At 38.3% G+C, this 576,716-nt stretch overlaps 8 protein-coding genes and 1 long non-coding RNA gene across 15 annotated transcripts; 5 read left to right on the top strand and 4 right to left on the bottom strand.

Moving 5' to 3' along the window:
- Positions 1-15,285: 15,285 nt before the first annotated feature.
- LOC114471577 (uncharacterized) lies at positions 15,286-29,570 on the bottom strand. The gene is made up of 3 exons (XR_003674987.1): positions 29,332-29,570; positions 16,226-16,287; positions 15,286-15,434 (listed from the first exon to the last, which is right to left on the bottom strand). It is a non-coding gene; the product is annotated as an uncharacterized LOC114471577 (long non-coding RNA).
- A 942-nt stretch (positions 29,571-30,512) lies between these two features.
- On the top strand, positions 30,513-32,521 carry LOC114470989 (POU domain, class 3, transcription factor 4-like). The gene has a single exon (XM_028459453.1). It carries the CDS (start codon positions 30,549-30,551, stop codon positions 31,632-31,634), a length of 1,086 nt encoding a protein of 361 aa, XP_028315254.1. The 5' UTR covers positions 30,513-30,548; the 3' UTR covers positions 31,635-32,521.
- Positions 32,522-48,211: 15,690 nt separating this feature from the next.
- rps6kal (ribosomal protein S6 kinase a, like) lies at positions 48,212-67,561 on the bottom strand. 3 transcript variants are annotated; one of them, XM_028459428.1, is made up of 22 exons: positions 67,069-67,561; positions 63,376-63,435; positions 63,165-63,281; positions 63,000-63,081; positions 62,818-62,898; positions 62,487-62,566; positions 60,540-60,646; positions 58,229-58,266; positions 57,938-58,080; positions 57,791-57,861; positions 57,608-57,696; positions 56,720-56,784; positions 56,201-56,303; positions 55,928-56,052; positions 54,331-54,453; positions 54,107-54,196; positions 53,221-53,379; positions 52,956-53,117; positions 52,747-52,823; positions 52,533-52,650; positions 50,815-50,955; positions 48,212-49,407 (listed from the first exon to the last, which is right to left on the bottom strand). In XM_028459428.1, the coding sequence occupies exons 1-22, from the start codon at positions 67,093-67,095 to the stop codon at positions 49,282-49,284; spliced, it is 2,184 nt and encodes a 727-aa protein (XP_028315229.1). In that variant the 5' UTR covers positions 67,096-67,561; the 3' UTR covers positions 48,212-49,281. The 3 variants fall into 3 exon arrangements, with proteins under 3 accessions (XP_028315229.1, XP_028315230.1, XP_028315231.1); XM_028459429.1 differs by lacking the exons at positions 63,000-63,081; positions 63,165-63,281; positions 63,376-63,435; positions 67,069-67,561 and having other exon boundaries at positions 60,540-60,680; positions 62,818-62,900; XM_028459430.1 differs by lacking the exons at positions 63,000-63,081; positions 63,165-63,281; positions 63,376-63,435; positions 67,069-67,561 and having other exon boundaries at positions 60,540-60,656; positions 62,818-62,900.
- Positions 67,562-68,609: 1,048 nt separating this feature from the next.
- hdx (highly divergent homeobox) lies at positions 68,610-77,074 on the bottom strand. The gene is made up of 11 exons (XM_028460462.1): positions 76,904-77,074; positions 75,245-75,405; positions 74,925-75,071; positions 73,547-74,734; positions 72,142-72,198; positions 71,911-72,057; positions 69,991-70,183; positions 69,825-69,901; positions 69,417-69,524; positions 69,204-69,326; positions 68,610-69,130 (listed from the first exon to the last, which is right to left on the bottom strand). Exons 2-11 carry the CDS (start codon positions 75,314-75,316, stop codon positions 68,870-68,872), a joined length of 2,373 nt encoding a protein of 790 aa, XP_028316263.1. The 5' UTR covers positions 75,317-75,405; positions 76,904-77,074; the 3' UTR covers positions 68,610-68,869.
- Positions 77,075-80,363: 3,289 nt separating this feature from the next.
- On the top strand, positions 80,364-166,055 carry LOC114470638 (connector enhancer of kinase suppressor of ras 2). 3 transcript variants are annotated; one of them, XM_028458933.1, is made up of 24 exons: positions 80,364-80,427; positions 99,250-99,413; positions 109,170-109,372; positions 110,847-110,934; positions 114,698-114,739; positions 119,616-119,735; positions 121,200-121,259; positions 121,375-121,443; positions 129,885-130,031; positions 140,803-140,930; positions 141,044-141,255; positions 143,912-143,998; positions 144,787-144,995; positions 148,913-148,950; positions 149,035-149,077; positions 150,711-150,759; positions 151,092-151,264; positions 152,171-152,244; positions 152,363-152,434; positions 154,418-154,488; positions 154,568-154,668; positions 159,042-159,669; positions 161,271-161,533; positions 162,848-166,055. In XM_028458933.1, exons 1-24 carry the CDS (start codon positions 80,364-80,366, stop codon positions 163,055-163,057), a joined length of 3,315 nt encoding a protein of 1,104 aa, XP_028314734.1. In that variant the 3' UTR covers positions 163,058-166,055. The 3 variants fall into 3 exon arrangements, with proteins under 3 accessions (XP_028314734.1, XP_028314733.1, XP_028314735.1); XM_028458932.1 differs by having other exon boundaries at positions 158,916-159,669; XM_028458934.1 differs by having other exon boundaries at positions 159,075-159,669; positions 162,848-163,057.
- A 3,968-nt stretch (positions 166,056-170,023) lies between these two features.
- Positions 170,024-186,975, top strand: LOC114470639 (fibrous sheath CABYR-binding protein-like). Its single transcript, XM_028458935.1, has 12 exons — positions 170,024-170,152; positions 171,977-172,075; positions 172,168-172,293; positions 172,644-172,698; positions 179,675-179,773; positions 180,067-180,158; positions 180,263-180,373; positions 181,106-181,313; positions 181,395-182,057; positions 182,425-182,520; positions 186,198-186,327; positions 186,674-186,975. The coding sequence occupies exons 1-11, from the start codon at positions 170,141-170,143 to the stop codon at positions 186,284-186,286; spliced, it is 1,650 nt and encodes a 549-aa protein (XP_028314736.1). The 5' UTR covers positions 170,024-170,140; the 3' UTR covers positions 186,287-186,327; positions 186,674-186,975.
- A 4,154-nt stretch (positions 186,976-191,129) lies between these two features.
- Positions 191,130-199,211, top strand: agtr2 (angiotensin II receptor, type 2). 2 transcript variants are annotated; one of them, XM_028459665.1, is made up of 2 exons: positions 191,130-191,906; positions 197,294-199,211. In XM_028459665.1, the coding sequence occupies exon 2, from the start codon at positions 197,360-197,362 to the stop codon at positions 198,626-198,628; it is 1,269 nt and encodes a 422-aa protein (XP_028315466.1). In that variant the 5' UTR covers positions 191,130-191,906; positions 197,294-197,359; the 3' UTR covers positions 198,629-199,211. The 2 variants fall into 2 exon arrangements, with proteins under 2 accessions (XP_028315466.1, XP_028315465.1); XM_028459664.1 differs by lacking the exon at positions 191,130-191,906 and adding an exon at positions 196,424-196,783.
- Positions 199,212-206,869: 7,658 nt separating this feature from the next.
- On the top strand, positions 206,870-211,577 carry sh2d1aa (SH2 domain containing 1A duplicate a). Its single transcript, XM_028460110.1, is given in 4 exon segments — positions 206,870-207,208; positions 207,210-207,293; positions 207,558-207,621; positions 210,578-211,577. Coding segments are annotated over 4 exon segments (396 nt in total). The 5' UTR covers positions 206,870-207,158; the 3' UTR covers positions 210,776-211,577.
- A 1,014-nt stretch (positions 211,578-212,591) lies between these two features.
- tenm1 (teneurin transmembrane protein 1) lies at positions 212,592-467,279 on the bottom strand. 2 transcript variants are annotated; one of them, XM_028458823.1, is made up of 38 exons: positions 466,889-467,279; positions 450,221-450,481; positions 444,033-444,359; positions 391,432-391,675; positions 376,358-376,596; positions 354,870-355,043; positions 337,554-337,756; positions 335,217-335,424; positions 325,706-325,807; positions 320,758-320,952; positions 318,581-318,781; positions 314,852-315,037; positions 314,658-314,687; positions 314,406-314,552; positions 309,309-309,540; positions 307,344-307,463; positions 307,003-307,264; positions 299,593-299,878; positions 293,346-293,489; positions 292,059-292,311; positions 291,421-291,441; positions 279,734-279,966; positions 244,416-244,570; positions 240,301-240,384; positions 239,688-239,882; positions 235,913-236,000; positions 234,150-234,346; positions 230,847-231,160; positions 229,461-229,633; positions 227,706-227,950; positions 225,631-225,924; positions 223,092-223,336; positions 221,863-222,005; positions 219,327-219,538; positions 217,828-218,129; positions 216,939-217,645; positions 216,185-216,327; positions 212,592-214,086 (listed from the first exon to the last, which is right to left on the bottom strand). In XM_028458823.1, exons 2-38 carry the CDS (start codon positions 450,435-450,437, stop codon positions 213,331-213,333), a joined length of 8,277 nt encoding a protein of 2,758 aa, XP_028314624.1. In that variant the 5' UTR covers positions 450,438-450,481; positions 466,889-467,279; the 3' UTR covers positions 212,592-213,330. The 2 variants fall into 2 exon arrangements, with proteins under 2 accessions (XP_028314624.1, XP_028314625.1); XM_028458824.1 differs by lacking the exons at positions 444,033-444,359; positions 450,221-450,481; positions 466,889-467,279 and adding an exon at positions 436,934-437,049.
- Positions 467,280-576,716: the final 109,437 nt, after the last annotated feature.

Below are 576,716 nucleotides of genomic sequence, written 5' to 3'. Positions count from 1 at the left end.
TAAACTTCAAAATGCATCTTTGACTCCCTCTATACAAGTTAAAAAAAATGGGTGGTATTTTAGACTGAGCTCACTTTTATCCCTCACATTAAAATATAACAAAATTAGGTTTTTATCATTTGAAGAACTTAGCCAGAGTCTCAGACCAACACGGAGACGCTAATGCATGCTTTTATCACCAGTTGGATTGACCACTGTAATGCCCTGCTTTCTGGTCTTACCAAAATGAGTATTTCAAGTTTAGAATTATTACAGAATTCAGCAGCACGTGTCCTGACAAAGACCAGGAAGCGGGAAAAACATTACACCCATTTTAAAATCGGTGCATTGGCTCCCCGTGATTTTCAGGATCGATTTCAAAGTTCTCTTATTGGTTTTTAAGTGTCTTAATGGTCTTGGGCCTTCTTATGTCTCAGAACTGCTTTTACCATATGAGCCTCCCCGGGCCCTGAGGTCCTCCGGCGCTGGCTTTTTAATATTCCCCAAAGTCAGAACACGCACACACGGTGAGGCGTCGTTACATTTTAACGGTCCCCGTCTGTGGAACAGTCTGCCGGAGAACCTCAGGACTGCAGAGAACGTTCATATTTTCAAGAACAGGCTCAAGACCCACCTTTTGAAAAAAGCTTTTAACTAATTATTTATTCATTTTAGGATTGTTATCTTTTATGTTGTTTTTATAGTTTTTCGGATTGTTTTTTTTAATGCTGTTTTTATAATTTTTCGGATTGTCCTTTTATGATGTTTTTATAGTTTTAGGTTTATCTTTTAGGATTACTATCCCAGTGTTTCCATGGAGGGAGCCCTCTGCACTGGGGGCTGTGATGGGCCGTGGCTGCAGTGGTGCTGTCTGTCTCGTGGCCCTCAGTGCTGGTGAATGGCTTCTGCTATTTTGCTGTGCTGGGGGTTCTGTCTTGTCCCCTGTGCTCATGGTCTGTGTCCTGCATAGGGTATATTTTATTGTATGTAAGGTTTTAATGATGTTGAGCTCTTTGAATTATATTTTGTATATTAAAAGTGCGCTATAAATAAAATTTGATTGATTGATTGATGTAGTTGAAGGTTCAGTTTTTGTCCTTTGCTCATGGGAATCCTTCACACCGTGTATGAGTGTGGGCACATAATGTGACGTGACATCTTCAATCTCAGTACATTTTCTGAATCATTAGTAGAAAGAGTCCAAACCGGAGGTAAATTATTACATTTTAAGTGGTTGTCTAAGTAACAAACATTTATCAGTTCATTTCACAATTAAAGAGATTTATTAAAAGGTGAAGCTACATTATTGATTTAGCTGTATCATGTTTTTCTTCTTTTTTTTTGTTTGTTTGTTTACTTGTATTTGACAGAAACCTTTCAGTGCAGTCACAAAAAAAAGACATTTTTAGATATCTTTATCATGATGGATGATCCTTTCATCTTTGCTTTTTACTTTACTTATTATTGCTTTGATGCATAAGGAGACTTGTTTTCTGTGCTGTGTGTTTTAAAGGTCTGTATCTTGATATTGAAATTGAAGCAAGATAAGAACTTGATTTTCTTTTATTTATCTGAATTATTGTCTTGATTAAAAAAAAAAAAAAACATGCAATGTGTGGAAACATTTTAAGATGTTTTGCTATTTTTTCCTACTTTTTAAAACATCATTAATGTTATTTCTTCAATAAATATCAGAAATGCATTATTATTATTATTATTATTATTATTATTATTATTATTATTATTATTATTATTATTATTATTATTATTAATAATAATAATAATAATAATAATAACAATTACAATGATACATTTCATTTCTATGTGCTTTTCAACGACTCAGACACTTTGCAGTTGTTAAAAAATGACACACAAGTCAATAAAAGAAATGAACAACAACAAAGGTAAATACAGAAAGTACATAACAATCATGAGTTTTATAAAAAAATTTAAAATTACTGCAGCTTTTAAAAAATATTTCTATTTATTTTACAAATTATTTACATTTATTTTAGTTTTTAAAAGACTGATCAAGAAAAGTACATTTTTCTACCTTCAACTTTTTTTTATAGCTTCCTCTTCAACATATCGCATCTTATTATTATTATTATTATTATTATTATTATTATTATTATTATTATTATTATTATTATTATTATTATTATTATTATCTTAACACAATGACTATTTATTTGCAATGAAGATTTTTGTTGTAAACCAATGTGCGTTTTACCAGCAAACCAGTAGCTGATTTATCAGCACAGTAAGTTACATTTCTATTTTTCAGAGATATTGTACAGTATTCCATATAGGCTTAAAATATTATATTGGCTGATTCATAAAAACGATCAGAAATCCAGCGTTGGGCAGACGTAGAGTGAAGGAGAGAAAATTGTGTGTGTAGCAGCCAAAAGTAACCTGCTGCTACTGTAACATGGGACTCTGATAACACGGTAATAACAGGCTAATCGTATTTGGGTTCAGAAACCACAACATACTAATTCAATTAGCTTAATAAGCCCCTGTAGATAAAGAGCTTGTTTCGTCTGTCATGATTGGCTCAAGGTCCCAGGGAGGCGGTCCTCTGGGGCAGTTACATCTCTGCATCCGCTGCCACCGATAGAGGGTGTTTAGATACGTTCACGCTGTTTATTTTGGTTTCATTCAGCACTGGGTTGAACACCAGAGAACTTTGCCTCTTCGATACTTCACACGAGGAGATATTGGGGAAAAAAAGTTTTGTTTTGTGCGTGACTCTGAGTTGAGTTGCTCAAACTGTACATCCTCTTAAAGTTCCAACAATGGGGGGGAGAAAGTCGCTCATCCCTCTTGGAACTTTTTCTTTATTGTTTGTCTTCACAAACACACAACACAATACTGAACAAAACCCATTCTTAGGCCTTTTGTCTTGCCGCTGTGTCTCAGTTCACTGTGAGCGTCTGTCTCAGTGCCGGGGCTTTTTGTGTTGGAGGTGCACAGAAAGGCACGGCGGCATTGTTTCACCGGCTGAGGAGGAGAATGGGACTGTAACAGTGGAGAGAATTGGCAGCTGCGCTCAGTGGAGGAGATTCTCCACACGGTATTAGGGAGAAGGATCACGACACTCAAACACACACGCACGCACGCACGCTCACGCATTTAGACGCACTCGCACAGCAAAACTATATGCGAGCACGGCCTCGACCCCCTCCCCTTTTTCTGTGAAATCTGCATTCTCTCTTAACCCTTTGTTTCTCAGCAGACGAGCTAATCTGTTTATGGGTGTTCGTGGGGACGCCTTTGTTTGCGCCACGCACACATACGCGTAATACGCACACATACGCGTACGCACACATGCGTGCACATATTAATCTGCAGGCCACAAGCCAGCTGAACCAGCAGAATATAACACGGGTCCCCACAGACTCTCCTACACACACACACACACACACACACACACACACACACACACACACACACACTTTATGTATTACTCGCTTGCCTTGTTGTTGTTGCGCTCCTTCTGCCATGTTCCCATATGTAACGTGCAAGCGGACGTGTTGGTGCATGGAGCCTGCGACTACATGCATATGCTAGCCATAGCTATATAAAGCGAGAGGGGGGGAGGGGATGGTATACATCTGATCAGCAATACGTAGAGCAGATAAGAGAGGACGCAGTGTCAAATGAACACGAGCAGTGCGAGCACAGAGCGGGTGTTGTGTAAAAGCAGAGATGCTGCTGTAAACAGCACAGCTTGTATCTAAAGAGTTGCTCAGAAACAGTAGAGGAGGCACAACTGGATCCGCACTGTACACATCATCATCATCATCAGAAAAACAAAACCCTCTCACATCATCCCCTCTCTGCCTGGGCCTGTTTTCTCTCCTCACATCAGCTCGATCCCCTTCATCAAACGTCACAGCAATTTGAGAGATTAGACGCCGCAGATTAGACGCCGCAAAAAAAAAAAAAACGGCTTCTTTTTTCAGGCATTGTGCGTCTTTGTGCTCCATTCTTCCTAAAGCTTTTATTTCAAGAGACGGCATCATATCAAATAGCGGTAATACCCGCTTTCACAATAGCAGCATCTCAGTCGATTCACTGACTGTGGAATATGAGTGAGTAATTATGTAAGAAGTAAACACCTCTTGCTGGTGTTGTTCATGCCACCTTGTTTATTGGTTGGCTTTAGCTTGAAATTTCTGCCTCTACTTCATCTCTGATTAATGAGCTACACACACTCCCGCACACACATGCACGGGGGAAAGTCACACACACACACACACACACACACACACACTCAAAGGCACGTGCTCTTTACGGCAGCACCCCTCTCACCAACTTAGCAGTGCTATTAGTAATGATTGAACCCTATCCAGTGGATGTAATATATTAGCAGGGAGATTATTCTGACGTTAAAACATGTTCCCTGTGCTGACAGCATCATCAATCACCCTCACACTGCCTGTGGAAGACTCACACACTGGACATAATTGCTTCAGCATGGGGCTGGGTGGTGGTGGTGGTGGGGGGGGGAGTGGTGGTGGTGGTGGTGGTGGTGGGGATGTATGGGGGGGAGAACTGTGTGGGATTCAGCGTGAGTGTTTGTATTTGCATGTGCTTTACAGGCAAGTGCACAAGTGAGAACGTGACTCACTACTGCAATCACGATGAGTGTGAACAGAACCCTGAATTTAGGCCTTTAGAAAATGACCAATCATTGTTTTGTCCGATAACATTTAAGCTTCTTGACGTGATCATTATTTCATCAGATAAATCCATAGTGCAAAGGCCACGTGGATCAATACATTAAAGATTATTTGCCGCTCAAAGGTTTGTTTTAAGCTCCGCTGTCGGAAATATTTTGCGCATTGCATTGTGGGATGTGGAGTGTCAGAGACGGGCGTAGAGAAATGTTTTTACTTTATTCTGGTATCCCCGGGAACACTAGGAACAGAATAGAACAAAAATGCTGTCACGTGACACTATCTGACGAAAAAAACGCAAGGAATGAACATAATAAAAAATGTTTTTTAAAAAAACTTATATGCATTATTTACATATTTCAAAACAGATTGTCAATGTTTTTGATGTCAAAATGTTTGTTTTGTTTTAGTTTTTTCACGACACAGTAAAAAAAAACTGTAGAGGTGAGTTATACAGCCAGATATACAGTAGCTATATATACGTTATATATGTGTGTCTATGTGATATGTGTATACATTTATGCTTATATATGTGTATTGCCGTGTATGTGTGCATTTGTGTAAATGTATGTGTCTGCTGTATTTGGTTGTATGATGTACAGTATGTGTATCAATATACACTATACACTTGTGTATATTTACCCTGTGATGTGGGGTGGTGGGAGACTGTGGGTTGTGAGTAAAATTGTGTTTTTGTCAGTATTGGTTGTTTTGTGTTTAGTAAACTGCTGTGTATGTGAAATGTTATATGTTATTGGTTCCCCTCGAAAACAGGATATTGCATCTCAAGGGGGGTTCCACAAGCTCAATTCAAGTTCAAGTCTACGGGACTCCATATCCCACAATGCAAAGTGCAAAAATGTCAACAAATGGAGCGTTCACGGTGGAAATGAAAACAAACCTCTGAGTGACAATTTCAACTGTTCACGTCTTTTTTCGAACAAATGATTTTCAATTTATTGATCTGACCTACAATTCGATTTTTTTTCTGATAAAACATTTTTGTGTCCAGCAGCTTTAAGTTATAAATGCATCCCTGGGGTCTTTACGTATGTGGTTCCTTTCAGTGAACAATATTAGATGATTTAGTGCTCGGGTTGTTTCCTTATTTGAGTTTTCTGTGTTTTACTGAACAATTAAAAACAATAATAGGTTACATTACAGTCAAAATAAAGTGCTAAATTTAGTTTACATGTGAGAACTAGGGCTGGGTATTGTTAGGTACCTCGCAATACATCACAATGTTTTTGCCCACAATAATGATGTTATCACGATACGTTGACTCTGCTGTAAACAATACATCGAGGGAAAATTTCATCCACGGTACGTTACAATACCTGCGTCACTGAAGAAATTCAGCATTTATTGACTGCAATGAATCCATTTCACAGGAATTACAAAACATTGTCAATCAATAACAAAATTTACATACACACACACACTCATAGACATACACACACACAGTATGTATGTACTGCATTATCTCTCTGTATCATATATATATATATATATATAGTTTTCATCATGTCTTGTGTATTGCGATATATAAATATGTATATTTTTTTATCGATATTTGGAGCCAGTGAATCGATAACGCACCGCGAGACGAAACCTTGTGATGTATGGTCGTATCGATATTTTGGCACACCCCTAGTGAGAACCATGTCAAAAAACCCCAAAAAAGTATACTTCCTAATGGAGCTGATGAATATTGTGTAAAAATTCAAATAAAAGCGTTTATGTGTGATCCTTCTATTACTTTTGTGTCCTATTTTTATTCCCCCTTTTCTGATGGCATCAGTGTTTGCATTCCTGCTGTCTAGCTATGCGCTCACCTGCCCACGGCGTTACTTTTTCATTACCACCTCACACAGTATCTATCTGCATGCTGCTCACAGAAAAGGTGGAGATGTGAAACTGCACCATGCCCTGTGAAGCCCCCTTTATATTTGGTGTTATCTGATTTAATCCTGGCCATTTCACGTGTCTTCTTCTCTTTTCCAGAGCAGAGACCATCCCTCTCTTCCTCTTTCTACGCCGTCCTTTCCGTAATGTGATCCAGTGATTAGTATTCAGCTCAGGCTTTAGGATGGAAAGCAGAGTGGCTGCTGAGAGGTGTGCTGAATCACATCACTCATATTGCACTGTGTGTGTGTGTGTGTGTGTGTGTGTGTGTGTGTGTGTGTGTGTGTGTGTGTGTGTGTGTCTGTGTGTGTGTGTGTGTGTGTGTGTGTGTGTGTGTGTGTGTGTGTGTGTGTGTGTGTGTGTGTGTGTGTGTGTGTGTGTGTGTGTGTGTGTGTGTGTGTTGTTTACGTACAAAACTAAATCAATCTTATGTCATTGACCAACCAATAAGTGTTGTGCGTGCAGCAGGCGTCACTCAGCATTGTTTAAACACACATTTACCATCTAACCGAGCTGCTGTACGGCCATTTGTCAGTTTCACCCCATACAGCACGTGTGTGCGTGTGTGTGTGTGTGCGTCTTTGTGTGTTGCATGCATTCACACACATGCCAAGGTCAACTGCGCCCCATTGCTGCAGGCTGGTGAAAAAAGCAGAGTCCTTTCACGTCCATAATACACTGCAGGTATTTGAACAGATGAAAGCTAGCATACGATATTAGCTCAACTTGAAAATAAATAAATAATGAAGTTAGGTTTGTGTTGCACCAGTCACAGTAGCTACATCTGTGCTCTCTAATTGGTCAGCTGGACACATTTGATTTATTGCGGTCTAATATAAACAACACAATATGGCTTTTAGTAGCATTACAGTTTAACAGCATTGTTTATGGTGGCCATAAATATGCTGTAAAATAGTAAAATAGAACGTTTGATTTGTAATTGCCAGGAAAATATTAGCATACAAACGGGCACGTCACGCACACACTCCCTGATGCATGCATTTAAGCCTTTATGCTCAGCACCTGTGTCGCTATGTGCAATTGTTATTCAAAGAGTACATTTCACAGAGACCTCCAACTCTGTGGATCTAATGCACTCACATCATTACCACAAAAAGGCGATGCCCAAGTCTCTCTGGTTCATAATCCGAAGCATTATAGTAAAAGTATTTAAAAATAAATATATTTAAAAGAGTGAAAGGTATTTGTGTTCAACAAGCTGAATTAAATGTGTACACAAATGTAATTTGGACTCGGATATTTACATATAAAGTTTACATAGTTATCCTGAACATGTGTGCAGGTCTCAAAGCATATATGAAAAAGTAATACGAGTGATTTCTGGAGGTAATATAAGTACAGTATATGAGTGGTCATCAGCTCCATCATCCTGTGACCCTTAACAGAATAAAAAAAATACAATGTAATTAAAGAAAGCTAATGCTAATAATATACCTATAGATAATAGTCCATGCTTTTGGAGTGACCTTTGAAACACCATATCCTGTTTACCTGCACTTATCTTACTATTTCATATAAAACAACTACTTGAAGGTTACCTATAGTAATCACAACATCAATTGTGAATTTTAATGTATTTTTAATTTAAAAAAGAAAAAAAAGATGCGCTCATTTGTTTAAAAAACACCTTAAAAGTACTTTTCTGTTCAATTTTATCCATTGAAATGCAGCCATTTCTGGCAGAATGTTCTTTCTTTAATTCTTGTCTTTATTTGGATCCATTCATGCATGATATTTCATAAAATGGGCATCATCAAACAAAGTTAGCATAAATATTACAATAGAAGTGAAATAGAAATACGTTGGTAGTTTATACAGGACTACTAAACCATTAGAAAATGATGCCAAATAGGGCAGAAAAAAAACTTGAATAGATTTAGAGTCATTAGAGTCAAGCAGTCATGGCCAAATGCACCACATGATGTTTTGACACGTTAAATAACAGAAGAAATAACCAGATAAGTATTTAAAATATGACTAAATCTCTGGATGTATACACAATCGTTTTAAATCGGAATCAATGTACACTACAGGTACGCATTAATCATATTTCTGTTCTTAATTAGCAGTAAAGCCATAATATATTTGCCATATGTAACATACAAAATATACAATTTAAAAATATATACTTTCAGACTCTCTAAAAGTTTCTTGCATATCAGATTTATGCCGAAATACATTATAAAATAGCAGAAATATCAGATGAACCAGGAAATAACCCTTATGCAAAATAAAGCTAAAAAAAAAAATGACATTTATGTGTCGTTTTTAAGTAATACACTTGTTCTCTTGTGTAGTGCATGAAGCCATCAATGCTTTACGTTTATGTTTTGAAAGAGGGATGAGAATAGGGCTCAGGTGGAGTTTCGGTTCAGTGATGAGGAGTTAAGGAAGCGTTAAGCTAACACAGAGAAACAAGTGACAGGTACGCACTCCATTTTATTCCAGCAACAATTGTTTTCAATGCATTTTTTCAGAGAGGAAACGGTTGCGTGACAATTCCCAATCGTAAAAGTGCCCCTTTGGCAGGGTTATGCACTCTTTTACTGGATGAGAAATCTGTCTCAATAGTGTATGAAGTGCATAAAAACTGACAAATGTGAAAAACATTCTTTCCAAAGCATGTGTTCCTAAAAGCAACACTGATAACATCCATAAATAGATATGAAAATGCAGTTATTGTGGTTTAAACAGTCATCTGTTCGTTCACACAACAAACTCAAGGCCCGGGGGCCAAATCCGGCCAGTTGAAGCATAGAATTTGGCCCCCTGCAGGAAAAAGTAAAAAAAATGACAGAGAAAACATGAATCTTTGTGTGAATGAAACTCAACAATATTTCCAGGTGTTTATATCGCACGATGGCAGTCATTTATAATATTAAACTGTTGAAAAAAGAATCTAAATTCTTACAAAAATCTTTCCATTTCCCTCAAATTATTACGTAGCATTTTCCTTAATTAAACAGGTATTTGTCACAAAATCAAGGACAATTAAAGTGAAGACATTGTTGGGACTGATATCTGTCACGTATTGCTTGGATATTGGATAGTTTCTAATATATTTAGTATTTTATGTCTACGTAGAAGTGCAATCTAGCGCATAATAATGTTGCAATTACTCGTTTTCTCGCTTGAAATATATGGAAGCAGCACACCTCAGGAATCACGTAGACATAGTGGATGAACTGGACTACAGTATATTATTATAAAAAGAAAAATTTGGACATAAAGGTGTTGATAAATATCGCTTTATAAAAATGAAATCTAGAGGTAAGTGCGTAGAAACTTCACAAATATTATGTGTTTTCTGTTCTTTCCCTCCTTTGACACACACCTGTCGCCTTTTTGTCACAGAACCACGATTAACCTCGAGTTGTGCCATTAAAATAAAACATCTCTCACTTTATTAGGTTTTATTTACTCTGAAATCCAATAAACGGTTCCCCGGAAAGAAAAAAAAATGAAAGCTCTCACACTTCATTTTGTGATCATCACAGCCATTAGGATCCTTTGGGAAACATAGTTAGCATTAATGATTCTTTGCTTTAGTAACAATATTCTCCTCAAATCACCAGCGCCTGTGATCTGATTATGTTGTCTGACGGCAAATGGACCAGAACAGATTTCTACTAACATTTTCTGACAGCCTCAGTCTTAATGGCACCGTGCTGTCAAACTGTATAGTCTGTGTTAGCAGAGAAACACATCAGTACAGTGGAGATATCTGGACATTATGTAGAAGTACAAGTAGAAAGTATTTCAATGAAATAGTACTCAAAGTAAAAGTTACAAGTGACTTTCACCCTCCACGTTTATGTTTGGTAGTAAATATTGCCACAGTTCCCTTGCATACAGTAAACATCTCATGTATAAACTTAAAAAAGAAGAGACAAAATATTGCACAATTGGAACTTAGTTTATTTTCCACAATGGCATCTGTATAAAATGAAATGTTTGTCAAAATGTACAATTATTTATAAAATAAAATAACACTCTAGGTATAATTTGTGCCAAATGTGTCATGTGGGTAACAACGTAATAGGTAGAAACCACGACCTAAACCCAAGAACGTGGTTGGGTGTAGAAATGTAACAAATGACTTTAAAAGTAAAAGTAAATGACTGATTTAGAAATATATTCCAAAAAAGTTCCCTCTGGTCTTTGGTGAGAGCAGACGTGTTTTTCTTTGCTCCGATAACACGACCTTGGCTACAGCTGGCTACAGCTGAACAGCCTGAACAGCCTGAAAAACTGGGCCCAAGACTGAAGGAAAATGGTGAAAAAACCGCAGGGAGGCCCTTCAGAACCCAAGTCGGGTTTGGAAGAGGTCAAGGAGATGATACGCGAGGGTCTACAAAACCTATCTGCCGAGATAAAGTCGTTGGAAAAGACGCTGGAAAACTCGATGGAAAGACTACAAAGCGAAACAAAGGTACTGAAAGAAAAGAATGAAAGAAATGCTGAAGAGATAAAATTGTTGAACGCGAGGGTTGAACAGCTCGAACAAAAGGAAAGAGAGAAAGATGTCATCATCACAGGCCTAAAGATAAAACCCAGGAGTGACGAAGAAACAAAATCTATTGAACAACAGGTCATTGACTTCCTGAAGTCGAAGGACATTGTCCTGAACCCTGACAACATCAACTCCTGCCATCTCCTGCCAAAGAGAAATGATACCAGAGCTGTAAAAATAACCTTCACGAATATAAAATTCAAAGGAGAAATAATCAAGCAACGAAACAAACTCAAGGGAACGAAGGTGTACATCAATGAAAACCTGACGAAACAAAATGCAAGCATTGCATGGAAAGCACGCCAAATAAAAAAAGAAGGAAAGATTTTGAAGACGTGGTCAAAAAACTGCAGGATTTACATCCTGGAAGAAGAGGACGGAAAACCAGTTCTTATCAAGACGATGGACAACTTGGGAAAATACGAAGGATCCACCTAAACAACAACACCACTGATGGTAATCATGGATATGGACCCAGATCTATATAAACACTGGAAACAAAACTCAGACTGTGATTATTTTACGGAGACCGATTTAAATGTGAAACCAAGAGTAAAAAAGGTCTGTCATTTATTCATTTTAATTGCTAGGTGGTGGGGTGAGTAAGGATTACATTAAATTTAAATTCAAAGTGTTTATTGTCATATGTGCAGTTAGAAACACGATTTTTTTTTTATATACAATGAAATTACTGCCTTGCTTATGAACTAAGATATAATAATGTGTTTATACAAATTAAATCTAACAGTGGAAAATACAACACTGCCAATAAAACTAACAACAGCAGTTAGAAACACCCTTATGAACTAAGATATATTACATTAAAATACTACTTTGCTTGTGAACTGGGATGTGGTGATGTGTTTATACAAGTTGGATCTGATCCCATCATCAGACAGTGGAAAATACAACACTGCCAATAGAACTAACAACAGCTGGATTACCCTTGATGTAGAGACAAAACAAGGTGACATTATGGATGAAAAGGGAAGAATCTTCCAAACACCTTCGAAAGAGGAACTATTCTTGAACTGGAGGAATGCTAACAACGTCTGGCAGGGAACAAGGCCAACAGATGAGAATACACAAAAAAGAAGAAATCAAGAATGTTTGACCAGAGAGACATGTAAACCCATGTAAATCTGCGATGGTAAAACAGGGGACGGGACCCGGATAAGCAAACTGCTTCTCTCGTCTCCTTTTTCGGCATGTACAAAAAATGTAAAAAAAAAAAAAAAAAAAAAAAAAAAAAAAAGTGAATGTAACCATGTCGGAAATAAACTGAATAAATAAATAAATAAATAAATAAATAAAAAGCGACTCAATTACAGTAACGTGTAATCAGTTACTTTCACCTCTGCATTTCAACACCTAACCGTTACTGAGTAAATTATCATTTTTCTTTTAAAATGATCAACGTACATTGTTTAACTACAAAAAAAATGAAATAAGACAACAATCAAATGCGTCACATCATAACCGACCAACCACATTAAAAGTAACGCACCGCACCAAAACAGCATTGAATGCTGGTTATTTTCTCAGTTTTACAGCTCATAAATGTAACTATACTTAGAACCTGAGAATTTTTTTAATTTTGAATTGAATGCATTAGTGTTATTTTGTTTAAAAGTTCCAAATGTGCTAGATTTCGTCTCTTCATTTTATACATGAGATGTTTACTTTATGCAAGGGAACCGTGCCAAGATTTATTACCAAAAATAAACATGTGGGGGTGAAAGTAACTCGTAACTTTTACTTTGAGTACTATTTAATTGAGCTACTTTTTACTTGTACTTATTTTATGTAGGACTTACTTGTACTTGAGTACAATTTTAAGTAAATAAGTAAGTAAGTAATCTTTATTTAGAGAGCACAGGTTTTTTCACAGGTACAAAACCACAAAGTGCCGTCCAAAGAGAACACAGAAGAACAGTAACAAATAACTTGGGAGAGAAGAACGGGAGAACTGTGGGTCACCAAGGCCATTGGAGGCGCCCCATATTTAGATGAAAAATGGGAAAACAACATAAGGAGAGGTGAGGGGGAAAAAAACAGATTATGAACTGAAAAAAGGAGAAACAAAGTACAGAACCAGGAAAAAACCCATCAAGTAACAGTACTTCTACTTTATTAAGATATATCAGTACTCTTTACACCTCTGTAGAAATGTAACAAATTACTTTACTTCTTTCAAAACGTACTTAAGTACAAGTAAAATGACTGATTTAGAAATACAGCAACCCATAAAAGCAACTCAATAACTGTAACGTGAGTACTTGTAATCTGTTACTTTCACCTCTGTGTAGACGTTAACACGACTAATATAACACTTCTTAATCTGTTTATAAGGCAACAGAGAACAGAGAGATGGTGTACACAGGTGTGTGTATGTGTGCGTGCATGTGTGTGTGTGTGTGTGTGATGGGCGGTGGTGGGTGGTGGGTGACCCCAGGGTGAGAGAGAAAGGCAGAGTGTGTGTGCTTGCATTAAAATAGGGGATTTTCTTGTCAGAGTTACAGGGTAGGGGATTAGTTTAGGATCCGACTGAGACACAGGAGAAGGAGCGCCAATGACTTTAGCCACATAAAGAGATGACTGGGCAAATACAGGCGCAATACATCAATATGTAGCCGTGAACACCCCCATATAGGGAACATACAGCGAAAAGCCGCAGAGCTTTTTTTTTTTTATTTGTTTATGCACGAATGGAGAGAAGGAAATTAATATCGGTGTACTGAAACCATTCCTATGGACGATCTTTCTGCTTCCCTAAACCCCAGACTCACACACCCAAATAGATGCACACACACACACACACACACACACACACATCCTGCTGAAAGACAGGCTCTAAAATAACCTCTGTTCCAGCTGGTGGACTGCTGAGGCTCCTGCTGGGCTGTTTTAATGGGGAAAATTAGCCAAGCAGAAAGGTGGATCCTGTTTGTTATGCTCCACTGTGCCCCTTCCTCACAGTCAGCCAAGGAGGCATCCTCTGTTGTCCTCTTTCTCTGTCTCTCTGAGCTCTCTTGACACTGTGTATCTCCACCAGCTGCCGCTGCCTTCATACAGCCATCTCCTCCTGCCTCCACACTCTGCCAGGCACAGATATGTACAGGATCACAAACACTAGCACACACACACACACAGGAAGCAAAACTCACCACAAATCTGTTTTAGCTAAGCCTAAATCACAAAAAAAAAAAAAAAAATGACAGAGGATTTACTACTTAATATTCCAGGTCTGTCTATTCATGAGCCTAAACCTGCAGCGACACGTGTGCCCGTGTGCAACTACTCCACACACACACACACACACACAAAAAGGCCCCCTCCCCAAAAAAAAAAAAAAAAAATGGTAGAAAAAGGAAGGAAGTAAAAATGGCAAACAAAAGAAGGGGTTTGCATGATACAGGAGTCAGAATGAGCAGAGAGAAAGTGAGATAAAACAGAGCGAGAGGTGAGGGAGTGAAGGATGAGAGGAGGATATGCAGCAGGGTGAAAAGCTCCTTTGTTCTGGATGCCCTTGAGACAGCTGACATCGCCACAATAAGACCTTCTTTGAGAGAGAAGGAAGACGCAGTCAGAGCAAAGAGAAGATGAGGAGGATTTAGTAGTTCTGTGAGCTGAATAAGCTACAGTCGAGATTCCTGTAAGATGTGCAGTCAGTTCGTAGCATAAAAAGTCCAATTCTCATTTCTCTTTTAACAAGTTTGCAATTCTCCGCGATAGAACACACATTTTCTTTATTTAAATACTACAACGAGTCCAAAAAACTCAAACACAAAAAGGAATTTGAAAGCAAAAAGTGTTTAATGGCCTTTAATAAATTGCAAAACACACTACACACACACACACACACACACACACACACACACATCTGAATCTGTTCGACTGTTTATAGCAGAACAATATGATGTCAGTGTTTACAGTGGTTGCACGTTTACATCACATCCTAACTATCATGGAATACAAACGGTTTTAATTCGTCACATTTTAGTCACAATAAAAGGTCTGTATTTCTGAAAGCACCACAACAGATGGACCCATGTGAGTTTTAGTAAAAAGAGTTAAAAAAAAAAAAAAAAAAAGAGTCTAAATGAAGGATTTCCAACAATGCTACGACCTCTCATGATGTGACGTCTTTAGAGAAGAACAAAACTCTTGGTGGCCTCCTTGAAAATGTATGGAGAAACATTTTCCCTTGTATGAATTACATTACACACGTGAGAGTAAAAGTGATGATGTTGATGATGATGATGATGATGTTGATGAGGGGAAACCTGTGGGTGCAGCTGGGCCTTCAGCTCCAAAGCCAGACGTACCTGTAAAAGCACAGAAATCGGAAAACTTAGACCAGTGGTTCCCAAACTTTTTACAGTCCTGTACCCCTTCAGACATTGAAGCCCCCCTTCTCCTGCACACTTAAAAAACATAACAATGTAATGTCATTTATTACAATGTAACCCTACAGTTAAATTTATCTCTGAATTTGACCAATGATGTTCAGGAATAATATATAATTTTAAAAAAAGAATAGTAATCTGTAAGGACACAAAAAAAAACATCTTATTCAGAATTATCACTTGATTTATTTACCCTGCCTACTGGCATTTTTAGTGAGAAAACACCCTGAAATTGTGAAATACAACTAGCTACGACTGTAATGAGATGGGCGAGGTTGAAAAGATGCACGAAAAAAAAAAAAAAGATGCACAGAACTCTACAATAGAATAGAATAGAATGTTTTTCTTGTCATTGCACAAAGTACAACAAAAATGCACATGCCCCACCCAACAACATTCAAGTACACTTCAAAGATTGAAGCCAAACAGACACAGTTATCATAAAAACAACATAAGGTACGGTAAAAGACTGTTTAGCTGAAACATTTGAGAGAGTCTGAGTCTTGTCCTGTATTTTCTTTTTATGTTTGTCAAAGTTTTAACACAAGTACGTGGTGGCAAAGGCCATCAAAGTCTTGACAGCACGTTTTGCTAACGTAAAGCAATGTAGCTCTCGTCATATTTGCATATTTTGTGGCAATGCACGGAGGCTCCTGACTGCTGCTCTAGTTTGCAATGTTGTCACGCTTTTTAAATGTTTATTCACGTACCCTGTGCTCTTTATTCTTTATTTGGATCCTCATTAGCTTCCACAAGGTGGTCGTTAGTCTTCCTAGGGTCCATAAAAAGTCAAATTCACATTTCAGTACAAGTCAAAAACTTCAAAAATACAATTCATATATCAAAAATATTTACATTTGTAATGACATACCAGTTTTCCTAAATATATAATGCATACAGTATTATACACATTACAAAACACATTACACTCAAAATATTAAACGTGCACTTTATCGTGATGAGAATTCACTTAAAAAAAAAACACTGTCTTGTTTTCTTCTTAAAGGACACTTTGTTTTTTGTTGTAATAATGGCAGTCGGACATGAATTCCAAGCAGCAGCTCTTCTATAAATAACAATTCTTTTCATAGACTTTTCAGCTTTGGGGTAACTATAGAGCTTTCCTGTTGTTACTTTACGAGTCTCATGCGTGTGGCAAAACCCACTGTATAAAAGTTTATCATGAAAAAAATCTGGGTTCTTTTTCCATTATTATTTATTGCATAAACATCAACAAACTTGATGCAATTTGTCCTCTATGCCATTAACCAAGACAGTTTAGAATGCATGTCTTTCACATGAGTGTGATAAGAATATGACAAGTTGAGTACTCCTACTTTGGGAACCTAGGGCTTAGACCAAGGTTTCTCAACTGGTCTCATCCTGAGACCCACATTTTGTCATTGGGTCCTACTTTTTTTTAGAATTCAACCAACCAAATTTAGTTTTTCAAAAATACAAATATAATCTTTTTAAAAACACACATCTATACATTTTCCTGTGCAACATGCATTTCACTGCATGCCTGTCAAAAGAAAAGTTTCTTTCAAAATAAAGGGCAAGTCCAACATGAGACATTGAGTTTTTGACCAGCGGTCTGCGACCCACCAAGCACAGGTCCGCGACCCACTTTTGGGTCCTGAACCACCAGTTGAGAATCACTGCGGCTTAGACTTACAAAAGAACAGATGAACCTTAAGGAATTTAACATTAACAAATGAAATGCAGTGATTGGAGGATGACAAGCAGATAGTGAACCAATAAAGGATCCCAACCAGCCATGATGTCATCATAGAAGAGTCTGCTGCAGTGGAACCATTGAGCCAGGCACGACTCTAAGTTTTCGAACAGGAACATTTTAGAGAGAGAAAGAGAGAGAGAGAAAGCTTGAAGAGAAGGAGGAAAGGAGGCTGCATGTTGCTGAAAGGCATCCTTGTCACTCTACTTCTAGAAACTCCAGTAACTTCCAGTAAACCAGCAGGCTGAGAGCAAACTGTTCCACTGGTAAATAATGAAACATTTCCATTACGTGGAACATGGCCTACTCGACTCTTCAGGGTTTTTCTGTTGTTGTCTTTAGTACCTGCATGCGTGGTATCAGGCAACAGACGCCATGTTATATGGAACTGTTCGTCTGCCATTCCCATTATAAGACGTGATGTTGGGCCATGTAACACACCAATTAGTGCTTCATCTTTCAGTGTCTGAACACAGATATTAGATTTACTAGACCTGTGTGGTGGTAATGCACCATCACAAGCCATAAAGATATAAAAGCCCAATAAATATGGTTTCATACAATAATTGAACAACTGAATCTAAATGAAACGGAAAGCTAATCAATGGAAGTATGTGTGCTTGTGTCCTATCGTACGGGTGTCAGAGCTGGACCACTTTAACGTAAACATGTGTTCACCCCCACCTCAACAAACACACACACACACACACACACACTTTAGACCAAGTAGTAAATGTGTCCCAATGACATTGCACTGTCCCCATGTCTAGACTATATATATATATATATATATACTGAAGAAATATTCCAAAATGTATTCTGAGATTCTACAGAAACAGGTTGATCCTTAACCTTTGGTGGCATTGTTTGGGGTGAAGCAGCGTCAGCAGAATTCACAAAGAGACAATATTATACATTACTTGCATGAAGATTGATTATTTTTCACTGGAAGCAAAAAAAAAAAAAAAAAAAACTCCTTCAATCTATATGACTTTAGTGAAGGAAATGATGACATATCTATCCAGTTAGAAAAATATTGATGTTGATGAAGGAGAAGGTGAATATGTTCCTATTATTCTGGCAACCTTTCATAGACTACTTTATTAAAAAAAAAAAAAAATAATAATAATAATAATAATAATAATAATAATCAGGTTTCAATTATTTAGACCAGGGGTTCTCAACTGCTCTCACCCTGTGACCCACATTTTACCACGGTCATTAAATCGTGACCCAGTTTTTTTTTTGTTTTTTTTTTTATTCAATCAACCAAATTTATTTTTTCTAAAATAGCTGTTGAAAACAAAAATATATAATCATTTTTAAAACATAAATCTATATATTTTCCTGTGTAACAAGCATTTCACAGCATGACTGTCAAAAGAAAGGTTTCTATCAAAATAAAAGACAAGTCCAACATGAGAGATATCAAGTATTCATTTATTTTTGACCAGCTGTCCGCGACCCACCCAGTACAGGTCCGCGACCCACTAGTTGAGAATCACTGATTTAGACAACTTTTTTCAGTACATTGACTTTGATCTTCTGCCAACTGTCAGTCTTCCTCAGAGGCATCTACTGATTGCTTTTCTGCCAAAATAAAAAATAAATAACCCATAAAGAAAAAAAGGGGATTTTCATTTCTTATTTATTTTCTTTTACAATTACTCACTAATTCACTTCCATTATATATCTATGTCTCTCTTGGGATTGTTTTTATTATGTTAAGATTTACTCATGTGTTTTTAAATGTTTCTAAAAGTTGTAATAAAAATAATGAAACAAATAAAACTGAGAGTGCAAAATCGCAAATAAGAGTCAGCTGTGCAGTTCACATGTGCAGCAAACATGTTGTTTTTTCATATATGGAGCATTTTCCAAACAACAGAAAAATCCAAAAAGGAGCTACAGTATGTTAAAATGGTAAAGTACGGTGACCTGTGAGGGACACACAGCAAGCAGCCAACACTGATCATCCTTTTAATCGTAAAAATAAATCAGTTTGAATTAGATATTACATTTTTTTTGTATTTTCTAACAAATGTCTACTCCGTGCCCATTAGCTTGTTAGCCCCTCGTGCTATTTTAGCATCACACATATTCTAATGATCATACATGATGTCATCCACCTTCCTGAGAACAACCCCACAACTCAAACTGCCGCGTCGCCCTTGAACTGTAAAGCCTTTCAATTAGTTAATGGAAAACCCTGACATCATAGAAACACAATAATCAACGTAACAAATGTATGGATTATTTCAGTAGCTATTGATTGGCAGAGAAAAAAACACAACACTTATTAGCAAAGGTTCCATAATAACAAATCAGAATAAACATCGCTAGGTGCTTAGCTTCACATTTTTATTTCTTTTCAGTCATAGTCTTTTGACTAAAATGCAACTTAGATTTAGTCCAAACTTAGTCAACTCAATAACCTTACATTTCAGTCAATCTAAATCTGTTACAGATATAGTCGACAAAAATATTAAGCATAAGATTATAGTTATTATTGATCAAACCGATATGGGATAATATTATTGTTTGTAAACACATTTGGTTTGATCAATGCGTAAGACCACACGATCACAAGTTCTGGTTGAATTCAGTTCAATAGTTTAGTTTTTATTAGTTGAACAAAAATATCAATATATTTTTATAAAGTTTTCATTGACATGTATTTTTTTCCCCATTCGTAATAGTCTCGTTTATGCGGCCCTATGTCTAATTTTTTGCGGCCCGCAAAGTTACAATAACTCCAAAAACACTGACGTTATTTGAAAAAGTACACAAAAAAGACAACAAAAACAACAGAAAAATAAGCGTTACCACCAGGAAAATACATAAAAGTGACTCGATCAATATCGTACACAACAAAAAAGGCACAAAATAACTCATAACACACAAACTGATGACAAAAATACACAAAACAGAGAAATAACAGAAAGTACTACAAAAATGTACAAAATGACTATACAAAAACAGACAAAATCCTTTATTCTGTCTTGCATTAATGCTCAGATTGTTCATTATCATGAATGTTGATAATGTATCACATTTTTGTGGCCCTCGTTGTTTTAAAACTTGCCCATCTCTGGCTTAGATTATCTATGATTAATGGAATTAACGTTGATCGTTATTTATACCAATCAACTGGAGTGAAAATTAGTGCTGTCAATAAATTAAAAATAGTGTGCGATTAATTAATCTATTTAATCTCTTTTCTAATCTCACCCAAAAAAATGCTGAGAAACACCCTCAACTTGAGGTATTTTCATTTAAATTACATTATTGCGGCAGATCAAAACATTTATGTCTAACAAAGTGGCTTTATTGTTGGTTTTTAACAGATTTGAATCATTTACATTCATATGTTGGCTTAGTGGTTAGCACGTCCGCCTCACAGCAAGAAGGTCCTGGGTTCAAGCCCTGGGGTGGACTTGGGTCCTTTCTGTGTGGAGTTTGCATGTTCTCCCCGTGCTGCGTGGGTTTCCTCCGGGTACTCCGGCTTCCTCCCACAATCCAAAAACATGACTGTAAGGTTGATTGGAGTCTCTAAATTGCCCATAGGAGTGAATGAGAGAGTGAATGGTTGTCTGTGTCTGTGTTGCCCTGTGATGGACTGGCGCCCTGTCCAGGGTGTACCCCGCCCAGCGCCCTATGAGAGCCGGATATTGGCACCGGCAGACCCCCGCGACCCTGTTAAACGGGAATAAGCGGGTATGAAAATGGATGGATGGATTCATATGTATGTGACAGTAGACCCAAGGGCTGCTGACACCTTTAGTTTAGACCATCAGGGGAAATACTGATGTGTACTTTAGTCAATCTACAAATAGAAAATACTATAAATGAAATAAAACATCATGTTTATATGAAGTGCTATAAGTTAGCACATTATAAACAGTAAGAACACTTTTATGGTCAATGCAGTTATTAAACACCAAACTTGTTGCTTTTTCTCTACTTCAGATAAATAATAATAAATAAAACAGACCCATTCATCGCACTGCTGTAAATTACACACGTCAAAAATCACATTATTCATCACAAAATAAAATACTGTAATAACATCAAGTAATCACTTCTAGTAGTAGTAGCCACGCCCACATCCTTTAACACCGATAGTGGTCGACTGTCCACTACAATCATTTATCCACTGACTGTTCATTTGTCACTCATGGACTTAATTATTTTGGCTCTGTCTGAACCCTGTCATCTAGTGTAGTGTCCGTAGGACCACTGTTCGCGCTAGCTGCTACATAGTTAGCATTGGGGTGCTAGCTGCTACATAGTTAGCATTGAGGAGGAAAAGCTCCACAAACTCTTTCTTGACCGAATTGCACACCAACTGGTTCTGTAGTTTTCCATCCGGTGTGTTTTTTTAACTGAAATATAACGCCCACAAAGGCTTCTCCTCAGGTTCTGCTGTTGTACCTGGTGCATCAGTATTATGGGTATACCGGAAACGCGTGCAATGAGAAAGGTTCCACGCTGTTTGTGGTGCAAAAAACAAAAAAAAAAGGGATGAACGCGATACATATTTATAGCGCGTTATTTCTTCCTGTAATTATTCATGCGTTAAAGTGACAGCCCTAGTGAAAACATGTGTCCTTTTCAATTTAAATGTATTTACAAGGCCTGTTCTAATAACTATGGATAGTTTTCATTTCTGTTGTTCATAATGCCAGTAAAAGGAATAAAGTATTCCTGACTTTTAGGGTTCTAATCATATCCTGTCTGATTTTATGCTTAAATGGATGTATTTTAGCAAAATAGACCCAAATCCACTTTGACTAAGTATTTGCAGATACATTAGCCTTATTTGCTTTACACTTAACCTCACTGACAGCAAACAGAGAAGAGTTAAAAGGATTTAATTCATATTTTCTTTCCTGCAGATGAAGAATCTTTCCAAGTGAGAGGCAGAAGCACAACTGAGAAGCTTTTTGTCACATCCTGTATCGCTGGTGCACAAACATACTTTAGAAACCTGAGAGTGTGTGAGACCTCTCTTCCTCTTTACCCAGAGTTCCTGGCCCCGGGGGGTGGAGGGTTTCTCAACCCGTCTTACACGTCCAACCCAAACACACGGTGAAACACGGTGATCAGACACACACACATACCGGTACATGCTCCCAGTGGCAGTAGACCGCAACAGACGGGGGTCCATTCCTCCCACAGTCCACAGCGCTGGAGATAAAGATATTATTCTAGATTAAATGTTTCCCATATTTGTTATTCTTTCTGTCAAAACTCCAGGTGGAATTGGTACAAACCCAAAAATCATATGTACATTTCTTTGAAAGAAGGAGCCGGCCGAGAGGGGAACGCTCCGAACGGGGAATCAGAATTCCCTTTCAGAGTGAGAACTTATAACAACATTTGTGCAGATTTTTTGATTGCCCCAGAATCTTCATTTCCCATTTTAAGAAAGGCAACGCTATGTTGTTAAGAAACATTCATTTTTCCCTTCTTTGATACTTGCATCTTTCATCCAGGGAGGTCCCTGAATCTGATCCGAGATGCTGAACTACAGGTGTGCTTTCCTGTTTCATCTGGCACTGGTTTGAATGGAGATAGAAGGTGACAGCTGAGCAGCAGCTTCAGCCACCGTGAGGCCCAAATTGAGGACTAGAGGGGCAAGACAGTGATGATGGTGGTGTTCGGCTCTATTATGCAATTAGGTTCAAATTGCTGCCAGAACCAGTGTTGTAGCCTGCAGCAATCCAATCGGAGAGGTGATGATGTGTGGTGAGAGATCACAAGTTGCCCAGTGCAAAAGTCCCAGTGGCCATGATAATATTTCGGAGCTATTATAGATTTGATAGATGAATGCTTGAATGGAGACACATGTTGCTTATCAACTACTAACATGTGAAATAAAGGATGAAGCTTAAAGAGCAGTTGATAAAAGCAGAATGAGCCATAAAAATTAAGAAATATCACATCCCCCCCCCCTTACACACATGTTGTCACACGTAGCTGGATCTCTGCCTCCAGCTCCATGCATACCAATTCAACTGAAGACGCACAATGAGCTAAAAACCCATTTATTTTTTCCCGACGTGTATATTTTCGTAAACTGTGCAGCCCCCCAACTTCCAATGCAGTGGTGGGATGTGTGTTGTGGACAAAGTGTTCTTGCTGTGGTGCGTTTGATGTCTCTCTCGCTCTTTCTCTTTCTTTCTTTCTCTCTCTCTCCGGACCCTGGAGACATTACTCATGCATAATCACTGTGTGTCTTTCTGATCTGCCTCTATATCTGCTGCTGGTGGAGGTTAACGCGTGGAGCTGATGCGCACACTCGCTGAATTAGAACTGCAGGAGCATAAAATACACCTTATTTCTCCCGCCACAAATAGGAGAGAATAAAGCCAAACAAAGGCATGTGTGGAGTTTTGTCGCTGTTTATTGAGTTGATCTGAAGGCCGGTTGCAGCGATGCTCTCTCATCCCCTCACATGTGTCAGTTGACAATGTGCGGTGCTAAACAGCTAAAATGAATAAGCTGCTTAAAACAGTCACACTGCGTTCAGCTTAATAAAAGCGTCTACGGCTGTAATTCATCACTCTCACTAGATGTTGAGCTGAGGAAGTGATGGGATGTGGAGCTCAGTATTCATGGTGAGGGCTCCCTTACTGTAGAGCTGCAGAGGGGGCATAGGGGTCACGAGGTGTGTGTGTGTGTGTGTGCGTGTGTGTGGGTGTGTGCGTGTGTGTGGGTGTGTGTGTGCGTGTATGCGTGTGTGTCATGGCAGCATCACTCCTCCAGGGCTCAGCAGGCTAATTAATAATGAATCCCAGAGAGTCTGTGTTTGAAATGCAGATGTGCAACTGCCAGCTCCGCCTGCTCCTTCAGAGGGACCCCGAGTGTGTGTGTGTGTGTGTGTGTACTTGTGTGTGTGTGTGTGTGTGTGTGTGTGTGTGTGTGTGTGTGTGTGTGTGTGTGTGTGTGTGTGTGTGTGTGTGTGTGTCTTTGTGGGACACTGGGGAAAGGAAAGGCAACATTCACGTTGGCTGGTTGTTGTATATGACAGATAAATCGCTCTATAACGCAACATGAAATGAATAGAAGCCGGTCACTGAAAATCGACAGAAGCTGCGTTTCCATTACGCTCGGAAATGCGCAAATTCTAAATAGCGCAATAAAAACTGGCAATGGAAACACTTAAATAAAAAAAAATTTAAAAAACACTCAAATATCGCTAAAAAGTTTGTACGCTTTCATGAGGAGGAATTTCAGATGTTTTCATATTGAAATGTGTCACAAAAGTGCGATGGAAACACTTTTTCCGCAAATACACGTCAGAGAATGTGACGCATACGGTCACGTGACGTGACGTACCTGGTAACATGACCACGAGAAAATATGGCGCGGTACGTGTCGACAGAAGAGGAGACGTTTCTTAGCATTATACTTAAAAATTACAACTGCCACATCAGATGCGAAGCAACAAATGAATGCAGAATTATTGAGGAGGTATTGAGCGTTCGTCTTCCTGCGGCAAAGTCTCGCGAGATGAGATTTCGTGAGATTTACAAGGCTCCTGCGCAAAACAACGTTCAAAGCGCAACTTTTGTCGACGTTCAGAAATATCGCTTTCAATTTGCGAAAATCTGTAATGGAAACACAGCTAGTGTTGGACTTGTTGAAGGAAAGCAGTGCCAGCTGTAAAGAGGTTTTTATGTGGAACTATGCATGTCGTTGTTTTTTGCTAGAGTCTGGTTTTGATGGTCCAGAGGAGGCCTGGAGGCCCACAGGTCTCTGCTCTGCACAGGAGAAGCAGGAAGGTGTGGAAAAGGGGCTGCGGAGGTGCTGAAATACACGTTGTTGTGTTTGAACAGGCGTGTCTCCTTCACTGACACAGGAACAATACACTATACCACACGCACACACACACACACACACACACACACACACACACAGCAGTGAATCATCTCCTAAATCCTTGGAGGAGGGGGGAGGAGGCAGAAGGGACAAACAGGTTCTCTCTTCAGGTGCTTCATATCCTCGCAGATGATGAATAACTGTTTGTTCTTGGTGTATCGGAGGGTTTTTACAGGAGCTGGTGTGATTGAATTCATTTTCATTTTAGATTGTTTTTTCAACTTATTATTCTTGCAATTGATGTTTTGAGTTTTATGAGCTCTTCTGAGAAATTTGGAAGGGGATTTTCTTTCTACTTCTTCTTCTTCTTCTTCTTTACAAACCATTGCAGAGTTTAAGCCACAATATTAAATGTCAAGTTGACAATGACAAAAACTATAATGAATCTCATCCTATTTGCTACAAGTCCACAACAATGAAGATATTAAACTACAGCTGCAGTTGTGCAACCAATAATTTATGTTTTGTACCTCATTATCCCGGAACAAATCTGAAAAATTTCCATAATCATGACAACAACAGTGATTTCTTTTTTCTTATTTTTTTTATTTTTATTGATAATTTTAAAACTTACGACATAATGCTGATGTTATTCCAACCTTGGGACAATCCTGAAATATCTAGTAATTGATTCCAAAAAAACTGATTAAAACAATATTGTTATTATTAATTATTATTATTATTATTATTATTATTACTTCATTATCATTTTTACGACACACAATCTCAAACAGAGGATGTCTATACTTTTACTTTCTCAAATATAAATCTAGTTCAAATGAAATGCAGTATAAAGACATCTGAGGTCACAAAACATTTTTGATATAAAAATGGGGTCACGACCCAACAAAAGGTTGGGAACCTCTGATCTAACCGTTTCCTCATTGTGTACAAAAAAAAACAAACAAAATTGATTTAATTTGAGTATCTTCTTGTAAAAACAAAGGAGTCAACTGTAAATGTCTGAGAATTTTCAATGTAAAGAAAAATAAAAAGTATTTAAAATTTTTAAAAAAAATCTACTTTCTGGCATTCTTGTGAGGAAACAAACTATGGAGTCTGTATTAATTATTCATTGTTTGTTGTTTTTTTGTTTTTTGCAGTAAAATATGACTTAAAAACACCCAAACCACACAATGGTGGGGCGGCAGTAGCTCAGTCCGTGAGGACATGATACAAAAGTTGTCCTGGTAGCTGGAGAGGTGCCAGGGCACTTCTCCAGCACTGCTGAGGTGCCCTTGAGCAAGGCACCGAAACCCAACATTGCTCCAGGGACTACATATGAAAAATAGTCCTGAGGCTAATTCTGGCATATTTACATAAATTCATATTAATATGCACTGTCCCAATGATGATTTGTATTTTAAAAATGCATCTCTTACAACTTCTACCTAAAGCCACACAAACACTTCAAAGAAACTTTCACCATCGCATCTTCTACTCACTTCTTACCAAAGCAAAATCTCAGTCAATGTTATTATTAATATGTCTGAGTATTACACACACACACACACACACACACACACACACACACACACACACACACACACACACACACGCACACGCACACGCACACGCACACGCACACACACACACACACACACACATTATAACCCCTTGAACCAGAGATCCAGACCGAGGCTCACCAGGCCTTATGCATTATGAATGTACATTTACACGTGGTGCGCCCTCATGGGATGCGCTTTTGCTGCATCTGCATTCTCTCATCGGTGTGTCCAATGTATTTCTTCCCCTCAACCAGTTCTAAACACACACACACACACGCACACACACACACACACACGCACACACACGCACACACACACACACACACACACACACACACACGCAGAAAGTGAGAGACAGGGAAAACAGAGTGAGGTCTGTGCGTAAAAAGACAGATTGGAGCTGCTGCTGAAAACAGACTCGTCACTGAGATGATGTGAGATTAGTGGGTTTGGTTTCTGAGGAAAAGGAGGAGGAGGAGGGGGAGGGGGGGGGGGGTGGCAGGGTGTCTTGTCTAAACATGGTGTCACTGTCCTTTATTGGGGACGTCACGGGTTAATGGGGATATCGATTTTGGTGTCTGGGAGCTGGTGAAGTTTGTGCCGCTGCCAGGGAACGAGTTCAGGCCTAGAGTTGACACGAAGGACGCTGTGCAATCCTTCAAATTAAAGCCCCACCACACAAGTTTTTAAAAATAAATATTCAAAAAAATTAAAAATAATATTTACATTTCAGAATGATATAAAAAAAATAATAATTCTAATGAAGATGTGCGTTGTGCCCTTTGTTCTTGGCTGGAAGTCTATTCGCACTCCCACAGATAAATGGATGAACTATAGTAGCTGGTGTGGCCACTGTTGGCTTCCAGCAGCTCAGATGTTGAGCTCCGTGGGGAAAGTTTGCGGAAGGTCGTGACACCGTGTGACAGGTCCCGCCCTGGGGCCCACGGCCGTTTCAATTGTATAATAAGTCTGATTTATAGACGGGCCGCAGCGTGACGCGCCATGTGGAGAAAGAGAGAGAGAGAGAGAGAGAGAGAGAGAGAGAGAGAGAGAGAGAGAGAGAGAGAGAGAGAGAGAGGCGCGTTTATCCAACAAGACACCACAAAACATCACTATTCACACCGACATTTATACAAAGACGCTTTTTAAAAAATATACATATTTTAATTTTTTAAATATAAATTAAATCATTCTATAAAATTCGTTTCCAATTTGGAAAAATATACAAAATACTTTATTTTATTTTTTTTTATCACCTAGTAGATTAAGAGAGTGGAGCTCAAAATGTCATTTTTATAAAAGATTTAGTTGATTTCACATATTTATAATAGTAAAATATTTGTCTTCTCCACAACATTACAAGTTGCACATAAATGACACCTATCGGTTTTTCTTTCTTTAAAAAATAGATATAACAAAACATTTAAATTATTATCATTTTTTAAATTCTGCTGTTTGAAAAAAAGGGGGGTCTCCATTCATCAATGTATATATATATATATATATATATATATATTATTTTCAGATATATAAAATAAAATGTTTTTCTATTTAAAAGGAATAATGTAGATAAATATGTTCACATAACAACAAAATATTGTTATTATTATTTGTTTGACGTAGAGAAGTATAGAAAAGGCCTCTGGTGGTGTTTTTCCACTAAAGTAATAGGTATTTATTTTTCATTAAAACTGAGCATATCTGTGTTTGGCCTGTGTTTCCCTAATGATTTGTCGTTCGCAGTTCTTTTTATTTACTCCACTGGCTGCTCGGTAAACAGCTCCACAAACACAGGAGCTGCAAGGTTAACTCCCAGCCGGCAAAGCAAACACAAACAACAGCACAAAAGGCGCACAAAGATCCTGAAATGAGAGAAATTATAAGTGTTGGGTTGCGGTGATTTAGCAGCAGTAGTATAGAGTGCATAGCTTGGTGTGAGAGCCCGCAGTGCAGCGTGGTGTAAGTGTAGCGGGGCTGGCCCGGGTTATCTGTGAATGGGCTCTTTATTGGAGGCGCGGAGCGGGGATTTGCCTTTTATTCGCCTCGCTATGGAAACGCGCTCAGCGGCAGAAAAATGTTGATGTGAATAAAAGGGAAGCGGCACAAGGAGCGTTTCTGGAGAAGCATCTGTTACACTTAGAAACTTACACTATCGAGAGCATTACAACCGCCTCTCCAAATCCCCTCTCTTGCCTGCTTTGTGCGCACACACACACACAAAAAAAACCGTAGATTTATAACAACATTAAAATTGTGTCCGCTTTTTTTTTTTTCTTTTTAGTCTCCATAAAATCCAAAATCGTACATTTTCTAAAAAAAAAAAAAATCAGACACACGGCGTGACGTGTAGTTTGATTTTCATGGAAAATCCGTTCCCCAAAAATCACTTTTCGTGGCAGAAACATACCTTCTTTTTTCCACTGTACTTGTGTTTTTCATCCTACAACCTCCTCCAACGAAACTAATCCAGTTCACCAAACTAGGCCACGAGCACAGCAGCGCTGTCATTCCACATCAAACATGCACACACTTCCAGCCAACTTTCAAAGAAGAGGCTCCATAAAGAATTTACGCACAGTGCTGCAAGTGGTAATTTTAAACCTGAATAAAACAACACACGTGACTCTAATGAATTACCTTCCATTCATATTCAGGCTTGTTGGGCTAGAAGGTAAAGTCTGACCTTTCACTGTGATTCCTCCGGTTTACACCGAGGGGCCCCTGCGGCTCTCCAACCCTCCAGCGACTCCTGTCCACACTTCCAGCCCGCGGTTAAGTTCACCTGCTCCGGGCCTCCACTCTCCACTCTCCTCCGTCTCTCCACCAGCAGCTCGGCGCACTTTAATGACTTTCTGGTGGCTGCAGCCTTCTTTTATTTCTCCTAAATATATGAAAATGTATGCAAATTTAAATCAAGCTTAACCTGGGAGCTCGAGCAATATATTTAATGGAATTGCAATCCAATGAGAAGACGAGGACGAACGTCTTCTAATGGCAAATATAATTATGCATCTCAAAGTTGGCTCCTGGATATGAAGATAGATCCTTTAGCTGATCTGATGGGATCTTTAAAGACTGTGGTAATATCATAGGTGAGAACAAATTCGATAAATGGGATGGTTATAAAAGATTCTGGTTTTTAAGGAGGTGACGAGTGAATATGGAAACAGTCATTTAAATGTATTTTTTTTTATTAAATAGACAGTTTTGGGGATTTTCACCTCTTTTTAAATAAGATAAAATAAAAATACAAAAAAAAAAAAAAGACTAAGAAAGAATGAAATCCAAATGAATCTGCTCTAGTATAGGCTATTATAGGTGGAAAATTAGGTAAGGATGTTGGCCATATACGTAAAACTGCTGTGCGTAAAAGTCCTCAGACGTGCTATTCCGCAAACACCTAAGGGAACGTTTACAGAGTTAATAATTAGCAGTGAGAACAGCTCCTATTTGATTGCATCTTTCCAAATTAAGTGCTGGCACGTCTCAGAAATGCCATTGCGCTTCAATCTCCTTCTCGGGACGCGCTCAGGGGTGACAGGAGCGGCAGTAAAACTCGTGCGTAAATCAGTTGGAAACTTTCATTAATAAACAGGAACTGCGCTCCACGCTCACGTCACTCCAAAGCCAGACCCACTGGACCGGCTCCCCAACACACTTCCGGTTCGATTGCACGTAAACCTTCCCTCTCCACAGCTCCAGATCTGAGGGGGCGGGGATTGAGGAGCTCCGAGCTGTCATTGGCGAAGCGCTGTCGTCACCGCGTCTGAGTCGGACTGTGATTGGTGGGGGGAGCTGTCAGTCTGCATCAGGCTGCTGCTGAGACTCGGGAGAGAGGGAGATGTCAGAGGCTGAGCTGCTCCCTCCCTTCAGTCGCATTAGTGGGGTTCAGCAGCCAGCATGGCAACAGCTGCGTCCAGCCCCTACACCCTGCTCACATCCAGCCCCATGATCCACCCGGATAGCCAGGCCATGCAGCCTGCGAGCCCCTACAGAGGGCATCAGAAACTCCTCCAGACTGACTACCTACAGAGCGTCCAGAGCAACGGACACCCCCTCGGGCACCAGTGGGCGACCAGCCTGTCGGAGGGCACCTGGTCGTCCTCCATGGAGCAGCAGGACGTGAAACCAGGCCGCGAGGACCTGCAGCTCGGCATCATCCATCACCGCTCCCCGCACGTTGCACATCACTCCCCTCATCACAACAACCATGGCAACCACCCGGGCGCGTGGGGGACTCCGGTGTCCCACAACTCTTCCATCACCAGCGGGCAGCAGCTCAACATTTACTCCCAGACGGGCTTCACTGTCAACGGCATGCTGGAGCACGGGGGCCTCACTCCTCCAGCCAACCCTCAGGGCCAAGGCATGCACCCGGGCCTCAGGGACACTCTCAGCCCCGAGCACAGCGACCTTGGCGGGCATCACTGCCACGACCACTCCGACGAAGAGACGCCAACTTCAGACGAGCTGGAACACTTTGCCAAGCAATTCAAACAGAAGCGGATCAAGCTGGGCTTCACGCAGGCGGACGTGGGCCTGGCCCTGGGCACGCTCTACGGTAACGTCTTTTCCCAAACCACCATCTGCAGGTTCGAGGCTCTGCAGCTGAGCTTTAAAAACATGTGCAAACTCAAGCCGCTGCTGAACAAGTGGCTGGAGGAGGCGGACTCGTCCACGGGCAGCTCCAGCAGTATAGACAAGATAGCAGCTCAGGGGAGGAAGAGGAAGAAGAGGACGTCCATCGAGGTCAGCGTCAAAGGAATCCTGGAGACGCACTTTCTCAAGTGTCCCAAACCCTCCGCGCCGGAGATCACGTCCCTGGCGGACTCTCTGCAGCTAGAGAAGGAGGTGGTCCGGGTGTGGTTCTGCAACCGGAGGCAGAAGGAAAAGCGCATGACTCCACCGGGGGAGCCGTCGCCGCACGACGGGCCCTATGCGCACGGCGGGGCACCGGGGGACGCGTCTTCGTGCCACGATCTCTGACCGGGACTGAGCGCCCGCGGCACGGACTCTGGACAGTCTGACACCACCACCAACAACAACAACAACAACAACAATAACAGAGAAAACCCCGCGCGAGCCTTCACGTTTTCTGACTGAGCACGAGGGCATTAGTCTGCAGACGTCACATCTTCACCTTTACCTCGGGAGCCCCGTCAGTTGATTTGTCTCCATCCCCGGATTTATAAACACAAAATGTGCCTAAAGAACCTGCCAGCGCCTTTTTGGTCCGTGTTAGAATAACTCCAAATGGGACTCATGTTTGTTTGTTTTTTCTGGGTCTGTTTCTGATTAGTGACGTCAAACAAATGTTAATATATCACCATGATTTCTTACTTAATTTGTTGCCGCTTCACTGCCCTCTCACCCTTTTATACTCTCATTATTTTTGAAATTATTACTGTTGCAAATATAGGGCCTCATTCCAGCTGTTGGAGGATTTGTATTTTATTGAAATCCTCCCTCATGGCCTGTAGCTCACAAAGCCACTCATACACACATCCAGCTATTTATTAATAACCTCCCAGTTTGATTTCACTCACCTTCGACCATACAAACTGTGTGGACTCTGATCCAGAGCCGAAAATAGGAGAGAGGGGTTGGCGACGCTATACACCTGCCTTTAATTTTAATTCAAGTATCAGAATTTTATAACCTTAAATACTCCTGTTTTTTTTTTTGTTTTGTTTTGTTTTTGGTTTTGTTTTTCTTAAGTATTTTTTTTTTTTTCCAATATTGTACAGTTTTATATATCACCGTTTTTGGAGTCATTAATTTAAACAAATGCTCTTAGTTATTCATGCACTTAAATTAGCAATGTTTTAAAAGAAAAATCCAGACAAAAAATATTTTCAGTAAGATTGATCTGTTTCGGCTGTTTTATTCCAAATTTCGATGACAGCTCAAGTAATTATTTATTTTCAGTATAAAGCTTGTATTATGTTTTGAAATAAACTATGTATGTTGTAATAAATGATTTCTTGCTATACTATTGTTCACTGTCTAATACAGAGTTGAACCTCTGATGGGTGACATATAGACTGTGGAATACATCGTTACTGTTAAAAACACTGAAATGGCTACAAATGGGCTAAAAATATTATTTATTTAAGAAAAAAAATAGATTATATATATATATATATAGAGAGAGAGAGAGAGAGAGAGGATTTGTAGCTTGTCTAATTGTTTTGTTATTGTTTTCTTTTGTGTATTCTTTGTACAGTTTTCTAAAAAAAAAACTCACAAAAGATGTTTCTTATTTTTAAAATCTTGAGTAGGCTATATCATTTAAAAAATATATAATTTGTTGGGAAATTGTGTTTTTAATTTAAGACATTTATTTATTATAGGTATGCAGTTTTTCATGATTATTAATATTATTTTACTATTTTGGATGTGTTTATTTTATTTCTAAAAAAAAAAAACTGATGGCTATGTTTGTTTGTTGACATGTCATCAAGTGAATTTATGTCCGATTCCTATTGCTGGTGGAGAAGCTTATTCCTTAAGTCTAATGTAACATATTGCCTATATAATAATATTAATAATAATAACAACATACAGTTGATTATGTGCAACATAACCTCCACTTTTGTTCAATGTCATATCAAAATCCAGCCATTGCATGTGTGTGCTGTCACTAGCAGCTGTATTGGAGACCCAGACACACACACACACAGGAGCTGGGCCTCAGGTCTGCATGGATCCACAGATCATGGAGAGAGTGAGACTGAGGCTCTTCTGAAATGTTATTGTCCGGGCCCTCTGCCCTCCTCAATCAGACATGCGTGATTTATCGCCTGGGCTGCTGGGCCTGACAGCAAAACACAATGATACACACACACACACACACTCCCACACACACACAATCAGAAGCAGATGAATCTCATTTCAAAGAGTACAGCTTTGTATAATTGGGCATTCAAGGGCAAAAGAGTGCAGCAGTGTTCTCTCTGCAAAAAAGAAAGGTATACATATATTTCTTAATGCTTTAAAATATCTATGGAGATGGTTTGGAAACAAGTAACTGCGGCTTTTTATTTTTTTATTTTTTTTTAAGTGATTCAAAAATAGGTCTGGAGAGGGAGAGTGAAGGAGAGGCGGAAGGGTGCTAGGGCCTTGCCTTGAAATGGAGAGCCTGACTGGAATACTAATGTGTCTGAATTTATGCATCTCCTCAGTCTGCAGCCCTGAGAGGGGGGTTGGGGGAGACTGGGAGAGTGAGAGAGAGAGAAAAGGGTTTGAGGGTGGAGGTGAAAGGGGGCGGTTATGTAGAAGAAAAGTAAAACCATGGCTGATTGATTCCATCCATCTATTTTAGTTGGAAATAATCCCTGATTTCTGAGAGAAAGAAGGACCCAGAGAGGGAAGAAACCAAGCAAAACAAGGTCCAGCAGCACTGCAGTAAACGGAATTCCTGTTTGTATGTAGTTTTTAAAAACACCTTTAGTTCAATCAAAAAAACAAAACAAAAAAAATGAGTCTTTAAAGAATAACCGACACCTCCACAAGAATACCTCACTAGCAGAAAAATGATTGACTTGGAGAAATGTGTAGAGGACTGTGACAAGTGCAGGATGATGAGGTTTAAAGTTGAACTTCAGCTAATTATTCTTTCAAACAGTTCCAGGTTATACATGCAGCTGGGAATCAAGGCTCTACTGCAGATAATTGAGCCCCAGAATCAGATCCTATATAAGTGAGGACTGATGATCAGACAACATGGGGGTGTGGTGATGAGCACAAGTGAGTGGTGACAGGAGGAGGATGAGCAGAGTGTTTACTGGCAGCTGATGATGGGACCACTGACTCATGCCTTTTCTACATCGTCACACACTTCTCTATGAAACCATTTAGAGCAGGGGGCACCAGGTCACCCTCATGGACCATGTGAGGTGCCCTCAGGAGCTCTAGTCACCAATGAGCTCCATCTAAAATCTGATTTACTTTCCATGTTTTAACATCACAAAGATAAATACGTATGACAGATGTAGAAAGTACTAGGTAGTCTACTTACACGTGATGGAGCTCTCGTAATAAATTGACTATAGTTTAAATGTTTATTTTTACTGAAACATTTTTTAAGTGTTGTGGCTATCCGTACGGTTGCCATATCAATATACCGGCATTCTATCCATACGCAGCGTCCCTTATTGGCCAGTTTAAGTCACGTGACTAAGTCTAAACCTTACCCTAAACCTAATCCTAACCATAAAAATTGTTGCGACATCGGTTTATAACCTAACCCTAACCCTAAACCTACGTACTTGTACTTCGGTAACCGTTCTAATAGCACCAGGGGTTGTCCGTATGGCAACCGTACAAATACACTTTCCATATAATACGATATATATATATATATATATATATATATATTCTTTTTTTTAAATACAAGCAGGATTTTCATACAATAAGACATCATTGTCATGTTATACGATAAGTTAAAAGTTGTTTGTTGGAAGCTAGTGAAATAGGAAGATGATAATTTTCTACAACATGTAATGAAAATAAAATAATTGCATAAATTAGGAGAAATAAAGTGTTGCATGTTGAATCTTAAACATTTCTTACATTTCTAAGTTACTGCTATACGTCCTTGTAATCTTAACCTCTAATTAAAGTGAAATCGTGAACATTTAGTATTTTTTAGAAGTGTTTTTTAAACAGTAACTCAGTTTCAGAAAGGTTGGTGACCCCTGATTTAGAATCACATTTAAAACCAGTGGAAAGTCCAGGAAGTAAAAGAGTAAAACAATGGCCTCCATTTTTTCTGCCTCTATAAATAAATACAATCATTTTCCATATATTTTTTACAGTTTCTCTGAGCATTCCCCGTTACTCCTCTGAAGGTCAGTGAGGTGAATAAAAAAGCTTTAGCAGTGAGTTTAAAGCAGGTAGTCTTTGAGGCACTGATAGAGTGTTTGCAGGAAAACAGGCAAAGGTAGCAGGTCAAAGAGAGGACATGCAGTGAACATCACATTTATCTTTAATTAGACAGGAGGAAAGCTGGAGGCTGCACCAAGAACACATGATGAGAACCAAACAGCAGCCACATGAGAGGACGCCAGTTATAAAGGTCGACTGCTGCTGCTCGGGCCGTGAGCTTCATGTCTTTAGAACAGCCTTTAGCTCTCCTCCAAATCAACCAGAGACGGCCTGTGCACTTGCTTTTTGTTTGGTTTGTTTTTTGCCACCATCAGCTGGTGTTTGTGTATGTTCTGTCCAACCATGACTTTACCAGTGTTTTAAAGCTGTGGCTACAAACCTTTCTTGGGCCACCTTTAAAATTGAGCAACATGTTTCAACTCACACTTAAATCAACAGAATCATTATTAATAATACCAACAACAACAATAATAAAAATAATAATAATCTTTAATTTCCTGCAATCAGCTCTCTTTTAATCCACCAGGTATTGTTTTCACTGGGTAATAATATATAATATCTGACACTTTGGCTACAAACATTTGAGAATATTTACAGTGCTCCTTTTGAACTTGAACAACTTGATCCAAAACTTATTCAGACATAAAACAAATAATTATTCTGTAAAAAAGAACCTATTAACCAAGAGTACAGCTGCACTTAATATTATGTATTTAAACAGTAAAGCTTTAGTTTAGCCTCTGTTTACATTTCTATAGATGGACCTTCAGAGACGCCGTCCCCGTTGTTACATGTGACGTCATCAGCCGTGTGTGGACGTGTGAAAGAGCAAACTAAAGACAACGATCAGTACCAGTCCGTCTCCCGTGTCTGGTTACTTGTTATGAGGACATATACTGGTGACGAGGTGTGTGTTCTTGCTGAAGTTTGTTGTTTTCAGAAGAAAAGTCTGTGCAAGAAGCAACTTTTGCGCGAGTGTACAGAACCCGGAAGTGACTAGCGTAGCAACAGAGACGCTACAAACACAGCACGGAGGACAGCACAGCTGTGGGTGGAGGAGGTGGATTCTCGGCGGTAAACAGCAAACAACTATATGGTGGAAGGAGCTTCACTTGGTACTAGCATAAACACACAATATACAGGACCTGGAGGAGTTTATCGTTACGTATTTGCAACGCAAGAGGAACCGATAAGTGGAATGGACAGGCAAGCAAACAAACGATTCCCAGGAATTGGGATTACAGGGAACCGTTTCTCAGAAAGAACCGGTTTTCGATTCCCATCCCTAATATATATATATATATACACAAATGATTTATAATTCTATTTTCAAATAAACACCATACAAACACTTAAACTTCAAATAAAAGCTAGGTCATGTGCAAGCGTCATTATGAGGGTCTCCATACATTCCATTAACACAAAAAAGAGAGCTAGAGAGTGAGAAAAAAAAAAAATCATAGCTTCGAGATGCCTCATATTTTAAGAATTTGTACAAATCCAACAATACACATCAATTCAGACTCATAAGATATTTACTTGGATGGGCAGATAATAAATACTGTATAAGTCTTAGTGAAACAAAGTTTTTTGTTTTCAAAATAGGCAGTACAATTAAATAGGATTATAAGTTATCTTAATATATATATATACATATATTTTTTTTTTCTTCTATTAAAACAAGGAATCTCTGTCTGTCTGTGTGTGTGTCTGTGGCTCAAATATCCTATATTAAATATTAAACTGGAATAACTTTTAACTGTATTATACCATATTTATTTTTGGGTTGAAAAACATTTCAAAACAACAGATTTACTAAAAAGCAGCCTATGTAACATTTAGGTGAAAAAACAAACAAACCATTATATACATTTAATAAATATATCCATAATCATATTAAATGTATATAGAAAAATAACCAAGCCATGCATGTTAAAATGCAACTTTTTCTAAATATATAAAATATTGAATGCCAAAAATATATCCTTTTGGATAAAGTAAATAAATAAAATAATACATGAACAAATACATAAAGCTTCTCCATTTTTTTTAAAAACAAAAACAAAGGAGAAGCCAGTTTTGATTACTGTTGTGAGTCCAAGATTTTCCATAGATCCTGATTATCTAATTACAAGCACATCATTATGTGATGAGGACGTGACCAATAACCACAGCCAAATCATCTCAGCGTCAGCTTCAAACCAGAGCATCTCATCATGTCTATAGAGAAACTCAATCACCCCATAAAACAAATGTTTGGGTTGTAAGATTTGCTTTGGGAGACATTTATTACACAAAAAAAAACACAGGTTGAGGATTTCTAAATGTTTTTCTTTTTATGTATTTAACACTTGTCTGCTGTCATTTCTTCTTTCCTCTGCAGGACATGTGCTAAACTTCACTGTGAATAGACCAAAGTGGATAGATGATCACTGGAAGCCAACAGTCCTCTCTCAGTATTGATAATGTATTAGAGGGCAGTCGAATCGGAATCAATTTGTGCTGTAGCAGGAGTGACGGGAGAGAAGAAAGCAGGTTGGATGAAACAGTGGAAGGAGGTGTAAAAGTAGAAGAGAGGAGACAGAAGAATGTGAAAAAAGGATTAATCATGCACCAAAAATCAATTTCACATCCTGGGCCCATGCAGACTGCTCCTGACAGGGCTGGGCAGCGTTTAGGTTGAGGAGGAGGAGGAGGAGGTGCTGATCCCTGAGTGAAAGTCTTTCAGAATCACCAGCTCAGCTCCTCATTGCTGCCGGCAAATGAAAGCATTTGTTGTATAGGTTGGAGCTTTGGTGCTCTCATGCCGTAAAAACCCAGCAGAACCCTACCCTGGTATCTCCAGTCTGTGACTCCTGTGACTCAGAAACTAAATATCTGCTTTGCTTGTGCCTTTCTTTCGTCTTTGAGTTAAAAAAAAAAAAAAAAAAAAGCCAAATGCAATCAACATTTAGTTAACTATTGGTGAAACAATATCACTTTGAGTTCAGGAACACATGGGTTTCTAGTTCACAGGGAATAGGAAAGAAATATAAACTTTTCTATATGTTCGATGCCCATATTTAGCTTCAAAAACTGCAGAATATGCAAACTATACCCAAACGAATAAAAAGAAAAATACAGTCCACCATAACTGAATCACGCCTTATTATCACAGTGCATGCGATCATCATAAAAACGGTGCAGATTATTATAGAATATTTCGTCATTAACAAAAGTTCAACTCAATACTTTGTAGTGTAACCTTGACTGTTTGAAGGTGTGGACAGGTGTCTTTTATATAGATGACGAGTTCAAACAGGTGCCATTAATACAGGTAACGAGTGGAGGATAGAAGAGCCTCTTAAAGAAGAAGTAACAGGTCTGTGAGAACCAGAATTCTTGCTTATTGTAGGTGCCAAATACTTATTTCATGCAAGAACTTACGAATAAATTCTTAAAAAAATCATACATTCCTGGATTTTTTTTTTCCACATTCTGTCTCAGTTGAAGTGTACCTATGATGAAAATTACAGACGTCTCTCATCTTATTAAGTGGGACAACTTGCACAATTGGTGGCTGCCAAATACTTTTTTTAACCACTGTGTATATATATATATATATATATATTTTTTTTTTGAGTAATTTTATTTTTGTCGATGTTTTGTGTGTGTTTTTGAGTCGATTTGTTTTGCTGTTGTGCATCATTTGTTTTCACTGTTTATTTCTGTTTTAATTTTCCGCATCATTGTTGTTTTGTATTTTTTTCTTGTATTTCTGGGTATTTGTGTAGTCCTCTTGTTTGTTTTTGTAGTCATTATATTCATATTTTAGTTTTAGTCATAAAGCTGATATCCGGAGTTTCTGAGAGGACGTCTCGATGTCCCGCCCTCACCAGCCTCACTTCCTCCCACTGCCTCTGCCAATCTACCAGAAGCCACGCCTCTACTTTTCTGCGCAAGTATCGTGGAACATAACAAGGTCGCATTGGTATAGGTCTATGGGTTAGGGAAGAGCCTAAATCATATTTACCTGTTTGCTGTTGTGACGTGCGGCCTTGTTTCCGTGCACAGTTCAATTTCAATTCACTTTGATTGACAGTCTCAAAAACAGGAAGTCGAAGCCTATTGGCTGGGCGCACTCGGCGATCGTTTCCATTTGTATAGAGGTCTATAGGATGAAGGAGGGACTTATATACATTAATGTATATGAATGACTACCGGCAGTAGGCCATAGTAAAAGACAAGTTAGGTATTTTTTCACATTTCAAAAGAATCATACATAAACATAGATTTTTCAGAAACTCCAGATATCAGCTTTAAATGTATTTTTGGTATTTTTCTATCATTTGTATGTATGTTTTTATTGCGCATTTAGTTTTTGTGCGTTTACTTTCGGAGCCGCACAAAATTGGTCCCCATGTGGTCCTCGGATAGTTTCCTATATTTGGTCGATCCTACCTAGTAAATAGAACATTGATGTTTTTGCACTGTGGAATGTATTTTTTCATTTTTTTTGTTGTTGTGGGAATTACATAAGGAAATTAAGCAGAATCTTCATGAAACAATTAGGTTAGACTCTGGATTTCTTGTTGTTGTTGCTCTATCCAGGACTCATTGGTTAAGCATAATCAAATGTATAGCGTTCAGAATAATTCATCACTAATTCAAAGTCAATATTCAACAGAGGAGCTCTACAATTAATTGCCTTGCCAAAAAAAAAGGACTGTTTAGTTTGATGCAATCAGAAAACAGTCAAAGTAAATAATATACCTAATAGTTTATTCATAAGTTCATGAGTCTTACATCAGGTTCATGTCAATCTTTTCATATTTTGCCACCAATTGTTAGTTAAGGCCTCTGATGAGTCAAACTTCATATTTGGGTCTCGTGTTTTTAAACGATGGATTAAGCCTAATAAGCATATCTTCTAAATGTCATTATGCACGCACAGTTTAAACTACAAAGCTCCGACATGGGCAACTGGTGGCCCGGGGACCACATGTGGTCCTCTGTGTATTTTTTGTAACATAAAAATGCACAAAATATGAACAAATTCAATGTATTCACTAAAAAGAATGAGTGCACAGGTATCGACCATAGACTATAAAAAGAATGGACGGGTTAAGCTCCCCGGTGGAGTGAAGCTTAAATTTTTAGAGCTCCCCCTGCTGACTGGCTGCAGTATAGGTCATAAACCCCGCCTCCTCAACCATAACAGATGGGATGTGGGTGAAACTGTAAAGTTACTCGTCACATATTTTTTTTCCAAACCTAAACTCTGCTGTGATCATTAGTTATTATCACCCTACATTGTGTTCAAGTGCTCATTTTTCTGTGAAGTTTGTTTTAAATAAGTTATTTGAGGTATTTTACGTCATATGACGATGATTGACAGCTGTGGATCTTGCGTAGCTCTCTTTGTGAATAGCAGTTACGTCGTGAAGGAAAGCCATTTAACTAAATGAAATATATTGTGGTTTTGTACTAACCTCTATGATCTGAACAAGACGTTGGTAGAATTTCCAGCGGAAAAGATACTTATCTCCTTGGCGTAGCTGGGCTGTGTAAGTCATCAGGGCAGTACGCTAAATGGGCGGGGCATGTTATCAGGGCTCCTCCCGCCGGAAACTACTGCGCAGACTCTGGCTCCAAATGACATCAAATTTGCAAGATGGAAGCACCCCTAATGCTGCGTTCACAACGCACGTTCCGACGCCTCCAAGAGTTGGGATTGTTGAACTTTTGGGGCATAGCACGTCGACCAATCAGGAGCTGTCCCCGTGACGAATTCAGAATAATGGAAGAAAAAAAAACACTAATTGGAGATAGATGGACAGGCACTCTTCTGCTGGAATAGAGCGCCTGTAGTTGGTGTCCTGGTAGGAGATGCGAGTGCCGATGAGGGTCAACAGGCCGTCAAACTCGGAAAGGGAGAGACGGAAGTAGCGCTGAAAGCGACTCTTGTCTGAGCGCAGCTATGGTGAATCCAGAAACAGCGCCGAGGCGCAAATAAAGTCAAGCCACTCTCGATAATGTAGAGCTGATGAACGGGAGTCGGAGGCGGCGTGTTCAGCAAAGAACTCCAAACTTTATTCTCCATTCAATCACACTTCTCTATAGCCCTCTGTAAGATGGCCCCGCGGATGGCTGCCATGGAGTTTACGTGCGCTCTATTACTCTCCCACCCCCATCTCCATCGTTTCCTGGGCACCACCATCACCCAGGACCTCAAATGGGAGCCAACCATCAGCTCCCTCATTAAGAAGGCCCAGCAGAGGATGTTCTCCCTGCGGCAGCTGAGGAAACTTAAGCTGCCGACCAAGATGCTGGTGCAGTTCTACACGGCCATCATCGAGTCCATCCTCACGTCCTCCATCACTGTGTGGTACTCCGGCGCTACAGAACGGGAGAGGAACCGACTGCAGCGCATTGTGCATTCTGCAGAGAGGGTGATTGGCTGTGAGCTCACATCTCTCCAGGACATGTTCACCTCCAGGACCCGGAGGCGTGTGGGTCGGATCACAGCTGACCCCTCTCACCCCATACATAGACTATTCACCCCTCTCCCCTCAGGCAGGAGGCTACAGTCTATTCAGACCCATACCTCCCACCACTTGAACAGTTTTTTCCCCTCCGCCATCAGACTCATGAACAAAAAACAAGTCTCTGTAGCTTAGTCACAGACTCATGGATGTAATCTGCACTTGCACCGTGTGGTGTGTCCACCCTTAGACCCTCTGCTATCACTTATCACTTAATCACTTTATATCACTTTATACTCCTACACATCTGTAAATACAATCCCGCTGTTGTTCAATGTCAAATTGTTGTTGACTTACCATATGTCACTTTTATTTTATCTTATTTATTTAATATTTTTTATGCATGCCCCTATAGCCTAATAGTTTAAAGTTTAAAGTTTTTTAGCTTGTTTTTATCTTAACTCTGTGTTATATGTTCTATGTCGCACGTTTGCACCGAGAAAAATTCCTAGTTTGTGAACCTGTTCTCAAACCATGGCAATAAAACTTATTCTGATTCTGAACATCACAGTGCACACACTGAGTCACACCAACCAGAAACACCGCCTTCTCAACACAATGTTCCCCACCATTTCACAGTCACTGGGTGAATTATGAACATACCTGATCGCCACAATATCATCCATTGTATGAACACCACCGGCAACAGAGAAGCCCCTCCCCAAAACACGCTCAACACGCGCTCTTCTCAACTTGTTTGGATGTGCGTCCAGAGCGTCCTCGATGCTGGTGACAAGCGTCTGAGTCTTAGGGCGTGGGGCACGATTTTGATGCCCAAAACATGTTCGGTGTGAACGCACCATAAGTGTCGTACTTTGGCTTCAACACCGTTGAGTGGGAACAGCTACAGTGCACTGCACACCCCACTGGCATCAACGTGCAACTACTGCTTCAGTGCACTTCCAATTCAATCATTTTAAACTTAATTTTGCACTTTCTTCCACTCAGCTTTCCTGCATATTTTCCCTATTGAACACACAGAACGCTCATTGAAATCGGGCGGTCTGATTCGCGTATACACACGCTCCGATTTGCGAAGCAATGTTAGTAAATGAGGCGCTGCAGGTCAGGAAATAGCAATAGCAAGTATTTAAGCACGGAAATGCAAAATCACATTGTTTATTTGAGTCAATAACAACAGCGTAGCTTGCTAAAACTGACTGATTCTTAATATATGATGACACATGGTCCTAATTGTGCATCAAGTTAAATTTACGGAGCCTGTCACATAACTTTACCAATTAAACCTTATGTCACTGTACACACACATACATACACACACACACACAGTGTATATGAGTAAATTAGTGTGTCTGATATCTTCATTGGAGACAGAGGGCCGATCACTGCTCGTCCTGCTTGTTCCACATTACCTCATTATCACACACGCTCACTCCATTAATTCTCCTGCTTTTATTAGCAGCAATAGTGGACACACACACACACATGCTTGTATGTAGCTACACACAGTGGGCCGATGACAAGCGCTGCCTATTCCTCTACTGACAGCTAATGGCTTCATTAGGAGCAGTGTGTTAATTGGCTGGCTTAAGGGAGACGCTGCTTAATGAGGATAAATAGACCCACACCTGAGCGGAGGAACACAGACCAAACGTGGTCCAACACGGGCCCTGGTCCTATTCTTCCTCGCACTCTCTTCCTCTTCATCACAGTGGTGTGTTTTCCCTTTGCCAGGCTGACTTATTAGCAGTGTGCTTGATGAGCACCAGGAGGCCAAAACAAAGAGCAGTATGTCAAAGCAATTAGCCCCAGTGTTTACCTCTCAGCTCACAGGCTGACTGCAAAATGGACCTAATCCACCAGAGACAGGGACAGGGGTCAGCAGCTGCTCCCCTCCCTCTGTGTGTGTGTGTGTGTGTGTGTGTGGCAAAGAGGATATTAGGAGGTTTCCACTATCTGAGATGCTTTTGTTTATTTTGTCATTTTGTGTTTTTTTTCTCTCCCTGTCATTGTGTGTATATTTATTGTTGTTTTGTGTGTTATGTTTGTTGTTTTGTGTGTTATGTTTGTTGTTTTGTGTATTTTCCTCTTATATTGTGTGTATTTCTAGTGTCTTGTGTGTTCTTGGTTAAATCTTGTGAATTTCTACTGTTGCTTTGCTGTGAGTATTTGTAATTTCATTTGTTTTTTGGAGTCATTTTGTGTACTTTAGCTGTTGTTTTGTATATTTTGTGTATTTTCCTAGTTGTCTTGTGTTTAAATACTTAAATTCTGTTTTACAATATCAACTAATACTCAAACATTACAGTAGAGTTTTGTTTTTGTGTGTGTGTGTGTGGCAAAGAGGATATTTGGAGGTTTCCACTATTTGAGATGCTCTTGTTTATTTTGTCATTTTATACTCTTTTTCTCTCTGTTATTGTGTATATATTTACTGTTGTTTTGCGTGTTATAGATCAGTTTGTGTACGTTTGTTGTTTTGTGTATTTTTCTCTTACAATGTATAACTCATGTGTTTTTGGATAAATCTTGTGTATTTATACTGTTGCTTTGTGTATTTTCTCTGTAATCTTATTTGTTTTTGTGTACTTTGGCTGTTGTTTTGTATATTTTTCTAGTTGTCTTGTGTTTAAATACATGTGTTTTACAATATTAACTAATACTCAAACATTACAGTAGATTTTTTTTTTTAGTGTGTGTGTATGAACATAAGCACATCACACACTGTGCCCATGTGTCATAAAATAGAAAACAGCACCATCTAGTGGATAACTACAATCACGTTCCGTTTTAGATTTCTTTTTTCTTTTAAAGCAGAAACAAAGAACTGCATGGACACCACATGTAAATCTATTTAAAGAGGAGTTACTACTGAAACTACGCTAGACATTTTTCATTTTAGGATAATAGAAAACGTTAAGCTAATGACTAAGAAGTGAGTAAATTATGTGGGCATTGCAGGAAAAAGAATAAATAAAAATAAAACAGCAGGTAAATACACAAGAATAAACAATGTCAGCAGATTTGCATTAAATGCTTAAATTTTCTTTTAATATTTATGGTAGATGAGCCTAGCTTTACTAGTGCGACTAGGCCATTGTTATGCAAATACGCGATAGTAGTAGTAGTAATACTTTGTTGGCCTCGTTGGCTCAGAGTTTGAGCTCAGATGAGAACATATTTGTTGACTGAACAGATTAATATGATAATGACAGACCTTGTTACATGTACAAATGTCAGATATGGCATGTTGCTGTCTGATCTCGTCTGATCAAGACTTTTTTCTTTGGCTCTTCTTTCTTTACGCGGGGAAATCATTTGCTTCCTGCTGTTCTGCACAGGCAGTGCCAACCCCTATATGGTCCTCTGCAATGTCTTCCCAGCTCCTAATGTTCAAATGCAGAGCTTTCAGGTCTTGCTGCCAGATGTCTCTATACATATTATGCTCTTTGGGTCTTTAGAAGATAAGATAAATCACTAAAAAAAGATTTTCCTTGGAAATCCAGCCATTTTCCAGATGGTAAATATAACAAAGCTGATTTTGTTGAAGTAAGGGGAACATGGTGTGAAGGCCAGCACACAGGTAAAGGCATCTGGGTCTTGAGAACTCTTTGGTTCCACTTGAGAACGAACATGCAACTGAGACATTGCATGTGGAAAGTGAAAGCTGTTAAGCTAATGCCCCATGTCCTTCAGGGTTCACTGCCATTAATGACTGTGTAGTGGACACGTGTTGTATACTGACATTAGTTGCTGTGGTCAGCTTATTGTTCTTCCAAACCTCCATGGAGACTCGGCGCAATGTGGTCGAGGCTTTGCATCATTAGTGGATTTCATTGACGGTTAAGCGTTGGTAAGGAAATTGAGACACCAATTCCAGTGATGAGGTGTCAAACTTGTCTTCTTCAAGCTAATGATCCAACTAAAGTCCTTGCAGGCCTGAGATACGATCCATAAGATGCTGTAGTTCACATTGAGAATGGGCTGTATTTGCTGTATCATCAGTCAACAGCAAGTCACGGATGACTAAGTGAAAAGCCTTAGTTTTTGCTCTAGTCTTGCAACGTTTTATAAGACAGACATCGGACTTTGTTCTCCTCAGGTTGAGAAACATTGTTTTTGCTCCTCAAAGCATGTTTCAGCATCATAGAAGAGAGGATGCAGTCTCATACCAAATATGCTTCAATCAGGGTGTGTTTTTTTAGCTGATTACTGTTAAGTCAGTCATTTTGAGACATTGGCCCTGTGGTAAATGCTATTTTATATTGAAACAAAATGAAGAAAAACTATTAAAGAGAAAGCGAGAGTTGCAAAGACAACTACATTGCCACGCCCAGAGAGAATACTGCTGCTAGTGTGTGAAGCATGTTTATCAGTCATGCTGTAGGCACGGAATATGTTTGAGAAGAAAAAAACACAACATCACTTGGCACCTTGCAAGCGATACTCAATTTCCTTTGCATTTGTGAACATTATGTTTGATTTGTAATTGTTACACTAGAACTCTGTAGTGCATGTTGTTAATGCGCTCGCAGTAACCTCCATGTGGGTTTCTTTAAGTGACACTGTGTTGTTGTTGCTGCTGCTGCTGCTGAGGTGTGTGCACACAGAGAGAGAGAGAAGCGCTGCAGTAATGTGCTTTTAACAAAGAATGTTATATTATTGTGATGTTGCAGTCGGACTAACGTTAGCTTGTTAGCTCCTCTGGGGGAGGGACTTTGGAAAGTTTGGAGGCAGGGCAAGAGAGCAGCGAGGAGGGAGGGGGAGAGAGGGATCTGAGAGTAGTGGACTGCACCTTTAAATGACCACAGTGGCATGTATTGTAGTAGTGGAAGAAGATGCTGAAAAACCCTTTGTGGCTGACCAAGCTAAAGGCCTTGGTACTGAAAAGCAACACAGACCTAGGTTAACACATTGAGCCAGCCTTTAGAGATGTTAACTAGGTTCTGGTAAAGCATTTTATGAAGGAATTATGACCTTTTAGTTGTTGAAGTTGCTCTTGGATAGGGTAACAATCTTTGCATGTCTTGCGGCAGAGCAGACGGGGGTTTCACAACACACAAACATACAGTAGATGACTGCCAATAAAATAACACATAGCTTGTGACACAAACAAGCGTTACAATAAAGACTGCAAGGAAGAAATTATGTGTAGACATTGATGAAGTTTAACAGCTCTTAATTAGAAACTTTAGAGTAACTAAACCCATAGGTTTTAGCTTACCTGCTACGATGGGGGATATTAAAAAATGCCTCATGGAACAGTTAAGACTCGCCCTGTCAATACTATATAAACTCTCCAAAGAACAATATATGCTATGCTAACTAACTAGTAGCTACTCAATACTCACTCTCTACTCCCAAATTCTCAATCCAATTTGCTCACCACAGATTGCAGTCAACAGGTGCTAGTTTTTATGGGAGGGGCAGGGCTAACAGTGACGTCAGGAGACACCATAACGTCACAAGCAAAAATTGATTGTAATAGCCAGGTTTCAACCCATAGAGGGCAGTCACTCTTACTTTTTTACAATAAAATATGCCAAACTGAAATATTTTTGACTAAAATGTCAAGAGTTAGACTAGGATCAATCAAAAAACACTACTTTATACCTAAATACATTTGTTTTCAGCAGAAAAAAGTGTTTTTTGATTTAGTTACTCTTTAACTTAGTTGATTACTGAGTATATATATATATATATATATATATATATATATATATATATATATATATATATATATATATATATATATAAACATTGTTTTGGGCTGAATCTAAATTAAACGCAAAAACTTGTGGCACACCATAGAGAGGTTCACACACAAACACTCCCACTTGCATGACATCTTTACTGTTGATTAAAAAAATAAATTAAAAAAAATAAACAAATCCCACCTATTATAAACCTTTCATACAAATTATTCTTGAAAATTGATCTACTTACATCTTTAGTGAGTCCAAATCTATACATATACCTTGCATAATACAACAGTTCCTAATGTGTCAGACCCTGATGGCTTTAAGCACTTAATCATATTTTAAGGTTTTGACTGAAGCCGACTACATTTTGGTTCCAAATAAGTTTGTATAAATATGGGGAAACTGAATCACACTGAAGAAAAATGTGCGTTCTGGTTTGGAAGACAGATTTTTACCAATAGTTGTAAGAGAAGACAGACACACCTGCTCAGGGTGCAGTGATGCATGTCAATAATGATCTTTAATGTCAATATATACAGAACTTGAAAGAAAAATAGAATCTTAAAAATCAAAAGAAATAAATACAATATCATACAATTTCCACAATGTCTTTTAGAAGAGATATCCATGGAAATGTTAATTCAGCCTCTCTCTTTTGACAGGATGTCTTTTCCACTCCAGAGAAATCCCAACAGCTCCCCCAAATGCTCTTCATTTCCATCATCTTCATTGCATATATATTTATATAGATATATATTTATATAGTTATTTGCAAATAATAACTTCTCTTATAACCACATTGTTTCACCTTCAATTTCAAGATCTTTTGTCAAAATCCTGCTGATTTAGCCTCTTTTGATACATTATTAGCATCAAAGTAACGAGTTAGAGTGGAAAACTGAAAAAAAGAGTTGGGAATGCAGATTTGTGTCCACACGTGCATTCATGTAACTAAAAGTGCTTGAAAATGATGTCGACTCTGAGGAGCTGTTTTTATGCTTGAACAGATTATTACAGCTTTTTTTTTTTTACAACTATGTTGTTGCTTCTCTTTGCAAACAGTCCCACTGTGGACCCCAGTCCACATCAACCTACCAGGACTCTCACACACACATCCTTACATTACTTTAAAGACTGAGGAAGAGGAGGGAGTAGGAGGTGGATGGCAGCGCAACAATGAAGAGCAGTAGGGGGAGGGCACAGTTTACCAAAGCAGCTTTGAATCGGCCAATCACAGTGAAGGAGAGCGTCAGCTGGTGCATTTCTTCCTTAAAGATGAAAATAATGAAAAGGCGAGGAGGGCGAGTGCATATACAATAAATACAAGTCTACCTCTGCTGCAGGGACAGATGTCGGCCTATTCTCGTCATTAGCAACTTCTTTGCAACGCAACTTCGCTCAGGGCTTTGCCGTCACTGTGTGCTTTCACGCCACAGGCAACGCAGATGCAAGATGTGTCAAATAAATAGAATTTAAAATGGAGACGGAGGTTCTGTGTGAGCAGAGCTTGCATCTTGTCTGTGTGAAAGGGAACTGAGGGGGAGGTCCAAGCTGCGACTACATGTCTGTTGAGGTGAGTTTCTTCATGCTGCGTCTCTGGGCTAGACTGGATGCTGCCACTGGTTCCAGAACTGGCTGACTGGTCTTCTGGCTCAATGCTGAATATGTGGCCGCCATGGCTCCCTGGAAAACAACCACAAACTTGGTTGGAATGAAAATCCAACACATTGCAGAGGTGGGCTACTTCCATCACAGCGGGGGCTGCAAAAAAGTGTGTGTTTGATTGACAGGCCACATTATCAACATTCATGTCAGCATTTAGAATAATGACTGATCTGAGCATTAATATAGTATGAGGCATTTTGTGCATTCCTGTTGTATTTTGGTGTATTTTTCCTGTAAAATTTATGTTTTTTTAATTCATGTGTATTTGTGTTGTGATTTTGCATTTTTTTGGAGTACATTTTTAAGTATTTCTGTGGTTGTTTCGATTGTTTGTTAGCACTGGAAGTTTGTGATGTTTTTCTTGTCTTTTTGTGTACTTTTGTTGTAATTTTGTATATTTTCTTGAGTCATTTTGTAGATATGTGTTGTCGTTTTGTGTTATTTGGAGTCATTTTGTGTATCACTATTTGTGTGTGTTTTTGGAGTACTTTCTGTGTTTTTCTTGTCTTTTACTGTAATTTCCTGCAATGTTATAATTCTTTGTATTTTTAAAATGTATTTTTGCTTTTGTTTTGTGTATTTTTCTGTCATTATGTACATTTACTTTGGGGGCCGCATAAAATTAGATCGAGGGCCACGTCTGCTGTAATCCATATGTTTCGTTACTCTATTAACGCCATTTAAGTAAAACGATTAATTTAAATTTTGAAAAAATATTGTAAAATAAAGTGTACTTTCAGCTTATTTAACTATTTTATATTCCAAATACAGCCGTAATGATTCTGTTTGGATTAGGTTGATAATGAAAAGACCTACTTCAGACACAACAATGAGTGCACAGGTTGTTGTCAAAATAAAAGCAATGGATACTTTATCAGCTCACATCACAGTGAAGGAGACGCTCCTTCTGTTTACGACCACTTTGGCTTTCTGAGAAAATCTTTACCTGTGGAACTAATCGGACCATTTTTTTGCAATGAAAAATGAGACCATGTGGAAGTTTCTCCTGCAAGGTCAGAGATGATGACTGCAGAGACGTCATGGTCATCATGTCTAATATTCTCTCCAGATGTATGAAAGAAGAATTTAGACAAAATAGTTGACATTTAACAGTTGTAAGTCATTCAGCAGTAGTGTCCACACTGCTCAACTGCATTTCAAATGATCAGAAATAATAAAGGGGGAAAAGAGAGAGCCTGATGAGCTTCATTTCATAAAAATATCACATCCAAGAAGAAGGCCACATAAATCAGCAGAAGGTGTAGGCGCTCGTGTTAGCAATAGATAAGATTAGTAGATGACTCACCAAGGACTCCTTTTTATTTTTGAAGAGGCTTAAACTCTTCACAGACACGAGACGAGAAGTTCATCTCATTTCCAGACAAGACTTTATAAACACTGCCACTGCGGTGTGCACATTCTCACCTTGACGAGATGCGGCGCGTCATGACGTGTGAGCTGGAAGTGTGGTAGTGCGTCTCTGCATGTGATCCAGGAATGCTTGAGAACCTGCTCTGCTGTGTATCGCTTGTGAGGGTCCACATGGAGCATATGAGACAGCAGGTCCTAGAAAACACACGTCAGAAACATTCTTGAAAGATTTCAACTGTTTGAAGCCATTTTTTGTTTTAAAACACATTGGGTGATGTACTGATTTATGATCATCTTTTTTCTTTTTCTTTTTACAGCAGAATGGTGGAGTATTTCACATCAGAATAATCTTTTTTTTTTGTAAAATATCCTACATTAGACCACAAAAAACAAAAAAAACAAAATCTGATTTTTGATCACATTTAAACGTTATTGGAAAATAAAAGCATCAAGTAAATATTCAATAAAATTCATTTGAAGATGAACTCATTCAGTGCCAGTCATTTTCAGAATTTCTACCCCCCCCTCAGTGCCAGCCGTTTTAGAGCATTTTGACTGATTTTTAAAGACCCACAGAATATTTTGTCCAATGACAATCTGACTTCTGAAAGATTAGACTCTCTACTTTCATCATAAAAAAGAATTTTGTTGGTAGCTTCTTTCGTTCTTCTGTAATCCGCAGTTGAATAGAGGCAAGTTTCACACAAATCGCCAGTTTGTGACTAAAGCAATTTTTTTTTTTGCTTTAGGGACACCTCAACATTGGTTTTCTTCTATAAAACTACACAAAAAAAACACCTAGACTAAGCTTTTGATGGCAAAATGATTATTATTTTGCTATCTGGGTCAGAGTTGAATGGATTTCTTATTGTATTTTGGCCGTCCTCCAAGTCTCTCCCCGTCATTCTCCCCACACGCAACTTCATCCTTCTCCCGGACATGCCGAGTCTCACCGCTTGCCCCGTTTTTGGATTGTTTTCTCTCACCATCGCGACACTCTCAATAGTCCACTTAGTTCCACACAAGCTCTGGTCGAGTGTGCGCTGTTGTGAGATGGTGGGAACTTCAGCATCAACTCTCGTAGCGCCATTTTCTGTCTTGTAAACTCCTTTCCTCTCCCTCTGAGCTCTGCCTATCATGGGTGATCTCACATCCAAAGGTGCTCTGCTGCCACCTTCATGTCACCAGTTGGTCACTACATCATTGTACAAGTTAGATATTTAGGGGAGAGCTTTGTCACACTGTCTCCTAGCAACTGCAGCCGAAGAACACAATTCACGTCTTTCGATGTGAATGGCACTCCATGTTACTAAACCAAATAATGTCTATAGACATGAATGGCACTCAATGAGTTAAGAGAACACAGGCACCATACACCCACACATTACAGCAGATCTCACATTGGATGGCTCAAGCATGCTCTTGTGCACACACATTAAAACATAACAAAAAGAGGAGTCAAAAAAGACAGAATAAACTGATCAGGAAACAAGGGGGAACAGAGCTGGTCAAAGGATACGTTCACACAAGAATCTTTTTCAAAACAAAGTGATGTAAACAGAAGTGTGTGTGTGTATATATATATATATATATATATATATATATATATATATATATATATATATAGATCCAAAGAGTCTGCTGAGGATGCATCTTACAGCTGAAATTGAAAATTAGGAACAAACAAGCCCATGCAGCAGCTCATTGCTAGTGTTACTACCAGTATTTGATATTCATAGTTAATTTGGCTGCCAGTGTGTGACTGTGCGTACCTTTGAGGTGTCTGACACAGTATCCCAGTTTCCACCGCTCAAAGAGAACTTTCCGGATCCTATCCGAAGAAGAATCTCTTCTGGTGTGTCATTTGGCCCATTAGCGAACGGTGTGTATCTGAAGGGAAAACATTAACACAAATCATAGTTTAATTTGTATTAAAAACATTTTTTAAATCAAATACTTCCCAAGTACTCCTGTGTGTAGTCTTACCCTGCCAACATAGTATACAGTAGAACTCCCAAACTCCATATATCACAGGCAGCATCATAACCTTGTCGCATTAGTACCTGAATACACAAAAGACGGACACGCAATCAGGACTCAAAATGAAAACGTGACTTATGAATGTTAACGTTCTCTGTTCATTGTTTTTTTTTTCTCATCTTCTGCCACTGCTTCTCTGTGATTTATCTCCTCACCTCTGGTGCCACAAAGTTGGCGGTGTAACAGGGGGTGAGGAGCAGCCCGTTGCCTCCTCTAAGCTGCTTAGCAAATCCAAAGTCGCAGATCCTGATGGAGTCTGGATTCCCAGAGTCATCCATGTACAGGATGTTGCTAGGCTTCAGGTCTCTGTGTACCACCTGGAGGGAGAGGAGAATGTGGAATTAGAGAAGAGCATACAGAGTGTGTGTGTGTGTGTGTGTGTGTGTGTGTGTGTGTGTGTGTGTGTGTGTGTGTGCTCACCCCTTGGCAGTGGAGGTAGTCAACAGTCTTAGTGATGGTGTAAAGTACAGCACTGGCCTCTCTTTCTGAGAAAAACTTCTGCCTGAGGATTTTGTCGAGCAGCTCCCCGCCTTTCATCAGCTCAGTCACCACGTACACGTATCTACCCTCATCATACACCTGGAATACACACACCGATGCATACACACAAGTACATAGCCTTCAAAGCTTTCCTTGAGTACGATGTACATTTGAGGACAACCTCGGGTCTCAGAGTGAGGTATCAGTTATCAAGAAAACCTCCGTCATTTATCAGACCAAACCTCTGTCAAATGAAATTCCATCAAATGACGAAGGCCTCACTTGTCAGACCAAACGCCGTCAAATGAAAGGGCTTCAAAATAAAAGTCATCAGACTCAACGGCCTCAGGTCAACAAGATGTGGCGTTTTTATTTTGAAGGAACCGGAAGTACACATGAAAAAGTGGAAAAGCCTTTCTTTCCTTTTATTTTTAAAAGATATATGAAGGTATTGTTTGATTAATAAATACATAGTTAAATCAATGTTGATATATCGTAACCTTTAAAAATAAAAAGAAAATAACAGCTTTTAACTTATTCTCGTATCCGAAGCAGCACATATTGATGATGTCATGTGTATTTTCGGTTTCTTCAAAATACAAAGTCGTGTCGTATTATACAGCCTGAGGTGGTTTTATTCCAGGCAGTTTGATCTGATGACCTTTGTTTTGAAGCCTGTGGCAGTTTCATCTCACAGCATTTGGTTGAACAAGTGAGGCCGTGTCATTTGACGGAGGTTTTGCTGAGACATGAGTCTGTTTGGTTTGCTGACACCTGAGGATGTCCTAAAATGTACGTGAGAGAAAGAACTGTTCACAAATCTTACGTCTTTCAAAGTGATGATGTTGGGGTGTTGTCCGTATCGCATTAGAATCTCAATTTCCTCTGAGGGGTCCCTCTTGCTTTTGTCTATAATCTACAGAAAATAGACAAAAACAATGAAACAACACATTTTTGCTGAATAAGGTTAGACAGCTTTTTTTTTTCTCTTTTGATTATAATAATTATTGAGAAGACTGTTCATTAACTACTCAGACAAAGCCTGGTTACCTTCACAGCATAGTCCATGCCAGAGACTCTGTGTACGCAGCGTTTACATATAGAGTAGGAACCGACCCCGATGTCCTCCTGCAGCTCGTACAGATCGGAGAACTTTGACGAGCCCCCGTGCAGCTGGAATAAAAAAAAAAAAAACACAGGAACCATTAAATGTGAAAGCGTATTCTGTCACACCTGCAGGACAGACTCATCAGAAAATGGTGCATTTCTAGACCTGTACCATATGTATAATATGACCTCTGTATCTGGTCTGCAGCTTACAATAACAGTCAAGTCCTTATGGTCTAAAATACACAAAACTAAATATTTACACAAAAAATACACAAAATGACTCCAGAATCACACTGGCAACAAAAAACAATAATTATACAAAAAATGCTCAAAAAGACAACTGAAAGAATAAAAAAATACACATAATGACTCCAAAAAACATACATTACAGAAAAAAATACCAAATGAAAAAATTATCACAATGAGTAAAAAAAAAAAAAACATTTATCATGCGTATGTCTCATATAATTAAACCAGGGAAATTGCACACGCTATTTTACTTTGCACCCGCAACTAAACCCCTTTATAACATTACAGAGTATGTACACCTCTTTGTACATTCAACCTTCAAACACATACTCATTTGGCTATAATTGACAACGCTACTTAACCTCCCACTATATGAATACATATTGCCAACGGGCACTGTACTAGTCCTCCTGATTTAATGTACAGTGTCCCTGACAAATAAACCAATATATGAATTCATTAATATGGAAGCCTTTGTTTAGATTAAGGGCAAAAAAAAATTATTGAGATTACAGCGTAATTATCTTCAAACATTGTATTGCACCTTGCTGCAATTTTATGGAATCATTAATGACAAAATATTACACATAATATAATGCAGGGGTGTCAAATTGATTTTAGTTCAGGGGCCAAATATGGACCAGTTTGATCTTAAGTGAGCCTCAAATTACAGGTGGGGGAACAAAAAAATGTTTTTAACATCATTTTGCCCTAATTCTCAAAATCAGTTAAATTCACTTAAAAATTATTGATTTTGTCACAAGAAATTTTGTAAAATTATTTGTGAAAAATTGCAAGATTTGTAAAAAAAACTGAGTTGTATCACAATGACTGCATGCATTAATATAAACAAAGGAATAATGCAAACCCTTAAAATACAGTGAAGTTTTGTTCAATTGGTAAATTTTATAAAACTGGATTAATTGGTAATTGACATAATAATTCATTTTTACTTTCTCCTGCGGGCTGGATTTGGCCCACAGGCCTCCAGTTTGACACTTAATATAATGTAATCGGTTTATACTAACAGACAATAAGAAACAACACTTACATTTTCTGGGGTAACATGGTCAGTACCAGTTATTTTACTATTATTATAATATGAAATCTGAGCATGGCTGCAGCACACATCCAAATTGCCCAGGCCATAGCATGTCGGATAGAAAATATTTTATATAGGGATTCGTCTTCCATTCGTTTGAGGGACTCTTATTGAAACTTTGTGTCAATTGCTCAAAAAAGCAACAAATGGAGTTCATTATGAATGAAAAGTAAGGTTTTTTTGTACCTGAACTATGGGAAGTATGCTGAGCAGTGGCGAGCTCTTATTTTCATCCATAGGGACGGGAGCAACAAAGCTGAAGCCTTTGAAGAGCTGGTGGGCGTTAGCGCTGGGTGGAATACCTGGGGAGTCTGAACAAAGATAATATATTGTTTTAGTTGATTAAACAATAAAACTGGATCTACACTCAAGGTTAAGAGGATATTTCCATAGAGGAAGGGGTATGTCTTTGACTGTGTGTGTGTGTGTGTGCGTGTGTGTGCGTGTGTGTGTGTGTACCTTTAGGTGTTTTAGCTGTGAACTCTGGGTCGAAACAGAAGGTGTCGTCTGGTTTACCTGCAGCAGGCTTAAATGGGGGTTGGAGCTCTCTTCTATAAAGTTTCTGTAGGAAGTCAACACACACACACACACACACACACACACACAGAGTAGAAAATGCACATATACATGTTAAAAATCAAGCCCAACTGCAGTGTGTTCAGACTGTGTAGACATATGCAAAGTGAGGGCAAGACCCCTCCCAAATAACCCTCTAATATTATTCTACTGTTCGGAGCAGCCAATGGCGTCCTGCTGGCTCTTAAACACTCACACAGGGCTATTAGTGCACACAGTGAGAACTGGACCTCTGCCCAGACCTGGACACGCACACACAATCATGTTCACCATGGCCAAGACTGATGGCCAGTGGTCACCAAGCCAAACGGTTCTTAGGTGTGAATCTTCAACAGAAGCCGACGAGTTATGCGAGCATGTGTGTGGGATTGTGTGAAATGAGAGGGAGAAATGTGTGCTCACATTCCAGTCGATGGTGGAAAAGAAAGCATGCCGTTTAATCTCCTCCACTCCATCGGGCCCGGCCCCTGAAAACAAAGACCACTCAGGTTCAGCTTTCTTGACATGCTCATTTTCATTTGCCACGGTTACATGATGCTTTTTAGTTAAAAAATAATTATTCGGAATTAAATAATTCGTAATAAAAGTGTTCTGCTTCATGTTTACATTGAAATAGTCACTCCGAATTGAGGTTTACATGGAAAACATTTATTCGCCTTCAATTCCACTTTAGATCACAACACAACAAACCTTTTCTTTTCGGCTTCAACATAGAAGACCACATAAGTACTATTTTCACTTTTATTTTGATTCAATTTTGAAGCAGCAGTTGAACAATAGCACTGTTTCACTTTGGTCAGCTGAGGAGGAGAAGAGAGATAGAGTACCGCAGGAGGGAGGCAGAAGACCGTACTTTGACCAATCAAAGACAGTGGATCAGCATTCGCTGAATGACTGGAATTCATTTAAAGCGGAATTAAACCTTTACAAGTTTGAGGAATTATTCAATTCAGAATTGAATTTGGAATAAATCAATCATTAATTTCGGATTTAAGTTTATTTCGGAATGACCATTTTCATTCGGAATTAGGTGTAAAAACAATAGATGGGATAAGCTGCCTGGTGGAGTGAAGCTTTTACTTTTAGAGCTCCCCCTGCTGACTGGCGGCAGTATAGGTTATAAACCCCGCCTCCTCATTGATAACTCAAGAACGTTGAGTGGGAACAGCTACAGTGCTCCCACTGGTGTTTACAAGGTGATTTTGAATCATTTTAAAGAGGATTTAACTTTCGTTCTGAATTGAGGGGAATTTGAGCTACAAGATAATCAAAACACCAAAATGTAATTACCTAGTCTGTTGGCAGGGTTCCGTTTAAACAGCATCCTTAACAAACTCTGAGCCTCTAAACTGAGAAACTGGGGCATTCCTAACTTTGCCCTGTAGGAGGAGAGAGAAAACACTGTTACAAAGACAAGTAAACCATAAAAACAAAGAGTCCAATACACGATTCTTCCTACACATTGGAACTCACTTGAGGATCATGTTCATGGTCTCATTACGATCTTTCCCTTGGAAAGGTAAGGTCCCCGTTAGCATCTCAAACTGCAAACAGGAATGGAATTCTTAAAAGGTCTGACAACATACAAAATGAACAAAAATCGTACAAAGGCTTATGTACCATTAGAACTCCCAGAGACCACCAGTCAGCACTCTGTGTGTGTCCTCTTCTGTTGACCACCTCAGGGGCCATATACTCCACTGTACCACAGAAGGAATAAGCCTTCTTGTCAGCATCAACTGACTCTTTACTCAAGCCAAAGTCTGCAGAATATTCAAAAGTAAAACAGCTACGTGAGGGAACATTTTTTTATTTATTTTTTAATATGTTCTAAAAAGAATCTAAGCTAAAAATATCCAATATACATTAAACAATGTAACACCACAATATTTAATCATTAAGCAAACATACCTGTTAATTTTATGTGTCCAGCTTCATCAAGCAAGATGCTGAAAATAAACACAGAACCACTTTAATTGCAAAGGTTGCAACAATCACATTTTTCCAACTTGCATCCATTTAGATTTCTATATGAAAACATTGTTGAGCTGCTAAAGTTCAGTGTTTGGTTAGTTCCCATCTTCAGTTCAAAGTCAAGACAATGAGTTACTTTGATCATAAAATGACATAACTGATTAATTTACAATTATTCTGTATAATTAAATAGCTTGATTGACCAGGAATGAGTGCATTTACTGCAATGCATAAACTAGAGTCAATCTAAAGAGCAAGTCAGGTGTAAGAGATGTATGCCAAACTGTAAGCTTTCAAATATAACCATTATGACACATAGTTCCTGATGTAATCTGAGATATTGTGCCCGCAGCTCAACCCACTGTAGTTAAAAAAAGAAAACTACAGCCATGAAGAACTGAAAACAACAAGAGCAGCAGATAGAAAAATCCTACACATTTCCTGTTTAAAAGAAAGGTTTTTGCCATGTCAGCAATTTGTTGTTTAGATAACCATCCCTTGGGACCTCAATATGACCTATACATGCGCTTCAAGGATCACGGACGGAGAAGCAACAACTTCTAACTTCGTCGCACAAAGAACGTTAAGTATGAAAGATAAAAATATAACCAAAACTTTTCAAATCAAAGTCATTTTTATAGGTAATCAATAGTAAGAATGTATATAACATGTTAGCTTGCTGTGAGATGAGTTTTCCCAACCAGGGAAACATTTTATCGTGTTCTATTCAGTACGCCATATTCCGTATACAAAAACTGCAATTTCACTGTGCAGCATAAAGAAGTTGGTCTTTTTATTTCTGCCTCGTTTGGGCCGTTTTTGGAATTTTATTGATTCACAACTAAGCTGACCGAACACTGAAGACACTAAATAACGCAAAGAAACATAATTATTGAAGCAGCTGTTGTGCATTCATTTCTGTGTGGTGAGACGTAAAATTGCTTTTTTGTCAAGGGAATCTGGTGTGCTGTAGAGTGTGAATTTAACAAGCGACTTACCGTAGGTTTTCTGAGCAAAAGTGTGAAATATGAATGTGAAAATATTCTTGATATAGGATACACTAAAACAAACTTTGATTTTATTTGGTTTGTCTCTTTTTAAACCTCCTTTCACAAATTCAGTTCTTCTCAGAATGTGTTGCGCCCCACTGATGGGATATGAAGACATGACGTGTGGAATGCTACACACGTTCAATTTCATTCACTTTTCTTTCTTTACAATAAAAATCATTCACAAAACAGAAGCGCACACACTGTCCTACATGTAGCTGAATTTTGACCACTATTTTTTACGAACGCATTCATTATGAAATAATAACATTAACTATAAATAACTAACAAATTTACTACAATTATTTGTGATAGTCTGTTAAATTTAATGTGTAATTTGCCAGGATTTATGTTGGGGCAATCGAGGCAGGTTTTTAATATTTTTAATATTAGTGATAAAAACTTAACTTATTTTTAAATATTAATTAATACCTTTTTATAATGTGAAGAGAATATTAAAAACGATAAATATATATGATCAAAGCATACATGGTCTGCGTAAACATTATTACTCTGTTGACTTGACTCGGAACTTGCAAAACAATGACTTGGTCCCACCTCTCTATTTATTTATTAATATCAATAATAATGTACTTATTATATTAATATAATACAAAATTGTACAATATAAAAAAATATATAAAACAAAACAATATTTAACAGAATGAAGTCCAATTGTATTTCTAATCATGTTTTTATCCAAGTTTGCAAAATATGAAAGATGATAAAATAATTTGTTTTGTCTTTTTGCTTGATTTGTATTCAATACACTTTGATAAAAATGTTCATTTGATTCCTATTAAAAACACTTGTTTTGTGTTTGTTTGATTCCAATTCAAGCCATTTTGATAAGAATGACTGTGTATTGTTAATAAAGGCTACAAAGTTTCAATTTTCAACGTGTTCGGTTGGTGGCGTGCCTTGGGATTTTTTTTCAAAAAAGTTGAAAAACACTGCTTTAGAAGCTCATTACAGATCTCTTCAACAACGTTTTGATATTAAGCCTGTTTTCGCATGTTTTTGCTGTCCGTTTTAGTTGCTGGGATATTTCAATGGGGCTGTAGCACCTTTTAGATCCAAAAAAACCAAAATAATTGGTAGATCTTGAACACATGATTCCAGATGAACCTATTACAGTTACTGTATCTCAGACTTTTCTCCTATGGTGTAGTCGTGCTGTGGTCAAACGTGACGCTTACTTCTCTGGCTTGAGATCTCTGTAAACTATGCCCAGGTTGTGCAGATGGTCGAGGGCCAGGGCCAGCTCTGCAAGGTAGAATTTCACATCTTCCTCTGTAAACATAACCTGATAAGAACTGGAAAAATTTAATCTCTGAACTCTGAAAGGACAAATAAGCAGCAAAGAAAAAAAAAAACCCACAACAATAAGCTTCAGTGCAAAAACAGAGAAAAATAAATCAGCACAACATGCACAATAGATTATCAAAATTCATTTAATTGAAAAAAAAAGAAAAAAAAAAAGTCTCTACTCAGCAAACTACAACAGTCGATTACCTATAGCTGTGCTTTATCGCCTGCTACTGTTCTTTTTGGGAGTTTTTAATTCATGCATCAGGTATTAATCCTGTGCTTTCCTGCTTAATAACAGCTCCACTTATTTCACATTCCATAAGTGGAATAAGTTCCACTTATTCTGACTAATATAGATCACAGGTGACTGCAGCTGAATTATAGGAGGCCTTGATGCAAAATCATTCATCTTAAGGAGCTTAAAAAATCCCAATATCTTAGCCTTGGTTTGAATTTATACATCATGTTTTGGGATTACCAATTAAATGCAAAATACTTCAGTTGTAGGGGTGTTGAAAAAAATCAATTCGGCGATATATCGCCATATTACTTTGGCCGATTCTCGGATTGATTTAAAATGCATCCATATCGATTCTTTTTTACATTTACCAGGAAAGTCTTTTCCACTACAGGAGACATTGTAACTGCACAAAGAAGTGCACTGAAACCTGGGCATGTTGACCAGTTTGTGTGTTTTCAATAAAATCTAAGACGAAAGTACTAACTTTCTGCATTTATTTGCTGTTCTAGGCATATACCTCAGTTAAGTTACACTAAAGTCATGTTGCACTAAAGTCAAAGTTGGTTTATTTTAAGTTGTTGGCACATGGCATGTTAAAGCCAATGTTTTGAGTGCAAAATATGCCAAAAAATATATTCCATACCTAATGTTCTCATGAAGGTGTACATATTTACAGATTAGTTGTTTCTTAAGTCATATATTAAAAAAATAAATAAATCGCCTTATACTTTAATATCAGGATATATTGTATCGGGATATGAATCATATCGCCAGATAATACACAGTCTTAATAAGTTGTGAAATATAAATTTAGCCTCCAACATCAGGCACCTGCTAACGTTAAAAAAAATAAAATATCTAAAAGACGCTCTTAAGCGTACATGAGGCATGTTGAGATATTTCAATCATAATCTAAATTCACATTACGTGGCAGAAATTACTTGCTGGTTTAAAATATACTGAAAACATGAAAAAACTAGTCTTGCATGTTAATTTTGCACTTGTTTGATTTATAGCTGTTATATTAACGGGGTTAAATGAGCCTGTGAATCTGACGGGTTTTTGCACACATACTGTATGTAGGCCTGGCAACTTGTTTTCATTCTTATGTGCCTGTTGTTGAAGTCACACCAGGGTCATTTCAACACATTTTCAGGAGATCCCACGCTTTTTGGTCTCGAAAAAAATTCAGAAATGTTCAGGGGAGTTGAGACATATGCAAAGCTGTGCAAATAAGGATGAGCGAAAATCAACACATACACACCCTCACTAAATTGGCCATATCTCAAAAAGTAGTCGTCCTATCAAACTAAAAATGTACAGTGTGTGTATTGAATAATCAGGAAACAATTGGTAAAAATGTCTGCCTTTTTTGAGACTGAAGTGCGTGGTCCATTTGTGAAATGACATGGAATGACCCACCGAGCATTTCACCACACACACATATATATGTGACACAAAACTTCATTATTGCAAACTCTTTTAAAATGTGTTTCACTATATATGACAAAGTAAAAGAAATTGGAAGTTTTGAGAATATAATTCTAAATTACATGGCATGGTAAGATGAAAAAGCATTAAAAGACTGGCTTACCTCTTTGGATAAGCGAGTAAATACATCCCCTCCCCTGAGAAAGTCCAGTATTAAATACAGTTTCCCTTCAGTCTGAAAGGCTGGGGAACAGTGGGAGTAGAGGTGTTTATTCATAAATCAAGCACACTTACCATTAAAAAGATACTCAAGAAGCCTTGCTAAACAACTGTTTACTAACAATTAAATATATATATACATATATATATTGATAATGTTCCTAGCTGCAACATAAAGATGCACATAAGCAGCTTAAAACATAGCAGATCTTTATAAAGATGTAATCTTTACATAATCGCCGTTATACTATGTGCATAAGAGTGCAAACCCTTACCGTAGTGCAATTTCACAATGAAGGGATGGTTGACCTCTACTAAAATGTCTCTTTCCATCTTCGTGCGCACTCTATCCCTGACTGAACATACAAAACATAAACGCAAAATGAGACAGTGACTCAAACACACATGAAAATCCTTTCAAACGGGAAGTTCATCAAAATCTATGTTGTAATAATACCTTTCAATGATGCCTTTTTTAAAACTTTCATTGCATATAACTGGCCACCATCTGGACCCACGATCTTTCTGACAAGAAACACCTGAAAAAGCATTGATAGGAAAATAAAGAGACAGGACTACACCTGCACCTGGCAGAAATATTCCATGAAGTCAGTTTTCTCACCTTGCCAAAGGAGCCCTGGCCGAGAACTTTGAGCAATTCAAACTGAGATGGATCAGCTTTTTCACAGCCTTCCTTCACATGGTGAGTGATGGGGATCTCCTTGTAGGTCTCCTCATCCTTTACACACAGCATCACAATGAGACAAACGTTGACCGCTGCAGAGATGTCAAAAATTAAACACCTTTAATACGACGGTAGAAGCTTTACTTACACAGTGGGAGAACAACTCTCCCTCCTCCATTGGCTCATCCATGATCTGATGTCCATTGACCTGCAGCCAAACAAGCAGATCTGATCAGATGGACTCGTGGAGAGTAATCAGCACTTTCTCAACGCTACTTGATAAACACAGTTTTCGAGATGAGCAGGACTGTGAGTGCAGCTGCTGCACACCCACATGTATGATGGAAGAGTCAACAGATGAATTCAATGAGTCACGCACAATAAAAACGCAGCATTTTCACGTTCTGAACTTAAGCTCCGTTTGCAGTCCATCAGTATGGAGTCTATATTCCACAGTGTCCAGCTGTCCAGCTCTCATCCTGTGCCTAAAGCCCCTCATTATTAGCATTCACGCTTAATCCTCTGTCGGTACAAAAACAACATGTCTGACTGACAGTGAAAGGCTGATTTTTTCTTTTTTTTTGCTGATGCTATCATTCAGTCACCTGAGGTCAAAGCAAAGCTTAGTTTCTTTAGAGGCTTTAAGTAAAATTGTGGGAGTAAAAAAAAAAGACACTAGATTAAAAGTTATCAGTTTATCATGTGATATTATGTTTGGTTACATTTAAAACAACTGCAAATTAACATTATATTGTCAGACAAGGAAAAATGCATGTTTTCTCTTTATATATACACATCATCAAAGTGAGAACACACAATGATGGAGGTTTTATCCAATCATATATGCTAAAATTTGCATTAAGCCTTAGTCTGTATTATATTCAGGCTCGTGTGTTTGTGTATTGAATTCCATCAAGCCTCTGAAGCAGTGGGATGAGTCATAGCACTACGCAAACCCACTCAGTGGGTGGAGCTACCCACATACACTCACATTCACAGAGCAGAGGCCAAATGATCCCATTTTCCCAAACCTCTTTTTTTTTTTTTTTTAAATGAATGATGCTGCAACATAAACAGTGGAAATGGGCTTTTTAAAAAAGCAGCGTTCAAAGCCTGTTTATACATCATGTAAACACTGGACAGAAAGACTAGGCGCATTTGTTGAAGTACATCATCCGGTCCAGCCAAAGCCAATCCAGTATTTGTCATAATTCACACATACATATTCCCTCCCACCTTTACTGTGGCTCATCACAGCTTGTAACTGAGAGCAGCCTACAAGCCTTTTTCAGCCAATTGAGAATATGTCAGACGGTCATACAAGATGCATAGCGGATGAAGATGAAAGATTTTTTTTTTAACATTCTTACATCCTCTCTGCAAAGTACAGAAACCAGCATCATCACACGGTCTATTGAACTTTGTTACTATTTTGACAGCATTCACATGTGCTGCACCATTCTGCAATGAAAGAGAAGAAATAGTAGAAATTTGTTTTGGAAAAAAAAAAAACAGTGGAGAACTCATGTTGTTATTAAAAATGCAAGGATTAGCAATGGGTATTTCGGGTTTTTTCCTGCACCCCAAACTTTACAAACCCCAAAATTAAAAAAAAAAAAAAAAGGAGTGAATGTCAGTGTGTATGTATTTGTTAAGCGTCTGTATTTGACTGGCAAACTGTCCTGGCTTATTGTGCGGGACTTTAATGTTCAGCAACTTGGCAGATGATGAATGGAATATATTGAAAAGATGAGATTTTGCTTACAAGGGATAATACAGCAAGTTATCTACCAACTTCTTCACCACTATTGGCATCAATGTAAACACACCCCATAATTACATCCAACATCACTTCACCCAAACACCATATACACATTCTTCTGCTTCCAATCTGCCTGGCAACTCCATCTATACAATGATCCTTAGTCTGAAGTGTCGATCTGTCAGCTCTGACCTTTTACGTGATGTAGCCTACTCCTGTTTCATCATGTCCCTCTACTTTCCGAGAGACACAACTACTATCTCTAAACTAGTTATTCAGTAGCGCACATTGCTGTCTTATAAGATAGGTTGCTGCTATTGGTCCGGACCTCAGACAAACCTGATTATAGTTCTGGCACTTCCTGTGCGCAGTAAGCCTAGTGCCAGTAGTTCTGTCACTGTCACACCTGTGTCCTTCTAGCTACAGTTCTGTCAGTTTTATTTTAGCCCTAACCCTAGTGACCAAACTGCACATGCGCACAGAAAGTGCGGGAATTATTGTCAGGTTTGTCTGAGGTCCGGGTCCGAAACTACAGACACTTCGTATAAGTTATTAAGGTTACAAACTGTGCTAAATGGACTCAATAACACAAATAAAATCCTCTACTTTTAGTATTGGTAATCGTGATTTGATTATTAACGGTTATGAAACAATTCCTAAATCTTCAAACATTGTGTTACATCTTTTTACATTGTAAAACAAACAAAACGAGTCCCTCTAATGTAGACATTTCAATATAGTGTTTTGAAGGTGCTGTCAGGTGTTATTTATACTTCAAGTAAGGCTGAACGATTAAGAGCATTAGCGATTCTGTCCCGGTATCATAAAACATGATTTTCTAATCGCAAAGGCTGCATTTTTTATTCTATTTTTTATTTTATTTTTTGCCTTGTTCTGTTAAGTTCAGAGAGTGTTTAAGAGGTGTAGTCCACATGTTTCATTAAACGTGAAGTTAGTGAGATGTGTTGAAGAGGTAAAGCCACAGATTTGTTTGCTTTAAAATGTATATTTTATATTTATTTAAAGTTTAAATACATTTGAAATTGTTTATTATGAAACAGAATGATGTATTGCTTGTGTTCATTGAAAAATACATGACAAGAGGCCCTTGAAAAAATAATCGCATATTAAATCGCAATATTAAGGGGGGAAAAAAATCGCAATTAGATTATTTTCCAAAAACGTTCAGCCCTAACTTGAAGTGAAATAACTCATCAGCTGACTAATGTTAAATGGAAGATCAATAATCTGCAACAATAAAAAAAAAAAAAAAAATGAAACCGCTAATCAATAATAAGTGAAAATCAGTTTGTAATTGAATCGAGACTTTAATAATCGGATTCAAAACAGGAAATTTGGCTGATTAACCTCCCACTACTACACTTGTTGTCAATTTCACAAATATAATAAAATCTGTTTAAACTTGCCATGTTTTCACATTAATATTCACCCAGCATTAGACATTGACATAATATTGAAGGTGTTATGCTACTAATAATTCTATGTTTTAGTCATAAACATCCATTATTAGTTCACTGGTTCTTTTAAACGATGCCGTTGAACTAAGTTAGTTTATTGAGTTACAGTTACACTTTGAAAGAGCCACAATAGTTAGACTCGTATACCGTAGGACGGTGAATAAGTCACACTTTAGTTAATTTTATAAAATAGTTTGGTTTCACTGATAACTTGCTTTAAGTTTTACGCCTACAAAACTGTCAGCTTAGCTAGCAAGCAAGCTACTTGCTAATGCTAGATGCGCTATGCTAGCACAGGGATAAACTCCTGAGGGGAATAAATAAACAAACAACAAAAGAATAGGTGTGTCATTGAATGAGGAGTCCAGTATTCGGGGGTGAAAAGTGCAACGCTCAGCTTTTTGTGTCATAAACAAAGCCATTACAACGAAAAATAAACAAGAAACCAGCTTTTAGCATGAGCTAGCCTGTTAGCATACTTTGCGGGGTTGTGACGCGAGTTTATGCCCAGCCCCGGTGCTGGAGCTCGGGCTAACCTAACGGGACAGCGCCGACATTAAACTGACAACATCAGATGCAGCACACACACGTGTCCACTCACATCGCTGCTAACGCTGCTGATCTCCATCTTACGCCAGGATCCCTGTCTCAGGTTAAGACATTGTAGTCCACCTAGATCCCCGCTCCACGTTGCATGTCTCGCCGCTCCGCGGTTCTCCGGCTGCTCCTGCTTTGACGTTCCGATGCAAGCTGCGGGACTGCTGTCCACAACCAGGACGGGATCCGGGGAGGGGGGGGAGTGGTTGCCAGGGGGACAGTGGACTTCGATGACCGGGAGTCACACGCTCTTCAAAAGCACCGCTAAGGCTGCCATAGATGTGAATATGGCGGCTACCGTGGTACCTGATCGTCAGTGAATGAGTTTATTGACGTATTTATGACGCAGTTCAGTAAAGGATTTCCCCCCGTCCACCAGCAGAGCAGAGAGCGTGTGTGTGGTGGGGGGGTGGGCTGAGTGACACACGCACCCGGTGGACGGGACCGTGAGCAGCCGCCAGTAATACGGTACTCACTGATGATGATGATGATGATGAGACTGTTGACAAGTTCAACTTCTTGATGACGCAACAATGCAGTCCTAATATGTTTAGCCTCGATCTAACTTTTTAATGAAGGTGAGTTTTTTTTTTTTTTTTTTAAAGCCACACTGTCTAACAATCCTCTCCATCACTACTTCAAAAGGAACTTAAGAGGCTTAAGGTTCATCCACTTTCCTTTCCCTGGAGATCAGTGCTCCACCCACAGCGAGAAGTCTGTTATTGTGACTCAAGCTCAACATAAACATGTACTTTAGGTTCACATAGAGAAATAGTAAAAATAAATAAAATCATTTTACCTTACATGTTCTTTCATCTCATAATGTCAGTAGAGTGATTAAATCAGGGGCCAAACATGTACTAGTTTGATCTCAAGTGGGCCACAGAATTTAGGCTGGAAAACGAACAAATTCATCATTAATGTGCCATAGTTTGCTCTCACACATTTAAATGATATGTAAGCACCAACAATATCCAAGGAAAAAGTGACAGATTTCAGTTCCTGCAGGATCTTCTCCTGAGTTTACTTGGAAAATAGCAAGATTTTTGGAAAAATTGAGAGTTCTTTCAACAATTTGCTTTTGAAAATGACTACCATCTCGTGTTACAAACATGGGAAAACAGTGAGCAGCGCAAAATTTGGTAAGTTATATTTCACATTGATTCTTTGTGTTTTTTCTATCTTTTTCTCCTGTTGGCCAAATTGGATGGATTCCCCCCAGGCCTTGAGTTTAACACATGTGGATTATGTTTTTAGTAGTTTGTGGTAACTTTGTAAAAGAAAAAAAAGCCTAAAAGAGAACTAGGAAGATTTTCCAATTATTATTATTACCTCTGGTTGGGAATCACTGGTCTATTAGTCTATGCACAAGCTTGCATGCAATGACATTGGTGAAGGGCTAATTACCATAATATAAATGTTGAGTAAATGACCGATTAAACTTGTGCTTATTTGCTGTATGTAATCAGATTGAAAGACTAATTGAAAGACTAAGGATAAGAAACCTGATGTAGAAAAGACATACAGTTGATTAAGTTAGAGGTTGTTTATTGTTCTCTCTGTACTAAACCAGAGCAAGGCGAATGATTTGCTGTAAAAAAAAAAAGGCATCAGTCAGCCCAACAGTCAAAGTGAAGTATCATTCACAGGCACTGGGCATGGAGAAGGAGCGAGTAAAACAGAACGTTTCTGTTATCTCTGTGGCCATACAGTCTCTTTATGTCCATCTGCATCTGTGTGGAATCGTGTGACTGAGCATGTGTGTGTGTGTGTGTGTGTGTGCGTATTAAGGTGATGTGTGACGGTCACTCTTCTTCTGCTTTCTGCAGTTGCTCCTCTGATGCAGAGGGCTCAGCGCCACCACTTGGTACATTTTCGTCTAGGGCGACGAACGAGTCTTTTTCTTTCTCTGCAGTCGGCGATGAATCTACGCTGCTCATGCTGGTCGTCCTAAAGTAATCATGGATGCCAGATGCATTTCCTGACTCAGCATCGAGCAGAGTTCCTCTCTCCACAGTAACATCCCAGTCCTCTTCTGAAGGCTGAGGTAGAATGGCCACCAGTTCCTGGACATAAAGCACATCCCGTGTTAGAAACTATGACACAGACTTTGCTGGGATGTGAATCAACAACATTCACCTGCTGTCGCTCCACGTCTTTGTTTTTCACTGCATAAAGCAAACTCTTTGTGAAGTTCACCAGCTCCAGGTATTTTTGTTTTTGGTTCTCTAGCTCATGCTCTAAGAACTGCACTTCCTCATGCTGAAGCAAAAACACACCAAAAGTAGTGATTATTAGCATTTGTTAACATTTCCATCAGCACATTTATTATTGGCACAATCAGTTATTTACCTTAAATTCCAGCATGTTCTGCATCTGTTCAACGTCTGTAGTCACAAATTCACCATTGTTGTCATCATTCTCATTGGCCTCTTCATCCTCATCGTATATTTCAATTTTCTTTTGCAACATAAAAAAGACCAAAAATTATTGTAAAGTCAATGAGTGTGAACACAATAGAATATTTTGCACATAATACTTATGTCTATAATTTAAAATTAATGAATTAAACACAAAAATCCTGATTACTCACTACTAAAACAAACCAGCATTATACAAACACTCATACATGGTAATTAAAGTAATACATCTATAAACATATGGTATTTAAAGGACACAACAATCTTTTGCAACAATTATGTGGTCGGCAATAAAAATCCACTCCAAAACAGAGATGCAACTATGTAAACAATGCTTTACCACATTATTGGCCAGTGGAGCAGCAGACACATTTGATGCATCTTCTCCGTCCCTCTGTTGTGAATCAATGGTGCCATCTAGATTTGAAAACATGGAATTAAAGCTTTATTCCACTGTTTGTGATTAGTCTCATGTGTTTCTCCCTGCCAGATACCCTCAGTCTCACCCTCAGATAGGCACACTGATCCCTCATCATTCAAGTCATCATCCGGCATCCTGAGCAAGTCTTCATCAGGGCTGAGGGCCAGTGGAGACTCATCACCTGGGGAAGAGTTTAAGAATACAGCTGGTCCACCTTTGGGTGGAGGGATTTCAATGCCCATGAGACGGTACTTCCTCCGTCGGTTACTGATCCATGTCTGCGGGGCAGAAAACAGACAAGGTAAATGAAGAGGTGTGAAATAATGACAATCGATGACAATGACAGTCGCCACTGGAGATAGTGAAGTGTTCAGTGAGCTAAATATGAACGTAAGCTTCTGTCCCTCATTTTGTTTAGTGTAGTTTGTAAAGATTTAGGAGAAATATTTTGTGGTTAAAGCTAGCTTGATGTTTAGATTTCATGATGGGTTCGACATCTCACACCTAACCTGCACCAGCAGCTGGGTGTTAATATATGGTTTGTCTGAAAACAGTTTATCCTTTTAAGCAGTTTTACATTTTACAATTTAGATTTAAACTCTGTAACATATTCCATCATTACAGAAATAAATTACTAAAAATAAAGTGCACAAAGGTGCACTGGTCACATAAATAGGGTGTTGTGAAGCAATACAACTTGTCTTTACTTATAATCTTTCCAAATCTCTCAGGGGATTAGTAAAACGTAGAAAGGCAGCAAGTTGTGAGAGTGTGCGTGTCTGAACTGTGCGGCTATATTTGGTCCATCTGCATTCCACTGTGGCCCTGATAGCTCTATGACTTTTACGTAACTTTGTTCCAAATACCTTTAAAAACTCATGTGTCTCAAAGAGCCTAGACTTTATTAGGTCATCATGCGTTCGGTCCAGTTGCTGTGCTTCTAACAAATGGGAACAAATGACCATTACTTCAATTGGTCACACTTCTGCGCTATCATTATCATGAATAAGGTGTCATGAAGGCTGTTATTAAGTGTCGTTTGCTAAATTATGACACCTTTGGAACTATGTTGGCATTTTTTGGGTTAGGTAGAGGGATCTAGTGGGGTAACAAAAGACACTTAAAGCTGATATCTGGAGTTTCTGAGAAATCTATGTTTATGTATGATTATTTTCAAATGCGGAAAAAAATACCTAACTAGAATTTTACTATGGTCTACTGACGGTGGTCATTCATATACATCAATGTATATGAGCCCCGCCTTCGTCCTATAGACCCCTATACAAATGGAAACGAGTGCCATGATCGCCCAGCCAATAGGCTTTGACTTCCTGTGTCGGACTCTGTCAATCAAAGTGAATGCGGAACTGTGCACGGAAACAAGGCTGCGCGTCACAACAGCAAACAGGTAAATATGATTTTGGCTCTTACCTGACCCATAGACCTATATCAATGTGACCTTTTTATGTTGCGTGACGCGCGTGCAGAAAAGTAGAGTAAAAAAGTAGTAAAGACTTCTGGTAGATTGACAGAGGCAGTGGGAGGAAGTGAGGCTGTTTAGGGCGGGACATCGAGACGTTTCTCAGAAACTCAAGATATCAGCTTTAAATGTTTTTACTGACGATTTTGTTGTTGTTGTTGTTGCCAACTTTAATGTTCTTATTCTAAGCTGTTGAATGTTTTCTGTTGCACTTTTTAATCATGTAAAGCACATTGAGTTGCCTTGTGTATGAAATGCGCTATACAAATAAATTTGCCTTGCCTTAATGACGGCCTTCATAACACTTTATTCATGTTAATGACTGGTTTCATGTGATAATAATGACAGCTTAATGTCAGACTTATGTAAAAAACTTCAAGTAAAGATTTACCCTTCTATTTCATGTATTTATAATTCCTTTAACTAAGCATAGGAATCTCCTGCTGCAGTACTGGAGAGGTGCAGTCATGCCTGCTCTCTAACACTGGGTATCATTCAAAATACTCAAGTTTCCCTCCTGGTTACCTTCACAATTTCAGTGTCTACACTGAGTTGGTTAGCTGCCGCCGTAATCTTCTCCCTGCAGACCGAGCCCAGGCTGGTCATGCCCCGGTCCCAGTATCGCTTCAGCTGGATGAGATCCCCGTCACTAAACTGGGTGCGATCCTGCAGCTGAAGAAGAAAGATCTCTCAGGATACACAGCATTAACCCAAAGCGGTAATGAGCAATCTCACTAAGCATGAATGTTGACTTACTGTTCTTTTCCTGGAGTTACTGATGATCCAGGGAGGAGACAACACACTAACCTGTGTCTGCATATACAGAGAAACAAATAAAAAGTTAAAACCACTGAATTATTGACCTGTTTGAATGGCAATTTAAATAACTTTACAGTGATAAAAAAATGTATTATAATAGGAAGCCGCTTCCAACCTTTTCTTCACTATGAACCAATTTTAATGCAAATAGTCACTTTAAATAACTCTGATCACTAGTACACTGTGACCAAAGTTCCTTTATTTCAAGCCAATAATAAAAAAAAAAAATTGTTTTACTAGTAATTTAATCATTCTGTCATCACCACTTGATACAATGCTGTCCAGTTGAATCAGAATACCAGTTGCTTTATATAATAATCATGGCAGATATAAGTTGTGATCATCAGGTTTTTTTCTTTTCGAAGCAGATCATTGTTTTCTGGCAGTCCGGGATTTGTTTTTTTGATATTTTTTTGCTTTCTCGCTGTTGCTGTAAGTGTTTGGCAACAAGCTCTGCAGTCATGTTTCTTACAAAACCACACCAATAATTTAGTGGTATTATAGTGAGTGATTTATCAAATCTAAATATAGGTATTGTTCCAAATTGTACAATTAAAAAATTTCAATAAGCATTTGCTATCGTAAACAGCTTTTAAGATGTAGCGTATAAATACAATACTCCAGAAAAAAGGTTGCGTCTGAGATAAACACACAACTGATAGAAAAAATAGGAGCCAACATTAGCAGTGCAGGTCTCCAGGAACTTCTTAATATTTGTTCAAAATATGGTGTGGATTTCATTATAAAATATAATTCAACTAAAAGTGTTGTAATGACTAAACAAGACCAAAATGTAAAGTTTCCTCGGATTGTATTATGTGGCAAAAATTCCAATGTGTGTAACAAATATAAATATCTGGGACATTTTATCACTGATGATCTGTCAGATGATGTAGATATCTACAGACAATGTTGCATGATGTAAGTACAGGCTCATATGCTTGTACGCAAGTTTGGTGCCTGTACAGCTGATGTAAAAAAGACACTGTTTAAAGCGTACTGTACTGGATTATATACACCTATGGTCAAATTATATAGAAAGTGTCTATTGGTACGGTTACCGTACAGACAACCCATGGTGCTATTAGTACGTTTACCGAAATACACGTACGTAGCGTCTTAGGGTTAAGTTATAACCCTATATCGCAACAATTTTTAGGGTTAGGGTTAGGTTTAGTCTTAGTCACGTGACCTAAACTGGCCAATGAGGGGCGCTGCATACAGATGGAATGTCTGTATATTGATACGGTTTGTTGTAAATTGTTGTTTTTTTTAAAAATCTTTTTAATTCTGGACTAAAAGTCTGTAATAAAGATTGATGATGATTAGCATTCCACCCTACCTGTGTGCTGCACTCTCCTGTATGTGAGGTCTGTGCGGTGAGGGCATAGCTGTCCTGAAGAACTGTGCTGCTGCTGCTGCTACTGTTGTTGTTGTTGTTGAGTGACATGGATCTAGAGCTGAACAATGGAGACTGGTTTCCTCTCACACTAGACACTTCAGTGACAACCGGGCTAGTCGACGTCCGCTCCCTGTGAATGTGTGTTTGAGCAGCCAAACGTGCTAGTTCCTCTTCCCTTTGCCACTCATCTTCCACGTTTCCTGTTTCCATGGCAATGGAGAAGTTGTGACACGTGTCCAGTGAGGAAGAGGCAGTCCTGTGTCTCTCCTGGGTTTTCCGTCCTGCTGCAGGTTTGAGTGGGTCTGCCTCGCCTTTTGCTGATAAGGTAAAGACCTCCTGAATCCGAGGAGTTTTCTCAGAAGGGTTTGGGTCTGGGGCTGCCAGAGGGAGACGAGGATTCTGAGAAGCAGGCAGCTGAGGTTCAGGGTTAGAGTGAGGTCTGGGCTGTTGTTGAGTCTGTGGTTTTAAGGATGGAGACCAGGGGGGAATTTGCAAAGTGCCATATTGTCTTGCCCAGCTGTGGGGTACAACCCCCGTTCCTGCACTGGTCCCTCCTTCCCCAAGAGAGACAGCGCTCTTCCTGACTGCAGTGTAGACTATTGGTCCTGAGGCAGATGTGAGAGATGGGAGATTTTGAGACAGTGACACTAACTTGGAGTGGACTGGCGAGGATGTGGAGCTGTTCCTGCTCTGCGGAATCTGATTGATCATAGATGAGGATGTGTGGGCAGAGAGATCAGAGTCTGACTGTGATGGTGGTGCTGGGGGTTTGGGTCGGGGGCGAGAGACAGAGTTCATAGAGTACATCCCAGTTAGGATCACATCACTACTGGTATTCTTGTTACTGTTAAGAGGAGAAGATGGTGAGGAGGAAGATGCTGAAGAGAAAGACGGGAAGGACGAAGATGGAGGAAGAACATGCACACGATTTTGGAGATTTCTCGCAGCAGCCAAATCGGCAGATAGCAGCCCCCCTGCCACTAAGCTATGATTGGACAATGAACCACCAGCTAAAGTGTGATTGGAGAGTAACCCTCCAGCGAGCCCGTGACTGGACAAGGAATGAGACACACCACCGTTTTGGTCAACTCTGGAGGCCACTTTTCGTCTTTTATTTCCTACCCACGTCTGTGGACAAAAGAGCAGATCACTCAGCATCATTACTCCAAATAATCTGCAAAACTATTTATGTTTTTACCCTCTCCCAATCCCAAACACCACACTTTGAAAACCGCTGGTTTACAGAACAGTGAAAATAATAACGGGTCATTTTTATGATTGATCAAACAACACACACAGTGATACAATACAGGCGTACCCTGACAACGCTGAAGTCCAGTTTGGCTTCCTGAGCACACTGGAGTATTAGCTGGAAGCAAGCCTTGCTCTGATTGGTCATTCCATTTTCATAGTAACGTTCAAGGATTCGCTGCTGTTCATTTGTGAACACTGACCGCAGGTTCATCTACAAAACAGTAATAAAGGGAGTAATAAAGAGAAACGTAACTTTAAAACACTTGAACAGAACATTAATTACATACATTAATGTGATAAAATATAAAAACTACTTCTATAAATCTCCACCTCATCAAACTCCTGCAAAACATTTTAATCCTTTTCAATTCTTGCTATACTCACAGTCTGCAGGCCGCGTCGTTGTGACCATGCATCCATTCTGCTACTGGAGGGGAGTGGGGCAGCAGTGCACATCACATTAAACCACCCATATTACTAGGTTCGCGCTTCTTTGTGATGCTCATCTTGTTTCAGTGTACCTGGCACACCACTGCGTAATGTGACTGAGGAAAAAGCAAAGCAATATACTTACAAGTGGGGAAAAAAAACAGGTTCATACAGGAAGTTGTTTGCAAACATACTCTTATCTGGTGCAAAATGGAGCCAAAGTGTTATTGATTACTTATAAGACTATATATATATGTTTTGTTTTTGTAACCCATTTAATAACATTTTTCATGCAATTTCTCTTATATAATACAGAAACAAGGACACTGTAGCACACGGATTGGTGCATTTTGGTATCCGCTGTCATATACTTCCACCTACTCCTTTAATATCAGAGATTAGATTTTCTCTCGTTGTTTTTTACAGACCGAGTGGAACAGCTCACTTCTCTGAAAGTAGACATAACTGAGGTGAATGGGACTGAATATTTGTACGCAATACCACAGAAATGGAGTTGTACTGATAACAAGTAGTAGAAATGTGTCTTTAGAGGGCAACCTTTGGGTATTTTCTGATATGGCACAGACACTACCAAAACAGATATTAAATATAATTCATATAATCTAAATAGGATTAAACCTCTCTTTGTTTTGTTTTTTTACATCAAAAAAGACAATTGGAAAGTTACATTATTTAAGTCTACTTAAATGTTTTTTTCTTCTTATAAACATTTTTCTTTTAAACTTTATTTACACAAGGTTTTATAAGGCATCATTACCTTGATATTATACCGGACTTATAATATATAATACCTATATTATAATGTATAATATCAAGTAATAAGCCTCAACTTCAGTACATACTTTTAATATTGTTAGTTTAACAATTATTTAATTAAAAACAAAACAAAAACAAAAAAACGTCGATTTAAATGTTTTTTTTTTAGATTTCCATGCACTTAAAACGTATTGAGTAGATGCAGTATTTAACATAAATCCCTTGCAGAAACAATTGTTATTGTGTAAGAATAGGAGGAAACACAGTAAACAGTTTATTTTCTGTGATCACAGTACATGCAATGTGCATACATGAGCAGAAACTACATTTTAAAGCACATAAAGCGGAGTTTTGAAAGCAGGTTGCCTTTGATAAACAGACGCACATGTGAACGTCCAGCGACCAATCAGCAGACAGCTTGTTTCTGCGTGCACAGGCAGCCTGACTGCGCATGGCTAGACTCAATTTGGACACACGACGCGGACAAATAGCAAACAAAACAGCGATTATGTCTCACTATCACGCTAACAGAGCGATACCTGTTGGATTCAGTTACAAAATGGTAGTTATGGATGGTCACGCTTTAACTTTACGACTTCTAGTGAGCCTGTAAACAAACCAGCAGCGTAGACCATGCTGGTGTTAGCATGCAGGCCCGAGCGGCTAGCATTAGCACTAGCATTGCGCTCCCAATGGATAGCTGCAGTAGCTAAACTTTTCCTTCAAATCTGTGATTCCCCGACGCCGGAATGATTTTTTTCCTCTGAGCCGACTCTCCTCACGGATACCACGGGGTCGTATGTGAATAGTACAATGTGAAATCACTTCCCCACGTACCATGTTTGATGTTAAAATCAGACGAACGGATAAATTCAGGAGATTTCTTCAGCGGGTCCCCTTTCCTAGACAATGAAATCAGAGCGTCCGATCATCAATTCTAATCATGATTGTGACGTGTGTGCAGACAGGAGCCAATGGGAGCTCGACATCATGGCAGCAAGGGCTGAAAAGTGAGGATCAGGTCCCGCCCACCGTCGACTTTGTTGAGCTGGAGGGGGAGGTCACACACACACACACAGGGAAACAACCAGAGCAGATGGACATTAGGGATGTGAATCTTGGGGTGTCTCACGATTCAATTCCAATTCTTAGGGTCCCGATTCAATTCTAAATTGATACAGTGCATAGTGTGTTAAGGCAAAATATGGCATCAAAACATTAGTTTGTATAAGATATTTTTCAGTAAACTGATTCCAATTATGAAATCACACAAAGGCAATCTTAAGACAAAAGGTAACATTTACTCAAACAAATACATACTTATTTACTGTACAAGAAATAACGCATAAATAAAATTGCCTAACTAAAAGCTTAGACTTGCTGCTTTTTCTCCCAGAAGTTACAAAAATAAACTACACAAATAACACAAATTGGTGTTTTCTGTGGTTTTTCAAAATAGAAACTTTTTTTTAGTAAGTCTCAATTTTCAGTGACTGCAAGAATACGTTATGGCACACAAAAAATAAAGCTGTTAATAAATAAAATTGCCTAAATTATAAGCTTCAGCTGGCTGCTTTTTTTCTCTCTCGTAGAAAGTGCTCATTTCAAAATACACAACAATGTAACTGTACAATATTATTTTTGAAATATCAAATCAAACACCAGTCACAGTAAAGCACATTTAAGACCTATTTGATCAAAATTTAAGACAGTTTAATACTTTTTAAGGCCTAAAAAAAAATCTTTTTTTTTTTTTAAATTGATTTTTGAAGTTTCTGAATTGATTCAGAATCGTGGATGATTAGAATCGCGATTCCCATGTGAATCGATTTTTTTTCACCACCCCTAGTGGACATGTCACTATACAAGTAAAGTGTTGGACGTGATTAAACTAAGAAATCTTTCATTTTAAGACATGGCATATCATGTTAGCAATCAATAGAACACGGGTCAATAAAAGGTTCAGTTGTGATAAGACTTACTGAAATAACATATCTATGTCTTTTTTGATCAATTGCAATATTATTATTACCACTTATGGTCTTGTTGCTGCACATGTAGGCCTCTACTACATTATGGTGTCAAATGATCAATAAGTGGTGCCCTATGCGAACAGTTGCCCCCCCCTTTTGTTTATAAGTTGGATATCCTTGAAGATAAGTCTTTTTCAAATGCTTGTCAAGTGTTACTGTACTTATGTAATTGCTCATTTATACATGTACTCTATTTTATGTCCTTTTTGGAATACATGTTTGTTTCCCAGGCGTCAGGTGGGATGGGGTGTGTTTTGTATGTATATGTTTCTACACAGTGTTACTCTGTAAACTGTGAAAAATTACACAAGATGAGAGATAAGATCAGAATACATGTATCAGACCCAAATACAGTATTGTGTAATTACTCTGAATGGTTTTTGACACGACAGTTTATCACAGATGTATATTTCTACTTTCAGCTGTAATTTTTAAGGGTCACCCCAGCGGGCCATCCTCCCCATTGATTCATTTTCTGTACAACTCCCTGGACCAGATGCTAGTCTGTCACAGTCAGGATCAACATTTAAAGACACACAATTATGCACAAAATTAACTCCTAGAGGAATAGAGACACCAATTGACAGAATACACATGTTTTTGTATTGTGGGAGGAAATCTACTTTTCCAAACAGAACTCACAGACACTTGGAAAACATGCAAACTCCACACAGAATGGCACTGGGAATAAAATCCAAGACCCAACGTGTTGCACCTTCCTCCTTTGTTGTCACCAACGATTATTATCATTGTTATCCTTGACTGAATACGTTTACGTTAGGTAACACTTTACTTAAAGTTTTATACATAAGGCTGTCATTACACTGTCATGATTATGGCATGACATCAGTTATTAGCATGAATAATGTGTTATGAAGGCTGTCATTAAGTGTCAATCGTTTCCCTAACCCTAATCCTTTTTTATCCTAACTCCACTCGATCCATCCACCTAACCCAAAAAATGCCAACATAGCTCCAAAGGTGTCATAAATTAGCGGTCGACACTTAATGACACCCTATTCAAACATGAAATAAAGTGTGACCCTTTTTTTTCCTTTTGCCTGAGGGATGCTTTTTCTGAGTTACCATACCAAAAAAATAAATAAATTACAAAGTGAAATAAGAGAAAAAATAAGAATAAAACCTCAAAAAACAAAGTTACCAAGCCATGAAGTTACATACCCTAAATAAAATCAATAGTAAATATGTTTTTATTAAGTGCATGGTACAGGTTATTAAAGCTTTATTTATGTGAACTTTATTTTTCTTACTAATATAGAATTCATATAGAACTGTTGAGCAATATCGTATCCTATCAGACCGTTTCGGTACAGCACAAGCTACTGTATGTCTAGGGACAGTATATAGTACAGTGTGAAGTGGGTCCTAATTGGCTGGTTTTGGGGGTGGAGGAGGGAGGGAGGGAGGGAGGGGGGTCCTGGTTAAATCCATGACGTCACCTGTGTCCCAGGTGCGCAGCAGGAGGCGCTGTTTCTCTGCTGAGTCTGTGCTTCTCTCAGCAGTGCCTGCTGACTGTAGCTGGTTGCCTCATCTAGTGAACTTAGAATGGTGAACTCATAGCACTGTGTGGTGTTATACTAGTGGATACTGAATGCTGAGGAGGCAACTTTTAGATAGCCTACTGCAATCCAATTATATACTTTTTTTTTTTTTTTTTTTTTTTTAAAAGAAGTAATTTCTGCCTTTTAATGCTCCTATTCAAGCTATTGCGTGTGGTGTCTTTGGTTTATTGATGGTGAAGCTGCTCTCTGTGTGAAGGAGATCCTCCCTGTATGGTGGTGTGTGTGCTTTGCACCATTCCCTGCTCTGTATTATGAGCGGTGGCCCCTGTGATGCTGCAGCGAGGCGGGCGGAGAGGGGAGGGGAGGGGCCGCTCCATCTCCATCCACTGCTCACAGTGCGCGAGCTGCTGGCGGGAAGGCACGAGAAAGACACACACACACAGGGAGAGAGAGAGTGAGCAAGCAAGAGAAGGGGGGCGATCAAGAGAGGGGAGGGCGAGAGAGAGAGCGAGCGAGCGCGTGTGTGTGCGTAGTCCTAGTGTGTGCGTGGATTGCACCACCGCATCCCGTTCACCGTTTCTGCAGGCGGCCATGCTCCGATGGGGAGAATGAAGCTGACAGCCTTTCCTCTGCCCTCACATGTACACGCCGCTCTGTCACTGCACATGTGACTGACAGCTCGTTGTATGTCGCCCGCATCGAGCCCTGCTGCGCCGTTCACCTCGGACAGACTGTGACACTATGGCTTTGGTTATGGAACCTATAAGTAAATGGACACCAAAGCAAGTGCTGGACTGGATGAAAGGTAAAGCAGTTTCATTAACCAACGCCGCAAGGCCGTTAATGATAATGCAGCTGTGGGGCTGAATGAAGATGATGATGATGATGATGATGGTGATGATGATGAAGATGCTGATGTTTAGCGGAGGGCCATGTCATTCTGTGTAGGAGGCTGATGATATGTGGTACTTGACCACTTTTTTTTTAGATTTGAGTCATTACAGTTGAAGGCTTTTCTAAAGGGGGTGCAGCGACATGGGTGTCCCCAAGAAGAGGGGATCGGAGCCTCAGCGGTCTCATCATCTACCGGGAAGCAACCCTCTATATAGTATATAGGCTGATGCTCCTACTGCTGCCTCTGCTTCCATCAGCATCAGCACCACGGCTTTCATCAATGGATGCTGGAGATTTGTGATCTTCACTCATTTGGCACATGCCCCCTCCAGCCAATGTCTCCACTCAGTGTGCATGTGTTCATGTGCGTGTATGTGTGCGTGTGCCCGGCTCCAAGACCCCCCCCCCCCCCCCCGCCCCCCACCTTTACCTCCCACCTCTCTGTGGTGCCAGTCGTACAGTTGGTTTCAGCACCGTGGACAGCGCATTGCCATTGCCTCCTGCCATATGGGCAAGCGCAGTGATCACACACACTTGTTCAGAGACAGTAGGAATGTGTTGTGTGTGTGTGTGTGTGTGTGTGTGTGTGTGTGGTTATCACATTGCTGGGTAACTATGGGGTAGCGCCCGCAGACTTGACAATGGGGATAGGAAGGGAGGGTGTCTGCAATCCCTACACTTAAGAGGATGACTTAATCACTGCTTGACTGATGACTCAGTCTGGTATAGAAATGTAAAAGTCAGCAACATTATTTACGCATAGTGTGTACCCCCGTGTGATGCCCAAAGTGTGGGCTGTAGCCCTCCTGCAGAGAGCTACATGCAGGTGGACTATTAGAGGTCATTTGCAAAAAACACATGAAATGATTCCAGTATTTCGATGATGTAATACAGTTCAGAGTTATTCAAGAACATAATTAAACACTTGTCTATAGACAAGTGGGCCAAATACTGGCAATTTTAGCCAATTACGTTCACCATATGATTGTGATAGAATTACATTTGCAAGACTGTGAGGTTTCAAAGGCACTAGAACATTTTGTGATTAAAGAAAAGCTTGGACTGTGTTGCTTCAATAACGTCAGTGATATATTGTAGTATCTCCCCCTCCATGCCCTCATCTGCCAAGTGTTCATTTGCGGTTTCTTTTATAAAAAGATAGATTTAATTGAAGATTACAAGAACAAAATGTCTTTCAACATTGAACCCACATTGCAAATGATGGTCTTGCTATATGTGTCAGCTTGCAAAAAATTATATGTCAGGATATACATGACTAAAGCATGGATGCAGTGACAATCAGACTGCTAGAAAATATTTTTTTCCTGTGTTTGAAAGTAGTGTTAACGCTGTACAATTCTTGAAATCACCATTCCTTGAAATCTGGGTAGAAGTTTGGTATTTTTACTAGAATGTAAAACAAATGGCCTCTTCTTTAACAAATAAGCTTGATCAGTTAAAAATATGCCAGTCAAAGATTTATGGAAGCGTGAAGTTAATAGATACACACTGTGTCAAAATGTTATACAGTATTATTCAAGTTTCCTTCATTGATGACCGTAATGCACGATCCAAATCGAATCTGGATAAAACTCGTTTGATTAATTGAGGATTCAATCTGACATTTCACAGAGATCGATCAATTACGAACAGAAGTATGATTTTTCAAAATTTAGCATAATGAGAAATTATGAGAAAATCTTTTGATTTTTTTTAACTCCAGTCAGTATATTGATCCAGATCCCCTCCAAAATTTCCATAACGTAAGGACTATATTCGGTTTGGATTTCTCATAACCTTCTTGGCAGATGAAATAGGCAAGAATGTATATTAATTCACGAAAACCGATGACACGTTTTTTTCAAAAATGCATTTATTCAACCCAAATGACAAAGAAAGCTCAATTCAAATTTGTTTTGTCTGTAAATGTCACTATAGTAGAAATGAGAGGCGATTTAGGTAGGGTCATTCTGTGGTCCCGCTGGTGGCCCCCAAGCCCTGGTATAGATGTCCTATCCATGGGGGGTTTTACACTGCCTTACACCCTACTATGTTTACTGGCATAGGCTCCAGCATCCCTTGTGCGATCTTGTACAGTAAAAGCAGGTATAGAACTTAAACTAGTGTTCTGAGCTGATAGGTATCGTATCTGATTGATCAAAGCGTAGTCTTACCTGTTTTAAAGGGATCCTCCACTGGTTTTACAAATGTGGCCTAAAACCTTTGAAATGTCCTCATTTGAAGATCTATGCCGAACAAAACGTATCATTTTGCACAATATTTGTTTTATTAACTTTTAAAAATGTGACCGCTTTACCTTTTTAGAGCCTGTGTTCAGCCATCTTTAAATCACGTGATTGATGATGTCACAGCCACATTTGCCTGTAAACATCTCATCGTTTCCTATTAGAGTGACACGTTAAGCCTACTTTTTAGATCGTTTAGCAGATTTTTTGGTCAAAAGGCCAATTTGTGCTGCTTTTGGTTGCTTTAAATAATCAGAAATAGTTAAAGATGGAGATAAAAACCTCTTGTTTACCGAAAGAGAATGAAAACAGTTGTGAACCGAAAAAAATCTGTAAATGCAAGGGGCGACAGTTCCAATTCTGCAGTTTTGTAGTGACAATGAAGCAGAGAAGAAGAGCTCTCCTAAGGGGCCTTAACTTCCTCTTAAACAGTGTATGGCTGATGCTCTGATGGCTGAAGTTAATCACAGACTGGGACCAGAAATATGAAGAGTAGCCCTGATGTAAAGAGAATAGGATATACAAATGCTGATTGGCTGAAATCTTAAAAATGGTGATGGCTACATACTGAGGCTTATCATGTATATTTGAGGCTAAAATGTTGATATCAATGATTTCAAAGGCCTTCCTGACACAAAATAGTAACACAGTTTTATTATTCAGCTTTATTCATTTAAAGTGCTGTCATGTGATGGGTTGCATATCATATTAAAATGAAGTGTTTGTAAGACGGAAAAACTTCAAGTTTCTTTATCAGCTCAGCAACCATCTCCTTAACTCTTAAATCACTGCAAACTCTGGTTTTTTCTTGCTGCAGTTTTCACCCTCTTTCTCATGTATGGATTAAAAAAAGGGAAAGTACATCCTGATCTCTTTAATGAAAGTGTTCATGGATGCTCAGAGATTCATTTTCCCTAATGTTCTCCAGCATCAAACAGTGCTCTCTCTCTCTCTCTCTCTCTCTCTCTCTCTCTCTCTCTCTCTCTCTCTCTCTCTCTTTTCCAGCAGAGCTTCAAACATTGACCCTCAGTGGTTGGCTCATCCTCAGATCTTCTTTTTGTTTTATGAATAAAGTAAAAAGGCTGCTATTAATCTGTTTGCTTACAAGGACTTCTCTTTGGCCTCTCTGCTCTGATTGCTTCATCTTCCTTTCATAGATCCAAGTAGAATTTTAACAGGAAAGTGATTGTCAGACTTTCATTAGAATAGGCAGGACTTGTGCTTATTTGTTAAGGGAGCTAATGCAGGACACACATGCATTTTGTATGTGTGTACTGCAAATCTTCACAAAGTCCACAGTTTATGTTTTAAGTTAAGTCAGCAATTATGGTCATTCCAATAAGATAATAAAAAAGGGGTTGTATGTTGCGGGCTTGTTTTTTTTTTTTTAATCCATGGAAAGCCTAGGAGGTAGGAAGACCATAAACCAGTGTTTTTCAACCTTGGAATTAAAATGGGTTTGCCTGAAAAGTTTAGCAATTGGTAAAAAGAAAAAAAAATACACATCACACACAAAAAATATCAAATAACTGTATTATATGCTTGAACTTTCTTAAATATAAATCTAGTTCAAATAAAAGTATAAAAAAGTGCAGTATAAAAAATATCTGAGGTGGTGCACTACACTCTGTATTTGTAACACATGATCAAAAACTAATTCTAGGTAGAAGAAAAATGTCTCTCGGGTCGCTGGACATTTGTGATATCAAAATGGGGTCACGACTCAAAAAAGGTTAGGAACATCTGAAATACACAAACTGTAAAAATAAGTCATTTTGTATAAATCCCCTTAACGTTACATCTACAACCAGAATGGATAAAAAGAAAATGTATTCATTGTGACACCCTGTTTCATCAGTGTGTACAGTATGTATCTAACATTATCATGTTGGTATAAAGACTCGTTTAGAAAAACACCTGAGTCAAAATGAAATACTCTGCGGTCCAATTCAGTCATCTAAAACCCTGACACAGCCAGGCTGTACTGTATCTCCCACTCCTGTTGAGGGACTGCTCCAGCAGCAGAACACTGGTAAAGCACGGAAAGATGACTCATCAGCAAATGTTTTGATTTCTACACCCACACCGGAGGAGTTTCCTCTTAATGTGTTTGTAAGGGTACGACGTAGTCGATGAGTTAAGCATTACCGCAGATGAATCGGCTCCTTAACCTGTGAGGCAGCCTGGAAGAAAAAAAAGGGATTTCCATCATGCTCTGTCTAAGGAAGTGTGTGCACATCGTGAGTTCTGCTTTTGCTTGAAAATGAATGTGGCGGTTTACTGTTTCCTGCAGTGATCTCTCCTTTTCTCCATGTCAGCTAATGCATTGGATCGGTCTAAAAATAATACTCCTGTGTCCCATTTTAGTCAGTAGTGCAGTGTAGGATAAATGACTCAGCGCCAGCGTTGGAATCAACAGAATGTTACAATTGAAAACCTGCAATTGTACCGTCATTCACTTTATTATAGAGAAAGAAATAAATCCAAATTTACCGTAGAGATATAATCTTGTTAATGTTATGTAGCTGCTTCTGACTGGCATAGAGTTAAATGTCTTTCATTCCGATGATTCCATACTGTGCCAACTGATTCAGTCACCTGCTGATTTGGAGAAGAAGTCGTTTCAAGAGGACACACTTCCCCTGGCTCTGACTGTGTGCTTGCTGAAGTTTTAGCTGCATTAAAAATTTACGTGTTCATTTTTATGAGAGACAACACACACGCACACACGCATGCATGCATGCACACGCATACACACGTGGATGCAGATTTGTAGACGGTTTGAATGTTTGTACACGTGCATGGGCAAACTGTGGAGCAGCGGCTTTAAGTGGGGCATTGGTAGTCATGGAAACCTGATCAGATCGTGTTGAAGTCATAGCACATGTTATAAGTTAAGGGGAAGCAGCAATGCACACAGAGGCTCAACTTTACATTTAAACACAATTTGATGTGTTGGGCTGTACTAATTTCATTAAGGTGCTGGATACGGATTAGTTTGATCTCAAGTGGGCCACAAATTTTAAGTGGGAAACTTAGCAATTTCAACATCATTATTTCCGCATTAAAATGATACGCAGTAAATAAGACACTGACAAAATCCTAGCAATATATGACAGATATTAAGTGTGGGGGGGAACAAAACGACTTTACGATTTATCGTGATTTAATCAATTCTGCTTCCCAGTATCGATTTTTTTTTTTTAAATTGTTTTTTTCACATTTTTGTGGGCGACCACTGGGTGGCGGTAATGCACCAACAACTGAGTTGCAGTATGAAGAAGAGGTGCAGCAGCTGGGACTTCCCTTTAGCAAACAAACCATAATCAACAACCGTGATTAAACCTGCACCTGTACGATTTAAATCAAAAGTACGGACATACTTTTGATCAATTCCATTCCGAACGGATTTAGACATGACCAAAGCTGTATTAAAGGGGACTCCTTATGCCATTTTTTCACCTTTTAAAACAGTTGCCTGTGGTGTAAATGACATATATGTGCTGGTGTTTGGTCAAAACATAACATGACAAGAGGTTCACTTTGACTGACAGAGTCCGGTACAGGAAGTCGAAGCCTATTGGCTGGGCAGTCATGGCGATTGTTTCCATATGTATAGTTCCAATTCTTCTGCGCATGCATGCACTTGCCACGATGACGCGCTGATGATGACATAATACAAGATGGCCGAATTACTTCGGAATTACTAATTCTGAATTAAAAAGCATCATAAAACCGTGGCCACTGTCTGTAGAGCCAAGGCAGTAGCCCCTCCCTCCAGCTACAGTGACATGGCTGCAGCGGAACGCTTCCTCAGCTTACCAGGGCAAAATTAAAGTGGTTACCTTCTTGAATAAGCCTACATTCTGAGTGAACTCATCCTTTCGTAACTCCGTAAGTTGATCATTTCAACCGTAAAAGCGGGGCTGTTAATGATAAGTGCTGTGGTCGGAGACGAATTGATCAGCCCCTCTCTCAGCCATCAAGTTGACCAGCGACTATTCCTACACAAAAAACTAGACACTCCAAAGCACTAGCTTTATGAACATTAAAAGTTTCAATTGACTAACTTCAATAAGTTATGTAGATTTTTTGTACACGTTGTTTACCTCCTTTCTGATGGAAGTTCTATTTTATTTATTTCAGTATAAATAATAATAAATCAATGAATAAATAATAATAAATCAATGAATAAATAATGATAAATCAGTGAATGACTGAATGGGATGTGATGTGCATTGTTTTTTTGGAACTGTGACATATTTATAGAAGTTTAGAATTCAACTTAAGTGTTTGATAAGGAAAAAAGTGTGATAATTGTCGCTGTAGAATCACAATACTAATTTAAATCAAATTGGCAGCCAAGAATTGGGATTCAAATTGAATCGAGACAATGGGTATCGCCAATTTCTGTGTAATTTAGAGTGGAGAAATTTCAGAAATGTAGAAAAATGTAGATACATTTCAACAGTTTGCTATTTGGAAAAGACTGCCAGTTTCATTGCATTTGTGTCACTGAATACATTGTAATTTGCCTGATTCATATTTTGACTTTTTCCTGAGGGCCACATTGGATGCTCTTAAGGGCCGGATTTGGCCCCCAGGCCTCGAGTTTGACACGTGTATTAGACATACACATTTTAAAGAAAGAGAGGAGCAGTGTTGTTGTAGGGATTTAGATAACTTATGCAATGTGGATGTACGAGTACAAGGGTTTGCAGTGGACATCATATCAAAGCACTCGCTCTTTCCGGCTGCTGGGACAGAGGGGCCTGTGTGTGTGTTAATGTGATGAATTCATGTTGGGTGTGGGATACATATGTATGTGTATATACGTATATATGCATATGTGTGTATCCATAAAATGAAGAGTCCGTCCTTAAGACTGCTCTACTGTAAAGTGTCTTGAGATACCATTGGTTATGATTTGGCGCTATACAAATAAAAGATTGATTGATTGATGTGTGTGTGTAAACGCATCAATAAGTGCTTTACCGGGTCAATTTTGCACCTGTCAGTTGTACACTACAAAGAGGACATTTATGAATCTGATTGTGTGGACAGGACAAAGAGGTTAGAGGATATAGAAACTGCTGCTTGTACAGAAAATGCTGAGACACAATGATGGTAAGTTTAAATGTAATTGAGTTAAATAGATGTAATAGAGTATACAGTCTTACCTTGGAGCTCTATATGGACTCCAAACTCCAATGCAAAGAAAGAGGCTGGACTGATGTGTTTAGAAGGCCAGGCCAATTTATTTGTATAGCGCATTTTATGGTAAATGGTAAATGTCATCCAGCAGTTTATCTTTTCTAAGCAGTCACACAACACTTCTGGGTTCAGATATAGATATAGTTGCGTGTCGCCTGTGATAATCAACCTTGCAGTTCTGTAAAATTTGTCCTTAGGGGAGCATGTAAAGGCTAAACATAAGGGGTCCAAGAACAGAGCCCTGAGGAACCCCAGTTTCCAATGCTTACAAAATAACTTCAATTGAATACATTGGATGAAATGCGTTCAGAGGCCATGGTGGACTAAAGAGTTGTTCTTAGGGCACATGCTTATGGATTACCACAGTGATCACACAAGGGCCACAAACACAAAGGTCCTCATAAGGAAAAGAAAGAAGTGAAAAACACTGAGATGTAGAATTGAAATATGTCATCAGAAAACATTTAGACATTTAAACTGAGTACAACTCAAAGAGTACACTCAAACATTTACCCAAAACACATCTGTGAAATCACGTTCTGAAAAAATAAGCCTGTGCAAACAAGGAGTACATTGTTTGTGTGCGGCGCTGGGTACAATTTGGATAGTTGTCCGTCTTTTAAGAGACTACTATTAAAAATGTCTCTTCTACATTATTTAGCTTTGTATATCGTCACTAAAAAGCTTGTTTGTGTGCAGAAATACTCAGACTAGTTGCTAAAAGTTATTTAGGCTAAATAGTTTCATTTGTTTTTTGTATCACATCTGGCTTTCTTTACTGTGCCATCAAGTTTTTTTCTAAAAAAAAATAAAATAAAAAATTAAGTACTATTGCAATTGTAATGCCAATTTCTCCACTCTCTCTCAGCCCTAGTGAGTTAGTTATAAAGGGGATTATTTAATTTAACGGTAAAGTGTAAATTCTTCCACTTATCACCCACATGCTCCTAAATTATAAACTGTATTACACCCAGACCCCTATTACTTGTTAACATGTTGTTTTTGGTGATCTATTAGGTTTACTTTTTGTCTTTGTACAGACCATGTGATCAGAAATATGATACTGTAATAAACTACTCCTGATCCTGTATTTTACTCCATGTTTAGATCTTCTTGTGTCTACATTTGATCAAATGTCAGTGTTTTCAGCATCTGCTTGAAATATTGCTGCAAATGAGCTGCACTGGTTTGGTTTCTGGACACCATGAAAGCTTGTGACGGTGAAGTGGAGTTAGTGTTGACACATTGGTATTGTTTGACTGTGACTTTAGGCCCTTCAGCTTCTCTCAGGTCAACCAGTTGGTCTAAGTCCAGCTCCTTGCACTAGTTTTCTTAGTTTTCCTTAATTTTGTTTGTTGACACCTCCCTGCTGTCTTGATTTCAGAGGACGGCTGTTCTGCTTTTGTAAACATGTAAACCAAACATCGTCTTAAGAATATTCTGACGTGATGTGATAATGAATATTTCACAGTTTGAATATTTTTAGTAAGAGTAATGTCTCTTTTTTACACACTCACGAAAGCACTGACACCAGCTCTAAGAGAGTTGATTGGGTGAGATTTTGCCAGGCGGCACTCGGCCCAAACACGGTCTCAAAGGAGAATGCATGTAGTCTGACGGATTTTGTTTAATGTTAATGTACACAGAACAACTCATGCTATCTACAATTTTCCAGCTTTGAGCCATGTTCATACCAGGAGTGGCATTTTCTCTTATAATCGTTGCTAGAAACATGCTTTTCTTTTTCTGTGTCGAAAGCAGATACAACAGTGCCCTTGTGTGTGTGCACTTGTTGTTTGTACTGAAGATCCTTAGCCTTGCATCAGTTTACGTTCCTGAGGGGCAGCAACTGCTGATCCTTCACTTCTGCATGGAGGTCTCTCTCTTTAGCTGTGGTTGCTGGGCAACCCGCGTATAGTCGTGAAGAGGAGGGGTTTATTTTGCTCAGAAAGAGTAAAAGATTGGGGGAAATTGCATGAAATGTGGATGAAGCTGTCAACATGAGCTGCTCGCTGTTGGGTTACCATTCTGTGATTCAGTGATGATCTGCATCAAGAGCCATCTCAGACTTATAGGGACAGACATGGACAGAAATGCATCTTTACTTGAGTCAAAATAGTAGTGTTTTCAGCAGCATTTATTATTATTATACATGAAATAAATAGACAGGATTAAGTAGGGTCAAGGTTAAATGTGTGGATTGATAATAGCACACAAATGCAATAAAAAAAAACATTCAACACCTAAATTTAGGTTAGAACTAAAAACATTATTTAAATTAATTCTGGAGCGGAAAACAGTTACTTTACTATTATCAATATGCTTGATTTGTCGTCACATTATGTGTTTCTTTATCCAAAATACAGTGTCGTAATATGACATAAAAATCTGTATTGTATCCCAGTTTTGCTGTGTAAGCAAGTCTTGTCAGCATAATAATCTGGTGGAAAAATGGGAAAATAAAGCAAAAAATTGTAAAATAGTTAGGTCCATGAGTGAAGAGATTAAATTAATTACAGATCTGTTTTTTTAAATATTGAGCTTAGAATTTAAGAAGAACAAATCTTAGTTTGAATGAACTCAGAATCTCTTAGTGTGCACAAATATTATCATTTTCTAAACAGCATAGCTAAACAAGTAACTTTAATGATTAAACCATCATGTGTCATTCAAAGCCAAACAAATGGATGTTGAATTCAATAAATTATTTTCATGTAAAAACCTGCCTGGGAGATTCCTTTTAAGTGTTCTTCATTTTTAGTCTTTAAGCCATTAGATACTGACGAACAGAGAGTTTGCTACTTGGAACAGGTCACAGGTTTAACCCAAGCAAGATCTGCTGGTTTTAAAAAAAGGAATTAAGAAATGTTGCGATACATATAGATGTGATGCGTTTAGAAAGGATTATAGTTGTTTTCAACTGTATGTACTGTATAAACATCTTTCAAAGTTTAAGATAATAATATAATAATATTACATTTTCTTTAAAAGTGATTTTTGAGACACTCAAAGACACTTTACAGCATAAAACAAACAGCAAGTACATTGATTGAACAAAATAGGACTTAGAAAAAAGAAATGAGTGAGTGGGTGATTAAACATTAAAAGCTGAGTGAAACAGGTGAGTTTTGAGAAGTGATTTGAAAGATGGGAGGTCGGTGCAGTTGCGGATATGGCTTGGTAGGGAGTTCCAGAGGGTGGGGGCAGCGACAGAGAAAGCTCTATCCCCCCAGGTTCTGTGCTTAGTCCCGGGGACAGTGTGGAGGTTTTCACCTGAGGAACGGAGTGTAGGGGTGGAGCAGGTCTGTGAGGTAGTAGGTGGCCTGATTATTAAGGGTTAAGTTAAGTATTGATTTCGATGCGCTGAGGAACGGGGAGCCAGTGGAGGTTTTGGAGGACAAGGGTGATGTGGTCACGGGAGCGGGTGTGGGTGAAGAGGTGGGCAGCTGCGTTTTGGATGTATTGGAGTTTATTTAGAAGTGTGGAGGTTGTACCAAAAAGGATGCTATTGCAGTAGTCGAGACGAGATGTGATAAAGGCGTGAATTAGGGTTTTGGCGGTGGGGGAGGAAAGTGAAGGGTGAAGATGAGAGATGTTTTTGAGGTGAAAGAAAGCAGTTTTCATGATTTGTTTGATGTGTTGGTCAAAGGAAAGGTTATTATCAAAGATGATACCGATGTGACGGCAGTGAGAGGCAGGACACAGGGTAGAGTTATCAATGGTGAGGTAAAAGTCTGAGGCTGTTTGGGTGAGGGAGTTTGGACCAATGAGAAGGTTGTTGGATTTGTTACTGTTTAAGATCAGAAAGTTTTCTTGGAGCCATGCTTTGATATCAGAAAGACAGTTTGACAGTGTGGAGTGGGTTTCAGGGGTGATAGACTTGGTGGAGATATATAATTGGATGTCATCAGCGTAACAGTGAAAAAACAGACCATGACAACGAATGATTTGACTGAGGGGGAGGAGGGAGATGGTGAAGAGGAGAGGACCAAGCACAGAGCCCTGATGGACTCCTTGGGACAGGGGGCAGTGGAGGAGGAGCAGTCGTTAATGAAGATTAATTGTTTTTTGTTAGTGAAATAAGACTGTAACCAGGTCAGGGCATTGCCAATGATATTGAGGAGGGATTATAAGCGGTGTCAAAAGCAGCAGTGAGATCGAGAAGAACAAGAATTGAGAGGAGGAAGTCGTTGGTGACTTTGAGGAGGGCGGTTTCAGTACTGTGTTTGGTGCGGAATCCAGATTGAAATTGTTCGAAAAGGTGATAATTGTTGAGATGAGATGTGTTTTGTGAGGCAACGACACGTTCCAGAACTTTTGAGAGGAAGGGGAGGTTAGAGATGGGTCGGAAGTTGCTCATGATGTCGGGGTTAAGACCAGGTTTTTTGATGACGAGGGTTATGGCAGCCAGTTTGAGTGATGAAGGGACGGAGAAAAAGGTGAGGGAGGAGTTGATGATTTCTGAGACGAGATGGGAGATGGTGGGGAAACAGTGCCTCACAAAGGGGGATGGGACAGGGACTAGTATGTAGGTGGAAGTTTTCATGGTGGAGAGGATTTTTAGCAGCTGGGCAGTCAGGTGAGGAGTGGGCGGGGGTGAGAGAAATGTTTAAGGAACTGCAGAGGGTGTTATTTTTTGATTGGAAGAATGATAGGAAGGAGTTGCATCTGTCTGTGTTAAATGAGTGGGAGATGTTGTCACAGATCATTTTAAAATGACAGAGCTGTAACTTGAGGTAAGATTTCAGGGTACAGAAATAAATGCAAACAAAAAGTACTGATTTCACATTTTACTGTAGTGTAGTATTTTAATGTGTGGTAAGCAATACCCTTGAGTTTATATAGTAAGATGCAAAGTATTATATAGTTTGACTTTTCATACAAATGCCCACATGACAAATTTCTGAATGACGTGTGTAGCGGAGGCGCCGTGTCAGAACACAAAAGGGTTCCATGAATATTTTTTGTTTGAATATACAATGTTTAAGTTTTATTAAGCTGTCAAATATTTTTTTCCAGACATCGTTAAAGTCTTTTCACATGATTGGATTTATCTTCTTGTTCATTGGTTCATAAAATGTACTAACAGTTGTTGTTCTTTTTCTTCTTGTGATTCTTTCTGCTACACTTAGTCAATCGTCCCTCAAACATTCAACATCAGTGTTTTTTGTGTGTTAGTGGGCATGAGCTATTTCCAGCTTGCATCTGAACTTAGCAGATGAACCCATATCAGCTGTTTGTCCTCCAGGAAGGAAACTGACTCATCTTATTGGCTGGCAGCTGTGTGTCACACACTGAATATATACAGTGCCAGTGGCATCCATGTGCTTGGATTGACTTAAAATTCAAACTATTCTCTTCTTAGAGAAAGAAATTGGTTGTTTTCATCCACAGCAGGGATTTGACCCTAAGAGGTCAGTGTCTCTTACTATTTATTCAGGGTTCTCGCCAGCGCTGTTGAGTGTTGGGGCCCCCAACACTGTATTTTTGATCCCCTACGCAATGATGTTGCACCATACACCATGTTTCAACCAGCGTAGGGGGCTTTTCTGTTGCGTTTGTGTTTGTGTTCAGATCAGGTCTTCTCTTTTTGGACCGATTAAAGCTCTACTGTGTGCAGCTTCTGCTTTGTAACCCATAATCACCGTCCAATACAAACTGTGTGCTTCATAATCTAAAGAAAAACAATCAACAAAATAAAACAATAGAGAAATAAAAAAAATATGAGTTGTGGGGGCCCCCGTGTCCAGGACAGTCCCAATATTACTGCGGATCCCATATAATACCTAATTTAAATTTGAAAAGTGCATCTTCGAATCAGTCTTTTGAATACAATGTTATTTCTTGTCGATACAGTGTCCCTGAGTATTTTTTAGTGGAGGACCAATACCAAGCATGAGTAACTCTCTAACTAGATTCATCATGACCCTTCACCAAATGAAAAATAATTTTTAGCTTTAAAGTAAGGTAGTAACAAATGTGGCTGTCCAAGGGTCATACATTTAAAAATGACTACAACACTCGGAATAGAAACTAGCAATAGACCAAGAAATGACTCACTCTGATAGTTGCCTTTGATTTTTTTGTTGATGTGAATGCATTGCACCATAGCAATTGACACCATGATCTACCGATAATCAGCACAATCAATAATATTGGCCAAAATTCTGCATTTTTATAATAATATTTACCTGCGTTTTTTTTTTTTTTCTTTTTCACACACATGCTGATATAATTTTATTTCAAAACACACTCCTTTGGCTCTTGCACAGCCCTAAAGGGGCAGTATTATGAAAAATCACTTTATAATGGTTTTGCTACAATGATATACATCCCTTTAGTCTCATTCAGAGGGCTAAAGTTGAAAAAGTTCTCTTTCCTCCCTCCCTTGTTATTCCACATTTTGTAAAAAGTCAGCTCCAAACAGACGAGTTGGATTTTTCTCCCCTTATGACTCATAAGCCGGAAACTCCTCCTCTTGACAATCCTGGCTCCTCCTACACTACATAAGAATGTGAGCTACTCCCTCTCAAGCTACCTTACAGGTAAAACAAACATAGCAAGATAGTCACAGATAATGTATTTACGTTCAGTATAGAAATAATCCAGTATATAGATAATCCAAAGAGCAGCGTGGTTACTCACAATCAGTTTCACTTTTAGTAGCTGTTACACTGCCTCGTATCGCCTTTGACATGATCTGACGTGTTTGTGAACCAATGCAACGCAGCGGTAGGACAAAACAATAAACTATCATCCTAAATGGACTATTTCTGTGGGCAGAAGAGGTGAGGAGGAGAAGGAAGACTGTTAATGATTTACTTCGCTGCTCCCCAAAACAGCCTGTTTTTAGAAGCCCTTTTCAGAGGGCTAAAACTTCAGAAAACTGGCGAGTTTGGGAAAATAAACCTCAAATACTATCTTGTTGGGCTTCTTAGACCAATTGGAGATGGGTGAAAAATACCACAATTCTGGAGCTTTAAGTTTTTAGAGCAAATATATACTGTACCTGCTAAATAACGATTATTGGTTTCCTTGATTACTAAAAGAAAAACAAAAAAACCCTAAAGCTCTAAACAAAACCATTAAATTGGTCGACCGTTTATATTAAAATTCAGAAACAACAGGAAAGCATTTGGGTTTTACAAATGTTGATGAAATTGAAAACAATAGTACCAGAATTTATTATGGGTTTTTTTTCATTATACTCTGAGATATCTAAAGATCTTAAGAAGATATAGGTCATATTTACCTACTGTTTAATATATTACCTGTTAGAGTTGTAGTGTTTCTGATATAAATCCGGAAGGACAAACTTAAAAGTGAAAAACAACAACAAAAAACAGAAGTGTAGCCGCCTTTGTGTACGGGCATTAAGATCTCCAACTGAGAAACAGTCATCCCAGGTAGCCATGAAGGAAGGGGGCCAAGAGTCACATGGTTATACATAGTTGTTCACTGCAGGGTTTATGCTTTGCTCTGCCTCCATGTTTTGTGCTCCTGTAGCTGCAGGCGAGCCAATGAAATCTACACGCTGATGTGCACATCTCAGCACACAGCGCTAATGATTTAACACACTTCACTACACTGCTTCTGCACATTCATAAACATCTCTTATGAAATGAAAAGCTGCAGAGTTGAATCAAACACTGGAGTGAGGCACTGCACTTGCTCATGATAGAAACACATTCTAAGATATTAAGATTTAACATTAAAAAAATATGTTAAAACTAACACATTCACACACCCTTTCACTATATGGCCATCAAGGTAGAGACTCCAATTTATTAAATTGACGTTGATGTTCTGATTGCAAATACCCAATGAGAACCCACACAGGAGAAAAGGGAAAACATGCAAACTCCATACAGACAGAGCAAAGATTTAATCAGGGCAATTGAGAAATTAGTCTTTATTGTACACAAAACTATATTCTGCACAGTATGATTACTAAACCTCTTAATTTGCATGAAACACTTGTTTTTATTGTATATTTTTATTGACGCACATTAGGCCTGGGTAATATATCGAGATTCAAGATATATCTAAAATTTTTATTTTGGTGATATAGAAAGCTACAATATTGCCTATAACGATACATTTTCATTTTATTGCTTATCTTTTATTAAAATACTCATTTTAGGAGTAGCTGCTTTTGTTACATTCCAGAACAGTATGAAAAGCAAAGTTAGATGGATTTCTGAGTGCATCCTAAACCAGACCTTCCCCTAAACAAGCCACACTACAGATCTCACTCACACGTGCTGTCACTTATAGGGAAAAAAAGTCAAAAGTGGCACAAATTGTGAATAAATGTGCCTGTGTGGCATTTTGCATCCGCAAATTTAATCCAGAATTGTCTTTCTGGTAAGTCTTTGAGTTAGAAATGTCAGGATTCATATCGTATATTGCCATTTTGAGAAAAAATATCAAGATATGAGCTTTGGTCCACATTGCCCAGTCCTATGGACAGGTGAAAAAAACAAGACCAGCAGGAACAAGTCATGAATTACAGTAACAAAACTTTTGTACGGGACTTGGGTTTGTGACTAAAGCTATTACATATCATAGCTGCTTGATTTCACATCATCCACTACGCTAATGTGCTAACTTGCAACCATAATGTTGCATGATGATGAATAAAAAAATATTAGCATGCTAGACAGTTTCCCCTTAGAGAGTGTTTTAAATCACTGATATGTCACCTGTTGTTGTTACAGTTCACAGCTGCTTACTAATGTGCTTCATCAAAATGGCTCTATTGTGCTTTGAGTAACAAGACTGTTTATGAATGTCACTCACAGTAACAGTAGGTTCATCTTTTGTATGGGATGTCCCGTGTGTGTGTGTGTTGACTGTGTTAAGGTGCTGCCACACTGTCTGCTCGCTGTCAGCATGGCTTCCCTTGAGCTTCAGTGTTTTCCTCACAGCTCTGCTCAGCTTTAACAGCACGCCTCAACAGAAGCATCAAGATCCGGACTAACAGCCGCGCCGTAGTCGTAATTGCATTTGTATGTGCGACTTTGTTTGAACCGCCTGTGCCTGAAGTGGCAGAGTGTGTTGTCGGTGTGTCTCAGCGGATTTAATGCGTATGTGTGTGTGTATGTTACGATTTGCTTCCTCTTGTGCGTTTCCCCCTACTGTTTGCTCATTTTCAGGCAGCCTTGTTCATTAGGCCTTTGGGGAGATGTGCTTTCTGCTGACTTTGTTTGGTTCAAAGCCAGAAGCTTTTTCAGATCAATAATACCCTGGACCAAGCTCCACGCAGCTGATTGGATCCCTAAGAGTATGGCAATGGAAACTTCCAAATCAACAAATCATGCTCCTTTTTTTAATGGTTATTTTCAGATACACATTAAGCAGCATTTTTGTCAGGGATTATTTTGACAGAAAATTTTGACGTCGTGACCCTAAAACTGTAGAGGTTTGGTTTACCAAAAAAATTAAGTTTAGTATGTTGTAAATATATAGATTTATAGATATTCCAAACCAGTGGTCCCAAATGTGCCACAGTCACTTAGGTTAGTTGGCGGTCAGTTAGCACACACACGAGGTGACTCTCCTTGTGTGTTACTGTCCGTGTGTGTGTGTATAGTTGTTCTATCTAGTCCAGACATGGGCAACTCGGTCTAACTCAGTCAAAGTACATGCACAAAATGAAAAAAAAATGCAGTAAAAGACAAAAGAAAAACACAGAAAATCCTCTAGAAACACACAAAACAACAACAAAATTACAGAAAGTTACAACAAAAAGACAAGAAAAACACAAAAAATGTCTCTACAAACCCATAGTCCTACAAACAAACAAAATGACAACACAAATACACAGTATGACTCCAAAATATAAACATTTTACAGGAAAAATACACACAAGCACAACAGAAATGGAAAAAAAATGACTTGTAAAAAGCAAAACAACAACAGACACAGAATGACAGAAAAACATTAAATCTACTCTAAAAACGCTTGGTTCCTTCCTGTGTTGACGCTCAGATCGGTCATTATTCTAAATGCTGACATGAACGTACACAATGTGGCCCTTCATTATTGCGGCCCCTGTTGTGATGAAAGTTGTCTTCCTCTGATCAAGACAATGTCCCATTGTTTCAACATCGTTCTAAGGATTAAAGCATTCATTTAGATTAGATTTGATGAAGTCAAGGCAACTCTGATTATGGTAAATGGTAAATGGACTTGATTTATATAGCGCTTTATCCCCACACTGAAACAGTCTCAAAGCGCTTTACATAACAGCTCATTCATCCAATCACTCTCACATTCACACACCAGTGGGACAGGACTGCCATGCAAGGCGCTAGTCAACCACTGGGAGCAACTTAGGGTTCAGTGTCTTGCCCAAGGACACTTCGACACATAGTCAGGTACTGGGATCGAACCCCCAACCTCTCGATCAGAAGACGACCCTCTACCACCTGGTCGCGGTCGCCCATCATTATCATCATACTATTACAAGAGAGCACATCCTCGTTTGGTTTAGTGTCACTTTATTGAACCACATTAGCTTTAGCATGCGTGCCACCGTGTCAAACAGATTCAAAGTTTTATTAGAGGTTTAAACTATGGCATATTTTTGCCATTGATTTCCTCATCATGTATGCATCAGGTGAAAAAGTGCTGTTGTAAAAACTTTGACAAAAAAGTTATTGCACTGCTTGCTTTACATTTTCTTCATTCTTTGTTTAGAGAAACAGTAACAAGTTGGTTGTTATTTACTCTTACATTCCCTTTTAATATGGCATAAATGAGCCCAGCCAAAATCATTGTAAAACGAGAATAAACCTAAAATAAGTTAGAGTTTGTCTTGTTTTCTTGGAAATAAATCAAAGAATGTTTGGATTCCATTTCCTAAAATGTGCTCACATACACCTAGGGATACATACATAACCATGGTTGGAAATCACTGCTCCAGGTTTCAGAAAACATGCCTATAACACTGAAAAGATCTCATTTTTCAAACTGGTGTATTTATTTATAAGTTATTATTCAGTAGAGTAAGGCAATTAGTGATTAGTGATTAGTGCTGCATCTAAATGGACGGTGACAGTATTTGTATTTCTCTTACACAGTCAGAAATTATGTTTTCTCATCACGATTCCTTATTGTGTCTTCACCATCCCTGGCATAAAGCTCCCCAAACCACCAATTAGTCTTCTGAAAATGCTTTTGTGGTTTATGTAACAGACATTTCATAGGTTGATGAAAGACAGGTAGACTTGCACTTCCTAATTTGCATGTATCTGTATTCTCCTTAGGTTTGGACGACTGTCTCCAGCAGTACGTAAAGAGTTTCGAGCGGGAGCAGATGGGGGGAGAGCAGCTGCTGCACATCACACATCAGGAGTTGGAGGAGCTTGGCGTCACCAGGATAGGACATCAAGAGTTGATCCTGGAAGCTGTTGACCTCCTGTGTGCCCTGGTCAGTCTCTTTTTTTCCGTCCAGGTTTTGTACCTCTCAGAGTATCTTTTTTGAGGAAAAAGTTTGTAAGGCTGACATTACGCTGTCATTATTATGACATGACACCTGTCATTAGCATGAGTAAGGTATCGTGAAAACTGTCATTAAGTGTCGTTGGTTACCCTAACCCAGGGATAGGCAACTCCAGTCCTTGATGGCCGGACTACTGAGACTTTTAGATGTTTCCCTGCTCCAACTCACCTGAATCAAATGAATGGCTCGTTATCATGCTTTCGCAGAGCTTGATGACAACACATTGGTTTCAACCAGGTGTGTTGGAGCAGGGACACAACTAAAAGTCTCAGGAATCTGGCCCTCGAGGACTGGAGTTGCCCACCCCTGCGGCCGAACCCCTAACCCTGATTTCTGCGTCCCAAACCCACATCCCATGCTCATTCCAATCTTACTGGCACATAGTCTGTCTCCAGGGTTAGCCAAGATGGCTCGGAGGTGGTCGACTGTATCTGGTCTACCCACTTCCGGACTCTGGACACATCTCAGACACCACCGACACTGACGCACCTTCATAAACTCTTTGATGAATGGTGTATGGAATAGAAGGGGCCTGAGTAACATGCCCCAGCCCGTGCCCTGCCTTTGACTCCCCATACCAAACTGAATGGTCCAGAACCATTCAGGGGGTTTCATTGAGACAAAATAACCACAAACCTTACCCTACCCAACCCTAACTCTTACCCCCAACCCTAACCCTACCTAACCCTAACCCTATCTTCTAACCCCTAACCCTGCCTAAACCCACGAGATCCCTCCACCTAACCCAAAAAATGCCAACATAGCTCCAAAGGTGTCATAATTTAGCAAAAGTTGTCGTAATTTAGCAAACAACACTTAAAGACAGCCTTCTTGACACCTTATTCATGCTAATGACAGATAATGAAAACATAATGTCAGCCTCATGTATACAACTTCAAGTAAAGTGTTACCAAAGGTCTTTACTTTGAGGTCTTTGAGTTAAGTTAGTTTTTGAGGAGTTTGTGTGTTTTGTCATGTGTGGGTACATTGAAGTTTCCTAATCAAAGGAGTAAATGTGCGCATGTGTGTCTCTGTATGTTGACGTGCTCAGGGTGCACAGGGCCAATCACAAGGGAAGGTGGGTATGTTGAAGTGTTTAAGACCCATTTTGTTCATACTCAAACTGCTGATAACTTATTATCGATTTTGGGTATCATTTATCTATTAATAGGGAGTCGGGCTCCGAATCGAAGCATTTATTCTTAATTTTCCGCCGTTTTTCGCAGCGCTACTCCTCCTACAGCTGTGAGAAAACCCATGCAAATTATACATCAAAACGTGCGGCTTGTTTGGGAATCGAGTGCTATGACTTTTCTAAGAGATTCGTAAATTTTTTGTAGAATAAATCACAAAAATCTGCACAAAAATCCCATGAGGTATGTAATGGGGAGAAAAAAATGAATAACTCCAACAATTTTCAACTTATTTCTAACTTTTCAACTTTTTCAACGATTTCACTTTTTTACTTTGAATTCACCATGAATCTTCCCATCCAAGTTCACAGATGCGTGCGTACAGGTCCAAATGTGTTCCATTAGAAATTGTGATTGGATATTGATTAGTTAATGGTAGCCCAACATTGGTTGTTTTTTGTATTTTTTACAGCTGATCTTTATTCTTGTCAGTCTATTTCAAAATTTGTTCCTAACTAATAGAACAATCTCCTCCTCCCCCTCACCCACTACATTGATCCCATGATCATGAATAAATCTAAAAAATCTGTTGGTTCTAATTTGTTTTGCCAGATTTGATATAAAAAAGATTTTTAAAATGTGCCACTGAACTCTGACCTTAATAAAAGCTGTAATGCATCACAATACATTCTCCTACTGCTCAATATATATAGCGTAGCTTGCTGCCTTTTTTGTGGAAATGGATGTTCCTTGGATTAAAGGATCTGCAGAACTGTCCCCAATTTTTTTTACCTTCCATTTAACATGATGAAGGATAAGGATTCATTTTGTTAAGTGTGACATACACAATAATGCTAGATTTAGTAACTGCCATTTCAAAGCACAGAGATTTGTGAATTATTTGCTGGTTCTGCTGAAGAACATCTCATGAAGAACCTTGCATCAACACAATTAAAAGATTAGAAATCCTTAAAACTAAGATTCAGATAAAAAAAAACCCTGGCCTCCCATTGGACAGGTCATCGGGTGACAATTTTACAGCAAGTTTAGAGCAGTTGTGATCCATTAATTTTTATGCTTTTAAATCCCAACACAGAAGCATCACTTTCACAATTTTAATAGGTAAATGAAAGTGAGGTTTGTGATTGGTGTGATGCAGGTTTTCCCTAGCTTTACCAAAATCATACCGAGAAAACATGGAACAAACTGTGCAATTGGAAAAACTGTAATAATAATGTAAATAGGTAAAATCATGACTTTGTCAAGTAAACAACTAAATCATCTGTTTACACTGCTTTACTTTTGGGATAGAACCTTAAAGGCATTTCAACCGAGTAAAGTCTGAAAAACCTCATTAGAGGTTTTAAACATGCATACACAGCACATCTTTTTGTGTATTTAACCAACTTTAATAGGTGAATTATGCAATTTTCGTTATATTTGATGTGTATGAAGAGACCTTTTACTTGGACAATGATTTCATATTCATAAAATGGCGTCACCCTTAAAATCAAAAGTAATACCAGAGGGTGAAAACCCATTAGTTCCAGTATGAGTTACGTCTTTTGAATTGCCGCAACTGTTTTAAAGCTCCTTTAGCAACCTGTCATTTCAAACAGTCACTCTTTACGGAGTAATACATTTTCAAAGCATGACTCTAAAAGATTACAATTTGGCTGCAGGGAGAGATTGGCTGCAGACTGAAATTTTGGCAGATTTAATGATCTAGATTTAGGTATTCATTAATTAGTACGGTAAATATACAGTGTTTCATATCTTCTAAAATCCAATTTATTTTACTTGGCTAAAGTTTTTACTGTCTCGGTCTACAAGATGATAAATAATCACTTAGTTTAAAAAAAAATGTTAAAACTATTAAAATTTTTGAATGATCTTTTTAAAATAAACATCACACAGGACAAATATCAACCCCCCTTTTATGGTAATTTCCAAATTTATGGGAACATAGTCGTGTGATGTATCGTTTCAAAGGTAATTTAACGTAGATTACGATAATGCCTCGCACAATTTGATTAGGGGCCACCCCCCTTTTTTAGGCAATTTCCATTATTACCGTTTTCTCATTTATTTGTGTCAAATATTTCAACAGGGGCCCCATTTTCCAAATGACTACTCTTCCGTTAATGCGTGTTGAATCGGGCTGTAATTTGACATGGATATTCTATGAGCGGATGTCAAGAGACTCTAAGAGACCTTTTTGAAAGAGGGAGGCACGGTGGCCCATCACTTTTTCCGGTAATTTCTAAATTTTTTGAAACATAGTCGTGTGATTTGTCGTTTCAAAGGTAATTCAACGTAGACTACGATTTTACGTCGCACAATTTTATTTGTTTTACTCGATGGAACTGAGTCAGGGAACGTGGTACATGCTCTTCAGCGTGGAGATGTTCCGCGGGCCCGGCTGTAGTTCATCAGAACTTGTTTCTCTCTGTAGTCACATTCGTGGTATCAAAATAGGATCACAACAAAAAAAAAAAAAAGTTGGGAACCTCGAATCTTAGGGCTTAGCAGGGGAATCCGACTCTATACATTAAAAAAGAGAGAAAAACTAACAGGTTTTATTTTATTATTTGATCATTTTCATCCTCCTCGTTCCACCACAGATGTAATGCTGGAGGAGGAGTAAGAACTCGTAACACTTACATCAAGTTTACTTCAGAAATGACTGATGCATTATTGCGTTGGTGGATGTTTTGTGCAGCAATAGGTATATATGATTTAATTTTCGATCATAGGTTGCTTCAATAAACTTCATCCTATGAAACCCAATTTTTGTTATCTTAGCAGGTTTTCTAACAAATTTACTCCAACCACTAAACTTGCACAGGTAAAAATGCATATTTAGTTTTGTTTGTTTATTTGCTTGTTTATAAAAGAAATACTAAAAAAACATCCCTTTATTATTTGGGCACCGGTTTGTGTTGATTCCTCAATCACAGTTGACTGTCTGCTCAGTGGCCTTGCACAGGATTAGAGAATTAGGGAGGAATTAGGTGCTGCTTTCCCTGAGAGAGGAAGAGAGAATGTAGAATGAGTTAGAATGTGTGTGTGCAGGATGCACCTTATCTTGCAGGCACACATGGCTGGATTATTTAGGGCTGTTTGACTCTGTGTGCGTGTGTGTGTGTGTCTGATTTGGCCTCACATGTGGACACATAAATGCACAGAGTCTTACTCATTCAAATGTTTCAGCACACCTGTGAGGTGGGATGGATTATCGCAAAGGAGAAGTGCTCACTAACACAGATTTAGACAAATTTGTCAACAATATTTGTGAGAATTGGGTTTTTTGTGTATATAGAAAATTTTTTAGATCTTTGAGTTCAGCTAATGAAAAATGGGAGCAAAAACAAAAGTGTTTATATTTTTGTTCAGTGTATATATACAGTATAATCAGGCCTGCAAAGGACTTTTGGTTTATTTAAATATTGAAAGTGTCATATGCTGGTTTGTGTGGTGGCCCACTGCTTTGGTATTTTATGTTGAAGGTTCATTATTGTGCATATTGTTAAAGCTATGAACTCATTTATCTTAAAGGGGACATATCATGCTAAATCCACTTTTTTAGCTCTTAAATGCATTTTGTTGTATATAGAGTGTTTAGAAGTACAGAAAAAATCAAATTAATCTCTTCAGGTGCTCCGTTGATATCTTTATATTCTGTTTTGGTCATATTTTTCAATCTGTTTCGATTTTTTGATTCTCTATTACGTTTTTTGAACAATGACATCACAGTATTTGCAGCGGAACTGCCAAATGAGTACATCAACTCCAGGTCCAACACTTTGAGCAATCTGCCATTTTTAGTTCTCGCTTTTATTTTGTAGTCCAAGCTCCAGGATGCAGAAGTTACGAGAGGATAAGTCAAAATGTTCGGTTGTTGGATGTAGTAACCCACACGCTTCATTACACCATCTCCCAGCATCAGAACCTTTTCAAAGTGCCTGGTTGAGTTTTATTTTTCACGGAAATGTACCCACATCTGTGGGTAAGGTCATTTTTGTGTGCGCGAAGCACTTCAAGGATGACTGCTTCTGCAACCTCCACCAGTATAAAGAAGGATTTGCCAAAAGACTTTGTCTGATTGAGGGTTCAATTCCTTCTATCTTTGGAGACGACGAACAGAGCACAGTGTGATGATAACATGTCCCTGTAATTGTTTTGTTAGCATTAGCAGTTGCACTGTCTTCATATGTTAGCGCTGTGTGCTCGTTTTAGATCCTTGATGATATGGCCTACGTGATTTAATTTAAGTCTAAAGTTTTCATTAATCATTTCATTTTGCCGTTTTTGTCTCAGAAAAGACTGTATTAAAAAGCATTTTGTGACGTTACCTTGGCGCTAGCGTTAGCTCGGCGCTAGCGTTAGCTCGGTGCTTGTGTTAGCTCTATGTTACGGTTCTGCAGGGTCATCATCTTCATTTTCATCTCGCTCCGCCAGGTCAGACTCTGGCTCAAACATGTAAGGCTGGATGGACAAGTCTTCTGTTGTTGACATTTTGTAAATAACGTGTGAATAAACATTTTCTGCACCGCTACATAATCGTATCTCTTCTATCAAACTACAAAAATGGCCGAACAAGGTTGAGTTGAACCGAGTGTCACTTCTGAAACCTGAAGAGGGGGCGGGGTATGGAGTGTCTTATTTGCATTTAAAGAGACCGCACCAAAACGCTCTTAGAAGCACATCAGAAAAGGGGTAGAAAAGGGGTGGAGCTATAATAATGAGGAATTCAGACCCAAACATTGCAGTTCTGCTTTATATAGACCACAACTGTATGATTTATATGTAAAAAGGAAGGTTTTAAAAGCATGATATGTCTCCTTTAAGTGCTCAGAAAACACAATTAGTCATTGTGTATATTAGTATTTTCACTTGATGAAACATTAAAATGACTATTTTATATTAAAAAGCCATAAATTCTATCACTCTTTATTTGATTTTGTTTAAATTATTACAGTAAGACATGTATACACAGCTACACACTTTACTCTTGACAACTCTAATAAGAGACTGATTATCTGATGGGGTAAAATCATCTTCAGTATAAACAAGTCAGTGTCCTGTGAGGGAATAACATTCTGCAAGCCAAGCAGAAAAGAAATTAAAAGGGTTGTCAGTGTAATCAGAGGCGGCTCAGATTTAGAGAAATTATTGTGAGATGGATTCCAGCATGAACAAGGTTTACATGACTTGCTTTAGCTTTCATGGTTGTTGTTTTTTTCTCATACTTTGTTTTTTTTTTCTTCAACATTAGGAAAACATGACGGTTGGCAAATTGGTGTCTTTAAAACCACCACAGGGATAGTAAATGTGTGTGATCGAATCGAAATTGACCATGGAGTGAGTAAATATGACGGCGTGTCTTTGTTTTCTGATAAATGAGTGTCACGTAGTGTTCACTAAGCAGATACAATTGTTTTTTCTTCTCTTGTCATTATTATTGATTGTTTTATTCCAATAATTCTGATTGCGATGCAAAGTAAAAAAAAAAAAAGCATAGCTGTGGGGCCAATTTACTTGTGGTTGCTATGGCAACAACATTGACAAGAAAGTGGGACGGGGTTGCATTAATGGCATCAGCCTGTTACTGTATTGATTTGACGTACATGCCTCGAATAGAGCCTTTCTCTCTCTTTCTGTATATACACAACCACTCCTCGTACACGTATAAACCAGGTGGTGGAACGAGGGCTCTGGAGTCTCTGCTTTACTTCCCGTCTCTTCCCCACTGGAAGCAGCTGCATCAAATTGAATCGTACGACAGCGTAAAAAGAAACAGCTGTGCCAACATGTGCACTGTGAGTGCAGGTCTACAGTGAAATTCACACAGGATACATACAATTATACAGAATGAATGCAGTGTGTGCATGACCCAGTTTTACTGTGTGATGCATCGCTGGATGATTTTTTTTCACCCCCCCCCCCCCTCTCTTGTCTTGTGCCTCTTTAGCTCCTCAGTTGCCTCATTTTTCCTTTTTCGCTCTCTCTATCTTTGTTCCTCTCTTCTCCCTCCCCTCCCCTCTTCTCTCTCTCTTTCTCCCTCTCTCTCTCTTCTGTTCTTTTGTCTTTGTAGCCACTGTAGTCGTGACTGTGGAGAAAAGATCTAGAGGCAGAAGAGGAATAGATATGTCTAGCTCAGCTTGTGTGTGTGTGTGCATGTGTGTGTGTGTGTGTGTCTGTGTGTGTGTGTGTGTGTGTGCGCGCGCTATATATTGTAAAGAGCGGTGCACTTGTGGAAATGTAAGCGGTTGTTGTAATTTATTGGATTCCAGACCAATATTGAACCAGTATAGTATTACATTGTGTTGTACTGTATGTCTGTGTAGCAAGTTGTATAGTGAGGTGTTCTATTTCAGCCACAAGTAACTTATCTAATCACATCACTTTGTACAGTAATTAAATAAGGTTAATTGTAGCATAATGCATCCTAAAATCCTTTAGGTATCCTCCGTGCTGTACAGGCTCCAGGTTGATAATTAATAATTAAAATAATTTTGAATCACCTTTTCCTAATAGTATATCATTAAAAAAAATTATATAATTACAGTAATCCCTCCACTGGTATATGAAACATTTGGCATCTTAAACTCCCTCATATATGAGCTTTAGGTGATTAAAACGTTGATATGCTAATAATATATTATGTAAATCCTTAATAATCTGATCCATTTACACTTGAAATGTGAATACACCCATATTTTATATTTATAGCAATATTATATATCATGTATTATATCATATCTTATTGCCAAACAATGTTTTGTACAGTTATTCCTGTTCAGGGTCACAAGGGTCTACTGGTGCCCAGGTTCAGCTCGCAAATGGCGCTAGGCGAGGGTACAATTTTCACTTGGCACCATTCTATTTCAGAACAAACACAAATAGAAAACAACCACTCGCACATTCCTACGGGTAATCTAAAGGCTGCAATAAACTTTACCTTACTTATGTGTTTTGATGGTGGGAGGAAGCCAGAGTCCCCAGAGAAAACTGTTGTATGCATGGGGAGAACATGCAAATTCCACACTTGCTTGAACGCAGGAACGTCTTGCTTCTAATTCTATGTATAGTGAAACACACATAAGTTAGAAACTCAATGTAGCAAATAAAAACATGTTCAAACAGCTATTTTATTTTGGTTAACACACAAGAGAACAGAATAGAATCAAATTTTGTTTCAATGGGGATGATACAATTACACATAGTTCCAAAATAATGAATGCACTAAGGTTTCAATCGATAGAAGTATTGTTCATGTGATGTCGTCGCTAGATTTTGTTTTTTACAGCATGTTCGTTAATATTTACCAATTGTTTTTTTCATTTCAAACTCTTAGGCAGTTTATTCAACATAGTGACACTTACAAAAAAACAAACTTTCACTTAACGAGTTAATGCACTTGAATGTTTAGCTAACCTTAGCTTAGCTTTGAGTTTAAATGCCCTCAAATATTTTTACTATAGGAGTAAAAAAAAGTGCATTTGTAACTATTATGTATACTTACTAGTAGGAATGTAACGATTCACTCAACTCCCGATATGATTCGATTCACGATACTGGGTTCACGATACGATTCTCTCACGATTTTTTCATTTACAAAATGGGACTGTAGACAAATTTTTTTTTTGGGAAAAAAACTAGAAAATACTCTATTATTTTCCTTATATTTTTCATTGTCAAAATAATTCCTTGATAAACTATTCAACACAATGCAATTTAACTAAAAATAAATCTTGAATTAAATAAATAAAGGAATAATACAAATGAAAATGAAGCCTATTAATTTAAATTCTGGTTCTATAATAAACAATGCAAAACTGCATAATAGTTCTTTTTCTTTTAAAAGTGCAACTGAAAATGTATTTTGTGCCTTAACAATTGGACTTAAAAAAAAAAAAAAAAAAACTGTCATTGCATTGATTTACGTCATATTTGTTTGGACCAGCAGAGGGCGCTGGTAACCCAGTGGTCGGTTGGCATGCAGATATCTTGCAGTGAAGAAGAGATGCTATGCTAGCAGACAGAGCTAATAGAAAAACGTGACTTTTACAGATATTCAAGTAATATTACAGATATTCTTTCGGTGCTAAAGGGGTAATGAATCATTTATTAACATATTTAAGAGTAGAAGGCAGCCAGAAAGAAAGTATTAGCAGACTCCGCCCGCCGCCTACACTTCCGGATTTAACCCTCTGCTGGTTAAAAAAAGTACAAAAGATTCAATTTTCAGAAAATCGATATCAACCGTGATACCTATGAATCGATTTTTAACTGCCTTACAATTAATCATTACATCGCTACTTACTAGTAAAAAATTTACAAATATTATACTTGATTACTTGAAATATTCATTTTTTTTTCCCCACAGCTTTTTCACTTAAACTCAATGTTTACCACCAGAATATGAGTTTGGCAATAATGTCCTTTCCTTATCACATGGATTAAATGGAAAGATTAATCATTCTAAATCAGTTACATAATGGATTATGTATTATAATTTTACTGAACCTGTCTGTTTTACCTACAGAACTACGGCCTGGAGACGGAGAACCTCCGGACTTTATCCCATAAGCTTAATGCATCCGCTAAGAACCTTCAGAACTTCATCCTGGGCCGACGGAGGGGGGGCCACTACGATGGACGGGCATCACGAAGGCTACCAAATGATTTCCTCACCTCTGTGGTAGATCTAATAGGTGCCGCCAAAAACCTGCTCGCCTGGCTCGACAGGTAGGAACTGCTCCTTTAACCAACAGGATTTGGGCCACAATGACTTTAGAACACTGCTTTTCAACTACTATGCTGTTGTATAATAATATATATATATAATATACCTTAAGAAATCATCAGGTGTTGAGAGTAAAAGGGTTTTTCTATAGAAAGCATTCAACAATCATATTATGGGACATGTACAGTAGCACACCAGTGATGCGTTGTAAATAATGTGCCAGATTGCAAATAATGACTATATTGACTTCAGTGTGCTTGAATATAAAGTAATGTAGAAAAATCAAAATGGTGTAATAAATGATGAAATATGACATACATTTTCTTATAAACACATAAACTGTTCATGGATTTGATGTTAAGCATTATTCAATTCAATTCAACTTTATTTGTTTTGCACAAATTACAACAAAGTCATCTCAATGCGCTTATCAAAATATAAAATTCATATTAAGAAAAAGAAAAACCAACAAGATCCACATGAACAAGCAGTGGGAAGAAAAAACTCCCTTAACATTAACATTTAACATTATCTAATAGGGGTGTGTAATGCTTGACATCTGGCGATATGATTCGTATCCCGATACATAGGTCATGATACGATACGATATATCCCGATATTAAAGTATAAGGCGATTATTGCGATTTTTTAAAGAAACAACTAATCTGTAAATCTGTACACCTTCATGAAAACATTATGTATGAAATATATTTTATTGGCATATTTCACACTCATACATTGGCTTTAACATGCCATGTGCGAACAACTTAAAATAAAAAAAAATAGCATAATCTACCTGTGGCTTTTAAACCAACTTTGACTTTAGTACAACAGGACTTTAGTGCAAATTAACTGAGGTATATGCCTAGAACAACAAATAAATGCAGAAAGTTAGTTCTTTCTTTTTAAATTTGATTGAAAACACAAGCTGGTCAACATTCCCAGGTTTCTGTGCACTTTTTTGTGCAGTTGCAATGTCTCCTGCAGTGGAAAAGACTTTCCCGAAACATAAATAAAAATAAACGAAAAAAAAAAAAAAAAAAAAATTTTAATCGCGCAACGTAATATCGCGATATGTCGCCAAATCAATTTTTTTCAACACCCCTATTATCTACTATTTGTTTCATTTACTTTGTGTTTAAGTGTTAAAATAGGATTTTCATTCTCATTCACTTATAATATATATGTATAGTGTGTTTGCTTTAATAATTGTGGATTCAGATTGGTCAGGGTCATTGGAAAACAGTCGGGCAACTTGTATAAATATCCAAAGAAATATTGTTGAACTTAGCTGACCATTATCAGTCTGTTGCACTTCTCCAAATAGACAATGGCTTTAAATTCACTGTACATTCTCTAAAAACATAGTTAAGGCAAATTCTAGCAAGAAATAAGAAAAGAATATAAGTCCTCCTCAACTGTTTCCACAGCTTGGATGTGATTTTAATAATCATTTGTTCTGCTTTTGTCTGACAGGTCTCCATTTGCCAGTGTGACAGAATATTCCTTACTGAAGAACAACATTGTGCAGCTTTGCCTTGAATTAACAACCATCGTACAACAGGTACCTTCACACGTTTACGCAAAAAACACACATGGTATATATGTTTCTCAATCAGTTGTGTCCACATTTATCACGAATGGACTGGGATAGAGGCTGTGAGTGCATTTTAATAGATGGGACTGTGTATGGAACATATGTTGACTGCCACAGGCTATTTACAGCATGGGTCGAGCAGCTCTCACTAACAGCCTTGGGAGGTGAGCTCCTGGGCTCGCTGTTAGAGCTCCTCCTCAACAAGAAGTAAACTGTGGGACTCTTGGTTTCGAGGCCTTCTTTCTGCCATTTCAGACAGAGCTAGTTTTTTTTTCTTTTTTTCCATAGCGAGAAAATCAAATCGTACACTTTCTAACCCAGTAAAGCACGCCGTATGCAGAGCGGACCTCGACAGATTTTTAGCGTGGGAAATAATCCGACTCGGTCCGTTCTGTGAGTGTTCTCTATGGACTGGATTTATTGGTCACAAATCTAAGTCTGAAGCAATCCTTTTTTTTTCTTATTTTTGATATTTCAGGATTGATTCTGGAAGGTTCTGGACTGATCCTGACTGTTTGCAGTGGTATAGGGCCACTCTGGCTGAATTAATATTGTAGAATAGCTCGCTGGCTAATAGGAGTCAGTCACATGACAGCATAAAGTCACATGACAGCATAGGTATAAAGAGTACTGATATATTCTACTCAAGTAGAAGTACTGTTACTTGATTGAAATTAAGTAAAAAGTAGCTCAATTAATTAGTACTCAAAGTAACTTTCACCTCCCACATTTATTTTTGGTAATAAATCTTGCCACGGTTCCCTTGCATATATACAGTAAACATCTCATGTAGAAACTATTATTGGAATAATTTATTTTCAACAAAGGCATCTGTATAAAATAAAAGATTCTTCTTTAAATATAATAACACCAATAAATTCACTTCAAAATAAAAACATAACAGACATTCAATGCTTTGTTTTGGTGCGGTGCATTATGTTTACGATGCATTTGATTGTTGTCAGGTCATTTGATTTTTTTTTTTTTGTAGTTTCACAATGTCTGTTAATCATTTTAAAACAAAAAAAAATATTATTTACACAGTAACGGTTGGGTGTAGAAATGTAGCAAATAACTTTTCCTCTTTTAGTACAAATGGTAAATGGTAAATGGACTTGATTTTATATAGCGCTTTATCAACACACTGAAGCAGTCTCAAAGCGCTTTACATATCAGCTCATTCACCCAATCACTCTCACATTCACACACCAGTGGGACAGAACTGCCATGCAAGGCGCTAGTCGACCACTGGGAGCAACTTAGGGTTCAGTGTCTTGCCCAAGGACACTTCGACACATAGTCAGGTACTGGAATCGAACCCCCAGAAGACGACCCACTACCACCTGAGCCACAGTCGCCCTGTAAATTTACAAGTAAAATTCCTGATTTAGACGTACCGGTACAGCTTTATTCCAACTGCTGTAAGAGCCCTAAGTAACACTTGTCTGTAATACATGCAATATACTGATGCAACTGATACTACCTCTGTGACATATTCATCCTGCAATATCCACCGTATATACACACTACAGCTTCTCTGCAACTTATGTACATACCTTTTTCAATCTTGTATTTTAGACTGTGCCTATTTAATTTAATTTCATCTTGTCATGTTGTGTTTTTATTATAATAAAGTTTTTAGATATTTCTTATATTTGTTTTTTTGTTTTTTGCACCTTACCTTTCATTATTCTCGTTGTAATGACAATAAATCTGAGTCTGAAAAGCAACTCATTTACAGTAATATGGGCACATGTAATCTGTTGCTTTCAACTGTGCATGACAAGTACATCAATGAATCAAAATGAAGTGTGAATATTATGACAAACACTTGAACATAACTGATTAAAGGAACCAGAGTTGGTGTTATGCATCTGGTGCCTCTCGTTTCTTGTGATCAACTTCCGTGTGTGTTGACGGCTGCCATCAGTAGCGCTAGGTATTAAAACACGGAAAATAATGGACTGCACTCACAAAAGCTGTGCAATTATTTTTGTACAAATTATCTAATCGTACATGATCTAAACAGGTGTTGGTTTCCTCACACTGGTTTACTTGGACTGTAACAGCACAAAACAAAACCTAAGTGAGAAGGATTTTTACTGAAACACCCACAGACGGCATGAGTTACCAAAATGTTTTCTGTAACTTCTTTAAATATCCTTCTGATTCTCACAATCATTCAACAAGGCATTGCAGCGATTTTCATCGGCCGTATTGCAGAACTTTAATCAGCCAACGGACTTTGTAATATAGAGGCCCATCACTTTGGAACGATTTATCTCAGACTCTGAAACCTATGTATTTGAACTCTTTAAAAAACATTTGCAGATGTTACTATTTGGTAAAGTTGAAACTTCTGTATTTCTTCGTTGCTTTGTATATGTTAATTGCTTACTTGTGGTTGGAATTAGTGAGGTGGCTTTATAAGACCCTGTGGTCTTCTTAGTACAGTTATAAAATGTTGAAAGTTTCCCTTTGTACGGTTGCCGTACGGAGAACCCCTGGTGCTACTGGTACAGTTACCGAAGTCTTAGGGTTAGGGTTAGGATTATGTTTTGGGTTAAGTTATAACCCTATATCGCAACAATTTTTAGGGTTAGGGTTAGGTTTAAGTTAAGGTTTAGTCTTAGTCTTAGTCACATGACCTAAAATAGCCAAATAGGGGCGCTGTGTACAGATAGAATGTCAATCTATTGATACGGAAACCGTACTGATAGCCACTGCCTAGGTTATAACCCTATATCGCAACAATTTTTAGGGTTAGGTAAAGGTTTAGGGTTAGGTTTAGTCTTAGTCACGCGACCTAAACTGACCAATGACTGACATACCACGTGACCTAAACTGACCAAATAGGGGCGCTGCGTACGGATTGAATGTCGGTATATTGATACGGAAACCGTACGGATAACCACTGCCTAAAATGTTTGATGGATTTTTTAAAAAATAATTTTCAATGTGCAAATAAATAAATACAAAACAGGAGCAATACTAGAAAAATCTGGTGGGATATCAGCTGAAACGGTCCTATTCTCTCTGTGTTCGGTAACCAGAAAAGGTCTGCAGCAGACTTCCCAGAGTTTTTAGTCCTGTCCGCTCTGTGATTAAAGTTCCACTCATTTGGACAGAAATAAATCTTCTCTTGTGGACTCCACCATGTTTCCACAGCCTTCTTACATTGTACAGTATATATGAGCGTGTTTGTACCTGAGCCCAGAGTGAGTCCTGGAGCTGAGCAGATAACACCCATCCCTTCCTGCAGGGGCCAGAGCAGCGCTAAGAGAAAGGAACCCAACAATGGGCCAAATGAACATGTGCTGCCAGGGTTGCAGTGAGGGACAAAGATAGCACCGCTGCCCACAACAATGTATCAAACAGATGAATTAACTGCTGCTGCATACATCTGGTGGATTTCGTGGGCTGCTTTCCCAGAAATAGATTAACTATCAGCTATCATTAAAAACAATGTTGTTCCTGAGGAGGCTTCGGCCCAAAATGAGAGCATCCAGAACCAGTCCATCCACCCCATTAGCGTTCCCACTTAGTGAAATGAGGTGCTGAATGCTGAAAATTTAAAGGTAAACGTCCGAAGCCATTTCTTAATCGTGGCGTCTCAGTTTGTGTGGCTCTGTTTCCTGATTGGAGGAGAGATATCAGCGTCTTACTGTAGATAACCAGAAAACTTTCTACATCTCATCCGTTCTTCTTTCTCCTTGTCTTCTTTTTAAAGGATTGCACCGTGTATGAGACTGAGAACAAGATCCTTCATGTGGTAAGTTGCTTCTCTGCAAAAACACTCGTTGGCATCTTTCTGTCATGTACGGTCAGCAACAGCATTTCTATGTAAAATGATTCAATGTTAAATTCATATTTCTAACTGATTTAAATATACATTTTTAAGTAAAACACAAAATATTGAGAATTGAGACTGGAAATTCCATGAAATTTGTTTTACAATGTATCGAATATATAATATACAACCAAAAAAATAAAGCACAGCATTTTATAAAAACAAGACCTGTTATATTTGTATGTGTTCATGGCAAGCATTTGTGTGTAACTGTGTGAAATGTGCACTTGAAATCAAGTGAGCAGCTACTGTGTGAACAGAACTGCCTGCCACTCAAGGTCAGGTGAAGAGAATCACATGACGGGCTTTAATACTGGATTTTTGACACTCAATGGTTCATTTGCATTTAAAAGAGGATAAGTGCCACACATTCAAATAGAATGAAATCAAATTTAGTTCCTTTTTTGCCAATGAAAGCATGAACATTCAAGGAAAAGTGGTTGCAATATTCCAAATGAGTATCCAAGTGTCCCCTCAGAGTAAAAATTAGTCTACCAAACAATGACACCAAGCTATAGCAAGTACATTATTACCATATGGGGTTGGCGGATCAAATGACATCATCAAGGTATGGTATTAATGAAACAAAAATGAAAATGAAACACCAAAGCTCTTATTTTGATGTATTTGTGTTTTAACAGTTCTAACTGATCAATTATATTATTACCTTTAAATTGCAAAAATGTGTTGATGGTATAGTTAATACATGGTGATGTGGATTGTTTTTTAAATGCAAACGTTTGGCATTAGAATGTATTTCAGCTTTTTCCCCAAAGTTCTAATTGAAAGTAGTTGCAGCAGTAGATTTTTTAATTGTTTTACAGAACAACATAAATGGGTTTCAGTGATGGTTTTCTAGCGCTTTAATTTTACTGTTCTTCGTCTTGGCCCTGGAGCAATCAGATAGACAGCTGATATGTGTGTGTGTGTGTGTGTGTGTGTCTGTGTGTCTGCGTGCACGTGCATGTTTGTATGTGTGTGTGTAAAGATGAAGAGACAAACAGGAGATAAGTTATGAGCATGTGTGAGCCTGGGTGTCTGATGGAGCATGAAGTGTGTATGAGTGAATGTTTTTATGTGCATGCATGCATGAGGATGAGAGAAATTACATAAGCCTGTCCTAGTTGAGGATTTTTTCTTCTTCTTCTTCGTCCTTTCTCTTGTTTCCTCCGTTTTTCCTCCTGCTGCTTCACTGCCTTTTCTGCTTTTCTCACTTCCAGTTTCTCCTCTACCGTCTCCATCTTTAACTCTGTTTCACTTTTACTATCTCGGCAACATATGCAACAGCATGCATGCTGCCAATGTGGACAATGCACCATATGCAGCCATATTTGGTCTGAGAGAGATTGAAATAAATCAAAGGATTTCATTCATCCTGCACTTCACTAGAGTCCGCTAATGGTTTGAATGCTTTATCATTTCATGCTCATTTAAAAGAGTTCACGTTGCTGCAACTTTTGTGTTGTGAAGTTTTTTCATTTCAAAATATAGCCCACTTAAAGTCATAAGACAGCTTATCAATGAAGATATCTGGTAGGGATGTCCCGATACAACTTTTTCACTTCCGATACGATACCAATATTGCAGCTTTTGTTATTGGCTGATACCGATATCGATCCGATCCGATATCAACACGAATCATACATACTTGTTACCTTTTTTGTAGTATGGAATGTTAGAAAAGGCTTGATTATTAAAAAAACAGACGCATTTATTATTAACCAATAGATTACATATAATTGACCTTTTAGAAAAAGAATAACATATGATTGAATAAAATAAATTAAGAAATAAAATAGAAGATATTGGAAAAATAAATCCAAAAAACAATTATATAGATTTTAGATGCAGTCCGATAAGATCCCATATTTGTTTTCTGGCTGATATCGGACCGATATCCGATATCTATATTGGATCGGGACACCCCTAATATCTGGATCAGTGCAGGAATCTAACTAAGTAAACAGGCTGTGTTTGAAATAGCATACTAACGTACTACACACTCAATGAGTATATACTGTCTGTCTACTATATACTACAAGTATGGTTACTATGAGTAGGATGGTGAGAGTTCCCACTGAAGTATACTTCCAAGTTTCCCAAAATGCATTCCGAACCTACAACACACTGAGGCTGAATATCTCTGTTAATTCGCCACTTTAGAAAGTTCTGAAAACATTTTAAGCAAGAAAGTGACCAAGTAGAATATCAACATGTGGTCTATTGATCCATAAAACCATAGAAACGCATTTCATGCAGACATTTTCTGACTCCCGCCGTTGCGCTACTGACTAAACTTCCGGTTAACTTCAAAACAAGAGCCCTATTTACAAAAGTGTTAAAAGAAACTAATGGAAGACAAGAGAAGATGCTTTTGTTTTGAAATGGGGATTTTTGCCTTTTAGTTTGAAGCTGGTCCGCTCGCAATGCATCATGGGGCGGTTGACTATTGTGCCCACCGTGCATATAAAATATAAATATAAGATGTCCGGATATAATATACATCCGGGTATTTGTCACATTCTTAATCTTTCCATATTTATTTTGACGTCAGACTTAGTATGAGTAGAGTAGTAGGTTAGTATGACATTTCAAACATCGCCATTGATGGTTTATGCAGCTCTATGGTCCGGTTGCTTAGTGACTTGTACCTAAATGCCAACCTTAATTATTAAAGCTTTTTTTAGTCAGGATGCAGGAGGTGATTTTTCACTTAGTTTTCAGCTGACTTTATGGAGATTTCTTTTCCCACCTGTCTCACATGAATCCTCACGAGCATTTTGTTCAGGTAATGCAAATCATTCATAGTTTATTTTTATTTTTAGAGCCCAAAATCTTTTTGATCTTCTACTGTCCACATGACATTGGATGAAAGATTAAAGTTTTTCATCAGATAAATCCATGTTGTATGCTTTAATAAATGGAAGACGATATGGTCGGGGGGGGGGAAAAAGGATGTGAAAGGTTGAAATTGTCACTCGAAAGTTTGTTTTCGTCTCCACTGTAAACATCCTCTTATTGACATTTTTGGAAAAGTTTTCCACAATGCATTGTGGGATTGAGAGTCACGCAGACGGATGCATATAAGTGTTTTTTACTCCATTCTTTCTGTGATTTCTGTTTCTTTTCCATACAAGGAGGACAGTGATTTGCTTGACACCATTTTTGTTCTAGTTGTTCGCTGTATTCTCCGTGTTATGACCTCACTAAGAGAGACATTCCATTTTGAACCAGATTCAGATCTTTCTGTGTAAACCCCAAAAAAACATTCAACATTATTTTGCTGCAACTCTCAGCCCGTGAAAACACCAGAAATGTGTTGGAAAGTCCCTTTGGTAGAGTTTTTGGGGGCAAACTCAAGAACTAAAAACACTTCCGTGCATATGACTATGGTGTCACGGTCTGAGTTCACATCGTACTGAGTTCCTGCTACGTACCGAGATGTACCCGTACTGGGTTATACTGATTTTAAAAAATAAAGTTACATTAGGTTCACTGTTTTTTTTACTGCAATGTATATTATAATCATGTTTTTTGGAAAATAATCATGTTCCTGAGCTCCTTCTTGTCGGTGTCTGGTGATGGCGTGCCCTTCACCATGAAGAAGATTGTAAATCATTTCTTTGTGGCGTTGGAACCTCTCCTGCCTCGTAGATTGAGCAGTTGTACATTTTTGTAAAAGAAAAGGAGCCGGTCAGCACTCGTCATATAACATTAGCTTTGATCTTTAGTTTTGGGATTACGTTTTTTATCCCAGCACGGTGGAAGTAGAAAAAAGCTAAGCGGAAGTAGCATAAATTCATTTTCCGGTAGTGTGCATACTCATAACCGATCTCAGACCAATGTGAACGCAGACCGTGACAACGGGACTCCAAATATCACAATGCAAGACATGAAACTTTAAAAACAAAGGCAGTAAATGAAGTGTTTACGATGGAGATAAAAAGAAACCTTTTACATATCTTTTTCAAGCAACTGATCTTCCATTTATTGATCTATGAAGCCTTCACTAGGTTTCCCCCCTTTCCTCTCTCCTTAAAGGAAGCGCGTGACGGTGTAAACATCTGGAGCATTTCGTCTGATCATTTTTAAACTACAATCCAATAATAATCCAATAAATTCCTATTATGGCTGAGATTAAAATACTGTTTCATGCTTCTGCTATCAATAAAGTAAACAAGCACACATCTCATTTAAAAATGCTGTGTGAGGTTTAGCAATGACATTTTTAGAGGGAAAACCACAATTATAGTGTCTGCAGTAGTCAGGCAGGTAAGATGGAAATCTGGGTAGCTGCTGATAATACAGTTGTCTGCATGGGTTAGCTGACAAATAGCCTGGAAATCAGTCAAGGTTTATTTAGATCAAATGTTAAGTGAAGCAAAATTTAATATTTGGCTTATTTGCTTGAATGCACTCACGTGGATGTGGGTTAACCTGCATTGGGAACGTGAATGCAGAGCAATATCTAAGCAGCTACTCTACAATGTATCAGGTTTGGTGAGCTCATGGGAATTAGGGTTCTCTTCAAAAATGGTCCCAACAATAAAATAAATAAAAACATCCCTCTGTATATCAAAAGTTTGTGTCATGAAGCATGTGCAGTGTTGCTCTGTCTGTGACACTGTTGGAACGATCTAATGAAATGAGGCCTGTTTCACCTTCCCCTGTTAGGTCACAGCATCCCGGTGGGATGAAAACCAATTTAAAAAAAAAAAAACCATTGTGCCTCTTTCGTTGTCTCTCTCTTCCTGTCATTCTTCATTCTGCTCTTCCTATTTTCATCTGCCTTCTACAGTGTAAGACCTTAGCGGGGATATGCGACCACATCATCTCCCTGTCATCAGATTCTCTGGTCTCTCAGTCTGCACATCTGGAGGTTGTGCACCTCACCAGCATTTTGCCCAGTGAAGGGCTGGTAAGGATTTCACAAAAAAAGAAAAGAAAAAATCAGAACTCCATCCTTTCTTTTCCATTTGTTGAATTCACAAGGTTAGTGGAAAATTTTTAAAGTTGTCAATATATCTGGTTGTTAACGCGTCACCTGTTATTTAGCTAACTGCTTTGGTTGTGTTAATTAGGGGTTGTAATAAGATACGTATCACGATACTTGGGTCACGGTACGATATTATCACAATATCACGATATATTGCTATATTCTATCCAGTTAAAATCAAAATTAAACGTAGAGATGAAAAAGTTGCTGTATATGTTCATCAGAAGATATTGATCATTCAGAGGACAAATTGAGTCAAAACTATTTGCTTCCAAACACCCTATTTATTATTTATTGTTAGTGTTTTTGAACATTTTCACTGAAAAAATGAAAATGTAGTGTTGCACACTGCCATCATAAAATAAAGTGCAATGAGTTTCTTTTCACTGAAACTACTGTGTAGAAGTCTCAAAGTAATTGTTGATTAAATATCACAAAAAATATCTATATATAGACTGTATATATATATATATTTTTTTTAAATCGATTAAAAAATAAAAATAAATAAAATTGGCACCCGAAAAATCGCGATAAATCGTGAAATCCATTTTTTTTCCACACCCCTAGTGTTAATCATGCTGATCCAAATCTATACATTATAGTGATGAATTCTCATATATAGCAACAACTTTGTCATACATTGTTAAAGTGGGTCCTGAATAAAAGCTTAAAGGGGCACAATGCCACCAGGCTAATGGGGGGGGGGGGGGGGGTGGAAACAGGCAATACTGGACTCTGGATTTTCCGAGCAACTGGAAAAAAGGCATCGAAAGGCCAGAAATCAGACAAACATGAATGTCTTTATTGTAATTATTATCACGGTCAGCCATGTTTTGGAGATATTTTGACGAAGATCAGAGGTTTTAACATAGAATTGCGGAGTTCCGAGTTGTGCTAAACACAGTATCAGCTGTGATGTTATAAGTGGTTATGTGGTTTTCTGGGAGTTGGCCAAGTGACCTTTAGATGGTGAAAATCTGGTTAGAATTCTATATAGCGCTCCTTTAAATTAGCTTATTGTGTTAAATCAAGTCAAGTTGGATTAGTACATTTTAGCTCGGTATACTTGAATGTACAAAAAGAGGTTAAATAAAGTTTTGTTTGGTCTCTCTTTAAAAGGATTACATGAAGATAAACTTATGTAAGTTATGCAGCATGTACAGTAAAATTTGCATCTTCAATAACGTAAATGAGAAGGTCTTGGCTGACATTCATATTTTCCCAAATTGATTTGTACGACCTTTGTAAAGTCATGCTGGGACGAACTGATCTTTCATCACTTTTTTTTTTTTTTTTTTTACACATTTTTACATCTGTAAAGCAAATAAGATTAAAACTATACAACCTTGGACCCCCCTTAACCTGATATCTGTGCTTTTGCTTCAGGGCATGTATATCAAGTCAACTTACGATGGGCTTCATGTTATCACAGGGACAACAGAGAATGTAAGTTTCTAAACAAGCACAATGATTTATTTCATCGTTTCAAAAGACCATTAATCTGTTTTTTAAGAATTCTATGAAATGATCAACATTCACTGTTTCTTCTCCGACTTTGCAGTCTCCAGCAGACCTGTGTAAGAAGATCCATGCAGGGGATGAAGTGATCCAGGTCAACCACCAGACAGTGGTGAGATGAAAACATCACAATCTTTAAGCTTTGGAAACGTCAAAGTACATGACATGTGTCACTATGTGAGTGTCATTTATTTGTTCAGTGTCGGGATTACTCACGGAACAACTTTTGTGGAACATTGCAGAAGCACAAACATGGGCACCCATTGAGCTTCGAGAGCCTTTGTGATTGATCGTGTCTTCGTTTCCCTGTGGCGTCAGGATTGATTTGTTCCAGCTTTTTATATTTAGGATTTCTAAAGGGTACAAAGATGGTTGATGTATTTGTACGTATCAAAAGGTGCATGCAGAGGATGCGGCGTTGATTGACGCGTGAGGTTCGAGTGCAGTCTCTCTCTATCTCTCACTCTCTCCACAGGGTGAGGGTGAAGCCTACACCCTGCCAGGCTCTTAGCTCCAACCTTTCATTAGTCCCCGTGCTGGATCCTCACTACTGTGATCCCTCACACTAGGGGAGGAGACAGGCCGGGAGGAACAGAGGTGCATGTGTGGGGCTGGTGCGAAAAAAGGATGAAAAAGCGAAGAGAGGCTGTAATGTGGCAGGGCTGAAAGAACGTATAGGGGAAAACGGAGGAAGAGGTACAGTATTTGGGTACATGGGGCCCTCATTTATCAACCTTGCATGAAAACGGGTGAAATCTGAGTGCACATTTAGTGGTACAAGACTGTGTGATTCCTGAAACAATGGTATTTGATCAATCCCAGAGTACAAATGAGTGAGTTCGATCGTCATTTACATGATACGCCCTCAAATATTCCAGGTTTGGAGGCCCCGCCCACTGAAGTCGAACAAACATTGGCAAGGAAATAAATGCTTCCAAGATGAAAATCAGCATCTTTACAGCTGAGGAAGTGAACAGCGCTTCCAAACGGACTCGGGCTGATGTTTGAATTCAATTCTCAATAACTAACTTAACCAATGCCTCATGGTGGTTTAAGTGAAATTTTACTTAGTGCTGTCAAGAGATTAAAAATATGGTGTGATTAATTAATTATGCTCAGTGATTAATCACTATAATTAATCTCTTTTTAGTCCTACCTAAAAATAGCTGAGAAACGTCCTCAACTTGAGGTATTTTCATTTAAATGACATTATTGTGGCAGAGGGAAAGACTGATGTATAACAAAGTGTCTTTATAAAGCCATTTATTGTTTTTAACAGACTTGTAGACATGTTAATTCCTTTGTATGTGAGAGTAGTCCTGACACCTTTAGTTTAGACTATCAAGCCAATATTGATGTGTACTGTTGTCAATCTCCAAATAATAGAAAATAGAAATGACATAAAATATCAGGTCCATATGAAGTGCTATAAGTTATCATATCATAAACAGCAAGAACATTTTTCTGAGCAATATAAGTAATAAACGCCGTCCGAAGAACCGCTGTCCATGCTAGCTGCTACATAGTTAGCACTGAGGTGGAAGAGCTCCGCTGGTGATCCACAAACTCTTTCTTGCACAATTTGCACACATCTGGGCTTTAGTTTTTTTTAAAATCCGGTGTGTTTTTAACTAAAATTACCGTGCTCAAAGACTCCTCAGACTCCTCAGGTTCTACCGTTGTAGCCGGTGCATCAGTATTTATGGGTATACTGGGAATGCGTGCAATGGAGAACGGTTCCGCGCCGTTTGCGGTGCAAAAAAAAAGAAAGGATTTACGTGATAAATTTTTTTAGTGCGTTATTTTTTCTTGTATTCAATTAATTGCAATTAACGCGTTAAAGTGACACCCCTAATTTTACTCACCCGCAGCCTAGAAAAGCAAAAATCCCTGCTATTTGATCAAGACAATTCTTTACATTTTGGTCAAGAAAAAGTAGACGAGTCAGGCTGGCCTACGCTCACATCAGAAGTGATAAATACAGAGGCTTGCGTGAATTTGGTCGAAAGCACGTCATACGCACAAATCTGAATGCACGTACGGTTAATATAGAGGGCCATGAAGAGCCAAAATGGGTAAAAAAACCTATATGTAACCTATATTTTATAAAAGAAATGTGACAATTTTTCTTCAAAGCTCATAAAAATAACACAAATTGTGCAATCACATGTTTTAGACCGAACAGTAATAATTGAATTATTTGAGTGCCATTATCACGCCCCCCTATCATGATATCCTGCCCCCAGCTGATAGCCTCCTATGCAGTGACCCTTTAAGCTTTTATTCAGGACCCCACTTTGAAATCGCACTTGTTTAAGCCCAGCTTCTTTTTAGAGGTACGTTGTGGGATTAGTGCAAAAAACAAGCTGAGGCAGCATATTAATATGAAAGTAAAAGCATGTGGGAAAATAATGACCCTGGAGATTTAGAATAACTGTGCTGCAGCAGTTTGTGCCCCATTTTTCTCTCCATGATTCCCCATATTCTATTTCCTACTTTCACAATAGAAACACTTCAAACGTTGTTGTCTGAGTTCATCGATGTGTTTGCTGTTACGTACAATATCATGTGACCACCAGTGTCAAAGCTGAGTTTGGTTAGCGGGTAAAAAAAAAACAGCCTATCAACCACAATTTCAAATGGTTTTAAAGGCATGCAAGGTACATTTATTTACATTTCAACAATTATAGGATCTCTTTCCTTCTAAGCAAAACTGCAGCTTGCTTGGTTTTCCCTAAAGATATTATCGCACACATTTGTAGTATTTAGTTATACAGTGCTAGCAGATTATTAGTGGACCAATCTGGTTAACAAGTTAACTCCAACATGGAACTTTAACAGAGAGAACTATTGGGGTATATATTACTTTAGATTATTTGCAGAAGTACGGCTTTTGATTTTCTTTTGGAAAATGGATGGAAAATTGCTGACCTCCCAGAATGGAACGAGCGATATCACATGAAACATTTGCTCTTTTCCATGTTTTCAGGACAGGGACGGCGCTACACCAGGGCTAGGGGGTGCTATAGCCCCGTCTGGAATTTGTGTAGCCCCAGTTAAGCTCCTTGAGCATTTTATCTATTATTTGAATTATTAATTTATTCAGTTCAAAAACATTAAAAAGTTCCAGAGTAGCCGTAAATCCCTGCTTTTACCCCATTCATTGGTGCCCATTGATTAACATATACTACAGTGTGTGCGTGTGTGTGTGTGTGTGTGTGTGTGTGTGTGTGTGTGTGTGTGTGTGTGTGTGTGTGTGTGTGTGTGTGTGTGTGTGTGTGTGTGTGTGTGTGTGTGTGTGTGTGATAGACGATGGGAGGGGAGGAGTCTTTTTCGCGCATCATTTTAGTGTTCACTAGCAGTCCAATGCAATTGATAATTAAGAAAAAAAGAGTTCCCGTAGAAAATGAAGACCAAGAGCCCGTCTCCCAGGGAGCCTCTACAAACAATTTCTGTCACACTACCTGTCGCCTCCGCTTCATGTGAGCGCAGTTGTTTCTGCATGCGACACGTTAAAAAAACATACCTGAGAAACCGAAAGGCAATCTTGCCTGCCTGTCCAAACACGCAGAAACAACAGCAAACACATCGTTCTCCTATAAAACAACTAGGGTGAGTTAGTTCTTCCCTGACGTTTTGCAATTTAGATTTACTGTCTGATTATTAGCAGGCGAAAGAGTGGCTGTCAGGTGTTGAATAAGTCACTTTTGCTCATTTTTTTTTTTTTTTTGTTGCCATTGATTTATGGTCACTTGTATTATGTTTAACTAATTTGTTAAATATTATTTGACCAAATTCATTTAAAACTACATTTATATCTAACATTCTGTGTTGCGCAACTTCTTTTATTGAAGAAAAAACGAGAAACTGCTTTTAAAAGTAATATATATATATTTTTTAAATTATCAGTCCCCCCGCATATCAATCCCGCACCCCCTTAGCACCGGGAGAGAAAAAATCCTGGCGCCGTGCCTGTTTCAGGAGATTATTTTCAATATATTTTCTCCCATTAAACAAGTGGCAAAATGCGTAGCTACTAGCAAGAATTCTGAATGCATGACTTGAAATATTGCTCAAAGTTTTACACTTTGAAAACTCAGAAAGCATTCTGTATTTCATAACCAAAGGAAAACTAAATTCTTTACAAGATTTAATTCAATCACTAATGAGTAGGTGTGAGGCATTGACAATATGATACCGGTCTCACGATAACAATACGATACAAGGTAAGGTAAAAAAAAAAAGACCAAAAAAATTAAAGTTCCAGTTGGAAAAATATTCATGCTTTTGGACACACTTACTCCAATAATCTGGTTAGTAGTGAATACATATTTTCGTTGGTTGAATGGATTCTTCTACTTTAGTCTAGATCAGGGGTCTGCAACCTGCGGCTCTGAAGCCACATGTGGCTCTTTGACTCTTTTGCAATGGCTCCTTGTAGCGTTTAAAAAAATATGGTATTGATGATTAATGACAATAACTTAAAATAAAATTATGATAAAAGAATTGGTTACCCTAAAAATGAATCACATTGTGCAATAACTTTGCCACCATCCTACTTCACCTCCTGCAACATCTACAGATCATCAACTTTCCTGCACCTGTGGCTAACCTTAAGTTTTAAATCCCTGGTAAGATAACTAAACCAACGAAAACACTATTTTGGAAGAAAATAGAGATTTTAATTGCGTGGGAAAAGATTTATTTAATTGCCAACATGTCGGCTTAATATGCATAATGCATGCTTGATTTGTTGCAAGAAATTAGCTATTAGCATGTGTTGACTGACATGATCACTCACATGTCATCAAATTCAACTTATTTTTTGTAGCCCTTCAACTCCATTAACTCATAAAATTATTTGATATTATTTTAATTGTATAGAATCTTAACACTGTATTGTCTTTATTGGGAATTTTTTTTTTTTTTTTTGGCTCCAGGAGGACTTTAATCCAGGCGAGATTAGGCAAAATGGCTCTTTTGAGAGTAAAGGTTGCAGACCCCTGGTCTAGATCATTCCCTGTCCTGTGTTGTCTGTGGGTTTGGGCTCACCTGTGTTTCTGTCACTCCCAGTTATGTCAGCGTCAGTGTGCTGAGTTGGAGAGGTAAATTGGTTCGTGCTCCTTCTTTGTCCTCACACAGTGCGTCTTGTTTTTATCTTTTCCTCTTTTTAAAGTGGGACTACTATGTCTTTACTTGTTTGCTGGTTATACCCACGCTGCTTTGCCATTGGGTTGAGTCTTTCATTTGATCTGTTCCTGGTTTTTATTGACTTTTTTTCAGTTGTCTTGTTTTCTATTCCATCTGCACATTTCTCAGTCTTTCACTTTGGTTTCTTCATCTGGGTGTTAGATTCCAGCGAATAATCACGAAACCTGGCAAAGGGTTTACAAGTGATGGAAATACAGCCACAAGGTGAACCATAAACACAAGTAAATCAGCTTCTGCTCCTCTTTCAGTATCGTGTAAGCTGACACATATGCTAGGAACAGAGTTTACTTCATTTAAATCCATTCAAATGTCCCCACATTTTCAAGAAACAGGAATATAGCTGTATAAACAAGTTAATCTGGGGATTACCAGGGATTATAGGACACATTGCTGCCCCGTACACCTCAGAGAAAGAAATTAAGGATCACACTGTAAGGGTAAGCTGAGCTCCAACAATGCACACATCTCAAAAGAATGGGAAAACCAGGCACTCCAAAAGTGAAAACTTAAAACTGAGGAAAGATATTCTAAAAAGCTTTTATTAGAATGGCCAAATTGTGTGGTATTTGTCAGGGCGAACAAACATTTGTGGTTGTTGTCACGCTTATATATAAACATCAGCCAATTAAACGTTGTCATACGAAGCCACTCCCACACCTTGTGATGGGAGCCAATCACAGACTCAGACAAATGAAAATGAGAAACAGGTAAAGTGATTTCAGTAATCAGCAACACATGAAAAAAAAAAAGAGCGAGAGAACAAACCTGAAAAATAATGAGACAAATCAACATATATGATAAAAAACATTATATGTCAAAATCATCATTTAATTTAAACCATGAAATAATAACGCTTTATGATTTCATGGTTTCAATTAAATTATGATTTTGACCTATAATTTTTTTTGTAATATATGTTGGGTTGTCTCATTTTATTATTATTATTATTATTATTGGTTTTTCAGGTTTGTTCTCTCGTTCATGTGTTGCTGATCACTTCAATGACCTCACCTGTTTCTCGTTTTCATTGTTCCGTCTGAGTCTGTGATTGGCTCCCATCACAAGTTGTGGGAGTGGCCAGTGGCTGATGTCTATATACAGGAGTTTGATAGCCCTGATGAGCATCACAATCATTGTCATTGTACAAAGTACAACAAAATTGCAAATTCCCCCACACAACATTCAGGTACACTTAAAGATTCAAGTCAGAACAGTTATTATAAAAATACAACATAAGGTATGGTAAACGTCTATCAGAATAAAAGGTTCATCAGTATAAAAGTTAATCAGAATAAAAGTGCATTGGTATAAAAAGTTTATCAATATACGTAAAAGTCAAAATGATCTGGCCATTATCATAAAGGATAATCAGAATCTCTTTTCACAAATTACAAATCTCAATGATTAAGGACTGATGAACAAAATTGTTTCAATTGAAAAACTGTGTGACAGTAACTTACATGACATATACAGTGTAACCCTTTGTGGTTAAAGTGGACACAGCCTGACTGACCATGCAATAGCATTCCTCCTTTGTCTGTCTGGGCTAATGCAGCAGAAGAAATGCTGAGTGAAATCAAAACTCTGAACAAGTCCAAAGAAAAGTGGAATCTGGGCACTTCTGGCTGGTCATCATAATGTTAAAGATAAGGTCAGAGCAGCTGTGTCTGTCTGTCTGTGTGTGTATGTGTGAGTGAGCCTCTATGGACACTTCTAGTAGCTGAGACCATGAGACCAGTGTAGCCAATCAATGGCCTGACGAGTGCTGTAAACTCCAGGGAAGGCTCCTGCCACAGCCACTGCTAGAAACTCTGTAGTCAGCACTCTTTCACCATCTCTCTCCTTCTCAGGACTGAACACTACTGGCTGCAACACTTCTTTAGACCACTGGCACTCTGACTGTGTGTATGTTGCTGCAGTGGATGAACAGTAAAACAAATAATTCATCTAAATATGGATCCTGATTTTCCTAAAAGTTTGGATTTTTGTTAATCCATCAAAATGATCTCATCCACAAAAACTGAGTATATGAAAGCCTTTAAAAGTATTAACAATCAGCCTATGGAAGCTGTATTGCTATTTCTGTATACCATTTTTTGTACAATTTTACTAAAAAACAAAACAATGATAAATTATAGATGCTGCACAGCAGTGGTCAGGGCCAGGCAATTTTAAGCAAAAATGGAAATGTTGCATGAGTTGAGGCTTAAACTCACAATCTTCAACATCAAGAAACATCCCCTGTCACTGAGCTAATTGGAAAATTAAAATGTCTCAGCCCGTCACCTGTGTGCAAGACAGCAGCTGTTAGTGTTTAAAGGCAGATTTGAAACGTCTGTCAAAAAATCAGTCATGAAGACAAAAGTCCAAAAATACACATTTCATGTTGATCATTTGTTTTTAACAACAATTTATTGGCTCCATAAGTGATGCATTTTTGCATTGAATCCAATTGTTTGCACGAGAGCAAATTCAAAATTCTGCAAATAAAATTCTGTTTTTGATTCTGATATTTTCCAAACATCATTTACCATGCCACCAATTTTTTTAATGAACATTGAACACGTATTTAGCAAGAGTTTGCAGGTATATGTTTACAAAGTTTTGATGCGCTGAGGCTCAATTTTATGAATCAAAAATCTGTGTGGATTCCTCGTGTGAGATTCATCTAAAGATGGTCTGTAGTAAGTTGGATGTTAATGGAATAAAAATTGGAGAGGAGACAGATTTGATTAGTTTTATAGTTAAAAAAAAAACCAGAGTAACGGACTTCATAATTTGAAATAGGTTTAAATGTACACCAGTTTTTTCAGTGTTGGGACTACATTTTGGTGAACGTTGCAAATCGGTAGCACATGTGGTTGATTTGTTGTGAATCTTCAAAATGTATAACTGTAAAGGCTTGCTGTTGCTCAACCTTAAGGAATATCGGCCCGTTTTTGCTGTTGAGGCATTCTGGCATGGAACTGGATCTTTGTGGAAAATTTGGTGATTTTCTTGCAAATTAAAGAATGATTTCCTCAGAAGAAGGAGAACATGCAGGATAGCATTAGGTTTCTGGTAGCTAAGGCTGCCCTGCCCCTAATAAAGCAAAAGGTTGTTTGTGCTGACAGGCAGGTGCATAACATACATACTGTAATTTTGGCATACTGTTGAAAACACTTGGCTTGGTGTATTTGATGTCAGTTAAATACTTTCCCCAGTCAACTCCATACAACTGATGAAGGTCATACTAACTAGTCCGCCTCTCAGATTTATGGCCATGTTTTTTTTATGGCTCCATGTTGCTGGTAACTGGTTTGACACTGGTTTGGTGATGAGCATTTTGTATGTGCTCCTCAGGTGGGCTGGCAGCTGAAGAACCTGGTAAATGCACTGAGGGAGGATCCATGTGGAGTCATCCTCACGCTGAAGAAAAGGCCACAGAACACCCTGAGCTCCACACCTGCTCTGCTCAGGAACGTCCGCTGGAAACCACTGGGCCTGCAGGTAAGTAGCAGCCCCACTGGAAGATGCTGATTACATCACACTGACACAAATGAAAGAGCTTTACAGTTTTGGAGATTTTCTTGTGACTAATTTCGAAGAGGTGGCAAAAAATAGCACAAGTTTACGTAGCCACTTTACATCATTGCAGTTGTAAAGTTTCTTTGAAAAGTTGTGTATTGTCACTAGATTTTTGGTTGAATTCATAATTTCTTGAAAAATCATTATTTGTCATTATTTATAGAATATAAACACTATACGACCATAGTTGAAGTTTGAGATTCTTGCCAGGGGGGGAAATTAAATATATAGTCTCGAGATTTGCGCCAACCACAATGACAGATAAACATAATCTTACCGATCTTCACTCCACTTCTGCGCTTCGCTCTTGGTGGTGTTAATAATGGGGAAATGATTAGTAACATATTTGATCATGTTGACTACAAAAATGTGAGTTGACACGTTATTTAATGTTGTAAATTCATGATAAAATCAGGCCGGCAGCCGCTTTTGCGCAATTGCGCAACAGAAGAAGAACCAACCTAAAGTCTCAAAAAGTTTGGGACCATTTCACTGAAAACGTGTACTACACACACGAGGTAGAGCGAACATCGGTGACATGAAACTAACAGTAATATGTCAGAATCAAAGCAGCAGAAAACAAGTTTATAAAAGATATTTTTTTCAAATGAATTTGGGAAAACTGTCATTAAAAACTGTTGACCACAAACTCCACCTTTGTATAAGACATTACTAAGCTTTGGGGTACTCATTCATCTGCTTTGAGATAGATATTAGAGAAGATGTGACCATATTAGCTTTCAGTGGTCGTCCCGTGGCCCAGCGTGTCCACAGGTGGAAACATCAGTCTCAGCTGATGAAGACTGGTGTTATCATCGTAGCATTATAACAGCTAATGAGGTTTTTAAAGCTAGGTGCATTTCCCTTGTGTAATTTAAGTAGGACAGGTCTGACACAGCCTGAGGGTTTGTGCTGTTCATCAACCATGCAGCAGTACTGCATGACGTTTGTAAGAAGAAACGTTTAGTGGCACACAGTCGATGCAGAAACGCCCGCTGTATGATGACGTAGCTACAATTCACTGATGAATTTTTATGTTTTTTCTACCCATTCTCTGGTCTTATTCTTACGCCCCATTTTTTCCTTTGAAAATATTTTTTTTAAATTAGCACCAGGACAAAGGCAGAAAATTCACAGCTTGACCTTGAGTACATTCTCGAAAGAAGATTCTATTTTTATCACCTGCCACACAGCTGGCACGGATCAAAGCCATTTGCAAATGTCGCTTCGACCTTCATTGTGCGAAAATTTATAGGCGCACCAATAAGGCCCGTTTTTTAAATGGCAGTTACTAACATCAGTGAAGGTAGAGAGTTGTTTAATGAAGGCGCTCTACGGTACACTGTGTAGCAATGCAAGGTCAGCACAGGGTTGTCCACGCTTCGTTTTGGATCCCTTATACTCTGTCCTGACCCGTTTAAACTCAATCATCAGCACTTATTTTCATGCACCTCTGACCTTAAAAAATGGAATGCTTGTTTAAGCACACTCGGTGACCCTAAGGGCAAAGACTTTATAAGTCTGTCACTCAGAGTTATTACTGAATTTTACACTATTAACTGTGCAGTTAGGTGCTGACTAAGGGTAGATGAGTTCTGACCCGAGTACAGACTGTCTTGTCTGACCGCTGCTTTCATTGCTTACTTTATTTCCTTTATTTGACCTTTATTTACCAAGAGAATCACTTTACTAATACAGACCTGATTTGAAGGCAGCTAAATAGGCATCTTATACAAAACAGGAAGGACAAAAAATGACTTATACAACATTTTGGCAATCATGAAAAATTGGTGTTATTACCTCCACCAAGGAGGGAATATTTTCAACAGCGTTTACAATTGTAATGGCCGAAAACTGAAAGGAGGGAAAAACCCCAGAATAAAGCCATCAATACATATGTAATGCCAAAAGATACAATAAACAAGAGCGCTTGTTCATTGTAGTAAACAATTCTGTTTGCCAGATATTAGCAGTTTTATGGCTCAGTGATCCTCATTCAGGCTCGCTTTACATTTCTATCCCTATTAATAATGATACAGTAGGCCCAAATGTATAGACGCCCCCATTTTTGAAACTGGTCCAGAATAACAATATTCAACCTGGATCTTCTCCAAAATGTAATGGAATCTTCCATGGTGTAAGGTCCGTCTTTGGTTACAAAAATGTGGCTAAATCTCTTTAGTTCTTTTGACGTAATCCTGCTAACAAACAAACAAATAAACAAACGGAGGTGAAAATATGAACTGCTTGGCGGAGGTAATAAAGTGGCACATGTTTAGGTGCAAAGCGTTAAAAGCAGGTGTTTTGATCATGTACGCTGATTGTAATAAATTTTGTTAACACTTGGTGTTTCATACATAAGGCTGACATTACGCTGTCATTATCTGTCATTAGCATGAATAAGGTGTCATTAGGGCTGTCATTAAACTGTCATTAAGTGTTGCTCAATTATGACATCTTTGGAACTATGTTGGCATTTTTTGGGTTAGGGTAATAAAAGGTTAGGGTTAGGGGTTGGCTAAGGTAAGGTTAGGAATAAGGTTAGGGTTTAGAGTAATGAAGTGTTAAGGTTAGGGGTTGGCCCAGGTAGGGTTAGGGATAAGATTATGGGTTAGGGTAATAAAAGGTTGGGGTTAGGGATTGGCTAACATTAAGGTTTAGGGTAATGAAGGGTTAGATCAGGGGTTGGCTCAGGTAGGTTAACAATGGGCCGCGTAGACACAATTGAGTTTTCCAAAGGTAGTTTTATGAAACAAAACAAACCAGTGAGTGTGTCTCTGATAACAGAGATAAGGCTAATTCATCAGATTAAAGGTAATTTATTTATAAATTCACGATTTGACCTGTGAGTGCAGTTGCTTTTTGGCTTTCTTTCCCTGTGTAACACTCCTCTGTTCCAAACCAACGACTGTTTGTTTCCATTGTTTCTACATGTGTATGCTGAAGCGTGTGCAAATCAAAATAAGTTTTTAGGTATAGAAATATGGGTGAATGTTCACGAGGGACCTAAATATGCTAGGTTTTTTTCACTTATTGGCCTAGAAACCATTAAAACTTTAACAAGCATCATATCGTCAGCATTTCGTCTTTTTTGGATTTCAGATTTAATTGTTACTAAGCGTCTATTGTTTGATTTGCTGCGTGCATCAGCAGGGAATTGTAGGGACTCTTTCCAGCTAGACCCGCTAAGACGCAAAATGCACTGCAAGCGCCCAGATCAGCAGAGAGAGGAGTGTCTTTGGTTTTGTTCTCGCGCTCAGAAAGACTGGAGCTCTTAATTATTCATGAGCTGCTACAGGCAGCTCCACTGGCTCTGGAACAAGAGCTGCTCCACAGCAAACACTGACGATAATTCACTGAAAATATCCTGCTCGACAGCCTGTTCGTGTGTGTGTGTGTGTGCATGCAAAAATTGGAAATCATATATCATACGCACGTTTGTCCATCTGTGCGTCAAAAGCAAGTGTGTTACTGTGCGTGTGCAGTGAGATGTTTTCAGCCCGGGTTGCTCCTTTGAGCGACAAAGGAAGTGGGTCACAGCACTCTGAAAGCCTGGTTTTGGATCGTAGCGTACACCCACTCAGCCACAACAAACACACGTAGGAAACAAATGTGTTCTCATTCCTCTTCCCTCAGCCTTGGAGGCTTGATTAGGACAAGCATGGAGTTTCGCTCAAATGTGCCACATGTTCTGGGTATTTGTAAAGAATTAAAGAAGAAACAATTTATCTCTGAAAACGATCGTCTGAATCCAGCCTCAAATCCCTCAACGGAAAAATGCTCTTAACAGCTAAATATGATGGCACTCTGTGTATCTCTTCTATCTATACCCGATGAGGATTATGGAGTTTAATGTATACGATGCTGAAAATGATATTCACTAAGAAAATGAGGTGAACTGTGAGGGTGCGCACACATGAAGGCCTCATCAGCATTCACGTCACAGGCCACTTTTCTCGGTCACATACAGTACGTATGTGCACGTCGTCCTCGAGACTGCTTTCATAAATCTCTAATGGGCTGTGTTTCCACTCATAAATCATTACTCTTGGTAAATAGCTATTTTAGGCAACTTGTATTTGCAGATGATGTATTATAGATAGGCTTTGGCTGAGTGAGGGAAGAAGGGTTAGTACTTTGTTACACCGAGGCTGCACATTTCTGCTGTGGCCTCTAGGATACAATACCAGTTTGAATAATAATCTATATGTAATAATATGTTTGAAGATATTTCCTGCTATGATTTTTGCATAGGGGGCATTTCAACAATTTCAAAAGCAAAGAGACATGTTGACATCACCTTATCCAAAGTTAGCTGTTTTATTAGATTTGTAACGCTTCAGATGTTTGTTTTCCTTTAATTTTGGCATGTTTTGATGATTATTATTTTATCAACTTAATTATTGAGTCAAAATTAATATTTACATGACTTTTTGCTTACAATTTCACCTATTTGTTCCCTAATTTCCTATTCTTTCCAAATAAATAAATATGTATTGCTTCACATGGTAAACCTCCTGCATGCAAAATGCTCCATATAAAAAGTCACATCAGTAAACCAAACAATCTTTCCTGACATCAATTTTATAAAGTTTTTATGACTTTTCACTGAAACAATTTTCATTATTAGGTAACATGAATAAAAACACATATCTTAACTTATTCTGCAACATTCAAACATATTGAAAGGAACAGGAATATTGTGACAAGAATAATTTCACGAGTGTACATTTCAACAAAATTACTATTTTATTAAAAGTAAATTAGTTTGAAGGCCTGCAGACCAAATCCACCCACTTGGAGACTCAAATCCAGCCTCCAGGATGATTTTAAACCAAGTAATATTGCCTGTAAAACATTGGTCATAACTAATAAGTAAAACAACTTATGGTTAATAGTTTAGTACCAGATATCAGCTTTCCACTGGCATGGTGATAAAATAAGTGCAATGTCATGGCTTTTCTGCCTTTACTTGAGAGGTGTACGATGCCTCTCAAGTGAGTTTGAAATGATTTCAAGGTTGATACCCATTATTCAAATTTGAAAGTAATCAGGGTTGTCCTGCATAGACTTTATGATTCAATGTGACTTTCACAGGCCAACTCTGAAAAACCAACGAGCAGATGGTGAAAATGCACAATGAACTGTGGTTTGTTTTGTACTTATCTAAAATTGTGACTCTTACAAATTTTACAACCCAATAACTATGCTATATTTTTTTAATATTTTTTATTCAGCAAATCTCTAGAAATACCTAAAACTAAATTTGGGAAAACAGTGTGTCCTATAATGCAAATTGACTCAATTTCCTCATAGCTTGATTGTTGTAAATATCTGTATCATATTTGTATATTTGTATTATTTTGGTAAATATCTATCATATTTGTATACAATTTGTATATTATTATTAGGGGGCCAAGCCCGCGGGGCCAGGGAACCGGTTCCTAGGACCAGCGGTGCTAGGAACCCTATTGTTATCGTTCCGATTATTATTATTATTATTATTATTATTGTTACCTTTTATAGTTCCGTTGGTAAAAGTGTTGCTGCAGGCTAAACCGTGCAAGGTAGGGTGGTGCCCTTCGGAGGGTGGGTCAAAAACCCCCAGGGGACCTTGGACGCAAAAATTCACATATATCCGCCAGCAGGTGGCGCTATAACCAAGGTCAATGCGTTTTGGCCTACAACTCCCAGACTGTATGTCGCACATTCAAAAACTTCATATGGACAGATTCCCTGAGGAGCACTGATCCACCTGGGCTAGGCCACGCCCATTTCCGTCTAAACTTTTGTCGGAGCAAAATCGCAAAAACTGGAAAACCTACTTTTTAGAATTACTCCTTGGGATTTTGTCCAATCAGCGTGAAACTTGGCACACTTTTTACTTTTTGGGGACATGAAAATACAGGCTATACTTTTTGTCATCAGAATATGTGTTAAACTAAATCTACAGAATACACAAACATTTACACAAATTATAAAGTACAATTGAATATGCCACAAAACTTAGAAATATACAAAACTTTACTCAATGAAACATGTTTTGGTGTGAATGTGTAGCTACAAGTCCACAGCACTATGAACTACATGGCCAGTATAAAAGCATCAGAAATGAAAAATAATGTAAAAACTGTTTATTTTAATTGAGGGGTATAATATTTCAATTGTTAAAATCGTCAATGTGTTTTTACGCAGCATGACTTGTATTTTAAAGTAAAATAAGGTTACTATACTGTAATATTTATTTAATTTGTGTTTACAATGGGATTTTTTTTTGGGGGGACGCACGACCCCTGCATCCCCCACCATGATTTGCGCCCCTGCCCCCATTTGTCCATCTACAACATTTTGCTCAGAATACTGTGAAAAAAGAACAATAGAGCACAATGGTGGAATGAAAGTGGAATTAAAATTCATGGAGCTAACAGAATTTAAACACAAATTTGACATAAATTGTTCATTGAGAGATTACTAAAAAAGTGTGCAGTGCAATACCAATTCCCTTATGTTGGAATTCTGAGGAAAAAAATCTGAATTCTAAATTCAAAATCAGAAAAATATCAGATTTTTTACCTTAAAGTCAGACTTCTCACTTTAAAGTTGGAATTCTGAGAAAAATGTCAGATTTCTTAATTTAAAGTCAGAATTCTTGAGGAAAAAAGTTATTATACTATGATTTTCATGGTCTGACCCAACTTAATAACTCAGTTCAACGCGACAATTATTTTTATAAACATTTTGTTTATTCATTTGTTCTTTCATCTTTTTTTAATAAAAGTTTCTTCCTGCATTCAAAGGAGAAAAGAATGGAAAGAGAGGAGAGAGGAACATTTTTAATCATCATGGGGGGATAGAGATTAAGAGTCAAACTTGAGGTTTATTTTGTTCTAATGTTTGGTTTTCCTGGTAAACCACTGGCGGATTCTTTTCCATAGAGGTTTCTTTTTAGCGTGTCTGGACCGCTCTTCTTCTAGTTCCACATCTTTGGCTTTCAGTTGGTTCTGTGCTTCTACCAGGGCGTTCTCCAGCAGGGTCACCTTTTCTTTCACCTGCTCCTCCAGACTGCAGTAGGCCTGCTCCTTTGACTTCACCACTTCTAACATGTTGGCGTTCACATCCAACAGTTGGTCGTGTTGATCACTTTGATTTTTGAATTCATCCTGCGCCTGCCTGAGATCGGCCCTCAGAATGTCGTTTTCAATTTTCTGCTCATGGAATTCCTTTGTGGAAACTTCTAGAGCCAGTGTGAGTTGGGCCAGGTCCTTCTCTTGTAATTCAAACAGGTATGTTGCAAAGAATCTCTTGTTTCTCCTCTTTGCACATGTGATACACCCTGGTGGTGCTTGGTCAGGTACCAGTGTGCAGCCTGGTTCACAGGGACTCACTGGTACGGTGGCTGGTGGATGGTTCACCTGTTCATCATCACCCTTGTCTCCAGGAGATGATGGTTGGTCTCCCTTCATCTCCTGTGTCTTAACCTTCTTCCTCCGTGGTGGCTTTGGCGGGTGGAATGACGCCCCTCTGAATTTGTTAAATAAGGGCTCAGAATCCCCAAAGTCACTAAAAGTAACGTCCATCACTGGTTTTTGATCCATCGTCAATGTTTCAAGAAACAAAAGCAAGAGAATGTTCAACAAAAGAGTGTAGTTTTTAGAGCTTTGAGCTGTGTGTGCTACTCTAGAAGAATCCAGGTACTTTCAAGTCATGTTGCTTTCATCTCCTGTGTTTGTTTTCATTTCTGTTGTCATGGTTACAATCAACACAACATTCTAAATGATGATTTACTGCTGCTTTATTAACAAACAATAAAATAATGAAATTAAAGAAATCTAAACAGGGCTAAGAACCCCCCCCCCCCCACACCATCAATAAATAAATAAATAAATAAAAACTCAGGTGAATTAAAAGTTGATTTAAAGCAGGATTTGAAAGTCTTCAGTGCGGGGGCCTGTTAGACGTTGGAGGGTAGCTTACTTTACAGCAGTATTTCTCAAATGGGGGTACGTGTACCCCTAGGGTTACGCAATGGCCCTACAGGGGGGACTTGAGGGAGAGAGTGGAAAAATAACAAATGAAGTGTCCGTTTTTGTCCCGTCCCAGGCATGAGATGACTGGAAATAATAAAAACTATAGAAATAAATCTATTCGGGAGCCACTAAATCTATTTTTTAACCTATGTGGGATCGCCTCAAATTTCTGAAAAATGTAATTACCTTTTTGTAATTATTTTTTATTTTCAAAACAACACAATCTTAAACAACTGTATTTCTATACTTTCACTTTGTGAATAAAGTTAAACTAAAATGCAGTAAAAATAAATACATATCTGAGCTCAAACATGATTGAAAACTATCAAAATAGGGTCACGATCCAAAAAAGGTTGTTAACCACTCCATTAAATACTGTTTCTTTCCACTTATTTACTAAGTTAGATTCTTTAAAATGTGTGTTATCACTTGCTCATTTCATCATTATGCTATATTGTTGTTTTTAAATAGTTTTCTATGCAAGATGTTGTAGTCGAACAAAGGGGATACCTACATAGAGTCGCATCTTCTGACATAGGCCACGCCCACTCCCATGGCATATTACTCTTTGTAAGTCACTACACATCAAAAACCTTCTTTTTCAAATTCCTCATTGGGGTTTTGTCTAATCAGTGTGGCACGTAGAGTCTTCAGTTGGACTTGATCTAAAGTTGATAAAATAATTTTGTTGGCTCAAAATATGCGCGAATAATTACTGAGTAAAGTTTTCTAGCTAGCTATAAAAATGTATGACTGTTGCATATCTTTGTCAAAATAAATGCTAACAACACCGAATCTGAGATCCTTGGTTGGCATGTGACTGTGGGGGCATGAGCAAAATTTTTATAATTTATGCCACTAGGGGGTGCTGTAAATACGGGAAATTTATATCTCTTAAATGGCAAGACCGATTTTTACCAAATTTGGTGGGTATGACCTTGGGTCGCTCCTGGGGCCGTGTTCAGTTGAATTATTATGTTGAGGGCTGTGAAATTTACAGGGTACATATATAAGAGTACACAGACCACCCATACCAAAATGTGCACCTTTAGGTGGTGCTATAATGGGTGCAGATGCATTTTGGCCTGTAACTTTCATATTTTAAATCACATCTTCCAAAACTTCATATCCATTTGTTCACAGCAAATGGCACGTTGGCCTGTGTCCTGACGCTCGCCCCAAGCCCGTCATCTTTCGTGACGTACTTTCACGGGCTCCACGAAACCTGGGGGCCGAGTCACGTGGGAAGGCTTGGCCCCCTTTCATAGCTGCTTGCAGTTCTAGTTATTATTATTATAATTTATTTATTTTTTATTATTATTATTTTTTACTACTGTAATGTGTGTGTATCTGATACTTATTTTTAACAGTCTTTTACTTAATTATGCAGTTTTTTAATGTTTGTTCTTTCTTTCGTCTTTGTTAAACATTTTATTCCTTTATTTATGATTTTAGTTTTCATAAAGTGGCTGTAACAAAAGAAATAAAGGAATTCTGATTCTGATTCTGATAATACTAGAAGTCTGACACTTCTTTTAAAGATGGCATCTGGGAACAGAAACAGCGATTTACTAACAATTGTCCAAACTTTAATCACTCAAATGGTTTAAATGCTGTTTTAGCTGCAATGTATTTTTGCCAGTAGGGAAGTTCCTATTTATTTACAGTTTTACCCCCAGGATCTCACTTACTTCTGCCCTTTTTATCCCTGCAGGGAGCAGTGGTTTGTAATCACCAAATTACTATTTTCACTCTCAGCTCGTCACCAAACACACAGTATACTCTCTCTCTATTTGTCCCTCTCTCCTTCTCTGTCTTTCTTTTTTACTCTGATTGTCTTTTAACCTCAGTCTTCATTATTTATTGTGATGCTGTTTTATTGTAAGGTGCTTGAATGCCATATAGTTTTCAATCCTAAATGTGTTTGATCAGTGCTCTCCAGATGAAACAATGAAAGGATGAGACACTGGGCTTGTTTAATGAGAATGTCCCTGTGTTTGTTTATTCATTCTGTCCATAATCTGTAAAATGTAAGATGGTGCGAGCTTCTCAAACATACAGACACACTTTTCTTTGAGGATGAATCGATAGGTACAGACTAATTACTAGTCACCCTAAGCTGATCAATCTGACCTTCAAATAATTTAGGATGCTGCTGTGAGGCATCCTTCTTTCATGAGAAAGTCCTGACTACATGAATACGTGCGTCCTTGAATATTGAGGTAGAAAGCCACTCACTTAGTCCTCTCCATCTGTAGCAGCCTCAATGAGAGCAAGGAAGGGGTGGGAAAAGTGAACGCGCAAAAAGGCTATGGGAGAGGAGGGGTTGCCATGGGAACAGACATGAAGAGGCCTGTGTGAGTGAAGAGGCTTTAGAAAATGACAGAATAGTGAAGTGATTGTATGCAGGAGAGACTGCACAGTCTGACAGGTATGAAAACAAAACAGCAGTGAAACAAAATGACAACATGGTGTTTGTGGTGTTATAATAAATAGAAACAGCACTACCACGGGTATTTTACAAATAGAAGTCTCTCTGCTCTAATAGTGTGACACTGTGTGCTGGATTTCTCTGAGGAAATATCTGACATTCATCATTTCGCTGCACCGTCATCCCTCACAATCCTGCTAAAAAAGACCTTTTTGTCTTTGCTTCCTCTTCTCAGCCAATCCCCACCAGCCCCACTAGCACCTCCCCGACACCCGGAGGCACCTTGGGAATGTCAAAAATGGATGCTCCCAGCATGCAGGATGTGTACATTCTGTCTCCTGTCTCTGGACTCTACAGCACCAGGTCAGACACCTGCACAATCAAGGATATACTCATTATGTTGATTATTATGAACCCAGTGATGGCAGTGATGATGGTCCTGATAGCAGAGGTGATGACAGCTCATCTCTCCTCAGGGAGGAAATGGGTCTAATGTCATGTGACGACATCAGTCGCTACAGCGTGAGCTCCCAATCAGGCTCCAAAGGCTCAGAGGCAGTCAGCTACTACCTCGACCAGGACAGTGGCCAGTACTTTTCCCTGCTGGAGGGAGATGGGCCTCCACTTCCCGATTACGAAAGGGGCCGAAATACAGGCGTACGGCGCAGGGACAAGACCCCCACACATGGTGAGACTGAAAAAACTGGACTGGATGGTTGTTGGTGAAGCAACTGTGGTTTCGGGTTCTGTTTGTGTGTTAAAACAGCATGTTCTCACACCTTTATTTTTCATTGTTTTCTCACAAGCACGCTGTTTGGCCATCACCCACTCCATGGCATCTTTGTGTCTTTATTTAGAAGTTACACACAACAAACAAAAGCACGTGTTGAATCAGTCTGATCACACAACGTCTACAACTCCCTGTGTGACCCCCACCTGTGTCCACACTTGCCCCGGCAGCTTCTTTTGTCCTGAAAGTCAAAAACTGCTTTAACATGTGGAAAATAAAGGCTGTGTTACTTCCTCAAAAGCCTATTTTTCAAAGAATGCTTGATTCTCAAAATAAAGTACTACTCTGTGAACATTTGCGTTTAAAAACCCCATCTTAGTCACATTCGCTAATGCACAGATGAGAATGACTATACAATGGTTCAGCAGACATGATTTGGTGTTCAAACACTCCTTTAGTAGAGAGGGGAGGCAATCAGGAGAAAAGGCAGAACTCGTGGAGACAAGACGGAGGAAGGAAACCTACACATTGACAGGACGAAAAATATCAATGAAGTGGAATAATACACAAAATGAAGCTAAAAATAACCCTGACTGAAAAAAAACCTTTCACCCTCCTCGACCAAGAAAACATATTACTGAAACCTAACACAATGTGCTATCAAAAAAACTTAACATAACCATAAAAAATAAACATAAAATATAGCCAACCCCAGATCATTGTGACATCCGCCAACTAATGCTAATACTTAGTATTTATTTTACTTCGGCATAGAACTTTTCGGTAACACTTTACTACATTACTGTCATTAGCATGAAAAAGGTGTTAAGAAGGCTGTCATTAATTGTCGTTTGATAAATTACGACACCTTTCGAGTGTCGAATGTTTTTTGGGTTAGGTGGAGGCATCTAGTGGGTTTAGGTGGGGTTAGGGTAACGAAGGGTGAGAGTTAAGGCTCAAACATACTCAGGCGGACACTCGCAAAACTACTTCTTCGCGTAGTTGGTGTCACAAAAAACACTGCTCGGCATTGTATCGACCCACATTAAATGTAACACCGTCCTGCATTTCACCGCCTGGTGAAACAGAGCAGGACAGATGTCGACGAGCTACGACAGCACAGACACCTTTAAGACGCGTCCCAGGAGAACAAGGACTACAGAGAAGCGCTAAGAATCGTGGGACATGTAGGATTTTGATGGAAATTACTCATTGGCGGTGCGCCCAAGTATGTAACCTCTGAGGAGAACGGACAGTCCGCGCTGAGTCTGTTGGGCGTGGTGTCCGCCCGAGCATGTTTGAGCCTTTAGGGTAACGGGCAACACTTAATGACAGACTTTGACACCTTATTCATGCTAATGTCATGTCATACTTACAGCATAATGTCAGCTTTATGTATAAAACTTCAAGTAAAGTGTTACCAATGTTTCTTATACACAATGAGAATATAAAAAAAACTTTTTAGAGCTTTGTTTTGATAAAGAACCTCATTTTAAGTTTTTCTTTTATCCAATTCTAGATCTACCATGGTAAAAAATATAATACAAGTTAACAATTTTAGATTTTATTTGTACAATTCAAGAATAAAAAAGGAAGAACAAAAGCTATCGCTCGTGAGTTGATTGGTAAAGTTTTATAATACAGTAGTCCCTCGTTTATCGCGGGGGTTACTTTATAAAAATAACCCGCAATAGGCAAAATCCGCAAAGTATCCTCAAAGTATTTTTGACAGTTATTACACATGTTTTAAGGCTGTAAAACCCCTCACCACACACTATATACACTTTTCTCAGACAGGAATTAACATTTCTCTCTTGTTTAAAAACTCTCAAAGTTAAAACCTTTGTAGATTTTAAAACATAAACCTGTTTTCAAACATACAGCATTCCAGAGTCACACTGCTAGCAATCAGACATTGATGCCGAATGCATTCAGATTCTTTGTTGATGAACCGGTCTGTTCACCCAATCAACAGAGTAGAAGCTGTGTGTGACCACCTGGAGCTGTATGACACGGCCTTTATAACCGGGACCGGACTAGGAAGCATTAAGCGTAGAGGAGAATCAGCGAGGAGGTGGTAGTAGCAGGTAAAAGTTCTCTCTGTAGCACTGAGCTAGGATAGCATTAGCCGCTAATCACACCGGCTTTTTTCACTGGTAGTTTATGTTTATGAGAGGAGAAAAAGGAGCACAGCTCTTCGCTTCAGCAGACAGTGAAACTCACCGATTTGGATGTGTCGGTGGTGGTGAACGCAGCATTAGCTAATCAGGACGCAGAACACAATGCGCGTTCATACGCTGTAAAAAAAAATGCATCCAAAATTGCACTGTAAAAAAAATCCGCGAAGGACTACTGTATAAATTTAAAAGTCCCAATAGTTTTGTACAACTATTAGGACTATTTTTTAACAAAAAAAAGGTGGGTTACTGGAGGACATTTTTTTCAAGCCCCTCCGAAGATGACTATCAGGATTTACGTGTAAGCACTTTGATCTCCCTCTCCCACCTGATCACTCGTCCAGCTGTCTCCCACACTGTCTCTTGGACCCTCCTCCAAACCTCATCACCGTCCTTCCCCTATCGCCGACTCTCTGATTGATGATTGGTGCTTCCAGGTGACCTCAGACCTGTTTCCATGCCTCCTGAATATAACTGGATGGCCGAGGCCAAGGAACCCAGCTTGGGAAAAAGAGGAAGCCGAGGTACACATGCACACGCACATACACTCACTGCACTTTGGTTCGGGCTGGCGTTGTGCTTTGCTCCATTCTCAGTTCTAGACATCTCAGCTCATCCTTTGGGTTGCTCATGGTGGTGTGATTGTGGAGGGATACATGCCTGCAAAGTATGTATCAGAGTCAGATAAAGATAAATGCAAGGAAATTGCATTTATGTACTGTAGCTGTTCTAGAGATTAGCCTATTTTTGTGTAACCGATTCTAACCAGTTTCACCATTTTGCAGTGAGAGTCAATCTGTATTCAGCCGAGGATTCTCCGCCCCACCGCCAGGAAGTCTATGAATAACATTAAAGAACAATACTATGGCTGGTTGTGTGCCTTTTGCTTTCCTTCTTCTCTTTTTGTCAGTCACTTACTGCTTTACTTCATTCAGGTGTGTGGTTAAAAATCAGATTTGGGGACAACTTGATTGTGTGCAGCTATCAGGGAAAATAAAGAAATTTGAGCATTTGATCAAGTCAATTCCTTACTGCTTTCTGAATGAGTATACAGCTGCTGTTGCTCACATTCACTGTGTCTCTAGTTCAGAACCAGATACTACAGCACAGAAGTGCTTTTATTCCCATTTGTTAGATAGTTTTTTTTTTTCTTTCATAAAGGTCCTTTTAACCTCTTACAGTAGCACTGTAAGGTTCTCTCTTGACGCAGTGATGCTATCTCACCTTCTTCCCTCAACCCGTCCCTCTGTCAGTTGTTCAATTGAACTGGCCCGTCCTCTAATGTCTATGCTCTCTACACACCCACCAACAGACTCGGACAACTCCCTGCTGCATTATCTTAGTGATGACAAGATCCTTGTGATAGAAGAAGAGCCAGAGGTACCTGGGAGAGAGAGCCGACGAGATTCTACCAGACGCTCTCGACGTAAGAGTCGTAATCCCAGCAGCCCCAGCTTTCCCATCAGCCCTTCCATGCTGTCCTCAACTCTTCGTTTGGACCAGCCACCAGACGCTTTGCAGGTATGAACAAACTAAAATCACAGAAATATGCTTTGGTAACACTTTACTTGAAGTTTTATACAGTACATAAGGCTGACATTACACTGTCTATATCTGTCATTAGCATGAATAAGGTGTCATAAAGGCTGTCATTAAGTGTTGTTCGCTAAATTACGGCACCTTTGGAGCTATGTTAGCATTTTTTGGGTTAGGTGGAGGGATCTAGTGGGGTTTGGTAGGGTTAAGGTAACGAAGGGTTAGGGTTAGGGTAACAAAGGGTTAGGGGTTAAAGTAACAAAGGGTTAGGGTGAGGGTAACAAAGGGTTAGGGTTAGGGTAACAAAGGGTTAGGGTTAGGGTAACAAAGGGTTAGGGGTTAAAGTAACAAAGGGTTAGGGGTTAAAGTAACAAAGGGTTAGGGTGAGGGTAACAAAGGGTTAGGGTTAGGGTAACAAAGGGTTAGGGATTAAGGTAACAAAGGGTTAGGGTTAGGGTAAAAGGGCTAGGGGTTAAGGTAACGAAGGGTTAGGGTTTTGAATGACACTTAATGACAGCCTTCATTACACCTTATTCATGCTAATGACAGGTGTCATGTAATAAAGATGACAGTGTAATGTCAGCCTTTATGTATAAGTGTTACCACTTACGATGCCGTTTATTCAAAATCTTAATTTAACTGGTCACCTAGTAGAAACATGGGAAGAGACACAATGTTCACCGGTGTTTATTTGTTGTTGTTTGTCTATTAGCAGGATTACGTAAAAACTACTTCATAGATTTTAGAACATTTTAACCAAAGATAGACCTTACATAATGGAAAATCCCATTACATTTTGGAGGGGATCCGGATCAATACACTGATCCTCAATATTAGCAACTATTTAAAAATTCATATTTCAGTTCCTGATTTTTCCCAAATTTGACTCAGTTATGTCAGGTTGGTTCCTGAATTACCCCACCCAGTTTTATTTGGCACAGATGCACATTTCATCGCAATTTTTTGGTAAAATGCAGCTGCCCATACATTTGGACCTACTACATTGGTATTAATGGGGAAAGACATTTCTTCCAAACTTTTAAAGTGTGAATCATGGTGGTACCATGAACAGGATCACTGATCCAGATAACTGTGATATTGGACAAAGAAGATATTTGGTGCTTGGCGGAGGGTTTTGCTCTCTGAGTGGCCTTGTTGTTGACACCTGTGTTTGTGTTTAGTCAAAAATGGATGAAGACATTTTCAATGAGCATAATTAATTCACATCACTAATGTTTCTGTATACGACACACACATAAAAGGAGCCATTAGCACACAATGGTACATTTGTATGCTGAAGCTTATGTCACGACTCATCCAATCTCATCCCCAAAATCTCAATCTTCTCAGACACAAACGCAAGCACACAAGTTTAACTGGGTCGTTATTCTGAACAAACACTTCATGCACACCTGCACAGTGAGACACATATCCCTGTGTGCAGGTGTATGACTCAGCATACGCTCGACCAATTACGACCTCAGCTTCTGTACTGGCCTTTAAACACAATGCACACAAACACACACTTACACGGTCGGCTCACAGCATCGCGTCTAACCCTCCCAGCTGCATGATTCTCATTGCTGTGACTCATATCTATTCGATGGCATCAGTGTGCACCATCGTGCTTTAAACTTAATTGGCTTCCTCCTTCCTCATCTACTTTTTTTCCTCTATTAGTTTTCACAAAACGTCCACATCAAGAAGGACATTTACGTAATTTTACACAATCTTTATTCTAAAAAACGATTAGGCCCCTAAAAAGATGAAAGATGTGGAACAGAAAGTTGATAGCAGAGAGTGAGAGGTTGGGCATATTTATGGGATGTAACAATTAATCGTACAGCAGTTAAAAATCGATTCATAGGTATCACATTTCAAACCGATGCTCTGAAAATTGAATTGCAGTACTTTTTTAAACAACAGAGGGCGCTATATATTATCCTTCTCGTCTAAAAGTGTAGGCAGCAAGGCGGGATCGGCTACTACTTTCTTTCTGGCCGCCATCTACCTTAAACATGTTCATAATGGATTCTACCCCTTTAGCACCGAAAGAATATCTGTAATATTACCTCCATATCTGTAAAAGTCACGTTTTTTTATTAGCTCTGTCTGCTAGCATAGCTTCTCTTCTTCACTGCAAGGATAAACAAATATCTGACATAAATACAGTGAAATTACTGTTTTTTGTTTTTTTTCAAGTCCAATTGTTAAGGCACAAAATAAATTTTCAGTTGCACCTTTTTTAAAAAAAGGAACGATTATGTAGTTTTGCATTGTTTACTATAGAACCAGGATTTAAATTAATAAGCTTCTTCTTCATTTGTATTATTCCTTGATTTATTTCATTCAAGATTTATTTTTAGTTAAATTGCATTGTTTTGAATAGTTTATCAAGGGATTCTTTTGACAATTGGATATAAAAGGAAAATAGTACAGTATTTTCCAAAAAAATGAAGGAATATTTGTCTACAGTCCCATTTTGTAAAATAAATCATGAGAGAATCGTATTGTGAACCCAGTATCATGAATCAAATCGTATCGGGAGTTGAGTGATTCGTTACATCCCTAGTCATTAGCATGAATAAGGTGTCATGACGGCTGTCATTAAGTGTTGTTTGCTAAATTATGACAACTTTGGAGCTATGTTGGCATATTTTGGGCTAGCTGGAGGGATCTAGTGGGGATAGGGTTCAGGTTAGGGGTTAGGTAGGGATTGAAATAACTTTATTCAACCTCATTTGTGCTAATACCAGAGGAATATCAGCCTTATGTATAAAACTTCAAATATTTTTGCAGGTTTAAAGCTAAAGTAAATTTTTTGGTTTAAAAATGATCTATTCATGGGAAAACACCAATTTTTTCCCACTGACATGAGCCTAATAATGTCCCCATGCAGCCTCTAGTCCAGGGGTGCCCACATTTTTTCATTTAAGGGCCAAAAATTAATTGGCAGCGGGCCTAAATCTATGTTCCAGTGCATGAAATGAAATAGGCCAATAACATAATAAATAAACACTTAAAGTAGTTTTGAAGTTGAATAACACTTTTCTTGATTGTGTTTCATGGCAAAAAATTATGAAACCTCTAAATGTATTCAAGACATTTAGTGGTGCAATATAAAATCAACAAAATTGGACACAACGTGCCCAATCACTGTACTGTATAACTTGTTTTTCTATATTTTAAAAAACATCAAAAAATTCAAAAAAAAAATTTCAAATATGAGCTGACCAAAACTAATCGTTTGCGGGCCAATTTTAGCCTGCGGGCCCCAAATTGGACGGCCATGCTAGTCTATACTTTACACAGTATGTCAAACTTTAACTGCAAATGCTTTCTCTTCTCTATCTACCAAGAATCACAAGGTGCAACACCAACTTCTAACACCTATACCTTACCATTCAGTTTAACTTTTTTTTATAACTTGATTGTAAAGTTAGAGGCCCCAATTATAAGAACATGCATGTTTTTGGTCTGTGTGAAAAAAAGCCAGAATACTGAACATGTTAAACTCCACTCAGAAACAACTGCGCATGGGGGGAATTGATCTCTGTTATCAGATTTGTTGAAAACTGAAACAAAAATCCATTCAGGCACCGTGGACAACAAAATTTAATTAAAACATCGATCCACAAACCACAAAAGGCATAAGCCCACGATTTTCACGTGCGGCAGCCTTGCTGAACACAGTGTGTGAGCAGCGCTGATTAAATAACCATCATGGTTGTTTTGTGAATGCTTTCAAATGGTAATTTGTTTTGAAAAACTGATAATAAAGCAGGTAAAAATTCAGTTATTGTCCTCCAATACCAGATGTGATAAATATCTATAAATAATATTTGGCATAGCAGCAATTATTCAGTGTACTTCGGGGATCTGATGTTCTTTCTGTCCAACAGCGAGGGGCGGAAACGCTGCGAGCAGACACAACAGACAGGTGAGTCTGTGGTTGTTTGACCGCATGTTTAGGGTAAAATGAGGCACTTAGGGAGACATTAAATCCTCTGTGTCCCACCTGCAGATACTCTGGTTCAGGAAGTTCAGGAGCTGCCTCCATGAGAAAGGTACAAGGAATCCTCTGCATTGCTCACAATACACTCAATATAATTGTATACTTGTTCCAACAATTATTATATCCAATGCTATCTATATTGCCTTTTTTTTATTATTATTATTAATTTTTTTGATCACTTAGCAACCACATTGACTGAAGTGCACTTGACTTTTTGTTCTGGTCCTCATTGGAGCACTTTGTTGCTTGGTATTCACTTTTTGAAATACATGTTTCCCGTAAACACATCCTAGGATAAACAGAATGGAAGGATGAGTGGATAATGTGACATTTCACTTAAATTTAAACTGAAAATATAGAGAAACAGACTTTGTGTCTCACAGTATAGGAAGCTTTTAAGGAAATGACTGAAAACTAAATGTACAAATATCTGCTTTTCCAACACCGAAAACCAAATGAAATGAGCGCTTTTACAGCACTCACATGCAGCTGTTATTATTTTAAAGCACTGAATGTTATCTGTTAATTATTTCTAAAAGAAAACCGTTAAGAAATACCATTTAAAAACAACGACATAAATGATATCATGTTTTTTATTTTATTTATTGTTTAAGGAGCCTATTTGATATAAAAAGTTTAGATGGTTCAGTCAACACACTTTGCTTTGGAACTATCAACGATATTAAAATGTGTGTAAACTTTATCACAGTATTATCATAGAGGACATTGGTGTCCAAACGTTATCATGACATTCAGCACATTTAGGACTGCTTTGAAACGTGTTTCTAAGTATCTCTTAAAAACCAGGAAGAATGAGCATTTTAGCTTTAATGTAATCTCTACAGAAACACAATAGTTTTTTAAGCTTTAATTACTACCTGCATTAATTTATAATTCATTTACATTTAATCTGAATCAATGTAGCATTAAGGCTTAAACTCTTTTAAGCTTTTTTTAAATTCAATTCACCTTTATTTATTTAACTCAAGTTACAACAGTCATCTCAAAGCGCTTAACAAAAAAAAAAAATAGTCCATAGTATAGTAAGGAAGAAAGAACCCAACAAGATCCACATGAACAAGCATTTAACGACAGTGGGAAGAAAAAACTCCCTCTTTTTCATAGGAAGAAATCTCCAGCGGAACCTGGTTCAGGAAGTGGCAGCCATCCGCTTCTACTGGTTGGGGTTAGTGAGCAGAGGGCCAAACAGAATAGGATAGAAGGATAGTCCATCCAGGTGTTCCAGGCTAGTTTAGCTGCGAGCCATTGATCAGGAACCACCAGCTCCAGCATCAAGACATCTGAAACAGAAAATAAAGTGGAGGGCGAGGAGAAGGCACAGACTGCAGAAAAAACATGATACACTATGATACACTCATTCCTAGTGGTTGGGTTAACGTTAAACGCCTTGCAGCATCCTCCATGCTTGGAAATGCTACCACTACAGTAAGGTTTTGTCTTGTACTGGTCGCACGTCATGATATATGGGGTGGACATCAGTGTAAATGGCGTGAAGCAGTGTGAGCAGTATGATGGGTTATGCAACGAGGGACATAAGTGAGGGGTTGTTTACAAACCGACACAACTGTGTCTGACTGTACATCATCCCATTTTATTTATTCTATACTGCCTTTACATGCTGGTATTAACCCTTTTAACTCAGCTCTTCTCTCTCACTCCTCTAGTCTTTCCATTACACCTCCCTAAGAACGAAAACCAAAAAGAGAAGTAAAGGTAAGGAAGGACTAATTTTAAATTTTTATGCTGTACAATTTTTTGGTGCTTGTAATATCTGATATTGAAGTTAGTCAATGTGAAATAAGTGTTTTGTAATGGTCTTCTGTGTGGGTGTATTAGTGTTTGTGACTCTTGTAGGGCCAACAGTCTTCCCTCTGCTCTGCGTTTTGCACTTGAAGCATTAAAGTGTTTCTTCTTCTTCTTCTTCTTCTTCTTCTTCTTCTTCTTCTTCTTCTTCTTCTTCTTCTTCTTCTTCTTCTTCTTCTTCTTCTTCTTCTTCTTCTTCTTCTTCTTCTTCTTCTTCTTCTTTTCTTCTTCGATCTCCAAAGGTTCCCTCACTAGTGCCAGTCGAAGGAGGATCTCCTGTAAAGACCTGGGTCATGGTGACTGTGAGGGCTGGCTGTGGAAGAAAAAGGATGCCAAAGGCTACTTCACCCAAAAATGGAGAAAGTATTGGTTCATCCTCAAAGAGTCTTGCCTCTACTGGTATACCAACCAAAACGTAAGGCATTTCCTCACCTTTTTTTTTTTTGCTCTGAAGCATTCATTGCACTATCAATGCAAGTGCGTTCTTTCTACTTGTGTGCAGCCATCACATAATAACCCACATTTAAGATGTTAGGAATGATGACATTACAAGCTGGGATCATAGTCAGTGCTTACTGTGGAGAAAGCAGCTGAAAAATCAGATTGCAAAAGCTTTTATAGCTCATTTGTCCCTCCAAATAAAGCTGGAGATTGATAGAGGGTCTTTGAAATCCTTAAAGTAATATATTCAACTTTATTTATATAGTAGCAAATACAACAAATCATCACAGTACGGACCAAAAGTATTGAATAAAAAAGAGCAACATTAGCTCTATCGATGCTTTTTGTGCCTACTTTTCAAAATCAGCCAGTAAAGTAACATGAAAGTTTGAAAAAGTCAATATATTCCTTTCAGATCAACGGTATGAGCAAAAATGAATATACTTTGATATAAATGTTATCAATAACTTATAAAAGCATTACAAGGAACAAAATAATGATTCAAATTACACTTTTAATATGAGCTTTCAATTCAAATCTGTTGCCTTTAAGTGTTTCTAAGCATTAACTTATCCTGTCTATAGATCAGCAAAAGGAGCTTATTCACACTCTACTATTTAACATTTTGCAAAATAATGATGGCTTGTTGATTATTAAATGTAAATCTAATAAAATTGCTTGAAATGTTTAACTATTACCCTTGTTCAGTCCTAAATCTGATTCCACAACTTGCCATTATTTTCGGTTTGAGGTGAAAAAAGCTGCAAATCGTCCACACGCTGTCACATCTATGACAATAATTAGTAGAATGGAGACTAGATTTGGTGTAATCAAAATGATGTACCCTTGCTATATATAATATATATGTCTGTGAATGCAGGACGAGAAGGCTGAGGGCTTCATCAGCCTCCCCGAGTTCAGAATAGACAGAGCCATTGAGTGCAGACGGAAATTGTAAGTGTTCCTCATATGTCCTAAGGATCGTTAATCAAAGAGTATATTTGAGTGAACCCATACAACACAAGTGCACAATAACTTCCTTTTTCCCAACTCTCCCCACCTGACTATGCAGTGCCTTCAAAGCCTGTCATCCCAAAATCAAAAGCTTCTTCTTCGCCACGGACTGTCTGGAGGAAATGAACCGGTGAGCACTACTACTACGGTTCTGAACCATTGTTGAAGCTTGTGTCTAAAAGTGGAAAAAAACACAACTGTGGAAGTCACGTGCGTTCATTAATAATTCAACCTAGTGAATCAAGTTTACACAAGGCAATAGCCCATAAACACAACACAGTGCATGAATAAGACATGAATGTGGTCCTGTACGTGCGTGTGTGTGTGTGTGTGTGTTTGTTACTGTTTGGGTATGTGTAAGTTAGTGGGGGGGTGTCACGTGTGCACTTGTGAGAGAGAGATTGTGGTGATGTTAGCAGGAGTGCTATCTGATGAGCTTTAATTATCCACAGTTCTCCTCAACAACACGGTGCGATAATTGGGGCAAAGTAATTAAGCAGCTATATTTGACTTCCATACTGAGCTCAGAGGTATGATGCGTAATGTCCTCATACACACATTTTCATGTGTGAAAAGGTGGATGCTGGCATTGATGACGAGCTTTGTTTGCGTTATTACATTATCACTATAATGTGTAAAACCTTGTTGCTTGGATTAAACTATGAACTTTGTTCCACCTAATAAAGAAATACATCCAAAAGTGAGCGACAAATATTTCCAAAACGTTTTGCATTAGGCATTTATTTATTTATTTATTTATTCATAACCTTCATTTATACACGTGTAGTCCCATTGAGACCTGTTTTGTACAACACAATAATAAGTTAAAACATATAACATTTAAGAGTTACAGGCAGACATTTCAAGTGCAGCAAACATTCCTACTAAGCAGTGATGTGCCGTGAGCACTAGGGTTGGGTAGGCAGGGCGTTGCAAATCGAGACCACCAATGTCAAGACAATTGACAATTCCTTATGTTTCTGCTGGCAAGTGTTAATTCAATTCAATTCAACTTTATTTGTATAGCGCAATTTACAACAAAGTCATCTCAAAGCGCTTATCAAAATATACATTTCATAATCAGAAATCCACATGAACAAGCATTTAGCCATCTAACAAAATCAACATCGTAGAACACCATTAAAGAAACATAAACAATTATTCAGTAGCAGCCTCCATACTCCGTTGTTTGTGTTGGAAACACAGAAACACGGAGAAAATGACAACAACCACCACCCTTGGGTAGGCACTGCCTACCATGCCTACGATGACTGCACGTCACTGCTACTAAGTCAAGTTCTTAGCACAGTTCATTTTTTAAATGTTCTGAACAGTTGATTGTACAGAAAATTTTGAGACTTTTTTTTTTAATAATTACTGCACAATGTGTGACAGTTACATTATTGTCACATTTCAGACCCACATTCCCTCCAGATAAAAGGCAATTAAATACAACCTCCTCCACATCTTGGTGAATTTTGCGATTCCTCAACATGGATGTTCAATAATTATAAATTGTCCTTTTAACCCACAACAACATTTTTTCTTCTCTTATTTAAGTCAAAAAATTTTTTTAAATCTCTTTAACAACCATCGGATAGAATAGAAATGATGTAATTTCAGAAAATGTTTTAATAAGGGACAATTTCACATTATTAAATTAAAAAAAACATGCAAAAATGATTTTTATACTGGCGTATACTGGTATTTGTACGTTAATGAAATAAAGTGTAATATCTAAAGACTAAAAATGTATCAATTGTAATAAAATGCAAGGTACAATGTGTAAGGTTTTGCCTTATAATCTGAAAAAAAGGGAAAGAGGAAACAACAATGTTGCACAATAAATATTTTCCAAACAACATAAATGTAGAATAGTTAGGACGTTAAGGAACCTTCACGCCTGTCTAACCACCACAAAGCGTGTCTCTCTTTATCAGTTTGATACATATAAACTGTTAAAACACATTTGAATTATTTACAGTGAGAAGCTCTTTTTCCCCTTTCCGTCACTTAGCATTAACCCAGTACAACTCTTCCCTGAATTCTCCCCTCAGCTTTTCAGGTTTTCCCGCCATCTTTTCCATCATTGACTGATCCTTGTTTTCTGTAGATGGATGAACCGGCTCGGCCTCGCTGCTATCGGCTACACTCCGGACGATAAGGTGCCACGTCCTGATGAAGGTAAGTGAGGGACTTGGTTAGAAGGGATTTCCTCGAACTTTCATGAAGATTAATAATCAACGTGCATGTGTGTCCACAGACTACTGGAGTGAGAGTGATCAAGACGAAGTTGATGGCACGATGACACTCAAACAGGAAGGACCTTCATCCATCTGTGATACGTACCATCGGACACCATCAGTAAGTACCACAGATACCTCGGGTCCAACACTTCACATCATATTAGGCAGCTCTACATTCAGGTCACTAAGCCTCAGTATTTACATTTGTTATTTTTCTGTCTTATTTTACAAAAACCTTTGACATCCACTGCAAAACTAATATTTAGAAAGACCATTGTCGAGTTTAGCTACTTCTTGCTAGATGGGTCCAGGTTATCGGCTGTGTTCGAATTTGCAAACTAACGTACTAAATGAGTATGTAGTGCATTCCAATTAGATAGTATGGAAAGATTGAGGGGTGGATTCACTGAGTTTTGAAATAAAGGGTGGTAAACCAGTTGCATCCCTAAATCCTTTGGTGGCAATGTTTCTTCACCTGCTGTGGGGAATTCACTAACATTGCGCCACCAGAAGGTGTGCGTATAGACGTGGTTGAGATCGCCCTATTTAAATGAACATTTTGCACAGTCAATGTGGAAAGGTGAGTGCACAGAAGCACAAAATGACATTTGAAGAAGTTCAATTGGAGGCAGGTGGACTTCTCTTTCTGCTGAACAAACATTTAATAATGAAAAAACAAAATAAACAAATACAAACGTTTTAAAAAAAAAAAACAAAAAAAAAAAAAAAAAACTTTAAAACCTAACCTAAAACCTATATTTTCCCTGCTTTAATGAGGGGGCTCCACTAGGTCCTGTGACTTTGCTCCTATTGATCTGTTGATGCCATTGATCTGAGTTACTGCAGGTCTGAGCTCCAAAACCGTGCTTGTCACGCACAGTCTAATTTGGGAACATTGTACCATCGTTGTATATATTGCACAGCAGCTCAGCTGATTCTGGCCTGGCATCAACGCGACACAAGAGTTTTAGGGTCAAAACATGGAGAGAAAGACAGAGAAGCTCCCGGGAGCAGTGCGTCCGACTCTGGAGCGACATCCATGGAGCTTAGCGCACAGCATCCTCTGCACAGCAGCCACACGCGCCGCCTTTTTCGCTCCCTCACACACTTTACTCTGCATTTCCTTATTCAGTGGCTGTTAATATTGACTATTATTTTATTATCCCCTGCCACAAAGTGGAAAGGGGATATAGGTTTGAACATCCGTCCATGCATCTGTCCGTTAAAGAAGACAGCTTTTCTCAGAAACTGTTTAAGATCAGATAACCAAATTCGGTGTGTGGCTTCAGGGTATCAATACCTTGATGGAGTTCAAAAATGAGAAGCGCGCAATTATTTTTTCCGGAGTTATTGCCCTTGTTCCGTTTTTTTTTACTCTTTTCAAGGTATCTTCAAACGGGTACAGCTTTTCTTAGAAACTGTTTAAGATAGGATCACCAAATTCGGTGTGTGGCTTCAGGATATCAAGACCTTGATGGAGTTCAAAAATGACAAGCGCGCAATAATTTTTTCCGGGGTTATTGCCCTTGTTCCGTTTTTATTTACTATGTTCAAGGTACCTTCAAAGGGGACAGCTTTTCTTAGAAACTATTTAAGATAGTAAGTAATTTTATATTCTGATGTGATTATATTTTCTTATGTATACAGTACATCTAAGTTCTTAGATTTAGGAGCATTTTTTCCACATCGCCACTGTGTTTATTCAGTGCAGCAATGATCTGTGTGTGGGTTTGCACCTGGCTGTGGGTCGTACAATTTTTATTGCATAAAACAGTCACCGCAAACAGTTCCTGGTTTGATGAATTGCATTGTGACGCGCAGAACACGCATAGTCCTGATTCCCTCGGGTTTGTACATGTTTTAATACCCCTAAACCTGTAGTGAATCTGCAAGAAATATCTGGATGTATACTATATTGGGACATTTTTTAAGTATGCACGGTGGGCACAGTAATCATACTTAACCGCCCCATGATGCATTGCAAGCAGAACGTAAAATTGTCCTGGGACCAGTGTCACTTACTGAGTTTACTTTCGTACTGAGATTATAACCCTAACCCTAACATAATCCAATAAACAAATAAAACATGTCTGTTCACTTTGAAAACAAAAATAAACAAAAATTAACTATTATTATTTTAGCAAAAATGTATTTTCCGGTAGTGTGCATGGGCATATATGCGCATATACAATCTCAGTACGATGCGCACTTGACACCGGCTTCAAGGTTAAAGGCAAACATCCCCTTTTCAAAACAAAAGCATCTCTTCTTGTTTTCCATTAGTTTTTAGTGCTTTTGTAAATAGGGCTCTTGTTTTGAAGTTAACTAGAAGTTCAGTCAGTTGCACAATGGCGGGTCTCCGAAATGTCAGCATGAAATGTGTTTCCGCTAGCTTCTGGATCAAATGGCCACATGTTGATATTCTACGTGGTCACTTTCTCGCTTGAAATTATTTCAGAACTTTCAAATGTGGAGAATTAATGTATATATTTAGCCTCAGTGTGCTTCAGGTTTTTATTGTTGTAGGTTCGAAATGCATCTTGGGAAACTTGGAAGTATACTTCAGTGGGAATGATCATCATCCTAATCCTCCTAACCATACTTATTGTATATAGTACATACTGTATATACTCATTGAGTGTGTAGTGTGTAGTACGTTAGTATGCGATTTTGAACACAGCCAAAATGCTTCCTTACTATTTGGGGATCTGTATAAAAAATTATGTAAATCCACAAATATGTCCAAATGTAATCCACAATGTACACCTGTTTTATGAATTTGTTTGTGCATTTGTAGTGAATTGTGATTTTCAAATGTACAATTCTGCTTGTGAATATTTCAAATCAACATCCATGTTGAATTTTGTTGATCCACTGTCGAAAGCCTCGCCCTTTTCTCTCCATCCACTAGGGGGCGGTGTTTCAATAATTCACAAGCAGAATTTGACATTTCAAATTATTATTTTTTTTACAAATCTCTTCCCATAATACTATACTTATGCTATGTTAGCATGCATTTGTAGAATCAAGAGATCAGATGGTTTGTACTAATAAATGAGAGCATGTGTCGACATGAATATTTTTAGATAAGGGCACAATAGACTCTTCTTAGGCTAATAACAGTGTATCTAAAAGTCATGAAATAAAGGGAAGAGTTGCTGGAGGTATTAGCTGTGGCTAAAGTGATCTAAAATACAAAAGGAACCTGTCAAATGTCACTATAATGTCAAGATTTGTACTTTTCTTTGTACACTATTACTTTTTTTTTCTTTTAAGGAATCATTTTGCTTTTCCAGTTGCATTCAAAATACACTTATAAACTTAAACAACAGGGAGAAATATTTCTACCTTCAATAGGAATTCTGTAAACCAAAAGTAACAATCAGCTAGCAAAACTGCCAGTGAGGAAAATGAATGACGCTGCCAAAGCAGTTTGTATTGTTTTAAACTTTACTGTCCCCGGGGGGTAATTAGTGCATTCTGCTCACAATAAATATGTTTGTCACAAAGAGAGAGACATACCAATGACACAACATGCTAAAAATAATTTCCATATGGCCATTATTCATGGAAGCAAATCAAGAGTTAGTTGTTGTCTGATGAATTCTATAAATATATCTTTTTCTATTTAAAGACGCTTGATACCTGCTGTTCTCTCACCAGGGGGCTTGCGCTCAAGTTTTTGTTTGTGGGTGGCTCCAGCAGTGGGGTTGTTGTTTTTTTTTTTTAATCTTTTGGTACAGATTGAAACAATTTTTTAGCTGAAAGAAGAAAAAAAAAATCAAAAATTAAAATGGTAAAAACTAGTTTGGTCCAATCAGTTAGTTGTTTATAGCCAAGCTTGCCAATTACAACTGATATAGACTGTATTCCAAACCTTGGTAAAAATAACTCATTACCGACTTCTCATTGTATATTTACTAAACCACTTCAATGCACTGTAGTGCCACCTTCTGGACTGGAGTAGTGTCTTTGTCATCATGGCGTCTGCTACTTGAACTCTGAGCACTTGTTAGAAAAGCAGCAGTGGTTTACAATGTGATTTGTTTCATTGTTTTGCCTGAACTTTAGAGTATCTTATCTAGCCCAGTGGTACGATAATTCAGATAAAGACATACTGCAGTCATGACGGTCATTCCTGGAGTTACTCCTCTGCCATTTCATTGCTTTTTTTGCTCTTAATTTATTTTAATCTTTCTCGTCCCTGTCCTGTCCTATTCTATTCTCTCTCCATCCTCTTCTTTCTCCTTGTTTTGTTTTACCGGTGTTTCTTGTATCTGTGCTCCCTCTTCACCACACTGTTGATACTCCTGTTCACTCATCCCCACACGGACCAATCTCCTGTCACACACTCCGCCCTCTCAGTCTAACCTCCTCCACAGTTATGATCAGCTGCCCCGCTCTGTCAGCTCCATGAGCCTCATGCGCTCCACTCCATCTCCGCTCCCTCCATTACCAATGAGTGCCTCCACCTCCCCCATTCCCCCACAGATGGTCGCTTCCATCTCCCCTCTCCTTCCACAGGTGAATTCCTCGAGCCCCTTCCCAGAGCCCAAGCATGGTAGACATTTCTCCAGCGAGTCTACGCACTCCCACTCCTCTGCTGAGGACCAGCGTGGGGATGGCATGGGGATGGGGACGGGTACTGGCAGCACCAGCACCCACTCATCTGGCTGCCGGTCCTCTCATCGTGAGCGCCGTTCCTGGCAGGACCTCATCGAGACCCCCCTGACCAGTGCAGGTCTCCATTTCCTCCAGACAGCACCGGGGGAGAGTGAATATGGTCTGATGGGGGCAATGGCAGGTGATATGGGCTTCTATGGAGGACTGGGCAGACAAGGCATGTCCCCAGAAAGACGCAGACAGGCAACTCTGCCAGTGAGGAGACACCACGCCGCAGAACGGGACAGGGACCGAGATGGACCCTTTCCTCTTGAACGGGGGCCTTACACCCACAGCCACACACACCGACGCTCACACAAGCAACGGAGCCAAAGCCTGCCCAGGAACAGAGACCCAATGCCAGGAAAACTGTTACACACCTCAGCTCACATGGAGGAGAGAAGTGAGGATGAGGAGGCCGAGGGGCAGGTGGCAGATCTACTCGAGGGAGAGGAAGGTAAGAGCATAGCTTTCAGGCCGTATCATACATCTGGATTCATGTGTACAGATTTATCAAGGAAAATCACAATGTCCTATTTCCTAAACAACAACTTGAAGTAGAGGAAAATATTTTGGGTCCTCTTGGACTTACTTGGATAGTTGTACTATATCAGAGAGTATTCTTTATAATTTACAATTTATTCTTGTTATTTTTGTTTCGATTGTCTCTTTACTAAAAAAAAGCATTCTCAGCACCTTGCATCTGTGAATGTTATTTCATAAAAAGCCAAATACAATTACAGCCATTACTGTCTGCCCCAATCAAAATAAGGTGCACTGTGGTATCGGAAACCAAGATGTTGAATGTGAGCACATCCTTTAGGTCCTGTAAGTTGCATGGGAGGAATTAGGCTTTAAGGCTGTTCTGGGAACAGTTGATTAGATAAAATTCAAAACATGAAAAGACATTCCCAAGGATGTCCAGAAGCGTAGGCGGTGGGCAGAATCGCCTACTCCTCTCTTTCTGGCCGCCTTCTACTCTTAGACATGTTCATAAATGATTCCTTACCCCTTTAGCACCGAAAGAATATCTGTAATATTACATCATTATCTGTAAAAGTCATTTTTTTCACATTAGCTTTTGCATAGCATCTCTTCTTCACTGCGCAGAATAGCTGCATCCCAACCGAACGCTGGGTTACCAGCGCCCTCTGCTGGTCGAAACAAATATCTGGCGGCTGCAACTGAAGGAAAACAATCATTCTCTCAAATAATATAATACATCTGAACATTCACAACATTACTGAATTCAACTAAATTAAACATTGTCTTAAAGAAAGATTCAACAAAGAAAAGAGTCACTGTTAAGAATAATTCACCAAATTTGAAAAAAGTAGATATTGATGGGATTATTAATTCTTCTTTATGGAATTGAATATGTATGTCCTGCGTCCAAGGGTACTGGGTTACTAAAATCACATTATGAATATTAATGTGCATTGATACAAATAAATATATTACCAAAACCAACTACAAGCAAACCACACAAAATTATCATGCAGATATGTTACAGTGCCAGACAGCATTCTACAGAGGACTACTAAGAGACCAAGTGCCCATACAACTGTTATAGTATAAGTTGGTACATTTTTAACTGGAAATATGTAAAATGATAATGATGCTCAATTCTTTGTCATCATAACCATGGATACCAGATTTCAACTTGTAAATGCATCATGCAAACAAAAGCTAGGTGAGAAAATACATCATGCTAAGAAAAGTGCTACAAAATAGACAGAGGAAAAGCCACAATTACACAAATATAAATAAATAAGCCACCATATAGTCTTATTTTTGCAACATTTTTCGTGGGGGCATGCCCCCCAACCTCCCTACGTGTCGCGCGTCATTGGTGCGCAGAGGCGGCAACTCGCTGCAAGTTTCAGCCTTCTACCTTTTTTTTAAGCCTACTGCTTTTTTTCTGGACATCTCTGCATTCCAGATGTTACACAATACAATACCTTAAAGACCTTAGATGACACGTTGCTTTAAAAACAAAACTTGTTGCTATAAAACAAGAATTTTGTCCAATTCACATAACTGTTATTATTTTCTCAGACCTGCGAGAGCTCAGAGTTGAGAGCAGAGAGAGGAGGGTGTCGGAGGGAAGGGAGCGGCGGGTGTCTGAGAGCCGTGAACCCGAGCCCCTGGACGGTCTAGAGCAGCTGTATCGGGCCATCGAGCAGGCCAACGTGACTGCCTTGGGCGACCCTAGACCTTGTAGCAGACAGGAGCTCCGGCGCTGTTTCACCCAAAGATCCAGGGACCCCCTCCTCAACGACAGGCTGCACCGGGTCCGAGCTCTGCGCAGCACCTTAAAGGTAGCACCACAGCTCTCTTCCAGACATGCAGGAAATCTTTTTTTATTTGTTTCTTTTTTGTCCAAAGAAGAAAATACTCAAAACTCTTGAAGCTCCTGTTTGGTGTCCGAATATAAGTGCTTGAGTGCTGCCTCACTTTTTGTCTTTTTTTAAAAGCACGTCAAGTAAATTCACCATATTTTGTTAATCTATGCATTGTTTCAGACCATGTAGACACATGAATGAGTCCTAGCATAAGACAATGATCAAGTATTGTCATGGTATCCCAAATGCCCCAGATCTTGGTGTAATCGAGTCTCTGTTGGTTGTGCTCTGAAACAAGTTTACCAATTGAAGGCCCCACATTGCAACTTACAGGACTTTAAGAATGAGGTGTCAACATCTTGGTGTAGTCTACTAGGCAGTGGTCATTTTGTTGACTAAACACTTTCGTCATAGTTTTTGTCAACTGTATTTTTTTAACTGAAATACAAAAACGTGAACAAAAAGTTCACCAAAATATATTGATAGTTTCGACGAATAAGAACTCACATGGGACAAAATTTACTCAGAACTAAGTTTCTTTTTAGGAAGATATTCAATAAAAATGACTTTTGTTGCTTGGAAAGTGCGATAAGCCTTAATACCTTAATACATATCATAAAACAATGATAAATGGTAATTAAAGCTTGAAAAGAAACATAAACTCTAAGGCTTTACATTTTAGTCAACCATATCTGTACAGGATTTAGTCGCCTAAAATCTTGATGTCATTTATTTGGCTGAAATATTGCAAAACTAAGTTGTATTTTAGTCAAAAGACTATGACTTATACTAAATCAATTTGTTGTTCAAATCAACATTGCATCTAGGTCTATTCCATGTCTCAATTCCTTTGTTTTTTTTTCCCCCAAATGACTTAATTTGGGAGTAAAATTGAGTCATTAATACGCAAAAATTTGTTGCGTATGCAAACAAATAACAGTTAGCATACACAAACAAGCTACCATATAATTAGCATTAAAAAACAATATGTGGATAAGTTTGCTCTTCCAAGCAAACACAGATTTGTTAAAAATGCAAACTTTAAATACTTTATAACTATTGCTAAAGATAGTAACGACACATCATAAAGTTATACTGATTAAGATGATTAGATTAAATAGAGGGAAGAGTAACGCCACAAAAATAGACATCACTTAATTTCATCCAAATTGTTCTGCTTGTAATACATTGCCTTTAAAAGCCTTCAGAGGTTAATCAGACGACCACTCAGATTGTGTAGTTGAGGTGTGTGTGTGTGTGTGTGTGATTGGTTTCCATGTGCTCCTGCAGGCCAAAGAGTCGGAGCTGTCGGTGATCTGCGCTTTGCTGGAGGACCCTGGCCTCTGCTCGCAGACCTTCAGAGAGTGGAAGCTGTGGCACAGCGAGCTCTTCTCCGAAATCTGCCAGTTCAGCCCAGGCACCAACGGCCAGGACGACCTGTCGCCCCTGGGCGCTCCTCTCATGACCCACACACACTCCTTCATAGAGACACATGTGTGAGAAAAGGGACGAAAAGCAAAGACTGAGCAGACACACACGCGTTCACACCAACACTGACACACTAACGCAGCGTTACATTAGCCACACACTCTTTGCCCGATCACGACTGTGAGCACACATGCACACAAGTACACACACAAATTGTAAGATGTGTAAATATCATAGCGGGAACAGTCTGAGACTTGCGTGTATGAACTTTTGATAATTGTGAGGAACCCACAGGGTGCCTGATGCATGCCTGAACAGAAAGCATTATTCTTCCTTTGTCTATGGAAATCAGCATAAACTCCACACGCTCATCAAGCAAAACAGGACAAAAACGGAGACCTTTTAACACCTTTCTTTTTTTGTATTATATTAGTTTTGCGATGTTTAATTGGTTTTAGGGGGCAGGGGGGAGCTATGTAGCAGCAATACAGAGATGAATCCTTTTCACCACAGCACTGTACTTTTGTACTGATGAACTTTTGCACCCAGAGCCACCAGTTCTCCCCCATCCTCTCCCTACTATAGCTTTTCTTTTTTCACATTGTATCTCATGATTTACAGGGATTTCACTGTTATTCCAGGCTCTTCTCACTGTTGATAGGGAGAAGCATCTTCCTTAGTCTAAGACTGTGAGATGTAGCCCTAAATGCTGGTTTACCTGTTCCAGCAGTTTCTCTTGGAGCTCACAACAACAAGCGTTGGAGAACGCGGACAGGCACATACACCATTTCAAGCAGAAAGAGGCTCCTCTGATTGGATGGATGGATCCTCTCTCTCTCTTTCTCTGCGTTTCTCCACATCTCCTCGTCTTTCTCTCAAGTCCTCAGAGACTTGTGTATATGTGTAATCTCCTGTGTATACTGATGTAAATGTTTGCGTTCCACTACCACTGTGATATGCTTCTAGAGGTAGCGGAGGGAAGACCGAGAGTATGTAATCTGTGTGCGTGCAACAGAGTTATTTTTTTTGTCGGTTGTTTTCTTCAAGCGGCGAATGCGAGAGCTGGAGAGTCGTTTTTCAAAGAAGTCACTACAAAGAATGCACTTTCTATATCTCTATATCTCATCAGCTCCATCACAGGGTCAATGTCTCATCGGCCTCTTTTTTCCCCATCGCTGTTCAAATATCAGGTATAAAGCATTTTTCCGTCTCATTTTCTAAAGATTTGTGTACAATCTACAGATATATTTAAACATAGACTATATAAATCTATTTACGTTTTGTGTCATAGATATAATGTAAAGTATGATGTATTCTATGCCAAGGTTTTGCAGTGTTCCCCTCTTCACTCTGTTGATGCAGGGTGTTTAACAGCATCACTGGGAGCTGACTGACAGTCGTTTTTTCTCTCTCTAGTTCACGTCACAGCTGAGCCTCTGCTTGTGATGCATTGCATGGGACAAGGCCCGGGACTGATTTAAAGGGACAGGGTAAAAATACTGTGGACTGTTTGTGTTCATCTCTTTTTTTTTTTTTTCATCGATTGCAAGAAAATTTGACTTGTTGCGCACGATTCATGCAAAAATATCTGTCGAGGAACGATCTTTGATTTCCATACTTTTTTTTTCTCATAAAAGTGTTTGAACACACAAACTGTACAACAGTTGGATTATGCTTTTTATTTATTTATTTTGCCACACAGTTACTTAAGCTAATGCAGATGGTGTTTAACTCCCAGATGGGAGGTTTTCACATGAATGTTTTTCTTTACAAAGACTGACACGTATAGAAAGGCTTTAAAAAGCATCATTGCTGTTTGGACATGCCTTCTAAAGCATATGGTTGATACTGAGTTGTTTCTATTAACTGAGTGGACAGTCATGTCTGTGAAACTGGATGAATCACTTCATCTGCAAGATCAGGCCAAGGACTCAATCGTGCCCCCCAGTGGTCAACATATACGTAGCACCTCATGCATCCAACACATCCTTTTGTAATAATTCCAGCAAGATTAATTTGGTCTTATTTTTGAATAGTATGTTAAGATTTAAGTTATTCAGACAACTGTTACTGGGAAATCCACTTTGATCTCCTGACATGTTTGGACTGACAACAGCCAGTCTTCATCATTGGCCTCAACTGAATGCTTTGATGTTTCCTTTGAAGTTTCTTTGACTTCCGTGTAGTAATTCCAGCAAGATTATTTTTGTCTTCCTTTTCAATTGTGTGTTAAGGTTTCATTAAGCAATCAGCAGACACCTCTGACGAAGACTGGCAGTTGCCAGTCGAAACATGTCACAAAATCAAAATGGAGTTCCGAAATAGCAGTGATCTGAATAAATGAAACCTTAAGATACAATCCTTTTTAACACTTTGCAATTCACAGTAGTACTTGCAGTTTTTTTTTTTTTTTTTTAAACCATCACGCCATACTTCTTGTATTTATAAATTACTCAGATACAGTTCATATTTTCCGACATTTTCATCTCGAGAGAAACTAAATGATGCAAGCACTTTCCCTGTGCCTCCCAACACTTTATTTAGGACCTCCTCCTAAACACACACTCATACACACAGCTGTAGAAGATTTACATTACAGTTTTTAGCCTGCAGACCTCTCTCCCTTTTTTCTCATCCAATGCGTTGTTCTTCTCTCTCCAATCACAACATACTGTAGATTATGGGGTGATGGAAGTTGATTTGTCGGCACTGACTATGTTATCCCTCCAAGATCTTTATGTGTGTAGACCTGCAGAAACAGGCTGAAAAGGGAGAAACCACTGTGTGTTTTTTCAGGGGTGTCCACCTCATGGTACATTGCACAGGTGTGTATGATGTAAGTTGCACTGCGACATTAAAAAAAGGAACATATTGCTCTTTTTCAAGAATAATATTAGCTTACTGTTAATCTGTACATTAAACTGACTAAAGATGATATTAAAAAGAAAGAAAAGGACATTTATTCTTCCTAAAGTAGCCTTTTTTGGTTTCATATATATGAATATATATTACGAAAAAAAAATACAGATTGTAAACCTAAGTTGTTAAACTTTGACTTCAATAAACTGAATCCTCTGCACTATGAGCTATGCTCTGTGTTTACTTTTTCCTTTTCTTTGTTGAAACAATGATCAAATAGCAGTGGTCATCCCATGCACAAGTGTGCAATACAACGCCATAATGCAAGGGTTCCCAACCTTTATTCTCTAAAATTAGTTTTTTTAATCATGTTTGTTATCCTCTGGTACAAATACAGATTAGCCAGTATTTGTGCACAACACAACAATAAGCGGCAGCTCAGATATTTCTATTCTCCATTTTATTTTCACGAGAATACAGTTGTTTGACATTGTGTGTGATGTTTTCATTTTATTTAAAGGGGACATACCTATTTTTCACCTTTTAAAACAGTTCCCTGTGGTCTAACTGACATATCTGTGCTGGGGTTTGGTCAAAACATAACATGAATCAAGCAACAGGAAAAATGTATGACCCTGTATAGCGCTCTGTTTTGGGGGGTGTGTCCCTGGAATTGCAAAGACCTCCCCCTCCCCGCCGCCCCTCTCTTCCGTGGGGTGGCACGCACTAAAGGTGCGTTCACACCGAACGTGATTGAAGCAACAGAAGATTGCATTCAAAATCAATGTTACTTCTAACAAACTCCCTTCAAGCGACCCGACTTGCGTGATTCCGGCGACTAGGTCCTGTGCGACCTAGTCGCTCAAAGTTGAAAAATTCGAACTTTTCAAGTGACATCTCACCTGTTCTTCACTGTCTATAGAGCTGAGGCAGTAGCCCCTCCCTCCCGCTACAGTGAGACAGCTGCAGTGGCTGTACACTTCCTCAACTTACCGGGGCAAAATTAAAGCAGTCAACTTCTTGGAGAAGCCTACTTTCTGGGTGAACTTAGTAACTCCGTAAGTTGATCAATTAAACCGTAAAAGCGGCGCGGACTACGATAAGTGTTGTAAACGTGCGGCCGGAGATTAAGTGATCAGCCCTCTCTCTTCCCTGTCAATGGCTCCCCGCACACACACACACACACACATACACACTGTTCCCTGGTCATCAACATGGGCGACTGAAGTGACTGCAGTCGCTACAGTCGCATTCGGTGTGAACGCACCTTCACTCCTTCGCAAGTGAGAAAAACAATGGCAGACTTCCGCAAAAGTTTTCATCAGGATGGGGGTGGAGTACACGGGTGGAGATACCAGCGGAGGGCAGGGTATTTTCTTTCTTTAGCTTGTGACGTCACAAACGTAGAAAATTTTAAACGGATCACTTTTTTCTGTGTCACAAGACTTACACAGACGACACAAAAGGACTGGATGGTTTCATTTCACATTTTGTGTGCTGGTGGACACTCAAGGTACCTCATATGTGTTCAAAAACACTGCAAATGTCCCCTTTAAACTTTTCAAGCTTTCGGCATCTTCCGGAATCTATTTCTGTCATATTATGTATTGTTTTTTTAATTGTGCAAAATAGATAAATAAAAATAAATAAATTACATTTTTAAATTATTTTGAATATTAATTTAAATAATTTTTAATCAGTTTTTTATTTTATTATTAGACATTTCAGCCGACCCTATTTTATTTTCAGGCGACCCCACATAGGGTGACGATCCCAAGGTTGAAAAACAGTGCCATAATGTGCTTTTCTCAATTTTTGCAAGCAATAGTATCCAGACAATTTGCTGTACACTATAGAGCCAATATGTTCTTATTTTTAGATTATTTATAGGGAGCACATAAAGGGCAACTGAAGTTTAGTCTTGTGAGGTCAAATCCGGTTCAAAGCACAGCAGAGAAAACGGAACAACAATTGTCCACTCATAGTAAGAGCAAATTATGTATTCTTCTATAGAGAAAGGAGAACACATTCTGAGCTAATAGCATGATCAAAAGGTCCAGAAAATAAGCGTGAGCAACAGCAGAAGATAAACGCCTTTACAGCCGACGAGTTTGAAAAACAAAACAGGAAGTGGCTTCTCTCAGTTTCACATTTTCTAAAATTAGAACAAGCCCTTCCAAAAGCATGAGTGAATACTGAGAATTCATCGCAGCGTGTGAATTATTCCTGAGCCCCAAAACACTTTATGAGAGCCTGTGTAGTTCAGGAACCACAGCCAAAGATGTGTATACAAATACACAGAGAGGAAAATGTAATTTACAAGAAAAATAATTGCTCAGAATTCTCTCCAGGGAGGTTTGGGGGAGTTGTGAGTGGCCATGTATAGCTACGCTGCTATTTCATTTTCTTATAATAATGATGACGTGAACACTGACAAAAGGATGGAGCAACCAAAGAGTTTAAGATAGATACTGTATATTGATTGCTCAAGCAATGAATAGAAGAAGCCCAAAGAGTGAAGACAGTTGGATTTGAGGCCTGGCAGAGCATCACACTCACCATCTGCTGAAGTCTGTGCTTTCAAGCTCTCAGGCTGTCTTTAACAGCAAAGGATTTACAACTGAATATTAAAAGTGACACATTGATTTACAATTGCTACTTCATTCAGTAATTGTACTCGTCCCTGACAAAGTGGATTACAACAAATATTGTCCCTGACAAAGTGGAGGGAGCCTCTTTAATGTAATATCATTCCCACTCTGTTTACACAATGTAGATGTGAACGTCTGCACTTAAAGAACATTAGGTTTTGTTATAAGAAATGTAGAGCGCTAAGAAGAATCAGACTGCAGCTTCAGAAAAACTCTTTCTGCTGCGCCCCCCTTTGAAGAATGAAACATTTCTCAAAACTAACAATAATCCATAAATCTAAATTTCATTATTGATGATTATGAATCAACTTTTAAATATCATACGATCAATGATTCACATTTTTCAAAGTGTAATACAAATTAGTCAAATTCTCCTAATTTGGATATTTCAATCACACCATACAATATTGAAGGTGCTGTGAGGTGTTATTGAGCAGTTTACTGATGGAAAAAGGAAGATTAATAATTTTCAGTTTGTATATGAATCAAAACTACCATTCTCGGAATAGAATCAGTTCATTGGCCTGATGATTACCCATCCCTGTAACCATTACATCCTCACTGTCAGTGTTACTCCTTAAAGTTGCATAACACCACGAGCTGTTACCAGCACAATCTAAAGGGAAAGTGTACCTTAAAACTACCACCCTTCTTTTTATATAGGCCTTTATATATCACTACAAATAATGAATGGAATGCAAAATATTTTTAAAAAGATTGTCTTACAATCTCAGTATGTGGCTGCTACATACTGAGATGTACCTGTGCTGGATTAGCTATGCACAGAGATTGTTGTACTGATTTTTTTTTTTTTTTTTTTTTTAAATGCTTGAAACATTACATCAGTCGACCATCGATAAAAAATCAACCAATGATAAAAAATAAAAAAAAATTAAAAAAAAATATGATTGTCATGATCAGATTTATATGAATACAACAGCTTATTATTGTAAAGTTACATTAGGTTAACTGGTATTTATTGCAATGTATATTATAATCATATTTTTGGAAAATAAATTATTCCTTTTTGTATTGAGTTTTATTATAATGGTGTTTTTTTCTTTTTCTTTTTCTTTTTTAGAATAAACTGACTGAGATTGTCACTCTCTCAGCACGGCGGAAGTAGCAAAAATCTTTTTCCGGTAGTGCGCATGCTCATAATCGATCTCAGTATGAGGTAAACTCAGATCGTGACACCTGCGCTTCCTTTTCTTCCAAATAAATGTCCTAATTTCAAATACTACAATAATAAATCTCATCACTCAACAAAATAAATCATCTTATATTATTTTGTCCGGTTTTTTTTCCCCACAGAACACAGCAAAGAACACTGAATCTCGGTTTGCTAGTTCAATTTGAAGCTTTTGAGGTTTTATTTTGAAATGACATTTAGAGTGCGTGTTCGTACCAGACTGACGGTGAGTCATTGGTCAAAGGTGGTCAAAATGTAGGAGAATGCTCCAATAATGACATAACATTACGAAAAAACATGCGTCATGTTCCTGTGTGAACACAGTGTACCCGTCCCTGGTGGAGGAGACAAAGTGTGAAGTACCTCTGGTGTCCATTAGATGGCAGTATGTGATCATCTTTAGCTCCTCTGGGAAGAAGTGGATCAGCAGAAGAAGACGGAGGAGGAGCTGCAATGGCGGCCAAGGTGAAGCTTGACTTTTTACTCTTTAGAAAAGTTTCATGTCCGCATGTTGTGGTGTCAGTTGAATTATAAAATACTTAGTCAATGTGAACTGTTGGGAATTATTCAACATGTTACGGCTGACACACAGAGCAGCTGTGTTAGCTAACCGAGTGTTAGCTGAGCTGAGTGAGTGAGTGAGTGTGGACGGACGGAGGGAAGGAGCTGTTAGCAGCTGGAACAGATGTGCTACACTAAAACATCTGCCCTCACTCTGGTGTTTGTCAGCGGTAACCGTAACATTGCTAACATACACTGCTGATCACTCTGTGAATGAAATGTAGTCAAATGTATCACACCAAGTTTTAAACGCATCCCGACAGTTTCATAATAATATCCATGCTTTGTAATAATTCTACTACTTTAGAGAGTGCTTTAATAACATGGATATTCATTTAAAAAAATAATACATCTAGGGTGTAATAGGCAGCAATTTAAAATAGAATAAAACTTAAGATAACGAAGTTAGAAGTAGGCAGTGGCTATCTGTACGGTTGTCGTATCAATAGACTGACATTCTATCTGTACGCAGCGCCCCTATTTAGCGAGTTTAGGTCACGTGATAGGGCAGTTAATTAATGAGTTTAGGTCACGTGATACGTCAGTGATTGGGCAGTTTAGGTCACGTGACTAAAACTTTTTTTTTTTTTTTTTTTTTTGCGATATTTGGTTGTAATTGTAAGACGCTACGTACCTGTACTTCGGTAACCGTACCAATAGCACTGGGGGGTTGTCCGTACGGCAACCGTACAAATAGACACTTTCTTAGAAATATATAAGCTTATTGCAATCACTGAAGAAAAAAAAAACTTTAATTTTTTCTTAATTGATGAGGTATTTTTTATAGGAAATATTTTTCAGTTTCTCTGAGTTTTTATAGGAAGTTCTGGGGGCAAAAAAGAAAAAACAATATTTCCTATAAAAGATTGTCTCATCATTTCAGAAAAACGGAAAAATATTTCCTATAAAAACAGCAAAATTTTATTTCCTTGTTTTTATCTCATCAATTCAGAAAAAAAAAACAATATTTCCTGGAAAAACAGAAAAACCATGCAATATTTTAGTATTTACTTATTTTTATGTCATCAATTCAGAAACATTTTCTTCAGCGAATACAATAAACTTCTGTAGAAATGTATCCAAAGATGGTAGAAATTGAAAAAGACTAACAGGTGAAAAACATCATAAAACACAATGAGGATTAAAATGTTTAATCTCAGTGGTTATAACAGTGGTGTCTATCCTGGACAGGCCTTCAGTTTATCACATGGCTAATATATAAAGACAATTCACTGCACATAGCTCTGCATACAAATAATAAAACACCATTTCATAATGCACAATAACTGGATCTATCTTTTATTCAAATGATATTGTACTTAAATAATCTTAAATCTTATACACAATATATTTATTTAATGTATTATGGGGAATTTCATTGTTGATTTATACATTTATTAAACCTGTCAAGTTCATGTAATGCAGCAATGATTGAAGATATATTTTGATGACATTCTTGTTTATAATCATATTTCTTATATTTATTCTCATTCTATACTATGTATAAAAATGTCAGCCTGGTTTTCCAAAAGCATTAATTTTTGGATGCTATAGACTCTATTCTGTACCCTTTCTGTGCTCAAAGTGAGCAGAAAATGACTTGATAGTCCAAATGTGGCTCCTGGCTTTGTCTGTTTACGAAGAACCAGAAAAGTATTTCCACCGTTCAACCAGCCTTTGTGTTTTCCATGACTGAAACAAGTCGTACTTTCCTCTTCTCTTTGACAGGTGGCAATTGTGGCTGTCCCTGCAGTGCTGGGGATAGCCTCCATTCGTGTTTACACCATCCGTGACACACAGTCAGATGAGTTGGTTACGCGACAGAGGGTAAGGCTGTCAAATGTTGTTGTTGTTTTTTTTTTTAAACAACCAAACTTCTGTATCTCACATTAACATTGATTCTTCTTTTCTGTCTGCAGCTGAACATCTACACCCCACTAGCAGAGTCTTCTCAGGTTAACTTTGTCTCAGAGAGTCCTGGAGTCATAGAGAGTGGTGTAACAGCCACCAGGGAGGGCATTCTGCCAATTTTCCGGGCAGTTAAGGTATTTACATATTGCTTTGTGTATTGCTGCAGCACAAAAGAATAAAATCACCTGTATACAACATTAAAAAAATTACTTAATTCATCTTCAACTAGCTAGTATAGGTGGTGTACATTTCTTTGCAATCATAGGAAGTTACATCAAAGCATTATCAATAAACTGTTATCATTGGGCCTCCAGTATTGGATGTTAAAGCCAAATTTATGTTTATTCTCCTCGCTACATGAATCTGCTATATTATACCGAATGACATTGGACTCTTGATGCAAAATAAACATAGCAGGGAACTTGAGATGTGACTTCTTTTAGTATTCTATGGTCGCTTTAGCATTGTTTTCTGTTTCCTGCAGGGTGCCTGTGTCTCAATAAAGAGTGGAACTATTAATCTGTACCATGCAAGTGAAGGTGAGTGAACAGGGGAGTTCACCGGTATGTCCACACACACAGGCTGTGTTCAAAATGGCATACTTTGTACAATGTACTACACACTCAATGAGTATATATTGTCTACTACATACAAAAAGTATGCTTAGGATGATGACCGTTCCCACTGAAGTATACTTCCAAGTTTCCCATGATGCATTTTAAACCTACTACGACAAAAACCTGAAGCACACTGAGGCTAAATATCTCCGTTAATTTGCCACCTTTGAAAGTCCTGAAAACATTTTAAGCAAGAAAGAAGTCAAGTAGAATATCAACATGTGGTCATTTGATCCATGAAACTCACGGAAAACACATTTCATGCCGACATTACTGAGATTTTTGGAGACCCGCCACTGTGCTACTGACAAAACTTCCAGTTAACTTCAAAACGAGAGCCCTATTTACAAAAGTTTTAAAAACTAATGAGAGACAAGAAGAGATGCTTTTATTTTGAAAAAGAAATGTTGGAGTTTTAGCTTGAAGCCAGTGTCACATACTGAGTTTACCTCCGTATTGAGATTATAACCCTTAACCTAATCCAATAAACAAATAAAACCATTCACTTAGAAAACAAAAATGAGTTATGTTTTTTAGCTAAAATTCATTTTCCGGTTGTGCGTGCATGTGCATATATGCGCATATACAATCTCAGTACGATGCGCACTCAGTATATGACACCGGTCCCAGGACAACTTTACAATCCTCTCGCAATGCATCATGGGGTGGTTGAATATGACTAATGTACCCATCGTGCATACTTAAAAAATGTCCTGCTATAGTATATTTCTAGGTATTTCTCACGCACTCAATCGTTCTGTACTAATGTGAATGCACTACATACTAGAGGTGAGTATTGATGAGGATGTTGCAATACGATACGTAACACGATACTTGGGTCATGATACAATATCATCGCGACATATATATATGTTCTACCCAGTTAATATCAAAATTAAACGTAGAGATGAAAAATCAAGTTGCTGTATATGTTCATCAGAAGATATTTATCATTCAGAGGACAAATTGAGTCAAAACTATTTGCCTCCAAACATCCTGTTTATTATTAGTGTTTTTGAACATTTTCACTGAAAAAAAGGTAAATGCAGTTTTACACACTGTCATCACATTGAAACTACTGTGCAGAAGTCTCAAAATAACCATTACAACATAATAACGGCATTCTAACAACTGTAGGTGAGAACATTACGGATAAGTTACTGATGATGCACAAAAAAAAAAATAAATAATTTCTCCTATTGTGTCAGTTTACACTGACTGAACAGATTATATGAAAATAAAATGTTGCAGGAATTACACACTTCCATCATAAAATCAAGTGCATCAAGTAACCATTGCAACACATTGAAAGCATTTTAACCACTGAAATATTGCACTTATACACAAAAATATTGATGAAATATAAAAAAAATTTTTTTTTAATTAAAAAAATGATTTAAAACTGGCACCCAAGAAATCGCGATATATATCGTGAAATCGATTTGTTTTTTTACACCCCTACTACATACTAATTGCGACGTCAGACTTCGTACGAGTAGTACGTTAGTATGCGATGTCAATCCCTATTTGGTCAATTTATATGAACCAGAGTTTGGATCTTTGATTGTTTAATCATAATAAAAATGACCTAAAAAAAATCATCTAGCCTCGGTACATTTGCAATCAAACAAAAAAAAAACAATTTATTGGATTGAATGAGTATAACAGAGGTGGTTATGTCACGAGATATGCACATTGTAGTCCCTCACTTTTGATATCACGACTTAGACTTTTGTAGTTAGTGATCCAAACTAAATGTATTCACATATACTAAAAGAACAATAAATCGAAGAGTTACGAATGCAACTATGGTTCTATGAATCCAGAATGACTGCCAGAGGCGGTGCTTTACTGAATGTTCCCCTTCGCGCATGCGCAGTGCGAGTATGTATACCAACAATGTCACCCGTGACCCCTGGATGACCCAGAGGAAGTTTATATCTTCAGGTATCACTCCAGGTTACTTTCCTACAGAATCTTCTCGCGAGCACACGAGGGTTCTGAGTGACAAAGAGCTCTGGCGGTCATTCAGGATTCATAGAACCATAGTTACATTCGTAACTCTTTGTTCTATTTCAATCCTGCTGACCGCCAGAGGCGGTGCTTTAAGCACTGAATGACTTATACCAGAAAAGTCACGAAGAATCCTGCTTACCACCCTTCAGTGTGTAGGATCCAATGGATCCACAGCCAATGGATGGGGTGTGGCTACATTCACCCTGTAGAATCTGGAGTAAGTGCCCAGCGATGCCCATGAGGCCGCAGCACAGATGTCCTCCAGGGGCTCCCCCCTCAGGGCAGCCCATGATGTAGCAACACTCCTGGTAGAGTGGCACCGCACACCAGATGGTATGAGACAGTTACTTGCCCGATATGCATGGGCAATCACATCGACAATCCAGTTGGACAGGCACTGCTTGGAGACAGCACCACCCCTGTTAGGGCCACCATAACAGAGAAAGAGCTGATCAGACCCCCGAAAACCTACAGTAGCTGCAATGTAGGGTTCCAGGGCGCGCACTGGGCACGACAGGCCAGACTGGACCTCTGGCTCCACGGAAGAAGGGTTGAACCGTGCCAGCCGAATGGGCTGGTTGAGGTGAGCGCGGGACAGCACTTTAGGGAGAAAAGTTGTGTTCGGCCACAGAGTGACTCCCGAGCCGTCCGAATTCCACCTCAGACATGTGTCGCTGATTGACAGGGCGTGCAGCTCGCTGACACGCTTTGCAGAGGAAATGGCCAGAAGGACCGCAGTCTTGAGGGTAACCCACTTCAGCGCTGCTTGTGCCAAGGGCTCAAACAGTGGAAGGCGCAATGCCTTCATCACCAGGGGAAGATCCCATGCTGGAGTCCTTGTGGCTCTCGGAGGATGCAACCTCCAAGCTCCTCTCAAGAAAAGTGTCTACCAATCGTGCCATTGTCGACCATTACATGTCGGCAAGATATTGCTGCGACAGCATTGAATGAGAAAGCTCTTTGTCCAGAAGGGACTGGAGGAAGTCCAGGATAGTTGGCACAGGGCAGTGCACAGGGTCCACATCCCGCCTTTTACACCAGTCGGAAAGCAGTTTCCATCTGTTCTCATACTAGGGGCGAGTAGATGGCGCTCTTGCATTCATTATAGTACATCTAACTGGGTTGGCACAGATGCTCAGGAGCATATCGGGCCCCCCAGTGGCCAAACGCACAGTTGAAGGAGTTGCGGATTGGGGTGCCAAATCCGCCCAGCCAGTTGGGACCAGAGATCCCTCCTGTTGGGAATGCGCCATGGTGCGCCGTGACAGAGGCTGTGCAGCAGCGGGAACCAGCTCCTTCCTGGCCAGAAGGGAGCTACAAGCAGGATCCTGTGGCCTTCCTGAAGGACCCTGTGGAGTACCAGCTGAATCAGAGGAAATATAGGGAAGGCATACAAGAGGCCAATCCGGCCAAGGATGAGCCAATGCATCCTGGCGGAGAGGACTGGTTGTCTCGGCCAAGGAGAACCACAGAGGGCAGTGGGTCGACTGCTCCGAAGCGAAGAGGTCTACCTCTGCCCTGCCGAATATGCTCCATATAATGTTTGTTACCTCCGGGAGGTGCCACTCCCCTGACGGAGGTTTCCGACGGGAGAGGAAGTCCGCCAAGTGCTTCTGCTCTCCCGGTATATGCATTGCTTGTAAACTGATCAAGCGGGGGCTGCCCATGTGAGGAGCCTCCTTGCCACTTCCAGCAGCCGTGCAGACTTAGTACGGCCCTGATGGTTTATGTGATACACTGTAGACGTGTTGTTTGACCGCACAAGGACATGCTTGTCCCTCAGATGTGGCAAGAAGTGCTTGAGAGCTAGGTGAACCAAACGCAGCTCCAACACATTGATGTGTGCACCTCGGTCTTCCACAGGCCAACGCCCCTGGGCCACCCTGCTCTGCCACACCGCACCCCATCCTGAGGGGCCTGCGTCTGTGGTAACGGTCTTCCTGCGAGATGGAACGGAGCTTATAGGGACGCCTCTGAGCAAGTAAGCCCTGTCCTTCCACGGAGCCAGGGCGCAAAGACACTGTTGTGAGACCTTGAGCTTCCTGCTCCTGTGCTGCTTGGCCTCCAAGTGAAAGCTGTTCAGCCACCTCTGCAGCGGGCGCAGCAACAGCAAGCCCAGAGGAACTATCCCCGAGACTGACGTTAGCTTGCCCAAAAGACGGAGGAAAGAGACATAGGTCAGCCAGCGGCCCTCCCTGAATAAGACGAGCTGGTGAAAAATACCATTCACATGGCGTGGGGAGGGTTTTGCTGTCATAGTTACACTGTTCACTAAAATCCCAATGAAAGTTGTGACCCTGGATGGCACCAGGCAACTTTTTTCCACATTCACCTTGAGTCCAAGTCGAGCCACATGGGACAGGAGATGCTCTGTGTTTTGTGATGCCTGAACGCGGGATGGAGCACAGATCAGCCAGTCATCCAGGTATGGGAGAATCTTCTAGCCCGAGACTGTAGAGGTGCTAGGGCCGCAGAAACACACCTTGCGAAGACCCTTGGGGAGAGAGAGAGAGGCCGAAGAGCAGCACCCTGAACTGCCAGCGGCGGCCGCGGTATGCAAAGCGCAGAAATTTCCTGTGTTGTTGAGCAATTGGAGTGTGAAAATACGCATCCTTGAGGTCTATCGATGTGAACCAGTCCCCATGAGCCACCGTTCCGAGGACATCTGCTGTGGTTAGCATGTGAAAAGGTATAACCTTCAGAAACTTGTTCAAGCCTCTGAGGTCTAGGATTGGGCGTAATCCGCCTGTCTTTTTTGCCATTAAAAAGTATGTTGCGTAGAACCCTCTGTGACCTGACCGAGGGTCAACAGGCTCAATGGCGCCCTTGGCCAGGAAGGCGGATAGCTCCTGGTCTAATGCGAGAGCCTTTGCCAGGTCGCTGATGGATGTCATTCTGACCCGGCCGGACGTGGGGGGCTGGCGGTGGAATTGAAGTTTGTACCCGTAGGTTAGGGTGGCAACCACCCACAGGTCTGAAGCATGAGTAGCCCACTGTTGGAGCTGCCAGGGGGCCCCTCAGCCTGCCGGCCGGGGGTCTATCAGGAAGAGGCATCCAGCTAAGCCTGGCAAGCTGCTGCCTGGTTTGCCCCGCCTGGATGGTTCGTTCCAGTGCTTCCTGGGCTGCTGGACGAAATATCTCCCCCGGTTCGACCGAGAGGGTGCGCAGCATTCTCTTGGCTGCCTCCGTTAAGTTCTACTGGGACAGCCAAACCTGACGACGAGCTTGGACGTTATTCGCCCCAGCTCTCTAGACATAAGCCCAAAAGCCTCCAATGAGGCATCACAGAAGGTAACCGCATCAGCATGCACACCGCCCTCCTGCAGTGAGGCTGAGAAGGCCAACCTGAGGTGTGATGGGGAGTTTCCCATGCGACCAGCACGTGCTCCAGCATCATAAGCCCTCGTGAGAAGGTCATCGGTTATTCGACACTGGGTTCGAGGACACTTAGCATCCCTTTGAAGTGCTTCATCTGGGGACACAATAAGAGAAGCAATGGCAGGCTCGTTGGGCGGAGTGCGATCCAGGCCCCCGCTGCATCATGCATGGCTGCAAGGGACCTCCCATCTGCAGAGAGACGGGCGCAAGCCTTACTGTCCCTCCAACAGGACTGCAACTCCTTTAGATAATTTTCTGAATATGGAATAGCGAAAGCTGTGGGGTCAGGCCTGCGCCTGAAGAAGGCGCTTGCAGATGCTGCCTCTTCCTGCTGTGGGACAGCTGCGTGCAGCCGCTGTAGAGCCAGGCGCATGACAGCACGTATGGAGTTGTCTTCCACCTCAGCCCCTGAACTCTGATCCGAGGAGTGGGAGCCCTGCTCAGTTACCTGGGATCCGACATCCAAATTCTCCCCATAATCACAGAAATGGCTAGCCGAAGCAGCCAAAGAGAGTGTATCCTCCTCAGGCAGCAGCGTTGTCATTTGGGGAGAGAGTGCCGCATCAGCCACCAGGGGAATTACCGGCTGACTGTCGGCCAGCAGGGATCTCAATTTGAGCCAATTCAGCAGACAGCTGCTCGACTTTAGATGATAACCTACTATGGTCAGGCATCGTTCTCTTCCTGGAAGGGGCAGCTGCCGTAGCCTCTGCCCGCCTCTTGGAGCGTGTCTGACGGGTCGGAGGTGGCTGGCTACTGAGCCTTCCACTCTCGCCAACCTGGCAACCCTGAAGTCACTGATTTCAACACAGCTGTTCTAGCTCAACAAAGGGAGGGGGCGTGTACGCCGCCTGTCTGGTATCACCCTGCACTCCTCGGCTTAGCCTGAGCGCGGACGCCGTAGATTGGGTGAGTATAGGGACCGTATACTGGGGAAGGGAGCGCGCACGCTGCCTGCCTAAATATACTAAAAAAAAAAAACACTGTACTGTGGTCGTCACCCGAACTGGGCTCTTTAACAGAAGATGACACTAGCTCAGCTGGTGAAGCTAATGTAAACAAATCCATGCTGGGCTCCGGTCATGCGCACACGAACTACCAGCAAACAAATAAAGTTGGCTAACTAAAATTTCGGCAACTGCGCGCGAAAAGAAAAAAAGGAAAGTACCCTGGAGTGATACCTGAAGATATAAACTTCCTCCGGGTCATCCAGGGGTCACGAGTGACATTGTTGGTATACATACTCGCACTGCGTGTGCACGAAGGGGAATATTCAGTGCTTAAAGCATCGCCTCTGACGGTCAGCAGGGATGAAAGAAAACTGTGGCTTTGTGTAAGTTTATCATTTCACAAGGTTTTAACCTTCACAGCTGCTCCTACGAGCAGCAAAATATTTGACAATCTTTGTACAGTGGAGTCACACATGATTGAAAAGTGAGAACGCTGATGGAGCACATATCATGAATCACGTAGTTGACCATGTTTTTGTTTTACATTTTTCCAGATGTATATTACTACTTGAAGGACCCTCCTCCTGGGTTTCTTCCAAGAGTTGGCACCATCTCGATGGCTGGCCTGCTGGGCATGTTTTTGGCACGTAAAGGTAATTTGATCTCCATTCGTTTACTGAACCACCAACACTGTAGGCTCCATCTTTTTGATGAATGACTTGAAAGTAAGGCATTATACACACAGACTTTACTTTTGACATTTTTTCATCACTTTAACTTACTGTTTTCATAACGTACGAATATACATACATAAAATATAGTTCTCTGCGTTTAACTTGTAATTGCACACTGGAATTTGCTGTTGTAAACAAAAGCACATTAGCTTTCTGCTCTGATAAGTTACTGTCTATGAATCTTAACCATGTGTGTAAAATTATTATTTCAGGCTCTCGTTTTAAGAGGTTAGCTCTTCCTCTGGGTCTAACATGTGCAGGAGCGTCGGTATGCTACCCGGCTCAAGCTGTGGCCGTGTGTAAGGTAGGGCCACATTCCTAAACCACTCACATTCAGGTAATAGAAATAAAACATTATGAAATGTTTAAATGATATCAAACTTTGTGTTTTCTTCATTTGTGATGAAGATAACAGGGAGGAATGTGTATGCAGCTGGACAGTGGAGCATCACATCTGTGTCTTCTCTGTTCACCTCCACTGAGCCTTTAGCCAAAGAGTTTGTTGCTTCACAACCACAGGTGAGCTGTCTGTACAATGATCCGAGCAGATTTATCTCTGATATAATGCAGGACTTCACTTTTTCAAATAATGAACACATTAAATGTTTTGACAGGATGTATCTACTTGTTTTCACGTGTCAAACTTAATTTGCCCCATAAACTCCTGTCTCCATACGATTTTAATTTTGTTGCTTGTTTCTCTTTGTTTCCAATGCTAAAAGATTTAGCTAGCTGCATTACTAGTTATCATTGGCAAATTTTATTATCAGATTTAATCCAATAACAGTTTTTTGAGCTTGGCATTTTGAAAAGAACAGCTGAGTTTATTTATCATTGCACATGTTTAAGAGAAACAAAATTACAACTCAGTTTTGTCCAAGAAAACATGAAAAGATAATCACGTAACATTTATATCATAACATGGGAGCACAGGAGCAGGAGAACTGCGGTTTGCCACAAGGGCGGTGCCCCTTATTTAGATGAGAAATGGGATAACAACAAAGGGTAACCAAACTAGGCCCTTGTAGAGAGGGGCAGAGTTTGGGATCATGAAAAAAACTCTTCAGCATCTTTGCAACAAAAACCAACAAACACAACATACAATTCAATGCAGTAGCACAGGGGACAATTCCAATGCTTTAACAACAGTATAGTAGAATTTACTTGGTAAATGTGTCATTGCTTTGTAAATCAGTGGGGAATGTCTTGATTTGGTTGGAAATTGCTACAAATTTTCCTTCATCTTGTTAGTCAGTTCCAGTGCCAAATTCTGAGTCGACGGGGTCTCATGAAGCATCAGCTCTAAGTTCCACCACAGAAACCTCACCACAGAGTTCTGCAACCCAAGAGGATGATGTGGAATCAGCCAAATCGGTTCCTATCCCGAGTGACCCTGTAGTGGCTAAAGAGGAAGAATCAACAGAAATATATGACTCAGCCCCAACAGAAACAAATGCAGGTAAGTGTTTGTGTCGCCGTATTTTTGCAAAGCCTTTCACTGATGATTAGGCAATGATTTCTGTCTTCTCTCTTTCTTTAGAAAACCCCCTGCCTGCAGAAAATGGGATAGTGGAGGAAGACACTGATATAAAACCAGCAGTGGATCACATTACAATTTCACAGCCTGAGTTAGTAGAAGCTTCCCCAGTGGAGGCTGCCGCAGTTGAAGCTGCCCCAGTCGAGGCTGAATCTGAAGTCCCAGTAGAAGCTGCCCCAGTAGAGGCTGAATCTGCCCCAGCAGAGGCCATCCCAGTAGAGGCTGAAGCAGCTGCCCCAGTAGAAGCTGCCCCAGTAGAAGCTTCCTCAGTAGAGGCTTCCCCAGTCGAGGTTTCCCCAGTAGAAGCCGCTCCAGTAGAGGCTGAATCTGCCCCAGTAGAAGCTGCCCCAGTAGAATCTGAAGCTGCCCCAGTAGAGGGCACCCCAGTAGAGGCTGAAGCAGCTTCCCCAGTAGAAGCTGCCCCGGTAAAAGCCTCCCCAGTAGAGGTTGCCCCAGTAGAGGTTGCCCCAGTAGAGGTTGCCCCAGTAGAGGTTGCCCCAGTAGAGGTTGCCCCAGTAGAGGTTGCCCCAGTAGAGGTTGCCCCAGTAGAGGTTGCCCCAGTAGAGGTTACCCCAGTAGAGGCTGCCCCAGTAGAGGTTGCCCCTGTTGAGTCTTCCACAGTACCTGAAGAACCATCTATACCTCAGACCTTTGTGGACTTAGAAGGTAATTTCCTCTTGTGAAACTCCTATAGTTTACTGTACATAATTTTGTTACTCTGTTAAAATAATTGCCTAACTCTTTTTTTCAAGTTTTTCTGGAAACACAAAAAACTTCACCAAAAGTGTAACACACTTGACATAGGCCATTATCTTAAAGGGGTAAAATCACATGATCTGATCAAGTGAGGATTTAGGCGACTTTACCATAGGTAGCCAGCGTCAAGAGAAGATGATTTAGGCAAAAAAAAATTGACAAAAAATGACTTATTTAAACAGTGTGATGATATATTCTTGTCTACATACATGTAGAGTTCAAAGCTCTAAAAAGCTTCTGTAGCTGCTGGTGCTAATCAAGTCTGGGTTTTTTACAGCGTCATTAATAACACCCAAAGCTGCTGCTGAACCAGAGATCATGGATCAGACTCCAGATTCTCCAACAGTTGCACCATCACCAGCCATTAGCAAAGGTACGGTGTGCACGTAGTGTGCTTCAGTGTGTGCTTCTCATTGACTTTACAAACACACTTGATACATCACAGAATTACATCTGAGAGTTTTTGGGGCCTATTAAAAAAAAATAGAAAATGTCATTACAAAATGGAAAAAGTTGTAGAAACATCTCGCTAAATTTCAAACATTTATTGAATTGGTAAAAATAGGTGTTATTAATTAATTGTTACACTGTAATATCCTATAGTAAGCAGATAAATGTTAAAGTTGATTAAAGTTTCCAAATATTGACAGAGGTGTTGATGAATGTAATTAGTCATGTGTAGTCCTATGGGATCCAAGCACACGTAAACTAAAATGGAGAAAATCCATGAATTGAATTTAAAAATGGACTTTGTTTCCTTTACTTGGCAAAGGCTCAGAGTCTAATAAGAAAATGATCGGACAATGATTCGTCATTTAGGGGTCTTTTCTCCCGTCTGGAATTATGCGCATTTTTACACGCCTTCAATTGCGTGCATATTCTCCGGTCCAGGTTCCTGACACGCCCACCACGCATGACCAAAAGCGCGTCGTGTGCGAGAATGAAGGAGGTCTGAAGCAAAGGAGGCGGACTGGTGAATGGTGTCATTATTTTTTGGGGCTGTCTAGAAATCACGGAACATGGAGTTTTCCTAACGCTTGTAAATGCCATTAAAATCAGTGAAAATGATAAAACGCACTTTTAATTTGAAAAGCTTTTTTGATAAGCAATTTAACAGGTTGATTTGATCAGATTATTGATCAGATTACTGCAGTGTGAGGATCAAACACATTTTTCTGTCTGAGCCACAGTTAAAATATCATGTTTTCCCCTCATTTTACTGACAGATTAACGTTTGTTTTTGTGCAAAGACTGATTTTATTAACTACTTACATTCCCGCATTCAGAAATGATCAGCGCTCATTAGTCGTCATCATCTGCCATCAATGTTTCACTTATTTATTGTTGTAGTGGATCAAACTGGCATAACGTTATAAACAGTGTTAAAATAGTTGGACATCAATCTGACATCTGTCAGTTTCATTGCTGCAGCAGCCGAGGAGCTTGTACACACACACACACACACACACACACACACACACACACACACACACACACACACAGCTGATAGCTCCGTGACGCACCCCCTTCCAGGACAAGGAGTTGGCGACGCGGATAAAATATAATAAAATGTAGCACATTTTCTCCCTTCTAGAACTGGTAAATGTAAACATTAGAAATGCTGACCTTTGACAAGCTTGTGTGAGGAAAAGGACTTAAACAGTCGGGAGAATACGCATAAAGCCAGATTTGAATGGGAACGACCATATTTCAGGGACGCGAGCCCAGAGTGCGTAACTGGGATGGAGGCGCGCAGTGAGGGGAAAATGGTGCACAGCCAAAAACGGTGCCGCTGCGTGGCTTTTTTTACTTACGCTCATGGGAGAATAGAGCCCTTAGTTTTTAGTTCTTTTCTAGTTGTGCACATCCATGAGCAAACGGCTGCAGTACACTCAGCTAAACTTCACTGTTGGACACAAACAAGTACATATCTCTGCTGTTCCAGCAGTTTTTCCTCACATCTACTGTATGTTTTCAACATATGTCCTATCTGTCTCGTGTGATTTATGAAGATGAAATAAAGGGAAGTATTTACTGATCACAGGCTGTCTGATGTCAAAGAAAAGAGAGGCAGCTGTTGTTATGCACAATTGAGCTCGTTGCATATGGAGTTTGTATTCATTAGTCCTGTTTTTTCTCCTTAATGTTCTCAGTTAAGCTAAAGCGTTTCAAGCTGGTAGCATATTGTCAGAAATAGATTTCTCTAAAAAGCTTGAAATATCCTGTCTCACTCTGGACTATATGTATTTCTTGTGGCTTTATTAGCATCCAGATGTTCTAAGCTCCGTAAGGGAAACATCTTGGTTATAGTTTATCTACACAATGGTTTATTAAGTTAGTAACTGGAGTTGGGAGTGATATTTAGATTTAAAGCCAATAACATACATTCACTGGCCACTTCATTAGGTATTACTACTGTATCTCGATTTAGTATTTGGTTTACCCATGTTCTGTTTTGAGAGCTGCATGAATTCATGAGGGTTTCTGACAATGACAAAGTGTGTCTAGGTTTAACATCTTACACCATATTGCCAAAAGTACTTGCTCACCTGCCTTCACACGTATATCAACTTGAGTGACATCCCATTCTTAAACCTTAATATAATGTCGGTCCATCCTTCACTGCTATAACAGCGTAAAATTTTCTAGGGAGGCTTTCCACAAAGTGTGTTTAAGGGAAATTTTTGGCCGTTCTTCCAGAATGGCGTTCTTCAGGTCAGACACTGATGTGGGATGAGAAGGCCTGGCTCACGGTTTTATTTTAAAGGTGTTCTACCGGTTTGAGGCCAGTCAAGTTCTTCAAAACCAAACTCACTCATCCATGCTTTAATGGAACTTGCTTTGTCCATAGGTGTGCAGTCATTTGTCCAAATAGTTTTGGTGTAAAGAAGCTTTTAGATTACTTTTCTTTTCACTGGAACTCCATAACCACACGTCATGAAAAACACTTAAAAAAAAAAAACACACAAAAAAAAACTTTTATTTAACCAGAAAAGTCTCATTGAGATTAAGAATCACTTTTTCATGAAGGTCCTCGAAGGACTTAGGTTTGAGGGACTTGCTCAAGGTCCCACAGTGGATTTGAACCGGTGACCCTCTGTTTCCAAGCACGTTTTTTTAAGTGTTCGGCCTGGGTTTTTCAACCTTTGGGTCAGGACATCATGTGGCATCTCATGGAATTACAATGAGGTCGCCTAAAAGGTCTAGTAATTGGTACATTATTTATATATATATGTATATATATATGTATGTGTATATATATATATATATATTTTTTTTTATTTACATTTTTCAAATACACATCACACACAATAAAAATCAAATAAGAGTATCCTAAACTTTCTCAAATATAAATCTAGTTCAAATAAAATGCAGTATGAAAATATCTGAGGTGGTGCATCTTGTCACTTTGTGCATTAATCCGAACTACTCTGTATTTGTAACACACTTTAATAAACATGATCAAAAACTAATTCTAGAAATGAAAATGTTTCTGGGGTCGCTGGGACATTTGTGATATAAAAATGGGGTCACGACCCGAAAAAACTGGTTAACACCTGCGTTATACCATCACTACCCATTGTGATTGTGATTCGTCACTCCAGAGAACACGTTCTAGAGTCCAATGGTGGTGTGCTTTACGTTACTGTGTTTGACCACTCTTAACTGACCTCGCTCTGTGTTCTTTACGTGGCTGAATTGCTGTAGTTCCCAATTGCTTCCACTTTGTATTATTAATACTAACAGTTGATGATTTTCTCTGCTGCACTGGTGGCATCTTATCACTGTACTACGCTGGAACCATTCTTTCACAAATGTTACACTTGCAGTCATGGAAGTGATTGAATACCTAAATCCAATTGGATAGCTGAGCAAATACATTTGGCAATGATATGACATTTTTACATGTGATTTATTTATTTTTTTTACAAATATGTCCAAAAGTGTAGGGTCACCTTTTGTTAAGCTTTGTTTTAACCAGCCAACAGATTGTGCATACTGTGTTCTTTTTAACTGATGATTTGTTGCATTTCTTCCACTGCCCTCTAGAGGGCTCTGGTTTCAAAGCAGACCCTTCCATCATGGACTTTGGCCAGTCCAGCCCTGAGGATTCAGACCTTTACACCACTCGGAGCTGATGGACCACATGGAGTTGCAGGAGACGAGGAGTTCTATAAATGTAAATGTGAAAGAAGTTTTGAAAGACCAACTCCAATCAAAATACTTATGTAGTTATGTCACTGCCCACATACGTTTATCCACCTTATATCTGGAAGCACTGTTAGCTGTGAATATGAGCAGAACTTCCAGTAGGAGCTAAAGTAACAGGGATTTATTAATCAATAATGTGGCAGTTCTTTCAAAGATGATTTTTGTTAGATTTTTAATACCAAAAATTGAGCCTGTGTGACTGAAGTTAAAGAGTTTAACAGTTATTGTTGTGAAATCACAGACAATGTCTGTTTTTGTTTAGTTGTTTTTTTTTTCTCTCCCGTATTTATTGCATTGATTTGTTTATCATACAGGAAGTCGTTCCCAGGAATAAGGTGGATGGATGGATGCCCCCAAAACATGGCAGCATATTTGCATCACAGCACCTGTGTATTAAGTTTTGAGACACAATTTTCAAGCAGTTTCTATCCATTTTTTGTTTTATTGAACAATTATTGAGATTTGTGCTAAACACCCCCACAGACATAAATGCATTGTGCTTTTATTTATTGTAATCAAGCCGAGGGTACAGGTAAACTATGGGCTGGTGATGATTGGATGGACATCTGCACGTGTTGGTGATGGATGTGAAAATAAATTTATATTTTTCATGAGATGTTGACTTGTCTTCAATAGTGAATATAGCACAGAGTCATAAACGTATAGATACGTTTTAGGTTTGAGCTCAGTCCGTCCGTCCGAGTTGAAGGGGACAGCTTTTTTTTAGAAATAGTTTAAGATAGGATAACCAATTTTGGTGTGTGGCTTCAGGGTATCAATATCTTGGAGTTCGAAAATGAGAAGTGCGCAAATATTTTTTCCGGAGTTATTGACATTGTGCCGTTTTTTTTTTTAACTCTGTTTTCGAGGTATCTTCAAAGGGGACAGCTTTTCTTACGAACCGTTTAAGATAGTATTTTTTTATTCTGATGTATACATCTAAGTTGTTAGATTTAGGAAATGGTTGTGAGTTATGCCAACCAATCTGGCACTGGATGTTGATGACTGTCTTTTTGTTTTACCTAAATCACTCATTACTAAGAGACTTGTTACAGATTTTAATGATAATCATTCACAGAATCTTAATCTTACTGGAAAAGCTATTTTAAGAGTGACTCATTTTCTGAAGTATGTTTCACTTTACACATCCATACTTTAAAGATTTTTTTTTTTTTAAACCAAGCTTTGGTTCAAACCTTTTTCTCAAGCCTCTTCACATTATCACACATTCATGGCTCACATTCATCATTTATTAATCCCACATCTTCTCCCCTGTTGGGCAAATGTAGTGAAAACCTGACTCTGAAGATGATTGAATACCTCTGTAATGAACAGTTACAATTTAAAGAACTGTAGCCCTGTATCACAAAGTGTGCGGCTGACACTGATATGCAATAAACCTACACTGTTAAGTACAGTCATTAGTCATAGCTCTGGAGAAGCAGTTTGCTTTTTTTTTTTTTATCTTAAAAGTAATGGAAAGTATTGTTTAACAGATGTTCATTTTCTCAGTGAAGCTACTTCAGACTGTCTACTGGTACTGCTTTAGTTTGGCTTTATTTTTTTCAATGTAAGGTTTTGCTGTATTGACAGAATATTGGTGCAACAAGTCCCTTGTATGAAGGGTTCTGAAAGACTTCAGCACACGATGTAGGTTTGTTTTAAAAAGGCTTTATTGCAACTTGAGAGACACAGACACGGATGCTTGCAGTGTGCTGTTGTGCCCAGCCTGCTTCCTGGAGGCTGTCTGATCTCCTCCAGCAGTTCCCCTGCAAGACATATATAGCAGGTGTGATTAATCAGAAACAGCCCCTATTGTCAGCCCCATACCGCGCTAGTAACACCACAATTGGCATTTAACCCTATTATCCTTAGGGTCAATTTGACCCCATTTAATGTTTATCATTCAAAAAAATAATAGGTGATTTTTTTTTTTGCTTCATATTTCATGACTTTTCCTAATTTGATGGGTAAAATATATTAAGCATAACATTGTCATGATATTTTTTTTTTTTCCAATGAGCTGAACACATATTACAAGCATTGGTGTTCCTCTGGGGTAAATTTGACCTCAAGCTGTTTTGTCTGTCCTCTAGGAAAAGGTTTACGGTCAATAAGGTTTTGGAACAGCTCTTTCACAGTAAAAGCGACATAGAGTAGATTGTGTCTGAGACAGAGGATTTTGATTACCATGAAGTTGTAAATAAATGTTTATGCGAGTAAATTAGAATTTACTCACAAATTAGAAAAGATTTGAATGAAAGATTTTCAAACTACACTAACTTTAAAACTGAAAGTTTGACCTGATGGTGGCACTGCAGGAAAGGTTATGTAATCACCATATTTTATCGGGTTCATACTCTTGTGGTCATTAATGTTGTCAGTAAATTTGAGAAGAGTTGGATTAAAACTATTCAAGATAAATTCATTCTAATTTAAAAGTTTAGCCTGATGGTGGTGCTAGAGAGCAGGTCAGGGTTTCATTATCAATGAGTTATTCATGCGTTCAACAAATAAAGTGCCTGGCACAAAAACCTGGTCAACAATTTTCTGAAAATAACTTTCTGGAGGCAAATATCCAGGGTAAAATGTGTTAGTATTATTTGAGGATAATAGAATAGTTAATGAATGAATGGATACATGTAGGTAGTCGTTAAGAGATTGGCCAAAAACATTTGTACACATAGTTGTCATGTTTGTTTTTCATTTTTTTGCAGGGTCTCAACAATGACTGTTAATCATTTTTATTGTGTTGACAAATACTGAGCGAGTTCCTCGTTTTTAAACCCTATAAAGGTTTTAAACATGACTTCAGAGGGCACATTAAAACCAAACAGAATATTTAACCTTTAAAAAGTCATGTCATAATAAGCTCATAATGTTCCTTTGCTATTGCTGCACTGTCTCAATGTAAGCATCCAAACTTTGGAAAAAAATGAAAGGTCAACAAACTCATATAAATATAAATCTCCGCTTACCCATTTAGTTTCTATAAACCAAGTCGGAACGTACATTTGAATGAAAGCCTAAAGGCACTGAGGAAATATTGCTTGCTTTTAAAGTAGGGCAATCTCTTTAAAGCAAACATTACGATGTTAAGTTGTTGCCAACTTTGCAGAGTTTTTTTATTTTTTTTTTATTTATTTTTTTGTCTGCTGTAAAAGTGAGTCGTGGTGACAACATTTGAAGGAAATGAAAAAAAAAAAAAACAATTTGCAGAGAAACTTATCAATTCATTCATTTATATATCAGTGAACAGTTAGGTAAGTTAAGTGGAGAAATGGTGACTGCACTGTTATCAGTTTTCTGATCAATAATACTGATACATTTGCATGGATTTCGCTGCCAACTTGCAAACATCAGGAGAAGTAAGACAGTAATTAGAAATTATTACAAAACAAATGTAAATACAGTTTAGTGCCCAGAAGGCAGCAGTGCTGGTGTTGTCACCATTAAGCTGAATTTTCAATCCAACCTGAGCTTAAACAATTGTTCCATAGATAAGTTAACACTTCATATAGTGGGGTTTTTTTTTTTTTTTTTTTCAATCAAAACAGACATGACCTCACAAAATACAGTCAATATTATTGTAGACTCTCACCTATTTGTTCAGTCTCACTTTCAATCATTTTATCTCTAGACCTTTGTCAGCAGTTTGAGAATCCTCTGCTATAATCACATCAACAGCACAGGCTTTGAGCACACATTATCCACATGTGTGCAAGCATGGTAAAGCTTCTTCTAAATACTGTTCATTTTGTCAACACAAACTGAAAATAAAACTTTTCGTCGACGACCCTTGACTAAAAAATTTAAGAAGTACTTAAAACAAAAATTAAAACAAAATCTCTATTTATGATCGACCGACGAGTAAAAATGTGAAATAAAAAGAAGTGGTTGGCCGACCATCCTCAATGCTAATTTTAACCAATTAAATATCCTAACTGAAATTCATTTTCTGGTATTTTTTTTTTTTTTTTTTTTTTTTAACTAAACAAGAATTCCATTTACACATTTTTAGTTTAAATTACTAAACGCATAAATACATGTACATGCAAAAGTTTTCATAATTTTTAGATCAACATACAAACAATCTACGTTCTCAAAGTATAGAGCTGAGGAAGAGCGATAAGATCTAACATGGTTTATGGTCATCAAAGATTTTGTGGAAGTAATCACGTCTATCAGCCTAGTGTAAATATAGAATATTAATTGATGTATGTAATGATGAAAATGTCAGGAACATACGTCTTAAAAACTGAATGTAAAATGGGGGTGGGAGATAAGTGCTACTTTATTCCACTCCCTTTCGAGCAGTGTATTTATGTTTATCTACAATATTACATATCATGTATATTAGCCATGTAAGCTACAAATGGAAATACAAAAGCTTTTCTGTTTGTATTAAATTGCTCGAAATAAATAAATGCTTACAATGTAGTTTTTACCACCACGACAAACTTCATTAGGCAGAATTTTATATAACAAAAGAAAAAATGAGACTAAAACTAAAGCTGCTTTCTACTGACTGAATGTGAACTAAAAACAAACCTAACAAAAACCTAAAAGATTAAAATATGACTTTAAGTTAATCTAAATGTGTCTTTAACTTGGTCTTTGGTAAGTTACTAAGACTAAAATTAAATTGAAAATTCTTATTGAGTCGTATATAAAGATACAAGGGTAAACAAAAATCTTTATATATGACTCTATAGGGTATTTATATATGTTATCAATATACGATGGACATAATATTGTCATTGTATGAGTCTTAAAGACTAACTACAATGTTGTCCATTGCTAACATTGTGTTATTTTGTTATATTTTGTAGTTTAACATCTTGGGTGCTTGCCGTGTTGTTATTGTTGTTTTATGTATTGCTATACTATGTTGCTTCTTTGTTTTTGTCTGCTTTGTTTTTCTTTTTTTTCATAGATTCATAGATGGTGATGTAGTAGAGAAGTTCTACATCTTCTTACTGTACTGTGTTGGCTGAAATAAACTAAGTTAAAAAGAAAAAAAAAACAAAGTTCTTATTAAATTCAACACTGCTTGTAAAAAGATTACCAATTAGACTATTGATAAAATTTTCCATTGACTGAAGCACAATTTTATACACAACTCATTTTTAGCACCAAACACTTCAAAATAAAGATAATATATACATACAATTTTGAAAAAGATTAGAATGTGCTTAAGTGTCATAATAATAAATAAATAACTAAACGGTCAGTGACTTACTGGAAACATGGGGTGATTCTTATTATTTTCAACCAAACAGAATCTGTTTTTATCTACATTAAAGAAACAATAATTAAGATTCTGTACAAAATCCGTACAGAGGATGCACTCAAGTTCATACACAATGGTCTCACTCACACACACTCAGCTTTCATAACTGCTGTGTTTATGTTCTTTCCTGATAAATGTGCTATGTGTTTATTTCATGGTGGGGGCCTCCATCTCTGGCCGGACCCTGAGAAGATAACCATACCGCAGACCCTCACAAAGTCCTCTGCGGAAACTCCAGCTCATTGAGTTTAAAGGTGAGAGGTCAGGGATGTTCTCCCTCCCGTCTCTTTCTTCTGTGCTGGTCCAAAAAAAAAAAGCCTCTGGGAGCACAGAGTGGTCTACAGTACATGCCAGACTCCAGTCTTTATATTAGTTCTCAGAACATGATTATGAGAACGTTGGTTGTGTAGGATGTTGCTGTTTGTGTAGGAGACTTCCTGAGAGAGAAAGAGAGAGGTCTGATAGTTATTCCGAGTTTTTGCATCATGCTTTGGAAGGTGTGAGAATCCTAATGCACAAAAACTAGACCATAGTTTACAAAAACAAGTTTTGATTAACTACAGCCGGGCCCGCGGAACGTCTCAGCGCCGAATAGCGCACACACCACGTTCCCGAAAGCGTTTCATCATATTCATGCTAAACTGCATACTGATCTAACGAGAACTAACGGAATAGTAGTCATTTGAAGAATGGGGCCCCTGTGCGCCCCCCGTGACACGTACGGAGTAATGGGCCCCATTTATATATTGGTATGCGCCAATGATTCGGTATCGCCGTAACATTTGACTCGCAAATATTTTTTTTTTTCTTTTGGGGCCCTCCTGGGTCCCAAATCAAAAATCGGGCTCCGAGCGTCGATGCGTACACATTTATAGATTATACCTAGCAAATTTCAGCTCGATACGTTCATGAATAACAGAGGGGTAGCGATTTTACCTTGTGTACACAACAACAACAACAACAACAAAATAAGAGGCGTTTTGAGTCCAGTAGCAACAAACCACGTTTAGAAAATGCATGTGATTTTTTTTTTTTTTTTTTTTTTTTTTTTAATGTTACTTTTGAGCAAATTTACATTTGTGATCATTATTTCTTACATAAAAAAATCCACATGCATTTTAAACGTGGTTTTTTGCTAAATGTTGCACAAAGTTGCTGTTTATTTTAGCATGAGCATTTTTACAATCAGCGCCCCATATCTTTTAGCTTTATTCTCTATTTCATGGTTGGATGAGAACAAACTGACATCAAATTTGCCTGCAGAGAATGTCCCAAGGGTTATGACTTTGGGCACACTCATGTAGAGTTTATGAGGTCCAGGGTTCCAGCATCAGCTTCTCTACAGAAAGACTGAAGAGGCAATTAAGATTTTAACAGTTGGTGTGTGTGTGTGTGTGCGCGTGTGTGCGTGTGGGGCAAAACCTCAAATGGCAGTTACGTGTTGTTTCACAAACTATTTCCTGACATAATCACCTCCATGACTAATATCTCTCCGACTGTGTATCTGTGCTTTGCTTTGTGAAATAACAGTAAAGTGTAATTATTTGTTTTAATTTTCCAAGAGATTTCAGCCATTTGAAAAGTTGAGTTATTCTATATTATTGAGCACACATTAGTTCAATTAAGTGAGTAGATTACAAGTACAGTAATGGCAACAGCAGTATAATTTGCTGTCTGGGTGATGCATTTTTAAAAACAGCTTAACATTACACTTCTTTGATATGTCGAGTTTTCATTAAGAGTTTTTTTTTTTCCTAGTGTTTGTACAGACTGAAGTTTAATTTCTAAGACTGACAATAAAAAGAGTAAAGACAACACGGAACTACTTATAATAATGGTGATAATTTGGTCTTTTTAGTATTTGTGTTTTGTCATATTTTGATGCTAAAATATAACATTTAGGACAGCTTCTGGCTTTAATCAGCTTGTCCCTCTTGGGTTTTAACCCATAGTGCATACAGGGCATGTGTGGATGAATGAGACGGAGTCCAGCTTTAGGGTTGCTGGTCAGATGTGGACACAGGGTTTATTATGTCAAGGGGTTTTGGGGCTGACGAAACGGTTTGGGATTCAGAGATCAACCAGCTGAGCTGAGAGTGTGTGTCTCTGTTATGTATGTTGCTGATAGCATTAGGCAAAACATGGCAGAGTCTCCTCAGGCAGAGACCTTGGTGAGTGCTATCAGTGTACAATGGTATCTGGTCTGCTTAGGGCAGTGTGACCAGGAGAGAGAGTTCTGTGATTACATATCAAAAAATGGATTAATGGTTTGTCGAGACGATGAATCGTTTGTATTATGGTAGCCTAGCATAGTGTTACATTTCAATTTGCCAGAACATGCATGTAAACACATGAACATATGTTGTCAGATTATCTCTGTGAGACCATGTGTTTTTATTTTTATTTTAGGAGAGTAACTGTCAATCAGTGGCTTTAAAATGTTTAAGAAAAAAAAAAAAAAACTGATCACATTTCAGGCCACATGTTGAGGTACTTTTGATAAAATGTATAAAAGTAAAACAATTATTTAATCCAAAGCAAATTGTTGCTGCAGTATTTAAAAAAAACACACAACTGATATTGAGTCAAAAATGTGTGATCTGAAGCAATGCTGTGAAACGAGGATAAATCCAGACACGCTAAAGCTAAAGGCTAGTATTAGCATGCAAACAAATCCAACTCCACCATCAAATATCTTAGGTCACCTTAGTACACGTGTCAAACAACCTCAAGGCCTGGGGGCCAAATCCGGCCCTTTAGAGCATCAATTACGGCCCGCAGGATAAAGTCAGTATTACAGAAAACATGAAGTAAAATACCAAGTAATTCAGTTGTAGATATCTCAGTCCTTCCAAATACATAAATTCAATTAATATCCACAATATTTTCCAGGGTGCACAGTTTTCACATGCTTTTATCACATGATGCAGTCATTTTTAATCGCAAGTTATTACAATCCATCCAAAATCCTGCAATTTTATTAGTCATTCCACAAAACTTCCCCAAATTGACTAAAAATTGCTCACAAACTTTGTTTAACTTCAGTAAAACTTATTTTTACTTACCAATTCATCTATTTTCACTACTAATTTATCCTTATCAAAGACATGTGGTTTTAATCACTTGCTTAATGGAGAACGAGCACAAAATCCAAAGTATCATTTAATTTATTTAAAAAAGACAGATTTCATATTTTAGCTCAAAGTCTAAATTGTATTTGCCTTGAAAAGAAGAACCTCTAAATATAAAAGCTTTCTCTTTGAAGTAGTGCTCACTTCATCCTCTTTGAACATTCACTGGAAGAATAATTGAAGGAACTCGATGTCAGTTTGAACATAAGAAAAAGAAAAGAGCTGTTTCCTCCTCCACATTACAGGGGCGCACAGTCCTATTTTATCAGGAAAATATCATGTGGTATTGTATTACCGAAACTGTATCTGAACAACATGTGAAATACAGTTAACTATGGGCAGACATGAACATTGTGTTGGTTCCGTGTTTCTTTTGGCCAGCATGAAACCATAAAATTCTGTTCCTAGTTTATGCATGTCATGACTAAAGGCCTTTGGCTTCTCACTCTGTGGGTGTGGGCACGCTTCTGCTTGTGCATCTGTCTTTGTGAGGAGCAATAAGAGCTTTGGCCTTCAAAGAGCAGGAGGAAGGGGGGAGACCGTTGGATTGTTGTGAAATTAGCCTGTGGTTTGGGATTCATGTTGGGTTCAGTCTTTAGTTCGGATTATTCAAGTCTTTTATGATGCAGTGTTAACAGGATCCTTGCAGAAACTCAGCAAATGTTTGTGTAGAAACCGTACGTGCATACCCAGCATACCGGTGAAGGACAACTGCTGCACGAAATTTCCGATTTGGAAATCATAACTATCTCATTTCAAGTCGGCACATTCCTAATTCTTTATATCCTGCCTTTACCAAACCCAGTTATTCCACTGTTCCTGTCTTCATCCTTCATCCCACTGACAGCTTTCTCACGGCTATTAAGAACGTGTCACATCCTGATAGATACTCAATAGGGCAGAGTGCGTGCACATGTAAACAGGTTCAAGCGCATTGCGTCGATGAATAAATGCCACGCTATGGGATGGAGCACGTCTGGTTGCTTGAGCGACGGTACGCGCACGCAGGGAGTGATGAAGGCTTGTGCTGTTGATCAAAGACACTGTGATGTAATCAGTTTCAGCGCTTTGCACACATCCCTCATTAATTTCCACCAGAGGCTTTAATGAAAACCCAGTGGAGGGAATCTCCTCGTAGGCTCCTCTCTTTCCTCCCTTTTCTCTTCGTTCACTCCCTGAAGTTTCTCCTCATCCTCCTCCTCAATCATCTTCCACCATCCTACCCCCACCTACTCCTCCACCCATATCTATTTTCTTTCTGCCCCAGTGGCTGGTGTGACTTCCAATGAGACAAAGTAAAAATTTCCCATGGCTTTATCTGACCAATGGAAGGATGAATTTGACATATCGTTCACGGCTCTGCTAATTAACACGCTGACTGTGTTTCCTGGGTCAGAAGGCTCAGTGTGGACTTAAAGTCTGGGCAGCCTCCACTCCATCAGAGTCCTGTTCGTTACAGTCAGGTATGGCACGCGGCCGTGTGTCTGCAGTCACTGGAGACGTGTAGTCCTTACTGAACACACATCTTGACTTGATTTCCTCAGCTCTGAGAGGAGGGGAAAGGAGGGATATAAAGAAAAACAAAATAGAAAGAAACAAGAACCTCCACCCCATCCCCCCCACCCCACTTCTTGCGCTTATTGTTGGCTTATGTCCAGGTACAGTCCAGCCCCTACAAATGATGAAGGTGTGACGTGAAGCAACTTCCCTGTTGTGTAATCATCCAGAGGCTCATGGGGGCTATAAGACCCTCAACCTCATCTAGTTTCCCAGAGCTTCAAGACTGGTTTTAGCTCTCTCTCCCACACACACACACAAACACACACACACACACACATACACATACACATACACACAAACACAGAATGATACGATAGAGGGCACTCAGCTGTACAGATTTCTTTTATAAGGGGTTGAGAAGCAACCGTCAAGACGTGGACTTTAGCCCAAATAAGAGAAAAACTGCTCATCTACTCCGACCAGACTCTCTATCTCTTCAGGTAAAATAATTCCTTCTTGAAACAGCTAACATTAATATGGTGATGCCTTCATTTTGTATTTACCCAAACTCTTTGTATACAAAGCTACTCTTTTTATATAAAGTTTTGTTGTTGGGTTCTGTAATAAAACGAGCAAATTGAGGATGTTTGTTTTAATGGGAACATTTCGCTCCTGTCCAAGGTTTGCAAGGTTTACATTCTGTTAATGGCTAATTTATCTCATATTACCATATCCTAGAAGAATTATAAAACCTATTTAAACTAGGCATTTGCTCTGTTTGACTATGTATTCATTTACATAAAAAGCTCATTTCTAGATCCTCCCATTAACTATTTTTTATTGTTCACCCTTATGATGTCATGGCGTTATGCAATTGTGAAGTAATTTGTGATCAGTTAGGACAGCAAATAAAAATGAAAGCCAACTAAAGATGACTCTACAGGGAAACTTATTTTTTATCCATAAAAGGCACTGAAATATTCAATGCATTCCTGTTGTTTTATTTCTAGCTGACCTTGGGCGAGTGAAAGGAGGGAAGTCGAATCCAGTGACGCACGGGCACGGCCACTCCCTCAATGGCAATCCCAATTGACTTTTTCCTTCTCAACTCCACCTCCTCCCCCTTCTCAACAGCAGAGGTCAACATGAACTCCTCTCTGAACTCTTCGGCTCCAGCTTGCACAGATTGGACTCCCATCCCCATGACCACAATTATCCCTACCATTTACAGTGTTATCTGTGTACTGGGAACCATAGCCAATGCCTTGGCAGTGTGTGTGTTGGCCCATGCGAGCAGATCCAGGAGAACTGTTGCCAATACCTTCATGCTGAATCTCTGTGTGTCTGATCTGCTGTTTCTGCTATCCCTCCCACTGTGGGCAGTTTATTACTCCTTGGGCTACAGCTGGCCTTTTGGTCTGGTAGCTTGCAAAATCTGCGGTGCGCTTCACAACCTTAACCTATACGCGTCGATTTTCTTCATCAGCTGCATGAGCATGGACCGATACCTGGCCATTGTACATCCGCTCCGCTCTCAGATCTCACGAGACCCCAAACGTGCCCAGCTTACGTGCATCCTGGTGTGGGTTCTGGCCTGTGCATGCACAGCTCCTACAGTGGTTCTGAGGAACACTCACTACATTGAGGCTCTTGATGTGGAGGCCTGTGTGATCTTGTATCCCAGTCATGCTTGGTATCTATCTCTGACGTGGATGAAGATTCTTCTTGCCTTCCTGCTGCCACTGCTCGTCATCTCCTGTTGTTACTGTGCCATTGGGAGACATTTGCTGGCAGATACAGGATTGTTAAGAAAGCCTTTTTCATCCAAACGTTCCAACATACCCTCCTTTAAATCAATGGAGACTCCAGAAGGATGTCTGAAACCCAACAGATCTGCAACCCCTGGTATAACTCCGAACTCCAGCAGAGGGAAACCCCGGGAGGGCAGAGGACTAGAGAGAGTCTTGTGGACAGTAGCAGGTGTGGTTGTGGCATTCTTCCTTTGCTGGTTTCCTTTTCATTGTGTCACCTTCCTGGATCTCCTAAACAGCGGCGGCTGGTTGGACAGCTGCTGGGTAACATGGACAATCCACAACCTCACCCCTCTCACCCTTTGTTTAGGCTTCTCCATCTCAGCCATCAATCCTGTGCTCTACTGCTTCATTGGGAACCATTTCCGGGGCCGTCTCGAGGGAATCTGGAAGGGCCTGAGTGCCTGTTTGAAATCCAGTGGGGAGGAACACAGACAGAAGAGGGGTTCCTTCAGCACAAGGCTCAGTTCCTTCTCTCAAAAACTCAGTGACCTTAAAGACTTGGCCATCGTAGAGCCATCTGGGCCTGCCTAGTCAGCGTTTTCCTCACCAACCTCACTCGCATCACAACTGTAAAATTCGACCACAGATTACTGCGGAATCTCCAGGATCACAAAAACGTGAAGTGGAACTGCGGCCCATTCTAAAGTCTTCTTGCAAAACGAATTGATTGATTTGATTGAATACATGACTGAGTAAAACAAAATGTGGAAAATGGATTAAGTTGTTTTGGCTTGTGAGGTTTAATTATGACGAGCGATTAATTGCGCCTTGTGGCATCTTCACTTTGAAAACCAAATGCCAAGAGTCAGTCTTTGGAGGACATTATTATACCACACTTATTATGGCACATACAGGCTAAATGCAATGAAAGCCCTGATTTAAACCTATTAAGTAAATCTCAATAGTTTTTTGGCACTAATAGAATAATCAATATATAATGACATCTTTTAAATGTGTCAAGAAAAGAAAAGTCATTTGGCTGCCAGTGTGAATGAAAGAGTTACTGTAGGCAACAGATAGCTCAAACTATAAGATAGAGATTTTCTGTTGTTAATTAAAAAAAAAAAAAAAAATAAAAAAACAGTAACAGTAAAAGAAGTGGGCTTGTAATCAAGTCCCACAACCCTAACTGCTGGTGTTGTACGTCGCTTTGGATAAGAGTGTCTGAGAAATGAATTTATAATCTACAGAATTGAAACACAAAATGCACATATAAATATTATGTTTGTTGCCAACTGCAGCGATTTTGGAGGGAAATGTGACTGCAACTGTATTTTTTTTTTTTTGCAACAAGGTGTAATGGCCTACTCAACTTCAAATGCTAGCTTTTATATTATATATGTTAATCGTATAAAGTTTTCTTATGTTGTATTGTAAAAAACAAAACAAAAAAAGCCAAAATGTATTGCACAAATCAATGTGAGTTTAAGTTCCATGAGCTAAACAGAGCTGCAGATTGTTTTTTTCTTTTTTTTTTTTTTTTTTTTTTTTTTTCAAACAAATCAGCACTAACCTTTAATACCATTTATTTTTCACAATTGTGAGGCTTAAAAATAAACACAGCAAATCCCAGAATTTCACCAAATATGCTTGTTTTTATGCTCTTGAGAAATGCATCTCACACACACACACACACACACACACACATGCGGACATTGCTTTATGAAACAATTCAAATTCATTTGGATTTTTAATGTTGGATTCAATCCTAACTAACAGCTGTGCCCAAAAGCTTCCTCCTAAGGGGAATAAGTGCAGAGATTACTGTCCGTTGGCAGATGGGTATTCAGTCCCTGAATGCATCACAAGGATTCAGAAACAAGGCGGATGCACAAATTCATCCTAATATTGTGTCTTCCAGTTTAGTTGTGTTGGTAGAGGAGCTTGCCAACTAATCCATGTTTAATCTCTGTGTGTTTTTTGTGTCTCCTATGGATCCACTGGGTTGTGTATTGACCCTGAGACGTCTCCCTACGAGTCCATATAGATTATGGTGTTATCTGTTTGCTGAAAGCCATACGATGTGTACGTATCAGTAAAAATGACAACCGTCTTTCAGCTACACAGCACAGAAAAGACAAAACTTCATATACAAAACATGCTAGGCAGATGCTCTCCAGCAGAGTTTAAAATATATCCTTCTCAAGTAGAAGTACTGTTACTTGATTGAAATTGTACTCAAGCACAAGTACAAGTAAGTCATGCATAAAGTAATCAAGTACAAGTAAAAAGTAGCTCAATTAAATAGTACTCAAAGTAAAAGTTACTAGTTACTTTCACCCACTAAGTTTATTTTTGGTAATAAATCTAGCCACGGTCCCCTTGCATACAGTTCATTTATTTTCCACAAAGGCATCTGTATAAAATAAGGTTTGTCAAAATGTACAATTCTTTCCAAATTTTTTTTTTACAATAACACCAAATAATTCAATTTAGATTAAAAAAAAAAAGGCACCTGAGGTTAGCAGTTTATGAAAAGACCACGAAACAGAAAAAAATAATAATTTACTCAGTAACCGATGGGATTAGAGATGTAACAAATTACGTTTACTTCTTTTAAAACGTACTTAAGTACAAGTTTAAATGACTGATTTAGAAATTATACTCAAAAAAAGTACAGGCACCCATAAAAGCAACTCAATTACAGTAACGTGAGTATGTGTAATCCGTTACTTTTACCCTCTGCCTATTAGTCCGTAGATTATGTGTTGTCTGTTTGCCTTAAAGCCAATGATTGTGTTGCGTATCTGTAAAATAGGACAACCCTCTTTCAGTTACACAGCACAGAAAATACAAAACCTGTGCTATATGCACAACTGTAACACCACATTACACTCTCACCTAAAAATAGTCAACTCTTCCCCACCACATCCATTGCCCTACCCTGACTCCCTCTTCCCTGTTCCCAAAACTTCATATATGCTTGATATAAAAGATGTCAGGTGAAGTAGATAGTACTACTCTGAAAGTAAATTACTACCTTATATTCTATTCCTTACCACTGGATGGCACTAGATTGCGGCAGTTGTTTGAGCCAAGCTGCTACTTGGCTCCTTACCCAGGAAGAGTCCCTAAGTCCCACTTCTCGTGATGATCTTTCTGAGCCCTGGGAGCAATATCTGTGGCACAGGTGATGACTCATATAGGCCACACTTCTTTATATAAAAAATCAGATATTATGCTCAAATGCAGCATATAACAGAGTTGTCAGCTCCCAGAAAGCCAGGATTACATGATTAGCATGTCTAAAAGGTCTGTTGTCAGAGGCTCTTTATGATGGTTGACAGGGGTGTCATAGTAAACAGCACACCAACTCACTACAAATTTCTATCTGAGTGTGACAGATGATGCCTAAATACCAGTTGCTGTGCCATCAGCTCAGTAAAACCACGCCTGTGCCATGTTGCTACAGCGCCATACTTTAATCACCAGATCCTTTATTTGACACAGCAGAGAACTTTTGCTGAGTGACAGGACAAGATGGGCAGGATGAGTTTTGTGGCGCACACAGCTTCATTAGCTAATTCCTCTCAGTTCTACAGAGCAGCTGGCAAGCCTCCTCTGCACTGCTTTACCAGAAGACAGGATGATGACATGAAGAAAGAAGCGTGTGTGGAAGGTAGATTGTTTGTGCTGCAAAGAACAGACAACCATTTAAAAGATAAGGAAATGAACATATTGCTTTTCAAACATAAATAACCATCGATGTATTTTTAAATAGCAAACTAACAACGTTATACTCTTTACCCTGTAAAGAAAAAGCCTAATTAGGCCTTGTTTTTTTTTTTAGTTTTGCACTATGAGTGCATTACGACTTAATACATTATTTATAGACTTCTGTTGTCAAGCGTCTTGCTCAAGGACACTTCAGCACATGCACACACACAACCTGAGGTGAAAGCACAAACCTCCTCATTGGAAAATATTCCCCTATGTTTTATTCTTATGGCTTCTACTGATCGGTATTCTTTACAAATAGAGGTTGGTTTGTATAGAAACCTTCTATAATTTGGATGAAATGAATAAAAGCATGTATAACAACATTTGTTGCATAGTTTGTCCTTTAATCAATTTCAGTCCTAATTAAGATACCAATATTGTTTGTTTTATGTTATTTTATTTTTATTTTGTTTATTTGACAGGGACAATGTACATTCATAAACGTTACAGTAAATGTACCAGAGTTCAAAGTAACATTCAAAGTAATTAAATAGATTAAATAGTTTATACTTAAAGTTATAGAAAAAGTTCTACAAACTTTGTTATGTCAAGTTGAGTAACTTTAAGTATTTACATGCTAAGAACAAACCTGTCAAGTTTTGGATTTGAAAATAAGGCAAATTTTCTGGTGCCCACTACCAGCCGTCCCACCTGCCCAACCAAGCTCCAGTATCCCTTATATTTTAAGACAGGCGTACAAGAAATCTAAAGTACCCACTTATCAACCACTTACTAAATACAATTATGTGATTATAATCTGGTAGGTCAACCTTTATTAACATTGAAATGCTGTGAACATTCCTACTAGGGCTGGGTGATATGGACCAACACTCATATCTGAATATATTTTCTCAAAATGGTCATATAGATATATGATATAAATCTTGATAGTTTTATCAAACAAAGTCTGACCAGAAAGACAATTCTGGGTTAAATTTGCTGATGCTAAATGCTACACAGGAACATTTATTAACAAACAGCTGATCAATACGTGCACTCATTAATCATCTAACTGAGCTTTACATGATGTTCTGAGAAGTAAAAACAGTGACTTCTAAAACTTGTATTTTGATACATAATAAGCTATAATATATGCATATATATATATATATATATAGATATATTACAATTTATAGTTTTCTATATCGCCAAAACAGAAAACTCGATGCATCTTGAATCTCGATATATCGCCCAGCCCTAATTCCTAAATTATAAAACAGCCTAAATAAAAACATAAATGGGTATATGAAGCACGTGTTAATTCATTATACTTACAGTTTATATACAAGTCAACACGTTGCATATTTAACATTTTATTTTTATTACATATTTTCTTATAATTTCTCATGCTCACTCATGTGGTTCTCTGGTATTTACTAATGACTTATTAGACACATTTATTACAGACTTTACATTCTTTAACACTTTATAAAGCAGTTTATATTTGTGGAGCTTGTGATTGGCTGATTTTTCATGGTGACTTACGTGGTTCCTTCTGCTGTGATAGACGTTATAATCTCAGTTATTAATCTAACAGAATGTGTTACTGTGTCACATCCTGCTGCTCTTTAAGAAGATAAACTCTGTGTCACATTTTACAACGTATTTACACCAGTTCTTTGTTTTTTTTCACCAGAACGTCTTCATTCATCATCTCTGTTCTGAGTTGTTTCTGGGTTTGTTGCCGCTGTCAGCACTAATCTCACGATAACTGACACTCAGGCCATTTCAGGTGGTAGTTCTCGCGAGGCTAGTGATGGCGTTCAGTTTAGTAAGGCATCTTTTAATTCTTATTACATTAAAATATGGGATATTTACGGAAAAATACTAATAGGAAGATGGCGGGAAAAAGGGGTAAAATATGGGAGTTTCCCGGCCAAAACGGGATACTTGACAGGTATGGCTAAGAATGATAAAGTCCTGTTATTTCTGTTGTTTCAAATTAGAATTATTAAAAAAAAAAAAAAAATACGCAATTCATATAGCATTTTAATTTATCAAAAAAGAACAAGTAGCGAGTCATCCAGTCTTTTAAGCTCTGGAAAATTTTTAACTTTTAAGTTAATCAACTTAGAAAAATTGAGGCAATCGATTGCCTAAATGTTTTTAGTTCAGTGGTAACTTATTTGAGTTTACAGTAGCTGTGATAAAACAACATAAAAACAAAATCTATCCACAGAAAAAAATGTCACATTCTAAAACAGCATTTGATTTGATAGATGCGTCTCTCGTGAAATCTGAGCATGGAGTGAGGAATCATAACCTTTGATTTGAGCGGGTAAGACATTTATTTCAGGGGGCCCTGCCCCCTCTTGCCCCTGCATCGGAGCTGGCCCCGCTGGCAAGAATCTCAAACTCCGCCTATGGTTTTAGCGCTCTTTGGGGCGGGTTCACTAAAGGTATAACGGTATTAAAACGTGTGCAAATGTCACTCCACGTGCTAATAAGGGGTCCAAATCCCTGGGAATCAGGACTAAAAACAAAATATATCTACTTAAAAAAATGGCACATTCTAAAACAGCATAAAAATATTCATACAACTTAATAATTCACCTTGCTAAAACCGTATAATTCAGTTTCAATAAGTAGTTCAATACATATTTTAAATAAAACATAAAATGCAAGAGAACTATGGCTGTTATGGCTGAGGATTGCAGTTCTTATTACTCAAAAATCCATTTCCTTAGCTGGGTTTTTAATTGATTATATGTGAAAGTATCCTTCATTCTAGTAATGGGCAGCTTGAAATGCAAAAGACGACTGGCCAAATACACTCTCTCATTGGGGTTGTAATGTGCAGTCTTCTCACAGACTGTGGATTATGAATTAATTCAATTTTAAACTTTTTTTTTGTAATATCCTTATTTTAACACGCTCACAATATCACAGCTGTGGGGAAGAAACAGCAGAGATGCTCTCAGGTCAGACTAACCCTGTGCCTGCTTTTCATCTGGAGAAAAACTCTTCATCAGGGCGACATAGTGAACACACAACAGCACTGACGCCTCAGCAGGAAACTCTGGGCTCATCTTTAGAACTTTCTGCTTTTATTCCGTGCTTTCTCACTTTCTTTGCTTATTTTTCTCCTGTACTCTCGCTTCCCACTCAGCCCAACTCATTTTGGCTCTCGGTGTATAGTGTGCAAGTGATTATGTGTGCGCTAAATTTGTGCAGTAAACAAAGCATGAGGAAGTACTCATGTTACTGTAACTAAGTTGCTTTTGAGTATATTTCTAAATTAGTCATTTTACTTGTACTTAAGTTTGTTTTAAAAGAAGTTTGGTTACATTTCTAACTGTTACTGAGTAAATGATCATTTTTTGTGATAACTTCTTTATTTACATTTCATGGTCTCTTGGCACAGTGAACATAATCAATATGTTCTTAGTCGTGCCATTTCTGATCAACGCCCAGCCAATTTTTAATCGGTTCAGGTTAAGATTTCTAGCTCTTATGTTCCTACCGACATGAGACATTTGGCATGGCACTGTTTTAGAGTTCATATTTTAGCTATACTCAGAGATATTTTTTTATTTATTTTGAATTAAATTCAAGAGTTGGACATTTTGGTAAACCTTTTGTTTTATACAGATGCCTTTGTGGGAAATATGTGACAAAATGTAATCTCTTCCTTTTTACGTTTATACATGAGTTATTTACTGTATACAAGGGAACCGTGGCAAGATTTATGACCAAAAATAAATGTGGGGGCTGAAAGTAACTTGTAACTTTTACTTTGAGTACTATTTATTTGAGCTACTTTTTACTTGTACTTGAGTATTTTATGTATGACTTACTTGTACTTGTACTTGAGTACAATATCAATCAAGTAACAGTACTTCTACTTGAGAAGGATATATCAGTGCTCTTTAAATTTAGTGTAGTATTTCAGATCATTTTAACGTTCTAATATTATATCTCCACCCCTTTCATTTCCTTCACTGAGGTTCTGCTTGTGATTGGCTGATTGCCTACACGTGGGGCCTGGACTAATTGGAGCCATGTCTGGCCTCTGGGAAAAAAACAGCTTTAATGGGCATTCATGCAACTTTGTGTTTGGTGACATGTTTGTCATAACAAGCATCACTCTGTGTTGTTGTTTTTTTTTTTGGTGCTTATGCTACTTGTCAAACATGTCATTTCCTTCAATTGTTTCATTTTTTTTATCTGACTCAAAGTTTCAGAGAACGAGAGGAGAAGAGCCAACAGTGTGTCAGCTAAAATCCCCACATTTCATGACAAATAAATATGCCATAATATCAAGTTAAAACAAATAATAGCATTTACTTTACCTGCAAATAGAATAAGTACTGCTTGTGACGTTTTAAAGCAGTGTTTCTCAAATATGGGTACGTGCACCCCTATCGGTACGTGATGGCCATACTTGAGAGAGAGAGAGAGTGGAAAAGTAACACATATGGGGTATTATAATGTGTATTCTTTGTTAGAAAATGATGATCATAATAATGATGATGGAAATGATCTCGACTAGAACATGAACTGAAAATACAAGACTCAGTCTTGGTCCCACATCAGGAGGGCGATGACAGGAAATTATAAAAACTATCAAAATAAAATACTAAATACTGTTTCATTCCACTTATTTACAAAATGTGATTCTTTAGAATGTGTGTCATCACTCATTCATTCCATCATTATTCTCTATACTTATTTTTTCATAGTATTCTGAGCAAGATGTTGTCAGATAAAGGAGGGACTTGGATTCAGAAATAAGAGAAAGAGGGATACTTGAGCCAAAAGAGTGTGAGAACCACTGTTTTAAAGGAAACAGTTGTACATGTTATAAAAAAAAGTTCTTTGAAGAGTTGAGACACTCATGGCCTGGGGAAGCAGAGTGCCCGTTGACTTGTGTTATCAAAGGTACCAGAGTCACTGGCTGAGTATCATGTGCGAGGACTATGACGGTGCTAGTTTTTTTTTTGGTTTTTTTCACCTCCCCCTCTCGTGTTTCATTTGAGGAATATTCAGTTTGAATATTTGAAAGTTGTTTCCTGTCAAGAATACAATTGTTTCCTGAGAGGTAGACATACAAACGCCCCCCCCCCCCCAGTGTGTGCACGGTATGACATTTTGTAGAGAAAGAGTAGCGTGTGAGCACCAAGTCAGAGAGGTCACCGATTTGAGAGAGTTGCTAATCAGAACTGTGTAGGAAGTGGAAAATCAGAAAGCTTCCTTGCCAGACCTCAACCCCCCAAACTGTGAGCGGTGAGTTTCAGATGAGAGTGTGGACACTGCTTGGCTCCAGCACTTCCATTGAAGACAAAAGAGGAAGAGCTTGGAGTAGAAAGGCAAAGCACATCGTTTTGAAGTGGAAGCTGTGATGGAAAACCTGGAGATTTACCACGGACCCATTGGAAAGAAGGAGGGGAAGACGGCTGGGCCAGGACGGGCGAGACGGGTGTTATCTCATCCGTGACAGTGACTCTGTGCCAGGCGTCTTCTGCCTTTGTGTGCTGTGAGTACAAACCATTCACACTGTGTGTCTTGAGGCTGTTCTAAGACTTATAATCACATCAACGCATACGTAATCCTATTTTCTGCTGGTGTACTATTATTGAATCCAGTTGTATTCACAAAAATAAAAGGCATAAGCAAATCAGTGTTGGGTGAGGGATTGAGTGAGTCCCACTAATGGTGACAGCAGTGTCAAAAATCACTCAAGTGATGCTGGAACTGTAAGTTAAAGATGTCCCTTCGCTATGTGTATGTGTGTGAGCAGGTGGAAAAGATTCGCTTACACCTACAGACTCCACAAGGATGACGCAGGCTCCTGGGCTGCAGAGGTGAAGTTTAAAAAAAAAAAAATCTTCTTTCTTGCTCTCTTTTTCACACACACTGCCTGAACAAGTTCCCAGCTATTCATCAGCCACTTTATTTGCTGCTTACTGGTTCAGATATTGTTTTAACCATAGTTTACGGGGGTCGGGGGGGAACATTGCCGTAATATAATGTAGATGTACTGCTTTGTTTCTAACATATTACTGTTAGTTTCATGTCACAGATATTAGTTCTACCTCAGGTGTGTAGTATGCGTTTTCAGTGAACTTTTGAGACTTTAGGTTGGTTCTTCTTCAGTTGCGCAATGCTTCTTCACAATGCACAGTAAATGGTGAAGCGACACTGTGCCCAGCAGTTCATGGTGCAGCAAAAATTAGACAGAAATAATTTTATCATGAATTTACAACATTAAAAGATGCGTTGATGCGCATCTTTGCAGTTAACATGATCAATTATGTTACGAATTCCCCACGGCAAGTGAGGAAACAGTGCGACCAAAGAATTTAGGGACGCACCTGGTATACTGCCTTTTCTTTCAGATCCGAGTGAATCCACCGCTTATAGTTCAAATTTGGTGTTTCTTTTTACTAGTAGAACCCTCTGAGGTTGCTATTCCTGCCCCAAAGCCACCACCTGAAACTCAAAATGCCACAACATCAGCATTTATTCCAAGGATGGGTAAAGAAGGGATTGAATCTGACAGCATTTCTGATGGGAAATGTAATTGAACACTGAGGGTTGGCAAACACCCAGAGACGGGACTATAAAGAGACATCTAAAAGCCGTGCTTCTGTCTGATGTCTGCAGCGCTGTAACGACATTTTACCCTCACTCATCCTCGCTGACAGCATCACGCCGACGCAACAGATACGGGATCCAAATATCTTCCTCACAGATCAATAAAGGTTTACTTGATTCTTGCAAGAAATCAGTTATTTACCAAAATATTCTCTGGAACAAAGGAAGCACAAGATATTTTTCACACTGTGCTCTGGTTTTGATAAAGTGGTAAAGAAAAAGAAACAGCAACCAGTCTCCACACACGTTTTACCAAAGGTGGGTAACTTTTACAATAACGGGACCACATTATCAACATTCATGTCAGCATTTATAGAATAATGACCAATCTGAGCATTAACACAGGAAAGAACAATGAGTTTGTGTTGTCATTTCATGTGTTTTTGGTGTAATTCGTTGTTTTGTGTCATTTTGCGCTTTCTGTTGCTGCCTCGTGTGTTATTACTGTCGCTTTGCGTGTTTTTGAAGTCATTTTGTGTATTTCCCTTGCATTTCATTTTATTTTTGTGTTATGAGTCAATTTGTGTATTTTTGACATTTTTCGTTTTCTGTGTTTTTGTTGTCGTTTTGTAATTTTTCTCTAATTTCATGTTGTTGTTTTGTTGCCATTTTGTGTGTTTTTTGTGAATTTATGTTGTCAACTGTATATTTCTCTAATTTGTCATGTTTTTTTTTTTTAAGTGATTTCGTGAATTTACTGTGGGGGGGGGGGGGCTGAAAGTTAGAGCGCGTGTAGCCCCCGGGCCACCTGTTGCCCATATCTTCTTTACACCATATTTTCTTGCAATATGAAAAATGACACTGAGTGATTAAGCGTGAGGCTTTTTCAAATTTTCTACAGAATTACAGCAGTTTGGAATTTGGAAGCGTCGGGCGTTAAAGTGTCAGCGGTGGGCAAACAAACAAGGTTCATATTTATGACTGAGGGACTAATGCACAGCTGAGGGCACATGTTAAAGCCCCCACTCTTTCATTCAGCACCTAATGTTGGAGCTGTTCCCAGCTGACTCAGAGAACAATACATTGTTGTTCACGCTGGAAATGTCATTGGACATTTCTGACGAAGACGCACACAGGCATACACCACTGCTTTTGGACTGTGGGAGGAAATTGGAGTACCTGAGGGAAAAAAATACAAAGGACACAAAATACTTATGATGACTGGAGGAGTTGAATCCATCATCTATTTAAATGATCCCTGCATTAGAGCTTTAGTCTTTCACGAGCAAAGATAATGGGACACTTCAAGCATTTCAAATATCATGCATAAATCCTAAAACCGCAGCTTTTCTACAAACAGCGCCCGGGGAGTTTATGTTTTCAGAGATAATTGCTTTCTGAGTTTTTTTTCTATAGTGCGCTTGGAAAGCCCCTGAGGATATCTTCATTATATGGTTGGCTCTCTTTTACAACAGACTTGTATTTATTTTCTTCTGCTATTTCTAATTCCTCGTCTATTAACACAATGTCCCAATAAGGCAAACGCCTGATGGTATGATTGACAAATGTCTCAGGCCCTCACTCAGCTGAATGCATCTCTTTTTAAGTCAGGGGTCACCTGAAATTTAAAACAAAATAGATTACATTTTTTTTAAATGTTTCCATTAAAAAAAAAAAAAAAAAAATCTAATTCAATTAAATGCATTAAAAAACGTTTTTTTTTTTTTTTAAATTAAAGAAATAAAATGTTTAAATTTTCTCTTTAAAAAAAAAAAAAAAAAAATGTATATATATATATATATATAAAAAAACCAATACATCAATACATTATATCACAGAAACACATAATACAGTGTATCAGTGATCTCAAACAACTGTATTCTATACTTTCACTTTCTCAAGTATAAATCTAGTCAAAATAAAATTTAGAATAAAAATATCTGAGCTGGCGCTGATTGTTGCTTTGTGCACTGATTCTGGTCACTCTGTATTTTGATACCCAGTAAAACGAACAAGATCAAAAAACTAATTAAAGAGAAGAAAAGTCTCTGGGGTTGCCAGAAATGTGTGATTTAAAAATAAGGTCACAACAAAATAAAGGTTGAAAACCACTGGGTTAAGTCTTCCCTGTCTCACCCTCTTCATATCTATAGATTTACATAGATGAAGATTAGATATGCTCTAAATTCTCCTGTTGCTTTTCTTTCCTCTCACCTGTTTCAGACTTGTCAAGGTGTGCCGAAGCGATACTACCGAAATATCAAGAACATGATAGCAGCGTTAAAGAAGCCAGAACAAGGGATTGTCATGCCTCTTCTTTACCCTGTCACTGCTACGCGGAGAGCGCAGGCTCTCACAGAAGAGGAGATGTCCAGTAATAGCCTGTCACAGCCAGGCAGCGGCCTCAGTAAGACCCTCTAGCAGGAAACGTCAAAGCCTGCTGCGCTGGAGACAGGGACACACCATCAGGAGGGAAGTGCAGCAAGACTTTGGTTTGCCTGACTTTTAACATCGACATCATTATGAAAGAAAAGTGTGTTCTTTACATCATCTCCTTTTTTTTTTTTTTCGCTCTGTGGGCTTCATTCACTGGCACTCGGCCTTGTGTGTCTTCAGGCTGTGTATATAGAATGTCCTATATAACTTTCAGGGACACAGTGAGAAATATTCAGCAGCAGAATCATTAATATCCATTACTGCATACGTAAGCTGACAACAAATATTGTGCTGTTTTCTTAATGCAATCGGGTCATGTGAAATGCAACAAAAATAAATGATGCTATATGAAATAAACTATTGAAATAAAGTCAGCAGTGCACACTCGGGCCTGTGACTGACATAATGCAGAAGGGAAATTCAATTGGACATATTGGGACGCTGATTTCCATAGAGAGAGAGGAAGAGCGAGGGAGGGAAGGGCCTTCATCATTCATCTGATTGACAGGGGGAAAAAAGAAAGAAAAATGAGGAAAGAGCCACCATGTATCCCAATACAACTCTACAGTGCATTGGTCTCCTAGCAACCAGGCTCACCATCTTTTTTTCGCCATGGAGATGAGGTTGGACAGTATCTAGCAAAGCATATGGTTTAGAAGAGAAGGTGCGTTGCCTTTGCTCAGCAGAGTACTGGTTGGGGAACGTATATCACCTGCTCACAGTCACAACATATGCACAGTGTGTCTCTGTCATCGGCAACCCAAGAGAGAAACACAAACAAATAATGGTGGGCAGATGGTGGAGTAATGGTGGGAGGGAGGCGAGTGGGAGGAAGAAAGCAGGCGGATGGGGACGTTGATTATTGGTGGCGAGACTTAAAAAAGAAAGAGAGAAAATATTTTTTTTACATACTTTTACTTTTTTTTTTTTTGGTGGCTAGAAAATGGTTCAAATGTTGTCTGATTGGCATTTCCTAATGAGAGAAGACAAGCTGGAGACAACCACAAAGCCAACTCCAGGTCCTGCCCCTTCTGCACTCACCACCCACTTGCTGAGCCTCAGCTGTCACATTACTTCTTTCTCTTCTTCTTCTTCTTCTTCTTCTCTTCTTCTTCTTCTTCTTCTTCTTCTTCTTCTTCTTTCTTCTTCTCTTCTTTCTTCTTCTTTTCTTCTTCTTCTTCTTTCTTCTTCTCTTCTTCTTCTTCTTCTTCTTCTTCTTCTCGTCTTTCTTCTTCTCTCTTCTTCTTCTTCTTTCTTCTTCGTTCTTCTTCTGCTTTCTTCTTCTGTTCTTCTGTCTTCTTCTTCTGTTCTTCTTTTCTTCTTTCTTTTTCTTCTTTCTTCTTCTTCTTCTTCTTCTTTCTTCTTCCTACTTCTTCTTCTTTCTTCTTCCTTCTTCTTCTTCTTCTTTCTTCTTCTTCTTCTCTTCTTCTCTTCTTCTTCTCTTCTTCTTTTCTCTTCTTTCTTCTTCTTCTCTTTCTTTCTTCTTTTCTCTCTTTCTTCTTCTTCTTATTCAGCTATTCTGATAGACGCAGGTTTCTCATGCATAACTCAGTTAGAGCCGTAATGATGGGTGATAATGACAGCACAGATTTGGGAGATACAAACTCTCAGAAACAAGAACAAAGTGGGCACAACAAATGATAGGAGCGAAAGGCGCGAGACAGAGAAGACACTAGGGAGAAGGAGAGAAAGAGCAGACGGCGGAAAAGATAATAAGCAGCAACCACGCAGCACACGAAAACCCATGAAACAAACTGGTAATTCACACAGAATAACTTTAATCAGCATCGTAACCCGATAAAGTCAAATTTTTTAGCGAGAATATTTACTATAGCCATGTATAATTCTTTGCAAAAATGTAGCTGTCTTTCTATTGATTAACAATACTGACACGTATGAACAACAGAGTTTCCAGTTGAGCACTTTTTTTCAGTGCGAAAGCACTGGCTATGTACATTCTTGAATTTAGTATACACACTCATACAACTACTGTTGGAGCACACCAGAGGCAGAAAACCACAGCGGGTTCCCTTCCTCTAAAGGGGAGTGTCAGAGTCAACAAGGCCTCTCGTACACAATATGTAAACGATAGTATGTCCGAGGTAAACCATATAGGAACTCAAATGGCAACCGGAGAACTCTTGATTGAAGCCATGAAGGGTTTTTCCACTGGTAATCCTAAAACTCTTCACCTCTGCAGTTCTGTGATATCGAACAGTCCCGAATGATGATGAAAATGGGGAAATGATGAGTCAGTCAGTCCATCAGTGAGTCCGTCAGTGGGGATACAAAAAGCGAAGCCACAGCCAAACACACTGCTCGTGCCACTGTTAGAAATCGGAGAAACTAGACGATAATAATAAAATACCATCATTTTGTCACAATTAAAGGCATTTGGAAGTTCTTTCCCCCTCCATTCTCTCTTCTTGTTCTTCTTTGTCGTCGTCGTCTTTTTTCCAACACAGTATAGAAACAGTAGAACAAATCGGAGTAGAGTAGAAACAGGCAGTCTTTGGTGGGGAGCTACTCAAGTGTCTCTGTTACCTGCCCCCCACCTCGCTTAGTGTCATGAAGTGGATGTTGGAGGGGCAGTCGGACAGCTCCGGCTGCTGCTCTATAGGTAGGGAGTAGTAGCCGTCGTAACCCTGAACCCGTCCTCCGGTCAACAGCTGCTGCTTCTCCGCCTCGCTCCACATCCGGCTTCCTGCATCGCCTAATTCCACCCTCTTCCTCTCCCTCTCCCACGCCCACTCTACCGCCCGTTTCCTTGCTTCTTCCCTGACCCGGGCTTTCTCTTCCTCCTCGTTACCGCCATATCGTACACACAGACACAGCGCCCCCTGCTGCAGAGTGATATCTGCAAATCGTCGAGTCCTGCCGTTCACCGAGGCGCTCATCTGAGACACGCTCACGTTCACGCCGCTCTCCAGTATGCGGCCTCCGACGCCCAGCCCCAAGGCCAGGTCCTCCTCGATTGGCCGAGACTGCAGGAAGTGGTGGGTGTCGCATCCATTGATGGTGAAGCTCAGCCCACTGAGGTGGACAGCGCCGTTCAGAACACCCGCCACCCGCCGGCTGTCCTCGCTGGCTACACCGATGACCTCTGCGCTCACCCGGCTGTGAGAAACGGCAAAACGGATGCTTGGGCCAAGGATGGAGGGTTTGGAGCCAAAGGGAGGGGGGCGTGTCGGCCTGTGGCAGGAGGAGCCTACAGGATCTGAGACCAATGGTAACCTCTCCAGGGAGATGAAACTCCTCAGTTGACGCCGCAGCTCACATTGGATCCCCAAAACCACCTAACAATAAAAAAAAGAAAAAAGTATTATCTTGTATTGTATTCAAAGCAACTACACGTGTGTGAATCTCTAAAGTGCTAGGTATTTCATTTAAAATGCCAAAGCTAAGTAAGGTAGTAGTAGTGGATTTGCCCTTGATATAATTTTTTGAATGTTTTACGTCTTTTGATTTTGATAATTAGGTTTACAAATTATTGATAACACAACAGTGGTTATTATTTAAAAAAATCTGCATTAATTTGTGACTTATGATGAATTATAATAGTGAGAAACAAAGGCAAGGGAATGACCGGCTGGTCAAAGTGTTTAAAGTTTAGCAGTTGTGGGTGCTCTTGGAAAAAAAAAGGGGAAAGAAAGGCACTCCGAAATAGAAAAAATCAAAATGAGGAAAACGATACTAAAAAGCTTTTATTATAATGGCCAAATTTTTAAAATGCCAACATGTTTCGACCAAGCAATGTGAGAGTCCTCCCTCCAGGCTCATTCACTGGTATCATGTATTGGCCACTCCCACACCTTGTGATGGGAGCCAATCACAGAATCAGACAGAACAATGAAAATGAGAAACAGGTGAGGTAAATTTAAGTGATCAGCAACATATGAACGAGAGAACTAATCTGATGAACAATAAAAATGAGACAATCCAACATAGTATATATTACAAGAAACATGAACGATCAAAAATCATCATTTAAGCCAGGAAATCGTAAAGTGTCCAACGGATGGAGTGCACTGCAAGTTTATGGTTGTTCATACTAAAAAAACTTACAAACGAAATTATTTCATTAATTGTAACACTACCTTTGTCATATATCAGTTGTTTTGTTCATGTACAGAAGGTTTTTTCTACATTGGATGTACACTTTAATATATACCACAATGCCAATGATTCTTTACTGTGCATTGTGGTTATTAAACATGTTAAACCTTTGATTATATGAGGGGATCTAGAATCGAGAAGCTTAATCAAAGGAAAGCTTTATGAATCCATCAGTTGGAGGCTTTATGATTTCCTGGCTTAAATGATGATTTCAAATCATGTTTTTTGTAACATCTGTTGGTTTGTCTCATTTTTTATTGTTCAGGTTTGTTTTCTCGTTCATGTGTTGCTGATTACTTAAATGACCTCACCTGTTTCTCCTTTTCCTTGTTCTGTCTAAGTCTGTGATTGGCTCTCATCACAAGATGTGGGAGTGGCCAATACACTTGCTTGCTTCATATGACTACTTTTCATTGGCTGATGTCTATAAACAGGAATGACAACAACCACAAATGTTTGTTAGCCCTGACCAAGACCATGCTTTGTCCAAACATGTTGGCTTTTTATTTATTTTTGGGCATTTTAATAAAGGCTTTTTAGAATCTCTTTCCTCATTTAGATTTTCAATAATTATGGAGAGCCTGGTTTCATCACTTTTTTTTTGATGAATTGTAATAATCAGATTTTTTTATTTACAATTACTTGCAAATGTTCAATTAAGAATGTTTAGCATAGTCTTAACTAAAAGGTCACAGATGCAGAATGCACTTACACACACAGATGATTAGCAGAAATGTTGAGCCTTCTGTGGTTAGTACCCAGATGGAAGCTCAAAGTGTTAGATTAATTATAATTAATTGAAAAAAAAAAAATATCCCCACACTTTGACTTGGTCTATCATACTGGGAGCAATTAACACAGCAATTTCCACGCACAAACACAAACCTCTTTAGGATACTTGTAATGATTCTGATTTATGTAGGACCTTTTTTGACACCTAAACTATCATAAAAAATAGTAATTGGTCACACCACAATCATAGAGATGGCTATAAACTACATCTGGGGCCAAAGCTGCCCTTAAAATACATTGAGCTGCCTTGAGTATGAAATGTGCTATAAAGAAAATTGACTTGCACCTTTCACATCTCTGTTTGTTTTTGTTGATACACCTTATGACAGTGTGCCGGCATTGATGCCTCCTATGTCCTTATTTTTATTGGAAAAATAATGAAACTCAGTCAAACTTAATCTGTATCTATAACAAAAAGGAAAGGACAGGCATAAAAGTATAGTTGTAAGATTAAATTAAATATTGTTCTTGCTGCCAGTCACTCACCTTACTGGAATCCCAGTTCTGGGTCTTTGTCTGGGTCTTCATCAGTTCATATGTTTGTTCCATTCTGCTTACTTCAGGCTTTGGGAAGCCAGGGACGACGTTATGAAGCTGGAAACCAAACAACTGCAACCAGCTACCAATGTCTAGACCCACATGCACACACACACACACACACACACGCACACGCGCGCACACACACGGAAAGTTAGGAAAAAAAATGAGAATACTGTCAGGCAAACAAAAAGCCATCTGGCAAGGAAACAATGTCTTGTTCTGGTTAACACACAAAAGGTTGCCGAGTGTTTTCCTTAAAAACTGATTTGTGTCGTTATAAACAATCCTGCTGCAGGAAAACGTGACGGACCAAATGAATGTCCCATTAACCAGAAGGACACATGCTACCACCCACATTCAGTATTCATCTTCTACTCTTATATTCAATCTCGTTCCCTTGCTTGACATTAAGTTTTGTCTCCCAGGGAGATGGTATGTTCTTGATATACGGGAAACCAAACACAGCTGCCTGTGTTAAGATACGGTGTGATCAAAGGCATTGCTGCCCTTATCTGTTGTTAGATTTCCTCAGTCAGAGCTCACCTATGGCTAGTTTGGTGGCCCAATCAACTTACTTACTTACTTGATCTAGATGTTTTTGTGTAGGAGGACGTGTCAATGAGGGTGGTATCATTTTGATTTTCATAGTAGCTGTCAGTCATGCACAGATTCAGGATTTGTGTATTTCGGAGCTGCTCACCGGTTGTAAATTGTGTCACTTCCTCCACTCTTCCCACTGGGCAGTTATTCTTGAAGGCGTACAAGTTAAAAGGCTTGGGTTCCTTGCTCAGTTCCCCCCAGAGTTCATGGTTTGGTGAAGTCCAACGGCCTGCCAGCGTATCATAGTCTCGTCTGCCCAGATGAGCCAGTCGTGTGAATGGGTCATATAAGCCTCCATGAAAGCCGATGACGAGCTGAAAGTCAGGGTTGGTGTCATGATAAACCTCTCCATAAGGGGTGTAGAGGATTTCTTTAACAATTCGTCCCTTGTTGGAGAAAACAGCCCTTGGACTTCCCACACTGTCACATGCGACGTAGTACTCCTCACCACTGCTCAGCTCCATTGCAATGAGGTGACCCTGAAGGTCGTAATACATGGATGTGATCAGGTTACTGGTGTGGTTGTATAAGTGGCTGACTCTGGTGGGGTGGGACAGATCTGCGTAAAAGAACTGCAACTGTTCGCCCTGGCTGTTCTTGGTGGCGACGCGCCGACCTAGCCCATCGTAGCGGTACCAAACGGTGCGCTCAGTCGCACGATTAAAGACACGAGTCAACAGGCCATTGGAGTTGTAGTCAAAGAGGTCATTTGCTCGTTGGCGAAGGAAGCCGTCCTCGTCCATACTGTACTGCAACTCTCCCAGATGCGTGATGCGGTCCCTTTGGTCGTAGCGCAGTGGCGTCAGCCTGTAATTGAAATCAAATGCTGTAAATGTCAGAAATTATGGTATAAAGACATTTGAATGAACCCTTTGCTGTCACTTAAACTCAAACCATCAACCCAAAGACTGGATGCATTTAAACACATGTAATGCATTCACTTTGACTTAGTAGGAGTACATTGCTGCTGGCAGCAGAGACAAACTCACCTGGCACTAGTTCCATGGCTCAGGAGGTTAATGTTTCCGTTGAGATCGTAACTGTAACGCCACTGGGGCCGCTCATTGACAGAGGCACTTTGTAGCTGGCTGTCTGCGTCGTATTCATATGTGTAGCGTGTCACATTATTGTCCACGCCCACTCTAATGTCACAAGTGGTCGTTCGTCCGGCCGAGTCGTACTGAATGGTCATCCAGTAGGCGATTGATTTTAGAATCTCGTATTGAACCTCAACCACCTGGCCGTAAGAGTTAAACACCTTGGTGTGCTTCATCAGATGGGTGGTGATCACCTAGCCGAGAAATGCGAGAATCGATAAGTTTGGTCTATTTTTAGGCAACAGAATTAAAGCTTCACAAATAGCTCAATGCTAGCATCAAATTAGCAAACGGTTGAACTTTTACAAATCCACGATAGAGGAAAAACCTGTTGTTCCCTTCTTGCATTTGATACAAACATGATTTCTGCTGCTGATTTGTTTAGTTTAATCATTTATCACTTTAAAACAACCACAGCTGACCAAAGGGCTGTACAGATGAAAATAAATCAACGTCTTACTAGGTGTCTAGTAAAAACAGACAGTCTTGAATTATTAGAACTTAAATATATTTAGCAATTGGTCACAAGCTAGCTTATAAAAACCATTAGGCTGGAACAAATGGTAAAGAGTTGGTGAGAAAATGTTGTGACCCAACATGATTATTTTCATGTTTAGTGGGATTTACAAGTTCTGACGTACTATTAAGCTTGTCTTTTAACTGAACACCAATTTGGTTCTAGCCAATAAATGGCGGTTTATCTATGACATAGTCAAGGGTGAGAAGTTTTGTCTTTAGATTGAAGTACAGTTTTGGTAAATTTAGATTTTTAATGCAGATTAGAGCTATTTCTGGTATACATATTAATTATGTATACCAGGTAAGTCGACCTAATATCCATCAGGACTAAATCAGGCTGAATATTTTGCAACAGAAGAAACATTTCCATCATTTTTTCATTGCATTATTTTTTCAAATTATGTAAAAGCTCATTTGAATTTGGGACTTTGGAAATACAGTAGAAAGATAGTTTTGCTTTTCTTTATGTACTGGGACTTGAATATATCAATGATGTTACTGATAGATGTGATGCACTTATAATGAATTAAAAAAAACATGTTTATGTGTGTGCTGTCCTATTAAAAAGACCATTGTAGGAATTTGAATCAGTATTAAGCAGTATCTTAGGTTTGGGCTAAGAGTCCATTTTATACTCAAATCATAATAAAGCCACTCAAACCTAATGTAAAAAATATACATATGTATCGAGATGATAAAACAGCTGCAATGTCTGGTTACATTCACATTTGGTTCTGTAAATCCAAAACATACAGTTCAGTCAACACGACTCACTGATGAAAAATTGATTTTGCAGCTGTCACATTAAAAAATACAGCATAGTACATTTGAATTGGTTAATATTTCATAGTGAATAGTTAATAGCTGCCAACCTGGTTAAGGTCATAGAAGATGACGCTGAACTTGCCAAACTGTTCAACCCGTCCTGATACGTCGACATAACGGTACAGATCAATCGGCAAAGGGGTCTCGTTGATGACCGCCTGCATGCTCGTTACTCTGAAGTTGTTGTAGCTGTAGTCAAACCTGGCGTTGACCAAACCCTCTTCGCTGAAGCGGAAGATTTGCCGGCTGGTCAGGGGACCTGTGCAGAGAAGACGGTGTTGATTGGAAATGTATTGACCCTGACATTACAAAAATTTGCATCAGAGTCTAGATGAACTACGCACATCGAGCATTTGGAAACACAACTCTTACAAATGGCCCTCACGCTGCCCGCATCAGCCAACCTAATCAATTCAAATCAAGAACTAATTCACCACCATTAACACAGACACACGCACAGCAATCTATTCAATCTTAGCTCTCCCCACACCTCTGTGGCATTTCCACTGGCGACCTTTAATACTCAGAGATAATGGAATCTAAAGACAATAGCCATGATGGGCCAATGTGCTCCTTAATGCCAAAAATAAAAAAAATAAAAAATAAATCAACATTAACAACATCATGTCTCCAGCTTGCTCCTTCAGCTAATCCCCCACTTGAAAAAAGACCTGCTAATGAAACCATTATATCGTTTTGGAGAAGCCTCTGTTTGCATTTGAAACGACTAATTGTCTCACTCTAAAGACAGTAGAGATTTGGTTTCAAGTTTTATCCGATATTTTTTTTAATTTTAAGTGGAACGTTAATTCCGAACCTGAGCTAATGAGAAAATGGCATGAACGCAAAGAGATAGGTGTAGGCTTTTTATGGCCCTTGGAAATCTTCTCTCAAGCCTCACTTTTTTTCCTTGTCTCAGGGGTCAATTATTGCTATCTCTCCTCTTTCCAAGTCTCCGTTTGTTCTGCTGAAATGAGATCAGTTAAAGAAAGGTGAGAGTCTATTCAGAGCGAGGGCATAGTGATAAACACACACAAACACACAATCACGCACGCACAGCCAAAGCCCAAAGAAATATGATACCTAATCAGGACCAAACAATTGCAAAAGAAACAGGAAATGATCCAGATGGGAAAGAGTCATTCGTTTGTGACCCTGGGAATCAACCCACTACTGTATATTTCAAAAAAGCACTTATCTACAACCAATGGGGTCAATTATAATTAATAATACTCATAATAATAATAATAATAATGCATTGGCTTTATCATAGACACTCAAAGCGCATTACAGAATTATGTCACAATAGTAATGAACAATTACGCAATTACATTTGTAATAATAATAATAATCTGTTGCTATTGTAATCATGATTGAATTGTAACTGAGTTCAGATAATTGACTTTGTAATTGTAATTGGCATGGAACTTCTATAAAAACTGTCAATTACAATGTAATTAAGTGCGAAACTGTGGAACCATGTTACAGTTCTATGTCTTACACATACATAGTTAACACTTATTAAAATATGATTCATATCAAGTTTACCGACTACCTGTAGATCATTTTACCATTTAAAATGATAAATCGACGGGTATAGTTACAACAAAAATGGCTCAGACGCCCACAACCAAAATATTAACTCCAATTTTTTATGAGTAAAAAAGTCTAACAAGGTCACCAATAGATGAGAAACAAATTAGATGATCGATCATATTTTTTTGTTTGTATGTTACTGCTGATTTAAGACATGGGTCAAAACTGACCCGTGAGCATAAGAGATGCTAACAGAAAGCTAACACAGGAGGAAGGTAAGGTTTGATGGGCTCAGTAATTGTGATTAATTGTAATGGAACTTTAGTAATTGAGAACGTAATTGTAATTGACTTACAGTGGAAAAATAGTAATTGTAATTTTAATTGGAAAAAATTCGCGTCAACGTAATCGTAATTGAGTTGTAAATGAACATGGACCATTGAAGGTGTAATTGTAATTGAAAAATGGAATTGACCCCAACCCTGCCTACAACATTGTGTTTTATTGTGTTCCTACAGCAGGCAGTGGTGGCATTTGTATCTTTCACACCATAAGCAAACGTCTTGATCCCCTATCTGACACAAGTGTTGTATTAAAAACAAAAATATTCACATTTTGTCAACCACTCTCTAATGTGCTTGAGCCTCTAATCCTACAACTATTGCTAGACTTTGATCAGGGAGCATACGATGCAAGAGGTGGCAGCTCAGAGCTCGGGAGGTGGTTTCGTTTCCAGAGCTGTGGTCTAACAAAGTCGCACTCGTTTGATCGCTGTGCAGGCGATTCACACTTCAAACAGTCACTCTCCCAGTGTTGGATGAAATAGCTTCTGACTCGAAGAGAAACGAAACGAGTTTGATCGCGGTCATGAAATTTTTCACAAGATGCGAAATCTTTCAATTCGCTCACAAAGCAGATGCTGTGAGTTAAGTCCACCGAGTGATTTATGGTCTGAGAGGTCTTTTAAAAAGCTCCATTTTCAGCCTCTTTGCACATTGTAAATATTTAACATTTGTGGCTGTTGGCACTGAGCATGTTTGTGCGCACCTGTCTGTCTGTAGCGTATGGAGCTTATGAAGCCATTATGGGTGAGATGAATGGTCTTGACAGTGCCCGAGGCCTCGTCATAAGTGAAGGTCACCAGGGTGGAGTCGTAAACCACCTCAGAGAGCCGCGCTGCCGACGTGTACCTGGGGAAAAGAAGAGTGAGAGAATAGAGACTGAATCAGTATAACTGATGATAAGTCGGTACAGTACCAGAGTACGCAGGCTTAGCTTTCCGCTGAAATAGGAATAAACAAGGTCTCTCATCGAGACTATTACAGAAAGCTTTAAGTGTACTGCGAAACAGGTTTCACAATCCTGCAATACGTCATCATTTAGTGCGGCTGCTGTGGCAGTTACAGCCGTTCAAACCCCCTATAATGGGACCATTTATTACAACATTCTCATTGAGCCAATGAGTACAAAAACGCCAGAACACACTGTTCTTCAACTTTCATCAAAATCCGACCAGTGGCGTCTGACATAGAACGAAGATAAAACATTTGGTCTTTAATCAGTTTCGACTGCACGGTATTGTTGCTGTGTTATCAGTATTGGTCGACATTGTTTTCAAAATTAAGTAATGGACATCGACCATTCTGCCGAAATAACTAGATACTCAACAATCTCAAAGTAGAATTATTCACTGAATTGACCAATTTCACAATAGTTTGATTATTTTTGTCATATATAGCTATGACACAGAATGCTTGGACCTTGTCAAAATGCTGGTTTACCACTCCTATATAAAATGAAACACTGCTACCCAATAAAATCATAGTGTATGCCTCATAGATCAATGGATCAATCATTTACTCCAAAAAGAAAGGTCGAAATTGCCGTTCACGTGCCAAGAAAACAGTGAAAAGTGAGTAAAATGGGTCAAAAGCATTCAAGAGCGGGGAAAAAATGGGCAAATAAAGAGGAACCAGGTGGTATTTTATGGCAAAGGGTAGCTTTAATGGGCAAAAGATGGCAAACAATAGTAAAATGTAAGGGGAAAAGGAAACACGTGATATTTATTGGGCCAAAAGTTGGCTTATTTGGATGAAAAGTTCCCAAAAAATAATTAAAGGAAAAAAATTGGATAAAAGTGTAATTTTATCGGCAAAAGGAGCTAAAGTCTGTGAAAAGTGTCAGAACTTTTTGAAAAGTGGCAAAACTGGCCAAAGGAAATACCGTGGGTAAAAATGGGTTAAAAGTTTACATCCTCGTTGTGATGTGATAAGTACCTGTAGTTAACGCTCCGTCCAGTCCCCAAGTACTGAGTCCTCAGGAGCCGCCCGCCCAGCGTGAAGTCCTGCATGAAGGAGGCCTGGCTGTCAGGAGGAGTGTATACGTTCCTGTAGTAGCCGATGGACAGTAGCGAATGCAAGGTGTGTTTGACCATGCTGGGCATTGTCACGGCAACCAGACGGTTTGTTTGGTCGTAGTCAAAGACGTAGCGCCGCTGGCTATGCAGGAGCAGCATGATGGACTGCAGAAACACATGCAGACAAAACAGAAAGATGGTGAACGAGAGCTATTTCTGTCTGTGTACTCCTTTTTCAACCAAACTCTCTCTCCCACTCCACTGTCAACAGATAAACACTTAGTCGCTCTAATGTGTTGGGTGTTCAGCAGCAACCTTGGGTTTTGTGCAAGGACTACTTCACATATTCACTGAGAGCTATTGATTCACTCGATTTAACCGAAAAACAAAACGGAGGAAAATGTCTGAAACTTGGATTTCTGGGGTTGCAGTCAGCAACAGTTTTGTTTACTACCGTGCATTTTTTAGGTCTGTTTCATTTTTCAGGAAATGCTTTCAAAAACTGTGCTTGTACTCCAAACAGTTTACTCTCCCATATAATGTTGTTCTAGTTAATGTTTTAATTTAACTGCAAGCTAAGACAGTCCTAGATGTATATTAAATGCCGGTGTTATCTGTTCTATGAGCTCATTTACAGCCTAATTTTGTCTGTGAAAAAACCTTGACATTTCTTATTATTCAGACTAATTTCAACTCATTAAATATTTCAATTATTCTCCTGAATGAAAATGATAGCTCCTGGTTGTGCTTGGATTCATTTTACTCAAAAGGTAAGAAGCTGCACCTCACTCTGAGTCATTTATCAAAGGCCAGTGAGCGTTAGTGGTAAGATTTACATCAGGAAACTTTTTATTTCATCACGTTTCAGACGCTCGAAACTGGTTAGATGTAGAAAAAAGCGAGGGTGATTTAATGCTTTTGAAGTGTTGGATTGTTCCAGTTATGAAGATTTAAACAAAGACCCCCCCACCCCCCCAAAATAAATAAAAAATAAAATAAAATAAACAAAGACCCAAGATATTGGAAGTTATCTGGATCATTGATCCTGATCATGGTACCATTATCATTCACAATTTAAAGATTTGTAAAAAAAAAAAAAAATGTCCATCCCGATACAGTAGGTCCAAATGTATCGGCACCCAATTTTGTTTTTGAAAAATTGCAATGAAATGTGCGAACCTGATCGGGGTGAAACTCAAGGGAGAATTGAGCAACCGACCCAACATAACTGGGTCAAATTTGATAAAGATCGGTCAATTATAAACTGAGATATGAGTTTTTGCCCATGATGAGAGATAGGGATTTTTCAAACTGATCCAGAATTAGTCAAATTTGGATGAGATCCAGATCATATTACTAATATCTTCAGTAATGTTTTTTTTGTGAACATTTTGTACATAAATAATCCTGTAACCCTCCTTGGTGGAGGTAAAAAGCATAATCACTGAAATTTGATAACGTTAGATGCTCACTTTGGAAAAATGAGCAGAAACTGCCCCCCCCCCCCCACACACACACACACACACACACACAATATTGTGTTTGCTGCAAACACAATATTGGTATTTTCATGGTTTTTGCCTTCTGTTTATTTTAAGTGTTTATTTATACGGTTACCGTACGGACAACCCCCGGTGCTATTGGTTCGGTACAAGTACGTGGCGTCTTAGGGTTAGGTTATAACCCAATATCGCTAAACTCCAGACCATGGCGGATAGAGCCTTTTGTTCAGCCTCCCTGTGGAGCTCAGAGGAGTGCAGTCTGGACTCATTTAAAGCTGAACTAAAGACATATTTAGTGTAGTTTTATTGTGTTTTTAATTGGAGCACTTTGAGATTCCTTGGAATAAAAAGTGCATTAGAAATTAAATCTATTATTATTATTATTATCGCAACAATTTTTAGGGTTAGGGTTAGGTTTAGGGTAAAGTTTAGTCTTAGTCACATAAACTAAACTGTCCAATGTGGGGCGCTGTGTTGGACAGAATGTCGGTAAATTGATACGACAACCATACGGATAATATTTATCATAGACACTCAAAGCATTTACAGAATTAAGGCATTCGTCTTTCACTCCACACTTAGTGGTGGTAAGCTACTATTGTAGCCACAGCTGCCCTGGAGCAGACTGACAGAAACAAGGCTGCACTAGTGCGCCATCGGCCACTCCGACCACCACCAACACTCACTATATTCATACTAGGCAATGTGGGTGTAGTGTTTTGCCCAAGGACACAATGTCAGATACCATTGGGGGTGACTGTCCTCCACTGTGGCACCTGGAAATCTCAGTGGTCTCCATCCAACTACTAACCAGGCTCAGACCTTTTTAGCCTCCGAGATCTAACGAGATGGGCCAATGGCAGGCTGGTATGGCCACTGCCTTAGTTTAATATGCTTTAAAGCAGGAACAAATATCACCTATAGGAGAGGCTGTGTGTCACTTCCTGGTTTTCTTACTCTCTCTGCGTACGTGTAGCTCCAGATCTTGCCATTGACCCAAGCCCTGGACACCACCCTGTCATTTTCATACTCCATCCGCTCGGCCCACTCCCCACGATGAATGGCCGACAACAGTCCTCCACCGGAATAGCTTATATTGACTTCAGTGTATTTGCTGCTGGGAGACCACACCACAGGCCGACCTAGCGGGTCATACTGGATGTGGAGGGTGAACTTTCTGTGGTCGTCGTATATCTTCCCCACTCGAGTGCTTTGATCAAAGTCGATTGACAGCAGGTTCCTGTTGTGTGCCTGAGGGGAGAAGATGGTTCCATGTCAGCAGGAGGAGAGCCAGACCAGACTTAGCTTTACATTTCATAGTTTCTTACTACTCATAAATACTGCATGAAGGCACACATGCAAATGCAAGTGAAACAGTTTGCCAGCAGGGATCTCATTAGTTTAGATAATATTTTTTTTTAAAAACTACAACAAACTAGGGCGGTGACATTGTGAACAGCAAACCTTTGGAGCTGTTGATTAATTAGTGCGCGTCAGCTGAAAAGTACTCGTTTATTTTCAAATCTCCTGCTTGGGTCTGTTTCGAGCTACAGAAGAAGGGGAAGTTTTACATTTATTTTGTGATCGGCAGATAATGAGGCAGGTGTGGACAACTGGCGGCTCGGGGGCTGCATGTGGCCATCAGTCTAATTATGTGTGGCCCCAAAAGGACATGCACAAACAAAAAAAAATACCGGAAAAACCCAAACCGCAACAAAAATGCACAAAATCAATGTGTATTTATTTAAAGAAAAATAAACTTGACTTTAAAAACACAAAAAGAACAAAAACACACAAATAGGTGGAAAAAATGCACAAAAGAGCAACAAAAACACATATCTGAAATACATTTAGGCTGTTCTCAAGGTTTAAACCTCACAGCCCTAAAAGAGGTGTCCAGATCCCTGACATTTAAGCAGATAAAGCCTCAGAAACAACAATATGATTGGCTTTTTTTAAATTAATGAATTAACTGTTTGTTCATTTTTGTGATTTTCTGTTATTTGAGTAAAAAACAAAACATGTGATGACCTAAAACAGGCAACCAGTAGAGCTTAAAATGCCTATATCAACATCCTAAAACAAATGTCACAAAATAAAAATGGTTTTCATTACATTTCTTTTCTTTTTTATACAGCGACTGCTTTTTTCCAATAAACATAGAAAACACACATTAAAGTACTTTCATTATCTCTGAATTGCAACTTTTATTTAATTATTCATTCACCACGTCTACATATGCGACCAAAGGTCATCACTACATGTAGTGCAATCTTTTTTTTCGAGAGCTTTGCATATTTTATTATTATTATATAAATGTTTGTTTTCTCCAATAATGACAGAAAACAAAGCTTTCATTATCTTGGAATTGCAACATTTAGAAGCCACAAGATTAAAGACTCTTAAGGCAATGTGTTAAACTCAAGGCCTGGGGGCCAAATCCGGCCCTCGAAAGCATCCAATTCGGCCTGCGGCAGCAAGCACCAAAAGGTCAATTACTAACTAATTCAGTAGTAGATTAGTAGTAGATTAATTCACAAATTCAATGAAACTCCACAATATTAAAGGACTCACTTTTCCCTGTGCTTATTACACATAATGGCAGTCATTTTTCATCTCAACTCTCAATTTTCCTCAAATACTGCAATTTTCTTCAAATTATTCCACAAAATGTTCCCAAATTACACAAAAATGGGTCACACAAAATCAAATAAATTGAAAGTGAAGATCCTGCAGGGACTGACATCTGTCACTTATTGTTTTGATATTATCAGTGCCGCACATATTTTATCATTTATTTATACGTGGAAGTGCAAACTAGAGCACAATAATGATTAAATTACTCGCCTAAAATCTGCAGCTCACTTCAGATAAACTGCTCCGTATTTGGCCCCTGAAATAAAATCATTCCATGCTCCCCTGGAAGGAAGGTTGCTCACTTTCCATCAACTTCAATGGGGGCGAATGCACAGTACTGTTGCATTGGAATACATTTCCCTACATCATCTGAGTCATTCAGAGTGGTGTTTTACCCTCAGCCTGCGCTCATAAGTGCTGTAGTTGGTCTTGCTCTGCTCCTTTCTCTGCCTCCACTCAATGAGGCTGGGGGCGTGGTCCCCCGGCAGGCTGATGTTACAACGGCTGGCCGTGGGGCTGACTCCGCCTCCGAGGACGCTGGGGACGAGGGGCTCCGTGCTCAGTGACAGCTCCATCCCACTCGCCAGTGACACCAGGAACGAGCCGTCGGAGCTGACTCGGTATGAACTCTGAGCGTGGTCTGGGTGTTTGTCACCAGTTGGTGGAATAGGAAAAAAAAAACAAAACCCACAGACATACACTCGTGAATGCAAAAAGCCACAGAAACCAGTCTATGCACAGAAAATGCAACAAATGCAGCAAGGTGTGAAAAACATCAATCAGGCAGAAACGGTCTTTCAGAGATTTCCGTCAGCTACAGAGGCAAACAACATGAATGCAATAGCTCTTTGTACGTCTGCTTTGTGGGAATGAATTGGTAAAACCCTTTTACTGAGTGTTTTTTTTTATTATCTCAGAAACATAAGCAATTCCCTTTATCAGCTCTAATATCGGGAGAAAACTGCAAGGACAGCAGAATAATAGAAAAAAAAAAGAACAAGGGATGTTGTTGGGTTTTTTCTTTTTTTTTTCTTTCTTATTATGAATTTCATATTTTGATAAACGCATGGAGATGACTTTGTTGTAATTTGGGCTATACAAATAAAGTGAAACTGAATTGAATGTGGAGAAAAAGTAGGTGAAAGAAAAAGCGAAAGAGAAGCTGGGACACATTTCTACACCTTCAAACTATTTCCCAGAAGCTGTTCTTTAACAGACTTATTTGAAACCAAGTCAAACCCAGACTGACGCACGTCTTTGCCAGGTTTCATAGTATAAAAGGGCACATTACAGTATATACTGCATAGCATCATAAGCCCCGTCTCTGTACACATGCCTATTGTTGCACCGAGGCTGAAAAGTGTGTAGGTGGTGGAAATAAGAGTCACTTGAAAAAGAAAAATTCAATGTCAGCTCTGTCACATTGCAACCCTCTGTGTGTGTGTGTGTGTGTGTGTGTGGTGGACCAGCTTTCCCCTCCCTGCAGTCCTGTCATGGACAACAGCTAGAAAGCAATTAAAGGGATGACATGAGAAGAAACTGCTCCCACGAGTGGCTTCTCCACTCCACTCTCATTTTCTCCTCCTCTCATCTTTGCCCTCTTTCTCCCTTTCGGTCGTTAAGATCGTTCAGCAGGCACTAGTGAGATGTTCCTCTGTCTATTGTAAGTTGGGGGGGGGGGGGGTTACTCTCCTTCCCCCTGCTGCCCATTAAGGTTGGTTATGTAAAGAGGTCATATCAGGTCCTTGCCTGCAATATTTAGAGAAATTGTTTTCGTAATAGTGAGGATATCCACTGTATAAATCCAGGTTAAGAGGTTCAGGGTGTCTGACCTAACCAGAATGGGGGAGCTGCAATATTGTAGTTTGCTCATAAATGTTTCAACATCACTATAACCTCATGCTCTGCCCCTGGTGCACATCTGGCGATGTGATCTCTGAATAAGAGGCGCTACCCGGATGAGGCATGAACGGCTTTTGTGGTTTGTCTGTGTGGAGGATGAATGTCGTAGTGGTGAAGCTGAAGCCTTTCCTGTGCGTCTAACATGAAGAGCCTAGACACAGTGTGAACAAATGTAATGTAAAAAACACTTACACACACACACACGTGCACACACACACACACACACACACACACTCCTCATGCTGCACCTTGTCTGAATGTGTAGATGGTGTCACTGGCAGACAAGTTGGTGCTTGTCATGAAGTTCTCACGATTGGACGCGTCCACTTCCACGCGGGACCAGCGCTCCAGGTTTCCATGGAAACCACTCACCTCACCCGTAGGTAAGGTGATGTTCGTCACCCGGCCTTCGCTGTTGTACCTTATAGAACAAAGACACACAGGCAATAATCTGTAAGCTCACATACATACAGATAGTTGTTGAACCTCAGTCTGCACACGCGCAACTGGCGGCCCTTGGTCGAATTTTATGCAGCCCCCAAAGTAAACAGAAAATGACAGAAAAACACAAAACAAAAGCAAGAATACGTTAGAAAATACAAAGAATAAAAACATTGCAGGAAAAAACAGTAAAAGACAAGAAAAACAGAGAAAATACTCCAAAAACACAGAAAACTACTCCAAAAATGAATACAATTACAACAGTAATACGCAAAATGACTCAAAAAATTAGACAAAATTACTGAAAATGACAGCAAAAGTACACAAAAAGACAAGAAAAAAACACAAAAATGACTTTGCAAGCCAACAATTCTAACAAACAAGCAAAACCGCAACAGAAATACACAAAAAACCAAACGACGACAAAATACACAAAATGACTGCAAAAAAACATACATTTTACAGGAAAAATACATAAAAGGACAACAGAAATGCACAAAATGCCTCATTATGAACAAGACAAACATACACAGAATGACAGAAACACACACAAATACTATATAAACTTTGTTTCCTGTATGAATGCTCAGATCAGTCATTATTCTAAATGCTGACTTGAATGTTGATAATGTGGCCCTTTTTGTGGCCCCCGCTGTTGGTAGCCCACCTCTGCACACATGCATGCACACACACACACACACGCATGCTCACTCTCCCCTTGTTCCCCCCCCCACACACACACACACACACACACACACACACACACACACACACACACACACACACGCACACACTTGCACAGCTAGTGTCAGCTATGATTTATAAGTGTAATTATCCAGCAGTTGCGTTTGAGGCAAAGCGTAGGTAGGCGGAGGGAATATCTCAGACAGACGTGTGTTTGTGTACAGCGTGTACAATCCCAAACATGTATGTGATCAAAATATTCTCTAGCTAATCATTCATTTACAGGGAATGGTGGGGGGGGGGGATCAAAATAAAAGGCTTTATAGCTTTTTCCTCTGTTGGTGCTGCAGAGGTTGCCACCAGATGGCACTAACATTTCACTCTACTGCTGTGAGCTTTAGCTGACAAACAATCAGCATGCACTTCTCAGCATTGTGCTATGAAAAAGATTTAAGGTCATAAAAACAATGTGTGAATGAATAAAAGAGGTGAGAGAGGTTAAATCTTACTCGTAAACTGTAGTCCAACTGTTTTCATCACTCTTGGTTGATAGCAGACCCGTGTTGCCATGGTAAGAGACGTGGGCAATGTCGTGGCCTTGGGCTGACACCTTCCGCAGCGTTCCACTGTTGCTAAGCGACAGCCAGTACACCTGTTCTCCAGGAAGCGCCAGCCACAGAGGAACCCCGTGAGCGTCTCTCCTCACCTGGAGGCCGCGGCCGTTGCGGCTGGTCAGCCCCGTCAGCTGACCGTCTGTGCCGTAGGAGAAGTTGTAGAGGTAGTGACCGGTGATCAGGTGTTTGGTGAACATGTGAGAACCGTTCTGTTAAAACACGGAAGGCAGATTAAATACTTAATATCACAGGAGAAAGTAACAGATTAAGAGTACTCATGTTATTGGAATTGAGTTGCTTTTATGGGTACTTTTTTGAGTATATTACTAAATCAGTAATTTTACACATACTTAAGTAGGTTTTAAAGGGCCCATGTTATGCTAAATGGACTTTTCTGTGCTTTAAACATTATAAAAGTGCTATTTAGGCTTTATACACATGCCCAAAGTGTTTTTTTCATTGATTCCCTCAATCGTTAGTTAGAGGGTGATTTGCTCCTTTCTTACTGCAGGGTGAGCCTAAACACCTCACTCCAATTTGATGACGCTTTCCCACTTTGATGACAAATGTGACGTGGCACTGAGCTGGAGAAGCTACGCTTCCAGGAAGCCGCGCCTCCAGAAAGCTCTCTGCCGTGATTGACACAAAGGTGAGCATGTCAGCGCCCTTCACGCAGTGCTATGTATGTATTTTCTACAGTCTATGTATGTACCGCTGAACGCCCCGCCCCCACGCTCTGTCTCGTGCTCATAAAGCAGCATGAGCTCGACTACGGAGTGGGTGGGAGGAGGGTGGGCCGTCCTCTGGCCCTACGTCACCGTGAGGGGAGGAGGAAGTCAGTGTCCCGTCTATAGACACGCCCACTCATGAATATGCATAAGTAAGCCACAAATCAGCCTGTTTGTGTAGAGTTGCTCAGAAAGTGACCTAAAATAGGGCTAAAATAAACCTCAAATACTATGTTTTTGGGTTTCTTAGAACAAATGGAGATGGGTGAAAAAATAGCATGATATGGAATCTTTAAAAGAAGTAAAGTAATTTGTGACATTTCTACACCCAGCCGTTACTGAGTAAAGTATTATTTTTTTTAAATGATCTATATATATTGTGAAACTACAAAAAATGAAATGACCAGAAAACAATCAAATGCATGACATCATAGCCGACCAATCAAAAACCCATAAAATGTTGGTTATTTACTCAGTTTAAGAGTTCATAATTTTTTTTTTTTTTTTTTATTTTGAAGTGAATTGATTGGTATTATTTTATTTAAAAATAATTGTACATTTTGATAAACCTTTTCTTTTATACAGAAGCCTTTGTGGAAGATAAATATAATATTCCAATTGTGCAAGATTTTCTCCCTTCCTTTATAAGTTTATACATGAGATTTACTATATGCAAGGGAAACGAGGGGGGGGTGAAAGTAACTAGTAACTTTTACTTTGAGTACTATTTTTACTTGAGTATTTTATGTATGACTTACTTGAGTAGGATATATTATTACTCATTATCAGCATCACTTACTGAGAATTCAATCACAAAGCAAAGCACACCAAGCATTTATGCCATGAAGCACTTTTTTCTTCTTAAGGTAAATGGGTAATAATAGCATGCAAAGTGCTCCTCAACAGTAGTAAAAACACACAAAAAATATTAACTCAAGTAGCTCTAATGAAGTACCATTTTTAGATTAATTAAGAACAGGGAGGATCTTTCTCATTTATGACTGACGGGTAAAAACATGCGTGTCAAACTCATTTTAATTCAGGAGCCAAATATTACCATATATGATCTCCAGTGGGCCGCAGATTAAATGTGGAAAAATGAGTGACGCTAACAGTTTGTACCCTAGTTAACACTATGTAAACGATATTTTGATATTTTTTTAATTTAAGATTTTGAGGGAAAAAAATGTTTTTTTCAACAATTTGAAATGAGAAATGACTGTAAAAGCATGGGGGAAACTGTGAACCCTGTGTGTAAATCCTAAGATGCATGCGAGGATGGCTTTGCTGAACAGCGGGCATGAAAAAACTTCTTTTTTAAATTATGTGATTAATAATGATAATACTGCAAGTCGGTTTTATATAGTGCTTTTCAAAAATTACTCAAAGATGCTTAACAGGAAGTAGCAAGACATAATTACACGTTATGCTTATTTTAAAGAAGAACAGTCACAATTTTACCTTTTTCAACAAAGGTTACATTTTTTTTTACCCATTTGTTTAAATTTTTTTTTGCAACGTTGTGCTGTAAATTTCTTATTTTTCAAAAAGGGGCACAACAGAAAAAAGATTGAGAACCACTGATTTTAACAATGATTAAAAACTCCTTCTCCTATGGGTCGATATGAAAGCTCTATAGACGCCTTAATGGCTGGAGGCAAAAACAGGAAACGCTGCTGGCTAAAGCAGATATATATACAGTATATAAACACTAGATAACGCAAGCAGAATTCGCCAGCGTAGCTCAACGGCAGCCATCTTACCTCAGACAACTCACGCTCTGACATTCTGCTGCGCTCTACGCTAGCTGTTGGAAGGTGAGTGATCAGCTTACACAAAAACACCCTTAACTCGATGAAATATTGACATATTGACAAATGGTGTGCCTTATTACAAACCTTATTATACGTAGGTATGACATAGGATTCTTGTACATGTTGAAATTGCTGCTTGTCATTTGAAAATTGAGCAAGTTCGGGTTATTTAAATAGTACGTGCACCATTGATATTGATGTAATGAGCGGGGCCAGCTGTCTGAGGTAAGATGGCCGCCACATTGTTACGTCGCTCCCCATTGTCTAACAGCGCGGGTAGGTCAACAAGTGTTTATATAAGCCCCACCCAACAAAATATGTCACAATGTTTACAAACAATCTAAAGGGTCTATTGGGCCATATTCAGCCCCTGGGGCCTTGAGTTTGACACGTGGCCTAAAACATTCCTTCTAAACAAACCCAAATTGCATGAAACTGATTTGATAGTGATTATTTCTGTTACATTCACCCTCCATCAGGTGGCTGCTCTATCCGGGGCGGAGCTAAAGCATGCCCTGCACTTCTGGCACCTGATTGATATTCAGTTGCCACCTTATGTGATTAAAGATGGTTTAGGGGAGCTAACAGAAAGTAGAACGTCAATAATCTCTTAAGTGTTTCTTAAATATTCATAACTCTACGCTAAGTTTGAGTACCTCACTAAAGAGATAGAGCTCCTGGTCCAGTGGGGAGCTGATCTCCACCAGTCCGGCCGGACCGGGCTGAGGCTGGTTAGGACTGACCGCTCTGATCCTGATGTTGCCCAGATCAGCAATATACAGTGTACCATTGGGGGCCACTGCTAGAGAGGAGGGAGCCTTAAGACGAGCATCACGAGCGTAGCCTCCGTCTCCTGATAGATATAAAACAACAACAACAGAAGAATGTTTTGGGAGAAATAAACTCTTTATCGTCACCACTGAAAAGCACATACAGCTCTGAAATAAACAGAAATATAAACCGGTATGAAAGAGAGGATCTTGACAATAGACTCAAAAATATGAAGAAACCATGTCAGCGTTTATCAGTTTGGCTGGGATACCATAGCTTCCCAATGGAACCAATATGACTACCTTGATGGTGACCTCAGCCTTATCAGAAGATGGTGGTGGGTGACTAAATGCACCCAGATGTTTTCTGCAGCACAACAGGATAACAGCTGGGTGAAGCCCTTTAGATGCTGTCAGCAGTTGCCCCGCGGTCTGTGATGGGTCTGCACAGACAGCAGGGTGGCAGTTTATCTCCTGACAGCATGCACAATATGTGTGTATGTGTGTCTGTGTTGGTTTGTACTTCACATGGTGTGCCCTGACACACGTGTGCATGTTCAAAAGCGGCGGCGCGTTGGTGTTTGCTGCAGAGAGATGGGAAACGGAAAGCCTCTGAAGAGAGTAATCATCTGTTAACAGCAAGACATGATTGAAAATATGCAAAGTACAAGTCAAGAAATAGGGATGGTTACAGCCCATTGGCTTGTGGCACGGGGAAGACACTTCCCTCCATTTTGAATAGAAAAGAAGCAGATTTTTATGAGCAGAATTAAATGATAAAATCACATCCTCTGACACTTACAATGAAAGCACGGCCTAACTGTCAAAAGAACATCTGCTTATTTCTTTGGTCCTCTCCCTCTTCCTTTTATTACATTTCAGGTGCCCCTCCACGACACACACCAACGCCATTCAAACATTCATCAGCTTACAAGGAGCCATTTTCTTCCCCACAGCTGTAATTTGAATGGCTTTGAAAAGTTTCTCTGACGCTATATTGCTGCTGAAATTTAGCTCAGGAAAAAAGGGGGTGCCTTTATGTGATTACAAACACATGGCCCAGCACAGCATTTTCTGTATACCCAACACATGCACGTCCTCTTCTTACCTCATCACTGAGACTTTATTGATCTTATGTGCTTTCCTGTAGATCCCGTCATCCTCTTACATAATCGCTTTCATAATTTTGTTTCATTCCCTAAGAAGTGCCGAAGCAGCCCTCACTTAGACGTTAGGATTTCTTTCCGACTTCAATAATTTAGACAAGCTGAGAGCAGGGAGGAAAACAGAGCTGGAGACAGGCAAGGAGGACAAAAAGAGTCTCAAGCTCTGCGAATAAAATTACTCGGCCAGCAGGGACAAGAAGGCGACACAATTTACTCACTCAATATCAAGCAAAACTGTCCATATCAAGTCCTGAAAGCTTTAAAAAAAAAAAATGGCAGTTTCTATTTCTGTTTCCTCCAAATGTACTTCAGAAACAAGCCAGTGGTGATACGATCTGGGAGTGTTTTTTAAACGCTGTTATGTGTTTTTTTTTTGTTTTTTTTTAGCAGCATAATCCTATTAGATATAATCTAATACTCTCGCATTACTTAATCCTGCCCTCACATAACAAGTGTGTGCATGTATATGCCTGATGAACCCACCGGAGAAACAATCACAGTTGGGGTCTATCTTGCAATCGCAGTCTGTGGGGGCTCCAGAGATAACGGAAATCTCCCCGTTGGTGGAGACCTGTGGAGTTTTCACATAGAGGGACACATTACACACATGGAAAAACTCCAAATACCAATACATACACTTTCCATCTTTAAAGAAAAAAAAAAAGGAAAAAAAAATATATATATATACTGTATATATATAAAATGTTTAACTATTATTTACATAATTTAAAGACAGTGGTTTCCAAACTTTTTTGGGGTCGTAACCCCATTTTTAATATCATATATTTATGGCGACCCCAGAAACATTTTCTCTCTAGAATTCGTTTTTGATCGTGTTTCTTATACATGATTAGTGGACAAAGATGCACCTGCTCAGATATTGATTTTACTGCAATTTATTTGAATGAGAATTATATTTCAGAAAGTGAAAGTATAGACTACTTATGTTTGAGATTGTGTGTGGTAAAGAATAATCATTAAAAAATGTATAAATATTGTATAGAATTTTAATCAGCATATTTTTTTTTTGGTAAATTACTAGACATTTCAGGTGATTCCATTTTAATTCCAGGCGGCCAGGTTGAAAAACAACACTGCGTTAACAGTTGATATAATCTGATGTCACACTTGTTGTAACAATACATCTCTCTCAGAAACCGTTCTTTTGTGGAATAATAAAAAAAATATGAATGACGACTACTTGTGTAAAACATCTAAATTTCCTTTTCTTGAATCTTTTGTCGAACAGAGCAGGGGAGCTGTGCAGTAAAAGCCTATCATCACCTTGACCAAAGGAAACGCTCTCCCGTCCTCCAGGATTCTCCTGTTGAGCTGTCCTAATCAGTTTTGTGGCCCAGCAGGTGGAGAACAGCATGAAAAAACATACGCTCGCTTCCAGGAGAGGTGAAATATATAAAGCACGCGCTTCAGATAGAAAATAACGGGAAAAGTTTTCTTGCACAAACAAACGCTTCCTTGCAAATTCCCTTTAATTAAAACCAGACAAACACAGCCACAGCAGAGCTAATTTGGCATATGATGATGGTGAATTTAACGCAACTCAAAACTCCTGGAAAATACATTTTTCAATCACTTCGGTGCTGCTGTGAACTATGAAAATGAACACTTGGACACATTTGGTTGTGCTGGAAGTGGATGGACAACAGAAAGTGGATGGACACGTCTGGAGTACTAGTCAAAAAAAAAAACCACGATCTACCTAATGAGTCCTGTTTTTATAAATCGCATTTTATCTGTATAATAACCCTGACTAGATTCCAGAAGGTGCAACTAAATCCCTGAAATTCATCCTCTGAATTATTAACAATCCATTACCTCACATCAGCCTCATTTTTCATGAATTAACTACAAAATACCTTTTGCTAGTATTCATACATTTGGACAGGTGGATTTCTTTTTTAGACGTGGAATAGATTTTATGATATATTTAGTCCTTGAAATGCCAAATACTAAGACAGGTGGGACGATTGCATTAAAAGTGACTTTTAAAAAGCAGATTCTTTTTAATGCAGTATCCAGCATGGCTGGCTGCTCCCCTTAAAAAAAAAAAAAAAAAAAAAAAAAGCATCTGAGGTATACTTTCCTGTCTGCCTCCACACGGGCTCAGCATGGGGCTACGGACTACAAAAGAACTATTGACTGGGTCCAGCAGGCAATCTTTGGGCGTGCGGTGCCAAAAATACTGCAGTTCTGAGATAACTCGGCTGCTAACTAATGGAGGGGATGGAAAAGTAACTTTTTTAGAAATACACTTTTGGTTACATCAAAGCTTTGTCTGCTCGAGTGTGAACGGAATCGGAACACCTTGCTGCACAGCATCTGTTATGCAAACAGCCGAGGCACAGTGGGGCTCATGATGCAATAAGTCTGTGGGTAAATTAGTGTCAAAGGGCCAGATGGATGGTTGGTGTCTGCTCATGCTGAGCTGGTTTTCCTGTTTTTCACATTCACAAGGAAACATTTTAGTTATTTCATTGCCTACATCACTTTTTCTCAAATGGAGGTACGTGTACCTCCATTTGAGTACGCAATGGTACTTGAGAGAGAGTGGAACATTAATACATTAAAACATTACAAATACAGGGTTTATAGTGTTTCTTTTTAGGTAAAAAAATATAATCATAATTATGATGATGGAAATAATCTTGGTTAAATATATATATATACTGAAAATAAGGATCAGTTTGGTCCCATACCAGCAGGAACATGACCGGAAATGATAAAAACTATTGAAATAAATCTATTCAGGAAGCACTAAATACTGTTTTATTTTAACTTATTTAAAAAATGACATCCTTCAATAATAATACATTTAGATTCATTCCATTATTATGCTCTAAGTAATCTGAGCAAAATGTTGGTTTTTGGTTTATATATAAAAACCAAAAACCAACATTTTGCTATATATATATATATATATAGTTTGACTGTTTGAAGGGGTGGAAAGGTGTCTTTTATCCAGAAAATGAGTTCAAACAGGAGCCATTAATACAGGTAACGGGTCGAGGATAGAAGAGCTTCTTAAAGAAGTTGCAGGTGTGTGAGAACCAGAGTTCTTGCTTGTTTGTAGTTGCCAAATATTTATTTCAAGCAAGAATTTACAAATAAATTCTTTAAAAATCATACAATGTGAAATCCTGGATTTTTTTTTCACATTCTGTCTCTCACAGTTTAAAATTACAGACAACTTGCACAATCTGTGGCCACCAGATACTTTTTTGCCCCACTGTGTATATATATATATATATATATGCATATATAAACTACAACTGATCAAAAATTATGTTAACATTAATTTAGCTCATTAATTCTCTCAAAAATCTGTGTAGTTCAAAATGCTAACAAAACATTGATTAATAATGAATACTGTAGATTCATATCAAACAAAGAGTGTGTACAGTCGTCGCTGTGTGATGTCATGTTAGCCTTGTTGTCGTACAGCACAGAGTGATGATATAAGCCCAGTGGAGCCATGTTCTTCCCTTACTTGTGAGGATTTTCGTACTATACTCCGGTTCTCCCACAGTCCAAAAACATGCATGATTAGGTTATATTGAGTCCCTAAATTTGGCAGTAATTGGTGACCCTGTGAAAAACACACTCAGTCCACACTGTACCCCCTTTGCTCTAGATGTCAGCTGGTACAGACTCCAGCTCACCCCCTTATATCATTGCTTTTCAACCTCGGGGTCGTGACCCTATGTGGGGTCGCCTTAAATTAAAACGGTGTCACCTGGAATGTACTGATTAAAATCATATTTTGAATTTGTTATTTGTTAATTCTTCTTCTTTTTTCACATTAAAATACCACACTTAATCTCAAACAACTGCATTCCAGACTTTCACTTTGTAATAGTAATGATACAAATCTATAAATCAAATAAAATGCAGTATAAAAAAACAAACATCCAAGCAGGGGCATCTTGTGCTTTAATCCTGGCAACTCAAACATGATCAAAAATTAATTCTTTTGAGAAAAAATGTCTCTGTGGTCCCCAGAAACTTGTGATATCAAAATGGGGTCACGACCTAAAAAAAGGTTGGGAACCACTACCTTACATGAAAATATATATTTGAAGTAGAATGAATCTCTCTATGTATTTATGTAATTATATTATAAATCTGGGGCGTATTTAATATAAACAAGAGGACAATCAACAACAGAAAAAACAGGTATTTCTTTCACTGGAACAACTTTATGTTGATGCAATTATAATAATTTAAAGTTTGCGTTGACCTGCTGGATGCGGTTGATGCGTCTCTCGTCAGTCTCAGCAATGAACAGCGTTCCCAGATGAGACAAGGCGATGGCTTTGGCAGCTTCCAACGTGGCCTGCACCGCTGCCCGGCTCACCAGGTGGTGGTCAATCCCCGGCACCTGGCAGTGAATGGGACGCCCGGCCACAATCCGTACCTGAAGCTTTTCTGACACCTAAAGAGACGCATAAACGTTTTATCGTGGAAGTGTAGGCTGAATGTACACAGACACATCAACTCAGCACAGTCAGCCAACAATGGAAATCAACCTAATGACTGATGCAGTGCAACGGGAACCCTGATCTTTTAACTCATTAGGCTTTTTTACATGTCACCTCTCTCTCTAACAGACCATTTGTGAATTTAGGAACTCAAGTTCAAAGGCAATTACCTTAAAATAACTCCTGCAGAGCTTTTTCCGAGTGTAGTTTTTCCCCTAAACGCAACATTTTCCTGTCTCACTCAATGTTCAACGTGTCTAACCTAACTGCTCTGTTATCTGTGAAAACTTGCATTGTCAGCATTCATCAGGAGAAAAAAAAAAGGCGAAAACTCACAGAGAGAATGAAGTACAGAGCAGATATTCTCTTTACCTGTAGGACGATGTTATTATCCAGGATGTACAAGGAGTTGTCAAGGGGGTTGATGGCAAGGTCTGTCGGCCACTCCAGACGCACCTGTTTAACGACACATACATAATAAAGGGACTTGACATTTTGTGGCATTGCAAAGAGAAGTCGGTTATACACGAGAAAAAAACCTCTTTAATAACAAAGTATTAGGCATACGCGCAGTTAGCGGGTGGGGGCAAACACATAAAAGTCCCATAAAACACAGTGACTGTACAAAATCTATATGAATTCATATAGATTTGTTGTTCTTTTAAAAATAAATGTGTTTTTTGGCACTCGAGTCATGTGACTTGGTTCTTGGACTTCTGTTGCGTAACTCTACTTCACAATGTACAGTATGTGGTGAAGTGACACTGCAGGTTTTCTTTTCAGCAGTTTTACTGTGTTTTGAACTAAATGTTGAGATTCATTCGATTGTTTTTATGTCTTAGAAAGATTTTGATGCAATATATGGATTCAGTAAGACATGACATCACTTTAAAGGTGAGCAGTGCTGGCTTGTTTATGTTAAGTTTGACAAAATAACTGTTTTTGCTGCGATGGTTGTGTTTTAGAATGGTTTATATGATTAATAACAGAAGATTCTAAGCGTTCAAATGGTATATAATACTGTGTTTTGACCCGTATACGGGACGGTGGACGTTTTTGTAGTCAACATTATCAATTATGTTACCAATAATTTTTGCATTATCATTTATGTTACACACATTGTGGTTGGCGCGGATCTCTAGATGGTCTATATATTCAATTCTATTTTTTCTTTTGCCCCACCCCCCGGCAAGAATCTCAAACTCCGCCTACGTTATCTAGACTTCCTGACTCTCCCCGTCCACACAAAGGTTGTATTTATTCAAGACTCACACCAGCTCATTTCATCCAATAACCGTGTTCACTGCGTGTTCAAACAGCACACCCAATCCACTAACACCGTGGGGGTTAAAGCCAGACAAAACAACACCAGCACACAGACTCCCACATCTCTGCCCACCTCCTACGCACAGAAACACTCCAACTGTGAGCTGGATCCACCACGGAGGCGATGACGAGACAGGGCATCAGGTGATGGATGGCTCTGGTTGTGGCTTGGTAAATAAATGGATCATGCTAAATTGTAGCTGACATGTCCAATTATAGCCTCAGCCCAAAAAGAAGATAAGAAAATCTGTTTCATAAGGTAGAGAGAGATTCATTAAGCAGGAGTCGTGGTGTCCTCTCCACGTTGGCTTATAACGTTGGACGTCGTGTGATGAAGAGTGCTCGATTTAGTTTCTAAATGCACCCACAACATTAACACCTTTAAAAGTGATAGTCATTAGGTTGGTGTAAAAGAAGTTGCTAAGTATGTGTTAAATTCATCATGCCATTCCTCATGAGATGCTTCAACTGTGAACATAATGAAACCATATATGTTGACCAGTTTAAACATTTTACACAGTTAAAGTTTGAATGAAAATGTGGAATTTATATTCCAATTTCTGAAACTTGACATTTAATCTGCTATGATCTTTTATTTTTCCAAAATCTTCTGTGAAAGATGTAGGAAATAAAATGATTATTTATTTATTTATTTTTTCTCCAGTCATTCCTGTTGTGGCTTCAACACGAATCAGAATCATTCAAACACAGTCAAGGTTTTCACATATTATGTATCAACGCGAGGTGAGAAGTCTGTTCGTTACCGAGAATTTCCACGTAAATTGTGCAAGACATTTTGCAATGCACGAGAACCAAACCAACGTCAAAACATATTTTAACGGGCAACACTCAGAGACCAAGACGCAAGCCAGTTATCAGATGTGCTCGACTGGAATGTGTAAAAGAAATAAAAGAATTGGCAAATGATTTGTTATTGAAGCAGGAGAATGAACGTAGTCTAAAATATAGAGTTTTCCACACAAATACTTTACTGAAAGATTAAACCTAACAAGGTGTAGGGTAAGTTACTCTAAACTTGTAATATATTTATATTACTAGTTAGTTGGATAGAAATTTTATATATTTGCATTACAATATTACTGTTTTTTTTTAAAATGTAACTGAGTTACATTACTTTGAGTTACGTTTGATCCAGAACACTCATTATATCACACTGATAGTGTTCAAATAAAATTGGTCTAAAGTTTTGTTTCAAATACTTCTGCTGTTTCAGTCGCAGAACGCTCTTTTTTTTGTTCTCCATACGTTATATTTAACTATAATGATCATCTTTTTTTCCCCCTCAAATAATTGCAAACAGTGAAAAAACAAAGCAAATATGCACTTAATATAAATATGCATGTAACTTGAGTTACTTTAATTGTAACTAGTAATACATTACACCACTTTTCACTTTTGTAATGAGTTACACTACTGAGTTACTTCAAAAAGGAATATATTATTACAAAAATAACTAGTTACTCCCAACACTGTTATTAACACAAGATCCCCTCAAAACTAACAGCTGATGCACTAAAAAAAGGCATGAAAAGAGAATAAAATCTTTAAACTATTGATGTCAGTGGATTGTAAAAACAAAAATCAAATTTAAGACTTATTCAATATAATTTTCATCATTAATATATGTGTATATATATATATATATATATATATATATATATATATATATATATATATATATATATATATATAGTGAGTACTAAATATGAACTAATATTTGAAATAATTGCATGACTTACACTCTGTAACTGTTTAGTAAATGTGTATTTAACGATTCCCTATGTTGAAACAACATCATGACTTGTTATATTTAGGTGTGGTATACGGCCTGTGCGCCAAGCATGAAAATATGATGCAAAGTGACATGAAAATGCTTGGCCTACAGATGGGGGGACAACCGTAAATGGAAATGATTGGGCCAATCCCACACTAACCTGTAAGGCAGCACCAGGCCCTGCTAAAGGCACATCTTATGGCATCTATGGGAATTCACCTTTCCTGAACACTCGTATTTACACATCCTTATGTGTGGGCAGAGATCACTTTTACACAGCTGGCAGTTCATCCATAATTTATCCTGTGCTGAAATAGGCCCTGATAAAAGTTAGTGGTGTGATCTTAAGGAGGGCAGATCAAACCTGTACAGGAACTGTTTGTGGTCTCATCCTGCTCCTCACCCCCCTCTCAAACACAAATGTGAAAGTCAGTAAATTCCTCTAAAGCAGCGATTCTCGTACTGGGTGTGTCGCAGACAGGTGGTCAAATAAATGTCTGTCACGTTTGACTTGTGTTTTATTTTGAAACAAACTTTTCTTTTGACATGCATGCTGTGAAATGCATGTTGCACAGGAAAATACTGTTTATAGATATGTGTTTTTAACATTTTTTTTTTTTACTACTTTTGAAAAACTAAATTTGGTTGGTTGAATTCTTAAAAGTCGTGATTTAATGACTGTGGCAAAATGTAGGTCCCAGGGTGAGACCAGTCGAACCCCTGCTCTAAAGCACACGTGTCAAACTCATGGCCCGGGGGCCAAATACGGCCCTTTGGAGCATCCAATTTTGGCCCATATAGAAACTCAACATTATTTGCAGGTGCTCACAGTTTTCCCACTGCTTATTTTGCATGATTGCAGTCATTTTTAATGTTAAACTGTTGAAAAAACTCAAAATTCACACAAAATCCTTCAATTTCCCTCAAATTATGACGTAATATTTCTCTTAATTAAATACAAATTAGTCACAAATCCAGGAAATTCAAAGTGAAGATCCTGTTAGGACTGATATCCATCACTTATTGCTTGGATATAGTCAGTTTCTTACATATTTTGTATTTTATGTATACGTAGAAACGCAAACTAGGGCACAATAATGTTGAAATTACTAATTTTCCCGCATATAATCTGTGGCCCACTTGAGATCAAACAGCTCCATATTTGGCCCCTGAACTAAAATGAGTCTAAAGGAAGCTGTCCTAACCAAAAAAAACAAACTGAAAATGTAACCAGTACTGTGCATTAAATAAGCTCCAATATCTCAACACAGAGGTTTAGCATTTTACCAATAATTTCAAAAATAGCATATCTGAAAAAGTGTCTTTCCCCTTTGCGCTCTAGCAGTAGTCAGTGTACTGATCTTACCTGGCTGATATCCATGCGTGCGTCACAGCTCAGTGGCTGCGTCGACATTAGTCCATTTGAGCCAATGACAGTGGAGAGCAAGCCCCTTTCATTAATCTTCTGAATGGTGGTGCCATCGACAAAGTAGACAACCCCTCTTTTATCCACTGCTATACCTGGGTGTGTGAGAGAGAAGCAGAGGGAGTTTTTAGGAGAATGGCTGAGAACGTGAGACTGGGTGAGAAAAGGGTAAAAAAAAAAAACGAGAGAAAATGTGAAAAGAGGATGCTGAAAGGGAGAGGAGGGAGCTTCAGAGAGACATCCAACTCAGTTAGACATTCAGCTCAGCAAGCGGCTGTCTTATCAAAGGCACTGCACCACAGAAATGTAATTATATTTCCATTCCAGAGACCACTAAAGGGATTAGAACAATGCAACTGGAGGAAAAAGTTATTTGTCACATTAGATGTGAGCGGGGTGCCGCGGTGAACTTTTGACATTCGACTCTTTGGCAAATCTGCATCCCAAATGAGCATCCGCACACGTGAACGTCTGCTCATGTGTGTGTGTTCACCTGCAGAGCATGTGGGCTTTGTTTTGTCACCATGTAGAGAATACACTTGAACTCTCCTTGCAGTGGTACGGACAGTGAGCGAAGAGCGAGCTATGGCCCAGGTGGTAAAGGTCAGGCCAGACAATGAATCATCTGTTATGGATGAGGCGCGACCTTCATCTCGCTCTCATCTTCATATACAGTGAGTCCTGTGACTCAACAGCACACTGTAATATTCAATGACTCAACCCTCACCTCTCATTCCGCGGGCCGCCAATTCCCCCTGACTGCTTTCACTTAGCAACAGTGACAATAGGCCATATCTTATCCACTCCGCACGCCGTCCCTGTGCATGTGGCACACTGTGTCATTTGCAAATATATTATGTATATGGTTTATCATTAAGTCACATCAGGTTTATGTATTTAGCTCTTCATCTCAAGTATGCCTCATATGGCTTTATGGCAAAGCTCACTTATATAACTTAGTCACAATCAATCACCAAAGGAGATGATATGCACTCGACAGGACGAAATAAAAGGAATCATAACAAAGGGATAAAAGCATCATCATAAACACATTAAAAAACTTTTGAAAAATAATTGCTTCTTTGCAATGATTCCACCTGCGGTACGAAGGATAGGAAAAGGATTCACTGTTTAAACCAATTTAGGGAAATACAGCAGACAGATGGAGTCATACTTGCAGTGGCCCGTTGTAGTATCCAAAGTTGAATATCATGACCTTTATCTTCTGTCACAAAAGGTACAAATACAATACTGAATTTAAAGTTTAAAGTCTTAAACTTTACATAATTGGGCTCCATTACCTTGTGAACCTCATCAGAATAAGCAGGTGCAGAAAATGCATGGATTTTGCGTGTATGCAACATTTTAATTAATATTGTAAGACTGATGACAAAAGGGATGCTGGATGCTGTGTTGGGCACTTTGGGGTTTTATTGTTTACTGTTAATGTTTATTGTAAAACTAGCACTTCAGTGCCTTGAGAGACTATCCTGAAGCTTTATATAGAGCTAATTAAAAAGCCCCCAATTAAAGCTATCTTTATTGTTCCCTCAATAATTAATTACATTTTTTAAAAAGATTGCTCTGAAATATGTAAACTTAAAGCTGCGACACTGGTTATTTTTTAAAGGATAAAATCATAGTGTATGCCTCATAAATTAATCAATCAAACATAATTTACTCTACAAAATGTTATGTATATTGGATGCATATAGAGTAAATATAGTGTACATTCACTCTATGCATCCATTTACGGGACTTCACATCCCACAATGCAATGTGGGAAAATCACGGTGGAGATGTAAACAAATTTTCAAGTGGAAATTCAGGGTTTTTTTTTCTCTTTTTTTGGAGTAAATGATGTCTGTTTTATTGATTGATGAGGCATACACTATGATTTTTCTAATAAAAATAAATAAATTGGGGGTAGTAGCTTTCAGAGAAGTTTTAACTGTGCCGACCCCAAGATAATATATAGTTTCAACGGGAAATTGTGGAGAGCAATTATTTGAGTTATAGACAGCAATCAGTGAACACATCCAGTAGATCCTACTGAAACATCTCCCTAGATGAGGCGAAAACATACGTATATATGAAATCTGAATGGGAATCTAGCTTTGTTTGCTTTCACACAGGAGGTTATAATCTGTTTTTATCAGAGCTTTTTCTGAGAACAAACGCCTGAAGCTGCTGCGTCTGATGAGACTGATGAGGTTTCATTTTCAAGTAAACATGGCATTTAAGATTTTGTTGAGATAAAAGTACGGTGTGTGTGTGTGTGTGTGTGTTTGTGTGTGCAGCCTTTAAAATAACGGAACGTAGTTGGAGAACAAAAAGCTCATCTGATTTTCTCAGAGCATGGGGGTAATGTCTTCAAATGACTTTGTTGTTTCGTTTCAAGGTATAATCGGCTTACTGAACCATCAGGCTGCCTCTCTTGCATCACTTCTCCTGAGAATAAACTTCTCAAAGAGATTTGTCGGCTGATGTGGCCACGCAGACGATATATCCAGATAAAAATAAGCAATGGAGTGGCGTCGTTGGTATTCAGTACAAAGCCAAACCCCGTTGCTCCTGTTCAGTCATTCTGTACTTCTTTTCTACTCTGTCACTCCCTTCTTTGACACACGGGCTATACATGTGGGATGTGACGAGTTCACTTGGCACGCCCGTTTCCCAAGATAGCCCCTCCTCTTCAGGGACATGATTGAAGTCTTTGGCTGTGTTCGAAATCGCATACTAACCTGCTACTCATACTAAGTCTCATGTCAAAATGAGTATGTAGTGCGTTCACATTAGATAGTATAGAAAGATTGAGTACGCAAGAAATACGTGGATGTACAGTACACTACAGAGCCTTTCTAAAAAATTAGAATATCATGGAAAACTTGTTTAATTTCCATAATTCCATTCAAAAAGTTAAACTTTCATAGATTATAGATTCAAGGCCCACAATTTAAACAATTTCAAGTATTTATTTGTTTGTTTATTTTTACATGCTTTGGGCTTCCAGCTTATAAAACCCACGAAAACAGGAATTAAAAAAAATAACAGAATACTGTGAAGAAATCACATTGCACCCCAAATCATGACTGACTGTTGATATTTCACACTGGATCTCAAGCAGCTTGGGTTCTGTTCCTCACCCGTCTTCCTCCAAACCCTTGGACCTTTTTTTTTATTTTTCTGGCCCGTCCACATGGCGGGCCACCGGAGAGGGTAGATGGCGCAGACAGGCACGCGGCACTGCGGGCCCCAGGGACGTGCCGAGCAGCACAGCCGGAGACCCACCCCGCGGCACCCCGAACCATGCCGGCCATACGGAGCACGGCGGGGCCCGCCCTGCCAAAGCAGGGGGTGGCCGAGCAGGAGACAGACCAGCGCCCACACCCCTTGGACCTTGATTCCCGAATGGAAGACACACTTTACTTTCATCGGTAAAGAGGACATTGGACCACTGGCCAACAGTCCAGTCCTTCTTCTCCTTTGTTTCTGCAAAAACTGAGAAGTACTGTAAATGGTGATTCCTTCACAGTATTCTATTTTTTTTTAATTCCTGTTTTCGTGGGTTTTATGAGCTGGAAGCCAAAATTATGTAAAAATAAACAAAAAAAATACTTGAAATCGTTGAAATTGTGGGCCCTGAATCTATAATCATAAAAGTTTAACTTTTTGAATGGAATTATGGAAATTAAACAAGTTTTCCATGATATTCAAATTTTTTTTGGAAGGGGTCTGTATAACCAATAGTATCCAGCTGCAGCCCCGAAACGGAAGCCCCTGACATGACACAAGATTCTGGCTGGACAGATGTGCCCCTGACGTGACCGCAGAAGCTATTTTTCAATGCAACAAACCTTAAATTTAGTTAAGAAGTGGAGGCGGTTAGGGTTAGGGTTAGTAAAAAAGAAAGAACGGTGCCAGAACAGTGGATAAGGTTACTGGTATTCTACATTACTTCTGTCCAGCCAGGGGCACATCCGTCTAGCCAGAAGCTTGTGTCACGTCAGGGGCTTCCACTCCGGGGCTGCAGCTGGATACTACTCACTATATCGGGACCTTTCTGAAGTATGCAAGGTGGGCACTAGTCATACTTAACCGAATGTAAAATCGTCCTGGGACCGTCTTCAAGCTAAAGGCAAACATCCGCATTTTAAAACAAAAGCATCTCTTCTTGTCTTCAGTGATGTCCAGAGGCGTAGGCGGCAAGCGGAATGCCCTACAACTCTCTTTCTGGCCGCCTTCTATTCTTTTAACATGTTCAAAAATGATTCCGTACCCCTTAAGCACCAAAAGAATCGTTAAAAACTATGAAAGGTTGAAGTTTTCCACACTTTGAGCAACTTTTGCAACGCTGTTTCGGTGGCAATTTTCTAAATCTTGCGCAAAGTCTCGTGAGAGTTCATCCCACGCTCCACCAAAGCAGCAGCTTTACACGCCTCTAACATCAGCGGGTCAAATCGCTCTTCCGAAGCACGCAAAAGTCTGGTATTGGCTGGGAGAAGATGAATGAAGAAGTGAATATGCCACCCAAACGTCACACTACAAGGTCATTTTAAAGAGGATTTAACTTTCATTCTGAATTAAAACTCCCATGTAAAAGTGTCTCAAAATGTTTCTCTAGGCATAACTTCATGCTGGTGAATTGCTTTTTCCCATTTTTTGCCATTTAAATATATGAAAACACAATAGTTATCACTCTAAACATTTCACAACAAACCTAAATGTCCCTGACTTTCAAACACAACCTCATTTGGCCATCCATGAAAAAGCTACATAATCTCCCACTTTTCTATAGCAATACATACTTCCTACGGGCACTGCACTATACCCTTTAATTATCCTCAAAACAGAAATCTAACCAGATTTAGCCTTCAAAACCCTTTCAAATGTCATGCTGTTGCATTACTGGTTTTGCTTTTTCCCAATGGCTAAAAAAGCAAAAGGCACCGGTAGTGGTGAAACATGAGTGAAATGGGGTTCAACTCCTTATAGTGTCCTTGCTAAAAGCCAAAATATATGAAAACACAATAGTTATCACTCAACACATTTCACAACAAACCTAAATGTCACTGACGTCCCACCTTCAAACACAACCTTATTTGGCCATCCATAAAAAGCTACTTAATCTCCCACTTTTCTATAGCAATACATACTTCCTACCGGCACTGCACTAATAATAATAATAATAATAATAATAATAATAATAATAATAATAATAATAATAATAATAATAATAATTGTTTTAGTTTTTTCGCACCATCCACCAAGTCACATTCCTTGTATTGTTTTAAACTCTAATTGGCAATAAAACTAGTCTGATTCTGACTTTTCTTACACAGCGTAACGTAATCACAGCCTTGCATTGTTGCATGATTTGTTCGCTCCCTTGTTTTGGGCGGTAATCTCTGTCCTCGCTTTGACTACATAAGGTAACAGTGCTTCACACTCGCATCTTGTGTGCACACAGGAGAGGGAATGACATATTGATTATCAGGGCAATGAGCTTCCACCTCTGCCTCTTCCCATGTGCAGAGGCAGACTTTGCTAACAGGCAAACCAGGCAGCTGCCTGACGGCTGACAAACTTTACTCCTCTGACCCAAGTTACTTGAACTGCTTTTATTTTGAAAACCTTCCGGTCGCACCACTGTTTTCCGACTTCAAGATGGGGTCATAGTCGTTTTAAGTTTCCGGTGATCGGCATGGCTGCACTTGTATCAGCTCCTAATGTGAACCGGCACAAAAGTCTCGAATTAAATAAATGGATGGACACTGAATAAGCAACCTTTAATCGGATTCAACAGTGAGTGTATCGGTCTGTTTGTTTTTTGAGAATATAATCTTTAAAAAGAGATATCTTTAATTTTCTTGTTTGTTTGTTACGGAGGTGCTAAGCGCCATTTTGGAAACCCGGCAAACCCGGCGACTCTTCACAACACTTCTAAACAAAGTTACATCAAGGTATAGAAAACCATTATTTGTGGATCAGGTGGTTCAGGGGGTTGTCCTCTGATTGAGAGGTTGGGAGTTCGATCCTAGTCTATACTGGTGTATGTGTTGAAGTGTCCTTGGGCAAGACACTGAACCCCAAGTTGCTCCCAGTGGTTGACTAGTGCATTGCATGGCAGCTCTGTCCCATTGGTGTGTGAATGGGTAGATATGTAAAGCACTTTGTGACTTCTGTCTGTGAAAGGTGCTATATACTGTAAATAAACATTACTTACTTATTATATGATTTTGAAAGCTAATTGAGCCAAAGCATGGGTTGGAATTCGGGGAACAATCGAATGTTTGATAAACGCTGTCATGTATTATTTACTTATTTTGTCCTTGATTAAATTATGTTTGTATGTTTTGGAAACCAACCATGGTTTTAAATGGGCCCGATTATGAAAATGAATGGTTATGTTGCACAACTTGAATTAATAATTGTGAACAATATGTACATTGCAACGACTTTTAGTTATTGTAAGTGCACTTAATTTGAATTGATGATTGTTAAGACGAAAAACGTATTTATCATGTAATTTATCATGTAATGTTAGATTATACAATTCCTAATTTATGTTTTGACCTTCTTTAGGTCAGGTTTTTTTATCTGCCATTTTGTCTGTGTTTAACCATTTACTCAACAATGTCGGTTCTCCCAATATGACAGATCAGGGATTTTTTTGTTTGTTTTTTTTAATTCGGCAAGAACCCATCGCCCAATTCTGGCCAAAATTTAGCTTACAATTCCTTCTGTAAGGCCAAGTCCATATGTAAAACTTCAGCCAAAGGACCTGATGACTTTTTCAGTTATTTTGCTAACAAACACACAAGCAAGCAAACTATTATATGTTTAACGTTTGTCAGAGGGGCCCCTTGGGAATTTTGTGCTTGGGGCCCCAGCATACCCTAGGATTGCCACTGCCCAGGACCTGGTTTTTCTTTTAAGACTCTTGTATTTCACTTTTTAAGAGCTCCAGCACTCACAGTGATCACTGACAGCTGCGTCTGCTCCACCATTAATATCAAATACATAAAGCGTTAAAATTACCAACGTGGACAGTTAACAACAATAAGTAAATCAATATAATAATCGGCACGTGAACGAGGTTCAAACATGTTAAATGTTTAAATTAATTACATTTTGCTGAATGAAATTAATTTCATGGTTAGACATTTCTTAATGCAGTCGAGGTTTGATCAGTTGATTTTATTCTCCATTCATTACTGAGCATTCATTAAGAGCACAGAGTTTCTTTGGAAACTTGTATATTTCAGTGGGAATGGTCATCATCCTAATAATACTATGTGTAGTATGCGATTCCGAAGAAAAAAGCTGTTGCGTGACAAGTTCATCTCACTCTTGCTCTCCAATATTGTGCGACCACATTTTTTTTGTGTTTTGTGTGTGTGTTTGCTTTAACCATTCATATATTTTTTAGGTACTGCCGTCTTGGCCGTGTCACTCTTGTAAAAGAGGTTTTTAAATCTCAATGAGTTTTTTACCTGGTTAAATAAAGCAAACTGATTGACTGATTGATTGATTGATTGACATTTGTTCAACATTTGCATGTGTGGAAAAAAGTCAGTGTGCTGATAGGGAGCAAAGCAGTACGCCACCGTCTAACCTCGATTCACAGACGTCCTCAAAACTAATAACCCTGGGTCGACCCTGCTAGTCATAAATCGTCCAGGTGGATTGGCGGAGAAGACGGGAGGAGAAAAGTGTGCAAAGGGGAGGGCCAGGGTTAGTGTGTTTCCTCCCGAGGCCAGAAGGTGAACTCCAGAGAGCTCCCTTCTGGCCTCTTCATCATCCCCCTGACACAAACAGATTACACCCCCCCACACAGCCTCACCCCTACCACCCTTCGACTCCACCACTCCTTGATCTTCATCTGCTCTCTCCTCAATTTTTGCTTGTTTTTTGTCCTTTCTGTTTGTTGCTTTGCTCTCTGTACCATGTGAGCACTAATCAAATCAGCGACCTTTGATCCTCGGGGTAATGTCCACGTTCAGTTTTCCTCCCTGAGCCTATTTTTAAACTTTTTTTCATCATTTCTCATAGTGTTGCATTTCTCCCGCTGTCACCTGGCATTATGCTGGAGCGACATCTCAACCCACTGTGTCGACTTCACCACTTTTTCCCTAGAGTAGCACCATGCTGATGTTCTTTTACACTTTGCTTTCACTTTCTGAATCCATTCCTCCTCCTGGCTCTCCCTAAACCTGTCCCTGATCATAAAGCTCATAAATCTTGCACAAGGACACGGCGAGGCAGCTGGGACTCTCTCTCAATGCTGATTCCTTTCCTTCTGTCCCAATGTATTACTCGTTTTTTTTCTTGCCTACTTTAGTTTTTCTGACTTCATTCTCCTTTACATTACTTTTCCCCCCTTTTATGACATATGCAGCACAAACCCGTAGGACAGTGTGTTGCAGTCACAAACAGGTTCGACATAGCTGCAAATCTTTCATTACCAATAAATACAGGCCCCAGTGGACTTATTCATTCCCACACAGCAACAAACAATGAGCAAGGATTGCACTTATAGCTCGGCGTTGGTGAAAGGATTTATGCTGGTTTATGTGTTGTTTAAAGGTATTTTGCCATGTTTATTGAAAAGGCAGTAGATTAAACCACATTCTCCTTGTCAGTGGTTGGATTTTCTGCTGCTGTGAATAAAGCTGCGAGATGCGTTGAGGGAATTTACAGCCTCTCACTATAGCCAATGGATACTCGCAAGACATCAAAGATTTACCGTTTCTCCCTGGCTAAAGTTGGCACTTTGATACTCATGTTTAGAAGCTGGCAGACACACCTTTGGAGAAGTAATTGAGATAAATCCCTGAGTGAGATGGACATTTGGCTAAAGTTTGGGACTTGGTTTTATGATCAAAGAGAATTGAATTATTCCGAGTTGCACCGACCTAAGAAACACAGGTAGCGAGGAGTCGAGTGAAGGATACTTGATGGAGATTTAAGGGGGAAAACACAACCAAAGAGAAAATGATGGGCAGCTTCAAAAGAGGTGGGAAAGAGATAAATGGTGGTGATACGATTAGGGGAGCATGATGAGGAATTGCCTCAATTAACCATTACAAGCCGATCACTCTGAATCACAGGATGGCTTTGTTCTGTGTCCTTGTCAAAAGAATATCAGTTTTAGCTGTCCCCCATGGCATTACAATACAAATCCATCTGATTAATGCGCCGAGTCCGAGAGAACATCAGTGTTGATTACAGATATCTACAGAAGAGAAGCCACCAGGGATTATCCTGACTGAGAGTAAGGAAGAGGTTAGGAAAGGTGAAGGGTGAGAAATAAGATGAAGCCAGAGAGACTGATTATACCTTCAGTTGAGGATTGTATATCTTACTTAGCAGCATTGGGAAACATTTCTACAGGCTACACAATCATCAGCTTTGTGTGTCTGTGAGTGCGCACGGATTGGCATGTGCGTGCATGTGAATGCACACAGTCCTCTCATGCCTAAGCCCTCAAGAGTGCAGGAAGCCAGCCCGCTGGCATTGTTCAAGTTTCCCTTTAAGAGTACTTTCACCTTTCAGATGCTGACAGCAAGGCTGTCAAAAAGGCTGCTGATACGCAGAGAATACAGAGAATGAAAGAATCCTTGTCTGTCAGCAAGTGAAACAACCACATAAGTGCAAAATAAGCATACGTAGTGCGTAAGAAGCCTATTTCAATACAAAACTTGTGTCAAGAAGACAACTACAACCCTTTGTAAACATCTAGAGGTGTGAAGAGTACTGAAATGTCCTACTCAAATAGAAGTACTGTTACTTGATTGAAATTTTACTCAAGTTCAAGTACAAGCAAGTTATACATAAAATATTAAAGTACAAGTAAAAAATAGCTTCATTAAATAGTACTCAAAGTAAAAGTGACTAGTTACAAAATCTTGCACAATTGGAACTTAATTTATTTTCCACAAAGAGATCTGTAAAAAGTAATGACTATTATTATTATTTAATTAAAATAACACCAATGAATTCAATTCAAAATAAAACATTCTCAGGTTACATTTATGAACTCTAAAACTGAGAGAACAACCAGCTTTCAATGCTGTTTTGGCACGGTGCATTACGTTTAATATGGTTGGTCATTTATGATGAAATGTATTTGATTGTTATCGAATCATTTAATTTTTTTGTAGTTTCACAATGTCCGATGATCATTTTGAAACAAAAAAATACATAGAATTTACTCAGTAATGGTTGGGTGTAAAATGTAACTGATTACTTCTTTCAGAACATACTAAAGTACAAGTAAGAAAATTGATTTAGTACCAATAAAAGCAACTCAATTACAGTAGTGTGAGTACTTGTGATCCATTACTTTCCACCCTCACTCCCACACACATACACATACACACACACACACGCGCTCACCCAGGGTGAGACTGGCAGAAGCCTGAAGGTGTAAGTCTTTCATTCCCCAGGCCCAGTGGGTGTTAATGATATGGAATGACATATTATTACAACATCTAAATGATGCTATAGCTGCTGCTGCTGCTGATTGTGGCCTGTGGCATTTCCATTCCAACTAACTTAATCTGACTGACAAGTGAGTGCAGACAGATGGACAGTTTCACCTGCTCAACTGACCCCCATGAGCCAGGCGCTCTGGCCATAAATAACATCGGCTATATTAGCTGGAAGAAGCCCGCAAGGTTCACAAACAGCTCAGCTTCAATTGTAAGTGAAGCTGAATAACAGACTGCTTTGAGACTCTTTAGCTGTGCAGCTCAACATTCTCTTTTCATCATTTCTCCTTGAGAACAAGCCCAACGCTGTTCGTAAGTGAAATAAGTGTTCAAGCACGCGTGTGTGTGCAGGAAAATGCACTGTTGCACTGCGTGTGTGGGTGAGTGTGCATCCATGCAGTTAACAAAAAGTAGCTTGACAAAAAAAGATAACGGATGGCAGTTAATCCATTTGTACCCATATGCAAATACAGAGTGAATAAATCAGAGTATCTAGATTAAAAAAAAAAATCCACATTCCTCGATATGCACACGCACATACAATGAATTGAGCACTGAAGGGAAGAAAATAAGATCATTCAATCTCCACGGGCGAACCTTTTGTGCAAGCACGTGCATTACACAATGTTTGATTCCACACATGTATTCAAAATGTCACACCATATAAAGCTCATTATTGCGGCAGTTTGACCACACACTTAGATTCTGCTCTCTAGGTGATGCACACATTCACACCCACAAGCTGCAAAGACAAAGGCTGCAGCAGAAATGCTGCATTCAAATATATATAGTCAATTTTTTTTTTCCCACAATCAGCCGACTCATCGATCAATACAATACAGCACAAGCATGTAAATCTAGTGCATCGTTGGTGATCAGAAATAATTCATGCTTCCTCTAATTAAATATTCATTAAACGCTCAGAAAACCGACTGTGCTGTAGTAATTAAGCCTAAATCAGACAGTGTGGCTCATCTAATTCTCAACCACTGTAAGTTTGTTAACATATTAAGCTGCATAAATTAATTATTAATAGCTGTCTGTTTTTTCAGCTGGTATAGCACTTAGCTTCATAAACATGATGAGGTCAGACACGGCAAAGCAATCTACTCAGAAAGCTCCATCTGCATTAGTTCCATGCATTCCTAAGGCATATAAATATTCTTTGCCAAAAGTTAATGGTTTGGCAGTATATCACTTATTCGACGGTAAGAAATTTAAAGCAATTACTTGAGCTGCAGAGAAACTGAAGTGTAAAAGTGAGAGAAATGAGAAACCCTGGTTCAGTAAAGGTCGGCCCGGGTCAGCTCTCAGCATTCATTTGTACTAAAAAAAGATTTTATCGACAGGAAAACATTATTATTTTTTCCACATAGAATAAACCTTTCTAACAAAGCAACTGGTTCAATACCTAAGGTCCTCCGAGGCTGCTTTAGAGCCATCCCAGTCAATAAAGACTTAGGGTTTTATAAAGAAAGAGTTTCCCACATATTGTATTTAGCCTTAACTGATGTTAAAGTCCCCTAAGCCAATATCCCAATGACGACATTACGTTTGTCGCAACAACAACAAAAAAAAGGTCAGTTTGGTTTAAATATTTCATTTTTTCCATTTTTAACATTGCTGTGACCGAGTGACTTAATATTTGTCTTCACCGCGGCTCACATTTTGCTTGCATCTTTTCCAAAGAAACAGTGTGAGTGTTTCAGTGGATGGAGTTGTGACAAATGGGCCTGCAGAGAGCTGCAGGTGGTAATGGTGCCCAGGTGTAAAACATTTGTGCTTCTATTTTTCTCACCCCACTAACAGCAGGCGAACCATCTCCTCTAACACAGCACGCTTCTCCTGCATCAAACATCGCTCGATTGCAAAACCCACTATTGACATCGGTTCAATATACGTACAGTATCTCCGTTGATTTGAACTTCAACAGAGAAGTCAACAAATACTCCAAACGCTCGTATGTTTATTATCCACCTTTAACCATCCTATTATCCTTGGGGTGAATTATAATCATTATTATTGTTAATATCATTCAAAAATCAATAGTTGACTTTCTTGGTTTGCTTCATATTTCATGACTTTTTCTAAGTTGATATGTACAATCGATTAAGACTAAAATTCTCTTGATGATATTTTTTCTAAGTGCTGAACACATATTGCATGCATTGGTGTTCCTCTCGGGACAATTTCACCCCAAAAATGTTTTAGTAAAACTTGCCTGTCTGCGTGACCCATTTTTGACCTTACATCCTCACACCTGAGGGTGCAGAGTTGGTACTTTGAGGTCAGAGGAATGAGGTTTGAGGAGGTTTTGGAACAGCTCTTTCACAGTAAAAGTGACATAGAGGCGAATGTGTCTGAGACAGAGGATTGTGTTATAGGAGGATTCTGATTTTGAGGCATTCTCATCAGTGTTGAGCCTCCAGCAAACACAATCCCTAATGGAAAGACCTATGTCAATCAATAACGATCTGTTCTGTGAGAGTCATGAATATGCACCCCACATTACAAAAGATTTGGAAGTAAGATTTTCAAGATACACTAACTCTAACACTTAATGTTTGACCTGATGGAGGTGCTGGAGGAAAGGTCATATCATCACCACAACCAATTGGGTTCATACTCTTGTGGTCATTAATGTTGTCAGTAAATTTAAGAAGATTTGGATGAAAACTATTCAAGATAAATTAATTCTAATTTAAAAGTTTGGCCTGATGGTGGCACTAGAGAACAGGTCATTGTTCATTATCAAGGGGTTATTTACAGTATGTATTTAACAAATAAACAAAGTGCCTTTCTAAAAATCACTTTTTGGAGGTAAATATCCCTGGGGTCAGCTTGACCCTGAGGGTAAAATGTGTTAGTCATATTTGAGGACAATAGGAGGGTTAATAAAACTCTATATTTCTGCACTTAGTTTGCAGGGCTCTCGCTGGACTTTAACGGACCAGCTGCCAACAGCGATCGTCCCAACCACTTAAAGGGTGTCACATCTTCTATGATCAGCAGACAATGTCAGCATGATGTACCTTTAACAAGGCACCCCATAACTAACTGTCTGTCGCCTCGTGCTCGGAAAGAGTCGGTCAAAACAGCTGCAGGCTGTCAGTCTAAAAGAAGCATCCTCAAGCACATGCCGAGCACCTTTGGCAGGCAGGCTCACCCTTTGGCCTTCAGCCTGCATGTGTTATTGACTCAGGGCTTCATTACACACACACAGAGCTTCAGTAATCTGTGTGAAGCTACTCTACACACCTCCAGTACAAACACAGGAGCTGTCAGCCTACATAAGTATAGATTAGTTCCTCATAAGTATAATGAGTTACATAGAGTTTATCTGTACTGTAATTTTTGTTTTTTGGTCTAAAAGGCAACCTAATGAGATAAATCTTACTGATTTTATTTTGAAATGATCCTAAACGCAGATTATCTACTTCATTTTTACACCAAAATATTTTGCTATATCAATCAATCATCAATCACTAAATAATTTAATCAAATCATATTATTTGTAGAGTGCTTTCATGCCCTTGTGTTTCCATTACAGTTTTTCGCAAAATAAAACGGATATTTCTCAACGACGGCGACAAAGTACTATTTGCACGTGTCCACTGATGGTGGCAGCAGCATTGTACTGTAACTCCCATGAAATCTCATCCCGTGCGACTTCGCTGCAGGAAGCTGGACGCTCCAACAATCTGCATTCCTTTGTTAGTATAATGCTAAGAAATGTTTCGGTTTCCTCTTTTATCCACAAGTACCGCACCATGTTTGCTCGAAGAGAAGTGGTCACGTGACCAGCTACGTTTCGTCCTGCGACGTGTAATTGCGAAAAAAGCGTTTCCACTGCGCTTTTGGGATACATTTCAATATCGAATCGCCTGCAAAACCTCCTCATGAACGTGTAAAAACATTTTAGCGATATTTGAGTTTTTTTTGTTTTTTTTCGAAATGTAGGTGTTTCCATTAGTTTTTATTGCGCTATTTAGATTTTACGCATTTCCAAGCGGAATGGAAACGCAGCTAATGTAACACAAAGTGTCCAATAAACAACATAAATAGACACATAAAACAATCTAAAACGAATAAATAAACTAAATGTTGTGGCTAGGCATGGAAAAACCAAAGAGGAAGGACCATTAAAGGGAGTCGACATTATGAAGAGGCACACATCGCCTACAGATGCTACATGAATCATAGCCTGTGTAGGCTGGGACTGGCTTTACCACCTTCAGAGGCTTTTGTCAGCAGAACAGATAAAAGAAATGAATGAATGGCCTCTCAATAATCCCAGTGAGAGGCAGCGTCCATTTCTCACCTACACATAATACACAAATATTCGTTTTTAGTGGACTGCCAATCTGTTTATTTTTGACAGCAAATTTAGTTGTAGTCTTCTGATTTAAATGCAACTTAGTTTTGCTTAAAATTTAGTCATCAGGACTATTTCAGTTATAGTCTAGTTTTAGTCAAATAAATGACATTAAGATTTTAGTCAACTGTTACAGATATACTCAACTAGGGGTGTCCCAATCCGATCAGTCTGAAAACGGATATCGGGTTCAAATTTCCGATTTTGCAATTCATTTTTTATTTATTTATTCAATTGTAGAATACTGTAGATATTATGTTGAATGTTAAAATGTATGTAACCAATTAGTTAATAATAAATAGCTCAGTTCTTCTCATAGCTACTGTTGCTGACTATCGTTCTCTTAGTAACATCATTTGATCAAGCCTTTTCTAATAAGTCATTATTATTTTTTTATATAAAGGAAAAAAAAAAAAAGAAATAAAAGTATGTATGGTTCATGCTGATGTTGTATCGGATCAATGTCGGTATCGGCCGATATGCAAGGCTGCAATATCTATCATATCGGAAATGAAAAAGTTGTATCGGGACATCCCTTTACTCCACTAAAAGATAAAACACAAGAGTTGATGCATTTTTAAAGCTTCAAATACCATTTTGTTCCGCCTTGCAAGTAACAAATGTATTTTTGATTGGATACCTTGCAAATAATAGTTGTGATTGGATTTTCTCTTATGCAAACATTATAATTTAGTTTTTATTAGACGAAAATAACAATACATTTTGATTTAGTTTTTGTTGACGTGTAATCTTTTTAATTAGGCATAGCCTAGTTATTGTCACCTAAAAATATAGTTATACTTTTAGTCAACAAAATTGACAACAATTGCTCATGTCTTAATGTATTACCTAAAAACAGAAGAGAAAAAAAAGGATTATATTACACTCCCATAATGTATGGATCGTCAGTGCAACTCTTCTACCTTAAAACAAGAGGATGAGATAAATATATTTCAAAGAAATGTAACACTTAACAGGCAAAATGTTGCTCAGAGATATTAAAATGAGGACCAGCTTTTTGAAGGAAACAAAAGTAATTGTTCTAATGTTTAAAATCAGTTTTTTATGGCTACCTTTCTCCCGTTGAAGAGTGATTACACCGATGTGGTGTGACCTTGTTAGAGAGCTGAAAACCCTGCTACAGGATAATCGAGGCAGCAGAAGAAACCAAACAGAAAAGCTAGATAGATATTGCAGAAACAGCAGTTCTCTTGGCAGGGAGAGTACCGGCAGTTGTGTATTTCCAGGCGTCTGTGGGAACCACTGGCCTAATTTTGTGCCGACCAAACTTTGAACACAAAATAACACGATTCACAATGGACAAAGTTTTTCTTTGTAAAGGAAGGAGTGTAAAGAGTAAAAAATGGTCTTCGCTTCAATACAATAGAATCTCATATCTTGCGTGATCATTTGTCACCTATTGGTAAAAAAGGGCAAAAGGTTCTGGTAATTTACCTCGGCCAAGGAGGTCATGTTTTCACCCACGTTTATTTATTTGTTTATCTGTCAGAAGATTTACGTCAAAAGTACTTTGACAGTGTTTTACCCAAAGATCAGTAACAAAAATCAAAAAAAGTCAAGATCAAGGTCACGATCACTGATCCAGATAACTGCAAATATCTGGCAAAGAGCATATTTGGTGCTTGTCGGAGGTTTGCGCTCTCAGAAGTGCTCTTGTTATTGTTGACGTCATTGTTCAAAACTATCTGTTTAGACTGTAACTCTTACAAATCAGTCCTTGTTTAATTGTTTTTTGCTGGGACATGGAAGAAATGTCTAACAATTGTGACAAATCGTTGAATGACCATCAGCCAACACAAGGCCAAAGACCCACAAAAGACTTACCACGAGTCCCATTCACCATGTTTACTTAACTACTTGTTTATTAATTAGATGATTTATGGACACGCCAAATGTAGCACTGGGAACATGTTTTATTTTACATACCACAGCACACAGGATGACATAACTTTAGTAGGTTATGTTGCAGAGACTATTATAGGTATCGAGAGGCTATCTTTGTCTCTGACTTCTCTCTGTGGGAACACAGAACGAATCACAGTTTTAACCACAGTACTGCTGTGTGGAGTCGTCAGTGTTAAGTATTTAATTTATTGTATTTTCAGATGAACCATCTTATCTTGATCCGAACTTCAGGGAACTGGACAATAATCTTTGTTTATGCATTATAAATCACACTCAAATTCATTTCCATCTTCCATTCAAGCTAACATATAAAGTAAACTCCCAAAACACTTTTTCTGCTGAAAACCATTGTATTTGGGTATGAAGTAATGTTGTTGATTGATTTTTGTCCAATTCTTGGACATTTTTGGTAAAAGTATTTGGTGTATTTTGTTGTAAAAATGTCACAGTGACTGTCCTTTATGAGGTTGCTAAATATTTAATTTCACCTGTGACATATAGAATTAACATTTGGATTTAGATTTAACATTTAGATTTAACATTTAGATTCAACATTTAATATTTAGTTTGAACATTTAGATTTAACAATTAGCTTTTAGATTTAGATTTAACATTTAGATTTAGATTTGACATTTAACATTTAGATTCAACATTGACATTATATTTTAACAAGAAAGAAAATATCACAAATATTGCTGTAAATCTGTTCAAAAGTAATGCTAAAGCAAAAGTAAAGTTTTTTTAAACGTGGTTTGTTGCAAAATTTATTTTTTATTTTTTTAAAGTTCCTGTTTATTTTAGAACACACAACTTTACAATCGGCACCCCATAACCCAAAGCATCATTTTAGTATCCGAAATGATTCATATCATACATTTGCTAAGCATGCTTTTAGCATTAAATTTAGTGTTTAATGATTTAAAAAAAAAACACTGCAACAGCAAGGACTTTCCAAGGAAAGGAGCTTCAAAGTGCAAGTGCAGCAATTACTTACAAAATCTTTCCATCCAACGTGTCACAATCCGATCCAGCTGGCTAGGCCTGTCAGTGTAGCAGAGTTTTACAGTTCCTACGATTCTTTTTGGAAGGCTCACACGCTGAAAACTATCTGGAATATGAAACTTGACTTGTCATAAATCAGTGCAATTCTTTCTCTATTAAAAAACTCCTCTTTTCCCTCCTGTACCTGTGCGCTTAGCTTGGTGCTATTTTGTTTGGTCCTCATAGTTTGGCAGCAATATTTTGAGCATTACTTGGAAAATAAATGTATCTGCTGCAGGATTTCATTTTGTGACTGCTCAGCGATGCGTGTCTGTTTCACAAACCACTTCTATTCTCCTAATTGCCATGGATTCGGCAGCGAGAAAACAAGCTGTGGCAGAAATTGCATGACCCAATGGCATCTCTCTATTTTACATTATCATAGAATGTGCTGCTGTTTGCCTTGCTGTGTGATTAATTCATGTGTGTATCATTAATGCAGGAATGTCCAGGGGCAAAGACGGAAGCTCGGTCAATGCAAAATGAAACACAGAAGCAGGCTGCAAAAAAAAAAAAAAAAAAAAAAAAACTAAATAGTGGAGCTACAAACACAGTGTGACTTATCAGATGCCCTTGTTTTGTGAAGCAGTGCTCTGTGTAAACCAAGAGTAACAATGCTAGTTGACCCTCCGAGAGGAAGCATAGCCACAGGGCTAGTTTTAATATGCAGATGAAAAAAGAGCCTGCTGCAAAAAATGCAGGATTTAAATGCAAAACACCAGGTTCTTCGTCACGTTCTCTGTTTTTACCTCATTTCTTCTGTGGTTCTGTTTTCAATTTGTCTTTGTTAAAGTCACATTTTTTAAATGTATTTATGCTGCACTCTTTCCTTCTCTCTGAATGGGGAGCTTCAATATTTAACACAATCATTTAAATACACTTCTGTTCTCCCTTATCCTTTTTTAGTGGGAGCCAGAGGAAGAAAAAACAACATCATATTCAATTTAAAGTTTATACCGGTCAAAAGTTTTAGAACACCCTCATTTTTACAGTTATTTATTGCAATTCAAGTCATGCAAGTCAAATGAATAGCTTGAAATGATGCAAAGGTAAATACTGAAGAGCCAGAGGTTAAAAAAAAAAGGTTTGGTTACCCAAAACTGAAAAATAATGTACATTTAAGAATTATACAAATAGGCCTCTTTCACACGAAGTGGGTTAACAAAGGTTGAATCAGCCTTGAAAGCTAGTGCTATTAATTCCTACAGGTGTTCCAACTTTTCTTGGTTACTTCCACCACCCTCTGTCTGCATAAAAGCAGTGTTGGAACACACTGTGGTACCAGACCCTCATGAGCATCAGCTGAACAGTATTGTTCATGGATTCCATCATTTCTTTTTCAACTCAAATTGCTTATTTGTTCCATGCTTTCATTTCAGACACAATAAAGTGAATCATTTTCAGTAAACAACTGGAAAAAGTGTGTTGTCCTAAAACTTGACCGGTAGTGTATGTCAAACTCAAAGCCCAGGGGCCAAATCCAGCCGTTTGGAGCATCAATTTCAGGCAGGAAACAATAAAAATTACAGAGAAAACATGAATCATTGTATGAATGAAACTCAGTTTTCCCAGTGCTTATATCACATGATGGCAGTCATTTTTAATGTTAAACTGTTGACAAAAAAAAAAAAAAAAAAAAATCTAAATTCTTACAAAAACCCTAAATTTTCTTCAAATTATTACGTAAATTTTCCCTTATGTACATAGAAATTGGTCCCAAAATCAAGGAAATTTGAAGTGTAGATCCTGTTGGGAGTGATATCTATCACTTATGGCCAGAAGTGGACTGGGACAAAAAATCAGCACTGGCATTTTGTGTCCAGACAGCACGTAGAAGCCGTTATTAAGTCAGTGATGCTCAACATGTGGCTTTTTATGTCTTCATTTTAATTGTTATTCTCCACAAAAACCTTAAAAGGTGGAAACTTTTTAACGCCTTTTTACCTATTTCCTTTGGCCATTTTGCACCTTCCTTTGTCCCATTTTTGCCCCTTTTGACCCTTTTTTTAGACTTAGCTATATTTAACTAATATCCCAGTTTTTTCATATTTTTCATCCATTTTTGCAGGTTCTTTTTGATACTTTTTATCCAAATTTTGTCCTTTTTTAATTTTTTGGCCACTTTTCATCCAAACAAGCTAACTTTTGCCGAATAAATACAACCTTTTTCCCCTACATTTCATTATGGTTGTCCACATTTATCCCCTTTTCACTATTGTTTGCCACATTTTGCCCATTTAAGCTACCCTTTGCTATTACATACCGCCTGGTTCCTGTTTATTTGCCCATATTATGGCGTTTTGACTGCTTTTGGCCCCATTTTAGTCACTTTTCACTCTTTTCTTGCCACGTTTTTGCCACTTTTGGACCACTTTTGGCCACCGGTTACCATATCTGCCTCCACTGGCTCATTAAAAAAAAATGGATATTGTCTGTTTGTTACATATTTTGTGTTTTATGTTTACACAGAAGTGCAAACTAGGGCACAATGAAATTACCCGCTTTCCCACATAAAATATGAGGCCCACTTGAAATCACACTGCTTCATATTTGTCTCCTGAACTAAAATGTGTTTGACACCCCTGATCCAAAGTGATCTCACTGCTGGTGCTGCGACCACACACCTGGCTTGAGAACGTCACCCTGCTGCTAGCTCACATGAGGAAACAGGCAGATTTGGAGGCGTTAAAGTTTAAAAGGAGGGTAACACTCAGAAGGCTCAGCGGCCTGGGGACTGCTGTTTGCTGAGGTCGACGGCAGGCTTTGCTGACAGCGGGAAAGGCCTGATACACACTGATTGGCTGAACCAGGCAACAATCTCACACACACTGCTGTGTTTTTAAGCCATTTCTGTAAATGAGACCATGGTCCAGTGTGTAAGGACATTCATTTCACTAATCTGCTTATATGTCGACCACGGGCCAAGAAAAGACACAACGCTGCACAGTTTAGGTCGGAGGATGGTGAGCAAGCTGCAACGTGCAACATGAATCACATTCAGAACGATGACGGCTAATAACCATGACTGGTTGACCCGCATAGCCAAACGCAGCAACGCACCCATGCTATCTACACAAACGGGTGACGTTCCTGAGTGAAACAGGGACAAACATGTCGTGTGTCTTTATGTGCGGAGAAGAGAGAGACATGAGAGCTGAAGATGTGTAGAAAGAGCAGGAGTCTGACGGGGCAGTAGGAATAATGTTGTGGCAGCATGTCAGCTTCTGATAAGAGCATTAGTGTGCCCCCTGTGGGCCAGAGGGAAACACTGACACTACAAGCAGCTCACTTCCCACCGTGCGCACACGCTTCTCTCTCTCCTTTTCTGCTTTGTAGTGGAGCGCCAGTCAAACCAATGACAGATAATTTCAGTGCATGGCAACCACTAACTACTGTCCCTCAAACACTCGACTGAACAGAGTACGCGGTGCATATCAAACCGTTAAAACATGCACAAGTATTATGCAACACGTGTGAAAAAGAGGCTATCCCTTCATGTTGCCAACAGAAGGAGCATGGAGATGTGAGCCAAGGCTGTTGGTTTCCTGAGGGATTGAGCAGCTTTTATGTCAGACATGGGATCCATCCTAAATGGAGCAAGGCCTTTTATTTGCCAGGCTAATTGACTGCAAAAGCACATGTGAAGCCAACTCTAAACAATAGCCTGGATCTTGTATTCACCAGTGAATGTTTGAAGGACACGGGATAATCCCTTCAGCATAGAGACCGAAAACTCGGGCTACGGGCGCCTGCTCAGCAATAGTTGTTGGCTAAACTACAAACAATGATTTCTATTTAACAAAGGTTTGCCACATTTTAACAATGGTCTTAGTCACAGCAGCACCAGTTTGAACCAGCACCTATTTATGGAAAGAATGGTAGAAATTGTCTTTACATTTACTCATAGTAGGGATGGGTGATATAGACTAAATAAAATTATCCCGGTAATTTCTGGTATTGATCACGATAACGATATAAATCACGATGAATAAAAACTATAAATAAATGAACAATTCCCAACTTAAAGTGTAAACAGGTTCCTTACAAACACAAATAAATCTGAATACATCAACACTAGACACATTTAAAAAAAGGCTACAATAGCTGCTGACTCAAAGAGCTCATGAGCTGATATTTTATGGAATATAGTTGTACATGTCGATCACTCTATTGATGTTATTGTATGAAATAAATGTATTTTCTCACTTTAAATGAAATAATTTTCTCAAAAAAAAAGCACATGAAAAGCAAAAATAACTCTATTAGTGTTTTTACTGCTGCTGAATCTTGTTTATTTTATATCTTATAATGAGTTACATAAAGCTTTGGTTGATCAATTACTCTCTGATTTCCTATAATTAAACCGGATCAAGCTGATGATTTAATTATTCAGTATATTTTAGTGTAATAATCTCAATAGTTACATTAGTCTAATGGGACCAGTTTTGTCTTGTGAACATGTGAAAAAAAATAAAAATAAATATTGCGTTTCACAAGTTGGGACTGATGAATAGTGACATTAGCATTTATGCTAACGTTTATTTCACACAACGTGTGGCTTTTATCCTTCCATACAAGTGTTAAATCTTACCATTAACAAATCGAGGGCTCTGTGTGGTTTGATGACAGTAATCTGTGTACTTTTTACTGGTCTATTCTTTATACGGAGTGGTTAGCATTAGCTCTTAGCCCAGTCTGTGTGTCAGTGGGTTAGTTTAGCATAGTTAGCTTTAGTTGAGTTTCCAGTTCATAATCGTTGCTACAGGTTCATCTCTGTCCCCGTGTTTGTGGGAACTTTGGGTGGCTCTGACGGAAAACTTGGACTGGTCGACTTTGTTGGATGGTTGTCTGGTCTTAACCAAGTAGCGGTCTAAGATGTATTGCTGCTCAGCAGCTTCAGGTAAGCAGCGACGGGCGCCGTCGTCTGTGTGTGTGTGTGTTAGAGCTGAGGGGTGGTGCACAGCGCGGATGCTCCCCTTGCCCTCCGCAAACTCTGCATGTCTTTACTATGTATGAAGAGCTTCGTGGGATAATGCCCATGTCAGAGCAGCTGTAGTCTTAACTTCATTACCAAGTGCAATGCAAAGTATTGGATGCAGAGATGAAAAGCTCTTCAAGAGGAGTTTAGGTATACAGTTTGCATTGCATTGGACCAAGTGTAAAATACATTGTGCGTGAGGTGGGGGGTGGTTGGCTACATTTTTTCTACTGGAACTATTAGTCTAATGCTGCGTTCACACCGGATGCGTCACAAAATATCCGTACCTCCAGATTAATATTATTAATATTTATATGTTGAAGGTTATACAGTGATATTTTGCTGTACAATGTGAGGGGAAAAGCCCGCCTGTACTTACTGGAAATGGCAAAAAATCTGTTCTAAATCTGAGTAAACTTTACAGGTGGACATGTATAAGCTATTGTTCGTACTAAATGAATGATGGAGGTACTTGTCGGGATATACACGTGACACAAAAGGTTGGAAAACACTTTTTAATGACAATAAAGAGACTATGACTAATAAAAAGAAATACATGTGAAAATCTATTCATTCAAAACTACATTACATTACAAACCTACGAGCCGGTAAGTGATCCAATAGGAAGTGAGCTGATTGTGTTTGCAGACGTAAGACGGCTCATAAGGTCTTATGCATTGATCACATCACATCTGTCTTTGTCTATTTATTTTACAAACATTAATTCCAACCCTTATAATAATGTGAACTTATTTATCTACAAAGTATTTCCTAATATGGTGAAGGTTAGACAACGGTCAGGTTCTGTTTAGTTCATTACCACAGCTCCAATGTGTGTAGACAATGATATTTTGTTGCACAATGTCAGGGCCGTGACTCAGGTGGTAATGGGGTCATCTTCTGTTTGAGAGGTTTGGGGTTCATTCTCAGGGCTCTAACTGTCGAAGTGTCCATGGGTAAGACACTGAACCCTAAGTTGCTCCCATTGATCGACTAGTGCCTTGCATGGCAGCTCTGTCCTATTGGTGTGTGAATGTGATTAGCTGTGTTTCCATTACACTTGGAAATGCACAAAATATAAATATCGCAATAAAAACTGGTAATGGAAAGACCTGAATTTAAAAAAAAAAAAAACGTTCAAATATTGCAAAAAAGTTTGAACGCTTTCATGAAGAGGTATTTCAGACGTTTCAATCATCACAAAAGCACTACGGAAACACTTTTTCCGCAAATACACGTCACAGAACGCGACGCACCTAGTCACGTGACGTTGCTGGTCACATGACCGCTTCTCTCTGAGAAAACAAGTCACAGTTTGTGTAAACAGAAGAGGAGACCGGGACGTTTCTAAGCACACTTTAAAATCATTACTGCCACATTAGACGTGAAACAACAAAGGAATACAGAGTGTTATAAGAATGTTTGGAGTGTCCGTCTTCCTGCAGCGAAATCTCGCGGGATGAGATTTCACGGGAGTTACGAGGCACCTGCCCAAAACAACCTTCAATGGAAACACGTTCAAAGCGCAATTTAAAATTTGTCGACATTTAGAAACATCACTTTTATTTTTGCGAAAATCTGTAATGGAAACCCAGCTAGTGTGAATGAGCTGATATTGTGAAGTGCTTTGGGACTACCATAGTGGTTATAAAGTGCTATTAGAATCAAGTCAATTTACCATTTACTGGGAATGACAAAAAACTCTGTTCAGAATCTGGTTAATAAATAGTATTTGAATCTTTAAAAAAAACTGTAACAGATTTAGTCGACTCAAGTCATTGAATTAACTAAATATAAACTACAACTGAAATAATTCTGATGACTAAATTTTGACTAAAGTTGAATTTTAGTCAAAAGACTATGACTAAATCAAAATCTGCTGCCACATTTAACGCTGCAGTATGTGTGTCCAAAAACAGAGCCTGACCTCACCAATGGTATTAAACGTATCTTACAAAATGCCTTCCCAGAGGACAGTGGCCAAAGTTCCATCACAAACTCTGCAGAATGGGAGAAGGATGGCATTAGGTTTATGTGTGTGTATTTCATTTTGGCAATATATTGTATTGTCAACACCGGGGCACAGGGGTGATTTATCGGTGAGACTGTAAGGAGTAAGGGTTGGTATAAGCAACAGAAAAGTTGAGATATAAGATGGAAAGCTCTAATTTGAGCAAGGGGCTCACCAGAGGACATGAGATAAGATCAATGCTGTAGAATCACAGCGGCCCAACTTCAAAAAAAAAGAATCCGACAGATATTGCTCTGTGAAGTCTACCACTCATTATCATTGGTAAGAGGGTGCAGAAAGGAGGGGGAGGGGGAGTGTGGCAGACAGATGACAGGGAACCAGGGGGCTTCAGGCACAAATCTCCACAGCCTTTATAAGAGCTGGTTAGTCAGAGCACATTAGCCACAGAAAGGAGTCTGTGAACTGCATTGAGTCAAAAAGTATAAAATAGCTCACCGTGAGTGAACGGGAGGAGTCTTGGGACAGAATATTCTATTACCGTATAAAGGCAGACATGCGGCATGTTCCGAGGTGTAAGGGCCGCACGTAGTGAGAATAGCAGTGTTTAGATCACATGCCAAATTATTGTGAGAATAATCTTGAAATCTTAGTTCATCTTTCTCTTTTCATCATTTTCTCTGCTTAATATCTTCATAAACTCAGGAAGACAGAGCCACTTTGAATCATACTCCTGCCCACATGTTTGAAGCAATTCTCTGTTTAGAAGCAGTGACATCTAAACAGCAGAGACACCTGCGTGCTGCATTCCCTTTTTGCACTCCTTATCGACTACCTGCCTGTCTCCAACATCAGACGGCGGTGAATTTGCACTCGGAGTGAGACTGACAGGACAGGTTGTGACTGTGTGTGTAGTCTGACTGACAGGCCTTTGGAGAACTCCCCTTGGTGCCCGATGGGCAAAGAGATGATGGGGCGAGTGTGTGAACCCCAGTCATGGCATTGTTATTACATTTTCTGGGCTGGTTTTATTTATATATATATTTTTTTGGTGGGGGGTGAAAAATCATTTTCTGTATAATTCACTGCATAGAGTAAAAACAAGGGCTTCCACTCTCTTCCACAGTGTTTCAGATGGACTGAAGATGTATGTGAATAAATGAATAAAAAATGAATGTGTTCAAGTTTTTGTCTCTAATAATGAAATACAACTTAGGTGGCATTAAGAGGCTTGAAAAATAAAACAGTATTTTTTGAAATAAACATGCACAAATCAGTCTTTTTAAAAAAAATAAAAAATAACACACTATATGCTAAATAACAGGCATAATTATGCATAGACATAGCAAACGTTGACTTATTTATGCTTGGAATTAAAAGCTTCATTTGAAAAGCTTGTGTATGTGATTCTCATTTAACTGACAGTGTTGATATTAGCGATGGCAAATACATTGACTTCCTACTAACTTTGCATAATGAACAAACTATACTAATCAATGCATTATTGCAGTGTTTCTCAACCTTGGGGTCGGGACCCGAGTTTGGTTCCAACACATTGGGAGGGGGTCGTCAGATGCCTTCAAGAAACTAAGAACATTTTCTGAACAATTTGAGCCCATTTTTGCTTATTTTTGCCCATTTTCTGCAACAACACCAAAACTTGCCATGTTTTAACCTATTTTCATCACTTATTTTTGCTCCTTTTAATTAATTTCTTTGACATTACTCCCATTTCTGCCACTTCTCCATCGAATTTCAATGCATTTTCTGCACATTTTTTCCACTTTCAAAACATTTCCGGCACTTCTAAACCCTTTCAACCACCTTTCCACCTAATGTTGCATATGTTGACCAATTATTGTCACTTTTAACCTCTTTTCACCATATTACATGCTTTTTTTTCGCCCAATTTAACCACATTCACTATTTGTCATGTCCATTATTTGCCAGTTTAAAATAATTGTTCCAATATTGATAATTTTAACCCTTTTTTTACCACTTTTTATGTCTTTTTGTGGCCACTAATTTGCAACTAAAACCAATTTCTGTGGTTTTAAAATCCCATTTCACCACCTTTTTCACAATTTTTGGTCACTTTTAACCCATTTTATTTCTGATTAAATCAAGGACTTACATCTTTAAGATGACTACATATACTATGGCCCAAATAATAATAATACATTTTCTCTATAACAGTAGATGTGGTTATCACAGATTCAAAGAACAATAGATTATAATCTTTATGACTTTATGGATGGACCCCAAAAATCTCTCCCCTTTATTCAAGCTTATAGATGGCCCTGTGTCCACATGACTGTTCTTCAATGTTCATGTCTGTGTTCAACCACCTTCAGGTACAGTGGGGGTCAACTGTCTCCAGAACCTTTATTTTGAAGGTTGTGGGATGAAAAGGTTGAGAACCACTGTATTATTCAATAGATTAGTATGGATTGTGCAATAATGGTACAAATACAATTTAAGATAAAGTATAGATAATAAGGGATCATTGTTAAATGGCTTGAATAGATTTGGGGTCCTTGAAGTAAAAACCCTGACTATTGGTTTGACATGTCTGTATTCAATATTTAAATGTAACCCTTTTGGAGAATGTTGTACATATTCAGTATATTGCAGACAAAAAAAAGGCCCATTTAACATTTTGTTTCAGGTCACAGTGATTTCAGTATTTTGAGCAATGGTTCAAACTATTGCACTGTGCATGAATACACTTTATGAGGCATGAACATGACATTCCCCGTTTCCCTGCAGGTGAAAATGCCTTTATAATGACATAAGTCAGAGGAGATCAGTGAGAGTCATTGCAGCAACCAGACGAGGCAGAACAAAAGAAAATGAAAATGTGGTACAAGAGTGCAGAAGACACATAGCTAGAATCCAATCCCGTCAGCTAACAAGAAGGGGTAGAACGATTAACCAATTCAAATTGGCACTTCGGGCTTTTTGTTGGAAATACGCTTTCATTTATTCAAATAGCTGGAGCTGGGTTAAAGCCAGAATGGAATCAGAGTTGAATCTGCGGACTTCCCTGTATTAGAAAAGCCTAATATGACATGGATATTTTGGTTTAAGTTTAGTGCCAAGTGCTTTTCATCCTGTAAGCTAGAGGAAGTCATGCTTACCCTATTAGTCACACTAATATTGTCATTTTAAATCAAGGATCAAATCCCCAAAGCATTAAAACATGCTAAAAATTAACTGTGGCCAATCATTATCCACTAAAGCTGGCAATTCCTTTAAATTAAAGACACAAAGTCCTTCAGAAAAGAAATAATACAGGAAAATGTAGAACGGGTTTTTTGTACTTGTGAATGAAATTGGTTATAGTTTGCATCTTTTTAAAATGTATTTTTTAAATGGGCCAATTCTTTAAAGCTGCTACCCACAATGATTTTCCTAATCAATAAAAAGTGTATGCTTCATAGATAATGAATCAAGCATAATTTTCCATACTCAAAAAAGAAAGAGAAAAAGTTCGGAATAGAAAGTTTATCTTGGTCTCCACTGTAAAGACTCCATTTGTAGAAATTTTTGTCCATTGCATTGTGGGATGTGGAGTCCCGTAAACAGGCAGATGAGTTTACTTTATTCTCACCATGATTTCTTGTTTTTCTTTGCCAGACCATAGACCCATTTCAATGTCGACAAACATGAGACATGTGACTAGCGTGCGCACGGGCGCATACTCGGTGCAGAAACCATGTTGTTTACATATGTGATGCTTGAAAAATTGAGAATGCAGTCGCTTATTTAAGGAAACTGACTTTGAGTACAGGTGAACAATTGCGGGACAAATGCAGCATTCCTGAAAATGAGTGGTCATCCGATGTGCGCCCCTGGCCTGATGTTCAATGGCAGGACATTTATACATATCTGATAGAACAAGTTCTGATGAACCATGGTCGGGCCCGCGGAACGTCTCCGCGCCCAATAGCATGTACCACATTCCCGTGAAATCAGTCAAATAAAAAGAAAAAAGAAAACCTAAAAGCCTACAAGTCTCTCGATATTTATAACCAGTGTTGGGCATGTTAATTTCAAAATGTAATACATTACATATTAGTAGTTACTGTCATTTAAAAGTAATTAGTTACATTACAATATTACTGTCTCTGAATTGTAATGCGTTACACTACTTTTGAGTTACTTTCACCAAAATAACTGCAGAAGTATGACTAGCATTCTAAAATATAATTTATTGCAGCTGATTATACTGTATATCCAGTGGAGGGTGATGTGGTATAGCACAATGACTGTGTAGGCTACAAACAACTATATATAATAGGCACAGCGAAGGCTCATAGTGCAATAAGTAACAATGACCATCAGAATCACAAGCAGACAAAGTTAAAGTCTGGTAAGTTATGATAAAAAATATCGTAAATATTTGAAGTCTAGACCTATTCATATGAAACACAATACAGCTAGAAACAACTATAACGTAACTTAATGCCTTTTGGCATGACAAGATGCACAATCTTTGCTTTTGTTTCTATTCTTTTATTCTCTTTTAATTAAAGCTCACAGCACAAAGCTGGCATGCACTAGGATTGGTAACCTTTTAAATGTCGCATGTTAATTTACAAAATATGTCGGCTTTTTAGGTACACTGTTTTTTACTGCTGCTAACATGGTGACCAGTGAAATTGTAACAGTATTTCATATGAGCGCTCAATACAAACCAGTCACGAGCTAACATGACCACCAGTCAAAGTGTAACACTATTTTCTATGAGCGCTTAAAACACACCAGTCACGAGCTAACATGACCACCAGTCAAAATGTACTATTTTCTGAGCCCTCAATACAAACCAGGCATTAAGTCTATAAAATCTGAACAAACGTAACGTGGTTATTTGGCAACGTTATGCTGTTTAGTTCTATCATAAACCGGCTGATTTTTACTTTATCTGGAATGTTGTGTATGTGTGTGTCAGATACGTCAACTGTCAGCCTCTTTTATGAAAGCACGCACCTATAAGTCTTGTCTATTCTTCTGAAAAGGATGCCCACCAGTCGGTATGTTTTAAAATGTAAGTCCTGAATTATTGGTATTCCTATTTGTGTAATCAACAACGCAACAAAATAGCATTGTGTTGTATTTAAACAAAGCAAGTGTTTTAATCGTGTGCCGATGCTAGTACAATGCAGTTCTCTGGTTCTTTTGCACTGAGCCTGTGCGCGCATGCACCTAATTTAGTATGCATACATCACATGAAATGGATCTATTAACTCACTCAGTGCCATTGGCGAGATAATTCATCATTTCAAATCCAAACGCTCAGTACTATTGACGAGATAACTTGTCATTTGCGTTTTTTCACGGGGATTATTAGAAAACACCATGGCGGAGGTCCCTCATCAATTTCTAAGCTGTGTTGTAGTGCCCAACTGTGCCCTGAAGATGGCAGCAGTGCACCTTTAGATGCGAGATTAGCCACTGATGCTACCCAGCAAAGGAGGAAGAAGCAGGAACAAGTGAGATTATGGCGCTACAGAGTAATATTGTGAAGTATCCAGCAGCTCACAGCTCCACATACTAACACAGAACATGTATGGTCATGAGTAGATTATTGATAATGTTGCGATGGTGAGATAAAACCATCAACTAACCGAGCTAAACGGGTCATCGCTGAGTGTCGGGGGTGGGGGGTACAAAATACCCCCAGCCTGTGAAACAGATGGCAAAACAATAGGTGACATGTAGGAGGTAGCAGCGCACCTTTGGATGAGAGATCATCCATGCTCAGCAGAGCTCAGAAGAAGAGGAGGAAAGGTGTTTACGAGACAAATTCTTTTTTTTTGATGAAAGTAGAGGCTTCAATGAATCTGGTGTCAGATTTCATATAGTCATAGTAGAAAATATTCTGTGGGTCTTTAAAAACAGTCAAAATGCTAAAAAATGGCTGGCACTGAGGGGAGGGTAGAAAATCTGGAAATGGCTGGCACTGAATGAGTTAAGGGGGACAGGTATTCCTCGTAATATCAGAATGAAGTAAAAGCACTCCTATGCACTTGTAGAAACTACCAATCAACTCATGTGCCTGCCAGTGTGTAGCTCTATAGGGGAACTTACTGGGAAAGAGGTCAAAGGCAGTAGATATGTACTTTCAAATCTCATATTCTTTCTGAACATTCACAACAAACATTTGTTGTTTAGATCCTAAAGAACAGAAACAATATTTTTCCATCAACCACAATTCTAAAGAGTATATCAGTCAACACAGCCTATTTCCCAGCATATATCAGCAATGCATCTTCAACAGAGAGTAGTGGCTGGGAAAGATTTTTGTGTTCCGCTTGGGAGGTTTTCATTTCCCCCGAAACAGCACAGCCAGTTCTGTGTTTGTGGGAGTAAACCTAACCCAACAAGTCTGAATAGATTTTAATTCAAATATTTTGAATGGCTGACATCTCCAGGGGGTTCTCAGTGCCTACAAATGTGTTCAGGATAAGTAGGTATGAACAAAAAAAGGACAGATGTTACTAGTCTCAACACAGCCATAAAAATGCTCTTGCCATAGTTGTTCAAAATCCAAGACACAAAAACAACACCTTTGCCGCGCACAGTTGGTGGGTGAATGAAAGTAGAGCATACGCTAGATCAGTGGTTCTCACGTACCCCCTTTCTTTTACTTTTGGATACAAGTACCCCCCTTTGTCTGACTACCGCATTTTACTCAGAATACTGTGGAAAAAACAAGTACAGAGCATAATAATGGAATGAATGAGTATTAACACACATTCTAAAGGATCATATTTTCTAAATAAGTAAATGAAACAATATTTATTGCCTCCTGTATAGATTTATTTGTATAGTTTTTATAATTTACAGTCATCTCTCTCCTTGTGTGTTCTTGGAGTCATTTTGGGGATTGTGTTGTTTATTTTTTTTTCATTATTCAGTATATTTTTCTCTTACTTTGTGAGTTTTTGTTGTCGTTTTTGTGTTGTTGGTTTTATTTTAATTATTCTCTGTGTGTGTTTTTGGTGTCGTGTGGTTGTTTCTTATGTCGTTATGTATGTTTCTGTGTTTTTTTTGTGTAGTTTGTAGTGATCTTGTGTATTTTTCTCTCATTTAGTGTGTCTTTTACCCCATTTGCACGGGATAAGTATTATCTGGGGACCCCATGTAATAAATGAATGACGCCCTAACGTCTGCTTTTTATGTAGCGCATTCGCACGGAACAACCGAAGCCTGAATTTTTGCTGAAATTTAAGGACATCTCCCGGATATGATGTTCAACGTGCTGCGTATTGCCTAACACTCGCTCACATTGTTTTCAACATGGCGGGCGCTAAGAAGAAAAGTAGGCACTGGACCCAAGACGAAACCTAAAAAAATTAATAAAAAACAAATAAACGTGTCCCGGAAACAAAACTACGCCTAATCACGCATCAGATCCCGCTCATTTCTGTCCAAATCACAGACAGGCCTATTCGCATTGGATTAGTATTATCACAGGACCTCGGAGTTCAGCAAAATTTAGTTACAAATTACTGACATGGCCGATTTGGACGGGATTAACATCACAGACATGTGGTAGCTAGGTAATAGTAGGTATTAGCTGTAATGAGTATTTTTCTCTATTAGTGTGTGTGTTTGTGATGCCATTTCGTGTATTTTGTTGTTGTTGGTCTGTTCTTTATATTATTCAGCATTATTTTATCTCATTGTGTGCATTTTTTTGTTATGTGAGTTGCTGATAATATTTAGTATGATGATCATTTTTAACTAAAAATAGATATTATAAAATGCCATCTGTTTTAATTTTTAAATTTTCCTCTCTCTCTCTCTCTCTCTCTCTCTCTCTCTCTCTCTCTCTCTCTCTCTCTCTCTCTCATGTACCCCCTATAGTGCCATTGCGTACCCCCATTTGAGAAACATTGCGCTACATAATTAAGTTTTTTTTTTGTACACTTTCTCCTCAAACCTGAAGAGACTCATCATTCCACTGTTCCAAAGTGTCCTTGGAAAAAGCTACCCTGAGCTTTTTTGAATGGCTAGTGAGCAGTTTGCATTTCAGGTACATAATCACTGGTGTGTATGATTGGTTCTTTGTGCGTGTGTGTTCATAGGGTTCTTTCAGACAGTTAAGGTGAAAGAGGTACAGTGCAGCTTTCATTTACTATTCGGGTGCACAAAGGTAACAAGGCAGGGGTTTGTCCGCTCTAAGGGGACGAATGCTCGACTTGTTCGAAGCAAGAAAAGTGGAGGTGGGACAACAAAAAAGCCTGAGCATTAAATATGAACCAGCTCCCATATTATCCATGACCTGAATGTGAATCTTAATGGTCTGTAGCTATTATGGCCACCAGTCTGAGTTTTACAATTGGAAATTATAAAATGCTCTGCAGAGGAAAATTAGGTTTTTCTGTCTTAATTTTTGTTGCCTCTGAAAACATTGACAAAATCACAATAACTGAGCATTTCTAACTATGAAAAACAATCAACATTTATTTATTTATTAAATAGCTGATATAAAAGTTAAATAAGAAAGTCAGCACTGAAATAAATTACTCAGTCTATTCATGCTAACAAAGCTGATGGTGTGCATGTTTTGGTTTTTTTGGGGGGAGGGTTGTGCACAGTTAAATCCTAGAACCAATAAAACACTATTTAAATGTCAACAGTATCAAAACATTTCAAGGCGTATGGTGCAAGCGCTGTTTTTGAAAGAATTTGAAAGTTTAAAGAAAATAGGTTGAAATGTCAGCCTGTGTAGTTAAAACATAACAAAGCTGTCTCCTATCACACAATACAGTCACTTTAAAAACACGCCGTCAAATCAATCAATTTATTCCCTTTGTTCAACAAAACTATAGCCATTAGTTAACGGAGTGACTTATAATCAATCACTCACATATTATTTGGAATGAAGCTGCAAAAGCAAACAATATGACCTGTTTAGAATATGTTAGCCAGGAATAAAAGCTCAACAATAGACATTAAAGGCTCTTCATACAGTAAAACAATAGCTTTGCACTGCAAGGGTTTTACATTTTTCCAAGATAAAAAATAAATCAGATTCAAATTTGGGTTCTTGAAAATAAAAGACAAAAGGGTGTCTTAATGTAGTCTGTTCACTCTTCTAACAGAAGGTGACAACAATTTGTGGCCCAATTTTCCTGAAAGCGCATGTTTTTTCTACCTATTGATAAGTTAATCAGTAGAAAGGTTCATGCATACATCTTCGGTACCTGCTTTAGAGTGTACGGGAGAATCTGCTACTCAACACGCTCAACACGTTTTTGCAAGAGATGCATTTTTTTGGTTTGCAAAACGTCCGAGTCAGCACAACCTGCATAATTTGAGGGGCTGAAATTAATACTCTGTAACTTTACCCTTTAAACTCAGGTTTGTGCAAGAATTATTACTGTAAGTCCCTGATATATACATAAAAAGACAATGCACAGAAGAATGACTGAATAAATGAATTATTTTTCTGATCTCACATAATATTATACTTTGATATTTTCCTTTTTTATAGCAGGTTTAAAGCAATTTTTAGCTCTATTTAGGTCTCTTTGCTCCTGCAGCCAAATTTGTTGAGAACATAATAGTATGAGATGCTAATAGATGCTTTATTGATGCATATATATGATAACAGTTTTTTTAAATAACCACAAAACATTGCAAATAATTGGTCATGAATAAATGATCATTAAAATGTGACATATCAGCCTTTAACGCAGATCTAAATGTTATGAAACAAGTAGTGGAAAGTTTGTTGTGTCCGGGGGTGGACTGGCCATCTGGCATACCGGCATCGTCCCGGTGGGCCGTTAACCCCTTGTGGTCCTCTACATGTTTTTTTTTTTTTTTTTTTGAGACGAGCAAGTGGGCGCAAAAATGGTCCAAAAGTGTCAAAAATGTGGCAAGAAAAGAGTGAAAAGCAATTAAAATGTGCCAAAATGAGTCAAGGGTAAAGAGGAACCAGGTGGTATGTAATGGGAAAGGGTAACTTAAATGGACAAAATGTGGCAAACAATCGAGAAAAAGGGCAAAATGTGGAACAAAAAGAAGCAAAATGTAGGGAAAAAAGTGGTAGTTGTTGGGCAAAAGGTAGCTTATTTGGATGAAAAGGCCCAAAAATAGGAAAGAAGGGTTTTTTATTGGGAAAAAAGTGTCAGAACTTTTTGAAAAGGGGCAAAAATAGGACAAAGGACGATGTAAAATGGCCAAAGGAAATAGGTAAAAAGGCGTTTAAAGTTTCTCCCTTTTTAGGTTTTCTGGGGGAACAAAAAAGCCACATGTTGACCATCGCTGACTTAATATCGTCTTCTACGTGGTGTCCGCTGATAATGTAGTGAACTGGTCTGGACAGAAAATGCCAGGCTGAATTTTTGTCCCAGTCCACCCCTGGTTGTGTCTCAGAATGTTTCAAACTTGTGATCAGAGTATTTAGTCGGACTAAAGGAAGTAAACTCTTTAGGAATGAAGCGTGTATCCTACCTCGAGGGTTACTAAGTGCAGCCTCGGTGGCCTTCCTGCCCTCTCCGCAGTGACTCTGATCGAAAGGTAGACACTGTTCCCCCGTCCCAGCCACTACCTCCAGGTTACGGGAAGGATCCTTTGGCTGCCCGAGGTTTCTCACTCGATAGACTCTGCGACTGCTGGTGTCAGACACGTAAAGAACCTCGCCCATTGGGTCTATGGCCAGATAGTACTTATGAGCAGGGCTGGTGCTAAGGAAGAAAAGGAGAGAAAAGAGGAGAATGTTGGTCATTTGTTTGGGAGTGTTGGTTTTTGTGTTGCATTTGTTATCAAAACAACTTTCAGATATCAACATACATTTTTCTGTCAAAACTACTATGATGTTATGTAAACAAGCAGACATAGTCATTAACTACCCCCGCCAAAAAAAAAAAAAAAAAAGGAACAAGGGCAATAACTCCGGAAAAAATAATTGCGCGCTTCTCATTTTCGAACTCCAAGGTATTGATACCCTGGAGCTACACACCGAAATTGGCTAGCTTCATGCTAACGTCTATGGGAAAACCTATGTATATGCTCATGCTAACATTTACTGCGAACAGCAGTGATTTATATAACACACCGTTTGTGGTTAACTTTCACAGCGTTAAGAGTGTTATCAAACAGTACAATTAAACATACTCACAAGCATGTGTTTTTTTAAGCCGAAAATACAAGAACGTAGTTCGTAGAGACCAGTAGGCCATGGGCTTTTAAGATGGCGACTTCCGACTACTAAGGCAACAGTGGTAGGTCAAAACACACAAACTCACCCAGAGTAAAGAAAAATAGAACAGGGGCAATAACTCTGGAAAAAAGAATTGCACATTTCTCATTTTCAAACTCCATCAAGGTATTTATACCCCGAAGCCACACACCAAATTTGGTTATCCTATCTTAAACAGTTTCTGAGAAAAGCTGTCCTCTTTAACTCGGACGAACGGAGGGAGCCCAAACCTATATCCCCCTTCCACATTGTGGCGGGGGATAGTAAATAGATCAATGAATCGAACATAATTTACTCAGAAAAGAAGACGTTGAAATTTTGGAGCTGTACATTGTGGGATGTGGCTGTTCGTAAGCGGATGCATAGAAGTGTTTTTACTTTATTCTTACTTTTTAATCCCTTTTTACCTTTTTCTTTGGAACTTTTTGCAACTTCCTTCGTCCCATTTTTGTCCCTCATCAAAAAAAAAAAAAAAAATTCCTTTTGCCAATAAATATCCCTTTTTTCTACTAATTGTCACTTAAAAGAATGTAGTTGAGAATAACAATGATGAAAAAGTTCAATCAACAAAATTAACACTGGGGCCAAAACAAGTGCTGGTACTTTAAACTTACCGCTAGTCAAAATATACAAAATGCAAGTATTTTTTTTTTTTTTTTTTTTTTAAATGTACATGTTATTATGTGAATTAGGTTAAAATAAGTAAGAATAATTATCACTCTATTAATACTAATAACAAAGACAAACCTTTTGGTACTCAACCTTGAAAACAATCACTGCAGTCAACATCTTTTTGTGGCTCATAATAAAGACGCGACACAGCTGGTAGTTTGTCCTACATTTCTAGAGCAAACTGCCCCACTTCTTTCAGGTGTGATTCAAAAAAAAAAAAAAAATGATTTGAGCCTTTTTGCCCAAAACTCTCTCCAATGATGCAAAGTCAGATAGAGATAGAACTCACAGCAGGTGACCTGGTTTTTTTTTTGGTTTTTTTTTGCACCCCAAGCTATGACGTGTAACTAAATGAGAGATCTTGAATGTTGGGTGTATTGTTTTGCACCCTAATGTGTTGTGATCTGCGAAAGCTTGAGTGTTGCTGATTTCATTTGCTCTAAAATAGCAATAAAAATTGCACAAGGTGAGATAGACGGTGCCTTCGCCTTAGAAAATTGGCAGAGAAAGAGTGCCACAGCAGTGTTTAATCACCTTATTTCGATGAGTGTTTTTCAAGACTATGGATTGATTTTTAATTTATTTGTGTTTGAGGAGTAGATCAAATAAAAATAAAAAAGTACGCTTGGGTAGGTTAACTATTTGCAGATTTTCATTGCCGTACTCACACTTAAAAGCACTATATAGTGAGAATAAATCATCATTGATCAGCGAGTTTTTTTTTTTGTTTTTTTACTATGACCACCACTTCTATCAAACAGGAAATTATGCCCATATTCATATATACAGTAGCACATCTGAAATATACAAGGACATCTCATAGAAGCGCATACTTTGGGCCACATCATGAATAATTTATTGCAAAATTGCTTTACAAAAAAAAAATACAGCTTTATTGTTGCTTCTTTCTACATAATTCAATGATTCCATTCACTTTTTTTTTTTAGTGTGAGCCAACGTTGTGTGGTTTTAGACTTATTTTGTCTGCATAAATCTAGCCACATGTGAGGCAGCAATAACAAACCTAATGTATAAATGTATGTGCAGATTAGAAGAGGTGAAGAACGGCATGGAAAATGCATGGAAATCTTACCAAAAACTACATAGTCCATAGTTCTTGTGTTTTTGTCCACATAGAGCTTCCGTAGTTCAGTCATGCTCCTAACAGTCTCACAGCAAGTAACACTTCACAGTGTTTAAGCCTGTAACATCCCATTTTGGCTCTACAAAAATATCTGTCTGTAAGTATTTGAATGATAGTAATCTTAACTTCTATTAGATGCCAACATTAGTCATTTTAGCATGTCTACAGTTCATAATTTGTAAGAAAATATTCGGCGCTAATACCGTTAGCATCCCTATGGCAGTTTCCATGTAAATTAGCATTGTGCTAATCGATTGTTAATAGTGATGTAACGATTCACTCAACTCCCGATACGATCTGATTCACGATACTGGGTTCACGATACGATTCTCTCACAATTTATTTTACAAAATGGGACTGTAGACAAATGTTTTTTTTGGGAAAAAAACTAGAAAATACGGTACTATTTTCCTTTTATTTTTCATTGTCAAAAGAATTCCTTGATAAACAATTCAAAACAATGCAATTTAACTAAAAATAAATCTTGAATTAAATAAATAAAGGAATAATACAAATGAAAATGAAGCCTATTAATTTAAATTCTGGTTCTATAATAAACAAAGCAAAACTGCATAATAGTTCTTTTTTATTTTTAAAAGTGCAACTGAAAATGTATTTTGTGCCTTAACAAGTGGACTTTAAAAAAAAAAAACCGTGATTGCACTGATTTACGTCATATTTGTTTGGACCAGCAGAGGGCGCTGGTAACACAGTGGTCGGTTGGCATGCAGAAATTCTTGCAGTGAAGAAGAGAAGCTATGCTAGCAGACAGAGCTAATAGAAAAACGTGACTTTTACAGATATTCAAGTAATATTACAGATATTCTTTGATGCTAAAGGGGTAATGAATCATTTATTAACATATTTAAGAGTAGAAGGCCGCCTACACTTGTGGATAGCGCCCTCTGCTGGTTAAAAAAAGTACTGCGATTCAATTTTCAGAAAATCGATATCAACCGTGATACCTATGAATCGATTTTTAACTGCCTTACGATTAATCGTTACATCCCTAATATTTGCCCATTAAGATTGTAATATGCATTCTCTTTGTTTCTGTATGTTACAGTTTTACAGTCTATCCAGTAAAACACACCAAAACAGCAAGACGCTTCCTGGTCCTTTATTGGAGACTGTTCATTATCTGTAAAGCTAGTTCACACACACTAGTACAGGCAGAATAATCCGTTAGAAAACACTTGTGCCGCAAAAGCACTGGAGCATTACCACAGCGTTCTGCTTTTCATATTTATTTGTAATCTGTTTTTATCCAGGTTTAGTTTTTTTTGTTTTTGTTTTTTAAGTTACGTGATGTGTATTAAACGTGATAACTGTGAAGTTATCTTTTGGTTTCTTATGATAAGATTCAACAAAGGTCCAAATTGAAAATTACACCCGTGCAGTTCAAACAGCTGCGTCTACTCTCAGATAAATAGGTCAGGTGGAAGGAATAATAATAGTCTGTCGTGTTAGTTGCTGTAAAACGTGAGTAAACGATGAAAAGCTGGAGAGTCAAAAGTAGCGTATTATTTACAGACTTCTATAGTACACTATCATATGTTTTTTATGCTGTTTAGTGATTCTGTATTTTTGTCCTCAGGCTCCTTTGAGCACACTGACTTCATTTCATTTCAATACCCTTGTATTGACTTTGAGATGCACACTGTACTTTGTGTAGGATGAAAAAAATCGATTTGGGCAAATGAATGTAAACACTTGACTTTTTTTGTTTGCGTACAGCCGTAAGTTCACTAATTGCACAAAATCTCTTCCTTTGACAGGATTTTCTATTGCAATGTGAAGGCTGATGCTGATTTCTGGGCATCAATTTGTGTATAAAGGTGAAAACTAATGTCTAACTGCTCTGGTTATAGGTTTCCTGCAAACTGGAATGAACGAATGAATTGTTTGTTGGTCGAGATCAATAAATGTTGTACTACGGTCAGTGGTGAGTAGAGTACTCAAGTAAAAGTACTGTTACTTCATAATATCATTAAGTAGAGGTAAAAATACTCAGAAAAATAAGTACTTGAGTAAGAGTAGAAAAGTACCCAAGTATGCATGAAAAACAGGATCAACATAATAAAGTGTTTTATCAGTGGTTCTCAACCTTTATATTTTTATATCACAAATTTCTGGCGACCCCAGAGACCTTTTTTTTTTTTTTTTTTTAACTATAATAGTTTTTTTTAATCGCATTTGTTTTGCTATGTTACAAATGGTAGGAATAGTAAGGATTAGTGCACAAAGTGACAATATGTGCCAGCTTAGTTATGTTTTATACTGTATTTTATTTAAAATATATTCATATTAGAGATAGTGAACTAGAATAGTTGTGTGAGATTGTGAATATTACATCTTCCTGCACTTACGTCTATTTGTGTGAATTTATGTATTGTTTTTTTTAAAAAAATTGTGCAAAATAAATAAATAAAAATGATAAGATAACTACTTCAAAATAAAAAAAAAATATATACGTTTAATCAGTAATTTGTTTTATTATTAGTCAAACCCATTTTATTTCCAGGCAACCCCAAGGTTGAAAAATATGAAGAGACAGTAATTTAACCCAACGTTACTTCATCCCCCTAGCGAAATATGCTGAGTATGTGTTTAATCCTTAGGCTCTCTAGTTTCATATGGTATACAGTATATATCCCTTACGTTGCATTTTTTAAAAACTTTTATCAGTGAGGATGCATAGGTAGTTGGAAACTTTTCAACTATTTCAACCAATTTCAACTTTTTCCAACTTTTCCAACAAATTTCAACTTTTCAATTTTTTCAACCAATTTTAACTAATTTCCACCTTTTTCAACTTTTTCAACTGATTTCAACTTTTTTCAACGTCTTTCAACTTCTTTCAACTTTTTTCAACTTTTTCAACCAATTTCAACGTTTTTCAATTTTCAACCAATTTCATTTTTTTCAACCCATTTCAACTTTTTCAACTGATTTCAACTTTTTTAGCCTAATTGCTAATATGAAGCAAATGATATTGCTAAACCAATGCTAACGCTAGGTTAATTCTACTGCTAGGCTAATGCGGTTGCTAGGCTAATTCTAACGGTAGGCTAATGCTAAGCTAGTGCAGTGCGACGAGGGCCAGCACATGCATCCTCACTTGCATTTTCTTCAGGAAATGCAAATATTCTAGTTATTTCTTTATTTTTCTGTAATCTGTAAAGTGGCTTTGAGTCCCAAAAAAAGCGGTATATAAAATTGATGTATTTTTATTATTATTCTTATTATCATTAAAACTGGACCTGCTACACCCGCTAAAAGGCGGTATACAGTTAACCTTGTGACAGGCAATAGTCTACCAACAGAGGTGGGTTGTGCAGCAGTACTCATTGTGTTCACTTGTTGCGTATATAGGTTAACTCACTCTGTAATAGCCAAGTCCACTACTTGGCTACCTTGACGGGTTATTAAAGGGCTGAGTGGCTGACGTGCCCACCGTGTACACCTTTCACTGTCACTTGAGATAAATGATGTACGACTTCTTGATGTATACTTCTTTTATTTTTATTTTACTTAGTTGAAACCAAACCAATGTGTCCGTTAGTGCAATCAGTTCACTTATAAACCTCCGCACTTCACACAGTATACAATCAGTGTTCGTGGTGTTATGGTGATACGCTCAGAAACCGTTTGAGCTCCACCCCGTCAAGCAACAAACGCTTGTCCCGGAAGTGGCATCATATATAGTCTGTGACACACTGAGTTAAGACCCTCAATTGTATACACCCATAGAATGGCCATTACACACTCCATATTAGCGAGTCATCATTGCTGTCATGAGTAACATTTCACTACAAAATAAAATATAATGTGCAAAGAAACAAACATCATCAGGATTTCTCCTATTGAAAGGTTTTCTTTCACTAAATATATTGTTGTGTGGCTAAAAATGAGTCATGCTGTTTTCTTAGCTGTAGTTTGTTCACAGGGAAGTTATTTTTTGCTTTACATAAGCCCGCATGGACTTTCCCAGAAGAAAAACACAACATCACTGGCAGGGGTGCTGTCAGTCATCTGTTCCATTAAGTGCATAACTGTTTACGGAGCTCGGCACTGAACTGACCATGCATAATTTAAATGCAATCCTTGGAGAGTTATTCACCGACTCTCCAAATGTGCCACTGGTAAGTCGAATTTGTTGCGAATCTTGAAACATTCCGTTGGTGTATCTCACTTTGAAATATCTGAATTAAAATCCACAGAGCTTTTACGAGACATTCCATACAGCTTCAGGACAACAACGGAACAATATCTATCCCTGTTCCCTGCACACCGTGGAACAAAACAGTGATCAGAGCTGATGGAAGTAGTGATCTAGCAGCTGCTGACTGCCTCTCTGAATCAAACGTCAGAGTCTCTCGGATCACGAAGAGGGACTTCCTCTCCTCCCTTTTTTCTGCGCTCACTCAAACTCTTTAAGGGAAAGAACAGACATCGGTTTCATGCCGAGCACTTTCCATATTGTCTCCCCCTCAGAGAGCACCTTGTTTTGAAGCCCAGTTGGCTGATATGCACTTTGCTGGGAAGAATGCAAAGTGAAAAGCTTTGAAAGCTGAATATAGTTGAATAATTAATGCATTTGACTTAGTAGAACAATGGTATAGAATAAAAGAGATACACGAACATGCCGCTGACTGTAAAAAGCTGGAGTGGAGAAAATAAAAAGAGCGAAGACACAAAACGATAAAATAAAAAAACTCGGGGGGTAAAGGAAAGGGTGTCCCATGTGCCTTCAGAAGAATCCAGTTCATACACAGGAAGCTTTTTGTCTGAGACTTACATGTTTTTTTATTTTTAACACATCAGTTATTCTTTCTTTTTTGAAAAAAAAAAAAAAAGTTGACCTATTAAACTGCCAGTAATTTAAAAATAAAAGTAGTAGAGGGAGCTTTTTATTTCTTTTTATTGTCACTGTGTAGGCTTAATCGGGGCAAATTCTGAAGTCTGTTTAGGCCTCAGGCAAAAAATTCCCATGAGAGCCTCATCCAGCCTTCCTCACAACAATACAACACGGAAAGACAGCTATTACAAATGCTCACGTTCAAAATATAATTGCAAAACAGGAACATTTAGAAAGAAAAAAAATCACACCAACATCATTATTTTGAAACACACAGATATGGACAGGATAAGGAATTATATTATATATATTATAACAATAGCAGAACCTGCTATACTAACTTTCGACCTCATTAAAAACCTTTGTAAACTGCTGTCCTTACAGACAAGAAGGAAATCAACGTCCCACTGATATGAGCTGCAAAAAAAAAGTGACATATACTGTATATATATATATATATATATATATATATATATATATATATTATATATATATTAATAACTGTTTTTACCCCTAGGGGGAGCACTACTGGCCTGTGGGCCCAGCAGCTGCTTTCTCTGTGTGTTGACTGAAAGGTTTCTCAGTGCATTGCATGCATTAAAAAAAATCAAGAAAAATACCCAATAATATAGGTATTATTATTTAAATGTTATATTTGCTCTCAGTTTTAGAGCTTCTGTGTGAATGTGGCATTATCAGCACACCTGGATGCCATACCTGTGAAGTATCCCGTTTTGGCCGAGAAACTCCTGTATTTTACCTCTCTTTCCCGCCATCTTCTCGTATTAGTATTTTCACGTAAATATCCCGTATTTTAATGTAATAATAATTAAAAGATGCCTTACTAAACTGAACGCCGTCACTTGCCTCGCGAGAACTACCACCTGAAATGGCCTGGGAGGCAGTTATCGTGAGATTAGTGCTGACAGCGGCAACAAACCCGGAAACAACTCAGAACAGAGATGATGAATGAAGACGTTCTGGTGAAAAAAACAAAGAACTGGTGTAAATACGTTGTAAAATGTGACACAGAGTTTATCTTCGTAAAGAGCAGCAGGATGGGACACAGTTACACATTCTGTTAGATTAATAACTGAGATTATAACGTCTATCAGAGCAGAAGGAACCACGTAAGTCACCATGAAAAATCAGCCAATCACAAGCTCCAGAAATATAAACTGCTTTATAAAGTGTTAAAGAATGTAAAGTCTGTAATAAATGTGTCTAATAAGTCATTAGTGAATACCAGAGAACCACATGAGTGAGCATGAGAAATTATAAGAAAATATGTATTAAAATAAAATGTTAATGTAACTTAAAGACAAGCAACGTGAAATTAACAGTAAATATGTAACATGTTGACTTGATTACTAACTGTAAGTATATTAAATAAACATGTGCTTCATATACTCATTTAGGTTTTTATTTAGGCTGTTTTATAATTTAGGAATTAGGGCTGGGCGATATATCGAGATTCAAGATGTATCGAGTTTTCTGTTTTGGCGATATAGAAAACTATAATATTTCATATATATGTATATATATATATATATATATATATTATGTATCAAAATACTAGTTTTAGAAGTCGCTGCTTTTACTTCTCAGAACAGCATGTAAAGCTCAGTTAGATGATTAATGAGTGCACATATTGTGCAGCTGTTTGTTAATAAATGTCCATGTGTAGCATTTTGCATCAGCAAATTTAACCCAAAATTGTCTTTCTGGTCAGACTTTATTTGATAAAACTATCAAGATTTACCATTTTGAGAAAATATATTGAAATATGAGTTTTGGTCCATATCACCGAGCCCTTGTAGGAATGTTCACAGCATTTCAATGTTAATAAAGGTTGACCTACCAGATTCTGATCACATAATTGTATTTAGTAAGTGGTTGACAAGTGGGTATTTTAGATTTCTTGCTTGGTTGGGCGGGTGGGACGGCTCGTAGTGGGCACCAGAAAATGTCCCTTATTATCAAATCTAAAACTTGACAGGTATGCTGGATGCTCACTTGTCCTCCCTTTGAGACAATCTCTATTTTCTATTTAATCGAATTGTATATAACAAATAAATAAATACATAAATAAATAAACAAGCAATTGACAAATAATAAACACGTCTTATTTCATATACAGGAAACTTACAAGGAAATAAGTTGTGACTGCAAGTAAGAAAAGTATCTAAAACAGAGCAGTGGAGACAGGAGCGTGACCCACTGCTGAAGCTGCGCTGCCAGGTTGGGTTTAGAGGACGTGTTAAACTCACGGCCCGGGCATCAAATCTGGTGTGTAAATTAACCTAAACAATATTTGCAGGAGCTGCTGGTTTTCTCTGTGCTTATATCACATGATTGCAATCATTTTTAATGTTAAACTGTTGAAAAACACTTACAATTCTTAAAAAATCCTTACATTTTTCCTCAAATTTTGACATATTTCTCTTAATTAAATATAAATTGGTCACAAAATCTAGGAAATTTAAAGTGAAGAACCTGTTGGGGCTGATATCTATCACTTATTGCTTAGATATGGTCATTTTCTCACACATTTTGCATTTCATGTATACATAGAAGTGCAAACTAGGGCACAATAATGTTGAAATGACTTATTTTCCTGCATGCAATCTGTGGCCCACTTGAGATCAAACCGCTCTGTATTTGGCCCCTGAACTAAAATGAGTTTGAAACCCCTGGTTTAGAGTTTCCAATGGGAGCAGTGTAAGCTACATTTTGGTGAGGTTTTGACAGTTTATGGGATGAATTACCTGTCCTATCTGGCAACGCAAAGCAGACTTCCTCATGTGTGAGGGGTTTCAAAAATATGCGAGACAGACAGAGAATTAGAAGCTGTTCATTCATGGACTTATTTAATAATAATAATAATAATAATAATAATAATAATACAATTTTTGAAATGCTAAGATATCTCTCTGCTTGAATAGCTTCAGTAGCACAGGTTACATACCCTTAACTAACACAACTAAGTTCTAGTCAAAGATATTTAATACTAATGTGTGCTTATATGTAGTAGTTAATTTTTAGGCTTATCCACCTGAAAACAGCTGTTGGGTAAGAGATAATATTAGTATTTAAAAACATTGTACCTGGGACACTGACTGTAACCGAGCTCTATGAAACCCTACACTAAAACTAGAATATTTTAGAACAAAATGTACTGTATTTTGAAAACAGAATGTCACTCTCAACTCTCTTTTCTCTCAGAGTTGTATGTTGTTATTGGTTTGCTGTTATTTTTCTGTATATATCCTGGGCTTTTGTCAGCCCTAAAAAATGTCCTCCTTTTTGGTGTCATGTTAGATCAGCCTCAACACTGGCCAAACTGGCGTCACTACGCTTACCAAAAAAAAAAAAAAAAAAAAAATATGTGTGTGTCTGATATTTTTCACAGCCTTTCTTCACAGGAGAAAAAACGTTATCACATTTTTTTCCCCTTGACCTCAAAAATGAAGAAAAACATTTTGAAGAGGTGTGGATTAATACGCGGACAACATCTACTAATAAGAATCGAAACCCCTGCAATCATTCATTAAAAATACTTTTGGTGTTTTTTATTGGCAGTGAGCATATATTGCTATGTGTTATTCTCGTGTGCAAGCCTTGCAGTACACACCTGTTTATATAATAGAGCTTTAAATCCCCGACCAGCCTTTCAGTATTACACTGCCTAAACCATCAGCGGGGTCAAAGTTGGCTGTTGAAAAATTGGATAAACCCACTTTTGCTGTCTCACAAATTCACCCGCCAGCACAGACGAAAAACCCATGGCTGTGCCGTACATACGGGCTCATACACACAAACATCTAAACACGAGCATGCAGAGCAATACACACAAAAACATCAATCTAATCTGTTGTCAAACATGACACACACACCACCATCAGGGCTCAGGAGGCTGGAGGAAATGGTGAGACTTTTCCCCAACCTGCAGCTTTTATTCTGTCTCAGCAGGGGACGTGAACTGCTGCATTTGGCAAAAAGAATCCTCTAATCCTCTTAAATAAAAACAAAACACAAAAACACAGCTTCCAATATTTGGCTGGTTTCCAATTGAGAAATGTATTATCGCCTAGTGAAATTTAAATGAGGTGTTGATAGCTGCAACGGTGAAGGTGCGTGGGTTTGGTTCAGCTGAGGGCTGATGGAAAAAGTTAGGGCAAAAACAATTCACAGGGAACAAACTGAGTTTAAAGAGCTGCAAGTGTGTGTGTGTGTGTGTGTGTGTTAATCACAGCACTCACCTGTGTCTTGTGTCCCGGTTCCTGATAATAAGCCGCGAGGGTTTGAAAAAAGAAGAGAAAGGGAAGTTACAGACATATATTTATGACGCTAACAACAATCATTCAGTGTTTTTGATATGTTAAAATGAGTCATAAAAACAGTAGGCTAGGGTAGATTTAAATGATCCTCACGTGTCACATTAAAGTACATCCAGGAGGTCTTTGTCAAAGACACTCAAGTGTCAAACATAAACACAACAATGCACAACAAACTAAAACGTCAGACAAGAAATGTTAATAACAGTTGCCAAGTGACACAAGAAGAATCGTTTACAGGACAAACGACGGCGTAATCCTATTGAGATTGCATGCTTTGCAAAATGAACGAAAGATAACACAGTGCCTGCAGCAGAAAAGGAGATATCATCGTCATAATCCACCAAAAAATGTGTCTTTGTATAAGACACTGTAAGCCTGTGCAGTTAAACAAAGTGTCTCTCAAAGTTTGAAATAAATCAGATGCACAGCAACCTAAAGCCACACTAACCCACCTAAATGTTTCATAATCACACATTATTTAAAGCAAAGAACAAAAACCCCTACTTCCCAGTGTGAGTAACCCTGCCAGGAACACACTCTCATCAAATCACAAGACTTACTTCAGCTCCAAAATGGTTCTGGTGTATCCATCCGGATGAACCCGGCGTATGAAATTAAAATCCCCCACGTAGAGAGAACCGTCAGGGCCACTGGCTAACGCCACAGGAGCAAAAAGCATCATGTCCCGAGCTGCCCCGCTGCAGCTAGGGCCACAGGGGACGCTCCGGTAGAATCCATTCCCCATAACTGTGCCGATGACTGGCGGCTGCTGGGAGAGGAAGACATTTTCTCCATTTCCTTTGTGAAGGATTCCTGAGAAAGAGAAATGCAGAAAATGCCTTTAAGGTTCTAAAAAGATATTTCATCAGTCAGTACACCACCCTTGGTGATGGAAGTGCATAAACATAACTATATTTTTACTCAGTTCTCATGAGGTTATGGAATTTTTCTCTCTTCATCTATATCTTCTCAAATGCTGTGTTCGAAATGGCATAACTAGCATACTACTCATACTATGTCTGACATCAAAATGACTATGTAGTGCATTCACATTAGATAATATTGAAAGATTGAGTATGCGAGAAATGCCCGGATGTATACTATATCGGGATATTTTGAAGTATGCACGGTGGGCACACTAGTCATACTCAACCGTCCCATAATGCATTGTGAGCAGGATGTAAAATGGTCCTAGGACCGGTGTCACGTATTGAGTTTACCTCCGTACTGAGATTATAACCCTAACCTAATCCAATTAACAAATAAAACGTGCGTCCATTCACTCTGGAAACAAAAATAAACAAAAATTGCTAGCAAAATGTTCCGATAGTGTGCATGTGCTCACTCAGTACATAACACCGGCTTCAAGCTAAAAGGCAAACATCCGTTTCAAAATAAAAGCATCTCATCTTTTCTTCCATTAGTTTTTAACCCTTTTGTAAATAGGGCTCTTGTTTTGAAATTAACCAGAAGTTTTGTCAGAAGCACAATGGCGGGTCTCTGAAAATCTCTGTAATGTCTGCATTAAATGTGTTTTCTGCGAGTTAAATGGATCAAATGACCACATGCTGATATTCTACTTGGTCACTTTCTCACGTAAAATGTTTTCAGAACTTCCAAAGGTGGAAAAACAATAGAAATATTTATCCTCAGTGTGCTTCAGGTTTTTGTCATTGTAGGTTTAAAATGCATGTTGGGAAACTTCCAAGTATACTTCAGTGGGAACGATCATCATCCTAATTATCCTAATCATCCTGCCCATACTTAGAGTGTTTAGTATGAAAAGCATCAACTATAATCAAGGACAGCACAAATCTGTTGGATATCTAGTTGACATGACAACTCACCACTGTGGATGTTAAGAGCATGGTGTTTGTCCAGAGACCATCCTCCAAGATTGGAAGGAACCAGTTCGAATCCCTGCATTAGAGCCGTCCGCCTTTCCCACTGGATAGCACCAGGACAGGACTCGTACTCGTAACCCACTGATACTGGAACACATACAAAGCATTTGCAAGTTATGCAGGAAAAGTCCGATGACAAACGCCCACATTACCCGGTGTAATAAATAGTATTGAGAAACTCAAAACAAAAACCCTGTTACCCTCTGACCTCACAAAGCTGCATTGCTTGAGCAGTGAAACAGAAGGATGTGTGTTTGAGAGATGTGGAGAATGGGTGGAGGCGTAATCAAGAGAAGCCCATCTTCATGAAGGCACCCTACAATTAGCTGCTTGGCCTTGTCGTCGTCATACACTGTGCAGCTTTCCACTAGACCTAACAGCTTGGCCCGCTGTCTTTGGCTTAACAGTCTGGCATATGTTTCTTGAAAATGTTTAATTTTGCTACATACAGTATGTATTTACATGCAAAGCAGACAATTTCTGCTCACTCAAGCTGAGGTAAGTAATGGAAGAACACAAGGGAAGCACGTCAGATGTGATGATAGTTATTTACATTACACTGACTGTGAAAATATTACTTCTTTGGCAGAGGTGATAATTCAAATTTAACAGGCATTTACTTTTTGTTGTTTTTTCAGCAGGATTAAAAGTACTATATGGATTTTGACAAAATTTTTTACCAAAAATTGACCATACGCTATGGAAAATTCCATTTAATTTAAAAGGGGATCCATAGCTATATACTAAATCTGGATCAGTTCTTTTTTTTTTTCAATTCCTATCTCTCATCATTGGCAAAATTTCCAAAATTCACATCTCAGTTTGTAATTACCCAACCTTTATGAAATATGACTCAGTTATCTTGGGTTGGTTCCTCAATTACCCTACATAGTTTGATCTGGATCAGATCTGGATTGTAGATTTCATCGCAAGTTTTTGAAAAAATGGGGCTACCCATACATTTGGACTTGTTTTCTCATTAATGGGGAATAGAAAATTCTTCCGAGCCTTATTCACAGTAATCCAGATAACTGTGGATGTCTGGCAAAAAGGAAAATGGGTGCTTGGCGGTGGTTTGCGCTCTCTGAGTTCTCTTTCAATGGTTTGTATTGTTTGTGGACAAATCATTAGATCGAACATGTCTACATACCATATCTGTTCAGGCTATCCCAGTTTATTAAATGCAGTCTTAAAGGTAACCCTAATGGAATTGTCATTTCATCATTTTCTGCAAATTAACAGTTTAATCATAACTCTTTTTTAAATGCGTAGCCTATCAGATGAGGCAGCCATAGTTTAATACCATTCACAATGACAATTATGTGACACATAACTAGATGACGATAATGATATACAGTAGAGGGAGGACAGCTTGACACGTTCGCCACAAAAGCCGCAAAGGAACCGTTGTCTCTGTCAATCACTGTTGGCACTGATCTCTCTTAATTCTGTTCACTTTCCACCAAAAATGTCTGCCAAACTGATGGCTGCACGGGGTAAAAAGCTGGTGAGCAAAGTCAGCATAAAAGGATTGTAGTGGTGGTGAGAATATCCAAGTAGTGCAGCTTTGCATTTATGGTACAAACTCAATACATTTCCTGTGAGACAAAGAGAAACTCTCAGCGACGCAAAGGGCGGACTTAAATCTCTGAGTCTGAGGCGCGATCGATAAGGTAATTGGGTGGGGAAAATGGTGCATAATTTGGGACACAGGAGATACTCAAAGTGGAAAAGTAACCTTGCAGTGTGTGGGAACCATACCTTAACTCTCTCAGGAGGCCTGATTGTTCTAACTCCGTGTGTCCTAACCTCAAAATCATTGCAATCAGAAAAAATATTACATTTATCTTGAAATTCAATACTGACTTACAATTTGTCATTCCTGACCCCTTACAGAAAATTGATCCATGATATGCAAAACAACCAATCGTTACAGATATGGATCTAAAAACATTGCTATCAGTGAAGCAGTTGTCCTGTTTTTTTCAACCAAACACTTCTCCAGGACAAAAATGAGCAAAGCAATCTCAGGGGGAAGCTGTATTCATTTATAAAACTGCTTCATAACCGCAAAATTGCTGCCGCTATGTCATGTGAAACGACCCACGCATCACACACGTATGTGCTTCTTCACAAACAATACACATGCAAGCCACAGACCACAAACACACACTCAATATCTCACAGGTAAAAGCCTTCATTCCCCACTGCTGCAGCCTCAGGCAAAATGTTCACCCCAGCAAACAGTGATGATCCTCCTTTCTCTGGCTTTTTTTAGTTATATATGAGCAGAATGAGAGTGTACAACTTTTATGTGACGCATGCGAGTGTATGTGCGTGTGTCTGTGTGTGTAGTGGTGGTGCCACAAAAAATAAATAAAAACCAGTGAATAGGAAAGATCAGTGGGAAACATGGGTAGAAGAGAAAAGAACAACAAAGGGCAAAGAAAACAGGGGCATGGTCGCACAAAGATCAGTGAGAATGGAGGAAAAAAATAAGCAGGGAAGAGAATAAAAAAAAAGAGAGTTCAGGACAAAACACAAAGACAGGAAACACAGGGAAGGTGCGGGAAGATACAAGACAAGGAAAAAAGGGGTTAAAGCGATGGCTCGGAAATGCAGGGTAAATAAAAACAGGATCACACAAACGTACAAATGTGAGAGATCACGGGAGAGGTGAAGCACTAACAGATAAGGAGAAGAGGTGACAGATCCAGAGGTGAAAGACAGGCTGGAGAGGAAGCGATCCCATCTTTGTTTTGAGACCCTACACTTCCTGTTAAAGTGAATAAACTACTAATGATAAAGCAATAAAACAAAAATGGCCATTATCTTTCCAACTACCGATATAAAGTTCAAAGGTGTACCTCTTGGGTGGCATCCTGAAACGTCGGACTTCACCATAATGAACAAAAAGTGCAGAAGCAATAACACTTATGCAGCCTGTATGTCTTTTTCTTTGGCAGGTAAAAAAGGACACGGGGGGGAAACAGACAATAGAACACATTCATGAGGACTTTCTGTGCACATGTTTGTTTTTAGAGCATGCACTGTCAAAATGTCCAGAAGGAGCTACTGTATATATTGCTGCCACCACAGAGAATATCTTCACTGCCACCTGTGTATATTTCTAGAGCACTCTTTCTTTCCGTGTCTCCCCTCTCAGTTTAAAGCTAATCTTCTCTATTGTAAAGGCTGGAGCCCTCGGGGGGGGATCTAAAACACTGTCCCTATACATGTTGATCCCCTTCACACATACAGGAATCAATGCACACTAAACTCAGGGCAGATTCCCTAATGCTGATTTAATAATGAACACTTCTCGGAGTCTGTAACCAAAGGACATGAAGAAGAACATGAGCCTAGCAACTTAGCAATAGTTGATTTGAATCGTCAATCAGTTACACAATGGCTTCTAATCAAGCTATTGTGCAAATCAGTGTTGAAATAGTCTCACTGACAAAACTGTTAATGATTGAATATTCTGCTCCCATACTGCGAGAGCCGAACACAGGATTTGATAACTGTTGATCAAAACCTGTTTTTTTTCCGCCCCTCTCAAAAGGAATTTACCAAATTACTCCCTATTCTTATCTAAAGAAAAACAATTAACTCACTCTCACAGGATTCGGTGAGAATACTGTGCTACGCTATTAAAAGCGTCCATAGAAACACGCGGCGGGTTTTTAAAGAAACAAAAGACTATTTTTCCTTTTTGTTTTTCTTGTTCAGTGGTTGCACATCTGCCTGAAAAGACCAAATAAAGTTTAGTGATTAATGCAGTTCAGCGCTAAAGTGTGACCTGATTGGCCCAAAAGAAACCCTTTGTTCGGCTAATCAAGTTATAAAAGCACATCTTCATAAAGAGTGGTTTGCTAGCAACTTTACAATGGAGGTACTCAGCAAAAATATGGTTGAAAAGACATTGAAATTATGTCTTTTCTAAACGACGTTAGAATTTTGTTAGAAAAGTCGTCGTTTTCTGGTCCTTTAGACGTCTTGTTGTGGTATAATATTAAATATGGTTGAAAGGTGAAAAGCAGTCATTTTTCTGGGCGTAGCACTCTGCAATCAAGATCAATTTTGTTAATCAATGAATGAATGAATTAAAATGATTATATCCTCCCTTCCAAAAATGTAATATCTAATTGTGGGAACCATTGTATTCAACGTGTACCAGGATCCGACTTGTATTTTTAGTTTGTTTGTGGGCTGTTATATGTTTGAAGTGGTTACAATACTTTTTCTTATTATTATATAAAAAGGTTAACATTGTTGGGCTACTTACCCCAAATGAGAAATCCTGTTTCAAATGACTATTTTTGAGGCCACATTTTGACCAAATGTGCAAAATCTGGACCAAGTTGGACGCCCCTATATCTTCTCCATTTCAACAAATATAATTGGGCTAAAATTGGACCAAGTTGGATGAAACTAAATTTCAATGACTATATTGGGGCTAAATTTGCACAAATTTTGATGGACAAAAAAAACCTCAATTTCAACAACTAAAAAGGGCTAAAATAATAACTGAATTTCAACAACTATTTTTGGGAGTTAAAAGTGATCTGTTATTTGTTGTTACAGACGATGTATAGCAAATTCTGACATTTTCTTTAAAATACATTAAATAGTTCACAAATGTATTCCTTAAAACATGTACAGTCATTCAACCATTTATAATTTAATTATGGAGCTTGGTTCAAAAACTGTGTTCCCATTTTCTGTGTTCAGGATTTTATGGGCGGGTCAGAAATCAGGGTCGAGTTACGTAACGCAGCCATTATTAGCATAAACCCGACCCTGCTGCTGAAGCACACCTACCTCCACGGTCTCCAGCGGACGCGATTCGGCCCCTAGCCAAAAACAAACCACATAGTCAGACTCAGGGGAATAAAACGCGTCCGCTGGTGCCACATTTTCCATGAAATGAGTACGTTTATATGCGGCAATTTAGTTTTTTCGCCTCTAGCGGGTGCACATTTTGACTCTACCCGGGAGGGATGCACATATTCGGACTCGAGCGGAGCAGACCTTTCCGCTAATATCTCGTTTGGGCCGATCCGCGCACTTTTGGACGCACTATCAACGCTGGAGCTGCTTTCACACTGCTCTCTCCCATAGACATAGTAAGATGGCGCTTAGCGTTGTATTAGCGCCTCTAACTGACACGCCCTCAGCGTTTCAGAGCACAGAGAAGTGCTTGTTTTTCATGATTTTGAAACCTAGTTCTGAATAAATCTTGGCTCAGTGGTCAATGACGCATGTTACTGTGGTGTGACAAACTCATAACACACATTTATTTCTGCTTTACACAGACTTTAAGGATTTTAGCAAATTTTGACTTGATGGGTTAAGAATGAGCAACTTGCTTTATATTCAGGATGGTTTATCTTAGGAATAGGCAAAGGCAAACTCCAATGTGAGAACATTGCAACGTACTGATTATATGTATCTTCTATACCAGCTGTAAACTACAGGGTAGCTGGAAATGGTGGGATACCAGTCAACATATCACAGGGCAACAGAATGGTCCAAATAAAGACAACTTCCTTGCAGATGACGAAATGCTAATCAAAAGGAGAAATAAATGCAACATTTTGTTCTATTTTTGTACAGTTTCTAATAATGACAACATAAATCGCTTTTGTACCCAAAGATTGATGCTTGGCATCATTTGATATCAAGGCTACATTGTTATAAACTAAAAGGATTCTAATCTTTGCTTCGGTGGAAGGCTACCATTATGTAATCATTCATCATGTTGTTATGTTTTCCCAGCTTTCACTTTGCACAGCTGGGCTTCTTGGACCGCTGCTGTACCCGTTCGTGACAGACAATCTCGATGTTTACATTTCCCATTTGACAGACTTCCAAGTAAGTGAGAACAAATTAGCAGTTTGAACACTTTTCCTGACCCCGATGTTTTTTTCCGTTTTCTATTTTTTTCCCCTGCTATCTCATATTGTCCCGCGGGGAAAATAGAGGGGATGACAGGACATTAGAGGAAGTGATATGCTGCGAATGTTTAAAGCCCAATTCAAACTGTGAGCATTGCAGTTAGAGTCAGCAGGCTTCCCCAGACCCCCAAGATTTCATTCAGTACTTTTCCTTTATTTAAGACATTTACACACATTTATAAAAAAAAAAAAAAAAAAAAAACCCTGACTGCATTTGATGTTGTACTTACCGGTTGCATAAGTGAGGCCCCAAATCTCCTGGCCATAGATGTCAGTCTTGTTCCAGGCCAGCTTGTGGACCAGTCCTGGCCCAGCAGGGTACCAACGCTGGTACAGCCTTCCCTGGACGGATGCACGGACGTGCACCTTGGACAGACCGCCGAGCGGAGAAACGGGGGATGATGAGGAAGGAGGTGTGAGGAGGATTCTCAGCAGAGAAAGGTACCCTGCAGCTCGTGTGCTCAGATAGTTCAGTTTCACATAAGCTCCAGGGATGGAAACTTCTTCCTGCACCGCCTAGAGAGAAGAAAATGAAGAACAGGGGTGACAAAAAACAAACAAAAAAAAAGCAGGTTACAATGTGAGAGTGATGGAGAAATGAGAGAAGGTGAAAATGGAAGGAAAGGTGTTTTATCAAGACTTTTTGTATAATGGGCTGGTGTAATGAATGCTAAAAACAGCAAGTACACTCGCTGAGAGTGTCAACCATGCTATTTCTTTTGGTAGACTTACAGTGTTGAAAGCCTTTATTATTCGCTGTGAAAGAGTGAACAATTTACCTTGGTTGTGTTGCAGTTGTGTGGTAAGTGCAAACGAAGGAAATAAGACATTTAGGAGGTACATTTTTCTTAAATTAAACATGTTAGCTCAACATTTTAGCTCATAGCTCAACTGTTTGTTCGTACATATTGATGTGCTGAAATGTATTTATATATCAGAATCAGAATTCCTTTATTTATATTGCTTTTGTTACAACCACTCAAGAAAGTATCACAAATAAAAGAATAAACGTTAAACAAATATAATACTAATAATAATAATAATCATAATAATAATAATAATATAAAAATAAAAATATTAAGTAAAAGACTGTGTATCTAATCCTTATTTTTAACACACATTACAGTAGTAAAAAATGAAGTAAGATAGATAATAATAATAATAATAATAATAATAATAATAATAATAATAATACACAAATTGTATACAAATATGCAAATATGATACCAATATTTACAACAATCAATTAAGCGGTGAAGTTATATAAAGACCATAAACCTAGCAGAATAACTTGACTCAGTCGTAAAATCGGTTTGGGATATTGATCTTCACAAATTAAACCTCACCAACGGTGACATAATATTGTCTCACATGGCATTGATGCTTCATAACAAAAAGATTCCTTTGGGACAACGTATAATCAAAAGGCGTTTCGAGATTGCGCGTTCTACCTGTGCTGCCCTCTCATTTTCCACTCAAAGCCAAAGCTGTCATATTCCTGGGATGATGTTTGTAATGTAAATAATTACAATTATTCACTCTGTGTTGGCTGAGATGGACTATGGTACTTCCCCAGTGAATGATGCAAAAATAATAGATATTCTCCTTCAGCATGCATCATGGGTTTACTGTGTGTTCATAGTTAGACGTTATACAAACAATTAACTAAAAAAAGTGATTAAATGCTCTAAAAATTGCATTTCAGCAGTTGTTGAAGTAACTAAAGATTCTGAGTGAGTTTCACTCCTTCTATTTAATAAAGGCATCATACAACCTGCTATTCTCATTTGATTTTATTTAGATATTTGTATATTGTTGGTTTAACTATTTTTGTCTGAACGGTGGTCCAGTTGTTATGTACTGTTTGGCTTGGTTCTTTGTTTTATTAGTTATTTTGTTATTTGTCATACCTGTTGTCTTTTGTCATGTTGTATTCTCTCTGTATTTAACAACTTTAACATTTTAGGTTGTCTTTTCAAATCTAGCCAGGGTCACCAGATGAAAACTCTGGCTCATTTCCAGCATGTCTGTTCATTAATGTGCATTGTCCCTTTTATATAATCAATAAAGTCTAATTCATTTTAACGAACCTGTCGATTAGGTTTCTCGTGATGATGTGTATCTGACGTCATGGCGTCAATTTGTAAATTTTGTGTTTTAACAAACTAAAATTTCATTTTAAGGTTAGTACAAAAAGTTATTTTAATAGTGGCCTAATAGTTACGGAAGCAGACTCGCATTCGGAGGGTTGCAGGTTCGAATCCCACTGTGGGTCATTGCTGAGGGCCCTTGAGCAAGGCCATTTACCCTGACTGCTCGTCAATGCTGCAATAAAAAATACATATTAGAAAGGAGAATTATTTTACTTTTAGGTTATATGAATTATTCATTTGGAAAAAGTGAAAACTTCGAGTTAACTTTTCTTCATTTTAAGTTGAACTAATGCAAAAAAACCCAAACAAAAAAAACCAAATTGAGAACAATTACATTATGAAGCACACATCAATTAAATAAATAATGTTAATCAAAATTATAAACCTACTTTCATTAATTTAACTCATTTAGGTATTACTGATTGAAGGAATTAAATGAAGTTCGTCCAACTATTTTCAGTGCATGAGAGCAGCACACTCCTAAATAAGTAATAATTGTAAATCTAATTACTTCTCTTTAACTCATTTGGGTTTTCAAAATATGCAGGCGTAACAAAGTGCACCTCTAAATAGGAATAAGCATCATTTCAGTGTGAAAGGTTACTTGATCATAGCACATGTTGGGTTTGACATTTTCTGTCAATTCACTGTGTTTATATAAAGATATGAGAGATTTAGTCTGAAATGAAATAAGATCATGATGAGGTTCTGGTGACTGTTTAAATATAACCTTTGGAGCTACTGGTATAGGTAAATATACACTAAACCATCTCGCCCCCAAATCTGACTTCGAGGCACCTCATTTCCTTCTGTGGTGGGGATGGGCACGGATGTTACATAGATTTACATTTTGTTCCTTTTATATTTGCATCATGCAAATTAAAGGGAACTGAGCTAATATTGCAAAATCCCGTGACACTAGGCTGAGCTGCTACAAATTGCATCTAGGGTTTATTCTTACTGGCAGACGTCTGTGCACGTTAAACTGCATGCTGCAACAATTTAAGCATGTTTTAGTCCTAAACCCTAAAACCTACCACAAAATCCTAGAGTTTCTTTAGATTCTTTTCACCAGGTTAACATTTCTGACTGTCAGTGAAATGTCCAAACACCTGCCAAATAGGAGGCTATAAAGATATTTGTCCAGGCGTCATTAGGAAACTCAAAAACTTATAAGGAAGGCCAGCTCTGTCCTTGCATAACCCCTCAGCTCAGTGGAGAATACTGTTGAGAGCGTGATGACGGCTTAGCTGTCATCCACGTTGCCAGAACCGTTCACACCCCCTGCAGGACACACTGACAGCACAGGAGAGCTCTTTTAGCGACCGACTGCATCACCCAAAGTGTGTGAAGGAACAGCACCGCACACCATTTCTTTCTGCAGCTGTCGGCTTTGAAACCAGAGCTCCCACTGACCATTACCACACACCCTGTGTGCACACTGCATCTCACCTGGACCAAAGGTGTACAAGCACTCAGGATGCTCTCAGTCTCATGATTTGGTTTTAACTATTGTCAGCAATATGCGCTGCACTGTGTATTTCCACATTTTTAGCTGTTATCATTATTGATATTGTAACTTTTGGGTGGGATGATACACTGACGGGCGGATTCCCAAAAGGTTTAGTGGTATTAAAACATGTGCTAATAAGTAGTACAAAGCCCAGGGAATCAGGACTGCGCATCTTCAGCACGTTAGAATGCCTGAATATGCCTAGGAGGCGGATCTTCCAGGTGGAGCAAAAATATGGGAGGAGGAAATGCAAATAAATTAATGCAGGGGACACAATGCGATTCATGAAATCTGCAACTGTTTGCGGTGACTGTTTTAGCACATATAAATAGTACAACTGAGAAGCAGGTAGAGACACACACGCAGTTGACAGAAAACATAGCGGAGATGAAAAAAAAGGCTCCAGTTGTGTGTGTGTGTTGGGGACGTGTGGCCCCAGCGGCTGCAGTGCAGATGGTCACTGTGCGCAGAGATGGATATATGGATATGACCATGGATCGATGTAGCTTCGGACGCACTGCTCCAGTCTGTGTCTTTCTTTCCATGTTTTGACCGTCAAAGAGTCGTGTTGATGTCAGGCCAGAATCAGCGGATCAGATGCGTAATTTACGCATACTGGATTATGGCCAATAGATCATAATGCAGACTGATTGACAGACTTACTGCAATAACGCAGATCAATGGTAAATCAATAGGACGGCTTCTATCCAAATCTGCCTATTGTTCATTTACTGATCAGAGCAAAGTTACAGGTCTTGAGGGAGCACCCACAAATATCATTAAGTATTAAAGTTGTTTTTGTGTTTTTTAAAACAGAAAAAAAATAAATAAATAAATAAATAAATAACTTGTTTATTTAGTTTTATACTTTAGTAAATGTTTGTGCAGTAGACAGAGAAGTCCATTTGCCTCAAATGTAAATTTCTCAAATGTCAGTGTGCTTGTGCGCACCGACGTCTCCACATTAAATGAGCAAAATGCTCATTTAAATAGGGGCGGTCTGCACCAGATCTGCTCATGCACTAATGATTGCTGCATTCTTAGGGGTCTATTCTCCCATCTGGACTTGAGTGCTTTTTTGTGCGCCTTCAGTTACGTGCTTCTCTCCAGCGCATATTCTCCGGTCCAGGCTCCTGACACGCCCACCGCGAGTAAGTAGAGCAAAACCGCGTAGTCTGTGAATGAAGGCGGGTTGAAGGAAAGGAGGCGGTGATGTCATTTTTTTGGGCTGTCTAGAAATCACGGAACATGGAGTTTTCCCAACGCTTGTAATTGTTATTGATAAAGTTCACTTTTAATTTGAAACACCTTCATTGATAAACAATGTAACAGGTTGATTTGATCAGATCATTGATCAGGTTATTGCAGTGTGACTGAGGATCGACCACATTTTTCTGTCCGAGTCACAGTTAAAATCTCTCTCCATCATCACCTTCATCATCATCATCATCATCATCATCATCATCATCTCTGTAAAGCATGACAGAGTTAGATGTGCTGGAGATATGAGGATATAATGCGGCCGCAGAGCGTCCTGCTTTAATACAGAGGGATGTTTGCAGTGAAACAGAACTATTGGCTTCCGTAATACGCAGTTTTAAATATAAAATGTTTAAAGCGACCTGAGCTGAGCCTCATTAAAATATGTGTGGGAACAGTTTCTGGTCCATCCTCATCCAAATATGACAGCTTGTTTCACTCTGTAGTGGATCAAACTGTGACTTTATGTTGGACATAAAATGAAAATAGTTGAATCACTGTGACCAACATGGACAGAAGTCTGTGTCTGTCAGAGTTTTAATTAATCACGCAGCAGCAGCTGAGTGATCACAGCTGCTGCTGCACGATGCACAAGTCCGTGTGGCTTCAAATGTAACTAAGTCCATATTTCTAGTGCAATATAATGTTTCATCTTATCGGGGCGCTGCACTTATTCCAGGGTTAGAAGCGCGGATAAGGAAAAGGACTTGCGCACATCGGAGAATGTGCGTAAAGTCAGATTTGAATGGGAACACCCACATTTCAGGGCTGCTCCACCCACAGTGCTTAACTGGGATGAAGGTGAGCAGCGACTGACTTAAATACACGGGGAGAATAGTGCACAGCCAAAAACAGCGCTGCTGCGTGGCTTTTTGGACTAACGCACATGGGAGAATAGAGCCCATAGGAGAGGAAACTGTGTCACTAAAGGTTTTAGGGTAGCAACTGGATTACCACCCTTTATTTCAGATCTTTCTGAATCCGCCCCTGAGTACACAATATAGGTGGGCAACCTATATCACACTGTGGGCTGTAGAAATGTATTAGTTTGATGGGCCACATTTACGTACATTCATGTCAGAATTTAAAATAATGACCAATCTGAGCATTAATACAGAAAAGAAAAAAAATACTTTTTAGAGTAAATGTGTGTTTTTCTTGTTTGTTGTTGTTTTGCTTGTTCAAATTCATTTTGTGCATTTCTGTTCTCCATTTGTGTATTTTTTCTGTAAAATACTGTATATGTCTTTGGGAGTCATATTTTGTATTTGTGTTGTAATTTTCCTTTTTTTGAGTCAATTTGTTTTTTTTATTTATGTTGTTGTTTTGTTTTGTTTGTAATGCAGTGGGTTTACAGAGTCATTTTTTGAGTTTTTTTTATGTATTACCGTTGTTGTTTTGCTCATTTTTGTAGTAGTTTTGTGTGTTTCTGGAGTATTTTCTGTCATTTTGTGTGTTAACTTTGGGGGGCGCACAAAATTATACCGAGGGCCACATGTGGTTCCTGTGCCAACAGTTGCCCATGTCTGCTATAGACGTTATTGGGCTTTCGATAACAATATTATATTTTTGGAAGTGGTAAAAACAATTAAAAGAAAATGCAGTTTGAAATATAGCCCCCACCCCCCCCGGCTCGCGATACCATTTGCACCCATAGTGATACATTTTGAATGTTTTAATATTGCAATATTGTGTCACACATATCATCCCCTCCTCATTCAACTGTGTTAACATTGGGATTGGTTGTGAGAAGTTGTTGTTTTCTTATTTCCTCCGCCAAGGAGGTAATATTTTCACAGCTGTTTATTTATTAATGTGTTTGTCTGCTAGCACGACTAAGTATTTAACATATTTTCACAACATTTTAACCAAAAATAGACCTTACGCCATGGGAGATTCCATTTAATTTTGGAGGGGATCCAGATCAATATTCTGATTTTGGATTAGTAAGAAAAATGTAATCTCGGTTCGTAATGATCGATCTTTATGAAATCTTACTCAGTTATGTCCGGTTGGCCCGAACTGAAAACCCTCACAGATCTGAAATTGTTCAACAGCAAAATAAAGCACTGGTTAAAGTGAAACCAAGCCTGCAATCACTAAAATCATTTTAAAAGTATGTACATTTTTTATATTCTATTCATGTTCTATGCAAATTAGCTTTTAACTAGATGGCCCATGGATATGGCATCGGTTGTTATTTTTTAAAAATGTAACAGTGCTCTGTGTTCTGTCCCTCCTAAATAAACTAATAAATAAAATAATTACCCCACTGGGTTTTATCTTGATCGGATCTGGATTGTGTAATTCATTGCGATTTTCCCCAAAAAATAGGGGTGCCCATACATTTGGAGCTACTGTATGGTTATTATTGGGGATATACATTTCTTCCAAGCCTTTAAAGTGTGAATTATGGTATTGTGATCCATGATCACTGATCCAGATAACTGTGAATATCTGGCAAAAAAAAAAGAAATTTGCCACTTGGCAGAGGTTTGCGCTCTATGATTGTTCTTGTTTTTTCAGCATTCATTCACAAATGTTTCAAATGCTGTCTGTACTTTCATGCTTTTTCATACCGTTCCTACAACCACTACCTTATCCTATTCTTCAAATTAATTAGTATGGCTAGGCCATTTAAAAAGTAGACTGGAAACCTAAAAAGTAGGTTGCATTTAGGTAGTTTTGACTAACTTTGTAAAAATGGCCTGTACCTGTAACTCAGGCACCGCTGCCCCCTTCTCAGCACAGGCTCCAGTATATCTGGGCAGTGGATAGGGCAGGACCAGCGGATAGGGACTCAGAACGCTCCTGATGTCACATTTAGGTGACTTTGCTTCTTCCCTGGACATGGTCACCTGATCCAAAACCAGGAAGTTATTATTGGGGGTCCAGATGTTTCGTGTTTGTTGGAGGAAGGGCGGGCGCTGGAACAGCAAGGTGACAGACATGGCACCCAAGGTCACCAGGTCAAAACTAAGAAACAACAAAACACAGGAAAGAGTTATCACATTAGAAGGTGATGGATATAAGAAGCATTCTTCTGAGTGTGTACCTTCCATCCTGCCTGCTGATGGTGTAGCCGTACTCAGGATGCTGTGGGAAGGTTATGTTGACTCCAACCAGTGGAGAGGCGTCCTGCAGCGCTACGCTACCTCGGATCACAGCCACTCGACTGCCATTAAAAAGTGTGAGAGGAGAGAGCGGGAAGAGGAATAAAACAAAGAGAAGACAGTTTCACAATGACGAAGAGCAAAATTATTGTTGATCACAACGTCGGTTTGTGATTCACTCGTTAAACGACCTTGTGTGCGAGGACAAAAAGCAGCTTGATTCATTCTAATTAGTACAATTCTCTTCTACAGAGCAGAGAAGTCTGCCACAATGCCAGGATACAGGGATCGTAAATATAACTTTGCCCACAGTGAACCTTTCAACCAGGGCCGCCCTTTCCGACAGGCAACACAGGCGTCATCTGTCGGAGGGGCGCCAAATTGCACCCACCCCCAAATGATAATAATTATAATAATAATAATTTAAAAAGGAATAATACACGTGAAACACACCCTTTACAATAACTGTACATGTTTTCTCTTCATTAAATATTAATATTAAAAATCTGAAATTATACCTGCTGATCTTCTGCCCATATGTATGCATATTTCTATTTATATTATTTCAATTATTGTTCTATTCTATATAATTCTATTGTGTTGCTTGCACATTGTGTTCTTTAGTTTTAATATTTTTGTTACTGACCTGTAAAACTAAACAGATGAGTAGAAATTTCTTTGCACTGAAACTTTTATATTTTATTTTAACTTTTGATTGCACTGTTTTGCATTTATTTTGGATTCTGCATCATTGTTGTTGTTCAGGACATTTTACTATACCTGTAGGTGTATTATTATTTCATAGTGTATTGTTCTACTTTTTAAAATAAATTAAAAAAATAGAATTGCATTGTTTTGTCTTGATATTAAAAAAAAATATGTTTACAAACTGTGTATACTATACTAAATATATATATATATATATATTAATTTATTTTGTTCCCCATAAGTTATATTTAACTATAATGATCATCTTTTTTTCCTCAAATAATTGTAAACAGTGAGAAAACAAAGCAAATATGCACTTAATATAAATATGCATGTAACTTTAGTTACTTTAATTGTCACTAGTAATATATTACACCACATCACTTTTGTAATGAGTTACACTACTGAGCTACTTCAAAAAGAAATATATTAGTGTAATATATTACATGCACATGGGGAATCCACATTGGTTTGTATGTTCATGTAAGGAACAAATAAATAAATGAATAAATAAACAAAATTGACTCCAAGGGTAATAGGAGGGTCTGATTTCTCTCTGTGACTGCTTCACCCTGTTTGTTACTCACACCCTGGAAGATTTGCTATCATTCCGGCCTTTATGAAAAATGGCTAAATAATTCATTTATTGGTTTATCCTACAAGTGAACCAGGATGGGGGAAAGCACTCTGTCTATTTCCAAGACTGACATCCCTTCTAGCTTTCCCTGAAACAAAAGTTTGTAGGTCATCGTGATGCTTTGTGAGATGTTTCCGCTCCTACCGCTGGCAGTAAGAGGTTACTGAAAGTTTTATGGTGACACCTTGATGACTGGTGTAAGCGACTGACACATTAAGCATTAATATGTTTCAAAACAAACTCTCTGTGGTAGTTTTTGACACTGATGCTGAAGGACATGAAAACACAGCGCTGTGATGATCCCGAGGGTACGAGAGAACACTGAGTGGGATGCAGACACACGTGAGCACATAAAAAACCTCTTTCACATGCTGTTGACACACACAGACGGACTATCGGGTGACGGACATTGTAATTCAACAATACCAAAGTATTTGCTCCATTATGACTCATTCTGCACACAATACGCTGGGACAAACTCAAGGACACAAAAAAACACACGTGGAACCTAACACAGGAAGGAATGTGTGTGAAAGCACACAAAGAGTAAACAAGCACATACCTGGTATCAAAGGGCACGTCTCCTGGGAGAGTGTGTGTGGCTCCTTTGCCAAGGAGGAAACGTATGCGGTGGTAGAAGCTGTGGGTGTGTGGCGATGAAGAAGGTGCAGTAGGGGGCGGCGGCGGGCTCTGCTGCAGCAGGGCCAACGGGTCGGCCGAGCCGTGACACAGAGGGTCAGATCCACAGCTCAGCTGCTCACAGCAGTCAGGATCCACACAGTCTATCAGGCCGTCTAAAACACACACGGTTCAACTTTCAGTCCGATATCAGCCAGAAAACGAATATCGTATTTTATCGGACTGCATCTAAAATCACTGATATAGTAACATCACTTGATCAAGCCTTTTCTAACATTCCACACTACAAAATAAGTAATAAAAGTATGTGATTCGTGTTGATATCGTATCGGATCAATATCGGTAAAGTCCGATACGTAAGGCTGTAATATCGGTATCATATCGGAAGTGAAAAAGTTGTATCGGGACATCCCTACCTAAAACACGTGTCAAACTTGTTTTTTCTACCTTGTCTGCACATGCTGTTGAAGGTCAACACTATATATGTCGTGCCATGTTTTTGTGACAGCAATGTACGTTTAATGTTATTAATGCAATTCAATATTTAGACCATTCAAATCGGCCCGCAGGATAAAGTTAAGAAGACAGAAAAAACACAAGATATTGTCTAAATTACCAAATAATTCAGTTGTAATCGTGTTGTAAGAATGTAACAAATTCAATGAAACTCCACAATATTTGGAGGATCGCAATTTTCCCATGTTTTTAGTCACATGACTGCAGTCATTTTAAATCTCAAATGGTTCAAAGAACTGAATTTTTCTGACATTATTTCACATAACAATTGGTCACAAAATCAATGTCATTTATTGCCTGGATATTATCCACGTCTTACATACTTTACGTATCATTTAAAGTGCAAAGTTAGGGACATTAATGTTGAAATTCTTTGTTTTCTCACCTAAAATCTGCGTCCCCCTTAAGTTCAAACTACTTTGTATTTGGTCCCCAAACTAAAATGAGTTTGACACCCCTGCCCTACAGTCTAAAAACATGTATCTTACGTTACAGGGAGTCTCTAAATCAGGGGTGTCAAACATGCGTCCCGCAGGCCAGAACCAATCCGGCAGAGGGTCCAATCTGGCCTGCCAGGTGAATTTGCCAAATATGAGAAAGTGAAAAAGTTACATTGTTTTTGTGGTACAACAAGTTTCATATTTCACCACAGGGGGCACACTGTGCTAATATTCTGTTACTAATCTTTCTTAGATAAATGAAGTAAAGATTCTCTGCAGTTTGTCAGTTTTAATCTGAATGTGTAAATAAACTGAAGCATAATGTTGTTGAAATTGAAGCTATTTTCTTTAAATGTTTTTTTTTTTTTTTACAAGAAGTGCTGTGAAAGGGCAGTTTAATATCTTGTCCTAAAACAAACATCAATTTAAAGTTTAAAGATCACTATTTTACGTGTCTGGCCCACGGAAAATCAAATGTCACTGTATGTGGTAAACAATGTGTCTGTCTGTCTCTATGTGTTATCACTGTAATCAACTGGTGTCCTCTCTCTAGAGTGTATTCCATTTTATGACCAATAACAAGTGGAATAGGTTCAATCAGATACTCGGTACAACTAAACAGGCTTCACTATGTTTAACAAAATAAATACATAAATGAAATAATGAAATAAACTATGCATACGTAAATAAAATATCCTTAGTTTCAGGAAGTTTCACAGTAGCTGTATGTTTTAAAGGCAGCTTTAGAGTTAATTTCATATCCTGTATATTAGCGTTTCTCAACTGGTGGGTCGGGACCCAAAAGTGGGTCGCGGACCTGTACTGGGTGGGTCGCCAATGGCTGGTCAAAAATAAATAAATATTTAATGTCTTTCATGTTGGACTTGCCTTTTATTTTAAAATAAACTTTTCTTTTGACAGGCATGCTGTGGACTGCAGGTTGCACAGAAAAATATATAGATTTATGATTTTAAAAAGATTATGTATGTGTTTTCAACGGCTATTTTTCAAAAACTAAATTTGGTTGGGTCCCAGGGTGAGACTAGTTGAGAACCCCTGCTGTATATTATCAGACAGAATTAAGTAAATATAAAATAAATAAATAAAAAATATATATATATATATATATAAAAAGTCCAATGAAGGCATTCTGTCTACCTCACCTCATGTATTACCAAAAGAACTGTGTTGCTGGTCACCAGCATAAAATGACACGCTCTACTGCTGTAAATGGAGCAATAAGTATGAGTGTTGTTTGAATTCCATCTTGAAAAGGCGGAAGTGAAGAACGAGTCGTAGATACAAACCGAGGCAGAGAGTAATAGGAGCCAGACTGGCATTTGTGTTTCTTATTTCAAGCCTGTTTTTCAAAAGGCAGAAAACAGAGCTGACATTTAAATGCATCTGACCACAGAGCAGGGAGTGAAAGGCCAACAATATTCTATTATAACCCACTCCTACAAAAGGCAGCCGAGTACAATAGGTGATTTCCATACGATTCACTGTGAAGTTGAAAGCAAATTTTTAATTGAATTTCAAATATCATTGTCATTAAATGAATGCGCAGGTTTATAATGTAACTGTAACTCGTGCAGACTTGGCTATTAAACATTATGCAGCAAGCAGTGTAGGAAAATGTAGATTGAGAACAAACAGTACAGTATGTGCAAAACTATAAATATGTATGCGCATATACATATGGGGAATACATTTAATTCTTTTAGTCAAGGGAATGCACAATGCATTATTTTTTTCTTTTCTACCATAGAGGCAGAATATATGAAGCATTCCCTTCAAAGTTTGCCTTTATTGGCTGATTATTGAGTGATGGCGTCTCCCCATCTCTGTCTATGTTGAGAAACAAAAAGATTGCAGTGAAAAACGTCTATGAGAGCCTCCTGTACATCTACCAATTAGAGGAGATGGCTGGATTGTGTAGCAGAACATTATGGTGTATGAAAAGCTTGAAAAAAATGCAGAACGATAAGGGAAGTCTAAGTGTTTGCTAAGAGTAGGTTTGTTTTTTTTTCCTCTCCTGCCTTTTTTAATCAATTCCCACATCGTGTTCTGCTCAGATAGCATCCATATTTTATGTCACATCATCTGCTATATAGTGGAATATGAATTGTAGAGCATATACATACAGTATAGTGCAGCACTTCACTGTGACACTCAGAAAACAGAAAAATAGATTAAAAAAAAAAAAAAAAATGGGATTCATAATCAAAACACTAACGCCTGAGGTATTCTTATTTTGAAGAAAAAGAAATCAAATCAATATTATACTTGACATTTCCATTTAACTACATGCCAATGGCAGTTCAGCTAAACTAATTTATTTGTTTTAATACTTTTTTTTTAATTTATTTTGAAATTATGCTTGTTCAACATCAATCAAACCCATAAAAAGTATTAAAATTCATTTCTGTAGTGTACTTTACTCTGTCTTTTCATCATGATTACCATCCATGTATAACATGTATGCTTGTATCCACATGTGTATATACATACAGTATATTTATATATACAGTATATTGTATTTCTTTTTTTATTTTCAATTAATATTTAGTTAAATATTTTCATTGTCTTTTGACATAGATTTTTGTGTACTGTTTATACATTATTTTTCCTCATATATCAAAGATTAATTGTTCACTTTGTTTATTTGTCAGCCTTTATTTGAAATTGTGTTTTTTGAAAGATAACTCTTCACTCCTTGCACCTCTAATGTTGTTTTTTCTTTAATGTGTTCTAAATAAATGAATGAATAAAATATGAAACAGTGTATATGAATCTACGGGTGATCTTTATATGATTATACATCATAAAACACAGCTTACCGTTTCCTCTGGTAACAAAAAAAAAAAAAAACCTTGGACTTCCTGTAGCTTAAACACAATGTGAAGTACTGACTAAACTCTTTGCTTTGAGTGACATAAAACAAAAAAACCTGTCTCATGAATATTCCATCTATACCGAGAAGTGAAGGAACCCCTACAAAGCAGTCAACCTGCTGGATTTTGTAACTAAATAAACAGTGAATGTCATTTCTGTAAACATAACACATGAAACCCCACAGCAAAACCACACAGTATACAATTGAAGATACTCAACAATACAAAAGGGAGACATAAACAGTCCTGCCTTGTGCTCTTCCTTTGTTCTGCCTCCATTTTACAGTCGGCAGTGTTTTTACAGCATGACGCCAAGGTTTTAATTCAGGATAAAAACCTTTAAATTCCTGTTTGGAGAAGCCATCAATGCTGACCCTTTGAAGTGTGTTGGCTGTGCCTGTCGTGCAGGTATGGTAAACAATGTGCAGTAAAAACAAAAAAAAAAACAAAAGAAAAACATTCAAAGCCAAATCCAATTAAGTACTTTGACTATAGAAAAGCTGTTTGTGCACTGATTCAAAAATACTGCCCCTAAAAAATGCTAAATCACAGGGGAAAAAAAGGCTTTTCTGCAAATGAAGACAACACTATCTAGTTGAGAACGATGGATTACACCACACTGGCTCAACGCTCATGTCATTATAGTGATTTGATGTTTTAAAGTGAACGTACGGAGTGCAAAGAGATGTAAAACTACACTGTATCTCTGAAACTCGTTATGGATTGGATAAAAGCTGGAGATGTGGCTGAACTGATGAGGAAATGATGAGAGCTGCTGAAAGCTTTTCTCCCTGGATTTCCCCTCATTTTTTCATTTGTCGGTAAAAGAAGACATCTCACCTTACACCATGAACCTGAGAACCAAAGCAGTTATTTAGAAATAGAACAACTCTTATCTCAGGCAGTATCTGGCTGTTAGACCTTAAGATGAAGAAAAGCTGCACAACGGCCAAAAATAAACAATAATGCATATGCAAATTGGTACGCGATATAAAAATGACCACCAATTCTCTACAGGAGTCTCAGCGGGACTTGACAGCTCACAAAGATAAAGGGGGAGAGACAAAAAGGAAGGATGGGGGGGATGAACAATGTCCCGGGAAGTCAAAAAAGAAAAGAAAGTAAAAGAGGAGAGGGAAAAAAAAGGTGAAGAATGATAGACAATGTCACCTCCATCGTTGTCTGTTCCATCACTGCAGTCAGTTTCCATGACAACGCTGCATCCAGGCCCGCTCCATCCAGTCTGGCAGACACAGCGCCAGCCGCTCTGCTCCAGGGTACAGCGGCCGTGCCCACTGCACAACCCTGGGCATCCGTCTGAAAAAGGCGTGTCGCAACCGCACATAAACAGATATTAGATACTTAATCATGGCCGGTGGAGCTAAAGATGAAATTCTAAACAACGCCACAAAAATCAGTCACCTTTCACTACGACATCCAAATCGTGAGTAACTGTGAAGGGGGGGGGGAAAGGTGAGAATTAGTGGGAGTGTTTGTAAATTAAAGTCATCCAAGAGACGGCGACACCTTTTACAAAATCTTGCTAATCACATTCGTCAAATTGTGACAAGATAAAAAAAAAAAAAAACTCCCACACGAACACAGCTATAGCTCACCAATGTTGCAATGCTCTCCCTCCCAGCCGGGCTGGCAGATGCAGGTCCCGTCGTGACATTGGCCGTGTTCTTCGCAGCGAGGATGGCATGCTCTCTGGTCACACGCAGCGCCATTCCAACCCTCCTCGCACTGGCACCGGCTCTCCGAGCAAACGCCGTGAATGCCACATGGCACCGGGCACAGCTCTGTCGAAACAGGTGGGTGGATATAGAAAACGTGTAAGTGTGAGAGTAGGGGAGAATGAGAGTGAGGAGAACAGATGGAGAAATTGAGCGTTGGAAAGGAGAAAAAAAAAATTAAACAGGCACAGGGGACACAGAGAGCTAAAAAAAATAGAAAAATAAAATAGGAAAGAAGAGTCTGAAACGAGGGTTCGCCGTTGGGTATAAAAACAAGCAATAAAGGACAACAGAAACTCAAACATCTACTTTGTCACAATATGCCATCCTCCTAGCTCTAATAGCTGCGTTCTGTGAAGCAGAAGAAGGCTCATAAAAACAGCCAAATGATTCGTACTTGCAGAACATATTTAAACTCCACCGACTTCCATTTAGCTCTATTACTCTTTTTCTGACATTTTGATCAGATTGGGCGCGTGTTTTAGTGCCCCGTCTTTTCTACATTCGTCCATCTTTGTCTCTGTCTGCTCTCCCTTTAGTGTATCTCTTTCGCTCCCTCTCTATTGCAGCATACTTTAAAATTCTCCCCTCATCTTTGTCTGATTCCTCTCTTCGGTGCTCCTCACCGTCTAACGCCCTCTGCAGAAGCAAAGCCTCATCCATCAGTAAAGAGAGTAAAGTGCTGGAGGCACATGAAAACTACTTATACAGCTGCAGTAAAAACTTATTTTAATTTAAATATACATAGCATGGAGAGGGGAGGAGAAAAAATCGGGGGGATTAAAGTTGGAGAATTTCAAGCTCTTCATTAGAGCTACATCAACAAGACCACTACATGGAATCCTAGGGTGCTTTTGATTAGGAGCCCAGCAGGTGGAGAAGAGACCACTCATATTTTAGATATTCAAGCCCAAGTAAATCATCATCATGTGCTATTATACAATTAAAATCAGCTTTACATACATCTGAGCACAGGCAATAAGGTCAAATGCTTGCAAAACATATGCATTGCACAATAAACTGATCTCTATATGCCAGCATGGGGAAGAATGTGACATTTTTATAAAGGCTACCTCCTCTCAGTCTGCTCAAACAGCAAGGACATCCTTCAGTGCATCTCACCGCAGGATACCGATACTGCAATCCAGGGAAAATTAACAGACCTAATATTTCAGGTGAAAATCCGGCAGATCCTCCTATAGACGTGCCACATTCTGTGAAGCTATAGTTGCACAACCACTCACTAGCTAACATAAGGCAATGCTGCTAGGCAATAAGCCTAATGCTTTTAAAGGGCAGCTGAAAGTTGTTGCAGTCTCTCACAGGCGGTGCAACCCTGGGAAATTGGGTTTATTCCTGAATGGTATTTGTAGATACTGTATCTGATTTGTGTGTGTGCAAATGCACGGTGCAGCCAGTGCTTGTACATAGGCGCGCTCCAGAGTACTGCAGTCATACAGTCGAGGGAGGAAAATCTCATTTATGACCAGCATGAAGAAGTAACATTCTGTGTACACACACACACACACACACACACACACACACACACACACACACACACACACACACACACACACACACACACACACACACACACACGCACGCACACACCTAATTTACAACACAGCTTCTTTTTGAATGTTTCTCTTATGTTTTCTGGAAATACAGTGTGCAACAAGAACACTTGTAATATACATACGATGTACAAAGTTCACAAGAAGAGATACTATATGATACTAGAGGGCTCGCAATGACAATACAAAATGATATTTTTTATCGTATTTTTTTTTTAAAGAAGAGCCAGCATCATGACATCCTTCAAATATTTCTATCCATTTTTTAAACCATCAAACTAGAACAGTTTCCACAGCCCACATTTAGGGTGTGGGCATGTTCTTTTTCTACAGTATTAGCATATCTATATTTTTTGACAGTAATTGAGACCTTTGCACATTGACCAGAGTCGGGGTCAATTATATTTTTAAATTAAAATTATGTCTTAAATGATCCATCTTCAATTACAACTCAATTATGATTACTGTGACCTGCATTTTTTACAATTTATTACTGATATTATTTTCCCCCTGAAAGTCAATTACAATTATGTTCTCAATTACTACAGTTCAATTACAATTAATCACAATTACTGAGCTTTTAATAAACTAACCCATAAAACGCAAACTTCCTCTTGTGTTAGCTTTCTGTTAGCATCTCTGATGAAGATGATGTGTCTTAAAGCTGCAGTTTGTACTTTTTTTGTTTTATTTGGTCAAAAATTCATAATTATCTTTATTATATTGTATTGCATATTGTAATCCAAAGTGTTCTGAGTGGGCCGTGAATCTCTGCTCCTTCTCCTGACTCTGTAAATGAGCTTTAAAAATACAGGAGCATGACACTGGACTTCAGCCAATCAGAGATCTTTCTACCAACAGGGCGATCCTATGAGCTGTTTTAAGCATTACTATTGGCCGCTCGAGCTGCTCGTCAAAAGTTGATGCGCGTTCCCGAGCTGAGATGAGGGACAGTCCCATGGCATTATATTCCAGATGAAGTCTCTAATGCAGCTTTGGGCGCAACTGTTACATGGCAAAGCAAGAGGAAAAAGAAAGAACGAGTTGGAGAAGCCACAGAATAAAGGCTCAAACGTGTTCAGGAGGAACTCTGTCCACAGAGTCGGTGTGTGCAGCAAACTGAGGGCGATCTGCTTTCAGGGCAGTCCGCCCCGAGTCAGAGAGAGAGAGTGAGAACAGATGGAATAAATAGCTTATTAAAAATGATCTAAGGAAAGAGCAGACCCAATTCATATGCAATGTGGAAGGTAGTGTATCTGCTCTGATCAGCTGAGATCGGCTGCTTGAGTTTGTGCAGCAGCTGTGATTCTGAGCCTCTTACTGAGTGATGCGTGCTTTCATGTCTCTAAAACATCAGAAAACTCTTCACAAGATAAAGTTCCTACATTTGTTACTAGTCTCTATGAAGAAAACAGTCGCAAAGAGTTCCACAGTGTGCGCGTGCACTCAAGAGTTTTGTTCAGGAGGGGAGGGGGGAGCGTGAAGCGCCTCAGGATTCTACATACCCCAGCTTTAAATCAGCTGGGAAATACACAAAAATGTATCATGTAATTTTATTTTCATCTTGTCAGGCTTCCAAATCAATGAAAATATTGGTATTAATAATTTTGGTTTGGGTGTCTGAGGCTTTTTTCCATCAGTATACCCCTCAATTTTAAATTATTTCTAAATAATAAAATGATCCTGATGATAACTGTCGGTAAACTTGAAACATATTTTAATAATTGTTAACTACATAACAACATGGTTCCCTAGTTTTGCACTTAATGACATGACAATTCAATTACGATTACACAAGCATGATGTTCAATTATAATTATGTCATAATTGTAAATAATTACCAATTACGCAAATACATTTATAATTGACCCCAACCGTGATATTGACTATCTCTCATGCAGTCAAAAAGAGAGACTGACTTGGGACGCAATACCACCCCTCAACGATATATCTTGTAACTTTTTAACATTGCAATATATTGTGGCAAGTTATACATCCCACACTAATTCATGAGTATTCTGGTTCTGGTTCTTACCAGTAAAGCAGTCGGGGCCCGTCCAGTTGGGCTGGCATGCACAGGTGTCTGACTCTGGTAGATAGGTGCCATGTCCGGAACACTGCTCCTGACACGCAGGCAGCGGGTCATCACAGCTCACCCCTGCCCACCCTGCAGAACACACACACTCGCCACGCACGCACACGCCGTGCCCGCCACACTGAGGGTCGACACAGTCCACTGCAGACGGAGGGAGGAGAAAAAAGGGAGAGCAAGAACAAGTCATAGGTGAGAAAGGGTGGAAGGGTGGTGCAATGGTGGTAGGGGTGATGGTAATGAGAGAGGGGGGGGGGGGGCTCATTAGAATCATCAGTTCACTGAGTATGAAAGCAGTGTTCTTTGCATCCCATCCAGGAGTTAACCACCCTCGCTACAATCCCTGTATCTGTTCCACAACATTTCACTTCACTCTACACTTAGAACTGTGCTCGTGTGTGTGTGTGTGTCAGTGTGTGGTGTGTATGTGTGTGTGTCAAAGAGTGAGTGTGTCAAGGTGGTCGGTGCTACACCATGTTAGTGAGTGTAATTACAGCCCTGAGCACCGAGCCAAAGCTCAGCACAGTTTGGCTCAGCTCAGCTCAACGTCACCCATCAAGGTCAAACACCTGAATTCTCTCTGCAGGCCACGAATGTGAAGGCACCAGAGGTGTGTGGGGGTGGGGGGGGGGGGGGGGGCAGCTGGGCCATCAGGCTATGATTAAATGTAACATCATAATAATTTCAAATCTCAAGGCTTTGTTTGTTTTTACGTAATTTGTTGAGTAATGGAATGTTGTGGGATGTCATAGATGGGTTTTCAGTACACTGCAAGGTTCTGTGAATGCCAATAGTTTCTGTTTTTGCCCCTGATATGAAACCACAATGAGGGTACAACCATTATATTGTGACCGTTGACAGGGTGAGGAAAACGCTGCTTAATTCCAAGTATCCAGGCAATGTTGGTAGGTGAGATATATTAGATGGAAAAAGGACATTAAACTATAAGAGAGCAACAATGATTTAGACACAGCTGGATTTCTTGAAACCAACAGCCCTTGTTTGTCAGCATCCAGGTTGGGGTCAAACACATTTTTTAGTTAGTGGAAGTAATTGATTACAAATACTGAAATTACTGTAATTAAGTACTTGTACTTAATTAAAGTATTCCCTATGTCATGTAATCTACTTAGTTACTTTTAAAATCATAGTTGAGTACTAAGTACGATTTTAATTAATATCCAACCTTTTATCTGCATTTTTATAGCCAATAAGGTGATTTGATATGAACAACAGACAAAACAAAACAAAAAAATTATCACTTACGCGATTACAATTATAATTGATCCCAACCCTGGTCAGTATCTATTAAAACTTGGCCAATGAAGAAATGGCAGTGAATAGGTGATCCGGTCATGGGCGGATTGATACATTCAAGGCAAAGTGAGGCACGCAGAGGGCGAAGGATGACCCTTTTGTTCTGATCTAACAAATAAACTTCAGGAAATCAACATTCCTGTTGTAACAGAATGGTATCAAAATACTCTCTACATGTGTTGTATCAAAAGAGAGCAATAATACATTATACAAAACAAAAAAAATAAACAAAAAATTGTCATGTATTCATTACAGACTATAATAGTCACAGCGTTATTTTCAGTAACGGGGTAATCTAACTAATTACTTCTTACGCCGTTACAACACCGTGGGTTAAAAACAAGGCGGCGTCATGTTTCATGGCAGCCAATCAGAGCCAGTGTTTTTACACATGTGCCAGCAAACGCGCCACACACACCACTACAGATTGGATGAAGCAGCAGAGATGGCGAGTGTGGAGCAGTCTGATGAAAAGTTGTCATTTTTAAGGTGGCGATACAAACACCAGGAGTGTTCATTATCTCCAGGAGTGAAGACTTTGTCCACATCCGTTGTAAACAACTCGAATTTAATGAACGACACATGCATCTAAAAAATCTGAATTCTTTGACATATAGAAACTTTTTTTTTTAACAGTAACGCAAATAGTTACTTTCCTTGGTAATGAGTTACTTTCATTATAGAGTAATTCAATTACTTTTTGGATCAAGTAGTGAGTAACTATAACTAATTACTTTTTTAAAGTAACGTTCCCAACACTGATAATAGTACATATATCGATACGTTGTATGTTATGTTCTTACCTTGTTCACAGTTTACCCCTTTGTAGGCCGGACTGCAGATGCAGATCCCCTGGATGCAGGAGCCGTGGTTGGAGCAGGTGGGATCGATACACTGACCTTCCTCCACATTACACTCTGCCCCCTTCCAGCCCGCCAGACACACACACCTTCCTTTTTCATACACCCCATTACCGCTGCACAACACAGGGCAGGAATCTGTAACAAGACAAACACAGATTAAACTCACATACGTGGTGGTACACCGAGTCAAGCACACACACACACACACACAGAGAGAGACGCACACACTGCACTACCGCAGTATATTAGCGAGGAGACCGTGGTAACCTACTGTGAGTGGGGCTACGCTCTCTTATCTCAGCTTGTGCGCGTATTCAGCAAATCCTCAAGCAGCCTCTGTGTCTTCCTTTCCCTCCCATACACACGCGTGCGTGCACGCACACACACAGTGAAGCTTATCCCTCACGCTGTTTCAATTTACTCAAGCACCACCTGAGCCTGGCTACCACGGCAAGACAGGAATTGTTGAAAATCCTCCAAACGTCACCTCACTCGTTTCCGAGCAGGCCGTGAAAACAATCGTGAAAAACGGAGGATTAGGAAGGAGAGCATTAGGGGTTTAAAGAATGAGAGAGTGGAAAGCAGAGCTATCTCCATGCAGAAATGGAGAGCTGCGCGGCTAATGTCATGACATCCAGGTAGAATGAAAGGCAGAGTCTCTGAGATGCTACACAGGACTTCAAACACATTAGCAAGATGATCCGGAACCATAACCGTTATAGAGCGAGAAATTGCAATGAAGATCCTGCGTGGGGGCACACCTAGCGTGTTTCTTCAAAACCTTTTCTGTAAATCCAACCTCTTCAATTCCACAGTCATAAATTCCCACTTCACTTTTTACAACTCCTGCCAAATCTCACGATCAAACTTTTCAAAAGAAGAATAATACAGCACGTTAAAATGAGAAAGGATAGAGCTTGGGTATAAATAAATTATGAGCGTAAATAAATCATAACTTTGGGTATAAAATCACCTGTTTCTACACAATGAGACCGAGACGACGACTATAATTTCAGAAACTTGCAATCTCTCGGGAAGAGATAGAGGTAAAAGTACAAAGACGGGAAACAGTGAAGCAAAAGTCAGTGGAGCAGTAATGACTGTAAAAACAAACACAAAAAAAGGACAGAATCACAGTTGCTGCAATAAGATCTGTATCGCAACTGACTTTTATTGCTTTTCAGTAGTAAAAATATACAACTTAGCAACATGATTGTAAAAGAAAAAATGGCCAAAAAAAATCTTAGAATCTAAAAAATGGAGAATATATGTTTGACATTAAAAAGCTTCTATTTTGACGAGTGATGAGGAAAAATATAAAAGCGGAAAGTTCAGACGGTTTCTGAAATTCTTTGGTCTGTTGCTTTAGGGTCATTCCATGTCAACAAATGGCTAACGCACTTCGGTTGGAAAAAAATCAGAAATTTTTACCAAATGTGAAATGATTATTCAATAGGTGAATTGTAAATTTTCAGTTTAATCTGATGAATACATTTTGAGACATGGACAATTTAGTGAGGGGGGTATGTGTCGACTTTCGCTCGTCCTTATTTTTCTTCTATATTCAGCTTCCAATATTTCAAAAATGACACCACATAGGAAACAAAAATTTGGTATACTAATACAGCTTCACCTACTCTCTCAGAATATACAAAAAAAATCAGCTATATACCCTATATGATGGACATGCCAGCCACTTAAAATAGGAAAAAGAAATTGTGGGGGTTTCAGGCTTGAACATATTTGGGCCTTCAGTAAACAACTTTGCATATGCCTCAGCTCCCTGTAATTTAATCAGCTTTTTGGTATGTATATAGACTGTTCAAATCACTAATGATAGTTACCTACTGTATATGCATTGGTTCTTGGGTGACAGTCTCTTGAATTCAGAAAAAAAAAAAACTTTTTTTATTTTTACTTGTGGCCCATAACTGCATGTGGGAATGTCGGTGGAAAAATGATCTCTATAATAATCTTTATAGTATAAAATGACTCTTTCTTGGTATACAAAACAATTTTTCTTCATTTTTGAACCCCAACTTTGGGGCTATTTCACCACTCGCTGATATTGAAAATCTTTTACATGAGGTAATTGTAGCTGGCCTCTGTGTCTTATATTCTTTTGTTGTTTATACGTTTTTCACTAGTAACGTATTATTTTAGACCGAAGTGCGTGAGACGTCCAGATAAATGTGTTGAAATGACATAATATGTCCCTTTAGCTTTCCCTGCAGATACTGTATGTTCTCCCTGTTGCACAGTCTGATCAAATCAACTTGTTATTTTTTCATGAAATGAGTTTTAAAGGAGTAACCATGGAAACAATCAGAAACACAAAAACTGTCCCTTTAACAGCCTGTTGGCCACAGGGTCTGCTGGAGCCTTTCCCACAGGACATAAGGTGCATGGCGGGTTACACCCTGGTTAGGGTGTCAGCCTATCAGTGACATACTTTTACATTCACAAACAAAATCATGTTTGTTTGTTTTTTTTTTGCACAGGGGCATCTGCTACAAAATGACAAACTGTTTCTCAACCAACAAAATGAAGGGTGCATATACAGTAAACGTGAACCAGAAGTCAAATTAAATGCTGAAAGTTTTGCAGGGAGCAATTTACCCCTAAAAAATGTTACATTTATCATATATCTTCATTTATATGCCCCCATTTCTGTTAGGCTTAAGAATCTCTATGGATTTTAGCTGCCACTGACTTCAAGGCAGCTTTTCTTTTCTCATTTGCGCTTATTAATGGGGGGGGTAAGGGGGGATGGGTGATGAGGGTGCAGTCACATTTACACACGCTCACAGAGACAGTGAGGAGAAGAAAAACATGTGGCGATTATAAATAAGTGGACAACAGCCCTACGTGTTACTATAAAAGCAATAAAAGTGCAAATAACTCCAACGGAAATAAACAATTATACTAATCTGGCTTGGGGCCACAATATCTGCTGTATTTGCCTATACACAAACACCTGACTGTAGTTGGAGGCGAGCTTTTAAACGTCGTCAAGGCCTGAGCATGAACGGCTCTCTTGTTTATACCAATTTTTGTAAATATTTAAATAAAATGTTACGGAAATGCTTTTTCTCTTGCAATCTATTATCCTCACGGCCCATTCTGGCCTCCAAAAGCAGTCAGCTAAGGAAAATACAAAGCTCTGCATGAAACGTTGTTTTATTATTTACCGAAGCTTAACTGCACTTGAAAACCATCGGAGTGGAAGTGAAAGAAAATAACAAATGGAAATGTTAAGTGTGTTTGTGCTTAAAAGAAAATCACTCAAATAGAATGACAAATACAGTCGACATGACAGTTGGCTTGATGAGGATGGAGCTGCTGCTTGGAATAGAATAAACCATGAATAAAAAAAAAATCTGAAAATTAACAATGCATCTATCTATAGATCTATCTGTCTGCCTATCTAACAGTATACATCAAACTTCTGCAGCAATTACAGTTTTTGCTCTCTGGACAATACTTTTCTGTCAAAAACTTCCAATTGAAGGTAGAACTTACAGATTTTGTGCTGTAAATCCCTGAGGATATCAGAATACCATTCAAATACACAAATCATCCCAAGGATTTAGAAAAGTGAAAGCCATTTTTCCCCCTTGATTGCTCAGTTCTTAGTCTTGACATTGATCATTTGAAAACCCAACAAAACTTCCAGCTAATCCTACACACAGAGTTGTGTCAGTGACTTTTTTGCAGATAAAGCAGCACAACTTTAACAAAGGGACCTGCAGCTAGAAAGTCATGCAATAAATACATACAGTATATTTATAACTGGCCTAATATGAGTTTTTTAAGGCAATATTTATTAACTCTCAGAAAACATGCACCATATTATTTTTAGGTCTCAGCATTTAAAGCTGCTCTACAACTTTTTTTTTTTTCTTCATTTTTTTCATAAATCCATATTGTGGAAGCCCATTTCCACCACTAAAAAAAAGAAAAAAAAAAAGAAAGAAAAGAAAATCACTATGGCAAGTCGTAATTATGAGAAAATATTTTTTTTATGTAAAGTTGCAAAGAAACTCCCAAAAATGTGACAGAATCATTATGCAGCAAATACTTTATTTTCTACACTATGTACCATGTGTTGAATTCTAATAACTGAATAAACAGCCAAAATATGTTTTTTTGAAGTGTAATTAGGAATTGTAACAGTCAGTGTTGGTCGACTGCAGTAAAAGCTCTTTGTATCTAATAATTATAACTTTCTGTCTCATAATTATGACTTTAGGTTCAAGGTTAAAGGTTTTTTATTGTTTTTTTAATTTTCATCTTTCCATGAAAACAAAATGTGTTTCTCAGGGCCACCAGCATACAACAAAATAAACATTAACGGAAATATACTGCAATATAAACATAATACAAAAGAAATAAATAATAAAGAATGTACACACAAGTACAGTAAAAAAAAAAATAAGAGTGCAGGTACCAGCATCAGTGCTTAGGCTTATTGTTCTTATTGGTCTTACAGCTTCTAGAAAGAATTGTGACTTTACTAACTCATAATTATGACTTGCCGTGGGGATTTTTTTTTATTTTTTAGTGGCAGTGCATTGCATTGTGGGATGTAGAGTCCTGTAGACGTATGCAGATACGTATTTTTCACATTCTTCTGTGATATCTTGTGTTTCTTTGCTAGACGAACGAGGATAGTGATTTGCTTGACACTATTTTGTTCTATAATGCATAAGTCTCCGCAACTCCCCATCCCACAATGCAAAGCCCAAAACTTTTCCAACAAAATCAATAAATAGTGGAGATCAAAACAACATTTCCAAGCAGCGATTTCAATCTTTTACATCTTTTTTTTTCTTCTGTGGCCTAAGATATGTCTTTATCTGATAGCTTAAACTGATTTCTATCTTACCTTTGGCACAGTCTGGACCCAAAAATCCAGCAAAGCAGTGACAGTGTCCAGCTACGCATTCTCCATTCCCATTACAGTCTGTGGAACAGCCATCCATTGACTCTGTAAACAAGCACATCATAACATAAATGCATCAGAAAAATGAGGATAAAATAATACCTTGAAGTTGACAACATGCCATGTGTAGCTCCAAAAGTTGGCATAGCTCTGTTATTGAATGAGCGATCTGATAAGCAATGGATGGTTACCCCGACACGGGGGCTATATTAGATTAGTCTGATCCAGCTGCTATCTCTCTCTGGGGAACGGCCAAGCACTTACTTACACTCAGTACTACTAAGCACATTATACAGCATTACAGGTTGGAAACACACTGCACGCAAATTTACAAACATCAAAGCTTAATAAACAGACTATTTATAAAGAGTGCACTTTGGAAACAGACTGAACCACATAAAACCTGACATTGTGAGTGTACAAGTAAGTGGAGAATGAGTAACTTTGTGATGCTGCAGTGGATACACTCTCCGGGCGCGGGGAAGATCAATGCGATGTCTGTTCGTACTTGTGCTTTGTCTCATCTAAATATGTCTTTCATCACATTCCTCTCCAGGCTATGTGTGTTTCATCATATTCCTCAATCACTTCAATTAGCTGCCTTGCTTGTGCTCTTCTCTTTTTCTCTCATTGATATGTCCATCATGTCAGATCTCTCTCGCCAAGTACAGGCAGCGTGTTAAAGATAGATAAAGAGGAAGCGCAGGATTTTTGCTTTTAGGGCATTATATAAGAAAGCTGAGCTTTGTCAGCTCAGCTTGAGATAGAGGTTTCAGGTGAAGGAGCACACAGACGCTGGCAGAATAACGGATTTGAGCTCTGCCGCTGGTTGCATTACACCAGGTGAGGATAGAGTAATTAAAACGGGTGTAGAGAAGGTCTTCTATGTTTGACCCAATGCCATCCAGCTCGCCTGCCCCCAAACGTGGATCAACTCTGGACTCAAACCACTGCAGTACCCCAGCTTGCTCTGGATGACAAATCCTTCAGTGACACTGCTGAACGCGCACACGCACACATTTACAAACACATGCACGCAAAGTTATTATATGACACCCGCCTTGAGGCGCGTGTGACACATGCTAATGAGACAGGCCCTGCCAGTAGCCAGCAGCACAGCGTTATCCTCCGCGGCAGCGCATCACTACAGAAACCAAAGTCATTTTCACCTCCATCACCTGTCATCGTCACACTGATGGAGAGAAGGAGTTGCAATCATCTCTCTCCCACACATTCAGGAGGGCTCACGAACCTCTCTCTGTGTGTGTCTCCTTCGCCTCTTTTGAAGAAGACATCCGCATCTGCAAATTCCAATATTGTATCTAGCACCTGACACATGCAATGAACAAAAAACTCATCTGCAAGGTCACAATAGTCTTTTTCTACTTGCGGAGAAGAGCGATCTGTCACAGAGCTCACAGCGCTGTGAGATGCAGGGTTAGGATGGAGGTTCAGTATCATCCGGGTCAATGTCCATAAAAATCCAAGGTAATTAAGAGCTAATGTGTGAAGAGAAACAGGGGCGTAGCAAGATATTTTGGGCCCTGGGTAAAAACCATCTTGTTGGGTTCCTACTGTAAGTTATGTAAATTTGTCAGAAACTACACTAGTATTCTAGAATTATTATATAAGCTGTCTTTTTTCTTCACAATAACATATTGACTCTATCGCCATTGCTTGTATTTTATAAATCTGTTCTAAATGATAATAGCATTAGTTCAAGCAGGCCGTAGATGTCAAACCTTCAATCAACCAACAGCTCAGATTGGCTTCCTATTGGCCAAAGCATACAGGAAGCACTACTTAAACCATGACAGCTACCTCATACCTCCTCAGTAAGCATCTGACAACCCACCTCCACCCCAACTCCTCCAGGTCAGTATGTATCCAACTAACTGGGTGTCATTCTGTTGTCATTAACATCTGCTCTGCTCTGGGTTTCTGCTAACTGTTCTCTTTGCTTTAGCCTTTTAGCTAGGGAAGAGTGTGCAAGAGTGTGGAAAGGGCAAAGAGGTGTCGAGATAGACCCATACCCCCAAATATAAGATTGAATGCACATCATTGGTAAGCGCTTGAAGGCGTTATATAACATCCAATGCATTGTTATTGTAAGTAAATAATTTATTTTGACTAAAGCGATTCTGGTTGAACTATATCTTAGTGGTTTATTGAACATTGTGTTTGTGATATACTTTTGCTACAGTTTAGTAGCTAATTTATTTATTTATTTTTTTAATCTGGTTAATAAAAGGTAAATATAGAATGATTAGATGGGTTATATGGTGCTCCAGGCGGGAGTTCAAGGCGTCAGCATGTACATTTTTCACATTGAGCTTTTCTGTTCTTCTTATTATTTATTTAAAAGAAAATGTGTGAAGGATGGGTGGAAATTTTTTATTTGCATCTTTTATTTATTTCTTTATTTATTTTATTCATTTTGAGAATTCAATTATTGCACCCCTCCAGAAAATGGTACTCCAGACGACCGCCTAGATCGCCTATGCCCACAGCCGGCCCTGCTGGCCACCTACTTAAGACTTGGTGGCAGCAAAATTTAGTCTCCAAAATCATTTTTTAAAATAATAATACTTTCCAAATAAGATTTGACGTGCAAAAAGAATGTTCCAACATTTAAATGTGCAAGAGTGCACATAGTTAATTTCAATATAAATTATATATTGCCTAAAAATGATGTGTTTTATAGGTCACCTCTTGTTTTTTTTTTAATTAAGCAATTTTTAAAAATGGCCCTATTTTTCTGTTTTTCTAGGAAATATGTGACTGTTTTCATAAATTGATTAGATGAATTGATTAGTTTATACAGGAAATATCTTTCGGTTTTTCACCTTGTAAAATTATCTCATCAATTCAGAAACACTGAAAAATATTTGCTTTAAAAAATTTCAGTCCAACGTCAATGAGGAGAAAAGCTTATAAGTGCAGTACAGTGTGTGTGTGCGTGTGTGTGCGTGTATGACAGAGAAAGACCATGTGCATAGATTTGTCTGCCACTAACTCAGTTCTTTCCAGTGACTAAACTCTTTCCTGTCAGAAACCACTCAAGCCATAAAATTATCGAAGGTTAAATGGTGTTATAAACTGGGTGCTTCTTGCCAAGTGATCCGATTGGTCAAATAAGCATTCCAATCGTACTTTATGAGCCAGTTAGGTTTCTGCAATGTTTTATGAGCCTTGGTCGTTATGAATGGATGAAATAATAATTTGGCTGCTCAAACGAGAATGACCCCGGCCAATCTGGGCTAGCGTCATTTGGGTATCGTTTATTTTGTTTAAAATTCATAGTGTCAATGAAAACTCCTCCTCTCACTTGGTTGGCCACAGTATAAGAGAAACAGTGTTCAAGAGGTTGTGCAACAGTAGGTGAAGTAGAGCAATTATGCATAATTAATGGCTCAGCAGGAAGCACAGCTCTCTGCCTGAGTAGATTAAAAAAAGATGGTGTTGGAGTGGAGGTGGCAAAAAAGCCGCAGCTTTTGTGGGTTTCGTAAGAGTGGCTAAAACTCTAGAGGACAAGGTTATCTGCATCATATCCATTTTAAATGCTTAACACATGTGGAAAACCATCATTTTAATCAAATTTTCTTCACAATATTGATGGCAGCCATCTTTTTTGTTGCACTGTACACATACAATATAATTTTGAGGCCGGATCTTACATGAAGATGACTAAAAAAAATGAAGTAAATGAATAAAAATAAATTGATAAATATTGTATACATTTTTTTCCTTCTGGTTTAGCCTTTGCCAGGGAGGGCTGGTGATGGTCACAACTAAACAAAATATTACAAAGTATCATTTTATGTTCATGCATAGAAGTCGCAATAATATTACACAACATGTAGTGTCAGTCTTTGACAATATATGCAGACAGGGTAGAAAATACAAAAAACATATCATTTAACACAAATAAATACATAAATAACCAAACAAACTCAGCATAGACCTGTATTCGCAAGGCGAATACATATTTGCCAATTTTCTAAATATGGCAAAAATGACAACCTGTATCTGGATTTGTTGAAAAGTTTGTTCTTTTGAAATTGAAACTAATAATGCAGGAAAAACAGAAAACTTGCCTTGACCTTAAATATGACGTTGTGCAAATGTTAAGGTCACACATTGAAAGGAAATGTTCAATATAGCAGTATGAGCACTGTATCTCAATTTGTGGCCAAGTTATTGGTAAAAAAAAAAAAAACATGGATATGTTGTAATTTTTTTTGTATATATGATTTATTTGCTTCATAAGTGAAAAACTGATATTGAACAATTCCCATTTTGCAGTGATTCCTATTGTTTGCATAAAATCTAATTTGAAATTGCAGTACATTTTTTTTTGTCGAAAAAATTCAAATATTCTCCAAATATATTTTTTTATGAACACTGCAAGAATTACTGTCACACATTTTCCATGACTGCTGAATTTTTAATAAATCAAAAATCTGTGAGGATCATTTGTGTAGGACACTGTGTAGATGGAGTAGGTTTAGTAAGTTTTACAGTTTACATGTTGAATTCATTTAAAAAAACATTTGTTGTTTTTTTTACATATAAACGTCAGCTATCGTACTAGTTGACCAAATAAAAGGAGGTTCAAAATGCCCAGTTCAAGACGGTTTTTTGTTTTAGTTTTATCCACACGACAGCAGAAACTAATCCACAGGACTACAGGCTTAGTATAATGGAGTCCTGGAGGATTTAGATGAGTCACTGACCCAACACACCTGATTGTAATATGTCATCATGCAGCTCAACAGAAGACTTGATAATTAGCTCCTCATTACAATCAGGTGTTATGAGCAGAGAGACATTAGTGGCCAGCTTCAGTTCTTTCATTTGGTTTAATTATGATCAGTTTATCTGAATTACGGTTTCCAATTTTTTCTTTCATGAGTACAAAAAAAAAATAATGTATTGTTCTGCTGTAAGCTGTGCCTCCAATCTACCAGAGGTGACAAGTAACAAATTAATAAGTAAGTATTTGTACTTCATTACCGTACTTAAGTAGTTTTTCTGGTACCTGTACTTTACTTGAGTATTTATTTTTTTTGACGACTTTTTATTTTTACTCCTTACTTAAAAAAAGAAATATTGTTTTCTACTCCTTACTTTTTAAAAATGAGCTTGTTCCAATTAATACCATTAAAGATGACTTCACAACGTAAAGAGACACGAACCATCAACCGCGAAGCTAGAGGAGAAGCTAGCGCTAGTCAACGTGCTAACATGCTCTGCATTATTTACAGATTGTATCTATAATGAGTGCTAAATTATCCAAGTGTTCATAAAGGATAACAGATTTATTAATGTATTCTTGTGCACTAGTTTTCTACAAGTTCTTAAAAATGTTAACCTCAAAGCTGCTCTGGGTTTTATTGAACATTTTGTTTTCTTGACACATTTTATCTATAAATTGTATTTATTATGAGTGCAAAATTCTCCAGGTGATCAAAGGTAAGATATTTAACATGTTTCCATGTACCAGTATACTTCAAGTTCTAAAAAAAAAAAGATATGTCTTGTCATTGAGGAGACATTTCACCAAAAGCCGAAGCCGAGCCGAATGGCAGCCGAGTGCCGGTGTTGTACCAAAATCTGTGACCTGAAAAAATCTGTGACCGCAGGTGGCGACAGTTCCAACCCCTGCGGCTTCTCGGCGGACATTTACTCCCCCTTAAACACGTTGGTAATTCTTCTCCAGTCTGCATTTACTTCACCCACCGGACCGTCATGTTTATGGGGGAGTAAATAGCTCCTTAATAGCTACAAAGAGGTTTAGCACTCTTCTTCTCTACCGCCGAGAATCCGCAGAGGTCACAGATTTTTTCGGGTCACAGACTTTGGCACAACACCGCTAGCCCCTGGGACACGGGACATGCTATAGAAGCTAAGTAAACCCAGGAACACTGCTGCCTTGCCTACCGTAAGTCTACGCTAACTGTTAAGACCTGAGGCTTCCTCAAAGCCGGGCATTTAGACATTGTTTGGGCTGTTTTTACGGTAGCTTCGGCTTCCTTCACCGAAGCCGGTGTTGTACCAAAGTCTGTGACGCGAAAAAATATGTGACCGCTGCGGCTTCTTGGCGATAGAGAAGAAGAGTGCTAAGTCAACTGCGTAAACCTCTTTGTAGCTATTGAGGAGCTATTTACTCCCCCTTAAACATGACACTCCGGTGGGTGAAGTAAATGCAGACTGAAGAAGAATAACAAACGTGTTTAAGAGGGAGTAAATATCCGCCGAGAAGCCGCAGGGGTTGGAACTGTTGCCTCCTGCAGTCACAGATTTTGGCACAACAGCGGTCTTCTCCCACTAACGGAGCCTCCGTCCTGCGCTGCTGTTTCCAGATCTGCTTAATACACAGACATGCTACCACTACAGCTAACGTTAGCATGTATATTAGCCGTAGTATGTGCCTACCAGCTGCAGTTTGAGCACAAACCAGGGAGGAGCAAGAAACACTTGATGTTGTGCTGCCGCACCAGGACCCTCGCTTGCTGTGTTGCGCCGCTATCTTGGGCAAAAGTCAGGTACTGCGACTAGTCGACGTCATGTAGACAGAGTCGCGAGACAACACTAAAGTCGTCTAGTCTGTTCAACCCCTCCTGAAAACGTGTACTTTTGCCTGTTCTGTAATATACACATACCTGGGGTCAACAGTTTGTTAATGCAGTTGTTAGAGTTGTGAGAAAATGAACTTTTTCAACAATTCATATATATTGTTTTCCTCTCTTAACCTGCATTGCTTTGGAAAAAAAACCTTTTCAGACTGAAAGGTTTTTTTTTTTTTCCTGAGGCTGCCTGCAGTGCCAATATTTGTTTTGATTACTACATAAAGGCCAATCACAAAGTGAGGTTTCGTGGTGAGCCTAAAGTGTGCGTCTTTAAAAGGTCTGGTTTATTCTAAGACCTTCACAAGCAGCACACATTTCAGCAAATGTTTGGCAGCTCTGAAACTAAACCTGTGTTTAGCTGCCGTGTTCTGTCACTCATTGTTAAAAGGCTTCTGTCAATAAGGCGATGAAAGATGCTGTCAGTACAATGCTTTGGCTTAGTGGAGCTGTTTACTAATTGGCTTACGTCGTGGTTGTTTAAAAGTGGTTGGTTGGTTGATACACAGATTTCACTTAAAAGCATTCAGACAGCTCAATGTGAATTTCTGATCCGCCTCTGAATAACACCCAAATCTACATCAAGAAGCATTAGCACAGAGGGAATATTCTCAAAATAGTTAGTGTTTATTCACCAAGCGCTGAACATGTGACCGCTTTTTTTTCTGTCTGCTAAATATAAACCAACACGTTCTCCAATAATTTCACTGCGCCAATGCTTTTCCCACATATATTGTTGTTTTCTTAACAGTAATTAGACTAAGTGGGAGAAAAGAAACTGCCCTGGTAATTATCCATTTGTCTATATTCGACCACGTATTCTTGCACTACCTTCCATTTACTTTGCCCCCCCCTCCCCCAATCACCCCACGTGTGTGTCACAGGAATGAGCTGTAGTTAGCAAACTCTGTCATTACTAGCGTGGCTGTCCTCCCCTTTACAGCAGCTGTCTCTCATCATGTCAAACTCGCTCTCGTGATAGGAAAGGTTTTCCTTCACACGTCAAAAAGTTTCAAACCATTGTTGGACGTAGATTATTGTTTTGCATGTCAGCAGAAGAAAAGTAGTGTTAAAAAAAAAAAAAGCCCAAACAGGGACAGGAGTTGTAAATTAGCATTAGCTAGATATTATATATGCATCACATCAGATGGCAAATAAAGGTAAAAATGCTCAGTGTATGATTGAGAATTTTACCAAACGAAAATCTAAATATTTGCCAGTGAAAGGTGTAAACTATTGTAAATAATAATGATAAAAAAAAACTAAAAAGATTTTCAAAACACATTTCAGAACCTATTAGAGGAAGTAACAGACTAACAGTCAGAAAAGAACAACTAACTCTGATTATATTATATTAAATCAAAGGAGGAAGTGTGTATTCCCTATTGCAAGGGATCATGTATGAACAAATAAAATCGAAGAAAAAGATATTACAATAGTTTCCACTCCCATTGTTATTACATGCGATATCATGATGCAACCCATGATCCGCCTTAGAAACATCACCTTCCCAGGGTTAATGACCCAACACTCACAAATATATTCACAATATATTCAGATATGGCACTAATAAATCCAATGCACACATTTTAGATGCAAAGATGTTCCTCTCTATACTAGAATGTAGCTGTAACTGTGTTAGTAAGATTTTAGTGGCAGTAGTACAATGGAAAAAATTAATCTATTACCATTTACAAATAATCCTCTACTCCCAAAACTTTTGAAAGACCTTCTACTCAAATAGTCCACAGAGGGTTTGTTAATTTAATTAAGAATTTTCATTCTATTAAACAAACCAGGGTAACCTTTAACAGCGTTTGTTTGAAAGAAAATGTTAAGTTAAAATCAAACAAAACCCTAAAATCTACGCAAATGGCTTATGAAAACACAAACAGTCAGTGCCTGAAGAAAGACACAAAAAAAAAAACAAAAGGCTGTAATTACGCACACTTTGCACAGTGAGATTGGTAATCAGTAAAGGAGGCGCGCTCGCTGTAAAATTTGTAAAATTCTGTAACAATTAAAACAATTAGTTTGAAGAATGACCACTTTCGACTTGACATGAGCACGAGGCACACTTACATACTTACTCTGGGTATGACCTTTTCAACTCATGTGAATACAAATGATGAAATAAAACTAAAACGCAAATAACTATTTTTTTCCTCCTATATATTTAAACTGCAAAAAGTGCCACGCTGCAAATAGAATGCAAAAACAGAGACAGACAATTCATGTCAGTGTAAAATTTAAACCAAATCATGTCATCATCAAGACATTCTTCAAAACAATATTCCTATTCATGCAGGTGATTAGTTTAATGTCGTTTTTGAGTTTTAATTTATTAATGAAATATGTTCACTGCTGCATTATGAAACATGACGTTACTTGTTCCCTAACTGTTTGTCATACGTGCACTGAATTTCCATTTTTTGTTTTCTTAAGCTTTTTGTCACAGTTTGCAAGCAATGTTTCTTTATTTCCTGCATTTTTGACTACTGCACATTTGCACTGTTTTTTTTTTTCATGCAGGTGATTAGTTAAATTTAGTTTTTAGATATTTTATTAATTATGAAATATGATATTACTTGCTCCGTAAGTTCATTGCATTTGAAAATGTGTTGTTTGTCAGAATTATTTGGGGGAGTGGGCAATGAGTTCACCTTCATTAAAAGTGGGGAATAGCCAAAAAAGTTCGAGAACCACTGAACTACTCTCTCTCCCCCCGCCCCCGATTTTTAATTTTTTATTCTTTCCTGTATATCCAGTACATGTTGAAAAATTGACAATTAAAAATGACTTTGACTTTGAACGGGCCTCCTCACCTATAGTGGTGCTGTGGAGTAGGACTTGCTCCAGGTTGCGTCCATCGTTGTAGAGGGCCAGGTGCCAGGTGCCGGGGTCCATGTACTCGATGAAGCCTGTTTCCTGCAGGCCGCTCAGCAACAAGCCTTTTGGAGCTTTGGCACTGAAAACGGGATCAGTCAAGGACCTGGGCAGAGCCTTCCCATCCAGCAGCTTCACAAAGTCAAACTGAAGCACACACAGTGTTACAATTAAACAGGAAAACTACAATTTACAGAGCAATGAATACTGCAACACGAATGCTAAAATGCAACCCTGCGAAGTGCTGTGTGAGTTCTATGTTGACACAAATTCAGACCAGAACTTCTAATAGCAGGGATAGTGTTTATTATCATGGTTCACAGTATAAAAATGACACATTTTCATTTGTCTACACATTTCTCCGCTCCTCTCTGTCTTTTTAACTTTCCCTGCCATTTCCACCTCTCCTTTCCCTCTGATGCGTCTGCAAACGGAGTCTTATTCCCCCTGAGGGCTCTGTGTCACACTAGTGTCAAAAACAGCTAATTAAACCTCTTCGTGACGGCAAGAGCAGGAGCGCACCGATGTTAAAAAGCAGATGACTCAGTGTTTGCCGTAGTTTTGTCGGTATACAAGCTTTTTGCATGACACAATGCAATTTTACACGCTGCTTTCAGCATAAATGTGTGCTTCCGCGCTTGTATGCAAGTTGTTTCTGAGATTACAAAAACATTCAATAGCACTAGGTTCACACGGGGCAATCCTCTCTGTCCTAATATGTTTTTAGCTGCCAATTTAGCATCACATCCTAAAAAAAACTGTTCAGAAAAGGAACCCACAAAGCTATAGTCCTGCTCGTAGGACGTAATGTTTTACCTCTGAAGCGAATGTTTAATACAGTCAAATGCACTGTTAAATTGTTTTTCCATTTACATAATTTCCCATTCAGTTGTCAGTGCTGGTTTATACTGTGAGTTGCTCACGACTCATAAATACTACCTGTTAAACATGCAGACAGCAGTTCATGCTCTGCTGCACTGAGAGATCAATTGTTATTTTGTTCTCACAATTTTTAACTGACAAAACATGCATAAATACAGTTTATGGACACCTGTCTGACAGTCAAATCAATATTTCAACTGAACTGAATGAAATTATTTGAATCAGTAAAATGTAGCTTCCTCCTCCTCTGGTACGAGAGGGGAAAGTTGAATAATATGATGGGAAGCACACCGATCGCTTCAGGCTGAACTGATAGCTTTATAGCACTCAAGCATTAAGTTATATATACATATTTATATATATATATATATATATATACACACATAATCATTTGAATGTTTTTATTTAAACTGAAAGTTAAATGGTGCGTATTTATATCATTTGCATACAAGGCTCATTTGTTACGTATTTATTTGATACAAATACTGTACCTGGTCAGACCCATTTAAACAGTTTGAATGACAGACCATTGTTTATATTTGATACAAATTATTGTCCATCGAAAAAGCAATTAATTGTATTTTTTCCACAGTGATAAATGCAATCACAAATATATGCAGAGGTGTAAAGAGTACTGATAATATATTACTGTTACTTGATTGAAATTGAACTCAAATACAAAGTAAATCATGCAGTAACGTGGGTACTTGTAAGGTAAAATACTCAAGTACAAGTAAAAAGTAGCTCAAAAAAATAGTACTCAAAGTAAAAAGTTACAAGTTACTTTCTCCATGTTTATTTTTAGTATTAAAATGTGCCATGGTTCCCTTGCGTATACAGTAAAACATCTCAAATTTCTTAGGCTCTAAGTGTAGCTACATTTATGAACTATTATGGTCGGCGATAATGTGATGCATTTGATTGTTGTCTGGTCATTTCATATTTTGTCGTATTAAAATGTCTGTTGATCATTTTAAAATAAAAAAATATAATTTACTCAGTAACGATTGGGTGCAGAAATGTAACAAATTACCGGTACTTCTTTTAAAATGTACTTAAGTACTAGTAAAATTAGTCATATAGAAATATACTAAAAAAAATACTATTAGCCATCAAAGCAACTCAATTACAGTAACGTGGGTACTTGTAATCCATTATTTTCACCTCTGAATGTATGATGTATGTTAATTGTAAAAAAAAAAAAGAAGGGGGAAAAAAGGGGGTGGGCAATTAATGTGTCTCAAAACCACCTCAGTGGGTGGATGGAAGTGTCAAGCTTAAAGACAAATGGAGGGTGTGACAGATGTGAAGTTTAGTGGCTCCAACCCACAGAACAAAAAATAAAACAAAAAACATCTGGATGAACAGCATGCTGCAAAATGAGTCGTATTTACCTGAGTGTGTGTAGGTGGAATATTCCGTCGTCCGTAGACCCCCAGCAGGGCATTGTGCGAAAGGGAAAGATTAAACTTGACGTAGGTTGGATGATGCACCGTCATGTAAAACCTCCAAAATAGTCCTGGAGGGATCGCCTGGCTCTGCTGACTCCCGATGTCGACCTCGCCGCGGTCAATGGCTCGGCCCCTCACCCATTTTTCTGCAGGGACAGGCCATAGACAGACAGATGATGCTGTTAAATCACTTACTAGAGATTTATCAATGTGGACACGGAGTCCCATTCAATAGCGAGGGGAGCAATTAATAACAAACCTGATGTCCTTAGACATCAGTGTGATCAGCGGCAGCTTTAATGAAGTGAGACTGAATAGACATCAGGAATGACTGAACACTGGTAAAATCCTGCTCTTAAAGAGGCCATGCTTTGGTAATTCTCTGGATCGTCTTTTCAGAGATAAACTGCTTTAGAAAAAAAGTTTTTTTTATGTTGTAGTGTTATCTAATGGGGCTTTGTCATGTGCTATATTAGCATATCTAAACAGGTATGATAGAGTGCATGTGTTTAAAGAAAGGTCTGCTAAATTAATAAAAACAAATGGGATGAGTCAATAGGGCGCTCACATGGACACATATGCATTCAAAACAGCATCACGACACACAGATAGGGTCTTTGAGTAAGAGTCTCCCTTTGTGTATGAAGAGAATAGGTCTTTCTAACAGTCTCCTGGCCATCATTGGCTCTCCTTTCCATGAGCCTTTGTCAACCACAAGGCCCTGAGTCTTTTGTATTGGGGAGCGGGCGAGGCTCTCCAGCCCTCTTTGTGTCAGCCTTTATGGAGAGATATATCTCTGCTTCTAAACTAAGATGGAGGAAATACGGTGACAGAAGGGAGCCAGCCGATCGTTACGGCCACAAAGGCAGAAGAACAGTTAGAGGCAGATTCATGGATGAGCCCATTCGCTCTCAATCTATAACGCTCGCAGCTTTACCACTCCATTATTGCGACACATTGCACACCCACAGGCAGGCCCGCATATATCACATGTACTGTCACACAGAGAGGCGGGTAGAAAAGTAGCAGGTTGTTAAGTACTTTTTTAGCCATGCTAGCATTAGTTCTAAGATGATGATGCTTTGGTGGCTATACTCTGTTAGTTGTTGGACCTTTGCTTTGATTTAGACCCCACAATAACTAGAGTAGTAAAGTTTTACACAGACTGCCCTGGTAACCATAACATAAATCCTACTGACATTGTGGATCCCTTGACTTTTGTGCTTTTGAGTGAAATGTTTTATAGACTTCTTGTCCAATGCCTTTCCCTCAGATGCTAATCTAAGATGATAGAGCTGTAGCTATATTGCATACTGTGACTAAAGGATGAATCAAGGGCACACAAATCAAGTTAAGTGATGTTTAGGATCTCCTGACGTCTGATTTTCCATGATTCCATTTTAGGAGGAATTTTAGTTGGTATTAATAATGGTTTAGCAAGGTTGTGGACTGCCATCTTCTAAAGATTCAACACGACCAATACGAGGGCAACACAATCAAAGAGGACAATTGGAATAAAATGACAGAAGCTCTTTCATCCAAGACAACAGTGCTTTGATCATTAGAAATCAACTGACACCGGTTAGTAAGATATTACTAATAATTATATTCACTTTATGATATTTTTCTAAACCCTGAATCTTACCTATTATATCTCCCGACACTCCTGTCAGTCCCTCTGTGGACAGAGAAGGATTTTGTAGGTCTTTCAAATGTTTTTGGACAAAATAATAAAAACAAAGTTCCAGTTTTCCAACCACATCTTTTGTGGGTTTTTTTAAAAAAACTATAGATAGGCTTTGAAAACAGTAATACAATCACTCTTTGCTCAGGGGGAATAATAAAACCACTGTTCATGATTCTACACTTTTTATTGCTGTCTTTGATTGTTAGTACATCCTCAAAAGGCAGAACAGGTGCCGGACCCCGAAGCAGTGTTTTGATAAAATCAAAGTAATGACTTCATGTTTTTTTTTTTAAAGAGACCTAATTGTGAACTCAGTCACTGACTAAATGCAGCTGAAAATAGAAATGCTGGTAACCACCAAAATGGAAAGGTATATTTAAAGAATAAAGTATAAAAAATGCAAGCTGAGGCTATGTTTAAACAACCTTGGCATTAAAAACATGAAATTTACTAAATAAGATTTTATTATTCTTACATTTAAAAACAAAACAAAAAATATGAAACAAAACATATGGGAGTTTCTTCCTGCAGTGTGTTTCGTTATTTCTCTTTATATCTTGTCCCGACATGTACTGCACTGCTGGGACACAGTATTTTTAGGCACTGACAATGGGATATCACTTGATTTAAGTCCTTCTTGTTCTCTCTAATATTGAGACCAGGCTTGAAAAATCTAAATTATTGTTGCCTGTTGATATATGCGATAGGTTGGTTCCACCGACACTATATATGTACACAATGTAAGACCCACAAAAGAAGTGATAAACAATATACCGGTATGTTTGATTTACATTTACCAGCCTGAGAAATAGCTACAATTTGCATAGTTTCTATCACCTAGACCAGATATGGGCAACTTCTATCAGAGCGGGGACACAAAATTGTGATAGTCTGATCCAAGGGCCACATTATCATTCATGTTAGCATTTAGAATAGTGACCAATCTGAGCATTAGTACAGGAAAGAACAAAGGGGTTTGTCTTTGTAGTCCTTTTGTGTGTTTTATTAATTTAGTTAGTTCGTTTTTAGACATTTCCTGAGTTTTTGAATAATTTTGTCGATTTTCTTTGTGTCATTTTGTGTATTTTTCCGTCATTTTGTGCAATCTCGGCATTTTGTGGCTCTTTGAAGTCCTTTTGTATATGTCGCTGTTTGTGTAGTCATTTTGTGTTCAAGGTGTTTGCTTATTATGAGCCTTTGTTATCATTTTGTGTACTTTTGTTGACATTTTGCTGTCGTTTTCTGTGTTTCTGGAGTTTTGTGTGTTATGTTGGACTTCATATAACTTCCAACCTCATGAATTACAATTTCGTTTTGTGGGCCTCACAAAATTAAACCGAGGGCCACATGTAACCAGTTGCCTATGTCTAACCTACACATACTGAACTGTGACACAAAAGGTGCTAGAAAAAGAGAGCCAAAGGAAGATTATGATATGAAAAAACAGGAGAATAAAAGGTGTCTAATGAAAGAGAAAGCGCAGGGCAGATGTCCAGTATGAAGTATAAATTGTTATTGTACTAAAATCCCAACCAAATGGAATAAAAAAAAAAAAGCAGCTTGGCAGAACTAAGGTATGCATTCAAGCATTCCTGCCGAGTCCATCTCAGCAGTCAATACCTTTCATGCTAATCCTCACTCCTGTTCCTCGCCACAAAAATACAAAGGCCGGCACGGGGATGGATGTCCTCAGCAAAGCAGTCTTTTATCCAGGACGAGATGAATAGGACATGAATAGGCCATGGCGGATGGCAGAACACTAGCAGGCAGAAAGGAGAGCCGGACAACTAATGAGCAGGCAGACTGGTAGGCTCGTGGTTAGATAAGCATGCAGCAGATTTTGATGCTAATTACTGTCTGATACCAAAGGGTCCGGGTCAGCCTCAACAACAGGGGGTAGTAGTAGCAGACAGGCAAAAAGGGAAATTTGAGCTGGGCAATATGGACCAAAATTCAGATTTCGATATTTTTTCTCAAAATGGCGATATACGATATGAATCTCGATCATTTTAATTCAAATAAAGTCTGACAAGAAAGACAATTCTGGGTTAAATTTGCTGATTCAAAATGCCACACAGGCTAAAATAACATAACGGTGCTTTAAGTTTGGTTAAAAAATAAATGTGTGCGTGTTATCACAAACATGAGCAACTACCACGCCAAAAAGTGAATGAACAAAATGACTACAAAAACACAAATTAATGGAGAAACACACAAAAGAACAACACAAATACTTAATAGGACAACAAAATGCACAAAGGGAGAAAAAATACACAATGGGACAACACAAATCTAAGAACAACAAACATACCAAAAAATACACAAAACAACTGAGAAAGACATCCAAAATATACAAAACAAACACAAAAGAACAAGACAATACACAAAAGAAAAAAAAAAATACACAATGGGTCAGGCACATTTATAAAGAAAGAGCTGCACAATATACGCCATTTTTGGTTTTTTCTCTTCTAAGGGACAGCATGTGTTCTGTAGTGTGGCTAAATGAGATGAAGTTTTAAGTTTGTCATGCTGTTTAGAGAAGTGACAAAAGCAGTGACTCCTAAATTGAGTATTTTAATAAAAAAATAAGCTATATATATATCGCTATATTGTGGTTCACCTTTCGCGGCCTCTGTGTTTCGCGGATTTTTTTTTTTTTTTGCAGTGCAATTTTAGATGCCTTTTTTACAGCGTATGAACACGCATTGTGTTCTGAGTCTTGATTGGCTAATGCTGCGTTCACCCACCGGCGACACATCCAACTTGGTGAGTTTCACTGCCTGCTAAAGTGAGGAGCTGTGCTCCTTTTTCACCTCTCACAAACATAAACCACCAGTGAAAAAAGCCGGTGTGATTAGCGGCTAATGGTATCCTAGCTCAGTGCTACAGAGAGAACTTTTACCTGCTACTACCAACTCCTCACTGATTTTCCTCCACGCCTAATCCTTACTAGTCCGCTCCCGGTTATAAAGGCCGTGTCATACAGCTCCGTGTTGACGTGATGTCATCGTCAACAAAGACTGAATGCGTTCGGCATCAATGTCTGATTGCTAGCAGTGTGACTCTAAAGTGCTGTATGTTTGAAAACAGGTTTCTGTTTTAAAATCTACAAGGGTTTGAACTCTGAGAGTGTTTAAACAAGAGATACATGTTAATTATTGTCTGAGGAAAGTGTATAAAGTGTGTGGTGAGGGGTTTTACAACTTTAAAACATATAATTGTAAAAAAAAAAAAGCTGACTACTTCGCAGATTGTTCCTATTGCGGGTTATTTTTATAACGTAATCCCCGCGAAAAACGAGGGACGACTGAATATATCTCGATATAGCCAATGTTGTAAATTTTATATCGCCAAAATAGAAAATTTTATATATCTTGAAACTGTATATATTGCCCAGCCCTACAGAGAATATATGGAAGAGCCTACCAATTGATGGTAATGCAAATAATGAGAAAAACCTTCCTCGTATCCCTCATTCTGGGTCTCTTGCCTTCTGTCTAAGCTGCAAGGAATATTACCATTTCTCTACCAGCGAAAGGGCAGGATCGAGGCATTTTAGAAGCCCAGCTAAAACCAACCAGTCCATTTGCTTGGGGATCAGGTCTCCTCCAGGCCTCCAGACCTGCTCAGATTACTACCGTCCATCATTACTCTTCACTCCTGTACCTGAGCAGAAAGCCAGTAACCATCCGTTTACAGTTCCTTTTAAAGAGCAAATCAATGTTCATTCCTGTTTAGCCTCTAAAAGAAATACAATTCCGAACAAGACAAAAGGAATGCAGTGTGGTAGAATCGTTCACACCTGTCTTTATCACAGCTTTTACTAAGTGAACTGCAGCTTGGAATTCACACATGCTATCTGTAAAGGAGAACAAAAAAAAAAAGTGAAAATAAATGCTATCGCATAAATCTCCTCTTGGGCTTTTCATCATTAGTTGGCAGAAGAGGCAAGTTGTAAGCAAAAAGATATAATGAGGGTTTTTTTTTTTTAAATGTTTAAAGAGGGCGATGAAAGTGTTGCATAGCAGTTTCATGATCAGTAGCTTCCCATCATGCCCGGTGTGGCCTTTAAGGAAACTATGAGCTAATAGTGAACAAATCTGCAACAACTATCACACTGTATTTTATAAAAATATTGTTGCCTTGGTAACAAATCGGGATGATGTAACAAATGCCTGCATTGAGCACATACACTCAGAAATGTACAGAGTGAAACAGATTCTGTCCTCCATCTACAGTTACCTACAACAGCGTAAAGTGTAGAGATAAAACAACAACTCAAGCATCCAAGTCATCGCAAACCTGTTAACGCTGGGGACACGCTGCAATATGTTGTGCCTTATTTCACACAAAGAATTCAAGCTCACAAGTCTGCAGCAGTAAATTCTAGCTGAAGGAAATCAGCATGGCGTGCGAGGGGAAAGAAACCCAATATGACATAAGCAAACATGTTGCTAACAGCCAAATAAAATGGGGATGCAGGTGGGGAATTGTCAAATGTCATGATCTAAAAATAAGTCCAACCACTTCACCGTTTGAATAAAAACAGAAACCGTAAATTTTCGCTGTATACCAGCGCTCGAACAGCCCTGGCAGTATTCCAGGTCGCCCACTACTAAACTTTTCCATTCAGAAGAGTTTGCTTCACTGGTAGATGCACAGTGTGTCTTTTTGTTGACATCAACATCCTAATCAATTCAAGTTTTTTAATACTTTTACTTTTAATGGTAGAAAACAATTTCCACATCATCACCATGTAAAAGGTTTGTGTCCGTGTGTGTCTCTAAGAAGAGCCCATTGAAAGAGAAGACCTACACTTAGACCTGGAACACAAGGTCTAATTAATTTCTCTTGCCTAGGGGTTATTCAGGTAAAACAATTACACCTGTAATCTATTTTCAAAGGAATCCAAACCGGCTTTGCAATTAATGGTATAATGCCTCAGATTCTAATGAAGCAGAAAACAGAGTTAAAGTACGGTCGGGGTCTTGGTGACAGGACACGTCTAGTGGGACCAGGTCTGCACGTGTGTGTGTGTGTGTGAGTGGATACTAAAGTATAGACCTGTCCCAATCTCACACATATTGGTGCAGACAACTTTAATAGTGTTCCAAATGCGAGAGTGATTGAATTTGCCGCGGGATGAATAAAAATATCACAATGAGCTCAGTCCCTATAATTACTTGGAATCAATTAAGGTCCTTTTGAGCAGGTAGCCTAATAAGCTTCCAGCTTCCTCTCTCCACAGCACAGCCTAATGAGTGTCAGTCAGAGTCAGGAGAAGATAATGTGAGTGGCATCTGGGCCTTCCATTACTGCCTCATCTTCACCTTCTACTCTCAGACCCCGGGCTATATCTGTGACTCTCATGGCGACCTGTTTACAAATGTCTACTGTTGTTAAGTTGTGCCAAAATAATGGCAGAATATGATATTGCGGCTTTCCAATGAAACACCCTAATAGTGCCAAAAGAGTCTTGCAGAGTGACGGGAAACATAATAATCAATCCAGAACAAAATTGACGCCACGTCAAGCAAATCAGTAGTTGGGTTTCCATTACAGATTTCTGCAAAATAAAAGTGATATTTCTAAATGTAAACAAAGCGTAATTGTGCTTTGAACATGTTTCCATTGAAAGTTGTTTTGGGCTGGAGCCTCGTAACTAAACTCCTGTCAAATCTCATCCCGTGAGACTTTGCTGCCAAACCTCCTTATAACACTCGGCAATCCTTTCTTGTTTGCTGTCTAATGTGGCATTACTAATTTTTTAGTATAATTCTAAGAATTTTCCCAGTCTCCTCTTCTGTCTACACATACCACAACATGTTTTCTCGGAGAGAAGTGGTCATGTGACCAGGTACGTCACGTCGTGACCATGTTTGTCACATCATGTGACCATGTACGTCACGTTCTGTGACGTGTATTTGTGGAAAAGGTGCTTCCATAGCACTTTTGCAACACATTTCAATATTGAAACGTTCTTCCTCATGAAAGCGTAAAAGCTTTTTAGATGGTAAAGGGACTTGATTTATATGGCGCTTTATCCCTACACTGAAATAGTTCCAAAATGCTTTATATATCAACTCATTCACCCATTCACACTCACATTCACAGACCAATGGGACAGAGCTGCCATGCAAGGCGCTGGTCGACCACTGGGAGCAACTTAGGGTTCAGTGTCTTGCCCAAGGACACTTCGACACATAGACAGGGATCAAACTCCCAACCTCTCGATCAGAAGACGACCCCTCTACCACCTGAGCAATGGTCGCCCGGTATTTTAGCAATATTTGAGTGTTTCTTTTGAATTTCAGGTGTTTTCATTACCAGTTTTTATTGCACTATTTAGATTTTGTGCATTTCCAAGGGTAATGGAAACACAGCTACTGTCTTCCTTGGCTAGCGCAGAAACACAAGAAATCATGGTAAGAATGAGATAAAAACACTTTCTAACTGTAATCTGAAGCATTGCACGGGATTCAAAATCCCACAATGCAAAGCACAAAACTTTCTAAAGTTCAAGTCACGTGAGGATTTCAAAACAAACCAAGTGTTTGTGTTGGAGTAAAAAACTATCCGGCAAGTGGCCATTTCATCCTTTGACGTTTGTGAATACATTATCACTTTTTTTTTTTTTTTAAATAAATTCCTTTGATTTACTGATCACTATGTCTTTGTCTTTGTCATAAAAATAAAAAGTGAAACTCTTAGGGATCAATCCCGGCATGAGATTTGTGGTATAAATCTCAGTTTTACCTATGCAACCTTGCAAACAAGTAGCAGAGATGTCTGGAAAACTCAGATTAGGTTTGGAAAAGTAATGTTGACTTAACGATGTTTGATGTAGTTTGGGGTTAGCAACTCTAATATAATCCAGGATTAGTCTGACCTATTCTCTTGTGTGCTTAGTACTAATTATTATGATAATAAGCTTTGGGGTATAAAAGACACAGATAACACAAGATTTCCTGCCTGTGTCCTCTAGTTCTGACTGTATCTTGCATGTTTTACATAGTATCCACTGTCAGTGTGATGATAAATGTAATTCATTATAAACACTCATAGCTGGAAGCATACAACAACTTTTACAGGCACGGGTCAGAAGCAGAGCCACAATGTTGCTCAAGTGTCGAAAACATAACTTGTTCTTGGTAAAACAGTGACAATACTAATAATGAGCATGTTAGAAAGGCAGAGAGTACCTACGATAGTAGGAATTACAATAATTTGTGGACCACAAACATGCTAACAGAAATGGAAAAATTTTGATCTTACTCCAAATACAAAAGCAGGTGAAAAATAGAACAGAACATTTTTGGAGTTAAAATATTACCTCCTAAATTACACGGTGCGCTCCACTGGACCAAAAACTGTTGGTGGTTACAGTTAATACTATTTACAAAGCTGAACCTACACTTTTTCACCTGCATGCACAGTTATTAAGTGCAAGGACACAATAATATTAAGCACAAGATTCTTCGTTTAAGCCTGAGATGCTTCTCTTAGCCAACAAAGGATTTCAACAGACTGTCTACCCACTATGTCTGCTGCAATCACTATTACCAGCTTAACATCCATATCAAGTCTACTTAAAGTGTGAAATAACTTTGACTAAACTTCTCATTAAATCTTTTTTTTTGTCACTTCAGAACTTTGCCATTTTTTGTTATTTCAGAATCGGTGATGTGAGGGTAAAATGTTGATTATATGTACTGTATGTAAACCCTATAATGACTGTTCTCTAAATATGATGAGCATATATGAGTAAAAAAGTGTTTATTGACACTGTGCATGACTTGTATATATTGAGGTCTTTAAAATCATTACAAATGTACATTTAAAGACCACATATAGATTATTCAGAGAAATACATTATGTATCGTTTCAGTTTTTCTTTAAATTTAAATCTGAAGGATATAATTTAAAAACACTAGAACGGTACAAAATGAAACCTTTTTAACCTCTTTCTTAACACTAGATTTAATTCAAGCAATCTTTTTGTGACAGCTATGCATTTTTTATTATTGCAATTAAACAAATACTTTTGTTTTATAGCTTAATTGTGTCACCAGCCCTCCCTAAGATAGGATAGGCTAAACTTTATTAGAGGGACAGATACAAAAAAATAGAGGGTGAGGGGTGAAAGGAACAGGGGAGAGGGAGTTAGGGTGGGACATTAGAAGATGTGTTGTAACAGTTGTGTTGTAATATATTTTGGTTGTACTGAAAGAATAAGGGGATGTTTCTATGATGATCTATTGAACCAGTCCACTGACAGTCCTTTTGAACACTATAAGTAAAACCTTTTCCTTCTTTTTAATCTATGTTTATGCATTACATGTTTTTTTAAATATTTGGCTTTGAAGTCAGAGTGCAAGACATCAATCTACAACTCCTACATGATAGATCTAGTAGCTCAAAGCCCTATTTATAAAGCTTATCATCTTCAGTGTAAATAAGGGATGCAGCATGAAAGCACGTTTAATTTCCTTGGCGATATGAGGATGAAATGTTCTGAATGCAGGCTGAGCAGCAGACAGACATGTTGCTGCTGTTAGACTTTCTTAACTTGAGGCGCCCAAGGAGAGGGTAAACTAAATGATCTATACTCACACTGCATTGCGTGTCTGTGGGTGTGTGCACATGTTACATCCTGAGACTGTATCCCAGCGTGAGAAAATCAATGAGAGCAGTGTAACAGGGACCGGTCCATCAGCATTTGCACACATGCACAGACACCCACAGCTCCGGCTCTCTTACCTCTGCTCTCTCTGCACGCAGTGTGGAATATTGATGTGCTCTTTAAGAGCCCTCCTCTCTGTCTGTGTCACATTCCATCCATCCACACACCATTTCCAACCACATCATCGGATGGAGTAAAAACAACTCGGCGCTAACTATCCTTTCATCCAGCGGTTTAAGCTATCGTCACACCAGCTCAGATGGCATTTCACAAGCTCTGCATTTCATCATCCTCACATTATAATGAGGCAATACACCGCTCTACTGTATGTAAGTTTGTATCATTTCATATCATTAATATAACTGCCATTTCACATTGAGTGAAATATTATTCCCAAACTCCAGTGTATTTTATTTGGGCAGGCAGTCCACTGACAGAGTTATTTTTTCTCGTTATTTCTACTTTCATCTAAACTGGAATACTGAATATCTTTGCCGTAGAGCAAATGTAGGGAGGAGGGGAGATATCTTAATGTATGCATGTCAAATACATAAATAAAGGGGATAAAAAAGTGAGAAGAAGACAGATTATCAGTGAGATCACATTTACACATGCACACGAGCCTCGAGGTTGATTATTAAGGGGATTTAGTGGCAATTAATGTAGCACTAATTAGAGGAGCTTTCATCTGAGGAGGGCTTTGAGGGGCTACTGGTGATCTTTGGAAACTGCAGGAGACATAGCCCGGGGAACATAAAAGGCGAGTCTGCGCTGCTTTACGAGACACTCGCAGTACATATATGACACAATCTGTCAATTAGCATCCGGCACTGTGGTGCAAGCTGTTGAGGATGGTGCGTTCCAGATGGATAGGATCTGGATTTTGTCGTGTAGCCAAAAAAATAAAAATGGAAAAACTATAATAACCTGTCTTTGGAGAAAGCCTATTACTTGCTATTTAAACTGACAACACTCAAAATACCTGAACGACAGGAAGATTACCTCCGCCCAATCAATTCATAAAAGTGTCTCTCCCTACTGTATTATCAGTTAAAAGGAGAAAGAGGTAAAAAAAAATGATGCTCCTAATCTTATGCTAATACTTCCAACATAAAATTCCAACATGAAATTGAACATCTCGTTTTTTTTTCCCCTTCCGTCTCGTGTTTCCATCAATCATCCCCCCCCCCCTTCTCACATCACTCTCACTCTTACTCCACTCTCTCACTCTTTCTTTCTCTATTAGGCTTTTCTACCACCATCCCCTGTAGCCTCCTCTCACCATCCCTGGTGGTGTAATCTCAGGGATTGTGTGGTCTCTTGGTGTGAGAGGTGATGGGTACAGCGGGATGAGCGTGATAATCTGCCACACTGGATTACAGCCTAATCTCTAATCTCCCTCGCCCTCCTTTGCCTTGGGACCACCTTCACCGTGCCAATTTTATTAATCAGAGCCCATGCATCAAGCACTTAGCTATGCCCATTTTGATTCCCTGGCTTTCATCAAGCATATAAAGGAATAGGAGTTGAAACAATAGATTGTTGTGACGCAACGCTCAGCAGTGAATTCCGTGACCCCTGCCCGCTCTATCGGAGGATTTAACTACTGATGAGAGTGTTAATCCTCAGAATGTGAGGCTTCATCAAGAATAGTTGCTTAAGGGATGTCCCAGGTTGCCTAAATTGCAATGGGTTGCAGTTTTGCTTGCACGTTCTCTGTATTAGTGCTCAAATCCTGGTCTAATATGATATACATCAGAAGTCAAGCTGGGCATGAAGGTTACTTTGTCCTGTCTGACTTCATGACCTGAAACACTCACAATTAATGTCCCATATCATAGGGTTAAATCTGTGTTAGTAATTCCTGTGGCTAGTTGAGAAATGGCAAAGATGGAGGAAGGTATTCTGGTCACGTAGCGGCTAAGAGGGAACATGATTACCCAATTACCTTGCCTTTCCAATAAATGAGTAATCAGTTCAAGGCTGATCTCTGAACTGATGTCGTTTCTACCTCGGATGTTTCATTGTGCTGAGAAAGTTACAAGTCTAATTCAAATTTGGACCCTCTGTAACACAATATTGAACAGATGTTGTCTCTGAAGTTTTGCAATTTTTTTCACCAAAATTAATAATTTAATTTGTGAAAACTGTTAGGTCAAACATTAAAATGCATCATATCATAGCCGACCAACCAGATTAAACGTAATGCACGGCGCCAAAACAGCATTAAATGCTGGTAATTTTCCTCAGTTTTAGAGTTCATGAATTTAGCAACATTTAGAGCATGATACTTTTTCTTTTTATAATAATTTAATTCATTGGTGTTGTTTTATTTAAAAAAAAAAAAAATCATTATTATTGTTTTATACAGATTCCTTTGTGGAAACAAAATTAGCTTCCATTTGTGCAAAATTCCTCATTTTTAACTTTATACATGAGATGTTTACTGTAGCCAGTGGCTATCCGTACGGTTGCCGTGTCAATACACCGACATTCTATTCGTATGCAAGGCAACTTATTGGCCAGTTTAGGTCACGTGACTAAGACTAAACATAACCCTAACCCTAAGACGCTACGTATATGTACTTCGTACATAACCATACCAATAGCACCAGGGTTGTCCATACAAATAGACACTTTCTTTACTGTATCCATGGAAACTGAGCTACTTATTTTTTGCACATCAGTATTTCATGTATAATTTGCTTGTACTTGACTAAATTTCAATCAAGAAACAGTACTTCTACTTGAGTAGGATATATCAGTACTCTTTATACCTCTAGCCAGGGGTTATCATTTTTTTTGTTTTTAGCCCTCATGGCCTGTTTTTATTTACACTCTTTCTCCTTAAGTTCTAGTTCATTTACTCGTCATTAGTTTCTGTTTTGATCCCTTGTATCAACTCTTGTTTTTGTGTTCCCGGGTTACCCTGGGAACACAAAAACAAAGAGTGTCTCCTCCTCCCAGTGATGTCAGTGTGTTTGGGTTGTGAGTGATTAGCTGCCTCATGTTTAGCACTCAGGTGTGGCTCGTTCCCAATCTCACTATTTAGCTGAGCGTTTGGACACAGAATCTGTTTCGTTGTTGTCTCATGTTTTTGCTCCCGCTTCCATCCAGTGGCATTTTCCCTGTCTTCAGTTTTCCCCATGCTGGCCTACTTCTGTATTTTGGTTACAATAAACCATGGACTGATATTAAAAAGATATACCTGCATGCAACACTCCACATGTGATAATATCAATGGTAATGCTGGCTAGCAATGTGCATGGCTTCTACGTTTCTATTTCAATACAAGTGTTAAATACATGTAAAGACTCCCGAAATAGAAACTTTTGTTTTGTAGCATATACGGTATACATTAGTGTTTCTCAAATGGGGGTACGCGATGGCACTACAGGGTGTACTTAAGAGAGAGTGAAAAACTAATAAATAAAAGCATAAAAAATATGGGGATTTTAAATTATGTATTGTTAGTTAAAAATGATGTGTCACAAAATGAATCATAATAATGATAAAAATGATCTTGATTAGAATATAAACTGAAAATACAAGGGTCAGTCTTGGTACCACACCAGTTGAGAAATGACCAAAAATTATAAAAACTATAGAAATAAATCTATTCTATATCCTGTCCTATGGTTTTTTTTTTTTTTTTTTTTGTATTCTGAACAACATGTTGTATCTGTACAAATGGGGTACTTAGATTCAGAAACAAAACTAAGGTACTTGAGCCAAAAAAGTTTGACAACCACTGGTAGACATAAGGGGTGTTGAAAAAAAATTGATTCGAAGATATATCGCGATATTACGTCGCGCAATTCTCGGATCGATTCTTAATGCATCCATATCAATTTTTTTAAATTAATTATTATTATTATTTATTTGAACCTTTATTTAACCAGGAAAGTCTTTTCCACTACAGGAAACATTGTAACTGCACAAAGAAGTGCACTGAAACCTGGGCATGTTGACCAGTTTGTGTGTTTTCAATACAATCTAACAAGAAAGTACTAACTTTCTGCATTTATTTGTTGTTCTAGGCATATACCTCAATTAAGTTGCACTAAAGCCATGTTGCACTAAAGTCAAAGTTGGTTTAAAAGCCACAGGCAGATTGTATTTAATTTTTTTATTCTAAGTTGTTGGCACGTGGCATGTTAAAGCCAATGTTTGAGTGTATGAGTGTAAAATATGCCAATAAAATATATTTCATACATAATGTTCTCATGAAGGTGTAGACATTTACAGATTGTCACATATGTATATATATATATATATATATATATATATATAAAATCGCAATAACTGCCCCTACTTTAATCGGGATATATTGTGTTGTATCGGGATACGAATTGTATCGCCAGATGCCAGGCAATATACACCCCTAGTATACATGATATATTTCTGTAGAACACTACTTTAAATTGGAATCTGGAGAGAAACTGGAATTACCTGGAGCGCAGTCACTAATCATCTATGTAAAGAAAAGCTCAAAAACAGTGAGAGTGACAAAGAATGACAAAACGGCTATAAAATCAGCAATCATACTTAAAATGAATTGTGCATATCATGTTGACAATGGTAAATAACTCAGTAGACCAAGGAAAACAAGCTCTATGAGTGACAGCTAAATAATTTACAGGTTAAAGAACTCCTACATAGATAAATAATTGACAATAATTTTCCCTCTATTCAAGGACTAATATTCTTGACTATCCTTGGCAATTACCCTCAATGCAGTGTAATTTATGTGTATTATGACGATAATGGCTAATATATCATTGAGCTGACCACTAAGTGTCCTTAGGACACTGGCTTAACTTCCATTTTTTCATTGCATCTATTATTGTCTTCAAATATCGCAGAAACAAAATGTATACAGTTATATCCACCTATTTCTTTTTTTTGTTGCGAAAAAACCAGTTTAACAAGAACAAAAACTCACCAACAAGACTGCTGTAAAGCTAAATAATTACATATAGTTAACATATTCCTAATGTCACCAAATGTTGGCAATCATTGCTATAATCATCAAATATAATCATAAGCACTGTCGTGTTGCATTGTATGAATAATGATAAAGATCAACTAATAAAGCAATTTGAGCCAATGTCTTGTTTCTTGAATACTTGTATTGTCTGTGGCGGAATGATTCTAATGCATCTATTCTGCCCTCGTAATTTATATTGTATATTCTTAAGATTGGATCCTCTAATAGAGGCCTGAGAGTTTTCATTTTCACCCTCTTCCTTGACATGACATTGTTTAGAGGTGTAAAACGGTTAGAGACTATTTTAACCACTCATCCTTGGACCAGGAGTGAATCAGGTGTAATTTGCGAGTGACTGACCTCGAATTCCCACTAGATGCGTCTCCGCTGCGTTACGGCTCCGATCCGGTTTTGCGCCGCCGTCCGGCAATCCCCACGGGTTGCGTTTTGAGTGCATCACGGCGCAGTCCGGTCGGACAACTGACGTCACGAGACCGAGGAGTTTTTACGAAATTTACATTATTACGCAATAACTTAAAGGTATGTGTTATAACCCAACAAGAAACAGATAAACAAGTCGGTGTTCCTAATGAAGGAGTACAACAAGGTTCGACTCTGGATTTGTCTCTTCACAATGTAGCCTGTTTATATTGTTTTTGTTAGATTTTCTATCTGTTTAGAGAGAGCTTTGCTGATAAAATTGGGGGTAACATTACGTTCAGTCGCATTTTCAGTAAATATTTTAGTAATATTTTATTTTAGAACAAATTTTATTCTCACATGTACAAGTACATACACAAAAAATGTGTTCTTTGCTCCTTGCGAACTGGTGACAAGCCTGCTTCCTTAACCGTTACCGCTACAACAGCCAAAATATGTTTCTCATATCGGCCACAGTTACATGATATTTTTCAATTCGGAATTAATTTTTCCCAATTGAAATTTTCTGCTTAATGTTTACATGGAAACAGTAATTCTGAATTGAATTATTGAGGGTTGGGAAGGGTTCTGATTGGACAGAGGGAGAACACAGAAGACCACTTAAGAATTTTTTTTTAATTCTGATTGTAGTTTTGAAGCAGCAGCTCGACAATACTATACTGTTTCGCTTTCATCAGCTGAGCAGGAGAAGGGAAATAGGAACTAAATGAAGCACAGTAAAACTCTGGAAAACAATAACTAAGAATAAATATTTGCTCCCTGGTAAAGATAGTAGGTCTACAATGATAAACTTGGTGATATTACAGCCTGTGCATGCAATACGGGGCCGCAATTACGCTGTCTCCAGTATATGTCTGAAATGTTTCCAGATGTTTCCGGGTTTTAGTATCACCCGTCCTGGTGCGAGGCTTCATGTCCCCGATCGAGCCTGTTTTGTTTGCTGAGTGTGTGTGCAATGAGTCTTCCGGTGTCCATGTGAATGTCCGTATGTTTATGCTTCCGTCCATCCACTCCATTCATTAAATCCATATCTTCTAAGGATCTGTATATATAAAATAGTCTCAGCTCGAGTCCGGGCGGCCATCTTGGATTGTCATTTCATTATTCTATTCGGAATTAAAATCAGAATAAACCAGTCACTTCATTCAGATTCAGGTTTATTTTGGAATTAAGTGTTTCAAAGGTCAGTTTAAAGAGGATTTGTTTCTGAATGAAAGGGAATTAAAGCTCTCGTGCAAAAATGTCCACTGTGATCAAAGTAAACAACTAGTGCTAGAAGTTACCATGCTTAACACATTCAACACCAATAAAACAAGAGCACGACTGATAGCAAGACACAAATCGTGGATAGTCTTGTATTGTGCCAACTGTGTTACGTATACTCTGCTGTGACTCTGGACAGCTGAGTGGAGAACACGTTCTACATGGTTGTGTAACAGTTGTATGACATCTCACCTTTGTCACCGGAGTGTGTGTTTTCAGGGTTGAGCGTGTCCAGCAGGTGGATGGAGCTGGTGGGATGAGTTTTGCTGCGGTCGTCCTGATGATGGTCCGCTGAGCTCAGGCCGTTCTCGTACAGCTGGCTCTCTCCGTGCCGCAGGTGCCAAGTCAAACCTAACAGGTGGACGGCTGCACACCGTACCAACACACAAAGATACACACACACACACACACACACACAAAAAAAAAAAAATAGGCCAAAAAGAGATCAGTATTTAAACAATCCAAGCAGGTGTGTCTGAGTTTCTTGCCATGTTCATATTGGAGTAGTGGATATTTAGCAAATGTGGAAAGAACATATACACAGACACAACATCATGCACACATTTGTGCAGTTTGTGCTATTATGGTTGTGCTCATGACACCAGAAAATCCTAGAGGTGGGCAATTAAGGCAGATCTTCATAGCCTGATCCCACGGCTGGTATTAAAGCAAACACACTCTTTTATGCATGACTAATGACGCTTTAAAGCTGCTGCCGATTCACAATCCATATGGGCCTTTAAACAACAAAGGCTCATGGAGGATGCTTGGTACGTAGTAGTAAAAATGTTTACAAGGACAAGAATTCAACATGCCGTTATATAAAAACAAACCAACACCTGTCCATTAAATAAATTGATTTGTGTTTTGCAGGCATGTCAGAAAAAATGTTAAATAAAACATTCACCTTGCTTTGACCAATCATTTGTGATTGCACTATGAATCTGTGATTATTATTCTTTAAAAAAATATTTTTTTAAAAGGCAACACTCCTTTGGTGATAGCGAGAAGAAAGCAAATGAAATGAATCACTGACGTTTCTTTTGTTCTGACACATTCGGAAGATCAAACGCAGGCAAATTCTCAAATCCCAAAGTTGCTGTGTGCTGGTGGCAGTCAGAGGACGCCTGCTGCATGCAGATCAAGGTAAGAAACTTCTAACGACATCAAACATCTTCACTGTCTGTCCTCTGTCTGCTGATTGGCGACGTACAGAAAAAGCACTTGACACGAGCTTCTCAATGCTTGCACAAAATGGCTGCTTAGACAAAAAAAAATCCACAATTAAGCAGCACAACCTGCGAAATCCCACAGAGACTCTTATATTAAGGTGCGCTATTTATTTTAATATATCATGCATACATACACATGTACACACAGTTGTGCATTCACCTATGCTTAATTCCCAAATTAAGAAAAATGGCTTATTAAAATTCCAGACATTAGGATAGGACTTTTTTCTATTGAAAAAGGCGACGAAAACATTTTTTACTATGAAAAATAATCTTTCAAATCATCAAACAGCTTTGAGACAAGAAGCCAATGTGGTTCTACAATCAATTCTGACTCATATAGGGAGGATCAACGTATCACACGTTTCAGCTTCTCACTACACTGTTGTTGGTTTAGTTATGTGCCACTGCAACAATACGAGTTATTCAAAGCAGAACACCGATGATTACAAGGACCATGAGGGAAACATCATGCATCGTTTGGTTCAGACTAATTGAACTGTCAGCCTGCGATGGGATCAGACTTGGACATACTCATATTCTTTACATCAGTGAGAGTATGAATCACTCGTACTGATCTTTACTCTGCATCTGTATGCGTCTTTTGTTTGCCTGGTGCTGTTAGTGCACGATTTTCAAAAATAAAGAGCAAAACTGAGAGTAGTGGCATATTGATGATTAAACTCATTCATTTAACTGATTGAAACAAGAATCACATTCCACTCCAGAGTGATTTAAAGACAATCCTACTTCGTCTCCCTAGGTTCCGGAACCCATTAGGAACTCCTTTCTCTCAGCGGTGGCCTCAAGGTTAGAGAAGTGAACGTGTGATCGGAAGGTCATCAGTTTAAACCTGCAGGAGAGCTGAGTATAGGAAAGGTGAAAGGCACCACCTGGCCCAATCCTAATCACCACCACTGTGGGACTCTGAGCAAGGCCGTTAATCCTCCGAAAATACTTGGCTACATACTGCTTCTTGAGTATTGGTTTAATGCAGAAGAGAAAAAGTCTCTCTTTGCACTAGATTCCAACTCAGGTCCTCTATGAGAGGCCTGGGAGTTTTAGTTGTTCCTAGCACTGCACACATCTGGACTGAGGTTTCAGGTGTTGTTCCTGGAATCTGTTTAAGCCACTCTGCCAATTTGGGCGTCACTGTCCCAAGTCCTCCTACTACCACGGGGACCATGGGGGCTTTCACCTTCCACATCTACTCCAGTTGTTCTTGGAGCCCTTTGACACTTGCTCATGTTCCTTATTAGTGACGTTAGAGTCAACTGGTTCCCACTGGACCTCAGCCTTGTTGTTCTCAACCACCTTTGGTGGTGTGTCCAATGGGGATTGGGGCTTTTCAGTCCATACTGGGTACAGATGTTCCTCTATCTTACACTGTGCCACTATGTGCTGGACCGTCTCAGTGGTCACTCTGCACAGCCTGCACCATGGGTCTGACCTGCTGTAGTAGACCCTGGCCCCTATGGCTCTTATCAAAAATATAATTTTAGGCCTAAAACTTAAAGTTTGCATTTACCATCACTGTTTGCAGAGCCATTTATTTTGCAGTGGAGGAAATAAACCTTTCACAAATTATATATCTAGTATCTGTATCATTTGATCTCTGGTTCTCCAATCGGTTCTCATGTCCTCTCATCTCAATTGCATTTCCCACACCCCCACCCCTACCTCAACCAACCACGCGCCCTTATCATCACACCTCAGTTAGTGAAGTGTTACCTACTCCAGTCATGACTCTATTGCAACAGTCCTTAGAAACTCTGTTCTTCTCCTCGACTCCACTACATACCTCCTCAAAAGCCCCTTAGACTGTACTTCTTTTGCCTCAGCTCATCAGTGTCCTTCTTCATCTCACTGTGACTCTTGTTTTACGGCTGTTGACCTTTCACTAGAACACTTAGCATCCGGAATGACACCAAATACAAGTAGACACATGGTTAAATGCACAGTCTGGCAAAAGAGGCAATTAGGACGTGGGAACGAGATGAAGTGACGCTGAGACAAAGAATAAGTATTTGTCAATGTTCTTACACTTTCGGAACCTCTGTGTCTACATTTACATTTGTTGTTTTTCATTTGACATTAAGATTACTCGAAGTAATTAACAAGTACAAGCAAAGGGCAAGTTTGTAGCTCATATTAGTCAGTTTGTGGGGATACAGCTGAAAAGAATTAGGCATAACAATTCATTCTGATCTCTGTCTAGACATTTGGGTTTTGATTATGTTTAAATAACTGCTTAGCAAGTCTAGAACCCAATGAATTTGTTTGCCACTTGCGCCAAAGTCAAACTCGGAAGGTGCGAAAAACAAAGCTGATCACAACTTGTTTTTTGTACAGAGCCCACAGGAGCAATGGGGTCATTTGAAATTTGATGACATGTCTGGAACATCAGACCACAATGTGCCAATAGTAGATGTTGGCTTAGCACTACATTTTGTGAATCTACTAGGACACAACGATATATATATATATCTACCAATATATATAATTATATCAATACTATCAATATTATATCATCAATATACAAGTGTGCAAATTTAGGTGTCATTTTTTCTTGCAATATTTAGAAATTGTCTAATTTTCAGAATTTAAAAATTACAAGAAACAGTTAAGCTTTAATTCAGAATAATTGTAAATAAATGGTGGACACTGACAATGCCTTTGTTCCAGCTGTTAAAAAGAGCTAGATTGTATAATTTGCTCTCATACTGAAGAAAGTTTATTAGTAAAAGTTTTGTTTACTTCCACTTATCAAATACTGTAGGTATGTTGTTCACAGAATAGGATCCCATTCATCAAGCACATGTCTAAATGTAGGTCCAACAATTCTCTTCGTTCCATGCTTTTCTGGTTGGTTTTTGTCAGCATCGTAATGGCCTATTTCTCTGGTGAAGACGAGGACACAAAGTTACCGTGCATGACCTCATTTGAGAGGGATCATTCCAAACATGTGGTTGTAAGAAATGTTCAGTTTCGTTTTGTCACCTGGCAACTACAAAATGTGCAGACAAATTTGTTTCACTGCAATCCCCGAAGTAATGAAAAACATTATTTTGAGAGATAACAAGTATCCTGAGTATGGCATAGTCTAAACACAAATTACTAGGATCTGACCTAGCTTTGCCTGAAGGTAAATACAATCTGCCTCTGTTTACAAAGTAATGTCACCTTTGCCTTCAAATTGTTTACAGGAAGCAAACACTTTTCTATTTTTGAGTTTTTGATTGAAAGTAATGCTGTTAAGGTACAGCTCCTTATTTACATTTTGCTACAAGGACAACCGGTGCTTTATATTTTTTTATTTGGAAAGGGTTTGAGCAAAGACGCCTCATTATTCCCTTCCTTTTTTAACGCACAATATCTAGCATGTTCCTTAGTCTTTGTCTTGACACATTGAAACCAAATACACTCACACAGGAACCCACTTAGACACAGCGTGGAGTCAGTTATGTGAGCAGCATGTGCTCAGCATGAACCTTCACTGTCACTCTTTTTCTCTCGCTCGTCTATCCATCTCCCTCTCTTTCTCTGACCATCTTTTCCTCCCATGCTCCTGCACAGACGCACATACCATTGGAAAAGCTGGAGAAAGACTCGGTGAGTCCAGTCATTATAACCGTTGAAGGAGCATCAGCTCAGCAGCAACAATGAGGAGCAGTGCAGCGAGCTAACAGGCTGTGGCCCTTGCACGCAAGAATCATTGATCAGTGTGACAGTGAGATGACTGCCAGAGGTAATAGGATGGCACTGCTGTGAGAGGGTTTCTTACTGTACCCTCGCTGTTGGATTCCCTGCAGAGATGCGTGTTGTGTATGAGGAGAGCTGAAGAGACGAGTGAGGGGTGTGGGGGAGAAGGAGGTTAACTATTTAGGATGAGGCTTTATTGTATTGTATTGTACTGGTTTATTTGAAAGGGGACAGTGCAATTTCATATAACCTATGAACAAACATGGTTAAAAAAAGCCAGAATTAGCCAGGAGGCTAATTTTCATCTGTAGTCCCCTGGCCAAGATGTAAAAAGGCAATAAAATACAAGCATGACAATACATGTACAAGTCAATAACAACAATGACAGTACCAGTTACAATATTAAAACACACAAAAAGCACGTGTTCAAAAGGCTACGTTATCTAGTACAATACAATGCAGTGCAACATGCTCGACTTTTAATGTTGGCAGACGTACATGTTAATAAGACAAATTTTCAATTTTTTCATAAAGGCCTTGTAAGTGGTTAGCTGTTTAACCTCCTCAGGTATTGAGTTCCACTCAGCAGTGCCCCTAACTGACCAGGCCGAGCAACTGAAAGCACTCCTGCGCAGAGGGATGACACAATCGCCCCTTACAGAGCCTCGAGTGACGCGCTCAGAGCTGTTTCTTTGGCTGAAGATCATGGAATGTAGAAAAATTATTGCAGCTTCAGTTGACATTTCATTTCGGATTGAGCGGAAATTTGCTAGATTAAACTTGATATTTTTGCATAATTTGTCAATATGGGCTTTAAAGGAGAGGTGAGAATCTATTACTAACCCAAGGTATTTGTATTGATTTACAATTTGTAATTTTTCTCCAGCAACTAGTATGTCAGGATTAGATGAGGCTCTATTGGTTTTACTAAAAAACATACCTACAGTTTTTGAAGTATTTAGCTGCAGGCAGTTCTCCTGCAGCCAGGAAGTGACAAGAGTCATTGCTTTGGTAAGTTTATCTGCAACAATGTCCTTGGAGCGACCGTGAACAAATACAACGGTTTCATCTGCATACATCAAACATTCAACTTCAGAGCAGACAGTCGGCAAATCATTAATATAAAGGCTAAATAACAGGGGCCCTAATATTGAGCCCTGAGGAACCCCGGTGGTTAGCCTAAGAGACTCAGACTTTATTGATTTATATGTGACTTTATCAAGTTTATTCAAACTAGTCTGTAAAAATCTGTGAAAAAACAGAATTAAAAGCTGTATAAAATGAGGTTTTCAAGGCAACTGTGATTGTAAGTGACGCCAAAGTGGAGTTATTAAGTTATGTGTGGATCATGGCTCAGTGGTAGTGGGTCATCCAATAACTGAAGGGGTGGGGGGTTTGAATCCCGCTCTATCCAAGTCATTGTTGTTGTGTCCATGGACAAGGCACTTTACCCGCATTGCCTTGTATGAATTCTGCATGAATGTTGGTGGTGGTCAGAAAGAGTGGCTGCGAAATGGCAGCCACTCTTTCTTCAGTATACCCCAGCGCAGCTGTGGCTACATTGTAGCTTACCACCACCGGAATGACTGATGTGAGTGACTGGGGTGAATGAATAATGGTTTCTGTAACGCGCTTTGAGTCTCCTTGAAAAAAGTGCTACATAAATCTAAGCTATTATCATGTGCTTTTATTTTTAATGTGATATCGTTTCCTGTTAGACCAGAAGTTTATTTTGAAAGGACTTGAATGCATGTAACATAAATTGACATTAATTATGAATGGAACGATAGAGAAAGTAAACAAGAAAATGGAGATGAAAAGCTGTTCAGAGTAACTGGGAGAGTAATTAAAGGCTTTAGCTATGGTTGAAAGTGGGAACAAGGTCTGTTTTAATGTAACAAAATGTGCGAGCCGATGCGTCGTCCAACCAAAACAAAAATGGCGGTACCGGAGAAGACACGCACTTGTTCATTGAAGGTAGCTGTTCCCCGTAACCCTCGTCCTTTATCTCGGGCGTGACCGGACGGCAGCGTGTTGACAGATCAAGGAGGAAACACTCGCCGTGACATCAGCGGCAGCACCACACACACACACAATTCTTAAGGTAAAAGGAAAAAAGATATTTGTTTGTTGGAAAAGCACTTTCTGTATTAGCGTTTGGAATTTTAAGTTTAAGAAAAATGTGAGTGGCAGAGTGTATTACTTTAAGTTGATGTTATTTTCATGTGAATGAAGAATTAAACGATGCACTTTTTTTCAGTAAGCTAGGCCTATGTAACATAAATCTTAAATTCTGTTGGTTCAGGAAGGACACAATGACAAGCTGCCGGCTCCTACTGCCCTTTTATTTTTTTATTGAATGCTACCTCTGACTCTGAGTGCATTATTTTGTACTTATTCTTACTTTAACTTTATTTTGGAATTTTGAGTTGAAGAGCAATAATCATATAGTGCAAAGTTAAGGAATTCATGTTTTTTTTTAAATTTTAGATATGTAAATCAACATGTATAAAATAATTTTTAGTCAATTAATGGGGAGATAATCAAATCAAATTGAACTGGAAAAATAAATCGTTAGATTAATCGATGCATCAAAAAATAAATGCTAGATTAATAGTTTAAATAATAATCGTTTATCCCAGCAGATGCTAATTTTGGTTGTATGGAAAGGGCTAAGCTAATGTTTTGATCCAGCTCTTACGTTTGTTTTGGTGGCAAATGTTATTAAAGGAGAACAAGATTAAAAGTCAGTAATTCATCAGTCATTTTGACCCGACGTTACTGTGATCATAGTTTCTCTTTGAGAGGTTTTAGACTTTAACAGCAATTCAAAGACGTACAGGCAAAAAATATAATCCCCTAACCACCCTGCTTGGATAGCCGTATTTTAAAGCCTGTTACTGAAGCTGGTAGACCAGGCAATTTTGCTATAGCTTGGTTGCGGTTGTTGCCATTGTTGTCCCAGATGAATGTGTATGTGTGTTTCACCAGATTGGATAGAAATGATTGTGCCTCCTGTGATGATTAGATTTCACACATGTTAGGAGAATGGGTGGGAGATGGAAGTAAAAGAAAACAGTGTATGTGTGTGTGTGTGGGGGTTGTGTATCTGTGTGGGTGTGAGATCTTTGTGCTACACATGCTGCAGGGTACAATTGAAGTGATTTGCTGTGAATACACTGTCCTATTGATAAGCATTACAGCTGAAGTAGCACTGCAGTTGGTTAAAAATGATTTATCAATACGCTCTCACCAGCAAAAACACACCCAAGCCTGACTGTCAAGGTCTCGATTGTTTACAGACACAGTGCACATGCAAAACCACCAGCCATCCGACTGCTGAAGACCACAGCTGGCTCTGCCCACAAGCAAACACTTTCATGGGTGTCAGTCATACAAAATAGCGCGTAGTTTAGCATGTACAGTGAAGGCAACCTACTGCTCAGCCAAGTTCTGCATAGATGTGTCAGCTTCTAGCTAAGCCCCGACTTCTAAGGAACGGGTGAAAGAAGAGCTCGAAGAGAGACGAGCAGAAGAAGATAAAAAGGACCGAGTGGGGGCAAAGAAAAAAGAAAGAGACAAATGGAGGAAAACAAGTGTGAAGGAGAGTGAAGGAGAGAGACTTCACAGCCAATAAAACAAATCTGTGTCTAAGTCAACTTTCAGAGTAGAGGCTGAGAGCCTGGGGGGTCCACCTGCCCTGGCGGCTTCTTTCCCTGTCGACCATTGCTTCACTCAGACAAGAGGCACCAAAGTGTTTTTGTTACTCTCCCTCACCAAATCCTTGAAAGCAACTAATATTGTTGTCATGACTGTTTGATTGTGCGAAAGTGTGTGTATGTGTGTGCGTGTGTGTGTGTGTGTTTGTGTGTGTGTGTGCGCACGTGTTTGTGTTCCTGTACATAGCTGCTGGCATTTTCCTCTGTGTCAGTGCTTCAGTTTGGTATAAACCTGGGGACTCGTCACATGTTTGACCTTGCTAATCTGGCATAAAAAGTCTTGTTTGGATAACAGGAAAAAAAAAAGGGTAAAGAAAAAGCGGGGGCGGTGACACACTTCTCTTGCAGCAACGGATGAGATTTTCTGAGTTTCCTGGTGTTTATTTACCAGTAAAACTTGCTGTCACGCATGCTTAGTTAGACGTGGTAGTGACAGTCCACCAGGTTCAACAGATTTAAGCCTCCTGCTTCACGCATTTCGCTCTTGTTCTTTCATTTCCAATCACTGCGCCTCTTTCTTTCTGTCACAGTGCCCATCTGCCTCTGCCTCCCATTTGCTTGTCTTGCTGATCTAGTTCCTCTCTGAAAGCTGAGTCATGTTACAAGGGACAGAATAGTGTGAAATGAGCAGGAAATCTTTGCTGTGTTACATGTACCCCGGCAGTCACCACCCAGAGGTGAAATACTACACAGTCACTTGATTTATTCCCTGTTAATTTGTGCGTAAGCCTGTTACTCATGTGTGCAAGTGAGTGTAACAGATAAAATGAAGGGGAAGAAAGAGTGTGTAAATGTGTGTGACCGTGTGCAATTTTATTGCAGCCCCTTTGACCTTCTGGAGACATTTCACCAAAGGGCTCTCTCACCATTCAGAGCTTTCTGACCACATTCCGTCTACCCATTTAGAACAAATTTACCGAAGGCTGCTGGAGCTGTTAGGGTGGTTTCTGCAAAGGCCAGTGGGTTTCTTAGAGCTGCATCAGACAACCAAAATAAAAGACTGGAAACAAAGCCAAACCGGACCAATCAATACAAATCCCAATGAGGCATGAAGCAGCTGGATGAAAGGAGCTGGGGTTGAAAAGGACACTGGAATACACACGAGTGCACGCACAGAAACACACCTGGCCAACAAGCATGTAAGGCTCATTGACTATATCTTTAACTACATACTGTAGCTAGAAATATATGGCAAAGCAAAGAATACGTGGGTGCAGTGTACTCGGAGTGTGCTATATTTCCATTGTTGATGCTAATTACACAAGATGTTTAATTAATTGTCTAAACAGTGAAAATGTAGACCTGCAAAAGCCAAATTCCTGTAAATTCTGAGCTACAATTGTCCAGTAACAACCCCCAATTACTGTAAAGAAAATATAACAATAGCGTAGCACACCGCACTGGGATTAAAACACTATGTTTGACCCCTTTTCTTGTGTCTGTGTGAACTGTGCTGAGCCAGATCACTCTTAATAGAGAGGCTTCTAGTTTCCAGGCACTACTGGACACAAAGGTGTTACAGCCTCTCTTACGCACTCGGCATTGCTGAGTAGATAATTGGTTGCCAGTTGCCCTCCTCGACAGAGCCACACAATGAAGAGAATTATCAGGGATCCCTAAAAAAAAAAAAAAACAGGTGACCACCTGTTCAAAAACTTTCCTTTGGGGAATGGAGTAGTTCCATTAACGCTCTGCTAACTCAGCACTTCAACAGCTTCATCGCAGCAGCTATCAACCGAGTCTGACATCACCTTTGGCCTGTTGCCCACCACCTGCCATCAGAGCACACTGCATACCATATTATACTTTTTGTGCACTTTTCTGGGGTTTCTATAACTATGCATTTAGGCTATATGCTAATGAAGGCACCATGGTGCTTACAGTATGGTTGCAGATTGTTAGAATTATCGCTACCACTGTACCGTCATTTGTTCTGCTTATGTCTCCTTTGCCACCAACAAAATGATGGAAAAACTGATTTCAATAACATTTTAAACTTTATACACTTTACTTTAATTTGCTTCATTTGCTTTGGGATTTGCTCAATTTTTGTTCTCCCATTGGCCCACTCCTAAATGTTGCTTGTACTGTGGGTACAGACTAGTGATTTGGCAAGAAAGATTAAGTGGGACAAAGAAACCTTTAACTACAAAATGGATTTCAGTGTAACGTTTTTCACATTTCAAAGTGGATTATAAATTTACAGTGTACTTATAATCATATTTTTCTAGCAATTGCGATTGATTTGTTTTGTTTGCCAGCTTCAAATAAAAAAATATCCAAATTGATTTCTTCCTCAAACTTTTTAATGCATTATCTGCCCTGCTTTATTTTGAAGGGATTATGACTTTGACCACAAAGCAATAACAAGTTAAGCAGGAGACTGTATAACTGCAGCAATGGGAACATACTGTAGATCTGTGGTTGTTTAAGGAATTGTAAATATTAATTTACCAGCCCAAAAACAGAAATGTTCACTTCCAATTATAAACTGGATGATATATTGCATCATTGTAAATGTTTTCAGTCTTTGCTACATAAAAGTGAACATCAGAGAACCGATCTCATAAAACATGTAAAAATCTTTAAAAATCATCTTCTTATGCAACAGCCAGACAGTCCTTAATTTACATATACCTAATTAGTATGTACAGTATGTCCTCTGCTAGACTTATTGCAGTACTGCATCTGTTGCTGCTACACATCTTAGTTATCGGAGTCTATACGATTGCTCATTTCAATTCTGTTTTTTTTAATTTTTGGTGTGTCCTCGTGTACTAAACATGATTTAACGACAGAAAAACGTTCACAATTATCACATTATTGCTCTTGGGTTACAGAGCTAACAGAATGCTAATGCTAAATACACACAGTTACAGAGTTTGCACAAAAGAGCCAAGATGTGCATTAAGACAAAGACATATTATTGTTCAGCGGCTGGAAACCAATCACAAGATGGTGCTTTGTTGTTATCGCTACGTGGGAGTAAACAGTTAGTTTTGCTTCAGTGAGGAATTTCATTGGAGTTACAGGTCAAGGCAAGAAGTGATGTTGGTGACCATACATACGCCTTTTGATTGATTTTCAATCCAGTTTTCAGCTTCTCTGCATCTTTTTTTAAACATTTAAAAGAACACAAATTTCAGTTTGATTTAAAAGTCAAGAGTCACCATTAATTTTTAACTTTGGCTACTCTGCTTATTTATTTTATTTAGTCTTTTGGTAAAATGTAGCAATTAGAAATGCACACTAAGTATGTTTTATGTACTGGTTTTCAGGTTATTTATCTGGGTTTAGTCGATCACTTTAGGTAAGAATTCCTAATTATTTTTTTTTCTCCATAATTAAAAGAAAATTTCTATATTTTGAATGTTTATTGAGGTATACTTAAGTTAATATATATGTGTGTGTCTCTGGATCTCTTATTGGAACATTTTAGGTACAAAAAACATTGTCCATCAAAACCAAATAGGAATAATTCCTTAAATAATCAAATTAGACATCTTTGAGTAAATTTTGAGTCACAGTGTCACAGTTTTAGAAAACTAAACCCTACTAATTACTTGGAAAACTGAAAAAAAAAACCAGATGGTGGTTTGGCATTAAAAAAAAAAAAAAGTTTTAGCTGATCGTGCAGTGCAGTATAAATGTAATATTGAAAAAGTCATCCCAACCAAAGGACTGCTGTTCATTCCACGCCACTTGTTTATCACTAAGAGTGATACTCCTTAACTGTTTTACAAAGCCCTTTGTCTCACTGAGCTGAATAAATAATATCATAAATCTTCTGTCAACCACACCACGTAGTTAATGAACAAAAGCAGGATTGCTAATACATCACTGTCAATAACCAAAACATGCAGTGTCTTGGCCTCGCATAATCTCAGCTTCGGTGACAGCAGGCAGCAGGTGACAACTCAAGTGTTTACACCGTAACCTCTCCTGCAACTCTCCCAATGTGACAGCAGATGTATCAGCTGAAATAGTGGAAAAAAGGATTTTAGTTCCCTATGCTACACATACAGTCCGTGGTCACACGTTGACTGTCTAATGTGTTAAGAACAGCAGTAGCAAAAGTATTTGTTATCATTCACAAATACTTGCCTTGATCCGCATACTTTTAGTTCTAAGCGTTTCCGAGTGTTACATCTATTAGGCAAGGCAAGGCAAATTTATTTGTATAGAGCATTTCATACACAAGGCAACCCAATGTGCTTTACATGATTAAACATTCAATTGTTTAAAATCAATACGAACAATTAAAATCACCAGTAAAATCAATTAAAATCAATTAAAATCACCAGTAAAATCAATTAAAATCATCAGTAAAATCATCAACAAACACATTACATCAACAACATGACCAAAAATCTCTCTCTCAATCATATGCAGTAGAGAAAAAAAGTGCCTTTAACTTTGATTTAAAAATGTTCACATTAGATGCTGACCAGCTCTGCTGGCAGTTTGTTCCACTTCTTTGCAGCATAACAACTAAAAGCAGCATCACCGTGTTTACTGTGAACTCTGGGCTCCACTATCTGACCTGTGTCCATAGATCTGAGACCTGCTTGGTTCATATCTGACTAACATCTCACTGATGTATTCTGGACCAAAACCATTCACAGATTTATACACCAGCAGCAGAACTTTAAAGTCTATTCTGAGGCTGACTGGGAGCCAGTGTAAAGACTTTAAAACTGGAGCAATGTGCTCTGACCTCTTTGTTCTGGTTAAGACCCGAGCTGCAGCGTTCTGAACCAGCTGTAGCTGTTTGATGCTCTTTTGGGGGATTCCTGTCAGAAGACCATTACAATAGTCCAGTCTGCTGGAGATAAAAGCATGGACCAGTTTCTCCTGATCTTTCTGAGTCATTAAACCTTTCACTCTGGAGATGTTCTTTAGGTGGTAGAAGATGTTTTTGTGATAGATTTGATCTGACTGCTGAATGTCAGATCTGAGTCAATCAGAACACCAAGGTTTTTGACTTGGTCTTTAGCTTTTAAAGATCGAGACTCAAGATACTTGCTGATAGCAGTCCTCTTTTCCTTGTTACCAAAGACAATCACCTCCATCTTGTCATGGTTTAGTTGAAGGAAGTTTTCACTCATCCAGCAGTTTACTTTTTCTAAGCAGTCACACAACATCTCAATGGGACCATAGTCATCTGGGTTCAGTGATAGATATAGTTGTGTGTCATCTGCGTAGCTCTGATAATCAACCTTACAGTTCTGTAAAATTTGTCCTAAAGGAAGCATATAAAGGCTAAACAGAAGAGGTCCAAGAACAGAGCCCTGAGGAACCCCAGAGGACATTGGTAATCTGTCAGATTCAAAGTTTCCAATGCTTACAAAATAGCTTCGCTCCTCCAAGTAGGACTTAAACCATTGCATTACTTTTCCATTTAGTCCAACCCATGTTTGCAATCTGTGCAACAAAATTGTATGATCTACAGTGTCAAATGCAGCACTTAGATCCAAAAGAATGAGAACAGATACTTTTCCTGAATCAGTGTTCAACCTTATGTCACTGATCACTTTGATAAGAGCAGTTTCAGTGCTGTGATGAGAACGAAAACCTGACTGAAATTTATCAAATATTTTGTTGAAGGTTAAGAATTGACTCAGTTGGTTGAAGACCACCTTCTCAATGATCTTGGCCATGAATGGAAGGTTGCTGATTGGTCTATAGTTAGCCAGTATAGAGGCATCCAGTGTTCTATTTTTAACAGAGGTTTCACAGCAGCTACTTTCAGGGATTTTGGTACGGTGCCTGATTGGAATGAGCAGTTAATTATCTGACACAAATCAGTGACAATTGACTTTACAACAGGGTTTTGTGTCAAGGCAACATGTTGATAGATTTAGCTGCTGAACAGTTTCCTCTATTTTTTTTGGGTTCACTGTAATAAACTCTAACATTGTAGTTGACAGGGTGCACGGTGGATTAGTGGTTAGCACGTCCGCCTCACAGCAAGAAGGTCCTGGGTTCAAGCCCTGGGGTGGACTTGGGTCCTTTCTGTGTGGAGTTTGCATGTTCTCCCCGTGCTGCGTGGGTTTCCTCCGGGTACTCCGACTTCCTCCCACAATCCAAAAACATGACTGTAAGGTTGATTGGAGTCTCTAAATTGCCCATAGGAGTGAATGAGAGAGTGAATGGTTGTCTGTGTTGCCCTGTGATGGACTGGCGCCCTGTCCAGGGTGTACCCCCGCCAAGCGCCCTATGAGAGCCGGAAATTGGCACCGGCAGACCCCCGCGACCCTGTTAAACGGGAATAAGCGGGTATGAAAATGGATGGATGGATGGATTGTAGTTGACTTATCCCTCAGTGGTTGAAGCTGTTCAAGCGTTTTGTGATTTTGCTGGTTTGTTCTGATGTTTGACCTTATTGATTGTATTTTTTCATTGAAATATACAGCAAATTCATTGCATTTTCCAGCTGACAGTAATTCAGGGTCTATCTGATCTGGGGGGGTTGTGAGCTTTTCAATTACAGAAAACAACGTGCGAGAGTTGTTGACATTTTTGGCAATAATTTCAGAAAAGTATTGCTGCCTTGCTATTAAAAAACTGTTGTCAAAATGTTGTCTTTCAGTCTGAACTACCAAATGAACTTTCACACTGACATACTTTAATAAGCGTGTGACGAGTTGGCGGTGAGCAACGGGCTCGTTTTTTCGGTTGCCGAGCAATGCAGTCGGGGTGGTCGACAACAGTGAACAAGTATTTAATTTATGATAAGCTGCAGAGCGCTGACAGACAACGGCTGGGAGGACGTTTGGAGGACACATCCAGATCAAGAGGGAATGACTCTACTCCTACACTATTTAATCTGACAAGCACAGAGTGTTATAAAGGAAACAAAGATACATAATAAGTCGTTTGCTGGAATTACTTAAAATGAGCTTATTCGTCAAGAAATGCTTGCTTTGATCATGTATATGCAGCAACCAACACAGATTTGGGTTGAACGGGTTGAGCTGGCCAACAGAAAATAAATACACGTATGTATGGCATATATATAATTGTAATTTGAAAAATCTGTTGCTGCCTTAATGTTCATTAGAATTGACTTTGTAATTGTAAATGCCATGAAAATTCTATAAAAAATATAATTCAACGCAAAACTGGTAAACAATGGAGTAGTTCTACACATATGTAGTCAGCAATTATTAAAATATATTTAATATTAAGCTTTCCTACACCAAATCAATCATTTGATGAGCTTATTCATCAGAAATGCTTGCTTTGATCATGATAGCTGGTATATTTATAATTGTAATTTAAAATAATGTGTTGCTGCCTTAATCCTAATTAGATTGTAATTGAGTTTAGAGAATTGACTTTGTAATTGTAATTGCAATAAAAATAAAATAATAATATAGAGTTCTATGTACAGTGCTACACATATGAAACATATTTTAATAATTGTTAACTACATATCATGCTTTCTCACATTTTACCAAATCAATCGTTTGTTGGAATTACTTAAAATGAGCTTATGCGTCAAGAAATGTATTGCTTTGATCATGATAGCTGGTATATTTCAAATAATTATGAGCTACCAAAATAGATTTGGGTTAAACGGGTTGAGCTAGCCAATAGAAGATAAATACCTACTTGGATAAAGGCTAATTTAGTTGGGTTTTTTTTTTTTTTGTTTTTTTGTTGTCAACCTTAACAACAAACATTTGTCGTTCCAGCTTTCAGAATGGGCGTGCAATTTTGCCGTTAATTCGCTTAACAGAGCGAAATTGAGTTTGGGACTAGTTGGGGAAATAAGGTCATAAGAAGGTGACACCACAGGCACTGGAAAAAACATATTAGGAAAATAATCAACAAATTTATCATACTAGGAATGATCATTAGCACTAATCAACACATGTTTTAACGCGGTTGGAGGCACAGCAACTTTTGACCTCTTGTGATTAATTTGCAACTTTTTAGAGGGTTGTCGTCAAACTGTGAAAGTAAATTTAGCGGAAGAAGAAAAAGGGGGGGGGGAGCATCAAAGTAATAAAGTTAAAGCCACTAACGAGTGATTTGACTCCTCATGGAAGCGCCAGGCTCCCCTGAAGCTGCTCGTAATGCGCAACACAACTATAAAAGAAGCCCCAGTGTAAAGCACACGCTGGCTTTGTTTCTCTGCTTTTGTATCGGACTAAAATGTGATTCCAGGGTGATTATCTGATTGCAGGGTGCTGCGGACTCGTTCATTTCCCTTGCGTCACAAGCTTTCCTACGTTGCCGTGGTGATGATTCTCTTCTATGAGGAAAAATATCCTTCTTTTTCAGCTCACATTTGATGATTGTAACTTAAACTGAAACAGAAAATTCTCTAACTTTTTAGGACGTTGTGAGCGAGCAATAGCTGGCAGGGTTGGGGCCAATTATAATTGTAGTCGCGCAATTGAAAATTCATTAGAATTAATTATAATTTTAAAAACCTGTTGCTGTCGTAATCCTAATTAAATGGAAATGGTAGATATTTGTTTTTTGTGTATTTTACAGTTGATTTAGGACCCGTTACCATAAGAGATGCTAACTCAAGAGGAAGGGTAACTTTTTTTAATGAAAAAAAAAGAAAAAATAAAGGAAAAAAACACAACAAAAGAGTAAAAAAAAAAAGAAGAAAATGTGATTTTTTTTTTAATTAGGTAATTTAAATCAGGCGCAGTAATTTTGATTTCATTGTCATTAATTGTATTTAATTTTCTGAGCATGTAATTGTATTTGGGAAAATGCTGGTCACTTTAATTAATTTGTAATTGAACATGGGTAATTGAAAATGTAACTGTAACTGAAAAATGTAATTGACCCCTTCTCTGATAGTAGATATACGCATTACAGAGGCTGAACCTAAACGAGGCTTAAAATAGAAAATTACGAGTTGTGTTGTCATAGCAATAATCCACAAGATTACAGGTGAATTCTTTATCTGCCCTCTATCTCTCCTTAAATGCCCCACTCACGATCATAATGTCTGCTCCTCATATCTGATGATCGTGTTGTGCTTAATAACAAGCTAGGATTGCGGGAGGGAGGGGTACATTGGGGGATAAACAAATTAACAAAGCTTTTCACAGCCCCTGCCACACCAGGGGTGTTAGAGGAGAGGAGAGAGGGCAGTAAAGACGGAGAGAAGGTCTGCCTTTGCACAACACAACAGGGTGCAAACGCTGCAATCACTTACGCACATTATCTCTGCAATCATGCATCCGCACTTTGTTGTGCTAATTGGAAATCTTAATTTGAAACAGTAATATTGCCTCTTTATTTGCTGAGTTACTAGTTCAAGTAATAATACTCAAGTCACAAAACTAGCACACTGGTCTTAAAGAACCTAGTTAAAAAAAAAAAAAAACTGCACCTCACAATTTTATGTGTTTAGTCTAATATTTCTGATACGCTCAAGCTTGTAATAGCACAGGTTAGGGAATGCTAAAAAAACCTTACCCCAAACAATAAACCCCAATGCTGCGTTTTGAGTGATGACAACAGGCAGGGTGGAGTTTAGATGAAGAAATAATAAAATAGAAAAAAGCTGCACTGCTGCGCTAACTTGGTGTCTACTTGGGAAAGAATCATCAAGATAGACAGATATAACTATTATCAGTTATTACCATACTCTTATGTTGACAGTCTAACCACATGTGTCAAACACAAGGCCCAGGGGCCAAATCTGGCCCTTTAGAGCATCCAATTCGGCCTGCAGCAGAAAGCAAAAAGGTCAAAGAAACCATGAATCATTGTGTATATTACCAACTAATTCATTTGTAGATATTGTATCTCCAAAATAATTCACAAATTCAAACTCCACAATATCAGCAGAGCTCACATTTTCCACATGCTTTATCTCTAATTGTTAAAATAGCTTTCAATTCTTCCAAAAATCCAGCAATTTTCAACAAATTATTCCACAAAATAAAATAAAAAATTGAAAGAGAAGATCGTGCAGGGAATGACATTTATCCCTTAATGCTTTGATATTATCGGTACCGTTTTTAGCCCCTGAATTAAAATTAGTTTGACACCCCGGTCTAAACTGTAAATATTAGATAATTTACGTATGCAGGGAAGATAAAAAAAGCTTTCACTTGCATCTTGAAGTTGTATCAAGATAATAACAAATTTAGCATTTTGCGACTGCATTACCAAGTAAAAGATAATTGTTAAAGGTAGGGTGATTTTGAATCCGCCTCTACCCCCCTCGCCCCTACCCTCTGTGCTCCATCTCACTCACATGCATGCACACAGCTGCTGCAGAAGAGGAGCTCAGCTCATCGCTTCTATTGTGTAGAAACTCAATTGTTTCATGTCTCATTCAGCAGTAGGTTAACAATAAACTTTACCATTTTATATGTAAAAAAAAATGTGACCTCTGTTTTACTCTATTTTTTTTCTCCATTGGTCAAAGTTATTACAGATTTACAGCTGCTACAGTTGATGGATTGTCTTCATTCCTTTTTCAGAGCACATATGATCTTAATTTCTGTCAGAAGATAAAGACAATTTCAACCAATAACTTAAAGTGTATCTGGAGAAAAATCGCCTACCCTAGCGCTAAATGCTTCTGATAAACATAGGAATAAAGTGCATTTATTAGCATATTTTGTGTGAGATTAATGCATTAATTCATTTTGGATTACATTTTCATAATAAAAGTTATTTTTCAATAGAAATGTAATAAAACGAGTGACTTGTTGAAAATCAATAAATCTAGTAAAAGTCAGTATGGTGAGGATGAAAATGAGAAAATGAAATACCACTGGGGCAGATTTCCCCACTGCCCCCGTCACTGATTGTTAATGAATTCATTAAAATGACTGAATCATTATGTAATGAGAGAACCTAATCATCTAGTGGCCTGTGTCTCAACCTTTTCCCCCATGGACAGAGACATTAGGCCCACCAGCAATTTCATTTTTCGAGTTGAATATATTTTATTTAGATGGCTGACATATCATCTATACATACGTCCCATACATCTTGGTGTGGTTACCATGGTGACATCAACACAAAGATCAATCATTGCCAAACAGGAGTAGAGCATGACACCAATTAAAAGGTGATGTCGTCTTTAAGTCATCATTCACACCACTCACTAATGCACTAATTACCGGCGCTGGGACATTAATGGAATAGCATGGTTCAGTCTGGGGATTAATCTGCATGGTTTCTTTGTGTGTGTGTGTCAATGTGTGAGTGTGATTAATGCAAACCCTCGTCTGCTCCGTTGCGACCTTGAGCACCGCCACAGGAGGGAAGTGAACTGGCTGGGCCGAGGTGGAGGGGTTGGGATATCTGCACTTTGGCATAGGGTTAGGAAGCAGAGGTGCTTTGAAGTTAAGGGGGAAATGGGAATAAAGAGCAACCGGGCCAATCGATGATTGTGTTTCGGAATTTGACTTGGACAATCTCAAAACAAAATGTTCCTGAATCTAAAAAAGTTTGCTCTTTTTTTTTTTTTTTCTTTTCTGTACTTGCTGTCGAAGGTAAACACTACATGAAGTAGGGGTTGAACGACTAAATTAGACGATGTGTACTTTATGCACTAGTTGAGTCGATGACGTCACCAAGAGCCGAAGCCGAGCCGAGTGCCGGTGTTGTGCCAAAATCTGTGAACCAAAAAAATTTGTGACCGCAGGTGGCGACAGTTCCAACCCCTGCAGCTTCTGGACAGACATTTACTGCCCCTTAAACACATTTGTAATTCTTCTCCAGTCTGCATTTACTTCACCCACCGAGCTCAAGTGTGGAGAAATCAAAGCGGGTGACACAGCACCCAGCTTAAGTATAATGGTGGTGGCCGTGAGCAGACGAAAGGAGTGAGTGGGTTTTTACCTAAATCTGGTATTTGGGATCAACGTATCTAAGGTTAGGCCAAGTAAAAAGTTTGCTCTTTAATAAAAGTTTGAATTGTCCCAAAGTTAATATGAATCATAAACAGAGCAGTTAATCTGCATTCATGAGATACTTGGAAATGGGATCCGTGCATCTGCAGCTACAGTCTCTGGTGACATTTCCATTCTGTACTCAAAAAAAAAAAAAATCTAATAATAATACTCCAAGTATTATGAGTACAAGTCCTATATTAAAAACATGATTCATTATTTCATTTCAAAAATGATTTTTCCTGTCTGATCCTGATTTAACTCTTTTAATATTAATTCTTTCCCCAGCTTTCATTTAATATCTCAATCGCTGAGCCTGTTGCAGCTTTTCGCTTTACCTCAATCTTTTGACAGAAATTATTTTTCTAAAGCTGCAGAACTTCATGATGGGACCTCACAGGCTTGATCCTGGCAACTTTATAAAGAATAATACGACTTATGCTACATAGTGAGGTGTTTCTATATGGAAAGCGGCACAAAATTCATAATTATGCAGTGTTTAAAAAAAAAAACACAGACCATAGGCAGTTTTTTTTTTTAGGTTTTTTTTAACTTTTTCTGCAAAGGTCAACACTACAAAAAGTGCAATCTTTTCACGACAGCAATGCATGTTTTGTTATTGCAATTAAATAAATTATATAATTTTATAGCATAATTGTGACCATCCGCATCCCTCCCTAAGGATGGGTAAGAAACACTTTATTATAGGGAGGATATAAAAAGATATTGACCATGCCCCACAAAACTGGGATGGATGGATGAATGGATGGAAGAATTGATGGATGGATGAATGAATGGTTGGATGGATGGGTGGATGCATGGATGGATGGATGAATGAATGGTTGGATGAATGAATGGATGGATGCACGTATAGATAGATGGGTTAAAAGAAAAGCTCAAGTTTCTAATAATCATCGAATAATTACCACTTTTGTACAGCTCGGGTCATGACAACTAATTACCAACAGAAGATCTTCCACAGATGGTGGTTGTAAAATGTGTTCTTTCCCATTAATTATTCTGTAATCAGATTGCTCCTTGCTATTCACCAGTGTGTTTAAGCGATGTAGCTGAGAATTCATCTGGAGCAGGTTCAAACTTAGATGACTGATGTGAGATATGTACGGGCTACTCACCGATTACATATGTGAGCAGCAGGGCCAGTGTGAGGGTGAGGAGGGAGGCGGATAAGGCCGTGCACTTCCAGTTGCAGCAGCGGTGAGGTTTGTTGAAGGTAAACAGTGGTCTGGTCACACTGCTGCGAGGTAACGGGCGGGGTGGAGGTGAGTAGACTGTCCCAGACGTCAGGGGGTATCCCTGCCCGGCCCCCGACAGAAGCGCTGAGGACCCGGAGCCTTGCTTGAACAAAAAGTGTCTGCAGGTGAAACACAGAGCGAAAGGCAGGGTTGGGACAATTACATGTTTCAGTTACAATTACGTTTTCAATTACCCATGTTCAATTATGATTACAATTACAATTACTTTTCATCCTCAGAAAGTCAATTACAATTTGGTTCTCAATTACTAAAGTTCAATTACAATAAATCACAATTACTGAGTATGAAATAAATAACCTAGTAAAAGTAAATCTTCCTCTAATGTTAGCTTTCTGTTAGCATCTCTTATGATAACGGGTCCTCAATCAACTGTAAAACACACTAAAAACAAATATCTATCATCTAATTTCTTATGTCTATTGGTTACCATGTTGGGCTTACTAATCAATGAAAATATAGGCTTTGATATTTTTGGTGTGGGCGTCTGAGTCTTTTTTTGTCAGTATACCCCTTGAGTATTATCTTTTTAAATGGCAAAATGTGTGAAAGCTTGATATGGAACATATTCTATTAATTGTTTAACTACATACTGTATGTGTAGAACTGTACATAGAACTGCAACTTGGTTCCCCAGTTTTGCGTTAAATAATAACTGACACTTTGTATATAATTTCCATGGCAATTACAAGTCAATAATGTAAACTCAATAACAATGTAATTACAACAGCAACAGTTTTTTTTAAAATTGCACTTACTGTACATTTATAATTACACCAAAATTGTATAATTAATTATCAATTACGCATTACAATTATAATTGACCCCAACCCTGGCGAAAGGTAGCATGTTTATTTATTTTTTTGCAGAGCCCTGCACTTTGTTGTTGCTGTACTGGCTGATGGCAGATTTACTCCCAACAATTTACAATGCTTAATAAACCCAGTGGTAGACTTCAAACAGAAGAACACAATACCATCTATTTATTATCATCCAGCGGCTATCTCATGTGGCGTCACTAAAATGAACAACTTGATTAATCTCATAAAAGGTATTTCACCGCCTACCCCTTTATCAACGAGCAGTAGATTCGACAAAACACACGGCGGGTGACACAATCAAAGTAAAGCAGACAATGGCGGGCAAAGGGACATAATGTGTTTAGCTTCAACTCTAGTGTATCACTATACTGGCAGATAACTCAGAGTTATTCATGTTTTTCGCTGTTGTTTTAAAACAAGAACCTTGTAAGAAAAAAAAGGCTTTCAATGGACACGCAAAGGCTGCATACATGGTTTCATAGTGAAGCACAGGGGCTAACACTTCATGTAATCATGTGCTGATGAATCATGTAGCAGACATTAAGTATTCATTTGTAGTGCAGTGTTGAGCTTGTTAGCTCTACCCAATGTAATATTAATATTTTGCCAGTGACTGTTTATCCGTCTTGTTTAAGGAATGTGGGTAATGACACCAAATACTGATTATAATGCATTTTTTTTGTACTTGTATTATTATTACTTTGAATGACTTTGAGAGTGTAGAGTGCTTGCCTTATTAAATTGCCCACACAGGTGTGTATTCTTTGACATACTGTACACAGTAATAACGTAATTTATTTTGACAAATGTAAAACAATAAAATCTTTTCAATACTTGTTCATATTGTGTATATTACGGATGAGTGTGTATGTGTGAGGTTGGGCGATAAATGTGAACACTGTCAGACTCAGAAAAAACCAACTCAGCGAAATTATGAATGCATAAACAAAAGGAAGGGAAAAGTAAAAGTTGGGGCAAAGAAGCCTAACATTCAAAATGCAATTTTATGCTTCATTAAAAAAAAAAAAAAAAAAAAATGATAAAAATGTTGACAGGGGCACTGAAAAGCAAACAATGTTAATGAAATGTGCTTTGTTTTTTTTAGAGCACTGGATTTATTAAGAGAAATGTGCAAACTGGCAGGTGTTACGGCGACCCTTGTCTTCTCCTATCTCTCTCCATCCCTGTTATTTCTCCTCCGCCTTGGTAGAAACCATGGGCTTAGTGCCGGCAGGTAGGAAAAGGCTCACTGACATACCAGTGACACAAATATATCTCAGGTTATGGCGATGAAGGTCGATCTGTGTAGATAGGTGGGCAGATTGGTTGCTGCGTGTTTTACAACCTGCGGTGCTGGGTGCTTTGCTGAGTGGCTCTTTATTATTTTAGATTGTATGCTGATGATTCTTTCTTGGTATATGTTTTATTTAGATTTAGGGATGTTTCCTAAATGAAACCCATATCAGAAATGGCGAATATATCAAACACTTAAAATCCCATTTCCGATATGATATATACAGTACATAGACCCCCATCCCCACCAACTTAATATTAAGCCACATAATATACAGTATATCTCCATCGAGACGACAAGGTTCTTATTTATAAGGTGTATCTATAGTTGTGTAAAAAGTGCCATATTAATGGTAAATGGACTTAATTTATTTAGCACCTCATAACCACCTAAGTAGTCCTAAAGTCAGCTTATTGACACATTCACACACCAATTGGACTGAGCTGCTATGCAAGGCGCCAATCAACCATTGGGAGCAAGTTAGGGTTCAGTGTCTTGCCTAAGGACACTTCAACACATAGGATAGCACTGGGATCGAACCCCAACCTCTCAATCAGAAGTCTTTTTCTCTACTGCGTATGATTGAGAGGGAGATTTTTGGTCATGTTGTTGACATGAAAAGATTCAAATTCTGATGTAGCTGGTTATGATTTACAGTCCGCATAAACAGAACTGAATCATAACATAACCTAACGGCTAGAGCAGACATGGGCTCGTCTGTGAACGGTCACATTTACAGACCTTGGAGTCGCTGTTAGCTTACCAATAAATGTGAAGAAATGAATCTCCTTTACAATAAGTGTTAACTAGGCCACTGGGAGTGAGGCCCAAGGCCAAGGAAGACTGACTTGATAATAATGTATCATGTTTTTCTGCAGTCAGTGCCTTCTCCTCGCCCTTCTCTCTTTTTTCAGTGTCAGGTGTCGTGCTGCTGATGATGGCAGTTTCTGATTTGTGGTTCACGGCTCAACTAGTCCGGGACACTCTGATGTTCTATCTCTCTCTCTCTATCTATCACATAATGGGGGCTTGTCTAAAATAACTAATTGAATTGATAGACTAGATAGCTAATCGTTTTATGTGCAACATTGATGACAGGGTTTGCATCATGTGCATGTGTGTATGTTCTTTTAAACAGCTGACTTTGGCAGTCTTTCATATATTGGTACACCTCTGTGGTCACTGTAGTCAATACAATTGTAAAATGGCTGGATGCCATAACAGCGTGGTATTGTATTGGAAGACCTTTTCTACTTGTGTGATCCATTCAAAATGTATAATCACATTTTTGTATATTATTTCTTAGAGATATTATTTCTGAAAGATATTATTTTTGATATTGTGCGTGTGTACTGTTCAGCAATTTATTTTGATAATGTAGAGGAGCCAAACAGTCCATTATTGGGATTTATCAATCATTGAAGCACTCAAAAATAATTAACTCCACGTTTATCGTGAACTGATTCAATGGAAGGAAAAGAGCGGAACTAATGTGCGCAGGTGATGGTTCAACCCGGTCCCTTTTCTCTTCCCATGTTTTCCGTCAGAGAAAACCTGGGAAGAGAAATGTGCGGCTCGTGTCTTCATTCCTCTGAATCCTTTACCTGTGTTTTCCAGGTTAGTCTGCTCTAAAAATCACACAGAAATAATACTGAAAGCTAAATGTTTTGTAGAGAGAGAGTTAGGCATGGTTTGTGAGTGTGTTTTGTCAGTAAATAAGGAGTTACGAGCGGAGGTAGCTCGCCGTTCGGCAAGTTGAAGTGACACACGTGGCGCACCATTTTACAATGCAACGTATACCGTGATCTGTGTTTCTGTGGCTTCTTGTACATGTTATTAACATGATTTGTGAAATGTTTTTACAGTATTTGGGATGCTGAGATGCTGAACACACAAATATTCTGCTCTGAGTTATTTTTGTAATAAGTTTGGTAAGAAAACACTGTTTCAGTTCACTGCAGAAATAGGTTACAGTAAGTTGAGCTTAAAGAAGCAGTGGGTAAGTTTGTTTGTAAGAACTGTGAAGAGTTTAATAGTAATTTTTCTATGTCAAATGTGTCAGTCTGGAAACATTTTAAACAGTAAGAATATGGATTATTGGTAAGAACTACACAATATTTGGCACTATGTCATAGTAGCCATAAAGTCAGTATAGATACTGAAATACACTTTCAGATAAAATAAATATCTGGTTAATGTCTGTGAGGAAATTGATGAGGGAATGTGTGAAGGACCATATTGTTGTGTTTATTGTGTATTGAACAGACTGTAACTTAAACAAAAGAACATTGAAAGACATATAATTGTTAAAAAGACAAGTCGAGTTGAATAGTGAAAGTTTAACAATTCCATGTAATAAAGCAGAGAAAACCTGGGAAGAGAAATGTGCGGCTCGTGTCTTCATTCCTCTGAATCCTTTACCTGTGTTTTCCAGACACCAAAACCAAAATCCTTTTGTTGCTGTGGTCCGTAAGCCTTGGGACCCGTAACACACGCAACCAGTGGTACAGTTGTGGCCACGAGATAACCTGATTACCAGCTAAATCAATAGAACATGACTTTTGAATTCTTTTCAGCTAAAAAAAAATCATGTTTAACATCAATGTATACTGAGAAGCTATTACAAATCAGCATTTACTTATTTGGTGTTTTGTGACTTTTGAGACTGAATTGTTGGAAGCTATAAAAAATGAATGTAGATTACATTCAGAAACAAAAGACCTCCATTTTTAAGATGGAATCATGAAGTGACTGTTAATAAGAGTTAAAGGGGGGGGTATTGTGCTTTTTTCAATCACATAGTACCATTCTGTAGCACACTACAATGATGATGCAACCTTATGTTGGTCTGTAAATGCAGTAAATTAAAATAACTGCCATGAATAAATTTGCTCTCGCATCATGGCTGTATTAAACGCCTTGAAATAGGCCTCTGTCTCTTTAAGAAGCGCTAACAATTTCCGACACGCCCCTTCAGCACCCTGCCTGTGGCGTCATCACAATACTACTGCATCTTTTCCACACGCATTGAAACTAATATCGATCTTTGGTGCATTTTAATTTGACTGTTGGAAAAGAGCTACACTTTATCACTTTGAGAACAATGGCCACGCAGGATATTGTGTATCCGTACGAATTTGATCCTGTATCTGACCCGGAAAGTGACTTTGAAGACGAACCTTCTTGTCATAAGTAAATACATAAATATACGTAATGTTGAAGGTACATTTTGCAATTCAGTAATATATAATGAAACTATGTTGCAATGAAATCATAAGTATAACATAAAATGCACAGCAACAGCTAAACGTTTGATTAATAATTTATTTTATGTTAAAAGCTACATAAATAGTTACATTTTGGAGCCAGATGTTTGGCTAAGGACAGTTATGTTACATTATGAAGCTACATGTTGTTATAAAGTTGCATACATCATTATAAAGCTATGTTTTGCAATAAAACGCTGTGCTGCTGTGGGCGGTGACGAAAGGTCAGAGGCGTTTCTAGGAGGTGGGGGCGTTCCTAGGAGAACTCAGGCAAATCTACACCTAAAATGGATGTCGAGTTTTTAAAGATTACTCAAACATACATGAATGAGCCAAGGCAACACTCCAGGCATGTTTTTCATGAGGGAATGACATAGTAACATGATATAAATCTTGAAAAAGTTGATTTTACATAATACCCCCCTTTAACATCTACACATTATGCATTTTATTCAGTTACTTTTTGGTAAGAGAGGAAAATGTAACAAAATCTTGAACGTTGGATTAAGTTATTAAACTGAGGTGTTTGCAGTCAGACGGATGGATGACTCCTGCAAACAATCAAATATTTCTATTAATATTGTAGTGAGGAAAGTGCCCATTTTAATGTCCTGTGTTCCATAAAGTATACCTGGTACCTTTGGAACCATTAGCTGTGTCTTTCCAAAATAGATTATATCACAAAGTGTGAAACAACCGCTAGTTGTACAGTACAGGCCTATCTGGGACAGTAGCTCCACACTTTACCAATTAGCTTAGCACAGCACAGATGACTTCCTTTTTTCAGGTATCTTACTGATTCTATTTATGCAAATCCGTACTCTGAGGAATTCATCCTCTCTCTGAAGTTCGCCTGAATGGAACTCATTTAAAGGGCCCCCAAGGTGGGAGATTTTAGAAGAGACCCTCCCATGCTATCCTATTAAATGGTGAATACAGGCGGGCTCGGGTTTTAGATATGACACGTAGGACAGACTGTTCCACTTTTACAGCATATCAAAATTCAGTCCTCCTGAAAGTTGAAGTACATAATACAGCTAAACTGTTAATTTCCTCCAAGTTGGAATGTTTTGGTGTGCACTCAATCCAAGTGGTTAATTAAACTTGCAAGGAAAGCATCATCAAAAATTAATACTAGGATTTAAAATCAAGCAAGGAGAGAAATTAAAGAAGTCCCAGTGCACTAAAATGACATTTTCGATTTAAATTATGTTGCAAAGAAAGTTTTAGGATAGCAGCAGTCTGGCTAAAAAAAAAAAAATAGAAAAAAAAATAAACTGTACATTTTTGTGTTTTTTAAGGAATAAACCCACAACTTCTAGAACATGTTATGTACAGACATCCACATTGTTTTATGAATGTAGGATATGTCAGAGAAATCTATAATAGTTCATCAATGAGTGACGTTTTAAAGCCACATTATAAGAAGCAACTGTTATGAGGGCAACAGTGATTTTTAAGGGAATAAAGGAGGCCTGGCAGCCTTGGATCAATGACTTGCCTCTTCCTTTTGTAAATCATCACAGAGAGTACTTAAGTTATAGAGCTGTATTAGCTAAACAAAGATGAAGCTCATTTTCATCATTAAAAAAGTACACTTTCGATGGGAAATGATGATAGGAAACTAAGCTGTGGGCAATTAATCTAGCTAGCATTTCATCTATATTGTGTTTGGATAATAGAGGGTGGAGGTTGGATGGTGTGGGAGGAGGAAGCAGGAGTAGGAGCACTGGGAAACTTTGTAATTTGGAAAAGTGGATCTAGGCAAGCAATTAAAATGCAGCTCCGACTTCTCCGGCTATGTGGACGTCCATCAAAAGATGAAAAAAGACTGCTGGCTGTGGCAGACAATAGACCGCTACACTGAAGACGCTCTCAGTAGAAGTAGAAAATAGGACCAATTGCTTAACTCTCTGCACTATGTGGGTATGCATCCTCACGAACAATAGAAAACAACATCAAAGCTTGGAGCTTCTTGATTTCCAGTTGATAGCTGCAGGTAGCAACCTGTTCTCTAGGGGTTAATACATGGTGCCACTGTGATATGTCTTTGCTGTCTGCTAGAGTGGTTTTCTGTCCGTGGAGAGAAAAGGTGTGAGGTCACAGACTGTCGTTGGGACACAGGTCTCTGAATGGCCCCTGGAGAACAGGCCATTAAAGTCGGGCCAGACTGCAGACTGACAGCATCACTGCACATTAGGCTGTATCACATCTCAGCCAATAGTCGATATCCATCACCCCTTGTTACTTAGCATCATATTCAGCACCGAGGAAACATTTCATTTGATAGCTCTTGTAGACCTTCAAGTGCATTGTAAAAAAAAATAAATACATTTAAAATGTAAGTCTTGATAGAATATAAAATCGAAAAGGAAAATTTAAGACATTTATTTTAATTTAGAATAATTATAGTTTTTGTCAACACTTTTCTTGAAGTTTTATACATAAGGCTGACATTACACACATTAATCAGTCTTTAGCATGAATAAGGTGTCACGAAGGCTGTCATTGGCCATGTTTATATGGGAGTTTTAATTCCTCTTTAAAGCAGAATAAAAGTTAATTCCTCTTTAAACTGACCTTGTAAACGCTTAATTCCTAATGCTAATTTAATTCTGATTTACACTTAAATCCAAATTAGGTTGCTGGTTTATTCCGATTGTAATTCCGAATTAAATATTTCCTCTTTCTTGTAAACACTTAATTCCACTTTAGGTTAATCCCGGTCGTTCTGCATACTCCATGCATACTTAGCGCCTCTAATTGGCCAGTTTAGGTGATGCGATAGGTGCATCACGTGACATAAATTTATTTTTACCTACCCCACTCACCCTTTCATTTTAGCCATAACCCTATCCGTATCCCTATCCCTAACCCTAACCCTAATACAGGAATTACCCTAATTTTTTAAAAACATTTTTTCATGTATGAATTTTTAAAGGTATGTTAAAATGAAAAAATATTTTGTCAAAAATGGGATTCAAACCCATGGCAGTGGAAATAAGAATCCTTGAGCCAGGTGTCTTAGACCACTCGACCATCCTGAAACGGTGAAAACACAAGCACATTACGCTTATATAGAAAAGGTCCGGCAACGTCATTGGTCGTACCCATAGTCCCGGGGGCTATGGCTACGTTTAACGTATCTATAGACAGTTTCTTTATTTAATAAAAGCCTTAGAAGACATGGATATAATGAAAATAGTGGATGGACCGAAGAAGAAACATGCGGACATTCAGACGAACTTATTACACACACACACAGACTTATTATACACACACGGACGTCGGCAAATGGAACAGCTTCATCGAGGCTGAGGGGACATGAAGCACCAGAGCTTCACTAATGATGAGCAGATCATTATAAAGTTGTTTTTTCACTCTACGTCCTGTATAGCGGAGGAAGAACAGCTGCAGCATTAACTGCTGGCTTTGAATTACCAAAGTACGTTCTTCTATCTCCCTTTTCCGCTGCTCTCTCTTCTGCTCCGTGGAGCAAAGTGAAACCGTGTGTTACTGTCATGTGCTGCCACAAAACAAAATAAAAGAGAAAACAGTTCTTATGTGGTCTTCTATGATGGAGCCAAAAAGAAAAAGTATGTTGTGTGTTTTTATCACAATATACGTGACAAGCCTCGTTCTCCCCCGTCCAATCAGAACCCTTCCCAACCCCCAGACCTAAAGAACATTTGAATGAAGTGGTTTTCTGTATAAACCTCAATTTGGGAATTACTATTTCCATGTAAACACAAAGCAAAACACTTTAAATCTGAATTAAAAAAAAACATCATGTAACCGTTGCCGTTTAGTGTCACTGAATTATGACACCTTTGGAGCTATGTTGGCATTATTTGTGTTAGGTGGAGGGATTTACTGGGGTTAGGACTAGGGTTGGGGTCAATCATAATTGTAGTTGATAATCAATTACAATTATGGTGTAATTATAATTGTAATTGTATTTTAAAAAATCTGCTGCGGCTGTAATCGTAATTAAATCGTAATTGAGTTTAGATAATTGACTTTGTAATTTTAATTGCCATAAAAATTCTTATAAAAAATTGTCAATTATAATATAATGCAAAACTGGGGAACCATGTTACAGTTCTATGTACAGTTCTAAACATATGTCGTTAACAATTTTTAAAATATGTTTCACATATCAAGCTTTCCCACATTTTACCATTAAAAAATATATAAATTGAGGGGTATACTGACACAAAAAAGGCACAGGCGCCCACATCAAAAATATTAAAACCTAAATTTTCATTGATTAGGAAGTCTAACAAGGTAACTAATAAATAGGAAATAAATTAGATGTTTTATATTTGTTTTGTGTGTACATTTTACAGCTAATTTAGGACCCATTATCATGAGATCCTAAAAGGAAGGTTAACTTTTATTAAGTTATTTATTTCAGACTCAGTAATTGTGATTCACTGTAATTGAACTTTAGTAATTGAGAATGTAATTGTAATTGACTTTTTGAGGATAAAAAATAATTGTATACCATTTGGTATTTACAGGGTCTTCGGACAATCAATGACTTATATATCGACAACATTTTTGCCTCATTCCAGCAAATAAAAGAGAAATTTAATATCCCCAACACAGACCACTTTAGGTATTTACAAATCCGAAATTTTATTAAAAAGACATTTCCATCCTTCCCAAACAAACCTTTGGTTTCTCCAATGGACTCACTGTTATTGCCTGAACCACAGACTAAAAAGGCGATCTCTAAGATTCACGATAATTTAACACAAATGGACTGCACAACAACACTAGACCACCTAAGAGAGGCTTGGATGGAGGATCTGGGAGTGGAAATCACAGAGAATCAATGGAAAAGAGCACAAGAATTTGTCCACTCTTCTTCTGTATGTGCCAGACATGGACTGATACAGTTCAAAATTCTACACAGACTACACTTATCTAAGCTACGACTGTCAAAGATGTTCCCTACAGTCGATCCTCTGTGTGACAGATGTGGACAGGCCCCAGCTTCCTTGGCACATATGTTCTGGAACTGCCCGAGACTTTGTAACTACTGGGTTAATGTTTTTAAAACTTTATCTAGCGTTCTTAATATTCGACTCGAGCCAGACCCAGTGTTGGCTGTATTTGGGGTTAAAGCTACAACAACAATTTTATCAAAGAACCAATACAATGTGATACGCTATGTGACGCTGTTAGCCCGAAGGATGATATTACTAAATTGGAAGCAGAAAAACCCACCAGCACATCCAGCGCTACTTAGGGAGGTGATGAATCTGTTACAATTAGAAAAGATCAAATTCTCAGTCAGAGGTAACATATCAAAATTTCAGGAGATATGGCAACCCTTTATCGACTATTTTGAAAAATCCAAATTGTAAATGACAGTGATTCAAATTTTTTATTGTATTTTCTTCTATTATTTTTATTTATTTTTTTTTTTTTTTTTCATTGGGGGGAGGGGGGTATACTTTGTACTTTTCATTGTTAAAAAAGAGAACAAAAAAGAAACATGCATATTTGTGTAAGAAATGTTGATGTGATGTAAATTTCAATAAACAGATGTTTGAAAAAAAAAAAATAATTGTATTATAATTATAGTTGGAAATAATGCTGGTCACTGTAATTGTAATTGAACATGGGTAATTGAAAATGGAATTGTAAATGAAAAAAGTAATTGAAGAGCTAAGGTTAGGTAGGGTTAGGTTTGTACGAGGTGGATGTTTTACTTATTTTTATCTTTGTAAAAGCACTTTAAGCTGCATTTTATTGTATGAAAAGCGCTTTTTTATAAATAAAGATTGCTTTGATTTGGTTTGGGGTCAGGGTTAGGGTAATAAACGACATTTAATGACAACCTTCATGACACCTTATTCACGCTAATGACAGGTATCATGTCATATTAATGGCAGCGTAATGTCAGCCTTCATGTAAAAAAATTCAAGTCACGTGTTACCTTATTTTTTTGTTCTCTACTGATCATATTTTAATTTAAATGAAAGCCATCTAGGTCAACCATTGCTTCCCAAAAGCAGAGAAATGTTGACATCCATTGTTCAGGGTCTGGCTCCCTCTCTTTCTCCATCCAGCCATTCAGCGCTGAAGGCTATAAGTCATGCAGGGACACAGGAGGCTGCACATAGACCAACCACACACCTATAGGTCAATGGTATTTCAGCTCTGAAAGGCCAGAGATAAACACAGGGAAAAACAAGCAGACACACACAGGAACAAACACTGTAGTGCAGTATTGCTTCAAGACAACCGGCACAAACCAAATGGCACAAACTAAGTAAAATGCAGTGTCCACAGATTTCTCAGTCCAACATGGGTTGAGTTGAGCACAGGCTTTTCATTGTAGTGCATTGGAATACAATTGGATCAGAATTCAGGTGAAGGAATTGCATTTGTCAAAGAAGGTGGATCTCTTTTTTTGTGGTGCTTTCAAGGAAGCTTTGCGGTTCTTCTTGTCTCTCTCTCTCTCTTTGATCTTCTCAGACAATATCTACGGGCAACACCCGGGAAACTTTGAATTCATATCAGAGGGCAGATTTCCCTGGAGACGGGAAGAAAATGAGAGTTCCCACAGTGGGAGGTCATAGTCATGGCCCACGGCTGTTTCTACCTTTACGTGTGTGCGTGTGTGTGTGGAGAGATCCCGTGCAGGTGAAAGCCTTTTGTTCTGTGGTACATGCAAATGCTCAACACTTGTATGTGAAAGAGTAGATGTCAATCGTGTAAATGTACAACCACGGCGCACATTCAAATTAGTATCACTTCTTCGCGATAAGGGGATGTAGAGAGGGCAGGTCATCAGTCAATTTATTACCGACCTGACATTTGTTACGCCCCCAAACACACCCAGTGTAAGCCAGAGTCAGATATATTGAATATCCATATCTGCATCCTTGCACTTAAACCAGCTGGCCTCCTCAGAAACATAACGGATGACTACCTGAAAAGGAAATCCATGCACACTTCAAACAAACTTAATCTCCTCTGACACAAAATCTATACATTTCAATGCAGATTTATCCAACACGGAAATGGAGGTACTTGGCAAAAAGGAGATGTTATCGTTTTTTTGGGGCATTTTTATTAAGGTCACAGCGTTGCTTAAGGATTCCGTCAGCATAAGGTACCGTGTCAAGTTTGTAGATACTTGATAAGTCTTTGATCGCGCGTTTGTGATGGAAATGATAGCATTGCCAGGATGAGAGGAAACATGACATGATTAGAATAGCAGTGTATGTGTGAAAAAGGAAAGTGAGAACTATTGAATATTGAATCCAAGACAACCTGTTGAGCTGTTGAGCAAAAACTAGCCCGAAAAGTGCCAATAACGTAGGAATCGTGTTATAGGGGACACTACTCCATTGACTATGAATAAGATTACATTTTGAAACCAAGAACTAATAACACATCGTCAAATGAAACTTGTTTGACTAGAAGGTGACGGTCTCAAATGCAAAAAAGAGTATTACTACAAAAAGGCAAAATCCAATACAGTGAACTGTAGAGGAAATTGTATTTTATAATCACATCTCTCTTTGGGAAAAGGTTTGTTCAGCTCAGCAAAAAAATGGTTTGAATGATGTAAGCACAAAGTGGAAGCAAAGATTTGGTTTATGGTAAAAAAAAAAGAAAAAAAAAAAAAGAAATTTAATTTAAATCTCACACGTACAGTTCACTAATGTAATTTACAATGCAATTCTACGACTTGACTTCTCCAGTGATACCCACTTCCGGCCCGTCATTAATTCTAATTGTCAATTCATCTAATTATATTCTTTCTTCTTCCTTAAAATGAAGGAAAACCTTAATTATGGCTGAACACATAACTTATTAAAACCTCTTATTTCTTCTGTGGCCGCCTGCCAATCTCATCCTCCGCTGCTGCACCGAGCTCTCATCAAATATGCAAGCTTAATTCTTTGCACCTAGCTGCTCTTTCTAAAAAAAAATAGCCTCATGAATGGGAAACCGAGCTAAATAATTATCTGATCAATAATTACTTATGCAGCAGATAAATAACTCATTGTTTTTCATGGAGTGAAATTTAAGCCGCTTATCTACTGGCGATAGCGAATCATTTTTTTTTTAGGGCGGCAAAGTTGAAATCAATGTGTGTGAATGTGTGTGTTTAGACCACTTCAGTAAACCTTAAAAACAGGATTTATGAGCGGTGAGAAGTAAACCAGAACACCCAAAGAATCCTTAGATGAAAATAAAGAATGACTTTGGAAAATGGTGCATCTGTTCAGAACCAGGAAAGAACGCTGGTGGTTTCCTGCAAACTAAGGCATCATCAGTAGAGCGCCGACAACAACACGAGAAAGATCTGAGGCTTTTTGAGGAAAGCAAATGTTTGGTCGCATTTTCGTTCCCCACTTAAATTGGTGCGTAAACACAAAATAGTTTGCCAAAAAAGCTCATAGATGTGGAGTCCCGCTAACAAAAGTACCTGTTTAAACCTGAGCCATGGCATTTAGATCACAGTGTATTCTGGCAAAAGCAAGATACTGGCTTTGCTTTTTTTGGGGAATAATTTAAAAGATATATTATCGGGTACATCTTTATATGACAAACTGATCGAAAATAGAGATTTATAATGATTTAAATCGATGTGCAATATCCTGTATTATGCCTGAAAATATGACACAGTGCTTCACCTTCTTTCTTAATTGCTAGAAAAACGTGATCAACCTAACGTATCCTTTGAATTACAATCATTCTTTCTTCCTTAAAATGAAAAAAAAAAAAAAGAGACACAAGCCAGATTAAAAAGTTTACATATGTAAACCAGGATTGGGTTCAATTATAATTGTAATAGTGTAACTGATAATTAATTACAATTATGATGTGAACAGTAATTGTAATTAGAAAAACATGTTGCTGTTGAGTAATTGGCATGGAAATTCGATAAAGTGTAATTTATCATTTATAATAAATATATTGTAAATACATAAAATGTGTTTCATATAAACGTTTCCCACTTTCTGTCAATTCTCCCGAAGCGGTATACTGACAGAAAAAAGGCTCAGACGCTCACCCCAAAAATATGAATAACGATATTATCATGGATAAGAAAGCCTAATAAGGAAAATAAGAGATTTAAAACTAATTAGATGATAGATCATATGTTTTAGTGTATTTTGCAGCTAATTTAAGACGAAACCAACCTGTTATCATAAGAGATGCTAACAGAAAGCTAACACAAGTTAAGTTTTATGTGGTTATTTATTGAAAGCTCAGTAATTGTGATTAAGTAATTACACTTTAGTAATTGAGAATGTGATTATAATTGATGCTCAGGGGAAAAGTGATCATTTTAATTTGAACTGCATATGCAAAAAAATGGTGGTGTCCGTAATTGTAATGATAAATTGTAAATGAACACGTATAAATGAAGATGAAACTGTAATTAAAAAATGTAATTGACCTCAAACCCTGAGTAAACTATATCTGTTAGATAAAGACATGTCTTATATTCTAGAGTGACTCCCTTTAAAGATGAACCAGTGACAAGGGACAGATGCACCAAGGGTTGTGTGTGCTTACCTGGTCTCCAGGGGGATGTTGCTGTTGAGCACCCAGCTGTTGTGAAGCTGCGCCTGATCTGTGCAGGAGCTGCTATCTCCCCCCTGTCCGCCCTGGCTGGCCTGGCACCGCGTTGGCATGGTCTTTCTCTGCAGGCTGACCTGAGTATAGGGTGCTGGGCGAGCGCACGTGCACGCGTGAGGTGGTGGTGGAGGCGGCGGGAGGGGGCGAAATGAGAACTGGCCACCTGGACTGCTGGGCAGCTCTGTGCAGAGACATGGAGGAAAGCACAAAGTAGAGGGAAAAAGGGAGGGAGGGTATGAGGTAGGGACAGGGGAGAAATAAACATAGGTTTATTAGGAGCACTAGGCTATAAATTATAAATAAAAGTGGTGTGTAAGTTGACAGTTTATTGTTATTACACTGATTGAGGAACATAAATCAGCTGGAAAACCATCCCTGTCCACTAGTGCATTCCCTTCCTACCTGCTTTGATACACTTCCAGCCGTCCTATAAATAGGCTCTTCGCCGACTGCAAAATTGAGCAGTCTTTAAAGAGCTAACGGCTTTGGCATAATCTGCACCCACCAGCCCAAACTACCCATGTGATGTTTATTATGAGATCTGTGACTGGACGAAATGAGCTCGCCGGCTGGAGCTCCTTCACACTGGTAACCTCCGGGTCTAGCTGGAGCTTTTGCAGAACATCATTTATCATTCTCTTTCACGATCATCTCCGTTCCCCTCCCCCCCACCCCCTGCCCACCCCACTACTGTTCCTGCGCTTTTCAGTCGGACTTTTGAAGCTGAGCACTCTTTGCCAAATTACTTGAAGAGCTGGTTTGCTTGTTTTTGAATGTGTGCATGTCAAGCTGTATTCACAAACAATCAGGACAAGCATTATCATGGGAGAGACAGTTCGTGCCATATGGTGCTGAATGGTTCCACGAACAAGGCAAATCTCTCATCCCAAAGGCTAGCACTGTCTAGCTGTATTAACAATGAGTACAACACTATCCTCAAACTACAGGATTAAAAGATGGATACCAAAATGATAGAAATGATTTATTTGTTTGGAACTTTGGTCCGCAAAGGTGAGTTTTAACATGCGTGACACAGGAGGGCAGACTTTAGCACATTCACCAGCTGATAAAGAGACAAATGGAATTGTTTTAGCGTCTGTCGCAACAATAAACATGGGCATTTCACAGGAATGTGCTGTACAGCCTCCATTATGTCAAAAATTGCTCCAGAATGTTCTTCAAACATTGCTGTGAAATTGTGATGGAGTCTTTATCATCATCATTTCCGTAATACAAATTCTGTGCACATGCACATTGTTGTTACATTGTTGCTTTGATTTGTTCAATATTATTGTCTGCACATAAAACATCAGGCTATTCCCAAAGTCAGCACAGCACATCAGGCTTTATGGCTGTCACGAGATCAATTTTTACATTGACTAGATAAGCATTACCGTCAATTGATGTCATGACAAGAATGGTTTGTTTTGTAAGCAGTCTGATCACATTCACATCCATTCAGCGTCAAAAGGGTTCTTACAAAAACAATCCAAAATGACATTTTCTCTGAATGTGTGCACATTATATCAGTTTGTTCTATAGGAAAAAACTTATGTATATGAGTATTTTATATATATATATATATACGGCATGTAACTGCAAGGGCACTGCTAACACTTTACATCCAAATGCATCGATGGTCGATGTACTTCCAATTAGAAATGGCATGGCACGATATCACTTTTTTGTTTCCGATAAAGATACCGATGCAACAATTTTAAGTATCTGACGATACCAAACCGATACATTCCGTGTATCGTTCATGCATTCGTTTTTCATTATGTAACAAAAATATGAAAAAAACACTCATTATTTGATATTTGTTTCCAAAACCAAAATGAAAAAACGAAAAACGCAGAGTACGGTATATTCGTTTTGTATCGCCACCAATACTGATCCTGTTATCGGTATCTGCCCATTCCTACTTCCAGCATGACTAGAATGTGTTTGTCCACAACCCGTAATAAACTGTGACTTACAACATTCTTCCATATTTGTCACAATATACGATTCCACAATTTTATTGAGAAGACGGTTTTATCCAAAGCGACGTACAACCCGAGCAGTTATGGTTAAGGGACTTGCTCAACATCCCACAGTGATGGACCAGGTTGGATTCGAACCAATGACCCTCCGGCTACAAGCCTGCTTTGTTAATCTAATTATGTCATTGCTTTAATTTAATTTATCATTAAAAAAACGGGCTTAGAACATCACATGAGAACGGCCTTGCTCAACATAAACATTGACCGTGAAAAATAGAATTTTTCTTTGCATTCAAAGAATTGTATTATTTCTGAATGTAATGTAGATTTCCTTGTTTTAAGATGTCATCTTTTTTCAGCTGGAAGGCAAGCATGCATTTAGTAAGATGGCTGGTAAATGCAATGGTAAAATCCATCCATGTTTCTTGTTATCTTAGATTTAACGTCATAACGTCCAAGGAACTTAATGATCTAAGCACTAAAATGTCAGATTAAAATGCTATTTCACCAAAGACTTTCTTTGGGACCAGAAACATGAAGAAAAGTCCTGATGTGAAGACCTGTGTGAATGCTGATTGGCTGAAATGTCAGAAATGGCTATGCCTACATATAAAAGGATGTTACCTATTTGAAGGGTGAAAATGAGCCAAAAATGTTTTTTTCATTAATGACAAAGTTTTATGACACAGGTTTAGACCTATCATCTTAAGTGCATTAATGTGATGGGGTTTTTTTCCTCCTTTTTCCACCAATCTTCAGTGAATGAGTTGAAAAAGCAACATTCAACAATGTCATAACTTGATTCTTTCAATAATTGACTCATTAACCACTTCAACATAATGTATAACCTGCTATAAGGAGCACATATGAGTCCCTCTTAAGAGACTACTCAACATGACGAAACCCTATTCAGGCCATGCTTAAGATCTCCATCGAGAGCACGCTGGAACGACAAAGAGATATGTGTGTTATCACCTGGAGCTGTTGTTTATAGTCCACTGAAATAGGTATGAAAAATTGAAAGTATTTTTATCTGCACTACCTTTGAGTCATAAAAGAATTACACGCTTAGGGAGAACTGACAGAACATTTTTGCGGTAATACCACACAGCGTGTGATTGTAAAGCACCAGAAGCTTTAAAGTGGTGCTTCACTTTTTTTTTTGCAAGTCATCTGATTCATCAATTACTGAAGTCTTTTGAGCAAACCAGTAATCCCTTGCTTTTCCTTCCATAAATGCTCACAGTAGATGTTTTTTTGCTATTGTTATATTTCTTTAATCTTTTGGGAGGAAAATATTTCATACCATGCATTCCCATGGTTGAACACTCCAGCTAGCTACTTGAACTTAAATCCTGCCTCAAGCACTAAATACGCTTAGTTTTAAAATGGACTTGGTTGATTTCAGACATGAATCAGATCATCGTCTCAAAGGGAAAGTGCAAGGCATTCGGAGAGTTTTAGGTAAAAGTGAACACTTCTGTACACTTTTTCATTACAACTTTGGCTGTTATCTTTACTATTGAGTAAAATACATGCCCCACATTACACAGAGAATTCAATGCATTTGAAACATACCGTAAAGTTGATTAAAGTCTCTTTTATACAGTCATTTACAAATGTACACAGTAGAAGAAAAATTATGGATGCAATATAAGTCATCAATACTTTACAAATTGCGACCTAATTTTAAACAAGAAGACAGTAATCAACATCCCCAGCCGGATTGGTTGTCATTGTAACTCACAACCTTTTCTTAAATGTCCTAAATCTAAAAATGTAGATATACATAAAATATTATCACATCAGAATAAAAAAATACTAACTATCTTAAACGGTTTCTATGGAAAGCTCATTTTCGAACTCCGTCAAGGAATTAATACCCTGAAGCCACACACCAAATTTGGTTATCCTATCCTAAACGGTTTAGAAGAAAAGTTGTCCCCTTTGAAGATACCTCGAACAGAGTAAAAAAAAAAAAAAAGGCACAAGGGCAATAACTAAAAATTATTTGCGCACTTCTCATTTTCAAACTCCATCAAGGCAGTGATACCCTGAAGCCACACACCAAATTTGGTTATCCATTATTAAACGTTTTTTAAGAAAAGCTGTCCCCTTTGAAGATACCTCGAACAGAGTAAAGAAAAATGGAACAAGGGCAATAACCCCTGAAAAAAATATTTGAGCGCATCTCATTTTCGAACTCCAAGGTAGTGATACCCTGAAGCCACACACCAAATTTGGTTATCCTATCTTAAACGTTTTTTTAAGAAAAGCTGTCCCCTTTGAACATACCTCGAACAGAGTAAAAAAAAATAAAACAAGGGGAATAACTCCAGAAAAAATAAATTCGCGCTTCTCATTTTCAAACTCCATCAAGGTATTGTTACCATGAAGCCACACACCGAATTTGGTTATTTAACTTAAACAATTTCTGAGAAAAGCTTTCCCCTTTAACTCGGACAAACAGACGCACGGAGCTCAAACCTACAGTATATCCCCTTCACACTTTGTGGCGGGGGATAATAATCCATTGAGCTAATGGTTAATACAATTTGCTTTGAAACCTGTTAAAATTCTTATTGACACAAACTTTCATTCAATTTTGCCAAACGTGTGATTAATACCAAATCATGCTAAACAGGTGTTCTTCCTTTCATTCCAGCAACATTTGGATCAACAAATACAGACAATTTTTACGTGGTCTGATACCAAGAATTATTCTACATTACAGTACATACAAATTGAAGCAGATGAACTCCATTACAAATAGGTTGAAAATTTATAAAGTATATAATGACACCTGAACTTTTTAGTAACTGCAACAACATTGATTCTGTTTTGTTTTTCAAGATTTTAAGTTTCACATCAGTGCTTAACAAAGAGCAGAGGAACAAACATTATTACATGAAACAAAAGCACATTCCTCTTTGCGCCCCATTTGTCCCACAGAGTGTATGAACAAATATAACAAGGTGTTTCTAACAACAACAAAAAAAAATGTGTTGGACATTTTCATTTTCAAGACTGTTAATCAAACATCAGATAACCCTTTGGACTGTTAGGACAATTGCATTTCACCACAACTTGGAAACAAAAGTCAGATATCTCAGTTTTAAGGAGCATTCATGGATGCTGAATGAAATCAGAGATATAATGGGGAAAATGAATTAGCAAAGTTTATAAATGAGTTTTGTAATAAAAAAAAAAGAAGCTACAATTAAAAAAGGTGAAATAAACTAAAAGTACAGGCTCATTAAATTCCATATTCATTTTTTGTCGAACTATGTTTTCAGCAACTTTACTCTTGAAGAGCGCCTGCTGTCCACTGATACTGAGTGTGCCAAATAAGATTTTATAATTATTCAGTTTATTGGCTCCGACATACTGTATGGCTGTAATGAGCAGCACATAATTGTGTGCTAAAAACTGAAACATTTAAATTATCTTCAAATTAACTTCGAAATGCTTCTAATTGTCCTCTTTGGGTTACATGACATTTTAAACAGTTGACTTAGATCCTAAACATGAAAAAAAAAAAAAAAACGAATCATATCCGCTCTTGAGCCACAAATGACCTCCAGTTCATCATTCATTAGGAAAAACATTTATTGTAACAGCTTAGGGTGTGCTGCCCTAACCTTGCCTGATGAGTTTGTTTATCTTGGCATGAACAAAATAGAAAGGAGCATAAAGTAGACATGAGCGGAGCTGAGAGGACAGGTCCAGGGTGCAAAGAAGAGTGTATTATCGGTGAGTAAGGTGACACAAGGCCCTCAGCTGCCAGATGGTGCTTTGGAAAGCTTAACTATGCTCCCAAAAAATCCACACAGTGATTCAATTTAACTCCTCTCATGAAAAAAACCAGCTTCAACGGCGAATAAATAAAAGGAAAAAAATAAAAAGTTTACTTTTTAAACTCCTCATCCACACAACTTCTAGTGTTGGGTTCACTGTAATTGTAAATATTAAAGAGGGGGCAAATACAACTCCAGACAGTTGTTGCAGTGTTAAACATTTTTTGCACAATATTTTTTCAGGGACTAAACTCAGGAGAAAAAATTCTCTTGGAATTAGTAGCTTTTTGTTACATGAATTAGATTAGATTACATTAGATCCTTTATTTTATCCCACAGTGTGGAAATTCACACGCTACAGCAACCAAAGGCAAACAGGAAAGCTAAATACAAATAAAGAAAGGAAAAATGAGGGCAAAAATGAAATATACAATAACATTAATATATAATGTTAATATATTAATATATAAAAATAAAATATATATATATATATTTTATCTTTATTTATTTATTTTTTTTATTTATTTTTTTTCCCCCAAAATTTTCCATACAGAAGAAACAAAAAAAAGAAAACAAAGACAAAAAATAAAACAAAAACAACAAGAGGTGTACATAATACAATTATATGATTGTGTTACAGTTTATACATGTAATACAGAGGATCATACATACTCGGGCCTCCGGGGCAAGATATATGTTTTCCATTTCTCCCAGATTTTGTCAAACTTGTCTATTTTGAGTCTTTTATGAATTGTGATTCGTTCCATAACAAAACTTGCTCATACTAAATTATACAAATCATCCAAGTTTGGGGATAAATAATTTAACCATCTTTTTAAGTGGGGTTTTACGATGAGGAATGAGGAATATTGCTCATAATAAGGCTGTGGAGGAACATGATTATTAACAGATGAGAAAAAAGGGGTGATAAAGAAAGCCAAAGGAATAGAGATGTAAGGGGCTTTACTTTGTAACAGCTATTTAGTATTTAAAGCCTAGTCCTATCAAAATAATATGAGGGTAAGCAGGGAAAGAACTCCCAGCAGCACTTACTGGTAATACGTCAGCTGTCATAATGGTGCCATATGCAATAAAAAGTATTAACAAGTATGCAAAACAATATGAGAATAATAACCAAAAAGTAAGACTAATAAACTTGACTGAACTTGATTAAAACTAAGAAGATTTTGAAAGGTTGCTGCAGAAGTGTGACCATGACAAATGAAAGTATTCTAAAAATCTAGATAAAATGCAGTTCTAAGTGATAAAAGCAACACAAATAAGCAACAATTACAGCTCGACGGAGGCCGCACACACTTTCAGCTATTTCAATAATAAGACGACCTCTTTTGATGCAAAACCAGCGATAAAACCTTAAGCCACAATACTACTAAAGCCTAATATTTATCTTCCTGTCTCCTTGTGTTTGCTCATCCCCACCCCCTCCGTACCTTTGTTTCTTCTCTTCATTATTTGTGTCCAGCTTTCTATAGTGCAGAGTTAATTTCACTTAGTACAGAAATGCCATCTGAAATCCATAGAGCCTGACCTCAACAGTATCCAACCTGCCTGTCTTAATGGCAGAATGTGACCATTTAGGAACGCATTTAATTCCACTATTGGACCAAGCCCAGGAAGAAAACCACAGCAACCACTCAACTCTAAAAATAAAAGACTAATAATTTCCCCCAGGATGGTTTTCATCCATCTCGTCTCTTAATTGACTTCTATTAAATTCCTACAAAGTTTATTTCACTGCTGTGCTTAGATTAAATAAACAATTAACCCTATGAAAAGGTCACCAACTGAAATTGGAAGAAACTGGTTTTTGTGCTTCTTTTGGTGGTAATGAGATGAGATCCTGCCCTCACTGACCAGCCGACTCCCAGGCATAATATGTCTTTGTCTTTACAGAGTGCCTGACCACAGATAGCACATTATCACATCAAACATCATAAGTTGCAAAATAACTCCCTTCACGGGTTGAATGCTGATGAAGTCGATGTGAGGGATGGTATTATTGATAACAACAATGTGGAACATTTGACAGCAGGGACTAATATTGTAAATGATGATGGCGTGATGATGATGGTGATGATGATGGTGGAGACGATAATGAGTCTGATAGCGCTGCTCCTTTTGGATGGGGAAAAAGGCTAAGATAATGACGATAAAATCAGTAATAACGCCGATAACAAAGAGGATAAAAACAGCCGTGATGGCAAGCAGAAACAACGATAATTATATTGATGACAGCAAAGCTCTGAGACAGCAATTAGAATAAAATCAGCCATTGATTCTATCCTGCAGACACGCGGATAAACGGTGGGTTTTCCATTTAACAAAGTGACACAATCATATTGTCCAATTAAAGCTAGAAATAACAAATGAAGAACCCAAAAGCTCCCAAAGCAACCCTCCTCCCATCCCCCCAATAAAGGAGTCAATTTTCATACGGAGCAAGATAATTAGCAACCATGCATCATCTTGACTTTTCTCCCACCAGAACACTGTGTAGAGCTGTGTGCATCAAGAGTAAGTGAATATCTATGAGCATGTCTGTGTGATTGCATGTTTGTACCCTCATCTCCAAAAAAACAACTTTGACGCAGCTTCAAGACGTTTAGGCTGCAGGTGATTCTGAAAGTAGCGTTTCCCCTGGGAAAGCATCGAACCAAAGGCTCACCATATCTCAAACGCGTCATTGCGTCAGCCTCAGCACAACATGCACTTAAAAATGAGTAAGCTTATTCAAGTCTTACTCAAACCATCTGTTGAAAAAGTTTTAATGGAACTCCTTTATGTTTCACAAACAAGACATGCTCGACTTAAGAACTTATTTTTTTCATTTTTAAAAATAATGAGTTTTCGCTGTTCTGTAAAGAAGGGTACACACATAATGATTTTCTAAATCTGAAATGATATTTTGTCTGAGCAGACCCCACACAAATAAAGATAAAAACATAAGGCATAGAATAGCTTTGATCACACTGTGTATGATGTTCTCTCATAATCTCAACACAACCACACACAACTTTGGGACTGACTGACTCTGTCCCAACACCAATCTTCCTTCAAGCCAGAAATTCCTGGTGATCAAAAAAGATCTAACAACTGATCTGCTGCTGTGTTCCAAGCAACTCAGATCTCTTGATCTTATGAACCTCCTACGAGAAAAAGTGACTTGGAACGCCACTTGAAGTCGGAGCTCCCACTTAGTAAAGTCGAGCAAAAATGTAAGATTATAGCGATCAGCCATGTTTAAGATAATTATATGTGCTGCCTAAAAAATGTAACGTAATGTAAAAAACACTGAAGCGGAACGCGAACCCGCGATCCATCACTTCAAAGAGCAGCGTCACAATTCACTGCACCATCATACCTTCATAGATGTATGATCTACAGATTTAACTATACAACAATATAAAACAGCAATCGAGTCGAGCCTTAAAAGTGGATTCATTTAAATTATCATCTCCTCCTATTATTATCCACAGGTTTGTATTCAGTGAACTTTACAACAGACGTCAGTAGATGTTTTAATGTAGATCAACCTCTCAGTGACTTTCACTTAATGCTGTGCATCCACAATGTTAGAAAGAAAAAAACAAAAAAAAAACAAAATGTAAAGCAACACAACATTAGTAATGATGTGAACAAGTCTGTGGTGTGTGATGTCACTAATGTGTTTCAGAGAAAAGTGTTAAGGTTCATTAAAGTGTTCAGAAACGGTGTTCAGGTGGGCGGAGCCAGGTAGAAACCCAGGGTTTCTTTGATAAAATCTGCCCGCGACCAGGTTTAATTCACGGACAATGTTGCCAGGGTAACATACTCAGAGAAGAACATACCTCGCGTTTAGGAATGGAATACTCAGAGTTTCCATCATTTAAGCCCGAACATACTCAGAGTTTGAACTAACATGCATTATGGAATACAGCTCAGAAATTCTTAATATCAAAATGTTGTTTTTAAATAGTGTTCTAAACAAAGGGGGTACTTGGATTCAAAAATAAGAGAAAGGGGGTACTTGAGCTAAAAAAGTTTGAGAACCACTGCTGAGTTACTGACCTCGGTGAATCATGTGAGTTACCGGACTGAATGAGAATTTGCATTTACCAGAAAGCGGGTGTGACAAAGTGTTTGAGACACAGTAGGTACAATGCCACAGAGGCCATTAAAGTGATTAGTGAAGCACATTTATCTTTTACAAGCCTCACAATTGGCCTCACACACTCGCTTTGTTGCTTTTCTTATTTTTGAACATAAAGGGTCTCCCTTAACCCCTAAACAATCACAACAAGTACACAGAGGGTTGGTTGGAGGAGTTTCGATTGGACACACATGCGTACACTGTATTTTCTTCCGACCCTGACACTAAAACAGGAGAAAGATCTTGGTCTGACAGCAAACAACCCAACATGAAGAGATTTCTGGCAGGCTCAAGAGAAGGTGTTATCAAAGCGACAGGAAATGCACCACCACCAGCCTATTTTTATGGAGAGAAAGGGAGTGAGTATGCACAGTGATGTAGCTAGCAGACCTGAGCTGCTGGTAATTAGAATGGGCTCTGAGGAGAGACAGGCACTGGAATGAATGCAAATGAATTCGCTGGCTCGTGCACTGAGCTACACAACCTCACTTTTCATATTGCAACATCTTACAGACATGAAGCTCCTGGTACAAATAGACCAAGGCATTCTAAACCCAGAATGACGCAACTACAGACACACTTGTGCCAACACTTTCACGCAAACATGATTGTGCACGTATGCAAATAAAATGTGATTATCTAACCCAATCCAGGAAGCATGCATGAACCATCACAAACACATTCAAAGTATTTCTAGGGAAAAGAAAACGAGTAAAAATGTGTGTTCCAAGTGAGCTCTAAAAGCATATCCTACAGCGGAATAAACAAACCCTCCTTAATCAGCGTCGATTTGGAAAAGAGTGATGATTCATCATGCATAACTCCCCAATAAGGTATTGAAAACCCAATCATTTCCAATCTATATGACCTTGACAGAGGTCCAGAGTCAGACTGTAACTTCCTTTTACATGAATTGTCCTGACAGACAAAGTCACGGTGTTGTGACATACTTCAAAATGTCATACCTATCGTAATGTATCGCAGTCCGATCACTTCAATGATTACTCATCACAGCCAGCAGCAAATCCTTATAAAACATTCAATTCTCCACATCAGCCATAAATCAGGGTATTGGAAGCTTTTTGTCTTTATTATGGCCCACCAGAGACACCATGACATGCTGCTTAAGGTCGTTTCTTTAGGTAACTCCTATTCCCAATGTATCTACTCTTTGTTTAAATAAGTCCATTGACGTCTACCAGAGCTCACCTTTGGATCCCATTGGAAACACTACAGCATTTCTTCTTTCATATCATAACCAGTCATTACGTCCAATTATTATAAGTGCATATAACTTTGCTATTGATATCATACGCACATGGAGCATTTGAACAGGCAAATATATGCAATGTGCACAAAAGGACAGGGCAACTTGAACAGGCAAAAACAGCCAGGAGAGTGAGGGGCTGTTTGGTATTCTGACTGGAGTGTATGAAAGAAGGAGGAGGGAGATATTGTTACAAAGAGGGCACAAAAAGAGAGGTTGAAAGGAAGTGGAAAAAGACACGTCTTCAGCACCGCCTGCAGAATCCACTGGCGGCCATCTTGTAGTCAATGAAGCCATACAGCCAACGCCCTGGGTCAACATCGACACAGGCCAATGACAAGTCGGCACTTGCCCTCTGCTGCAACGACATCTTGTCGTTCCGCTTCACAAAACCTATTTCACCTATCGCAGTGTGTGTGCATGTGCATATTATTTCACACACTGTTCCAACACTCTCCTATCTCTTTTGTGTAACACACACACACACACACACACACACACACACACACACACACACACACACACACACACACACACACACACACACACACACACACACACACACACAAACTTAACGCTTAATGAATGTTGCAACAGATGCCCCACATCAAACTGTGGTTGCCCTCTACGCCCTGTATGCCTCCAGAGAACGAGAGGGTTACCGTTAATGCTACAGAGGACCATCCAGGTATGACACACACACACACACACACCCACTCCCACACAACTGAATTCCAGGCTATTTTTTTATTTGGGGAACATAATTCTACTTGATCCTGGCTGCCACCACCATTGCCCCATTTATGAACTCAAGTAGCTCCTTTGATTTGTGAAAACAAGAAACTTAGTGACCCTTTTTGACATTCAAACACAGAAAAAAGGTTCAGCCTAAACTCCCTCCTGAAAATGTGTGTGTGTGTGTGTTTTATATTTATTGCAAGTTTCATGTATAAGATCAATAGACATTTGTTTTTAACATTGCAGATTTCTTTTATTTGGCTTCAAGGCCTACAATCTTGTTTAACATATTCACACCTAACATAAAATAGAATAAAGGACCATGTGCGCTAATAACCAGACTTTATGGTAACTGTGTTAGCCTTTGCCAGAAATTATACACCTGATCCCTCATGGCCTTTAGAAGGGAATAAAAGGATGTAGTGCAAAATAACTGCAGTAATGCAAGAATTATATTAGGTACAAATATAATCAATTGATGACACTGGATTCATTACAGAAAATATTTTCCTGTTCTGCCCAATAGGTGGGGATAAGCATATAGTACTGGCAACAGAATAATGAATTCATCTGATCATTGGCAGATCATATCTCATCACCATTACATGTTCACAGACAAAGAAAGTCTGCTTTTCATTATCCTAAATTTTATAACTGTTATGATGTTTAACAATATTTACCATTATTTTAATATATTATATTTTAAAATACCACCCTAGAGGAGGAATTATTGTTAGCCACCTATTGACGATCGTTAAACAAACCAAAAATATCTTAACCTACACTGGCCAAAAAAAGAAACACCTATCTTTGCATTCATGTCAAAAAATCTGCAGACGTGTTACTATGATTTATGCAAATGCAAGATAGATCCATGCATAACAATTTGAAATTTAAGAGATGGGTCAATACTATGCTATCACACCAAGGCCGCTAAGTATGCACTTAGATATTGCCAGGTGAAACGCTATTTAGATAGCCATTAGATAACAACACTTATTCAGGTCCCACTTGCAAAACTCTCACTTGCAGACACTTACAGCTATTAGCGGACATTATCACTCATCTATAATCATGTGGAATGTGTGCAAGTGCTCTTTATCAAGTGAAAACATTGAGCATGGGCGATACAAAAAATACTTATGCAACTCTCAGTATGAGCACAGAGTAGATACAACTGCCAATGTTGTCTAATCACACCATGTTTTACACAAAAGCACATATTCCATTACTGTAAAAAATGAACCATCGAGAAAGTTTCACAGTATGGCAAAGGCATAAAAAGCCTTCATATCCATTTCCTGCAGTAACACCAACCACCAGGCATGACATTACTGCCCTTCCCCTACTTGTTTTACTTTTTTGTTCTCAACTATAACTAAAAGGATCTCCAACCTATGACACAATAACATAAAAAAGGAGACGGTAATCAGAAAAGACTGTCAATGGCCTTTTCTAAAAGGGTCAGCTGCTCCAGCGCAATAAAATCTTAAAATGTAAAAGAAAATGTTCTGCCTTGGTTATTACAATTGAGCAAGGAATAGAAAGCGAAGGGGAGCCCAGACAGGACCCTGGCCTTAATGTAGTTTGTAATTGTAAGTGTTAGTCTTTATTAAAAGCCTCAAGTATTTGGACAGGCTAATAGACTGGGCTCTCTAAATCCTGCTAGCCATGCATTATTCAACAGCCATTAGCTATCGCCTCATCTGGGATGCTGTATGACTCCCATCATTGGCTGGAACCCAGGCTATGCACACCCGAGGTGTGTGCAAAGGGGAGGGAGTGGAGGATTAGCCAGGGAGGAAAAGGGAAGAGGAAAGAGTAGTAAATACAAGTGTTATTGAGAAGAAGGGGAGGTTAAAGGACATTTAGAGGCAAAAAAAAAATCAAAGATGAAAGCTGATGAAAGTTGGGTGTGATGTGGCATGGGTGAAGCCCTGTGATATGGAAATATTGACTGGAGGATGAAGAAATGCTTGCAGCATAGAAGCCAGAGGTCATGTGGCAGACATCAGAAAATAGGGATGAGGTTGAAGTGGGGTTGGATAGGTGGATGCGGAAAGTGGCAGATATAGACTGAGATGTAGCAGTAGATGGACTACGGCATGGTTAGGTGAGTCTTAGGTCATGTAGAGGCAGGAGAGATATAGTAAGATTGAAAGACGGATGCCAGTCTCAAGTGGCATTTCTCTTGGCCAAGAACATAAATGTCAGATGCTTCCTTCCGCTCTCCTTTCAACCTTTTCTTCTTTCAATTCCCCTCACCTCTTTCTAAACCTCCCCTTGCTCCTTCCACTCCAACTCCTGCTGCCCTTCTCAATCTGCCTGTGCTCTTCCTGTCCCCGGAGTAATGCCAGTTGTAATTCTGCTTACAGACACCAGCCAAGGCCACAACACAGGGAGATATAGACATGCAGGATGCTCAGTAAATAGGATATCACTGGTCAACAGGAATGGCGCCAAGACTAAAACGCACGCAAGCACTCGCCTTTTCCCAATTGTGTGCGGGTGTGAACGTGAGTGCGCGTACTTGAGTGCATCTACATGTCTCAGTAATGGGTGTTTAGCAAGGCCGCCAGACTTGTCCCAGCCGCGGCTCTCCCTGACTACCCCATTCTCCTGACCCTTTGTGGCAGCCCAAGGACACACCTCTGTCGCTCTAATTAAAACACAACTGTGACACACATCTTTCTTCCCCCACCGACACATACACACAGTGCTTATCCTGCAGGTCTGCAGCTTAAAATAACCTTAAAAGAAACAAGCAGAGCCATCATCCTTGGTACTCAACACCTCTTCAAAATCCACTCAGCATTTTCTCACCAGGCCGCTCCCAAGCAGACTTTTGCCTCAATCTGTGAGAAGGTTTGATGCAACAACAAAAAAAAAAAAAATCCTCTTCAAAATGCTTCACTCGTTCATTAAAACAGCAATCATAGCAGATGCATTTATTGCTGCATAGCTTTCACCTGAGTAAAGGACTGCTGCACAGTCACAATTCACTTGAAGATAATTCACAGAGGAATTATTCACTCACTCATGAATAACCACAATACGAACCACTCTTTAGAAAATCTATTATGGTTGTTTTTAAGGAGGAAAGCATGTTACTTTTAGTGACTTAGCATTTTCAAAAGAAGATATTGCCACTGATTCATCAGGGCTTCAAATTGTACAGAAAATTATTATGATTTTGCAAAACAAAATGAAATCAACATTTAGGAAAACACATAATTATAGTCTGTGGTTTCCCGGATCAGTTGCAGTGGGATCTATATTTCTGAGTCACTTTGAGTCAACAGAAAATGCAGTACTTAACAATAATTGTATAAATTATTACGATGGCAATATACATAAGTGCTTGCAGGGACTTTAAATAAAGAAAGTCAAATGAATTTAGTGGTTCAGTATCTAACAATAAGTTAAAAATCAAAGAGTCGTGTAATTTGCTGAGCGACCACTTTATTGGTGGTGCACAAGGTGAGCACCTTTTGGCCTCACTTTGTGCACTTTTCACATCCTGATCTTCTAGTGTTCTCTTTAAATGCATGAGAATTCTTTTTTGGGCACATGTTTTGAAAACTGACCTTTTGCAAAGTAAACTTGTGTGTGGACATTTAGTTGATTAACTGCATTTTAAAGTGTTTGCTAAATAATGTATGCGCTTACTAAACTGATAACATTTACTTGCTAACAACAGATGATAATAGCTTTATTTGCAGGACAAACCATGATCATGATTATTGTTCTTATCTTAAAACATGAGCTTTAAAAGCTAAATATTAGCTACGGTAATTTAATATTGGCTGATCAGAACGTGTCTGTTTTACATTCTTAAACTTGGGCGACTGTGGCTCAGTGGTAGAGTAGGTCATCCAAGAACTAAAGGGAGTTTGAATCTCATTCTATCCAAGTCATTGTTGTTGTGTCCTTTGACAAGGCACTTTACCCACATTGCCTTGCATGAATTATGCATTAATGTTGGTGGTGGTCAGAGGGGCTGTGGCTACAATGTAGCTTACCACCACCTGTATGATTGGTGTAAATGAATACAGGTTTCTGCAATGCACTTTGAGTCTCCTTGGAAAAAAAACTCTGTATAAATCCAATCATTATTATCAAGTCTTAAAGCTGATATTCAGAGTTTCTGTGAAACGTCTCGATGTCCCGCCCTAAACAGCCTGACTTCCTCCCACTGCCTCTGCCAATATACCAGAAGCCACACCTCTAATTTTCTGCAGGTGCATTGCGGAACATAACAAGGTCTTATCGGGTCACATTGATATAGGTCTATGGGTCAGGTAAGAGCCAAAATCATATTTACCTGTTTGCTGTGGCCTTGTTTTCGTGCACAGTTTCGCATTCACTTTGATTGACAGTCTCCGCTACAGGAAGTCAAAGACTATTGGATGGGCGATCACGGCGCTTTTTTCCATTTGTATGGGGGTCTATAGGACGAAGGCGGGACGTGCTTTGTCTCGAGTTGTTTGACTGTCATGCTTACATTTATGTTTGCGGAGGCGTTATTTTTCCTGGTTTCACACTGCTTTCTCTTTAGGGAAATCAGTTTCAAACTGGCAGTTTTTTTCCCCTCACCCCTCCTCTCCTCCTGTTATTGATCCCTTTTTCACCTAAATATGTGTGCGCCGCAAATGGCTGCTCCGGTGTGTTGATGTGTAATCATTCACTGCAACTACCAAGTCAAATTCCTCGTATTGTTCTAAACTGTACCCGGCCAATAAAGCTCTTCTGATTCTGATTCTGATATACATTGACGTATATGAATGACCACCGGCAGTAGACCATAGTAAAAGTCTCGTTAGGTTTTTTTTTTCTCTCATTTCAAAAGAATCATACATAAACATAGATTTCTCAGCTTTACAGTAACTCAAGTAAATATTTTTGATAGGTTCGAAAACATGTACATTAATTCAACCCAACTGTTATGAAGAAAACAATCCGAAAACATAATAGGTCTTGAACAAATATTTCAAGTATTTAATGGCAGTAAGATGCACTTTTCACATCCTGACCTTCTAGTGTTTTGTTTAAAAGGATAAAACGTCATTCTTAAGCACAAATTTTGATTACCGACCTTTTGCAAATTATACTAGCATTCATACCTCACAGTGTGTGGACATTTAGTTGATTAACTGACATTTTTACATGTCTTAACCCAATAGAGTGTTTTTTTTTTATTTCGATTAAACTTGTTTCTACTTCTGTAGCTTCAGGAGTGCATGTAAAGACATCACGCTTGACACACAACACTCAAGCAGCCTCTTCACTTCATCTCACACAGACAATTTAGCATGTTTACTTCCTCGTTAAGCGCATGAGAGACCCTGATGTTGAATATCCCAGGGAGCCAATGACGTCCTGTCACTGCAGGTTACCAATGCAGCATGATTTAATGGAACTGTCTGTCAGAGGGCTGAACAACAGTCTGTCAACCCAGAAGCAGATGTAAGCCTGCAAACACGCACACACGCAGACATGGACTCGTATACTATGAGTATGAAAACGAACAAACACACATGTCCAAAAGAGTTCTGGCAGGAAGTAAGACAGGTGAAATGAACACAGAGATGCTAAGAGCACATTCTCAGAAATCAGCAGTTAGGAAAACCCACATAACGACAGCCCCCCATGAAGAGATGAGATGAATGCCAGGAACACGAATCAAGCGGCACAGGTGTTATCTGCAGTAGACTCAACTCAACAAAGTACTGGCGTCATCATCTCTACAGCTCTTGCAAGCACAGAATTTAACTCTGACAAATCTAATGAATGGTTCTACAAAGTATTTAGCAGATTAGACGAAAAAGTCAAAAGAATGAAGGGGGCCGAAATCCAAAGCTCATTACATGTGCCAGTGCATTAGGCCAGTATACAGCTCAATCCCTTTGGCTCAAGTCTGATCTCTATCCCCCACTACCCAGTGAATGGGTTGGAGAGCAATCACATCAGCCAGGCGTTGGGTGTCTGCTATAAAAGCCTTTCTTTATTGTATATTTCCATCACCATCCCAAACTGGCAGGACCGAGAACTCTGATTAACATCAAAGCCTTTGATTGCCCCACTCAACAATCAGCACAGCTCTTCTGTGTGATGCCGACGGTGATGCATAAAATGTTGTGTGCGTCTCAGTGCTGTGAGAGCCGGAGTCAGAATGTGCTCAAATGGTCTGAAAAATAAATGAATGAAAAATAAAATGATATAAGTCAATACATTTAGTGAATGGATGTTTTTAGATATGTTTTCTTACATAATTCCACACAAAATAGGCTCATTGGCCATGTTTACATGATAACAAACTTTGTACTTTCGGCTATAACAGAGAAGACATAATCACATAATATATATAATAACATGATAAAAACTGGTTTCACTTTTATTTTGAATGTAGTTTTGAAGCAGTAGCTCAACAATAACATATGGTTTCACTTTCATCAGCTAAGCAGGAGGAGAAAGACAGGAACTAATCACCGGTAAATAAAAAACAGTAAAACTCCAGAAAACAATAACCAGGAAAACATATTTGCTCCCTGGTAACAATAGAAGCTCTGACAACCAGTACAGTTATGAACTTGGTGATATTACAGCCTGTGCTGCAGTACGGGATGGTAATTACTCCGTCTCTGAAATGTTTCCGAATGTTTTCGAGTTTTAGTATCACTCGTCCAATGTTGTCTGTTACGTGTGTGCACAATAAGTGCGTGTGAATGTCCGAATGTCTATACTTCCGTCCATCAACTCTTTTCATTATATCCATGTTTTCAAAGGCTCTTATAGATAAACAGTCTCAGCTCGAGTCCGGGCGTCCAACGAGCATGCGCAGAACGACCAGAATGAACTTAAAGCGGAATTAAGCATTTACAAGATCATGGTATTATTTAATTCAGAATTGAAATAGGAATAAACCAAACACCTAATTATTTTAAGTTTCATTCGGATTTTGAAAATATTCTGTTTTATTTTCCATTACTTTTGTTACAAATGAATATAAATGCAAAAAAAAAATATGTATGTATACGCACTCTATATGTTTGTATAGTATTCTTGCATAATGAAAAACCAAATGTGAAGTTTAAAATGTTATTTTGTGAGAGGTAGGCACCTATAAGTTCCTTGAACTTCTGCCTACTCCTTTTGAGCACTTTTCTCTTTTGAATACGCGTTATGTATTGTGCATAAAATGTGTTTTTAATGTTGCTCAAATAAATAAATAAACATTTGCATTCGGAATTAAGTGTTTACAAGGTCAGTTTAAAGAGGATTTAACTTTTATTCTGAATTAAAGGGGGGTTAAAGCCCCCAAATACATAAACGTGGCCATTGTTTCAAAAATAAAGGATCTAAATCATCCTCTGACTTGGTCAAAACCATTGAGGCCCATCTTTTAATGTCACCAGTAGCAGTACAATCTAATGCCCTTGGCGATTCCCTCAGAAAACTGCCCCTGCTTTTTAAAGATAGCCTTCTCTGAAGCTAAATATGATTAGCTGCAGAGGACATTGGAGCTCTCTCCACAGCTAATACATTTAGTATGGATTGTCTGAGGGGTAAGGATACAGCTAGCTGAAAGATCGATATTCTAAGTCAGTCTCTGTCTGGAGAAGAGGAACCATGCTGGGAGATAGTTAACTGCTCTAAAGCACCGAGTGCTGTCTGAAAGCACCGTATGCCAGGAATCTCACTATATTGAACACTTCTTCAAAAGGTAATGCCGAGTGCTCAAGCTGAGCAATAGGTTACGCTGAGTGTCTGCATCAAGCAAAGAGCTTGTTGAAGATTTGCTGCTGATATCTCTAAGGATGAGAGATTATATAAGGCAAATCGTGATAATTCCTCATAGTCTATAGGGCACCGCATAGGGCCAGAACCCCATAGGGCTCTGGCTCTGTAGGGCTGATGTCAAAGTGGTGCTCTAAATACAGAATAGGGTTGTCCTTTGAGATGGAGAGGAGCGAGGACCCAGATTTAAGTGGCTTCATTTAATGTGTGAATCCCTCACTTAAGGCCATTTGAATCGCACACACGAGCAGCCTCACACACAAAATGCATATGCACACAATCCTTACACAAATTCCCTGGCACACACGCTTAGCATAGACACATTCTTTTTCCCTTTTTTTTTTTTCCCAGAGTCAGAGGACATTAACACTGCATCTATTCCTGGAGTCCCATTAAGGCCGTAAAACATTTAAGATCCGCAAAGTGATTCCCACTGTCAGAGTGACCCGTTCTTTCCCCATTTCTCCTGCTCGGTTTTTAAAAAGCTGACACGAAGCTTGTGACAGAAACATGTATTTAGTGCGATTCCAGATTCAGCTGAGTGGGTCGACCCGGGTGGGGCATTTGTGGGGTTGAAAAAAAAAACTAGGTTGAGACGAGTCAGGTATAGGCCTAGATGTTGATGGGATGGTGTTGTGGTGTTATTGCAGTCATTTGCTCACCGAATGGCAGTGTTTTGTTGGATTGTGAAGACTGCAATTTTCCTGACATGCTATAATAAACCAATCAATTGCATGTGACCATGTAGAGGAAATATCTGCTTCCCTTTACTTTACTGTAAATGTAACAGTCAGAGTGCCAGTTAACAGCTTAACTCACCAAAAAGCAGGATGGCATATGTTTTATAATGGAAATGCATTGTACAAGTGAGCATCTTTACATACACTCACACGGGTGCACGTGTACTCACACCCACACATGCTTACATATGGAGAGTCTAATGCAGGGTGAGTAGACAACCATGTCCGGCTCCCATCTTAAATCTATACATAAATATATAATTTGCAGTCTGGTGAGAACTAAATCCATGAAAGTAGCAGTCCTAGGCTTCTTTAATGTGAAATGACAGGCTTCTCAGCAGCTCTTAGAAGCCTAGCCTAATACTAACTATTTCCAGAGGGCTATACAGACTGCAAGCAAACTACGGCGTGCATGTGTGTCTATCAACCGCCATTCATCCAGTTACACGCACACACAGTCCACGTCACAAAGTACGTCTTTTGTCAAGCAGTTACACGTTACTGTATGTTGGTTGTTCAGTTGCTTGCATGTAAATAGCAATAATGCTCTTGGGTCACTAAAAAGCTAAATAATTTGTGTAAATAATTGTCAGATTCAAGGTTTTGCTATTTTTTGGACACGTGAATAATTATAACTACACAAATGTAACTACAGTAAATAATGCCAATAATGTAATACCTTTAACAATTTAAAACTTAATACTGCCAGTATTGTAGATCATGTGTACCATATTTTTATGTGTTAACAGTACATACATTAACATTTATTCATGTGATATTGTAAACTTTATTGTTGTAACATTGAAAAATCCTGATGAAAAATAGAAAGAACTGCAATTTTCTTTAATTTTGTGCAGATGTGATTTAATAAATATGTATGGATGATAGTGTAGACCAAAGATGGGCTGTGATTCTATCACAGCGGGTGCCACAAGAATGTGATCGTCTGATCCGAGGGTCACATGGTGAACATTTAGAACACAAATTTTATGTGTTTTTAAACTCATTAAGTTGATTTTCTGTGTGTTTTTCCAAGTCTCGTTATATATTTTTTTAATGTTCTTGTCATTTTGTGTATTTTTCTGTCATGTTGTGTAATTTACTGTGGGTTTGAAGTCCTTTTGTACTGTATATGTTGTTGTTTTTGCTGTCATTTTGTGTGTTTAAGGGTTTTTTAGTGTGTTTTTGTTGTCATGTTATTTGTTTTATGAATAATTTATGTTTTTATTTTCTTTTTTTAATCTTTTGGTGTTTTTGTTGTTACTTTTTGTACTTTTCTTGACATTTTGTCAATTTTGCTGTCGTTTTCTGTGTTTCTGGAGTTTGGTGTATTATGTTGTTCTTTGTAAAACTTCAAACTTTATGAATTACACATTTGTATCGGGAGCCACACAAAATGAAACCGAGGGCCACAAGGTCGACATATAGTGAGTGCGGTATACTTCAGCAAAGCCTTCTAATGGGAACACTTTGGAATCAGCAAACAAACAGGCACTTTGTGCATGTCATGTCATGTCATGGATTGGCTTTCCCTAGTTAAGAAACATCCATCTTGTCAATAAAGTGTCTTACCATGAATTGCATCAACTGTATATTCACCGCTGTAGTTGCAAAAAAAACAAAAAAAAAAAAAAAGGAAAGCTTTTGAAAGTCAGTTTTTTTTTTTCTGTCACAGCTCACCGTTCACACAAAATCTTAGATCATTACAGTTTTATCATCACTTTTAGTGTGAGCTGAAAGAATAAGAAGTGTATTATTTACGAGGGCTTGTTGCTCTCGTCTCATAACACTGGCCAATCTGTATTACCCCTGAGATTCCTGAGCTGATCTAATTTACTCAACACCAATACAATCAAATTAGCCGTATAAAGATAACACTCGTGAATCAAGGCCGAGTGCGGCTGTGCCCGGTTCCCTGACATACTTTTCCGGTTAACATTGAGCGTGTGCCATAAACTAGTTAAGCTAGGAAGCCCCTGTCATTTTATTTTCAGGATTTATGGAAGAACTCAGCAATAAGTAATTGAGGCAATCAGGGCTTTTTTGTAATGCTTGATTTGGATGAACTTTAAATGCCCTTTATGTCACGTTCTTCATTTTATCCCAGTCTTTTATTCTCACTGCTGTGTAATTAACATCTTAAGACCTTAATCTTAACAGAAATGGTACCCAGGGAGGGTGAAATGATAAAGTTTATGCTTCAGTATCACATTATTTGTTTTCTATTTTCAATTTGCAGACATCGTGAATAAAATAATACAGCCTAGATTAAAAAAAAAATAATAAATGTTAATGTTTTTTTGTTTTCTCTTGGTAAAGTGGGTTCATGCCAGATGACGGAAACTTGTGGTCTATTATTGTGGACACATGCTCAGCCATAAACAGGTGAAAGTGATTGTTTCTATGTTTGGTCTCACCATACATCAGAGATGGGCAAGTTTTATCACAGCCGGGCCACAAAAATCTGACAGTCAGATCCGAGGGCTACGTTATCAACATTCATGTCAGCATTTAGAATAATGACCAATCTGATCAATAATACAAGAAAAACAAAGGGTTTGTGTGTTTTTATTGTTGTTTTGTATATTTTCTTGCATATATTCATGTGTTTTTGGAGTCTTTTTGTGTATTTTTGTTGTCATGTTGTATTTCTTTTTGTGTACTTTTGTTTTTTCTCATTGTGTGTGGTTTCAGAGTCAATTTGTGTTTTTGCGTGATTTTGGATGTAGTTTTGTATACTTTATTTTATTTTATTTTTTGTAGTCTTGTGTTTTTAGCATAAATGTTGTGTAATTTTCAGTCATTCTGTGTGTTTTTCAAGTCATATTGTGCATTTACAGTATTTGTGGGGCCGCACAAAATTAGACCGAGGGTCGAATATGGCCCCCAGGCCACCAGTTGCCTATGTATGCCATAGGTGATGATAAATAGATCTGTCCATGATGCCTATCAGTGAGTTTTATTGTTGTTTTTCCATTTGACAGGAGGTGTTGATTAGGGTAGTGTTTCTTAAATAATTGAATAAATAGTGGAGATTTTTCATTATCATATGCATATTCACTTAATAATGGCTGTCTTTGATGATGCTATTAATCGACGTTAAAATTCCGGGCTGAATTGGATTTTGGAAAAATCCTTCAGGTTGAGACCTTTTTTTTTTTTTTTTTTGGAAAGATGGCCATTTTTCCCTTGATGCTGCTTTCAAAGTGAAGAACGCCTGCTGTCAGATAACCTTGATAGCTTTAGAGCCAACCAAATAGCTCTGCTGTCATAACGGTGAGCATGCAAACGCTTTATCCCTGGGCACCGACCCACTATGGTACCTTAACTGACTCAATATTGATTTTAGTAGGCAACGCAATTAAACTTCTGATTATACAAGCTCAATATTGGTAAGTCAGCAATAAAACAGTGTTACAATTATAAAGCTGACAGAAGCTCACAATGGCCTTACAGCATTTAAACACAGTCAAACCTGTTGTAGCTAGTTTAGAGGAAAGAAGGGAAGAAAGCCTAAAAAGTGCTTGCCTGCTTTAGTTCTTTGCTGGATAATAATCCAAGCTATATAGGAAAATAATAACTGTAATACAACATTTTGAGCTCATACCAAAAAGTATCATTTATGAAACCTGGTGTATAAAAGTGGTATTGTTCTATTTTAAGATGGCAGCTCAAGGCTAAATAGGTAGAACATATTCAAGCTATTAGAATCCAAATTCTGTTATGATGGATCAGATGGTTCCCGTCTCATGAGGGCACTTGGAACAGATGATCCTCTCCTCTTCACCTCCGTTTTGTGTTTTCATGTATCGACTGTGAAAACTAATTTCCTCTCAGAGGATAATAAAGTACCTGTCTACTTTACTGAGGTGCAGGGTTGAACTGCCTTTGTCAATAATATTTGTGTAGATGTGCTTTCTCAACATGGCCACTAGTGCATTGGGGACTAGTCGATATCCCACAATGCACCTCTAACCTGTTTGCAAACCTGCTGTACTCCTCTTTTTTAACTTCAGATGGACATTGATTTTCAAAGTGTTACTCGTAGATAAATGTAGCAATCGAGCAGGCGTGAGCAAGCATGCGTTTTAGGCGCTGGCTCGTTTTTTAGGAGTTTGGAAAAAGGCTGAAAAATGCTCCTTCAGCTGAAACTAGCTCACAACAAGGAAAACTAAAGGACACCCTAGCTGCGTTTCCATTACCCTTGGAAATTTGAAAAGTCTTAGTGCAATAAAAACTGGTGATGGGAACACCTGAATTTCGAAAAAAACACTAAAATATCGCTAACAAGTTTTGACGCTTTCATGAAGAGGCTTCTGAGACGTTTCCATACTGAAATGTGTCGCAAAACCGCAATGGAAACACTTTTTCCGCAAATAGACATCTCAGACTGTGACGTACCTGGTCACATGACCACTTCTATTCGAGAAACAGTGTAGACAGAAGAGAAGACCGAAAGATTTATTAGTATTATACTTTAAAATAATTACTGCCACATTAGACGTAAAACAACAAAGGAATACTGAGAGTTATAAGGAGGTTTGGAGTGTCGGTCTTTTTGAAGCAAAATCTCGCGGGATGAGATTTCACGGGAGTTACGAGGCTCCTGCCCAAAACAACGTTCAATGGAAACACGTTCAAAACTACACTTTGTCAATATTTAGAAATATCGCTTTTATTTTGCAAAAATCTGAAAGGGAAACCCAGTTCCTGTTGTTATATGGGATACTCGGTATATGAGAAACGTGCTACACCACAGAAACATTCAATATAAGAGACATGTCTTAGTAAGAGAAGTATCTAGGTCTGTGTGATGAATTTGTTTCCATGGTAAAAAAAAAAAAGGAGGGGCCGCTAGCAAGCATGCTGTCTGTTAATTCACATTCACCACGGGTGGTTAGGGTCTGTAGCTGACGATAGCAAGAGGTGTTGAGAAATGAAAGGACGAGAAAATAGGAAAAAGAAGATTTGACAAATGAACAAAGGCAACACACTGGATGATTCCCATTGCCTAGCCTATTGGCAGAACAACACATGTAATATAGAAAAATGCGGTATACCTGCAGCTTTCACTGTAAGCTACACTGTGTCATCTTTTTCGTCTTCTTTTTTTGGCATTGGGAATTGTTGCTGAGCTACAGTAAAACCATCCAACATGAATTTCAAACATTTTGTGGCCTCCCTATGATTATACCTGACTTTTTTTTTGGTGTCTAATCTCAAAGTATTACCTTTGTTACCGCACTGCACTTTAGCATTAGTTTTTACCATTTTTAATCAGCAATTTTGTGGGGTTTTCCACTCAACAAACAACACTGGCACTTCAACAGCGTGTCACGTTATCGGTTTTCATGCTGTCCACTTATTTAGGCACGATATCGAAGTTCATCCTTATCTTACTGCATATTTCTGTGCTCATTTTCCTGTCACGCAAAGTGGTTCCTTTCCTTATTTTAATCAAAGTGGCTCATGAATTTTGTCTAGCATTTTCCGGAAGGGTCAAACCCTCTTGTCAACAAAATTTAATAAATATTCTTTGGCTCCATTTCATTACGTTATTTACCATTCGGAAGAAAAGGAGATAAATTAGGGTTGTGTCCCACAAACAGAAAAGTGCTCTGTTATAAAGCTTAGCTAACATTACAATCATAACAGTCAGGAGACGTACTTACTATTTTTTAGCAGTAAAATCCTGAACTGTAAATATATATACAGTATATATACATATATACATCTATTTTTACAAAACAATTTAAAGCTACATTCTGTGTTTGGCCAATCAACACTATCAAGTAATGTATATACAAAAACATATTTTATTAATACTAGTTTTATAGGCATTTTATCTTTGTTTATCGCCCAATATCTTTACAGCTGTCATTGCAGCTGTTCTGCTTTTCTTTCCAACAAGCAGATTGTGTGGAGGCGGATGTCATGATGAAGGCATGTAGCTCAATTATATAGAATTTTAAGTAAATGAATCTGTTAATACAACCAGCTATAGACTGACTCACTACAGCCTTGTGATGAATAGGCTTTCTCAGAAGAAACGTCGGTCTGTACGCCTTTTAAATGACAACATGACTTAACATTTTCACACATGTGCACTTTTAGAAGTCTTGTTACAGTACCTCAAGGTTGCGTCCTTATTTGAGCCCAATGGGTTGAACTGTAAAGTGAAAATTAGCGAGAGCGGAGATCTGATTTTGATCTGAAAGGCATCTTCTTCATCTTCTTTAAAGCATTTATGGCAACCATTGCACCAACAACAACCAGATGCGTTTGTTTCAGCAACAATTACTGCCTGTGTCGCATTGAAGCAATCATAGCCTTTATCTGGGATGGAACCCTCTCTTATAGGCATGTCTCCTGTGGCTTTGCAACAACATTGATGTCAACATTTTCTCTGCTCTTGTTTTCTGTCTCTGCACACTAGCAAAACCTTAGCAGTGACCGTGCATCATATTACGTTCTTTCCTCCAACGTAACATAAAAGATCAGATATACAGTACAGTATTGAATGCTTTACCCCTCTTTGCTTTTTACCCTAATGCCTTGCCAGAGATACCAGGAAACACCGTTCAGTTTAGATGATCTAGATTTTAACCCAACTCGAAATCTCCCTGAAGTGAGAAATTGTTGTACTTTAGATAAACCAGAGAAGATATACAGTATATGCAATAACTATTTCAATATTTGGGATATTTAGTTGCACAGGAGGAAATAAGCTGTTTGATTGTAGCTGCCACCTCAGTTGCTCCTATGTGGTACAGTAGAAAGAAGAAAAAAAGCCACTGCTACATCATCTGCATCACATAAATCTGGCATGAGACCATAATGGTGAGGATTTGACTGAGGCCAAACTAGGAGCAATGACAGACATATGTGAAGTGACTCTCATTCAGTCTTCCTCCCTCTGTTTCCTCCTCCTCCTCCGCCTACGCTTGTGTGCTGACCCAGCTCTGGTGCTGACCCAGAAAGACTGGAAAAGAAGAACCGCATCCACCCATTGTCAGCTGCATACCCCATTATCTCTCTCTCCCCTGTTCTCTCTCTCTCTTTACAGCTACAAGAGGGCCTGGGCTTATTCTTCCCCAAGGTGATCATCTGTCAACCCATGGCACAGGCTGGACTCATTTCTGCTTGTCCCCAAATCGTACAGGGATCTTCTTGCTCTGGCTGCAGTCATTTCCTTTATTCTACTATGGGTATGAAAAACAATAGAGAAATGTGCTTTGAATCCAACACTATACCCCTTAGGGAGGAAAAGAGGCCTTGAGAGAGGCATATCTACTATGGCTAAATACTACAAATGGGCAGTTCTGAGATTATCCAACACCTCCAGTGGGTATGAAGGGATGGACTGAAATGGACTTTAAATAAGGTGTCAAACCAAGCCGTTTACTTGTATTCTCCTTCATTAGTATGCATATGTTTATCATAAAATTGTTAAATTAAGTATTTCTTTTTTAATAGCGATGAACACCCTATATTACATAGAAGCTATACATATATCTATAAAGACTGGGATGGTTGACATACAAACGCTTCATTTCAACATGTGTTTTATCTGAGTTCAACAAGAACTAAAGTTAGCCTGCAAATCCAAACTAAATTAGGGTCTTTTTTCATGAAAACAGAATTCACATTCTGAAATGAAGAACACAAAATGACCTGTTTTTTTTTTTTTTTTTTTTTAATCAAGCCCCAAATTGACACATAAATGCTTCACATGCATGTTTTGGCAAAATATCACGCATTTGCATGCTATTTTTCACTGGAAAACGGGTGATTGAATGTCTAGAAAAATGTTGTGTTTTTAGTGTGTTGTGACAAATAAAAAACATTTATTATGACAGCATTCCAATCTGAAAAAGACACTCGTACAATGTCTGGTTTAGCTGTTGGTGTATTAGCTGAACTGGTGATGAGTTTACCTGGTGACATGTCACGTCAGAAGCATTAGTAAAGTAATTTGGCACTGTTATGATAGAATTATTTGCACATTATAATTCTGAGCGTATAGATGCCATTATAGATGCTCATATATGGATATTTCTCCATCCCTGAATGCTCAAAGCTCTGTTTTCCCAGTGTTATGTTTTCCTCAGACAAGTTCACAAAACATGTCTTGTTCTCACAGAAATTCTCTCTCATCTCATAACAAAGTTCTTGCAGGTGTCTCTCTTCTCCTCTGTGGTGTGATTAGCCAATAGGAGCCTTTCTGAAGAAATCTGTGCTTTTACTGTGTGATTGCCACTTTTCCTTTTTCGCGAGAGAGACCTCTTCATCTGTACCTTTTTGTTCATGCTAGAGCTCTGGATTAAACTCCAATAAAGATAATTTGGTCCATTTCTGATTTTATTTCATCAGACATACAGGGTATGCACAAAGATTTTCATAACAGGACCATATCACACATTTCCATGGTATTTTTGCTGTTTACTAGATGGCTTAGGGTCGAGCATATAAATGTAAAACTAATAACAGTAGTTGACTCTATTAACCCTAAATAACATGTTTGGTATGATTTCAGGAAGTTTAATAGCCAGTAAAGACATCTAAACCGGGAAATATGATGAAACAGAAAAGTTTAAAGTGATGCAGACGTGACACGGAAACGGGTAAACCCTGAAATGGAATTTGGGAAATTGTGAATTGGAAAATCGGAGGATCTACTAGATGTTTGGTACGCCAACATAAAGAGTCAAAAATGAGTGCACACATGTTTTCCAATAGCTTTTCTGTAGTTTCCTACTTTAGTTCATATCAGTGAACGTGTGGAGGTGACTGTATCCTACACTTCACCTGAAGTCAGCTGATACAGGCTTTGCACAGGAAGCGGATATAAATATGCCCTTTGATTCAATACACACGTCTGAGTGTTTTATAAAAGTAACATAAGTGGATAAAAATAACAAATGACCTCACAGCACTTATCATGCCATAGCATATTGCTTGAAAATCACAGACCAAAAAAAAAAACCAAGGTTGTTCAGAGGCCAAACTTTCAAGAAACAATGACGCAATAAATGTCAAAAACTGAATTCTATGATGGTCTGGGTAATCATCAATGTTATATATTGTGCTGTTACACTGTACGTCTGTGTGTGTCTTTTTTCATTGCTGCTAGTGCTCAGCTCCATGTGCTTGAAAGAAATAAAAAATGAAGTTTTACAGAATTCGCCAAAGGATTGAAGAAACCTTCCCAGATCTTTCATTTCACGAGTTCAGTATTTGAAAGAAATCAATAATACACCAACATATCCTAAGGATGAAGCTTCTGCACTCCTAAAAAAAATCATACAGTATATCTGCGTCTGTTTTTTGTTTTTACAAACCACATCTTAAAAATCCACAGTAACACCATATATATGAGGCAAAAAGGCCACAGCTGAAGATATCGAGTTGATATTCTTTTATGCAGCAATGTGACCCTTGGCTGTTAGACACCTCTAAACCTAGAGAGGTTACAACACATATAATTTATTGCCAAAATGAATTCCCAGGAGAGATCACACACACACACACACACACACAAAAAAAAACAAACATCTTCTTGAATTTCTCAAGTTACAGCAGCTCCATCTTGAGCTGTTTGCAGCAGAATCCACAATATGCCTGACAGAAGGTTGTGGGTTCAATGCCCAGTGGTCATGCCTGATCAGGCTGCGATTAAAACTTGAAAGAAAATAATCTATATATATTTTTTTTTTTTGGATCAACTAAATTAAGTGAGTCTTTTTGTAAAAACAGTTGAAACACATTACTAAAGCTTATACCAGACATAAGCAACTGGTGGCCCATGTGGCCCCCAGAAATTGTGAGAAGTTGGAAGGCATATGAAGCCCAATATCATACACACAATAACTCCCAAAATGCACAAAGTACACAAAAAATTCCCAAAACACACAAAATGACTCAGAAGACATAAAATGACAACAAAGACAGACACGACAACCACTTAAACAAACGAAATGACTGCAAAAACACAAAACAACAACACGTTACAGAATAGCTCCTAAGACACATAAACTGTAAACAAAATGGCAGGAAAACACAGAAAACATACAAAAATACAGACACTGACCCCAAAAACACACAAATCGACAACAAAAAGGCAGAAAATGACAACAACAAAAAAACACCCAAGATTAAAACAAGAACACACACACAAAAAAAAAAAAACCCGACATGATAACCCCTAAAACACACAAAATTACTAAAAACTGAGAAAACATCAAAACCAGAAAAAGACATAACCCTTTTTTGTCCCCGTGTTAATGCTGCAAAGATAACCTGCCATTTCTACAACACACTGAGAGAAAATAATTCTCTTTTATTGTCTGTGTCCTCACCACAGTAGGAAATGTGGATTTTGCCTCAGGCATTAGACGCCATTTAAAACAATGAATAAATAAAGTCTAAGGGAAAACCATTTTAAATTGTAAAAAGAAAAATGTGTGTTTAACTAATTGGGATTATCTGATAGAATCAATAAGTAAAACTGAGAACATTCACTTTTGATTGATGTCTTTATTTTGAACATGTAAAATGACAAAAGAAAAAAAGTTTAAAAATGTAAATATTATTCATTAAAACTGCAGAAATAGAACATTGATTTGATCCACCAACACATACACTTTTCTCATTTATCTTATTTAATCCTACCCCTTTAATCACTACCGATTTACTTTTTATAAGTACAACTAATAATACAATTAAAGCTGGGGTACTCAATTTATTTTCTTTAATTTAAAAAAAATTATCTTATTAGCATCATATCGTATAAGTAATCATTTCTGAAAAAATCGTGAGTCCGCGTGCTGTCTGTGCCTTATAATTAATTATTTTAATTAATAAAACCCCGAAAGACAAAGTCTTGGCGGCAACCCCCTCCAGCTCCAATCACAGGATTTAGAGAAAGGAGGGGTGAGCAAAGCCCACGAAGGAGCCTCCTCATTGGCTGCTGCGATATATAGTGAAGCGCGAGCACGTTGCAAACTTGTTTTCAGTCTTGGACTAACTTTAGACGTGCAAATGGCTGTTCTCCTTCTAGACAGGTAATCTAATGTTCCATTTTCCTATATTTTGTGTGCATCCTTTTGTGTGGCGACGTCTTTTACTGGTAGCGCACGTTCAGTTCTCGTGCGCTATTTTGCGCACGTCAGTGGGAGTAAGAGACTGGGAGGGATTATCAGAGAGGGGGGCGGGATTTTTGTTTCAATTTCAGCCAATTCCCTCTGTCATGGTTCAAGAATCAGGTAGTGCAGCTTTAAATACTCATATATAATCAAACAAACAATCTAATCATCAAAACAGGGAAAAAAAAAAAAACAACAAAAAACAACTGGTGATTTGTGATCAGATTAATTCCTCTACCTTGTGAAATGAGTTTATTGATACCTGTTTTTAAACTGAATTATGCTTCAACAATTTTTTTAGCTCCACACACTGGTGGACTGGCCATCTGGCATACCGGGCATTGCCCCGATGGGCCGTTGACCCAAAGGGGGCCGGTCCGGTCGGTTCCGTTTTTTTTGTTTTGTTTTTTTTAACAGCCATGGAAACATGTTGCCAAAAACGGTCCAAAAGTGGCAAAAACGTGGCAAGAAAAGAGTGCTAAGAGACAAAAATGGGCCAAAAGCAGTCAAGAGTGGCAAAAAAATGGTCAAATAAAGAGAAACTAGGTGATATTTAATGGCAAAAGGTATCATTAATGAGCAAAATAGGGCAAACAATAGTGAAAAAGGGCAAAAATATGGAACAAAAAGAGGTCAAATGTAGGGTCCAAGGAAACAAGGTATATTTATTGGGCAAAAGTTATCTTATTTGGATTAAAAGTGGCCAAAAAACTAAAGAAAGCACAAAAATTGGATAAAAGTGTCAAAAAGACAAAAACTAGGAAAAAAGGGGTATTTATTGGCAAAAGGTAGCTCAAGATTGAAAAAAGTCCCACAAATGGGACAAAGGAAATTACAAAATGGCCAAAGGAAATTGGTCAAAAAAAAAGAGGGGGGGGGTTAAACAGTTTCCCCCCTTTTAAGGTTTTCTATGGGACTAATACTTCAAATGAAGACATGAAAAGGCACATGTTGGGCATTACTGACCTAATGACGGCTTCTACGTGCTGTCGCTGATAATAGTGGGCTGGTCTGGACAGAAAATGCCAGGCCAGTCCACCACTGGCTCCACACTCATTCTATGCCATAATTTTGATCCACAAACTTTTCCTGTTATAAATATAGAATTACTGCACACAATAAAATAAATGAAAAAGTCTAGTTCATCGATACATTTCCACCAGTTTGCTTTACTCTTTTGGTTTCTGCTTTGTTAATATTTACTGTATTATTTAAATCCCTGCTTAAAAAAGGTTAAGCGTAGCAGAAACACAGGTGTGGGTCTCCTTTGCACATCTGGACCATGGGAGGAAAACACTGTCGTACGTGTACAATGAAACTAGCTGCCCCATTATGTGTCGGTACACACATTATCCACAGCAGGGCTGCACTAATGAGCCCGCGCATACATTGTTCCCCTGTTATGACAGTGACTCTACAGTGTCGTCCTACTGGTGCGTCTCCTTCTGAAAGTCACACTTGTTTCAATGACGACGCAGAGTTCCAAAGGCAAGGTACAGACAGAGGAGCTGTGTGAACTCAGCGTGTTTTGATGCAGTTGTCAGGGACAGTCTCGTCTACGGAGGCTCTGTGGGTGGTTTGATAGCATGCATCACACGCAGAGTAGCACTGACATCACAACTGTGCAGAAGAACAACGTAGACCTAAAAATCCTTTATCAACCAACAATATAGACTGTATTGTTATAATACTCATTTCCACTCTAAAGTGGACAGGACACATAATAACACAGTGCTAATTTTGACAGTAAATGTTGATGTAGTCCTTTGACTAAAATTCTCCTAAATAGCATTAATAGATAATAATAAAATAGAATAGGATGCCCTTTATTTGCATTTTATACAGTTGTAAGAAAAGAAAAAAATAGGACTTTATAATACAAAATAAGTATAAGATAATACAAAAACTCAATTCCCTTATATATGAATATAGAGAGGAAATAAAAGTAGAATTATGAAAATAATGAACTTATATTACTATTTTCACAATACACATTGAATATATATTCTGCACAAGTTTAATATATGCAGTTTATTCACTCATATCAAACATATGCACACACATACATACATACACATGAATGTATTTGATATGTACATAATAATATTATACTATTTCATATATACGACACAAATTTCATCAATTAAAATTAGAGTGGCAATATATAAATTAATAAAAACATTTTTATTATGTTTAAGTATTAATATATTTTATACCATGATATACATATTATATATTATTGCTGTCCCAGGTAAAATTGCTGCTCTTCTCTCATATACTTTCTACTGATACATGATTTAAAAAGCTTTTTAAACTGGTTTATGTTAGTGCTCTGTTTTTATTGTTGTTGTTTTAGAAAGATTACCAAAAAAAATGGAAATGCATAAATACTGTATAACTTATATTCTGTATTCATGCTACACATTATGTGAGCACTCAGTGATGAAAACAATCAACACATTTTTGTTGTTTAAGCTCATTTATTGTTTTCATGGATTCAGTCGCAAACCAAAATCCATTTAAATTGGAAAAAAAAAAAAGTGGCTTCTTGTGTCAAATATTGTTTGGTGATGAATCAACTACAAATGTCTCTAATTAGTTAGATATTAGAAATGGGACTCAATTATTTTCCTTTTAGCACTGGGATGAGCACAACCTGTACGACCTGTCAGGAAAGCCTAATTTCTGCCAAAAAAATCCATTTTTGCATTCCAGCAAATACTCGTGTGGAAGAAAGTGATCACATCTCACAGCTCAATAAACAGCCAGATGCTGCAACCTCCTGTTTCTATTTCATAAATAAAGGCAAACATTTCAAATTAAAAGTTTTAGAGGGAAGAAGTTTTATTTCAAAATTGCATATGAAAATGAGCTTATTCTCATTTAAGACAAATACATACATAAGTACAAATTAAATGATAATGGTAAGGGGACCAGATGTTTCATTAGATTCTTGTCAAATCAGGTTGTATTTACCTGTCAAGGTCAGTTTCCTGATCGCTCAGAGTAATCTCATTTTTATTATATTCCAGAGTTAGATGTGTTACGCACAACATGTTGAGTGTGAAGTGTGCCGCACACACTTCACACTCTTGTATGTTGCGTGTGTGTGTAATCTGTGTCATCTGTGTCGATCTGATTAAAACTCAAACGCACAAGCTTTAAAAAAAAAAAAACCCAAAAAACGCCAAAACATCTGTTTGGAACAAACTACGCTCAGACACACATTCTTAAAAATGCACACCCACTTAGAAGCACAGGGATGCACACTAATCCAGCCTGTAACAGACATTCAGTCCACCCACACACACACACACGCGCGCGCGCGCACACACACGCACTCGCATAAACACTCTCTGGAAATGGCATTGAGCATCTGTTTGGACAGCGCTAGCACATTCAGTTTTTGTAAAGCGCTGGCAAGAGCCCTCCGTTGGCCATGACATGATTTTCTCCCACAGCAGGCCGACTGAGTGACAAAAGCAACCCCGCCAACTGTCTGCTTAGTCCCCACGAGCACGCACGTGATGTGTGATACGCACACATGTTCTTCACACCGCAATGCAAATTCAATTCGGCGCCACTTCCAACACTCTCCACCCCCTTTTTGTAGGTCGCCCATAAAATGTTAATACTTTTTAGCAGCGTTCGGAGCATTTTAAGAAGCTATTTATTTAACAGTGTGATTATCTATTTGCTGTTCAGGCGATTTATCAAGCAAAGTGATTGGGTGCACTGTTAACGCCCTCTCCTCAGGCACAGGTGGCAGCTGTTCAGAGGACAAGTGGAATAAATAAAGCAAAGAAAAAGCTTTAGGGCCATACTTTCCATGTGTAAGCTGCAATTTTTTTTTTTTTTTTTTTTTTTTTTGGTGAAAAAGGCAGACAAATGAATTTCAACCGCTCAGAAAATATAGTCAATCAAGCATTTTGTCACGTGTACATATCAGCAAACCACGTATCAACAAATCCTCATTTCAAAAAAAAAAAAAAAAAATAAAAAAACACAGCCTGTGAGGATGCGAAAGGCCTAGGGATGATTCCACATATTGTAAATATGAAGGTGACATCTTGTGCCAATCTGTCATGTCTCATCTTAACAAATGTCTTTCCTGAGGGGCCGCCAGTCTACCATTTAGCATGAAACATACATCACATCAGTGCCACTTGACGAAAGCACCCCATTTGTGTTCCTGACAGCTCGGTCATGTCTCAAGGTGTGTTTGCATGCATGCTGAGAGAAAGAAATAATAAAACTGAGAAGGGCGCTCTCAGAAACACAGGAAAAATAAAAGAAAAGAGTGAGAACGCGGGGGAGAAGGGGGGGGGAGGACTCAAAGCCAAGGCCTGGAGGACTTTTCAGTTATTTACATACAGATTCTGGTCACCCCAGATCCCTACTCTCATCAAGTAAAACCAATTAAAAACCTCTTCATTAATTGTTTAGCTTAAATAACTGTAATAATTAATAGCTTTCCAAAGTCCTGTTGTTTCTTTTTTCTTTTTTCAATTAAAAGCTGCCTGTGACAAAGGTTAAAATCCCATTCCATCAATCGCACCGACAATTCTCAAGTGGGTTGTGCATCTGCGAGAAAAAAGTGATATTGACTCAGCTATAAACAATGCATTTCTACCTTACAAATAATGTCTGTTTACGAGCAGGTTTAAAGGTTTTTTTTATTATGTATTAGGCTGAAATACTGTATGCATGTGTAGAAGCAAATGAGTCAGAGCTGTCACACTTTCTTTTCCAATAGATCAGGGGTGTCAAACTCATTTTAGTTCAGGGGCCAAATACGCCGCAGTTTGATCTCAAGTGGGCCACAGATTTTAATGCGGGAAAACAAGTAATTTCAACGTTATTGTGCCCTAGTTTGCAATTCTACGCATACTTAAAATACAAAATATGTAGGAAACTGACAATATCCAAGCAAAGAGTGATAGATATCAGTCCCAACAGGATCTTCACTTTAAATTTCCTAGATTTTGTGACTAATTTTATGTAATAATTTGAGGAAATCTGAAGGATTTTGTAAGAGTTTTTTTTCAACAGTTTAACATTAAAAATGGCAGCCATCATGTGATATAAGCACTCGGAAAACTGAGCCCCTGCAATTATTGTTTAGACAATTGTTTACACAATGATCATGTTTTCTCGCTGGCTGAACTAGATATTCCAAGGGGCCGGATTTGGCGATGAGTTTGACAAGTGTGCTATAGATACAAAGTAAACTAAAAATAAATCAGGGTTTATTTTAGGGCTGGGAAAAAAAATCGATTTAATCGATGTATCGAATTTGTAGATAAAGACAATTTTAATTTTGAAAATTCAAGTTTTTTTATAATTCTTTTTTAAATTTAATTAAATTTTTATTTTTTTCTGCGTTCCGTGAGTGATGTGAGCCAGCCCCATCTTTGTTTACATTTGTTTACCCTTTGAGTAGGCTATATGTGTGCCACATGCATGTTCCATTTTTTATTTGCACTATGCTGAGATGCTAAGGGAAGAATTTATTTATTTTTATTATTTTTTAATTGCAATGTTATATGTTATGAACAGAAAATTTAAGCTACTGTGAAGTTGCTGTTGCACTTTTAAACCTGGGTTAAAGCTTGAAATTGTTGAACGACAGAGCCTCACTTACTTTTTCTTTTGGGATTGTTCTATGCATTTTACCTCTTGAGGACAATCACAGCAACTTTTGACAATATATCTGATGTCTGCAGTCATGTTTAAGTGCATTGAAAAAAAAAAAAAAAATCGCCCAGCCCTAGTTTATTTATAGAAAATAAACATGTTTCTTATTTTTAAAGCACATTTATATGCATATGAACGTGTGTGTGTGTGTGTGTGTACCAAAATAGTAGCTACTAGCTAACTGCCAGGGCTAAGCATTAATAACGACAGGTGGAGTACACACCCGGGGAGGTCTGACAGGCTCAGGGCACCATGCCATGTAACAGCCTTTACTGCTGGCACCGGGGGGCCAGACCAGCCCTTAACACTGGCACAAAAACGGCTAATGGCACATGGAGCCCTGGCTTCATTGTGACAGGAGCAACAAAGGAGAACCCATTATTACAAGCAGCTAAAAACAAAACGGCAGTGGCTGCTAAAGATGGCGCCGTTCCGGGTGGGGGGGATTACGTGACCAACACTGCTATCACTGATACTTGCTCAGTACTTTCAAATCCCCATGCATGCTTTGATGATACCTCCGATTAATAACCAGTGTTGGGAACGTTACTTTAAAAAAGTAATTACTTATAGTTACTCACTACTAGTTAGTCATTGAATTACTCTATAATAAAAGTAACTCATTACCAAGGAAAGTAACTATTTGCGTTACTGTAAAAAAAAAAAAAAAAATCTGCTATATGTCAAAGAATTCAGATTTTTTAGATGCGTGTGTCGTTGTGAGGTGCTTCATTAAATTTGAGTTTCTTACAACGAATGTGGAAAAAGTCTTCACTCCTGGATATAATGTACACTTCACATGCACGTTCTTGCCTTTGACCACAATTAATTTAAAGTAGTGTTTGTATCGGTTGTGTGTGTGGCGCGTGTGCTGGCACGTTTAAAAACGCTGGCTCTGATTGGCTACCATGAAACATGACGCTGCCTAAGCCAATCATAATCGCTCACCTTGTTTTTAACCCACCTCCTCACTACAGCTGCGTATGAAGCCAGGGGTGCTTTCTGATAACAGTTTATTCAATCAATGCATGTAACGCACCGCATTTAACGTTCAGTAACGTTAACGGTGTTGTAACGGCGTAAAGAGTAATTTGTTAAAATACCCCGTTACTGAAAAAAAAACCCGCCATTAACTAAAGCCATTATTTTAAACGCCATTATTCCAAACACGGTTAATAACAGTCACCAATCGTCCTAATACTAACTATTTATAAATGTCTTTCATTTTTAGAGCTTTTCACTTATGGAATAAATTGTCTAGGGACCTGAAAGACAAGTCAACTTTACATATATTTAAAATAGTTTTTAAAATCATATTTTTACCAATCTTAATGTATATATCATGTTTTTTTTATGTATTTGTTGGTGTAAAGAACATGTGTCTTGATGTATTGTATGATTTCTTTCATTTGTTCTGTTCTTACATGTGCTAGAAACTTGATTTTTTTTTTTTTTTTTTATGGACCCCAAGAAGATTAGAAACCACCACGGTGGAAGCTCATGGGGATCCAATGAACTAAAACACATATGCTAACAAAACCTCCTTTTTTTTTTTTTTTTTAGCATAATGCTAACAATAACTCATTTCCAGACCTGTTTTTCTTTTTTCTCCCATGCTAACACGTCGAGCTATGTTTTTGAGTCACTGACAGATGGTACTTTGCGGGAAATAAAGTTCATTATTTGCACGTTTTCTTTCTCTTCCTTCATTATTGTTCATTTTGGGCTTCCTGACTGCTCTCGCACTGTTGCCAGCATCACATAAGATATGAGAAAACAAGTTGCTTGATGTTTAATTCACCCTCTCTTCTCTCCATGGCAACTGTTTTTATTCCCAATCTAACTGTGCCATTGCTACTTTCGAGACCAAATTTCCAAAATACATAACCTGCTGAACCTATCACACACACATTTGGCTTGAATCAGACGAAGCATGGCCTGGCATTAGGAATTGTATGTTAGTGCTTCCCATATAAAGCATCTTTGGCTCTGTGCTGTGTTTCAGTGTCCACTCCCTCCAGTGTGGAACACTGATTCACACTAATCTCTCACTACATTCTCAGGGCTGTCGTTGCTATCTGCTGTAAGCTTATTCATGTGGTACTCACTGTGCTCTCAACTCATTTTGTCACTCCAATAGTGCTGCCAGCGAATGGGTTTTTAGGTTTGCTTATTTGAGCGTTTAATAAATAAGGATAAAAAGAGATGGCCTTTCACATAATCCCGTCTGTGGGTGATTTTACAGGATGTGACCTCTTATTAAAAAGGCAAGTATAGACCATCGTATTGTTTATGTATATAAACAGCCAGCGGACATGGCATTAGATGAAAGCTCGAGCTGATGTACTGATTTGATGACAGTTGCCATGGCAGCAGAATGAGGATGAAAGAGGAGCACATACAGAGAGACAGAATAGAGAATGATTGCTTTCCCTTTACTTTTTTCCCCTTGTTTTCCTTTCACACCACGCATACGGTGCACCCTGAACTCCCCCATCAAGCAGCATTACAGTCCAGTAGGTCTTCCTTTGGATCAGGGAGCTGAAAAGGTTCCATCATTAGGACAAAAAGGGGTGGGGTCCGAAATCTTGACAGCTTGTCAGAGACACGGGCCTGTGTGGCTTACTGTGTAATGAGAGCGCTATTAACCTGAGTGCTTACACGGCTGTTACAATGAGGCACCTGGTGGATTCATGGTTGTTCCTCAGGTTTTTCCTCGATGGCTGAACGCACGGTTCAATAAAAAAATGGTTTCTGGCTCCAGCGGATGTGTTTATAGCGTTTCCTCTGGCCAAGCACCGCACCCGGGTTAAGTTGATCATCTCTCACTCTGGTAAAATAGCCAGGGGAGTCTGTGTACCACTAGATCAACTCTACAACTTAAAGACCCTAAACGTTACAGCTCAGATGATCGATATAGCACTGAGCAATGTTCTTTACGGGCTAATACGAATCCATTCCTGCAAAACCCCTCGGGCCTCTGGAAAGCAAGGGGGGAGTTGAATATGCGGCTGTTTGCCTGATGTGGCCACTTGGATCTCTGCTGTCTCTCTCACACACGCACACACACACACACATAGACTGAGGCGGTGAAAAGACCTATACTGTTACAGCTTGTGTGTCTTTATGTGCTGCAGCACATCTGGAGATGTTTCAATCTCTGAGGGCATTGTTGTTTCCTGACAGCATGGAGGGGATTGTGTGAGCGGAGCTGCTTTCTCTTTTTTTTTTTTTATTTGTTTCAAAAGCTCATCGAGCAACAACAGCTGAAAATTAGCTGTAAATTAGCTCTGAATTCCAAATAAAAGAAGGAGGGAGAAGAAAAACCCAAAGTCACGTCAAACACATTGCTGTTACACGGCACTCTTGGATAAGCAAGCCTTCATAAAACTTGTAATTCTCCAATTAAAAGAAAGGATTGCTACATACATGTCAGAAATCCTTTACATTCTGAATCCCAGATCTGTATAACACCTGATGCTATTTCACCAGGTTCCATCAGGAAGTCCAAATGTGTTCAATAACTGCTGGCTGAAACTGCAAGTAGTAGAAAGTTAATAGTGTGTTCTGAAGATGGCCTTATAATCTCCTGTGCAGTGTATTCAGTTCCCAAAGAGCCTCTCTGCCTTTTCCTTTTTCCTTTTCTCTTCTGTGCTTTTGTATTTCTCAGCTCTGGACACTTGCTCATTAAACCGTATGGTCAGATTTTCACTCGATCTCCTGTTCTTTGTTTCCACACTCTCACTAACTCTCACAGTTTGGCCAAACTTCATGGAAACTAAATTAGGCTCATCATTAAAAACATTTTTTTTTTTTTAAAGAAAATGATGGCCGTCTGTGAGACGGTGGAGTCCCCTGGGCCAAAGAAACCATGCCGTTTATAGACAACATGCCACATTTATGTTCATGGTGTCTTGATTCATGGCAAGAAAGAAAAACACTCTGTGAAAAATGTGTCAAATGAGTTTATTTGAAGTCAAAGCTGCAGCTTTTTCTGGGCCAGGACGCCTCTTTTAGACAGCTGCTGTATAGACTTGGTTTTATAGCATTTATTGAGAAACTTTCACAATCTCCTTTAAGCAAGAGATTGTTTATTTAGTATATCTTCCTTTCACTGGAGAAGCATACAAAAGGACAAGAGGGGGAGAAAAAACAATTTATAGAGCTATGTGAATGCATTTAAAACAGTCTTTGGGTGTGAAAGTCAGAAAGCAAGGCTGTTGTTTTGTTTCTATAATCTAAGTAGTTTATTATAGAGATATAAACACAACAATATCATTCTATTAAATATTCAGAAAATAGGAATAATTCATTCTCTTTAATAATTCATTCTATTTTGAACTTCATGTCACATTTTACACTGAAAGAGATTTAACTTCTTGGACAACTAACGCTGGTTTACATGAGGGCGAATGAAAGTTCCAAAGACTAGTCGCCGCCGCAGTCACAGTCAAAATAGAAATTGTAATTAAACTAGCTTGTAGGATGGAACTGGGGTAGAAACAACAATGACTACGCAGGGAAAACACTATGCAAACTCCCAGCATAAACACCAGAGCAAACTGGGTTTAATCTGATAACTGTCTTTGTGGAATGTTGGGCATCGCTACCACACAAACAAACAAAGTAACTGAAAAAAAAAAACAAAAAAACAACTGCAGTCAGTTCTGAATAAATAACTTTCTTAATAATCTTTTAGTAGGTCTTTATACAAATGTACATTTAAGTCAAGCTGTTACTCAAATGACAGAAATCAATATTTGCGATTCACTTTGCAAAGAAAATTAAATACAGCAGCGAGGCAGTGAATAAAACAAAGTATTTATCTTTATTTGCCATGGCACTTATATCCATTCATACATATCTGAAAACTGTTTATCAAAGATCTTAAACAGTATTGGGTTTTTAAAAGTTAAAATGTCATTAAAAGGATCCTCCACTGTTTTTAGAAGTTTGACCCAAAATGTTTAAATTGTTCCTTTTAGAACAGTGGTTCTCAAACTGTTTTGGGTTAAGTACCCCCTTTCTCTTTCTTCTGAAACCAAGTACCCCCTTTGCCCTTTTGTTCAGAATATTATGAAAAAACAACAATATTACATAATTGTGGAATGAACGAGTGATAACACACATTTTAAAGAACCTCATCTATCTATAAAAGCAAGAATGTTCTCTGTGCGCGTGTGTCTGTGCATTCGACCTGAAATGTTGTCAAAGGCTTCCGAATACCCCGGGTTTGTGCATCCGTTATTCTGGAGTCATTTGGTCATTTCCAAATATTTATTTTAATTTTATTTCACCTGGACGGCACATTCATGTTCACCCAGGAGTGAAGCCTATTCAGCTAAAATGCACCAAAAGACAACTGAAACAGACGAAAATACACATAATGACATGAAACAAAAAAACTAAACAATGTTTATACAAAAAATACACAAAATGACAACAGAAATGCACAAAACTACACCAAAAAAGATACAAAAATAAACAAAATGACTATAGAATCACACTACAATGGCAACAAAACACAATAATTATACAAAAAATGCTTATCATGCTTATGTCTCATAGAATTAAACCAGGGCAATTGCACACGCTATTTTACTTTGCACCCACAAATATAACGCTTTATAGTACAGAATATGTACACCTCTTTCTACATCCAACCTTCAAACACATACTCGTTTGGCCATAATTAACAACTCTACTTAAGCTCCTCCCACTATATGAATACATACTTCTGACGGGCACTGTACTCGTTTTATAAATAAGTGGAATGAAACAGTATTTATTTATATAGTTTTGTATTATTTCTATTCGTCTCCCACTTAGTGTGGGACAAAGAATAGCCCTTGTATTTTCAGTTCTCATCAAGGTCATATATTGTCGTCTTTCTCTAAAAATAAACATGATAAACACCTTGTTTCTAATGCTTTAATTTGTTAATTTTTAATTTTCTCTCTCAAGTACCCCCTACAGTGCCATTGCGTACCCCTAGTTGTACACGTACCCCCTTTTGAGAAACTCTTTTTTAGAAGATCTGTGTTGAAATAAATGTCTTGGATGGACCCATAATCATTTTATTACCTTTTTACCTTTGTCTCATTTTTCATCATGGGTCGATGATGTCATCCAGGCAAATTGCCTTTACGAAGCCTATTGTTAGCATTCAGCCTGCTTTTTGGAACATTTAGCCAGCTTTTTCAGTCAAAATGCCATATTGTGCAGCTTTTGGTTTCAGTAAACAAACAGAAAGTGAAACAAAAAGTTAACAAAAGTTAAAAAAAAAACAGATAATATGGCATGCTTGGGTTCATGCTATTGGAACAACATCGCTCGCAAAGGCAGCACCATTTGTCAGCAGAAATCCCAAGTGCCTGTATTAACATGCGTAGAATAGTCTTCTTCTTCTTCTTCTTCTGTTTCTCTTTCAGTTCAGCCTTTGCCAGAGGAACACTCCAGTTCTAACCGTGTTGGAGAATCTGTGACATTTCTGCTCCACTGTACGTCTTCTGCCAAAGTAAACAACACAGCAAACAATGGGCTTGGTAATGAAAATTAAAGCCAGTTTGCATGTATGACATCTTCAACCCATGATGCTTTGCATGCTGTAACAGTAGGCGGCCCCTGCCTCTTTAACTGTAAATAAGGCTCATCTTTAAAAGGCAACAGAAAGATTACTGGTCATTGTAAGACATTTTTCAGCAGATATAATACAATTGTAACATTTGTAGCCAAACTTGTAAAAACAGTGGAGGGTTCCTTTAAGGCTGTCTTTACATCCATTTTAGTTTTAGACTCAATTATGATTTTTATGATGAGTTTGTCATCTTTTAAAATTGTGATTAATGATTGTGTTAAAATACAATTTGAGAAACACAAGCTGTCAGGTGTTAGTTAATTCATGCCTGGTGAAAATTAACAGGGATAAGGTAGAAATTATAATCAAATGACTTTGTGCATTGTGTGATAGTGCTATATCACATCATCCAAGAGTTTTAATATTCATTTTCTCACACCTTGCCTTGGGATATTTATCTAATACCAGCTTGCCGAGAAAGAGAATAAAAATTATCCATTGAAGGGTGCCATTATTTCATTCATTTGGCTCATTTGAATTACATTTTCATCTGTAATGCTTTTATTATTCCAATCAGTGCCAACTCTGAACAACAATTATAGCTGTTGAATATTTAGAAATAAAAGGCGTCCTGTTGCCTGTCAGGATGAAAGAAGACATGAAAATTACACAGACATTAACCCTGTAGCCTAAACTGTTTGTGCTCCTAGTGCTTTTCAATAGGAAGCCGCTGGTGCTGTCGAAGCCCCTCTGCTCTCAGGATGCTCCGTGAAAAGTACAATGATGTAAAACCAGGAGGCAGTCTGCTACGTGCCAATGTGTCAATCTCTAAAGTGCAGAGACAGAGATAAGCTGAAAGACAAGTGAAACTGATTAAACTAATAACAAAGCGGTCAACTAATTTGCATCTCATTATAAAGGAGTGCTGTCACTCAGATAATACAGCTAATGTCATTTTTTTATCATGCCACACTCCAATAATTCAGAGGACTGATACCAAATCAGTCGGCTCGGTCGGCCCTCTCTATTCACGCTCTGGTTTATTACAACATTTCCACCCATTGACTTTTAAACAATGACAGCAGCTCTTTAGCTCCATCATGAACTCCAACATATTAAAGGTCCCATATTATGCTATTTTTCACCCATCTCCATTTGTTCTAAGAACCCCAAAAACGTAGTATTTGAGGTTTATTTTCCCAAACTCACCTGTTTTCTGAAGGTTAAGACCTCTGAAAAGTCACTTTCAGACCAATTTTAACACCGGCTGTTTGAGTGGGCGTCTATAGATGCGGACTCCACACAACAGTTGATTACTAGCAATTTTCTTTTGCTATTCACACACTCTTGTTGTAGTTTTCAGCCAAAAAACTGCACATTACAGTAAAACACATGGCTATTTAAGTGGCTATTGTGATTGTGAGTCAGAAAAACACTGTTTCATGATGTGTGTGTGTGCCATGCGGCAGCAGTATGGGTCTGCAGAGCCTGAGCAGCAGCAGCAGCATCAGCAAAAGCAGAGGAGTTCAAACATTTCAAACACTTACCGAAGCTGCTAAGTAATTTTTTGTCATCATCACCTTTCGTGATTACAGGAATAGTCCATTCAAGGTGATAGTCCACTGTTTTGTCCAACTGCTGCGTCGCATTGTGTCACAAAGACTCCTATCACCGCTCAGAGGAGGTCTGCCAATGTAAATGACTCTTTTGGTTACGTAACGACAGGAGTTGAATGTGAACAGCCTGTAGGAGCACTGTTTTACCAGTGGGTGGGCTGCAGAGACCATGCAGGAATCGCTTGTTTTCCTCATTCTGGGAGTTGGCAGGCTCAGGGAGGACCAGAAAAAACGTGTTTTTCAAAATATGGAACCTTTAATCTAGCATCAAAGCAGTACTGTCAAATAAAACAAGTTCTAAATAAACTAGGGCTGGGCCCACGGAACGTCTCCGCGTCGGATAGCACATACCACGTTCCCGAGAATTCAGTGAAATGACTCGGTTCCACCGAGTAAAACAAATGGAATTGTGTAAATCATAATCTACATTGAATTATCTTTGAAACGATATATCACATGACTATGTTCCGATAAATTTAGAAATAACCGGAAAAGGGACAGGTACAGGGTAATGGGCCCCATTTATATATTGGTATGTGCCAATGATTCGGTACCACCAACCGTCGTAATATTTGACTCGCAAATAAATGAGAAATCGACTTTCTTTCTTTTTTTTAGGGCCCCAAAATCAGAAATCGGGCTCCAAGCGTCGATGCGTACACATCAATAGATTATAGCTACCAAATGTCAGCCTGATCCGTTCACGAATAACACAGGAGTGGCCGTTTTAACTCGTGTACACAACAAGAAAAAGAAGAAGAACATAGTGAGTGTAGTTTTGAGTCCGGTAGCCCCGCCTAAAAATCAAACCTGGCAAACTGTAACATCATAAACAATGACTGAATGACCATTAAACTGTGTTTTAGGGTGAAAAAATAGTTTTATAATGTTTAATTTCTGTAGCAAACCTATAGTGAAGCCAGTGAGTTCTTCCTCCAACCCCCGCCTTTATTGCCTGCTCTAACTTTATCAGATCTCATTTCATATTATCTTCTTGATAATGCAAGGGAAACGTATAGATTCTCATTTGCAATGCTCACACAATTATCGATATGATTATGATGGGTGAAATTGGGGCTGAACTGTTAGAAAATCACTTACATTTTTTTGCACAAAAAAAAGAAAAAGAAAAAGATTACTATAGCAACAACACCTCATGACTCGTGTAAAAGTAATCTGTTTAAACCCAGCTCACGTTCCCTTTTAGTGAATGAACATTCCAATGCTTGAAGAATTCTGCTTCACAATGACAGTATGTGCCAACGTTGATTTTTGGGTATAACTAAAAAAAGATCAAGAGGTGAATTATGTGACATGTTGTTTTTATGTACTGTATAAGTATATAACATACTAAAATAAATAATAATTTATAATAATAATAATAATAATTTATCTAAAATGTTCTTTTTTACTCTTTTCTCATCAGGATCATGTATGTTTTAATATCTGATGATTGTCTCTTATATATTATTGTATATTTCATGTAATTTTATTATTTTAGGGTGATATTTGAACATTCTGTCCAGGGACTAGAGATGAAAAATTGCCTTGTAGCTAAAACTGGTACATTAATGTACACTGTCCCTGTTAAAGGTACACTGTGTAACTTTTTGCCGATGGGGCGCTAGACCTGTAACTTTTATGTCAAGCGCCCCCTAGCGCCCCCCTCTGCCACCGACACGGGGAGGGGGGCCGAGACTTCGCACCCCAGCCCTGAGAGCCAATCCTTATCCAAAATTTATGGATCTGACTTGCCAACTTCCCTTACTAAAGAATCCACATTTAACTGAACTATCGCAGCGTTTAACCCAATACGAAACTACCGTATTGTGCTCTTTTGGCTGTAAACAGAGGCTACGGGAAATGCCCGTATGTTGTGACATCACGTGGGAACTATGTATGTCCCAGCCTGTGGTCACACGACTGCCGTCAAGTGATTCTGGCATTCTCTAGGTCACATGACCAGGCGAAAGACGGTCCGTCTTTCCAAACTTACATGGTCGGTATTTCAAGAGGGAAGCCCTGCTTGCATCATTGATACTATCAAGCGCTGTATATTGGTCTGAAGAATCATTTAAATGAACTCATATGGGTCAACTCTTCAGGTCACAAAGTCCATGGTGTACCTTTAAATAAACCAATAAAAAAATAAAAATAAAAAAATAAATGTCTCCTAATGGGAAACATCACCACATCTGTAATCCTTTTCCAATGAGCCTCTGTCTTTCCACTTTGGACCTGCTGGTGTTTTAGTTGGGGTTTCCTTCTACTGTCCCACATAGTAATACATGGGTTAGAGTTATAGACGTTTATCGTACCTAAATATACTCATAAATAGACAATCTCTATGACTCTTTGGGTTCACAACATTGTTAACACACTGTGGAGCCGATGTTGGGTGTGTAGCCAATATAAGAACAATTCATTTGTTTCTGTCAGCGTGTGACCCACTTGTGACGTAGTCGCAACCTGATGAGCGCACACACTGAAATAAGGAGTGAAGTCAGCGTCGTTGAAAGAAATAATAGAGAGATGCCTGCCTATTGACCTCAGTTAAAGGAAAACACTGATTCTGTGATTTCCCTTTGCTTTTAAATATCTTACTAAATAAATAATCCAATGATGATTAGAAATTGAAGGTGGTTAAGGTAAATACTACATTCATTTTTCTTCCCAGAACTTATTTTAATAAGCACTGCCTTTCTGTTGTTGCACTTGGGAATTGTATTTAGTTGTCTAGTCATTACCAGTACCTATTCTTACTGCTTCTGAAGACATTAGCTTTGAGGACAAAAAGTTCACTTATTCCTAATCCGGTATATCCCTCCACTAACAGTTGCTATGATAAGGGATAATCAGTGTCATTAATTTCAATTGTCAGTATTATAATGTTATGGCTACTCGGTGTACACTCATACTTTATGAGCTACCATTTGCCATTTACTGTGCACTACAGTCTTTTTTAAATTTTACAGTTTTAGTAAAAGTCCAACTCATTTATTGTAAAAAAAAAAAAAAAAAAATAGTGTTCTTCATTTCCTGTCTGTTTTAATGAAATTGCTTTTCCCCCCTTTTGCAGTAATAACTATAAGTGCTGGGAATCCACTGCGATAGTATGTGGCTTTCCGTCTAGGTTCTCTTTCATTTTCTAGCACTAGCCAATCTCTCTCCAGCTGGTCGTTGGTAACCTTGGTAACAGACAGAAAAGACAAGATAGTTGTATTTCCAACATATTGCCACTTAACTCTCAGCAGGCAAACATAATATTTTACTTCTGCTTTGGCCAAGTCTGAGCGTAAAGCATGAGTCAAGCTGTGGATGCATCCACCTGGTGGAAAGGTGGTGGAATCTCATGCACACTGTACATGTTTCTGATGCTAATGGTTTGTACGCTTTCAAATTTAACAGTAGATTATCAAACAGTTATGTTTTCTGTATGTCGTGCGTCTACATTCGTCAGGTTCATAATCCAAACTCTGGCCAGATGCAATCACAAACACCAAAGAAGTGTGTGTGTGTGAGAATCAGAAAAAAACGTTATTTTTCCCTATGGGGTAATTAGAAAGGCAAAGAGCGGCATATAAAGACTGACAATATGCTGTCATTATCTGTCATTAGCATGAATAAGGTATCATAAAAGCTGCCATTAAGTGTTGTTTGCTACATTAAGACAGCTTTTTTCTAAATTATGACACCTTTGAGTTATGTTGGCGTTTTTTGGGTTTTGTGGAGGGATCTAGTGGGGTTAGGTAGGGTTAGAGTTAGGGTAACAGAGGGTTAGGGTAACAAATGACACTTAATGACAGCCTGCATGACACCTTATTCATGCAAATGACAGGCGTCATGTCATAATAATGACAGCGTAATGTCAGCCTTATGTATAAAACTTCAAGTAAAGTGTTACCGTTTAGTTTTTTTTAGTTGACAAAAATATCAATATATTTTGATATAATTATATTGAAGTAGTCATAGTTTAGTTATTGTCACTTTTAAAGATGTAGCTGACAAAAAAATATGGTGATAAAACCAAATTAACACTGACTGGAGCACCACACGTTCAACAATTCTCCTGAAGGGAGGTGTCACATTTGGATGTAATCACCCAAACCATCAACACCAGTTTCCCCATCATGAATACGTAAACACTAAAGCAGCTGAAAGCGAGACTTTTGTATTCTATAATCGGGGTTGACACATAAACAATGTTTCTTTCCCCCCTTCTTATTCCCTCAAACTGTCTCTTTTCCAAAAATCCACACCTATATGTCTGCACAAACAAACACACACATAGTGACTAAATTGAGTTGTCAGCCTCAATCAGAGCAGGAACAAAAGGACTCCTGACAGTTTAAAGCTGACATCATTAATGTGCTTGGGATGGAGGGTGAGCTCTCGAGACAAAGAGAGTGCAAGGTCGGGCTGACTTAAAATGCACTTTCATTTTGGCAGCAACATTAGCTTTTTGATTCCTGCCGCTTTACGCCAACATTTGTTCAAAAGTGGCTCAAACTTTCATTATCGCTGGGAACAGAGGGGCGTGTGAGACTTTGTTGTGCTGATGGGGAGAAATGTGACATCCATAATGCATTTCCTATTAGAGGATGCCACGCATGGACACACCTGGCCATGTGTCAGAGAGAGATGGACAGGGGAGTGGATGAGAATAAATGGGCCACTCGTCGCAGAAAGTAGGGAAAACTGGATTGAAAAAAGAGGGGCTGTGGGCAAGTAAGAAAAAAAGCAGCGTGATCTGGAGAGTGCGTAAAAGTTTGAAGAGCCACAGGACACATGGCACATCAATGTGTGACATATGCAATCCACGCATTAACCAGCTTTTCTGGAACAGAGTCACAGCAAAGCTAAAAAGCTTTGAACATTTAAATCCTCTTTCTATTACTCCTGCGACTTCATCCTCCCACTCTCTCCTATTTTCTCTTCTCATCTACTCTCCCCACCTATTTTTTTTTTTTTGCCACTTTAATTCTGACCCTGGATAAAGATGGACTTGCTCATCTCAAATGGTAATAACTATGGTCCATATGCACACAGCCATCCCAAATTGATTACTGTTTAATGCTGCAAGCACTCCCACTCTCTCTCTCTCTCTCTTTTCCACTGACACTCCCCTTCTGCCTCTACTCATCTTGTGTGTTTTATTTATCAGAGGCTGACTCTGTGTCCAGCCTGCCTGTCATTTAACACCCCCTTAGTCCCACAGTAAACATAAACAAGTATCCTTAAAACCAGTGACGTGCAGTCAGGGTAGGCAAGGTAGGCAGTGCCTACCCAAGGGTGAATTGATATTTTGATTATTTGTTTTAATTATAATATAATTATAAATTATTTATTTTTCAATTTCCAATAGCCTACAGTACCTATAAGTTTGAAAGTGTCAGTATTTTGTGCTTTTCATTGAGCAAATGACTATTTCCTGGTACGGCAGAAACGATGCACAGTCTCACTCCGCTGTAAGGCAGGAGGAGGCCACACCCCCTCCCAAAAGCGCATGCCTCTGCCTCTGTTCCCATAGCGTGATTTTATGTGTTTGTGCATGCGCAGTCAGTTCCCCAAGATTAAAACCATTTACGTAAAAAGGCAGCTCTCTACGCTGCCTTTGAATGTAACCGTGCTATGCTAAATGCTATGAGCATTAGTGAATTGATCCAGCGTGGCTACAGCTGCTACGTTCTCTAGCAAGTGGGTGGGACAACACTACAGACAGGATGACAGCGCTAGACACAATAAAGAAACTTTCTTTTGAGGGAAAACGAACGCTTTTAAAAGATGGGAGACCAACACCTCAGCTACCAGACCTTCAGCAAAGGCAAGGTCAGAAAATTGTTTGTATTTTCCACAGCGAATGGTACAAAAGGAAGGATTGGCTTTGTGGATGCGCCTCACTGTTGTTTCTCCATGTTTCTGTGTTTCCAACACAAACAACGGATGCACTGCCGTGTCATGAGATATATCTTGTTATATTGCTTATGTTTCTTTAATGGTATTTTACGATGTTGATTTTGTTTGACTAACGCTTGCCAACAGAAACGATTTGCAACGTGCCTACCCAACCCTAGTGGTCACGGCACGTCACTGCTTAAAACCTTTCTTGGATTAACCATCATAAATCTTTTCACCCTCAGACAGTTTTTATTTGACACGTTACTTAAAAACTGATTATGCTTCACCTGTTCTGCTCACATCCTCATTTGCATTTTTTTTTTGTTCCCCTTGCCTAATATTCATCCCGTCTGTAATTCCTACCCCCTTGTTTTCTACCATTTTCCGTTTCTCAGTCTTCAAACACGTTCCACCTCGTTTTTGTGTTTTTTTGCAACACATAAACAGACAATGCCCTTGGGGATGGGTTGGAGAGCTCCGTCTTTGTTTGCGTGCCCCTCTAACTAACTCTCCATCTGCAAGAGCCCTGCCAAGCCCAGCAGTGCAAGACAGATAACTGGCACCTTCCCAGATTTCTTTTCCTTTTGGCCTCATATCTTCGCCCCTTGCCTCAACTGGTGCCGTCAAGCAGGCAGTCACGTATTGCAAATCTTACCAACCCTACTGTTAGTCTTCACACAAATCCTTCCACGGAAATTTGCCAGAACTTCAAAAACACTTTCAACCCTTTCTTGAGTCAAATTCTATAGATGTTCGTGACTTGTTCCATTTGCAGTCAACTTCAGAATCATCCTCAAAATAAGCTCTTTGGAGACCAAAGACGCCATAGCACATCTGTAATTACTCACATCAGAGTTTTCCAACACAGAGCAAATTTTGCATAAGCTAGAGTTCAAAAACTATATTTTGTTCACGTTTTTGTGGTTGTAACTTAAACCATAAAAAGTCTCTAAATATTACTTTTTTTTTTTTTTTTTTAAAGCAAAGCCAGGAAAAACTCGACACTACTCAAAGCTACTCACGTGAATAAAAAAACCTATCATATGAGTTACTAAACTGCCAATCTTCCTTGTTCATTTGACATATTGATGGACAATCCCCTTGAAAACTGAAAATGTTTTTTTTTACTCACCGTTGTCAGGCTCAGACTTTCTGTCATGTTCGGTGTCGGTGAGCGACAGGGCCGAGTTGGCGCGGCTCGTGAGGCAGGAGCTCTGCTCAGACTTGAGGCCACGCATCCACATGTGCTGCAAGCCATGAGCAGGAGATGGGTCCACCTCCGGCTCCGTGTCCACGTCCGATCCCACACCGAGAGAGTAGCCGCGGCTGTGAATGTGCGTCGCTGGTCCAGAACACAGTGCCTCTTCTTCCTCCTCTTGATGCTGCTGCTGCTGCTGTTGTTGTGGGTGAACGTGATAGTCTGGGCTCCTCATCTGGCTGGGCTTACAAAAGTCTAAATCTAAAAGAAAATGGAATAACAGACATGATGTGTGAGAAGCAAGCAGGCATCGAGCAGCAAAGCCTATTGTTGGATCATTTTTTTTTTTTTTTTAATGTTTGCTTTTTTACAACTAAGCTGACCAGGTGTTTATTAGGGATGAGCATTCACAAACCAAATAGTCAACACCACCCAAATTATGTCAAGAGACGTGCTGTTATTTGAGAAAGCATTTATTAAAGGCTTTTTTTCAAGCAGAGATCCAAATCCAAATGTCAAGCTCAGTTTTTCTTAACCATTTTCAGGGAAGCTATATCCTGTTCAGGCTGCCTGATGTGTGTTATTGAGCTTGAGATGTATTGAACCGCTGCTCAAACAGAGCACTGATCTCATCTATATTCTCCTTGGTGAGGTGAAGAGATCAGATAAAGATCAAACCTTATTAATATTGACTCAGACTGAGGTAAAATTGAGCCTCATATGCTTTCAGGTATGAGAACTCCTTCCAATCCCGAGCATCAACCAGTTATCTGAGAACATCAGATATACTGTGTTAGTCCTTTGGTTACACTTCAATTGAATTGAATTCAATTGAGCTCTACTTTTTTTTTCCTGTTGAGGCAGTTGAGTAAATTTTCTTTCCCCCGTCTTCACCACCTCAGTTTTCTGTTTGGAATGTATAATTAGAGGTGATGGAACTGATGTCATTTGGAAGAAATCAAAGACTAAATTGAAATCTATACAGAGAGTAGCTTCTGTAGCATATATCAGCTCCGTTCTGGACAGAAAGGCTTCCCCTCTCTCTCACTTAGTGCGGTAAGTATGTGTGTTGGGTCGAGTCCGCTGAACACAAACCGCAGTGTTTTAATAAAAGCCCCAGTCCTGGTCACTACGCCATTGACCAGTGTTGTGTCCTGCTGTGTGTGTTTGATGGGGTCAGGACAAACTGTGGCTCCCATACTGTTTGCTAGAATTAAAAGTGCCTAAGATTGGTGACCACTCCACAGAACTGTTTAGCCGAAAGTAACTTTGAAGAGAGCATTTCAGGACCACACTGCCTGGTTCCCTCAAGCAAAAAACATGGGTTCACTACAAAGTAAAAAAATAGCTTTCATTGTTTAGTTTGGAAGTATGTTCAGGGACTGCTGCACAAATATTTATAAATAATGCTTTTACCGCAAAATATAATCAGTTGTATACTGTATATGGCTGTGATTAAACCATACTATGGCCCCTAAATATCATTGAAACGTTTTGAAAAAATCTTGATGTTTGTGTCTCAGTATATAAAAGTGTACTGAAGGAATAAATTATCCAAACTTTTATATTTTTGATGAAACTTTAAATCCCAACGCCCTAAAAGCACTGCGTGTGCAGCTGCTAAATGTCATTTTTTAAAAATCTCGAAAATTGCTTTCAGTAAAACATTTTGCTGCTCTTTTTAAATTACTCAATAAAAAAAAAATACTGAAAAACTACTGATACATATTGCACACATATTTCTAACAAAAAATAGTCACAAGCGATCACACAGAATACAGTGATTACTGATTAAAATATATTGTAATTTTCATTGTCTGACCCAAGTTCAGCCAGTTTTTTTTTTGTTTGTTTGTTTGTTTTTTACCACAGAAGAATAATATAAAATAAAAATAAAGGTTCTGCAATATCCAGTTTTAACTAGATTATTGAATTCCTTAAAACTGGTTGGTAACTCACAAAATAAGTTCTGGAAATATCTTTTTCTTTTGAGTATTTATTTTATACACCAATCACCCAAATTACTCTATATCCTTAGTTTCAATGATGCAAAAAAAAAAGTCTTTAGTCACTGCACTGGAAAACATTACTTTTCCCATGTTGACACATTGCTACATGAGTAAATTAGACACAGTTGTATGTGTCACATCTTTAGTTGTGCTCTTTTTTTGGCTGGATTACAACTAACATACAAAGAAAATTCAATTAAATGCAGCTATATTAGATGTAGACTTATATATATACTACATATACTAAAGATGTAAAGAGTCAGGTTCCATCACCAGAATTCTGACTTTTCTAAAATGGTCTGATATAAACTATAAGCAATCAATAAGCCTTTTCACACTCATGGAACGTTCAGTTCTCGCACATGCGTTCAAAGGTCGAGAGGGATAAACTCGCCTTTGCTGACAGGGATTTTACCCTTTTGAAGCATTGATTTCTTAAGATATTTTTTGCGTAAATGTGGTATCGGTCTCCGAGGCAGAAAGACCGAGCTAGCTGCTAAAGCTAATGCTGCACACAAGCTGAAAATTCTGGTTTTTCCTGACATTTCAAATTTATTTAACTTATAACCTGTCCATCTTGTGCACTTCCTTCAAATTTGTAAATTGAATTAAAATAATAGCTTAATAAAGATAATCATGGACCTGGTTAGTGAATGGTGTACCTCGTAAATTTACCTTTTGAAACTGAAATATCATACTGTTCTTTTCACACTCAGAAATCTCGCTTGTCCCATCAATAATAATAATAATAGATTTTCTTTATAAGCGCTTTTCAAAAACTCTAAAACAATTTACAGTTGTTAAAACAACTCCACAAATCAGAAAAGGAAATTAACAACAATAAAGTAAATAACGAAAATACATAACTATCAAAACACTAACGATCGCTGGAAAAACATTACAAATGCTGTTAGGTTGGATCAGTGGTTCCCAAACGGAGTGCCTCAGAACACTGCTGTGCCTTGAGGCAAGTCCAGGTGTGCTGTGGGATTTTGTGACAACCATACTTTTGCGGCGATCATTTTTGGCGTGCGCACCTTTCGACGTCCCGCGCCCATCAAGCATAAACCAGGCTTAATGCTGGGTGCATGTGCCACTCCAAGCAAACGCCCGCGCACGCTCATACTGCTTCGTGTGCGCGCATGATTCTCTGCGGCGCACCTCAACAGGTGAGCGCAATCGAACTGATGAGAAAGTCACCCTCTAAACGGCCTTTGGCTGTCTGCAACGGCGCTGAGAACACCTGAAGCGTGCACTGCACAATACACATGGGAAAAGGAATGAAACCAAAAGGGCTACTGGTGAGCTCATAATGACTGGACTGTTAAAATGTACGGTCGCCCGTGACATTGCACATGATATGAGTGATAACACGTGTTTTAAAGGTTATTTTGCACAATAGGTGTGCCGTCAGATTATTACTTGTCCTTTGGTGTGCTTTGGGCACAAAAAGTTTGGGAACCACTGGGTTGGATATATCAACAGAGTGAACAAGCTTGTTTTACGTTTTTATCCCACTCGACCTATGACCCCCAGGTCGCGCATGCGCAGTGTGAGAGTGTGAAAAGGCTTATTGAGAGAATCCAACACAACTCCTGAAATATGAGTGATCTTAGTTGTTGCAGGGAAAAATAATGAGGTTGTTTTGTACCAACGTACTTTTGGTCAAACACTATAACCTCTTAGATAGTGTTATCACCACCTAACCTTCTGTTTGGTATATAATAAGCTTTTGGCAAGCGGAGCTATACATTGGCTTGGAAATAATTGCTAATTACGTTTTACTGCATTAAAAAAAAAAGTGTTTTACAGAGATGTTTTTGGCATGAGAAAATCAACCTAAAGAAAAAGCGAAACCTTAGACTATTTCAGAGAAAAACACAATTGAAATAGTTGAGTTGACTGCGGCTAATAAGACTGTTAATGTCAACAAGCTGACCCTGTTGTTAGACATAAGCATGACAGAAAACAAAACAACAAAAACTTTCAATGACAATGATAGCCAAATCATACAAAGCCAAAAGAAATTGATCTAGCGCTTGTATCTACTTGTAGTGAACATACTCAGAAATTTACAATCTGCATGGAAACATATAATTACTCATTGGACCAAGGTTACAGGTATCCATTCACACTCTTAAAACACGTTTTTGTTTGTTTTGTTGTTTTACTTTTCAAAAATACCAGAAGGTATATTTACTGTCTTATTTTGTTTGCACAGGAGGTGCTAATACAGAGGGTGTAAAAGTTGGCGAAGAGAAGACAACCAACATAAAATTCAAACCCTGATGAAGAGTTTAACAAGCTTTAACTGAAAAAATGGATATATTTTTAATGCAAAGTCATGCAATGCAAACAATTGAGAGAGCAAAAATGATTCCCAATTACATTGAACAAGAATCTGACACTGTTCTGTGATCTGAACCTGTTTGTGCACTTTAAAGGAAGAATAATCTGCATTTTACTTAAAAGCGACTAATATCTTACCAAAAGGAATTAACCGCTCCTTTCATATAACTGTCAGTGATCTACTGTGTTTTGTGATTGTGATTTGTTCACAGAATGGCATTATTTACCCACATCTACCACATGGTATAATCAGTAGAGCAATACAACTCAAACAATCAGATTCAGTTAAAGTCTGGCAGCTCTTGAATAATTCAACATTTATGCATTACCACAGTCTTAGTAAATAAAATGTTCGAAAGCATGAACTAATTAATTGGAGCTAATTATTTAGCAAACAAAAAGTAATCAGCTCTCTTATCAGTTCTAAAATGATCTTGTTGCCAAAGATGTGGCTGTGTATTTGCCAAATGATAACAGTATATTTCTAATGTAAACTGGTTTAATAGAGACAGGTGCCATGCAGAGAGGAGCTGAGAGGGGATGCAGTGTTAAAGGAGAGAGAAGATTTTTTTTTTTTTATGAATACCATGAAAAATAACTGTTGGGAGGAAGGAGGGACAAGAGGGGAGGAGAGGGCAAGATGGCAGTTTAAGAGATGAAGGAGAATATGAAGAACATGACTGGGGAATTAAAGGAGAAGCGCATGGGCTGGTCTTTGTCAGGAACACTGTAATCCATTAAAAATGTCACTTGAGGCAATGTCCCCCCTTAACAGTTGGTTACTTAGGTAGGGTTTACTATATATAACTCCATTGCCCAAAGATGAACAGATGTGCTTTGCAGAATCGGCTGCCGTTGACATTTCAAGGGCTGCTTTGGGGGGTCTACTGCACCTTAGCATATGACACTATGATGGCAGAGGTGTCGGTTTGTGATGGGAACAGATGACATACTTCAAGAAAAGACAATCCTTGTTGACGACCCAAAACAGAAGAAATAAAGGCAACACCATGATGACTACTGTTTCCTGAATGGCCTAAATCATGGCTAGATCCAAAGCAGGTGGCATTGAATCCACCAAATCCCAGGGGCAACCTGCTTGTCAAAGGTTGTAATGGTTATGAATGGCAAATGCTACTGGTTAGCATGGTGGGCAGGTTGTGTCGAGTAGCAGGAGGTTGAAGTAGGGAAGAGTGTATCTATTGATCACCATGAACCCTGCACAGCTGCACACTCCTGATGATGTGCTGCTTCTTTCTTAACGCCACACATGACCTGCATAAAAGTCCATCCATCACAGCATGTGCTGGCCCATTTCTCCTTCTGTCAACGACAGGTGTGTGTGTGTGTGCGTGTGTGTGTGTGTGCGTGTGTGTGTGCGTGCGTGCGTGCCTGCTTGCGTGTGTGTGCTTGGCCCATGCAGTCTGCATCTGTGTGTGTAATAAAGGCTGGTGCTCAACCACAGGTGAGGCCAGGGAGGTTTGGGGTTGACCTAGTTTAGCTGTGGGAGAGAAATATCACCTCCATGGAGAGGAGGTAATTGGCTGCCTCCGACTGTCCTTCTATCTCATTGAGGACTATAATGGGTAATACACATAGGTCCTTTTAACAACATGTGTGTGCTACGTGACTATGTGTGTCCATGAAAGAGTATCCCTGCCACATTCAATTTGACTCCGCTTGCGTTGTCTGCACACTGTATGTCCAGGGGATTTCATCAAGCCGACATATGCCAAGATTTTCACAATGAGATTGCTTTGGTACCTGGTTGGGGTTGGCTATAGGTGCTCTGTCGGTCCCGGTGTGAACCAAGAGTGAGACGTAACTCTTGCGTGTAGTCAGGCAGCGTTTCGCGTGAAGTGTAGGAGCGGTGATGGGTGCGGCCATCCTCACTCTCGTCAGAAGAGCTAGTGTAAGACATCTCCATTTCATGGCGCCCCTTTGACAACGGCTGGTAGGGTTTGCTGTCCATCTCCTCCATGGCTCGTATGGCTCCGCTTAGTCACTCAGCACAGAGCATAGACTCTGTTGAAATGAGGAGCGTGAGATGAGAGAGATGGTGAAGGTAGAGGACGCAGAAGGGACCGGTGGGGAGGAATGAAAAGGAGAAACAGGATTGAACAAACAGAGAAGGGGAGAGAGAAGTAAAAAGAGGCCTGTTATTGAACACAGAGGAACAATGCTGCAACATCTCTTCATTCAAATTACAGCAAACATTTCTAAACAGCATTTGGCTTATTTCATATTTCACTGAAAAGGTTAGTTGCAAATCAATACCCTCGGAGGAGACAGTGATGGCAGTCCTTGTGTCCAGATGTATTTGGAGATAAATTGGCCAGAATCGAATGCAGCTTAGTTCTCTGTCAGCTGTGGTTGCTGTTTTTGTTAGCTACTATATTATACCCACTTTATCTCCCTTTTTTCAGACAAGAAAAATTATGGCAGTGTCCCTACGTCGGTCATTCTTGTTATACACCTTGACTAACTCAACATTGAAGAAACTGTAGGAGACAACAGTCTTTACAATGCTATTAACCTCCCAAATGGAATCATGATAAATCAGCTCATTCAACACCTCACTCAACCACATGAAAATCTACTTCTGATGGCATCCAGTGAAGTATGCTCTGACTGCCATATCTTCTGACTGATTGGGCCAACGATTGGAGCAAAGACAGAGTGATTAGAAAATACTTCATGTATATTAGTTATTTTCCACCATTCCCTACTTTAGGCTTTTCCAGCCTATTTCCTGCAGTTATAAAGCGTCTAAATGGAGCTTGAGAGGGTCATTGCTCATAGAGACAAAGTGCTATGGTATTGACCTCTTCAGGGAGTCCTGTAGTCTATATATCAAAGCCATTAGAGCGTGCTTGCTCAATACCTCAGAGATCTGCAGCACAGGGTGATCACCACTAGTCTGATACAAGTTTACAGCTGACCTTTCTACCACTACAGTAATGCTTTTATTCCACCTGAAATAATTCTTCCCCTGGACTCATGTTCACCCCGCTCACTCCCAATACATCTGCACCCAAGCAGACTGGTTTGTCTTTGCACGCCTAGGCTGCCCAATGACCTCTGACACAAAGAAATCCAAAATGTAGGCCAAGCACCTCATACGTTCCACCCACATGCTATCTCACCCACTATGGAGCACATCACAGTGCAGATGAACTGTAAAAGCTCTGCACTTGTCTCTCCTTCTATCTATCTTTTGGTTTTCTTTAATATTGGAACAAAGCACCACAATGCTTTTAAATCACAAAAACCCTTCTGTATCAAAAATACCTGGGCTGTAGTATACAGTAATCTCCTGGTACTCTTTCTTATACACAGAGGCTTGTGGTTCCCTACAATCATGATGCCTTTCATTTTGATTGGCAGGAGTTATTTCAAGGAATCAAAGCCCGCTATTATCTCAGCTGCCCTGTCAGAATGGGATTGACTGGTGTCACCTTCTCTCTGGTACGGTGAGGAGAGAGTATACATTACCCTATGAACTATGAGCTTGCTTGAGGCACTGACTGCTGTCTGTCTCTACAGAGACTCTCTCTATCCTGCTTCTCACACACTTGCGTACAAGAATAAAAGCACACAGTCCAGGACAATGACTCAGTCTCTACTACCACAGTCATGCATGTGTGTACACGTTCAAAGAAACATGCAAGCGCTTTTGAAACACTGTCAGGATCTCTTCAAAACTCATATGTGGATCAGTTCTCCTTAAAATTATTTGATTTAAAAATAAAGAATTATTCTTTTCTTGTATAATCCATTTGCCCTGTTCAAGCTCCGTGCATCCTGCTTCCCTACCTCACACGCTTTCAACCTCCACTGCATCCTTCGAGGTCTGTGCGTTTAGAGGAGTGAGCCTGCTGGCGGGGGTTATTCCCGCTAATTCTTGCACACCATAGGGGGGCCATTAGGGGGTTTGATTCTGGGTTTTGATGTCAAAACCTGGAGGTTGTTTCCTAAAGCCAAGCTCACTTCAAACAAGACACACGGGCATTCTCTATTGCCACCTGAGCACAACATGGGATTCGATTTACATTTGAGGAATAACCACCTGGGGGTAAAGGAGGCACCCCAGCTTGGCTTCATGGAGGGATAAAAATAAAGTGGCTTGAAAAGGTCTGTACACGCAAGAACAATTAGTAACACGCAAGAGTTTATTTTTAATCTGTGTCTTGAAACCTTTACAAGACTTTTTAGATTGCCCTCATCACTTTTTTATGTACGTGTAGAGCGGGGGTCTACGTGATGCATTAGTGAGTCATTTCAATAAAACAAGGCAGCGCTTACCTCATTATATCAGCGTATTGCGTGTTACAACAAGGATCTGAATCATTTAGATGTTAAAGTATGAAAACACACACTATTGACCGAAACAACACATTTCTAACTAGAACACAAGGTACCTGTGTTGTGTTCCTGGAATTTAAACTATCTCCAGCCTGCACTCTTTCCCTATGTATTCACACTGCTGATAAAACTGATGCACCTCATACTTGACTTATTTGGCTTAATTGCAACTTATAATTTGAGTTGAAATTTAAAAAAAAAAAATGAAAAAACAGAAAAATACTTTATTATTATAGTTCTAAAATACAAGATTACACGTTATGTTATTTTTATGTATTTTGGAGAACAATACTCAAAATATTTATCTTTTTCAGTAAAGGCAAATAACTTTTTTCCTTCTTCAAAGGGGTTGCAACAGAAAATAGGTTTGGAAACTATTGCATTATAAAGATCTACACACTCAACTATTCGCCTTTTGGAACAAGATCCCTTGATATCTGCATATGTTGTTCACGTGTGTGGAGTGGTTTGCAATGTGTTTAATCAGTTTTGAACTAAATGTTTGTTTTTACCAAACTATGACAAGGTTTGTTAAAGGGGCGGTAATGTGCTATTTTTCACCCGTCTCCATTTGTTCTAAGAACTACAACAACAAAGTATATAAAGTTTATTTTCAGAAACTCGCCTGTTTTCCAGAGTTTTAGCCCTCTAAAAAGTGACTTTCTGAGCAGTTCTAAAAATGGGCTGTTTTAGGGCCTGCTTATGCATATTCATGAGTAGGCGTGTCTGTAGGCGCAGACTTCATGCCTCGCTCTTGCGAATAAGATCAGAGATCACTTCTTTTGCTATCCACACACTGCAAAAAACTGCACATTACAGTAAATCACATCTATTTAAGCTGCTATTGTGATTGTGAGTCAGACAAACACTGTTTCATTGTGTGTGCGACAGCAGCAGTCAGTCAGCTGCTGCTGCTGCTGCTTCAAACACTGACTCACCGGAGCTGCTACTTTATTCTCCTCCTCTCCTCTCCTAACCACAGGAATAGCCAATTTAAGGTGATAATCATTTGTTTTGTCCAACCGCTGTGTCGCATTGAATCACAAACACGTCGTATCAAGTTAAAGGCAATACAAGACAATATAACAGGCACTAAAAATGGAACTGGAGGAGGAGCTGATTTTTTACAAAATGTGGAAAGGGAGGGAAGAAACAGAACTTTTTCAACTTTGGCCTTTTGAATGAGGCAAAAGGGATGTACTATATTTCACTGTAGCAAAAACATTATAGAGTGATTTTTTTCATAATACTGCCCCTTTAAAAAACTCTAAATCACGTAGAAATCTAAAGGGAATCCTTTTATTTAGAAACAAATGCTGTTTATGATGAGATTTGTAGACTGATCATGTAATAATCTGTTAGTTGAGTTTTGGTTGAAAAAATTTACAATCGACCCAGATCAGCATCGTTAGATACCTACATTTAACATATGTATTATTAGAGAATAGCAATATTATCAGCCAATATTTGCCATAAAACATAATATCGTTTGACATCAATATCATTTCTAATTTATTTATGAAATGATTGCATTTTGTGTCTTAGGTTGACACTACATGTAGTGCAATCTTTTCCTGACAAAAAATGCATTTTTTTCTTGCAAAAACAAACAAACTAAACTACCACCAGAGAAGCATAAAGAAACATATAAAAAACTTTATGAGGAAAAATACTCATAATGTGCTGTTGTTATAAATATGGTACTTTTTCATGAATGGAAGTTGAATTAGTTTTCTTATTTTGCACAGATTATGTTTTATGTGGAATACATCTAGTGGGAACTAACATTAAAACACTTTACAAGTTCATGGAGATAAAATGTATGTATTGGAAATTAGGTGTTGGACACAATCAGATATCTACAAAAAAGCAAATATGAAACGTTTCTTTTAAATAGAGTTTTCAAATAAATATGTGCATACTGTTTTCTAGTTTACATTTTGTGGATCAAACCAAGCTTTCTGCTGCGGAGTTTGAACACCAAAAATACGCCTAATTTATTTGCACTACAAATGTTTTGTCAGTAAGTGGTTTTATAGAGGGAACATAACAGTGTGACTTTATTTTCTATCGTAATTCTAATCTATAATTCATCAGAGCATAATGAACTCTTCACCGCTCGGTTTAAAATTAATACAAAGTGACAACAGTGACTGAAACACATGCTTTATATTACTCTGTTATCCCCTTCCTCCTCTCATCCACTACCTCCCTTCATTCTGTGGTTTATCAATCTTCCTTTCACAAAAACACACATGCACACACACACATAATCACAAGGGAGCAATAATCCATGGCTACAAACATGCAATAATACCTAATGGGACCCTTCACCCTGTTGATCTTGCGCCCCTCCTCCCAGTTTTCATCCATTTATTCAGACAGTACAACTATGGACCACTGCCCTATTTTGTTAAAATCTGCTTAGGGAAATGATAGAGGCTCACATACATTATAAATCATCTCTAGAGGACCATAGTCCGTCAGAAGTCCAAAACAGCTATAGGAAAAAAAACAGCCTAGCAGGGATTGTCATGTGTGAAAGCAAAGATCACGAGGATGAGTCAAAACCTATTTACTATTTCTAATCTCAAAAGAGCGTGCAGGAAATCATGACAAACAACAAGTGAGGGCATAGAAAGTGGTGGGGGGGAGGTGGTGAAAGGATTGCAACCAGCCCAGGGCAAAGAAATTGAGTTTTGTATTGGTAAATAAACAAGGAGGAAGGGGAAGGCAAAGTGCTATCCTATTATATTAGCTCCTCAGATTATTGACACAGTGTCGTTCCAGGATTACAAAGACATTTCCACTGTGCAGAGAACAGAACAAAGCCATTCCAGCAAATAGGGGGCTTCTTCTTTTTGTTTGCTTTAGAATTTACACATTTCCAAGAAGCTAGTTTGCACAGACATAAGATAAATCCATTCACTAAAAAAAAAAAAAAAAAAAAAAAAAAGCTCTCACAAGCTTGCACGAATGACGATGTAAACCTTTATGAAACACATAAAAAAACCCATGGTGACAGAATGATTTAAGGTGAAGATTAAAAATAACTGCTGCTTTGAAGGCATTCTGTCTTGTATTAGTGACTTAATCATCAGAAGAAATTGAGGCACTGTCTGTAACAGCAAATACAGATCCAGGCTACAAGTCCTACGGGAGTAAACAGTGAGCTGTCAGAGGGAAACACTTCTCCTGTAGAGGTGTGTGTGTGTGTGTGCGTGTGCATGGACAGATGGCAGGATTGGGCTTTAAAGTTATCTCTTCCATTCATTAGCACCACCATGGTTCCTCAGGCATGTGACGGGACTGCTCTGTCGAGGGGTCCTTAAAGACCCATAGGACCATGTTATATGTAGAACAACAAAACAGCTTTTCACCCCATGGCAAAGCAGCAGCAGTGCCTGCAGACAGAAGCACTGAGCAAGAATAAAAACAGGTGATGTATAGAAAATGAGAGATGGGGAGATTTTACTGTAAAAGTGAGAAAATGACAGATAGAGAGACTGCCAAGTGAGACCTGGAGTGATAGAAGGTTTTAATTAGTAGATGAGGGCTCGCTGTCTGTGGGCGGCAGCCGCACTCTCGTCACGTAGCCGTGCTTTCATAGCTGACCAAGCCTGAAATCTCTTGCTACTAATGCTGAGTTTACCAGCCAAACACACACACTAACACACACACAGCCGAATCTCATCATACATCCCTCACAGGTTTCAAAGATGAAACTCATTCTGACGATTTGACAAAGACTAGCGCACAATGTGCGCCCTTGCGCCCACACACACTTATTTCACACTAGATGACAACCAACGCACTTGAACGCCCACATGCAACAGAGCAGGGGTCAGCCATCTTTAAAATGAACAGAGTCACTAAAGCCCTGCCCAGTGTGTGTGTGTGTGTGTGTGTGTGTGTGTGTGTGCTAAAGCCCTGCCCACTAAACTAACAGGAAGATGAAATAAATTTGAAAAAAAAATGATAAAATATCGATGTGTATGTGTATGTGCGTGTGCGTGTGTGTGGTTCCTGACCCCTGAAAAAGACTGCACTAAAGACAGTGGTGGGGCACAACGGCCTTGCTGAACCTGGAGCATGGAAAATAGAAAAATATTTATTTCTTTGAAATAATTTTATTTATCACTGTTCTAAATTATGTGATTGCACATTTTACATTATTTTGTGAGTTTTTAAGACGAATAGTAAACATTTATTTTCAACAAAAGTTAAAAAATGTTTTTACTCATTTTGTTAAAATTATGTTGCGATGGGGGAGGGCAGCAAAACTCATACCTCAATATTTCTTCACACAATGTGGATATACGATATAAATCTCAATATTTTTCATTTAATAAAGTCAGACAACTGTGGCTGAGGCAAAATGCCACACAGGTAGATTTATTAAAAAAACAGCTGCACAATATGTGCCACTTTTTATATGAGGGACAGTGTGTGAGTGAGTTCTGTAGTGTGTTCTGTAGCTGTTCTGAGATGTAGCGAAAGCAGCGAGTCCTAGAACGAGTATTTTTATACAAAATAAACTATAAAATAAAGATATATCGTTACAGACGATGCTGTGGTCTATATTGTCAAAATAAAAATCTAGATATTCTTGAATTTCAATGTATTGCCCAGGCCTAAATGAAAGTGTAAGTATGTTTCGAGCTTAAAGTATTTGTTTGTGTTTTGTTTTTGTCTAGTTTTTGTCAGGTATAAAAAAGTGTTGTTTGCTAAAACTAAAAAGTTATTTGCCATTGTTGGCCAAATCAAAATAATGTAATTTACTGCAAAAATAACACAACTGCATTGTTCAACTGCATCATGACTTTAAAGTAAGGAAAAAGAAAGTATGTATCCACAAATACAACCACACTGATAGTAAAAGACAATAGCCAAAACCACTTAATCAACAGTCCCGACAAGACAAAACCTCATTGAACCTTTTTGATATCCACCTCTCTCGGAAAATAAATACATGTCACTGTCCTCCTGGCAGGACTAAAAGGCTGTTCACACTAACTCCCTTTACAAATAAAGCCTTATATCATGAGTGACAACCTCCTAAGCTCTCAGCATCAGCCACTGCTTGGTAAAAAGCCTCTTTCAATAATGCATTTGACCACTAAAACCTTCAACACCCCACACAATGTGCCAGTATTGCAAATGCAAAATTAATTGATTAATCAATGCCATTGACTCGGGGTATTTGAGCTGTTGATTTGGACTTTGTTTCCTATGCACCCCCTTATATTTATTCATTTATTTGATCGGAACAAGTGTGAACAATCAACACGTGCCACACTACAACATTTATAGCCAAGGCTAATTTTCAATGTCCGTTTGTTGATTAAAATGAAGTGATTGAGAGATGAACTATGAAAATGTGATAGATGCCACAATCCCTGATTGATCTCATATTGCTAAGTGGGCTAATCTTCTTTCTACATCAGGAGGTGCTTATCATTTGAGGAAAAAAAAGGGGAAAAAAATTAATAATAAGATAGAGTGGGTTCTTCCTGTCTAGAGTGCTCTCCATCAGCTTTTCTTGCATCTCGAATCTATTCCTAACCGTCACCCACTCTGTGATTCTCCCAGATGCTCGTAGGCTAAAGGCACAGATGGCATTCTGCAGCCTGCCACACACAAGAAAATATTTCTCAACAAAGAGAGGAGCGGCCCCTCAAAGACCACAAGACTCAGCTGGGAACAAACCGTCATCCTGAGCAAAGAGGCAGAGCCGTGCAGCGGCAAAATATACTCCAAGTATACGTCGATTGGGTTTCAACAAAGTTCTACAGAACCACACACTCAAACGGATGAGAAATGTTTCAATATTAACCAAGCATAGATGTGACATCACTCAACGCTTTCAAGCATTGGTGGTATTTTTTGCATGTGTGAGACATCGGTACAAAGATGAGTCTCCCACAGACACACACGCAAACAGTGGCTTGAATCAATCGTACATGCAGCAAAATGGATTTGCTGTTGCAAAATGACACTGAGCCACTTGGAGCACTTTCCTCTTAATACCACATACACCTGACTACGTATTTGGTTCCTCGACTATCGAAAAAATTTGCCAGGCAAAACTGGAGCAAGCCTGTCTCCTAAAATTTGCATTTTTCATTTTCTTGCTTGACAGATGAATCCTTGCTGCGTTCGCGCACATTGAAATGAACAAAATACATTTTCCCAACAGTTTCTCTTAGAAGCACACCAGGTCGCTTTGACCTGCAGTGCATAGTGGAAAAAACTTAGAATTTAAGCAATTAAATAAACGTAAAAAAAAAATTATTTTTTATTTTACTGTTTTACTGAATCATTTGACTTTTCTCAGTTTGGGGTAACATCTTGGCTGAAAATAAAAAGAGGAAATATGTCCTTAGAAGCTAATTTAAAGAGTACCTGTAGTGAATTTTTATTGTAAGCTCTGACAATACGAGTGAATTAGTGAGGTTGTTTTCTTTTAAAAGTCTTTTTAGAGCAGCCAGGAGGAGAGAAAAACAGCTCGTACATGAGACATGGTAGACATTTTGCTAATTTCAGACATGGATAATGATGTCGGGCAGTTGTGGTTAGCTTTGCTTACGAGTACTTCTCGAGCAAATTTTCTTTCTCTAATTGGCTTAAATGTCCTTCCAGACTCGTTCTCCAAAAGTCCACTTTCTCTTTTACTCACAGTTGTCGTGCAGTGCAATCACCGTTGTGAATCGTCAATAAATTGGACAACGACTGCCGGCTGGGGCTGCCCTGATGTGCAGCAAGAGCTCACAATAAACAACCAAAGTAGCTCCAACACACAATTTTGTGTTGTCTGTGGTAATAGATAAAACAAGTGATGCGTTGAAATGCCGGTCACCAAAAAATTTTCAGCCGAAAATGGCTCAAAAGTGCATTTTCAGTTTTCGGTCAAAACACTTTTTTAATCAAAAAAAGCTGACCAAAACCAGGATGTTTTGATGACTCGGTCAGGCACGAGATCCAACTTGTTCATGGACTCATGGAGCGGCTGTATTTCAACACATCTGAGCGTTTTCAGAGCACGTAAGTGTGTTTAATGTTTCTGTGTCACCTAGCCCTCCGTTGGGTTACAGGTTCAAATCCACTGTGGGCCATTACTGTGGGATCTTGAGCAAGTTCCTTACACCTAATTGCTTCCAGGACTCTCTTGAAAGAGAGATTATTAATCTCAATGAGACTTAAATAAAGGTTACAAAAACAAAAAAAAAAAAATTGACTGTGCATCGATAGCATCTCGTTTCAGAGTCTGTCAGCGCACGTTTCTCAGAGATCCTCTTGACTTTATCACGACTGTACTTGGTCGGTGTTATAAAGATCATTACTTGGATGGGATTCAAATTAAACCAGCACGCACAAGAAATGTTCCACGCTGCAATCAAAGCACACGCTCTGTTTATTATCCAAGAACATGCTTGGATAATAATAAAACTGAGGAAGCTGATTTTCATCAAGAACTTCAATGCACTTTGTGTTTTCATGAGAGAACAAATTTAATGTGACTCTCTTTCAGCAGCTCTGTCAGTTATAGGCCTGTGCAATGTCATTTCATGTGTGAGTGGGGTCAAGTTAAACATTCATTTATTTATTTTTGTACACTGATGGAATACCCGTGCTAAATAAATATGTTCATATTTTTAATTGATTTATTCTTTGAAGCATTAACATTCATTTATACAATTAAAATGTTTTGATTTTAGTGACATTCAAAGCCATAAATGCAATGGGACTCATAATTTGAATAATAATTTATTTCGTTGTTTTAGTTTTCAGCCTTGGTTTTCTCATTTTTGGTTTCCGGTTTTGGTCAAGAATTCGGTGCATCCTTAGAAAAACAATACCAAAGAAAATGTGGAGAAAAGCGCTACAAAAACCATAATAAGAAGAAAATGAGAGAAATCCATTATGAGTCTATGAAACGCTGAAAGCCATGACTTTACGTCAGAAGAAATGCAGTTTAAAATCATGCAAGAAAGTTATACAAATGTACATTTTTGTTGTTTTTTTTTTAAAGTGCGCATATTGTGTTTATTGATAATACAATAAACACATTTAATGTTATATACATTTCCATTACAGGTACACTTCAAGCAATGACACACACACTTAAAATACAACCCGGAGTTCACAGTGGATCAAGGCTCAACTAAACCTGTGTCACAAAACAATTACCAAGTGTACTACATTCTACTGTACTTTAGCCTCATTCCTACTGTATAAAACGTGGCTTGTAGCAGTGACACATCAAGCACCATTTTGGAGCTATTCATCTATTCTATAAGTTAATAATTCATGATCAACTAGAAAGTCGAGCTATGAATATTACTGATGATACACATGAGACTATTTACCAGTCAGCAAGAAATAGATTAACTCATTTGGAGAAGATATCTGCAGTTTAACATCTCTGTGTTTTATGTGGCTAAATAAATCATTCCATTGCCATGCAACAAAGCCAGGGATGAAACACTATATTGAGGGATTATTCCTGCCCTTAAGGTGAATCTCTAAAGGTAAGACGTGTAGTTAAAGGTTCATGCTGTTGGGAATCCGAAGTGCAGTGATTCACTCTTAGATTAATGATGCTGTTGCAGAAAAATATCTGAAGCTATCCAGTTATGGATATTCTCTGTGCAAAGTTTTTACGTGATAGTGACCAAATATTTCTCTGATGGTTTTAGAGCATTGATCGACCCTGAGAGCGAGGAGGGTAGACACCACCATGCATCTCAGCAGTAAGCGGCTGCACGCGTTCTTCACACCGAAAGCACAATCAATCATAATAGATTGTAACAGGAGAAAGAGGGACAATTTATGCACGATTGAAAATTGGATAAAACAAGAAATTGCTACTGAAGTTGTTTACTTAATAATTTATTATAGATTGTCGTGTGTGTTTGTGTGTGCATGTACTGTAAAACTGCATTTTCTGCTACAATAGCACTGTTGCATAATGATTGTTATTGTTGTGGTGATGAATTAAAAAAAAGTTACACTTTTAACATCAAACTGGGCAAAATTTCTAGCTTTGTTAGCTTTTGTACAAAATAATTTGAGATTTAAACTTGAAAATATAATTCTTAGTTGTATCTGTAAAACAATGCCTCACAAATGACAACTAAAATAGCATCCAATGTGAATTTTTTTTATATCCAAGTTAAAATCATTTTTTTCCTCTACTGTGTATGGTTTTTAATGTTTTTAATGGTTTTAAATTACTGCTGATTTTAAATCCAATTTAAAGTTTCTTATTGATTGTTAAACTGTAAACTGCAGAATTACTTATGCCATGGAAAATTCCATTGGATTTTGGAGGAGATCTGGATCAATATAATGATTCTGGATCATTTTATATATATATATACAGTATTTTTTTTTTTCTTTCATCATTGGTGAAATTTAAAAAAATCATATTTCAGTTTGAAATTGATGAATCGTTATGAAATTTGACACAGGTATGTCAGGTTGGTTGCTCAATTACCCCACTGGATTGCACATTTCAGTGTTATTTTTTATTTATTTTTTTTCTTAAGGGGTTTCCCATACATTTGCACCTACTGTATCATTATTTATGGGGATAAAACTTTCTTTAAAGTCTGAATGATCATGGCACCATGATCAGGATCAGTGATCCATATAACTAATAATATCTGACAAAGAGGATATCCGTTGCCTACCGGAGGTTTGTGCTCTCTATTGTTGAATTTAACTTTATTGATAACATGAGCTCTAACTACGTCCTGAATAAACAATATTCTAAATGTAATTCCAATTTCAGACCTCCATGTAAAGGGTGTTTTGAGTGAATTGTGCTTGACGCACACGCCCCACGGGCTCTGACAAGAGTTTAAAAATGTGAAGAAAGCCTGTGATTGTATATTTATTTTACAATACCAATATCACATAACACTAGTTTATGTGACTTTATGTAGCTCGTGACTGAAGCCCTGTAGCCCCAGTGGAAGAAGACGAGACGATAGCAGGCTGATACATACCCCCAGTACTTAAAAGAAGACACCTCAGGCGTGTGTGCGTGTGCGTGCATGCGTGTGTGTGTGTGCATTGCTGTGTGTGCGTGTGTGTCATTGCCACTTATTGTTTCTACACAGTAGACAATATGTTTGTATAATTTATGTAACAATTAAAAGCTTTTTGATTCAGCAGCATCAGCAGCGTTGAACACACGTGTGTTATCAGTAGATGCATTAACACACTAACACTACACAGCTAGTTTAACAAGCTCATCATTATGTAAAAATTATTTTTTCCTTTTTTTTTTTTGATCAGCTGTCACTTATTATGAAAAAAAATAATGACCGTAAGTGGGACACCAGCTATTCATTAGCTCCTTATTACCCTCAAACACTTTTTATTACCATTAATGCTTTGTTGTACTGTGTACACATACCATAAACATAGATGTAAACACTGGGCAAATATTAGCATATGAAGCTTTTATGGGTTACTTTGACAGTATGGTAATGTTATTGTAATTCACTGTGCTGGCAGTTTCCTGACTGCAGTGTAACGACCACTGTCGAATGAATGGAGGAAACGCTAATTAGCACTGCAGGATTTGTTAAACAATTCCACTTGAGATTGGAGCAGCATTGCAGAAAGAAGGTAAATATTTGAAGTTGTACAGTGGATACAGTGTGTGTAGGTTTGGGTGTGTATAACATCTACTAGTCCAACAACCTGATTACGCTACTGGCAAAAGCGCTTTTACTTTGAAATTACCAGCGGGGTGGCCGACGCTTTGACACATTTTATGTTTCTCCTGCAATTACAGTCCTACTCTATGATGGACATACAGGAGGAGAAAGAGGCAAGAGGGAGGGATAAAAACTCCCACTGGGCCTCACATTGTCTGTGATCTTAAACTCTGACTGCAGCACACTGCAAGTGTTTTACTCTATATAATAAACAGCCCTGGATGCATTTTACTGTGTCCCTTTCACTAATTCATGACCTCCGTTTTATTAAGGAAATTTAGTTTTGGGGAGAACTTGTGGCTCTGTGGGAAAGTGTGAGAAGCATCCCATGTAAGCAGCATTAGAGAGCCAGCGGCTACTGCATTCCTGGAATGAAAATTCATAAATAATGCAGGGTTGGATAACAAAAAGAACTCCCCCGTCGTCTCGCACACTGCTGCACTATCCAAAGGCCATGCAATATCACTCAAAGCTCAGAAAAACACAAGTTATTAGACGTAAGGAAAGATTGTTTTCTTTTTGTTTTTTAGTTTGTGGTTTTCTAAAATTGGGACAAGAGAAAGCACTGACAAAACGTCAGTATCCTAACCATCGCCACACTGGGCTTAAATTGACTTCATTTTTTTACGTACATCGCCATTTTGAGAAAAAATATTGAGATATATCACCCCAGCTCTAACTTGAAAATATAATTAATGGTTGTATCTGTAAAATAATGTCTCACAAATAATCAACTAAAATGATATATAAATCTATAGAGGTAATGTTTTCATTGGCGTTTTTTCATTTGTTTGTTTTTACAGAATTACGTCAAAAGCACTCAATGGATTTTCATCCATTTTTAACTAAAGATAGACCTTGTGTCATGGAAGATTCCATTGAATTTTAAAGGGGATCTGGATCAATATATTAATTCTGGTTCAGTTTTAGCAAAAAAAAAAAAAACCTATATTTTTCATTTTGTTATGTATGAAATTTTGAAACAAATTATATTTTTGTTCGAAATTGACGGATCTTTATAAAATTTGACACAGGTAAAGTATGTCAGGTTGGTTCCTCACCAGATTGTCCATTCAATTGCGATTAAAAAATAATTATAAAATGGGTGTGCCCATACATTTTGACCTACTGTATCATTATGAATGAGGATAGACATTTCTCGCACACTGCTGCACTATCCAATAGCCATGCAATATCACTTAAAGCTCAGAAAAACATAAGAAAATATTGTTTTTTTTCTTTCTTTTGGTTTTGGTGGTTTCTAAACTTGGGACAATAGGAGGCACTGACAGCCCAGGCAAAACGCCAGTATCCTAACAATGGCCACACTGGGCCTAAATTGTCAGGAAGTTGCACAGAAAATAATGATGTGAGTATGAGCCAAGGAGCTAAACTGCTACTTTGGATTTCCAAAACACCATATGCACTAACTGCTTAACACCAACAATTCTGGAAATTGTAACATGAGTTTGCAACAACTGACGAAGACAATTAGTGCAGTGACAACTGCTCACCACTCGCTGCAACTGAGGATGGAAAACTGAAGCGTTACAGTGTAAAAACCAGATTATCAGACGCATTGATTAGTTACTTTGGTGACACATAGGTCTGTGGTGTGTGTGCAGCCCATAATTAGTTTAGTGACATTTCAATTCAAAGGCCTGTCCTTTGATTGTAAAGCCATTGTCATAATAGGTGTGTCATTTGAAAAAAAGTACACTTAATCACTTATTTATCAGCGTTCCAACACAGAGAGGTCAACATTAGTTTATCAACATGATTGCACACATGTAAGCACATATACACACAGATTTCCATCAAAAAGATGGATCCTTGCTGTCCTATATCATACAAAACTAAAGCAATATAAAGATTACGCTGTGGTCAGCCTTCTTGGATCATTTCAAAGATAAACCACCATCAGTGTAGGGACCTGTGTTTATGTTAACTCCAAAAAAAAAATAAAAAAATGTGCGCAATGCATATTAGCTAAATTGGCTCCATGTTGGCTTTTTTTAATCACACAGAGCTACAAACAGGAGGCCTGGTTTTCATCATAGAGAGGGAAAAAACGACAAGCATGTTCCTGGTTACGGCATGGTGGGACGGGCACGCGGGCTTTTTCAGCACCAAAAATAATACACTGCAACTCAGGTGTGGATGAACCATTTCAAACATCAATACAAGGCTCTGTGAGAGATGTGTTTACTGGCTGCAGGAGTAGAGCACCAGACCTATGAATCAGATATACTGACAAATGGTCGTTTCTCAAAACAATCCATTTGCAGTTGGAGATACATAGCTTTCTTCTATAGCTGGAATTGTGGGGAAATGTGTTGTTATCAACCTTTTTTTTTTTTTCTTTTTTTTTTTTTTGCCAAATCTACCTTTAAGTGTTCTCTCTCTCCCCCAACGCAATTATTCATAATTTACTGTGAAGGAGAGAGAAGTGTGAGAAATTCAGATTTATCAGAGCATAACAATCCAAGTGCAATTTACGCTGCCTTCACAATAATTATGATTTATCAAAATGCATTTGGCACTGTTAATTATTTACCATCGTTTCAAACAAATGTGAGAGAGGAAGAGAAATTCAATATATTAGCTTGTAAATCTACTGAATTCGGCATGTGCAACTATATCATCCAGTAAGAATGTGACTTTATATATAATAATAATAATAATAAAATAAATAAAGAAATAGAGATTTCATGACAGAAAGAGACATGACATGCCTGGTGGACCTGTTACTGGTGGTGGTTGGAGCCAAAACAGGAGCGATTAAAAAAAAAAAAAAAAACACACACACACACACACAGCTGGAGCCAATTAATAGAGAAATAATTCAGAAAAAAATATATATATTCAAATCATTAAAATCAATATGAAATGAATGCATGCATTGAGCCTATGCAGCCTGCTTCTCCGTGGATAGTCATCATTTAGACTGGTTGTCACACACTCAGTTTGTGCGCACTCACTGTATGCACACACTTAAAATAAGGCGCAGAGATTTGTAATAAACCCGCACCATTTACACACAGTGACACACACGCACGCACGCACACACACACACACACACACACACACACACACACACACACACACACACACACACACACACACACACACACCTACTGTCTGTAAATCCACACATGGGTCACAGCACATCAGATCAGCTGATAATAACCATTCCTCGTGCACGCACGCTGTCTCTGCACCCACGCCTCGCAGCAGACCAGCAGCAGCACCGACAGCCGATCCCCCCCCCCCCCCCCCCACCCAAATAATGCTCACTAAAACAAAAATAAAGGCCATGGAGCTATAGGCTTACCTTTCCCACGCAAAGCCATCCCCGTTAGTCCCTGTCTGTGCTGTGAGAAGCCGTTCAGTCCGTCCTGTGTGACACAGACGATGCTTGATGCTGGTGCTGATGCTGATGCTGATGCTGATGCTCCCAGATTCCGATAGAAGACGAAGAAACGATCTCCTGGCGCAAATATGAAGCTGAGCAGGAGCAGGACGTGTGTGTGTGTGTCTGTATGTGTGAGAGATAGGGAATGCGTGTGTGTGTGTGTGTGTGTGTGTGTGACAGCCAGGCAGGCCGACGCGGTGCTGTTTAGCCGCAGTTAAACCCAGAGAGGCTGGAGGCTGATGCTGTTGCTGGTGAGGCTCGGTGCCGCTTTAACAGCATCCCTGGATCATACCACCGCACCGAGGGGAAGGGGGTGTGGCACAGACCGCAGACACACACACACACACGCACACGCAGACGTGCACATAGCGTCGGGAGCACGTCTCGTTCAGGTGATGCCATATGGCTGTTGGGGATGCTGACTCATTAACACACAGCAGAAAGACAAGACAAGTAGAGAGAAGTGAAACCTTTCAGTTCACAGGTGCAACAGGAGTCCTCAGAGGTGATACATATTTAAACATATACTGTATATTTGTGTATTGTGTTCAGTGTTGGGAGTAACTACTTATTTTTGTAATATATTACAGTAATATATTCATTTTTGAAGTAACTCAGTAGTGTAACTCATTACACAAGTGAAAAGTGGTGTAATATATTACTAGTTACAATTAAAGTAACATAACATAAGTGCATATTTACTTTGTTTTCCCACTGTTTGCATTTATTTGAGGAAAAAAAGATGATTGTTCTAGTTAAATATAAATTATGGGGAACAAAAAAGAGCGTTCTGCTTCTGAAACAGCAGAAGTATTTGAAACAAAACTTTAGACCAATGTTATTTGAACATTATTAGTGTGATATAATGAGTGTTCTGGATCAAAAGTAACTCAAAGTAGTGTAACTGTTACATTAAAAAAAAAAAAAGTAATGTTGTAATACAAATATATTTAATTTTTATCCCAGTAACTAGTAATGTAAATATATTACACGTTTAGAGTAACTTACCCAGCACTGGTTGTGTTGCATTAGTGGTGTTATGGTTGGTCCTATAGGAGACTCCACTGTTTCTGTTTTTGGGTTTTGAGCTGAAAAGGTTTGAGAATCTGCCGTAAACACTTGTCTTGTCCAGAGGTGAAAGTAACTGATTACAAGTACTCACGTTACTGTCACTGAGTTGCTTTTTTGGGCACTTGTACTTTCTTTTAGTATATTTCTAAATTAGTAATTTTACTGGTACTGAAATACGTTTTTAAAAGAAGTAAAGTAATTAATTACGTTTCTTCACCCAACCATTATACCGATTCAAATATTATGTTTTGTTTGGAAATGATTAACGGATATTGTGAAACTACAAGAAATAAAATGACTAGACTAAGGGTGCAACGATTAGTCGACTTTGTCGACAAAAATCAATAACAGAATTAGTCACCGACAAATGTATTTGTCGACAATTGTCGGTTGCGTCATCATCCCCATCTTCTTCAAGCTGCGGATGGAGCTAAACATGAGGAGTTGCTCATCTCACCGTCTATATATCTGTGCTCAGAGTTGTATGCATGTTACGGACATGATTAGCGGGAGCTCAGCACTGTCGACGCCGCTCACACGCATAGCAGCAATACATCACGCACCGCTACGTGAACCAGTCTACCTTCCTCCATCAGATCCACCCAAAGTTCCACAAACACGGTGACAGAGAGGAACCTGCAGCAACTTATCAACTGGAAAGAGGACCAAAGCTAACTAAGCTAATCTACACCGACACATAGAACTGGGCTAAGAGCTAATGCTAACCACTTAATGAAAGGAAGATACTATTTTGTCATAAAACTATTGTCACTATTCATCAGTCCCAACTTGTGAAATGCAATAATTGTAATTATATTTCATGTATTCACAGACAAAGCTGGCCCCATTAGACAGTAATGTAAATATTGTGATTATTACACCAGAATATCTCATTAGTAATGCTCTCAGTATATTAATGATAAAGTCATCAAGCTTGATCTGGTTTAATTATAGTAAATCAGTGAGATAACTTCATGTAACTCATTATCAGATATACAATAAACTACATTCAGCAGCAGTGGTTAATATTAAGCAGTAAAAACACTATTGCGGTTATTTTTGCTTTTCATGTGCTTTTAATTTTTTTAGAAAATAATTTCATTATAAATGAGGAAATAAATGAATCATATACAATAACACGAATGGAGTGACCCATATACACAAACATGTTTCCTAACATATCAGCTCATTAGCTCTTTGAGTCAGCAGCTATTGTAGCTTTTTTTTAATGTGTAAATGTTATTACTGAAGCACATTCTAGTGTTGATGTATTCAATTTACTTTGTGTTTGTAAGGAACCTGTTTACACTTTAAGTTGGGAATTGTTTTATTTATTTATTGTTTTTATTTGTCATAATTTATCCCAAGCCAAATAAAAAAAATTGTAGCATTATAGAGCAAATAATTGTATGGTTTGTCATCCGATTTAGTCGATTAATCATTTCAATAATCGATGACTAGTCGACTATTAAATTCGTCGTTAGTTGCAGCCCTAGACCAGACAACAATCAAATTCATCACATCATAACTTACCAATCAGATTAAACGTAATGTACAGCACCAAAATAGCATTGTAAATAGGTTGTTTTCTCAGTTCATAAATGTAGCTATACTTGAGCCTAATATTTAATTTTTTTTTTTTTTTAATTGAATTTTAGTAACTGGTGCTAATTTATTTGAAAAATAATTGTACATTTTGACAAACCTTTTATTTCATACAGATGACTTTGTAGACATTAAATTAAGTTCCATTTGTGCACGATTTCATCTCTTCCTTTTTATGTTTATAGTTGAGATGTTTACTGTATGCAAGGGAACCATGGCAAGATTTATTACCAATTATAAACGTGGGGGGTGAAAGTAACTAGTAACTTTTACTTTGAGTACTATTTAATTGAGCTACTTTTTACTTGTACTTGAGTATTTCATATGCCTTACTTGTACTTATACTTGAGTACAATTTCAATCAAGTAACAGTACTTCTATATTTAAGTAGTATATATCAGTACTTTTTACACCTTTGGTTTTTGTCTTATTTACCTTTCATGGATGTAGGTGTTGCTTAGCCTTATTTTGCTGGCAAGTGGTAAATGGCCTAAGGCAAAGTCAACTCCCCTGGATAGAAAGCCAGGTGAACAGATACAGATGAGTTGGTTGATAGCCAGTGGGACTTGAACTCTATCGTGATCTTATGCTATGTTCACACTGCAGGTAAATTCCAATTTTTTTTGCCATTTCTGATTTTTCATGTCAATGTGAACAGTACAGTTCAGATTTTTTTCAAATCCGACACAAGCCACTTTGATATGTGGATAAATCTGATACGTATGTGATATTTTGCAACGCGTCTGCTATCTGACCTGTCTGACCTTTATGTCATCAAAATGCGATAGCGTCATAATTCTGCGTCCCAGATGGAGTGCAGGGGAGGGGGAAACCCCGGTTGAGGTTATGAGTTGAAAGGTAGAAGGAGAGTGTGTTCTTAAAACTAATAAATATTTACTATATTATACATATTATCAGTGTCATACACACAACAAGACGAGATGCCTCCATATTTACTGTACTTCAGTAAACAGTGCATGCCTGCATGTGCACGGAGTAGCCAAGGGCCTTATTTGCACATGCGCGGGTCACTTCAGGATCGCATTCTGTTCATACTCCAAACTGAGAGAAGACGCATTTAGGGGCAGATTCACAAAAGGTTCAGGAATAATAAAACATGTTCCACGCGCTAATAAGGGGTACAAACCCCAGGGAATCAGGACTGCGTGTCTTCTGCTCGTCATAATGTGCCCTCAATCCATTTAGCACGTTTCCCTCTGATGAATATGTAAAGTAGACGGATCTCATAAGGGGTGTAAAAAATGGGAGGAGGAAATGCAAATAAATTAATGCAGTGGGCGAAATGCAATTCATCAAATCTGGAACTGTTAGCGGTGATCATTTTAGCACTGGAAAATTGTAAGACTGACAAGCAGGTGCAAACACACACACAGAGATCAGCTACAGTAAATGTTGACAAAACACAGCGCAGATGGAAAAAAAGACCATAGTTAACCTTTTTAATATAAGATAATAATGTAAATAAAACAATTGTTCATATTAACAGCCACTGAATAAGAAAATGCTGAGTAAGACAAGTAAAACTGGACACCCGAGGCGGCGCGTGTGGAGTCTAGTGTGGCTCCATGGATGTCGCTCCGGAAGCACCGCTCCAATGAGCTCATGTGTCTTTCTCTCCCTGTTTTGACTGTTAAACCCTTGTGTCGCATTGATGGCAGGATTGTCAGGCCAGAATCATCAAGAATCAATCCGACTCTGTTGCTGCATTAACTCAGATCAATGACATCAACAGATCAATAAGACGGTTTCTGTTCAAATCTGCCAGTTTTCCATGGACTGATAAGGGCAAAGTTACAGGACCTGATGGAATAGCCAAACTGAATTAGGGGGTAAAAATATCATTGGAGTTTTAAAGTTGTTGTTCTTAAAAAGATAAATATAAATAAACTTTTTTCTTTGTTTCAAATGTTTGTGCAGCAGACAGAGAAGTCCACCCACCTCCAATTGAACTTCTTCAAATGTCATTTTGTGCTTCTGGGCACTCACCTCTCCATGTTGAACGAGCAAAATGTTCATTTAAATAGGGCGGTCTCAACCACGTTTATGCACGCAGCTATTGGTGCTGCAATCTTAGTGAAATCTCCACAGCAGGTGAGGAAACATTGCCACCAAAGGATTTAGGGACGCACCTGGTTTACCACCCTTTATTTCAGATCTTGGTGAACCCACCCATTAATGTGTAAATATGAACGAGCACACAAAAAAAATCAGATTTTTCAAAAATATTTGAATTGAGACTTAAGACCTGAAGTGTGAATGTAGTCTTTGAGATGGCAACATTATCAGTAAATATTTTGTGACAATTAAAATTCAAGCAACAATGATGGGAGAAAATCAGTTTTGGCCACTTGACTATCCACAGTCTTCCAAAAATATTTATTGATTGTGTGGGATTAGTATTGTTGATTCGTCATAAATGTAAAGTGATAATGTGCAGCGTGAGGTAGACACTACCGTGCCACACTGATAGGGGGCAGTGCTCAGCACTAAGGAGTTATGGTGGTCTAGTCATGCTCGACATTTGGTGATTTTATCTCCTTTGAATATATGTCATTCTTACTGAAGGGTGATTCAAGAGTTCTGTTTTTAGTCGTTTATAGACCCCCAAAATATTCTGGAGAATTCATGGATGAGTTTGCTGAACTGCTGTCAGTTGTATGCACTGAATACAACTTTTTAATAATAACAGGTGACTTAAATATTCATGTAGACAATAACATGGACAATACTGCCAAAGAACTGTATGCTTTAATGGATACTTTTGGTCTTACACAACATGTGACTGGTCCGACACACACTCAAGGTCACACTTTGGATCTGGTTATCTCTAAAGGTGTTGATATCTCTGCTGTTGATGTAAGAGACTTAGCTCTATCTGATCATTTCTGTGTCTTTTTTGACCTAGAGACTGTAACATCTGTTCCCCCTAGTTATGTGTGTTTAAAGAAAAGGTACATAAATGAGAACACAAGTGCACAGTTTATGGAAGCCATAGCAATGACACCAACATTGAGTGCTGAGACAGTTGATGATCTTCTGGATGAGTATAATAGAAACGTCTGTAATGTCATAGATGTGGTGGCTCCAATCAAAACTAAGAGAAAACCAAACACACAGAAAACACCTTGGAGGAGGACTGAGATAATGCAGAATTTGAAATCTGACTGTAGAAGAGCTGAGGGTAAATGGAGATCAACAAAACTCCAAATTCATCTAGAACTGTACAAAATAAGTCTGAAATAATAAATAATAAATTCAATGATGGCTTGTTCAAAGCAAGGCAGCAATACTTTTCTGAAATTATTGCCAAAAATGTCAACAACTCTCGCACGTTGTTTTCTGTAATTGAAAAGCTCACAACCCCCCCAGATCAGATAGCCCCTGAATTACTGTCAGCTGGAAAATGCAATGAATTTGCTGTAGATTTCAATGAAAAAATACAATCAATAAGGTCAAACATCAGAACAAACCAGCAAAATCACAAAAAGCTTGAACAGCTTCAACCACTGAGGGATGAGTCAACTACAATGTTAGAGTTTATTACAGTGAACCCAAAAACAATAGAGGAGACTGTTCAGCAGCTGAATCCATCAACGTGTTGCCTTGACACAATACCCTCAAACTTCTTTAAAACTGTTGTAAAGTCAATTGTCACTGATTTGTGTCAGATAATTAACTGCTCATTCCAATCAGGCACCGTACCAAAATCCCTGAAAGTAGCTGCTGTGAAACCGCTGTTAAAAAAGAGAACACTGGATGCCTCTATACTGGCTAACTATAGACCAATCAGCAACCTTCCATTCATGGCCAAGATCATTGAGAAGGTGGTCTTCAACCAACTGAGTCAATTCTTAACATTCAACAAAATATTTGATAAATTTCAGTCAGGTTTTCGTTCTCATCACAGCACTGAAACTGCTCTTATCAAAGTGATCAATGACATAAGGTTGAACACTGATTCAGGAAAAGTATCTGTTCTCATTCTGTTGGATCTAAGTGCTGCATTTGACACTGTAGATCATACAATTTTGTTGCACAGATTGCAAACATGGGTTGGACTAAATGGAAAAGTAATGCAATGGTTTAAGTCATACTTGGAGGAGCGAAGCTATTTTGTAAGCATTGGAAACTTTGAATCTGACAGATTACCAATGTCCTGTGGGGTTCCTCAGGGATCTGTTCTTGGACCCCTTCTGTTTAACCTTTACATGCTTCCTTTAGGACAAATTTTACAGAACTGTAAGGTTGATTATCAGAGCTATGCAGATGACACACAACTATATCTATCACTGAACCCAGATGACCATGGTCCCATTGAGGTGTTGTGTGACTGTTTAGAAAAAGTAAACTGCTGGATGAGTGAAAACTTTCTTCAACTAAACCATGACAAGACGGAGGTGATTGTCTTTGGTAACAAGGAAAAGAGGACTGCTATCAGCAATTATCTTGAGTCTCGATCTTTAAAAGCTAAAGACCAAGTCAAAAACCTTGGTGTTCTGATTGACTCAGATCTTACATTCAGCAGTCAGATCAAATCTATCACAAAAACAGCCTTCTACCACCTAAAGAACATCTCCAGAGTGAAAGGTTTAATGACTCAGAAAGATCAGGAGAAACTGGTCCATGCTTTTATATCCAGCAGACTGGACTATTGTAATGGTCTTCTGACAGGAATCCCCCAAGAGAGCATCAAACAGCTACAGCTGGTTCAGAACGCTGCAGCTCGGGTCTTAACCAGAACAAAGAGGTCAGAGCACATTACTCCAGTTTTAAAGTCTTTACACTGGCTCCCAGTCAGCCTCAGAATAGACTTTAAAGTTCTGCTGCTGGTGTATAAATCTGTGAATGGGTTTGGTCCAGAATACATCAGTGACATGTTAGTCAGGTATGAACCCAGCAGGTCTCTCAGATCTATGGACACAGATCAGATAGTAGAGCCCAGAGTTCACAGTAAACATGGTGATGCTGCTTTTAGTTGTTATGCTGCAAAGAAGTGGAACAAACTGCCAGCGGAGCTGAAGTCAGTATCTAATGTGAACATTTTTAAATCAAAGTTAAAGGCACTTTTTTTCTCTACTGCATATGATTGAGAGAGAGATTTTTTGTCATGTTGTTGATGTAATGATGATTTTACTGATGATTTTAATTGATTTTACTGATGATTTTAAATGTTCTTATTGATTTAAATGTTCCTATTGATTTTAAACAATTGAATGTTTTATCATGTAAAGCACATTGAGTTGCCTTGAGTATGAAATGCGCTATATAAATAAATTTGCCTTGCCTTGCCTTGCCTTGCCTCGAGTACTGGAGGGCTGTGTTCAAAACCAGCAGTGAGTAAAAATGGTTTTCAACCATTAATCCCTAAAAAAAAAAAACGTAACCACAAAACTTTATTCAAATAAAGGTTAGATCATACAGGACTGCGTGTTTTAAAAAGAGACGAAGTGTGTAATCATTTTTAGATCGCACTCAAATGCACTTCCTTTGTATAATGTCAGAATTTATATAAATGTTGTAGTGTGGTACATATTGATTGTTCGCACTTGTCCCTATCAAATAAATGAATTAATGAGTAAGTAAATAAAAAATAAAATACACAATTTCAATTTCAAAATCAGAATATTTAACTTGAAAAAAGTGGCCTTGTATTAAAAATCCCATATTATACAAATTTCCCTTCTTAACAATTTTTTAACAGTAATATGTATCACCATAGCCTTATTACGAGGCTCACAAAGTGAAAAGGTATTCTTTTATCCCTTGTTTGTTCCACATTTTGTGAAATGTGTGCTCAGACAAATGAGTTAAACTTTTCTCCGTTTGTAACGTCATAAGAGGAATAACTCCTCCTTCTGACCTTTCCCCTGCTCCTCCCACAAGGAGGTGAGCTCCACCCACACTAACAGGTAAACACACATGGTGAAGGCAGGATGAGCCACACACAAGTTTATTTTTCCTCCTCTCAGCTGAGCTTCTCAGTTGCTGGATTTCATCTTTGCTGGTTGTACCAAAATACTTTCACACACGTTTGTTTGTATGTGTGTGTCCGGCATTTCACAGAGGACTGCTTTCAAAACAATGGGCCTGTACAGAGCTAGCCTAGCTTAGCTCAAAGACTTTGGATTAAACACAAACACTTGATGACTCAAGCAAGAACGCGGACGATGTGAGTTCATATCAATTTGTGTTTCTTTTACTGCACAAGCCTGACGAGCATGATAAGCTGCTGGCTGTTAAAAATGTCAGTGTAACATTAGCATGGAAGCTAACTCTGCTTAGTTCCTGCTGCTAACCTACACTCCAAATACTTTTCTTGGGCTTTTGAGACCTATGTGAAATAGTATGAAAATCACTATCCTATTGAAATGATCTGTTGTCTTTCTTGCCATTGTTTTGTTGAACAGTATGGAATTGGTTAAGGTAAACTTAAAAGCTTTTGTAACTGAACAACTAAATATTTTAATTAAGGTCAAAATTGAGACTGAATCAGTCTTTCATTGTCATTGTCTTTTATATTGTCCCTATCATATAATTCAAATACATTCAAACTCATACTATTTCAGTGCAAGGATATACAATAGCAGAATAAAAAAGAACAAAGGTAAAGGTACAAGGAAATAACTGTTCCCTATTAAAAGAAAAAAGAAATATATATATATATAATTGTACAAATGTAAAATTATATTAAAATGAAATGTTGTACATTTAAGCTTCTTTTGGGTTCATTAATTTGTACATCAATCTCCAGAGGAGTCGGTGCCTCACAAGTCATAAACCTCACTGCACGTCACTGAGTTTTGCTGCCCAAGTGCACCAAGCCTCTCGTCTTCACTGGAAATGCATTTACTGTATATAACAACATTTCCTAATTTGGTGTTTTCCCACCTTTTGTAGGCCGTGCATACCTAAACCTCTGCAAACAATCCTATCTCTATTTTGCATTCTGCTGAAAGAAAAGACACATGATTACACAGATCTAATGAGTTTGCCTTAAAGATGCCAAGGCTAATGATAAAGCAAGCCTATTTTTTTTTTTTTTTACATTACATTGTAGCGTTGATGGTCTCTGAGGGCACACCAGTGTGCAGCGGCACGGATCAAAGCACATTTTCATAACCATGTGATTCAATCTTGTATCGTGAGATCGTCTGATCATTCATTTTCTGCTTGCATCCTGGTTTTAGATCTAGTTCTCGATCTGTGATCAACTTATGATATCTTGACTGATGTTATCTTTCTATCCTGTTTCATTTTCTCCTCACTCCAAATGGTCAGGGCTGAGGGCTTCTTCTTGTAAAACAGGGAGTTCCCCATTTCAACAAGCTTGATCATGCCAAGCACTTTTTTTTTGAAAGGTATTTTTTGATTAGCTCCGCCAAGGAGGTAATATTTTCACCTGTGTTTATTTATTTGTTCATCTGTTAACAGGATTACATCAAAAGTACTTTAATGGATTTTGACAAAATTTGAACCAAAGATAGACCTTATTGGAAGATTCAATTTCATTTTTTAAGGTAATCCAGATCAATATACTGGTTTCTGGATCAGTTTTTCTTTAAAAAAAAAAAATCCCTGTCTCTCATTATTGGCAAAACTTCAAAAATTCATATCTCAGTAAAGTTCGCAATTGACCAATCTTTATGAAATTTGATTCAGTTGTGCCAAGTTTTTTTCAATTAGCCCAACAAGTTTTATCCAGATCAGATCCTGATTTTGCATTTCATCCAATTTTTACCAAATAAATGGGGGTGCCCATAGATTTAGACCTACTGTATAATTATTAATGGGAATATACATTTCTCCCATGCCTTTAAAGTGTGACTGATCAATGTAGCATGATCAGGATCACTGATCCAGATAACTGCCAATATCTAGTAAAGATGATTATTTGGTTCTTGGCAGTGGTTTGCGTTATACAGTGTATTGCACCCTGTATGATTACAACTCAACTGCTTTGCTTTATATTTGGCACTGTATGATTACAACTCAACTGCTTTGCTTTATTTTTTCCCAAACATGATTTTATCAAGAGGCCAACATACAGTATATTGCAAATGCTTAGGCTACCAAAATCAGTGTAAAAAAAAAAAAATGCATAAAAATACATCTTTGTATTCATGCAAATTGGTCTAAGAGTGCCATGATGCTCTTACAATATATTAAAGAGTATTTAAAAAAGAGACCAAATAAAATATATTTGCCTATAACAACTCACATGGATCAAAAATGTACTGGTCATTATGGTCAATGTTTGACCTCAATGTATTTTTATTGTTTCAAAGTCAGGTCACAACCTTCATCATTGTTGGGTTGTTGTTTTTGTCAACATAGTCAGTTTTCTCTGGTTTTCTTGCGCTGTTCATTTATTTATTTATTCAATCTATTTTACAGAAGGCAGTGGCTATCTGTACGGTTGCCGTAGCAATATACTGGCGTTATATCCGTATGCATTGCTTCTCGTTGGCCCGACTAAACCTAACCGTAGATCTAACCCTAAAAATTGTTGCGACATAGGGTTATAACCTAACTTGTAGGTGTACTTTGGTAACCGTACGAATAGACACTTTCTTTACAAAATTAACTGTTAGGTCATTATTAAATTTATTTTATTTTATTAGTGGAATCCTAAATTCTGTATTAGCAGTTTAACAGAAATAGGTAATACCAGCATGTATTTAGGGTTTTTGTTGTTTAGGGTCAAAGGTAATTTTATTAACATGTGCTATGGGCACCAATGAAGATAAGTTGAGCCTTTTGTTCTGTTCTGTTCTTAACAAACCCTGCATTTTTTCTTTATTGTATTTAATGTGTTTAATAAACAGGAAGTTGCATTTATAATAAGAGGTGCCATCCAGGAATGAAGTGGTTATGTTAATAAGAGAACTGAAGAGGACAGAAGGTTATGGATAACAATAAATGAAAGGGATGCTGCATTGTCTGTGACTTTCAGATATTACAATGTCAGACCACACTGGAGACTATAGTGCAATGATTGTCATAGTCACAAAAAATCTGGTGAGAAAACAAATTCATTTAAATGTAATCATTAAGTATTATGACTAGCTGTTAGAAAATGTATACAATTACATTCATCAATAATGTCCATATTCTTCAAGCGTATTTAGTTTAGTTTTTTTGTTTTTTACATAAGCACAAGCAAATAATCTGTTTTCTAAGCATAGGATTGTTTGACAGCTTGACTATGAATGTTAGTAAAGCGTATTGAAAGGAAAAAATGAAAATCATAAAAGTGAGGCTGTGACAGGATCTATGACTGCAGAGGTGTGTGGCTGCACCTGCGTGACATCTCCCTAAATGTATTTTTCATTGCTAAATTAGCTACCTAATGATCGCGACCCATGTTCTGCATGTGATGCATTAGCGTGGGTGTTTACAGCCGGTTTGATACAAACAACTTGTGAATGACAGGGGTTCTAATGATGCAGTTTATTATTTCCCCAAAGCCCAGCTCACGCGGGGCTACAAACAACCAGTTTGACAGCTGCTTCTGTCTTTCTGCCTCTCAGCCCGTCTTGCTATATCCCCAGCACAACACAGCAGTATGCATCTTTTATCAACAATAGGTTTTGGCACTTTCCATCAATTTCATCATTGGCTTTCTCTAAACGGATGATGTGAGTCCAGTTGCTTCACAAAGGGAGTGAAAGAATCCAGGCGAGTGCAGCAAGTAAAAAAGACATCCAAGTGTGAGTCTGTTTGATATTTTACTGTTTCCCTGGCATAACAGCACCTGTGCATCTGTCATATATGTCAGTATGTCGCAACATATAACAGCAATAGCTGCTGAGTAATCCACTAAATTTTTTTTATGAATTCTAATGACCTTAGGATGCGTCAGTGGAGGGTTGGAGTAAAATCTGTTTTGTGTTTTGGGAGTTTTTATTATGTTAACATGTCTTGCACATTACACCCCAGATAACCAAGTAAATGCTCTTTAGAAAAAGATCAACTCTTTTTGCCAAACGCATTTCACTGATACATCTCTGATAACCAACTCAATGCAAAGATTTGAAATTTCACAGTGATTTACTGTGATTCTACATCATTACGGTCCATAACGGCGAGATTATAGATTTGAAGAGAGGAATATGCTTGGTCTTGCTTTATGAATTGATATAACTCTTCATTATATTTTGGTAAAAAGGCAGAAAATACACACTAGACGTGGGATTTCATCTGCGATGCAAGTGCCTGCTTTAGAGGAATTATATAAAGAGCCATTCACTAAGAGGAGAACATGAGTTTTTAGGCTTTTTGATTCATTGAGGAGTATTTGATGGGTTTTTTTCCCCTGTTAAACTTAAAGTGCCTTCATGTGAATGTACCTTTCTTCATTTTCCACCTTTTAAAAAAAAAAATACACATGAACATTTAGATCTCACCTCAACAAAAGACAAACTATACTGTATATATAAATAAACTATATGGAATGTGATTAATATTGAGCTAATTTTATCTATTTCAGTTGCAGGTCACTGTTTCCCATCTATGAGTGAAAGCATAATTAATGTGTCATATGAATAACCGTAGTATTTAATAGATAAAGTTAATTAACTACATTATAGGCGTACTGATAAAAACAAATGATACAAGTTTGACAAGTTATTTTTCATAATCATTCTTTGTGATTATTCCACAGCAAAGCGTTTGTACTTTTCAAACTAAGTTTGGCAGAGTAAACACAGACAATGCTTTATTTGATAATGAGCATCATTAGAGGCAGCTACGCTGGTACTTAGAGTGCATTCCAGACCTGATGTCAGTCGCATTATATCTGATTTCATCAGACTGCAGTGTAGATTGCGTTAAAAGCATGTAACTCAATTAAAGAGTATCTCATCAGGCACAAAAATGTCAGTGGAAAGAAACACAAAGGAGAGCTCCATCTTGATGAGACTTCATGAGATCAAATCCTTCTTGCCCTATGTGGGCAACATGGAAGCACAGCTAAGCACTCAGGGAGCAGACCTGGGAGCACAGGGCTGGATTCAGAGCTGCTACTCCATAAAAGTAGTGTGTGAGAGAGTGAGTGAGTTAGAGAAAGAGAAAGCCACTGATGCTGCTGTGAATGCTAAGATGAAGTGAAGTCTATTGAGAATATTTTTTGATGAGAACTTATCTGCAGTGCCGTTTCCTCCTTTTTCTCTCCGAGTATCAGCATCCTGTGCTTATTCCATGTGGCACATCTATTACAAACATGAACAGCTGGGATTTATTACTCCTAATACGCTGTCATGAAACAAGAGATGAAGATCCATGACGCATCCTTGCCCTAATGCTACTTCAAGCCTTTCACTGTAATATGGGATTTTAAGTATCCTTGCACTACTTTTCCTCACAGCTGGAGGCAGTTTCATGAGCAGTCCGTAGGCTCCAACATGCAAAGCAAACACCGTTTTTCTCTTCAGAACTCCCAGTTCCTTGGAGGCTGTGATCGATTGGCTGCTGATCAATCCCTCCTCCACGAAACACAAGGTGGTCGTTGAGTATTGTAACTAGAAACTAACAATTAATCTCTTACCAATTCTGTGGCAATTCTCCTTGCTGGTTTTCTTGTTATCTTCCATTGCCTCCACTGAATTCTTTTCCAATCTGATCATCTACACTTCTTCTTCTCATTTTCCTTCTTTCTACTTACTGTTGCCCCCTTCCGCTCTCCCTCTCCTCTCCAACTCCACTTCCTGCTCCGTCCCTCTCCAGGGCACCATTGCTGATGGGGATGTCTCTCATTTTGTAACAACGGATGTTTGATCAATCTCGTCAACAAAGCTCACCAGCTGCATGGAAATACAATGTTATTCCACTCTAATAGTGGATTTTTGATCTCCAGAGGGTGTAAAGATCTAAAGCTGTTACCCCTTGATATTTAAGTTGATGAAATTATAGTTAAGGGCATAGATCAATGAATCAAACAAACATAATTTACTCCAAAACTAAAAGAAAAAGGTAGAGACTAGGGGTGTTGAAAAACATAGATTTGTCGATATATCACTATATTACGTCACGCGATTCTCGGATCGATTCAAAATGCATCCATATCAATTTTTTTTATTTTTATTTATTTATTTATTTATTTATTTATTACCTTTATTTAACCAGGAAAGTCTTTTCCACTGCAGGAGACATTGTAACTCCACAAAGAAGTGCACTGAGACCTGGGTATGTTGACCAGTTTGTGTTTTTTCAAAAAAATCTAAAAAAAAGTACTAACTTTCTGCATTTATTTGTTGTTCTAGGCATATACCTGCACTAAAGTAAAAGTTGGTTTAAAAACCACAGGCAGGTTATATGTTATTTTAAGTTGTTGGCACATGGCATGTTAAAGCCAATGTTTTGAGTGTAAAATATGCCAATAAAATATATTTCATACATAATGTTCTCATGAAGGTGTAAAAATTTACAGATGAGTTGTTTCTTAAGTCATATATAAAAAAAATTGCAATAATCACCTTATACTTTAATATCGGGATATATTGTATCGTAACTTATGTATCGAGATACGAATCGTATCGCCAGATGCTAGGCAATACACACCTACTTGAGAGTAGGCTTTACACGATCAGGATTTTTGGCCCTGGGCCGATCACCGATCAGTGAGTTTAAAAAAACGATCACCAATCCGATCATATGAAGTCGGGTTGTTGTTTTTTTTGTTGTTTTTAGGTAATGACAACATTCCTTTGGTACTACCAGATACAGATTCACATAAAATCCAACGTTGCATGTTTCGGGACCTAAATGCATCCTTGTGACTGTGGGAGTGGATGAGTTGGTTATTTCCATGCAGGACCTGAACATAACATTGCACGCACAAGAGCATCATGGCTCTGCTTTTAAAAATGCAATCCAGACTGAGCACACTGGTTTAAATGTGAGCTAAGAGAATACCGGTAAAAATGGCATCAATAAAATGACTGTCGTCTTTGTCTGGCAACAAAAAAATAAATAACGCAAAAACACTTCTATGCATCCGTCTCGGCGACTTAAAATGCAATGCGCAAAGTGTTTACGGTGGAGATTAAAACAAACTTTAAAGTGGCAATTTCAACCATTTTCTTTTGTTTTGAAGTAAATGATTGGGATGTCCCGACTTTTTCACTTCCGATATGATACCGATATTGCAGCCTTGCGTATCGGCCGATACCGATATTGATTCGATACAATATCAGCACAAATCATACATACATTTTTTACTTATTTCGTAGTGTGGAATGTTAGAAAAGGCTTGATCAAGTCATGTTACTCAAACAGAGAACAATTGTCAGCAACAGTAGGTTACTTTGTTGGAGTGTGAACCTCAGTCACCTATGGATAGAAATGCTGGAGTAGAAAATTTGACCGGAGCGCTTATAAGGGTGATTTTAGATGCAGTCCGATAAAATCTGATATTTGGTTTTTTGGCTGAAATCGGGCCGATATCCAATATCGATATCGAATCGGGGCAACTCCAGTAAAATATAGGGATGTAACGATTAATCGTAAGGGAGTTAAAAATCGATTCATAGGTATCACGGTTCACATCGATACTGTGATAATTTAATCACAGTACTTTTTTTTATATATATATTTATCCTTCTCTTGTCCAGAAGTGTTGGCGGCAGGCGGAATCTGCTACTACTTTTTTTACGGCCGCCTTCTACTCATAAACATGTTCATAAATGATTCCTTACCCCTTTAGCAATGAAAGACTATCTGTAATATTACATGAATATCTGTAAAAGTCACGTTTTCTATTAGCCCTGTCTGCTAGCGCATAGCATCTCTTCTTCACTGCTAGATTAGCTGCATGCCAATCGACCACTGGGTTACCAGCACCCTCTGCAGGTCCAAACACATATCTGACATAAATACAATGCAATGACTGTTTTTTAAAGTCCAATTGTTAAGGCACAAAATACACTTTCAGTTGCACTTTTAAAAAGAAAAGGAACTATTATGCACTTTTGCAATGTTTACTATAGAACCATCATTTAAATAAATAGGATTCTTCTTCATTTGGATTATTCCTTTATTTATTTCATTCAAGATTTATTTTTAGTTAAATTGCATTGTTTTGAATAGTTTATCAAGGGATTCGTTTGACAATGAAAAATAAAAGGAAAATAGTACAGTTTTTTTCCCCAAAAAATTAAAAGAATAATTTTCAGTCATCATTTGTCTACAGTCCCATTTTGTAAAATAAATTGTGAGAGAGTAGTATCGTGAACCCAGTATCGTGAATCGAATCATATCGGGAGTTGAGTGAATTGTTACATCCCTAGTAAATTATGTTTAATTCATTGATCTATAAGGCAGACGCTATGATTTTATCTGATAAAAAAAAAAATATCAGGCCAGGCAGCTTTAACTATAATGTAGTTTTTCCAGAAAGATTTGAGGAAGGAATCTGCTCCATCCCACTCAAACTTTGCTCCCCATCAGTTTTCCAATATCCCCAAGTGTATTGTACTGTTAGGGTGTCTCACAGCAGAGCATTCATTGAATTTTTTTCTGTTTTTAAATGACAGTGCTCTGACCTTTCCCAGGCTTACGCTTGGTGACCATAAATCCTAGCAGATTTCATTTTACATCTTTTCACAGCATTAGTAATGAAATTACACCTCCACAGTGTTCAACCCACGGGTACGGATATGTGATATTTCTACCATGATGTGTTACCTTTTTACTTCTAGATAGTTTCTTTTCTGCTTTGGGATCAAGTTAAGTGTTTTGAAAGTCCTAAAAAAAAACGTGAAATCCATTCTAAAAAAAAAAAAAAAAAAATGTAAAAAATACACATTTTGACAGCAGTTCAAAGACATTTTTTTTTCTCCAGGCCAGTCATGAGTTCCTCATCAGTGAAACGAACAGAAAAAAGGAGAAAACACAAGGAAGTATCTATTGATTAATCACCAAGAGCCTTAATGCACCAGCAGTAGGAGCTCGTTTCAAAGTGTTGACAGATGAAACAGCTATATAACTTCACCTCTGTGACACATTCTCCTTCAAGCCTTTCTTTCATAATTAGTCACATCCTTAAAAGGGCATGACATTAATAAATCCACATGTAAAAACGGAGAAGGATTTGAAGGAAAGCTATATTTTTAACAAGCACCATTTTGACATTCAATAGAGAGGGTAGAGCGAGTGGAGATTGCATTGCAGAGCACATAGAATGCTACGCATAGTGGACACAATTGCACCAAAAGACAGGCACTGAGATTGTGATAGCGCAATTATTGATTTATAAGACATATCTCTATCCTTACACTATGCATGAAAGCAAAGAGAACATCAAGGGAATCTCTAGATCACCTTGAGCAATGAAATCAAGTCTTTGTTCTGGGCCTAAACAAAGCATCCCCAAACCCATGCAGGCTAAAAAAACAGCTTTTTACTTTGGTCCCCTAAAATCTAAGGATTGCTCCAGGGGGGATCAAAGTGTATATGTATGTTTCAGGGGCTTTTGTGTTTTTGGTGTGTGTGTGTAGTGTTGAGTGCTTTCCTCAGACTGTGCAAAAAGCCCCTCAGATACCGAATGCCACCCGAAAGCATGGGCACTTTCTCCTCTTCTCCTTTTATCACCGCACACTTCTTGTTCCCGCTACCCTTCTTACCTGTGACAGGAGCTCCTTTCAAAAGCACCTCATTGCATTTCAAACGGCAACGACTCCCACTCCCATTTCTGAGCCTCCCACACTGACGTACACGCACGCAGCTGTCAGCTGCCCAAATACTGTACATCCCTTGGCCTCCCCTCCCACCCTTTAACTGAACTAACTCCTCCACAGCCTCGAGTTGAAGCAAAAATAATATTTTATGCATGCTATGGCAGCCCACACACAAATACAGCTTAAGAAAGACATAAGGATTTTACTTTTCAGCTGATATTTGTATGTTAAACGTGCTTTGGTTCATGAATATTCTAACTTAAGTTGTGTTTTTGAATTTTTTTATCTTAAAAGCACCAAACCTAAATGTTGTTTTGCAGTTTCCGTGAGATGAACAGACTATATGTAAATTAATTAAAACCCAAAGTTACAAAAGACCTACTAATCTCCTTTTGGCTTTGGATTGTCCATTCTCAGGAGAATTAATCACAGAAACACAATCAGATGGAGTCTGCCTACATACCTAAGCAATCCTCAGAGCAGGAGAGGACACAGTACAATGAATTAGCATCTGTTTGAAGTAGCATTATTAATTCAAGGGAAAGAGACTTTGCATAGGGGAGAATGAGTAAAATCGGAAAAAATGGAGGGGTATTCTCCAGAAGCATAGAGACGACTTTTTTGAAACTATTGTGGTCTGAGCGTTTGATGTTTACCATATGCATCCCATATATACAGGCCCTTTGGTGGACAATGGCACAGGCTGTCTTATAGGTGCTAGCTTATCTTATTTAATCAGCATGTGTTGTGCTAAATGACAAGCTTTTATCACCAGTCACCCATTGCGAGTGCCGCTCAGCCACTCAAACAGCTGAAGCAAAAGGTCAAACACTGATAATGAGCAGACAGACGGAGCTATTCCTTATTAGAGTCCAATATAAAAAGCAAATCTGGAATTTAATTTGAGAGGACAAGAAGTAAGGCTGAACGATTAATCGCATTTGCGATATTCTCACAATATCATAAAACGCGATTTTCTAATGGCAAAGGCTGCAATTTTTTTTTTTTTCAAGCTACACCCTTATCGGCCCTGTTACCGGTATTTTTAAGGTTGTGTTATTCCTCAAGCCTCAGACAAGCATTGACACTGCTGCGCTGCCCGTCAGTCCTCCTTAAGAACCCACATGTGGAGCTGACTGATGGGAGGGGCTACTGTAGAAAGTGCTCCCCTCTTCGCCTCGCTTCATGAGTAGGCATGTCTGTAGATGCTATACATTTTTAATTGTTTTCATCCAAAAGCCTGCACACTACAGTAAAACACATGGCTATTTAAGCGGCTATTGTGATTTTGAGTCAGAAAAGTGTGTGCGGCAGATGAGTTGTGTGTGTGTGCGCCATGCAGGGTTCTCCACGGCTTAGTCTTTAGCCTCGCCAATAGTCCTCCATGGCAGCCATGCTTCTGCCCTCTGTTGCTGGCAGGAAAACCCGCTGCTTCGTGGGCCACTGGGTCGTCTCGGCGTAGCAGTTGAAGTCGGCCGCTAATTCTCCTTTTGCACTATTTTTCATTGTTAAGTTGTTTGATATGCTTGATTTGAATATTTGTATTGTTTAGATAGTTGGTTTAGTGTTTTATTAATATAAAAAAGTTATTTATACAATATTTTTTACTTTTTTATTTATACATTTATAGTGGTTTATTTAGAACTATTTATTTTGTATTTTTAATTTAGTTGGTGTTTTGTTAAAAATGTTTAAAAAAAAAACAGATTGATGTTCATTATTTGTTTTTTTGTTTTTTATTTTGTGTTTTTCCGTTGATTTAAAAAAAGTAAGGTATCGATAAGGTTATCGAAAAAGTACTGGATCGATAAGAGAAGTAATATACCCATCTCTAATTTTGAAGAGGTAAAGCCACAGATTTGTTTGCTTTATTGTTGTAATCTGTGCTTTAAAATTTACATTTCATATTCATTTAAAGTTGAAATAAATCTGAAATTGTTTATTCTGAAAAAGATTGAGTTATTGTTTGCGTTCATTGAAAAATACATGACAAGAGGCCCTTGAAAAAATAATCGCATATTAAATCGCAATCGCAATTGTAAGGAAAAAAAATTGCAGAGTATTTTCCAAAATCGTTCAGCCCTAACAAGAAGTAGTGATATCACATTGAAATGATTCAGTCTACAGTAAATATAGGAGCTGTTACTATATATCAGACAAGAGGGACCATGCAACAGTGTTTATATTTCTCGTCTTCATGTTTTTAAAGTGACAACGTGTGATATCCCACATGTGCATGTGTTTGACACTGATCCCTATGTGTAGCCATATGCCATGATGGCACAGTTGTTTCCCATGTGAGAATCAAATCGGGTGGTATACAGAACATAGTGACAAATAAATTGGTGGCTCATTATCAGCTACAACACAAACCCTAGTTGGCGGTATACCAGCTGTTAAAAAAAGGGACTTTAATTGTGCAAGTGTGTGATTCCGAGTGTTTGAATTACAGCAGGAAAATCACAGAGGGCTTGTGCCAAGTAGGGAGGTTTTACCTTCAGGGAAAAGGGTAATTACATGAGAGTGCATTGAAGATAAAAATTACTAATGGCATTACTGGTCAGTAGGGTGTTGTCCTTGGGGGTGTCCAGGAGATGCACATCAAAGTTGTTCTAGTAAAGCTGCAGATTTATTTCTGTTCTACATCAAATGGAGATTTTTTTTAATTTTTTTTTTTTTAACTCTCCTGCTTTTTGTCCCTCGGTTTCCAGTCGGTCCAATAACGTTACCGCTAGATTTATTTCCTCCTCTAAAACCCAGCTGATGCCAGCTCATGTCATGCAGACCCTTGTGTTTTGCAGTTGGTGAATATTTCATCTAATATCTCAACTGTTGTGGTACTAACCTTTGCTTTCTTTATGCAAGTCGAATGTGAGTTTTTACTTCCAGATCCAGAACTTCCACAGCCTCTGTCCATGGTGCTGGAATAAAACAGCTGAAACCAAAAGCAGGAGTTGTGTTCACTTTGTGTAATGTGGGCTAATTACAGTCAATTTTCAATATGCTAAGTGTTGGAAAAGTACCAAAATTAAGCATTCTCAGAGGAAACACTGAGTGCATACTAAATTTACTTTAACACAAGTGGGCTGTAGATGGAATGCGTTACTCCAGTCCATCAGAAGAGTTGTTTACAGACTGTAAAAAATGTGTTATTTAAAAACGGTAAGACAAATGTAGCAGTCAAATTAGTGTTGAAAATGAGTTTTTAAGATAATAATGGGTTGATATTAAGGTAAATATGTAAATGACAGGTAACAGGCATTTTAATTTTGCAATTGAATTGGATAAAAATAAAATGTTTTAATCAGACTTTAGCTACCAACACATAGGTACAGTAGTATGGACATGTCATTACCTGCATACCCCCAAATGTCCAAATAGATCAGTTGCAAATACAAAACATTTACTGTATGTGTGGACACAATTTTGTCTTAAACTTGATAATGCATTGTTTTATAAAATAGTCAAATAAATGGCCCCGAAACAAACATTTGAAACAGTTAAAACGAGAATATGTATTGAGAACTTGAATCATCCTTTGTATTTGGTTCTTTCTAGGGCTGAACAATATTGCGATTGCGATTTTGAAACGCAATTATTTTTTTTCAAGGGCCTCTTGTCATGTATTTTTTAATTAAATCAATCTGTTTCATAATAAACAATTTCAGATTTATTTAAACTTTAAATAAGTATAAAATATACATTTGAAAGCACAGATCACAACAATAAAGCAAACAAATTTGTGGCTTTACCTCTTCGACATGTCTAACTAAACATGTGGACTGCACTTCTTAAACACTATCTGAACTTAACAGGACAGTACAAGACAGGACAAGGAAAACAAATTAAAATCGCAGCCTTTACAATTAGAAAATCACATTTTATATCGCGATAATATCGCAAATGCAATTAATTTTATTATTATACGCAAGTTTGGAGAGAACATGCAAACTCTACATACATGGGCCCAAAGTTCACCCCGTGAGTTGAACCCTGGTCCTTCTGAGGCAGAGGAGCTGCACCATTGTGCTATTTTCCTTTTTGTATTCCAGCTAATTTTACTCACTAAATATAACACCTCACAATGTGTTCAAAATCTTATTTTACAAACAAAACATTGGTAGAAGTTCTTGAGACTCACTTGGTGCACAAGTTTAAAAAAAAAAAAAAAAAAAGATTCAGTCTCAAAACAAATCCAAGGTTCTTTATTGTGGTGGTTACATTTCTTTGAATGCTCAAATGCATCAGTGTACATCGTGACTTTATATTGCCACACTCTGGGTATGAGTTGGACTAGGTTCCATCCTGCTGTGACCAGAGTTTTGGTTTGAATTACATTGCTGGTCTGCATAGTATACAGAAACACATTATCTTAATTATTCTGTGCTATTAATGTAAAGCAAAAATAACATAAATGTTTTACAAGTTGATAAATTGTCTCTGTGGTCAAAGCAAAAGAAAAGTTGAGGCTTGCAGCATGGGGGTTACTTGATTGCTCATAACTTAAAGTCAACTTCTCCTCAAAAATAAACGGATAAATAAACAAAGCTGCTATGAGATCATAGTGACTATTTTGCCAGGATTTTTGTCAAGTTGGATATTGGACTGTGAACATGTTTGTAGCAATGCATTTCAATTCCTTACCCTTTTTTATTGTTTATTTATGAATAAATATTACAAAAGGAGATTTTATTTATTCAGTATTGCATTATTCCAAGAGCTGGTGACAAAGTTTGTCTATATATATATATATATATATATATATATATAGTAACTACATTTTTATGTATTTGTATTGATTTCCATTCCAAAGGTAACTTTATCGCCTCGAGCATGTCTATACATGCTGTTAGCTCAGATACCGGTAAATGTAGATGGAAGATTATACATTAAAGAATGTAATTTTATCAAGGCTGTGTGCTAAGGAATATTAATATTACTTCAGCCAAGAGCAATGCTGACTGATTTGTTACAACATCATCATCTGGTCAATTTACAAATTTAGAATAGCAAATACCCCAAAACTGTTATAATATGATGCACTGGACCATGTAATGTAATGATGTGTCACATGACGTGATCTCTATACAGTACGTAAAATAACCTGCTTGGTTTTTGGATGATAATTAATAGTCAAAAGGATTGTCGTATTGTAGTTGAGTGAAGTATTATTCATTGAGTTCCAAACATCTTCTTTGTTTTTTTGGGGGGTTTTCTGAGGAATAAAAAAAGATTTAAACAAAATGAATATGAGATTAAAGGAGGAGTCCCATTTCAGTTGATTTTCAAATATTTCGTGATTTGTCAGCATGGAACTCATAAATATCCCCAAACTTTTGATCAGTTCCTTTTTGCCTTGGACGCGTTTTATGTTCCAATGCATGAGAATGAGAATTGAGCTGTGACAGCCGCTGGTTCCAAATCACTTGGAGCCAGTGATCAGTGTGTGGATGGGCTAGAAAACAACCATTGTTCCTTGTCAGTCCAACATTTGAATTATCTGGTTCTTGCTTCTTTTAAAATATTTCTACAGAGAACAGATTCTCTCTTTTCTTCTTGAGACTATTCTCAGAATAAAGAACTATAGTTTTATTTAAATGTTTCAATCTTTTAGACAGAAATGCTGCTATGAGCCAAAACGGCTTTATTAGCCAACTTAAAGGCCCTGAAAGCATTCTTGCTCTGTTACCTTTTGACACTGAGTGATGAGTCCATAAACACATCATTTTCTGGTAGAGCCGGATCATTTTTCGAAACCTACGTCAAGATTTGCTTATTTGTTATTTCTTGGTGACTTACTCGGATATGAAATAGGCAGGATGTCAAAGACTTACGTCCTTGTTGGTGCCAGGCAATTTATTGTTAATCAAATGACTCTGATCAAACTTCAGTGGAAATGCCTCCATGTGATTGTGGGTGTTTGGTTGGCTTTACTCTCCCATGCAGAAGGGATGTAGGTTTTGATCAGTTTGAAAAGACACTCTTGATGGGCTTGAAAGTCTGATTATTAAAAGTTTTCCTTGGACATTTTACCACACCACAACACAACAAACAAAAAGGAGCCACTGTGATCCAACATTGGGAGAAAATGCTGGACATCTAAAAATCTGAAGACATGGCTGCATGCCTGGAAAGCAAAGTAATCCTCCACCAACTGGAGAGACTTGTGTTGAGAAATTGTGATTTGCTTCCTTGTAAATCCAAACAAAAAACTGGCATTAAGTTGGGCCGCTAATAGGACTGTTGGAAAATCACTTTATACTTTATGGATTTGTTTTTGTCTTTTTGGATGAAAGAAGAAGCAAACATCGGAATAACTTATTTGTCAAATTTTGTCAATGCATCTCATTCCTTATGGGTATATTTCAGTAAATAAAATAGTAACATTCCTGTGAGCTAAATGACTAATTCTAAGACTTTGTGTGGCTTTTCTTCAATAAGTTAAACACCAGATTGACGTTGTCATGGAGAACCTATTCCACTTACATCTTTAAAAAGCATGACAACACTTGAATCTGATAAGGAGTATTACAATAGAAAATAGTGCTGCAGTTATCAAATATTGTTGTAATCGAGTATTCTGTCGATTTTTTTTCATTGAGTAATCGGATAAATTATGCATTTGTGTTTGTAAACAACTATATCAATAGTGCGTTATGAAATATGAAAGACCTCTTAAAATGAGCAAGCAATTGTCAGTTATTCCTCAAAATTATTTTTCAAAACTTCAACACTTCAACTTAACAGTAAACAAATGCCATGCAAAAATAATAATAATAATAATAATAATAATAATAATAATAATAATAATAATAATAATAATAATAATAATAATGATACATAAATAAATTAAATAGAAAAATGAAACATATATATATATGTTTCGGTCATATCACCGGCTGCTGCGCTAAAAAGACACAGCCCACTGTCTCCAAATCCTTGCTTCTGATTGGTCGATCACACACATGGGGGAGCGGGGAGGGGAGGGGCCATTTCTACGAGCATGAATCAGTTTTGCTACAGGCGTCTCGCAAAATGTGTTGCAAAACTCAAGCAGCACAGATTCACACAAGAAAAGTAGTTTGTGCATCTGTAGCGGCAGATTGGAGAAGTTGTAACCGGAGAGTTGTGGTTGTAAACGATCATTTACGCAAGTAATTAAAAAAAACATGTGAATAAATGTTGGATTACAAGTTTGCAGCTGTAATTTTATGTGTAAATATCGGTCTCTAAATTCTTTTCCATCATTTGTGACATTCAATTTATTTCACGTGTGTGGATTTTTTATACACAAACTCAAATCACGAGAGATCGACAGGCGGATTGGTGCGGCGTCTGCAGTGATGCGGAGTCTGCACCGGTCCGTCATTGTAAAAAGGGAGCTGAGCCAAAAAGCGAAGCTCTCGATTTACAAGTAGGTCTACGTTCCAACCCTCACCTATGGTCATGAGCTTTGGGTCGTGACCGAAAGAACAAGATCACGGGTACAAGCGGCCGAAATGAGTTTCCTCCGTAGGGTGGCTGGGCTCTCCCTTAGAGATAGGGTGAGAAGCTCAGTCATTCGGGAGGGGCTCAAAGTAGAGTCGCTGCTCCTCCGCATCGAGAAGAGCCAGATGAGGTGGCTCGGGCACCTAATTAGGATGCCGCCTGGACGCCTCCCTAGTGAGGATGCTGCCCCCGCGACCCGGAAACGGCTAAGCGGAAGAAGATGGATGGATGGAAACTCAAATCACATTTTACAAGCTCTCACATTTTGCAACATATCTACCTTCATACTTTTACAGTTTAAATGATCAATTTACGGAATTACTAAAAGATGAATTCACACAGAATGTAGGCTTGTTCAAGAAGTTAATTTTGCCCCGTTAAATTCAAAAGGTCCTAGATGCAGCCGTCTCACTGTCTGTAGAGCTGAGGCAGCAGCTTTCAACTTTGAGTGACAAGGTTGCGCTTGACTAGTAGCTCAAATCATGCAAGTCACGTTGGTTGTAGGGCGATAACTTGAGGTCATTTATATTGATTTGAATGTAATCTAGTCGCTTCAGTCACTCCAGTCGCATTCGGTGTGAACGCACCTTTATTGCACTTGCGCAGCAAGGAAAACCGAGCTGGGGACGAGCACGTACGACTGCCTTACGTCAGAATGATTGACAATTAGGAGGACCAATAATCTAGATGATCCACCCAGAATTCAAAGCCAAAAATAACATCCTCCACAACACCTTAAATGACAGCCTTCATGACACATTATTCATGCTAATGACAGATAATGACGGCGTTATGTCAGCCTTATGTATAAAACTTCAAGTAAAGTGTTACCCTCTGTTTTCATATAGACTGCTAAATCATAACATCAATAACACTGCCAGAAGAGATAATCCCTGATCATTGACACTATATCATGGCCCCTCTCAGTGGATGGGGTATGTCAGTCTGCAAGCAAACATTGTGTCCTCAAAATTGATGTGTTATTAGCAGGAAAAATGGTGAAGTGTAAGGAGAGTTTGACAAAGGTCACATTGTGATAGTGAGAAAACCGAGTTGGAGCTTCTCGCAATCTGGACTTTTTGCAGGGCGTTCCCGCTCTGCAGATGTCAGTATCGATCAAAAGAACCTCTAAATGGACCGTGCACCAGTAGCGATGGAGGAGCCGGGGGTGGCCAACGCTTACTGATGCTTGTGGACAGAGAAAGCTGTTCTTTGTTGATCAATCCAAGGCAAAGTTTAATTAAAAAAAAAGGAGGAGGAGGAGACATACAAAATCACATGCATCATGTTAAATATTGTAATGCTTTCATGCTTAATACATTTAGGCCTTTTTTAAGTACTTTAACAAAAGAACAATGTGCTTTACAAGTGTTACATTTCCATTGTGCAGATAAAACAAAGCAATCTTTATAGTGGCTATAGTTTACTCTTATGACCTCAAGTAAATAAAACTTAAAAAGATTTGTTACAGCAGCCAATATTTTGTCTTAAGGGCAGAGAATACAAACAGTAAAAAGTAGTGCTCTTAATTATTCACAGCTGTAAAATGTGGTCATTGACAAACTCTAATTACCGTACATTTTTTATTAAGTTGTGTCGATGGCTAAGTTGGTTTGAGTTTGAAATAGCGCTGGCCTAACAACGCTAACAGAGACACAAAAGGCAAAACACTGCCACCTGGAAAATGCATTAAAAAAACAAAGACATAAATTGTGGGCTTAATATGGGTTATAGGATTAATGACACATTAATGTTGCAGTCTGGCAGAATCTTAGCGCTCATGGTAATAGTCCAGACTCCAGATGGTGAAAACGGTCAGATTTGACCACCTCTTCCTCCAACCCTTAGCCTAAATGGCAACAACAATTAGTCTTTTGACCTTCCAGAAAACACTCAATATTAAAATCGCGTTAGATGTTGAAATAGATAAAATAAAGCAATGTGAAAGTCAATTTTGAGTATGTTATTTTATTACCGGGTGATTATAATAATGGAAACTGTAGACACAAAGAGCTAATTTATCATTAGACCAAAATCCCAAAATGCAACTAATTTGAATACAGACCCAACCACTAATGGTGTGTTTTATACTGCACTTATTTGAGCTTGCTATTAATACTGTACAAATTTGAGCGATTTTGGTAAGAAATTACACTATTTTTTAAGAGGGGATATCATTGTTAGAGAGCATACATGAAGAATAAATTAGCTTATTAATAAGGATAGATGTATAAATAATGTCTTTAACAAAAGTAGGTATTGAATTGAAGTTCATGGGGTACTAAACGCTATTTAATCCTCATCTGGCTGATGAGCAGAAGGTGATACAAACACATCCACTCCCTGCACATGTTTCTACAACACCAACAGGAAACAGGAGGAACACCATGCATGTTCAAAGGAAATATATAAATAGCTCTACATCTCTAATACCCATTACATGTTAGCTATTGCTCTACTGAATGCAGAGGTTCGCCTCCAGGATGAAGCAAAGATTAATAAGTACAGTTATAAAAGCAAAGGTGGATGCTTTCATGAAATATGTCTCAATGTTAAAGTGTAACTAAACCCCAAACCCACTTTTTTCTGCTGAATACAAATGTATTTGGGTATTAATCCTAGTCCAAGTCTTTTAATTTTGCATAATTAGTTGTAAAATGTCAGAGTAACTTGCCTCTCAGAGTTGAACGCCGGCTATTACAATTGTTTTTTGCTATTGGCTGAGACAGATTGTTATGACCATTGCGCATCATCAACTTTCACTGTTGGCCCCACAATCAAGGCATTTTTATTTTTTTAAATTTCCTTCCTTGTGGCAGGTTTTTTTGTTTTTTTGTTATGTTTTATTGATAAAGAACTCCTTTTCTCACTTTAGAAAAAGTTTAAGTCAGCCTAATTTCACTTACAGAATGTCCTCGAATTTTGTGGGAGTCATGTTAAAAACACCAGGAGAGGTGTTTTATTTATAGAACATTTTGTTCTCTCCCAATCAAAAGATGTGCGGTGAAGTATGATGTACCCGGCAGGCAGCCTTGTGCCAAGCTTGACAGGAACAAGAAGTGAAAGTCCGACTTGGAAGTTTTGAAGTACAGAGCTGGATTGTAAATGGTGTCTCAGTGACTATGAGTGAGGCTGTGTTTGGGCACTTCAGGATATGCCGTCATTGATGTTGGATTGAATTTGAACGCAGCAAAGGAATCATTTGGCCCAATCACAATCACAAGGCGTCTGCAATTCCACAGGTGTGAGGATGATGGTAATGGGGCACCAATTGGAAAGGTGTTAAACAGTCTTCCATTAACACTTTCACACCCAGCTTGTCAGTGTAATAAAAGCCTGCAGTCGTCAAGAGGCACCCACCCTCCCAACACACACACACACACACACGTACACTGTAAACTCTTCTATCACTTTGATTCACCCTTGTTAAAAATGTTTCCAAGATATTTTTCAGAGGCAGAATGGAGTTTATCCCTGACATGTGATGGGAGAGTTAATTAAGACCGTGACATTATTAAAGCCACAAGTGAGGCTGACGTGTTTTTATTAATTCACCACCTGACCTTTCTTTTGGATTCAGCCTACCACCTGACACCCCTGCAAAGCACTGTATCAAATCCTGAATAAAGTTTCCCTGAAAAAGAGAACAAGGTCTCTCTGTCCCTAAAACACAAAAGCTGTTTTTTTTTTTGTTTTTTTTTCCACGTTAAACCTCCACAAGCAATGGTTTGCATCAGTGTGTGTGTGTGTGTGTGTAAAAGCTTTTCAGAGTGTCTTTTCCATATGCATATACCATAGTTCCACAATAAAGCAATTGGATGAGATATTAAAGGCAACATTTTATTTGAGTATTACCTCGCAGAAAAGGTCGGAACTTTAAATAGGAGAAATCTGACATTTACATAAACACAAAAAAGTCATTTCAAAACCAATCTTCCACATGTACAGCTCAACCTGAAGAGCTAACACTCAGGGATATTGGACCCGTAGAATGAGTCACTCATTTAAAGAAGAATATCTTACCATTACAAACTATCAAGCCTGGAGCCAAAGACTTATGAACCCCAGAGGGTGATGATGATAAACAATGCGAATGAGATCCCTCGCTCGACTGAAATGCAATGACTTTGCCTTTGGCTGAAAATCATAAAATTCCAGACTTTTATCAGCTGTACCCGAGCCAACATTTAGACAGCTCATTTTACGCAGAAAAAAATAAAAATAAATCCACATTTCTATCCAAATCCACATCTGAGGATATCAAAAAATTTGTAATTTCCATCTGCAGGTTAAAAACCTTTCTGCAGTATTTTGAAATTAAGGTGTGGGAGCATAAAAGCCCTAAAAATAAGCTTTTAACTTTTAATTCATGCAAATACCTGTGTGTATTAAATTAGATTACATTTTCACGGAAATAATTGGAAATGTCTCACGTTGCAACCTGTGAGCTTTAAGGCAGCACAATTCAACTGCCACATCTGCATCTCTAAAAAGGAATATGGTCTGAAAATAGTTCAGATAGAAGTGTCAAAAGTGCATACACCAGGAGTGGTGAAAGAACATAAGGCATCATCTAACTATCTCGTATCAGCTTTACCCACACTATAGTTATATGGAGTTAAAGCTTCTTTTAGCTTAGGTGCGAATCATCCCAGGTTTTATAATTACTTCAATCAAATCTCTATGCTAGCTACAGTCCTGTAAAAAACTAACCAATGAGATGACTTCATCCTTCTCACACCCCCTGTGCCCCTCCCTTCTCCTTCCATGCACACTCCTCACATGACACCGTTCCCAAAAAAATTGTGCACATTCATCAGCAGATCTTTGAAAGGTGGAGACAAATGAGGCGTCTGAAGGGACTGAAAAGTGATGCAGAATTTTGCTTTGAGGGGATTTGTTGTTTATACATCTGATGCACACTAAAGCTTGTGGAGCGTTGCTTTGGACGGGGCCCCGATAGGAGGTGGATGAGGGGGTGGAGCTTAGAGGAGGTCTGGTTAGCTCAAATCTTGTTAGCTTTCCAAAACTGCAGACTGCACCTTTAGGTATTTTGTTCTTTTGAAAAGTACTAAATAAAATTAATCTATTATTAGTGAGGATGCAGGAGGCATTCAGGTTAGTGCTAATACTAAGCTAATGCTATTGTTAGATTGATGCTAATGCTAACACTAGGCTAAAACTAGCTTTTTCCATGCTAATGCTAGGTTAATGCTCATGCTAGTAAATGCTAACGCTTTGATAATGCAAGGCTAAACTTAATGCCAGGTTAGTGCTAATGCTGGGTTAATGCTATTGTCAGGCTAATACTAATGCAAGGTTAATGGTAATGCTAGGTCAATGTTAATGCTAAAGCTAGCTAATTATATGTTAATGCTAGGTTAATGCTCATGGTAGTAAATGCTAATGCTATGGTAATGCAAGGCCAAAGCTAATGCCAGGTTAGTGCTAATGCTGGGTTAATGCTATTGTTAGGCTAATACTAATGCAAGACTAATGGTAATGCTATGTTAATGCTAATGCTAATCCTAGCTAATACTAAGCTAATGCAGTGTGACGTGGGCCAGCACCTGCATCCTTACCTGTATTTTTTTCAGGAAATGCAAATATTCTAGTTATTATTATTATTATTATTAGAAATAAGAATAACCCTTTTGCTGTTTCATTGTAGAGATATGAATGTTGTTTTTTTATCACATTAATAATAGTTTTGTAAGGGTACATGAGGATTTTTTTTTTTTTTTTTGGAGTATAGATGACCACTGTTATTTACTAGTGTGTGGGTACTTACTTACTGTATTGAATAACACTGTGTAGCTAGCAAATAACTTCTCTGTGAATAAATAACAAGAAGATGCCAAGTAATAATTAGCTGTCAGCTGACATTATTCTATGCCATTCTTTTTGTTATTATTGTGTTTATTAGGATATATAATAACATAACAACATTTCAATGAACAGGTTTTCCTTGTATTCAAATTATTTTAAAACAGACACGCGTCACTCATTACAACAAATTATTTGTTTTGTGTATCATCATCAGTCATCTATTTATGCACATCACAGAGACACTTGCATACATTTCTACATATATCAAATATTATACCTATATAATCTGACATACAGTACATCGTAAAACAAAAGAGACAGGATAAGTATGTTTAAAAAATTGATGCATGAACATCAATTGGACAATTTTGTGCAGTTACTTTTACAACACCTGACTAAGATCTTACATTTGCATTCGAGTATTTGACTTCTCTCATTGATTTTAGGGGTAATAGCTCTTTTAAAAGGTCCTGTGTGTAAAAGCAAAACACTGATTAATTTCCTAATTCTCACTTTGTCAAGATGACAGATCACAATTGGACAAACTGCGCAAATTACATCAACCCCTCACCATAATGATGTCAAAAGAGAACGGTACGAACCCTGAGGCTTTCAGGACGCTGATAGCATTACTGATCTGCACCCAAAGCAATTTGCTTTTTTAGTTAAACCTTTTACTCTCAACAGTGTTGAAGCATGTTTAGTGCATGCCTTAAAACTGAAAAAAGAGAGTAAATATGAGATTTGATTTGTGAACATTCAAACACAATTGAAACATTTTGTAAAAGAGAAATAAAGAAGCAACTAGAATATTTGCATTTCCTGAAGAAAATGCAGATGAGGTTGCAGGTGCTGGTCCACGTCACACTGTATTAGCTTAGCATTTGCCTAGCAATAGCATTAGCCTAGCATTAACAATAACCTAGCATTAGCCTAGCATTAACATGAACCTAGCATTGGCATTTACCTCGCTTTAGCATTTGCCTAGCAATAGCATTGTTCTAGCTTTAGCATTAACCTAGCATTAGCATTAGCATTTACCCAATATTAGCACTAGCCTAAGTTGTTGAAATAGCTTGAAGGATCTGAAACAATCTAAATAAAGTAAAGTTGAAAAAGGTTGAAAGAGGTTGAAATCACATACAGCTGTGTGCTCCTGCATCCTCACTAATTACAGAAACCCTTTATGAAATTTGGTTTTAAAGCAGCATTCACACTTCGCATCAGAAAACTGGAAAAATAAACATACAACGCAAGACACCTGAAACCTAAAAGAGAGAGAGGGCGAGGAGAAGGCACAGACTGCAGGAAAAACACGATACAGTATTAACATGTTGCCTGCATGTTGTTAGGCTTTGTTCCTAGTGGTTAGGTTAACACTTAGAAAGGTGACAAATCCCTTCACGTATATTGATAAGCTAGCAGCAACTCAATGGTCTGTAAATGCGACTGTTACAGACGAGCCCATGTCCGCTCTAGTCGTTAATGCTATTATACGTTATATGCTTCAGCAAATAAGTAGGTTTTGAGTTTAGCCTTAAATGTCAAGAGAGTAGCAGCCTTCCGTACTAACACTGGGAGATTGTTCCAAAGGTGAGGAGCCTGGTAGCTGAATGCTCTGCCTCCTGTTCTACTTCTAGACATGTTTGGAACTTCTAGAAGACCAGCAAACTGAGAACAGAGTGTTCTGCCAGGACGATAGGGCACTAACAAGTCTTTAAGATATACAGGAGCTTGATCATGCAGAGCTTTGTATGCTAACAGACGGATTTTAAACTCTATTTTAAATTTTACAGGAAGCCAATGAAGAGAAGCCAATACTGGAGAAATATACTCCATCCTGTTTGTACCTGTTAGTATTCTGGCTGCAGCATTTTAAATTAACTGGAGACTTTTTAGTGAGTTACTGGGACATTCTGACAGTAAAGAGTTACAATAATCTAGTTTAGATGTAACAAATGCATGGATTAGTTTTTCAGCATCACTCTGGACCAAGATATTCCTGCTTTTAGAGATATTACGGAGGTGGAAGAAGGCTGTCCTGGAGATTTGGTTAATATGAGCGTTAAAAGATAAGTCAGTATCAAAGATCACCCCTAAGTTTTTTACTGTGGTGCTGGGTGACAGAGTAATGCCATCCAGAGACACTATTTGCTCTGATAATTTCTCTCTGAGTGAAGAGAATGGAAATTCCAATCTATTCAGTTCCTTCCGTCTAAAAATGCACGCACACACACACACACACACCCGCAAACACATCCTTTGATGTTCTCATGTACATACAGTACAAGGTAAAGAACAGCACAAGATTGTGTCTTGGATGTTATCTTGGGTGGTGTGATGATATGTAGCACAAAGCTTGTGGAACATCGAGCACCAGAGGTCCTTGAACCCCAGAGACTCCTTTGCAGGAAACCAAAGGCATATCTTCAGGCAAGTACATCAGAGGCTAGTATCTGTCTGGAGCTGGTGTACATCATCATGAGCTCTGTAACACTCGGTTCTGAAACATCCAAATGTTGGGATTCCCAGCGGAGCAACGCTTTTTCTACAAAGCCTGAACATATTGCATTATAGCTGTGGGAAACTGAAACAGTATTATATCTGTTGGAGGATTGTGTTATTCCTCAAAGGTAAGTGCAGTAGAGGAGGTCTTTGTTTCTTCTGTATATAAGCAGAAGTGCCAAATTTGTGAACAGAAATATACATACAAAATGTAAGTCTTAGAAAAATGTCACTAATTTCTCAGTGCTAATTAATAACTACTCAAACAAAAAGGGAATTTAGCCTTACTGGGTGTATCCCATTACTTTAGCTCAAGGCCCTGTTGTACATGAAATGTTGGAACTTTTACTCCCCAAATATGAAAAATTGAAAAGCCTCCATACCCAGAGGAATCACAAACTTGACTAACTTTGGTGAAGAAAACGGTATTAAACTATTGTTGAAAGCAGTAGGACTATCATCGTTGTTCAAATGTGCTTTTAAGTAACTTTCATACAAAAAACAACATTTGCAAACTTGGAAAGAAAGTTCAAACATTATGAGAGGCTTCACTAATGTGTTTACCTTGTGCAAAGATCATGATGTGGAATGTAGTTGAGTTTGGAATTTATCTACGAACGTGAAATGTTGACTTTAATTAATGAGCAGTTTAAACCATGAACCTTTTTACATTTGAGGCATGACTGGCATCAGGATAAAATGACAAATGCCGTCAAACCACTTTAAGTCTGGCAGATTTTATTCCAGATGAGTAAGCAAAGAATGGCCGTGAGGGTATCAGTAGCTGTAATGTAGAGTAGATACAGTGTTCGGACTATGTCTGTAGTGCTTTGGTAGAGCTGAGGAAGCATAAAGGGAGAATAAGGGCTGTGCATTGTTGTCACACTTTACAAAATAACCCAACAATTAGCAATCCTACTTTCTATCCCCTGTGATCGCTGTGTTAATTGTTTTGGGCAAGTTCCAGTATCCCATTACTGAGTAATTGGACAGCATAGTGGGCCATCACTGAGCCCCTTGCTCTTGCCAAGGGAGAGGTGAGATTCTTATTGATCCTGCGTCTAAATCTCTGATCAATCAGCCCAAATCTGCCCCCAGGGATGTAGCAGGAAAAACAGGTGAAAACGGATACTTCTATGACTATGTATAGATGAATCATAACTGCAGGGAAAATATGGGGAAAGAATCGCAAACAGCCTCTGACTCCACTTTTGCCGCTGAATTCTCAAGTGTGCTGGAAAAGTTGAATCAGACTGGTATGACGTTTCCTCCAGGGTTGGGGTCAATTATAATTGTAATCGCGTAACTGATAATTCATTACAATTATGGCATAATTAAATTGTAATTTAATTTTTTTTTTTAAACTGTCGTAATCATAAATAAATTGTAATTGAGTTCAGATAATTGATTTTGTAATTGTCAAAAAACTTCCATAATAATTGTCAAATATAATTTAACACAAAACTGAGGAACCGTGTTACAGTTCTATGTACAGTTCTACACATATGTAGTTCACAATTATTCAAATATGTTTAATATCAAGCTTTCCCACATTTTATCATTTAAAAAAATGAATAAATCGAGGAGTTTACTGACAGAAGGCTGAGACGCCCACACCAAAACTATTAAAACCTATATTTTCATTAATTAGGAAGCCTGACGAGGTAACCAATAGATCGGAAAGAAATTAGATGATAGATTATTGTTTTTAGTATATTTTACAGCTGATTTAGGACCCGTTAATTGTGATTCATTGTAATTGAACTTTAGTAATTGTAATGGACTTTCTGAGGATGAAAAGTAATTGTAATTCAATTGTAATTGGGAAAAATGCTGATCATTGTAATTAAACATGGATAATTTAAAACGTAATTGTAACTGAAAAATGTAATTGAACACAACCCTGGTTTTCACCATAGCACAGATTTGATCGGATGCTCGTAAAGACCAACTTCACTCTCCAGGTGACATCAATGGCAAAGAAGCCTACTGTGGCTTTCTATAATTGAGTTAAATAAATGATTGCGTATCTGCTGGTAGTGGCTGCGGCCTTCAGCTTTATGCCTGGCTAGAGCCACAGCCGATTAAATTAATTTTTAATTAGGAGGGAAAATTACAGGCTTATTCCACCAGGACCTTTAAGACATCTGTGCATTGGAGATAACGTTCCTAAACACCCAGAGTCTCCTAAGGAGCTCTGAGGGCTGCACGGGTAGGCTACTGGGATGTAGACACAACAGAAGAAAAGTTTTCTGAATGTATGATAGGAGTTTGTTGATCACCGCTGAGAATGTCACCAACCTCCAACTTGAAAAGAGTGGGTGCAGTCATCAGTCACACAGACTCACGTCAGTGTCACACAGCAGCTTTAATTGAGTGATGGATGGGACTTTCCCTTTCCGCGGCGCACGAACACTCCGCACTCGTGCAGGTAGCATGCCATTAATTTGCGTGCACTCCCACACAGATCCACTCTCCTTTGATGAATATGTGGCACTGCCCTATTTTGCTGCGTTCCATGTCATCCCTCATACACTTAGCCTTTGCGTGATGTGGCCACGGTTTGATGTATGGCAGTCAAGGTGTGTAAGGCGGATGCTTACTAGCCTGTTGGATGATGTTTTACAGCTCTGGTGAGCAGTATGTTGTTACAATGTGTTCAATATCACAACGCAACAAAATTTACTACAGGCTTGCAGCACTTTCCATTCATTGTGCTTTATCGCCTCAGTGAGACACATTGATCTTGTAAAATAATACTTTTTATTATTGAACATTACCACACGCACTCTATAATCAGATTTATTTTCAGGCCAGCATATCTGTGCTGAACCCTATGAACAGATATCAGAGCTGATATTCAGGTGTGAGTTTTGCCCTGCATGTAATGTGGTAATAACACTGTGAAATAACATGGTATTTAACGTTTGCAGAGCTAGAGGTAATGTACATCCAAATTCAATATTTTGTGGGGGGGTGGGGTTGGTTGTGGCATGGTGCCGCAGGCCATTGTTAATGGGGAAGGGGAGGGGCTTGTGGTTGTGCTGGATGGGCGAGTGAGGGAGGAGCTTGTTTTATCCAGGCACACCAACTTCTGTGGGTGTTTTTGCCGTAGCTTCTGGGCCAGATTTAAAAAAAAATATTTTTTATGTTTTTATTGTTGAATTCAAACTCTGTTTAATGTTTTTCCAGATTTTTAAACTCTGTACTTTTTTTCTGTAAAGCAAAATGAATTTGCCCTGTGTATGAAACGTGCTATACAAAAATATATGCGTTGCGAAATAGCTCTGGCACACTAGTAATCACACACTCACTCCCTCTCTTCACTCTTATCTTGTGTCTGAGCATTAGGATAATAATATTCTCTCTACATATGTCATTTTCACTGCATATTTCATTCCTCTACACAATATAACATCATATCATATCAACAGAAGCCTCTCTTACTTCTTTACTCTCATATTTCCTCCCTCACTCAGGTGTAACATTGCTCTCTCTTTCTAAAAAAGTTGAGCTTTTTCTTCCTTAGGGAGATTTTTTGATGGTCATAATCAGTGTTGGGAACGTTACTTTAAAAAAGTAGTTAGTTATAGTTACTCACTACTTGATCCAAAAAATAACTGAGTTAGTAACTGAATTACTCTATAATAAAAGTAACTCATTACCAAGTAAAGTATTTGCATTACTGTTAAAAATTTTAAAAAAAAGTTGCTCTATGTCAAAGAATTCAGATTTTTTTAGATGCGTATGTCGTGTGTCGAGATGCTTCATTAAATTCAAGTTGTTTACAACGGATGTGGACAAAGTCTTCACTCCTGGATATAATGAACACTTCACATACACGTTCTTGCCTTTGACCACAATTAATTTAAAGTAGTGTTTGTATCGCCACCTTAAAAATGACAACTTTTCATCGGACTGCTCCACGCTCGCCATCTCTGCTGCTTCATCAAATCTGTAGTGGTGTGTGTGTGTGGCGCGTTTGCTGGCGCATGTCTAAAAACGCTGGCTCTGATTGGCTGCCATGAAACATGACGCCGCCTTAGCCAATCATAATCGCTCACCTTGTTTTTAACCCACCTCCTCACTACAGCTGAGTATGAAGCCAGGGGTGCTTTCGGATAACAGTTTATTCAATCAATGCATGTAACGCACCGCATTTAACGTTCAGTAACGTTAACAGCATTGTAACGGCGTAGAAAGTAATTGGTTAAATTACCCCGTTACTGAAAAAAAATCGCTTTTGCCTAACGCCGTTATTTTAAATGCCGTTATTCCAAATACTGGTTATTATTATGCAGTGTAGGTATTGAAAGATTTTTTTTTTGTTGTTGTTGTTTAAAATTGAAATTGATTGGCCAGCAAACTGGCCTGACCTGAACCCCATAGAGAATCTATGGGATATTGTCAAGAGGAAGGTGAGAGACACCAGACCCAACAATGCAGATGACCTGAAGGCTGCTATCAAAGCATCCTGGGCTTTCAACGCATGAGCAGTGCCACAGGTTGGTGGCCCCATGCAAAAGGAGGCCACACCAAGTATTGAGTGCATAGAAAGGAACATACTTTTCAGAAGCCTTACGATTTTGTTTAAAATATTGTTTTTATACTGATCTTATGTAATATTCTAATTTTCTGAGACACTGAATTTTGTGTTTTCATTGTCTGTAAGCCATAATCATCAACATTTCAAGAAATAAAGGCTTGAAATATTTCGCTGTCATTAGCCTATATCATATATGGGTTTGACTTTGTGAAATGAGTGACAAGAAATATTGAACATGTTCATGATATTCTAATTTTCTGAGATGTACCTGTACAGTATATAGAAAGCAAGTGTGTCACTAAGGAATTTTAAAATGGTGAACTCATTTCTTTGTGTTTTGTGGTAGTTTTGAGGAAATGGTAAATGTTGTTACACTTACAAATGTGTTTCTGGAGGGAACATTTTGGTGGAAGAGCTGGTGGCAGAGCATGGAAGTCCATAATTAGGCTTCTGTCCAGGAGGCTGTAGTGTGTGTGAGAAACGCCCCGTCTTTGGCATTTAATCTAAGCCTGTCACATTCACTTTGCCGCTCCCGCGGCACCCGAGATGCTCTGGAAGGGCATGGCTGAGGGGACACCAGAGAGGCATCGCTGTAATGTTCTCCATGCATGATTCTCACCGATGGGCCTCACACTAGAAAACGGCTCATCATATAATAAATGGGGTGCCATGTTGCCACATCAGGACCTGTGTGTGTGTGTGCTTGTGTGTGTGTAAATGTATCACTATGGCAGATCATCAGCTGCAATCGGACAAACCAAACAATTACCGTGATGTAATAATTTTTTTTTTTCTCCCAGGTTTAGTTTTGTGAAGCGACAGGCTCATAAATTGAACTGTCTTCTATTGATCAAGACATATCAGAGAGAAACAAAATGATGACAACATAAAACTGCAGCAATAATGACTGTGCTTTCACACTTGAGAGGTGTGGCTGGCAGAGAGGAGGACAACACACAATGGATCCTGATGAGATAACACTAAGAGGTTCACAACTTATTATCCCAACAAATCATTTTTCTGTCATAATGGTCTACATCAGAAAGCCCTTGATTTAAAAGGCATGGCTTAAACTTACTTTGTTTTTTATTTAATAGTTTTCTTGGGAGTGGTGTTGTTATAAGCCTATTGGCTTCTACATCTCCCATGCACATGCTATTATTGTTATAACTTTTTATTTTTTTTTTTTGTATATTCATATTTCTGAATGGATGTTTTTTATGTACTTTCTTTTTCCTCTAATGGCTACTCTAAAATACTAAATAGAAAAATAAAGGAGGTTGGAGAATAGTCGTTTAAAATGGAAATTACAAAGTGGAGGACAAAATGGCTATTATTGACACACATGGACTTTGAGAAAAAAAAATCATTGAGCAATCTGTTTTGATGAATTAAAAAAAAAAACTTTTTCTGAAATCATGTGATGTTCCCAATACAGATTAATTCTTGACAAAAACAAAACATGCACACAGTAATTATTATTCATTATAACATAGTAAAGAAAATTGTTAGATATATACAGTAGCTACTACATATGACAAAAATACACCTTGGAGAATTTCAAATCAGAAATCACATTTGTATAACATTTAACCCTCCTATTATAAAAAAAAATAATAATTATTGATTTTACATTTTTTTGCTTCATATTTCATGACTTTACCTAATTTAATGATTAAGCATAAAAGTATCATGATAATGATTTTTTTTTTTTTTTTTTCAATGTGCCGAACACATATTGCACGCATTGGTGTTCCTCTGGGATCAGTTTTACCCTAAGCTGTTTTAGCTGTGTAAAACTTGTCTGATAAAAATAAGTAAATAAATATGTTTATGAAAGAAGGGGGGGGGGGGTAAAGTTAAAGTTGTTTTTTTAATCTTACTGCTTTACTTTTAGGGCTGTGCCATCGAAGGGACCTCACGATTCAAATTCAATTCAGGTGCTACAATTCAATTAATTTACGATTTTCATACTTTTTTATGCACCTCTTTTTTCCTTTCCTCACTTTGTGGCTATTTCATACTTTCAAACAAGGTTTATGTGTCGGTATCTATTAATTAAAGTAACCAAACAAATGTATCACTATTTTTTTTATTTATATCAAATCTCCAAATCCAACAAATCTTCAGACAAACAGTAATGTTACTATATTTATATATATATATATATATATGTATGAAAATCGTAAATTAATGGAATCGTAGCACCCTGAATTCAATCTGATCTAACACAAAAGGTTATTCAGTAAAAATAAAGACTTCCAAACAAAACTTAAACGTGCAATAGGTAACTCTTATAAAAGTGACTTTTTGTCATCTTTGCTAAAACTGTCACTATGTAAGGACAGTATTACATGAAACTAGTAATCTGTAAAACAAAACAAAATAAAAAAGAACAGGCTCATTAAGTCCCACCTTCCTACTGCGAATTGCCAGAATCCACCGCGACCGAGCAAAAAGAACCAATCAGAGCAAGGATTGCGTTTGATGGAATGTCTGTCAGCTGTCGACTACAGCTCCCGCTGCCGATACCTCCGTTATCATCAACAGCTTACACGGCAAAAACGACGAGTAAAAAGAGGAAGCAAGAAGAAAGAAAAGCTAAAGAAAAGAATTAGAGCCCGTGACAAGTCGAGAGTCAACATCAGAGGCTTTTCAGAGGTGGAGGGAACTCCGTGATCTTTAAAGACTCAAAACTGACGCAGAGTTGGTGACTTAATTTTCTTATATCTTTATATTCTAGAACACTGGCAGCTTTAAGCCTGACTGTGCAACAGTTTATTTGTGATTCAATGATTTTTAATTAGTCACTGAAATAAATTGTTTCTGGTGATTTCACTTCATGTTGTTAAAACCCAATTTAACTTCCTGATATGAAAAAGATCCCAACAACAAACTAATGGCTTTTACTCATAGTGGTACTCACTTAATAAATAAAGCTGTCTCCCTGTGTGTCTGTGTCTGTGTCTGTGTGGAGCGAATATCTCCCCGACGCCGTATGTGTTCGACCTGAAACTTTGTCAATGGCTTCCAAATCCCACAAGTGTGTGCATCTGTTCCATTGGAATAATTTGGTATTGCAAAACTTTCATTTTAAGATTACGGCTCCCTGTCGGTATTGAGCGCAGTATTGAGCGCGCTACTTCCGGTTATGTGTCGCAGATTGTTTGGGTTTAAAAAAGAAGGTCATGGTTTTGCACTGCTTAAAGTTTTTTAAGTTAATATTTCATGGTTATTTAGAATTATCCCCGTGATTCCAAACTTCCTGTAATTAAGGCACCATGTCACAAACTATCTGCTTCATCAGACAAACTTTTTTGTGAGCGGATGGGTCCACAATATGGCTCCACGAGGATTATCGTTTGTTCTGCGCAAGGGTGAGTTATATACTAGCAAAGCTCTGCAGTCGGCGTAGGCGCACGCACGCGTGTGTGTGAGACTGCACCCACGGAGGAGTCCACGGACAGGTAGTGACACACACACGCACATACACACACGGTTGTTGCATGTGAGAGTGCCGGTGTCACGGTCTGAGTTTACCTCCGGACTGCTATTCTCTTATGTGACTGCTACGTACTGAGATGTACCCGTGCTGAATTAGCCATGCATAGAGATTGTTTTACTGATTTTAAACAATGCTTAAAACATCATGTCATTCAACCATCAATAAAAAATTGACCAATATGATTGTCATGATCAGATTTATATGAATACAACAGCTTGTTATTGTAAAGTTACATTAGGTTAACTGTTAGTTATTGCAAAGGATTTTCCCCAAGAAAAGGAGCCATTCAACAATAGCTTTGGCGCACACACACACACACACACACACACCAACCTTCTCATTTGGCCATAATTGACAACTCTACTTAAGCTCCCACATGAATACGACGGGCACTGTACTAGTTATATGAATTTAAAAAAAACTTACTGTTTTTAATTTCCTATTTCATTAATAAATATTTTCATCTCTAAAACAAATTATATGTATACATTTTGCTTTACGTTTGTTGTTTTCAGTATAAGTGCCTATGTGTTCAGGAAATATCTGCACAATAGGAGTTTATGTTTCGTAATTAGCTTTCAATAATTGTTTTGGTTAATTAAATGTTTGGGGAAACCAGGCTGCTTCAACATCACTGTAATGTTGTGTTTTTAGTCAGATATGACTGACTGCTCTCTAGCAGACGAAAACAAATCACCAACTGTGAGCACATTATTACTCAAATCAATCATTTACATGGCACTCCCTTGAATAAAGTGACCCTTCCTATTTGCTTATCTGCCTTAGAAAGCTAAGACACATTGGATAGTCAGAATGTTTTATGTGAATAATTAGAAACTACAAAACAACAATGTTGCTTCAGTCCTAGTTGCTCATATCACTTAAAAACATGTTTTAATGTATTTTGCCAACAAAAGGAAAACACAAAATTGGAAGAAATTGAATTCAAGCTTGCATAGATCACCAAAGAATTCCCAACTCAATGTATCTTCTATGGACCAACTGTAAATGAAAAAATACTCAGCTATTCACAACTCGGCAAGACGGATGTGGAAGACTCCACCCAATAATATTGCAATGTTGATTCAATTCTTGTCAAATAGAAGGAAAATATCTGCTGGTGGGAAAAGTACCAGTGACATCTGGCATCATTTTTTTTTCCCTTTGACGCTGAAAAACTCACTCTGCTCACTTGTCATTGTAACTGCTGTGTATCAAAGCGCTGTACAGTCTGCCTCAGCTCAAAATGTAATTTCCTTTCTGTTTCTACAACTCACTTTCCACTTTCCAGAGCTCACTGTGCCCTGTGGTATCTGTAGTGAGTTTACAACCAAACAGGGGGAGGCAGAAGTTTAAGACTTTGTAAAAGAAGAAGTGTGTCTAGTTTTAGGCATTATCATCTTCGTGACTATATGTAAAAGAGTATCATGTTGATTTGCGTATGTTAACTCACTAAAAGACAAGCAGGAGAGTTTGTTTGAGGTGTTTTGTTTCTCAAATGCTCTTTGGTTTTGCATAGGCTTTTCCTTTGCCCTCTGTAACTTGGACAAGGTCACAGCAGTCTACTGGGGTTAATCCCAGCTGACAATGGGTATATGGTCTTCCATGCATGTTACCAAAAACACGTCAGCCATCTTTTTTACTTCCAAGTTTAGAAAACCAATCAATTGATCCAGCCCGACTTCCTATAAAAAATGGTATTGTTGATTCATTTTGTGTACAATAATCAATATCATGGCTTTGTTAGAGCACAATAAACATATGAATAAATATGTAAGCCTTTTAACCCTCCTATTACTCTTAGGGTCAATTTCACCCTATTCAATGTTTATCATTCAAAAAATAGTAGTTGCTTCATCTTTCATGACGTTTCCTGACATTTGTGCTTTTTAATTTTCTCAGTAAATCTGAGGAAAATTTGGATGAAAGCTACTCAAGATAAATTATTTCTAATTTAAAAGTTTGGCCTGGTGGTGGCAATAGAGAACAGGTCAATGTTTCATTATCAAGGGGTTATTTACAGTATGTATTCTGAGCTTTATTATTTATCTTCCCCATTTGGCACAGCTCAATTGACTCATAAATATGAGTATAAATATATTATATTTTTTACTGTATTTACTTATTTTCATTTTTATACTGGTGTTCCTGTGTGTAAGTACCCAGAGGAGTGACACACAATGCACTTCAATGCACATTGTACTGTGTATGATCGTGTATGTCACAGATAAAGTTGATCTGATTTGATTTGATTTGATGTACTCAAATAAACAAAGTGACACAAAAACTTGATCAACAATTTTCTATAAATTATTTTGTGGAGGAAAATATCCTTGAGGTCATATTAGGGTTGCTGTGATACTAAAATTTCAAACTCGATACCAATACTAAAAGAAACCACGATACTCAACACCATTTTCGATACCACGGGGTAACTTTAATAAAGTTGAGAATACAAACTGTGAACAGTATACAAAGTATTTTTAAATGAAATGAAATGAAACAATAAAAACTTTAATAACTTTTTTTAAGAACATAGTGCAAAACAAACACTAACTATTAAACATTTTTAAGAACAAAGTGCCAAATTTAAAAACAACTGTTCTGATCATAGTAAAAGTATTTAAATAGGCTCAAAAATGAGTATGCTCAAGTAGCCCTGTTTATTTTTTGTGCTTCTGGTCACTTGGCCGCATATTTTCTTTGACGGCTAAATATTAAAAGTCTAACGTTAACGTGTGCCGCCGGATGGGTTAATGTTCATGATAACTGTATAATACTTCAATGTTGCTGAAACGGGAGCTTTACTGACCTTTCAAAATACCTCATAGAGACCGAGGTGTTGGTCTTTCAGATGCTTTACAGTGCTACTAGACTTTGTAGCCACCTCTTTGGAGCATTGCTTCAATTTGCTTGCATACAGGCCTGTCGAAATCCGTTGCCTCCCCTTCGGCGTTTGCTTGATATGCAAAATACTTCCATACGCAACTTTTTCCCTTCTCATTTTTGACTAAAACTGGTTGTGCAGGGCCCCCAGCAGCAGTCATGCTGCAGCCGTGTCGACATCAGCTAACTCAGTGTTATGATGGGGTAGTGTGTTCAGCTGTAGCTGAGGGGAGGGGCTGCACGTGTGTCAGTTTGTGTCTGCAGCAGCGAATAAAGTTGTGTCAATTGAAACAGGCGAGGGGTAAAAAAAAACTGGAGATGAACAATAGATATTAAGAGATAAACACGGCGCTGTTAGTATTGATACTTTTGCAAGTGAGTATCGTATCTGATACTTACATTTTGGTATCGATACTTTATTTAGTATCAAGTTTTTTGACAACACTAGGTCAAATTGACCCCAAGGTTAACATTTATATTTCAGGATAGTAGGAGGGTTAAATTATGTTACATAAAGACGGGCCACCACATTTCTTTTAAAGCGTATTCTGTTATCTGATCTTATAAGCAAAATTTAAAAACCCTTTCTTCAATGTCATGTTGTGCATTGATTTATCTATGCAAATGTTTTGCACATGCAGTGTTTATTTGATTTAGGATACAAATAGATATGATCTAATTGAGTCTTTATTCATTTTTCTAAATGTATTTAACTTCCCCTTGTTAAGTTTCTCATCAAAAGGCTATATTTCTTTTAGTTTTGAGAAGAACCAACACTTTACTAAGCCAACACTCTGTTCTCATTTTATTTGTATGCACACAGAGTTCCCTGCACCCTGATGGGAGCAGTTAAAGTCTGTATTTACTCATTCCAGCCTCATCATCCACACTCCCTGGTTCAAATCCTGTGAGATTGCTGCGAACATAAAGAAAAACACGTAGCACTGTCAGCACTGGTTTGCACGTCTTTGTCCCATTCCCTGAGGGATACCGCCAGTGTCTCTCATACTCGCCCTGTGGTCACTGACCACATTAACTCTTGCAGGTGTGACCTATGGTGAGCCCTGTTAAGCCCTTCAGACAGCGTACACTGTCACAGTGGTGTTTGGTTTAAATAGATGATAATCACAGCAGGATGTAGGACGGCAGGCCGACACAGTTTTAATGGCTTCAGATGGATGTGTGTGCCAATACTGCAGGACGTGGAGGAGGATGAGAGGCAGCAACTTCAGCACCTACTCACACCAACAACGGGGTGACCTTCTCCGCAGAGAAAGGGAAATGTCATCTCAATTAGGCCAATCACGTGTTCTGTTGCTGTCATGCTGGGTCAAAAGGGAAGCTTTGAGGGAATTTGACATCTTTATGTGGTTTAAACTGCTCCATTAGAAAGATTGAGTTTTGAAATATAAAACACAACTAAAGCTGATACAGAGAGTCGTTGGTTAAACTCACTTAGCCTACTGAATTAGCCTTTGAGTCTGCTGTTCTCATTTATCCCTCCCTTGTTTTCATTAGTTTTCCCAAATCCATTCAATCCTAACAAATCACTGTTAGTTTCATGTCACAGAGGTTAATTCTACCTCAGGTGTGTAGTATTCAGTTTTCAGTGAAATTGTCCTAAACTTTTGAAACTTTAGGTTGGTTCTTCTTTTGTTGCGCAATTCTTCTTCACAATGTAAATGCTGAAGCGACACTGCACCCCGCAGCTTATGTATGGTACTGCAGCAAAAATGAAGCCGGCCTGATTTCATAGGGCCCTATAAAATCCGCGTCAATGGAATCGCGGACGAAAATGTTTTTTGTGCAGCGTAGCGGTGCTCCGTGAAAACGTTATCAGCTTTAATCATCTCCACCTTCTCAGTGTTTGAACTGTTGTGCCTGGCTAACTAAGAATAGCTCAGTCCGTCTTGTGTTTTAGTTCTTTTGTCCGTGCCTCGTAGGTTCACATTCACAGTCAGCAAGCTACCTCAAGTACAACCGTTTCAGTGGGAACTTCCAGTTTACAAAATAAAAGTTCGTTGGAGCAACGTTATTAGAATGTTACATTCGAACAACATCTCATCAGAGCTACAGAAGATAGGACAGTTTAAATTATGTTAATTTAAACTGACATTAATGCTCTTCATACATCTTTATTTGACATATAAATAATTAAAAAGCAGCAGTCAGAATAATCTATGTCACTACAACTTACTTACTTTATTTTTGACATACATTTTTGTTTAATTATGAGTTTTTTTTATTTATTAGTATTTATTTTGTTTTCTCACAGGAATTCAAAACTAATATTTTCTTTTAAAAATGATGAATATTTCTGAAAAAAAAAAAACTGAATTAAAAAAATGTAAGTGGAAAACAGAGAATTTGGGAAAAAAATAAAACGGAATTTGGAAAAAAAATAAGCGGCTTTTATAGGGCCCTAATTTGATCACAGATTTAGAACATTAAATGATGCATTAACGCAAATTTTTGTAGTCCACATTATCATTTATGTTACAAATAATTTTTGTGTTGTATCTTGATACGGTCTATATATTTAATTACATTTTTTCTTTTGTCCCCCCCCCCAGGCAAGAATCTCAAACTCCACATATGTTTTTCCACATTATCTGGATTTTTAAATGACAAGTAACAAACACGCGGGCCATTGTAAACATATAAATGTAATTTCCTGAAGCAGTTTCAGGCAAGAAAGAATAAATCGCTACGTGTAATACCGACCTGCTCTGTTAACCTCAGGAGACTTTCATTTAAATCATTCAGGTGTCTGGTGCTGGCATTTCTAATTTTAGTTTTAATCAGTAGGGCTGATATATCTGCATTGTTAAATCAGAAAGCTCATATAACGCTGAGACTGGATCGTTAATCAAGTGGTAATCATCCCAATATTCATTTTCTCTGCTGCTGCATAAAAAGCCTCCCAGATACCCAGATATGTACACATGAGTACACATATGCACACGCCCCTCCACAAAAGACTATACACAAACACACACTTGTTCAAATCGGGGCTTTGCTCTCTTTCATGCTTATTAGACAACAGAAAATGGTGACCTTGGTTTCACACGGAATATGAAATAAGCCAAGCCATTATTTCGTTAATGCAGAGTACGTGTAGCCCTTCAAGCTCTTTAGTTTCTACCTTAACATTTAACAATTCTTTATAGCTTGCTGACTATGCTCAAGACAGCAAGGTCAATTACCAAGGGTTCCCCTCAGAAGGTGCTCTACCTGGCTCATCGCTTTGCATGAAGTCTTTAAAAGTAACCGTATTGACCTCTTTAAATGGCAGACAGAGGGATTAAAGCCATTTCCCTTTGTTCTGAAACACTACTGTTTAGTGATTACAGCATCGTGCCTGTGACCAAATTAATTTGGCTGGCAGAGTGCTGTAAAAATTGTAAAAATAAGATCTGAACGTATTAAAATATGGCAACCGTGACAATTATTCAGTTTGGAGTCATTGTTTGCACTTTCAGCAAACACCAGCAGAATCCTCCAAACAAGGCCTCGTTATAATAGCGTCAGGTGACACGGCACTAATCCACCCTCCTCCTCCTCCTCCTCTTTCACCCTCCATCCTCTCTGAAAACTTTAACTATAATTGCATGCATCCAATATTAGGCACACAAATGCACAGCTGGGCCATAAATTTGCAAACATGCAACCAGCCAATGTAAATATGGGCCACGCATGAAGAGCTCTACCTCCTCCCAATGTAGCCTTATAATCAAAGGTCATGCTGGGGAAAGAGAAAACTAAAATACAACAGTGTAATTGTTACATGCTTAATTTGGTAGAACATTGTAAAAGCTTTTGGCTGTTGTCTCTCGTTGATTTATCTTATTGCAGCCCTATTGATTTTCATAGCAGTAATCAGTGCGCTATTCCCCTTTAATGTTTATGATACTGCATATTGCTATTACATCATACACAATAAATGAAATCCAGGCCACCTATAGGCCAAGAGTGGCAGCTACTCCATGTTCAAGATAAAGTATTAGACCTTAGTGTCACTACAGCTGTAATGTAATGCTATTGAAAAGATACATTACAGGAATTTTTCATTCGTTGTTCACTGACAACTACATCTTGTAGTCTTACCCTCTAAAGGCATCAGTTACATACCTGTACATTGTAAACTGCACATGCGTTGACAGAGCACGCCTTTTTTATGCACGCACAACCCTTAATACGGGAAACTAATTAACTGGACATTTAGTTCTGTCACAAATCTGAAATAAATGCTCCAAGTTTAGCTTCCAACAACTCAAGAGAAAATCATTCTTAAGCCTCTGATACCATAAAATGTCATTTTGAAAAGGGAAGATTTAGTAAGAGTTGCTGCTGGTGTTTGAATGTGCACTTTTTGCGACTTGCTAAAAGTTAATGTACTTTTAAGTAACGACACAGTGGAGGATGTTGAAGTCGTAGTCAGCGATGGTAAATCTACCTTTTTTTTTTGCTTCAATGGCATTTTTCCATTATTTTGTGCATTTTGATTCAATGTTAACCATGTTATAATAGAATACGCTGCAATGACTCATGTGAGACAGTGTTGAAGATGAATGATGCAGAATATTGACTAAGGTGTGACTTTCGGTATAGGAAAAAAAATGCAGCACTATTGATTTACTATTTGAGCTTCCCATCTAACTTAATGCTTCCTACTTTGACACTAAAAGGGTGGACTTGGAAAATAGATGAGAATCCACTTAGGCTGAGGTCTGTGTGATGGGAGCACCATTGGTCAAGGCATGTAAAATATAGAAGAAGAAGAAGAAGAAGAAGAAGAAGAAGAAGAAAATGCCATTATAGTTCTCAACATGAAGGCAGGTTTATTGCCCCATCCTGGCTTTGTCTTCTGTGACCCTATTGTCTCAGAAATCAACAAGACTCTTCCAGTGTCTACATGTTAAAAGGACTCTTGTCAGGTAAATACCATTTTCATAAAATCTTGACATGAATTTTCAAAGCAGAGCCACAGCACATCTCCGGAGGGAAGTTTCCTTCCCGGCAATTTGTCTCGGGCTACAGGCGTTTTCAATCATTGTCAATCATTCAGTTTAATGCACTTCAGAAGACCAAGGTGGTCCGTGTGTCACCGCCTGAAGCAGAACAACCTTCCACCTCCACTTTGCACAGAACAGCAGTAAAGCAACACAAGAAACAACACAGATCTACTCTAAATCACACGCTCCTCTGAATATAATTACTATTCTCTGGGTAATTCCCCCAACACCATCCCTTTTTTTGTCCTCCCCTGCTTTCACTCTCTTCAGATGTGCTCATTTGAATAGGAAGCAAAAAAATCTTGTTCCTTTAATATATGATGTGTTTTCTCCCTTGGACATTATTATTGAGCCCTTACAGAATAGCTGTAGAAATAAAAATGTCATTGAACATAACGTTCCGATATACTGTAGGGCTGCAGACACTGAGTATGCTAATGAATGCTCCATGCTGCCTCATTATGAGTCTTGGAGAGAGGTCGTTTTTCTTTGGCTTTTCTTCTGATGAAGTATTGCTCGAGGTAGGGGAGCTGGGTTGAGGTCCATGGTGTGAGAAGGAATGAAGATAAGATCAAATGAAAACAGAGCTGTCGTCTTTTTAATATCATAATGATGAAAGTAATCTTGGTATGTGTTTCCTACAGAGTGTATGTATATTAATCATCATCTGCTGACAAATAAATAGCCAATTAGGTTAAGATAGAAAAACAGAGCATATTTTGTGGACATATTTAAGGCTTGATTTCCTTTGCTAATCAGGAGACCTTGTGAGAGAGTTTTAGCTTATTTTCTTCTTCCTCCTCTTCTTTTTTTTTTTAATAACTATTCACATGGCCAGAAAACTAGACAGACCAGTGTACCATCTGTGAGTTTAGCTGTTCACATTTTTATAATAACTTCAGTGTCCTGAGACAGAAAGAATATAAGCCAATTAACTACTTCTTCTTCTCGTCCTTCTTTTTCTTGTTCTTCTTCTTCTTCTTCTTCTTCTCCTTCTTCTTCTTCTTCTTCTTCTCCTTCTCCTTCTCCTTCTCCTTCTCCTTCTTCTTCTTCTTCTTCTTCTTCTTCTTCTCCTTCTTCTCCTTCTCCTTCTCCTTCTCCTTCTCCTCCTTCTCCTTCTCCTTCTCCTTCTCCTTCTCCTTCTCCTTCTCCTTCTCCTTCTCCTTCTCCTTCTCCTTCTCCTTCTCCTCCTTCTCCTTCTCCTTCTCCTCCAGATTTCTCCCATCTCTGATTCCTGCACCCTCCCCTCTCGTTCCCTGACAGCATCACAACCTCATAATTAGCCGGCATTAATTAGATGCACTGGCATAATTGTTAATCATGGGTTACGTTGGAACCTCTTGGAAAATTAACAGAATGCCAAACAAGGCCCGGGGAAAACAGCAGCGTACTAAAAGAAATGTAAAAAAAAAAAAAAAACAACTGAAAAATTAGATTTTGAGTCACTGTGAAATGCAACACAATGCCACTAATTTTCTATGCTGCTATGCCAAAAGAGATAGCCACAGGTTGGTTGGCAATTCGTTAATGAATTTCAGTCCTCAATTATATTGTTTTAAGGTGAATCGAGAATTCAAACAAAGCCTTCAACACATGGCCTGGTTTTGGGGAAAAAGGAGTTTGTATAATAAATGCCCTTTAACGACAGTCTCTGTGAGATGGAGAGCCATGGCGGTAGTTTGCATACGGAGTTCCCTCGCTGCCTGCACCGATGCCTTGTCTATCTCCGATTACTGTCTAATCAAATTCAGCCTCATGTCTGGCTGCTCCCGCGGGTCTGCTGTGGCATCGACTCCTGTGATAAAGCAGAAAAACAAGACACCGCCATTTCATTGTGGAAGGAGTCAAAGGAAACATCAGAGACTCACAATAGATTCCGTTTGGCCATCTCTAGCATTATCAGTTTTTTGTTTTTATTTTCCTCTGTTTAGTCACTTGTTTGCATGCACCACTCCCTCTCTCAATCCCTCGAGGCTTGACGAAGTGATGATGAGTCGGGCATGGTTTTGTTGACAGAGCGGTGGCTGTGTCGTCAAAAGTCAGGCGGCGTCGTGCAGAGGTTGCACGCTCATTCTTTATTCTCCATGACAACTGCCCGTAAAGGTTTATAGCTTTTGTGGTAAGACCTCAGCTATTCAAATTATCATGTCACAATGCATCCCTGAGCAGGAGTAAAGCCCTCCTTTATAGGAAACTGTAAACAGTTGCTGTGTGCTTCACAGGGAACATTGGCCATTTATAAGAGTCCAGTAGAGGCCATGTCCAAAGGGGGCCATAAACCTTTTTTTTCTACCCCCCCCCCTTTTTGTTTTCACATGTCTTTGCCCCATCTTCTGCATTTCCTTGTCTTTTTCAGCCTCCTTTCCCAGGGCTTGGCTAAGATCACGATAGGTTTTAATGAGAGCTGTAGCTTCAGTCTGAGCCCTCCTCTCTATGCAGCTCCATGAGCCTTGTAATCCTCCATCGATCCATCCATGAGTTGTGGCTGTCAGCTTTCTGAAATAGCAGAAAGAAAAACAAAAGCGCCATTCCAATTAGTCCAGGTTATAATTGGGTATGATTACAGTGTTGGAGCAGGACAAGTGACGCATGTCACCGTCACTTTCTCGCCATGCTTTTCTAAGAGGTCAGGACTGACACCGGGCCCTTCTTTTCAGCACACATCCTGGCCCTTCCTGCCAGCTCATATCAACCAGGACAGAGTTCTACAGCTCACAGCACAGAGCCAAGTACCGTAAGCACTCCAATTTAATGTGAGTATAATCCTTAATTACATACGGACAACCATTTGGTACAAGCTTGTTTCCGGTTATAGAAAAGCATTCATAGCTGGTACAAAAAAAAAGGAATTTGCACCACAAAACATCCAATAACCTGCATGAAAGCTCAAGGACAGGCGAGGGAGATAACCTTTCCGAGCAGCAGCAGTGCTACATTATGCCTTTTTGGAACCTTTGTCCTGTCAGTCTGGCTCACCTTTGAGTAATTCACTGGACAACTTTGCTGTGCCTTCACTGTGCTGAGGCAGTACAAAGGTGCCAATTTAAATAACAAAGATGTTCCTTTAAAGAACAAAACACACTTTCATTTACCCCAGATTATACATGCAATTGGATCCATTGTATGTTCTCATTTTGTTTTTTTACTATTATTATTTTGTAACATATAGAGGAACAAATACAGGAAAACAGGTAATTGGAAAAAGAATGGACAAATGGTAAATGTTTGGTAACACTTTATTTGAAAGAGTATACATAAGGCTACATTACGCTGTTATTAGCATGATTAAGATATCTTGAATGCTGTCATTAATTGTTGTTCTTTACCCTAACCTTTGATACCCTAACTGTAACTTAAAAAATGCCAACATAGCTCCAAAGGTGTCATAATTTAGCAAACGACTCTTAATGACAGCCTTCACGACACCTTATTCATGCTAATGGTAGGTGTCATGTCATAATAATGACATCATAATGTCAGCCTTATGTATACCCCTTCAAATAAAGTGTTACCTTTTGGGGTTTTTTTTATTTTGAAAACTGCAAAGTTTGAATCTAATTCAGAGTTTCAACTTTAATTCAGATTTCCTTAGAAAAAATCTATTTCAACTTTTAGAGACGATGAAAAATGTCATTCTTGCAGAATTCAAGTCACATTTGGTGTTACTGAGGCTTAAATGAGTCTTCACACTCCTCTCTGAAGCGTATTTGGAGAATTGAATTACACCCCTCTAGAGATAGAATGAAAGACACTGAAGAGGAAAAAAAAGACAGAGATAGAGACAGGAGTAAAAACTAAGATGGCTCTGCTTTGTGTGGCCACTGATGGAAAAATACGGTTTTCTGGCACTGCAAAGAATCAAACATCAGGAGCATCCGCTCACAGTGAGGTGGAAGCTTCCAGTCTAACTGTACCGTGCGTTGCCATGGTAACGACTAAACCAACTGACGAAATGAGGAAGCCTGGTTGTCACAAACGCGGTCGCCAGGACCTGGCTGTCAGCTTGCAGAAAAGCACTCAGAGCACTTATAGAGCGCCACTCTTTCAGCAGTTTGCTGAACGCGTATTCGTTCGTCTCTCAAATACGCCTCCACAAATGACAGCCAAGAATACTGTATACATTTCTACACTAACTGAATTAACCTGTTTAAGCATGTATTTGTTGCATTAGAACACTCTAACCAAACAGCTTTTAAAATGCAGAGGGGAAAGTAATGGATTACAAGTACTCACATTACTGTAATTGAGTTGCTGCTATTGGTCATTTATAAATCAGTAATTTTACTTGTACTTAAGTATGTTTTAAATGAAGCAATTTGTTTCATTTCTACACCCAACCATTTCTGAGTATATTATTATTATTATTTTCGTTTATTCCCAGTAAAATCCCTGGTCGCATCTTTCTGACATATTTGCATTTAAACATAGGAAAATTAACTGAATTTACACAAAACCCTGCATATATTTTTTTCTATTTTGAATTAAATTTATTGGTGTCATTTTGTTTGAAAAAGAATTGTACATATAGAACAGCCTTTGTAGAAAATAAATAATCCAATTGTGCAAGATTTAATTTAGACATGAGATGTTTACTGTATGCAAAGGAACCATGGCAAAATTTATGACCAAAAATAAACGTTGGGGGCGAAAGTCGTTGGTAACTTTAACTTTGAGTTTGAGCTATTTTTTACTTGTACTTGAGTATTTTATGTTTGGCTGACTTATACTTATACTAGCGTACAATTTTAATCAAGAAACCTTACTTCTACTTGAGTAAAATAAATCAGTACTCTTTACACCTCTGCTTTTATGTACGGTATTTGTTTTTGTAGCTGTATGAAGTGATCAGAGCATGAAGGTGTTTAATAAAGAAGAGAGGAACGACTGATGGCTGTTGTCTCAAACCATCCTCCGGGATGTGGCCAATGGGCAGTGACCACCTGCTACTGGGATTGCTGCACGATACCAGTGCCACGAGGAGACAGAGGCAGCTCTCCACAGGCCAATCAAAGTATATCTACAGCTGGCTCACTGCCCCCCCCCCCCCCCCCCCCCCCTCCCCCAGACTGGCTCTGTTGTCTCTGTGTCTCTCTGCTCAATCTGTCCCTCTCACTGTGCATCTTTCATTCAAACACACCCTCCCTCCCCACATTCGGTCCTCTCATGTCATCCTTGGCTGTGACACAATGGCGCAGTCGGGTGGGGGGGGTAATGTCTCCTCACTCCCTTCTCTGCGACAAATATTTACAGTGCTGCCCTGATTTCTTCTGGGTTAATTAATAAATGTTAAATAGCTATCATAGACACAATTGTCCTAAACACTAACAGACAAGTATATGTAAGCGCACACATACATGCTGTCAACTCACTGTCTCACACTAACTCAGCCCCAGCTTCTGACCTGCCCTCTAGCCCCCAAAGGCATAATGTGGTTTATTATAGACATGTGAAGACTTAATTAGATGTGTATAATGTATGCTATCGGGGGACTGCTTGCTGCACGGCTGTATAAACCAGGCCGGGTATAAACTGGCTGTGTTAACAGCCCGCATTAGTAAATCTCTTTGTGTTGTGATGGTGATGACAGGCAGCGTGGTGGTAAAGCACTGCATGCTTCTCATTATGACAGATATATGTTTCTTTATTTGGAAAAAAGGGAGGGAAGGAGGTGGCGGACACACACACACACACACACACACGTGCAAGCGTGAGCATTTTCAAATAATTGGCTCAGTGTACTGAGGAGAAGAGGAATCAGAGCAGTGAATGAAGTTAAAAGTAATGAGCGTCACCATTAAACAAATATAGCTTGGCACACCTTTTGGTGCTGGTGTCTTTTCGTGTATGTTTCATAATCAGCCCCCAAGTCTCTCCACCGAATCCTGCAAATCATTCAACCGCAGGCTCAGTGTCCTGCCCCGGAGAAAGCCATAAAGATTAGCCATAAGATTACAATCTTTACGACAAACAGTCTCTCAAAAAAGCACGAGGGTGAAAGAGCTGTGCCGAGGAGCAAGATCAGCTCAAACTGAAACTGAGCGGACAAAACCAATCCAGTCAAATTTCAGTGGTTCTCTACGGTGGCTGGGAAGTGTCAGGTGAATGCATTTACAGAAACGAACACGAATGCAAACCGGCCACAACGGAAGTGTTTCCGACGGACCGGTATTACAGTCGGACGGGTATTATGATATGATAGCCTGATATGAAAAATATAAGAGTATCCTAATCAACTTTCACTTACTTTCATACGCGTTTCGATGTCTTCTTCTTGTTCTTAACTGTTCTGGTGGGTTAAAAACATCTGCCAGAAACGTGTCCGTCTGTAATACTGGTCCGTCGGAAACACTTCCGTTGCGGAAACCCGGTGGCCGGGAAGTGTCAGGTGAATGCATTTAAAGAAATTAACACAAATGCAAAAAGTTCACAACACGAATGCAAAATGGCCGCAACGGAAGTGACATCGAAACGCGTATGAAAGTAAGTGAAAGTTGATTAGGATACTCTTATTTTTCATATCAGGCTATCATATCATAATACCCGTCCGACTGTAATACCGGTCCGTCGGAAACACTTCCGTTGTGGCCGGTTTGCATTTGTGTTGTGACCTGTTTGCATTTGTGTTCGTTTCTGTAAATGCATTCACCTGACACTTCCCAGCCACCGTAGTTCTCTACCTTCTCAGCCCACGAACCCCCAAAATACTTTACCTGACGGTGGTTAAACACAGACATGAACATTGAAGAACAGACATGTAGAGACAGGGCCATTTATAAGGGGGAATAAAGGGGAGAGATTTTTGGGGTCCATCCATAAAGTCAGCAAAATGATGATCCATTGTTCTATGAATCTGTGATAACCACATTTATTTATTTATCTGAATTATCTCCACTGTTATCCAGGAAGTGTATTATTATTATTTGTGCCCTAGTATATAGTCAGAAATAAAATGGGTTAAAAGTGGCCAAAAATGGTGGAAAAGGTGGTGAAATGGGATTTTAAAAACCACTGAACATAGTTTAAAAGTTGCAAATTAGAATGGCCAAAAACAGACAGAAAAAGTGTTAAAATGGTTGAGTGTCAATATTGGCTTAAAAGTGGCAGAAATGGGCATGAGAAATTGTGAATGTGATTAATTTGGCAAAAATAAGCATGAAATATGATGAAAAGAGGTTAAGTGACAATAATGGGTCAACTTATGAAACATTAGGTGGGAAAAGTGGTGGAAAGGGTTTATAAGTGCCCAAAATGTCTTGAAAGTGGGGAAAAATGTGCGGGAAAAAAAAGTGCAGAAAAGGCATTGAAATTTGATGGAGAAGTGGCAGAAATGGGAGTAATGTAGCAGAAATGCATAAAAAGGAGCAAAGACATGGCATGAAAAAGTGATGGAAATAGGTTAGAATATGGCAATTTTGGTGTAGTTCAGAGGTGGGCAACTTCTATTACAGTGCGGGCCACGTTGTGTTTTTATCGAAGGGGCACATTATCAACATTCATGTCAGCATTTAGAATAATGAGCATTGAGCATTAACACAGGCAAGAACAAATAGTTTTTATAGTAATTTTGTGTGTTTGTTGCTGTCTTGCTCATTATGAGGCATTTTGTGCATTTTGGTTGTCATTTTGTGTATTTTTCCTGTAAAATATATGTTTTTTGGAGTTATATTCTGTATTGTGTTGCCATTTTGCATTTCTTTTTTAAAGTAATTTTTGTATATTTCTGTTGCCGTTTTTGCTTGTTTGTTAGTACTGTGGGTTTGTGGAGTAATTTTGTCTGTTTTTCTGGTCTTTTTGTGTACTTTTGCGTATTGTTTTTTATATTTGTTTGAGTAATTTTGTGTATTTTTTTTTAGTTGTTTTGTGTTATTTGGCGTCATTTTGTGTATTACTTTGTTCATTTTTTTATTGTAGTTTTGTGTGTTTTTGTAGTATTTTCTGTTTATCTTGTCTTTTACTGTGTTTCCCTGCAATGTTGTAATTATTTGTATTTTTTTAATGCATTTTTGCTTTTGTATTGTTTAGTAGTTTTAATTTGGGGGCCACATAAAATTAGACCAAGGGCGACATGTGGCCAGTTGCCCATGCCTGGTGTAGTTGCTGAAAATGGGTTCAAATTGTTAAAACATTTTTCTTAGTTACTTAAAGGCATCTGGCGACCCCCACTCAAAACCCAAGGTTGAGAACCCCTGGCCTATTTGAAGGGAAGAAGCTGTGAAAAATGGATTGAAGAGAAAAGGATGCTTTCGATTCCAGGAAACATTTATGGCACACCGCAGACATGAAACTTAAGTCAGTGGTTTTTGTGTGTGAGGCAAACGGAAACACAGAAAAAGAGAGACAAGAATCAATAAATCCATAAAGGTGCAGGAGCAACACCGGGACACTGTGACATTTGTCACATGCACTATTGGCCCGTAGGACATGACCGTGACCTGGGATAACTGCTGCCTCTGTGTTCGACTCAATCATCAGAAAAACACACTGTTGCTTGGATAGATTCACACAGAAAGACACTAAGGCTCAAACATACTTGGGCGTACAACTGCAAAGCGGAATCCACGCGGACTACTCGTGGATTACGCAGAGCCAACTAAATGCAAAGCTCAGATTTTACGACGGCGCAAACTTCTCCGCGTAGTTGGTGTCACACAAAATACTGCTCAGCATTGTACTCACCCGCATTAAATGTAGAAAGTTTCTATTTGTTTGGTTGCCATACGGACAACCCCAGATGCTATTGGTATGGTTACTGAAGTACACGTATGTAGCATTTTAGGGTTAAGATTAGGTTTAAGGTTAGGGTTAGGTTTAGGGTTAGAGGTAGGCTATAACCCAATTTTGCAACAATTTTTAGGGTTAGGGTTAGGTTTAGGATAAGGGTAAGGTTTAGTCGTAGTCACGTGACCTAAATTGGCCAAATAGGGGAGCTGCGTACGAATAGAATATCGGTATATTGATACGCAACCGTACTGATAGCCGCTGCCTTAAATATAACACCGACGTGCATTTCACCGCCTGGTGAAACACAGCAGGAGAGATGAACACGAGCTTAGAGGAGTGACTGGCAGACAGGCTACACCTTTAAAACACGTCCCAGGCATGCAAGGACTACAGAGAAGTGCTAAGAATCATGGGACATGTGAAACATTTTGATGATAACTACTACACGGAAGTGCACGTCCAAGTATGTAAGCTCCGAGGAGAGCGGACAGTCCGTTGCGCGCGGGGTGCCCGAGTATGTTTGAGCCTTAAATGTGTTTGTAAGGGTGTTTGCTGAATAAAATTTCAACATAATCCTCTAAAAAAGACCTCAACAAAGTGGGTTAGTCCACCTCACATCTCATTCAGATACAGCATCCTTGGTGTTTGTAACAGCCCAAGGCATTTCTTTTTTTTAATCATTATTATTTCTCCTGACGATAAATATCTTTAAATTTCACAAGAAAATATCTACTTTTAGTTTGACTGAGAATAATACACTGAAATGGCTGCGCTGTGTGTTACTGACACAGCTTGATCGCAGCTGGTAAAATTGTGTCATTTGGGGGAAGTATTTTCAGCTGTGAGGACACAAACATTAAGTTCAACACAATAAAGAAAAAGAAAAAAAATACCACCTATTGATATAAATGAAGCAGCGTGTCCTTGCCTATGCGTAACTAGGCAACATGAGGCTTGCTGAGGAGGTTTTATAGATTTTACTGGATAGAGGAAAAGAAACAAGCATAACAACATGTTGCGTTTACTTGAAACAACATTTGACTGATTGAAAAGAGACAAACATTTTAGCCAAAGTGTCAAGAGAAAAGGATTGAATTTGTCCACAATATGAAACTGACATCCCTTGCCTTCAATTCAATTCAATTGCAACTCAATTACGATTACTTTGGTAGGCCTTTTTTTAAATTGAAATCACAATTTTATTTTTTTCCTGAAAGTAAAGTCCGATTACATTCTCAATGACTAAAGTTAAACTACAATTACTAAATCCTTAATAAATAATTCCATAAAACATGCATCCTTCCTCTTGTGTTAGCTTTCTGTTAGCATATCTTGTGATAACAGGTCAGTTTGACCCATAAATCAGTTATGACATTATCTATCATCTAATTTGTTTCTCATCTCTTGGTTCCCTTGCTAGGCTTCCTAATCAGTGAAAATATTGGTATTCATATTTTTGGTGTGGGCATCTGAGCCTTTTTCTGTCAGTATACCCCAAGATTTATATGTATTTTAATGGTAAAATGATCATCAAGAGAATTAACAGGTAAACTTGATCTGAAACATATTTAAATAATTATGACTTATGCATGTGTAAGCTGTAGAACTGTAACATGGTTCTACAGGTTTGCATTTAATTAAATTGTAATTTAAATTTGTGTAGCAAATAGTATATATTGTGATAGAGAATATCATTTTTATATTGGTACACTATATTTTATATTTCAAATGTAATTGATGAAATGTATTACTATTATGTACATGCATGTGTATGTACTGTATATATGTATGTATGTGTATAAATGATGATGTGCATGTAGAAAGTGTATATAGAACTTTGCGCAGAATACGTATTGAATGTGTATTCAAAATATCCTAATTATTATAATTTTTTTTTAATATTATCTAGAGAGCCTTGTTTTGTTTTTGTGATGGGGTAGATGGTGTATAAGCATTTACTTCAACCTACACCCCTTCAGCTGAGTGCTGTTTCTGAAGACTGCCAAAATAAAATTCAAATTTAAATTGTAATTGACAGTTTTTATAGAATTGTGCCAATGATATATATATATCGATAACAATTATAATGACCCCAACCCTGGAAAATGGTGTACCTGCCTCGGCTTTACTTCTAACACAACTCCAGAAAAGTAATGGTCTGGTTACAGATTATATCATAAGATATTATTCTAACAATGACCTGTACCTTTGGATTGTTTACCACTATGTAAACCTTTATATTCACCTATCATGTAGCAGGTTTGCAGGTGTTCACATAGACGATGCACACCAGCACCTGGACCTTTTAACTAAAAGAAACACAAATGTTTTACCAGCAAAAAGACATGCCACCAAAGCTCCCATTGTAGATGTTGCATTTTTTTTGCACCAATAACGAGCTGCGTTCTCCTCCCTCTTTAGCCTTGAGGGAAAGCCCCCCATGGGACACATTTACACTTCAACTCAGGCCATCTTAATGGAGCCCAGGCCAAGAAAATACAGCTGCATCTTGATTTATGCGTCACTTTGTTCTCTGCATTGTTAGCTCTAACTTGCATTCAGGTTTCTTTTTTTTTTTTTTCTTCTTCTTTTTTTTTAAAATTACATCTACCTGAGGGCCAGAAATAACAGTTGTATAATACTGGTAACTGTCTTTCTGCTATACAGACAGATTTTTCTTTGGATACTCTGAATCTCGCTGCTCGATGAAATATTAATTAGTACAGAAAAAGTATGAATAGCATGAATTGTAACACTTTTTGACCACACAGTCTCTCACAGAGAAGAACCCTTTATCTTTACTATTTAACTATTATATATTATACTTGGACTGGAGTGATTGTATACGTTTATCTATATAATTGTTTGTTTTTGCCTCCAACTGTCACTCAGTTGAAACTGTTATGAAATAACATCATCAGTTTCTACATTTTCTAGGCCTTATAGAATTATTGCTAGAGACATATTTGAAAGTTTTCCATAAACTGAGTTTTTTTTTCTTTGCACCTACATCAGCAGAGATTATCAGTTAGGCTGCATTTAGAATAATGCGTCAATATGCTGGTTATGCAATGATTTCTTTTGCTACAAAGTATCCTTGTTTTGTAACTCCGTGCCTATGGATGTATTTATTTATAGAATTTTGTCAAATGTCTTTGTTTTTTTGGGTCAGCAAAGTTCTTTCCTCCCATATTTTGTTTTGTTTTCTCCATATTCTGTAATTACTTCCTTCCATTGTGCACTGTGAGCTTTTGATGTGTATGCAGTGTTTATTTGAGATTTATCGTATTGTTTATTAGTTACAGAGGAAGCTGCAGTATATTAACTTTAAGTTTATAGGAAAAAATAACACATTTCTCATTGATTGAGTGAGATAGTGAAAACAAGATCAGATTTTTCTGCAAATAACACTCAGATAAGTGATTACTCTTAATTAATGTTCAACATCAGTTTTCCTTTGCAGAAAACTCACTGAGATATTTGTAGGGCAGACACAAATCTCACTCTTTCTTTTTTATTTTATTTACGGAAACTTTAATTCACTGTTCAACAAACGAACTACTTAATTAGATGTTTAGCTTTCGGAGAAACCTCGATGGACTGAGGGTCCCCACAACAACAAATCAACATTTAATTTGTCATCTTGTAATTCACTTTCAGACACTGAGTGCTCACATCCCCTATTCATGTTCATCCGATTCACTGAAATGTATTTTTATACAATAAAAAAAAAGCACACAGTCACACTTTCACAGGTGTGATTACTATTGCGCGCATGTGGCCAGGATGGTAGAGCTAGAGGGGCTTCTGTTTGCATGTGTGTGTGCAGAATCCAGAGCCAAACACATTCATTAGGCTGTAAATACAACCATTATTTAGCTGAGAGATAAAACAATGAGAGCAGCTGGTAAATTTAAAGATTTATTAAACACGAGAGATTTCTGTTTTCAACAGGTAATCATTAAAACTAAATTGTAAAGCACCAACAGCTGCTTTTTTGGTTGTTGTATTATTGGAAAAATACATTGACTTATTAAATGTATTTAGAAAAGGAAATGTCTTTGTCTATAGAAATGTCTCAAAGCTAATTCCACTACTCTTTGTCCAACTGGATCTTTGCTTCTATGCTCAGGTCTCTGTGGAGGCCACTTCTTTGCAGTCCAAACTCATTAGTGGTCGTTTTTTCACCACATACTCACATTGCCAAAAGGCAAAACCATGTCCCTTTGGATTTGGACCGAGTTTGCCTAAAAATATATATAAAAGAAATATCCCTTCAAGCTTAGTCAATAAGAAGTCAAGATGGAACTGACAATCTCTTCATGCTGTTCAGTTTTAACCCATATGAACTCTTCAGGCATGATGTTCATTTCTGCATTTTTTCATTCAGTCAGGTCATTTTGGCCGTGTTAAAGCTTGCGGCTTGGATTTCAAAGAAAGTTTCTTTTTCCTGCAAATCAGGAAAATAATCTTAAATCTTTACTACTATATACATCGCCGTGTCGGCGTCATGGGGGAGCATTTGCGGGCATTGCTGACCTACTGTGCCCCCCAACTCTTCCCGCTACAGGGGAAGCTTTTTATTAATCAAAGATATCTGATTGGCTATCGCAACTGACTGTGTCCATTCACTGACAGCAGACAGGAGTCTGCTCCATAGATATAATATACTGTGGTGCGATTGTTTAACATTTGTGCTATTGAACGTACCCTAGAGCTGTTGTTAGGATCAGCCAATAGAATGTGTATATGTCTATGGCCTGCTCTGTTGATTCACGTCACTCACATTGCTGCATCGCAACAAAGCTAGAGCACTAAATTCAGGTGGAGGGCAGGAAACTTGAGAATCTGCCATCTGAAACCATCAAAATGCCCATGTTTTGTGGAGTTTACGGCTGCTCCAGTCGTTCTAACCGAGAAATGAAAAAAGATTTTATAGAGTACCGAAGATTGTCGTACACAAAGGTGAAAAATGTAAAAATTTCACAGAACAACGCCTTAAAAAGTGGATTTTACACCTACTACTGCTGTCAGGAGGAGCAGAGTCTGCTGATGCCCCTGTCTGCATTAGGAATCTGTGTACCCTTCGTTCTTTGGTTATTCCGTTGTAAAACCAAATCAAAAAAACAAATAAACAGTGTGGTTATTTTGTTTTTCTGATTTAAAACCAAAACAGAAATACAGAAAAACCAAAAACCAGATAAGCAGCGTTTTCCTGTTTATTTATTTATTTATTTTTAAACTTCTTCTGTTAGTGTGATATTTACGGAGAAATTAGAGCGAGAACTGAAGTCCCCTGCACCTCGTTTCCTTCCCCAGGTCCTGGACCACGTCTCCTCACACAATAGGACTGTTTAGGTTTTATTCCAGCAGTTTTCTGGTCCTGCTCCTGTTTTCATTCAGTCTGTGGATGTTTTAGCTCGTAAAAAGCAGCTCACGCTGTAGTTTTGTTTTGCGGTGTTACGGTACAAAGAGTCTCCAAATAAACTGGTGACTGGCTATTAACTGCGAGGCTGGTGTGCGGAACAGTAGATGTTAGAACTTCTACCATTTGACACTTTTGCAAAAAAAAATTACAGCTTTTTTTAGGGTAGTAAAAAAAAATATTTTGTACGAGGGGCACCAGTAGATTCATTACATCACTTCTGGTTCCACACATGTGCATGTTTTACGTAACATAAATTTTTGGTTTAAATTTAATAATGTATTAATAACGTTTCAATTCACCAGTGATGTGACTTATGCATTGCTTCTTTTTATGTCCGGACCGGGAGAAAAAGTCAGCCCAGTCACCAGTTTATCTGGATACTAATTGGACCGTAACACTGTTGGGTAAAGTTGGCAGATATTCACAGATTTGGTGGGGGTGATGCTACTCGGAACAAAGTGTTTTTGTGCCCCCCGCAGTTTTCTTAACGCCCCTCCATTTAATACTGCCTGGCGTAGACTCTGATGCACCGTGATACATATTCTGAACCATCCGACTTGGTAAAGATATACATTATATTACTAGGTGGTAAACTACAAAATTTCCAAGGATTGGCCTAAAATCGCAAACTGATTGAATCTGGTGGAATACACTGAGTAACAATAGCAGGTAGACAGGGAGACATGATTGGTTAAAAAAAATAAGTTTTTTTTTTTTTTTTTTTTTTTTCCATTGGTCAAAGTTATTACAGGTTTAAAACTGCTACAGTTGATGGATTTTCTTCATTCCTTTTTCAGAGCACATAATTTCTGTCAAGACATGAAGACAATTTCAACCAAAAACTTAAAAACTGTATCTGGAGAAAATCGCCTACCCTAGCTTTAATCTAAATGAAACAATGACAATACAAAATGCATGATTCTGTACTGTAATGGAAGTGAGATTTATACACTGCAGCTTTATTGGAAGTCAATGGAGCATTCACAGCCTTGAATGAGTCCAGATGAAGGTAAAACAACAAAAAAATGACATCAATCAAACTGATTGTGTTGCTTATTCTATCTATAGTATCACCACACCCCAGTCTCCAGAATAATTCTACTTTAACAAAATAATTGTTTTTTGTTTCTTTTTTCTCAAATAAAGCTATATTTAAAGGGGTTATGATCGTGAAGGAATTTTTGAGTGAGTTGTAAGTTGCAAAAGAAAGCAGAAAACAATATTGATGTAGTATATTCATTTAATATTATTTTTTCTCTGTGTAATTTATTGTTGTCCAGAGGGTAGTGAACAGAGGGCATCATAAGAAAAACTGTATAATTGGGAAAAAAATATTTAATTTATTCTTCTCGAGAAAATAGAAAATATTGGGAAACAGTTTAGGAAGACAAGTTACACCAGCACTTAACCTCAAACAAACTTCATGAATTCAAACGAACTTGACATTTCTGAATACATTTGATACAAGGTTATGCAAAAACTTCAGTATTTCAGTATTGATTCTCCAGTTGTACTGGTACATCTTATGCTGATTTTGTTATTCCAAATGCTAATCAATAATATGGAGAGTATCTGAGGTTGTACAAAGCTGTTAAGCAACACAAGAGGCCCAAAAATCATTCCTGGACTTGTTTTGTTTTGCATTGTGTGGTGAAACACAGAGGCATCACCTTACTTCTGAAGAGTATTTCATAAAACCTAGATAAGGGATTTAGTTAGGCTAATCTTGACTGGAATGTAAGTGGAACAGCTGTTTCACAAAAGAGAAAACACCATGGAGATGTATTCTGTGTAGCTAGCCTGCTACTGACGGGACAAGTTTCCAAATGATGTCACAGACTTTGTTTTTTTAGTTATTTTAATAGAAACAAACATTTTATTTCAGAATAATTGTCACAGAACTCAAAGTCACTTTACAGTGAGGTTCAAAATGAAGAGTATTCAAGTTCATGTCCATCTTTTATTGAAGCTGAATTACTGTGCATTGATTCATTTTTAATCTTTATTTATTCATTTTTTATGAAAAAGTATATTTATAGTTTTTACTAATATATATGAATTGCATTTCAAAATTGGGTATTCATTGTAATATTTTAATACATTTCTGATTTCCCAGAGAAGCCCAGCGAGCAGCCTGTAGATGTGTGTATAAACAGTTAATTTACTACAAATATGTTATTCCTAATCAGCAGATGCATAACATTGAGCTTTAAAAAACAATTTATCAAAACAAGTCTAATAAATAATATATTGTTTCATTGTGACTGGAGGCTCAAATGTCCTTGGGAGGAGTGTATGCAAAGGGGACTCCGCACGGAGCACATGCAAACATCCGCCAAACCAGTGAGTGCAAAGCTTAAATTTTACCACCGCGTGGACTAAAATACATCCCAGAAAGAGTACAAGGACTACAGATGAGCACTGAGGACGATGAAAGCTCTAGAGAGTGTGAACATTACACGCAAAGTCCGCTCTGCCTACGTTCCGCCTAAGTATGTTTGGGCCTTTCAGGATTACTGCATCGTCCTTTTCCTTTGTATGTTTACTGGTGTAAAGACACATTAGACATTAGGCCGACAGCACCTACTCAGCAAACGCACATGGATGAGTGTTTGATCATAAACTATTAATGATAGTTGTTCTCTATCATTAATGTAATGAACACCAACTTTAACAATTTACAACTTTTAATGTGTTGAGATAGAGATATTTCCAAAAGAGAAATATTGTTTTTATCCTTTAATCTGTCTATTTTTATCTCCTCTCTTTGCTTAGTAACAAACAATGTCAGATCCTCTCACTCTAGATTTCCACTGGATGCGTATCTGCACCGAAACTGCTCTGCTGCGTAACTTCAGCGCAATCTGCTGTCCAGCAATCCCCCCTGCCTCGCATCTGTTGCAGCAAAGACTCAGGAGATCCCGCTATTTCACGTGTAATCGCGGGATACATATGTGTGATTCAACCATGGAAAATGGCAATATTTATATGTGTAAAAGTGCTCAGATCTGGCCAATCATGGTAACAACGGAAATGTCTGGTTCCACCCGGGTCCGAATATGTGCTTGGTTTTCAGGTAGAGTGTGAGTTGCGCCCGCTAGAGCCGAAACACACATTTGTATTGTCAAAAATATAAGTGTTAATTTGCAAATGTGGTATCAGCGGACAGGTTTTATTCCACTGAGTTCGAATATGTGCTTGGTTTTTGGATAGAGTCCGAAATGGGCCCGTTGGAGGTCCCGGAAAGTCTGTGTTTTCCCCTCTTTTTTTGAAAATAATCTGGATATTTTATTCTGTGTCTATGTATTACTTCCTGTCCCGCACTGGCTTATTTTTGTTAACTTGCAGCAGCACAGCTCCAGGTCCAGCAAAAATAGAAGTGCTGCGTATTTGCTACAGAGGGCAGCAGCATGGACAGTGCAGATTTGCATGCGGTGGAAATTGACACATTGACTTTATTGGAAATCTATCAGCTGCGTTGCTGTTTTGGCGCAGTTACGGTGCAGTTACGCATCCAGTGGAAATCCAGGGTCAGTCTGAGCATCCTTTCTATTGGCTGTTGCTTCTGAAGACAGCCTTGAACAGACATCTTCATGTTATCCTGGATGTTTTACCTCCACTTTGACAAAATACTCCTCTGCTCCCAGTACTTTTCCACTCTCTTCAGCCCCTCCCCCACTAGCTCAATCATCTCACCTGAATCACACCTGGTCCTCATTAGTAATCTACACATTAGAGGCTCTTTCAGATCATTGACTCCTTGATAGTTGTCGTAGCTTCTTTCGGTTCGGGTCTCTGGTTGTGACTTCCTGACATCACCAGGTAAACTAAGCTGCCTTTGTGTGTTTGTCTCTACTCTGGTACTGAACTGCTTTGTGCCTCTGTACATGCACATGACCTGTTAGCCTTGTTGGACGCTCTCCCACCTGGTATACAGGAGACCTGGCTTCTGGGTATCTGATAATTAAACTTGTATTGAACCACCATCAACGCTCACTAAGGACTACAATGAAAACACCCTAAACTGTTTTAGGAGCAACTTTGTTAATTTTGAGTCCATCCACATCCCAGGTGGCAACAATGCGAATCACTGATCTGAACCTACTATACACTAAAGCATGCAAAGGGAATGTTGCACTCTGGGCGGTGAAACATAATTAATTAAACACTGCCTAATTAAAAGACGATTAACCTAATGTAAAAATAGAGCCTTACATATGATAGCTCTGATCATGGCATGCAGACTATTTGCAAGGCAGAGTACACCCTGGACAGAACAGCAGTCTATCACAGGGCAAACACAAGTAGACAACTACTCAACCAAATAACTAGGGGTGGGATGATACACTGAGTTCACAATGTTGTGGCAGTTTTGGATGAAATGAGACAAAGTCAAGTTTTTGGGTTGCTGGTTAGTTGCGGACACAGGGTTGCTTTGGCCAATGGGTTTTGGAAGCAGACCGGTCTGGGATTCAGAGGTTTCAGTGTGTGTGTCTCAATGAATCTGCTATTGTTTTGTACTCTGAGTTTTTTGGAGCCTCCAAGAAGAGAACTTGGTAAATGCCATCAGTGTATGATGGTATCTGGCCTGCTTATGGCAGTCTGACCAGGAGAGATTCTATAATCACATATCATATGGCATGATAACGTAGACTTTATTGGGCTCAAAATTGCAGTTGAAAAAAATAACTATGGTTTTATTTGTCTTTAACTTTTGAAATATTTAAATATTTACTCTAGGTATTACCTTCTCAACTACAAAAAATGAAAATAAACCGTAAAATCTGGTAGGAAGTAGTTTTTTGTTTTTTTAATCTGACCCATCTGCCCTCACGAAGCCACTCGTACCCATCGACAATATATGTTGCAGTGTTTTTAATGTCTCGATATCTTGTGGCACGATACATCCTCCAACCATTACAGATAGTTGTACAGTGAGGGGAAACCCATGTGAGCACAGGAAGAATATGCAAACTACACACTCCTAGGGCTTGAATGGGGGACTTTCTTGCTCTGAAGCAAATGTGCTAACCAACACACAATCGTGCCACTATTAATAATATTCCTAATAGTAGTTATGAAGTTGTTGTTTGTGGTGGTTGTAGTGATAATACATTCTCACGAGTTGCTTAAAAAAGGTGTAGTAAATAGTCTACGTGATTATATTAATTATGTTTCACATTTGACAAATCATTATCTGTTCAGCATCTTGGTGTTGATTTGTACTCATACAATGTGTTTTTTCAATTCCAAATCTCATTAGGTAATCTTCAGATATTTGAAAAGAATAAAATATATATATTTTGTAATTGATGGTTGTGTTTCTGACCCTAAACCAATATATACCATAAAGGAGGCACTGATGCTTGACAGGAGCATCCATCCACCCACCTTTCCTCTAAAATAGACAGCTAGTCAGCTATAGATATACCCACATTGGCTGTCGGTTCATGCTTCAACACACATGAAACTAATGATTGTGTCGTCACCCAGTTCTGCAGAATGTCTGACAAAGACCAGGTCACTGTAATCAAGTCACAGGTGTGTCAAAGCAGAGAAGGACCCTTCCTGCAGGGTGATGATCTAAGCCTCTATTGCACTGACATTTTGTCATAAGCATTCACTTGTACTGGGTAGATTTTTTTTTTTCTTCTTTGGCCTGAACATGATATTTAACCACAAGCAATATAAGCCCTTGTTGTGTTGCAGTATTATCAAGTATAATGTTTCTGAAATATTCATTTTGTTTCAAAGCAACAATGGAATGGGATTTTCTGAATCTTGGAAAGAAACAGTTGGTCAGAAAGGCTCGAGAGGTTAACGGAAAATCTTGTTTTGCTCTCAATTACCGTTTCTATTTCAGGACTAATGTATGTTTATCATTCCTGCTGTGTATGATCCACGCACTGGAAACTACTTGCTTTGGGTCTCAATGCTGCAAAACGTCTCAATGAAAATGAAATTCAGATGAGAACTCCGTAGTATGTCAACAAAATACCTCTGCACAAACAATGTTGACTGTTCAAAAAATATTTCTGTTGTTTCATGCTGTAGCTATGAAAGGTGCTCATTCACATGTACAACCTCATAAAGCATTCCTAGGTAAATTAAATCAGACTCAAAGATGGCCGCATCTACAGACAGTGGAGGCGCTGCTCCTCAGTTGCCGTCAGACAAAGACATTTTACTACTAAACACCAACAATGAAATGACCAAACTACGGGAAGAAATTTGTCACCTTTCTAATGAGCTAAAAAAGAAAGATGTACTACTCACCAAGTATACGGACACGGTTGTACAACAGTCACAAATGCAAAACAATGAAAAAACTATTAAATGTAGACTTTTAAATATCAGATCGCTTACTGGTTATAGTTTAGCGTCCTCCTGGTACACATTCAGAATTTCTCTCTGAATTCTCTGACTTTCTCGCTGATCTGGTACTAAACGATAAAGTTATCACAGTGGGCGATTTTAACATTCACGTTGATGATGAAAACAGTTGTCTAAATAAATTGTTTACCTCACTAATAGATTCAATCGGCTTTAAACAAAATTTAAACAAACTAACTAATTATCTTAATCATGCCCTGGACCTTGTTCTAACATATGGTTTAGACATTAATCACCTAGCAATATATCCTCAAAAAATTCTATTCTTTCAGATAATTTTTAATTATCCTTTGAATTCAGAATATCAATTTGCTCAAACTCTGAGAGAACAGTACACTACAGTAGATCACTGTCTGAAAAAGCTGTAGCTAGATTTAAAGATTTAGTGTCATCACTGTTTACCACTGATCCATATGATATCTCAATAGAGAGTATAGACATCAATGTCTAACGACAGAGAAAATAGATGATCTTGTCAATAGTGCAATGTTGTCACTGCACACAGCTCTGGATGCTGTTGCTCCACTTAAAATAAAGAAGCAATGTCATAAAAAGGTCGCTCCCTGGGATAATTCTGAAATGTGTCTTTTAAAACGGGTATCGCCTTGAGAAAGAGTTTAGCTTAGTAAAAAAAAGCTCTCAGCAAAGCTAGAACTTCCCATATTACTTAACTTTAATAGAGGAGAACAAAAATAATCCTCAATTTCTATTCAACACTGTAGACAGGCTCACCAAAAGCCACAGCTCTGTTGAACCCTCTATTCCTGTCAACTTGAGCGGTGACGACTTCATCCACTTCTTAACGGATAAAATTCTAACAATTAGAAACAAAGCTAATAACCTCTCCTTAAAAAACCTACCCATGTGATTTGTGCAATTATAGGCCAATATCCAATTTCCTTTTTGTTTCCAAAATTTCTTAAAAAAATCATTTCATGTCAACTATGTGATCATCTACATAGGAACAGTTTATACGAGAACTTTCAGTCTGGTTTTAGAGCACATCGCAGCACAGAGACTGCCTTAGTAAAAGTAACCAATGATCTCCTCTTAGCCTCAGACAGAGGGTTGGTCTCAGTTCTGGTACTCTTAGATCTCAGTGCAGCCTTTGATACAGTGGATCATCATCTACAGCTGCAGAGACTGGAAAGTGTTTTTTTGGGATTAAAGAAATAGCGCTAGGTTGGTTTAAATCCTACTTATCAGACAGAACCCACTTTGTTTATGTTAATAATCTCTCCTCAGCGCACGCCAGAGTTCATCGTGAAGTTCCACAAGGTTTAGTTTTAGGACCAATACTCCTTTCATTATACATGTTTCCACTAGGTAATATTATCAGATAACATAATATACATTTCCATTGCTATGCAGATGATACACAGCTCTATTTGTCAATGAAATCTGATGAAACTCATCAGTTATTAAAACTCCCGGCTTGTCTTAAATACGTCACATCCTGGATGAGCTGTAACTTTCTCCTTCTCAACCAGAATAAAACCGAATTGATTTTATTTGGTCCAAAACACCTCGGAAATAATTTATCAGAGCAAATGGTATCTCTGGATGGCATTACTGTCACCCAGCACCACAGTAAAAAACTTAGTTATCTTTGATAATGACTTATCCTTGAATGATCATTTTAAGCAAATCACAAGGACAGCCTTCTTTCCCCTCCGTGATATCTCTGAAATCAGGAATATCTTGGCCCATAGTGATTCTGAAAATCTAATACATGAATTTGTTACATCAAGACTATTATTGTAACTCTTTACTGTCAGGATGTCCCAGTAACTCAATAAAAAGTCTCCAGTTAATTCAGAATGCTGCAGCCAGAATACTAACAGGGACAAACAGGAGAGAGCATATGGCTTGAGATTTCTTCCTGTTAAAAGAAAAACTGTTAGAAGGGAGTTTTGTTCCCCACTGTTGCTTATGCTTGTTCATGTGGATTTGTTGGGTTTTTTACTTTTTATTTCAAATTTTATATTTTGAAAGCACTTTGAGATTACTTTAGTTGTAATTGGCGCTATATAAATAAAGTTGAATTCAATTGAATCCCTAAAATATTTTCCATTGGCCTAGGTTTTTATCCCATGTGCTGATGGTTGTTCCTGAGGAGTCGTTGATTAGACCAGGCGTTCTCAACCTTGGTGTCGGGACCTCATTTGGCGTCGCGAGACACTGGGAGGGGGTCGCCATATGCCTTCCAGAAACTAAGAATACTTTCTGAACAATTTGAGCCTATTTTTGCTTATTTTTACCTTTTTCTGCAACTACACCAAACTTGCCATATTTTAACCTATTTTCATCCATATTTCTTGCCATATTTTTGCTCCTTTTAATGCGTTTTTGTTATTACTCTCATTTCTGCCACTTCTCCATCAAACTTATAAACTATATATAAAATATAAAATAGCCCTTAGGCTAATTCTGGCATATTTACAGGAATGTATTTTAATATGCACTGTCCCTATAATAAATAAATTAATAATATAAAAATTAAAGATTCATAGAACAATGGACCATCATTTTGCTGATTTTATAGATGCCCCCCCCCATAGATGGATCTATCTCCACATGACTGTTCTTCAATGTTCATGTCTGCGTTCAACCAACTTCAGGTACAGTAGGGGTCCTCGTTCTCTGGAACCTTTATTTTTGGGGTCATGGGCTGAAAAGGTGGAAAACCACAGGTTGCTCCTCAGGACCCGCTCCTTTTGTGGTTGCCACACACGACCGGACAGTAAAACCATTTGTTGCTTCCGCGGATGCTGATAGGTCCCTTGTGTATTTCATTGGCTTTCTGCTCCAACAGGCAGGCGGTCAAGTTGCAGCGAGAATTGTCCTCAATCCCTTTTTTTCCTCCCCTTTTCCACATGCAATGCATGTCTCACCAAAGCCTCGTATTAAGCCCACACAAAACAAACTGAATCTTGTGGGACACTTTGGAATTTACTACTGACACCGCTGAATAAAGCTGATTTGCTTTGATATTTCACAATGGGAAGTGAAGTTGGAAAACTTTTAACCTGGATTTCTGAAATCTTGCTGTTGGTATTGCCTTGCTTGCTCCTCTGAGGCTGAGCTAAACAATATTCTATCAATGGAATATTGTCTCCCAGTGAAAGACATTCCTCTTTCTTTTTCTGTGTAATCAGTGATATCACATGATATGTGACATATATGAAATCTCCCATTTCATATACAGTAGCTACCAACACATCTATTATTGTTTCAGGAAATTCCAAATGTGTGTCAAGCCACTGTTCCTTCCCTGGACCGTAGCGTATTGATCTGAACTGAGACTGCTGACCGGGTGCTATTCATCCTGTTCATGTTAAGGGTATCATAGCAATCAGTTATTGTCCCACAGAACAATTGGCAAAACCTTGAAGTGATCTAACATTTATAGGGGAATTAAAGGGACATTCGTGGTTGGATCTTTTTTTCATCTTTCCTCCAGAGAAGCAGAATTTAGTTAGTTTAGAAGTTTAATTTTAAGTGGAAGCATTTTTAACCCTTGTTTTACTGAGATAAAAAGGGCTTAAAGCTGGAGATTTACGTGCATGAAATGTTCTGTGTGGCCTTTATACATCTGTAAACATGGTTTCTGAACGGCACCAGTGATAATGTATTGAAACACGTTGGGTTGGCATTTGACTTATGGGTTTAGTGTCTTATTGTCAAGAATCGCGATTAGGGCAATCTACTAGAGCAATATTAAGAAATTGTGTTGACACCTTAAACAACTAATGAATTTATCAGGAGCTTAACCAAAATCCATCTCCAATGATTTCCCCATCATTAAAAGCAGAATGTGGACATTAATAATTCATCTATATTCAGCAGGGATTGATCCACAGAGATGGCAGGGTCTTTACCGTTGGGAGGATGGGATAATGGCCCTGAATGGCCTCTGTGCATGCTCAAGTAAAGTAAGCCAATGTTGTACTTGTAAATCAACATCAAAGCAAGAGCTGTTTTTTCCTGATTTGCTAACTTTACTTTAAAGCGATTATCCAGAGGATGAAAAGAGAGAAAATTCAAAAGCTAACATCTCCATATCCCTCCCTAAACAACTCCACTTCCTTCCCCTGCCTCTGCCAATCTACCAGAAGCCACGCCTCTCCTTTTGTGCATGCACATAGCGGAACATAACAACAATGTTTAACACACGTGTAGTATTGTTTTTCACTAATAAAACACTTATGGTAGTTTAATTAAAACATGTTTATTACCTGTTCATTAGAAATGTCATCAAATCATGGTCCATTCGGAATCCTTTTAAAAGTTGGAGTTTGGAGCGCTCCTCCATGACGCTATGCTGCTCAGAGTGATACCTGTTTGCTCTTGTGATGCGCTGCCTTGATTCCATGCACAGTATACGCACGCAAATTCACTTTGATTGACAGTCTCTGCTACAGGAAGTCAAAGCCTATTGGCTGGGCGATCGCGGTGCGATTTTCTATTTGTATGGGGTCTATAGGATGAAGGCGGGACTTATAGACATTGACGTATATGAATAACCACTGGCAGTAGACCATAGTAAAAGACTAGTTTTGCATTTCAAAAGAATGATGCATAAACGTAGATTTCTTAGAAATTCCGGATATGAGCTTTAAGGAAAATGTACAATGCAATCTCCTGGCAAATGCCAAATTACGAATGAACATAACAAACATTCCCAAAGTCAAAACACGTATCCCCCTAATGTAACACATCAAGTGTCAAACACTTCTCTTACAGAAAAGTAAGTGAAAAAGTTCATTCTTATTTCTTCTACTTTTACTCTAACTAAATTGACAGGATTTTGTTTTATTTCGTTTCCATCTTTTACAACCAAAGACACAAAGAACTAGACAAACGTCTGATGGCACCTCTGCATCACTGATTGTGAAAACACATTGTTTTCTATCATCTTTGCCATTTTAAAACTATGAAATAGTTATTTGAGAATGTGTCGTTGGGTTTTTATTGATGTATTGAGAAGGTGAAGCTGCACTGGTCAAAAATGTATATGAGGTCCAACACCATTGTGATGAAGTATTTTTTAGTTACAAGGAAGCTGCATTTTAATATTTATTGATGCTTGTATCTTTTTTTAATGACTATTTTAAAGATATTGTATCTAAGTACTCCTCCAGGATTTTGCAGCCAATATGAGTGTTTTTTTCAGCCATAAATGCCTGATTTTATGGCAGGCCAAGAAAAAAAAAATACTACAACTGTTGAGGTATTTTAATGCTTTATTATTTTTCATAACTTTGCACACAGGTCAATTTGCAAAAAAAATGCTGTGTTACTGCTAGCGCTAGCCAGCTGTATTAAATAGAAGGCTACAAACAGAAAAAAAAAAAGATTCTTATCACACAGTGCGAAGCACGATGTGATCCACCATTTGTTTCTGATATTGCTCCTTCTTTTCAGCCTTCTCTTTTTGTTGCTGTACGTTACGGGCCGATAAGGTTTTGCTGGCCTGGGACCCAAAAGATTTTCTAAACGCTCCATTCATTGCCAAAAGTAAATAAACATGCGTCTCGTTGTCACAGTCTGAGTTTACCTTGTACTGAGATCAATTATGAGCATATATGTCCGCGCATGCAACCATAAGCCTAACCTAATCCACAAAACTAATAAAACACGTCTGTTCACTTTGAAAACAGAAATAAACATTTTTATTTGGCAAAAATTCATTTTCTGGTAGTGCACGCGCATATATGCTCATAATCGATCTCAGTACGAGGTAAACTCAGACCGTGACACCGGAAACAAAACAACGAGTAATCACGCCCATTTCTGTCACATAGAAGCCTATTCGCATTGGATCAGTATTATCACAGGACCTCGGAGTTCAAATTACTGACCTGGCCGATTCGCACTGGATTAACATCACAGACATTCTCCGCAGTTATTACAAATTGCATGTGGTCCCTAGGTAAAACAAATCCCTTGCAAATAGGGCTGTAGTCGGGTATTTTTGCTGGTGGGTGCTCTCCATGCTTGTATGACTCTTTGTTATTTTGACACGCTCGCACATTTGTCTCAGTAAAACCCACATTAACAGCAGCAGCTGAAATGAACACAGATGTACACTCATTCCTACACACTCATTGGCAACTAGGCTACTACTCATTCATTAATCCCAACCTGATTTGAAAGAAATATTTACCAAAACTGTTTGGATTTAAACAATAACAGGCTTTTATTTTACCAGAATGAAAAAAATGTGTTGAGAGCAGGAGCAATACAGTATTTGAGCCATGAGGTTATTGTAGATACTGAAGAATGGAGTTTCCAATAGCAAATGGAGAAGCTGCATCTGGTTGAGGAACTTGGTACAAAATTGAATTAGTGAGGAGACTTGACGGAGCAACAAGCAGACTATTACTTCAGAAGCAATGTGTCAAGTGAACACGGCACAGGGTGATTAGGCAGACTGATAGCCACTCACAGTTTAGAGCATTGGTACAAAGAGAAAAACTAATTTCAACTGTCAGTTATTAAACCACTCACCCAATCTTTAACTACCTCACCTATAACAAAATCATTAGGTTAATTTTCACAATTTATTTTTTTTTCCTGCTGGATTTCTTCAACACCATTCCATTTGTGCAGTATTTAAATGGTGCTTCACAGTCTGGGTATCCATGAGCTTTTGCTTTGAATGGAGTTTATCCAATTATCTTGCAGGTGTGACATCAGGGAAGTTGAAGAAACCCTGAGAGGCAGAGAGAGTGTTGCTGGTTGAATGAGAGAAAAAGCAAATGAAAAAGATGCAAATAGAGAAGAGATATTTTGAAAATTTCAGTGTCTGAGATAATTGGTCGCCTGAGAAAAGATGCTGATGCACATCTTTTACTCCGTGTTTTAAAGCCACCCACTCCACAGTGAAAAGCGAAAGCTCCGAGGCAAGCATGTGCACAAAGGCACGATACAAAGAAGCACCGACGCAAACACGTCTGTCTTCTGTAATGCTGTCCCCTGATTGTTTAAAGATTCCACCATTCTGTCTTTTGTTCTTCGGGGGTCCATTAGATGTTATCTTATTCTGATTTTATATTCTGATTTGTTTTTGCACATTTGTCTTTTTTTTTTTTTTATACAAGGTAAAAATCAGACTCTGGTTTGCTCAATTTTTCTTGTAGGCAGAGTTGTATTTCCTCACCAGTTTTTAGCCTCCATGCTCTATCTGCCTCAGTCACTATTCTAACTGAGGGGAGGCTGTTCTCTGCACACCTCATTAGAGATGTGGATAAAATCCCCTATAAGCCAAAAAGTATTTGTGCAGAACACACGCACAATCTTACCAACTCTCACACACAGGTGCACAAACGCATGCCCCCCTCGGTGGGTATACGTGCGTGTTTCTTCAAAATAGTCTCAGTTCGTTTAATAAAGATGCAGTAAAATAAAAGCAAACAAAATGAGCAGAGTTCTAATGAGTTGCAGAGGGAGTGGACGACACCTGTTTGTTTATACAGTCTCTCACAAAATGCTCCATGGTTAATCACCTGAGGTGCTGCCGGGGTGACGCTTATCTGCATCACAATGGTGAGGCCGGCCAGCATTAAACACAGGACAGATGCCGTTCCATTTTTGCTTTAGCTTTTTGCTTTTAATGCCTGCTTTTTACCACCGACGCACTGATGCAGATGTTCCGCATTGGGCTGCACCTGCAGTTCCAGCTTGGCTCCTGCTTGCCATCCATTTCCTAGCAATTACAATAGGCAAAGATTGAAAACAAAGAAACACAAAAGAATTCAATCTTACCTCAGCCTGAAAAAAAAAAAACAAAAAACACTCCTCTTTGGCCAAGAATATAGATAATCCTATCACGTCTTCTTTTACTGGCGCGGTTGTTACTGGCAGCTTTTTCTCCAGATGTAGTCACCACTTTATTTGCTGCTTACATAAAGGTGACTTTAACATTGTTATCACAAGGCCAACACAAAACATCAATACGAGATTAAAAGATGTGAGCGGATAAAAGCCAACTGACTTCATTAAAGTTGCAGTGAAGATACAGACACCTACGAATGGTATAGATGAGAAGTTTAATTGAGTTTTGGCCCCTTCGTTGACACATAGAGACTTCCATTGGTTTGTCAGACGGAAGCGGATTAAATCACTTTACATCAATTTATCTCAAGTCTCCAGACAAAGGAAATATTGTGTGTATATTGATGTAAACGTGGTCTCTGCTTTATCCGGATAAATCACATCACCACAACAAAATTCTACATTATATTCATGCCTCAAAACCAGTGGTAAAGCCTCAGGACATGGATCGATTCCCCGCGGAAGCAATACAAGATATTATTTTAATGACTCACACTTTACGTGTGTTTATTGCTTCATTTTTTTTATCAAGATATACAGATTTTAAATAATTAAATGAGAAAGCGTGATGATCAACTGCACTTTTCACTGCAACGGGAACTGAATTTTGTTGCAAGGGTGCAATTTATCTGGATACAGATGAGGCTTACATACAGTATATTTATCCACAGATGAAATTATAATTTCTAACACTTTCTGTGGTGACAAAGGTCTGTGGGATGGCTTTAGAGGTGTGCGCATGGCGTAGTGATTTAAGAACACTGAAATGGGCGTGGCTTCCTTGGTGATTTGAATATTCTCTAAATATTTAGTTTTAGATCCATCACACATTTAGCCAGGGGAGAAAGTAATGGATTACAAGTACTCACATTACTGTAACTGAGTTGCTTTTATGGGTACTTGTACTTTTTTCACAAGTAAAGTAATATGTTACATTTCTACACCCAATCGTTACTGAGTAAATATTTTTTTTTAATTTCAAAATGATCAACGGATATTGTGAAACTACAAAAATGAAATGACCAGACAACAATCAAATACATCACATCATAACCGACCAACCAGATTAAATGTAATGCACCGCGCCAAAACAGCATTGAATACTGGTTATTTTCAGAGTTCATAAATTTTTAATTTGATTTTAAAAAGAATTGTACATTTTGACAAACCTTTTATTTTATACAGATGCATTTGTGGAAATTAAATGAAGTTACAACTGTGCAAGATGTGGTCTGTTTTTAAATGTATACATGAGATTTTTAATGTATGCAAGGGAACCGTGGCAAGATTTATAAATAAATGTGGGGGGTGAAAGTAACTAGTAACTTTTATTTTATTACTATTTGATTAAGCTACTTTTTACTTGTACTTGAGTATTTTATGGATGTCCCGATACAACTTTTTCATTAACGATATGATACAGATATTGCAGCCTTGCGTATCGGCCGATACCGATATTGATCCGATACGATATCGGCATGAATCATACATACTTTTATTACTTTTTTTCTTTAATAAAAAAATAAGAATTACTTATTTTGTAGTGTGTAATGTTAGAAAAGGCATGATTAAGTGATGTTACTCATACAGAGAACAATAGTCAGCAACAGTATGTATGAGAAAAACTGACCCATTTATTAAAAACCAATTGGCTCCATACATTTTGACCTTCAACATAATATTTACAGTATTTTACAATTGAATAAAATAGATAAAAAAAATTAATTGCAAAGAAAAAACAGAAATTTCAATCCGATATCCGATTTTCAGGCTGATATCGGACCGATATTGATATTGGATCGGGACACCCTTAATTTTATGTATGACTTGTATTTGTACTGAAGTACAAATAAAATCAAATAACCGTACTTCTACTTGAGTAGGATATATCACTACTCTTTATGTCTCTGCATATAGCATTTACATACTTAATTTTAACATTTAGATTTAATTTTTTTTTTTTTTTTTTTTTTTTTACAGATAAAAATATTGTTGACATGACTTGTACATGAATGTCTGTCCTAAATGTAAGGAAAAACAAGCTAAATACATCAGTGAGAAAGTCGTCCCGTAATCTTAAAATGTGGCACCGTATATTTCTTCACTATTGTTTGCAGACCACAATAGCAAAGCTCCAAATACAGATAACTATGTTCAAGTTTAATATTCACCAGCATCTACTTTAAAAGTCTACCAATCTTAGTATCCAATGGTGAAGATTGTTTGACATGCAGGTATTGACTTGCAATTCATTTAAAAATGCTACTGCATTACCATGAAGCCACTTAAAAATGTGCGAGGATGTGTGACGATGCGGTTTTAAGGCCAAACTTGCACTTCAATGAGTTTGTTTCTGAGGCTTTGACCACAGTGTTTTTGAAAGAGAGAATAATTCAGTCAAGTGTTTACAAAATAGGTCGAATATATTGCCTGTTTCATTAAAAACTTTTCAAACTTATTTTTTACTGTTGTCAGGAACCGGTCTGTGAGATGTTGCTGTGTGAATGGGAAGTCCTGTTCTTGTTTAGCATCTCCTTCTCCTTCCCGACAGATGTTCTTAGTCTGATTCAACATCTAACCCCTTTGGCGTATTTAAGGCGTGTCTGATGTGAATGAGTTTGCTGGAGCATCTTCTTACCTGTCTGACAGTTGGTTCCGTATCCATTTTGTGGGGGCGTGGCTTATGTCGCCTCCCCCGGGCGGCTTCATCACAAGCAGAGGTTACTTACTGTACCTGCTCTTCTGCTCTTCCTCCTTCACAAGATCCTCCCAACACTTTCTTAGCCTCATCCATCCTGCACTCATTGTTGCCTGTCAGCCTACTCCCAGGGCACAATTTTCCAGGAAATTCAGGTTTCACACTCCAAACTCCCACTCATCAATCATTGTTTTTTCCAAGGTTTTCTAGTTTTCTTTTGCCTCTTTGATTCTTTCAACTGCCTTCAATTTAGATTTTTGAACTCGCCATTGTACTTCATTGAACTTGAATTATACAGCACTTGGTGCACAATTGTTGAGCTTATTTTGAGCTGTGAGCACATCCTTTGGTTTGGCCTGCCTAGCTCTCAACCCAATACATCAGAACTGTTCAACATTCTACGTTTTATTGGGTTGGATCCACATGTGTACAATGGGTGCGGTCATACTTTAATAAGTCTTGTGAGGTATTTTTTTAATCCAAGAATATTGTTTGCAAGAGATTCAGAAAAATCATAGATTTAATTTGATACTATGTTTTCTATATTATTGCTATAGCAATCCCACAATGTTCAAGATGTGGGATGCAAATAAATATCACAAGTGTCAATCCTGGTCATATTTTGTGATATATTACTTAAATCTGAATCTGTTTAAGTTTTTGAGGTAATGTTGTAGAAACTTTGTTTTAATATTAAATCAGGTGTTTAAACAGTTTCTGGTAATATATAGTAATTACAACCTGAAATATGGACTTCACAGAAATAGAAGATTACTAATTCATTATAGACCCTTTGATTGTTTGTAAACATTGTGACGTATTTTGTTGGGCGGGGCTTGGCCTCGTGGCAAACCACCATAGATATATAAACACTAGATGACTTACCCGCGCTGTTAGACAATAGGGAGTGACGTGGCAACGTGGCGGCCATTTTACCTCAGACCGTTGGCCCCGCACATTACATAATATCAATGGTGCATGTACTATTTAAATAACCCTAACTTGCTCAATTTTCAACCAGTTTTCAAATAGCAAGCGGCAATTTCAACATGCATCCTATGTCATACCTACGTATAATAAGGTTTGTAATAAGGCAAACGTTTGTAAATATGTCAATATTTTTGTTTAAGTTGATCACTCACCTTCCAACAGCTAGCGTAGAGCGCAGCAGAATGTCAGAACGTCTGAGGTAAGATGGCTGCCGTTGAGATACGCTGGCAAATCCTGCTTGCGTCACTTAGAGTTTATATATATATCTATGCTTTAGCCAGAGGCGTTTCCTGTTTTTGCTCGGCCATTAAGGGGTCTAATGAATAGCTTATCAACATTTAAACCATATGTTTATTGTATTCATTGGGACGAGCAGAAGCCCAGCTTTAATTTGGTACCCCATTTGTGTGTTTTATTGACAGATGCCACATATGACCAAAAGCATCAGATATGGTGTCAGAGGTTTGACACATTCCACAGTCTTTAATCAGCTTTTTTTTTTTTCACATTCTTTCATATTTTTTTCAACTAAAGACACAACATTTGTTCATAAAAATAACACTCATATCCAGGATGCATGTAAAACAAATAACCCCACAGTTCACAAAGATCACACATGGAAGTGGTTTTATCTATTGACGACTGTAACTGGAAAAGCTGCTGTTGGTAGGGCTTTTTAAATCAATGCCTACACAGCAGCAAAATCCTTTGCACCCTGGGATAGAATTCTATATGCGTCGTTTTTCATTATTCACAGAGACTACAATAATTGGAATTTTTCCGTTTGCAGGAATAATTAACCCTTTTTTTTCGCCATTCAAGACAGTATTCAAAACCTGTGGAGACTAAAAATAGCTCTTTGTCTCTCCAGGGCGAAACAGTCTTTAATATGAACTTTTTATTTATATGATGAAGGGATTTGCTAAGATAAAAACATCCTAATGTGAGGCAAGCAATATCTGGAGAAACCCATTAAACTAACCTTGAACAAAGCAAATGTGACTGATAGGTCACCAGGTGATAATGGAGCTAATAAAAAAAACAGTGAACAAATGATTAATTTTAACAAGAAGACTATATATATATTTCAATTTCAAAATAGGCAAAGTCACATCTCACTAATAGACACAGATGTGCTCTTTTTGTTAGGATTATGTGCACTTGTATTTCATTACGGGCCATTTTGATCCCAATTTTAATTCACAATATTTTCTTTTGTTGAAGAAACACAATAATTAAACATTTTAAGCAGCATGTTCTTAACCATTTTAACCTGTTCCAGCACGTTCAGTTTGTACTAGCAGGTGTTCCTAATAAAAGCAAATTCTGTACTGTATGTACCCACAATAATTATTTGCCGCCTTTCACCTGAGGCACAACAGTGGGCCGTTTGACATGTTCCCTGATTCCATAAAACATTGGTAATTCTGACTATTATGAGTCAGCTGAGTTCAGTATCCTGCCAATCCAAACAGCACCACATTGAATTATTGCCAATTCAAAAGCTGACTTTCTTCATCTCAACCCATTAAATAGTTTTTTTCCCCTCCCCTTCATTGTATTCTTCAATAAAGGACTGTTATATAACATTTGTGACAATGTAATAAAAAAATGAGAACAAAAATCTCCAATCTCACATTTCCATCCATATTTCTATTAAGCTTCAAGGCTAGTTTTTCTGTTCTTGCTAGATTCATTGAATTTTCTCTTGTTCTGGGTTTCATTGTGACGCGTCCAAATCAATACTTGGCTGTACCTTATCTGCTCTATTTCCCCTCAGTACTTATGTGCAGTATTTGGAGTGTTAAGTGTGGCTGCTCTTGCTATGCTGAAGTAGATAATGCAGCCAACATGCGTGGCCATATCATATAGTGTTCTTGCGCTGTAGTGGATAATGAATGTTTTGTCGGTGTTGCTACTCAAACCTGCTGTTCAGACTGTCTCACAGAGTGCCATCGTCCTTATCTGCGCCTGCTTTCTACGCTGAGGCTGTCAGTAACACGCTGCTCTACTCTCGCTGCTTCATTGGCCACAGCCAAACTTAAACTGCTTGTTTTTATCTCAAGTGATATTTGTGTTTGAAATTGCAAAGTAGCGTACATTACACTACACACTCAATGAGTATACTGTATACCAAAAGTATGGTTAGGATGATGACCGTTCCCACTGAAGTATACTTCAACGTTTCCCAAGATGCATTTCAAACCTACAATGACAAAAACTTGAAGTCGTAAAAAATATATTTTACCAGTGATAATTTTATACTTATGTGCAATTCAGTTGAAAATGTTTCCTGTCACCATTATTTCGTCACTGTATGGACTTTGTTACTACAGAAAAATAAAGTTTAGACAATCTGAACCTGTATTAGTATCCAATGTATTTCTTGCACTGATGTCAATCCATCAAACGACATACTGCATTTAAGAAGAAATTTTAACTCAAGCAAGTTTTTAATTTTTATTGTGCATTCTTGCTAATTAAATCGTCTATAAAACAATCACTGCATATACGGTATACAATGGTTACTCCTTAAAGGGGGAATTGGGCTCACCATTAAATCTCATTTCAAAATGAAGTGGATCAGATCCCATTTATAGGCTGTGTTTGAAGTGGCACACTTCGTACTATGCACTACAAACTCAATGAGTATTGTATACTATTAGTATGGTTAGGATGATGACCGTACCCACTGAAGTATACTTCTAAATTTCCCAAGATGCATTTTGAACCAACAATGGCAAAAACCTGAAGCACACTGAAGCTAAATATCTCTGAGTCTCCACCTTTGAAAGTTCCGAAAACATTTTAAGCAAGATAGTGATCAATATCAAAATGTAGTCATTTGATCCGTAAAACCCGTGGAAAAAACACTTCATGCCGACATTTTGGACATTTTCAGAGACCCGCCAATGTGCTAGTGACAAAACTTGTGGTTAACTTCAAAACAAGAGCCCTATTTACAAAAGGGTTCAAAACTAATGCAAGACAAGAATAGATGCTTTTATTTTGAAAAGGGGATGTTTGATTTCTTGTGTTCCATACTATTTTACTGGAACACACTACATATACTTATTTTGGTGTCGGACTTAGTATGAGTATGCTAATAAAGAACCCTGCCTGTGAATCCATTGCACGAGAATAAAAAAAAAAATATTGCATGAAAAACAATTGACTGACAGACACATTTGAGGGGGTTATAACAGTAGCCTATGTTGCCCTCGCCGTAAATTATCTGAAGCATATGAAATGTGAAATAATAACCAGCTCTATTAACCCTATTCAGCATGTTAGTTAAAAATCCGGGATGTTTAATAGCCAGTAAAATAATTTAAACAGGGAAAGATGATACAAAGCGACGCGGTATAACCTGAAATGGAATTTGAGTAATCAGATCAAGTCCTGTTAAATGTTATTTGATGTTTGTATTTTAGACGTTATAAGTCAGAGATATATGACTGCCTGATTGTTTCTAAAAATACTTTCAACTTTATTATTTTTCCCGAAGTTGTGCAATGGATACACCTCACCTTTATTGTTGTCACATATGCAGAGAAATGATTTCTCTGCATTTAACCCATCCCTGAGCCACAGTGTAGCGCCATTAGAGCAGTTAGGGTTAAGGGACTTGCTCAATATCCCACAATGATGGCCCAGGTGAGATTCAAACCGGTGACCCTCCGATTACAAGATTGATTCCTTAACCCCTAGGCAAACATGTTTTAAATATTGCTGTGATAATATTCTATGTCTTAGTATATTCATAATATTTTGACAGAAATAATTTGAATAACTTTAATAAGTCAATTGATTTTTAAGAATTAAATGGAAGAAAACATTCAGTAAATGGATACTTTTAAATGTTCACGTTAAACCATCGACATGTCAGTTTAATTCTGAATTTCAATAACAATGCTAACAACACTTTATTTGTGCCTATTAAGCATAAATTATCCATTATTACAGTATATATAGTATTTATAAATGTTAACATCTTATAAGCACTTATTAGCAGTTTGTGCTTATTACGCATTAATTAACAATTATTACAGTACCTTAATATAAAGTGTCTGTAGTAATTCTTTCATGGGATCCATCCCATTGCACATTCTTTACATGGAGCATCACAAAGCTAACACACAGGGACAGTCATTCATAGGAACTCAACATATAATTCTTCACTCTGACATGTAGAGAGACAACTTAATCTAACATACATGTTTTTTCAATATGTGAGAAGAAACTGGAATACCGGATTAGAAAAAGACCAACTGGCTTCTTTCTGTGTAACCCATTGAAAAAAAAAGAATAAGAATGGCTGTGCTAAATTGGCTGAATCCTTGTATGTGGTTTATTTTCCTGGATTCATTTGCCTAAGTGAATTTTGGAATTCTACAGGGTTGGCTTTTGTTTGTGGACACTGTAGTGCATGCAACATTTTTTCCCTGAAACAATTCATATTATCAGGATAGTGCATAGTGTACATAGGGAATCTACTTCAGAGTAATTGACAACCTCAGGGAGTTGGTCTCACATTTTCAAAGTAGTGATACGAGCTGATGAAACAATGTTCTGTAAAAACAAAACTAAACAAATATAAAACAAGGCACTTCATATTTAGATTTAGAGATGTCATTTTCAGTTGAATAGAAAACTAAAAATATTGCTGAGTTGTCTGATTTTTTTTTTTTTTTTTGCTTGTGACTTGGTAAAGAGGGTATTGAGCTATAGACGATTGCTTTGGGGTTTAGTGCACAGCACACCTGCTCCTTTGTGGGAGGGTTTCTTGTTATGTCGCTCTATAATATATCTTGTCAGCCCAAGACCATAAATAGGCTTATGCCACAATTGTAATTGCTAGAACTTTAGTTTCCATCCCATTGTTGTATCGTTACTCCTCAATATTGTTGTTATAGTAATACATAAATCAGGCCTATCTATAAGAATATTTTTTTAAAAAGCTGTACAATTTGTCATCTATCAGACTCAAAGCAATAGAAGATAATTTAACTACAAAGAAAAAAAAAAAGCAATCAATCAATCTTTTATTTGTATAGCGCCAAATCATAACCAATGGTATCTCAAGACACTTTACAGTAGAGCAGTCTTAAGGACGGACTCTTCATTTTATGGATACACACATATGCATATATACGTATATACACATACATATGTATCCCACACCCAACATGAATTCATCATGGTGGCAATGTGATCTAGGGCTGGGTGATATGGACCAAAACTCGTATCTCATTTTTTTTTTTCTTTGAAAATGGTGATTTACGATATAAATCTCGATAATTATATATCAAATGAAGTCTTACCAGAAAGACAATTCAGTGTTAAATTTGTAGAGAAAACAAACTCTTATTTTAAAACAAAACAAGCTATAATATGTATATATATGTATATGTGTATATATATATATATATATGTGTATATATATATATATATATATATATATATATATATATATATATATATATGTGTATCAATATTGTAATTTTCTATATCACCAAAAACTCAGTATACTTTGAATCTCGATATATCGTCCAGCCCTCATCCGATCTTGTCAACTCTTGTTTTTTTGTAGTTTTTGTATTCTATGTTCTATGCTATAATCTGTCAGATGCATTTAAGAAAAATAAAGAAAAAAATGATTCCAAAGACAGCTTGTGTACTTCGTTAAGTGGATCGACTGAGCGTGGTCATCCTGTAAACTAAAGGAAAAATATTCATCCTGATTTAAAAAAAAAAAAAAAAGAAATTGCAGCCTTTTTTTCGTGGAACAGAATGTGAGCAGATTCGACTGTTGATTTGGCAGCTGTTCTCGCCTAAAAAGCCACAGTGACCTCCTTTATAAGAGGTTTTGTTTTGTTATAACAGGCCATGTTGCTACTTCTGCTCCTGCTGCATGGAGAGAACAATCATTATTCACTGAACAGCAAGAGGCTGCTTGTCAGGAAAACACAAACACAGGTCATTCGCTGCATTTGCCGGAGACTGCTGCTATAAAAACAACAAAACTCTTTGTGCGTGTTTTATTTTGTGCGCGAGTGTGTTGAACACGTCTCTTTTTCCGTGGTTTACAAACATATGACAAAAAAAATAAATAAATACTTCAGAGAAAGATGATTTTGCTGTTGCCTCTGTGGCTGATTACTCACTTAATGCTGTTTCATATCACTTCAAGCTGTTCTCGTCTAGTTTTGGCCCTCAGCTTCTGACAACAGAGCGAATGCTGTAGCAGGTGAAAGAGTTCATTAGAACAGCAAGCTGGGGTCCACAACAAGCAGCCTCTTCACATGGAATAGCAGAGCTTAGCCTCCAGCTGTGACCTCTCCCATCCAACATGCAGAGATAATACAGCAGCCCAGAAACCCAGGGCAAACAGAGCTCACACAGAGCTGCACACTTTAGTCGAAGCCGAGACTTTAACAAGTAACACAGTAAAAACATTGCCTCTCAGCGCACTGGCTCCTAAAAAACCTAGCACAGCACAAACTCCCCTTTGTGTTCAGTTTTTTTTAATTTATGAATATTTAAAAGGTCAATTCTTGAGAAGTTTGGGATTTCTTAAAAGGAATTTAATGACTTATGGGCAAGTTTAACCGAGTGCAAGAACCACAGGAGAAAAAAAAAAACAAAATCATGACTCTTAGTATCAGGGTTGAGGACAATTACATTTTTAAATTACAAATATGTCTTTAATTATCCATGTTCAATTACAACTCCGTTATGATTACGGTGACCATCATTTTTTTCAATTACAATGGAAAATACAATTAGGTTTCCCCTGAAAGTCAATAACAATTATGTTGTCAAATACTAAATTTCAATGAGTCACATTTACACAGCCTGAAAAAAATAACCCCATAAAACGTATCCTTTCTCTTGTGTTAGCTTTTTGTTAGCATCTCTTATGATTTGTCAGTTGTGATTCATGTCTTAAATCAGCTGTAAAATACACTAAAATATATTATCTATCTACCATATTTTTCGGACTATAAGGCGCACTTAAAATCCTCAAAAATCGACAGAGAGCCTTATATTCAGTTTATTTATTTATGTATGTACTAATATGTCAAAATGTTTTAGTACAACTTTGGTAAACTATGAAGCTGCACCGCTTGATGGATTTTTGGCACTTCAGGGCTACCGTAGTCGAGCGCCTCACAGAGTGATGTGTACTGGTACTGTGCTTCAACATACTGGTAATACCGGTGTTATTGTGTGTGTATAAGGACCCCAAAATGTCACCTGTTAAGAGACATGCTTACTTTGGATTTGTGGAAGAGGACTGAACTGAAAAAGTGAGTGTATTGTTCTGTGTTTTGTGTTAAACCTGAAGAATGTTGAGTTATTGTTAGAGTTGAATAAAGTTTGACTTATCTGACTATTTTGTTTTGCCTTAATAATAATAATAATAATAATAATAATAATAATAATAATAATAATAAACCAGTGTGCCGTGTGCCTTATGTATGAAAATAGACCCGGTCAGACCCGTTCATTGATAAACCGAAAAATACGGTAATTAGTTATTCATCTTTTGGTTACCTTGTTAGGCTTCTTTATTCATGAAAATATTGAATAATATTTGTGTTGTGGGCTTCTGAGTCTTTTTTCTATCTCTATACCCCTAGATTTCCATTTTAAATAAATGGTAAAAGTTATCCTGAGAAAAAGTGACAGGTAAACTTGATATGATACATATTTTAATAATTAACTATGTATGTGTACTGTACGCCATGGAGCTCTAACATGGTCTTCAAATTATAATTGACAGTTTTTTTCTAGATTTTCCATGCCAATTAAAATCACAACGTCTATTTTCTGAAGTCATTTACAATTGAATTATGATTACAAAAGCAGCAGTTTTTTTTCAATTGTAATTACAATCATAATTGTAATTTATTATCAATTATGTGATTACTCTTCTAATTGACCTCAACCTTGGTTTGTATTGGGCACATGCTGACTTTTGCACTCCATTACCTTCATGTAAGGAGGCACGTGCACTAATCACTGACAATCAGTGTTCCAGTGTAAATTAAATCCAAAAACATCACAATAACACAAATACTTACATACTTAAAAAATGTCCCGATATGGTATACATCCAGGTATTTCTTGCGAACTCACGTATGTCAGACACTGTTCGTTAGCTCTGAGTTTCAATAACATGGAATTATACTGAAATGATCTTTATTGATACTTTCAGTATTTCAACAAAACATTGTTTAGTAATTCTTTGCTGGGATCCATCCCATTGCACATTCTTTACATGTAGCATCACAGGGCTAACACACAGGGACAGTCATTCATGGGTACATATTAGAGGTTGACCGATATGGGATTTTCAAAGGCCGATACCGATTTTTGAAAAAGAAATTCTGCCGATTTTGGAAGCCGTTATTTGAGGCCGATATACTTTTTTTTTTTTTTTTTTTTTTTTTTTTAGAGCACATTGATTATGAAAGACAATTGAAACACTCATATAAATGTATATATTAGAAATTAAATTAAATGCACCAATAGAACTCTTAACATTTATTGAACTTTAAATATACCCGTACACAACCAAGTAAAACAAAAAGTGCAGGACGGGTAAGTAGCAGTAAAGCAGGACAACAATATACAACATACAATGTGCAAGTAGTCGGTTTAAACTAAATACCTGTTTTAGGTATTACCACTCACTCCTTCCCTCTGTTCACAGCCACCACCATTATACCTAAGCTTCCCACTTGTCACCATATGCACAACTACAACATCACATCTCACTCTCACTTTGAAATAATCAACTCTTCCCCACCCTTTCCATTTCCTACCTTGAGTCTCTCCTCCCTGTTCCCTTCCCCCTCATTTACAGTAGGTGCAACACTGCCCTCTTGTTTTATATCATCTCTATAATAAAGTGTTTATTACTCTTCCTTAGGGATTTACCAAAAAACTCAATCTTGACTGTGTATTGTGCTGACTTTTTGCACTCCATTACCTTCATGTAAGGAGGCACATGCACTTATCACTGAAAATCATTGTTCCAGTGTAAATTAAATCCCACAACATCACAATAACACAAATCTATCTGAGTGAAGCATTAATATTACACACTAAATTTGCCCCAAAATGTCACAGTCTTACCTAGAAACTGCCTCTTGGCTGCCATCTGCTCTGAGTAGAAAAAACCCAAATCATTTATTGTTTGCTATTTTGCAGGCAGGATGAACTGCACCAAATGAAAAAAATATATATATATTATTTTCCACTTACAAAGATTTAATTTTGGGTTTTTTGAAATTGGGCTTCATACTGTTTAATGAGGTCGAGAAAAGCAACTGTAGATTAATATTTTACCACCAACAGATGTCTGCTGCAGGTAGTGGAGACAGTGTTTCTCCTCCTCACTATCATCTAATATTGTTTGATAGAAAAGTTGAAAGCCAAAGGAAGAAAAAGTACTCGGGTAAGAGGCAAACACATTAAAAAAAAAAAAAAAAAAAAAAAAAAAACTTTAACATGTTCTTTCAAGAGTGAAATGACCCGTTCTTCAAAATGCTTTAACAACATCTGGTGTGAGAAGTAAAAACAAATCACAAAATCCTGAAGAGTGCTCAAGCCTCAAGGGGGGCCTTTTGAAGTCAACAAGCACACCGCCTGTAGTTTGGTGCGGCTCAGTGAGGGACCTAAAATTTGCCTCCTGATGAGAACGACGGGCTGAAATTGCTTGCATTCATTCTGACTTCTCGGATGAGTATCCATTAACCGTAGAGTGTGTTGGTCTTTCTCTTCGATTATGCATCTTGTTACAAACTACCTCGCTTGTTTAAATCACGCGAAAGCTTCGGATGTCTGACTCACTTAAGCTTTCTCTCTGTCCGTGTTCTACTTGTCAGCCACCGCCAAATGGGTAATGAGCAAAATACCAGAGACAGAAGACAACCAAGTCTACCAATGAAATTTTAAGTACTGCCGCCATCTGAGTTCAAGCTTGAAAAGATCAAGGTTGTTAGCACATCATTTTAGTTTAGTTTTTTATGTCAGCACAAAGATTACAGTAAAACGTGCTACAGGAAAAAAGCAAGAAAAAAAAAAGAGCCTTCAAATCTCTAATTACCTCTTTCTAAATGTCAGGCTTAAGAGGATAATTCTTCACCACACAGTGTTATTATAATCATTCAAATATCTTTGTTCTGTAATCAGTTCAGAAAGCACAAACTGTAGGTAGTGGTATACATGCCAAAGTTCTCCATCTACAAATTACACATTTGTAACAAAAATGTCCAGAAGGATTATATTTCCTGTAATCTATAATTACCACCTCAAAGCTCACAAAGACCGACAGAATATCTCCGTGAATAAAATACATGGCATCATCTATCCTGGGTGTTCATTGCTTTTCAAAAGTTTCAAACCTCCAAGCAATATTGCCAAGTCGGGTGATTTCTTGCCCTTTTATCAATTTCAAATCCCATCGTTTCCAGAAAGTAATATTTAGGGCTTGTATATTAAAGCTGCCTACTTGAATTAAAGAAGATCTCCACTACTGTATTTACTTTAGTGTTTCATCTTGTGCAAAATATATGTTTGTGGCATCAGAAAGTGTATGTAAATAGTTACTGACAGATTTGGAGTAATTCTAATGCGTTGGGGGATCTTTTACCATGAACTAACAATCAAAACATTCATTCCACTCCTGTATGTCGCTAGCAAGTTGGCTAAGAAGCTAGCGATTTTCATGTTCTTTATCCATCATACTATAGCCCACATGACAGTTGCTCAGAATGTCACTTTTAGTCATATTAAAGTACATGTGTCAAACTAATGGCCCGAGGCCAAATCCGGCCCTTTGGACCATCCAGTTTGGCCCACGGGAGAAAGTAAAAATGACAGAGAAAACATGAATGATTGTGTAAATGAAACTCAACATTTTTTGCAGGGACTCAGTTTTCCTGGTGCCTATATCGCATGATTGCAGTCATTTTTTAATGTTAAACTGTTGAATAAACTCAAAATTCTTACAAAATCCTTCAATTTTTAAATTTTTTAATATTTCCCTCAATTAAATAGAAGTTAAAGTGAAGATCCTGTTGGGAGTGATATCCATGGCCGGCCCAGTCTATAGGCATACTAAGCGGCTGCTTAGGGCCCCCTGGCCACTACAGGGCCCCCAACCTGACAACCCCACTTGCATGTTACTGGTATTGCTGTGCATTGCGCGCATCAAAACTGGAATCGCCTACTACTCTTCAACATGTTCATAAATGATTCCTTACCCCTTTCGTACCGAAAGAATATCTAATATTACGTGAATATCTGTAAAAGTCACGTTTTTCTATTAGCTCTGTCTGCTAGCATAGTATCTCTTCTTCACTGCGAGAAAAACTGCATGCCAACCGACCACTGGGTTACCAGTACCCTCTATTGGTTGAAACAAACATTTGATGTAAATACAGTGCACTGACTAAAAATGGAATATCTATTATGAAATAACTAATAGCGTTCACGTTTTTCATGTTGTAGGCTTGTCAATCACTAAAGCGTCTGAGTTTCCTGGTTTTACCCCTTGGCCATGTTGGCCCTTTTTTATTTATGTTCATTTATTTTACTTTTAATTGTGACCAGCAATGGTTTGTTTTAAGATTCACTAGGATTCAACTTAAGTGAAAACAGTTGATATTATTTATTTTATTTGTATTTTTTTCTTGTGTGGTTGTTAAAACTGTATTTCAAGATTGTGCCTTTTTGTAAGACTTCACGTTTAAGTATAGTTAATAAATGGCTTATAATAACACATATTAGTCATAATTTCAAAATTCCTGTCAACATTATTTATTTATTTTTTTCACAAAAACACGGTGAGCCACCGGTGGGCTTGTCTACCACCACTGGTGTTTGACTTTGCATGCAAAAAAAAGACATTGTGTTTGTTTGTTAATTGACTCGGGTGTGTTTGGTCTGCAGTGAGATTGAAATATTTCAGTTAACTTTTTGTTCAATACTCACATTTGGAGTGTTTACTTGTGTTCTCTGTTTGCTTTACTTGAATTTAAAAGCACTTTACTATTTTACTTGACTTTTGACATGTAATGATTGCATGTTACAAAAAATAAAAGCAGGAATTACAGAATTTACTTTGTCTTTTCAGTTTAAATTGAGGTTTGGAACCATCTAGTGTCAGTTTCAATCAACATGAATGACAAATAAAATATAGGTGTATATGCACCAAAATGTTTTTGTTTTACAAAAAAATGTTTTGCACGCGCACTATGGGCCCCATATACTGATTTTGCTTAGGGCCCCCAAATGACCTGGGCGGGCCCTGGTAATATCTATCACTTATTGCTTGGATATTGTCAGTTTCTCACATATCTTGTATTTTATGTGGACATGAAAGTGAAAACTAGGGCACAATAATGTTGAAATGACTCATTTTCCCACATAAAATCAATAGCCCACTTGAGATCCAGCTGCTCCGTATTTGGCCCCTCAACTAAAGTTATTTTGACACCCCTGTATTAATGACTGTTTCTAAAAAAAAATGCTAGCAAAGAGTATAGGCTACTTTTAGCTTTCAGTCTACGTAGTACAAATGCATTGATGCATTTCTTGTCTTTGTAAGACATAACAGGGTAAAGTCTGATTTGGCTACATGTTAAAAGATCCTAATATGGATGTATTCGTATTAAAACTTCAAGTATTACATTTTCTTGCAGTGGAATTATAATGAGATTGCAGCTGGCATATCATGATTGCTACCTTAATGTCGTTAGATAGAGAGGAAAAAAGAAATAATGGAGGAGAGGAGACGAGGGAGTGCATTTGGCTCAAGAAACATCAAAAGCGAAACGGGAGAAGTGAACAAAAGAAGGTCATCAGACAAGACGGATTCAATAAATCGTGTCGCGGTTCAAAAGCAGTCATTGTCAGACAATATAACTGGTAGCAAAAGTAGTTTTTTTTTAAGTTAGAGGAGCACTGACAACATAAGGTTTCACCAAAGCTCCAAATAACACAGAGGATTTCTTGGATTGTGATTTAAGTTCATTGCAAAGTAATTTTGAATCAATGATTCATTAGTAGCCACTTTTTTTTTATTAGCATCTCACTTCAACCCACTGACTTGAAGTAACTTTAAAATGGACTCATCACCCAACATCTCCTGATACTGATAGGGTTTCGACTACAAAACGACCTCCTTAATTGTGGATGTGTAACTGCCTTTAATACATCAAACCCTGGGCAGGTTGAAGCCTTACCTCTCAGCCAAGATGCTGTCTGACGTGCAGTTTGAGGGTCAGCTGGTTTAATTGCTTGAACATTTTGTCTCTCAGACAATGGAGTGAGTTTCTTGCAGGTAAAAAGTTTCAACACCCACGTCTGTGCACAACATCTGTTCAATAAAGTTGTTATGAACTTTATAGTGAGCTGTTAAAAAGCATCATATTCACAACACAGCTTAAATTTACATGTTACTTGAAAATCTACAGTTTAATTATTACGATAATTTATTAGCACAGAATAATGGTTGTTTGTTGTCTAAGGACTAAGAAAATGAAAACAATGAAACACATTTAACTCTACGTGAGAGGCTTCGAAGATTTTAATTTCATGATAATGTAAAGCACATAAAGAAATATTTGGCTATTGACAGTCCATTGATTTTTTTTTTTTTTTTGGAAAAACACTGAAGAACTATTTGTTCCAGGTTTTAATCAGGAAATAAATGCATAAATGTACCTACATTAAAACAGCTAATAGAAATGCATCGTTAAGGCCTTACCACCCACACTAGCAGAAAAACAGAAACTTTTCATATTAACTGCAGTTCTGCAGTGTCAGGCTCCACTCATAATTTTTTTCTTCTTCTTTTATAACTAAATCTATAATTTGTTCAAAAGCTTATATAATGCTCCTTCTGACACCGTCAACTTAAAAACTTCTAGACAAGCTCTTACAGCGGTACACAAAAGTGAAAGAAGCAGTCTGCCCTTGATGCGAAGCTGAGCGCTTAGAAAGGCAACGCAAGGTCTTTGCAGATCACTCTACAAACAACACAAATGAATAACAGTCCCACACCTCAGGTTCATTTTTCAATATAGCTTTTACCTGCATTTATTGCCGGTCAATGGATTTGTGGGGGTGGATGTGATGGTATTGTCTACATTCTTCCATTCGATGAGAAAACTTTCTCTTGCATTACATGTGTAAATATATGTTATTTGTTATCACAAGAAGGGCACTTGTCAGTATTTCTGCTCTGATGCTAGAAGAAAAGAAACAAGGCAAGGACACTGATTTACTGACTGTGGAGAAGTCACGTTGTATTACTGAGATTTTTTTTTTTTTTTTGGAGAAAAAGTCTGACATATGAGGTCAGGAAAGTATTGCGGGGTAACAGCAAAAAGAAGAGTTTCTTTTGGATTGCATTTGGATCAAAGCATGACTATGAAGTGGATGAAATGTTCATAACCATAGTCTTTAAAGCCAGCAGTCAAGATTTTATAATTCAATACAAATGGGAATACTCCTCGAGCCAACAATCCACTTTTAACTCTGATTGCGATGATTGACTATACGTGCTACAGGAGGAAGTGCGGGCTTTTGACTGAAATTAGCTTGTTTCACATGGGGACAATATTCAGAGAGAAACTCCCACAACCACATTAAAGGGCCCATGTTGTGCTAAATTGACTTTTCTGTGCCTCCAGGAAGCTCCCTGCTGTGATTGACATGTAAACAAACACACCCACAAAGGTGAGCATGTCAGCGTCCTTCGCACAGTGTTATGTATGTATTTTCTACAGTCTATGTATGTACCAGCGAACGCCCCGTCCCCACGCTCTGGCTCGTGTTCATAAAGCAGCATGAGCTCGGCTACGGAGTATAGGGGGAGGAGGGCGGACCGTCTTCTGGCCCTACGTCACCGTGCGGGTAGGAGTAAGTCAGTGTCCCGTCTATAGACACACCCACTCACAAATATGCATAAGTAGGCTGCAAATCAGCCTGTTTGTGTAGAGTTGTTCAGAAAGTGACTTTTCAGAGGCTAAAACTCTGGAAAACAGGCGAGTTTGGGAAAATAAATCTCAAATACTATGTTTTTGGGGTTCTTAAAACAAATGGAGATGGGGGAAAAAATAGCATGACATGGGACCTTTAAAGTAGAAGGAATTAAATAAGTTTCACAATTTGGAACATACGAGCACATAAGAGCTGCAGTGTGTGCTATTTAATATAATATAGGCTGAAAAAAAAAATCTAATTTTAGCACCACAGATACTAAAACTATATAAAGTGCAAGTGGTGGTTAAAATGACAAAAAAAATGCAAAGACATGCTATTATAATTATTCTTGTGTTTTATTTTGAGCTTCATTTGATTCCTGGACATGTTAGACACTGTGTGAATTAGAGAAGAAGAATGAAGATTCTTTATTTAATATACCCCATCAAACAACAGTAAAGTTTCTAAAGTGATGTAATGAACTTGGTGAAATGATTGGTGAAATATGTTATTCTGCAAGTATTTTTGACAAAAGTTTAACCACTGCTAGACCTTACACTATGACATGTTCCAGTAAACTTTGGAGGGAATCCAGATCAAAATGCTGATTCTGGAGCAGTTTAGAAACATCTAGAAATCCCTATCTCTCATCAATGGGAAAATTTCCTATTTCCTATTTTAAGTTTTTATGAAACGTGATGCAGTTATGTTGGCTTGGTTCCTCAGTTATCCCACTGAGTTTCATTGGAATCAGATCCACATCGAGATTTTTCTTGTTTTTTAAAATAGGGTGCCCATACATTTGGACATACTGTATTGTTATTAAAAAAATTTACAAGCCGTGTGAATCACTGATGCAGATTACTGTCAATATCTGGCAAAGAGGCTTTTTGGCAGTGCTCTTCTTTTGTATGTTTTTGAAGTTATTTTGGGCATTTTTTTGTCTTAATACATAATAAATTCTTTTTTTGTGTGATCATTCATATCATATATTACATGCATCTTCAATCAGTTTGGAGTTTGAACGGAATGCATTCCTAAAGAGGGTCCTGAGGTGACACATGACCCCGCAGGCATGTAAATATATAAACACAAGTAAATATGGAGGCGTCTAGCGTACGACTGTGTGTAATGTGAGAAATGGTCTTTCCAACAGAAGTCACCACTTCATAACTTTAAGGAGACTGAAAAAGGAGAGAGCCAGGTTTATCGCACTGTGATGGTTTTTTCATGGTGATGACGTAGGAGTTGGATAGAAAGCGCGTTGGCCATCCAGACTGCAGTCGCATTGCAAAAAATCTGATACGCATCGGATTTAGGACCACATTAAAAGTGACTGGGTCCGATTCGAAAAATTCAGCAATTAACTCAACTTTATTTATATAGCGCAAAATACAATGAAGTAATCTCAGTGCGCCTAACAAATTATAAAGTCCATAGTAACAAAGAAGAAACCAACAATATCCACATGAACAAGCATTCAGCGACAGTGGGAAGAAAAAACTCTTTTTTTTTATAGGAAGAAATCTCCAGCGGAACCAGGATCAGAGGTGGCAGCCATCCACTTTGACTGGTTGGGGTGAGTGAACAGAAGGTCACACAGAATAGGATAGAAGGATAGACCATCCGAGTGTCCCAGACTAGTTGAGCTGCGAACCATTGATCAGTCTATCCATACGTCCCAGACTAGTTGAGCTGCGAACCATTGATCAGGAGCTGCCAGCTCCAACATCAAGACACCTGAAACAGAAAAGAGAGTCATCGGAGGGCGAGGAGAAGGCACAGACTGCAGGAAAAACATGATACACTCGTTCCTAGTGGTTAGGTTAATATTAACAAATTGGATACAAATCGCATATAGGCAAAAAGATCAGATTTGGGTCGCATTTGCCTGCAGTGTGAACGTAGCCTATATAGTGTGCTTTTAAAGTCGTTTTGTGCCTTTGTTTTGCAGGCTGCATAAAATTAGACCGAGGGCCACATGTAGCGCGCGGGCCACCAGTTGCCCATTCCTGACCTAGTGCATCACTGTACTTGTAGGTTCTCCCTACAGGCCTGTGTCAATCAACAGCTGTCTGAGGAGGAAGATTTGTTGAACTAACAAGTGGGTCCTTTTTGGTCAAGGATCAGTGATGCATGAGGGGAAATAATGTCTCGTGTGGTCTCATTTTTCATCCGTGTTGGTTTGGTGAGATATTGCAAAATGGTAACCTACATTATTTGAATGCATTGGCCGTCACGTTAACTGTAAACACATTTAATAGGAAGCTGAACAATTATATACGGTAATAACTATTGAGCCATGTTTGGTTATGTGTGTAGAATGGGATCAACTTGATTTACAGACATGAGCAGCACCAAGAAATCTCAGCTGCAGCATATTTAAATGTATATGTTCAACAGACTTACTCATTGCAAAGCCACTTTTCCCATGTGCAATTCTTCTGCTTAACTTCATGGATGCACAATTACAAACCAGATGACTTCTTCTTCATCTGAAAGGGCACAGCATCTGTGATGTTAATTGGTTTGGATTACCCAGCACAACAATGTAATATAGTCTTGTTCTCTGTTGGTGTTATTTATTAGATCATTTTTAGGTGAATTTCTGGGTTATTTTGCAATTTTAACATATATTCATATTGATTACCGGCTGTGGAAGGTCTCCTGAAATGAAAGGACAAAAGTATCATCTGGAAGTGTATGAGTGAAGGAACCAACGAATCAATTAATGAGCGTTTCAGTGGATTATTTAATGGGGCCGTGAAGTGCTTTAAAAACTGTGCTGCATAATATTTTTTGAAGCAAAGTAACCATTATATACAGCCTTCAGTTAACTTAATTCGCATGAAGCCTTCCTGAGCTGTGGAATGGATAATGTGGATATTTAACATTTAAGTGCACACACTTATTATTGCTGATGTGGGGGAGTGTCTCATCTTGCAACATTGTGCCAAGTCCTGCCCTTCAATACGGTTATTACGCTTTTCTTGAAACTACTCTTATGTGATGATATTCTTGCAGATTGTCATTAAAAGCCGTAAAGGTAGTGGTGTGTTACATTACCACCAGAACAGTTGTAGGTCTTGCTCAACAGCCCTTCTCTTCATTAAAAGTTAGTTAATTGACGGTGAACTGGATTTACTTGTGAAGAAGTAATGAGCTGGGAGGGAAGGTCAGGGTCAGTGAATCAGCACAGATCCCACTAATTAATATGAAGAAAATCCCACAAATTTCCAGTCTGTTTCTTAAAAGAATGTGAATATATGAATACATATACTGTACAAATATACAAAAAATATTGGGTGTGTATATATATATGAATGTTCCCTGAATATTCATAAAAGGTTACGTGACAAGTCAATCATGCTTCAGATGAGGGTGTAATATGGAATAAGAATTAGCATTTTAATGTTTAAACATGAGAAGGCATATTCACCTTTTCCCTAAGGGCCACTATACCGCCTGCTTATGGGTTACACTTCCTGTGTATGATACATAGACAAACACACACAAAAACACTCATCAAAAAACATACTCAGGCTTTTAATGAACAAACATCTCATTGCTGTTCATTATATCAGACAGTGTATGTGCCTCTCACAGACAATACAAATAGCTGCTGTTTGCGATTCAAAATATAGAGGGATTATACTTGTACTCAATAAATTACATAAAGCCTCTACCCCTGATATTTTTTAATGAGATAAAATCATTGTGTATGCCTCATAGATCCATGAATCAAATATTATTTACTCCAAAAAGAAAGGAAAAAGGTCAAAATTACAGCTTGAAAGCTCTACCGTAAATGTCCTGTTTGTTGACATTCTCTGCATTGCATTGTTGGATGTAGGGTTGCGGAGATATGGAATCGGAACAGTATCATAATGAATGAACTCTTGCAGGGTTTTTCACAAATGCACATGCTTTGCTTCACAATTGTATTTCAGATTCTCAAATGCACACAATCTGTTTCACAAATGCACACACTCTGGTTCACAAATATATATTTTATTCAAAATCGTAATATAAATTATGAAATGCACACGCTCTACTTCACAAATATTATTTTGAGGCACAATTGTAATATAAATCCACAGGGAATGCAAATTGCCGAATGTGCATTTACAAACTGCTTCTGTGCTGTGAAACCTGTGTATTTGTGAGAGAAATGTGTGTGGTGAATTTTGAGGCTGCCTTGACGTAGCGGGTCAACAAACGTCACCGTTGGCTGATAAAACTGATTGACAGATTTATCAGCCAATCAGGTGTGTTTACTTTCAGCCAATCATATGGCTTCTTACATTTTCTCCACACTTTTAAACCATTTGCAAAGCTACTGATATGTGTGCGCATACGCGGTGTTCAAACAAGAGTGTGGAGAAAATGTAAGAAGTGTGTGTGCATTTGTGAAACAGATCGTGTGCATTTCTGAATCTGAATTACAACTGTGAAACAAAGCATGTGCATTCGTGAAAAACCCTGCAAGAGTTCATTCATTATGATACTGTTCTGATTCCATACGGAGATGGGTGCATGAAAATGTTTTTTACTTTATTCTGAAATCATGAGAAGTGCAAGAAACTAACATAGAAAATGGTGTCCTGTGTATTAAGGTCCTCGATTTCTGGTGAAGAAACTGATAAGAATGTAGTAAAATCACTTGTATGCATCTGCTTCCAGAACTACATATCCCACAATCCAATGTGCGAAAATATCAACAAAGTGTTCTGAGTGGAGATGAAAACAAACTTTAAGCATAAATTGTTCTTTCTTTCTTTCTGGAGTGAATGACGATTGATTGATCCATGAGACATACACTATGATTTTATCTGATTACAAAAAAATAATCAGGGGTAGCACCTATAAACTCTTGTATTGTTTAAATAAAATTATCAAAATGTGTGGCCATGTGAATAAGGGACCAAACGCACTCGCATATCTGTGGATCCGTCACCTGTCCATTTCCCAGAGGTATTAAGACTACTTATATATTCTACTGAAGCAGAAGTACTTTAGCTGAATTAAATAGTACTCAAAGTAAAGTTACTAGTTACTTTCACCCCCCACGATTATTGTTGGTAATAAATCTTGCCACGGTTCCCTTGCATATAAAATGAAGAGACAAAATCTTGCTCAATTGGAACTTCATTTATTTTCCACAAAGGCATCTTAATAAAATAAAAGTGTTGTCAAAATGTACAATTTAATAAATAACATCACTGAATTCAATTCAAAATAAAAACAAATTCTCAGGCTTTATGCTGAAGCTACATTTATGAACTCTAAAACAGTGCCAATCCAAATGTGCCATGTGGGTAACAACAGATTATGGATTATGTTTAATGTCAACCATGAAACGGGAAAAAACAAATGACAAATAAAAATATGAATTTACTCAGTACTCGAGACACAATATACAACAATTGTCATTTAATTTCTTTTTCACAAAGGCATCAGTATAAAATAAAAGGTTTGTCAAAATACACATTTATTTTTCTTTGATAAAACACCAATGAAGTCAATTCAAAATTTAAAAAAAATTCTCAGGTTCTAAGTATAGCTACATTTATTTACTCTAAAACTTTACATTACATTTAATCTGACAGGTCTGTTATGATGTGATACATTTGATTGTTTTCTGGTCATTTCATTATTTGTAGTTTCACCACGTCCATTGATCATTTTAAAACAAAAAATAATAATTTACTCAGTAACGGTTGGGTGTAGAAATGTAACAAATTACTTTTTTAAAAGATACTTAAAGCTTATGTCCAGAGTTTCTGAGAAATCTATGTTTATGTATGATTCTTTTGAAATGTGAAAAAATACCAAACTAGTCTTTTACTATGGTCTACTGCCGGTGGTCATTCAAATACATTAATGTACTGTATATAAGTCCCTCCTTCGTCCTATAGACCCCTATACAATAGGAAACGATCACCGACTTTGCCCAGCCAACAGGTTTCGACTTCCTGTGTTTGAGACTGTCAATCAAAGTGAATGTGGAACTCTGCTCGGAAACAGTACTCAGCTTTATTTTTTACAATTATTACACATGTTTTAGGGCTGTAAAGCCCCTTCCCACACACTTTATGCACGTTTCTCAGACAGACGTCAACGTTGTGGGTTTTGTCAGGGAAAAAACTTGCAAACATACAGCACTTCAGAGTGCGCAGGATCAAAAAATGTCCCCATTCCCTTCATATGCGCGTTTGAAGCGAAGCACCGCCCATCAGTGACACATTCAACTTGGTGAGTTTCACTGCCTGCTGAAGCGAGGAGCTGCACTTCTTTTTCTCTTCTCATAAACATAAACCACCAGTGAAAAAAGCCGGTGTGATTAGCGGCTAATGGTATCCTAGCTCAGTGCCGACTTTCAAAAATGAAAACTACAGAGAGAACTTTTACCTGCTACTACCACCTCCTCGCTGATTCTCATCCACGCCTAATCCTTCCTATTCCGGTCCCGGTTATAAAGGTTGTGTCCTACAGCTCCAGGTGGTCACACACAGCTTCTACTTCATGGTTGAATGGGTGAATAAACCTGTGTCTGTGTTGACGGCCTGACGTCATTGTCAAAAAAGACTCAATTGCCTTTCGTTATGCAAAACAATCGCAGGAGTTCAATAATTTCAATCAGGATGCAGAACACAATGTGCAGGTTCTTCCTTAGCCAATCAGGATGCAGAACACAATGTGCAGGTTCTTCCTTAGCCAATCAGGACGCAGAACACAATGTGCAGGTTCTTCCTTAGCCAATCAGGATGCAGAACACAATGTGCAGGTTCTTCCTTAGCCAATCAGGACGCAGAACACAATGTGCGTTCATGCGCTGTAAAATGCATGCAAAATTGCACTGTAAAAAAATATCTGCGAAACACAGAGGCTGCGAAAGGTGAACTGAGTTATAGTGACTTGAAAACTGCATACTCATAAAAGTACAAGTACCCATAAAAAGCAACTCAATTCCAGTAATGCGAGTACTTGTAATCCGTTACTTTCACCTCTGCATTTCCAGGAAAAACTTTCTCCTCCTTTCCTCCATCAGTGTCTGCTCCTCTACTACATCTATGCCCTGTTGTCTTCATTTTCTTTATTCTGTTTCCACCCATGCTGGCCAGCCTCCATACTTCTGTTCTGCTTCTCTTCCTCTCTCTTGCTTTGTGTCTTTCATCTCTCTGGCTGTCCCCCCTCTCTTTCTCTTTCTCCCTGCCTTCCCATCTGCTGATCGTGCCCTGATTGCTTTGCTGAGGGAGGCTCTTACCCGTCACACAGTCCTTCTCCCCTGATTCCTCCTGCTCCGTCCTCTATCTATCAGACTTTCCCCCCCGACACAATCACTTCATCTCTTCATCCAGTATTACCCCCTGTGTAGTATTTCTTTTGACTTCAACCCTGTTCTCTTCATTCATTCGTCTCTGTCTTCCTCCCGCCACACCCTCATAAAGCTACTTCTTCTTTATTCACATCCGTCCAACCATCCGTTCATTCAGCCGACTACTCTCTCTTCCACTGTTGCGTCCAACCGGTGCTTACCCTCCAGCTGTGGGATCAAAATGTAGAAAAGACAGAGTTTGAGCTGAGATAAGCTACCCCCGCAGGTTACTGTCCATGTACCATCTGATAAGATTACATTTCCCCCCCTCGGGATACCTTTTTTTTTTTTTTTGGTTATGTTTTTCTCCTCTCAGTAACTGGTTCTGTTGTTTTATTGTTCTTTAATCTTCCCCTTTTGTCTCAGGCACTGCCAAAAATCATTACAATGCAAATCCTTGATCTTTTTTTTTTTTTTCCCTCCACGCTGTCATTACAGTATTTGAATTCCAGTTTCTTTTGCTACATTTGATTAGGTTCATACCTTTTTGTGCACAGACGCTCGCCACACATCTATAACTCATTCTGATTATCAATTAAGGCTTTTATATCCAACACTTTGAAATGTGTTCTTGTAGTTCCATGGCTATGCAGGATAAATAATCTTTCAAATTTATTAGGCAGAAGGATTTAGCCATTAAACCAGACATTTTTATTTGTTGCTGGTGAAAAACACACGGGACACGTCAAGAGACCAATAAGCCTAGCAATAGGAAATATTGCTGTCCTTTTCTGGATGGGAGCCAACAAATAAAAAGCCCCAAAAAATTAATCTAATTTTAAACTTTTTGTATTAACAATGTCTAACATGCAAATGATGAAATTATTATATGTATATCAAATATACACATTTTACCGAATGGCAAAAGGTGACATGTGCATGTAGTAGAAGTAGGAATTCCCAATATTTTTCGGACGAATGGCTACTTGACCTGATAAAAAAATATAAACCAATAGGTTGAGCAGATAACATAGCCCCTCCCCTTTACCTAATGGCCCTGCCCAGTCAGTGGAACAAGTGTAATTTAACATTGACAGAACCAAATTGATTCATTAGCATGTCTTTGAATAAAGTTAGGTAAAAAATAATGTTTTAGACAAAGCAATATATTTTAGCTAATCCAATTGTTTTGATCAATATCATATTTTATGCAAAAATGTCGTTGACTTTTTTTTCTGCTGAAACGTTTTTAAAAAGAAAACTAAACAAAGACAATATATAAACCATAAACTGCACTGTGTTTGTTAATTATAAGAGAGTCACTCTCTCATTTATTTTGCTGTGGTGTTTCAGTTTTGTCAGACCAGTTGGTTTATGCTTATTGGTCCCAGTGACATTGTTATTTCTGTTGTACTGTGTAAAGAGTGTCTGTTAAAGCTCAAAACTTTGCTGTTTCATGACTAGAGGTTTTTCACAGTTCTTTTGGTTACAAGCATGGATGCCCGTAACTTAGTCACTTTTTTCAGTAAGGAGTAATTGAATGTGTTACAATTTTCCAAAGCAATAATCAGATTAAAGTTACTTATCCAAATCGCTGCGTCATTTTCGACACAGGTTGTCATTGTAAATGAGAACTGGTTCTCAACTGACCTTACGTGGTAAAATGAAGTGTTTTTTGGGGGGTATTTTTTATTCCTCATGTATGCAATGAGCCACGTTTTCAGCATTCATCCTTTTCTGTCAGGTCAAGAAAACACTCTTTTTCTATTTCTATTTTCTATTTCTATTTTTCCAAAAGACGTGTTTTTTTCAGGTAAGTTTGTCAGGAGATAATACATTTCTTTTAAAAATGCACTTTCATTTAAGTGAGTATTGGAAAAACCAGTTTGTAAGTAAGTAACTTGTAAATTAACTGTTACTTTTACAATCAAGTAATCAGTAAAGTAACCAAGTTACTTTTTAAATGAGTAATTAGTATTCAGATTACTTTTTCAAGGTGCATATGACAAATGCTGTCACATATGTTAAAATTACATATAGTATTCCATCACCTTAGATTACTAGTGATTAGGTTCATTATCAATAGGTTACTTTTTTTTTGCCAACTGTGACCACAAGGGTTTAAATTGGCATTGATGGTGCATTCGCTGTAGTATTCTATATAAATATATATATATATATTTTTTAGCATCCAACAACACTCCATTTACCAGCTGCCACTGCTGTTCACATACGCACACTGATATAATGTGGTGTCCGATGCTTGCAAGCCTCTGTATCCTTTGACATCTACCAACAAAGTCAACAGCTGACATTTGAAAAATGCTGTTACTGTAATCACAGACATTTAATGAAGCTTGAAAGCCACACTTGGACACACCAGAAATAAGTTGTGACCACAGGAGAGGTCAGCGAGGCCCGAGTGCTGCTGACAGAGAGCAGATTGCATAGACTTTAGTGTTTGTCAGTTGGATAATAAATCAAGCTGTTTAGCTTTTGTGACAGAACAACAGCAGTACTCTCTTTTGTTTTCCGTCCCTGCAGCTGACTGACACATCGTGATCTTTCCAGTGGAGACGCTGCCCGGATTAACTGTGAGTAAACCCCCCCTGCTGAAGGAAGGTCACTGCGGCGGTGGATGGGAGTGGACCACACACACCTCCTGCAATGGAGAGATTTATCAAGGCGGCTTCGTTCCCCGAAAACACATGGTTAATTTAGCAGCCATTACAGGTGACATCATGATGAATAGAGAGGGCTGCTCATGCATACATAGGCAATAGGTATAAACACACAATCACAAACGCACACACACAATCACAAACGCACACACACAATCACACACACACACTGGTGCTCATACAAAGAATAATGGTCATTTTACTGCAGTCTGCAGGAGGACAGGAGATAAAAGTTGGTGTTGGGAGAGTGATGTGTCAGGATGGTTTCATTAACTCAGAGATAGAAGAGTCCTGTCGGCGCCATCAGCCATCACTCCTGGCTAATAAATGATTCTTGCGCTTCGAAGATGGACACGTGCACTAACACAGTGACAAACAATCAGGTTACTCACCGTTAATCCCAACTACTAATGCACCCCAATAATCCTGTCTCTGTAATCAAGACTACTGCTAATCATTAGAAAGGATTTAGGGAATGCTGGAAGGTGTATGTCTGTTACTATCTGTGGGGGGGGGGGGGGGGTGTTGTGTGCATTTGTGCATAGTTGTGCATGTGTGTGTGTCCCCTTATACAACGGGTCATTATTCATCAAACTCCAGACCTATTCATCATAGTTTTCATGCCTTAAACTGGTTTGGATTGGATCTCTGAAGATGCTCTTCACTGCTCGTAGCTCCCACACACACGTTTTGATAACATGTGTTAACAAACATGTGTTGATAGGGATCTATAGTCCAGAATAAGGATCACATTGTGTCTGTGTACTATTAATCCACTTTCAAATATGCTCTTGTTTTAAAGCAGTCATCTGAAAAGGCAGACAGCTACTACGGTGAGCAGAGTAAACCGATCGACACACAGTTATTTCTCAGCTGTTTTCTGTGACTGCAGCTGTTTTGACTGAGCTGGGGCACGAGTTTTATTTACCTTTTTATTTTATTTTGATTTTTTATTTTAAATGCGTAAATTAATGAGTACAGACAACATAAGTCATGGGTAAACAAGGAAGAGAACATAGGCGGGGGAGTGGCTCTGCTGTGGAGCGGTGGACGGTAACTCGACTATTGACAAAAGGTTCGAGGTGTTCCTAGGAGGTGGGGGCGTTCCAAGGAGAACTCAGGTGTATTTATACCTAAAATGGCTGCCGTCAGAGTTTTTCAAGATTACTCAAAAATACATGAATGAGCCAAGGCAACACTCCAGGCATGTTTTTATTGAGGGAATGACAGAGGAACATGATGTAAATCTTGAAAGAGTCAATTTGACATAACACCCCTCCTTTAAGAACTGTTTTTCTAAACCAGAAAAGGTGAGAACTCAATCTGTTTAGTCAGTCTGCAAAAGACTCACCACCTCAATTCTGTCCAGTTATTGTCTGCTCATATCTTCAACCAGCTCATACTGGGAATTTTCAATGCAGTCCAAGGTTTAAGGTAGATGGTCAGGCACCTTTTGGGGACCTATACCAGATGACTGAGCCCCTCTGCTCACTAAATGTAAAAAAAAAAAAAAAAATGCAGCTCCAATTCAGTCTTTTCACTCTATTGGCCTTATTTTGTCTGTTGTTAAAGCAAGCACAAGTTTTAATCTTTTGTCCAGTGCCTGACATAGAATGTGCTCTATCTCATGATCAGCCATGTCTGATCTCTTCATCATTTTAAAGGTGTGTTAAGGTGAGTTATGGACATAACCAGCGGGCTATGTTCAGCCAGGGGCTATATGACCCATCTCTTTTTTTACGGGACAAGAAGGGAGGCTTTTCTACTCTTCACAAACAATCAGGTTTGAATAAGTCTTTTATTTTAAATATGTATTATCCATGCAATCCATACTGATGGGTGAGTAAAATGGCCTTTGCACAACTAAGCAGATAATTGGCACAAACTAACCCGTTCTGGGGGACATTTTTCACCACTCACTGCCTCCGGACCTCATTAAACATTAGCAGGGACATTTATTACCATCACACAAACTATTTGAAGTTATTTAATCAGGGAGGGGATGAGCAGCTTTTAACCTAAAGTTAAAAGCTCCACAGTGAACTCTGCAGAAACGCATTGTGAAATTAAAACACATGAAGAAATAGGTTTTTTATGTTGGACAATATAAGATGGGTGTGTTTATATAGAAATATGCTACATGTATCTGTATATATGTACAATATATGCATATATACATTCATAAATAATACATATTATCTCTCAAGGATGTTAATATATATGGACCTCCCAGTCACGTGACCCCTAGCCGAGTGTGAGCCGTTTTGACGGTCAACGACTGAGTGGAACGTGAGAGGACCATTTACCTGATTCAAAATGAAGACTGCAAAGTAGTGTGTGCTGGAAGCCAAACGCCATCATCGTTTAGCCTGTTTATTGCCGCCAGCCACTTGCTTCTCTGTTTTGTTTCTTTTGGGATACAATATAAAGATATTCTTTTAGAAGGATCACAAATCTGATGACTTCCAACAGCACAACATCGCCCCGGCATGATAGCGACTACCTGTAGACCGTCAAAATGGCTGCTC

The sequence above is a fragment of the Gouania willdenowi genome, chromosome 10 (genome assembly GCF_900634775.1).
Source record: "Gouania willdenowi chromosome 10, fGouWil2.1, whole genome shotgun sequence".
Taxonomy (NCBI): Eukaryota; Metazoa; Chordata; class Actinopteri; order Blenniiformes; family Gobiesocidae; genus Gouania; species Gouania willdenowi.
Note: the sequence above shows the minus strand (reverse complement) of the source record. Positions and strands in the feature narration are given on the sequence as shown.

Bases quoted from the DNA above. Each gene is read 5' to 3' on its own strand.
- LOC114470638 (XM_028458932.1), top strand. From the start codon at position 80,364: ATGGCTTTGGTTATGGAACCTATAAGTAAATGGACACCAAAGCAAGTG. The intron at 119,736-121,199 runs GTAAGGATTTCA...CTTTTGCTTCAG, and splicing joins TTTTGCCCAGTGAAGGGCTG to GGCATGTATATCAAGTCAAC. The intron at 148,951-149,034 runs GTGAGTCTGTGG...TCCCACCTGCAG, and splicing joins CGAGCAGACACAACAGACAG to ATACTCTGGTTCAGGAAGTT.
- agtr2 (XM_028459665.1), top strand. From the start codon at position 197,360: ATGGCAATCCCAATTGACTTTTTCCTTCTCAACTCCACCTCCTCCCCC.
- rps6kal (XM_028459428.1), bottom strand. From the start codon at position 67,095: ATGGAGATCAGCAGCGTTAGCAGCGAT. The intron at 56,785-57,607 runs GTAATTACATTT...CTTTGTTTTCAG, and splicing joins GAACCCTGCCAACAGACTAG to GGGCCGGGCCCGATGGAGTG. The intron at 53,118-53,220 runs GTGAGCACACAC...CTCTCCCTCCAG, and splicing joins ACTACCTCCACTGCCAAGGG to GTGGTACACAGAGACCTGAA.
- tenm1 (XM_028458823.1), bottom strand. From the start codon at position 450,437: ATGGAGGAGATGGACAGCAAACCCTACCAGCCGTTGTCAAAGGGGCGC. The intron at 320,953-325,705 runs GTAAGATAGAAA...GTCTTGTTACAG, and splicing joins GGGTCCAGACTGTGCCAAAG to ATTCCTGCCCTGTGTTGTGC. The intron at 314,553-314,657 runs GTGACTGATTTT...CGCCTTTTTCAG, and splicing joins TTTGGATGTCGTAGTGAAAG to ACGGATGCCCAGGGTTGTGC.
- hdx (XM_028460462.1), bottom strand. From the start codon at position 75,316: ATGTGCACTGCTGCCCCACTCCCCTCCAGTAGCAGAATGGATGCATGG. The intron at 72,199-73,546 runs GTAGGGTGGAAT...CTGTATATGCAG, and splicing joins CAGGAGAGTGCAGCACACAG to ACACAGGTTAGTGTGTTGTC. The intron at 69,525-69,824 runs GTAAAGCATTGT...ATGTTGCAAAAG, and splicing joins CTCCACTGGCCAATAATGTG to AAAATTGAAATATACGATGA.
- LOC114470639 (XM_028458935.1), top strand. The intron at 180,159-180,262 runs GTAGGGCCACAT...TTTGTGATGAAG, and splicing joins AAGCTGTGGCCGTGTGTAAG to ATAACAGGGAGGAATGTGTA. The intron at 182,058-182,424 runs GTAATTTCCTCT...GGTTTTTTACAG, and splicing joins GACCTTTGTGGACTTAGAAG to CGTCATTAATAACACCCAAA.
- LOC114470989 (XM_028459453.1), top strand. From the start codon at position 30,549: ATGGCAACAGCTGCGTCCAGCCCCTACACCCTGCTCACATCCAGCCCC.